This window comes from Mastigoproctus giganteus, chromosome 1 (assembly GCF_048544385.1).
Source record: "Mastigoproctus giganteus isolate SK-2022 chromosome 1, ASM4854438v1, whole genome shotgun sequence".
Taxonomy (NCBI): Eukaryota; Metazoa; Arthropoda; class Arachnida; order Uropygi; family Thelyphonidae; genus Mastigoproctus; species Mastigoproctus giganteus.
The window spans coordinates 195,560,246-195,978,382 of NC_143575.1; the positions used below are offsets into that span (position 1 = coordinate 195,560,246).

Genomic DNA, 418,137 nt, shown 5'->3' on the forward strand with positions numbered 1-418,137 from the left:
TCAGAAATTCAGATCAATTTTCGAAATTTCAAAATTAAATTTACTTTGAATGACTATAATCTCTTCGTTTTTATCATGAGTAGTTTTGAATTCTCCCGTACGAAAAAAAAAATTCCAATTTCCTGCTCATTAAATAGTAAACTAATTCCTATTTACCCTAGATGTCTAAGAAAAAATCAACAAAATTATCTCGTGCTCAAAATAAAAAACGGAAGGCCCCACGGGAGGAATTGTGCAACCAATTGTCTGGTTCTTTAAGCAAGTTCTTAGAAACCTCAGAAAAAAGAAAGAAGACTGAAAATTCACCACCACCATGTTCTGAAAATTTTCAATCGTCTGAAGAAGGAAGTGGAACAGAAGCGCAAGAACAACGGAGTGTGCCATCAAAGTTCCATGGACTTTGATGGCAGAACCAGAAAAAAACAAGTAGAACAGAAACGCAAATATAACAGAGCGTACCATTAACATCTACTACTACTCTTCCAGAATCGATTAAATAAACAGAAATTGGTGACGTTTCTAAAAATTTCTCCCAATTAGAAATCCAGGTACGTGGCCAAAATTCTTAACAATTAAAAAAAAAAAGAGACTGTCTAATCGAACATCCTCCTTCTCAAATAATCAAATGGGATTTTCCAAGAGATAATTTAGAAAGGAAATTTTCCACTTCTTATTATAGTAGGTTACTTTCAAATCGAGAAAAAGTATTGAGATTATGGCTAGTATACTCAGTTTCTAGAGATTCGGCATTTTGTTTGTATTGCAAACTTTTCGGAGATGGCAATTCGCAACTTAATAATGAATTTGGATACAAAGACTGGCAACCCCCAGGGGTTCACATTTGGTGAGTATGGGCTTGGCACACCCACAGTCCTGAGTGCTGGATATCATCATTCTTCTCTTTCTCGCCTTCTTGGTTTCTACTTCTCTCTCTCTCAGGGTAATTCAGAATTTTTTTTTTTTTTTTTTGGTTGGTGCAGCATAAGCCTCTGGCTTCCTTGCACCATATAGCTAACAATAATAATAATAACATTTGTCACATTTAGCCCGACAATCTATAGCTTTCCGCAGATCATCTGAACAGTTATATGAAAATAATAATGTAAATTTTTTGAAGTTAATAGAAACTTTTTAAAAATGTGATGCAGTTATGGCGGAACATTTACGTCATATTCAAAACTCACCTTCAAAAAACATCGCTCATTATTTGGGACATCAAATTCAAAATGAAATTGTTGAATTACTTTCTGATGCTATTAGCCAAAATATAATAGAAATGGTCAAAGATGCAAAATATTGTTCCATTATTTTGGACACAACCCCTGATGTAAATCGCATCGAACAAATGGCAATTATAATCCGTTTCGTACATTATAATAAAAAAACAAGCACAGATGACATCAGAGAATATTTTTTTTTAGGCTTTTGTCCTGTAGATGACACAACTGGACAGGGATTGTATGAATTTATTTTAAGTTATATTTATAGACTAAAATTGGACATTCAAAATCTTCGCAGACAGAGATACGATAATCCGCTAATATGAGGGGTAAATACAACGGGATACAGCAAAAGTAACTATAGAGCTTTTTATGTTCCTTGCTTAGCCCATAGTCGTAATTTAGTCGTCAATGATGCTGCAAAAATTTCGTTTGAAACTGTTAATTTCTTCAGTGTAGTTCAAGAATTTTACAATTTCTTTTCTGTATCCCCGAAGCGATGGAATATTTTACTTAAATATGTAAAAAAAAACTAACACTAAAATCATTATCTAATACGAGATGGGAAAGTCGAATCGAAACGATTAGACCTTTAAAATTACAGACCAAAGAAATATATCTTGCTTTAAAAGAAATTGCAAATGATTCAACAAAAGATATTGACACAAGATTTCAGGCTAACACATTGACATCAAAATTAACATCATTTAAAATTATTTGTTTCGTTATTTTGTGGCAAGATATTTTGAGTAAAATTAATGTCGTTAGCAAAATGTTACAGAGTCCCGATTTTAACTTGAGCGAAGCTCTCGAAAATTTAAAAAAATTAAAGATGATTTAAACAAATTTAGAACAGATGAATCATTTGAATCTATCAAAAGTTATGCGATTCCAATCGCAGAATACATTAATATCGAACCAACGTTTCCTGTCAATACAAGACATAGAAGAAAGAAAAGATGTTTTGATTACGAATCAACAGAAGAGTACATCATAGATCCAAAATTAAATTTTAAAACATTTTTTTTTTTTAGTATTAATAGATTCTGCTTTAATGTCATTGTGTGAGCGATTTAAACTTTTAGAAGAATATAATGACACGTTTAAAATTATATCGAAATTAAGTACACTATCGGATTGGGATGAAGGTTAAATTCTTACACATTGTAAAGATTTACAACTAAAACTAACAGATTACTCAAATAAGAGTTGTGATATAGTTTGTGTATCTCTATTGGAAGAAATAAAATCTTTGGAATGTTTCTTAAAAACATGACACCCAAAGATGTTTAGAATTTTATTTATAATAATCATTTAGTTGATTCTTTTCCAAATATTGCTATTTCTTTAAGAATATATTTGTCATTCCCAGTAACAGTTGCTACTGCCAAAAGAAGTTTTTCAAAATTGAAGAAAATAAAAAATTATTTAAGATCCTCAATGTCTCAAGAGAGATTATCTAATTTATCAACAATTTCTATAGAAAGTGAAGTGTTCGAAGAATTATATTTAAGTAATATAATTAAAAAGTTTGCTAGTTTAAACGCCAGAAAAGTTACAATATTGTATTAAAAATATGTTAGAAATATCTTTATAATCATAATATAAAAAATTATATTATTTTTCTTGTAACTATACATTATTTTTGTTATTAAAGCATTTATGTACTGAAAGGTTGTTATATGTATGTACTGTAGTATCAACAGCTTTCCCTTTTCCTTTTTGTCCATCATAAACAGTGACTATTACTGTATAGTGCTTCTGGGTCTAAGAGTTTAAATTTACAGTTAGATCATTGAAGGGGCGCCGAAAAGCAGCTTGCAGGCGCCTCTGTAGCCAGGTGGGAAGAAGCAGCAGTGCGTAGCACACGCCTCTTGATTAGACCGGGATTCGAGCCCGTCACCACCAAATACGGAGGATGCGGAAAGGTCAGGGAATGACCACCGCATATTCCCGGAGCAATATGGCCTTAGTTGCTAATGCTCCTAAAAACCAAATAATAACAATAAATAAAAGCAGTGTGCACAAACACACCGTACATATGAGCGCCGGCCCTGTATACACTCCAACCTAAAAGTTTGATTTACTAGCAAATGACAAATTTTCGTTACTTTTTTTGAAATTTGTTTTGACAATATTAGGTCTGCTATAATAAAAAAAAAAAAAAAAAAACACGCTACAAAGTGTTTTAAGATTTTTTTTTCTTATGATCTGGAAAATTTAGAGAAAAAAAAATTGAAACGATTAATATACTGAACTGAACTATACTGAATTTTTGTCAAAATGTTATCAACGAGATTTTATCACTGCCTCACACAAACTTGGCATTCTGGCGATTTATTTTATAATCGCGCCTTGATTAACATTATTCCAAGCTATCTGCAAGATTTTCCATTAATTCTGTGAACTTGTATAGACTTCACGGTCTAGATCATCATCATCATCCATTTTCAATCCACTGCAAGATGAAGGCCTCTCCAGCAACTTTCCAGTTCCTTCTGTTTTGAGCACTGGCCATCCATTTACTACTCACAAACTCATGCATTTCATCTCTCCATCTCCGACTTTGTCTTCCAGGTTTTCTTCTAGCTCCTCTTGGATACCATTCTGTTATTTTTTTAGTCCATCTGTCATCATGTCTTCGAGCTATGTGTCCTGCCCAAGACCATTTTAGTTCTTTAGTTATGATAAGAATGTCCTTTACTTGAATTTGCTGCCTAATCCATGTGTTTCTCTTCTTATCTAACAGTCTGATTCCCAATATAATTCGTTCCATTCTTCGCTGTGTAGTTCTCAGCTTCTCTTCCATTCTTTTGGTGAGTGCCCAAGTTTCACTTCCATAAGTCATGGTGGGGAGTATACATTGATTCATTATTTTACGTTTCAGACAATATAATTTGTCTGAAACGTAAAATAATTCCCAATATAATTCGTTCCATTCTTCGCTGTGTAGTTCTCAGCTTCTCTTCCATTCTTTTGGTGAGTGCCCAAGTTTCACTTCCATAAGTCATGGTGGGGAGTATACATTGATTCATTATTTTACGTTTCAGACAAACTGGGAAATTGCTCTTCAGTATGTGACTATATTTCCTGAATGCTATCCATCCAAAATTTATTCTTCTCTTGACTTCCAGCCATTTATCATTATTACAGCTAATAACTTGTCCCAGATAAGTATATGACTCCACATTTTCAATTACTGCTCCTTCAATCATTATTTCCCTTTCCGTGGCATACTTGTTCATCATTACTTTTGTTTTAGCCATATTCATCTTTAGTCCAAAATCCTTACTAACTGTGCATAACTGATTAAGATTTTCCTCTAATTCTTTGGATCGTGGCTTATAACCACAATGTCATCTGCAAATCGTAAATGGTTTAGGTACTCTCCGTTCACATTGACTCCTTTCTGTGACCAGTCTAATCTTCTGAAAGCTTCCTCAAGGGCAGCAGTAAACAGCTTCGGAGATATTGTGTCTCCTTGTCGAACTGCTTTCTCGATTTTAAATTTGCTACTGTTTTTGTCTAGTCTAATCTAATAAAGGAGGTAGCACTCTCATATATTTTTTTCAAAATCATAATATATGTGGTATCTATGCCTTGTCTTTGCAGTGCCCGAAACATTGCCTTATGCTGTATGGAGTCAAATGCCTTTTCATAATCCACAAATGCCAGACATAATGGTGTTTTATATTCAGTTGCTTTCTCCATTAGCTGTGATATTACATGAAGATGATCCATAGTTGAGAATCCTGTCCTAAAGCCAGCTTGCTCTTTCGGTTGATTCTCATCAAGTATTCTTTCTAATCTGTTAGTAATGACCCTTGTGAACAACTTGTAGATGTGGGATAACAAGCTAATTGGTCTATAATTTCCAATTTCTGATTTATCTCCTTTCTTATGCAGCAAAACTATGATTGCATTATTCCACTGCTTAGGCGTCACACCTTTTCTAATGCACTTGGTGAAGAGCCTTGCCAGTTTTTGTGTTATGTCTCTTCCTCCCAATTTTAACAACTCTACAGTAACTTCATCTTCCCACGGGGCTTTCCGATTCCTCATTTTCTTCAATGCATGTTCTACCTCATCAGGAAGAATATCGGGTATGTCGTATGTGTTGCTACTTTGCAATCCATCTTCCCCACTGCTGGTATCATTTCCTCGCTCCTTGTATAATTCTCTACAGTAGTCTTCTGCTATTTGAATTATGCTTTCGCTGCTGTTTATAAGTACACCATCGCTATTCTTCAGTTTCAGTATCATTTGTCTTTCTGTATTACTGCTCATGGCTTTGTTTTTTTGTTTGATTTGGATTTTATTGGCGCATTAGCATCTAAGGCTATAATGCGCCAAGATTAGGTAATATATAAAAATTTATTCTCTCAGTGACCTAAGTAGTTAGGCCACCATGTCCAGATATATAATAAAAGAAATAATAATAACGTAAAAATTTTAAATACGAGTAAAAACCTTTATTGATTTAAAAAATCTAAAAACAACAGACACATTGTCATTGTCGGATAAAATCAGACTGAGTGTATACGGCTCAGTCAAATGGTTAAAAGCGGTAAAACGGATATTGCTAAAATCTGGACAGTCAACTAAAATGTGTCTTATTGTTCAAATTGTGTCACAGGACTCACACATAGGAGGGTCATCAGCCCTCAACTGCTCATGGCTGCTGATTTAAATCCTTTGTTTTCCCTTAATGCTTGTTCTACTTTTCTTGTGTTAAATCTTCTTATGTCCTCTCTGAGTCTCTTTCTAATGGCTTTGCATAACTCAGTATACTCAATTTTCTCCCTGTCAGTGTTTTTCTTGCTCTTCATTTGTCGTCTTCGGTTCATCATGACAAGTGTTTCTTGACTAATTTTTTCTTCTTTGGATTTCTGTTTCCCTATAGGTTTCTTGGTCTTTATCATTTTCAGAAAGTTGTAATACTCCTCGTCGATATCTTGGTCCTGAGCAATCTGCAGAAGCTCAAACTTGTTCTTCAGTTCCAGTACATACTGCTTTTTCTCCTCCTCCGTTTTCTCAAAGACCTTTGTATTATTTACTCGAGTCAATTTTTTCCTTTCCTTTCCTACATCTATATCAAGTGTACATCTTACTATTCTGTGATCACTTTCAACATTTACCTTATTCAGGACGGTAACATCATTCACAATATATCTTCTGTTAGTGAGGATGAAGTCGATTTCATTAGTTGTTAATCCATTTGGACTCTTTCATGTCCACTTTCTGTTCACCCTTTTCTTGAAAAAAGTGTTCATTACTGACAGTCCTTGAGATTCTGCAAATTCCACAAGTCTTTCACCTCTTTTATTTCTTTCACCAATTCCAAAATTTCCTATAGTTCCTCTTTCTGCGCTGTTTTGCCTTTTTCCAACCTTAGCATCGAAGTCCCCCATAATAATAGTGTAGTGGGTTTTCTGCTCATCTAGAAGACTCTCAATTTCGGTGTACATTTCTTCAACCTTTTCATCATCATGGCTCGATGTTGGTGCATAAATCATTATAATCTTTAGATCAGTGCTTCTCAAAGTGGGCGATATCGCCCCCTGGGGGGCGTTTGAATTATCCATGGGGTGTTGGGCATGAAAGGGGGAGAAGTGGGGGGCGATAGGCATGAAAGGGAACGACAGGGGGCGGATGGAGCACCATTAATGATTGGCCGTTACAAGGGTTTTATGGCTTATTTAAAAAATGCTGTGCCAAATATTATTACTGTTCATTGTGTCATTCACAGTCAGCATTTAGTTGCGAAAAAAATTGGTGATCAACTGCACAATTCTCTACAAACTGTTATTACTGCTATAAACAAAATTAAAGCACATTCTTTGAATGATCGTATATTTCGAAAGGTTTGTGATCAAAACAGTGAAGATTTTGAACGATTGCTACTTCACTCCGAGGTTCGGTGGCTGTCAAAAGGCAACTGTCTCAACAGATTTTATGAACTCTTTGATACTGTTGTCGAGATTTTTGAAGATAAGAACAACGACCTTAGTAATGACCTCAAGAAAATGAAAACTGATATTGCTTATCTTGCAGATTTATTTACTAGATTCAACTCAATGAACTTACATTTACAAGGACAAGATGTAACTCTTATTAAGGCAAAAACTCAAATTTCAGCATTTATTTCAAAATTTATTTCAAAATTCTTTATTTCAGTTGTTAAAGCTTTTTATGCGCAACGTAGGACAAAGCGAATTGTATCAATTTCCAAATCTGTTGGAAATTGAGAAAAAAACAAAAAAAATAGCTGATGAAACTCTACTAACTTTTTGTAATCATCTAGAAATGTTGCACAGAGATATACAGGAAAGGTTCGAAGATCTCCTTAATTTGAAAATTCCAGATTGGGTTATAAATCCTTTTTTAAATAATGAAGATGGTGAACGTTTTGTAGAAGAAGAATTGATTGAGTTACAAAATAAAGTTGAACTGAAGCCAAAATTTCAAAATTCATATCAGGAATTTTGGTTACAAAAGAAAATCCCTGACCATTACCATGCATTGTGGGGAATTGTAAAAAAATTACTTATTTCTTTTACAACACCATATCTAGTCGAAACCGGTTTCAGTGCTGTATCTCAGTTGCTGACAAAACAAAGAAATTTTCTGGATGTTGTTAAACTTGGCGATTTACGATTTCTACTTAAAGATATTAAACCTAATATTGATAAGCTAATAAATCTCCACCAAGCTCATCCATCGCATTAAATATTAAAATATAATTAATATTTCCATTAATATCATGACTTATTTATGTAATTAACTTTAATTTTTATGACTTAATTTAAGTGACTATAACTGACTTTATTTATGTAGTTGTAATTTTTTACGAAGAAGGAATAAAGTGCAGTAAATAGTTTTCTTTATAATTCACACACATACATGCAGGGCTGCATTTACGCTTTTGGAGGCAAACAGACAAATATTCATTTCAGATATTTAGCTTCACTTTATATTGGTGGGCTAAAAAAAAGCCCTGGCGAGGGCTTTTTTTTAGGGGGGGGCGGTGATCCAAAAAAAATATGAGAAGCACTGGTCTAGATGATCCCATTTACGAACTTGATGGTCTAGATCAGTGGGTTTCAAACTTTTTTTAATAACGGCACCCCTAAGTAATTTTTTTTATTTTGCGGCACCCACCCCTACTCAATTTTCTGCCTGTTAGATCCGATTCTCTCTCTCTCTCTCTCTCTCTCTATATATATATATATATATATATATATAATATTAAAAAATATATATGTTATATTATTATTATTAGCCATAAGGTGCAAGGAAGCCTGAGGCTTATACTACACCAGCAAAAAAAAAAAATTGATTTACTCTGTGACCCAGAGAGAGAGAGAGAGAGAGAGAGAGAGAGAGAGAGAGAGAGAGAATCACCAAGAAAGAGAAGAATGATAATATCCAGCTGAAGACTGTGGGTGTGCCAAGCCCATACTCACCAGATGTGAGCCCCTAGGGTTAAATATGATCTTTATTACAATAATATAATTATAAAAATTACATTTCATAATACAAATTATATATATACAGTATAGTATGAATCAGAGCTGTAATACTCAATATGTTCTACGTTGATAATAATATTAGTAAATTAATAAGAGGAGTTTACCTCAATATAGTACGTGGAACACTTCCGTATGATACCCTCCAGAAATTAAAACGGAAAAAACGAAAAAATCGACAACTTACCGGTACAATAAAGTAAAATATAAATAATTAAAGTAAAATATAAATAATTAAATAATCAATTTAACACAATTCAAAATCAATTCAAAACAATTAAAATTCAAATTAACGCAATTAAAACAATCTAACGAAAATATTCAAAACGATTTTCCTTCCTCACTTTTCCTTCCTCATTGTGTTAAATTGATTATTTAATTATTTATATTTTACTTTAATGTACCGGTAAGTTGTCGATTTTTTCGTTTTTTCCGTTTTAATTTCTGGAGGGTATCATACGGAAGTGTTCCACGTACTATATTGAGGTAAACTACTCCTCTTATTAATTTACTAATATATACAGTATATAATTTTATTCTTTATATAGCGGTACTAAGTAAACATTAATTATAGATCACCACAAAATTAAAAAGATACTGTATACCTTTTTATAATGAAATAAACATATAAATTAAAAAATAATAATAAGTTTAAGTAACTTAAACCCAAATTACGTGGCACCCCGGTTGAAAACTACTGGTCTAGATGATCACATAAAAGCTCGATGGGGATTTAAGTCTGGCGATTGGGCTGGCCACTCCATTATTGGCAATAACCCCCTCTATCGTTTAGTTGCTAGAAAGTCCCTGCACATCTCAGAGTTGTGCTTCGGGTGAGGTCATTGTCTTATTCTAATATAAAATTTCTTCCACAAAGTCGTAGTCCATAGTGTATTGCCATTAAAGTTCCTTGCGTCATCAATGGGATATGAACCCGGGCCTATTCCACCTGGTGTGGGGAGGACGGTGACGATATCACTGTGCTACCCACCTGCATGGCTCGGATGGAAAGCAATATGGCAGAAGACGAAAATCGGAGGCAACCCAGCCTGACTGTATAATACAGACTATAAAGTTCCCCACCAATCAGATGGTCTGGGGATGGATAACAAGCAAAGGTGGAGGAATTAAGTTCATTAATGCAACAGTGAATGCAGAAACTTTCCCTGCTATCTTGGAGTACCTGAAACCCGTTATCAGGGACGTCAGTACACAGACGTCCAAAATTGCATTTTTTAACGGGGCTCAGCACCTTGCCATACAGAAAAATTGGTAAGTTTTGTGATATTTAGATTTAATGAGTTTGTCTTCTTGTGTCACAAGGCTTAAAACATACACCAATGTTTTCCCTTGTTTTTCTCCCTTAAGGTGCAGTCATACCTCAGAAATGCTGGCATTACAGTGTTGGGCTTGGTCGGCAACAGTCCAGATTTGAATCCTATTGAAAATTTCTGGTACATAATGTCGTCTAAAATTGCTCAAAAGAAGCCAACAAGTAAGATTCAGCTGCAGAAGAGCATTGTAAGGGTGCCACAAAATTGGGCAACCGTATATCCAGAAGTTGATTAACTCTATACCAGATCGTTGCAAGGCTGTAATTGCAGCTCGAGGAGGAACAATAAAATATTAAGGACTTATTTTTCTGATTTACAGTGCATAATTCTATTACATTAACTTGTCCTTTCAGTTTGTACATATAAATTCATAAAATATATGTTTGGTTGTCATGGTTGCCATTTGCATAATTTTTCATATTTCCATTAATTACACATTTTACCCTTTGGGAAGATATTTATGGCAGTATATTAGGTGGAGTTTTTTTTATTGGATTTCAATCATAAAGATATATATCCCATCTAACAGGGGGATATTCATGTGTTGTGGCGGACCCCAAGGTTTCCCCCATAAGCCACTATTGTACTTCTTGTGTTGAAGCTTATTTTTTTATTTTTTATTTTTTTTATGAAAACCCCAAACACGAAAAGTATCAAAACCTATAGTACTTAGTACCGTGCATGGGTTGAAGGAGAAGTATGGGGGGAGGGGGGGGGGTGCCGGAAACTTTGCTCTAGAGACTAAACATGGGTTTCACCACTTCAAGCCTCCAATAAGCAAAGTGGTGGTATTTCACCGGTTGATGAAAGTCATCTACCACCTTGATCTTATGCCAAAACCGGCCATTTGTATGTAGTGTGTTAGGCGTGTAAGCATTATGATGTGTTCTGTTGTTATGTTTTCGGCCGGTATTATCCCATCTAACCAAAAACTATTATTTTAAGGCCACCCAAATAATGAAATTCATCTGCCTTGCTGTGTATCTTATGTCTGTTTATTGCATATGTTCTATGGTCAATTTGTCTGTTTTGCTGGACGAAAAACCTTGCTATCTATGCCTGAGACCGACTAACTCAGCCACGGAGTGAAAAAACCCCATTAAAGTTCCCCTCGTCATCGACGGGATTCGAATCTGGGCCTTTTACACCCGGTGTGGGAGGACGTTTGACGATATATCCCATCTAAAAAATTCATTTCGAATATTTCTGCAACCCACAATGCAGCGCAAAACATTTTCAAAATTCACAAGTGATGTAGTTTTTTTAATCCACCACTGTATATCCTAGATCCAGCTTCTATTAGTACACCTTTATCTCTTATCATCCTTATTCTCCATACTTGAACCTTATCCAATCCCAATTTTACTGACTTCATAACACATCCTGCACATCCCCACTTGTTTTAAGTTTATCTGCCTTAATGATAACGGAGTGAACCTCCTCCGGTATAATCACTGGAGTTTTAATTTTCTTTACAACTTCAGCATGTGTCCCTAGTCAATTCCACTATCTCACAATCCTTTACTCTTGCCTTTAACACTTGATTTTCCACATACAACTTAATTGTTTCCAAAATTTCCACATTTCCAAAATTTCTTTCATCGCTGCTCTTGTCACATTATTACTGTCCAAGATCAGAAAATTATGCAGCTTTTTTTCATTCCTTCTTCCTATCATCAAACACTGTCAACGGATCTTTCCCATTTGGAAGTTCCTCTATCATCACATTTACTTCACTTCCTTGTCCATTTTCTTCACTATCACTAATTTCTAAATCTTTCAAAGATGCCATGTTACTTTCCTCACTTTCTCTTAACCTCTCCACTCTTATACAGTGAGAGATTTTACCTTAGGCAGGGTGTGTTCATCACTGGGCTGGAAAAGCCCCGGGTTCAAATCCCGTCGATGACGCGAGGAACTTTAATGGTTTTTTTTTTCACTCCGTGGCTGAGTTAGTCGGTCTCAAGCGTAGATAGCATGGTTTCCTCCGCCAAAATCTTGGATTTTTTCGTCCAGTAAAACAGGCAAATCGATCAGAGAATACACACAATTTACAGACAAAATAAATATACTGGTAGATGTAATCATTTACGGGTGACCCTAATATCATATTTTGGTTTTATAAATTATAACACTTAATTAAATTTTACAAAATTTCAAAACTCTCAATTACTGACTCCAACAAATTAATACAATTCTAACACAGCTCTTTAAACAGATTTCAAATCTCTGAAATAGTAACAACTTAACTCAACAGAACAATAACCTTGAACATATAGAGCTCAATTCTCTGAATTTAAGCCACTTAAACAGTTTTTCAGTCTGGTACACAGAAATGCTCACACACAAATAAATAAATAAATCTTTATTTGTCCTACCAAATTTAAAATATAGGTGTACATTGGTAAGTGACAAATTCCCTTCATGGCAGAAAATGCCAGGGGATTACCATAAAATGTGAATAAAAGAATGTCTAAAATATACAAGAAAGGTTAAATATACACGAAAAGATGAAATATAAACTGCATTACTCATCACTACATTTCTGTGTAGAGTCCTGGCAATTGTAATACAAAAGTTCATCTTAACATCACATCCACTGATCAACTTGCACGAGATATACATTATTCAATTGCGTACACACAGTTCTTGACAGAAATAGTCCTTCTCTACAACAAATTTATTCTGAAATGTCCTCAGAAAAGGCCTCTCTTGGCCGACCAACCGGACTATGTGGAAGTGAGGCCCTTATCAATGTCTACCCGGGCACTGCAGTTCAAGAAAATACAAAATTAAAAAAATATATATTCACAATTCAGTCGCTCACCAATAAACACTTGAGAATACAGTGCACCCGGATAAGTCTAATTGATACCAGGGCTGTGGCGGCGACAAAGACATCCCAGTTGGCAGACTTGATGGCAAATTTGACAGTTGTAATGCTGAAGGCTCTGTAGCCGCTGGCCATCCATATGTTGTAGGCGATGACTCTGTGATCATTTGTAGCACGGAAGTCAAACCATCCAGCTAGAGATTCTGCTCGCTATGGTGATGTCGACGTTGGATTCACCAGTAGATGCCGAAAATGTAGTTGGTTGATTGGGCACATTTAGGATGATGAGGTCGCGAGAAGCCAAGGAGTCCTCAACCAAAGAACCTCTAGCATCAGTAGTTCGGCTAAATATTGGCCTTAGTATCCACAGCCAAGATGATGTTGCAGTTGTTAAGAAGAGCAAGCGTGCGATTCAATTCCTCAAGGTGTGGATGGATGTCCAGGGAATACTGGAAGTAGGCAAAGAGCACAGTAATATATCCTCCAAGGTGGTAAACAGCAAGATGAGAGGTACAGATAGAGTGAATGCAGGTGGCCACTATGTCTAGGTTTCTGATGATGATGGTGGCATAGTAATGCCCGGCAGTAACTTGAATTTTGCGGTAGGAATTAGAATAGCTGACGACCTTAACACTAGAGCAGTAAGGTTCTTGAAGTAGAATATCAACTTTCCATTATTCTATAGTTTGATATTGTTGGTCTGTCACTGAAAAGGCTTTTTGCGAATTTACTTAGGATGTGGAAAGGCCGTATAATTAGTAGAAGGCTGATTATCATAATTCACTGCTTGTTGTATGTTCTCAGCAACAAATGGAGCAAACAAGTCTCTGACTGAGTTGTCCGAGGGCTTCTTGGCAAATTTGCATTTACACTTTGGGGATAGAGCCCTATTCTGGCAATCTTTAAACATATGCCCTTCCACACCATAGTGCCCATAGACAGGCTTCTTCCTGATATCAGATGCAGAGGTGTGCTCAAAGCCTGGCAGTTGTACCACTTCGTGACTGACACAGTCTCTGAATGTATGCAGTCCCCAGCCAATGAAGATCCTGAGTTGGGCAAAGAGAATTCTCCTGATGGTGGGGATAACATCACTTACACAGTTAAGGGTATTGGAGGCTTTGGATTTGGTCGAGAAGAGTACCTTGACTTAGTGTCTTCCTGTTCAAAGTAATCTGAAAGATTCCTTGCTTGAAAACCTTTAAGAAAGTTCTGTCTGGAGATGGAACTGTCAACGTCAAAAATAAGCAAAGCTGGTTCAAGTTGTTTTGGGATGTCAGCTGTTCCAGTTCCGTGACATCAATGCAGTTCTTGATAGTAGGTGCATCATCCTTAGAGGCTTTGGGCTTACATTTCTAGGGAGGATGTCTTAGGCACCAATGACTGTGCAAATGATTTCCTGGCTGTCTGCAAATTTGAGGAACACAATGTTCTGTGCCTTTAACTGTTTGTGCTGGAACAAGAGATAGCATATACCATCTTTTCCAAATTCTTTTCTATTATGAATGTAATATTGTATCAAATGTGCTTCAAATATAGTGAATATGTTACCCAGGCAAATTTGCAAGGATAGGAGATATATCCTCCTATCTGCTCTTTTTTAATCTAAAAAGTGAATGAAGCAGGAAATTATTAATGCTGGACTTTATGATTATCATTTATTCAATTTTTAAACAAGAGCACAGGGAGGATGTATTCCTCCACATGAAAGTGAAGCAATAATAATTTCCTGGTTCATTTGTGTTTCCAATTTTTAAACAAAGGCAGTCATGAGGGAATATATCTGCTATTCCTGTGAGGTTCCCTGTGTATTTATATCCACTATATTCCAAATACAGTATAGTGAATTGATAAATCGTAGGATTTATGAAATTGTGATTTTAAAGTAACATATACCATACATTCTGAAGTGCATTTCAATATGCTGATTGCATGATTTCATAGCAAGTCAGGTATAAGGAAGTTTATAAGGAAAGACTGTCTAGTCAGAGGGATAAGAGTTTAGTTTGGCATTTATGCTAAAAGAGATGAAATATAGTGGGTTATGAAAAAAAAGCAGAAATTGCCATTCCCCTCAAAACCCCTAGAATTTCAGGAGTTGGAAATAAGAAACACTGAAAGATACCAGAAGTGAAGGGGAAAAAAAGAGAATAAACCAAGTATAACTCTGATTTTTTTTCCATATCCCAATAGCAGGGCCCTGGATAGCATCTACATGTGGTGTCTGGGATATGTACATTCACTTTATCTAAATTTAAATTATTTAGTTTTATCTATGCTTTTAAAATTAAAATGAAATTTTAATTTAAAAAGCTTGGAAAAAACTAAATAATTTACTAAAATAATTAGAACATTTTGCAAATAATGGACCCACATGTGGTGAATACTGGCTATCAGTTGCAGTCAATAACTTTCTGGAAAGTTCATATATGCTAAGAAGTTGAATGACAGTGGCTTATAGGATAGAAGAATTCTCTATTTCCCATGAAACCATAATAGTTTATGAGGTGAAGTAGATATTAGAAAGATATCTAAAGTGAAGAGGTAAAGGTACAATACCAAATAACTTGGGCAAGACTGAAGTCATCAATTCTACTCTAACAACAGATAGACAGTATATGTAATAAACAGAAATTCCATGGATAACCAGCAGCTGGCTACAGAAGCACATAGTATTTTGATTGTCATACTTTCTAGAGACTGCTGATCATGCTGACCTAAAGTATAATATTAATTTAAGATTTTAGTATGTACTTAGCATTAGTAGGGCATATGATGCAAGAAAACAAGCTTATATAGTATCAGTCAAAAAAAAAAAAAACACCCTTCCCATTTCACTCCAAATGTTTGTCTAGTTCTGCCTTCAACTTATTTAAGTTGCTGACCTCCACTACGACAAATGGAAGTTTGTTCCAGCTATCAACCACCCACTGGCTAAAAGCAAATTTCTGCACATCTATTCTAAACTTGTCTTTCTTCAACTTGAATTTATTCCCACTCAAGTGAGTAATCTGAGCAAGAGGAAGAATCCCATGAGCATTGAACTTGGCCAATCCATTCAAGACCTTATACACTTCAATTAGATCACCTCACAGGTGCCTAGTCTCCAGAAGCTGCAATTTGCAGATCTTAAACTTTTCTTGGTAACACCAAACTTTTGTTCCACTCACCAATCTCGTCGCCATTCTCTGTACTCGTTCCAGCAGCTCTACATCCTTCCTAAAATGAGGCCTCTAGACCTGTATACAGTACTCAAGGTGTGGCCTGACCATTGCCTTATACAAGGGGACAAACACCCCCTTATCCCTGCTAGCAAAATTCCTGTATATCATTGACAAGACATTAGCTACTCTTGCAGCCTTTTTACACTGTTCAGAAAACTTCATATCTGACTACAATTACCACTAGGTCCTTTTTATTGTCTACTACCCTGAGTGTAGAACCAACCAGTTGATACATTAATCTGGGGATACTACTACACATATGCAGTACTTTACATCTGACAATGTTAAACTTCAGTTGCCACCTCTCAGCCAATCTGCTCAACTTTTCCAGATCCTGTTGCAGTAGCATAATATCATTACTGTCATTAACAACCCTGCCAACCTTCGTATCATCTGCAAACTTCGACCCTAAGCCTGATATACCTTCATCAATATCATTGATAAATACCGAAAACAACAATGGGCCCAACACCAAACCCTGGGGGGGGGACTCCAATAATAACATTAGTCCATGAAGAGCAGTGTCCATTGATTACCACTCTCTTATCTTTTCCCATTCAACCACCCTTTTATCCATTGCAGCAACTTGCCCTTAATCCCAACGCTGCTCCAATTTGTATAATAGTCTTCCATGTGCCAATTTGTATAATAGTCTTCCATTTTAGGAAAAGCTTTCCTAAAATCCAAGTATATGATATAAATTAATATTTGCATCCAATTCCTTTGTCACCGTATCATTGCATCCAATCAAATTTGTCAGACAAGACTTCCCCTTAACAAACCCAAGCTGTGTCTGAACTATAACAGTCTTGTCTAGATGATCTTGCATCGCTTCCTTAACCAGTGATTCCATTATTTTCCTTGGAACAGAAGTCAAACAAACAGGTCTGTAATTACTCCTGTCACCCTCTGTGAATTGGGGACACATTTGCACATCTCCAGTCCATGGGGATCCTCCACAGAATCCAAGGAAGCTTTCGTAATTATGGCTAAGAATTTGCTTACATCATTTGCTGTCTCCTTTAATATAACTGGATAGATCCCATCCACCCCAGGTGCCTTCCTTATGTTTAACTTCAACAATTTTTCCTCCACTTTGATCTCAGTTATTACCAAATCATATAGCTCCCTGTTAGAGTTTGATAAACTTCTGGCATTCCCCTCCTTGAATAACTCCTCATGGGCAAAGGTAGAGGCAAAATACTCATTTAGTTTGTCAGCTACCTGAGCAGGATCAACAGTTGAACCATTGATATCAAGTGGACCAATCTGATTCATCCCCTTCCTTTTAGAGTTTACATAAGTAAAGAACTCTTTGCATCTCTTACCAAAGATTTCTTGTAATCTGCCTTCGCTTGCCCAATCTCCCTTGTGACTTGATCACAGACTAGCATATATCTGCCATAGGTTTCTGTGTCACCTGATACTTTATATGCATTCCATGCATTTTTCTTTTCTGCCATGAGCTGCATTAATTCATCTGATATTCATTTAGACCTAAACCTTGAACAGTATTTCTTAGTTGGTATGAAAAGCCTAGTACCCTCCAAAATTAATTCCCCAAAGGCCTCCCATTTAGTATTTGCTGTTGGTAACACCATCAGTTGATCCCACTGTATAGAATTTAAAAACTCTCTAAGACCACTGTAGTCACCTTTATGAAAGCAAAAACTCTTCCCCTTACCCCTGATGGTAGTTACATCTTTAAGTAAATCCCACATCAGTACACTGTGATCACTGCCACCTAGTGGTTCCTTTATCTGCAGATTCTTATCACGTGAAGAATCAGTGCTGATAATCAGATCAAGAGTATTAGTCCCTCTGGTTGCCTCTCGGACATGTTGCTGAAGAAAAGTCATCTAATAAATCTACAAATGTCTTGCTAGTGTGTGAGTGACGAATCCACAAGTTCCAGTCAATATCTGGTATGTTAAAATCTCCCATTACTGTCTTCAGAAGGAGGTGTGCTTTAGCATTAGCATTGTCACATGATGCAAGAAAACAAGCTTATATAGCATCAGCCAAAGATAAAGCCAATTATAACACAATCTGATTTACTGGTCCACTCTATTTCTCTGCACAACTGATCATTATACTCATCAGATTCATTAGGCCTATAACACACACCTACTCTCATTTTCACTTTCCCAGTGCTTATGTCACACCACACTGACTCAACATTGCATTGTTCACCAATGTCAATTGGATGCATTTCTTAGATTTTATGTGTCTTTTAACTAACAGCATAACCCCTTCTCCCTTCCTGTCCAGTCTATCCTTTCTGTACATATTGTACTCTCCAAATTCCAATTCTGAACTGCTTATATCCATATGGCATCACGTCTCTGATATCCCAACAATATCCACTTTTGATGTCTTTACCACCACCTCAAATTCATCAAATTTATTTACTATACTCCTAGCATTGGTGTACATGCAAGTATACATACACCTATTCTTACTCTTAGTTACTTTAACACAACCTATGTATTTAATTATTCCATGATGACTCCCATCAGCACTTGAAATCCCCAGTACCTCAATTTGCAGGCTGCTGCTCATTCCAATATAAGCAATACAAGAATCACTTTCACCTCTGCTTGTGGCTACCGTTAATCTATTAGTCTGTGAATCACCCCAAGTGAGCAGTTTTCCAACCCACCTAACACTGCCTTGATAGCATCAGTAAATATTCTTGCGCCCTTTCTATTTAAGTGTATCCCATCCCTGTAAAAACCATCTCTCCTGTTAATAAACACAGACCATGCTGAGAAAAATTCTACCCCATGAACCTTGAACAATCTCTCCAGGGCCAAATTGATTGACAAGGCTCTCATCATATACTCCCTCCTATCATGTCTGGGCAGAATTGTAGATACTTTCAAATTTTACCCTAACTCGCGACTTTTTTCAACATTGTGTACAACAATCTTTCAACAAGGTGTACAATAATATAACCCTTTGTGCCCTTAAAAGATGATATCTGCTCTACAACGTCATCAACTTTTGCCCCTGGCAGACATACCCTGGTCCTATTCCATCTATTCTTTTTGCACAATATATTTCCCCATCTCCCTGACAATAGAGTCACTGATAATAACTAGTTCCTGTGGGACCAGCACATTCTGCCCTGAAGGTTGCCGGATGATCAAGTGCAAGCTCTGGCATTGATGTGGGCAGCTGAGAACTTGATGGGTCCCCCAATGTAAGGCGGCAACATTGGGGGACATTAATCTACATTAAGGCCCAATGTTAGGCACCAATTCAACCCATAACAACACTGAGTTGGCACCTAACTTCTTCACACTGCTTATACAGAGCACTCACAAAGGCATCCATCCCCCTTGGCAACATCATGTCCCGTCCCAGAAAGGTCTGCAAACATATCATAAGTTGCACATTTCTTTAGGCTGTGATGCCCTGGAGAATCACCCCCTTCGGTTCTGCCACGAGCCACAGCACATTCGCTACTTTGTGCACATTGCTTTGCTGCTCTAGTCTGGGGCATGATTTCCATTTAGATACGATTTAATTAATTAACAATGAAAATTAATAAGGTTAATAAATTTAATTGATTTAAATTACTATACTATACTTGACTTTACTATATTATATTATATTAAACTAATGCAGTAATATGTATTCTGCTATATAGTTTTACGTCATACCTTAGCTATCAAATTCGAGATATACGTTATCAAGTTATGCTATACCATAACGATCACAATGCTAAATTAGTTATATCTTTAGCTAAATACAAATGGCATATGCCAAAAAGCGATTAAAACCTTCAAAATAGTAATTTATTATAATTAAAACCCTACTATTCTTCTATGCTATGATATTCCAGCCAAAACACCAATACAATAGCGCTAAGGGTAGCAAGCTGTAACTTACAAAGTCACTAGCTAAATTTTAAAAAATGCGCTGATGAACGGTACTAAGCCTATTCAATATATTTGTAAAACACAAATTAATACTTTAGATATAATAGCTGTATATGCTAAAAAATCATAGCAGACATGCTAAAATCTTAAATTAATATAACACTTCAAGTCAATCTGATCAGTAGTATCTAGAAAGTTGGGAAAAAAAAATTTGTGTGCATCAGTAATCAACTGGTAGTTACCTATGTGTATTACTTAATAACTATATTATATAAAAGTCTGCATTCACTTATTTCCAAGACATTACACACACCACTGTTCAGGACCAAGCTGCTGAGACGGGACCGCTGCCCCTGGTATTGCCGAAACTGTTTGTATCTCTTGGTATTGCCATATGTTTGTATCCCCTGGTATTGCCAAATTTGACATTGTATCTCTCTCTCTCTCTCTTCTTGTCCACTTTAGATATCTTTGTACTATCCACCTGTTTTTCCACCCCCTGATCTATTAAGTTTCCGTTATATTTTAACTTTCTTAGCATATTTTCCAAACATGAACTTCCTGAAAATTTAGTATTTGCAATAGATAGCCAGTATTGGAAAATGGGTGCATTAATTGCAAAATTTAAGTATAAATTTATTAAAATTTTTCTACCTCCATGTGTAACACTAGGTGGAACTTGATTCCAACAATCAATTATTCTTTGGTCAAAATCAAATTTCATTTCCATACATTATTCTGTAACTATCCTTTTTTCAATGTAAATTAATGCTCCTCTCATGACTGTGAAACAGCAATCAAGATTATTTAATCCCTTTGTAGCCTTAAATACCTCATATACATTTCTAGATAGATGCCTAGCTGACACATGCTGAAATTTACAGCAGTCACCACCTTTTTGGTAAGGACACTTTTGCATCTCAACTAATCTTGATCTTCTCTGCACCCTTTCTAAAATGAGGTATCCAACCCTTTATGCAATATTAAAGGTGGGTCTATTAGAGTAAGTGCAAAGAACACCAATGAGATTAGTTGGGTACACAAAAGGGATTTTCTTATAAAGAAAGACCGAGGCTCTGTAAATTGCAGCCTCTGAAAACTAGAAAGAATAAACTAAATGCTGATGGAATCATTTCTCAGGTACTTTACAAAATGACAAATAAACCTATAAACAGCAAAAGGATGGCTGCAAGATAGATGTGAAAAATTTTGCTTTCAACCAGAGTAACTGACTGTTGGAACAAACATCTACATAGTTTTGTGGAAATGAATAGTTTGAATAACTTTAAAGGGAAGGACTGTGCAAAATATGATATCCAACATGATTTTTACCTCCAATCATATCAGCTGTTTGCAGTCAATTTTACATCATGTCACAATTTCTACATATACAGGCTTTTGCATTTACCCATAATAAGTATATCTTACTATAAGTGAGAAAGATAAACAGGACACTAATCTGTTGTATTATATATAAATAATAACTTTTGCATGTGCTCATAGGTGGCAGTAATGTTGGGGTATGTCAAAATGTTGAACCTAGTCTGTCTGCTTCCCACTTCTCTCTTACAGTAGCAGAAAGCTATTTGCAGTATGAATACATCTACAGTTTATCTGCATATCTATTGCATGTTGTTTGTTTATTTTGTGTTGTTCTCAGCACTACATTGCTAAAATATTTAAGCAGAAGAAAAGAAATTGCTTAAATCAGACTGAAAATATCTGCTCCATGTGCAGAGTTTACAAAAAAAACTCAAGGGAAGAAAATCTGCAAAATGACTAAATGTGCATATTCTTTATACTCTGGTTGCAAAATTGGTGATCAAGACAAAACTTAGGTCTTGAATACATGCCATATTACCTATACCACAAATTTGAGGTGTGGTGTGGTGTGAGTGAGTGGGCGATTTGCCAGAAGCCTATGGAAGATATAAGCTAGTCTGTAATCAAGTCACAAAGGAGATGAGGCAAGCGAAGGCAGATTACGAGAAATCTTTGGCAAAGGATGCAAAGAAAAACAGCAAAGAGTTTTTTACTTATGCAAATTCTAAAAGAAAGGGAATGAATTAGATTGGTCCACTTGATATCGATGGTTCAACTGTTGATGATCCTGCTCAGGTAGCTGACAAACTAAATGAGTATTCTGCATCTGCATTCACACATGAGGAGTTATTCAGGGAGGGGAATGCCAGAGGTGTATTCAACTCTGGCAGTAAGCTAGAGGATTTTGTAATAACTGAGAGCAAAGTGGAGGAGAAATTGTTGAAGATAAACATAAGAAAGGCACCTGGGGTGGAAGGGATCTATCCAGTTATATTAAAGGAAATGGCAAAGAAACTAAGCAAACCCTTAGCCATAATTATGAGAGCATCCTTGGACTCAGGGGAGGACCATGGACTGGAGATGTGCCTATGTATCCCCAATTCACAAAGGGGGATCGAAGGGTGACAAGTAATTAAAGACCAGTTAGTTTAACTTCTGCTCTGTGTAAAATAATGGAGTCACTGGTTAAAGATGCATTTCAGGATCATCTAGACAAGACTGCAGCAATAATTCAGACACAGCACGGGTTTCTTAAGGGAAAGTCTTGTCTCGCAAATTTGATTGGATACTATGATGTGGTTACAAAGGAATTGGATGCAAAAAATAATTTTAATATCATATACTTGGATTTCAGGAAAGCTTTTGACACTGTTGCACATGGAAGACTACTGTACAAATTGGAGCAGAATGGTATTAAGAGTAAGTTGCTACAATGGATAAAAGGGTGGTAATCAATGGGTTCTACTCTTTGTGGCCTAATGTTATTAGTGGAGTTCCATAGGGTTGGCTTTTGGGCCCACTATTGTTTTGTATATTCATCAATGATATTGATGAAGGTATATCAAGCTTGAGTGTTGAAGTTTGCAGATGATACAAACGTTGGTAGGGTTGTTAATGACAGTAATGGCAGTGTGCTACTGCAACAAGATCTAGAAAATTTGAGCACATCGGATAAGAAGTGGCAACAGAAGTTTAACATTGACAAATGCAAACTACTGCATATGGGTAGAAGTAACCCCAGAGGAATGTACTAACTGTGTGGTACAACACTTAGGGTGGTAGAAAATGAAAAAGATCTGGTGAGTAATTGTGCAGTCAGATATGAAGTTTTCTGAGCAATGCTCAGATGGAGATTTGCTTGAGCATGTACAGAGATGGGCAACAAGGTTAGTGAGGGGAATGAAGGGATTCTCTTACCAAGAGAGGCTTAAGTTCTGCAAACTGCAGCGGATGGAGACTAGGCATCTGCGAGGTGATCTGATTGAGGTGTATAAGGCCTTGAATGGGTTGAGCATGCTGAATTCTGATGGGATTCTTCCACTTGATCAGATTATGAACCTAAGGGGGCATAAATTCAAATTGAGGAAAGACAGCTGTAGAATAGATGTGTGGAAATTTGCCTTTAGCCAACGGGTAATTGGTTGGTGGAACAGACTTCCATCCCTTGTTGTGGAAGTTGATAGCCTAAATAAATTTAAGGCTGAGCTGGACATGTATTTGGAACGAACGAAGATTTGAAATGGGAGGAAATTTGCCTTTACCCAGCGGGTGGTTAATTGCTGGAACAAACTTCCATCTGTTGTGGAAGTTGATAGCTTAAATAAATTCAAGGAGGAACTGGACAAACATTTAGAGGGAATGGTTGTGTGAATTTTTTTTTTTTTGGCTGATGCTACATAAACTCATACACTTGCTTTCTTGCATCACATGCCTCTATTACTATTTCAGTTTTTCTGGCTCATGAGCAACTGAGGCCATGACGTGCGACGTTCACCTATAGTGTGGAAAGAACTTAACAACCACACTGATGACTGCTGTTTCTGCATGACAAATATATCAGAGATGTTTTGGGAGCTAGTAGTCATTGAGGACTGCTAGCTTGGGAGGGGACACAGACTGAAAGGTTAACAGTGGCTGCAGGCATAGGCAAAAGCAATTCTTGCGCTGCTTCTATTAGAATGAGCAGCAGCCTGGAAAGCAAGGCAATGGAGATTTCCAGGACTGCTGAGAGTCGTAGTGGAACAAATAAATACATGGGCTGTGTTAGGGTAACTAATAATAGAAACAGGTGCATGTATACTTGCATGTACACCAATGCTAGGAGTATAGTTAATAAATTTGATGAGGTTAAAGTCAAGACATCAAAGGCAGATATTGTTGGGATATCAGAGACATGGTGTCACACAGACATAAGCAGTGCAGAATTGGAATTTGGAGAGACAATGTGTACAGAAACCATACACAGGACAGGAAGGGAGGAGGGGTTATGCTGTTAATTAAGAAACACAAAATCTAAGTAAGTGCATCCGATTGATGTTGGTGGACAATCAATGATAAGTCTGTTTGGTGTGATATAAGCACTGGGAAAGGAAAAATGAGAGTAGGTGTGTGTTATAGGCCTAATGAACGTGATGAGTATAAAGAGCAGTTGTGCAGAGAAATAGAGTGGGCCAGTAAATCAGAATGTCTTATAATGGGGGATTTTAACTTTCCAGATATTGGCTGGAACTTGTGGATTGGTCACACACACACACTAGCCAGACTTTCGTGGTTTTATTGGATGACTTTTCTACAGAAACATGTTCGAGAGGCAACCAGAGGGAGTAATACTCTTGATCTGATTATCAGCAGTGATTATTCATGCATTAAGAATTTGCAGATAAAGGAACCATTGGGTGACAGTGTTCACAATGTACTGATGTGGGAATTACTTAAAGATGTAACTACCATCAAGGCTAAAGGGAAGGGCTTTTGTTTTCGTAAAGGTGATTACAGGGGTCTCAGACAGTTTTTAAATTCTGTACAGTGGGATCAACTGATGATGTTACTAATGTTGAATTCTAAATGGAAAGTCTTCAGGGACTTAATTTTGGAGGCTACTAGGCTTTTCATTCTGACTAAGAAATACTGTTCAAGGTTTAGGCCTAAATCGATGTCAGATGAATTAATCAGGCTCATGGCAGAGAAGAAAAATGTATGGGATGCATATAAAGTATCAAGTGACACAGAAGCCTATGGTAGACATAAACTAGTCTGTAATCAAGTAACAAAGGAGGTTAGGCAGATGAAGGCAGATTATGAGAAATCCTTGGCAAAGGATGTAAAGAAAAACAGCAAAGAGTTCTTTACTTGTGTAAACTCTAGAAGGAAAGGGATGAATCAGATTGGACCACTTAACATAGATGGGTTGACTGTTGATAATCATGCTAAGGTAGCTAATAAACTGAATGAGTATTTTACATCTACATTCACGCATGCATGAGGAGTTATTCAATGAGGGGAGTGCCAGAAGTTTATCAAACCAACAGGGAGCTAAGTGATTTTGTAATAACTGAGGGCAAAGTGGAGGAGAAATTGTTGAAGTTAAATGTAAAAAAGGCACCTGGGGTGGACAGGATCTATCATTATATTAAAGGAGGCAGCAAAGGAAGTAAGCAAACACTTAGCCATAATTATGAGAGCTTCCTTGGACTCAGAGGAGGTCCCCAAGGACTGGAGGTGTGCAAATGTATCACCAATTCACAAAGGGGGTTCACAAAAGGTGACACAGGTAACTAGAGACCTATTAATTTAACTTGTGTTACGGGGAAAATAATATAATAGAATCACTAGTTAAAGAAGCACTACAGTATCCTATACACAAGACTGCAGTAATAGTTAAGACACAGCATGGGTTTGTTAAAGAGAGGTCTTGTCTGGCCAATTTGATTGGATTCTATGATGTAGTCGCAAAGGAACTGAATGCCAAAAATAATTTTGATATAATATATACTTGGATTTCAGGAAAGCTTTGGATACTGTTGCACATGGAAGACTGCTGATCAAATTGGAGAGGTATGGCATTAAGGGTAAGTTGCTACAATGGATAAAGGGATGGTTGATTGGGAGACGACAGAGAGTGGTAATCAATGGACACTGCTCTTTGTGGACAAATGTTATTAGTGGAATTCCCCATGGTTCAGTGCTGGGCCCATTGTTGTTTTGTATATTTATCGATGAAGGTATATCAGGCTTAACGTCCAAGTTTACAGAGGATACAAAGGTTGGCAGGGTTGTTAATGACAGTAAAGACAGTATGCTACTCCAACTGGATCTAGATAAGTTGGGCAAATGGGCTGAAAAGTTACAACTGAAGTTTAACATTGACAAATGCAAAGTACTACATATGGGTAGCAATAAAGAAGAGAAACGTACCAACTCTTTGGTACTACACTCAGGGAAGTGGAAAAGACCTGGTGGTAATTGTGCAGTCAAATATGAAGTTTGCTGAGCAGTGCAGATGGGCAGCCAGGGCAGGTCATGGAGCCTTGTCAATGATATATAGGAATTTTGCTTGCAGGAACATGGAGGTGATTATCGCATTACGCAAAGCAATGGTCAGGCCACACCTAGAGTACTGTGTACAGGTCTGGAGGTCTCATTTCAGGAAGGATGTAGAGTTGCTAGAACGAGTAACAAAGAAGGGCAACAAGATTGGTGAGGGGAACAAAGGGTGCTTTTACCAAGAAAAGCTGAAGTTCTGCAAATTGCAGCACCTGGAGAGTAGGCACCTGCAAGGTGATCTGATTGGGGTGTATAAGGCCTTGTTGAGCATGCTCAATGCTGATGGGATTCTTCCTCTTACTCAGATTAAGAACTTGAGGGGACACAGATTCAAATTGAGGAAAGACAGTTGTAGAATAGATGCATGGAAATTTGCCTTTAGCCAGCAGATAGTTGATTGCTGGAAGAGACCTTCCATCTTTTGTTGTGGAAGTTGATAAGCCTAAATAAATTTAGGGCTGAACTGGAGAGGCCTTTGGAATGAATGGAGGGGTGAAGTGGGGGAGGGGTTTTGGCTGATGCTGCATAAGCTTGCTTTCTTGCATCATTTGCCTCTACTAATGCTAATGTCCAGAAAAAAAAAGCAAGCATATCATCAAATATCCTAGCATCTGCAATGAGGCCTATTCCACATACTAATATTAGATTCCCCAAAGTCATTGGATAAAGGGAGCAGTGATGAGTATAGCAAGGATTCCTTTGTTGCAAACTATAATTTTCTGGTTGGGCTACCAGCCAGAAAATCATGTGCTACCCTTAATTTAGTAAGAAGAGTTCAATGATCTAGTTCATGATTTAAACTTATCTAAGAGCAAGCAGAACTCTTTGGTTGTAGGTTACAACAGTGGCAGCAGGGAACTAAAATTACAGCATAAAGTGTAAAGTGTTTTGGGTCTAACAGCACCAGAGGTTCCCCCATCTCCACGTTGTGCACTCTGTGTAACACAAAACACTGTGAAAGCCAGAGATTTTACTAAAAAGTGCATTGTTGTGTCATGTAATGTCTTGTTCCTCTGACCTTTTAGCAGTTGGATCCCTAGTGGCCCCTCATTGCTCACACTTTACCCTGAAGAGGCAGGTCAGGCATAGAGGGAATGCAATAGGAGTTCATACTCTGGCATGCCCCACCACCTAGTTTCCTAAGATTTCAGTGGCTAGGGCCAATACACATATAAATTTAAGTGATGGAAATTAGGTTAAGGCCAAATTGGAGTTTAAGTTACGGTAGAGTTAAATCACTAAGTTAAATTTAATTTAGATCAAGAGCAAGTGTGACGGTTGGGTAAGTTAGAGTACGGGAGAAGAATGAAAACTAGGGGGAACAGATAGAAGTATGGGGATGTTAGGGAAGGCGGCCCTAGAAATATCAGTAGGGATAAGTCCCACCAGGGCAAAGAGAGGGGATGGCATGAGGGGAGGAGACAGGGAACCATCATCCCCCCCACTCCAACAAGGGAAAAGGGAGTAAAGGTACCACACAAGGGAGCACAATACAGATCACCAGGTGGTGCTGACAGCAGAGCTGCATGTTGTTACGTGACATTTACTTCATTCATAATCTGCATTCCCACTCTACTTGCATTCTGTTTTTATACTTTTTTCTTAAATTTTATAGTAATTTTTTTTATATATTTTCTGTTAAGTTTTTATATATATACACTTGAATTCAAAGAAAGTATATCACCTAGAAATTTCACATTTCTAACCCTTTTTCGAGCTGGTATGTTACATTAATGACTAGCATCACAAATAGAAATATAAACAAAAGATATTTATTAATAGTTAAGGAAAAGCTAAGTAATATTTGACAGGTGCTCTCAAAATATTCCAAATTGAGCATTTGCAACCTTTTTAACAACAGTTTTGGTAAACACGACAGTTATAGCTGAAATGTTATCAGAAGCCCTCAATTTGCTTCAGCTTATCATTTTAAATGGAAAACAAAATGAAAAGTTCACCAGGTGCAAACTATATTTAGTTGAACCGCCTCTAGCATTAATGACAGCAGCACACCATCAAGGCATGGACAAGATCAATTTCTGAAGATAATCAACTGATAGTTTGCGGTTCCAAACTCAAATTATGGCTCTTCCTGAAGTTCATGAAGGGTCTTTGGTTTCTTTCTACAAATGCAGATTCCACACTCTGCCAACAGTTCTCTATAGTATTCAGGTCTGGGCTGTTTCCTGGCCAGATAAGAGTAGTAATGGACCATTCTTCCAACCATTATTTCACCTGTAACAAATGTAATTGAATTACTATCAAATCTCTAATGCAGAAATGAAGCTAAACTAACTACAGAAGTGCCTACTTAGACTTTTTGCCTGATGATAAGGAGTTTTTTTTTTTTTTTTTTTTTTTTTTTGATTTGGTAGTTGTTGGCGCATCGGCTTCTGTGGCCATATTGCACCTCCCAAGGTTTTTTTTTGCAGTACTTTGATCCAAGCCCGAGGCGGGAATCGAACCCGCGACCTTTGGGTTGCCGGGCAGGTACTTTACCCACTCGGCTAGCCCGGTCGGCTCATAAGGAGTAGTCATCCTGAAAGATACAGTTACTTGGCAGGTTGAAATGGTTTCTAATGGTTGGCAGCAATTTGCCTTCCAATATAACCAGGTATCCATTGGGATTTATGGAACCTTTATAAACTGCAGGTGACCTACTCTGTGATACAAAATGTACCCCCATATCATTTGGCTGGTAGGGAATTTCACTGTAGACACCATACAGTTTGGATGGTATTCTTCACCATGTCTACAGCAAATCGTTTATCTCCCATCAGAGACATGCAGGTCGAATTTTTTCTTATCTGAAAAAATAACTGACTTCCACTGCTCGGGGTCCATTTGACATGCTCCTCACATCAAATTTAATTGGGCTTTTATTTTTTTGTGTGAGGAGGGGCTTCTTATTAGCATGACATGCTACAAGTCCATTTTTGAAGAGGCATCTTCTGACTGTTACTGCACTTGCCACCACTCCTGTATGTTCTTCCCATTCTCTTTTCAGCTCAGACGGAGAAGCTTTACGGTTTTAAGGCATAAGCACTTCAAAATGCATAGAGTCGTTTGGGTCCGGTTCCTTTTTTTCCTATCAGCAGAACCAATATTCTTGAGTTTGGAAAAAAATCTACTCGCTGTCAACTGATTACAAGACACTCTATAAGCAATATGACGAGAAGGACATTGTTCCTCACGTAAAGCAACAATAGCACTCTTTCTTCGTGGCGTCAACTGCACGTATTTCGTCATCCCGACACAAGCAAGGAATGACTGCAACTGCTGCAGAGCGTGCTTATATAGCTGAGAGTAACAGCTGATGCAGTATTACATCACCTACATGTGCCAATCTTATCTGATGCAATCTGTAAGAAATATTGCCACATACTTACGTTATTCGGACGACAATTACAATTTTAAGGGGCAATGCACTTTTTAGCATTAGCATAGGCATATGATGCTAGAAAGCAAGCTTATGCAGCATCAGCCGGAAAAAAAAAAAAAAAAACCCGCTCCCATTTCACCCCTCTGTTCATTCCAAACACCTGTCCAGCTCAGCCTTAAATTTATTTAGGCTATAAACTTCCACAACAAAGGATGTCAGTCTGTTCCACCAATCAACTACCCGCTGGCTAAAGGCAAACTTCCGCACATCTATCCTACATCTGTCTTTCCTCATTCAATTTGTCTCTAATTGATTGGAGTAAATGGCGACATGGGGAACAAAATTTTTAAATCAACTAGATGACTGTTATTTGTATCAACATGTCAGGGAAAGTACCAGAGAAAAGAATATCCTAGACCTCATCATCATCATCCATGAATCAGATGACATAACAGGGCTGACAGTAAAGGAACCAGTAGCAGGAAGTGATCACGGAGTTCTACGGTGGATGATGATGAGAGAGGTAGCAGTAGTAAAAGGCAAAGGAATGGGGTATAATTTGAGAAAAAGAAATTACGATGCCTTAAGGTGCTACATGGCCTCTATTAACTGGGTAGATATCGCACAGAGAATGAATACAATTGAACTGAGGTATGCTTTTTTTATTATTATTATTATTATAATTAGCCATATGGTGCAAGGAAGCCTGAGGCTTTTGCTGCACCAGCCAAAAAATAAAAAAAATTCTGAGTTACCCCTGAGAGAGAGAGAGAGAAGAGGGAGGGGGTCAGAAATAGAAGGGAATCACCAAGAAAGAGAAGAATGATGATATCCAGCTCAGGACCCTGGGTGTGCCAAGCCCATACTCACCAGATGTGAGCCCCTGGGGGTAATTTAAAACATTAATCACAGATGCCTTTAATGCGTATTTACCATTAAAAAAATACTCCACGAGGAAGGTTCCAAGTTGGATGAATAGTGAAGTTGCAACATTACTTGAGCAGAAAAAGGTGGCATGGAAAGGTTACAGAGCAATAAAAAGTACTGAAGCCTATAACAGCTACAAGATGATCTGCAATAGAGCCACAGAAAAGGTTCGTCAGGCAAAGGCAGTTTATGAGAAAGCACTAGCAAACAGAGCAAAGAGGGGCAGCCGTTTATTATCAACAGGGGTGATTATAAAATGTTTATGCAGGTCCTCCAATTGTTGTTTTAATGTGGAAAAATGAAATTTTAATTCTGCTGATGGTTTCACCTGTGGTAATGATGGCTTATAATGTTGTAGCATCATAACAAGTACTGAAGGACATGATGCTTCTGAGTTCCTTGTTAGGTATAATCTCTAGGTTGCCTGTTAAGATATTAGCATAGGCACACAATGCATTACTACATTTTATTTCTCATGTGCAATTAGGCTGGACGAAAGCAATATCGAGATGCTATTCCTCTGCTATTATTTATTTTTTCTTCTGATACAAAGTTTAGTGTCTTTTCTACACTACTTTGTCAGTCATAGTCTCCCTTTACCTCATTTGTTTATTTACCTACTTCCCTGTAACATGGTACACTTTGATGACTCCACTTCTTCCCCCTCACACGTGGTTACTTCAACTGATATAAACATTCTGGACAGAGATCTATCAGCTTTCTTTCCTTGGGTCTCCAATGTTGCTCTGTACACACCACATGCAGCTATTTCACCAATTCTTGTCCAAACACACAGTAAGTTGGCTTTAACCTGACTTTATCCTGTAATCTACAGTTACTTTTTTAATTTATTAATGTATTGGTCTATTTGATTTCAAACTTTTATTCTTCTTTTTGCTTTAATAAAGTTTTATCGGCATTATTTTAGCTATTTTTATTTTTTTTTTTGTTTGTTTGAAAGTTAAATTTTATTCCTTTTTCTTGGCCTGTGTTGGCTATGATTTATACATTTCTCATGTATACATCGTAACAGAAACAGAGACCCTGCTTATTGTGGTGGCTCCTACCGTTTTGGCTGCCAACCCTTTGAAAAAGTAGTTAAAGCCCTAGACCCACTACTTTAGGTAACATCGTTATCACTTTTATTATTTTTATGTTAATTGATTTATTTCAGGTTATCTCCTTCACCTTACAGGCCTTCTCAATTTTTCCATGGTAATTACAATTGATAGGTCAGCATCCCTTCTCTATACACTGAATATAAACATTTGTCTATATTTCATTATGGTTGCCGGGGTTTCTCTACTGTAACTAGTAGTACCCAGGATCCATGATACAGTTTAATAATTTTGTTTTAATACTTTGCTTGCTTACTTTGTCATTCAGTAACCTGATTATTTTTATCAATATTATATATATATATTTTTCTATATTGTAATAAATGAGTTACATGACAGCCAAAAGCAAAGGCAGCTGAAATATAAATAAAAGAAACAATTAAAAATGGTGACCTGTAAAATAAAATAGATTACATGAAAATAAAGGTAATGGTAACTGGCATTAGATAAGGGTGGGCAAATTTGGATATGGTTCAAAAAGGGGAAATAAAGCAAAATCCAAATTTGCCCACCCTTATCTGATGCCAGTTACCATTACCTTTATTTTCATGTAATCTATTTTATTTTGTAGGTCACCATTTTTAGTTATTACTTTTATTCATATTTTGGCTGTTGTGTAACTCATATTTGTTACAATATAGAAATATATATACATTTGCATCCTTTGCTGCTGCTGCTTTGGTGCATTTGACATATCCAGTTTATTTTATCTTATCACTATTTCTACATTTTTAATTCATTGGTATTATATACTATATCTATTATATATCTATTTAAGTTTTAGCTATCTGCTGCTTTGCACGATGCTATTCTTTAAATCACAGCCACTTCTTTCTTATCGATAGATAATCTGGTGGTTACACCTTCACCCATTGCTTACTTTAATTTTTCTGTCCTTTACCTTGTGGCATTATGTGCGACTCACACTTCCATCTTTGCATTACCTGTGATGGTTATTCTGCATCCTTTGCTGCTGCTTTGCGTGCTCTGGTGCATTTGTTATATCAATCTGTTTATCTCCATGCTTTTCTTTTGATTTCAACTCAGTAATATTATATTATATTTGATTTTATATCAATTTAAGCTGTAGTTATCTGCTGCTTTGCACGATGCTATGCTTAATATACAGCCGCCTCTGTTTTATTTCTTTGGATAGTCTTGTTGGTTGCACTTTCTGCAATATTTCTTCATTTTTTCTGTCTAAAATTCGACAGATTAATTTTAACGTAGATTCATTATATATTGTTTTTCGAAATTGATTATAGTCACTTGTTGTCTTTTTTTTTTAGCTCTCTCTCATGTTAGTTTGATTACTAAAAATTATTAATGAATAGGATTGTCCCTGTTTGTTACCACTGTGGTTGCAGCTATCACAATGACATAAGTGTTTTTAATCAAATCAAATTTTTAACACTTAATTGTAATTTTTGATCTCTTTTTTAACTTTCATTGCGTAGCCATTTAGTATTGGCGTTTGCCTTCTATTGTTTGCTTCTATTCTTATTGTACTTAAAATAATTTAATATCCAGTTAATTTTACTGTAACTTTCTTTATAAACACTGCCTAGGGACTACCTTGCCCATACTTTGTAAGAGATATACTGCTTTTTGATCTTATTACTTTATTTTCAAAATTTTCGTCTCTTACTCAGTTTTGAGCAAGTATAGAAATGCAGTGTTTTGATACATGGTCAGGTGCAGTCCCCTGATGAAATACCTGATCACGCATCAACTTTTAACTTTGCTGACATCAGATTTAATTCCCCTTTTTGAACCATATCCAAATTTGCCCACCCTTATCTGATGCCAGCTACCATTACCTTTATTTTCATGTAATCTATTTTATTTTACAGGTCACAATTTTTAATTATTTCTTTTATTCTATTTTGGCTATCTTTGCTTTTGTCTGTTGTGTAACTCATATTTATTACAATATATATATATATATATATATATATATATATATATATTTATTTAATATAGTCTAAGTATAATATCTGTTAAAGATGTTAGTAATGGTGGTAGAGGCTAATGGTGTAATATACACAAAAATTGAAGGTTATAGTGCAAACCGAGAAAAACCAGTATGACGTAACGGCCCAAGAAACATAAAATCATATGTACGCACCAATGGTATCCTGGAAAAAAAAAAAAAAAAAAAATATACATGCAATACAAAGTAAGGTAAACCTTACATATAATAATTATATTAAAATTGAAAATATGTTAATTATAGGTAAAAAGATACATTGAAAGGGACTTTTTCGAGGGCTAACCCTCTCAGTGTATCAACCATAATTAACGAGCTATCCGTTTCTGTTGTCATCGTCCAGCATAACCGTATCCAAATGATAGGTAGTATATGATGGCAATTCCAAAAGAAAGTAAGGTAGTATATGATAGCAATTCCAAATGATGGTAAAGTAGTATATGTTAGCTTAAATTTGACATAATTAGGTTGCAAACCACCAAAATATATCACAATTTAGTTATTAGCTGGCTAGATAACTATTAGCCCGACGTATAGTTTATTGATTAAATTTATTTATGCATTTTACTTACTTTGGATATATATATATATATATATATATATATATATATATATATATATCATCTCCTGTTTGTTATTTGATTTTTAGGAGCAATAGCAACTAAGGCCATATTGCTCTGGGGATATGTGGTGGTCATTCCCTGACCTTTCCACATCCTCCATATTTGGTGGTCACGGGCTCGAACCCCAGTCTAATCAAGAAGCGTGTGCTACGCACTGCTGCTCCTGCCCACCTGGCTATGAAGGTGCCATATTATATACTATATCTATTATATATTTCACTAAGAATTTTACTACATTCTTGTAGCTGTTAGCACAGCTACAAGAATGTAGTTGAATTACCTATGAATCAGACAATGACACAATTAACCCAGTATGCAATAATTTTTCTCTTCGCTTTTAATGCAATGGCATTCACACTGTTCTTTACATACTCAAGCACCAATCTTTCCCTTTATCAGCTTTTTTTTTTTTTTTTTCCTTCTTTTCTATCTTTTTAAGATAAAATATTAAATCAAAATAAAAATATTTGCCACTGACTGGGTACTTTGTTTTCCTGGATGCAATTCTGAAAGTGAAAACTGTGTCAACATTATTCACTAAATGTGAGTCAGTAAATAAAAACCTTTTAATTTTTTTATAAGCCATTATTAAAGTTGAAATAAATTTTTAAGAAGCACATATAAAATTTAAAAAATGCTGAAAGTACATAGAGAGTATAAAGCCGTTTAATCAAATCCTACTGTGATTTAGCTCCTTGTACTGTCTTTGTTTAATGCCTCCTTCCTTCATTATGATCGAATTATTTTATCAGGTTCGTTATACATAAATGTCCATAACTTATGAACACATGCATTTAACTATTTTCACAATTACAAATAATAGAAAGCTATGTACATTAATAAACTTGAATCAGTAAGCTTCTTATCATTTCAGGTAAAATGAAGAGATTGTATCAAATTGTTGGATCAGTCCACTATGACTGATACAGCAAATTCGAAAAATAGCATCAAGTGTGTTACATTTGCATCCTTTGCTGCTGCTGCTTTGGTGCATTTGACATATCCAGTTTATTTTATCTTATCACTATTTCTACATTTTTAATTCATTGGTATTATATACTATATCTATTATATATCTATTTAAGTTTTAGCTATCTGCTGCTTTGCACGATGCTATTCTTTAAATCACAGCCACTTCTGTTTCTTATCGATAGATAATCTGGTGGTTACACCTTCACCCATTGCTTACTTTAATTTTTCTGTCCTTTACCTTGTGGCATTATGTGCGACTCACACTTCCATCTTTGCATTACCCGTGATGGTTATTATAATATATATATATATATATACAGCAGAATACTAATGAGGCAAGAGCCCATTCTGTTGGGGGGGGGAGAATTCAGCTGATATTTCTTCAGTTGTGCAAGCACATAATTCTCTAAAAGGTCAAGATTGGTACAATGACATTTAAGAGAGAAAAACAAATAAATAAAGGATCAATAATCTGATCATGGCAAAGCCCACACCACATACTGACCTTCTATCATGTATTTTTTCATGCACTGCATGTATGTTTTCATACTTATGCAAACTGTTTGCATATGGTCTGATTTACATGTCCAGAAACATGAAAAGTTGCTTTATCATCAGAAAAGCACCGTTTTTATAGAAAACTGTTCTCTTCAATTAACTGCTATACTTGATAGCAAACAATTTATTTGCCTATCTGTTCGTAATAACTGCAGAACCACTTGAACTTGAAGCAAATAACTGAATCCTTTTATGAATGACATTATGTACTACTGACTTTTGAATTTTAAGTTCTCATGAAGGACATGGATTTGTGCATTCTTGGGCTTTGAAGGACTACATTACAAAAATTCTCCTGAACTTCAATAGACATTTGAGGCCATCCATTACCTTTATTATGTGTTAAACTTCCAGCCTTGTAGGACTTTTCCACCCACACATATGAGGGTTCAAACACTTCATGGATCCTTCCTACGCATCGAATGATAATTTCGTTGAACCTCAATTATGGTATAATAGTTTACCATTATTACACTTTTATGGTGAAAAACTATTAATATCTATTATATCATATAAGATCCAAAGTTATAGGCTCTTTTTTTTAAAAACAATTTCACAGAGCACAGTAGTTTTATGCACTTCAAAACTAGTATTTATATTGCAACTGTCCACAGCTAGCTTTTTATGTTTAGGTTGCAGTAAGTTCTTGGTTGTGTGTAGTGTTTATCCTTGCTTTACACAGTATAAAAGCTACAACCATCAGATGGGTTTTTTTTTTTGGTTTTTTTTTTTGCACTGATCTGTTCTGGTGTTCAAATTATGTTTTGTCAAGCATTATGACAGATTTCATGGCTGACTACATCTTATTATTATTTTTTTTTTTTTTGCCTTTTTTTTTTTTTTTTTTCCCCCATTTTGGAATGGATTACATGCAGTAGTAGAGTGCCTATCAAGACTATTTAGAAATATTTCAGTTTTAAAAAAGGCCAAACTATAGAGTGGCCAACTATCCATTTCATAGGCATTATTTTAATGCAAGACAATACTGGGCCCATTAATCATTAATTAATTAATGTTGAACTTCTGAATTATCAAAATCCATGGATGTGCTATTGTCTTGTGTCTATTATTGCTGAATTCTTGCCTCTTCATTTTGTCCATAATTTTAATTCTAACCTTTGCTGTATTATTCCTGCTTTTCCTTAGCTTTCACCATAATAATTACAGCTAAGTTATACTGTCAGGCCATTAGTGATATTCCATACATTGTGAAAAGGACCAGTCTCTCCAGTCTCTCTTAAATTCCTTTGTTACTAAATTTCATGTAAGCCACAGTTTTGCTACATTGTTCCAATTTCATTATTTCCTACATTATTTCACTTCTTCCTTGGTTTGCATTTAATATTACAGGCTGGCCTCGATTAACGCAATTGATTCGTTCCGCGAGTGCATCGCGCAAAATGGAAACGCATTAATCGAATATAATAATCAATAGGAAAAATTATAATTGTTCCTTGACCTTCTGGAAGGTCTATAAAGAATTTTAAAAATACCTTTTAAATAACTTTTTAACTGTATACAATGTAAAATATAATGAAAATAATTATGGAATTAAATATTTATTGCATAAAACAGTGGTTCCCAAACTGTGCGCCGCAGAATGTTTTAAATTTTTGAGGGAAACATAGCGATACTCGACATCTGTCAGACGCCGTGCGAACTACTAGCTTGAGGTAGTTCACAGTTTCAACATTTCTTATTAAGTTGTTTGGACCTAAGTACTAAACGGAACTGTTAGGTATTTCTTTTGGTCTGGGTGCACTGTGAAAAAATTACTGAGACACTAAGGGTACTGTGAACCGACAAAGTTTGGGAACCTCTGACATAAAATACACAATGAAGAAATGACTGTTGCGGAAATATTTGAACAGTGTTGACTTTCTCTTTTCTTCAATCAGTTTCCGATAGCCGACAACAATCTTCTCTGAGCCCTGGCAAAATAAATATCGCAGAGAACCTCAAACCTTTTCTTTGAGGTTCTCTGCGATACGAAAGATCATCTAGTTATTTTACTGTTATCTCCTTCGTGGTAACATTTTCATCTGGCTCATTTAAAAATTTGAATTTTTAAATGCAAATCTGCATTGACTTTATTAGCAGGAGACAAACAAGTAACACATCTTCTTGCAATGGTTGATGGACCACACCGAGGCAGGCAGCAGGCAAACGTTTGTTATTGCCCGTTCAATGCACGGTAAGTTTACCGCACAATTCAAATATTTTTCAACTATCGCATAAAAAAAAAAAAAAAAAAAAAAAAGATCGCGTTAACTGGAAATTTGCATCATGTAAAGTGAAAAGTGGTATAATTTTTTCAAATAGTGGTAACTGAAACACGCATTAATCGAACTGGTGTTATGCGAGGCCTGGCTGTATATGTTTACAAGTACGTATGAACACTTGCACACAGTGGTTTTCAATTACCAACCATAAATAAGAGGATCGTGTTCTGTGTCTAAAGTCAAGCAAAAAAAAAGTTCATACATATGTTGTTTGTTATTTGGTTTTTAGGAGCATTAGCAACTAAGGCCATATTGCTCCGGGGATATGCAGTCGTCATTCCCTGACCTTTCCGCATCCTCCGTATTTGGTGGCCACGAGCTCAAACCCCGGTCTAATCAAGAAGCATGTGCAGCGCACTGCTGCTCCTGCCCATCTGGCTATGGAGGCGCCTCCGTATACATATGTATATGGATGGATGTTTACTAATGCTTTGCTAGAGAAGTTTTCAGTTATGTTAGGTTACGCTAGGATCAAATCGGGGCACCTCTGTAGCCGGGTGGGCAGGAACAGCAGTGCATAGCACACACTTCTTGATTAGACCGGGGTTCAAGCCCATGACCACCAAATACGGAAAGGTCAGGGGGATGACCACCGCATATCTCCAGAGCAATACGGCCTTAGTTGCTAATGCTCCTAAAAATCAAATAACAACAGCTAGGATCAAATTAAATAAGTACACTATGCCATAGCATTTATTTGCTTTCAACATATCAGAATCTTAATGGTACTAAATGTTTACAAATGACGTTCAAATTGTCCTCCATATGTTTCTATGTGTGACTGATTCCTTAGTATTAAATTTGAAAGTGTCTGCAATTCTGCTCAGACACAACAGGAAGGAGTATATGATAGCCTTATCAATCAATTCGGCCTTGGAGAGATTGCGCAAGGCTCATGGGGTAGAAATTTTCTCAGCATGGTCTGCAATCAAGTGACAAAGGAAGTTAGACAATCTAAGTCAGATAAAGAGAAATAGCAGTTTCCACAAAAAAAAAAAAAAAAAAAACCAGAACGAAGGGAATGAATCACAAAGGTCTACTTGATATTGATGGTTCAACTGTTGATGATTCTACCTGCACCACCTGTCTAGATGGTAATATAGGACCATCTAGACAGGTGGTACAGTTATATTTCAGTCACAGAATAGGTTTGTCAGGGGGCAATCTTGTCTGGGCTGAGAAATGGCAATAGAGGGTTAACATTGACAAATGCAAAGTAATGCATATGGGTAGAGTAATCCCAGATTAACTTACCATGTGGTACTGCACTCAGAGCAGTGATAATGGAAAATGAAAAAGACCTGTGGGTAATTGTGCAGTCAGATATGAAGTTCTCTGAGCAGTGTAGACAATCTGCCAGGACAGCACACGGGGTTTGTCAATGATATACAGGAATTTTGCTAGCAGGTATAAAGATGTGATTATCCTATAAAAATATCCGGTATAAAGCAATGGTCAGGCCACATCTTTAGTACTGCATACAGGTCTGGAGGCCTCATTTTAGGAAGGATGTAGAGCTGCTGGAATGAGTACAGAGAAGGGAAACAAGATTGGTGAAGGGAATAAAGGAATGCTCTTACTACTAAAAGTTTCAGTTCTGCAAAATGATAGCCTCTGGAGACTAAGCACCCGTGAGGCAATCTGATTGAGGTGTTTAAGGCATTGAATAAGTTGAGAAAACTAATGCTGATGGGATTCTTTCTCTTGCTCAGATTACATACATGATGTGACATAAATTTAAATTGAGGAAGGATAGTTGCAGAATAGATGTGTAAAGTGCTTTTAGTCAATGAACAGCTGATTGCTAGAAGTAAATTTTAAACATTTTTTTTTTTTTTTGACTACGGTGGTCTCAGACAATTTTTAAATTCTATACAGTAGGACCAACTGATGACGTTACCAACAGCTAATTCTAAATGGGAAGCATCCAAGGAATTAATCTTGGAAGCCTAGGCTTTTCATACCAACTAAGAAATACTAAATTAGTGTCAGATGAACTAATGAGACTTGTGGAAGAGAAGAAAAATGGATGAGATGCATATAAATTAAAGCATCCAAGGAATTAATCTTGGAAGCCTAGGCTTTTCATACCAACTAAGAAATACTAAATTAGTGTCGGATGAACTAATGAGACTTGTGGAAGAGAAGAAAAATGGATGAGATGCATATAAATTAAAGCATCCAAGGAATTAATCTTGGAAGCCTAGGCTTTTCATACCAACTAAGAAATACTAAATTAGTGTCGGATGAACTAATGAGACTTGTGGAAGAGAAGAAAAATGGATGAGATGCATATAAATTATCAGGTGACACAGAAGCCTATGGTAGATATAAGCTAGTCTGCATTCAAGTCACATAGGAGGTTAGGAAGTGAAGGCAGATGATCTTTGGTAAAGAATGCAAAGAAGAACAGCAAAGACGTGTTTACTTATGTAAACTCTAGAAGGGGGATGAATCGCATCAGTCCACGTGATATATATGGTTTGACTGTTGATGATCCTGCTCAAGTAGCTGAGATAAACTGAATGAGTATTTTGCATCTACGTTCACACATGAGAAAATCTGTAGGGAAGTGGAGGCCAGAAGTTTATTAAACTCTAACAGGAAGCTAAATGATTTTGTAATAACTGAGAGCAGGTGGAGGAAAAATTGTTAAAGTTGCACATAAGAGAGGCACCTTGGATGGATGGCATCTACCAGTTATATTAAGGGAGGCAGCCAAGGAATTAGCAAACCCTTAGCTATAATTATGAGAGCATCCTTGGATTCGGGGGAAGCCTTCATAGACTAAGATATGCAAATGTATCTGTAATTCACAAATGGAGATCAAAAGGTGATCTCCATTTGTGAGCAAGGTGAGCGAGTAATTACAGACCTGTTAGTTTAACATCTCTTACAGTGAAAATAATGGATGTCACTGGTTAAAGAAGCAATACAGGATCATCCAGACATGACTGCATTTATAGTTCAGACACAGCATGGGTTTGTTAACAGGAAACTTCCCTGACCAATTTTATTGGATACTACGATATGGTCACAAAGGAACTGGATGCCACAAATAATTTTGATATCTGATAACTTACACTTGGATTTCACGAAAGCTTTTAATACTGTTGCACATAAAATAAAAAAAGTGCTGTACAAATTGGATAAGTACGGCATTAATGGCAAGTTGCTGCTCTGGATAAAGAGATGGCTGAGTGGAAGAAGGCACAGAGTGGTAATAAATGGACACTGCTCTTCATGGACAAATGTCATTAGTGAAGTCCCCTATCGTTCAGTGATATTGTTTCCTATATTTATTAATGATACTGATGAAGGCATATCAGGCTTAATGTCCAAGTTATCCAATGATACAAAGGTTGGTAAGGTGGTTAATGACAATAATGATGGTATGCTAATGCAACAGGATCTAGACAAGTTAGGGAGATGGGCTGAGAAATGACAACTGAAGTTTAACATTGACAAGTGCAAAGTACTGCATATGGGTAACAGTAACCCCAGAGTAATTAACAATTGTGCGGTACTAAACTCAGGTTAGTGGAGAATGAAAAATACCTAGGGATAATTGTGCAGTTAGATAGGAAGTTTTCAGAAAAGTGCAGACAGGCTGCCAGCACATCTCAGATGTTTTTTTTTCAATGGTATACAGGAACTTTGCTAGCTGGGATAAGGTGGTGATTAATCCTTTGTACACAGCAATGGTCAGGTCACACATTGAGCACTGCATACAGGTCTGGAAGCTGCATTTTAGGAAGGATGTAGAGCTGCTGGAATGAGTACAGAGAAGGGCAATGGGATTGCTGATGGGAAGAAAGGGGTGCCCTTACCAAGAAAGACTTAAGTTTTGCCAATTGCAGCAGTCTGCAAATTGGAGACTAAAAATCTGAGAGGTGATCTGATTGAGGTGTATAAGGCTTTGAATGGTTTGAGCAAGCTCAATGCTGATGGGATTTTTTCTTTTGCTCAGATTACACACTTGAGGGGACATAAATTCAAACTGAGAAAAGAAAGTTGCAGAACAGATATGTGTAAATTTGCCTTTAGTCAGTGAGTGGTTGATTGCTGGAACAAACTTTCATCTGTCATTGTAGAAGTTGACAGCTTAAATAGAATCAAGGAAGAACTGGACAAACTTCTGGAGTTGTTTGTTATTTGTTATTTGGTTTTTAGGAGCATTAGCAACTAAGGCCATATTGCTCCGGGATATGCGGTGTTAATTCCCTGACCTTTCCGCATCCTCTGTATTTGGTGGTGACGGGCTCGAACCCCGGTCTAATCAAGAAGCGTGTGCTACGCACTGCTGCTCCTTCCCACCTGGCTACGGAGGCGCCACTTCTGGAGTGAATGTATAGGTGAACTGGAATATTTTTGTGGGTGGGTGGGGGGGGGGTTGAGATGATGCTGTATAAGCTTGCTTTCTTGTTGCATCACACGTCACTACTAACACTGATGCTAATGGTGGCGAGAATTCCTGGTCCACTCAAACAGTCCAGATGTGTGTTATACTGTTGTCATGCCATTTCAATCAAATGGCAAAGCTTATCCCACGTGTTAGTTCTGTGCAAGTAAACTATGCTCTTCATATGGTCCTACAGGTAAAAGTTTACAAGAGTTGGATGGGGTGATCGTCATGGCCACAAACCATTCTGTTTCTTCCTATCCATCAATCTGGATAGCAAGCATCCAAAATATACTTCAAGCTCTAAGTAAAATGAGCAGAAGAACTTATGCATAAATCTCATCGTCTGTTATATTGCCTTTGGTACAACCTCCAGTAGCTCAAGTAAATCTTCTGTTAAAAAATGTAAATAGCATGTCAAATGAAAGTTAGTTCTATGAGTAATTTTTCAAATAGTCTTGTTCAACATAAATTGTAAACTAATTCTGGAAGAGTTTTCTACATTGAATGTGGACTGGATTTTTGTCAGCCCATGTGTGCAAAAACTTTACAATTTATTTAAGCTATCAACTTGCTCAATAGGTGGAAGTTTGTTCCAGCAATCAACCACTCACTCGTTAAAGGCAAATTCTGCAACCATCCTTCAACTTGAATTATGCCACCTCGTGCATAACCTGAGCAAGAGGAAGAATCCCATCAACACTGCGCTTGTTCATGCCACTCAAAGCCCTAAACACCTCAATCAGATCACCTTGCAGGTACCTAGTCTCTAGACACTGCAATTTGCAGAAATGAAGCCTTTATTGGTAAGAGCATCCCTTTGTTCCCCTAACCAATTTCGTTACCCTTCTCTATACTCATTCTAGCAGCTCTACATCTTTCCTAAAATGAGGCCTCCAGACTATACGCAGTGCTCAAGATGTGGCCTGTCCACTGCCTTATACAATGGTATAATCACCTCCTTAATTCTGCTAGCAAAATCCCTGTATATTGCTGACAAAACCCCATAAGCTGTCCTCCTGGCAACCGCCTGTCTGCACTGATCAAAGCACTTCATATCTGACTGCACAATTATCCCTGGGTCTTTTTCATTTTCCACTACCCTCAGTTGGTACATTACTCTGGGGTTACTGCTACCCATATGTACTTTGCATTTGTCAATGTTAAACTTCAGTTGCCATTTCTCAGCCCATTTGCCTAACATTTCTAGATCCTGTTGCAGTAGCATACTATCATTACTGTTATTAACCACCCTGCCAACCTATGTACCATCTGCAAGATCTTCTTTGACATTGGTTGTTTGTTTGTTTGTTATTTGGTTTTTAGGAGCATTGGCAACTAAGGCCATATTGCTCCGGGATATGCGGTGGTCATTCCCTGACCTTTCCGCATCCTCCATATTTGGTGGTGACGGGCTCGAACCCCGGTCTAATCAAGAAGCGTGTGCTACGCACTGCTGCTCCTTCCCACCTGGCTACGGAGGCGCGCCTTTGACACTGGTACTCCTGTGACTTGTCTATCAATATTTGCCATATTTAGTTGCAGAAAACCTATTCCTTTCAAATGACAACCAAGGGAAATCCACATTTTTGGATTATAAACTGATCAGGAAAATAATTAGGCATTACTGGGAATGTCCAACGAACGTGCCAATAGAACAAAACTAAACGTGTCAACAGTAGAGAAAAGTAAATGGTAAGACACAGTGTTACACTAATGAATGGTGATGTTCCTGCTGATAATGTTAAGCACTACATATTGAGATAATGCATGCGGTAGCCATATACAAATGTTATCATATCTATCTAACAATGTTTGTGGCCATTATTAATGTTATAATAATTTACTCATTGTTATGAAACGAAAGGCACTGTTATAGGTATCAAAAATTCCTAGTTATGCTTCTGGTAGAACAAGATCCTTATATGTTTAGAGGAACTTTTTACTTGATCTGATTTTATATGCATAACACAGACATAACTAGGGTAAGGCAAGTGTCACCTCAGCCACAGATGCTAACTCCATAAGCACTGAATGGAATTAAAGAGTTAAAATAAATAAATTTATAATAATTTATTCTTAAAATATGAAAATTGTTATCTAAATCAATTATTATAAAGCTTACTTTCATATAAGTATCATCTCATGGATAATATTTTAATATCGCAATTATTAATGTTATAATAATTTACTCATTGTTAGGAAAAGAAAGGCACTGTTCTGGTACTCTGCTATAGGTATCAAAAATTCCTAGTTATGCTTCTGGTAGAATTTTTTATTGTATATAATTTAGAATCACCCTGTATACATGCATAATTCAATTAAAGATTCATTTAAACTTTTAAAATCATGAAATCGCCACATAAAAAGAATTTGAGAAAACTATCAACTGTGAATTTTCTTGTATGTTGGCATATTCTTTGGGTTAACAGAAGAATCCACAATGATTAATATATGATATTCTTTTGAACTAACAGCCAAATGCAATTTACTTTTAATTGCCATAAACAAAGGTTTAAATACTAAGTTATTATCCAAACTAACAAAATTTTCGTTGAGTGGCTGATCTAGACTGCAATTCTGCAAATGGATCATAAGAATTAATAAAAAATCTCCCAACCCACCTAGCATTTATAATCCTTTATATTTTTATTTATTAATTGTGAATATTTTAATTCATTAAAAGTGAAATTTATGTCTGTGATTAATGATGTTTACTAATTAAAAATAAAAATTACCTTCATATATTCTTGAAGTGGAAGGAGGACTTTATGGCAGTACTTTGATGAATGAGCTGAAAATGTGGTATTGTTTTTTTTTTTTTTTTTGTCAATTAGTAAAAAGCCATGTGCTATTTTCACTTGCATATGAATAAAATTTGAGAATATGCTATGTTAATTATTCTTCCCTTCCTAGAAAATGACGAAACTGCACATCAAGCAAATCCATGTTTTATTTTACAGCATGTTTTTGCTGTCTGACAAAGTTTCCTTTCTATAAACACAAGTGAACGTTTACTGCACAAACAGGCCACACAAGGCCAAATTACACAAATAAAAGCTTCCTATGGATAGCCTGCAATGTTGATTTACACACCGGCAATTTTGTCATGGGAACGGATCAGTTTAAATGTCAGATGGTGCCACATGAGGAGTATATGCTGAAGCATTAGGGTCCAGAGCAGAACTGGTAGGCTGGGTATCAGGGAGAAACTTAGGACTGTACAGGAGGGATTCTAGAGAAACAGGAGTAGGAGGATAGCTGGAACCAGTAGTTACTGGCATCACTGCCATTACTTCAGCAATTTTGGACTTTAGGTCATCTATCTCTTTGTCTTTCTGAACAAGGAGCGCTGTAAAAACACAAAAGTAATAGTTAGAATACTAAGAGTATACCATTCATTATAAATCACATATGTGAAATAGATTACTATTATGCTAATAATCTGACATCAGAATATGATATTTATTTGCTTATATGAACCAGTTTATTAATAGTTATAATAAAATTATATTAAATTAGCAATTCTCTTAGGATAATCAAAACAGTCATTAATAACAATTTGCAATTTCTGAATCGGTGGCATTTAATACAAATTATTGAAAAACTAAATGGGAAATTTTTTAAAATATTTACAAATTTATCAACAGCATTAACAATGTGATAATCAAGGTGAACAAAGTTCATCAAACTGTTTGAAATGCTAATCAGCAGGATGATTTGGGAACTGAAGTATTATACATCTATTATTGAGCAGTGTTCTTTGCTGCTGGAGGGAATCCTTAATAAATCTCTACCTTTAGGAGTAAAATTGTATCAAACATGCAGTCTATTAGTAAATTGCATAAGCCTAAGTTGCTAATATCTTTTTAAACTGTATGGCACCACCTGAACAGGTGAATCCACTGTATATTTAAAAATCCAAAACACTGCCAGGACAAAATGTTTTGAAGCTATTGGCTTCAAAGTGAACAGTCAGACAGCATACAGAAGTAAAAGTTCCACTTAAACATAACAGTAAAGTATAAAGTATGTCATCTTTAACTCTTATAAGCAGGCAGTATTTGCCCTATGCAGTATAATACTATTCACTGCACCTGCAGGGGAACATTTTAACACAGTGATTTAAATATTCCATTGAAATCACACTGTTTTGATTATTGATTGTGGGAGCATTCTGCTACCACTGAAGATTGATAAAGGCTGTAAGTGATGCTGACTAGCAATGTTAAGGCTTATGTTCAACTTAGAGACAAATATGGTTATCTTGCCTAAGTTGCTAATATCTTCTTAAATTGAGCAGCATCAACCTCAATAGGCAAATACACTATAAATTTAAAAATCTGGAACACTGCCAAGATAGCCATTTCAAAGCTATTGGCTTCCCATCTTATTCTCCTACATATAGTATTGTGCAATGTAGTGCAAATGCAGCCCGATTCTAGGGGTTAAAAAGGTACACAAAGGTTGTTACGTTTTTAAATGAAAGTTTTACTTTAATACACTATTTGGCTGTTCACTTAGACAAAATACAAGGGGATATCAAAACGTTTCTACCCTGACCTAGATAAAACATCAGTAGGACAATGCCGTTTTTAATATAAGTTGTCTACATATTGAATAACTAACATGTGAAATTTCATTCCCATAGGTGATTATATACAGAAGTGGAGCCTGGAATCTGAGGAAGGACACTATGGTTGACAAAGTGGAGTATCCAGCAGTGATCAAGTTTCTGGATTTGCAGGGCAAGAAAGCTCAGGAAATCGACAAAGAAATGAAAGCTGTGTATGGGAAGAATTGTTCATCCTATGATACTGTAAAAAAGTGGAAACAGGAGTTCCAGTGTGGTCATACAAGTGTCTTTGACAAGCCAAGAGAAGGAAGGCCATCAACATCCACAGATAGACGGTTGTAAAAGTTAAGCAGCTGGTGCTGAGTGACTGACGTTTGACAATTAATTTCATTTCAAATGCAGTGGAAATTAGTTATGGGTCTGCCCACAGAATTTTACATGACCATCTGCACATATCTAAAGTCTTCCCACATGATGGGTTCCAAGGTTGCTGACGCCTTTGTAGAAGCAATGTTGAATGCAATGTTCTCAAAAACTGTTGGATTTGTGTAATGCGGATGTTGAGAACTTTTTTGATCAGTTGGTGACAAATGATGAATGCTGGGTGCATCAGTATGATCCGGAAACTAAAGACAGATCAAAGCGGTGGAAGCACACCTCCTCCCCACCTCCCAAAAAGGCCAAGACCACTCCATCTGCGAAGAAGGTGATGTTATCCGTGTTTTGGGACAGAAAAGGTAGTTAATCCTGCACATAAAGATTTCTGTAATATTCTCTGGTAAATGTGGAACCATGAGGTTCCACATTTACCAGAGAATATTACAGAAATCTTTTTAAAAAGTTACACGATGCTTTGAATGTGAAGAGGTGTGGAATGTTAACCAAAGGTGTCTATCTTCTATCAGACAATGCACTGGCTCACAAGGCCATTGCCACCACAAACTTTGTTGCCCAGTGCAGCTTCAAACTACTGCAGCACCCATCCTATTCTTCTGATCTAGCACCCTCAGACTTATTGTTTCAAGAAATGAAGAAACCATTGTGTGGACACTGCTGTGATTCGTATCAGGAAGTCAATGAAGTGGAATCGTGTTTTCAGACAAAAAAGTGCAGACTTCTATGATCAAGGCATTAAACAACTGATCCATAGATGGAAGAAATGTGTTACTAAACATGGAGAGTACATAGAAAAGGATTAAAGTTTCTGTGAAGAGTTATTATTTCTAGGTAACGGTACGAACTTTTTGATACCATCTCATACATTAATTACAGATTGGCACATGTTTGCTAATAGAGGTCCCTCTGCCAGATGAGAAGCCAGTAGCTTTAAAACAGCTGTCCAGTAGTATCTCAAAATTTTAAACGTACAGCAGATTCATCTGTTCAGGTGATGCTATATAAGTTAAATACATTAACAACTTGAACCGAACCAAGGATAACAGTATTTGCCTACAGTGGGAGCAGAATGATATCTGTGATCAAATGCATCAGTGTATGAATTTAACAATTAATATTATTAGAGATTTGAATTTTATAATGGCTTAATGAAACCACACCAACATTATAATAATGGTTTGCACAAGATACAGATGTCTAGGCACTCAGTTCAATTTCTTATATTTTCTAGAACTACATCTCTGCAGCTCTCATCCATAATGGGGAAACAAATAACATGAGCGAGTGCAGAAATGTATAGAAATATGTAGTTAATATTTTTGGATCAAAGTAGCAGGACTTTTGTAGCATATTGCTTTCATAAGAAAGCAATATGCTACAAAAAACCATTACAACGCAGCCAAATTAAAATATATTTCTTTTACATAATGGACAAAGTATATGAAATGCAATTTTAGTGTTGGAAAAAGTTCCGAGTTTATTTTTGTGGAAATAATGGTCATAAAGAACAAAATGGATATGTTTGCTTGGGTTTACTGGTGTTAGAGGGTTGCTCCACTTGTAGAGAAGCTGCAGAAATACAGGTTAAGATGGCCTGGACATAATACAAGTGATCAGCAGAGAGAGAGGAATAAAAACAATTATGGCAACACTTGAGGCTATCACAGACAACCTCTCAGATATGCCAAGCCGTGCTTGCTACCTGAGAGTCTAAAATGCTGATGGAACTGATGTTTGGGTGACACTCAAGTCAAGTGGACCTAATTTCGGCAAAGTCAGATCAGTCTATGACAGACAAATCCTCTGCTCACACCTTCACAATGGTGGGACTGTTAGTAACCTTGGGTATAAACTCCCATGTACAAGTCCTGAAATATGGCACCTAGCATAATACTGGAGGTGACCACTGTGGTGTGAACAAATGTAAGCAGGGGTCGTCAAGGTGTGGCATCCACATCACATGGAGGAATGCTTCCCCTCTATTACCAGGCAATATTAGGTGGTAGATAACTCATCAACTGGTGCAATACCACCACTTTGTTTATTGGAGACTTGAAGTGGTGGAACATGTGTTTAGTCTCCAGAGTAAAGCTCCAGCAACCCCCATATCTCTTCCATCATGTAGTATGATTGATGTCTTTTGAGGTTATGAGGGATATCATGGAGAGATCCAATCTTCTTTACATTTTGAGGGTACAGCTCTAAAAAGGTGTATGCAGGCCGGCCGCTAGGTAGTCCACCAGACCAAACCTATTGGTAACTCTTTAGGAGGCTTCCGGATCAGCTAGTGTATAATCTCACTACCTCAATTCTACCAGACTGGAGGGAGTCTGAGCAGTGTGCGTGTGGGGGGGGGGAATTGTCGAGGCCACATCAAGTTAAAAAGCGGGGTATATTCTTACCATGTGTATGCCACATTCTAAAATTTCATTACTCCATACAGCATGTAATGGCCACCTTTTCTTACTTCTGATTGCACCACGAATTGTCAAAATAACAGAACAAACTTAACTACAAAAAATATTTTAAACCTCTCCCAAATACTTCCTTGTTCATCTCACAAATATACTTGGTCTCAGTTCTAATCTCAATGATGTCCATTTCCACTTAGTCTGCCAAACTCCATAGTTTTTCTGACAGTATCCCAGTTATCAGTTGATTCAACCACTGTGCATCTCAGTTGTCCAAAATATTTGCTGTACGATTCCTTCACCTCAAATGTGGTACTTGTGCATATGTCCATTCTGATATTTCCTGTCAGAGACTCAGTAATTTTGAATCTTCTCTTTTCGATCTCCTCCAGCTTAAAATCTCTACCACATTCTGTCAAATTCATGTTGCCTCTATCATTCTCCCACCTCAGATCACAACTTGGTGATGGTCTCCAATGGAGCTTTTCTCTGGTGGTTATTCTCAACCTAGTGTTGTTTGGCATTACAAGAATGCAAAATGGGGTGATCCACAAGATTTCTTCTTTTCCTTGATCAGATTACTATTTCAAATCTTCTGATGTCAATGTTTGCTCAGATTGTGTCGGTGAAATTATTCCTGTAGGAATGAAATCCTTTATTCCATACTCCATCTTAAAATCTTGTCCTTTATCTAAATCTTGGTTTTCCAGTAAACGTGCTAAGCCAGTTCAAGAGAAGAATTTTGCCTATCGTATTTGGCTTGTACTCAAATCCCCAGGTTTATTTTCTGCCAACAAAAAAAGCTCACAATAATAATTTCAAAACAGTTATTAATCAGTCCAAACTAGATTTCGAATGGGCTAAGGAGTAGAAAACTTGCTTCTTGTACAAATGGTAGTTGAACATTCTGGTCTCCCAAAGCTATTGCCCAAACTTTTGTCCATCTCTGTTCTTACCTCTGTCAAAGTCAGATGGTTCTATTGCCACTTCAGCTAAAGATAAAGCTCACCTGCTAGCATCCTTTTTTTTCTCCCAATTCATATACTGATGATCTTGATAAACCACTTCCCACTATTCCCTTCAACGCCTGCTGTGGTTTTCCATCAAATGGATGTCAGAAGGATTTTGAAAAATCTTGGTGCTAAAAAGCTCAAGTTTCTGAGCTTTCTCCACTTCATTTTTTTTTTCACTTTCTGATTTCAAAGATGTTTTCCCTTCTGCTTGGAAATTTGCTCATATCCAGCCAGTTCCTAAAAAGGGACTGCCAGCTCAACAATCTAGAAACCTTCCAACTGATCAACGATTGCCAGTATGGACTCCATCAATGTCAATCCACTGGTGATATTCTATCTGGCTTATGTTACCCATCTATGGACAAATTCAGAGAAAAGGTTTGGTGAAACTGAAGCAGTTGCTTTTGACATTTCAAAGGTTTTTCATTGTGTTTGGCATAAAGGTCTTCTAAATAAACTTCCATCTTATAGCTTTCCAACTGTTTTTAGTAATTGGGTATCCAGTTCTCCCTGACCATTTACTGCGGGTGGTAGATGGTTCTCTGTTTTCTAACTTCTCCACTAATGCAGGAGTTCCCAAGGGTTCAGTTCTTTCTCCCATTCTTTTCCTCTTGTATATTAATGACCTTCTTCCATTGAACTGAAATCTTGTTCATTATTTAGCTGATGACAGCACACTGCATTCCACCATCCAGTTTGAGAAACCTTACCCTGAACAAACAGCTTCAACCTTCTCGAATATTCCATTACCAATTCCTTAAATGCTGATCTACAGGAATTCCCCAGTTGGGCAAATATAACTTAGTTGATTTCCGTACTAAAACTCAGTCCTGTCTTATATTTCGCAAAAAGAATTCTTCTACTGCTATGCTTATCTTTGGTGACACTCTGATTTCTAGGCAAAATATATATCTCTACCGGGGACCACCCTTATTTCTAATTTCTCTTGGCATAAGCATGTTACAAATATTGCTTCCTCTGCATCTAAAAAACTGGGTTTTCTCTTTCACTTGGTGTTACTTTTCTTCCAAACATTTGTTCACTCTGTACAAATTGCAAATCTGTCCTACCATGGAATATTGTTCTCAAATCTGGGGCAGTACTCCTAAAACCTGGTTTCTAGATTCCATTCAAAAGAGAGGCAGTTAGGTTAATTAACGACTCATCTCTAACAGTCTCTCCACTCTGTCTCATAGATGTTCTGTTTCTGCTAAATGCCTTTTCTATAGATACTTCCATGGGCAATGTTCTTCTGAATTGGTTTCTATAATTCTCCTTCTCCCTTCGATAGTAATCCAAACATATTCCTCAACCAGTCAACATCCTTTCACTGTCCAACTTCAAACTTACAGAACCAACTGTTCTTCTTCTTCCTCATTTATTCATCCAACTTTCATGTTCTGGAACAACCTTCCACCATACGTATTTCCTGAAAATCACAATCTACAGAAGTTAAAGTCTAATGTCAACAAATATCTTCTTTCATTTTCTCAACCTTCAACCCATGTATGGTACTAAGTACTATAGGTTCTAATACCTCTCATGTTTCAGGTTTTTATAAAAAAAAAAAAAAAAAAAAAAACCACATGTAAAAGGAAAGTGTAAACACAGACTGAAATTGATAATGAAGTGAAAAGATATGGGAAAATGGTGATTCAGGGCAATCAGCTATTTGTGGAAAAAGAAATTAGTATTTTTCCTAGATGCCTCATTGGCATCTAGGAAAAAAATCTTAACTTTATGTAAATATGGTTAATATTTTTATTGATAAAAATGTGTCCTATTTTCTGTTGAGAACTGAGACAACAGGAGACAGAGTGGTAATCAATGGACACTGCTCATCATGGACTAATGTTATCAGTGGAGTCCCTCAGGGTTCAGTGTTGGGTCCATTATTGTTTTCTGTATTTATAAAAGATATTGATGATGGTATATCAAGCTTAATGTCCAAGTTTGCAGACGATACGATGGTTGGCAGGGTTGTCCTTGACAACCCTGCCAACCTGCAATACTGACACTATGCTGCTGCAACAGGATCTGGAAAGGTTGAGCAGATGGGCTGAGAGGTGGCAAATGAAGTTCAACATTGACAAATGTAAAGTACTACATATGGGAAACAGCAACCCCAGAGCAACGTATCAACTCTGTGGTACTATACTGACAGTGGTAGAGAATGAAAGGGACCTGGGGGTGGTTGTGCAGGCAGATATGAAGTTCTCTGGGCAGTGCAGATGGGCTGCAAGAGTAGCTCATGGTGTATTGTCAATGATATATAGGAATTTTTCTAGCAGGGATAAGGAGGTGATTATTCCCTTGTATAAGGCAATGGTCAGGTCACGCCTAGAGTACTGTATACAGGTCTGGAGGCCTCATTTCAAGAAGGATGTAGAGCTGCTGGAACGAGTACAGAGAAGGGCAACAAGATTAGTGAATGGAACAAAGGGGTGTTCTTACGCAGAAAGGCTTAAGTTTTGCAAATTACAGTGTCTGGAGACTAGGCACCAGCGAGGTGATCTGATAGAGGTGTATAAAGCCTTGAATGGTTTGAGCATGCTCAATGCTGATGGGATTCTTCCTCTTGCTCAGAATAATCACCTGAGAGGGCATAAATTCAAATTGAGGAAAAACAGATGTAGGATAGACGTGCGGAAATTTGCCTTTAGCCAGCGGGTGGTTGGTTGGTTGGTGGAACAGACTTCCATCCCTTGTCGTGGAAGTTGATAGCTTAAATAAGTTTAAGGCTCAGCTGGACAGGTATTTCGAATGAACAGAGGGATGAAGTGGAAGTGGTGTTTTTTTTTTTTTTTTGGCTGATGCTGCATAAGCTTGCTTTCTTGCATCAAATGCCTCTACTAATGCTAAGACTAACACCATAAACTTTGACATAAGCATACAGTATAGAATTTTGATTATGTTGAAGAAGCTACAAGAATGAAACAAAAGGAAAATATGGGTGAGTACCACCTTGTGGTAGATCAGAATTAATATACTTGACAGCAAATACTGATTGTGTAAGAAAGATGTTTTTATTACAAAGTGAATTTCAAAGGAACAAATCTCCTCTAAACTACAATAGCAGTGATGAGTGGTAGCAAGGAGAGATCTTGCTGATGAGCAAAAAGGGGCAAAGTTTTCAAGCCAAATGCAAGTCTTCTCATAGGTGCTATAGGTCCTGGATTCTTTTACAAAGGGCAAGGCGGGTCAATGAAGATACATTTGGGTGGTGTGGATAGATGCATCTCAGGACCTGGATACATGTGTATGTATATGATTCTTTAGGGAAACAAACTGATCTCTTGCCAGAATCCTCCATGCACTAAGGGCTGCTCTTGTAACGGAGTGGAATTTATTACAAGGATTACTATTATGAGGCTTGTAAACAGTAAAAGAACTTGTTGTGATAGATGTTTTATTATTTAAGAAAATAAGAGGCATTTCTTTTACAACTTAATATAACATTCTTATAATAATATTCTTCCATAAAAATTGGATTGAAAAACCAAAAACGGTTTATTTCACTTGGTATACAATTAATATACTGAACTAGTTTTTGTGAATAACAATAATGTTTCGGATTAAATTTTTATACCTATTATCGAATCTGAAAATTGTGAAGATCATTTGGAAAACAACTGTCTGACACTGAAGTTGAAAAACAAAATGTCTTTCTCAATATGGAGCATAATGTTAATTTATTATTACAGTAACTTATATCCCATTTTATGTCATAGCTTTCATATTAAGAAGAGATATGGATCCAAACTGTCTATCATATAAAATAGTTACGAACTCTAAATATCAAATGTACTTCCCCTAACTTAGATTCTCAATTCAAACAAAGAAACTACAATCACCTTTTGAAGGGCTTCTGACTCAAAGACAACATGATGGGCAGCTATAAATCTACAGATACTGTTGCAGAGCTCCTTAAATCCAATATAAAATAAACCATAAAGTTAAAAAAATATATTTTTTCCCTTTTAGACAGCTTAGAGCTTATAATATGATGCTGGTAATCACTTCAGCAACTTTATTGTGCTCATCTTTCTTGATTACTGTCTTATTGTTTCCAAATTTTTGCCAATGGCCCATGAGGATATTCTGCATATATATATATGTATATATATATAGAGCAATACAAGTTCATAATGTAAGGAAATTTAATGCAGTTTGGTTTTCATTTCATTCCTAAATGCAGAGATTCTCTTGGGCTGTTGGTCAAAATCAGGCTTGAAGTATAGTAGAAATGATAAGCCCTTCATTTAGGAAGAAAAATTGAAAACTTTTATAGTTTTTAAATAATGCATAAAAAACAAAAATTGTTAAATCAATTACAGGCATTGGATGCATTCTCTAAGTGCAGAATTCCCACAATCAAGAAGTAGAGTACAGCAAATTTTTATGGCAATTTTCAATTATTTTCACTCATAGCAAACATTGCCATAACTTACAAAAGCAGTTTTTAGGACACTAGAGAAAGTGTGCACATTGGACAAATTTTTATTTTTTTTTGGAAAAATGATCTGAGTTTAGCTGTGTTATTATTATTCTTTTTTTTTTTTATGACAGATTTTTTACTTTAATCTGGCAGCTAAAAGTGCAACAATATGGTGTCCCTGATTACTGGTTGTTTAGCAGTTCTCTGGGCCAAATGCTCTAACACAGTTTTAAAGCATATCTCAGAGAATGTCTGTGACAACCTCAAGGACCTTTGGTCCTTGAGGTTGTCACAGACATTCTCTCAGATATGCCAGACAAGCTGTACTTGCTACCTGGAAGTCTAAAACGCTGATGGAACAGATATTTGGGTGACATTCAAGTCAAGTGGACCCAATTTCGATGAAGTCCGGATGGTCTGTGACAGCCAAATCCTCTGCTTGCATCTTCATGATGGTGGGACTATTAGTAATCCTGGGTATAACCTCCATTCACAAGCATAATGTGGGTGACCACCCAGGTGTGAACCCACGTAAGCAGGGGTAGAAGTGTGGCACCCACACCATATGGAGGAATGCTGCCCCTCTGTGTTACCTCTGTTACCAGGCAATACTAGGTGGGTAGATGACTCTCATCAACCGGTGCAATACCACCACTTTGCTTACTGGAGGCTTGAAGTGGTGGAATCCATGTTTAGTCTCCAGAGCTAAGTTCCGGTCAACCTTTCCATCTCTCTTCCATCCCAAACATTTCGCAAATATATGTGGTCTCAATTCTAATCTCAATGATGTCCATTTCCACTTGCAGTCTACCAAACCCCATGTACTTTTTCTGACAGAATCTCAGTTATCGGTTGATTCGACTACTGCTCATCTCAGTTGCCCAAATTATTCACTATACGATTCCTTTCGCCTCAAAGATGGTACATGTGCATACGTCTGTTCCTATATTCTGTGTCACAGACTTGGTAATTTGGAATCCACTCTTTTTGATCTTCTCTGGCTTAAAATCTCTCTACCTCATTCTGTCAAATTCATCTGTTGTCCCCACTGTTCTCCCAACTCCACTAATCCACTTGGAACTCTTTGACTTGCTCTCTTTGCAACTTGACTTTCTCCAGTCCAACTTTCCTAACAGTAAGGTAACTTTCTTTGGTTATTTTAATGTTCAAAACTCCAGCTGGCTTCCGCTTTCTAATCACACAGACCCAGCTGGTAGAGATCTGAGGCTTTTTTGCAATTACTAATGACCTTGCACAGATTGTTCATTTACCTACAAGAATACCGTACAATCCTAATCGTACAGCCAATACGCTTGATCTTTTTCTCACAAACAACCCTTCTAAGTACATGGTCAAAGTGAGTGGTCCTTTAGGCACCTCAGATCACAACTTGGTGATTATTTCTTCTCCAATGAAGCCTTTATCTCATAGCTATTCACAACCTCTTATTGTTTGGCATTACAAGAATGCAAAATGGGATGACCTGCAAGATTTCTTTCTTCTTTTCCTTGGTCAGATTACTGTTTCAAAACTTCTGATGTCCCCGTTTGCTCAGATCATGTCAGTGAAATTATTCTTGCAGGAATGGAATCCTTTATTCCACACTGCACTTTAAAATCTCGCCCTTCATCTAAACCTTAGTTTTCCAATAAATGTGCTAAGACTGTTCAAAAGAAGAACGTTGCATATTCTAATTGGCTTGTTTCCAATTCTTCAGTTTCATATTCTGCCTACACCAAAGCTCGCAACAATTGTAAAGCAGCCATTAATCGGTCCAAACTAGATTTTGAACAGGCTAAGAGTAGGAAACTTGCTTCTTGCCTTAATGGTAGCCAAGAATTCTGGTCTCTTGCCAAAGCTATTGGCGCCAACTTTTGCCCATCTCTGCTCCCACTTCTATAAAAACCAGATGGCTCTGTTGTCACTTCAGCCGAGGATAAAGCTGACCTGCTAGCATTCCATTTTTCTTCCAACTCATGTATTAATGATCTTGTTAAAACACCTCCCACCATTCCCAACACGCTCTATTCAATGCCTCCTGTGGTCTTCCGTCAAAAGGATTTTGACGAATCTCAATGCTAAGAAAGCTCCTGTGGTATTTCTCCACTTGTTCTCCTGAACTTACTCTTGTTTTTTGCCTCCTTTTTCTACTTTCTTATCCAGCCAGTTCCTAAAAAAAGGGTGACATGTCTCTCCCATTACAATTACTTCTACTCTTTCTAAAGTAATTTAGAAATCAATTAACCGCCAACTCTTAAACTACCTAGAAACCTTCCTTCTGATCAAAGTATGGATTCCGTCAGTATCGATCCACTGGTGATATTCTGGCTTATGTTACCCATTTATGGACAAATTCAATGGAATAGTTTGGTGAAACACAAGCAGTTGCTCTTGACATCTCAAAGGCTTTAGATTGTGTTTGGCATAAAGTTCTTCTAAACTTGCTTCCATCTTATGGTTTGCCAACTGTTTTTTATAATTGGTTATCCAGTTTTCTCTCGGATCGTTCACTGAGGGTGACGGTAGATGGCTCTGTCTTCTAACTTTTCCACTAATGCTGGTGTCCCCCAAGGTTCAGTTCTTTCCCCCATTCTTTTCCTCTTGTATATTAATGACTTTTTTCTATTGACTGGAATTCCCATCCATAGTTTTGCCAATGATAGCACATTGCATTCCACTTTCCATTTTGAGAAACCTTTGCCCTGCTCCATCAGCTTCAACTCCTCGAATATCTGCTACCAATTCCTTAAATGTGGATCTCCAGGTAATTCTCCAGTGGGGCAAAGACAACTTAGTTGATTGCAATCCTTCTAAAACTCAAGTCTTGTCTTATATCTCGCAAAAAGGATTCCTCTGCTCCTATGCTTATCTTTAGTGACACTGCAATTTCTAGGCAAAATGATATCTCTTTTGGGGATTACCCTGACTTCTAATCTCTCTTGGCACAAGCACATTACAAATATTGCTTCCTCTGCTTCTAAAAAACTTGGTTTTCTCTTTTGCTCTCCGCATTACTTTTCTTCCAAACAGCTGTTCACTTTGCACAAATCACAAATCCGCCCTACATTGGAATATTCTTCCCACATCTAGGGCGGTGCACCCAAAACCTCTCTCAGGCTTCTAGATTCCATTCAGAAAAGGGCAGTTAGGTTAATTAATGACTTGTCTCTAACAGAGTCTCTCCACTCTCTGTCTAATAGATGTTTGTTTTTTTTTTTTTTTTTTTTGATTTGGTAGTTGTTGGCGCATCGGCTTCTATGGCCATATTGCACCTCCCAAGGTTTTTGCAGTACTTTGATCCAAGCCCGAGGCGGGAATCGAACCCGCGACCTTTGGGTTACCGGGCAGGTACTTTACCCACTCGGCTAGCCCGGTCGGCTCTAATAGATGTACTGTTTCTGCTGCATGCCTTTTCTACAGATACTTCCATGGGCACTGTTCTTCTGAATTGGCTTCTATAATTCCCTCTCTCTCTTTCAAAACAGTCCGAACACATGTTGCCACCAGCGAACATCCATTTACTGTCCAACTTCAAACTCACAGAACCAACTTTTCATCTTCCTCGTTTATTCATTTAACTGCCGTTTTCTGGAACAACCTTCCTTCATACGTATTTCCTGAAAATTAAAGTCTACAGAAGATCAAGTCTAATGTCAACAAATATCTTCTTTCGTCTTCTCAACCTCCAACCCATACATTAGAACCTATAGTACTACTAAGTACTATAGGTTCTAATTCCTCTTATGTTTGGGGTTTTCATTAAAAAAAAAATAATAATAATAATAAAAAATAAACTAGTAGCACTTCATGTATTGGAGAAACAATACTGATTTTTTTTTTTTTTTTTTAAATTCTATATAGGCGAATGTTTTTACCCACATTTCACCTATCAAATTATGACAATTACATCAAAATTGAAAGTAAACTAACCTTGTTTTATTTCCAGCTGTCGCTTTGCTTCTCCCAGTGCAGAAAACAAATCTAATTTTAAACGTGTCTCAGCACTGAGACTATTTTCAAGGTGGGCATTCTTGTCTTGCATGGCAGACAAAGCAGACATTAACACTTCTGTGTCTCCTTGTGAATCTTTGTACTGCCGCAGTGACTGAAACACAATCATAATATTTATATTCACTGAAGTCAAAACAAACTTTTTATGTAATATGACATGCATTTATAGATTATATAAATATTCATGCGCACTAAGAAATTTGAAAAACAATTTAAAATCCATATATGATGATCATGTTAAAATTCAATTTATGCAACTCAGGGCCGTAAATCTTAAGCCGCCCAATGTTCAATTTCATTTGGCCTGCAAGAAATGTCATTTTCTGTGTACAGGCACTCCCCGACTTAGATGGCTCAAATTACACATCTGGCTTTAAGAAAAATATTTAAAAAAAAAAAAAAAAATGTCCACGAGGCAATAAATTGTAATTGGAGACTTCAAAGATACCTATAGCCCAGTGTTCCAGTCCAGCTGGAACTTTCCAAGAATGTCAGACAATAACAGTGTGCACATACATAGCTCACCACAACTTATCACATGTGCAACGATTTGTATGTAGCTAGAAAGGGAGCTTCTTTGTTACACTATTTCTTCTTTTGTCTAATTTTCATACATCGTTATTTATACTACTGCTTTGCCTTGCAGATAACTTTGTTTTTTTTTTTTTTTGTTTTTTTTTTTATTTTTGCATGTCATCCCAGTCAGTATGGCAGAAAAGCACACGACTGGACCCTGGCAATGTTGCCATTTTGAAAAAGTGGCATACAATTAAGTTAGAGCAAAAATTAGAAACTGTGAACTGTATGAAGGCAAGAAAACAATAACGGCCATTTCACATGATTTAAGGCTGGCAACACCCACTGTGAATACAATAGTAAAAGATAAAAAAAAACATGCAAAACTGTACCTTTAAAGTGTACTGTGAGAAAAAGAAGGCATTGCTTCAAACTTCTCTAGATAAATACATGAGAAAGATTGAGCATCCTCCTCAACTTGCAGATTCCCTAACTCCAACTCCAGCACCATGCTTCTATGGCCTTCCACTCCTTCAGCTATTTTAGAGCCAGAAGATGGGTCTGGATATAGACTGCGTGATAGCTCACTCTTCAACCTCATTCTCCTCCAACTAATATCAGTGTTAGATATACCCCCCCCACACACCATAAATAAGTTGTATGTATACATACTTTAAAAGTTTTGTTTTTTAAATAATATTCTAATGCATATGTTATGAGTATGTAATTGTAATATACAAAAAGTTATACAACATAAATAAAGTGATTTTTTAAATCGTCGACTTATGTTTACATGTATATACAGATTTTGGGTGTTTTCCAAGTTATGTAAAATTTCAACTCACGGTAAGTCAGGGAGCACTTGACTTACCGTTATAACTAAAAAAACACGTTATAACCAAAAAAAAAAAAAATTTTTTTTTTTTTGCTATTTTTTTCCCAGTTATTTTAACATTAGTACACTTCACTTAGTAAATAAAGAATTTATTTGCTAATGCTTTGAGTTATGCAGATTAAAACACAAATTATTAAAGGTTATTAGCATTAGTATTAGCAGAGGAATACGATGCAGGAAAGCAAGCAAGCTTATGCAGCATCAGCAAAAAAAAAAAAAAAACGCCTCCCATTTCACTCCAAATGCTTGTCCAGCTCAACCTTAAATTTAAGCTATCAACTTCCACAACAAGATGGAAGTTTGTTCCAGCAATCAACTGCCTGCTGGCTAAATACAAATTTCTGCACATCTATTCTGCAACTGTCTTTCCTCAGTTTGAATCTATGCCCCCTCAGGTCCTTAATCTGAGCAAGAGGAAGAATCCTATTAGCAGTGAGCTTGCTCAACCCGTTCAAAGGCCTTATAAACCTCAATCAGATCACCGCGCATGTGCCTAGTCTCCAGATGCTGCAATTTGCAGAACTTAAGCCTATCATGGTAAGAGCACTCCTTTGTTTCCCTCACCAATCTTGTTGGCCTTCTTTGTACTCATTCTAGTAATTCTCAACTCGACATCCTTCCTAAAATGAGGCCTCCAGACCTGTACACGGTATTCAAGGTGTGGCCTACTCATTACCTTGTACAATGAGATAATCAGCTCCTTGTCCATGCTAGCAAAATTCCTTCATATCATTGACAAGACTTCATGACCTGCTCTGGCAACCCATTTGCACTGCTCAGCAAACTTCATATCTGACTGTACAATTACCCCCCAGGTCTTTTTCACTCTCCAATTCCCTGAGTATAGTAACACATAGTTGGTACATTTCTCTTGGGTTACTGCTACCCATATGCAGTACTTTGCATTTGTCAATGTTAAACTTCAGTTGCCACATTCATTATATCATTCCCTTTACATTCTACTAATACACAATGCTGTTATGGACTTAAATTTTATGCATATATTCTGAAGTCATGTTATTTAGTTTGCTGGAACTGATAACACCCTGACGTTCTAATCACACCATCACCTTATTAATACTTTCAAGCACTTTGTTAATTTCTGGTGGTTTTTCTTACCTTCTGAGTCACTCCTTATGTTACTAGCCTTCTGTCCTTTACTTCTTGGGTAATGTGCAACTGGAGCTTCCACCTCAATTCAAGCAGCCAGATCGTTTACTCCAAGACTGCCTCCAAGCAAAGGAACTAACTTCGAGCTTAGATTATGATTCATGAAAACAAGCATCCTTCTTCTGAAAATGCTGCTAATTCAAGGTTATTACTGGTAATCTTGCCATTTTCCCAGCAGTTTTCAATTGTTGCTGAGCTTACTTTCTCCACCCTAATCCAATACAATATACAACATATTTCAGTGTTAATGTTTTTAGAAATTCTAGCATGAACTTCTGAGTTCATAACACCAGCAATTAGCTCACAGTGACAGTAGGCTTTGAAAGCTCAAATAATGCCCTGATCCATGAGCTGAATTAGTGCAGTTGTGTTCCTTGGGAAATGTGACTCTGATCTTGCAATCTTTCAACTTCAGGATATCAGCCAAAGGATGAGCTGGACAGTGATCTAATAGTAACAGAGCCTTTTCTTCAAGTTTTTTGGAAAGCAAGTGGTGTCTCACCGATGGTACAAACTCACTTTCCGATCACGGAGCAAAAATATCACTCTTCATCCAAGCATTGGAGCTTTTTTTTTTTTTTTTTTTTTTTTTTAATAAATCACGAGTGTAGATTTCAACGTCGACATGCTTGAAACACCAGGGAACTTTGACTTTTACTGATGCAAATGGCTTTAGCTTGTGATTTCCAGTCTTGCTTGCACACAGCAATATATAGCAATTCTCTCTTTAATTTTCATGCCCCCTTTGTTTGGTGCCTTTTTAATATCCAGTAACTTGTCAGGAAGAAGTTTATAGTACACAATTGTACAACTGCTCATCTGTGAATTCACCATCTTGAATTACATTACACAGAAATTCAGGAAATGCGTCTGCTGCTGTAATGTAGATGCACAGTCTGCCTACAAAACTAACCTGAGATAACCCACGAGCCTTCCATCTCCAAAGCCACCCTTCAGAAGCTTTAAATGTGTCATCATCTCTACCAAGTAGCTTATGTATGTGCCTGTGCTTTCAAAATTACCCCATTTATCAGTACTCCTTCGCTACTCTTCTGCAGAAACCACTTGTATAAGGGGCCCACATCAAAGTTTTCACAAAGTCTAGTTTTCTTTCTTTGGAGGCCCACTTCATCTATGGAGTCCATGAACGAATGCAATTTTTCTTCCTTTTTCATTCGACTGTGGATTGTTCCTTCTGGAATTCCACATTCGTGAAATATACTGCATTTTGTTTTGCCATCTTAACTCTTTTGATAATCTTTTAACTTTTCTTCAACTGTATAATTTTTTTTTTTTTTTCTTTTGGTGGACATAATTTCAGTGCTATTGATTTGCTAATTTTACTGTGTATTTATTTCTGAGGAACTAGAATTTACAGTATTTTGAAATGAAAAAGCTAAATCAAAACCAAACTATCTGGCCTATCACATAGTGCCAAAGTGAAGTCACATGATTTATCCATAAAATCGCTTGTCAGTTCATGTATATTTTTGTCTAATTTAGCCCATAGCAGTTCTTGCTATCTTCAAGTATCTAAGTATCTAAGTGTAATGTCTAGTCAAAGAAAGGATATCATGTGATGTTTACAAAAATTTGCTTTGTGATTAATGTAACACACTTGAACTGTACCCATATTCCTCTCCAGAGGTAACTGTTCCTAATTAGCATTCCACTAATATACTCTTTGACCACTTTGAGCCGAGTGGTCAGGAGCAGGAGTGCAGTAGCACACGTTCCTTGAGTAGACCAGGGTTCAAGCCCGACTGCTAAATACGGTTGATCTGCCAACCCGCACTGGACCAGCGTGCAGATTATGGTCCATTTCCCTCAACATGAATTGCTGAGGAGGCTTCCATCCTACAGTGGGTTGACAATAGCTGCAGTTTACGTGTTTTTTTTTTTTTTTTTAATATACTCTTTTATTGCATCTCTAGCTGAGGGGAGAAACTGGGTGTCTATAGTAATTAGTCTCTGACAAATCCTGTTGTTTACAAAAATTACTGTGAGCTGAATACATCGAAGCAAATACACAGCCAATTTTTAGCTAACTTTTCCTCTAGGGAAATACAGTAGTAGAATGTACAGTATTCACTTTTTCCAGTTTCCAACATGAAATTGCTAGTTCTTTTAACACACCATTTTTTTTTCATAATTAGTTTTAAGGGAAATGATCGCACTCACTGTATATCCAAAACTGTGATATGAAGAGGCACATTATATCAAGGTTGCATCATATATATTCATAAATAGCTGTATATTTTCAGAGTTGGAGGTGTATCAAAATATCTTTTAGCTGCCCAGTTTACATATTCTTTGCATTGATTTAAATATTCAATTTGAAGTCAACAGGGTACAAAAACCTCTTCAGCCTTGCCCATTTTGTTAGGACCCTGTAAAGAATTAAAACTACCATATGGTACAAAAACACTGCATCTCTTTATTAGCTCATGTTTCTGAAACACAAGATACTAAAAGGATGTTTTTATCTCTCTATACTCATGACTCAAAGAAGTTATTTATTGAAAGGATTACTATTTCTTGAAGGTCACAGATAAGGGCAATGAAATTATTACTAATACTGGCAGTTCAGACTGATTGCAGCACTTTTCTCTACTTGGAAAATTTTGATAAATTATAGAATCCTATATCTTACTGCTGCCTGCATACACCACATGTCGAACTTCACCTTTCTGTATCATAATCACCAAATCTTTATCCAGGTGGGTTTTCCAAAACAATCTGTATTGGAACCAGTTTCTGGTTTTCTTAAGTAACATCAAAGGAGTTGATACAAGGCGTAATGACAATTTGCAGATACAGCCAGGCTTTGCATAACGAGAGTTCGATTAACGCGTTTTTCAGTTACTGCTAGTTGAAAAAAATTATACCACTTTTCATTTTACACAATGCAAATTTCCAGTTAACGATTTTTTTTTTTTTTTTTTTTTTTTGTGATAGCTGAAAAAGATCTGAATCGCATGCTAAGCTACCCACACATTGGACGGGCAATAAACAAGTGTTTGCCTGCTGCCCACCTCAGTGTGTTCCATCAACCGTTGGAAGCAGATGTGTTACTTGTTCATCTCACACTAATAAAGTCACATGGCAGACTTGTATTTAAAAATTCTAATTTTTAAATGAGCCAGGTGAAAATGTTATCGCAAAGGAGATAATGATAAAACAACTAGATGAAATCTTTCGTATCACAGAGAACCTCAAACAAAAGGTTTGAAGTTCTCTGCAATATTTATTTTGCCAGGGACTAGAGAAGATTGTTGTCAGTTATTGGAAATTGATTGATGAAAAAAAGAAAGCCAACACTGTTCAAATATTTCCATAACAAATAGTTTCTTCACTGTATTCTGTGCAATAAACATTTAATTCTATAATTATTTTCATTATATTTTACATTGTATACAGTTAAAGTTATTTAAAAGGTATTTTTAAAATTCTTGATGGATATTCCTGAAGGTGACCGACCAATTATAATTTTTCCTATTGATCATTATATTTGATTAATGTGTTTCCATTATGCGTGATGCACTCGCAGGATGAATTAATTGCCTTAATCGAGGCCGGCCTGTAATGTCAAGATTGGGAGAGTAATTAATGATTATCACCAAGAAGAACCCCTTTAGAATACTAAGAAAATGCAAGGTTGGGGAAAAGCTCAAAATAACTTACACTGGGTTGGGTTGAATTATAAACAGTGGAGGGAAAAAGGATTCGTGGGTTAGGATACAAGTGGGCATGAAGTACTTTGTATGATATACGCAGGTGGCAAGGAAGACCCATGGTATCCTATCAATTATTTATTGAACACTTGTTGGGGGGGAGGGGGAGGGGGAGGGAGAGAGAGAGTCACAATCTCACTGTATAAAGCAACTATAAAGCCACACAGGGTAGTACTCAAATATGGAGACCACACGTAAAACCCCCTTTCAAGGAGTTCTGTAGACAGGCAACTTTCTTGGTGAGATCTGCAAAAGGGTGCCCATATGAGGAAAGACTTTACATATGTGGGCTACAAGAGCTTGGTAGCCAGGCACCATGGAGGGATCTGAATGAGATATATAAAACCATGAGAGAGCAATTAGTAAAATGAATGAAAGCAAAATTTTCACTGCTATAAATTATTCCTGAACTAGGGTCCATAAACTCAAATTACAGGAAAAGTAGTTTATAACTTATATAAACTACTTCTCCTGTAATTAGACTAGACATAGAAAACTGCCTTTTGGCCAAAAACTTGTTAATTATTGGAATTAATGGAGTTACCTTCTTTGGTAAATGAGTCTGACAGCTTGGAGAAATTCAAAGGTCAGATGGATAGTTATTCAAATGTGGAAGAAGAATATATGTAGTTTATTATTTTTTAAATTTTTGACTGGAATAGCAAAAGACTGGGCTTCCTCACACTATATGGCTAATACTAACTCTTTCTCATCTTGAACATCTGACTTCCAGTACTCTGAAATTGAAAGAGTTGGCTTTTCTATTCTTCCAACAGGATGACAAATATTATAGCAAACATTATATTATAGCTTGAGTGGTTTCAAATAAAGAATATCCTTAAATTCACATGTCTTTTTTTGGAGCCACAACCTCAACCACATCAGGCCATTCAGAAAGGAGGAAGTTTGCATAAAGACATAAAAGTTAAGCACCATTCTGCATGAACTGAAATTAGTTCTAAAAAAGACAGTTGCAGAGGTTAACCAAAAAACATGTTAATCAGATGTACAGTAATACTCAGTTACTGTACATCTGATTACCGTACATCCAATGATACATATATTCACGGTTATGTACAGATTCACAACTTTAGCATTGTACTTTGTCATCCTTGTAAATAACTACTGTAATTGTATACTCCCCTGATCTCCATGATCATTTGTTTATTTATTTTTAAATAAAAAGCTAAGGTGTCTTATAAATCCAAAAGTGAATCCAAACCCTTTGTTTTGGTTTCACTTTCAGTTTAGCAGTCTTAAGCATGTCACAGTTGTAGTTATGCATTCTTATGTGACTAAGTGGTTTTAGTGTAACAATAACCTGTAGATGTGTTTCTATAATAGTATAGTTTCAATGTGGTTCAGATGAGTGAAAAGAGAAAATAAAGTGAGGATACTGTGGAACTGGTGGTAAGTTGAAAAAAAGACATGCAACTACCTTTGAAAAGAAAATGAAAAAAAAAAATAGGAAGAGACAAAAGTGATGAAAGCATGGAGTATATTGGCCAGAGTTAGGATAAGTAGAACAGTGAAGAATAAAGAACAAATTATGAAATGTGCAAATAGTATGAATAGTCAGTGGATTTGTTCTACTTGTGAGCATAGTAGTGTGCATAGGGGAAGAACCAGAAAGACTACTGAAAATATGGACTGACAAAAAATGTTCATCAGATTTCAGTTAACCTTGCAAAGAAAGATTCAAGAGAAAGCAAAAGACAACTATAAGAAACTGAAAATTTCATGGAACGAGGTGATGGTAGTAATTACAATTCTTTTAATCCAAGCTGGGGAAGGTTTGAAAGTTATTAACTCTGTGCAGATTCAGAAGCAACAACAGGTTCCCCAAATTGCTTTCTGAAATTATTAAGGCAGGGGGATACAATGGTAAACAAGTATTCAAGTGGACAAAATGGGATTATCAGTATTAGTAATGGCTATATGGTACAAAGAAACCTATGGCTTATGCTGCACCAGCCAAAAAAAATAAAAATAAATAAAATTAAATAAATAATAAGAAGAAAAAAGGAAATAGACACGCTATTCGTTTTCCCTCCTCCTATAGGTTCCAGTAATTTATAAACTTGCTGACCAAAATAAAACTTCCTGCAATCCAGTCTAAACATCTCTTTCCCATAACTTGAAATTATGCCCCCCCCCCCAAGTTCTAGAATCATTTATAACTGTGAAAATTTCATCCTCATTTATTTTACTATTGCCTCTCAGAGCCTTAAACACGTCAATCAAGTCACCTCTAATGTGCCTAGTTTCCAAGCTCTGCAATCCACATATTTGAAGTCCTTCCTCATAAGGATGTCCCTTTTGCTGATCTCACCAGGCAAAAGGGCTTATTCTGGAAGAAGATGCCCTCATGTACATATACTGCAATTAAGGAGAAGAAATTGCCTGGTTTCAAAGCTTCATAAAACAACCTGACCTTATTGATAAGCAGTAATGCTTATCAATAGTACCGAAGACTTCATCACTATCATCCCTTTATTTTTCATTTGTTCCTGCAACTCATAAATGAAATTGTCAGTAAGATCTTCTCTCTGAGACTTCAGCAGCTCATTCATATCTTAAATAACCACTTCCATGTTAAGGTGTCATCATGTCTAAAATTTCCACTATGAAAATTCTATAAACATGTTCATTCAATAGTAGTGAATTCAATTTGAGGCTATGTTTAGGATATCATAGCAACAATTGATGGGCTTTAAAAATATTTACTCACAGTGATTTGAAAAACAATGAAGTGTGGGTTATTGCAATGCTTTTTCAGGACTATTTTCTGCACTACTTTGTACCAGAAGTGGAAAAATATTTGTAAGCATATAAGGCATTGTTACTTTTCAACAATTCTTCTGTTCATCCATTTTCTCATACTGTGGATCTCGCTCTCAAGTAAAAGTAGTGTTATAAGTATTTCAAACTTTCTCCAAACACCAGTTCCCTACCAGTTTATGGATAAAGGGTCCCTTTTCACATTCAAGCAGTAGTATTTAGGAATAACTGGCTCAGGCTACTGCTGCTACTGACAGCAATAACTCTCATGCAGTTAAGAGGTACACCTTTATGGCAGTGAGAGACATTGCTGCAACCTAGAGAGATAACACACACAATCCACCATAAAAGGGCTGTTGGAAGCAGCTTTGCCTGCAGTTTGTCCATGAAAATTTCCAAGAAATGCATAAAAATGTTCATAGAATTTTCATTGTGGAAATTTTAGACATGATGAAACACCTTAACCTGGAAGGGGATACTGAAGATATGAATAAGCTGCTAGAGATCTTACCACTCACAATTTGATTAAGTTGTTGGAACAAATGAAAAATAAAGAAAGGGATGATAGTGATTATGAAGTCTTCAGTATCCTTTCAAAGAGCTTGAAACGCAAGTTTTTTTAAGAGAAATAATTGAGTTTGAAGAGACAATAGGAGTCACAGAGGATTCTGATCCTTATGTTGTTGGGGGGGAGGGGAGTTCTTTGTGATGTTACTGCTTGACAGAAAATTTGTGATGAAACGAAGGCAATTCATCAGCTTTCCTTGAATGAATTTTTCAAACCATATTAATTTATCAGTTATGTACAATAACTGTATTTATTCATATTTCATTTAAAAAAAATTAAATTATCTACAAATCTTTGGGAACATATCTCAGAAATTATGAGTTATGGGAAATTTATGTTTGGTTAATGCACAGTTCCAGGAATGCACTGCATAGATTAACCAAGCACTGGGTGTACTATTAAAGTCAAAAGCGGAGATGAACACGTGTAGCTGTAAACTAGGAATCCAAAATCACTGGAAATATATTAGCATTCTATAATAAATTAGTGTATGCAAGAAGTATTTTATGAGTATTATTAAGGCAGGGAGATACAATGGTAAACAAGTGTTCAAGTGGGCAAAATGGGATTATCAGTATTAGTAACGGCCATATGGTACAAGGAAACCTAAGGATTATGCTGCACTAGCGAAAAATAAATAAATAATAAATAAAATTAAGTAAAGTAAATAATAATAATAAGAGAAAAGGAAATAGACAAGCTATGCATTTCCCTTCTCCCGTAGGTGACCTTCGAATTTTCCCAAACTGTCGGCCTCTACCACCCATGTGGGTAACTTATTCCAGTAATTTATAACTGGAGTATAGTATGCTTGATGAATAAGGGCTTTAGGAACCTAACATATTTCTCACATGAGAGGGACAAAAATAATTACACACAGCACAATTAGTTTGAAGTTTTCACTTCTAAGAAAGAAAATGGTGAAGGAATGTTACTAGTATGTATCAAATTTCTGCTCAGTATATTAACCATATTAAATGAAAATATTTACCTCTGCTTCCCTCTCTACCTGCCTAAGCTGTTCTTCTCTTAATTTCAGTTCTCTTTTCAGCTGCTTAACATCAGTCTCAAGGTCGCGTCTCCTAGCTTTACAGCTTTCCGTACATTCTCCAGCTCTAAAAAAAAAAAAAAAAATTTAGAGCATAATTAGACTCAGTTATTATCAACAGCATTAAAAATGGAATTCCTGACTTATAACATGACTATAGCAACTAGTAATTGCTAACAAATTTATATGAATAATGTTAAAACTGTTAACATATTGGTATATGGGAGATACGAGTTGCCTCCTCAATTAAATCAAAATTTGCACCCTTTACCTGTATTTAATTTTGATCACACACACACACACAGAGAGAGAGAGAGAGAGAGAGAGAGAGAGAGAGAGAGAGAGAGAGAGAGAGATTCTGCTCTCACTGAAGATTAAGCACCAAATCCTCAAGTACTAAAGGCTTGGATTCAACTTAGAAGAGACAAATGCTGTTACCCGTGGTCTAAATTGCTAACATCTTTTTAAATTGTACATCACCAGACTAGCTGTTTCAAAGATTACTGACTTACTGCTGTGCCGAGCCATTTTAGTACCCGAGGCAAGAATGAAAAATTGCACCCTCCCCAAAAATATATATATATATAAAAAAATATGACATTTAAAATACATTTCTGGCACACATGTTAATAAAAATAAAAGGATGACAAAAAATAAAATAAAAACTGTTTAGAGTGATTTTTATTCTCATAAGCAGCATTTATTATAAATATATAACAGATTTATTTATGCATCATTCATTTCAAAAATAGTAGCATCCCAGATAGCACTGGCGAGCAGAGATCTGTATCTGTAAAGTGGCATAACAAAGATTTTCTTCTGATGACCTTCAAACCACACATTATTTATATCGTCTTGCAAAAGCAAGATGATAAACGGATTGGAATAATCAAAATGTTTGAAATTATTTAAATATTTCTTTTGACCTGAGGATGGCTTCTCATCAGTTGGCAGATGGTCACTATTAGCAAAATAAATTCAAGGAAGAAGTGGACAAACTTGGAGTGAATTTAGGGATTTTTTTTTTTTTTTTTTTTTTTGGCTGATGCTGTATAAGCTTGCTCTCTTGTATCGTATGCCTCTGCTAATGCTAACATACCAAACTGTGAATAATGTATTTTGCCAGCCAAGTAAACACCTAAGCTGTATATGTGAAGAAAAGATGGTGACTTCCATTTAAAACATTGATTTGATTTTAACTATAGCATTAAAATATCCCTGCAATCCTACAGTATTTTGTTGCATAGGGCAAATGTGGCCCAATTCTAGGTTAAAGGTAAACATAACAGTCGCATTTTTAAATGGAGATTTTACTTTCATACACTTCCATCTCTCGGCATGGATTCATGAAGGGGAGATTCTGCCTACTACTATGGTAATTATGACGGGGTTATAAAGTACTGACGTTATATACAGTATACCAAAATCCAGTATACCTGGATTTTGGTAAGGCATTCAACACAATTCCTCATAAAAGACTATTGTATAAAATACAGCAGATTGGGAAAACAAAGATGATCAATCAGTGGATTAGGGGTTGGCTTGAAGGGCAAGAAATGGAGGGTGATTATAAGTCAGTATTCTTCAAAGTGGAATGAAGTAGCATATGGGGTTCCTCAGAGATCAATCAGTGCTTGGATCTCTTATTTCTCATCTTCCTAAATGATAGTGATAAAGAAATACAGAGGCAGCTGTCAAAGTTTGCTAATGACCTTCAAATTTGGTGGCTGGACTATAATTGCTCATCACTTCTTCACCTCTTTTTTTTTTTATGGAGTGGGGAGACATCGACACTTCTCCAGTTAAGGGAATAATTCCTGAAGTAATCATGTTATTAACATTACTAATGATTGGATGTCCTCAACTGCCACCTCTTTCCCCCTTCCCCAGTACAGCTGGATGTGAACCACATACTCCTAGGGCTCTCTTGCACACACAAACCGCTTCATTAGCTTTTCAGATAGATGTTTGTTTGTTATTTGGTTTTTAGGAGCATTAGCAACTAAGGCCATATTGCTCCAGGAATATGCGGTGGTCATTCCCTTGACCTTTCCGCATCCTCCGTATTTGGTGGTGACGGGCTCGAACCCCGGTCTAATCAAGAAGCGTGTGCTACGCACTACTGCTCCTTCCCACCTGGCTACGGAGGCACCCTCAGATAGATGTTTCTCTAATATCAACTATTAAAGTTATTTTATAGTAGTTCAGCTTGCCTTTACTATTCTCCCCTGGTACCAACTGTAGTTCAATAGTAAAGATTGTTTCAAAATATTTGTTCAACTCAGCAACCACATTAGCTGGACTGTTAATTATAGCACCTATTTAATCTTGTAAAGGGGCCCAATTGAATTTATTCTCTGCTGTTTTGCATATGAGTAAAACTCCTTTTCTGTTCTTAGCACCCTTCAAATTTTCATACTTCGTTTTTGCAACCCCATCCCATCAGTGGCTTTATATTTTCTTATAAAGCAGCGTTCCACAATAGTCCACTATGCCATCCTTTGTTTTGCTCGATTAATTCTTTCTTGATTAAAGAAAATTAAAGCTCGATTAAAGCTACTTTGTCATGCATCTAGCATCTTTCTTCTGAGGTACTTCTCAATTCTTCCTTGCATCAATTACCACTACTAATACTAAATTGGGATGAATGTGTTTATGGCCTCCAAGATAAATTCTTTAACCCTTTACCAGACAAATTGGTAGTAAATGTCCACTGAAGTGGCTTAAATTTGAAAATAAAAATCTATTAAAGTGATGTCAATATGAATTTTAATATTCCTTCATTATTAATTTGAATTTTGATTTGTATCATTAATTCTTTTGTTATAGAAGAATTTTTGCCATAAAAAAAAAAAAATACACAGAAAGTTTCTTTTAGCTTTGTGAGCCAGTTCTTGTATATAATTATCAAGTGCTTCAAAGTAGGAATTGAAAATTAGCTGCATCTGTAGGTCCAATAAAAGATGGGCACTATCATAACCTTTGAAACAAAGTGAATAGAAATGTTTGCTAACATCAGCAGTTATGTATGCAGCAAGGGGCAACAATCAATACAGGAAGCAGTATTTTTTTTCCAAATTTTTGTTTCTTTCAAGTGTTGCTCACTAACAGTGAAGTGTTACGAAATGACGTGTGAAGAGCATCAGAAGAGATTTAATTAATTTTTTAAAAAAATAATTAAAAATATACATTTTCAATATAAAAATTGAATTTTCACAGCTGTGCTCATAAAAGATTGAAAATTACAATGCCATCATAAAAGGGAACAATTTTAAATTATTTCACAACTTTTTTCCAAACATAATGGTGGAAGAAGTCCATGTACCTGCTAATGTTATATTTTTCACATACCCAGTAAAGGTTTAAACACTTCCTATAATACATTTAATATCGCACACTATATAGTAATAGTTAATAGAATTCAAGAAATCCACCATAGTCATCCTTCCTGTAACTAAAGCCTTGCCCTTTTCCTTTGATGACCGAAATTTCTTTGGATGCTACCTATTTTATGACATATTTACTTCCCACTATCACTTCCTAAACTGTCATACTTTTGATACTGCCTGGTTCGTTGGTGAGAATCAGGTCAAGAATATTTGAGCCCCCTGCACTTTATTTACGTGTTGAAATAAATGTAACACAAGTATTCTCGCTATATTCATTATTGCTTCCTTTATCTCATGATTTTGGGGAATTTGGTATCAGTAAGTTTTTATTATGTGAACAGGCCATATTGCAGATGACATGTTAAAACAGCGTTTCCCATTATCACTTCCTAAACTGTCATACTTTTGATACTACCTGGTTCGTTGGTGAGAATCAGGTCAAGAATATTTGAGCCCCTGCACTTTATTTACGTGTTGAAATAAGTGTAACACAAGTATTCTCGCTATATTCATTACTGCTTCCTTTATCTCATGATTTTGGGGGATTTGGTATCAGTAAGATTTTATTATGTGAACAGGCCATGCAGATGACATGTTAAAACAGCGTTTCCCAAATTGGGGTCCGTAGACCAGTTCCAAGGGGGAACCTGAAACGGATCCTCTGGAACTGGTAAAATTATTTGTCCTATGCATAGCAAATTGATGATAAAGTTATTTTTTTTATGTAAAAATAAGAAAAAAGTTGAGTTGTTTTAAACATAAAACTTTGAATTTTATTTTCAGAAAACAGGGTTCATACATATATACACACACGGAGAAACATACATATATATATATATATATATATATATTTTTTTTTTTTGCCACCTTGTGTACTTTTCATTTAATTTCCATTTTACAGACACTATTTATTCTACAAATCACACATTATTTATATCCTTTTGCTTTCTCTACTCCTGCACTGCATATTTTGGAATATTAGACATACTATAACTTTTGTTATTTTCCTTTTTCTACTTATTTTGCTTCTTAACTGTTATATATATATATATAATATATATATATGGGTATTCAAATGTAAACCCTTAAAGGTAATGTTTAAAGAGTTACATATGAAAAGAGGTATACAGTTGATTAAATGGTTTCAGCGAATGCAAGATTAATAAATCAGGTATGACAGATGCACCTAAAAGCAGAAAGCAGCATTAGAGGATGCAAGAGTATATAAGTTGTATTAATGTATTGAATTAAGTATGCAATAAAAGGATGTGAAAGTTACAAAAGTGCCAGTAACTAGAAAAAGTGTAGGAGATTTTCAAAAGATTAAAGAATGTTAATATCCTAGAGGTTATGATGAATTAAGAAAATTATGGGCTGAATTGCCAAGCCAATATAAAGCAGGAGAACTGTAAAGTAAAATTAATATATCAAAATACTAACAAAATGAAAATGGTATAGCTGTCATCAGATATGGGGGTGAAACAATTTTAGTAAATGGTCTAATAAAGGGTAATGCAAAAATGCTTGATCTGATGTCAGCTGAAATAAGTATCGATACATGATCAGGTATTTCATCAGGGGACTACACCCGACCATGTATCAGGAACTGCATTTCTATACTTGTCCATAGCAGAAGAAAAGTGAAAGGCCAAAAAAGCAACGAAAATGAAATTAGCACTTTCTAATACAGTATGGACAAGGTAGTCCTAATGCAGTGTAATTTATTTAGGTAAAAATAAGTATCGAGTTGGGATAAAAATGGTTAATATCAATGTGTTTAATATAAATATGTAGAATTTTTAGTGCAGGATTTAATTTTGTATAGATTAAAAATCAATGTATTTTAAAAATAGATTTAGAACAAGCAAATTGTATAAGGGTGAGGTATTAAATTGAGGATCGGGAAAGGAAAAAGGAGTATTTTAAATAAATCAAGACGAAAAATAGCAATAGAAGTAGGAACCTTCATGTCACCCTCGTATTACACTAATAGTTTAACTAACAGGAAGAACTTTAGAATTAGACAGCAGAAAGATAAAAAGCATAGAAAAAGTTATTAAATATAACACTAAGCTTGCTGGGTTGTGAAGCCCAACCTTATAGTAAGGGCTCTGGCATTTGTAAGCATTAGTATAAAAGGGAGATAATACCAAATGCTTTGTATGTATTGAAAGTAAAAATGTGTGTGTGGAAAATGTCGAGAAACAAATCTAAAACGAAACCGAAAGTATGATAAGACAGCGAAAGTGTAAGATACCTGGAGTATTTCAAGAAATGTGAAGCGAAAATGAGCTGGCAGGAAAAATAAAGGTGGGGAGATGAAATTCACAAATTCAGTAGTGTAGATGAATACTTGTAGGCTTCAACCAAATGAGGAATATATCTACATGATAACACAATTTAAAGCAGCAAAGTGGACTTAATAGTAAGCTGCGAAGAAATTCAAAATAGTGGGAAAATAGTAACCTCTATAATCGTATTTAGAATACAAGTGCATGGAGATAATTTATAATTAGCATTGGAAAAAGAAACGGCGATGGAATATTATAGCTTTATTGTGATAAAATCATACAAATTAAATATTTCCGTTAATATAAAGATAATTATATGGTGACAAATCTACCATACTCTGATGCATTTATGACTTTATCACAGTAAAGCCATACTATTCCAATCGGGTTTCTTTTTCCAACGCTAATTATAAATTATCTCCATGCACTTGTATTCTAAATACGACTATAGAGATCAGTATTTTGAATTTCTTTGCAGCTTACTATTAAGTCTGCTTCGCTGCTATAAATTGCTTTATAAAGTGGCTCACATCTGGTGGGTATGGACTTGGCACACCCAGGGTCCCGAGCTAGATATCATCATCATCATTCTTCTCTTTCTTGGTGATTCCCCCCCCCCCTCTCTCTCTCAGTAACTTTTATTTTTGGCTGGTGCAGCATAAGCCTCAGACTTCCTTGCGCCATATGGCTAGTAATAATAATAATAAAATAATAATATATTGCTCATTTGGTTGAAGCCTGCATGCATTCATCTCACTGCCTGCTCATTTTTGCTTTGCATTTCTTGAAATACTCCAGGTATCTTACACTTTCACTGTCTTATCATACTTTTAGATTCATTTCTCGACATGTTTCGACACACATTTTTCCTTTCAATACAAGCATTTGGTATTAGCTCCCTTTTATACTAACACTTACAAATGCCAGAGCCCTTACTATAAGGTTGGGCTTCACAACCCCAGCAAGCTTAGTGTTATATTTAATAACTTTTTCTATGCTTTTTATCTTTCTGCTGTCTAATTCTAAAGTTCTTCCCGTTCGTTAAACTATTAGTGTAATACGAGGGTGACATGAACGTTCCTACTTCTATTGCTATTTTTCGTCTTGATTTATTTAAAATACTCCTTTTTCCTTTCCCGATCCTCAATTTAATACCTCACCCTTATACCATTTGCTTGTTCTAAATCTATTTTTAAAATAGATTGATTTCCTATCTATACAAAATTAAATCCTGCACTAAAAATTCTACATATTTATATTAAACATATTGATATTAACCATTTTTATCCCAACTCGATACTTATTTTTATCTAAATAAATTACACTGCATTGGGGACTACCTTGTCCATACTCTATTAGAAAGTGCTAATTTCATTTTTGTTGCTTTTTTGGCCTTTCACTTTTCTTCTACTATGGACAAGTATAGAAATGAAGTTCCTGATACATGGTCAGGCGTAGTTCCCTGATGAAATACCTGATCATGTATTGATATTTATTTCAGCTGACATCAGATCAAGCATTTTTGCATTACCTTTATTAGACCATTTACTAAAATTGTTTCCCCCCATATCTGATGACAGCTATACCATTTTCATTTGTTAGTATTTTGATATATTAATTTTACTTTACAGTTCCCCCACTTTATACTGGCTTGGCAATTCAGCCCATAATTTTCTTAATTCATCATAACCACTAGGATATTAACATTCTTTCACCTTTCATAAATCTACTACACTGTTTTTTCTAGTTTACTCTACTTCTAGTTACTGGCACTTTGTGTAACTTTCCCATCCATTTATGCATACTTAACTCAATACATTAATACAACGTATATATGGGTTTGCAAAATTGTTTTGATATTTAAAGGGAGTCCGTAGATCTCGGTAGTTTCGGAACCACTGTGTTAAGATAGTTGATGCTGTGCTTGATTTTTCTGGACATCTGATATTTTCGTCTTGCAGAAATAGTAAAGGAGCTGTACAGTTCAATACACCATAGGAACAGAAAAGAAGAAAACTTTTCCCGTTAGCCACATCTTCAGATTTGTGGTGCAGGTAATACAGCACATATGTGGAGCCCAAGTTTTTTCCTGATCACTAACCTTGCAATCAGAGTTCAAGAATATGCATAATTAGTAAAACTGTCTACACACATAGCAGAAATCTTCAGGGCAGTTCAGACACTTCCTTTGCTTCCACTTAAACATTTTAACAATAAAATACAAAGAAAAACAAAGAGAAGAAGCAAACAATATGATAAGATAAGCAGATAAACTATATGTACTCATACTACAACTGTTATTGAGAGAGAGAGAGAGCAGGCAGACAGACAAAGTTGAACATGTTAACCCTCTCCAACAAAATGCAAAGTTTATATCTGGAAAATAACAAGCCAAACTTGTACACTTGGAGAGACACTGAATTAAAAATCATATAGGGAAGAAAGAGGTCTGGGTGTGCCATACAGAGAGAAATGAAGTTCTCTTTACTACCCATCGTGTGTGATTCTTACCAGCTGTCTGTGCAGTGCATAGACAGCTGGTAAGAAGCGCACACGATGTCCTGTCAATGATTTATTAAACAGCTGCTTCCAGAGATATACACTAGACTTTCAGAATAACAGCACCTTCGGGGATTCAAGGTGCCATTATATTGATTTTTCTGTTATCTAGAAATATATTTAATGCATAAATATACTTAATATATTTTATTTTTAATATATTTAATGCAGAAATAATGTGGCTAAATAAGAAATAGAGAGATTAATAATGCAATTTTATTGACTGCACATAAAAAACTAAACATGTTGAGGAACCAATGTTATATTCTGCCATTAATACACTCCTGCTTGCACCCCATTCTATTTTCTTTATTATATCAAGTTTAGTCTGACCAGGTAGCACAGTGGTATCGTCACCGTTCTTCCCACACTGGACAGAAAAGGCCTGGGTTCGAATCCTATCAATGACACTAAGAACTTTTATGGGCTTTTTTTCACTCCATGGCCCGAGTTAGTGGGTCTCAGGAGTAGATGCCAAGGTCCCCCCCCCCCCAAGAAACTAGGGTTTTTCATCCGACAAATCGACCAGAGAACACACGCCATTTACAGACACAATACACATGGGTATATGAATTAACTTTCCGGGTGACCCTAATGTAATAGTTTGGATTATATCAAGTTTGTCACTAATCTTTAATGTTGTTATTTTCTTCTCTGTATGAGGTTTATTAATAAACCTCATACAGAGGAGCCATAGTGAGGGGTTTTTAATTTAAAGTAAATGTAAAACATCAGTATAATCAGTGATATCAGTGCAGAATTCACTTTCAAAATGGCGAACTTAAACAAATACAGTAATCGCACAACTTTCTGTTTTCTTTTTTGGCACTGTAAGGCATCTGCACTGTATATAAATATGTAAATTTATATACATATTTAGCCGAGTGGTCAGGAGCAGGAGTGCAGTAGCACACACTCTTTGAGTAGACCAGGGTTCCAGCCTGACTGCTAAATACATCATGAATCATTGAGGAGGCTTCCACCCTGCAGTGGATTGATAATAACTGCAGTTTACCTTTTTAGTTTAACTTATATTCCGGGGAAAATATGGAGTCACTGGTTAAAGAAACATTGCAGGATCATCTAGACAAGATGGCAGTTAAAGTTCAGCCACAGCATGCATTTGTTAAGGGGAAAACTTCCCTGACCAATTTTATTGGATACTACAATACAGTCACAAAGGAACTGGATGCAACAAATAATTTTGATATCTTATACTTGGATTTCAAGAAAGCTTTTGATACCGTTGTACATAAAAGACTGCTGTACAAATTGAAGCAGTGTGGCATTAAGAGCAAATTACTGCTGTGTATAAAGGAATGGTTGAGTGGCAGAAGACAGTAGAAATCAACAGACACTGCTCTTCGTGGAATAAATGTTATTAGTGGATCCCCCTCAGGGTTCGGTGATGTTGTTTTCTATATTTATTAATGATACTGATGAAGGCAAATCAGGCAGGGTGGTTAATGACAGTAATGATGGTATGCTACTGCAACAGGACCTAGAAAAGTTAGGGAGATGGAGTGGGAAATGACAATTGAAGTTTAACATCGACAAATGCAAAGTACTGCATATGGGTAGCAGTAACATACCAACTGTTGGTACACTGCTGCTACCCATTCCAATCAGAGTAATGGAAAATGAAAAAGACCTGGAGATAATTGTGCAATCAGATATAAATTTCCCTGAGCAGTGCAGACAGGCTGCCAGGGTTTTTTCAATACAGGAATTTTGCTAGAGGGACATGGAGGTGATTTTCCCATTGTATAAGGCAATGGTCAATCTATATCTTGAATACTGCACAGGCAAGGGCATTCCCAGGGTATGTGATGCCCAGGTGCCAATTGAAATTTGGCACCCCCTTTAAAGTTTTTTTCATATGTGTATGAAAGTTTCACATTTTCAAGTGACCCTCAAATATTGGCACACAGGTGCAGGCACCCTTGGGATGGCACACCCCCGAATACAGGTCTGGAGGCATCATTTTTGGAAGAATGTAGAACTGCTGGAATGGGTACAGAGAAGGGTAATGAGATTAGTGAGGGGAACAAAGACTTGCATTTACCAAGAAGGGCTTCAGTTCTGCAATCTGCAGTGTCAGGAGACTAGGAACCTGCGAGGTGATCTAATTGAGGTGTTTCACGCTTTAAATGGCCTGAGAAAGGTCAATGTCGATGAGAATCTTCCTCTTGCTCAGATTACACATGAGGGGCCATAAATTCAAATTGAGGAAGGATGGTTGAAGAACAGATGTATGGAAGTACAAGTTTAGCAAGCAGGTGGTTGATTGCTGGAACAAAACTTCCATCTGTTGTCGTGGAAGTGGATGGCTTAAATAAATTCAAAGAAGAACTAAAACTACTGAAGGGGATGGACAGGTGAAATGTCAATTTTTTTTTTTTTTTTTTGGCTGATGCCATATAAATTTGCTTTCTTGCATCATTGCCACTGCTAATACTATTAACTAGGCAGTTTAAATCCTGCTAGCATAGCGATAATAAATTATGATTATAGGAGCCAGTAAACAAAACAATGACTTCTGTTTTCAGTTTTTCTGTCAAGAAATGCAAAGATCTTAAAGCTACATAATAACATATGGCAATATGAATACAATTTTTCTGGGCTCATTGAATTTTATATGAAAAAATAAATAAAAAATAGAATGCTGCTTTGTATTAGATGAACCTACCAACAAATAATTCTCTTTTATGATATTATTTTAAAATAGATGCAGGCTGTCGATACACAACTGATCTGAATGAAATACATTTAGGTTGACAAAAATGCCAATAGTTTAGAATACCATATTACATACTGCATTTTTTTTTAATGAAAACCACAAACGCAAAAGGTATTAGAACCTATAGTACATAGTATCACATGCAGGATGAACGCTGAGAATGTTAGAAGATACATGTCAACAATAAACTTGAATTTCTGAAGACTAACTTCAGAAAATACATGTAAAGGAAAGTTGTTACAGAAAACAGAAGGGATAAATGAGGAAGAAGGAAAGTTGGTTTTGTGAGTTTAAAAGCGAACAATAAATGGATGCTCACTACTTGCAGCACACATTAATACTGGTTTGGGAGAGTGGAGGTATTACAGATACCAATTCAGAAGAACAGTGTCCATAGAAGTATCTATAGAAAAGGCATGTAGCAGAAAGATCACTACAAAATTAAAAATATAGGGCACAATGGATACTGTACACCTTTTTATAATGAAATAAATACATAAATTTAAAAAAAAAAGTTTAAGTAATTTAAACCAAAATTACATGGCACCCCTGGAACGTTGTTGCGGCATCCTGGTTGAAAACCACTGTCCTATACACTGGCACTAAATATGCCTTATGTCCACTGTTGTACCATTATAATTTAGTGCAGCACAGCACCACATGCTAGAACCAAAGCTGTCATCAGACTTTGATATTTAGGGAACTTCTTAAGCATTCAAATGCATTAATATGAAGTAATTGTAATCATCTTCACAAACATGAAGTTGATTGTGTACAAATTTTGTACACATTTGTATCCCTTTTTATGCATCACAATTCCAGTTAGTATAAAGCTATTCACAATACACACAATTATGGTATGTGACATCTGCAGCCTTTGAGGATGGCTCCTGGTAAATAATCTTGCTGTTGCTCTAGAACTTCAGCTGCATTCTCAATACAGTAATACCATTTTGCATAAATCATTTTTGGAAAATATGCTTTCACACAATTTTACAAATGTGCATGTGAATGTGAATAAACACAAAGAAGTTGTACTTCTAAAATAAATTTCACTACACTCTTCATTCAGTTTATGTGGATCGGCCAATGTTGTGAGATGTAAATTTTATGTTTCTGCTGAGCCCCAGGGCAGATCTGAATTTTGTTGTGAAAACTGAAGGGCCAATTTGTGTCCATATTTGCATAACATTCTGAACCACAAGGTATTTGTTATTCCCCATGGTAAATGTATGGCAGCTCATGGGGCACTGAAACCAACAACTCCCAAATTTAATCAGACACTGGCTCTTTATTTTGTACTATGGTTTACACTTGTTTTGGAAACTATACTGCCTGTAACATTTAAACTATTACTTGATGTGCCATTCTTTCCTATAAACAACATAGAATGTAAATTGTTTGCATGATGTATATCTGCAGCATTGTTATCAAATCAAAATTATTTTTAATCTGCCATTGTTATCTTCCATTTGCAGATATAATAACAACAGCCATAAAACATTGTTGAATATTATTGATAACTGATCTTTGATAACAAACAGCTAAAATCAAAGTTAAGAGCTAAAATATCCATTCCAGTTTCATTTATCTTTTATTATTATTTCCTGTTAAAGAATTTATTATTGCACATTTGTTCCCTCCCCCTTAAAACTACTATTTCATAAAACTGATGCTTTCCACCCCAGAATTTATTATTATTTTTTAAGTACTTCTTTTGAATGTTATTTTATTTTATCATTATTTGAGAGGAGATTCAACACAACTGCCCTTGCACATCTAGCCATTTTATACAGGTAACCACACTGATCAAAAAGTGACCATTATATACAAATATTGTGTTTGTTTTCTTTTTCTTCAAATAAAATCAATTTATATTCATTTCAGAAGTACATTGATGATAGTTTAAACTAAACCGAGGACAGGGAACAACTTTTCCATTGAGGAAAAAAAGAACAGCTGATTATGTAAAATTTAAATTGAGAAACCATACAATCTAAACTGTAATACTTAGTCCAATTTAAATAAAAATTTCAACACAAATGTTAAAAAAAAGGTACAGACACCAAACAGACTAAACCTGAAAATAAGCAAGACAGACCTCACTGCATTTTAATTAAAACACCCTGTATACACAGATGCTGTACATACATAATTTACAAATTAATCTCACTATGCCACACAATCAATGCAAAATATACTCTTCATTTTCTTGTTTTATATTATCACAGACATACAGATATGAAAAAGAACCAATAAATTTATATTAGATTTCATTCATTTAGGTAATATGGTTTTTGTCATTTTTGTTTAAATTCTTTTCAACTGTCTTTTATCCTTGACAGAAGAGTCAAATCTCATTAATAAAGCTTTGCCTGAGTCTTTTAAATTGGAAATATCATGACATTATGTCACCATAAAAATGAAATATTTATTTATTTATTATTATTATTATTTTTTTTTATTTTTTATTTTTAAGAGGAAAGGTATCTTTATTGTTAGTTTTATTTGGTTTTTTAGGAGCATTAGCAACTAAGGCCATATTGCTCCGGGGATATGCGGTCGTCATTCCCCGACCTTTCCGCATCCTCCATATTTGGTGGTCACAGGCTCGAACCCCGGTCTAATCAAGAAGCGTGTGCTACGCACTGCTGCTCCTGCCCACCTGGCTACGGAGGCGCCATTACTATGCAGTTGTTACTGACAAGGACATGTTGGCTTTGATTGAGAAGATGAGCTCATTCAAAATAATGTAGCATAATGTACCAAATGCAAGTATGAAAACAAAGTCGGTGACAGTTGATAAAGAGAACAGTTTAGAAAATAGCTGAAATGTAAGTTAGGAAATAGTGTTCGCAATCTCGCTGCAAAATTCAAAATCGGGAAGACACAGGTTAGCCACATCCTAAAGGGAAAAAATGAACTGCTCAAACAATTTTGGCAACACGGAAATGATCAGGTTCAAAAATCATTCCTGAAAACTGTTGGACTTCAAATTGACAATGTTACGTATGAGTGGTTTTGTCGCGAACGTGCTAAAAAAATTCCCATTAATCGGCCTATTATTAGGGAAAAGGCTTTGGAGGTTGCGAAATCTATGGGAGTAAATGAGTTCAAAGCTTCTGCGGGATGGCTAGACAAGTTCAAAACTCGGCTCTGTTGATACTGGGGTTGTAACAGAGTGGACCGTCAAATTGGAAGATTTATGTCATGATTTTGAAGCTAAGGATATTTACAACTGTGACGAAACAGGGGTGTTTTTTAAAGCTCTTCCTGAAAAAACAATGAGTCTAAAAAACGAAAAGTGCCAGGGCGGAAACATTTCTAAGGAACGCTTGACTGTACTATTGTGTACAAATATGCTGGGAGACTTTGAACAACCTCTTGTTATAGGAAACCACAAAATCTTCGTTGTTTCAAGGGCATAAAGATGAATCTTTTGAATGTTGACTGGAAGTCTAATGTCTCTTGTCACGTGGATGACAAGAGATATTATGAGCGAATGGATAAGTCACTTTAAACAAAACATGATTCGTCAAAACAGAAAAATTATTCTTTTCATGGATAATGCTGTATCTCACCTGCACATTGAATTGTCTAACATTCAAATCGTTTGTCTGCCACCAAATACATCTGCAGAGTGTCAGCCCTTGGATCAAGGGATAATAAAAAATTTTAAACTTCACTACAGAAAACGTGTTTGAAGACATCTCATTGCAAACATGAACAATGTAACATGTGTGAGTGACCTTGCAAAGAAAATCAGCATCCTAGATGCAGTTCAATGGATTTCCTCTTCAGTAAAAGCAATTAGAAAACAAACTGTCGTGAACTGTTTTGTAAAGTCTGGCTTCTCAAATGCAAAAATTGAAGTTGTGAACAGCAATGTGGAGCACCAAGAAGAGCAAGAACTTCAACATCTATTGATAATGTACGATACTTCAGTTACAAGTGACCCTGGTTACAAAGATATAGACTCGAACCTCACTACAGAAGATGGTGCTCTAGATATCAACAACATTATCATCGATATTTTTCAAGAAGTTCCTCAAAAGGATGAAGAAATGGAAGGAGGTCATTCTGTCGAAGAACATATTAACGACAAACCACCGATGAAAATAGAAGCGCTCATACAAATCAATCGTTTAAAAATGTTTTTCGCCGCTGAAGAAGATACTGAAGGACTTTCGATGGTTTCTTCACTCCAAACAAATGTTGAAAACAAAATTATCAGCCGGAAGAAGGTGCAGAAAAAAAATAAGTGATTACTGTATGTATTTTTCTTAAGATAAAGTCATAATATGCATAGCACAATTGTATGTATATTATTTACAAAAATATTGCGCAAAATCTGTATATAATTTAATTTAATTTTACATTAAACGTTTAACGATTTTTCTTTATCTCTTGTGTATGTAATTGTATATTATTTACAAAAATATTGTTCAAAATCTGTATATATTTTAATTTAATTTTACATTAAACGTTTAACGATTTTTCTTTCTTTCTTTTTTTTTTTTCCTCACTCAGACTTCTTGTTAGCGGACACTTCTCTCTAACGGACAGATTTTCATTCCCCATGGCTGTCCATTAAAGGGAAGTTTCACTGTATATCCTTTCTCCTTAAAGGAAAGGGCAGAGTAATTGCAGAAAATTTCACTCTTGTAAATGCAATAGTTCTGTCCTTATTGAGCTGTGAAACTTCACCATCAAATAAATATGTAAATATTATGTGGAAAATATAATATGTTTAAGGCCATTTTTTAGGCCTTAAGTAGCAAGACACAAAACTGAAAAACCATGATTCTTGTTGTTTAAAACCTGCTCTTTCCAACTGTGGCAAAAACGAGAGATTTGAAGGTGTCCCACATTAAGATATTTGCCCCTAAAATAGGTCAAATTTTGACTTTCAAATTCTGAAATATCTTCGAAGGAAAATATCTCACCCAGCAAACAAGTATAAGAGCTCATATTTAGTTAGGCTGAATTCATGGAGATGTTAAATGGAATGCCCAAAGAAGAAGGTACCAATTTCTTATTTTTATTTTATTTCAAAGTTTATTTTATTTCAAAGTTATGATTTTCAAAAGCTTTGCTTAAGTTTGCGGCGACAAATTTTTGGTGCCAGTTTTAGACCACACTGTAAAAAATGAAGGTTTTTGAGCCTGGATACCAAAATTTTTACATTCTCTGCCAAAAGTTAACTAGGTATACCAAGTTTCTGAGCACTACCTCTCAATGTTGTGCAACAGTAACACTTAAAACTTTGAAAAATTTTAGTGATTTGCTCTGCGTAACACAAGTGACCTCCACAAAAAATGGGGCTGATGCCTCAAGCATACTACATTTTGAACTGAAATTTTGCACAACTTCATTTGAAACCTGTTTAAACATCTACACAAAGTTAACAAAATTGAAGATGGTCAAGCAGGGACCATCTTCAAAATTAGGCCACTTGACATGGAATCACTTAGGTGTAACTCAAATAATGAGCCCACATTAATCACTGGCTGGGCAGTACCAAAGCCATACCATCATTTTCCTACAGCAGCAGTTCTCAAACTTTTTGGTCTCAAAACCCCTTTACACTATTAAAATTTATTGAGGACCACAAAGTCTTAGCATTATTATGAAAATAGTTTTAACTTTGCGGACTCACTGAAAGGGTCTCGGGTATCCCCAGGGGTTTGCAGACTACACGTTGAGAACCACTGCCTTAGAGTTATAGCATGAATGCACCCATCACGTACAGCTCCACCATATTTATTCTACTTTTAATTTGTAGTAACAGTAGAATGAGAAACTGACTGCTACCGATTCTATGAAATCTAAAGCATTTCCCCCTCCCCCTAGTTCAAGCTGTTTACAAGACCCTCCCAGTGATCTTAACAATTAATGATTCTAAACTACGTATTTTTGAAAGATTCATTACTATTTTTGAATAACAGACATGAAACATGATAATCACTTAGGATAGAGTTAGCAACATGCATAATGTTCAAATTCCACGTGCTGCATGGTGTGTCAAATTTTAAATAAATCCTGAAAAAAAATGAAAGGAAGTGAATAATAGCATCTATTATATTATTTTTATAATTTTTTTTAAAACTATATATGTAGAACACACACTTTAAATTTTTTGTGTATAATAGTTTTTTTTTAAACTGGAAAATGGAAGAGGTAATAGCCTCATCTTTATATTTTATGCTCTCACTTTTTAAAATTTTAAAAAGGATTTTTTTTAAAAAATAAAAGGTGTAAAATAAACAGCTTTTAAAAACTAAACTAATACATATAATAAGTATTAAAATCCATTAACCAAAATATGAAATACTGATACACTCCAAGCAGAATTTAAAAACCCCATAAACTTTGAAATTACAAAGAGAATTTATACCCGTCAGATGCAGCACCACTGTATTTGTAACAATTAGAGGCACCACCACTGCAAGATTAAATATCCTGAAATATGAGACTTAAATGACCTATTCTAATCTGTATAGGAAGAATATTATGAAAAATTACCGTGGAGTTGCTATGGCAAGTGCACGTGCAGCAGCAGTTTCTTCTGACTTTTTGGCTTTTCTCTCAGAAGCCAGTTGTGTTTCTACAACAGATCGCATCTTTCTTTCCTCTTGTAATTTCTTTTCCAACTGTGTTATGTTCTGTTTGTCTTGCTGTCTTACTGTCACCAGATTATGAAGCCTTAAAAAAAAAATTATATATATATATAACACACACACAATGAAAACACACATGGTCCTATATTATAATTTTCCTAGTGTCCTGGTAACTAACACTGAGGCTTGGGCATGATTTGAGTTTACACAAGTTAATAACAGCAATGGCTAGTAATAACCAGGGTATTAATGGTTCCTGCTCTTCACAATTATGGTTGGGACAACCATAATTAAGGTCCCAACATCAACCACAAGGTTTGATGTTGGGACCTTACTGCTTTTAGTATTTATTAACAATATTGATGAAGGCATATTAAATATAATATCTAAGTTCACTGACGAAGAAAAACATCGATAAATTAAACAGATGGACCAAAAGATGGATTGATATATGTGAAGTACTGTATTTATTTGGATATTCCTAAAGAAATACAGTGAATTCAGCCACACAAGCTAATAATAGCAGTAAAAGTAATGTAAAAGACATAGGTGTAAATTTGCAGTCTGACATGATGTTCTCAGAGTAGTTCAGACTGGTTGCTAAGAGTTCATAAGATTCTGTTAATGATATACAAAAACTCTGAGCTTGGAAAAAAAATAATTCCAATTGCTATAAGGCAATGGTTAGGCCACCTCTTACATATTACATTCAGGTTTGGAAACTTCACATTTCTTTTGGAATGGGTGTAGAGAAGAGCAACAAAATTAGTCAAAAGAAGAAAAGAATACTCTTATCAAGAAAGATTTAGATTCTATAAATTGTAGAATATGGATACTAAGCATCTGCAAGAAGATGGTATCCTTACTTTTTTCTCAGATGAGAGAGAGAGAGAGCACAAAAGATTTGCCATCAGTTAAAGAGTAATCATTTTCTGAAATAAACTTCTGCCTGGTGTCGTATAAGCAGGTAGTGTGAATAAATTTCAAGAAGCATCGGGAAAATTATTAGAAAGGATGAACAAAGGAAGTGGGTTTTTTTTATATATATAAATAAAAAATTTATATATATAAAAAACTGAAGCTGTATATGCTTGTTTCTTGTATGATTTTGAAAAAAATAAAAAAGTTACACACAAACATTTAAATCATAAATTCAGAATGCAGCTGGTAATACTGACAACACACACACACACACACACACACACACACACACACACACACACAGAGAGAGAGAGAGAGAGAGAGAGAGAGAGAGAGAGAGAGAGAGAGAGAGAGAGAGAGAGAGAGAGAGAGAGAGAGAGAGAGAGAGAGATCACTGGAATTATGACCACCCCTATGAAGACTGAATGTAACCCATTGACCATGTGAGGTACGAGAGTGCGCAGTTAGTCAACCTACGCAGCACAGATAAGGTGTCAGTGGTTTAGTAGATAGCAAAATTAGGAGCGTGATGGGTAAAAGGAAGAATTTATTGGACTTTGATAAAGGACAGATTGTGGGAGCTTATGGGTACCTCAATTTCCCAAATGGATGAACTGGTGTGGTGTTTGAGAGCTGCCGTAGTTAAAGTGTACCAGGACTGCCGTCAAAATGGTCAAACAATAACCCAATGGCAAAACTGTGAAGGTCATCGAAAGGTTGATATTAGAGGTGAGTGCCAGGTCCGACGACTCGTACAGGCAAAGCACTGTTGAAGAGTTCACTACCTAACACAACATGGAGCAATATCTGGCATGACCATGCATCGCATGCTCTCATGTATGGGCTATACCAGTAGATGAACTCTATGGCATTCTCTCCTAACCAAGGTCCATCAGCGTAAAAGACTTGCCTGGTGAAAAGAGCATGCACGTTGGACGTTAGAAGACTGGAAGAAGGTGTGCTGGTCAGATTAGTCATGTTATTTACTCCACGCCGTGGATGGTCGTGTATGGATTTGGCATCAACAACATGAGACTCTTCATCCATCGTGCATGGTATCAAAAGTGCAGGCCATGGAGGCAGTTATATAGTGAGGCATGTTTCACTGGCAGGAACTTGAACCCCTCATGCATGTGGAACAACGTATCACTGGTCTCCACTATCGTCAACTGCTTGCTGACTGTACACCCTGCTATGTTACACTTTTTCCTGAATGGCGATGGTATCTTCCAAGATGACAATGTGCCGAGCCATCGGGCACTTCATGTGCAGGAAGGGTTTGAGGAACACACTTCTGACTTCCAGCATATCGACTGGCCCCTGAACTCCCCCGATATTAATCCCATGGAGCACTTGTGGGATGCTATGGAAAGGCATAGCGGGCATCTGGATACACCAATCACCTCCATACTTGCATTGCTAGCCGCATTACACACAGCTTGATTGGCCATAGCTCCCAAACGCTTCCAACATCTTGATGAATCAATGCCACGTCGGATAGCTGCTGTACCGAGGGCAAAAGAAGGACCTACGAAGTATTAGGTAGGTGGTCATAATTCAATGATCACTCAGTGTATAAACAGCAATACCTCACATAGTGCAGTTAATGGACTGGAAAAAACTACCGCACTGACTGAATCAGCACTAAACAGGAAATAGTTTCAATGGGAAAAATAATGATACGTGGGTATCATAGGGTTTTTTTTATAGTAGAAATAATTATGCATGATTAGTTAGAAAAATAATAAATACAAATAGTAATGAGGTAGACCAAGAACGAAATTAATTGATAAACTTTATTTTGAAAAAATGAAAGATAGAAAATTTTACTAATTAAAGAAATATCTATCTAATTTAAGTTGTACCATTTTGTTTTTCTTCTTTTCTTTGTGGAGTTCTTGGTAACATTGAATGGCATTTTCTAATGCATGTTGGGCGCCTCCGTAGCCAGGTGGGAAGGAGCAGCACACACTTCTTGATTGGACCTGGGTTCGAGCCCATCACCACCAAACACGGAGGATGCGGAAAGGTCAAGGAATAACCACCGCATATCCCGGAGCAATATGGCCTTAGTTGCTAATGCTCCTAAAACCAAATAACAAACAAACAAACAATGCATGTTGGGCATTAATGTTACACTACGTCTGGAGTGTAGCATTCTTCTGTTACATTTTATTTAATTGCGTTGAAAAGACTCATAGCTTTTGTTTGAATTTCCATTTGACTTAATGGGATTGGCTTCTGATTGCAATCTTCTAACCATATCGACAGCAGACATTCCATATCTGCCATTAGACAGCTCCTTTTCTTTATGATTGTTTTCGAGGCAAAATAGTTGGTAGTTATTCTATACTCTTTGCAATAATTCTTTTCTTTTACAATTCTTCTTATAGATGATTCAATTATTCCTTTGTTTCGTGTGAGTTTGGCAAACAAAGTGCCTTCATGGCATTTGACAGCTTCAAGTTTCTCTTCTAATTTCAACCATTTACGTACCACAAACCACGCTATAGTGAATCCCGTACTGATTGAAGCTGCACTGTGTGAGGTATTACCGTATATATATAGACAAATGTTTATTTTCAGTGTATTGGGTAGGGGTGCTGACCTGTCTATTGTAATTACCATGGAAAAACTGAGAATGCCTGCAAGGTAAAAGCAGATAACCTGAAATTAGATTAACATAAAAATAATGATAATAATGATGGTACCTAAAGTAGTGGGTCCTAGGCATTCAATTACTTTTTTGAGGGTTGACAGCCAAAACCGTAGGAACCACTGCTATAAAAGCAGGGTCTTTGTTTTTGTTATGATGTATATGTGTGAAATGTATACATCATAGCCGACCCAACAGAGACCAAAAGGAAGGAATAAAATTCAAACATAAATAAAAATAAAGCTAAAATAATGCCAATTAACTCTTGTTAAACAAAAAATGAATGAAAGTTTGAATTCAAAAAGTTTTTTTGAATTCATGAAATTTAACCAAAGTAACTTTAGATTACAGAATATAGTCAGATTAATGGCAACTTACTTTGTGCTTGGACCAGAATTGGTGAAATTAGCTACATGTCGTGGTTACAGAGCAATGTCAGTGACACACACACACACACACACACCAATTACAAAAATACATTTTAAACTGAACCCTGGGGACTCCCCTAATAACATTAGTCCACGTAGAGCAGTGTCCATTTATTACCACTCTCTGCTGCCTCACACTCAACCCTTTATCCATTGCAGTAACTTGTTCTTAATGCCATATCACTCCAATTTGTACAGCAGTCTTCCATGTGCAAATAACAGTATCAATGATTTCTAATATGGGCATCTAAAGACATTAATACATAGGATGTAGAGATAAATGATGATGAAACTGTACTAAATTAAAAATATATATTTAAGTTTAATGCAGTGCACTGTTTCATCAACATTATATTAACTACTGATGCAATTTTCTGAGAACTGTTTATACAGACAGAAACAATGCTCAAGTTTTACAATTATTAAACAGAATAATGTTAAACATAAAAGTCAGAGGTGTCGCTTGATGAAAACAGACTTCTGTAACTGCTGCAAACGGAAGTTTTCCTTGAAATTTTATCGCATTTTTGATTAGTTAGCGTATTAATTTGTTTTACAAATTAATTAAATAGGGTTAGTAGCATTTGCTAGCTTATTTTTTAAAGTTAGCTAGTGATTTTGTAAGTTACAACTTGCTACTGTGCCATTGTTTTGGCGGGAATATTGTAGCATAACCAGTAGATCAGAAGAATAGCAGGGTTTAAATTGTAATAAAAAAGTATTTTGAAGGTTTTAATCACCTTTTGGGCATATATCTTTTGTATTTTATTATTTTTTTTTAATTAATTAACATATTAATTTGTGTTTTACAAATAAATTAAAAATGCTTAGTAGTATTCGTCAGCGTATTTTTTAAATTTAGCTGGTGACTTTATAAGTTGCAACTTGCTACTCGTACTAGTGGATGGGCTGGAATATCATAGGGTAACTAGTAGTGCAGAAGAATAGTAGGGTTTTAATTGCAATAAATAAGTATTTTGAAGGTTTTAATCATTTTTTGGGCATATATTTTTTGTATTAAGATAAGGATATAACTAATTTAACTCTGATCATTATGATATAGCATAATTTGATAACGTATATCTTGAACTTGATAACTTCATCAGAGCTGATGAAGATGCACTTAGTCTCGAAAGCTTCTATGTATTTTAATGCTTTTATTATACTTTAACACTTATTTTATTGTATTTTAACACTTTTATCTTATTTCATCTGATGTATATATATCATTTATTTATTTTAATAAATTTATTTTAACCAGTTAGTCGGTCGTTGCAAGAAACTTGGAGGAGTGCAACCAGTTGACATGGGTGGACAGTGCAGTGCTGAGTCAGTTTGGTGTGACATAAGCACTGGGAAAAAAAAAGTTGAGTAGGAGTGTGTTGTAGACCTAATGACTCTGATGAGTACAATGAACAACTGTACAGGGAAATAAGAGTGGGCCAGTAAATCAGATCATCTTATAATGGGGGATTTTAACTTCCCAGATACAGACTGGAACTTGTGGGTTGGACATGCATGTACGCACGCAAGCAAGCAAGACTTGTGTATTTATTGGATGATTGTTTTCTACAGCAGCATGTTCAAGAGGCAACCAGAGGGAGTAATACTCGATCTGCTTATCAGCAGTGATTCTTTGTGCATCTGCAGATAAAGGAACCACTTGGTGGCAGTGATCACAGTGTACTGATGTGAGATTTACTTAAAGATGTAACTACCATCAGGGGTAAAGGGAAGGGTCTTTGATTTCGTAAAAGTGACTACAGTGGTCTCAGAGATTTTTTAAATTCTATACAGTGGGACCAACTAATGATGTTACCAACAGCAAATTCTAAATGGGAAGCATTCAAAGAATTAGTCTTGGAAGCTACTAGGCTTTTCATACCAACTAAGAAATACTGTTCAAGGTTTAGGCCTAAATGGATGTCAGATGAACTAATTACACATGTGGCAGAGAAAAAAAAAAAAAAAATGCATGGGATACATATAAACTGGTCTGTAACCAAGTCACAAAGGAGGGTAGGCAGTCAAAGGCAGATTACAACAAATCTTTATGTAAACTCTAGAAGGAAGAGGATTAATTATATTGGTCCACTTTACATCAACGGTTTGATTTCTCATGAACCTGCTGAGGTAGCTGACAAAGTGAATGAGTAATTTGCATCTACATACACACATGAGGTCTGTAGGGAAGTGGAGGCCGGAAGCTTATCAAACTGGAAGGAAGTTAAATGATTTTGTAATAACTGAGAGCAGAGTGGAGAAATTGTTAAAACTGAACATAAGGCACCTGGGGTCGATGGGATCTATCCAGTTATACTAAAGGAAGCAGCAAAGGAAGTAAGCAAACCCTTAGCCATAATTATGAAAGTGTCCTTGGACTCAGGGGAGGTCCCCATGAACTGGAGATGTAAAAATGTGTCCCCAATTCACAAAGGAGGATCAAAGGGTGGCACAAGTAATTACAGATCTGTTAGTCTAACTTCTGTTCCAATGAAAATAATGGTGTCACTGGTTAAGGAAGCAATGCAAGATCATCTAGACAAGACTGCAATTATAGTTCAGATACAGCATGGGTTTGTTAAGGGGAAGTCTTGTCTGACAAATTTCACAAGATACTATGATGTGGTCCAAAGGAACTAGATGAAAAAAAAAAAAAAATTTTTTTTTTTGATATCATATACTTGGATTTTAGGAAAGCTTTTGATACTGTGGCACATGGAAGACTACTGTACAAATTGGAGCAGTATGGCATTAAGGGCAAGTTGCTACAATGGATAAAAGGATGGTTGAGCAGAAGACAGTGGTTATCAATGGATACTGCATTTCGTGGACTAATGTTATTATCAGAATCCCCTATGGTTCGGTGTTGGGCACAGTGTTGTTTTCAGTATTTATCAATGATATCGATGAAGATATATCAGGGTTAATGTCTAAGCTTGCACACGATATGAAGGTTGGCAGGGTTGTTAATGACAGTAATGATAGTAACTACTATTCTAAAGCTGTGACTGAGCAACAAATATTTTTCTGCAGGGCTTGCCAAGTCACACAACAAAATTACCAAGTCAATGTTGGTTAATTAGTTGCATGGAAACTAACGTTAATACATATTCTGTATTAGCCTTAGTAGCCACATTCTTGACGTGTATTAATGGAACAATAAGTTCTGTTAATACAAATCAAGAATGGTGATGCACCACCATTACAGGCAATAGCATATACCTCTATATTACATATAAATTGTTGTGCCTTACTTGTTTTGAAGGTTTTCGTTATCACGCTGCAACTGAGACAATTCATTTTTTACAGATCTCTCTCCAGATGTAAGACTGTGTATTTGTGTTCGTAAATCCTGTTCACACTGTCGACTAGCCTGTAGATCTGCTTTCAATCTTTTAATATCTGCTTCTAACCTATTAAAAAGGGGAGAGGGAAAAAAGGGAATGAGAGTGTTATTAAAATAGCAAAAGCTTTTCAAAAAAAGTTTCCCTTATATATATATATATATATATATACTGTTTTTTCAAAATGTAATTTTTTCTTTCTCATATGGGTTAATCCCTACTATATTTTCTTCTACGCTGTGTAAAACTATGAAGTTACTACAAACACTGGTAACTTTTCAATTTTTTTTTTTTTTTTTTTTGTTTAAAAAAGACAAAGGATTTAGCAATGAAAGTATAAGGAGAAAAAAACTGATGGACCAGCTAAAAATTCATTAACTGAATCTGAAGTGACTTATCTTATTATCTATCATTTTAACATTTTTAAAGTTAAAAACATACAAGATAACTGAAAAAGAATGTTTCACATTTATAAGTGTTACTTTTCATGAAAAAAACTGGACTACAGAGGAAACATTTTTTTTTTTTTTCTTTCCTCATCAGAAAACTTCACAAATACTTAAAATATAATTTTCAACAGAGTGACTTCAATGTGGGTGCCTTTTGTTTGTGCCTATCTGACTTGACACATCTGAAACAACAGCTGCAATGATTTTTCCCTTTAACCTCTGCAGAGTGAGTTTCTCGAACACGTTCAAGCAGAGAGCAGCTTCATTAATTTTTAAAATTTGTAGAAATAAAACCTTTGTACACAAATGCTTCTATATATTAACCTGTTCTTATTTTGATCTGGTGCTGCCAATATTTGCATAAAATTGTTATAAAACAAATCAGAATTAAAAAAAAAAAAACCTTTTTTTTTATATGTAATATTATCTTCTACATCTATTTATGTATAATTTGATGTGATTTCATTACTGTCTGCATCTGAATTCCAGCCAATGTTGGCTTTTATAAGTCAAAATCAAGGAAAAATGGCTTAGACAATATCTCTTCCTCCTCTGATTTTAAAACCTATTTTCATACTCTGAACAGTGCAGAAAGGCTGCCAGGACAACACATGAAGTTTTGTCTATGATATATAGGAACCTTGCTAGCAGAGAAAAGGATGTGATTATCAGTTGTATAAGGCAATGGTTAGGCCACACCTTCCATATAGGTCTGGAGCCTCATTTTAGGAAGGATGTAGATCTGCTAGAATGGGTGCAGATAAGTGCAACGAGCAGGGCCATTTTAGTACCCGAGGCAAGAATGAAAAATTGTGCCCTCCCCTGAAATATTAAAAAAAAATCTTTTTTAATTAAAAAATATGACTTATTTAAAATACATTTTTGGTACACATTTTAATAAAAAAATTAAAATTGAGGTCATAAAAATTACAACTAGTGGGGCAACAACCACGGTGGTGCCCAAGATAGGGCTGGCATGCAGACCTCGGTATCTGTATGGTGGTGCAACAAAGATTTTTACCTTGCAAAAACAAGACAATAAACGGATTGGAATAGTCAAAACATAAAATTGAAAACATTGGGAATTATTTAATCTTTCTTTTGGCATCCCTTTCAGCTTTTAACCTGAGGCAAGAGCCTCGTTCACCTCACCCTCACAGCATGGCTCTGGCAATGAGATTGGTGAAGGGAATGAAAGGATGGTCTTGGAGGACAGGCTTCAGTTCTGCAAATTGTAGCATCATGAGACTAGACACCTGTGAGGCAATCTGATCACAGTTTAAGGCTTTGAGTGGATTCAGCAAGCTCAATGCTAATGGTATTCTTCCTTTTCCTCAGACTACAAATGAGGGGGCATAAATTCAAATTGAGGAAGGATAGTTGCAGAATAGATGTGCAGAGGTTTGCCCTGTTGTGGTTGACTGTTGAAAGAAACTTTTGCCACAATTAATAATAAAGCGTGCTCATGGTTACACAGAGAAGAGATGGCAGCATCCACTGAAAAATTTGTAATACATTGTAGCATTATTTGAACTATGTACATAAACCTTATTCAAATGTAACCTTATTTTAAAACTATGTATACACAAACTTCAGGAACTCGCACAGAAAACATATCACTGATACACATACTCTGGAAAAGGTTAAGCTTAGATCATGAATTTTGATGGAACAAGAATGGTTTTAATGCTTATCTCCTAAAAAAAAGGAATCTAATGAAGTCAGATCAAGACTACTACAAGACCATATAATTTGTCCACTTCTTTCAATCTGGTGGGGGAAAAATTTTGGCATTTAAGCTTCTCAAACATTTGCCATAAAATTCAGTGGAACATGGGGTGAGATTAAAGCAAAAACTACCTATGCAGGAACAGACTTGAGGGAATCAAAAATAAATAAATAAATAAAATAAAAAATTTGTTTGTGTAATGAACACATCTTTCTATGCTACAGTAACACCTACCATCCATCAGTTAAAAATAAAGCTTTTCTGATCATACACTAAAAACTGTTATTTCCAATAAAAAGATAAAATCTAAAAATACTAAACAGAAAAGGAAGAAATTAATATATATATATATATATATATGTATATTTTAATTAATATGATAAATAAAAGTAAAGATGGGCAAGTATGGAAACGCAGTCCGTTGATGCTATGTCAGGTGTAGTCCCCCGATGAAATACCTGATTTAGCATCAATATTTATTTTGCTGACATCAGATTTCATTATTTATTAATATTTCATATTTTATTCCCCGTTTCGGAGTTCTGTGTTTAGTAAATTTTTCCCGCCTTTATCTGATGTAGGCTATCGTAACTTTCTTTTAACGTTTTCATGTAATTTTTTAAGCTTTCCGGAGTTTCGAACTGCCATCTTTACTTTTATTTATCATATTAATTAAAATATACATATATTTACATTTGCATCCGTTGCTGCTGCTTTGCGCGCTTCGGTGCATTTGCCATATCCAGTTTATTTAACTCTCTGATGTTTTCTGTTTTTACTCTTTAATACAATCTTTTATATATTATATTATTATATATATATATATATATATAAAAACTTTTGTACCTCATGGAGATTTTTGTATAAAGTTTAGTTAGTGCACTTCTAGCAGTTTTTTTTTTTTTTTTGTCCTCGCTTTTTCCCATTATATATGGGGTCAGCGTTTTTTTATTTTTATTTTTTTATTGTTTTGGCATGAAATTTTTTCAGCCGGATGCCCTTCCTGATGCCAACCCTCACCCTTTAATCCAGGCTGGGGATATGCAGTAGTCATTCCTTGACCTTCCGCATCCTCCGTATTTCGTGGTCATGGGCTTGAACCCCGTTCTAATCAAGAAGCATGTGCTACACACTACTGCTCCTGCCCAACTGGCTACAGAGGTGCCATTGCACTTCTAGCAGTAATGAAGTAAAAATACACACTTATTTCGTAAACTGATGACATTTCACAATTCTTACCAACGGGCCCCACTAGGGGCCTGGCGGCCAATTAGCCGGATAAACAATGGGCACAACATATCACACTGCACAGACACGACCCACACACTTTCAAGTCTCTGGCTTGACAGTGTACTGTCCTCGATACAGTGAAACACACGCGGAGATGGGAGAAATCCCAGGTGCCGTCTGACACGAACATACCTTATACCTTATACCTTATAATTCTTACCAAATCCTATCTTCAAATTATAAAGTCTAAGCAAAAAGAAGAGTAGTCCCTGTGATCTTAGCAGATGGACTACCCCAACCAATGGGTCTTGCAAGGAATTCAATTTTATGGGGATTAGTGCTGACAAAGGTGTAATAGTTAAATGTTTGTGGATTGATAACTTTTTTTTTTGACTTAACATAGTCCTCAGTTTTGATTTTACCTTCTATTCACTTTATCTCTGGGAATTTCGATGGATTGGTAAGTAGATGTATCTTGCAGGTTAACGTCATCCATAATCCTCAGGCATTTATGACAAAGCACTGCCTTCATCAGCACTTGGTAATATGGATAGATTTGTAAAATTGTGGATGATTTTTCTCTTTACTGGAAACAGGTTGTTACTTTCATGTAAATGTTACAGTTTGTTTTTAACCCAGCAGTGTCAGGCAGCAATGGATCAAAAATGGTAACGTGTCACCTGACAAGTCCTGGAAAACTCTTAAGAGTTTAAGTTAATTATTATGTGTTACTTATTTATTTTTTAATGAAAAAATTAAAATGTTTTTCACATTTTCAGTAAAACAAAACTTTTAATTCTGCTCAAAATAAAAAACTGTTTTCTTTTTATTTTAAAATATCAGTCTCATTCACTTTCCAGTTTATAAAACTAGAAAGGGAGAGAAATTTAAAACTGCACACAAGCACATATTACTGTTTACATTCAAGCATTAAAACAGTTTGAAAAAAATAACACTTCTCTACATTATATTTTGAAAACTATCTTTTATATATTATCTATATAGTATCGGTGTAAATACACCATAGTTAACCCATAAACTTGAACTTCGTATGTAGCGTAGAAGGCATCATTTTAATTGTATCTCATATTGTGGTTGCCTTCATGAGATAGCTGCTATTGCATTACTTCAAATAAATAATGCTTCGCTACTAGAGAAGACTACTGTTATTTATTTTCAGCGGTACCACCACCTAGACGATCGTTTCGAAGCTATTGGGCTTCATCATCAGTGGGCGGGCAGGTACCCAGGTAATACAACAAGCCAATCACAGTTGCGAAGTTATACCCACAATATGAGAGATGCCAAAAGGGTATGGTAGTAATGTATTTTGAAAACGAAATGCACAAGGCATAATCCTTATGGGTTTTGGTAATTAACTATATAGTATCGGTGTAAATACACCATAGTTAACCCATAAACTTGAACTACGTATGTAGTGTAGAAGGTTTTAATTGTATCTCATATTGTGGTTTTCTTCATAACGAGATAGCTGCTATTGCATTACTTCAAATAAATAACGCTTCTTTAGTAGAGAAGACTACTGTTATTTATTTTCAGCGGTACCACCACCTAGACGATCGTTTCGAAGCTATTGGAAGAAAAATGTCAATTCTTAGTGTTTAAAGGTGATTCCATCGATTGCAGATGCTACCAGCAGAAAGAGTAAAGAAATCTGGACTCACAGGTGACTTTGTAATTTTTGGATAGTAATAAGCAGAATTATGAATGTTTTAAAAATCTACTATATACAACAGCGTATGTAGTGCCTATACTTACGCTTTATAACGCTGATATATATTATCTTTGAATTGAGGGATAGTAGTTATCTTCTGAAATCTCATCCTAGAAACTATATAAAACTTCAGACCTGCCTAGATATGAGGGTAAGCAGTTATAATGCAAAATATTATTTAATCAAATTTGTTGCGACGTCAATCATAACCTCGCTGGACAATAATGACACCTTTATTGGCCGCCATCTTGGTTTTTGACTACAACACAAATGATATAAAGCTGTTTTACATGTGTTACCCTGATTTATTGACTCTGAATTGATAGTGTTGGTACAGCAACTGATTACATTTATGATTATACATACTGCTTATGATGTTTTGGTGATTAAAATGTGTTATCCACACAGCTGCGCTCACTGTTGTTGAACCAAATGGTTGGCCCTTCGCCGATCTCAGTAAATCGAGTGCTTTTCAGGAAACCTTTCTTGAAAACTATAAATCGGAAAGCAATAATAAACACACCATATTAAAGAGGGAATTCTCCTCTATTAAAGGAGGCTACTCCGATCAAATTACCTAGATTATTCAAGAACCATGCTCCCGTTGTAGAAGAATTATGATTTTAATGTTTCTCACCTCCTCCCTGACCATAGACTTCACATGGTAGGGTGCCATATATTATTACTATCGAAGATTACTATCCTATGAATCTTACAGGCAAACCAACACCACCATTGTTCTTAGGACCCTCGATAACCTCTACAAGAAAGCTGTCTAGTTGTCTTAGGAGCTTTTTCTGCACTCCCCCCCCAATCGGTAACCTAGGGGAAACCCGAAAACTTTGCCGGATTGTTGCTCGGCTCCAAATAACAGTACAAACTTTCTGTTAGTGATATTCATCGTCTCTATTATGTGTCGCTCAACCGATCATGGTACAGTTTCGCTAATCTGAATTACTCCCACAAATCCGGAACTGGATGAAATATCCAACTTAAATAGTGAAACACAGTTGCAAGCTACAAACAATGATGAACCAATCATGATCGACAATCAAAACGATATTGACAACACCCAAATAGGCTGTACCATAGTCAAAAGGAAAAAATAAGAACTTTATAATGCCAATCTCCGAAAGGCAGACTCGATCTAGGTCAGAAAACAAAGAATCAAAGGAACAAAATGCCTCCCAAAATGAGAGTGCCGCCAAAAAGTCACAGACTGCATCAGGAAACACTCAAGAGACCCCATTAGACCCTACACTACCCAAAGGTAGTGTCCTTGAGCAGTCTCTTGCCCTCAGGACTGCCCTGGAGAGCTTGTTCAAGGAACTGAACAACAGAATTACAAAATCTCTACGCACAGAGATTGTCTCAATCTGGACTAAGATGGAGACTATCCTACTCCAAAAAAAACATTGAAAAAGAAATTGCAAATGCAAAATTGGAGGTCTTGCAAACCAGTGGGACAAGTCAAATGCCACAGCATGTTCCCACTTACTCACAGGCACTGAGGACCAACGAGAAACAACCAACCAAAACAGCTACTACAACCCGGACAGAGCCAACCCATAAGAAAATCCTATTACTTAGGCCACATCTAGTGGTACTTAAACCCTCATCACCCGAGGGACTCAAAAGCAGCAAGGACGTGAAGCAGACAGTAGTGGACCAACCCAAAGAAGACTTAAAACACACAAGAATCATGTCAGTAAGGAAAACATGGAACACCGGGATGATTATACAAACTGAAACCGAGGAAGACACAGAGTATCATGAAAAACCCCAAAATCCCAACTCTAGGACTAAGAGCAGAACCACCCAGAAAAGGACCGAGCATAGTTATCTATGACGTAAGGAAAGAAACCACTGTGGAAGAGATAACAGAAGAAACAGAAGAAAACTCCCAAATGAAAAATCAGGAAGCCATATCTTTCCCAAGTTCAAAACCAAACCCAGAATAGGCAATGCAACTAACTGGGTTATTGAACTATCTACAGCTACATGGAAAATCCTCAACCACCAGACCAGAATATATATTAATTGGAGCAGCCACCGCTTCAATGAGCACGTGGCTGTCCCCAAGTGCTTTAGGTGCTGTCGCTTTGGCCATACAACACACACACCTGCAAGCTAAAAGAACCTGTCTGTGGCCACTGTGCCGACACCGGGCATAAATTTAACTACTGCCCAAACAAGGAAAAGCCTCCAACCTGCACGGCGATGAAGATACCATCTGACCACTCTGTCCGATATATGTAAAAGCTAGGAGCACACAACAAATGAGGACCGACTATGGAGAATAGACAAAACAGATATAATTTAACTAGAGTCAAAATTGTGCAGCATAATGCACAAAGATCAATACATACGTTTGCAAACCCTGCTGAAAATGGGGCTACGTAGCTGCAGGCCACTCCGAGTGACCATGCTAACCACGGTTCACCGGCGACAATGCCTACAATCAACACGCAAGCATCGAAACTGGACCTTGAGTGATTGGAAAAAGGTCATCTGGTCCAATGAATCACATTTCCTGTTGCACCATGTGGATGGCCAGGTACATGTGCATCGTTTACCTGGGGAAGTGATGGTGTCTGGATGCACCATGGGACGAAAACAAGCTGGTGTCATGCTTTGGGCGATGTTCTGCTGAGATACCCTAGATCCAGTCATCTATGTGCTGGGCATTCTGACGTCTACAACCTACTTAAACATCATTGCTGACCAGGTACACCCTTTTATGGCAATGGTCTTATGCACCATGCCACACCGCCCGGATTGTTCGAGACTGGTTCGCGGAACATGAGGAAGACTTCCAGGTATTGCCCTGGCCTCCAAAATCCCCAGACATCAATCCCATCGAGCATCTGTGGTTTGTGTTGGAACAGCAACTCTGATCTGTGGCGTCTCAACCAAAGACCTTACGGGAGTTAAAGGATCTGCTGGTTACGTGTTGGTACCAGATACCACAAGACACATTTAGAAATCTTGTAGCATCCATGACTCATCGGGTACAAGCTGTTTTGGCTGTACATGGAGGACCAACATTATATTAGGTAGGTGGTCATAATGTTTTGGCTCATCAGTGTATAATTTCTCTTGTCTATTATAATTAACTTATAAATTTACAAGCGTAACGGTAAATCGTAAACTCAATAACATAATACATATAACACAAACTGGATAATGCAACATATATACAGCCAGACCTCTATATAACGAGATTGATCGTCCGCTTGAAAAAAAATTCATTAAACGGAAATTTCATGATAAAGAAATATGACCTTTTCAGCAATGAAAAATACTGTAATTCAACAAAGTGGGAATTAATAAATTTTGTAACATTTTAAAACAATTTATTAATACGGGCATATTAAGAAATGACTACTTACATGATGCGCACCATATATTAGTACACTTTTAAGAATTATTTCAAAAAATATTTGGTTATATTTTGTTGTACATGGCATTTTATTGTACATCATTCATAAAAATGTTCACATTTGTTTAAACACTCAAGTATATTTTCTTAAGGGCAATATTAAACCCTCCAACATTTAATGTGTGGAAGGTTTAATATTGCCCTCATTTTCATCCAGCTTATAGTCAATATAGTCACTAGCTCTTTGAATACTCTCCAAATTGTTAGAGTCACTTGGATATTCAGCTATTATGAATTTACATCATTATCAACTCCTAAAAATTCGTCAAAAACAATTTCTCCACTGATCAAACTTCTCACTTGGCATTCTTCTAAGATTGCTTAATGCCTTGAAGTTAATCCCTCTCATTACTGTTAATTGGCATTTTAACAAAACCTGCTTTTGCAAGACAATTCTTAATTGTTGTTTACATCACATCTTCACTCCACAATTTTGCCAACTCTGATATGCACATCTGCAAATCTATAGGTTGCTTGATTTCTATTCTCAGTACTGCATTTTCAAATTATTGATAATGGCTTGGTCCGTTGGCTGCAGTTTAGACGAATATTCGAAGGGAAGAAAAGCTTCACACTTGTAAGTTTCGAAATTACTGAGTGAAGGTGGGCAGGGCAGTTGTCGACAATCAACGTGATTTTTCGGTTTTCTTTTGCCATCTTTCTATTGAAATTTAAAATCCACTCCAAAAATTTCACTTGTCATAGTCCAACTCTAATGACTTTACTCCTTTGAAAAATCAGGGTTGTTTACTTTTGCCTTTACCAAAAGCTTCAGTTTTTCATTACCAGCCATATTTGCACCAAAAAAATATATTTGCACCACCTAAACATTTATCACCATTAAAAGTTAGTACCTTGTTCGGCAAACGTTTAAAAAATTAACCTGTTTCATTAAAGTTGAATATGTCTTTGGGCTCATAGTCCTCCATAAGTTTTCAAAACTGTTTCTTTTCAATGGGTACAGTTTTCTCGATTACAACCCCAATTTTACCAGAAATAACTTTCTCAAGTAAGCCATGGTGCTTTGTTAAATTTGTTCAGCCACAGAAAACGTGTATTCCATAGCCTTTTCTTTTATTAATGTCCCTGATATCAGCATGTTTTTATCTCAAATCAACTTTACCCACTTAAAAGCGGCTTCATCTATATCTTCATACATGCATAATTTCATGCGCTTCAGACTGGGTCCCATTTCCTCAAACAGTTTGAGAACTAAAGCACGGCTTTTCAGAATGGTTGACACACTACTGGCACGGATACCAAATTTTAAAGGCACCTCCGTAGCCAGGTGGGCAGGAGCAGCAGTGCATAGCACACTCTTCTTGATTAGACGGGGGTTCGCGCCCATGACCACCATATACGGAGGATATGGTGGTAAAGGTCAGGGAATGATCACCACATATCCCCAGAGCAATATGGCCTTAGTTGCCAATGCTCCTAAAAACCACATAACAACAACCACCAAATTTTTAAAGCGTTTTTTAGAGAGTTTTTTTTTAAAGCCCCTATCTACACTATTAAGCACTTCCACTTTTTCCACTACACTCAAGGATTTCCTCTTAGACATTGTAAAGTTACTTGCACAGTGACTAAAACTGATTTAGGGCCTACTTGTACCTACCATGTAAACAGGGACAGGTGATGGATAACTCAATTCTGTGAAACGATAATTTCCGTGATAAAGGAAAACCACTCTTTCCTAATTCTCTAATAGGGTGCTTACAGTAAAAAACGGGTTGACCAGAGTCAATGTCTGCATAGGGAATATGCCTTAATCTTTGCCAATGGCTGAGGATACATAGATGGCAGTTGATCAGAGTGACTTCTCAGTACAGTAGAGGCGGTTGTATAGATTTATAAGGAACGCTAAATTGTGGAATGTTTTAGCTCTTAATTTGAGCTCTTAAGAATTAATCCCTTTAACCCTTAAAAATTACAGGGATTAATTCTTAATCCTTTTAGTTCTTAATTCCTGCTTTCTACAGCACCAGCTCTACTGCATAAAGGCCAGAGGTACGAACAATGCATACACCAGTCTCTCGAAATCATTTCGTTATATGGAAATTGTTGGCCATACGGAAATTATTTTCAATGTAATGACCAGGGGGAAATCAAAAAAATTCACTACATGGAAGCTTGTTAAAGAGAGGGGTCTGATTGTGTGTGTGTGTGTGTGTGTGTGTGTGTGTGTGTGTGTGTGTGTGTGTGTGAATACTATTGTAAGAGTATAATTGGTACTAAATAAGTAATCAAAGTGTATTAAAACACTGGTATAAAAGTACTCAGCAGGCCATAAGGTCAAAAGAACCTATAAAGACTAAGATAGCCTGTGTTGGTTTACATTGCTATACCCTAGAAATAAATATATAATTAGAATAAAATAAAATTATATAAAATAGAATAATGATTATGCAGCTAATTATTGATAAATGGATATATTTAATGGCACTTTTTCGAGGGCTAACACCATTCAATATATTCCACCAATAATTAGTAAGGCTATCTGTTTCTGATTTTTATCAGCCTGTTTAACTAGGTCCAAATAATAAACACAAAGGCAATCTATGCTAAAGTTTAAATTTAACAGCAAACAGGCAAGATAACGGCTAGCCCGACATATAGCTTTGAAACGGATATACAGAATATAATACATAAAAAGAGTGCCAAGCATAACTTTCACTTCAGTTGTGATGATTTTTCATATGTGCAAAAGAAAGCTTATGCTGACATAAGGAGAAAGGAGGTAAGAATAAGTATAGTAATAGTACCTCAATTTCCCTCGAATTGCTCTAATAGATCGAGGTATAAAATTTAGAGTTAGAAAGTAAAAAGTCAAAAGCAAAGAAAATAGCTTTTTATAATGGTACTTAGGATATACTGGGCACATAACTGCCTAACCCTTTAGTAAGGGACCCTGGTATAACTACAACGGGTTAAAGGATGGTATTTAATGGACAAAAACAGGATTACAATAATGAAATATATAATAACAATTGTAGATAATAATAAGGGAATAAAAGGAAACTATTACTGAATGTAGGAATATTTAAATAAAAATTGACATTTGCAAGAATTTTATAATTAAAATAATTCATCTTATCTGATATAGTAATAAATTACAGACCATCATTACAGAACAGTTAAATTAAAAAGAACCATTACAACAAAAATAATAGATAGGAATTTGCAGCTTACCACCCTATTCTGTACTAAGTATAAAGAATGAATTTTTTGAGCACATTATCTATTATAAAACAAATAGCGACAACAATGCCCTCTCAGTTCAGATAACTGCAAGACAAACTAAATAAATAAAATAAATAATTATTAATTTATAAAACCAAAGAAAGCAGCATCCTCAGAATTGTGTAATTTTAAGACTAACTAATAGACTGTAATTATAGTTAATAGTACACTATAAATTTGAACTTTATTCAGATAATGCCTATGAAAATAAATAGTTGGTTCTCAATTTTTTAGAATGACAGGTAACAAGACCACATGAAATGAAATACCTTTAAAATAAAAAAAAATATTTTAAAAAGTAGATTGAAATTCCTTTTTGAAAGAAATATTTTACAAAGTAGAAATGAAATTCCTTTTTGAAAGATGAAATTGATTACTGCCTTAAGAACAAATATAGGCACAACTTTTCAATAAGCGTACTCTATATGTGACATGCTCTAAAGGCAGTGCCTACTATATACATATGTACATCCTCAAAATGTCTAATGTGATTTTAAATAGCTACTATAGAATTGTAATAGCAACTTTGTGAACCAGAAGAGGATTATAGTGAATGTTGAGAGCTAGTAGAATTAAAATACTTATTTAGAACATACTTTAGCTATGGTGTAATTTGGTTTTATATTATTGTGCCATTTATTAATGGCAATAAAAATGGCTTTGTGAAGATGTTTAGCGATAAAATTGGCTGGAAATCCATTATTAATAAGCTTGGACCTCAAGTCAATAAGCGATTCTATGATATTATTAGCATTATTACATATTTTTATCAGTCTAAATTTTTATGAAACAATGATATTCTTGTGAATTCTCTTTGAAATATTAGAATGCCAGTGTTTTAGGCTAATTGATTTAAATCAAAATTCTTTGTGCTTGTCATATACTTTAGTGTATAATATTTTATCTTCTATGTAAAATTTCTATATCTAGATAGGTAGCTGTACTAGTACTAGGCTTATTAGCATGTTCCAGCTCTAATTCGGGTGGGTAGTGCTCAACTATACCTTTAAGAAAGTTGGGTTCATTTATTACTAACAGATCATCCATGTAGCAGTAAAGTATTAAGTTTTTATTTAAGCTTCTTTCAAAATGATGCAAATAGAGGTTAGCAACTAAGCATGAGCTGCAGGCCCCCATTGCTATACCTGTATGTTGTTTCTATATATTGTCACCATTAAATATGTAGCTATTGAATAAACATAAGTTATTTAAGCAGTCCCAATAATTCTGTTGGCATGGTAATATGTTTTGGTACGCTTTATAATAATTACTAAATACAGATTTTAAGTTATGGGAAATATTAGTAAATAAGTTTTTAAAATCTAAAGTACTTATATGTTCTATAGTATTTGGGTTATTTAAATATTTTAATATTGGAGTGTTATGAAGAATTATTCTAGATACACCTATATTACTTAATATGATGTTTAGTAGAGATTCCAGTTTTTGATGTGGGAGCTTGGCATAGCTGTTCCTACACGATGTGATAAATCTGAATCCTATTGGGGACTTGTGGAACTTAACTAGCCAATGTACATAAGGAAATCTGGTGTTTGTATTACTTAATTTTAACTTTTTGTGCACGGCCAGTAATTTCTTAATTATGGTGTTAGTGTTAGATGTTACCATTTTGTAAGTCATGCTATTATTTAGCTCATTTAATAATGTGGAAGGATAGAATTTTTTAACATATGTTATAATTGTTGGCTGCTTTGTCTATTGTTGTTATTATGAACTTAGTTTGCATCTTTCTTTAATAGACGTATCAAATATCTTTGTAGGTTGTGTTTTGTTTAGCATAAAGCCTATATGTTTTTCTATAGCTTCATAGGTGAGAGTAATCCATGTGGAAAGATTCCAATAGTGTTTTATGTTTGTATGCCACTTTTAAGCAAAACTGTATTAGGTAAATGTGTATTTGTTTATTAATCATATTTAATCTACTTTTAGTACTAGGCCTAAACTTGAATCCATAAGGTAACAGGTTTTGCAATTCTGTGAGAGAAATAATACTCAAATCCCCAGTAATGATGTGTTTATGGTACTTACCCACATATGTTTGATATTGAGGCAGGTGGCAAAAACATTCTTCCTCAATATCACTTTTCACTAGGTTGCAAGCCACCTGCTTGTAATTGCATACTGTTAGTCCTATAGGCTTATTGTAACTAATATAGAAGTTTGTAATTGGTAGTGCATATTTAAATTTGTTGATAATTTGATCCATTAGTATATTATCCAATACTAAGTTTCGGAATTTAAAAATGAGATATTCCTTGGTGATCTTAGACATATTACCTAATTTAAATTTAAAGATATCATTCAGTAAATGGTTTAAGTGTATATTATTATTATAGCTATACGTAATACTTATTGAAAATAAGGCTCTAAGCTTACTATGTTTCAGGCCAAAAATAATGTCATGAATATACTTAACATATATAATAGGTCTGTCCCATGAGTTTAACAAATCAGAAAAACTACCTAATTTATTACCTGTGAGTGTTTTATTATTAGTATTTCTTACTCTTTTGTGTTTGGGTGTTAGACTTTTAACCATTTGGAAAATTTTATAGACACAGTGGTCCTGTATATTATTAGTATAACAGTTCTTCAAATAGGCCCTCTGGGGTTGGGTATATTCATACTATGATTTTTTAGTGTTTCTCACCAACCATTGAAGTAAAAACGAAAGATGAAAAACCAAATTCTTAAAATTTTAATATTTACAATAAATTTATTTACAAACAAAACAAAATACCATATTACTGATGATAGCAATTTTAAAATAAGACAACTGTGATATACAGTAAATATACAAGGTGATAATACAAATACCGAATTTAAAATACAATAAAATATACTAGGTTAAAAGCGCTAAAATACTAACTGAAGCTTTCAAAGGCTTCTGCCTTCTTTCTCAACCGTATACTTCTATTCTGCAGTGCATCATTAAATACCAGCAGGTTCGCGGTGCATCTCACGTAAACGTATACTGTTCCCGTCGGAATCAGAAGTGGCTCGGGAGCGTTTCAGGCAAAAACATTCATCCCCTCCAAGGATTACCGCCTCAAAGAGGGGATGAATGCATGTGCCCCTATCTCTATTTATATTATTCTCAATAGAACTAATTCGTAAGCTCTCGAGCCACTTGCGGTCCCAAAATCTATGCGCCCGATCAGTGATGACAGCTTCGTCTGGGGAGATTTGATGTTGCTTCTCCCAGAAATGTTCAGCTGCGGCAGATTTACCATAGTCTGCATTTCTTATCGCATTTGTGTGCTCCCCCAGACGATCTCTGAGACGCCGTTTTGTTTCCCCCACCATAACACTCCCCACACTCCGGGCATTTAATACTATATACGACCCCACTTATATTTTCATTTAAGACAGGGTCCTTGACCTGTGACACAATTGAGTGCAGCTTCCTGCCTGGGAGCTGCACACAACGTGCCTGGTAATTCCTTAATATACGAGCTAAACGTTCGGATAAACCCGGATAGTAGGGAATGTATGCGGTGGCTATTGGCATGAAGGACTCACTTCTACTCTGCCCTCCACTAATGTATTTCTCTATGATCCTCCGGGGGTAGCCACACTTCAAAAGATCCGCCGTAACATGTTCATACTCCATTTTTCTATCCTCTGAGGTACTACAATGAGATTTTGCCCTATCCACTAATGCTCTTACCACACTGTTCCTGTGATGGTTAGACTGAGCTGAGTTGTAGTGTGAGTATTGGCCTTTGCACATAGATTTTCTAAATACTTTTGTTTTCAAATGCTGGTCTTCTCTACAAATCAGCACATCCAGGAACGGCAAAACCCCTCCTTCCTCTACCTCAGAGGTGAATTGTATGAACGGGGAGAAGCAATTAAGAAAATTCAACGTATCATCCTCACTCCCTTTCCGAATAACTGAAAACGTATCATCAACATACTTTTCCACGGACGCATAGGGAGAACTGTAGTATTAAACAGTCTAGCCTCAAGCTCCTCCATCGCTAAATTAGCTATGATGGCACTGATGGGGGAGCCCATAGCTGTACCGTTAACCTGCTTGTACATGGTATTATTAAATACCATAGTAGTGCTCGAAAGGCATAACCCTATGCCTTTACATATGTCCTCTAAGTTTAGTTGCGTCCTATTGTTCAAGGTGGTGTCTCTTTCTAAGGCCATGTACGCATAACTTATTCCATGGTCAATTGGGATGCAGGTAAACAACGATGTCACATCAAAGGATATCATAACCTCGTTTTCTTCTATACATTGTCCTCTCATGAATTGTACAAATTCTTTGCTATCTCTGATACTATGTTCAGAGAGTCCAACTAATGGTGACAGTAGTTTGGCTAGGAAACCAGATAATGCATACGTGGGGCTACCTATAAACGAGACTATCGGTCCGAGTGGCACACCCACTTTATGTATTTTTGGCAAACCGTAAAACCTAGGTATCTGGCTTCCTGTGGCATGTAATGCCCAATACCGCTCCTTTGAAATCTTATTGGATTTCATCCAACCCTGCACCATTTTATTAACTTGTCGTTCCAGATTCGACAATGGATTCTTATGGATAATCATATAGGTTGTGTGATCATTTAATAAATCTAATGCTTTACTTACATATGCCTCTTTATCCAAAACCACCGTTGCTCTACCTTTATCAGCTGGAAGGATCACAACATTATCGTCCTGCTTAAGACTTTCTAGTGCTAGTCTTTGCTTTGCATTAAGATTCGGGGGAACTTTCTTGGCTTGACTTAAAATAGCTGCTGTTTTCACACGGAATTCATTGGCCATGCACACAGGTAACTTATTAGCCGCTCTCTCAATGCCCATAGCTATTTCTGCTATGGGCACTTTGGGCGGAATCATAGCAAACTTAGGTCCTAGTATCAGAGATAGCAAAGAATTTGTACAATTCATGAGGACAATGTATAGAAGAAAACGAGGTTATGATATCCTTTGATGTGACATCGTTGTTTACCTGCATCCCAATTGACCATGGAATACATTGTGCGTACATGGCCTTAGAAAGAGACACCACCTTGAACAATAGGATGCAACTAAACTTAGAGGACATATGTAAAGGCATAGAGTTATGCCTTTCGAGCACTACTATGGTATTTAATAATACCATGTACAAGCAGGTTAACAGTGCAGCTATGGGCTCCCCCATCAGTGCCATAATAGCTAATTTAGCGATGGAGGAGCTCGAGGCTAGACTGTTTAATACTACAGTTCTCCCTATGCGTCCGTGGAAAAGATATGTTGATGATACGTTTTCAGATATTTGGAAAGGGAGTGAGGATGATACGTTGAATTTTCTTAATTGCTTCTCCCCGTTCATACAATTCACCTCTGAGGTAGAGGAAGGAGGGGTTTTGCCGTTCCTGGATGTGCTGATTTGTAGAGAAGGCCAGCATTTGAAAACAAAATGTGGTAGGGCAAAATCTCATTGTAGTACCTCAGAGGATAGAAAAATGGAGTATGAACGTGTTACGGCGGATCTTTTGAAGTGTGGCTACCCCCAGAGGATCATAGAGAAATACATTATTAGTGGAGGGCAGAGTAGAAGTGAGTCCTTCACGCCAATAGCCACCGCATACATCCCCTACTATCCGGGTTTATCCAAACGTTTAGCTCGTATATTAAGGAATTACCAGACACGTTGTGTGCAGCTCCCAGGCAGGAAGCTGCACACAATTGTGTCACAGGTCAAGGACCCTGTCTTAAATGAAAATATAAGTGGGGTCGTATATAGTATTAAATGCCCGGAGTGTGATGTGGGGGAAACAAAACGGCGTCTCAAAGATTGTCTGGGGGAGCACACAAATGCGATAAGAAATGCAGACTATGGTAAATCCGCCGTAGCTGAACATTTCTGGGAGAAGCAACATCAAATCTCCCCAGAAGAGGCTGTCATCACTGATCGGGCGCATAGATTTTGGGACCGCAAGTGGCTCGAGAGCTTACGAATTAGTTCTATTGAGAATAATAGAAATAGAGATAGGGGCACACGCATTCATCCCCTCTTTGAGGCGGTAATCCTTGGAGGGGATGAACGTTTTTGCCTGAAACGCTCCCGAGCCACTTCCGGTTCCGACGGGAACAGTATACGTTTACGTGAGATGCACCGCGAACCTGCTGGTATTTAATGATGCACCGCAGAATAGAAGTACACTGTTGAGAAAGAAGGCAGAAGCCTTTGAAAGCTTCAGTTAGTATTTTAGCGCTTTTAACCTAGTATATTTTATTGTATTTTAAATTCGGTATTTGTATTATCACCTTGTATATTTACTGTATATCACAGTTGCCTTATTTTAAAATTGCTATCACCAGTAATATGGTATTTTGTTTTGTTTGTAAATAAATTTATTGTAAATATAAAATTTTAAGAATTTGGTTTTTCGTCTTTCGTTTTTACTTCAATGGTTGGTGAGAAACACTAAAAAATCATAGTATTAGAATAACAGTGTCTATTGAATTTATTGTTGAGTCCATAAAGGATAAAGTGATTTATGTCTTAATATGTTCAAATTTTCTATTTCCAATCTATTTAAAAATATTACTTCTATTGCTAATATAGTAATGGAGATATTATTGAAGCTGTGAACCTGAAAATGCTGCAGTTCAATATTCTTTTTATTAACTAAATTTTTTTATATGAGATCTACGTACATTTATTCTAATATGTAATTCCACTAGTTTGTCCTACATATTTTGCTTCACATTCATTGCATTTAATAAGGTATACAATACCACTAGCATGGCAGAATACTAGAGAATCTACATTTACTATGTAATGTTTAGGGTGCATCGCGGGACAAGTTACACAAAGTTGATTTCGACAGGTTTTAAATTTTAAAAAATTAAGTTTATCATGCAGTTTATGCTCGTGTAGTATTGAGTCTAGTTTCAGAATCTGTATTAATCGTTATATCAGTAATTTGGACATTCTCAATATTATATTCTTCCTGAAGACCTAAAGCATTGAATGGTTAGTTGGATTACTTATTGGACCACCCCTTAGTTTTACTAGGATCCCTTACTAAAGGGTTGGGCAGTTATGCTCCCGGTGTATCCTAAGTACCATTATAAAGAGCTATTTTCTTTGCTTTTCACTTTTTACTTTCTAACTAAATTTTATACCTCAAGATCTATTGGCGCCTCCATAGCCAGGTGGGCAGGAGCAGCAATGCGTAGCACATGCTTCTTGATTAGACCGAGGTTCGAGCCCGTGCCCACCAAATACGAAAAGGTCAGGGAATGACCACTGCATATCCCCGGAGCAATATGGCCTTAGTTGCTAATGCTCCTAGAAAAAAAACCACCAAATCAAGATGTATTAGAGCAATTCAAGGGAAGCTGAGGTACTATTACTATACTTATTCTTACCTCCTTTCTCCTTATGTCACCACAACTGAAGTGAAAATCATTGTTAGCATTCTTTATGTATTATATGCTGTATATCTGTTTAAAAGTTATCAGTTATCTTGCCTGTTTGCTGTTAAATTTAAAGTTTAGCATAGATTACCTTTGTTTATTATTTGGACCTAGTTAAACAGGCAGATAACAATCAGAAACAGATAGCCTATTGCTACATGTTTATTTCTAGGGTATAGCAATGTAAACCAATGCAGGCTATCTTAGTCTTCATAGGTTCTTTTGGCCTTGTGGCCCGCTGAGTACTTTTATGCCAATGTTTTAATACACTTTGATTACCTATTTAGTACCAATTATACTCTTACAATAGTAATTAGATTACAGACTGATGTAATGTTCAATCTACAATTGATGGCATTAATCTGATCTGACATACCTTTTACATCTATTCCAATATTTCATAATAGATTAAATACATATGAATTAGATAGTATGAACCAGAGCTGTAATGCTCAATACGTTCTATGTTGATATCAATATTTGTAAAATAATAAGAGAAGGTTATCTCAATATAGTACATAGGACACTTCCATATGATATTCTCCACAAATTAAAATGAAAAACTTACATTAGAGTAACAAATAGTTTAAAAAATAATTAAAAATCAATTTAACACAATTAAAAATAAGAAAATTAATTAAAAGAATTTAACGAAAAAAATTGCAAAACAATTTTCCTTCCTGAAGCTGACAACGCTAAAGGAATGAAGATTGTTTTGCAATTTTTTTCGTTAAATTCTTTTAATTAATTTTCTTATTTTTAATTGTGTTAAATTGATTTTTAATTATTTTTTAAACTATTTGTTACTCTAATGTAAGTTTTTCGAGTTTTTCGTTTTAATTTCTGGAGAGTATCATATGGAGGTGTCCTACGTACTATATTGAAGTAAACTCATTATTTTACAAATATTAAATACATATGCATGCGTGTGTGTGTGTGTGTGTATCAAAAAAATATACAAAGGGTACTAGGAAAGTTTTGCAATATGACGCAACAATGAATCACAGGAAGCTGCTTGTTGCTGCATGTTGAGACATGTTCATACGTGCATAGTAGCCGCCGCGCCAAGTCGATGGGCTCAGTTATTCATTAGTAGTGAGAGTGTAAAGTGCTTGCGATGGCATCGTCGTCACGAAATGAGATAAGGACAGTTTTGCGGTATAATTTCGTGCGTGGTTTAACCATAGACCAGTGCTTAGAAGAAATGACTCTTGCACTAGATGATGATTGTCCACATCGTACAACGATATTCAGGTGGTATAGAGAATTCCAAAGGGGAAATTTCACTCTGAAGGATTCTGAGAGGCCGGGAAGGCCACGAACGTCAGTTACGGAGGAAAACGTTACTGCTGTGAGGAAAATGCTTGACGAAAACAGGCGAGTGACCTACCAACAGATAGAGGATACTTTGGGCCTAAATGCACCAGCAATTCGTTCGATTCTGCAAGATCATTTGCACGTGAAGAAACTTTGTTCTCTCTGGGTGCCGCATCAACTGACTGAAGAGCAGATGACACGACGTGTGACTTGGTGCTGGGAGATGTTAAAAAAGTTTGATAAGGGACAATCTCGGTATGTGAACAACATCGTGACAGGTGACGAGCTTGGCTGTACTATTACGATCTGCCGACCAAGGCTCAAAACAAAGTTTGGGTCTTTGATGATGACAACACACCCGTAATTGTCAGAAAATCCCGATCTGTAAAGAAGAAAATGATAGCTGTATTTTTCAAATCGAGTGGAATTGTGGAACGTGTCGTTTTGGACACGCAGAAGACAGTCACAGCTAAGTGGTATACTGAACAATGCCTGCCTAAAGTCATTGGATCTATGAAGAACCTGCGGCCAAAGTCAAGAATGGACACCTGGTACTTCCATCACGATAATGCTCCAGCTTACGGCGCCAAAGACTGCACCGAATATTTGACCACGACAGGACTGAAACTTCTCGAGCACCCTCCCTACAGTCAGACCTTGCTCCCTGCAACTTTGCACTGTTGCCGCATGTGAAAATGAAGCTAAAAGGGAGGCGGTTTTCCAGTGATGAGGACCTTCTACGGGCTTGGGACAACGAGTGTGCTTTACTCCCTAGTGAAACTTGGCAGAACTGGTTTAAAGATTGGTTTCGGAGGATGGAGAGGTGTATTGAATGTAGAGGAAATTACTTTGAAAAAATTAAATAAACAAAGCTGTATTGCAAAACTTTCCTTGTATCCTTTGTATATATTTGATAATAGAGAGCTATTAAGTGCTTGATAATTCCTATATTCTAAAACTCAGTCTTGTCTTATATCTCGCATAAAGGATTCTTCTCCTCGTATGCTTAGATTTGGTGATACTCCGATTTCTATGCAAAATGGTATCTCTTTTGGGGATTACCCTGACTTCTAATCTTTCTTGGCACAAGCACATTACAAATATTGCTTTCTCTGCATTTAAACAACTTGGTTTAATCTTTCACTCTTGGCGTTACTTTTCTTCTAAACAGCTGCTCACTCTGTATAAATCGCAAATCCGCCCTATCATGGAATATTGTTCCCACATTTGGGGTGGTGCCCCCAAAACCTCGCTTAGGCTTCTTGATTCCATTCAGAAGAGGGCAGTTAGGTTAATTAATGATTCATCTCTAACAGAGTTTCTCCACTCGCTGTCTCATAGACGTACTTTTTCTGCTGCATGCCTCTTCTACAGATATTTCCATGGGCACTGTTCTTCTGAATTGGCTTCTATAATTCCGGCTCTCTCTCTTACAAAACAGTCCAAACACGTGCCACCACCAGCTAACAACCATTTACTCTCCAACTTCAAACTCACAGGACCAACCTTTCATCTTCCTCGTTTATTCCTTCAACTCCCTATTTCTGGAACAACCTTCCTTCATACGTATTTCCTGAAAATTACAGTCTACAGAAGTTCAAGTCTGATGTCAACAAATATTTTCTTTCGTCTTCTCAACCTCCAACCCAGGCACGGTACTAAGTACTATAGGTTCGAATACCTCTCGTGTTTGGGGTTTACATAAAAAATCTTTTGACTTCAATAGTCTATTCGCTAGCACAGACCTAACGAACTTAAAATTGGTGATGAATGAAATTTACATTAATTACAAACATATTATTGGTTGTAATTCAGTTTTTTGGAACAATTTCATTAATCTCTGCATCACCAACAACTACATTTTTGATGGCAAATTGGTATACTTGTAAACCGAAGGTACCTCTATGGCAGGGGTGGCCAACAAGTCAATTGCGTTCTACCAGTCGACTGCAGTTTTATTTTCGATCGATCACGACGAATTTTAAATATATATAAAAAACTGGTTAGTCAAAATCTAAATATTATTATTATGTGCCCCACTGCATAAGCATATTACAAATCCGCTGAACCACGTGACTAGTCTTGTCACCACGCAGCCGTTAGGCTTGTCTAATGAAAATTCACGCAGTTACATTGTGGAGAGCATCGTGCATGTGTCGAATTCTTATCAGCTTACTTAATATTAATAACTGGACAGTACTTATACGTTAATTTAATACCCTTTGATTTAAAATGAATACTATGAAATGGAGTAAAACGTATCATTTTCATCAAGATTGGGAACTAGAATACTTTTTTGTAACATTGTTTGATTTGCAATGCTTCCGTGGCTATACCCAAAAAAAAAGGATATTTAGAAAGGCATTTCAACGCACTCCATGGTAAATACCAATTGGATTATCCGTCTAATAGTGACCTCAGAAAAAATAAATTAAAATTTAAATCCAGATTATTCCCACAACAAAATTTCTTCAATCTAAAGCAGGAACTGCAGCATCATTTGAAGTGAGCCGTCTTGCAAAAAAATGCAACCCACTAGACGTATTTTTAGAAATAACAGATTCCTTTTTTTTTGAAAATTTCAAGAACAAAAATGAAATTAAAAGTGCTCTTCAAGACCTGCAATTATCTTGAAATACTATGATGCGACACGTCGAAAAAATTAGTAAAAATGTGAGGGAACAATTGCGTGCTCATATTGCTAATTGTGTGTCCTTTTCTTTACAACCAGATGAATCTACAAACGCCAGTGACACAGCTCAATTGCTTGTTTTTATTCGTATGGTGTTTGATGATTCTGCCACTAGAGAAGAATTGCTGTGTGTGGTTTCGTTAAAAGAAAGAACTGGAGGTCTTGATATTTAATGGATATCTATATATTTAATGGATTCAAAAATTTTATTGAACAACTTAAATTTCCACTATTTAAGCTCGTATGAATAACAACAACAGATGAAGCTAAAGCAATGACAGGGCATCTTAATGGATTCATCGCATTGTGCCAAATTAATTCCCAGATTTGAGTTACCACTGTATCATCCACCATCAAGTGTTAACCAGCAAAAGATTAAATAATAAAAGTGTTATGGACATAGCTTTAAATATCGTGAATTCCATCAGAGGACAATCTCTTCAAAGGAGACTTTTCAAAATGCAACTCGATGAAAATGAACCAGATCTGATATTGCACACAGATGTGAGGTGGCCGAGTCGGAGTAAGTTTCTACAGTGATTTGGAAATTTACTGGATGAAATTTTAAAAATTTGTTGATCAAAGGGGAGATGATTATCAGCAGCTAAAAGATATGGAGTGGTTGTGTGATCTAGCTTTTTTTGTCAGATTTTACCAGTAAATTAAGTGATCTTAATTTGGAATTACAAGTAAAAAATAAAAATGTGAGTGACATGATTAGTAGTATTTCTGCATATAAATATCAATTTTTGGCAATGGCTAAGGATTTCAAAGAAAAAAATATTCGATCATCATTTGCAAAAATATCTTGTTTTTGAATTTAATAGTGAGAAATATGTTATTAAAATTGAGAACGTTGTGGATGATTTTGAAACCAGAATCAGTGATTTTAAAACAATTGAAATTAAAAAATTTGTTGATCAAAGGGGAGATGATTATCAGCAGCAAAAAATACAGAGTGGTTGTGTGATCTGGTTTTTTTGGCAGATTCCACCAGTGAAATAACTGATCTGAATTTGGAATTGCAAGTAAAAAAAAATAAAATGTGGGTGACATGATTAGTAATATTTCTGCATATAAATATCAATTTTTGCAATGGCTAAAGATCTCAAAGAAAAAAAAAATCTATCATTTTGCAAATATTAAGATCATTTGCAAAAATATCCTGTTTTTGAATTTAATAGTGAGAAATGTGTTTCTGAAATTGAGAAAGTTGATGATTTTAAAACCAGATTCAGTGATTTTAAAACAATTGGAGAAATTATTCAATATATTTCTTATCCATTTAATGTCGACTTAGATACGAAACAAATTGCAGAAAGAGATTTTTCACATGCAGAAAATATTACTTGAAAATGAAATTATTACATTGCTAAACGATATCTTCTTAAAAGCCAGATCATCAGAAAAAGACTTTTGGAAATATGTTTGCCGAGAAAAGTATCCAAAAGTAAAAAAAATGAATTGAACTTTTAAATTCCTGTTTTGGTTCCACATCTGTGTCAATCAGCCTTTTCATATTTCAAGCCAACAAAAACGAAGAATCGCTCTACTCTTACGGACTTGCATACAAAAGATTCTTATCACAGTATATCCCCAATTTTGAAAACTTGGCAGATGACATGAAAAGACAAACTTCACATAAAAAAATTTAAATACGTGTGAATTTAAAATAAGAATTCTGAATTGTATTTCATTTTAAAATTTATAAACAACATTTTTCAGTATGTGTTGATTAACTTTTTTAACCATGTGCAATGAAATTCTTAAGATGGCAGATCACTTTTTTGATGGTAGAGCACATTTTTAAGAAAAAAAGTAGATCACATCACAAATTAAGTTGGTCACCCCTGAGGGGTAGCCCCACCAGCTGGGTCTTAGCTAACCTATATCTATACTGGTCTGAGACCTCTCTACCCTCAGACCTAAAACTTTACAGATATATTGATGACTTATTAGTATTCAAATACCCTCAATTTATACAAGACTTTGCTGGCATTTACCCTTCAGAACTTACTCTGGAAAAAACAAATAATGACTTTTCAGCCAATTACTTAGACCTGGATATCAACATCAACAGCCCTCACACACACAATCAACATATATAATAAAAGAGATGCTTTCAGCTTTAATGTAGTCAGTCTTACCCATTGGCACTCTGACATTTCTAAAAAAAAAAATACATGCTAATATAATACTCTCCCAATGCATCAGAATTGCAACAATATGCAATAGCAACAGTCTCTTTTATGGCAACATCGAACTACTCCATAATAAATTGCTAAGTAATAATATCCCTGCAGCTTTCCTCTACCATCATTTCAAAAAAGCAGTAAAAATTATAAAATTCAAAAATGTATAAACTACAACTTTGATATAAACAACATATTTACTGTTTGATTACATATTACTTTCAGGCCTGTACATAATGTATAGTTATATACCCCCTAGCCTATGTCGTCTCATGGTGTAGAAAGCTCGTGCCCATGGATTGGCTATGCACGGGGCTACTGCGTTTTGTTAAGTTTTGTCGACGTTATTATTTTTATTTCAATTTTTCTTTCATTTTACATTTCCTCAATAACACAACGCTCCTGGGAGCACCTAGTATCCACAGTTGGAAACGACAACCCCTGGGGAGTGGTCTACAGAGTGACCACAAATAAACTCCCCAGAGGCAAAGTCATCCCCACAACCAAGAAGCCACAAGGGGAGTACACCAAAACGTGGCAGGAATCCATCAATAATATTCTAGATACCATGTTCCAGAAACACCTGGATCCAACCACCCCAGAACAAACATCGCTCTGCCTAAGAAATAGTACCTACACAACAATCGAAGAGGAGGAGCCCTTTATTAGGATCGAACTGGACATTGCAGCCGCCAAACTAAGAAACAGGAAATCACCAGGTGCAGACTTATTAGAGCCGGAAATCGTAAAAAAGGCAGCTGAGACTATCCCGGAAAAAATACTAAATTTATTTAACCAGTGCCTAAAAGAAGGCTATTTCCCACACACCTGGAAAACGGCAACGCTTCGGCTCATCCTCAAAAATCCAACAAAGCAGCAGGATCTCCCAGGGTCCTACAGACCCATAGCCTTACTATCTGTACTGAGCAAACTGATGGAACACCTACGAAATCAGATAGAAACTCACTACTCAAACGCAGGCCTTCAATCCCGAAATCAGTTCGGGTTCAGAAAAGGACACTCCACCGTAGATGCATTGGAAAATATTGTTAACGCCGCAACCACAACCAACTGAAAGTACTTCCTCGTCATCGCAATAGATTTTGCTGGGGTGTTTGACACTCTCTGGTGACCAAGTGTCCTCGGCAGGTTAACCTGCCAGCAAATCTATACAAATGCATCAGTACATACCTCTCAGACAGATCAGTCACAGTCACTACTCCGTATTGCTCCGTATCACGATTGATACACAGAGGATGCCCACAGGGTTCCGTTCTGGGCCCTCTTCTTTGGAATGTCGTCCTAGACGGCTTCCTAAATCTCAACCTTGGAAACGTCACATCCCAGGCTTACGCAGACGATCTTATTCTGATGCTTGCTGAGGACTCCAGAGCACAATTAGAAAACTCTGCAAATAGAGCAGTCACTATCCTGCAAGACTGGGCTGACAACAACAAACTCACAATTTCTCCAACCAAGACATGTTCAGTCCTACTCAGGGGGAACCTAGATATTAGGAGGCCTCCCCAAATCAAAGTCCAGGGGAAAACCGTCAAACTCGCAACAGAATTAAAACATTTGGGAGTCATGCTCGATAGGAATCTATCCTTCACACCACATCTGACATACATCAGGAATAAAATCAGAAACTATTCTGCACTCTTTGCAAGAGTCACCCATAAGGACTGGAGCTTGAGGAAAAGGACCCTCGCCCTCTTCTATACGACAGTATTACTGCCAGCCATTTCATATGCCTCCGGAGTCTGGTACCACAAAGCAACCACCGCGGTCAACAGGAGAAAACTCGAGACGATACAAATATATATCCTGCTAACGATCTCCAGAGCCTGCAGGACGGTGAGTACTCACGCGCTGCAGGTCCTTATGGGTGCCCTCCCTCTGGACCTGGAGATCGTTCGTCGCGGAATCCTACACCACCTCAGCAAAGGAAAAACGTCCACCTGCCTGAACTACACAATTGACTTAGCCAATGACCCTAAAATGGAAAAGAAGCGACTCACACTGCATCTCCAACAGACCTGGCAAACCCGCTGGGAAAATTCAATCAAAGGTGAAATCACCCGGAAATTCGTGCCGACAATTCAGACGGTATATCCAAATATCCCCACTGGCTGTCTCCAGGACTTCTGGTCACATACCTACTCACCGGACACGGTGAGTAGGTATGTGACCAGGTGCATTCAGACACAAGTTATCAAGCTTCTGACTCAGTGCCACTGTGGCCAAACAGAAACATGGGAACACCTCATGTATCACTGTCACCTGTATCAAGATCTACGCTGCCGGCTCATCACTGAAATTCGATTCACACTGCAAAACCAGGAACACCTCATCCTAGAAGAAGAAGACAGCTACAAAGCACTAACAAAATTCGCTCAGGGCCTCTTCAGCAGAAGACGGACCTTCCCCCAGCTGCAACCACTGCAATGAAGAGAATGCAAGTACCCATCAAAGCTGCCCATAATCTGAAAAACAATTTGACACCACTAAGGACCACCAGAACAAATCAAACCCTCAGGGATCCGACTTTATAACAGAAGGAACAAAATGAAAATCGCAAATGCACATCCAAACTGACTGGACTAAATAACCTCAGATGGGATCCTAACCAATGAATGGCTACAAAATAAACTGGACTTTTGTAAACCTCGGACGGGCCAATGTCCCAGAAATAACATTCCACCGACTGAAGAAACTGCAGAGCCTCTCTGCACACTAGCCTTATTGGCGATCTGACCTGGCACCCTTGCCTGGCCCACTTTTCTTCCCTTTCCCTGGCTGGTGGGGGAAGGTGACGGTCCCTCTGTCTCCTTCCCTCCTGCACTTTCCCCTCTGGTGGGGCATGGGAATGTACCAAATATTGGAGTCACCCTCCCTATTGACTCCATTCTTCTGTCTGTCGCCCCCCTCCCACTCTACCTGCACGCAAGCAAATGCCCCACACATTCAAACTTAACTACAGCCAAATTAGATTCGCCCACAATTCTAGAACAACTACCACACGATAACCTCTTTTTTTTTTTTTTTACTTAGTTATTTTTATTATTATTATTTTAGGTCCTAGCCACTGAAATCTCAGGAAACTAGGTGGCAGGACCTGCCAGAATACTTATTTAAAATATTGGTGTACCTGATCTGCCTCCACGGGGCGAAGTGTGGGCAACATCTGGCCTCAGCAGAGGCCTGGCGGCTAAATGGCCAGAAGAACAACGGTACACAACACTACTCATGTACAATATCCATACACTTTTAAATCTCTGGCCTTACAGCGTACTGTATCACACGACAATGTGAACTACGCGAAGATGGGGGAAACCCCTGGTGCCGTTTGACCCCAAACACACTTTACATAACAATACTGACTTAAACACAAGGCATTTTGTCCAGACATCTGTCCAGGGACCAACTATGGTACAGGTTTAGCAACCCCTGACAACCCAAGCACAACTATATTCCCCCTTCTTCCAATTGCTTTCTACAGTCCTTAATTACTATAACTTATTTCTCATACACGATTAGGCTGGCCAAAAGCAATCATCATCAGCCATTATCAATCCACTACAAGATGAAGGCCTCTCCAGCAACTTTCCAGTTCCTTCTGTTTTGTGCAATGGCCATCCATTTACTACCCGAAAACTCATGAATTTCATCTGTTCATCTCCGCCTTTGTCTTCAAGGTTTTCTTCTAGCTCCTCTTGGGTACCATTCTGTTATTCTCTTAGTCCACTGTCATCATGTCTTCAAGCTATGTGTCCTGCCCAACACCATTTTAGTTCTTTAGTTTTGATAAGAATTTCCTTTACTTGAGGTTGCTGCCTAATCCATGTGTTTTTCTTATCTAACAGTCTGATTCTCAATATAATTCATTCCATTCTTCGCTGTGTCATTCTCACCTTCTCTTCCATTCTTTTGGCGAGTGCCCAAGTTTCACTTCCGTAAGTCACAGTGGGTAGTATACATTGGTTCATTATTTTACATTTCAGACAAACAGGGATATTGCTCCTCAGTATGTGACTATATTTCCTGAATGCTATCTATCCAAAATTTAATCTTCTCGTGACTTCCAGGCATTTATTATTATTACAGCTGATGACTTGTCCCAGATAAGTATATAACTCCACCTTTTCAATTACTGCTCCTTCAATCATTATATCCCTTTCTATGGCATACTTGTTCATCATTACTTTTGTTTTAGCCATATTCATCTTTAGTCCAAAATCCTTACTAACTCTGCATAACTGATTTTTTACATATAATGCTATAATTGTTGGCTGCTTTGTCTACTGTTGTTATTATGAACTTAGTTTGCATCTTCTTTAATTGCTGTTCGATTACAGACATCAAATATCTTTGTATCAAATTCTTTGGAATCATGGGTTATGACCACAATGTCATTTGCAAATCGTAAATGGTTTAGGTACTCCCCATTCACATGGACTCCTTTCTGCAACCAGTCTAATCTTCTGAAAGCTTCCTAAGGCGGCAGTAAACAACTTTGGAGATACTGTCTCCTTGTCAAACTCCTTTCTCAATTTTAAATTTGCTACTATCTTTGTCTAGCCTAATGAAGGAGGTAGCATTCTCATATATTTTCTTCAAAATCATAATATATGGGGTATCTATGCCTTGTCTTTCCAGTGCCTGAAAGTCTTTCCAGTGCCTGTATGGAGTCAAATGCCTTTTTATGATCCACAAATATCAGGCATAATGGTGTTTTATATTCATTTGCTTTCTCCATTATCTGTGATATTACGTGAAGGTGATCCATAGTTGAGAATCCTGTCCTAAAGCCAGCTTGCTCTTTCAGTTGATTCTCATCAAGTATTCTTTCTAATCTGTTAGTAATGACCCTTGTGAACAACTTGTAGATGTGGGATAACAAGCTAATTAGCATTAGCATTAGTAGAGGCATTTGATGCAAGAAAGCAAGCTTATGCAGCATCAGCCAAAAAAAAAAAAAAAAAATCCACTTCCACTTCACCCCTCTGTTCGTTCAAAATACCTGTCCAGCTGAGCCTTAAACTTATTTAGGCTATCAACCTCCACCACAAGGGATGGAAGTCTGTTCCACCCACCAACCACCCGCTGGCTAAAGGCAAATTTCCGCACATCTATCCTACATCTGTCTTTCCTCAATTTGAATTTATGCCCTCTCAGGTGATTTTTCGGAGCTAGAGGAAGAATCCCATCAGCATTGAGCATGCTCAAACCATTCAAGGCTTTGTACACCTCTATCAGATCACCCCGCTGGTGCCTAGTTTCCAGACACTGTAATTTGCAAAACTTAAGCCTTTCTTCGTAAGAGAACCCCTTTGTCCCATTCACCAATCTAGTTGCCCTTCTCTGTACTCGTTCCAGCAGCTCTACATCCTTCCTGAAATGAGGCCTCCAGGCCTGTATACAGTACTCTAGGTGTGGCCTGACCATTGCCTTATACAAGGGAATAATCACCTCCTTATCCCTGCTAGAAAAATTCCTATATATCATTGACAATACACCATGAGCTACTCTTGCAGCTCGTCTGCACTGCTCAGAGAACTTCATATCTGCCTGCACCACCACCCCCAGGTCCCTTTCATTCTCTACCACTGTCAGTGTAGTACCACAGAGTTGATACGTTGCTCTGGGGTCGCTGTTTCCCATATGTAGTACTTTACATTTGTCAATGTTAAACTTCATTTGCCACCTCGAAGCCCATCTGCTCAACCTTTCCAAATGCTGTTGCAGCAGCATAGTGTCAGTAGTGTCCTTGACAACCCTGCCAACCTTTGTATCGTCTGCAAACTTGGACATTAAGCCTGATATACCATCATCAATATCATTTATAAATACAGAAAACAATAAAGGCCCCAATACTGAACCCTGAGGGACTCCACTAATAACATTAGTCCACGATGAGCAGTGTCCATTGATTACCACTCTGTCTTCTCCCCCTCAACCACCCCTTTATCCATAGCAGCAACTTGCCTCCAATGCCACACTGCTCCAATTTGTGCAGCAGTCTTCCATGTGCAACAGTATCAAAAGCCTTTCTAAGATCCAAGTATATAATATCAAAGTTATTCCCTGCATCCAGTTCTTTTGTGACTGCATCATAGTATCCAATCAAATTGGTCAGGCAAGACTTCCCCTTAACAAAACCATGCTGTGTCCTAGCTATAACTGAAGTCTTGTCTAGATGATCCTGCAGTGCTTCTTTCACCAGTGCCTCCATTAATTTTCCGGGAACAGAAGTTAAACTCACAGGTCTATAATTACTTGTGTCAGCCTTTGATCCCCCTTTGTGAATTGGGGTCACATTTGCACATCTCCAGTCAATGGGTACCTCCCCTGAGTCCAAGGAAGCTCTCATAATTATGGCTAAGGGTTTGCTTACCTCCTTTAACATAACTGGATAGATCCCATCCACCCCAGGTGCCTTTCTTGTGTTTATCTTCAACAATTTCTCCTCCACTTTGCTCTCAGTTATTACAAGATTCTCTAGCTTACTGCTAGAGTTGAATACACCTCTGGCATTCCCCTCGCTGAATAACTCCTCATGTGTGAATGTCGATGCAAAATATTCATTTAGTTTGTTAGCTACCCGAGCAGGGTCATCAACAGTTGACCCATCGATCTCAAGTGGACCAATCTGATTCATCCCCTTCCTTCTAGAGTTTACATAAGTAAAGAACTCTTTGCTGTTTTTCTTCGCATCCCTTGCCAAGGATCTCTCGTAATCTGCCTTCGCCTGCCTAACCTCCTTTGTAACTTGGTTACAGATCAACTTGTATCTATCATAGGCGTCCGTGTCACGTGTTAATTTGTATGTATCCCATGCATTTTTCTTCTCTGCCATATGCCTCATTAGTTCATCTGACAACCATTTAGGCCTAAACCTTGAACAATATTTCTTAGTTGGTATGTAAAGCCTAGTAGCTTCCACGATAAGTTCTTTGAATGCTTCCCATTTTGAATTTGCTGTTGGCAATATCATCAGTTGATCCCACTGTATAGAATTTAAATACTGTCTCAATCCATTGTAGTCGCCTTTACGAAAGCAATACCCCTTCCCTTTACCCCTAATGGTAGTTACCTCTTTGAGTAACTCCCACTTCAGCACACTGTGATCACTGCCACCAAGTGGTTCATTTATCTGCAGATTCTTAATGCATGAAGAATCACTACTGATAATCAAATCAAGAGTATTACTCCCTCTAGTTGCCTCCCGAACATGCTGATGTAGAAAACAATCATCCAATAAATCCACAAAAGCCTTGCTACTGTGTGAGTGACCAGCCCCCAAATTCCAGTCAATATCTGGGAAATTAAAATCCCCCATTATAAGACTCTCTGATTTACTGGCCCACTCTATTTCTCCGAACAGTTTCTTATTATACTCATCAGAGTCATTAGGCCTATAGCACACTCCTACTCTCAATTTTGATCTCCCAATGCTTATGTCACACCAAACTGACTCGACACTGCACTGTCCAGCGATGTCGACTGGCTTCACTTCCTTGGATTTTATGTGTTTTTTAACTAATAGCATAACCCCTCCTCCCTTCCTATCCTGTCTATCCTTTCTGTAGACATTGTACTCCCCAAATTCCAGTTCTGCATTTCTTATATCTGTGTGACACCACGTCTCTGAAATCCCCACAATATCTGCCTTTGATGTTTTGAGCAATACCTCAAATTCATCAAATTTATTTACTAAACTCCTAGCATTGGTGTACACACAAGTATACATGCACCTGTTCTTTTTCTTAGCTAATTGGTCTATAATTTCCAATTTCTGATTTATCTCTTTTCTTATGCAGCAAAACTAAAGCTGCATTATTCCACTCCTTAGGCATCACACATTTTATAATGCATTTTGTGAAGAGTCTTGCCAGTTTTTGTGCCACGTCTCTTCCTCCCAATTTCAACAACTGTACGGTATTAGTATTAGTAACGGCCGCATGGTGCAAGAAAGCCTATGGCTTATGCTGCACCAGCCAAAAAAAAAAATAAAAAATAAATAAAAATAAATAAATCCGACCAAAACAATGATAAAAACAAAAAAATAAAAATAAATAACTAAATAATAATAATTAATAAAATAAAAAATAAATAAAAAGGAAATTAAACCTATCATCCTATGTGCTTCCCTTACCCGAAAGTACTATCCAGATGACCTTTGAATTTCCCCAAACTCTCGGCCTCTACCACCCATGAAGGCAACTTATTCCAGTAATTTATAACTCGCTGGCTAAAATAGAACTTCCTGCAATCCAATCTAAACATTTCCCCCCGTAACTTGAATTTATGTCCCCTAGTTCTAGCATCATTTATAATCTTGAAAATTTTGTCCTCATTCATTTTACTGATGCCTCTCAGAGCCTTAAACACCTCAATCAAATCTCCTCTAAGGTGTCTAGTTTCCAAACTCTGCAACCCACATATTCGAAGTAAACTTCAGCTAAACTTCGAGGTAACTTCAGCTTCCTCCAGAGCTTTCTGATTCTTCAACGCATGTTCTACCTCATCAGGAAGGATATCGGGTATGTTGTATGTGTTGCTAATTTGCAATCCATCTTCCCCACTGCTGGCATCATTCCCTCGCTCCTTGTATAATTCTCTATAGTAGTCTTCTGCTATTTGAATTATGCCTTCTCTGCTGTTTATAAGTACATCATCGTTATTCTTCGGTTTCAGTATCATTTGTATTTCTGTATTACTGTTCATGGCTGCTGATTTAAATCTTTTGTTTTCCCTTAATGCTTGTTCTACTTTTCTTGTATTAAATCTCCTTATGTCCTCTCTTTGTCTCTTTCTAATGGCTTTGCATAACTCAGTATACTCAATTTTCTCCTTGTCAGTGTTTATCTTGCTCTTCATTTGTCGTCTTCAGTTCATCATGACAAGTGTTTCTTGACAAATTTTTTCTTCTTTGGATTTCTTTTTACCTATAGGTTTCTTGGGCTTTATCACTTTCAGAAAGTTGTAATATTCCTCGTTGATATTATATTGGTCCTGAGCAGTCTGCAGAAGCTCAAACTTGTTCTTAAGTTCCAGTACATACTGCTTTTTCTCCTCTTCTGTTATCTCAATGATCTTCATATTATTTACTCCAGTCAGTTTTCTCCTTTCTTTTCTTACATCTATATCAAGTGTGCTCTTACCATTCTGTGATCACTTGCAACATTTACCTTGTTGAGGACGGTAACATCATTCACGATATATCTTCTGTTAGTGAGGATTAAGTCTATTCCATTAGTTGTTAATCCATTTGCTCTTCCATGTCCACTTTCTGTTCACCCTTTTCTTGAAAAGTGTTCATTACTGACAATCCTAGAGATTCTGCAAATTCCACAAGTCTTTCTCTTCTTTCACCAATTCCAAAATTTCCTATAGTTCCTCTTTATGTGCTGTTTTGTCTCTTTCCAACCTTAGCACTGAAATCCCCCATAATGATAGTGTAGTGGGTTTTCTGCTCATCTAGAAGACTCAATTTCTGTGTACATGGCCGAAAGCAATATCAAGATGCTATTCCTCTGCTACTGCTCCTTTTTTTGTTCTTAAACAAAGTTTAGTGTCTTTTCTACACTACCTTGTTAGTCACTGATTCTACCTTTGCCTCATCTGTTTAATTGCTTACTTTCCCATCAAACGGGTCAAGTTCACTTTGACTATTTCACACCTTCTTTACCCCCTCACTCGGGGTTAATTCAACTGATTTAAATATACTGTACAGAGAACTGTTGGTCTTCATCTTTGGGTCTCCGACGTTTCTCTGTATGTAGCTAATTTTACTGATTCTGGTCTAAGCAAACAGTAACTTGGCATTAACTTGACTTTATTCTGTAATCTAAAGTTACTTTGGTTAAGTTTCATACTGTATTTTGTCTTTTTGAATTCAAACTTTCATTCATTTTTCCTTGAACAAGATTTAATTCAGACAGGTCAGCACCCCTACCAAATACACTGAAAATAAACATTTGTCTATATTTCATTACAGTTGCCGGGTAATTCTACTATAACTAGTAGTGCCTCGGATCCATAACCCAGTTTTATAATTTAATACTTTTCTTACTTTTGGTTGCTTGCTTAGCTGTTCAGTAATGTGATTAAAATCCTATTATTTTTTTATCAATATTATATATATATATTTAATAACGTAAACTTGATTAGCATAACACATACTATTACTGCATAAATGGTGTACAGTTTTATTATTTCATTTAAGTATATTTAGTTTAGCATTTTAGTTCAATTAATTAAATTGAATTTGAATGGAAATCAATCATGTCTCAGATCAGAGCAGCAAAGCAAAGGGCTCAAAGTAGCAGAATGCTGTGGCTTGGGGGAGAACTGGGGGAACTGTTATGAACTTACAAAATATCTGAATCATGAATTTACAAAATGTACTCTGTGTTTGATGTTTGTGGACATGTCTGGAATGGGGCATAACATAGTCAAGGGGGAGGTCTTTGTGTGTGTGTTCAATGTAAAGACTGAGAATATTAGGCGTCAATTCAACGTTGTTTTGGGCCTTTATGAGAGCATGAAGAAAAGGCTCTAGAAGGAATTAAACTTGGGGGAAAGGGGTGGCATGAAGCTCCTGGCTGCCCATCTCAATGCCTGAGCTTGCACTTGAGTTCAGGCAACACACCTGCTACCCCACCCCCCAAAGGTGAAATGCATTGATCTCACAGGAGGTGGTAGTGGTCAGTAACTATTATCAGGGAAATGAGAAATATTGTGCAAAAAGGATAAGTGGAACAGGATATGTCTGCAATGGGCAAAATATGACAATGTGGAGCATATACAGGTTGAACATCACTAATCCGGCAGTGTTGGGACCTGTGGGGTGCTGGATTACTGAGTTTTCCGGATCACAGGCGGTTAGATTAGCACATACAGTTTACCCAACAGCTAAACAGTTGTGTAAACTGAATGTGCTAGTTTAAGAAAAAAACTCCCCATGGGCCAAAAAATATTTAGCAAATGATTTGATTAGCAATTCTAAAATAAATATTGTAATGTCAGTGTTGTTTTTTCGCTTAAAATATAAAAAGAAGGGGGACAAAAAAAAGTCTTTTTTTTGTGTCGCATATATGTGGCTCCAGTAGGTTACTTTATACGTGTGCCACTATTACGGCATACATATGAAGGACGTTCGTGATTAGTTTACTGCACGCATGGAGAGTGCTGCAATAAAACTAATTGCAACAAAATAAGCTCTCAAACATCAGTATTGTTAGAGATTTTGTGAAAACAAGTTTGTTAGTGCACTGTATTATCCATCATATTGTTTTGTGTTTTTCCGCAAGTTTGTGCAAGTGTGTTGTAAAAAAAAAACTAAAAAGGAATGGTTAAAAGAAAATTACTAAAATAAGAGGAATTGAGAGAAATTGCTGGAATTTACAACTAAGCAGAATTAAAAACTTCTCGCAGACACACCGCTGTAGAGTTTTTCAAAAGTTCAACTTTATCTGTTATGAACAATGTACGGTGCTTGAACTTTACACCATGAGAAGCACTTCCTTTATGCATTGGAACCATGGCTGGAGCTAAATGTGAGCATGTTATAATAATAAATACAGAAAAACAAGTAGGAATGGCTTGCCAACATTTACGAGTTAGTGCCAACAAATGATGCTGCAAACAATGCCACCAAAACAGTAGCGGCAGGTCAGTGCGCAGACGGGGAAATTTGAAATTACATTCACGAAAATGATGTCCAAATTAGCAGTGGAACTGGATTACCAGTGGCCGGATTAGTGATGGTCGACCTGTATCATCTTTTAGGGGCACAAAAGATGATGTTGTATATGTCGGCACTGATGACATCAAGAGCTGGAGATCTGCAGACTTAATTAACAAGTTCAGGGGAATGTTGAAAAAAAGTTGAGTCAGGCTTAATTTGAAGGAGTCTACGATTCTATCCAGACACAATAAGAAAGAGTATATAATGTGAGCCTCAATCAGTTCAGCCCTGGAGAGAGAGACTGTGCAACGCTCATGTAGTAGAATTTTTCCCAGCACGGTCAATGCTTGTTAACAGGAGACTGCTTCTACAGAGATAGGATACACTTAAAAAGAAAGGTTGCAAGAATATTTGCTGATGCTATCAAGGACATGTTAGGTGAATCGGAAAACTGCTAACTTGGAGGGATACACAGGCTAACAGATTAACAATAGCTGCAGGCAGAGGTGAACATGATACTTGTACTTCTACATGATGTGAAAGAATCACAAGCACTACTTCTACTGGAAGTAGCCTGGAAAGTAAGGTGCCGGGGATTTAAAGTACTGCTGAGAAATCATAAAACAAATACATGAGCTATGTAACTAAGAATAAGAACAGGTGCATGCATACACATACACGAATATACACAAATGCTAGGAGCATAGCAAATAAATTTGATGAATCTAAAGTGCTGGTTAAGACATCAAATGCACACACTGTTGGAATGTCAGAGACTTGGTGTCACTTAGATATAAGGGATACAGAATTTGGATATTGGAAGTATATGTACAGACAGGATAAGGGACTTATGCTCTTAATTAAGAAGCTCAAAATCTAAGGTAGTGTATCCAGTTGACATGAGCAAACAGTGCAACGTCGAGTCAGTTTGTTGTGACATAAGTACTAGGAATGGGGATTTTAACTTTCCAGATATTGACTGGAACTTGTGGGTTGGTGACACACATCTGTTTTCTACAGCAGCATGTTAGAGAAAGAACAAGAGTAATATTCTTGATCTGATTAATAGCAGTGATTATTCCTGCATTAAGAATCTGGAGATAAAAGAACCAATAGGTGGCAGTGATCACAGTGTATTGATGTGGTATTTACATCAATGTAACTACCATCAAGGGTAAAGGGAAGGTTTTTCTTTTGTAAAGGTGACTACAATGGTCTCAGACAGTTTTTAAATTCCATACAGTGAGATCAACTGATGTCACCATTAGCAAATTCTAAATGGGAAGCATTCAAGGAATCAGGGCTGTGCCAAACCATTTTAGTACCAGAGACAAGAATGGAAAATTGCTCCCTACTGTTAATGACGACAACGTTGGCAATTATTTAATCATTCTTTTGGCACCCCTTTCAGTTTTTAACCTGAGGCAAGAGCCTAATTCGCCCCACCCTCAGCATGGCTCTGCAAGGAATGAATTAATCATAGAATGCTACTAGGCTTTTCATACCAACTAAGAAACACTAAGTGTTTAGACATAAATGGATGTCATGTGCACTAACAAGTCTTGTGGCAGAGATGAAAAATGCATGGGATGCATATAAATTACAAGGCAACAAATTGGAAGCCCATGGTAGATATAAACTAGTCTGTAAACAAGTCACGAAGTAAGTTAGGCAAACTAAGTAGATTGCAAGAAATCTTTGGCAAATTATGCAAAGACTTCTTTATTTATGTAAATACTAGAAGGAAGGGGATGAGTGACATTGGTTCACTTGATATCGATGGTTTGGCTGTTCATGATCCTGATGAAGTTGCTGACCAACTGAATAGGTATTTTTCACCTACATCACACGCAGAATTTTTCGGGGAAGTGGATGCCTATTAGTGCACATGACAAATGGATGTCAAACTAACATTTTAGCAGTTTATCAAACTCTAACAGGAAGCTAAATGATTTTTTAATAACTAGAAAGTAGAAAAGTAATTGGAGTTAAACATAAAAAAGGCACCTGGGGAGGATGGGATCTGTCCAATTATATTAATGCAGGACGTAAACGAAGTAAGCAAACCCTTAGCCATAATTATGAGAGTATCATTGGATTCAGTGAACTCTGTGGAATGGAGACTGCAAATATATCTCCAATTCACAAAGAGAGATGAAAGAGTGGCACAAGTAATTAGAGACCTATTATCTTAACTTGTGTACCAGAGAAAATAATGGAGTCATTGGTTAAAGAAGTAATGCAAGACCATCTAGAGAAGAATGCAATTATTCTTCAGACACAGCACAAGTTTGTTAATGGGAAATCTTGTCTGATCAATCTGGTAGGTTACTATGATGCAGTGACCAAGGAACTGGATGCAAAAAAAAAAAAAAAAAAAAAAAAAAATTTGATATTATATACATGGATTTCAGGAAATCTTTTGATACTGTTGCACATAAAAGACTGCTGTACAAATTGATGAAGTGTGGCATTAAGGGCAAGTTACTGTTATGGATAAAGGGATGGTTGAGTGGGAGAAGACAGTGATAACTGTGTGGTACTACACTCAGGGTAGTGGATTAAGAGAAAAGAAGATGGACATATGGATTGGCCTCCATGTTCATCTAGCATCCTACCCCTTAAATTGTTTTTTGGGGCCACATCAAGAAAAAAGCCTCAAAAATGGAAGTAAAGATGTGGGGCCATGTCAATGACAAGGTTTACATTCCTCCTCTGCCACAACTTGCAGAGGAAATTCAAGGCAGAATTTTTCAGACTGAGACAAAATCACTTTCAGATAAGATGCAAGTCACATTACTCAACCAAATGTCACATCAAGCATCCATGCAAATCTTTGTTTAAAATCTATTATGACTAAGAAGTTACAGGCAGCTTCAAGTCATTTGCATTGATTTATAATCACTGTGTGTGTGTGTGTGAGAGAGAGAGAGAGAGAGAGAGAGAGAGAGAGAGAGAGAGAGAGAGGGAGAGAGAGAGAGAGAGAAATGACAAGTTAATTTTAACCCCTTTAGTGGTTACTTAGAATTCACTAACTCTTATTTAGTGTATATTTTTTAAAATGCAATTTCCACATTTTAATACACATGTAATAATTAAAAAACAAGAATGGAAAAAAAAAAAAAAAAACTAATGCATTTATTTTATACTGTGTGCAACAAGGCTTCTAGCAATAATAAATATTTTTAAATGCCTAAAAATATCTATGGATATAATAAGTTGAGCAGTAACTGAAGATGGACTTTGGGATATACTGAGTTGAAACATATAAAAAATGTTTTTAGAATGTATTAAATGTATGGTATGTATTAAAACTAAATCCCTCAAGAATGAAAGATATGTCAATTCTCACCATGTCTGAAGTCCACAAACATATCATTGACACTTTTGGTCTCCCATTAAGTTGGTGACTGTCATCACAAAAGATAACAATCATCCATCATACAGTCGTGGTAACTACTTAGTACCACAATGGCTTGTGGCTTTTCCTCTGCAACATAAGCAAAGATTATTGTAAACCATCACTGTTCAAGGCCAATACTGGCTTCTTAGTCACAAAGCATACCTACATATAAACTCTAAATGACCAGCAATACCAAGATGATATACACTTGTCCTTTGGAAATTTTCACTGCAACAGCTATTCAAGCCATAATACGCGATTTTGTATGGTAACCTAGATTATAAAATTTTGTTGAAATTATTTTCACAAAAGTATGTTCATGGGATGATCTGCATGTCATTCAGGCTGAAAAACCAGAATAACTCACAAAGAAAATCATGTTACCTCCATCTGAGATCAGCTAAATACAGCACCAACTGAAGAGGCCTTTAAGAATTCTACCAATCTCTAAGTGGATTCAAACCCAGACTTCTCCAAACAAGTGATGAATGCACTACTATACTATTGTGGAAAACTATATACACAGTAGTGCCATAAATACTGTTATGAAGTTTGAGCATGAGACTGAAAAATATAGACAATCCAAAATTTATTTATTATGTTGTTTTCTTAAAATTAGAAATTATTCTACCCAGTGGTGGGGGGGGGGGGTACCAAAAAGTTTTCCCCAACCATGTCTACGTGTACCAGGAGGTTGAGATTTGGAATATATTTGCTCCTTCTCTGTGTAGTCACCATCCAAAGCAACACATTTCTGCCATCTTTTTGCAGGACTTCCTTATGCCACTTTTGTAGAAATACTTTGTTCTTGAAACCATGCTTCTGTTGTAGAAATTACCTCTACATTGCCAAAAAACTGCTTTCCATGGAAATATGATTTCAGCTGAAAAAAAGAGGAAGAAGCAGTAAGGTACTAAGTCAGAGAAATAACAAAGGTGTGGCAAGATACAAAGGCCCAACTTCCAGGCAAGATCAGTGGCTGCAACAGCAGAGTGGGCTGGTAGGTTGTCATGATGTAACAACATACCTTTGCTGACTATTCTGCATCACTTTTCCTAGATTGTTGCATGTAATTGCTTCAGTAAGTTACTGTAGTAAAATACATTGATGGTGGTACCCCTTTCCAAGTAATCTGTGAGAATAATGTCCATCTCATCCCAGAAAACTGACAGCAACACCTTCTCTACAGATGGTCGCACTCTGGCCTTTTAGGGAGTTGGTGATGATGGTTGTTTCCATTGCTTTGAAACCTGTTTTATTTCTGGGTCAAAGGGATGTATCCTCGATTCATCCACAGTCACCAATCGAGAAAAAACAGGTCAGGATAACTGTCACAAATGGCGATCAATTCAGTAGAGTAAGCCTGCCCTTTTTCTTTCTGAAGATATGTGAGCAAGTAAGGAATCCATCGTACTGAGACCTTATTCATATTCAAATAAGTGTGAATTATGCTCTCGACTGATCCATAGCTTATCCCAGTCTCAGCAACTACTGTTTAATTGTTAACAATTGTTTAATTGTTAATAAACTGTTATTGTTAACAATTAAACTGAGGATCAGCTGTTCAATTTCCTACACAAATTCAGCAGTGCAAGATGTGGATGGCCACCCACTTCTTCCCTCATCATGGATGCTCTCTTGGTCACATGTGAACTGTCTCCACCAATGCTTTGCAACATTGTATAATGGACAGATATCCCCATACACTGTAGACATCTCTTCACAAACAGCCCTTAACAATTTGCCTTGCAAAAATAGGAATTTGATAATGGATCAATATTCAACTTTATTCATATATTACTAGGTAAACAAGCAATACTGTAAATGGACATAACATTCACAGAATACACAAGGTCAGGGGGAAACTTTTTATACCCCCATATAATTACTTTTGTTATGCATGTATATACATTATTAAATTACATAATCTATAATTTGACTTTTTTTCCCAAGAATCTTTGAGAATTCTCTTTCAGTTTGAATTTTTATAGCATCTATTACATTTTTATAGTTACATTGACTCCTATGAGAGAGAGATACTGTAAATACATTAAGTACAAAGGATTGCAGTTTACCATTTGTAAGTTAAACCAAATCTCGCACACTCATACAATTACTTAAAAATGGCATTATTTACAAATTCTGCATTGAATCCCGTAATCTCATCCCATCAAGAGTGAGTGACTTGAATTTATTGGTCCTGATGAAATTAATCAATGTAGAATCCATAAACATTACCTATAGTAATGTTAAGCTTGGTTAGTAGTTTTAGTCAAATAGTTTTATTTTGTATGAGTTTTAGCTTACTAAAAATCTGTCACAATCAAAAAAATAAATACCTAAAATTCACTTAATACCAATTCATGTGGTTTAATTATTGTCATTCTTATAACACATTATGTCAGTTTTCAAGAAATCACAATTTGTGTGGGTGATACAATAAATTTTTACACTATTGCATTTATGTATGCAGTGTATTTCTTCAAAATCAAGTTATTAAAGTTGCAGTACACAGAAATTTCAAGATCACACCATACCGACATATATCTTTTATCATGTGATAATGTTATGAAAATTTCAGAAGCACATCTTCCAGCATGCAAGTTATTCCACTACAACTAAGGCATAATTTAAATGTAAACCATCTAACTTTTTAACAAATATATTAAGCCTACCACAAGCCACTGGGAAATCAAAGGTACTTATGGATATAAGGAGTTGTCAAATAATCCAAGCACTACCACATTCCAAGTCAAAGTTCTTGCATGCTTAAACAGCTGCAGGGAGCATAACTTTCTGAAACACCCTCATGCACATGGGGATTGTGAAAATCCCTAATTTTAAACTCTTAAATCGCAGAAATATTTTTAAAAAAATTAATGTGGCACTCTTTCAACTGAATGCCTTGTGAAGGACAAGTTACATAAACAAACAAATAAAAACAGTTTTTTTAAAATGTTTACATAGGCTTCCTCACTCTTTCTGAGATAATAAAACGAGTTACTTCAAACAGGGTAAATAAATAGTCATATAATCACATGAAGTAGTAGTAGGTCAGGACTGTGATGCAAGAAAGCAAGTTTATGTAGCATCAGACCCCCCCCCCCCCAACCAAAAAAAAAAAAACATTTCACACATCCAATCCCTCTAAACATTTGTTCACTTCCTTCTTGAATTTATTTAAGCTATCAACTTCCACAACAACAAATGGAAGTTTGTTCCAGCAATCAACCACCCGCTGGCTAAAGGTAAATTTACACACATCTATTCTATAATTGTCTTTCCTCAATTTGAATTTATGCCCCCTCGGGTTTGTAATCTGAGCAAGAGGAAGAATCCCATTAGAATTGAGCCTGCTCAACCCATTCAAGGCCTTATACACATCAAATTACCTCACAGGTGTCTAGTTTCCAGCCGCTGCAATTTGTAAAACTTAAGACTTGCTTGGTAAGATCACCCTCACCAATATTGTTGCCTTCTCTGTACTCGCTAAAGCAACTTTACATCATTCCTAAAATGAGGCCTAACGACATGAGCACAGTACACAAGGTGTGCCATGACCATTGCCTTATACAAAGTGATAATCACCTCCTTTTCCCTACTAGCATATAATCGACAATATCCCATGACCGTATATCATTGACAATACCCCATGACCTGCTCTGGCAACCTGCCTGCACTGCTCAGAAAATTTCATATCTGACTGCACAAATACTCCCAGGTCTTTTTTCATTTTCTACCACCCTAAGTGTAGTACTACACAGCTGGTACATTTTTCTGGGGTTACTTCTGACCATATGCAGTATTTTGCATCTGTCAATGTTAAACATCAGTTGCCACTTCTCAGCCCATCTGCCCAAATTTTCAAGATCCTGTTGCAGTAAAAACTGCAGCTGTTGCACCCACTGCAGGATGGAAGCCTCCTCAACAATTCATGCTGAGGGAAATGAACCATAATCTGCCACGCTGGTCCAGTGCAGGTTGGCAGGTCGACCATATTTATCAGTCAGGGGCTCGGACCCCGGTCTACTCAAAGAACGTGTGCTACTGCATTCCTGCTCCTGACCACTCAGCTACGGAGGCCTGTTGCAGTAGCACACTGCCAAATCTGTTATTAACAACCTTGCCAATCATCTCCAAACTTGGATATTAAGCCTGATATACCTTCATCAATATCATTGATAAATATACAAAACTACAGTGGGCCCAACACCGAACCCTGAAGGAGTCCACTAATAAATTTGGTCCACAAAGAGCAGGGTCCACTGATTATAGTAATAGAGGCATGTGATGCAAGAAAGCAAGTGTATAAGTTTAAGTAGCATCAGCCAAAAAAAAAATTCACACAACCATTCCCTCTAAATGTTTGTCCAGCTCCTCCTTGAATTTATTTAAGCTATCAACTTCCACAACGACAGATAGAAGTTTGTTCTAGAAAATTAACCATCTGCTGGCTAAAGGAAAATTTCCGCACATCTATTCTGCAACTGTCTTTCCTCAATTTGAATTTATGCCCTCTTAGGTTCGTAATCTAAGCAAGTGGAAGAATCCCATCAGAATGCAGTGTGCTCAACCCATTCAAGGCCTTATACACCTCAATCAGACCATCTCGCAGATGCCTCGTCTCCAGCTGCTGCAATTTGCAGACTTAAGCCTCTCTTGGTAAGAGGATCCCTTCATTCCCCTCACTAATCTTTTTGCTGTGCTCTTTACATGCTCAAGCAAATCTATATCCTTCCTAAAATGAGGCCTCCAAACCTGTACATGGCATGGCATGGCCTGACCATTGCCTTATACAGAGGGATAATCATCTCCTTTTCCCTGCTAGAAAAATTCCTGTATATCATTGACAAAACGCCATGACCTGCTCTTGCAGCCTGTCTGCATTGCTCAGAAAACTTCATATCTGACTGCACAATTACTCCCAGGTCTTTTCCATTTTCTACCATTCTAAGCATAGTACCACACAGCTGGTATGTTCCTCCGGGATTACTTCTACCCATATGCAGTGCTTTGCATTTGTCAATGTTAAAATTCAGTTGCAACTTCTCAGCCCATCTGCCCAAATTTTCTAGATCCTGTTGGAGTAGAACACTGCCATTAACAACCCTGCCAACCTTTGTATCATCTACAAACTTCGACACTAAGCCTGATATACCTTCATCAATATCATTGATAAATATACAAAACAACAGTGGGCCCAACACCGAACCCTGTGGAACTCCACTAATAACATTAGTCCACGAAGAGCAGCACCCAGTGATTACCACCCTCTGTCTTCTCCCACTCAATCACCCTTTTATCCATTGTAGCAACTTACCCTTAATACCATGTGCAACAGTGTCAAAAGCTTTCCTGAAATCCAAATACAGTTAGTCCTCGTATAGCACGATACTTGTGTTTCTAGAAACCCTCGTGCAATGCAAAATCATGCAATATAAATAACAGGCCCTACGGTAAAAATAGGGTTAGTTGCTGACCACCCAAGGTTGAACATACATTTGTAACCAAAATATTAGCAAACACAATAAATAATCGTAATAAAATACGTAAGTATTTCATCACGTATTTTTTACTTACATATTTTATTACATAATAAAATATTGCTAATGCTTTTGCTTCTATCGTAAGCAAACTTGTTCTTTGTTTGATCTTTATGCTGTGAGTCATATGACTGTCATCCAAACAGATAACAGCCATTCCATCTCTTCCAATTCTTTGTCTTGATCTAATGGATTTTGTAACACTGAGTTGTTCCTGCTACAAAAGTTTTATTTTCTCTACATTCTTTCTCATTTATGCCTGTAGCACATTCAATATCACATGTTCTTTCATTTCTCTCTAAGCGTTTCACAATTTCTTATTTTTTTTTCTCTATCGGCAAAGGCGGACTGGCCATAAACCTTACCAGGGAAACCCCAGTGGGCCGGGGGCCAGCAGACGATGGAGGCTGGTGTGATTTTGGCCATAAACGCTAGTATGAGACTGCTACAAATTTTTGACCCAGTCCGCCTCTGTCTATCGATATTGCTTTTCTTTTTCTCTCAGAATCTGTAGGGTCTTCACCAGGATGCTTCCTTTTCACACCTTTTAAGTATTTTACTCAGTTTTAGGGAATAAAGCACAATTACAAAATGTGGAGGCATTTGCTAAAGCATATTTCTGGGGGCTACTACCAAAACCACACTATTATTTTTAGGCCACCCGAATAATTAAATTCATCTGTCGTGCTGTGTGTCATGTCTGTTAATTGCGTGTGTTCTACGGTCGATTTGTCTGTTTTTCCTGGATGCAAAACCTTGCTACTACACCTGAGACCAACTAATTCAGCGACGGAGTGAAAAAAGTCCATTAAAGTTCCTCATGTCATCGACGGGATTCAAACCTGGGCCTTTTCCACCCAGTGTGGGGAGGATAGTGACAATACCACTGTTCTACCTACACAGACGGGGGTTACTATCATAAAACAATAAAAACAATATGCAGTTGCGTTTCTGCTAGTGGAATCTGTTTTAAATGGGTAGTAAACTCGATCTAATTGCATTCGCAATAATACCGATAGCTGGAATTGTGTGGGTTTTTGCATTATGGTGAAATGTGTTTCCCCTTCACTGATATAAAAAAACAATAAATATTTTTCATTCCTATTGTGTTGCGTACCGTTGGGGGTGATTCTGCGCTCGACTGCCATTTCTTTTATACACAAAGGCGAATCGTGCATAAGCAAATCCGGTTCATGTTATATACAATATTGTTCCCCTATTTATAAAGTGTGTATAATTGAATTCGTGTAGTGTAAACATATGTTATATGAGGACTGACTGTATATGATATCAAAATTATTTTTTGCATCCTGTTCCTTTGTAACCACATCATAGTATCCGATCAAATTTGTCAGACAAGACTTTCCCTTAACAAACCCATGCTGTGTCTGAATTATTGCTGCAGTGTTGCCTAGACGATCCTGCAATGCATCTTTAACCAGCGACTTCATTATTTTATCCGGAACGGAAGTTAAATTAACTAGTCTGTAATTACTCGTGTCACCCTTCAATTCCCCTTTGTGAATTGGGGATACATTTGCACATCTCCAGTCAGTGGGAACCTCCCCCGAGTCCAAGGATGCTCTCATAATTATGGCTAAGGGTTTGCTTAGTTCCTTTGCCACCTCCTTTAATATAACTGGAGAGATCCCATCCACCCCGGGTGCCTTTCTTATGTTTAACTTCAACAATTTCTCCTCCACTTTGCTCTCAGTTATTACAAAATCATTAAGCACCCTGCTACAATTTGATAACCTTCTGGCATTTTTCTTCCTTAAAAACACCTCATGTGTGAATGTAGATGCAAAATACTGTCCTCTCCCACTCAACCATCCTTAACACCATACTGCTCCAATTTGTAGAGTAGTCTTCCATGCACAACAGTGTCAAAAGCTTTCCAGAAATACAAGTATTTGATATCAAAATTATTTTTTGCATCCAGTTCCTTTGTAACCACATCATGGTATCCAATCAAACCCATGCTGTGTCTGAATTATTACTGCATCTTGTCTAGATGGCACTGCAATACACCTTTAACCAGTGACTCCATTATTTTCCCTGGAACAGAAGTTAAATTAACTGGTCTGTAATTACTCGTGTCACCTTTAGATTCCCCTTTGTGAATTGGGGATACATTTGCATATCTCCAGTCCATTGGAATTTAACACAAGTCCAAAGATGCTCTCATAATTATGGCTAGGGGTTTTTCCTTGCTTCCTTTTCTGCCTCCTTTAATGTAACAGGATAAGTCCAGCAAAGGACACTAGTAGAATAGCCAGGAAGAATTTCTTGCATGGTTATCACAATTGGCTAATAGAATAATGGCTTCTTTCATAGTTGCCTGGAACAATCAAAACTGGATATTATTTTTGATTGTGTTTTGCTGCATAGTGATATCAGATAAAAAGATGGTATTATTATCAAAAACTTTACCACAGTTTTACTTGAAAATACTTGGGCCTCTAATCAGGCTAGGGCTGTTTTTTCTTTGAAAAGCTCTGAAAACCCTGGGAACTGACTCAATCCCCATTGCACCCTATAGGGATGAAAGTTTTTTTGCAATTTTGTTTTTTCAAGATTATATTGAGAGTAAATTATAGAGATTAATGAATTACATTATTACAATGATGACAGAGCACTGCATTTACACCCTAAAAAAAAACTCCACAGGATAAGAGTATTAACTTAAAATATCATTTATTACGTACAAGTTAGTGAAAATGCATCATATTAGTAACAGCTAAACTCTGAATTAGCAAATTTTTGCAAAAATGGCATCAAGTTATATCTCATATTGTGAATACCTTCACAACGAGTTGCCATGATATATTGCACTACTTCAAATAAGTAACACTTCACCAAAGGAGAAGACTGTTGCTACTTATTCTCAATGGATACCACCACCCAGACAGCACCATTTCAGAGCTAACTGGCCTTTCTTCAGTGGGTGGGTAGGTACCCTAGTGAAGTAATCACGGCAAAACGGTTATGAAGTATAACACCACAATGAGATGCCTGATGGTGTATAAGATGAATTAAGACTAAGATGCATTAAGGGTTTATGCCTCAGGCTGCCAGAGAATTAGACTACATACAATATCACGAGAATTAGACTAAGTTTTAATATCATGGCTGTTTGTTTGTTATTTGGTTTTTAGGAGCATTAGCAACTAAGGCCATATTGCTCCAGGATATGCGGTGGTCATTCCCTGACCTTTCCGCATCCTCCGTATTTGGTGGTGACGGGCTCGAACCCCGGTCTAATCAAGAAGCGTGTGCTACGCACTGCTGCTCCTTCCCACCTGGCTACGGAGGTGCTTAATATCATGGCAACGCATTGTGAAGGTATTCACAATATGAGATATAATTTAAACGATGCCGCCTTTGCAAAAATTTCCTAATTCAGAGTTTCGCTGTGTACTAATATGATGCATTTGCACTAACTTGTATGTAGTCTAATTCTCTTGCAGCCTGAGGCATCAGCCCTTAATGCATCTTAATATCATTTATATCAGGGGTGGCCAACAAGTCAATCGCAATGTACCAGTCGGCCGCGGCTTTAATTTTGGTTGATCACAACAAATTTTAAATATATAGTCATCCCTCGATTTGCACGGTCAGGTATACACCAAAATTTTATACTGCACAGAGGGTTTCGCTAACTGCGCTTTACTTACTTTTTTTTTTTTTAAAAAGCTTCAAAAATAGGAATGAAGAGCAGATTTTGAAATATATATATATTTTTTTTTTTGCATGATTGAAGATTTCATTGAAAGAGAAACACATTTCACCATTATAACATAAAATACCACAGAATTCCTGCTGTAGATATTATTGCAAATGCAATAAGATTGAGTTTACTACCCGTTTATAATTAGAAAATTGTTGAAAATTGTCTAATTGAAAATTAGAAAACTGCAAATTGTTTTTATTGTTTTATGGTCGTGACCTCCAGAAATAGCTTTAGAGAAATATCACAAAGGCATTCAAAACTGATTCTTATAAGGATATAATAACCAAACAGAGCAATAAACAGTGAATGTCCAGTTGTTTTGGATACAACTTGCTCATTCGGGAATGCCTTCATCAATTATCCTACATTAGCTGTTAAGATAGAATATTTTTCCATGAATATTTTAATTTAATACCTTTTGATTTAAAATTAATACTACGAAAAAGAGTAAAACATATCATTTTCATCAAGAGTGGGAATATTTTTGTAATGGTGAAAGAAAAATGTTGCTGTTTGATTTGCAATGTTTCCATGGCTATACCCAAAAAAGGAAATTTAGAAAGGCACTTCAACACACTATGGTAAATACCAATCAGATTTTCTGCGAACCTTAGAAAAAATAAATTAGAACTTAAATCTAGGTTATTCGCACAACAAAATTTCTTCGTGACACCTAATTTACAATCTAAAGCAGTAACTGTAGCATCATTTAAAGTGAGTCATCTTCTTGCAAAAAAATGCAAATCATTGTCTGATGGTCAATTCATCAAAGGTGCAGTTTTAGAAATAACAGATTCTCTTTTCGAAAATTTTAAGAGCAAAAATGAAATTAAAAGTGCCCTTCAAGATCTGCAATTATCTCGAAATACTGTGATTTCTCGAAATCACAGTATTTCGAGAAATACAAAAAAAATTAGTAAAAATGTGAACAATTGCGTGTCCTTTCTTTACAACTGGTTAAATACTGGATGAATCTACAGACGTCAGTGATACAGCTCAATTGCTCGTTTTTGTTGGTATGTTTTTCAATGATTCTGCCACTAGAGAAGAACTGCTGGGTACGGTTTCGTTAAAATAAACTAGAGGTCTTGATATCTTTAACTCATTCAAACATTTTATTGAAAAAATTAAATTACCACTATTTAAAGCTCGTATCAGTAACAACAGATGGAGATAAAGCAATGACGGGGCATCTTAACGGATTCATCGCATTGTGCCAAAAGGATAATGAATTCCGAGATTTTTTTTGAGGATAATGAATAATGGATAAAAAAGGATAATGAATTCCGAGATTGTCATCCACCAACAAGTGTTAGCCAGCAAAAGATTAAATACTAAAAGTGCTATGGACATTGCTTTCGAAATCGTGAATTCCATCAGAGGACAATCTTTTCAAAATGCAACTCGATGAAAAAGAACCAGATCTGATATTACACACAGATGTGAGGTGGCCGAGTCGGAGTATGTTTCTACAGAGATCTGGAAATTTACTGGATGAAATTTTAAAAATTTGTTGATCAAAGGGAAGATGATTATCAGCGGCTAAAAGATATGGAGTGGTTGTGTGATCTAGCTTTTTTGGCAGATTTTACCAGTAAATTAAGTGATCTTAATTTGGAATTACAAGTAAAAAATAAAAATGTGGGTGGCATGATTAGTAGTATTTCTGCATATAAATATCAATTTTTGGCAATGGCTAAGGATTTCAAAGAAAAAAAAATTCGATCATTTGCAAAAATATCCTGTTTTTGAATTTAATAGTGAGAAATATGTTTCTGAAATTGAGAACATTGTGGACGATTTTGAAACCAGAATCAGTGATTTTAAAACAATTGAAGACATTGTTTTAATATATTTCTTATCCATTTAATGTCCACTTAGATACGAAACAAATTGCAGAAAAAAAAAAGAAAAAAACGCTGTGATTTTTCCCGTGGAGAAAATATTATTTGAAAATGAAATTATTACACTGCGAAACAATATCTTCCTAAAAGCTAGATCATCAGAAGAAGACTTTTGGAAATATGTTTGCCGAGAAAAGTACCCAACTGTAAAAAAATGCAGTGAACTTTTAAATTACTGTTTTGGTTCCACACATCTAAGAGAATCGGCCTTTTCGTATTTGAAACAAAAAAAGAATCGCGGTGCTCTTATGGACTTGCATACAGAAGATTCTTTACAGTTGGACTCATCACAGTATATCCCCGATTTTGAAAGCTTGGCAGATGACATGAAGACACAAACTTCACATAAATTAAAATACGTATGAATTTAAAATAAGAATTCTGAAATGTATTGAATTTTAAAATTTATAAACAACATTTTTCAATATGTGTTGATTAACTTTTTTAACCTTGTGCAATGAAATTTTTGAGATGGTAGATCGCGACAAATTTTGAAGGAAAAAAGTAGATCACATCACAAATTAAGTTGGCCACCCCGGATTTATATAATACTGACTTCATGAAATAGCCAGTCACATAAGAACAATACATATTATAATATGCATTAAACATAACATGATACAGAGCTCGATAGACTAACTGTATGTAACACTTATCATCTCTGATGGTGACTGTGCGAATCGCTTAACACAAGACATGAGTGTTGCAAGGCTTCTGATGCTTCTTACACATTTATATAGTTGAATTTAACAAGAATGGAAGCACAAAATGCGCTTAAATTCGAACTAAACACACAAATGCATACAATATGCATATTATGTATAATACATAATATATATATACATATAGTATGTATATCATGTGTCGTATAACTACTACCTTCATGTATTAATAACATTATACTGTGGAAAATAAACGAGTACTGCATTTTCATAGTGTGTGATAAAGGTTTTTAGTCACTCAAAAACTGTCAAAGAAAAACGTCTAAAAATGAAACAGTACAGAATAACACATGTATAATGCAAGTTGAACATTCTGAATGCTATATGCCTAGTTATCATAAGCATAAATTAAAATACCACAAAATTTGATATTTATTCCAAAATTACGTTCTGCCCAATTATGTTATGTCCCTAGTGAATAATTTAGCACACGAAATTAAAATTTAATTTCCTTGCGAAATTTCAATGGGCACATATTATTCTAAAGACAAAAACATTTCTCAGTACTTGCCAGAGAGAAATAATTGCCTAACAGCGCTTACACATAACAATACATATCTAGCCACCTACACAATTTACTAACAGGATTTGTTTAGAGCTACTTTAAGATACGTGGTACATTATCTTGACTACCTCATTTTAGCAGCAAAATGTGGTAGCATATTAATAGCCAATGAACTCTGATGCTCCCAAAGGTCTTTGGGTAGCTTCAGAAGTCATGAGAGGATAACATGGACTAACCAGCTTTTCTTATACAACAATAAGTGCTGCATGCGCGAGGTCCATTTGCAATTGCATTCAAAATTTAAATAAAAATGGTAACTGTAGGATACTGATTTGCTGTTTCATGAAGGCCACATGTATTTTTCTTTATTCATTATCAACAAAGCAAAATAGTTATTTTAAGATCATATTTACTTTCAAAATATGACAAGTTCTAAAAGGTATACAGCCACTCCCCGATTAACGTTAGGTTGCGTTCCGCGGAACTCTACATAAGTCAGAATTTCCCCCATGCTTGTGCAGAACTCACAACTGTGCTCACTGAATTGATTGAATCAAAAAAGAAATGTCAGCGAACATGTGAATAGAATTATTTATAGTATTTATTCAATTTTTTATCTCATGCGCAGGAAAAATTACAAAAGCATGCAATTTAAAAAAAAATTTTTTAAATATAAAATTACAAAAAGAGAGAGGAGACAGGCATAATGTCAGTAAGTTTTACCTCTCAAGCATCATTGCCAGAATAGACATCTCCAGCTGATAAGTACGCCGCTGAGGAGGTTTAGAAGTGGTTGGCCACTCAACCTTACAAAAGAACATTAATGGATGACTTGACAGTGGCTTTTTTCTTTTCATCATAGATTTCTTTGTAGCAAGCAAGCATATCATTCACTCCTCTGTTAACTTTTAAGAATTGTTTGCTGTCAGGATCCATCTTCTCAAAACCTCGCCATTGCTGATGCAATTTCACAAAATGTCATTGCCATTTCTCTGGTGGTGAAGTGTCTTGGCTCCTCATTTGGTTCATCTTGAGCTTCGTCAGCATTTTCTTCTTTCACTATCACTGCTTGCAAGTCAATAAGTTCTCAGTTAGGTAATTCCTTCTCTTCTTCCTCTATTAACTCCTCCAAGTCTTTGGCAACAACTGGCAACTGAAGTAGCTCTGAAACCCTTACAATCTTATCTATAACCTCTTCATATGATTCATCTTTTTCAAACCCTTCGAAGCATTTTACGTGCCACGGGCATATTTTCTTCCATGCGCCATTTAAACAACTTTTAATAATTTCTGCCCAGGCTTTATTAATGTTTAAAATGGTATGGTAAATAGTAAGATTTCCAAAATTATCTTAACGTAAAATTTTTCTCACCGTCTACTGCAGACGATGCCTGAGCATGTTGTGCGTAAATAATATGCTTTTAAATTCGAAATAACACCCTGATCCATAGGTTGGATGAGTGAAGTCGTGTTTGGCAGTAGAAATATGACTCTCGTGTTCGAATTGAAATCATCTAGATATATAGGATGTCCAGCAGCATTATCTAATAGAAGCAAAATCTTGACAGGAACGTCATTGTCTTTACAATATTTTTCAACCTTGGGAATAAAGCAGCATTTAAACCAATCCTCAGAGAGATATTGTTATCCATGCTCTCTGGTTCGATTGAAATGCATGGGTAGGGTGGCTTTATCGATGCCCTTAAATGCACGAGGATTTCCAAAATAGTGCACAAGCAGTGGCTAAAAATCTTTAATCTCCCACTGCATTAGTCCCCACAAGAGAGTGGCTCTATCTTTTGAAGCCTTGAAACCTGGCATTGTCTTTTCCTCTTTGGTAACGCATGTTCGATCCGGCATTTTTTCCCAATACAGAGCAGCAGCAGTCAGGTCAACATTAAAAATTTGCTGCATTGAATAGACGCCTTCATCAATAATTTTTTCCAACACATCACAAAATTTTTTAGTGTACAAAATTACAAAAGTTTCAAAATTATAAAAAGGGAGAGAGGAGACAGGCATAACGTCAGCAAGGTTTACCTTTTGAGCATCATTGCCAGAATCAACATCTCCAGCTGATAAGTATGCTGCTGGGGAAGTCGAGGGCTGTAGAAATTTAGAAAGTTTTTTCCAACACATCACAAAATTTCTCTGCAGGTGCAGAATCGGCACTGGTGACTTCACTGCATACTTTAATGTTTTGGAAACCAGTGCGATGCTTGAACCTATTAAACCACCTGTTCCTTGCTATGAACATGGCTTGGGGTTCACTTTACACATCCTTAATGTCTTCATAAATACTTCTTGCTTTTGCTTGAATGGCTGTTGAACTCGGGGGCACTCACTTCTGAATCTGATTTTCCATCCATATTATTAATAGCTGTTCCATCTTCGATATAGCACCTGAACACTGTTTTGCGATCACTGCTGGTCTTAAGTGCGTTGATCCTTTGACGTGTTCTTTTATACGTGCACTGTCCTTTAAAATAGTATTTCACTGTTGAAGCAGTGAGATCTAATTCCCTTGCAATAGATAAACTTTGTCCTGCTTTGTACTTCTTAATCATTTTCATTTCTAAATCAATTTTGCTTCGTCTCCTAGCACTACCACTGCTTGCACTTTCCGTTGGTCCCTTTTCTTTCATCATTGCAATACGTTAATAGGAACAAAGAGAAGTTTCTGAAAATTTGTTTTTTATATGATTGAAGTTACAGTGAAGGGGAACACATTTCACCATAATACCATAACATAAAAACCCACACAATTCCAGTTAACGGTATTATCGCAAATGCAATAAGATCGAGTCTACTAACAGTTTAAAATAGATTGTGCTAACAGAAAAGTCCAATAAACCGGAGCGCAAATTGTTTTTAGGTAGTGACCTCCAGAAATGTGCTTTCGAAAGTTATCACAAAGGCGCTCAAAATTGATTCTTATAACGGAAATATATGATAACAATGAAAGTGTAGCGCAATTTCCATTATAAATATGACCTTTTAGAGAGATAAATAGCTTAGTAATATAGCGAAATTTTCAACTTCCAAGGACTTGGAACGAATTACAAAAAAAAAAAAAAAAACACACACAATACGTTATTGGGTTCACATTACAATATTTTCACAGTACCTCTATTTATCCCTACTGATGGCAAATACGTTTCCATATTTTTTTTTTTTTTTTTTTTTTTTCAGTTTGCACCGGCTGGCAAAAACTTATATAAGTCGAATTTGTATAAGTCTAGTATTACATAAGTCGGGAAATTCCTGTTCTTCAAAATTTGGGTTCAAAATGCAGTGAGAACTGGAATAACTTTTTGAAGGCCTTTTCATTTCAACCGGGAATATAGTTAGCTGGTATTAAGCAGAGATAGATCCCATCCCCACACCATAATGTATTTTCTGTGTGTTTAACAAAATATGCAAACTACGTAGGAATACACTTTTATAGATAAAATATATACTGACCTGTAATGATACTTGTAATACTGTTTGGTTATATAATAAGTAAGTGTATGGTTTATTTTTTATTATTTTTTATTTTGTAACAGAATTATTTTCTAAATGGTCTGTTTTCTTTGTCCCTTCAAAAACACAAAACTGAAAGTAAATTGCACTGAAACTTCTTACATAAATTAATAAATACAAAATGATCTACATCATTAAATGAAGGTTAACTGACTACCTTAGAGTGAAGTCATCCTTTGAAGTACTTAAGTTGTTAGCTGATAACTCCTTAGTGGAATTGTTACGATTTTTCTTGCTGCTACCACTTTGGCAGTGTTGTACAGCCATACCATTTTGTTGGCTCCATCTAGTAGATGAAGGTCCACGGGGAGATGAACAAAAAGTAATGCAACTACTTTTAAAAGGAGTTTTGTCTTTTTCAAAAATTTCATCGTTTTCATCATAATCATTGACACTAGTACGCCGCCTGGACAACTGTTTCTCCATATACTGATATTCATGCCTGTTAAGAGCACTGCCCTGTTTTTTCATTTCTAGCAAATCTATATCAGAGTAAATGCAGTTTTTTGTGGATAAGCTATTCTGGCTATTATTACCACCTCCTCCACTTTGCAGAGGAACACTGCTTATGCTAGGCCTTTTTATGTGATTGGAACCACTGTAGTGACTATTTGAGATTGCTTCCTCATTTACTTTACAGGAACCTGAAAAGAAAATTTTGTTTTAAATTGCCATCATAAAGATAAACACAATAATGCAAATAAAAGTAAACATAGTATCATCTGAATCTTAGTTAACTGATGTTCCATAATATATGAAGTGTATAGAGTACCATATATAGGTCTAAAATTGCAGTTCAGGAAATATGTTGGCTTGCTGTAAAGGATATGAGCAATAGTCAGCTGTTAGCATAAAGAGACATTACTACAGAAATAAATTCTAGTTTTGCAAATTGTGAAGTCTGGATACTGGGAACATATGTATGGGTGTGACAGAATTAAAAATGCTTAAACAATGTAGGGAATATTTTCTCTTTCTTAGTTGATGCTAACTTTTTTTTTTTTTAATGATAATAATAATAATAAATGGATATACAGGATTTTTTTTATACCTATTTAAATTAAGAAAGGACAGCTGCAGGATAAGGCTCTACATACAAGAAAATTTTCTGACCAAAGAGTAAATGACTATTGGAACAAATTGCCATTAGTTTTGTGAGCATACAGCAGTTACATAAATTTAAAGATTGGAATTGATGTTTGGATGAAATACAGTAAAAGCTCTGTATTCACATAGTTCATATTCCAGAGAAGTGGATGTAAATATGGACGAAAGGATTTAAATAAAATATTTGCTGATGCATATCATACTTAAACAAACAAAAAATACACTCACTTCTGCTTGCTTTAAGTATATTAGTAATCTTATGATTAAAAGTTAGACTAAACAACCTTTCCCAGTTCACTGTATTTCTTAAAAATATTAGTTCTTCTAACAGCAGATGGAGCATTCATCTATCACCATGGAAATTGTAATTAACACTCAATATTTTTACACATTCACTGAAATGTCCGCTGCCAGTTGTTTTCTCTTATATATTGAGAATACAGAGAATGTGTAAGAAAATATCTTTAGTCCTAGAGAATGTGCTGAATTTGTCTGAAGCATTTATCTGAACAGAACTTTTTACTGTAAATTGTAGATAGTTCTGCAAGTCCGTCTGAATTAATAAATGGATATACCACAGATGTTTCCAAATTTCTTCTATAAAACTAGAATTATACTATTGAAATTTTTATGAGAAAAAAATAAAACTGCTGCAGCAAGATGCTCTAAAGCTGAATTTTTCTTTTAGCCTGACAAATAAAAGTGCCACATCTTTAGCTTCTGCTTTACATTCCAAGTTTTAATTGTTCCAAATTCTCCTCTTGATGCTGTGATTCTGATATTTATTCAAAGGTTTCCCACATGGTTCATTATTTTATTAAAGAAATGCTAAAATATGAAGGTGTGACTGATCAAAGTTGAGTACAGGCTTGGTACACCCAGTGGGGAGACACAAATTTTTTTTTGGCTGGTTCAGCAAAAGCCTCAGGCTTCCTTGCACCACATGGATGATGATAATAATAATAATAATAATAATAAATTATATTTTCATTTTTGATTTTATTCCCATTTAACTCTAACATCCTCAGATCTTTTTTCATATGTGGGTTCTAGGGAATATGCACATAGATCTAAGTGTTTAAGATCATTTCATTGTGTCCACTGACCTACAAACTGTCTTTAAAATTTTTCTAGTATGTGCTGCCATATTTTATCTGCTTCTAAAAAGACACAGATAATAGATAGCAGCATAAAAATAGCTTTGAAAGTTGGAGGAGACTGCACCTGTTTACCTCAGTTATCTGATTTGTGTTTATAAAAGCTGAAAAGAATTATTTTGTTCATTTACATAAGATGAAAATGAAATTCTCAGAATTCAGATCCAGAAGTTAATCAGAGTGAATAAAAATGATACATAAACAGACATAGAGGTAAAGGTGATAATTGGCTTTTGAAGTATTTAAAGTAATTAAATGAAAAGACACTTAACCCACATTTTGGTAATAACATTTTAGTTTCATTAAAACATATTAAAAAATACAAAGCCCTTGATTCAAACTCACAATTTGTTAAAACTTTATAGGCTACATTTTGAGTCCTCTACAGAACCCTTCCTTGGGTCAAATGGGAATGGACTAATGGTTCTTAGTAAAACAGCACGGTGTGGACAACTACATACTAAAACACATTTTCTTGTTTACAGAAATACAAAAAACTTGGTTGCATGCTTGACATAACTAAATACTTGGTTGCATGCTTGACATAACAGATGTTCCATCATATTTCTAGACAATTTTGCATGTTTCATTAATTTTACATTGTTTAAAATTTAAATATACAAAAGCCAACAACTGTCAGTTTTTTCATAACATGAAATCCATTTGAAATACAATGTAAAGTACTGCATATGGGAAAGAGTAACCCCAGAGTAACGTATCAACATGTGGTACTACACTGACAGTGGTAGAGAGTGAAAAGGACCTGGGTGTAATTGTGCAGACACAGATATGAAGTTTTCCGAGCAGTGCAGACAGTCTGCAAGAGTAGCTCACGGTGTCTTGTCAATGATATACAAGAATTTTTCTAGCAGGGATATGGAGGTGATTATCCCCTTCTACAGGGCAATGGTCAGGCCACACCTTGAGTACTGTATACAGGTCTGGAGGACCCATTTTAAGAAGGATGTAGGTCTGTTGGAACGAGCAAAGAGAAAGGCAATAAGATTAGTGAATGGAACAAATGGTTGCTCTTACGAAGAAAGGCTTAAGTTTTGCAAATTACAGCGTCTGGAGACTAGGCACCTGTGAGGAGGTCTGATTAAGGTGTATAAAGGCTTGAATGGTTTGAGCATGCTCAATGCTGATGGGATTCTTCCTCTTGCTCAGAATAATCACCTGAGAGGGCATAAATTCAAATTGAGGAAAGACAGTTGTAGGATAGATGTGTGGAAGTTTGCCTTTAGCCAGCGGGTGGTTGATTACTGGAACAAACTTCCATCTGTCGTCATAGAAGCTGATAGCTTGAATAGATTCAAGGTAGAACTAGACAAACATTTGCAGCAAGTGGATGAGTGAAATGAGAAGGGTGTGTGCGGTTTTTTTTTTTTTTTTTTTTTGGCTGAAGCTTGCTTTCTTGCATCATGTGCCTTTGCTAATGCTATTTTCCAATTCAACCACTGGGTGTCATATTACGAAAGAGTGAGAAAGTTCCAAACCTTTTATACAGCTTGCTTTTCACCATATCTATTAAAGTTGACCATTTAAAATATTTTTATGGTATCACTGGTTAGCAAAATTAACTAAAAAAAAAAAATCTGCCATTTTTTTATTTATTAAGTTACCTTAAATCCTTATTTTTTTTAATGACTTTTTAAAGCAATATCCAATTCAGCAGTGAAATTAATTAATCCTCAGAAAATTCTTGGGTTAGACGAAGATCAGATTTATCACATCCTCTTAAGGCTAATTCAAAGACACCACTGAGACAAATACAATAAATCAATCAATGCTTAAAACATCTACTACGCTTTACCTTTTCGTCACGTATCACAAAAGGCTGCCTATATTCACTATCCAATTGTGTGATATTATATTAACATTGGCAAAAAGTGCTAAGTGCAAAACATTTCTGATACTGGTTACCAAAGCCTTAATATATTTTTTTTAAAAGTCCCAGCCAAAGGCCAGGGGCTCACATCAGAATTAAATAATTATGTACACAACAAAAAAAAAAATAAATAAATAAAAATAAATAAAAATTAGAAAAAAATGTAACAAGTTATCATTAATCCTCACATAATGCAGTATTAACTGTATTTACATGCTACATCACATATGGCCGACCGGGCTAGCCAGGTAAGTAAAGTGCCTGCCTGGCAACCCAAAGGTCGCGGGTTCGATTCCCGCCTCGGGTTTGGATCACAGTAAAATGCAAAAACTTTGGGAGGTGCATTATGGCCATAGAAGCTGATGCGCCAACAACTAACAAGGGGGGGGGACATCACATATGATTATATTTACAATATATATATATATATAATAAGCAGAAAAAGGGAAATACCAAAAGTTGTCTAATGCCCCAAAATGCACAATGCAGCAGTAGAGGAAACAAAAGGATAAAAATAAAGTGTCTGTGAAAATGGAAATGAAAAGTACACAAGGTGCCAGAACTAAGAGAAGTTTAAGGGATAGTAGAAAGTGGAAGTGAAGTAGTGGTTAGACAGGCAAAAGAATTTGAAAAACCTAATGTAAAAATGAACTGGAACTGTGGGGGGGGGAAAGGAATATACAAGTAAATAAATAAATAACACTATATTCAAATATGGAAGGGCAATTTTAGCAATGGGTCGAATCAGGGGATGGCAAATATGCAGAATCTGAATATAGTAGATGAAAAAAATGATACATAGCCATAAAAATTATATATATATATATATATATTATGTGAGGTAAAAGTTAGGCAAAAGTAATAAAAATAAATAAATAAATATGGCTATGTAGCTATCATTAGAGGCAGCAAATGCACATCCTCCACATGATGCCTAATTATATCTGATAATTAAAATAAATATGATATTTAAAATAAAAACATCAGCCAGTAGTACGGCAATAATGCAGAGCGAAATTGGGTTTAATGACTTAATTGATTAAATTTTACAGGGGATTATCGACTACCTTTTTGTTCTATTATCTTTACTTTCCCTTCCCTGTTTGTTTATTTTATATTTTTGCGTTTCGTTTCGCTCTGCATTATTGCCGTACTACTGGCTGATGTTTTTATTTTAAATATCATATTTATTTTAATTATCAGATATATATATATATATATACTTTGCCCCCACATGTAGCAAATGAGTTCTGTCGCAACACAGGAGAGCTTGGCAGATGGTGTGGAGAGAGCACAAGCTTGTTCTTATTGGCTTCTAGGATCCGAGTGAGCTGATAAGACCTCTTTCCTATAGGTTTTATTACTACAGAACTCACTGAAGTCAGCGTCAAGATGCTGTACTTCTGCTAGCATTTGATTTGGGAGGAAGAGATCTGAGATATGAAGTCTGTGATGCTTCGAGCAGAGCATCAGGGTTGAGTATTCACCAGTAACATGAATCCCAAATGAACTGTGTTGAGATTTGGTCTGTGCCCATCTTAACTGTGGCTACCAGTCGCTGCACTTCAATAATAGTAGTCACTGCATCTTCAGTGAAGTAGCTAAGGTTGTAGTTCTGTCCTGTGGTAGGAGATGAGCTTTCCGGTTAACCCAGGCCCGGGCAAACTATGGCCCACAGGCAGCATGCGGTCCGCCGCATATTTTTGTGCAGCCCGCGAACTTTAATTGTATTTTTGAAAAAAGTTTACTTATTTTATGCTTTTGCGACGCCTTTTTGAAAAATAAATTTGTATATGTAATAAATTATAGAATTTGTCGACTTGTAAATTGTTTTATCATCTCTGTATTGTTCAAATTGAGATGGAATTTGAAATTGTGCGCGAACCGGAGTGAGCCAACGGGCGATTTTATAACGGTATAATTTGCGATTATAAACTAACCGTGCAAAACTATGGTAACAGACAACTGGTGACGACGAAAACGGCTTTGCTCCTGTGGCGGAGTAATAGGATAGGACTGCTGACCGGCCGCAGTTCCAATCTGTTTTCTCTGACAGTCATCCTGCAGTTAGTTTTTTTGCGTTATCTTCGGTTATCATCTTGATGCCGGTAGTGATAAAAATAATATTTACGCCCTTTTAAAAATGTATAAAAAATGAAATATTCAACGAGAGCATCGTGTCTTCAATGAAGAGTGGAACACAAAATATTTTTTTGCTAACATAAATAACGAGACTATTTGTCTCATCTGCCTGGAGAGTGTCTCAGTGTCGAAAGAGTACAATATTAAAAGACATTTCACTACTAAACATTCCGAATATGGTGCCAATTTAACTCCGGAAGTGAGAAAGAAAACTGCCGATGAATTGATTCAAAATTTGTCTAGACAACAAAATGTGTTTATGCGGGTAACTAAGGAACAAGAAGCTACTGCAGAGGCAAGTTTTGTTATTTCTCATATAATTGCAAAAAGCAACGAACCTTTTACTGATGGAGACTATATTAAAGTATGTATGACTGAAGCTTGTGGAATTATATGTCCTGACATTAAACACAAATTTGAGAACATAAGTTTATCTCGGCGAACCGTAGTAAGAAAAATTGGATGTATCGATACAAATTTGAATGAGCAATTATTATCAGTATTAGAATCCATAACATGGTACTTGATAGCTCTCAACAAAAGTAATGACCAAAAGAATACTGTGCAGTTATTAATTTTCATACGCGGATGTACCTCTAATTTTTAAATTATTGAAGAGCTTCCTTCAATGGAATCTCTTAAAGACCAAACAACGGGAACAGATATTTTTGAAAAAGTTGAAAAATGCTTAACAAGATATAATTTACAATGGAACAAAATGGTAAGCGTAACAACTGACGGAGTACCAAGTTTGACAGGTAAAAATGTTGGAGCATTAAAGAAAATTCAGGATAAAATTTGTGAAAATTATCCTGATTATAATTTAATTACAATTCAATGTATTATACATCGACAAGTATTATGTAAAAATGCGTTAAAAGTTGAACGTGTCACATCTTGTGTTATTAAACTAGTAAATTTAATATGATCGAGGGGCCTGAAACTCTGACAATTTGTTAATTTTCTTCAAGATATTGAATCCGAGTACACAGATATTCCTTATCATAGCCAATTTCGATGGCTTAGCTTACGAAAAGTTCTTCGGCGAGTATGGGATCTTAAAGATGACATTTTATTTTTAAAACTGAAAAAAATTATGGACTTTCCCGAATTAACTGATAATAACTGGATTTGTGATTTTGCGTTTAGCCTGGACATTGTGACACACTTAAATACTTTCAACACTGTGTTACAAGGGAAAAATTTATACGCCCATGATATGGTAAAAAGTTTGAATGGATTTAAATTAAAACTCCAGTTGTTCCTTCGACATTTATTAATTAACAAGGTAGACCACTTTCCAACCATGAAGTTGCTGAAGATTCCAGAAAATAAATTTGAAAAATATTGTGAAATTATCAACGCTTTGAATGACGACTTTTCACGAAGATTTGGCGACTTCCGAAAAATTGAGACAAGCTTGGCAATAGTGCGCGACCCATTTTCAATAGAAATTGATAGTGCACCGAGTGAACTACAACTTCAGATTATAGATCTGCAGTGTGATACCAATTTAAGGGAATTGCACCGTCGTGAGGAAATCTGTAAATTTTACAATACTCTTAATTCGGACAAATTCGACGAACTTAAAGATTTTGCCCGAAAAATGGTGGTTATTTTTGGATCAACCTTCACATGTGAACAAATATTTTCCATCATGAATCTAAATAAAAATTCTTTACGTTCAAGCATCACCGATGATAATTTACAAGCAGTTTTAAGAATCTCAACTACAAAATTAACACCCGAAATTAAAAAAAAAAGGGTAAAAGATGTAAAACAGTTCCATTCATCTCATTAAATTCTTGGTTGTTAGAGAATAATTTTGTTATATTTCTTCATGATAACAAATAAAGATATCTAAAAATAGTATTTTACGTCGTGCGGCCCGCCTTCTTTTTGAATTCCTAATGTGGCCCTTCAGCCAAAGTTTGCCCAGGCCTGGGTTAACCCATTTAAGGAGCCAGAATTCTGCAGCAAACATTGGCTTCTTCGTTGTAGTAGCTACTGATTCCCACACGTCAGCACTGTAGAAAAGTGGAGTATAAATTATTGTTCTAACGAATTTCCTAATCATTTGAGGATCCTTGATATAGATTAATTGCTGTTTAGCTGCCCATCGAAGAGAGGCTGCTCTGGATGTGAGCTTGTATACATGAGCATAAAACTGAAGTTTTTGGTTTTAATACTATTCCCAAATGTGGGTATGAGTGGCAGATATTACAATTCCATCAGTGTTGGGGTTATTACTGTATTGATCAGTTTGAAGGAAAACACCATTAGTTTTGTGTTTTGTGGATTGATTGAGAGTCCATATTGTTTGACATTTGTTTGTTTGTAGGCTTTACAGTGCAAGGGCAGCAAGGCCATAATGTGGCTAACTATGGTGATGATTGTTTGAGGTAAAAGGAAATATGTTAATGAGACTAATATATGCTGTAGCCTCAAGGTGACTGTGGGAAGCAATAGGCGTTAGAATTTTTATAATGTCTGCATGCATGACGATGTTCTCATTGTTACAGACAAGAGGTGTGATGATGGCTTTAAATAAGCCAGATAGGACTTCTCCTTGTGGAACACTAGCAAATATCACCTTCTTCTGCAATTATCTATGGGCATCAATCTGTAATACCTTGTTGTGGAGGAGTGATGTTATGAAACAGAGGATATTATTTTGGATAAGATAGAGGGCTTCAAGTAAGCAGAGAAGTGCCGACACATTGATGGCAAGTTCTTTGTGGAGTTCAAAAACAGACACTATAGTACTTGTGCAAGTACGTTCAGAAACCTCCTTGCAACCCCAAGGAGTTTCAAAAAAAAATTATGCTGCCCATCTTAATCAGCAGCACAATTTTTTCAACGATTTTTAGGAGAGTTGACAGGTTAAACCAGTGGTTTTCAACCAGGGTGCCGCAAAAACATTCTTGGGGTGCTGTGTAATTTGGGTTTAAGTTACTTAAAGTTATTATTTTTAAATTTGTATATTTATTTCATTATAAAAAGGTGTACGGCATCCATTGTACTATATCTTTTTAATTTTGTGGTGATCTATAATTGATCTTTATTTAGTACCTCTATAAAAAGCATAAAATTATTATATAGGAATATATTAAAAGGTCGAAAACCACTGTGTTAGGTATTTCTTTTGGCCTAGATGGGGGGGCCATGAAAAAATTACTGGGACCCTAAGGGCGCCATGAACTGAGAAAGTTTGGGAACCTGTGGGTTAGACATTGGCCAAAAGTGCTAAAGTAGAGTGGGGTTTCGAACTTTTGGATGTGGTCTGACAAGGCAGCTGTTCCACGCTTTAGGAAAGATTCATGTGATCAGAATTCCGTTGAAGATGGATCAGAGAGATTAGAGGACGAATGGACTGAGGCATTTTTATCTTGAATTGTGGCACACTTCATCGGCCCCAGTAGTTGCAGTCGCTGGAAGTGAATTTATCACTGCTATCAGCCGGTAAGTAGAAATCGTGATGGAATGTAGGATGTCTTGTTGTGATTCGTAGTCGAAACCTAAAAGAGGGTTAGGCCATGCTGCGAGTGTATTGAATCCGGTGATACGATCTAGCCATTGAAATGGGTCCAGCTGACTAGGGAAACTATGTGATCTGAAGTCGTATGGAATAGTAGATAGGAGGAACAGGAACAGGGTATGTCTGCCGGGTGCGAAAGTTTATGATGTTGTAGAGCAGATATCTTTTAAGGGCACAAAAGGTGATACTGTTGTACACATTGGAACTAATGACCTTAAGAGTAAGAGATCTGCAGATTTACTTAACAAGTACAGGTTAATACTGAAAAAAAAAAGTCAGTAGTTAGGGTTAAATTTGAAAGTGTCTGCAATTCTGCCCAGACACAATAGGGGGAAGTGTATGATGAGAGTCTTGTCAATCAATTCGGCTCTGGAGAGATTGTGCAAGGTTCACGGGGTAGAATTATTTTCAGGGTGGTCTGTGCTTGCTAACAGGAGAAACTGCTTCTACAGGGATGGGATGGGATGGGATGGGATACACTTAAATAGAAAGGGTGCAAGAATCTTTGCTGATGCTATCAAAGTAGTGTTAGGTGGGTCGGGATTCGCAGACTAAAAGATTAATAGTAGCCACAGGCAGAGGCATAATTGATTCTTGCACTGCTTCTATTGTAATGAGCAGCAGCCTAGAGAAAAAGTTGCTGGGGATTTCAAGAGCTGCTGCGAGTCATCACGGAACAAGTAAATACATGTGTTAGGGTAACTAAGAGTAAGAACAGCTACAGGTATACTTGCATTGTACACCAATGTTAGAAGTATAGTAAATAAATTTGATGAATTTGAAGTGCAAATCAAGTCATCAAAGGTAGATATTGTTGGGAAATCAGAGACATGGTGTCGCACAGATATAAGCAGTACAGAATTGGAATTTGGAGGGTACAACGTGTACAGAAAGGATAGGAAGGGAGGAGAGGTTATGCTGTTAGTTATGAAACAAAATCTAAGAGAGTCCATCCAATTGACATGGGTGAATAGTGCAATGCTGAGTCTGTTTGGTGTGACAAACACTAGGAAAAGGAAAATGAGAGTAGGGGTGTGTTATATATATAGGCCTAAAGACTGAGTACAATGAACAGTTGTGCAGAGAAATAGAGTGGGCCAGTAAATCAGATTGTAATCGGAGATTTTAACTTTCCAGATATTGACTGGAACTTGTGGATTGGTCACTTGCACGCTAGCAAGACTTTTGTGAATTTATTAGAAGATTGTTTTCTACAGTAACATGTTCAAGAAGCAACCGGAGGGAGTAAGATTTTTGATCTGATTATCAGAAGCGATTATTCAGGCATGAAGAATTTACAGATAAAGGAATCACTAGGTGACAGTGATCACAGTGTACTAATGTGGGATTTACTTAAAGATGTAACTACTATCAAGGGTAAAGGGAAGGGTTGTTTTTGTTTTTTTCTTGTAAAGGTGACTACTACAGTGATCTCAGACAGTTTTTAAATTCTATACAGTGGGATCAACTGATGATGTTACCAACAGTAAATTCTAAATGGGAAGAATTTGGGGACTTAATCTTGGAGGCTACTAGGCTTTTCATACCAACTAAGTAATACTGTTCAAGTTTCAGGCCTAAATCTATGTCAGATGAATTAATGAGGCTCGTGGCAGAGAAGGAACATGGATGGGATACATATAAATTAACAGGTGATACAGAAGCATACGGTAGATATATGCTGTTCTGTAATCAAGTCACAAAGGAGTTTAGGCAGGCAAAAGCAGATTATGACAAACCTTTGGTAAAGAATGCAAAGAAAGCAAGCAAGGAGTTCTTTACTTATGTAAACTCTAGAAGGAAGGGGATGAATCAGATTGGCCCACTTAACACAGATGGTTTAACTATTGATGACTCGGCTCAAGTAGCCGATAAATTAAATGAGCATTTTGCATCTACATTCACACATGAGGAGGGGAATGCCAGAAGTTAATCTAACTCTAACAGGGAGCTAAGTGATTTTATAATTACTTAGAGCAAAGTGGAAGAGAAATTGTTGAAGTTAAACATAAAAAAGGCACCTGGAGCAGATGGAATCTATCTAGTTAGATTGAAGGAGGCAGCCAGGGACGTAAGAAAACCCTTAGACATAATTATGGGAGCATCCTTAGAGTTAGGGGAGGTCCCCATGAACTGGAGATGTGCAAACGTATCCTAAATTCAAAAAGGGGATGCAAAGCGTGACACAAATTATTATAGACCTGTTAGCTTATTCTGTTCCAGGGAAAATAATGGAGTCACTGGTTAAAGAGGTGATACAGGATCACCCAGACAAGACTGCAGTAACGGTTCAGACACAGCATGGATTTGTTAAGGGGAAACCTTGTCTGACCAATTTGATTGGATACTACGATGTGGTCACAAAGGAAGCGGATGCAAAAAATAATTCTGATACCATATACTTGGATTTCAGGAAAACATTTTTGATACTGTTGCACATGGAAGACTGCCGTACAAATTGTTGCAGTATGGCATTAAAGGCAAGTTGCTGCAATGGATAAAGGGATGGCTGAGTGGTAGACAGCAGAGAGTGGTAATAAATGGACACTGCTCTACATGGACTAATGTTATTGGTAGAGTTCCCCATGGTTTGGTGCTGGGCTCGTTGTTTTGTGTATTTATCAATGATATCAATGAAGGTATATCAGGCTTAATGTTAAAGTTTGCAGATGATACAAAGGTTGGCAGGGTTGTTAACGACAATAAAAACAGTATGCTTCTGCAACAGGATCTAGAAAATTAGGCAGATGGGCTGAGAAGTGGCAACTGTAGTTTAAAATTGACAAATGCAAAATACTGTATATGGGTAGCAGTCACCCAAGAGAAACGCACCAACTGTGTGGCACTACACTCAGGGAGGTAGAGAATGAAAAAGACCTCAGGATAATTGTGCAATCAGATATTAAATTCTCTGTGTAGTGAAGACAGGCTGCCAGAGCAGGTCATGGAGTTTTGTCAATGATATATAGGAATTTTGCCAGCAGAGACAAGGAGGTGATTATCCCATTGTATAAGGCAATGGTCAGGCTACACCTTAAGTACTGCGTACAGGTCTGGACGCCTCATTTTAGGAAGAATGAGGAGTTGCTAGAACGAGTACAAAGAAGGGCAACAAGGTTGGTGAGTGGAACAAAGGGGGGTGCACTTACGAAGAGAGGCTTATGTCTACAAGTTGCCACATCTGAAGACTAGGCACCTGCGAGGTGATCTGATTGAGGTGTATAAGGCCTTGAATGGTTCGAGCAGATTCAATGCTGACGGGATTCTGCTTCTCAGAATAAGAATCTAAGGGGGCATAGATTCAAACTGAGGAAAGACAATTGTAGAATAAATGTGCAAAAGTTTGCCATTAGTGAGCAGGTAGTTGATTGGTGGAACAGACTTCCATCTGTTGTTGTGGAAGCTGTAGCTTAAATAAATTTATGGCTGAACTAGACAAACAGTTGGAGTGACTGAATGGGTGAAATGGGAAGGTGCTTTTTTTTTTTTTTTTTTTTTGCTGATGCTGCATAAGCTTGCTTCCTTGCATCATATGCTTCAACTAATGCTAATTTTCCATTTGAAGTTGGGTGTTATTGCTCTTTATTTCTCCCTGTTAAATTGTGCTCATGCTCTTGAATAAGATATATGGTCTAAAACCTGCTGAGTACTTTTTCAAGTCTGGTGCAACTGCTCCTGCCAATAGAAAAGCCATGTATATGTCTAGATTTTACCAAGCTTTGGACTGAGACGAGATCTGTATCTTCTTTGGTGTGAAATACTGTGCAATGGTGTTTACCAAGCTTGTTAATAGAGTTATGGCAAGCCGGACATTACGCATTTCAAGGACATGTAAAGGTATAAGGGTGGCAGCTTTCAGATGTTTTTGGCTGTGAAGTTCCTTCACAGCCAAAAAACACCTGATGGTGAGGATGGAGGTTTGGATGTTGTTTTGGGAAAATGGTCGGTGAGTAGGTATAATTAATTAGTTTTGCATAGATAGGCTGGTGATCAGATTTATAATGCATCTCAGGTGGTTCTTCAATCATATATGTTAAGGAAGAAAGTAGTGAGTCAAGATGGTTTTCTCCTCTTGTAGGGTGATGATCAATCAGCTATATATTTGCTGGCTTAGGTAGTCAACAAGAACATTCTTGTGGGCTGTGGAGTGAGGTTGAAATCTCCGATAACGATACAGTGAGCTGAGGGGGTGCAAGTGGTTTATAGCCCCAGTTTGCGGCCTCAGTAATTATATCAATAGTGGGTGTGGGAGGATATACATTAAGCAGATATCAACCGTGGATGCATTTCTGAGAAGTGTGATGGCTAGAGCCTCGAAATTCTAAGAGTCACTGGATTTTGTGTTGATCAGTTTGAAGGCTGCCTCTCTTTAAAGATTGATTGATTGATTGATTGATTTTGTGTTTATTGGCGCAAAAACAGCTAAGGTTATACTGCGCCATGAAACGATTAAAATATCAATAAAGATAAATTCTGGTAACCTTTAAAAAGGTTACCTCGTCAAATTGTTATTTATAAATGTGGGTATATATTAGTAGCTTTTAAAAATTTAAAAACTGCCGACACGTGGTCGTTGTCTGATAAAATCTGACTGAGTGTATAAGGCTCAGTCGAATGAGTAAAAGCGGTAAAATATATATTGCGAACATGGGTAAAATGAACGCAATCTATTAAAATATGCTTTATAGTTAAAACGGTGTCGCAAGACTCGCACATAGGAGGGTCATCCGCCCTCAGCAGAAAAGAATGTGTCAAATGACTGTGTCCTATGCGGAGTCGGGCAAGAACAACTTCCTCGCTCCGATTCCTGCGCAGACTAGACTGCCATATTTCTATTACAGGCTTTATTTGGTATAATTTATTTGTTCTCTGTCTGTGCCACAGTTCTTGCCAATGGGAATATATCTTGTTACGTATTATTTGCCTGTAGTCTGTATAGGGGACTGACAGGCAACAATTATGAGTGGGTGTTGCTGATTTGGCTGCAGCGTCAGCCAAATCATTTCCTTTTATCCCAATGTGGCTAGGAATCCAGCAGAAGCGGATATCAAACTTGTATTCATGAAGAGAATGTATCTTCTGCTGAACCCGACAAAGAACTGGATGAGAATTGTGTCTCAGAGATAATAAAGCCTGTAGTACACTGGAAGAGTCAGAATATATTATTGACCTTTGGAATTGACAAGTTCGAATGTGATCCAAGGCTAGCTCTATAGCATACAGCTCTGCAGTGTATATGCTGGATTCAGGAGGAATCTGCTGAGATATTATAGTGTCTGGAAAGACAGCAGCAGATCCTACGCACGATTCAGACTTCGAGCCGTCTGTGTAAACTGACAGGAAGTCTGAGTGCTCAGCTTGGTGTGCAGAGTAGAGCTTCTGGTAGACAGATGACGAGGTTTCAGACTTTACCCATTTCTTAAGGGAAAAGTCGCATGGTGGGGGATGAGCATGCCAGGGTGGAAGAGTTTCTTTTGGTGTTTCTGCCACCTTGTCTACCATGATGTTAAACTCTCTGATTAGCTCTTGGACACGAATACCAAAAGGTCGGTTGGCAGTCTGACGGGTATTATACAAGTTTTCCCAACGTGGCTCGAAAACGGAAGCCCACGTAGGATGGTCTGGCAGGGATTTCAACTTTAAAGCATAGTTTAAAGACAACTGCTTACGTCGAAGGGATAACGATGGTTCGTTTGCTTCGACGTATAAGCTCTGGACAGGAGATGTTCGAAAAGCTCCAGTAGCGATACGGAGAGCCTGATGGTGGACAGGGTCCAGCCATCGGAGGGCACTATCTCTAGCTGAGGAGTATACCTGGGACCCGTAGTCTAATTTGGGGCGTACAAGTGCACGGTAAAGCCGTAGTAGGGTGCATCGATCTGCTCCCCAACGCGTTGAGGAGAGAGAGCGGAGAATATTGAGACCCCTCGTGCATTTTGTACGAAGTTGACGAATATGTTCGAGAAAGGTCAACTTTTTATCAAACACAAGTCCCAAGAATTTTGTGTCTGACACTACTGGAATAACATTTTGCCCGAGCCTTAATTCAGGTTCAGGATGAAGACTACGCTTGCGACAAAAGTGTACGCAAACGGTCTTCTCCGGCGAGAACCTGAAGCCATTGGCAAGTGCCCAGACATTCAGATTATCAATGGCTTTCTGCAGTTGTCTTTCAATAACCCTCATGTTGCACGACTGACAAAAAATGCTAAAGTCATCAACAAAGAGGGCACTGTTTACAGTTGGAGGAAGTTGTTCTATGATGGAATTGACTTTGATGGCAAAAAGCGTGACACTTAAGACTGATCCTTGTGGTACTCCCTCCTCTTGGCGAAAGGAGCGAGAGAGTGAGGATCCCATACGAACTTGGAAAGATCGATTGGCTAAAAAATTTTGAATAAAAAAGGGCAGATGCCCTCTTAGGCCTAGGCTATGTAAATCTTTTAAAATGCCAAATCTCCAAGTTGTGTCATACGCTTTCTCCATGTCAAAGAACACCGACACCAAGTGTTCGCGTTTTAGGAAAGCATCCCGGATGGATGCTTCCAATCTAATAAGATGGTCCAAAGTGGACCGGTTCCTTCGGAAGCCGCACTGGATTCTGGAGAGAAGGTCGTTTGATTCTAAGTACCATATTAAACGGGAATTAACCATTCTCTCCAGGATTTTGCACAGACAGCTAGTCAGAGCAATAGGACGATAATTGGTGGTGACCTTTGGATCCTTTCCTGGCTTAGGAAAGGCAAGAACGATTGCCTTTCGCCAGGAGTCCGGAAACTGCCCTTCAGTAAAGATTCTGTTATACAGAAGGAGCAGACAATCCATAGATTTTGGTGAAAGATGCTTAATCATTTCATAATGGATGCCATCTGGTCCAACGGCACTTGCTTTGGAAAGAGCGAGGGCTCTTTTCAATTCCAGAATAGTGAAATCCCCGTTGTAGGGATAAATGCCCTTAGTTTTAAAGTTAAGTGCCTGTTTTTCGATTTTATATTTCAGGACCAGGAACTCTGGGGAATACGAAGATGTTGCAGAGATGTTAGAGAATGTTTCCCCAAGAGCATTGGCTATTGCAGTTGGATCTGCAATAGCGCATCCATTATAATCTAGGATTGCAGAAGGTTGGGAGGTATATTTTCCCTTCATTTTCCGGATTTTATCCCAGACTACCTTAGAGTTGGTAGACTGGTTAACAGATGATGTAAAACGGATCCACGATTCCTTTTGACTGTGACGACGGATGTAGCGTGCTTTGGCTCGTGCACGTTTGAAGGCTATAAGGTTGTTCGTGGTAGGATATCGGCGAAATATCCCCCACGCTTTGTTTTGAGCCTTTTTTGCTGCTGTGCATTGTGAATTCCACCAAGGTTTAGGAAATGGTGGGAACCGGGCTGATGTTTTTGGGACAGCATTAGCAGCTGCTTGGACAACAGTTTCTGTGATGTACTTAACTGCATCATTGATAGGCTCTTGACTGACTGTACTAAGATCAAAATTTGCCTGATGTTGGAAGGCAGTCCAGTCAGCCTGATCAATCTTCCACCGCGGTAGCCTGAAGGGAAGACATGGTCTCCCACTGTGTAGCAAGGTTATCACGGGGAAGTGATCACTACCGTATGGATTCTCCTCCACTTCCCAGGTGAGTGAAGGTAGTAGAGAAGGGGAGCAGATAGAGAGATCAATGGCAGAAAAAGTACGGGTAGGCATGTGGAAAAAGGTGTTTGTTCCAGTATTTAGAAGGGAAAGGTCATTGTCATTGAGCATATGCTCTATGACTCGTCCCCTTCCATTGATGTTAGCACTACCCCACAGGGTGTTATGTCCATTAAAATCCCCAAGAAGTAAGAAAGGGGGAGGCAGCTGCGTTAGAAGATCATCAAGGTCTGCCTGGGAGATGTCAGTCCCAGGTGGCAAATAAATAGAGCATACAGTTAATAAGAATCCCACTGAAAGGCGAATTGCAACAGCCTCTATGCTGGTTGTAATTAGCAAGGGCTGCACTGGGGTCTGGTTACCCACCAGGATAGCCACTCCCCCATGTACAGAGCCATCCGCAATTCTATCCTTTCGAAAAACTGTGATGTTGTGCATGGTGGGATCATCATTTGCCTTTAGATATGTCTCCTGCAAGCAAAAGCAAACTGGCTCGTGCTTTTGCAGGAGGGCCTTGATGTCATCTATATTTCGCCGGAATCCACGACAATTCCATTGTAGGAATTTAGCCATTATTTTGGCTTGGTGGGTCCATCAGGCGGCTTCCGAGGTGCTGAGGGCTTACTTTTATCAGTCTTGGATTTATCTTTTTTGGGGAAGAATGGACGCTGTCCCGTGTCCATTTCCTCCTCCGCAAAGAGTTCCAAGACTGAATCTTCGGGTACCTCCTTCTGCTCGACATCCATCTTTTCTTGGATACTAGGAGGGACTTCCCCTTTCGTATTCTTTTCTTTCATAATTACCTTTGGAACTTGTGGAGCATTAGGAGGTACCGATATAGGAGTGGCAGCTGATTGGTCCTTTTGTGCAGGTTTTTGAGAGCTTAAGAGATACCGCGCGATGGGAGTGAAAGACTCCTTTGGAGGAATGGTCATGTCCGTCTGAGTTCCGACGGAACATCTCCCTGCTACCTTCTGGGCGTAGGTAGGTTTGTTGATATTCAGGGGTTTGACCGATTTCCTTGCCTCCTGGTATGATATGTTAAGCTCTGCCTTCAGCCGTTGAATCTCTTTTTCTTCTTTCCACCTCTGGCATGCTCGTGAGTAGGCCGGGTGTTCGCCCTCACAATTAATACAGGTGGGTTTTGCGGCTGAACATGCTGATGTTTCGTGGTCCTTTGCACCGCATCGAGCGCATGCAAGGACTCCACGGCAGGCCATTTGGGAATGTCCATACTTTTGGCATTTAAAACACCGTAAAGGATTTGGTATGTATGCTCTTTAAAGAACACAGCAATACTGCCTCCCCATTCTGCTTCTCCTGGAGGTAAACTCTACCCCATAGCCTGCTGGTGTAGCTATTCATATAGTCATACAAAAAAAATTAATTATCTGTTTGTACTCCAGGATGATCAAACAGCCAGAGGAGTATACTAGATTTTTTTGTAGAACTTCTCCAAATAATGAGCAAGGAAAGAAGTTGAATGCATTTTTGCAACAAACATATGCATTTTATATTAAATACAGCCACAAAATTGTTAACCAGCATAGTACACTTTAAGGCATTAGCTTACCTATGAGTTTTATATCTGTGGATTTCTCTTTTTTTTTTTTTTTTTTTTGTATTTCCTGTTAGACATGTCTAATTATGACTGCTTGGGGAAAAAAAAAAAAAAAAAAAAAGGAAAAAAAAAATGTTGTTGTAGACTTAACTCTTCAGAACTGTTTAGCAAAAGTTTTGTTTATAAGAATGGCCCTGCTGTCTAGACTTGAATATTAAGAGCATTTCCAAAGTTTCACCAGAAAGAGAACATATGAAGCACATGCCTCCCTACACACACCACTCAAACTCAGCACTGCTATGAGAAATTGGTAAGATGCCAAGCATGACTTCAGATGATTTATATTTAAAGCTTCCTTATGCACTTGTCAGTTCCCCAACCATGGATCAACTGTACATTATCCTTTTTTCTTTCATAATAGTATTGTATGTCTCACACTGAAAATGAAAGAACATTCTGCAACCATCTAATTCTTCACAAAGTCTAGTACTCTTGCTACTCCAGTTTTTAGAACTACCATAATAGAGGCATTATCAACAAGTGCATGCCAAACAATTTGTTCTGAAGGAATCAAAATAATTTTGATATCATATACTTGGATTTTAGGAAAGGTATTCATACTGTTGCACATGGAAGACTACTGTACAAATTGGAGCAGTATGGTATTAAGGGCAAATTACTACAATGGATAAAAGGGTGGTTAAGTGGGAGAAGACAGAATGGTAATCAACGGATGCTGCTCTTCATGGACTAAATGTTATTGGTGGAGTCGCCCAGAGTTCAGTGTTGGGCCGAATGTTGTTTTGTATATTTATCAATGGTACTGATGAAGGTATATGAGGCTTAATATCCAAGTTTGCAGATGATTGGCATGGTTCTAATAACAGTAATGGCAGCGTGCTACTGAAACAGGATCTAGAAAAGTTGGGCAGGTGGGCTGAGAAGTGGCAACTGAAGTTTAACATTGCATTTGTCAAAGTACTGCATATGGGTTGAAGTAAACCCAGAGAAACATACCAACTGTGTGGTACTACACTTAGGGTGGTAGAAAATGAAAAAGACATGGGAGTAATTGTGCAGTCAGATATGAAATTTTCTGAGCAGTGCAGACAGGCTGTCAGAGCAAGTCATGAGGTATTGTCAATGATATACAGGAATTTTTGCTAGTAGGGAAAAGGAGGTGATTATCCCTTTGTATAAGGGCAATGGTCAGGCCACACCTTGAGTACTGCACATAGGTCTAGAGGCCTCATTTTAGGAAGGATGTAGAGTTGCTTGAGCAAGATTGGTGAGGGGAATGAAGGGGTCCCCTTACCAAGAAAGGCTTAAGCTCTGAAAATTGCAGCATCTGGAGACTAGGCACCTGCAAGGTGATATGATTGAGGTGTATAAGGCCTTGAATGGATTGAGCAGGATCAATTCTGATGGGATTCTTCCTCTTCCTTATCTTAACTTTCCCTTTAAAACGGAGAGGGACAAATATTCATAGATCTCTAAGCACAGTACAAAAAAGCACAACACTTACACACACACTTGGCTTTTATACAAAATTCTATATTAAGGGGAACAAACAGATTGTTAAAGAATAATATGAAACTGACTTCAGGAACCACAGTTAACTAACACTGAACAACAAATGAACAAGAATTAACAATGATCTTACTTTTGTCCCTTTCCAGACTATTTCCTCCTACTGTACTAGACGTATCACTCGGTAAAGCCTGTTGTAAAAGCTCCATGTAAAAATCATTTTCTCTGGCTACATCCTTCTGCTTTCTCTGAAATAATGAAAAACACTTTTAAATACTAACTGACTTATTCACAACATCTTGAAATATTCAAAATGAACAAAAACATAGATTAAAAAATGGAATGCATTACTTACAAGCCTCATCTTATAACTAATGAAGCTTTTGAAACCAAAGCCCAATGTGACAACTGGATAGCCAATGCTGGAAAAAATAAAATACAACAAAAAAAAAAACATCAACTAATTTGTGAAAACAAATACATTTAGGATATAAAAATGTATGTTAAAATTACTGCTTTTCTAACCTGGAATCACCTCTAATTTTTAACTGTTCAATCTTACAAACTATTAAGTGTTTTAATGTTATTCATTATTACCTCACTTCATACATTATCCTAATACTTTTGCATCCTTTCAATTTAGTTACACACACACACACACACACACACACACACACACACACCCCTAAGAACACCTGTTTGCCTATCTCATTTATTCTGATAAATAATCAAAATTGTAGCCTTACAAATATCTTGTATATTTAGATAAATATATCACTTAAATGGATCTTTATCTAGACAAAAAAAAAAAAAAAAAAAAAAAGTGTTGAAAAAGCACAGAAAAGTTATGATTTTTTCAAATGGCTATTACATTAGCAATCTTAGTTAACCTTCAAAATAATATTTCACTGCTCTCTACTGTCAAGCCAATGACAAAGTACAACTTTAGCTTATTTCACTCTTTCTTCTTTATCCACTCATAACCAAAGACTGTGAAATAAACCTTTTGGATCTGGATTTGTGTGCAAAGTCCGTAAAATGCTTCAATGATGATTTTGTTATTATCAACCGTATTCCCACTTTTCATTGACAAACAACAGTAGCCCTGAAATCACTCACAATCTCAACTTAGATTAAGTTCAACACCCATGGCATCAACAAGCATTTGGCCAATGATTGAAAAAAAAAAAAGTATACAAATGCATGTGTTGAGATCATCATGGATTAGAAACATAATGCAGCACTAATGTAGATGAACTTTATAAAGTTATAAAATTCATGGTAAGCTCCGTAACCCTTTGGTGGCACTGATATACAGGGGATTCTAGTTATTTGGGCCAACGGTTAATCGGGGCAGCCATTTATTTGGGGAAAATCTTAAAAAACAGAACCCAATCGAGAAAATAGCCAGGGTTTACTTCACTTAATTGGGACAACGTGCCATTTAATCGAGGCAGGAGTACTGGAGATCACCCTACGATTGTCTCCAACCGTACCATGTAGTTCAGTCTGATTTCTGGAGGTCACAACCATAAAACAATTAGCAGTCACCTGTTTATTGGGCTATTCTGTTAGCGCAATCTATCATAAACGGATAGTAAACTTGATCTTATTGAATTTGCGATAATACCGACAGCTGGAATTCTGTGGGTTATTATGGTAAAATGTGTTTACACTTCCATGAAAACTTCAATCATATAAAAAAATTTAATTTTTATAAATCTTCTCTTCATTCCTATTTTTAAAAATTCGTAACTTGTTATTCCGTTCTCACTTGCACGTATCGTGTTACTTGCAATTTGTGTGTGCTGTGTTCTTTGTTATTGATTGCTTATCTTTTTACTATTTTGAATTTTAACCCCCACCCACAAATATCAGTGAACAGAAATGTCAACTAGTTAGTATGTACATATTAAAGTACGTATTAATCCCGATTTTCATGTATCATTTAATTTTTTAATTGGTAAGGTAATAAAAGGTAAATTTGTGCTTAATATATCTTTACTTTTATAGCCTGTGGATAATATTCCTCCTATTTTCGCTAATTAGAATCTCTGTTTAATAGAACTAAAATTCAATTCACAAACGTGATCACAATGAACAGCGCTTACTACACATTGTATAGTGCACGGTACTCTACTTAGGTGACTCCATCATAACGTGATTTAATTGTATAGGGAACCAATTGTAAAGCGGGGGTCCATTGTATTTTTAACTTTTTTTTTACATGAAACTTCGGATAATTGGGGCAGCCGCTTAAATGGGCCAAAATGCACTAGTCCCGATGTGTCCCAATTAATCGGAATCGACTGTATATTAATATAAAAAAAAAAAAAAAAAAAAAATCCTTTGTTTATATTTCTCAAACTTTCTTTGTCCTTCAGAAATCAATAACTGTTTATTTGAATAGAAGTCTTTAAGCTATAACTCTTCACATTCAAATTGAATATTTAAAATGTGAATTGTGTTTCACTATCAAAAGCAAATTCCACTTACGGCGAAACAGCTATCTGTTAACATGTTCACTGCCACCTAAATTTGAGAGAACCTGTTCAATGTTTATAATTTTCAGAATGTTGAAAAAAAAAAAAAAAAAAAATTAACATTCTGACATTATTCCAGCATTCCACAAAATTTATAAATAATAGCTGAAAATTTCAAAGTTGAGAATTCATTGCTAAAGCAAACACATTGTGTTGTGCTGTAAATCAGAACAAATTTTAAAATTTTATAAAAAGTTTGTTCATGTACTTAACTAACATCAACACAAGCAAAGAACATATAAAACTATGTAAAATCTACAAACAAAAGCCAAACATTGCTGCAAAGTGTTCAATCAGTGTCCAATGCCATTGTCAATTTCATGTCCCTTTACAGTTACGGCACTCAGTTTATCACTTAAGAATGACCGCTCATATACATTACAGAGCAGTGCCTGTGTGCCTAATGAACTCAGGTATGCATTGCAGCACATCAATTCTAGTGCCATTTTATACTTATATACATAAAGGCAGCAACATGTTAAAGTATAGCTAATCCTCTGTAAATAGGATGGCTATATATTTAGCATTTGCTTTTTACAGTGTTACAAAATTCACAGAGAAGTTCCTAAATAATTAGAGTCAGTTAGATTAACAGCAAACAAATAGTTATTGGTTTCTGAAGGACAAAGAAATTGAGAATATAAACTAATTTTACATAAATACAATTGTAGCATATGGTGCATTTTGCAAATTATAGAGGATATATATAGATACTTTACGTAAATAGAAATTAAGATGTTCCATGTAAATCTTCTAATAAATAACCGTGCAATCAGACAATAGTTAAAGCATAGATAATTATTTCCATTATTTCATTAGCATGAGAAAATATCACAATTTTTTCATACCAATATGACTTCAAACTAAAATTTACATTTTGCACTTAATGTTTAATTATGAATTACAGAACGTTTTATTGTCTTACAATTAATTAAAATAAAAATACAGTGCAACCTTGATATAACACATTTTCAGAGAACTTGAACACCCATGTTATAAACAAAGTGCATTATAGCCAAAAATAAAATTGAGTTTTTGCAATTTTTTTTTTTAAAAATAAATACAGACAATGACCAAAAGGCAACTTATTGCGCAAGTATTTTTATATAAGAAAATTTCCTTTTGAAGTTCACCCCCCGATCACACACCTTTTAGTTTTACTATTTTGTCATCAGTGGACAAAATGACATTAAATGCTGTAAATGTACTGTTATACTGAGGGATTTTTTAATTTTTTTTATTATATTTTAACTATATAATATCGGTGTAAATACACCATAGTTAACCCATAGATTTGAGCTACGATTGTAGCGTAGAAGGCATCGTTTTAATTGTATCTCATAATGTGGTTGCCTTCACAACAAGATAGCTACTATTGAATTACTTCAAATAAATAACGCTTCTCTAGTAGAGAAGACTACTGTTATTTATTTTCAGCGTACCACCACCCAGACGATCGTTTCGAAGCTTTTTTGGCTTCGTCATCAGTGGGCAGGTAGGTAATACAATAAGCCATCTCAGTTGCGAAGTTATATCCACATTATGAGAGATGCCAAAAGGGTGTGGTGGTAACGTATTTGGAAAATTAAATGCACTAGGCATAATCCTTATGGGTTTTGATAATTAACTATATAATATCGGTGTAAATACACCATAGTTAACCCATAGATTTGAGCTATGATTGTAGCGTCGAAGGCATCGTTATGAGATACAATTAAAACGATGCCTTCTACGCTACAATCGTAGCTCAAATCTATGGGTTAACTATGGTGTATTTACACCGATATTATATAGTTAATTATCAAAACCCATAAGGATTATGCCTAGTGCATTTAATTTTCCAAAAAAATTATATTTTAAATAAAAATATTAACCAATAATGCTTCATGTACTTAAAATTTTGAAATTGTCAATTTCTTATGATTCTATAAGACATATTAGACATGTTTGCAGGGAATCCAATTTACAGTAAACTTCATAAAAAGGAAATTAAAAATAGCTCAGCCGCATAATCTAATGGCCGCCATAGCCAAGTGGTCAAATGCAAGGGTTAAAAAACAAAAATAATAAAATAAAAAACCTTTTGAATTAAAGAATTCCTGGAAATCACTGCACAGGCAAAAACTATCTCAGAAATCATTCTCCATAGAAATTGTTTAATGCAGTTGAGGTACATTCTGGATCAATGGACTTGGTTACGCCCCCCCCCAAGGATTCTACTACTTTGGTTAATAAGCAACAAGTAAATTTTATAGTACTACAGTAATAGTATAATTACAGAGAAACTCATCAGGTAGCAGCAACTTACAAAAATATACAAACTGTTTGTCAATTCATGAACACATTGCATTATGCCTTTGGAAGTTTTTAAAATTCTAAAAGTGATTTTATCCTTGAAAACAATATCACATGCTGTTGTTTATAAAAATTTATAACTGAATATATTGCAACTGATAAATACAGCAGCTCGTTTCCCTCAGAGCTAAATATTTAGTTCTGCAAGTATTGTGTGCAATTAACATTTCATCAATGTATATTCTTATTGCATTTCTAATTGAGGCAAGACAGCGTAAAAACTAAACATCTATAGTAATTACTCTCAGATACTACTGTTGTTTACAGTAGTATCTGAGAACTTAAAAACTTAATCATCTGAGAGAATATATCACAGAAGAGAATACATCTCAGTGGTTCACAGTTTGAAAACAACTGCAGCAACTGGTTCCCCTCTGTGAAGTACAGAGTTTACTTATGCCAGTGTTTTGCTTATTCCTCATGTTATATCTGAAACCATGATATAACCAAGCACTGTATATCAAAGTCATACTGTATGTATATTAAAATGTTTGCTGTGATAATAGAATTCAATCTAAATACTTACCAGTGTGCTGCAAATGGCCTACATAAATCTAAATTAAAAGGTAAATTTTTAAGTTCTTTGAGCCGCACTGAAGCTTCTATATATACAAACAAAAGCCACAAAGATATTGTTGGAAGGCATACCCCACGATCTATTAAAAAAAAAATTGATATCTATCAACATACAAATTAAATTGGCATATAATTTTAATCTACTTGATCACTACTAACATACTTATAACTATAGTAATTCTTTTCTTTAACCATGCAGGTGTGTGTTTTTTAAACTCGTTTGGCCTTAATAACGTTATTTCTTCTTAGACACTAGCATATAGTTGAATATCAGCTTACAAAAAATTAATAAAAGAATTACAAAAAAATCAAAATACAATAAATACACTGCAAATCCATAAGGCACGCACCTCTCCGTTACACCCTGTGCAACTGTTTTTGATAAAATAGCATTCAAGTGTCAGACTTTTTCTATTACAAATCTTTCTATTATGAAGTGCCAACTAAATGTAAACATGTTTTATATTTATAAAAAATCCAATTTACATGAAAGCAGCTTCGAAAGAGTTGGGGGAAAAAGCCAATAGATTAAACTCCCATTAACAGTCTGGCTTATATTGCTATTCCACTTTTAATGCCTTTTTTTTTCCCTCTAGTCCCATGGTCAATTCTATGAAATGCCATGCATTTTTTAATGACAAGAGTGCTCTTGTTTAAACATTTTTCTGCTTATATCATTTTTTTCAAGGTGCCACAAAAAGGAATAAATCTTGGCATAACCCTGTTTCTCATGGGAAAAGGGATGATAGATGCCAAATTCCAGAGATCTTTAATCATGCAGGTTTTTTTTTTGTTAGTTGTTGGTGCATCTGCTTCTGTGGCCATAATGCACCTCCCAAAGTTTTTGCATTTTACTCTAAGCCCAAGGCGGGATTAGAACCCGCAACCTTTGGGTTGCCAGGCAGGCACTTCATGCAGTTTTGCTTCACAGAAACCATTCCCATTGCAGGTGATACTTATTATATTTAACTAAAACTTTGAAGGTAGATAGGCCATTCTCCTCATGTTTTTTTTCTTTTTTTTTTTGTTTTAATTCAACATTTGTTCACTTTCCTTGCTGATACAGTAATAGTGTTTTGTGTATATGTGAATTCAACATATCATCAATAAATTTCATTAATGAAAGAACTATTATATTAATACCACATTATCACATTTATATAGTAATACTTAAGGTATGTATAATTTAACAAAATCTATTAAAATTAACTCTTTTTAAGCAAAAGAAGGCTGAAGGTACCAAAAAGCAAGCACAGTGCATTAATTGTGCAGTTTTTCAACCTGCATATAAACCAATGTTTCATAACACCACTGAACAATAAAATAAAAAAATAAAAATGTTATAGATCAAACTAGTGAGGAAAAATAGCCTCCAAAAACAGTCTCTTGTTTATAGTGTTCTTTGAACCAGATTACCTTACCAGATTATTTTCTTCATGCATTAAGAATCTGCAGATAAATGAACCACTAGGTGGCAGTGATCACAGTGTGCTGAAGTGGGATTTACTGAAAGAGGTAACTACCATTAGGGGTAAAGGGAAGGGTTATTGCTTCCGTAAAGGCGACTACGATGGACTGAGACAGTATTTAAATTCTATACAGTGGGACCAACTGATGATGTTACCAACAGCAAATTCAAAATGGGAAGCATTCAAAGAACTTATCTTGGAAGCTACTAGGCTTTACATACCAACTAAGAAATATTGTTCAAGGTTTAGGCCAAAATGGATGTCAGATGAACTAATGAGGCATATGGCAGAGAAGAAAAATGCATGGGATACTTACAAATTAACACAGAAGCCTATGATAGATATAAGTTGATATGCAACCAAGTTACAAAGGAGGTTAGGCAGGTGAAGGCAGTTTACGAGAAATCCTTGGCAAGGGATGCAAAGAAAAACAGCAAAGAGTTCTTTACTTATGTAAACTCTAGAAGGAAGGGGATGAATCAGATTGGTCCACTTGATATTTATGGGTCAACTGTTGATGATCCTGCTCAGGTAGCTAACAAACTAAATGAATATTTTGCATCGACATTCACACATGAGGAGTTATTCAGCGAGGGGAATGCCAGAGGTGTATTCAACTCTAGCAGTAAGCTAAAGAATCTTGAAATAACTGGGAGTAAAGTGGAGGAGAAACTGTTGAAGATAAACACAAGAAAGGCACCCAGGGTGGATGGGATCTATCCAGTTATATTAAAGGAGGCAGCAAAGGAAGTAAGCAAACCCTTAGCCATAATTATGAGAGCTTCCTTGGACTCAGGGGAGGTACCCATAGACTGGAAATGTGCAAATGTGACCGCAATTCACAAAGGAGGATCAAAGGCTGACACAAGTAATTATAGACCTGTGAGCTTAACGTCTGTTCCAGGAAAATTAATGGAGGCACTGGTTAAAGAAGCACTGCAGGATCATTTAGACAAGACTTCAGTTATAGCTCGGACACAGCATGGTTTTGTTAAGGGGAAGTCTTGCCTGACCAATCTGATTGGATACTATGATGCAGTCACAAAAGAAATGGATGCAGGGAATAGCTTTGATATTATATACTTGGATCTTAGAAAGGCTTTTGATACTGTTGCACATGGAAGACTGCTACACAAATTGGAGCAGTGTGACATTGGAGGCAAATTGCTGCTATGGATAAAGGGGTTGTTGAGGGGGAGAAGACAGAGTGGTAATCAATGGACACTGCTCATCGTGGACTAATGTTATTAGTGGAGTCCCTCAGGGCTCAGTGTTGGGTCCATTATTGTTTTCTGTATTTATAAATGATATTGATGATGGTATATCAAGCACAATGTCCAAGTTTGCAGATGATACAAAGGTTGGCAGGGTTGCCAAGGACACTACTGACACTATGCTGCTGCAACAGGATCTGGAAAGGTTGAGCAGATGGGCTTGAGGTGGCAAATGAAGTTTAACATTGACAAATGTAAAGTACTACACATGGGAAACTGCAACCCCAGAGCAACGTATCAACTCTGTTGTACTACACTGACAGTGGTAGAGAATGAAAGGGACTTGGGGGTGATTGTGCAGGCAGATATGAAGTTCTCTGAGCAGTGCAGACGGGCTGCAAGAGTAGCTCATGGTGTATTGTCAATGATATACAGGAATTTTTACAGCAGGGATAAGGAGGTGATTATTCCCTTGTATAAGGCAATGGTCAGGCCACACCTAGAGTACTGTATACAGGTCTGGAGGCCTCATTTCAAGAAGGATGTAGAGCTGCTGGAATGAGTACAGAGAAGGGCAACAAGATTAGTGAATGGAACAAAAGGGTGCTCTTACGAAGAAAGGCTTAAGTTTTGCAAATTACAGTGTCTGGAGACTAGGCACCAGCGAGGTGATCTGATAGAGGTGTATAAAGCCTTGAATGGTTTGAGCCTGCTCAATGCTGATGGGATTCTTTCTCTAGCTCAGAATAATCACCTGAGAGAGCATAAATTCAAATTGAGGAAAGACAGATGTAGGATAGATGTGCGGAAATTTGCCTTTAGCCAGCGGGTGGTTGGTTGGTGGAACAGACTTCCATCCCTTGTAGTGGAGGTTGATAGCCTAAATAAGTTTAAGGCTCAGCTGGACAGGTATTTTGAACGAACAGAGGGGTGAAGTGGAAGTGGGTGTTTTTTTTTTTTTTTTTTTGGCTGATGCTGCATAAGCTTGCTTTCTTGCATCAAATGCCTCTACTAATGCTAATGCTAATTTGGCAGATTACTTCCTGTAATTTAATTTTATCTTCTGTTCTAGTTTTAAAAAATGTAAACTGAAGTTAGCTACACAGGTAAATTTATTTTATAGGTAAGTGCACATATGCTGCACACACAAATGCTTTTCTGTGAATAAAATTTATTTTTTTGATTAACCAGCATCCTGACCCCTCCCATCATCATAGATAATCAAGGTTCTACTATAATATGAAGTGAAAATTTTGAAATGCAATTTCTTAAAATTAATCTGACAGCGGCAGTACCCAAAATAATTCAAAAAACAGTGGCACAAGATCTGACAGATCCATAAATTTCTTTAAATCAGAAATAAAGTTTTTGTTTTGCTTTTAAAAAGCAAATTGGCCTTTTCCTAATGAGTAGCAATACTTATTAAATGTAATTATTTATTTCTTAGACACACGAAATTATTAAAAACAAACATTACTTTAATTACTTCGAAGAGGGGAGTCTGTGATTGTTCACTACTATGTTAATGAATTGATAGTACTACACTATTATAATCAGTAGTATATTAAGTAATTTCTAATTGAAATGATGTAATTTTAAGGGGTTGAACCACCTCAATGCCAAACACTTGGCTACATTTTGCAAAGTCACTGTTTCCAATCTTCAGGCCTGTTACCATGATACTGGGGGTGGAGTTTCCTGGTACTGTTAGAGAGGACTGTCAATCAAATCCAGTGCCAGTCCAGACCAGACCAGGAAACTCCACTCCAGTACTATGGTAACAGGCCTGAAGATGGGGAAACAGTGACTTCCCAATATGTAGCCATAAATTGTTTAAGAGTTCTAGAAGTGGTTCAACTTTAAAATTGTATAATTTCAAATAATAAATTACTTAATCTACAATATGATACAACAGTGTAATATCTATCAATTCATTAACATAAAAAAATATTACTTTGTTCTGTCAGTTAAATAAATAGATATGGTAGAAGCCCTCTTATTTAATGTGACTGGGATATAATTGGTTGGCTAAATGGGGGGGGGGGGAGTTCGTTAAAGCAGGGAATCATAAAATTATATATATATATACAGGGTGTTTCAGTTAAACGTTTCAGAACTTCTAAGAGGGGTAGGGTATATCCTGACAACTCGAAATCATATAGCAATGTGGGGTCGGAAATGCTTTCCTGAAGCGGTGTTGTACACAGAAGCACCATAAAGAAAAGAGACCGTAAGTGAGAAATCGTTTTAATAATACATGAAAAGAAGCAAAAGGTACATGGATTAAAGTAAGTGTTCAAAGTTTCTTCCACGGGCTACAATGCACGCCTCACATCTCCGACGCATGGACATCCGAACATTCTGGAATACTCCAGGCGAATTTTGAATTTATTCGGCAGCTACTGCGATTCTTGCAACCAGCTCCTCAGCATTGTCAACAGGGGTCTCATAAACTAGTGATTTCATATGACCCCAGAAATAAAAATCAAGACATGATAGGTCGGGTGACCGAGCAAGTCAACGCACGGGACCACCACGTCCGATCCACTGTTGACCAAATGTGACATCCAGGTAGTTACGAACATCTCCGCTATAATGGGCAGGGGCTCCATCGTGTTGGAACCACATTGTCTGTTGCGTCGATGCAGAAATCTGTTCATCTCTCAAAAGTTGTGGCAATACTTGCTGCAGAAAGATCAAGTAGATAGGTCCGGTTAGACCTATCTACTTGATAATCCATGTACCTTTTGCTTCTTTTCATGTATTATTAAAATGATTTCTCACTTACGGTCTCTTTTCTTTATGGTGCTTCTGTGTACAACACCGCTTCAGGAAAGCATTTCCGACACCACATTGCTATATGATTTCGAGTTGTCAGGATGTACCCTACCTCTCTTAGAAGTTCTGAAACGTTTAACTGAAACACCCTGTATATATATATATATATTTGAATAACATTTAAAATAGTTGGAAACTGAATCTTTCACAATAAAATGTACAGCAAACATCAGAGGCAGCAAAAAAGCATATTCCTCTACATGCTTGAAATATAACCATAAAAATAAATTAGAATAAGAATTAAAAATAATGCCAGCAGCATGGCAAGACATGAGCGAAAATAGTCAAAATTATAACGATCAAACCAACAGGGAGGGAAGAGAGGGGTAACAAGAGTAAAAATATTGCAGCAGAAACTATCTAAGATAATTTAGAGCATCTAAATATAAGGATAATAAAATAATAATTCATTAAATTTCAAAAACCAATTAAATATAAATTTAATGGCACCCCCTCTGACAGGCACCAGGTCCAAATTTATGTGAAATATCACCAACAGAGATGTAAACCACTACAATAAAATAAAACAAAAATAGACTGACCATTATGCCCCATCTCAACAGAGGACCACAAGGCCAATAATGGCCATTTCAAGCATCATATAGAAGAATATGCTTTTTGCTGCCTCTGATGTTTGCTGTACATTTTTATTTTATTTTTATTATGAAAGATTCAGTTTCCAACTATTTTAAAACATTATTCAAATATATGTATAATTATATCACATGACAGTAGTGCCAGCACAGGCACAAAAGTGCCCGTGCTGCCATCCATAGTTCACTATTCATCTACATAATCTGGTTAAGATTACTTTTGTCAGTAGTGTGGCTTTGCATTGGAGTGCTCATATCTGTTCTATTTTTTAATTTAATTTTCGCTGCATCAGGACCACTGCTATTCAAGTCCTTTGCATTGGCGGTTCGATCTGGGATCGGGTGGCGGATTGATCTTTCAATTGACTCTCCTTTGCGGCAATTTGTCTAGCGATTAAAATGCAGCGATTCCCTGACCATTATTGGCCTTGTGGTCCTCTGTTGAGATGGGGTGTAATGGCCAGTCTATTTTTGTTTTATTTTATTGTAGTAGTTTACATCTCTGTTGGTGATATTTCACATAAATTTGGACCTGGTGCCCGTCCACAATTGAAAAATGTTTCCATGCATCGCTTCAATTTTCCATCAATTCAATGAATCAATTTTTGCCAAAATCCATTGTAATGATTTTCTGATGTAATGAATTTCAAAAGGTAGATATAATGCCTTGATCTAATTAAAGAAGTTGTACTAGGTAGTAGAAACATTATTTCAACGCTTGGATGATTTAATCATTTGAATGGCCTGGCATGTTACCAATAGTAATAAAACTTTGAAATCTAGATTTTTCTACAAGTCCAACTAGCACAAGATCAATAGCACAGAACCTAACACAAGGATTTCCCAATAATTTTTTTTTGAATAAAGATTAGCAAGTCAAAAGCGGGAGATTCACAAAAAAGAATGGAAATGTTGAAAAATTACATCCAAAAAGAGTTTTTCCTGCACAAAAGCTCAAAAATAACATGTTATGCGAGGTTACCACAATTCTCTAACCGTGTTATAAGCAGTATGTTGTGCGAGGGTTGCCGCACTTTATCAATAGTGTTATTAGAGTGAAACAGTGTTGTAGAAGTACCGTGTTATATGGGGGGGGGTTTGCCTGTACACATATGTCATAAAAATTTTGAATCCTTTATGTTTCCTTGCTATAAAACTTTGAAACCTTCAATTCGCCTGAAATTAGTTAATAAACTATCTTCTTGTAGTTCAGGTCTTTAGTTTCGAGCCAGAGGTTTTCTCCAAAACTTAGTAAACGTTGAACTTGAAATTTCATTGCATGCTAGTGCTATATCATAATCTTTGATGTCGATGACTTAACAATTCTATAAGATCTATATTGTTTCTTCTATCTTTTTTTTTAAATTAAACTCAAAAGCTTTTGCCTATGTCATCTCTTTAGACATTGTAAAAACCTCTTGATCCAAAGACTGGATCAAGGATGTTACATTCATTAGTAAAAACATGGCCTTTATGTCCCTTTCTTTGAGGTCCTTACAATTGGGATGCAACAGAGCAGTATCCAAAAAGACTGCAGTGTGCCACAGGCATTATATGGTGTGATTTAAAGTCGCCGCTTAATCCATTAAGTCTGTTAAGAGGACTTCTACTACAAATAATAACAACAACAAAAGACCATTTTATTTAAAATGGTCTTTTGAATGAAATTTAAAAATTTCATTCAAATTCAAACAAAATTTATATCAAACAAAGATGTCATTTCTGTCACAAAAAGCTAAAGGCAACAATGGAAACATGTTACAGAGTGCCTCACCTATCAGCACATTTCACTTGACTCTACATAAACAAAGCACAATGCTTCCAAAACAAATGACTGAGGAAGACAAGCTAATCTCAAATGAGCATTTAAGACCCAACAGATATTTTTGAGGTGGGCCTATCAAGCTTAGCCACTATAATCACATTAACAAGGGCACAAAATTCAGATTTTTGTATCACTCACTAACAAACAACTTTTGAGTTGAATTTAAAATATACAAGGGCTGTCAATAAAGAATGATCAACTGCATGCAGGTGGTTGGATGCTACATCGCTACAATGCAAGGACCTCACATTGCTCTTATTGTAATAGAGTACTTAGCCAGCATTAATGTCAAATGCATTCCTCATCCACCCTACAGCCCTTACTTTGCACCCTGCATCAAACAGACTACTTTGAAGAGGATCAACAAAATAAGGATGATTAATAAAAGGTATGTTGTGGGGGGGGGATTTATTCTTTATTGAACAGCCTTCATATTTTTCTTTTGCTCACTAGGGTTCTTATGCAACACAATAACACAGCCTCATTTATTATTATGTGGTTGAATTTTTGTAGGACAGATATAATCACCTAATATTTTTAAGGAATTTTCATTATGATAAAATGACTGACCACAACATTCAGAAATTTGTAAAATCTGAAATATTTATACAGTAAACACCGAATTACCTGAACTAATGGCTTTACCTATATTACAACTTTGAAAACTGATCTGTATTGCATGGCAACTCACATCGCTTGACTACTTGCTATATAAGGAGAGACTAGTTAATCCTGAAACAGGCTGCCTAGCAGTCTCATCTATTAAAGAAATGACCAATTAACCTTTTGGAGAGGCTCTGTGTTATGAACTGTGAAATGTAGTTTTGTTTTTTTTTTGTTTTTTTTGTTGTTGTAAAATGAGCATATTCTACAGAATTCCAGATTTTACAGAGTTTTACTATATATCCTTAAAAGGCAAATTATGTAAGGAGATGACCTACATTTTTTTTTTCTCTTACAACATATGGAAATTCTGTATATATATTGTTCTTATATCGGTATATCTGTTGTTCTAATATAATTTATTACAATTCACTGACGAAGCAGAAGGAATATTTCATAAAAGTATACATTATCAATGTTTTCCAGTTGGCTTACAGTTCATAATGTGAATGGCTTATTCTTTGGTTTCCAATTATATAAAGAATATTCTTTGGGACAATGGTACTTGTTACAACAACTACAATAATAATCTGATTTCAACTTAAGCATAGGTAAGACTTAAGTTTTAAGACTTTGCTTTCCTTGTAAATACACCTCTACAATGTAGAGCATGGTACTTCATTTACATATAGCTAAATATGACTGTACCTTTCAGGCCATCATCCTATATACATACCTTATAACCCCCACCAGTACTATATTTTTGATATCCATTCTCTTAAGAGCATTACTAAAATCCCAAGGATGAGGTTACAAAATATTTTTATAAACTGTGGATAGCAGTGTGAGTTTAATCAAGTGTAGTGGTCTTATTTAACATATATTCAAGGATAGTATTTTAGCTCCAAGTCCTGTTTCATAATAAGAAATTGAAGAAAGATAAGCACCAACACACACAGACAGACAGAGAGAGAGCAAAAGTTAAGTTGTATCCATTTTTTTTTTTTTTTTTTTTTTTTTTGTCTTTACTGCTGGAGAGATTAGAAAATGTTGCCCTGCCCATGACAGTGACATAGCTTTGGTTTGTGGCTCTTTAAAAACAACTGTGTTATCTATCAGTCGACCTAAAGGAACTGAAAATTTTTAGTCAAATAACATCACACAGTAGACATATCTACTATTCATTAAAAACTCAAAAGGACATATCTATTATTCGTTATAAGTAGATACGTCTACTATTCATTAAAAACTCAATGTTGTCCCCCAGTAGTAAAGACAAATGAACACAGCACGAGTGCTTCCTCTCAAACTATTTCAATACCATACTGAAATAGTACTCCACTTCTATACTTGATTAATGCAGTAGGCTGCCTACTAATATGGGTTTTATTATCATGTTTTCAATTGAAAGTTTTTCTTCTGAACACCACTAGGCACAAGGTCACTAACAAAGGTTGCCCATTATCAGAAGACTGAACCAGCACAACTGAACCAGTTCTGAAACCAGCACAACAGTGCCTTTAAGCTTTTAATGAATAACAGATTTGCCTACTAGGTGATGTTATTCAATTAAATACTATATTAGTTACTTAAGGTCTACTTGTGGATAACATAGTCCTTTCTAAAGTCATAAGCCCAAGCTTTGTTACCATTACAAGAGGGGCAACATTATTCTCTGACAGTAAAGATAGAAAACTGAACGTGGAAGAAAAATGAAAATGTGAACAGAAAAATGAACGTGTGAGCATTTTCTCTCAAACTATTTCAATAGCTGCATTGAAATAGTACCGCACTTGTATATTTGATACTAATTTGCGCATTTCAATTTTATACATAAAACTACAGTAAGTTTTATAATATTAATTTAAAATCTTTTTTTTAAAAGATTTTAAAATCCACAGCTAAATTTAATTTCCATTATTATTAATGAAATTTACTAATAATAAAATATACTACAGCAAAGTTCATTATTATAAAGTGTGTGTGTGTGTGTGTACGCACATGCGCGCACTCTGACACAACCAAGGCCGTGAGGTACAAATAAACTGTCTGTATTCTATACTTGGTTTGCCCATTTTGTAAGATGAAAAAAATCAAGTTACCTCCTAAGACCAACTAACTTGGCTATGGTGTGAAAAAAAAATCTATAAAACCTGTTTGTGCACAGGACTTGGACCTAAGCCATCCCCACAGTATGAAAGGAAAGCAATCATAACCATTATGGTAGCCGCAAGAATGCAAGTACAGCTGTAATGAAACAATTACTGTAACAAGTATTATTAGTGTACAGTTTAATAACATTAAATGTAAAAAAAACTTTAAATTATTTGCACATTTCACAGGTAATGTATTATAAAATTTTCATTATAAAGCATGCCTTACCTAAACTACAACAATAATGTAATTATCCAGTACACATTTTTGCAAACATGTTTCTTATTTAATCACTTTGTGTTATTTGGCAGGAGTTTTTTTTTTTTTTTTTTCCCCATCTCTGACATTATGAAGGCCAGTTTAAGTGACTGAAGCATGGGAAAGCATGCCTAAAACATCATAACTTGACTAATGGCCTGGAAAAAAAGGAAAATGAAGTGTTTCCATTTTTGTGAGTCAGTAGCCAATATTTAGTTGTAGTTGTGTTTGTCGTGGAGGTAACAGAGCACTGAAACAGCAATTTAAGTTTTGCTGAAGTCACTGTCCAAAGAAAAAGTGTAAGGTCCATTTTGCGATTAAGCTTATTTAGATGGAAAAGAAACAAGAGTACAGTTGGGATAAACAAGGGTATTGTATACTAGCATGAAAGATACCACAAACCATATGTCATTATCCTATTGTTTAACTAAAAAATAGAATATTAATTAAAATAGTGTTAAAAACCATATTTCTTTCATTTTGCATTTTTTTTTTAACCTGTGATTTGGCTATAATCAGTATTTCTTTGATTTTGTAAACTGTCTGTAGTGGACTTGTACTACATATATACAGGGTGTCTCAAAAATACACTGCATAACTTCAGGAATGAGTTCCTCATATGTAGACAATAAAAATATTTTATATCAACACAGTTCTGGAAATGCTTGGATCCCGGGTTAACTCGGGAACCAAGCATTTCCGGAAACATGCCACTCCTGGAATCAGCTTGTGCTGATTCCAGGAGTGGCATGCACAACATTCAAAATCTCCTCTAATTCAGGAGTCTTAGATCTTGGTCATCCTCTGTCGGCAGCAAGATGTGTAAAGGTCCCATGTTCACAAAGGTGGTGATGGATACCTTCAGATGTTTTCCTGTCTGGACATCTTCGTTCTGGGAACCTTTTGTGGTACAAACGACGAGCCTCCAGAGCATTGCTGTCCGCCTAACTGTACATAAAGTGCACGTCCGCTTGCTCCTGATTTGAGTACATGGTCAGAATGGAAAACCACCTGCAGGAGATAAGACATTCTGGTTAATAACTCGGAAACCAAGCATTTCCGGAACTATGTTGATATAAAATATTTTTATTGTCTACATATGAGGAACTCATTCCTCAAGTTATGCAGTGTATTTCTGAGACATCCTGTGTACACACACACACACACACACACACACACACATTAATGAAATCAGAATGAAATAATATAAAAATACATAAGATGGAGCAATATAAAACACAAGGTGACAAGGCTAATAGAAGGAAAAAATGAGAAAGAATTTGAAGAACAAAAAAAAAAAAAAAAAAATATATATATATATATAAAATTATCTGAAATTAAAGGCTGAATCAATGAGCCAATTAAATACAGAGAAGCTGAAAGGGAAAGCAAAAATATGATTAATAAGTGAAGAAGAATAGTGAGCATCAAACTGAGGGTGGGAAGATAATAAAATAACTAAGGAAAGATAAACTTTATTTCAGATAATTTTATATTTTTTAAAGATTTATTATTATTTATTATTATTTTTTTTTTTAGTTTCTTCAAATTCTCTCTTTTTATTTCTCATTCTTTTCTTTTTCTTAAATTTTCTTCTTCCCTAGATGTCACCGCTTTATATACCAACATGAACATTGCATACACCACGGACATCATCTGGGACATGCTAAACAAAGACCCTCTACCAATTAAACATAAAAAACTCCCGATTACTGCTATATTCGACCTGATAAAACTTTTAACCGAAGCCAATTATATCACCTTCCGAGGTAAAGTCTTCAAACAGTTTTATGGCCTACCCGTGGGATTAAATCTAAGTGGCTTACTTGCAGAAATATACCTTACCAATATTGAAACAATACATTTAACTCCCTTTCTTCCGTGGATCACCTACTATGGTAGATATCTGGACGATATAATCTGCATCAGAGATGCGGGGAACATACAGGACATCCTATAAAACTTAAATAATATCCATGCAAGATTAAGCTTCACACTAAAACCAAAAATACTGAAACAAAATCATTACATTTTCTAAATTTCACTCCCACACGGGTTATGAACAAAATTCAATTCAGTATATACAGAAAGGCCACCAACACTGGAATGCTTCATTACAACAGCTACCACCCCTTCACCTATAAAAGATTCATCAACCTTAATCAATTTCTTAATGCCTACAAATACTCAACATCTGAAACAGCCTTAAACACAGAAATACAAACACTAAAAAACAGATTTCAAAATAGAGGTTACCCTCTACCTATTATAAACGAAATAAGGATACAAGCAAAAAACAGATTATGCAATACCTCTCCTGTTATCAACAATATAACATAAAAAAAATATTTTATTGCTTTAGCGTATATTGAACAATGGTTCAAACAACTAAATAGTATTTTGAAAGAAACAATTCAAAATCAGAGCCAAACTCACAATGAAACTACAATGCTGCCCTAAAAAACCATGATGTCCAGTCCTCATCCAAACCCAATTAAATGATTTAGTCTACAATGTAACTTGCAAGGATTGTAACTCCTCATATCAGGGATCCACTCGTACACTCAATACAAGAATGAGGCAACATTCACATCTGTCACAACATTCACTCAGCTTTGGAACTCTCATTCCATGCAATCAGCGAAGGCCACACCTTTCTATTCAATGAAGCAAAAATTTTCAGCATCCAACATTACACCAAACTTAATTTCAGAGACACTTGAAATTAAATTACAATGTATGTCAACTCTCCCCCATCTCAGATTCAGGGTCCTTCACGCACATGCACCAGGTTAGCAACTAATCTCCATGCTATAAAATTCCCCCACAATACCCACGGTTTCACTTTCCTGTGATCATGACCCTGGTCAAAAAGCCCCATCTGCTTCAGGGAAGTAACAAAATTCTTTAATCTCTCAATGTTTTGGAGGATTCTCAATTTAATGTTTTAATATTAGTGTTAAAGTATTAAAAGTGTGGATTCACTATTTTTATTTGGTCTCAAATCATTTAAATTGTTTTTAAAATATGGACATTTTGTATTCCCTCACTCAGTGATTGGGGTGGTGATTCATATATGCTGTCGGGCTTGGGATCCACGTCTCTGATTCTGGGGTGCACTGGGTCACTGATCTTGTCTACGAGGGAGTGGAATACATGTAATCTATTTCTATAATTATTCAACTATGTTGAACGTAGAACATATTGAGCAGTTGCTGTTCTCTTAGCTATTAATTAAGAATCTACAGAAAAAAGAACCACTAGGTGGCAGTGAACACAGTGTATTGATGTGGGATTTACCTAAAGATGTAACTACATCAAGACTAAAAGGAAGCGTTTTTGTTGCATTAAGTGACTACAGTGGTCTCCACTTAATATCAATGGTTCAAATGCTGGCACTGCTCAGGTTGTTGACAAACTGAATGAGTATTTTGCATCTACATTCACACATGAGGAATTCTGTAGGGAAGTGGAGGCCAGAAGCTTATCAACTCTAACAGGGAGTTAAATGATTTTGTAATAACTGAGAGCAAAGTGGAGGAGAAATTGCTGAAGTTAAACATAAGGAAGGCCTGGGGTGGATAGGATCTATCCAGTTATATTAACAGAGGCCTGTTCTTAGAACTTAGCCTGTTCAAACTCTAGTTTGAACAGGCTAAGAGTAGAAAACTTGCTTCTTGCCCTAATGGTAGCCGAGCATTCTGGTCTCTTGCCAAAGCTATTGGCCGCAACTTTTGCCCATCTCTGCTCCCACCTCTGTACAAATCAGATGGTTCTGTTGTCACTTCAGCCAGGGATAAAGCTGACCTGCTAGCATCCCATTTTTCTTCCAGCTCATGTATTAATGATCTTGGTAAAACACCTCCCACCATTCCCAACACACTCCATTCAATGCCTCCTGTGGTCTTCCGTCAAAAGGATATCAGAAGGATTTTGATGAATCTTGATGCTAACAAAGCTCCAGGTCCTGATGGTATTTCTCCACTTGTTCTCAAAACCTGTGCTCCTGAACTTACTCCTATCCTTTGCCTTCTTTTTTCACTTTCTTATTACAAAGGTATTTTTCCTTCTGCTTGGAAATTTGCTCATATCCAGCCAGTTCCTAAAAAGGGTGACAAAACCCTCCCATCCAATTATCGTCCCATTGCAATTACTTCCACTCTTTCTAAAGTAATGGAGAAATCAATTAACCGCCAACTCTTAAACTACCTAGAAACCTTCCGTCTGATCAACGATCGCCAGCATGGATTCCATCAGTGTCGATCCACTGGTGATATTCTGGCTTATGTTACCCATTTATGGACTAATTCAATGGAAAGGTTCAGTGAAACACAAGTAGTTGCTCTTGACATCTCAAAGACTTTTGATCGTGTTTGTCATAAAGGTCTTCTAAACAAGCTCCATCTTATGGTTTGCCAACTGTTTTTAGTAATTGGTTATCCAGTTTTCTCTCTGATTACTCACTGAGGGTGATGGCTGTCTGTCTTCTAACTTCTCCACTAATGCTGGTGTCCCCCAAGGTTCAGTTCTTTCCCCCACTCTTTTCCTCTTGTATATTAATGACCTTCTTTCATTGACTGGAAATCCTATCCATAGTTTTGCCGATGATAGCACATTGCATTCTACTTTACATTTTGGGAAACCTTGTCCTGCTCAATCAGCTTCAATTTTTCGAAAATTTGCTAACAATTCCTTAAATGCTGATCTTCAGGTAATTCTCCAGTGGGGCAAAGACAACTTAGTTGATTTCAACCCTTCTAAAACTCAGTCTTGTCTTATATCTCGCAAAAAGGATTCTTCTGCTACTAAGCTTATCTTTAGTGACACTCCAATATTTCTAGACAAAATGATATATCTCTTTTGGGGATTACCCTGACTTCTAATCTCTCTTGGCACAAGCACATTACAAAAATGTTGCTTCCTCTGCATCTAAAACACTTGGTTTTCTCTTTCGCTCTCGGCGTTACTTTTCTTCCAAACAGCTGCTCACTGTGTATAAATCGCAAATCCGCCCTGCCATGGAATATTGTTCCCACATCTGGGGTGGTGCCCCCAAAACCTCTCTCAGGCTTCTTGATTCCATTCAGAAGAGGGCAGTTAGGTTAATTAATGATTCATCTCTAACAGAGTCTCTCCACTCGCTGTCTCATAGACGTACTGTTTCTGCTGCACGCCTTTTCTATAGATACTTCCATGCGCACTGCTCTTCTGAACTGGCTTCTATAATTCCCGCTCTCTCTCTCTCTTTCAAAACAGTCCAAACACGTGCTGCCACCAGCCAACATCCATTTACTGTCCAACTTCAAACCCACAGAACCAACTTTTCATCTTCCTCATTTATTCATTCAACTGCCGTTTTCTGGAACAGCCTTCCTTCATACGTATTTCCTGAAAATTACAATCAACAGAAGTTCAAGTCCAATTTCAACAAATATCTTCTTTCGTCTTCTCAACCTCCAACCCAAGCACGGTACTAAGTACTATAAGTTCTAATACCTCTCGTGTTTGGAGTTCACATAAAAAAAAAAAAAAGAAAAGAAAAAAAAAGAAAGTAAGCAGGCCCTTAGCCATGATTATGAGGGAATCCTTGGACTCGGGAGACAGCCCCATGGACTGAAGCTAAAAGGGTGATATGGGTAATTGTTAGTTTAACTTCCAGACTTGTTAGTTTAACTTCTGTTCCATGGAACATAAGTCACTGGTTAAAGATGTAATGCAGAACCATCTACACAATGTTGCAGTTATACTTCAGATACAGAATGGGTTTGTTAAGCAGAAATCTTATCTGCCCAATTTGACTGGATATTATGATGTGATCACAAAAGAATTGGATGCAAAAAATAATTTTGATATCATATACTTGAATTTCTGGAAAGCTTTTGATAGTGTTGCACTTAAAAGACTGTTGTACAAGTTGAAGCAGTGTGGCATTAAGTGCAAGTTGCTATTATAGATAAAGGGATGGTTGAGTGCGAAAGACAGAATGGTAATCATTGGACACTGCTCTCTGTGCACTAATAACATTAGTTCCACGGGGTTCTGTGTTTGGGCCCATTGTTTTCTTTATTTATCAATAATATTGATGAAGGCATCAGGCATCCAAGTTAAACCACCCTTACAAATATTGTAAGGGTGGTTTAATGAGAGGAGTGATGGTATGCTATTGCAACAGGAATTAAAAATTTAGGCAGATGGGCTGAGCAATGGCAATTGAAATTCAACATTGACAAATGTAAAGTACTGCATATGGGTAGCAGTAACCGCAGAGTAACATACTAACTGTGTGGTACTACACTAAGGGTACTGGAAAGTGGAAAAGACCTGTGGAGGGGGGGGGGGAGAGTAATTGTGTAGGCAAATAGTAAGTTCTCTAAGTTGTGCAGACAGGCTGCCAGGACAGCATATGAGGTTTTGTCAATAATATACTAGAATTTTGCTAGAAAGGATAAGGAGGTGATTATCCCATTGTGTAAATCAATGGTCAGCCACATCTTGGGTACAAAACTGGAGGCCTCATTTTAGGAAGACTGTAGAGCTACTGGGAAAAATTACAGAGAGGGATTTTGGTTTGGTTTTTATGGCACATGAGCAACTAAGCCCAAGTCCAACAAAAAATGGCAATGAGACTGGTGAAGGGAACAAAGGGATGCTTTTATCAAGAAAGGCTTCAGTTCTGCAAACTGCAGAGTCTAGGTACCTGATTGAGGTATTTAAAGCTTTTAACAAATAGTGCCAGCTCAATGCTGATGGGATCCTTCCTCTTGCCCAGACTACACACATGTGAGGGGCATAAATTCAAAATGAGGAAAGACTGTTGCAGAATAGATGTGCAGACATTTGTCTTTAGCTAGCAGGTAGTTAATGAGAGGAAGTTGATAGCTTAAATAAATTCAATGAAGAACTAAAACTCTTGGGAGAAAACGGATAGGTGAAATGGGAAGTATGTGTGGGGTATTTTCTTTCTTTTTTTTTTTTTTGGTAATGCTCTATAAACTTGTTTTCTTGGATCATTTTCCACTACTAATGCTAATGGAGATATGTGATCTTGTCTAGAAATACGAGTGTCACTGAAAATGAACACTGGACCCCTTTTTGCAAGAAAAGACAGGACTGAGTTTTAAAAAGCATTTAAGGCAACTATGTTTTCTTTTCCTCATTGGAGAATTACCTAGAGACAGGCATTTAAAAAATAGGTGGTGGATATTCAAGAAGTTGAAGCTGTTTCTATAATGGAAGATGGAACATAGTATGCTTTATCAGCAAAACTATAAATAGGATTTCCAGTCAGTGAAAGGTCATACAAGAGAAAATGAGTGTGTGAAAGAAGTGAACCCTGGAAACACAATAACCATTAGACAACAAACAGTCATCTACCTTTACCCAAAAATGAGTGGTCAGTGAAAAAACTGAATATCCAATGGCAAAAAACAGTCAGAAATCCACAAAATGGGAACTTGCTTGGAAAACCTTTACGCCAAAACAAGATCAAACGTCTTGGAAATGCCAAGAGCAGCTGCTTGAGCTTCAAACTTTTTCATCGAATTTGTTCTAAGATGAGTAATATAATCCAACATATCACCAGTGGATTGAAACTGTGGTTGTTAGGAGCATTAGCAACTAAGGCCATATTGCCCGGGGGATATGCGGTGGTCGTTCCCTGACCCTTCCGCATCCTCCGTATTTGGTGTTCATGGGCTCAAACCCTGATCTAATCAAGAAGCGTGTGCTACACACTGCTGCTCCTGCCCACCTGGCTACGGAGGCGCCTCAAAACTGTTGAATCCATTTTGGCAATCATTGATCAGATGGAACATTTCAAGATAGTTTAGGAGTTGACGATTAATGGATTTTTTCTATAACTTTGAAAAGAGTAGCTGCAAGTACAATGGGATGATAACAGAATGGGAGAGATTTGTCATCCTATTTTGGGACTGGCTGAAAGCAGAAGAAAAACCACCAGTGAAATAAGAAAGTGTGAAAAGGCAACACAGAATAGGAGCAAAAGTTTTGAGAATATGTGAAGAAATGGAAATTCTCCACATGTTCCTCGAGATTTCTTGACATCAAGATTGTTTAGAATTCTTCTAATTTCGTTTTGTTGGAAGGCCACACAGGATATTGAGTGGAGTGTACTGGATATAGTAGGAGGTATACCAAGATCATTACCAAGAGTTAGAAGAAAAGTAGAATGTTAGCAAGTTGGCATAATCTTCAGTTGAAGATGAAATAGAACCAACAAGTTTTAACAGAGGTGGGACTACTGATAGTGAAAGTTGTGCTCAAATAGCTTTAGCATGAAACCAGCAAACCAATTACCATTTAGACAAGAAGCAAGATTTCAGCTCTTAGCCTTTTCAAAACTGAGTTTGTATTGATTAATAATTGTTTTGAAATTATTAACGACTGTTAGTATACGCAGAAAATGAAGCTGGAGATTTGAATAAAAGCCACTTATGATATGAATGGTAAATTCTTATCTTGGTCAAGCCTCAACACAATTATTGTAAAACCAAGATTTACACAGAAAAATTTTAGGATGGAATTTGGAATAAAGGATTTCATCCATACTAGAATAATTTCCCTGACCTGATCTGGGAAAATACTGGGATCAGAAGTTTAAAAGAGTAATCCAAAGAAAGGAAGAATAGAAATCATGCAGTTCATCCTACTTTGCATTCTTGTAATTCCAAATGATACAAGGCTAGGAATGACAATGAGAGAGCACACAGAGGACCACTAACATTAATTGTTTAGTTTGAAGGGTTGTTGGGCAAAAAAAAAAAGATCAAGAGTCTGTTGGATGTATAGTTAAGGTTGTCTAGTATTCTGGTAGGTAAATGAACAAACTGTGTGGGGTCATTAGTAACTGCAAAAGTTTCAGCATTGAAGCCAGCTAGGTCCATGTAACTAGAAAACTGAAGCCAACTGGAGTTATGAACATTAAGATCACCAAAGAAAATTACCTCATTGTCAGGAAAGTTAGACTGCAGAAAGCAGAGTTTGAAAGAAGGGAAATTACAGAGTTCCAAGTGATCAGTGGATGGATATGGGAAAAAAATTTGAGTTGAGAAAACAGTAAAGCCACAGATGAATTTGACAAGATGGAGTAGAGAAACTTGACGCCAGAAGAGATTCAAAATTAGGAAGTTTCTGACAACTTCCTAATTTTTAATTAGGAAGTTGTCAGAAATATATGTGCAATTAATAGCACATATATGTGCAAATATATGTGCAAGTAATATTTGAAACAAAAGGAATTGTGGAGATAAGTTATATTTTATGGGAACTTTGCACTGAATTGTTCTGATAATCAAAATATTTTGTATTTCTATCATCCACTGTCATTCTATCACTTTAAAAAATAAAATATGCAGGTTTCATGATTTTATTAACATTACTCTTATCATTCTTCTTAAAAGTGTGCACAAATATTTAAAAACTACTTTACCTTTTATTACAACTCCATTTATTATAGGTGTGTGTATATACATATACACCTGTTACTGAAATATGAAATCCTCTAGCACTGTAAATAATGTACTGTGCTGTTCTCTAAAAATTTCCAGTGAGAATGAGACCAAAAAATGAGTAAGTATATACAATTATCATATATAGAAGTCTGGAAAAACAAAACCTATATAACAACAATGTCACCATGGGCACCTGCCACTGTATATCCTAACAGATTGCAGTTCTCATCATTGATAGCTATGACAGCAAAACACTGGATGAATGCCCTTAGGCAATCATGGGTGGACTAATGAAACATAAGTAGAAAGTCCGTGCAAAAGAGCTTGACAAAACTGTGAAATTATGTCGAGAGAGAGAGACTCCACAGTCTATTGTACCAGGTTTCACTTTTGTTTTAATGGTTTTCTTCACAATTTCAAGGAACAGATGTGTTTCTTGAACACATCTGTTCCTTTCATTTTCCATCTAAGTATTAATTATTAGTTACTGGCTTATGAAGCAAAAATGTATCCCACACATCTGGTGAGAAAGATTATACACAAAATTCAGATTAATGTTGTACTCATTATCCAACAGAAACACAGATAGAGCTATACATAGATTCCATGTTAACAGTCAACAATATGTTTTAATGCAAATAATTATAAATAATTCTATCTTACCTGTATGCCAAACATACTGTACCCATACATAGGTACTTGCAGCAAAAAATAACCACTGAACCGGGATAAAAAGAAAACATATCATATCTGAAGTGAGGGCAATGAAGATGAAAAATACTGAAAAGGCCTGGAAAATAAATTTTTTAAATTACAATAAAATCAATTTCATGTACATGCATATATGATTAAATGTGCACTTAAATATTTGTTAATACAGAAATGCTATATGGAATGCCAAGTTTAAAGTAAAACATTGTTTAAGCAATAGTCCAATTACTTTGGTTCACCAAAATAATATTTTATATAATAATCATGTATGATGGCCAATAGTAGCAATGGGGGTGGGGGCACTCTAGAGGCAAAATTTTGTAGCAAGATGGAATACACCACCACGAAGCAGAGCGTTTTTGTGTGTATAAAAGTTCTTTTTTTTTTTTTTTGTTTAAATCAAACTAGAAGTTATGTTACAGAGTAACAAAAGTTACAAGTGAAATTTGGTTGCAGAAAAGAGCTAAGAAAGATTTTTCTAACAGGATGGGACAAAATCATATACAGAATGGACATTTCAATGACACTATGATTAAAAACATGCCGGACAGCATGTGAGTAGATAGTCTTGGTTACCACACTAGTCAGATCTGAATCCCCGTGATTATCTCCTTTGAATACTCCACAAATCTGAAGTCAGGTGCACAGGATCTTCAAGACCCTGCACTGGCTGGCGAGTTGGTTGGTAAACAAGTAAGACAAAGGAATTTCAGTGATTTTGTGTTCATCTACTTGGTCCACAGGTCAAAAACTCACTACAGCTATCAAACAAAAGTGGTTTCCTTTTTTTATCCACTGAAAATTACAGAAATCACACAAACAGAAAAACTGGAGGAATCAAGTATGAAATTGTAGTAAATACTATACTTTAGTTTATTCATGATATAAACAAATGGGACCTGCCCTTACTAAGGTACACTTGTAAAAAAGGTGCTATCTCATTTGATTTTGTCAGCATGTATGGTAGGGTATGTGCAATAACCACAGCTGATTCAATTGGTTAAAGCAGCTGCAATTCTTCCACATATTTATACTGGGATTAGGAAAAAATGGATTTAACTATTTCTTTGATGGAAAGGAAAAAAAAAAAAAAAAAAAGTGTCCCCCTCACAATTTTGATTTTTTAAAGCAAAATCTTTATGTACTGTCTAAAGCAGTCAATAATGTCACATATATGCAGACTTTACAGGGATAACTAAATAGTTATTCTTATCATTCTTCGCACATTCCAGTGCCTCATCTTTGCATATGTTTCATAAATTTATTTATGATGCAGCCTTTACATTCCCTCAACTGATGGGAGAGAAATATACCCAAAAATTCCCAATTACTGGAAACTAATTTTAATTTTGATTTTGTTTTCTAACTCTTAAAAAATGAACAATATGTTAATTTTACTTTTAATGCCAACTCAAGCCAACCATGCAGATCCAATTTTATAAAAAGAGATTTAATATCATTTTACTAATCAGATATTGTGAAACGTTTTACGAATTTATAGCAAACCACTACACGTGTAGCCTAACTCTACTGAAAGGGATATCTTCTGTTACATGATACCTCTATTTCCAGCAGTATGGAATCCCAAAGTTTATCCCCCCCATTACACTGGGGGTAAACTTCATGGTACATGCACCTGGCCGACCGGCTAGCCGAGTGGGTAAAGTACCTGCCCGGCAACCCAAAGGTCGCGGGTTCGATTCCCGCCTCGGGCTTGGATCAAAGTACTGCAAAAACCTTGGGAGGTGCAATATGGCCACAGAAGCCGATGCGCCAACAACTACCAAATCAAAAAAAAAAAAAAAAAAAAAAAACCATGCACCTGGGAGAATGTAAACTTTGGGGGGGGGGGGGTATGTGAAGTATGTGTGTATATTTTTTATTATTATTTAATAATAACAACATATGTATATGTTACAAACAAATCTGTATGCTTATAAATGTCATAAGAGAATATGAAAAAACAAAATAGGAAACAAAAGGAAATATTTATTATTTCCTTTTAACATCTAAATACTAATAGTCAATTCACAGTTTAATAATATGAAAATCACCAATTAAAGTTTAATAATATGAAAATCACCAATTAAAATTTGCAAAAAAAAAAAAATCATACAAATTATAATCAAACATGCAAGTATTATAATAATCTTATTCTTCTTTACTTTTTCTTTGCATACATATCAATCATTTCATTTACTAATTTTATTGATAACTCATTTGAGCCTTCTAAGCTTATCTTCAGGCAATTTTGCAATATTACATACAGTACAGATACATATATAATAAAAAGATTATAAAAGTATTGTTTATGTAGGCTGCGACCAAAGTCTTGTTTGCAGTATACAAAGGAAGAATTAGCCACGAGTAGACCCTTGCTGTGAAGAAAACAAATAAAGGGAATCTGAAAACCATAAGGCAAAACAGCAGACATCAGGAATAGTGGCTGCAGTAGACTCCTTTCTCTGCCCAGACATCATTTAGCCCTTCTTCTGAAAGCCATGAGACACTTTCTAATTACAACAGTATCCATCACTGAGGAACCAATTCAGGCAAACCTATTCATGGCCTGCGATCCAGTCATTGTCTTGTTTGCAATATACAAACAAAGAATTATTTGCAAGTAGACCATTTGTGTGAAACACTATCAAGAGTTATTTTGTGCAAAAATAAAGGGAACCTGAAAATCATAAAATGAAACTGCCCACACTTGAAATAGTGGCTTTTAATTACAATTAGTGCAGCCAGAAATATTGACCATTTAATTATTTTGAAAATTTCGTGTCCTTTGAATTTTAGTGATTTATTTTTGCCATGTACCATTAGGTGGTACATGGCAAAAAATCTGCTGGTTTAAGTATAAAAAACTGAAAATACATCTTACCATACAGAAGAAGAGGAACACAGGATTTATTTGACGCATTTTATATCTCTGTGGTAAATATTTAGACTCTAAGATTAAAAAATAACAGTTTAACGGTTAGCACCTTCGAAGAATAAGGAAGATTATGCAGCAGTTAATGCTACATGAAAGGAGTGTAAATTTTAAATACAGGAACAAATATTTTAAAACGTAATAAATGTATTCATTGGGGATTAAAACTGCGGATTAGCATGAAAATATGTTTATGGCAAGGAAACATTGCATGTATGGTTTGGGAGAAAATTATTAAAATATATTCAACATAATTAATTAGAAATATTGGACATTAATCAGACATCGAAGGATAACAGCGTCACCTTATGAATAAATTCATTGACTGAACATATAATAATTACTTGTGTGAATCTAATGAATAATATATATATCCGTTTATATACATAGATGACCTCTGGAAACCAGGCAAAAACCAGTTGTGATCAGCCTTCTGCACTAAGTGGGCTCTGCTGTAGTCACCTTTTCTCTTCAAGAGGATCTCGTGGAATGCGTGATGACTCTTCCTGTGATTAAAGCCAGCCCCTTTCAAAATCGGCCATATGGTAGGCAATAGCATACCACCACATTATCTGATGCCACAGAGACCTAACAAAACCAACTCCAAAAACTGCTGTTAAAGGAAGACCTGCAACTAGGTGGAAGGATGGGATCAGTGAACTTTTGGGCATGACATTTTGCGATGCCGCTTGTATAGCATATGATTGATGCAGTTGGTGGCCACAACAGCTCCTCAGGGAACTATGTGACTGGAAGACCACCTAATGAGTAACACACTTAGCCAGTGTTATTTTGTGTTGTGTTTATTTGACATAAATTTATTGAATTTGTGTTTTATAATTATAACATTGTGTGATCTGATAATATGGGCCCAAAAGAGCACAGTAAGAAGACAATTTCAATTAAAATTAAACAAAAAATGTGCCAAAAATTTCAATGTCCGAGGTCTTTGAATGAATATTAAAAGAAAAATTTTTTGCCAGGGGGAATTTTATTCCGCTGGGGGTGAAATTCACCCCCAGTCACCCCCGCCCCTGGATTCAACACTGATTTCCAGTGTTCAAGAAGAAAGCACAATGCCACTCCAACTAATGTTAAATCAATCCTCTGGAATTTTCTGCCGTGAAGGGAATTTGTCTCATACCAATGTACTATTATATTTAGTGGGACAAAAAGATTTTCTTATAGGGTTTGTTGGTTTTCTTTTGAGCATGTACGCGGCAACTCTGCATGAAAGAAAAAAAAAAAACTCCTTGCAAACAATGGATGCACTATGGCCACTCCTGTTTATGCACAAACCTCTGATTGCAGAGACTATCAGCATGATGTAACCTTCTTTCTCTTGGACTACTTGATCATTTCTTGATTGTTATATTACTTTTTTTTTTTTTTTTAAATAACATTGGGAATAGTTTACTTTAGTGCATTCAAATGGATTACACAAACAATAACAAATGCCTGATGAGCCTGACAATTAAACCTCTGCAAAATTCTAAACTCTTGTAACCCAAACTGGTTACTATTACTGCCCATGGTACTTCAGCCAATCAAGACTAGTAATGGACATAATCACTTATGCAAGGCATACAAAATCAAAAAAAATAGCAGAGGAATTCAAACTAATGTTAACTAAAGCTGAAGTCCTGCAATGTCCCATGCTACTCAGCCAGTCTCTCCCTCTCCTTATATATATATATTATCAATTATTCCAATTATGACTTCTTGACTATGCCCATCACTAGCTGAAACAGACTTCAGTACTCTTTCCCAGAGGTCCAAATAATTCTGAGAATTATTGCATTTTTATTACCTCTATACATTTTAATATAATTATATTTTAAAGAAGATGCACAACATAAATACTTACCAGTCCCTGATACTTGAATGAGTCATAAACACTACGTAGCAAAAGCCAGAATGGCCACAAATATTCAAAACGGAATTCCAAAATGAAGTCTGCTAGCAGTACCAGTGCCCAAACTAACAGAAATTTGAAGTAGAGAAATGTGCTAAAAGAGAAGGAACAGATAATGTCACATATGTTAAACTAATCAATGTATAAATAACATAAAATTGAAAGTCTAGAGTTCCTTTAAAAATATTGCAATATTTAATTCATTCTTTATCAGGCATGCTAAGATTCTCCCAGTGCTCACATTTTTAAACAAACTACATCAAAAGATTATAAAAATAGATACAAAGAAAATCACAGCTGGAAGAACATAGTTATTAAATAATAAAAAAAAAAAAAATTCACACGTGCAAAAGGTAAATATACCAGTTGCACTACCATGGTAACTCTTGAGGCAAAATTTATTCAGCTGTTTGAGCAACGTATGCCATGCCCTACTTATGCTAGTTGTCCACATTAATATTGTCATAGAAGTGATAAGCAGCTAAGTCATCAATGGCCATTTAGAGAGAGCTCACGGTGTGATGTGCAGAATGTTGACCCAGAAATTAGTAGTAGTAGTAGTAGTGGTGGTGGTGGTGGCATGTGATGCAAGAAAGCAAGTGTATGAGCTTATGCAGCATCAGCCAAAAAAAAAAAAAAAAAAAAATCCCACCATTGCCTCCAAATGCCTGTCCAGTTCCTCCTTAAATTTATTCAACCTATATTTACTTCCACAACGACAGATGGAAGTTTGTTCCAGCAATTAACCACCCGCTGGCTAAAGGCAAATTTCTGCACATCTATTCTACATGTCTTTTCTTAATTTGAATTTATGCCCCCTTAGGTTCGTAATCTGAACAAGTGGAAGGATCCCATCAGAATTCAGCATGCTCAACCCATTCAAAGCCTTATACACCTCAATCAGATCACTGTGCAGGTGCCTAGTCTCCAGCCACTGCAATTTGCAGAACTTAAGCCTCTCTTGATAAGAGGATCCCTTCATTCCCCTTCACCAATCTTGTTGCCCTTCTCTATACACGCTCAAGTAAATCTACATCCTTCCTAAAATGAGGCCTCCAGACCTGTACGCAGTACTTAAGGCTTGGCCTGACCATTGCCTTATACAGAGGGACAATCACCTCCTTCTCCCTGCTAGCAAAAAATTCCTATATATCATTGACAAAACCCCATGACTTGCCCTGGCAGCCTGTCTGCATTGCTCATAAAACTTCATATCTGACTGCACAATTACTCCCAGGTCTTTTTCATTTTCTACCACCTTAAGTGTAGTACCACACAGTTGGTACGTTTCTCTGGGGTTACTTCTACCCATATGCAGTACTTTGCATTTGTCAATGTTAAACTTCAGTTGCCACTTCTCAGCCCATTTTCCCAACTTATCTAGATCTAGTTGGAGAAGCATACTGTCCTTACTGTTGTTAACAACCCTGCCAACCTTTGTATCATCTGCAAACTTTGACATTAAGCCTGATATACCTTCATCAACATCATTGATAAATATACAAAACAACAGTGGACCTAACACCGAACCCTGTGGGATACCACTAATAACATTAGTCCACGAAGAGCAGCACCCATTGATTACAACCCTCTGTCTTCTCCCACTTAACCATCCTTTTATCCACTGTAGCAACTTACCCTTAATACCATTCTGCTCCAATTTGTACAATAGTCTTCCATGCGCAACAGTGTCAAAAGCTTTCCTGAAATCCAAATATATGATATCAAAATTATTTTTTGCATCCAGTTCCTTTGTAACCACATCATAATATCCTATCAAATTTTTCAGACAAGACTTTCCCTAAACAAACCCATGCTGTGTCTGAATTATTGCTGCAGTCTTGTCTAGATGATCCTGCAATGCATCTTTAACCAGTGACTCCATTATTTTACCCGGAACAGAAGTTAAACTAACTGGTCTGTATTATGCAATGATTTGCAGTTCACGAGAGCCACTTTTCTAGGGACATTCTAGGAACAAATTTCTGGGAACATCTGGTAACTTCAGAGCAAGAACCATTCTTCAAAATTTTACCCCTCCCACTTGCATGCAGGTTAAAAGGTAACCAATGTTCACTCATCCTTCAAAGACAATGCTTAGAGCTTTGTTTCTTCACAGGCTCGGGGTTACTGTGGCAAAATGGAATTTCTCTCCCTACCTTTCATAAATTTGGAAGATACATACTGTTGCTTCAAATGACAGGTGGCCTGTAGTGACAAAGCCAGAGGCTTGTGCTGTACGAGAGAGAGACAGAGAGAGAGAGAGAGAGAGAGAGAGAGAGAGAGAGAGAGAGAGAGAGAGAGAGAGAGAGAGAGCGCACGCCACTACCTATGCACTTTCTCCTAAAGGTAGGATCTATTCAGCAAGGCCATTGACTTTCCCCAATTAATGATTTACTTAATATTCCAAAGTTTTCAATACTGCCAAATTCAATATTTATTTATTTCTGGAAATATAATACCATTCCTTTAAAAAATATAAATAATAAATAAATACCATAAAAGAGTGTTTAGGAGAGAAGTTACAAAAGAGAATATATGTACAAATATAAAATGTTACATAAAGGAACAACTAATAAATAACAATTTATAATTAATTTTTGATTGCATTAATTAAAAAATAGCCCAACAAAGGACAGTAAAGGGAAAAATGATACTTAATGAGAACAAAGTTACATGATAATCAAAGTAATGGCATTAAATGATTAGCCAGATAGGGATTTCCAGAAATGTGAATAAGCATGTCTTTAATTTTCTAGTTGGTGAGAATATATTCAAATTCAACTCATTGAATGATTCTGCAACTCTGTTAATGAAGTAAGAGGGTAAATGATTTGTGCAAGATTTATCTATTTAAAATCTGGGGACAATCAATGGCACCAGAAATTAGTTTATTCAAAAGGCTGAATTCCAGTTTAAAGCATTAGTGTTTTAAAAGACAGTAAATAAAAATGGGCACACCAATCATTATAGGATTTAGTACACTAATTTAAGTAACTTACAGCAGATAAACCAAGGAAATTGGACTGTACACTTTCCAAAACATTAATGTGACCAATACTGTAAGGAGACCAAATTTGAACTACCTATTCTGAGAGTGATAGAACAAATATTTCGCATATGGAAATCATAGGAGCAACATATCTAAAGTCCCTAGTGTGTTTAAGTAAATCTAATCCACAAGTAGCAAGTTTAGAGATTGAAAATAAGTGGGAAGTTTATGTAGCATGTTGAAAAAAGGTCACACCTAAGTCTCTAATTTCAAATGTTCAATTACTAGGACTGGTTCTCAAATAATCTAGTGCACAAGTCCTCTTTTTTTGATAATTGATTATAAGCAAATTAGTTGATTATGAAAGCAACAAGGAGAAAATTTCTATCCTTTATTTATTTATATATATATATATTAAAAAAAAACTATAACATGGTTTAATTAAATTTAAGTTGAAAATTTACTGTACATATTAAAACTTGTTCAATAGCCTAGACACATACTCTACATATATGCTGTGTTGTCGTAGCCTAGGTACGGGTACATATGCTGCACATATGACAGTCCCCTCAGGCAGTCAGTGGCAACAGTGTCCACTTTTCTTAATTCCATCCTGATGAGACGACATGATAGCTTTTCAAACTTTTCATTTCACAATTTATTTTTTCCCCTCTAAATACGATCAGAAATATATCTGCGTCTTGGTTAGAAATCATTGCCAACAACATGCGTTATGTTTGGCAGCATGTTTTGCCCCCCCATTTGGCAAATGATTTCATTGGTTTTGAATCGCAAGTTCAGAAAATTACTGAAGACATTGTGAAGATCAGAAAAGACTTGAGATTCTAAACTTTGGACACTGCCAATATACATGACTGCACTGACTCACATGCAAATAACTTAGATGATGAAACTCTCCTTGAAATTGATAAGAAAATTGCATATAAAGAAGAGGAAAACAATTCTGAAGTGGATAACACAGAAGTGGCACCAAAAGAATTTAACAGAAGAACTGAAGAAAGTTTTTCGGGGCTTGACATTGCCTGTGAGGCAATTATGAATGGAGATCCGAACGTTGGATGTAGCATCCAGTTACGGCAAATTTTATAAGATGTGATTCGATGCTACAAAGACTTGTATACCGAGAAAAAGAAGAGATGACTTCACCAAACTTAATTTTTGAAATACTCAAATAAACAATAAAGCTTTTTTCTCATCTCTCATGATGTTACCTTTTCATTAATAAAATTTTTGCAGTATTTTTTATTTCAAATCCACTGACTAATAATAATATTAATAACTGGCTATCAAGTGCAAATTGTTTATAGATTTATTATAATCTGTTTACAGACTGTTTCTCTGGTACACATTCATTTAAAATCCATTATAAATATACCTCAATCTGCACAGTTTCACATAATACTGAACAGTTTTGGTACCAATTATCAGTGCTATGCTGGGTATTGCTGTATATAAGGTAAAAGTGAAAAATGTTTGAATGGAATTGCAGAAAAAGAGTCCCAGATCAGTGCCATCAAATTATTGATTAAACATCACATCAGTCTGTAAAATAGTTACAATAGTATGTAACACATTGATTTAAGATAAAGGATTTGAACAGTGTTAAAGTATAATAATGTATAATAAAAGCTATGCAGTAGAGCCCTAAGGCCAAATTAATAGAATAAGCGTGTATTATGCATACAGATTTAGCCTTTAGGCCAAAAGACATAGCCTCAGTTAGTTTATTTTGTTATATCCTATAAATAAACCAATAATTAATTATTTTATAAATTAATTATTTATAAATAATTAATTATAAAAAATTAATTAAATTAATTAATTAATAAAATAAATATGGATAGCATTCAGGAAATATAGTCACATACTGAAGAGCAATACCCAGTTTGTCTGAAATGTAAAATAATGAACCAATGTATACTCCCCACCATGACTTATGGAAGTGAAACTTGGGCACTCACCAAAAGAATGGAAGAGAAGCTGAGAACTACACAGCAAAGAATAGAACGAATTATATTGGAAATCAGACTGTTAGATAAGAAGAGAAACACATGGATTAGGCAGCAAACTCAAGTAAAGGACATTCTTATCAAAACTAAAGAACTAAAATGGTCTTGGGTAGGACACATAGCTCGAAGACATGATGACAGATGGACTAAGAAAATAACAGAATGGTACCCAAGAGGAGCTAGAAGAAAACCTAGACAAAGGCGGAGATGGATAGATAGATGAAATTCATGAGTTTTTGGGTAGTAAATGGATGGCCAGTGCTCAAAACAGAAGGAACTGGAAAGATGCTGGAGAGGCCTTCATCCTGCAGTGGATTGAAAATGGCTGATGATGATGAATAAAATAAAATAAAAGTAAGTAAAATAAAATGATGATAATGAGGCAAATTACTGATATTAAGATACATTTAATGGTATGTTTACGAGGGCTAGCACCATTCAATATATCCAATCAATAATTGGCAAAGGCTATCTGTTTGTTACCTGCTAGTTTAGCTAGATCTAAGTCTTTTGGCCTCATGGCTCACTGGGTATACTTTTACTCTGAATACGCTTATTTTAAAATCTTATCTTCCTTATTGTCTAAAAGCTAGCTCTGTATGCATAATCCACACTTATTCTATTAATTTTGGCCCTATTGTATAGCTTTGTTGTACATTATTGTACTTTCAACATTGTTCAAATCCTTTACCTTAAATCCATATCTTATATACTATTGTAACTATACAGGGTGTTTCAGTTAAACGTTTCAGAACTTCTAAGAGGGGTAGGGTACATCCTCACAACTCGAAATCATATAGCAATGTGGGGTCGGAAATGCTTTCCTGAAGCGGTGTTGTACACAGAAGCACCATAAAGAAAAGAGACCGTAAGTGAGAAATCGTTTTAATAATACATGAAAAGAAGCAAAAGGTACATGGATTAAAGTAAGTGTTCGAAGTTTCTTCAACCTCGTATTGCTTTCGCACAGTGGTACCTTGGAAAATGTGCTACAAATCCCCTTTTTCCTGCTGAAGTGTTGCTTTCCGATGAGGCATCCTTCACAAGGGAAGGAATTTTCAACACGCATAACGACCATATCTGGGCGGTCGAGAACCCGCATGCAATACGACGTCGTGCAGCACAGATTCGATTTTCGGTCAATGTATGGGCCGGTATTATGGGAGATCACCTCATCGGACCTTACCTGTTACCGTGTCGTCTAACCGGACCTATCTACTTGATCTTTCTGCAGCAAGTATTGCCACAACTTTTGAGAGATGAACACATTTCTGCATCGACGCAACACACAATGTGGTTCCAACACGATGGAGCCCCTGCCCATTATAGCGGAGATGTTCGTAACTACCTGGATGTCACATTTGGTCAACAGTGGATTGGACGTGGTGGTCCCGTGCGTTGGCCTGCTCGGTCACCCGACCTATCATGTCTTGATTTTTATTTCTGGGGTCATATGAAATCGCTAGTTTATGACACCCCTGTTGACAATGCTGAGGAGCTGGTTGCAAGAATCGCAGTAGCTGCCGAAGAAATTCGAAATTCGCCTGGAGTATTCCAGAATGTTCGGATGTCCATGCGTCGGAGATGTGAGGCGTGCATTGTAGCCCGTGGAAGAAACTTCGAACACTTACTTTAACCCATGTACCTTTTGCTTCTTTTCATGTATTATTAAAACGATTTCTCACTTACGGTCTCTTTTCTCTATGGTGCTTCTGTGTACAACACCGCTTCAGGAAAACATTTCCGACCCCACATTGCTATATGATTTCGAGTTGTCAGGATGTACCCTACCCCTCTTAGAAGTTCTGAAACGTTTAACTGAAACACCCTGTATATATATATATATACATACATACAAAGGGTACTAGGAAAGTTTTGCAATATGACGCAACAATGAATCACAGGAAGCTGCTTGTTGCTGCATGTTGAGACATGTTCATACGTGCATAATAGCCGCCGCACCAAGTCGATGGGCTCAGTTATTCATTAGTAGTGAGAGTGTAAAGTGCTTGCGATGGCATCGTGGTCACGAAATGAGATAAGGACAATTTTGCGGTATAATTTCGTGCGTGGTTTAACCATAGACCAGTGCTTAGAAGAAATGACTCTTGCACTAGATGATGATTGTCCACATCGTACAACAATATTCAGGTGGTATAGAGAATTCCAAAGGGGAAATTTCACTCTGGAGGATTCTGAGAGGCCGGGAAGGCCACGAACGCCAGTTACGAAGGAAAACGTTACTGCTGTGAGGAAAATGCTTGACGAAAACAGGCGAGTGACCTACCAACAGATAGAGGATACTTTGGGCCTAAATGCACCAGCAATTCGTTCGATTCTGCAAGATCATTTGCACGTGAAGAAGCTTTGTTCTCTCTGGGTTCCGTATCAACTGACTGAAGAGCAGATGACACGACGTGTGACTTGGTGCCGGGAGATGTTAAAAAAGTTTGATAAGGGACAATCTCGGTATGTGAACAACATCGTGACAGGTGACGAGACTTGGCTGTACTATTACGATCTGCCGACCAAGGCTCAAAACAAAGTTTGGGTCTTTGATGATGACGACACACCCGTAATTGTCAGAAAATCCCGATCTGTAAAGAAGAAAATGATAGCTGTATTTTTCAAATCGAGTGGAATTGTGGAACGTGTCGTTTTGGACACGCAGAAGACAGTCACAGCTAAGTGGTATACTGAACAATGCCTGCCTAAAGTCATTGGATCTATGAAGAACCTGCGGCCAAAGTCAAGAATGGACACCTGGTACCTCCATCACGATAATGCTGCAGCTCACCGCGCCAAAGCCTGCACCGAATATTTGACCACGACAGGACTGAAACTTCTCGAGCACCCTCCCTACAGTCCAGACCTTGCTCCCTGCGACTTTGCACTGTTCCCGCATGTGAAAATGAAGCTAAAAGGGAGGCGGTTTTGCAGTGATGAGGACCTTCTACGGGCTTGGGACAACGAGTGTGCTTTACTCCCTAGTGAAACTTGGCAGAACTGGTTTAAAGATTGGTTTCGGAGGATGGAGAGGTGTATTGAATGTAGAGGAAATTACTTTGAAAAAATTAAATAAACAAAGCCGTATTGCAAAACTTTCCTAGTACCCTTTGTATATATATATATGTGTGTGTGTGTGTGTGTGTGTGTGTGTGTGTGTGTGTGTGTGTGTGTGTGTGTGTGTGTGTGTGTGTGTGTGTGTGTTTTGTGGTTATAAGCTACTAATTGTATAGTGGTTTAGCTAACAGAAGAAAAAATTAGGGCAGAAACACACTCCTGTCCTTATATTACACTAATAGCATTAGCAGAGGCATATGATGTAAGAAAACAAGCTTATGCAGCATCAGCAAAGAAGGGAGGAGGAAAAAAAAAAAAAAAAATTCGCCCATTTCATACCTCCATTCTTTCCAAATGCTAGTCCAGCTCAGCCCTAAATTTATTTAGGCTATAAGCTTCCACAACAAAAGATGGAAGCCCGTTCCACCAATCAACCACCTCCTGGCTAAAGGAAAATTTCTGCATATCTATTCTACAACTATCTTTCCTCAATTTGAAACTGTGCCCCCCCCCGGGTTCTTAGTCTGAGCAAGAGGAAGAATCCCATCAACATTCAGCTTGCTCAACCCATTCAAGACCTTATACACCTCAAATCAGATCACCTCGCAGGTGCCTACTCTCCAGGTGCTGCAATTTGCAGAACTTAAGCCTTTCTTGGTAAGGGCACCCCTTTGTTCCCCTCACCAATCTTGTTGCACTACTTTGTACCTGTTCTACCAACTCTAAATCCTTCCTAAAATGAGGCCACCAGATCTGTACACTAGGTGTGGCCTGACCACTGCCTTGTATTGCGGGATGATCATCTCCCTGTCCCTGCTAGAAAAATTCCTATATATCATTGACAAGACTCCGTGACCTGCCCTGGCAGCCCGTCCGGACTGTTCAGTGAACCTCATTTGACTGCACAGTTACCACCAGGTCTTTTTCACTTTCCATTTCCCCGAGTGTAGTAGCACACAATTGGTATGTTTCTTTTCAGTTATTGCTAATCCATATGCAATACTTTGCATTTGTCAATGTTAAACTTCAGTTGCCACTTCTCAGCCCATTTTCCCATAGAGTTTACATATCTAGATCCAGTTGGAGAAGCATACTGTCCTTACTGTTGTTAACAACCCTGCCAACCTTTGTATCATCTGCAAACTTGGACATTAAACCTGATATACCTTCATCAATATCACTGATAAATATACAAGACAACAATGAGCCCAACACCAAACCCTGGGGAACTCCACTAATAACATTTCTCCATGAAGAGCAGTGTCCATTGATTACCACTCTCTGTCATCTCCCACTCAACCATCCCTTTATCCATTGTAGCAACTTACCCTTAATGCCATACCACTCCAATTTGATCAGCAGTCTTCCATGTGCAACAGTATCAAAAGCTTTCCTGAAATCAAGTATATATCATATCAAAATTAATTTTGGCATTCAGTTCCTTTGTGACCACATCATAGTATCCAATCAAACTGGTCAGGCAAGACCTCCCTTTAACAAACCCCTGTGTCTTAAGTATTACTGCAGTCTTGTCTAGATGATCCTGCAATGCTTCGTTAACCAGTAATTCCATTATTTTCCCTGGAACACAAGTTAAACTAACAGGTCTGTAGTTACTTGTGTCACCTTTGGAACCCCCCTTTATGAATTGGTGAAACATTTGCACACCTCCAGTCCATGGGGACCTCCCCCGAGTTCAAGGAAGGTCTCATAATTATGGCTAAGGGTTTGCTTACTTCCTTTGGTGCCTCCTTTAATATAACTGGATAGATCCCATCCACCCAGGTGCCTTCCTTACGTTTAACTTCAATTTCTCCACTTTGCTCTCAGTTATCACAAAATCACTTAGCTCCCTGTTAGCATTTGATAAACTTCTGGCACTCCCCTCATTGAATAACTCCTCATGTGTGAATGTAGATGCAAAATACTCATTCAGTTTATCAGCTACCTTAGCATGATAATCAATAGGTTAAGTGGTCCAATCTGATTCATCCTTTTCCTTCTAGAGTTTACATAAGCAAAGAACTCTTTGCATCCTTTGTCAAAGATTACTCATAATCTGCCTTCGCCTGCCTAAATGGCAAGCCTTTAGGGATTTAATTTTGGAGTCTACTAGGCTTTTCATTCCAACTAAGAAATACTGTTCAAGGTTTAGGCTTCTGTGTCAACTGATACTTTATATGCATCCCATACATTCTTCCTCTCTGCCACAAGCCTCATTAATTCATCTAACATCCATTTAGGCCTAAACCTTGAACAGTATTTCTTAGTTGGATTGAAAAGCCTAGTAGACTCCAAAATTAAATCCCTAAAGGCTTCCCATTTAGAATTCAACGCTGGTAACATCATCAGTTGATCCCACTGTACAGAATTTAAAAACTGTCTGAGACCGCTGTAGTCACCTTTACGAAAGCAAAAGCCCTTCCCTTTAGCCATGATGGTAGTTACATCTTTAAGTAATTGTCACATCAGTACATTGTGATCACTGTCACCCATGGTTCCTTTATATCCCAGAGTGTGGAATATTTACACTATATCTTCAGTCCATAAACACCTCCCCTGAATCCAAGGATGCTCTCATAATTATGGCTAAGGATTTTCTTACCTCCTTTGCTGCATTTCTTAACATAACTGGATAGAGCCCATCCACCTAAGGCACTTTTTTGTGTTTAGCTTCAACAATTTCTCTTCCACTTTCTTTTCAGTTAGCACAAAATAATTTAGTTCCCTGTTAAGAGTTTGATAAACTTCTGACACCTCCTATCCTAAAGAATTCCTCAAATGTGATTCAACCCTTTCCTTCTACTGTAAATATAAGCATAGAAGTCTTTGCTATACTTCTTTGCCAGAGATTTCTCAATCTGCCTTGAATTGCCTAACCTCCTATGTAATTTGATTAGCACTGATTTGATCTAGCATAGACTTCTATATCACCAGATAATTTATATGCATCCCATACATCTTTCTTCTCTCCCACAAGTCTCATAAGTTCATCTCACATCCACTTAGGTCTAAGCCTTGAACGGTATTTCTTAGTTGGCATAAAAAGCCTAGTAGCTGTTATGTTTCTATGAATGCTTCCCATTTAGAATTTATTACTGATAACACTAAATGAGAAAGACTGTTTGAGACCACTACAGTCACCCTTATGGAAGCCAAAGCCTTTCCCTTTACCTTTGACAGTACTTTGTGATCATTGCCACCTAGTGGTTCATCTATCTGCAGATTTTTAATGCATGAACAATCACTGACAATCAGATCAAGAGTATTACTACCTCTAGTTGCCTCTCTAACATTCTACTTTAGAAAACAGCCATCCAATAAATCCACAGATGTCTTGCTAGTGTGAGAGTGAACAACCTAGAAATTCCAGCCAACATGTGGAAAATTAAAATCCCCCATTTTATGACATTCTGATTTACTGACCCACCTAATTCTCTGTTTGGTATACTCATCACAGTCATTAGCACACTCCTACCTATAGCTAACTCCTACTCTCATTTTCATTTTCTGTAATGCTTATGTCACACCAAACAGACTCAACATTGCACTGGCCACCCATATCAACCCGATGCACTGCTGTAGATTTTGTGCTTTTTAACTAAGAGTATAACTCCCCCCCTACTTCTAAAGAAAGTATCCTGTCCATCCTTCCTGTAACAAACATAGAATACAAAATAACAAAATCAAAAAGAAGTTGCCAGCTTTGCCCATTCTGCTGCAAAAACACCTGAAAGAGTCATACCAAACCTGCAAATGAAGGGCAAGATAAAATAAAATTAGTGAGTACATAAAATCAGAAATGATAAAGAAACTAAAACCTAAAATGAGGGACATCAAAGTAAGAAACCTCAGAAAGATCAGGGGCAAAGTAATACAAAAAGAAACTGCTACCAAACAAGACTTACAGAAGATAAGCAACTTTATAATTTGAGGAACTATGCCTTAAATAGATACCCCCCAAGAAACTGGGACCCACAATAATAATTTATGACAAACCCAGAGAAACAAAACTAGAGGAAATAAATGAAGATTTATTCCTGAATAATATTCAGGACTACAGCTTTACAAAAGAAGTAAAAGAAAGTATTGAACACAGATTCACAACAAATGCCAGAAACAGCAACAATCAGAACTAGGTCTTTGAAGTGAATGGTCAGATAAGGAATGGCACCATGCTGTTACAATATCTACAATATACACACTCTGCAAAGCCATGCAGGCAGAATGAAAATACCTGTGGGTACTATGTCACCTGCAAGAGGCCACCAATATTCACTGTCCTAGCAAGCCACAGCCTCCCACCTGCCCCAATTGCAAAAGACCAATTATGAATAACAACAGGAATACAAACAACAACACTGGAGAAACCAAATTATACCGCTGAATTTTCAATGCTCTCTCACTGTGATAACACATCTAAGATCACAGAAGAGGAAAAACCTGATTTTCTCTGTCTGCAAGAGCCCTACTCCTATAAAAGAGTTATAAAATGTCTCCCCCTAGCCTACAAGATTGTCAATTCTGATAAAGTGCTGGACTGAACTAGTAACAGCTGATCAGCAGATTACAGTAACCAAGCTCAATGGCTTATGTACAGCTCATGCTACATGCTTGAAAGGAAGTTTTATAAATTGCAGGCAATGGCACTAAACTGCCATGGCAGTCAGCACAGCCAAGACATTTACCACATATATAGACCAAAGTATCAACAAACTAAGGAACCAGAATACAAGAATATGCATGGATGCAAACTTCAGCTCCACACTCTGGAATAGTCCCATATTCCAGAGTGTGGAATATGAATGTGAGCCCTTTGAGATCTATCAACCCAACAGATCTCAAAGGGCACATAATGGAAGAAGTGATACTAACCAACAACTAACTGCACTGAATGAGCCAGGACGACCACCCATCCTTACCAACTTAAGGGGACAATCATACACTGATGTTACCCCTGCCACTCAATCATTACCAGCAAACATTAACTTCTGGGAGGTACAACAGCACTGGACCACCAGCGACCATCAACCTAAACTTATAAAAATAGCAAATACTGCCAGAAGAAAGATGATAACAAATATGACATCCCCAAGTTTAACATGAAAACAACAGACTGGGAAAAATTGAAGAAACAGTAACAAGATCTATGAAGCTACCAAGAGGAAAAGAAAGTGCAGGGAAAAAAGTACATACTGTGGTGGATAGAAACTCACAACACTATTCAGGCAAACCAGAATTGCAAGAAAGGAATACCAACAAGCCAGAAGAAACCGGTCACCTGCAGAAGTTGAACCATTACATGAAAGGTAGAAAAACCGCAGGAGAGAATATCATAGAGAAATTTAAAAGGCAGAAAAAAAAAAACTATCCTGGGAAAATTTAGTAAACAAAGTTGGAAATGGAAATCCTAACTAACGATATTTACTAACGATATTAAGAGTAGGAGACCGGCAGAATTACTTAACTAGTACAGGTCACTGTTGAACAAAAGCCGAGAATTAGGGTTGAATTTGAAAGTGTCTGCAATTCTGCCCAGACACGATAGGAGGGAGTATATGATGAGAGCCTTGTCGATCAATTCGGCCCTGGAAAGATTGTGCAAGGCTCAAGGGGTAGAATTTTTTTCAGCCTGGAATGTACTTGTTAACAGGAGAGATTGCTTCTACAGGGATGGGATACACTTAAATAGAAAGGGTGCAAGAATATTTGCTGATGCTATCGAGGCAGTGTTAGGTGGGTCGGAAAACTGCTAGCTTGGGGGGAGACAAAGACCAATAGATTGACAGTAGCCACTGGCAGAGGTGAAAGAGATTCTTGCACTGCTTCTATTAGAATGAGCAGAAGCCTGAAAAACAAGATGCATGGTATTTCAGAGACTGCTGGGAGCCATTGCGGTACAAGTAAACACATGGGTTGTGTTAGGGTAGCTAAGAATAGAAACAGGTGCAGGTATACTTGCGTGTACACCAATGCTAGGAGTTTAGTAAATAAATTTGATGAATTTGAGGTATTGCTCAAAACATCAAAGGCAGATATTATTGGGATATCAGAGACGTGGTGTCACACAGATATAAGGGATGCAGAAATGCAATTTGGGGAGTACAACGTCTACAGAAAGGATAGACAGGATAGGAAGGGGGGAGGGGTTATGCTATTAGTTAAGAAACACATAAAAACCAAGGAAGTGAAGCCAGTCGACATCGCTGGACAGTGCAGTGTGGAGTCAGTTTGGTGTGACATAAGCATTGGGAGATCAAAATTGAGAGTAAGAGTGTGCTATAGGCCTAATGACTCTGATGAGTATAATAAGGAACTGTACAGGGAAATAGAGTGGGCCAGTAAATCAGAGAGTCTTATAATGGGAGATTTTAATTTCCCAGATATTGACTGGAATTTGGGGGCTGGTTACTCACACACTAGCAGGGCTTTTGTGGATTTATTGGATGATTGTTTTCTACATCAGCATGTTCGGGAGGCAACTAGAGGGAGTAATACTCTTGATTTGATTATCAGCAGTGATTCTTCATGCATTAAGAATCTGCAGATAAATGAACCACTAGGTGGCAGTGATCACAGTGTGCTGAAGTGGGATTTACTGAAAGAGGTAACTACCATTAGGGGTAAAGGGAAGGGTTATTGCTTCCGTAAAGGCGACTACGATGGACTGAGACAGTATTTAAATTCTATACAGTGGGACCAACTGATGATGTTACCAACAGCAAATTCAAAATGGGAAGCATTCAAAGAACTTATCTTGGAAGCTACTAGGCTTTACATACCAACTAAGAAATATTGTTCAAGGTTTAGGCCAAAATGGATGTCAGATGAACTAATGAGGCATATGGCAGAGAAGAAAAATGCATGGGATACTTACAAATTAACACATGACACAGAAGCCTATGATAGATACAAGTTGATATGCAACCAAGTTACAAAGGAGGTTAGGCAGCCGAAGGCAGATTACGAGAAATCCTTGGCAAGGGATGCAAAGAAAAACAGCAAAGAGTTCTTTACTTATGTAAACTCTAGAAGGAAGGGGATGAATCAGATTGGTCCACTTGATATTTATGGGTCAACTGTTGATGATCCTGCTCAGGTAGCTAACAAACTAAATGAATATTTTGCATCGACATTCACACATGAGGAGTTATTCAGCAAGGGGAATGCCAGAGGTGTATTCAACTCTAGCAGTAAGCTACAGAATCTTGAAATAACTGGGAGTAAAGTGGAGGAGAAACTGTTGAAGATAAACACAAGAAAGGCACCCGGGGTGGATGGGATCTATCCAGTTATATTAAAGGAGGCAGCAAAGGAAGTAAGCAAACCCTTAGCCATAATTATGAGAGCTTCCTTGGACTCAGGGGAGGTACCCATAGACTGGAAATGTGCAAATGTGACCCCAATTCACAAAGGAGGATCAAAGGCTGACACAAGTAATTATAGACCTGTGAGCTTAACTTCTGTTCCAGGAAAATTAATGGAGGCACTGGTTAAAGAAGCACTGCAGGATCATTTAGACAAGACTTCAGTTATAGCTCAGACACAGCATGGATTTGTTAAGGGGAAGTCTTGCCTGACCAACTTGATTGGATACTATGATGCAGTCACAAAAGAACTGGATGCAGGGAATAACTTTGATATTATATACTTGGATCTTAGAAAGGCTTTTGATACTGTTGCACATGGAAGACTGCTACACAAATTGGAGCAGTGTGACATTGGAGGCAAATTGCTGCTATGGATAAAGGGGTGGTTGAGGGGGAGAAGACAGAGAGTGGTAATCAATGGACACTGCTCATCGTGTCCATTGATCCGACTAATGTTATTAGTGGAGTCCCTCAGGGCTCAGTGTTGGGTCCATTATTGTTTTCTGTATTTATAAATGATATTGATGATGGTATATCGGGCTTAATGTCCAAGTTTGCAGATGATACAAAGGTTGGCAGGGTTGTCAAGGACACTACTGACACTATGCTGCTGCAACAGGATCTGGAAAGGTTGAGCAGATCGGCTGAGAGGTGGCAAATGAAGTTTAACATTGACAAATGTAAAGTACTACACATGGGAAAAAGCAACCCCAGAGCAACGTATCAACTCTGTGGTACTACACTGACAGTGGTAGAGAATGAAAGGACTTGGGGGTGATTGTGCAGGCAGATATGAAGTTCTCTGAGCAGTGCAGACGGGCTGCAAGAGTAGCTCATGGAGTATTGTCAATGATATACAGGAATTTTTCCAGCAGGGATAAGGAGGTGATTATTCCATTGTATAAGGCAATGGTCAGGCCACACCTAGAGTACTGTATACAGGTCTGGAGGCCTCATTTCAAGAAGGATGTAGAGCTGCTGGAACGAGTACAGAGAAGGGCAACAAGATTAGTGAATGGAACAAAGGGGTGCTCTTACGAAGAAAGGCTTAAGTTTTGCAAATTACAGTGTCTGGAGACTAGGCACCAGCGAGGTGATCTGATAGAGGTGTATAAAGCCTTGAATGGTTTAAGCATGCTCAATGCTGATGGGATTCTTCCTCTAGCTCAGAAAAATCACTTGAGAGGGCATAAATTCAAATTGAGGAAAGACAGATGTAGGATAGACGTGCGGAAATTTGCCTTTAGCCAGCGAGTGGTTGGTTGGTGGAACAGACTGCCATCCCTTGTGGTGGAGGTTGATAGCCTAAATAAGTTTAAGGCTCAGCTGGACAGGTATTTTGAACGAACAGAGGGGTGAAGTGGAAGGGGTTTTTTTTTTTTTTTTTTGGCTGATGCTGCATAAGCTTGCTTTCTTGCATCAAATGCCTCTACTAATGCTAACTCCTCACTATTAGAAGGGAGCCTAATAATCAGGTCAAAACGAGAGAGAGAGAGAGAGAATATCTTTATTGCAACCTAAGAAAAAGATGGTTACAGAGAACTTAATGTTGCAACCTACCCATCATGGCACGCAGGCCAGGGGTTAACAATACCAAGACATACAGTGGGAAGTAAACTAAAAAAAATCACTAGGAAGGTCACCAGGGGTGTCCTCTAGAATAAATCCTGGGCTTCTCTGTTGAAATGCAATGTTTGATTATTAGCTTGGAAAGGAATTTCTCAATGTCACGCAAGTCACGTATACAGATGATTTGATTTTGCTCCTGGCAGGAAGTGCTGGAAGACAACCAGGTAGTTCAGTATGCTTTTGGAAGGTGCAGCCAACATCATACTGAACAACCTAGCAGACTGGTACACAACACAAATTAAAAGTATCTACATCTAAAACATGCCAAATGCTGCTCAAAAGGAAAACAGATATGCACAGACCTCCAACAATTAGATAGCCAAATTAGGCAGTCAAATATGTACAGACTAGAAAATACTTGGGAATACTTCTAGACAAAAATTGAGTTTTCTTCCGTGCACAAAATCTAAAGGAAAAGGCCAAAAACTATATGACCATGCAAACTAAAGTCACCAGTAAAAACTGGGGCCTTAAAGGCAGGACAATAAGTACCTATTATGACTGTTTTCCTACCCATCATGACCTATGAAGCAGCACAGGCAAACAGCCATACAAAAGCAGTGTTTCAGATGCAAAGAGCAACTTGTTACTAGCCATCTCTGGGGCCTGCAGATCATGACTGGAAAACTGCTATTTGATTTGGAGGTACAGTATAGAGGATTTGCATTCTGCCATTCATGGGACAACTTCAATGACAATCGATAGTACTGCAGTACATATAACAGCACCACAAAACAGAAAAAAAAAAAAAATCAAGAATAAGGCATGAATAATAAACACTTAATAAATAAATAAGGAATAAATACTTAATGAGAAATGGTAGGAAATCACACTTGGCAGGGTGACCCACAAGTTCGTGTCACTGGAAAGAGAAATAACAAAAACTCAAACATGGAGAATCCCAAGTTTGGAGGCAAGCTACCTAATTACAGGTAATAAGAATCTGAATGGTCAAGTTCACAAAATTTATGAGAGGTGGAGACTCAAAGTTCGACTGCCACATTTATACAGACATTTGAAACAACTTGGAATTGGCAATAGAACTAAGAAGTGGAATGGGAATAAGATTTATCAATATCAAACCCCATTATATGGCCTTCAACTCCTGCCAAGGCTGTACGAGTGAACAGAAACCCTGAAAGAAAACTAGCACCTAGGCACAGATATCCTTCTCCATTCTGGCACTAATGCAAGAATGGAGAAGGAACATCCCATAACACAGGAAGAAATAAAAAGGAAAATTGCATTCCCCCCTTCTAAGTTACCTCTCCAATGACACCATTCCCAGAGACTCCATCATAAGTAGCAAGTTCACAGTAATGTCTACTGACCCCCAGGGACCTACTGGAGTAGGATGATTTTTGGTCTGACCCTCTTTGGCCCTCTTACCAGGCAGGGGGATAAACCACACTGTCCTACTCTCTTTCTATGAAGAAACCTTCCTAGAATCCCATCTGTCAATCCCCTTTCTCCTGACACCAACTCTACACTATATCCCACTCCCTTCCTTATGATTTTTTTTGGTTGGGATTCCCTAAGTGACAAATTGGCATTGGGAGCATTCCTAGTATGTGTACAGTAAATCGCCCACCTCCTTACAGCAAGAATGATGTCCAGCTCAGGACCCTGGGTTTGCCAGGCCCATACTCATCAGATGTGAGCCCCTGAGGCAATATATATGCACCTCTTCTTACTCAGCCTAATACAGCCCATGGATTTACTTGTTCTATGATGACCCAGAGCAGGGCTTCAAAACTGACACCTTGCTTACTAGGCAAAAGCAGTGGTGAGCTGTAGTAGGCTCACGAGAGCCCTTTGTTATTTATTTATTTATTTTATTATTTTATTTTTTTTGAAAATTTGCAAGCCCATTGTTGAAACGGTCAATTACAGTCGGACCTCTGTTTAACGAACTTCTTTATAGCGATTTTTTTAAAAATATTCGCGACGGTGGGGATGAGGCAACTAAGATATTAAGTAAACTTTTCAAAGATGAAATGTTGGCAGAATTGGAAACTGTGTCGAGGCTTTCACTGTGAAAAAAAAAAAAAAAAAAGTTCCAAAATATGGCATACAGGCAATAATTTAAAAAAAAAAAAAAAAAAACTGTATGCATTATATCACCAATCTCCAAAAAAGCAACATGAATTAAGAATGATTGCTAAAGAACTTTTGATGTGGAAATAATAAAGATCAGTTGTGTGTTCGGGCCACGATGTGCAGCTTGTAGCTTGCGGACAGCAATTGAGTGTTGGAGGAATTATCCCACTTTATGCAAACATTTTGAATCAGAAGTTAAACATTCTGGATTATTAAACCGACTTTTCAATCTCAAATTTCTTAACGATTTAGCACTAATGATAGACATCCTACAGGAGCTCTCTTACCTTTCAGAAGATTTACAAAGTTGCAGCATCACTATAGTAAAAGCAGATAAATTAATTATTCTAACTATCAATGCTATCACTAATATGAAAAATTTTGAAAGAAATTATGAAGCTAAAACAGAGCATGTTGAAGTTGAAAGAATTTGAAGGAATCAAAATCGAAAGTAAGAACACATTTAACTTATCCTTATTAAGGATAACTTATTAATGCAATAGAGTAATTTTTAATTAAATAAAGAAAATAATGATACTATTAACGATGAGGAATTGAAAGAAATTTTAAACATATACTACTCGGAATTGTGATATATGAAAGAATTTTTGTCTCCGTGGCAAGACGATGATAAAAAAAGAATAAGAAATTTAAGTTTTCTGATAAAATACGAAATAAAAATTAATCATTTTAGAGATTTTGTCGAAGACAGCATCTTTAAAATCGAGTGAAATTCCTTCTTCCAATTAAGAAAGCCAGAAATATCTTTGAAACCATCGTGATTAGCAGTGCTGAAGCTGAGCGAGCTTTCAGCGTAATGAATAATATTGTGACAATTGAACATTTTGCAAATTATGATGACTATACATCTAAATAGAAAACCATTGCTTCAATTTGATCCGGATTGTTCAAATCATTCCTCTGTAATCATCGCTCAGCTATTGAGCAAAGCAGATCGACAACAAATATTAATAAAGTAGTAAATTCTATATGGAAATTTTTCTTGAATATTTGTATAATAATTTTTTTCATATAATCTGTGATTTTTGCGTACCTTTTCTAGAAGTGTGTGTTTTTTATGTAATATGTTTTTATATTGTATAGTATGATTCAGAGCTGTACTACTCAATATGTTCTACGTTGATAATAATATTAGTAAAATAATAAGGAGTTTACCTCAATATAGTGCATAGAACACTTCCGTATGATACCCTCCAGAAATTAAAACGAAAAAAACGATTTTCCGTTTTTCCTGTTTTAATTTCTGGAGGGTATCATACGGAAGTATTCTACGCACTATATTGAGGTAAACTCCTCTTATTATTTTACTAATGTTTTTATATTGTAGAATGTTTTGTGATAGATTTTGTTATTTGTGATATGGGAAATATTTCATGTTATTTTTTATTCGCAATATTAAAAACTTTTATCATGAAAATAATGTATCAACTATATTTCCCTAGTTGTTAAAAAAAAAGGACAAATAAAAAAGTGGCGTGTGTGCTGAGCACACGTGGTAGATGGTTTAATGCGAATCGTTTCTTTTAAGTGTTTTGATTTGTATATTGATTATGAAATAAAAGAGTGTATTGTATATATTGTATTGAACATTCGCAAATATTCATAATTTCTGGAAGACAAGATACAATGGATTTATGATAACTAAAGTAAGAGATGTATACTTGTGATTTCAACGTATCTAAATGTCTCTAGAAAGCAGCGTTGATTCAAGTACCAACCTTGTAGTTGAAATGACATTATCAGCTGCTAGGGGCACCTAACAATGGAATGTAACGAAAATGCGAGACGAAAAAATAAGTTGACAAATATTTGTATTGTTGCAGTCATATGGCAAATACTTGTATTGCTGCAATTATACTTACTTCAGGAAGTAAGATTATGATGTCATACTACTCAAAAATTTTAAACAGAATTCTAGATACTATTGTATCCAGGTATCATCGTAAAATTTGGGGGAGGGGGGAGATGATGAGTTGACTCGAATACTGTACTGGTCATGAACTACTGGTGAGTGCTCAGCGCAGACTAGTAGTGTGAACGTGGGAAATGGCCTCTGGCAGAAGCCACGGATGATGTCACTTCCGTGACAGATCAGATTTAGGCAGCAGGAATCCCTAAGGATGTTTCACATCAAAAAGTCTGCAAAACTGCGAGCCCATTATCAAAATATTCACAGCTCACCACTGGGCGAAAGTGTAAGAATCACTGTCGCCTCTGCCTGCAGCTCTAGTTATCTACTAGTCTGTGTATCCCTCTTCCCCAAGCTAGTAGTTTTCCAACTCACCTATCACTGCCTCGATAACATCAGCAAATATTTTTATACCCCTTCTATTTAAGCGTATTCCATCCCTGTGAGAAAAAAAAGTCTCTCCTGTCAATAAGCAAAACTCATGCTGAGAAAATGCTACCCCATGAAATTTTCTTGCACATTCTCTCCATAGCTAAATTGATTGAAAAGGCTCTTAACATCCATTCTTCCTATCATGCCCAGGAAAAATTGCAGACATTTTCAAATTCAATCCTAACTTGCAACTTTTCCCAACTTCCCTGTACTTTTTAAGTAAACCCTCAAGATCTCCTACTCTTAATATCATTAGTGCCAATGTGTACAACAATATCACCTTTAGTGCCCTTAAAAGATGATATCTGCTCTACAACATCTACTTTTGCCCCTGGAAGACATACCCTGGTCTATCCTTCTTGCACAATATATTACCCATTTCCCTGACAATAGTCACCAACAATAACTACCTCCTATGGAATCAGAACATTCCTTGGGATTTGTTGCTGTGTTGTCCGATGCATAAGTGTGAGCTCTGCTCACCACTTTCCTTACTATTTAGCATGCAGTGTAATAAAATATCACAATGTAAACTTCTAAAAGAAAGAACATGAAAGGAGACTGTTGTTTCACATTTTGCATAGTGTCTTAGTATGTGATTCTTTCATATCTCACCCCTATGCAAAATACTAAAAAATCGAATTAGCTTATACAACAAATATATTGACTAAATATGAATTAAGGCAAAAACTAGGTGAATCTATGTGCCGGAATATATAGTGACTTTCGGACAGTTTTGAACTGACTTAAAGCAAAGCTTCTGTAACAAATACATATTTACAATAAAATTCTACTTAGGTAGATTAAATTATAATTCTTGAAATAATAAAATTAATGAAGAACAAAAACAAACTATTTAGCTAAAACTAATGAAACTTTTGGGCTTGTTTTGAAGAACACTATACTCAACAGAAGACAGATCCTGAAATTTATTGCCATATGAGCCGAAAATTTTGAATTTGATGTTAAAATTTTACTTCGTTTTACCGTTTAGATACAAAGGGTACTAGGAAAGTTTTGCAATACAGCTTTGTTTATTTAATTTTTTCAAAGTAATTTCCTCTACATTCAATACACCTCTCCATCCTCCGAAACCAATCTTTAAACCAGTTCTGCCAAGTTTCACTAGGGAGTAAAGCACACTCGTTGTCCCAAGCCCGTAGAAGGTCCTCATCACTGCAAAACCGCCTCCCTTTTAGCTTCATTTTCACATGCGGGAACAGTGCAAAGTCGCAGGGAGCAAGGTCTGGACTGTAGGGAGGGTGCTCGAGAAGTTTCAGTCCTGTCGTGGTCAAATATTCGGTGCAGGCTTTGGCGCGGTGAGCTGCAGCATTATCGTGATGGAGGTACCAGGTGTCCATTCTTGACTTTGGCCGCAGGTTCTTCATAGATCCAATGACTTTAGGCAGGCATTGTTCAGTATACCACTTAGCTGTGACTGTCTTCTGCGTGTCCAAAACGACACGTTCCACAATTCCACTCGATTTGAAAAATACAGCTATCATTTTCTTCTTTACAGATCGGGATTTTCTGACAATTACGGGTGTGTCGTCATCATCAAAGACCCAAACTTTGTTTTGAGCCTTGGTCGGCAGATCGTAATAGTACAGCCAAGTCTCGTCACCTGTCACGATGTTGTTCACATACCGAGATTGTCCCTTATCAAACTTTTTTAACATCTCCCGGCACCAAGTCACACGTCGTGTCATCTGCTCTTCAGTCAGTTGATGCGGAACCCAGAGAGAACAAAGCTTCTTCACGTGCAAATGATCTTGCAGAATCGAACGAATTGCTGGTGCATTTAGGCCCAAAGTATCCTCTATCTGTTGGTAGGTCACTCGCCTGTTTTCGTCAAGCATTTTCCTCACAGCAGTAACGTTTTCCTCCGTAACTAACGTTCGTGGCCTTCCTGGCCTCTCAGAATCCTCCAGAGTGAAATTTCCCCTTTGGAATTCTCTATACCACCTGAATATCGTTGTAAGATGTGGACAATCATCATCTAGTGCACGAGTCATTTCTTCTAAGCACTGGTCTATGATTAAACCACGCACGAAATTATACCGCAAAACTGTCCTTATCTCATTTCATGACCACGATGCCATCGCAAGCACTTTACACTCTCACTACTAATGAATAACTGAGCCCATAGACTTGGCGCGGCGGCTACTATGCACGTATGAACATGTCTCAACATGCAGCAACAAGCAGCTTCCTGTGATTCATTGTTGCGTCATATTGCAAAACTTTCCTAGTACCCTTTGTATTATGATTTCTAAATTTAAAATTCTGCCAAATGAACTGCTTTTTCTCAATGGAAAGTTGTTCCCCGTCATAGGTTTGGTCTAAAAAACCCGATATCGGTGTGAAACAAACATAAACCAATTTTATTTAAAGAAATAAAAAAATAAATTATAACTTTTAGTGAAATCGATAGAGAGAAAGCTGTGTTTTGGCTTCAGAGATGGTTGTCATTTATTGCTAGAGTGGCCATGTCATGAGTAATCCGCCCACATTCAAAGCTGTGGTGGTCCAGCATCCTTATGCACCATTTTAAAGACAAACAATTACATTCCCAATTCAAGAGATCACCCACAATGTACTCAACAGCCAGAAGCAGTTTCCAGAAATCCAAGAAGCAGGATATCAACTCATTCATGGAGAAGAGAATAGCGTGTGGCCAGTGATCCTGGTCGGCCAATCACATCCAGTCAGCAGAATCATTAGATCTGGCCGAATGGTGCGATCATGTAACCCGGTTTGGCAAAACAGACAGTGCAGCTGCAGACTTCCCTTAGATTTTGTTTTTGTTTTGTTTTGGTTTTATTGGCGCATTAGCTACTAAGGCTATAATGCGCCGAGACCATGTCATTTATAAAAAAAAAAAAAAAAAAAAAAATTTAAACTTTCAGTGACCTAATTAGTTAGGTCACTATGTCAAGAAGTATAAGAAAAATGTAAATTTTATAAACGAGTAAAAATATTTATTGATTTTAAAAATCTAAAAATAGCAGACACTGTCATTGTCGGATAACATCTGACTGAGTGTATACGGCTCAGTCAGATGATTAAAAGCAGTAAAACGGATATTACTAAAATCTGGACAATCAATTAAAATGTGTCTCATAGTTAAAATTGTGCCACAGGACACACACATAGGAGGGTCATCAGCCCTCAGCAAAAACGAATGAGTTAAATGACTGTGTCCTATGCGGGTCCGGACAAGAACAACTTCCTCCTTACGATTCCTGCGCAGACTAGACTGCCACAGTTCAATTACAGGCTTTATACAATATAGTTTATTAGTCTGTCTATTCCACGAGTCCTGCCATTGGGAGTGTATGTTTTGGTGTATTATTTGCCTGTAGTCTGTATAGGGGACTGACAGGCAGCGGTTATTATGGGGAATTGCTGATTTGGCTGCAGCGTCAGCCAAATCATTTCCCCTAATCCCAATGTGGCTGGGAATCCAGCAGAAGCGGATATCGTATTCATGTCCAAGGAGGAAGTGAATCTTCTGCTGAATACTAGACAGAACTGGATGAGGATTATACCTCACAGATATTAAAGCCTGTAACACACTGAGAGAATCGGAATATAAAATGAACCGTTGGTATTGGCATTCACTAATGTGATCCAAGGCTAACTCTATAGCATGCAGCTCTGCAGTAAATATACTGCATTCAGAGGGAATCTGCTCCGATGTAGTGCTGTCTGTAAAGACAGCAGCAGATCCCACATATGATTCCGACTTCGAACCATCTGTGTAGACTGGCGCGAAGTCGGAATGTTCAGCTCGGTGTGCTGAATAAAGCTGCAGGTAGACCGATGATGGAGTGTCCGACTTTCCCCAATTTCTAAGGTACAAGTCACGTGCCGGGACATGAGCATGCCAGGGTGGAAAGGGGTGCTTTGGTGTTTGAACAACCTTGTCTACCTTGATATTAAGTTCTTTGAGTAGCTCTTGGAGACGAATACCAAAAGAACGATTGGCAGTCTTACGGGTGTTGTACAGATTTTCCCATCGTGGCTCAAAAACGAATGGCCACGTAGGATGGTCTGGCAGGGATTTCAGTTTTAAAGCATACTTTAAAGACAACTGCTTACGTCGAAGCGATAACGGTGGTTCGTTTGCTTCGACGTATAAGCTCTGGACAGGAGATGTGCGATATGCTCCAGTAGCAATACGTAGGGCCTGATGATGGACGGGGTCCAGCCATCGAAGGGCACTGTCTCTGGCTGAAGAATATACCTGGGACCCATAATCTAATTTGGATCACACAAGTGCACAGTAAAGCCGTAGAAGGGTGCATCGGTCTGCACCCCAAGATAAAGAGCAGAGCGAGTGGAGCATATTAAGGCCTCTTGTGCACTTTGTGCGGAGTTGACGAATATGATCCAAAAAGGTCAGTTTTTTATCGAATATGAGTCCCAAGAAGTTTGTGTTCGCCGCTACTGGAATAGCATTTTGTCCAAGCCTTAATTCAGGTTCAGGATGAAGATTACGCTTGCGACAAAAGTGTATGCAAACGGTCTTCTCCGGCGAGAACCTGAAGCCATTAGCAAGTGCCCAGGAATTCAGACTATCAATGGCTTTCTGCAGTTGTCTTTCAATAACCCTCATGTTGCACGACTGACAAAAAATGCTAAAGTCATCAACATAGAGGGCACTGTTTACAGTTGGAGGAAGTTGTTCTGTGATGGAATTTATTTTGATGGCAAAAAGCGTGACACTTAATACTGATCCTTGTGGTACTCCCTCCTCTTGGCTAAAGGAGCGAGAGAGTGAGGATCCCACACGAACTTGGAACGATCGATTGGCTAAAAAGTTTTGAATAAAAAAGGGGAGATGCCCTCTAAGGCCTAGGCTATGTAAATCTTTTAAAATGCCAAATCTCCAAGTTGTGTCATACGCTTTTTCCATGTCAAAGAACACCGACACCAAGTGTTCGCGTTTTAGGAAAGCATCCCGGATGGATGCTTCCAATCTAATAAGATGGTCCAAAGTGGACCGGTTCCTTCGGAAGCCACACTGGATGTTGGAGAGAAGGTCATTTGTTTCGAGATACCATATTAAACGAGAATTAACCATTCTCTCCAGGATTTTGCACAGACAGCTAGCAATAGGACGATAATTGGTGGTGATTTTTGGATCCTTTCCTGGATTAGGAAAGGCAAGAACGATTGCCTTTCGCCAGGAGTCCGGAAACTGCCCTTCAGTAAAGATTCTGTTATACAGAAGGAGCAGACAATCCATTGATTTTGGTAAAAGCTGTTTAATCATTTCATAATGGATGCCATCTGGTCCAACGGCACTTGCTTTGGAAAGAGCGAGGGCTCTTTTCAGTTCCTGAATAGTGAAATCCCCGTTGTAGGGATAAAATGCTCTTAGATTTAAAGTTAAGTGCCTGTTTTTCGATTTTATATTTCAAGACCAGGAACTCTGGGGAGTACGAAGATGTTGCAGAGATGTTAGAGAATGTTTCCCCAAGAGAATTGGCTATTGCAGTTGGATCTGCAATAGCGCATCCATTATAATCTAGGATTGAAGAAGGGTGGGATGTATATTTTTCCTTCATTTTCCGGATTTTATCCCAGACTACCTTAGAGTTGGTAGACTGGTTAATAGATGATGTAAAACGGATCCACGATTCCTTCTGACTCTGACGGCGGATGTAGCGTGCTTTGGCTCGCGCACGTTTGAAGGCTATAAGGTTGGTCGTGGTAGGATATCGGCGGAATATCCCCCACGCTTTGTTTTGAGCCTTTTTTGCTGCTGTGCATTGTGAATTCCACCAAGGTTTGGGAAATGGTGGAAACCGGGCAGATGTTTTTGGAACAGCATTCGCAGCTGCTTGGACAATATTTTCTGTGATGTACTTAACTGCATCATTGATAGACTCTTGACTGACTGTGCTAAGATCAAAATTTGCCTGATGTTAGAAGGCAGTCCAGTCAGCCTGATCAATCTTCCACCGTGGTAACCTGAAGGGAAGACATGGTCTCCCACTGTCTAACAAGGTTATCACAGGGAAGTGATCACTTCCGTATGGATTCTCCTCCACTTCCCAAGTGAGTGAAGGGAGTAGAGAAGGGGAGCAGATAGAGATCAATGGCAGAAAAAGTACGGGTAGGCATGTGGAAGAAGGTGTTTGTTCCAGTATTTAGAAGGGAAAGGTCATTGAGCATACGCTCTATGACTCGTCCCCTTCCGTTGATGTTAGCACTACCCCACAGGGTGTTATGTCCGTTAAAATCCCCGAGAAGTAAGAAAGGGGGAGGCAACTGCGTTACAAGATCAAGGTCTGCCTGGGAGATGTCAGTCCCAAATAAATGGAGCACACAGTTAATAAAAATCCCACTGAAAGGCGAATTGCAACAGCCTCTATGCTGGTTGTAATTAGCAAACGCTGAACTGGGGTCTGGTTACCCACAAGGATAGCCACTCCCCCATGTACAGAGCCATCCACAATTCTATCCTTTCGAAAAACTGTGATGTTGTGCATGGTGGGATCATCATTTGCCTTTAGATGTGTCTCCTGCAAGCAAAAGCAAACTGGCTCGTGCTTTTGCAGGAGGGCCTTGATGTCATCAATATTTCGCCGGAATCCACGACAATTCCATTGTAGGAATTTAGCCGTTATTTTGGCTTGGTGGGTCCATCAGGTGGCTTCCGAGGTGCTGAGGGCTTACTTTTATCAGTCTTGGATTTATCTTTTTTGGGGAAGAATGGACGCTGTCCCGTGTCCATTTCCTCCTCCGCATAGAGTTCAAAGACTGAATCTTCGGGTACCTCCTTCTGCTCGACATCCATCTTTTCTTGGGTACTAGGGGGGGGGACTTCCCCTTTCTTATTCTTTTCTTTCATAATTACGTTTGTTACTTGTGGAGCATTAGGAGGTACCGATATAGGAGTGGCAGCTGATCGGTCCTTTTGTGCAGGTTTTTGAGAACTTAAGAGATACCGTGCGATGGGAGTGAAAGACTCCTTTGGAGGAATGGTCATGTCCATCTGAGTTCCAACGGAACATCTCCCTGCTACCTTCTGGGCGTAGGTAGGTTTGTTGATATTCAGGGGTTTGACCGATTTCCTTGCCTCCTGGTATGATATATTTAGCTCTGCCTTCAGCCGTTGAATTTCTTTTTCTTCTTTCCACCTCTGGCATGCTCGTGAATAGGCCGGGTGTTCGCCTCCACAGTTAATACAGGTGGGTTTTGCGGCTGAACATGCTGTTGTTTCGTGGTCCTTTGCACCGCATCGAGCGCATGCAAGGACTCCACGGCAGGCCATTTGAGAATGTCCATACTTCTGGCATTTAAAACACCGTAAAGGGTTCGGAACGTATGGACGCACTGAACAGTTGATGTATCCAGCTTTAATCTCATTAGGAGGTTTAGGAGAGTTAAAAGTCAGGATAACGCTCCTGGTTTTAACAATTTTTCCATCCCTTCGCGCAGTAATTCTCTTGACGGCAATAACTCCCTGGGGTTTTAATTCGGAGCAGATTTCCTCCTCGGTTACGTCGAGAAGGTCCCACTCCGAAATGACACCTCTCGATGAATTGAGTGTTCTGTGTGGTATGGGTATTCCACCGATTGATGTTACTCGGAGGAGATGTTCTGATTGCCTGTCATTTTCAGTTTCAATTAAAAGGTCTCCAGAACAAAGCCTCTTAACTGATTTGGGTGAACCTGCTAACCCATCTAACCCTTTTTGAATAAAAAAAGGGCGACATTTTACCAATCGGTGTTTCATTGGTAGAATGCATGATTAAGAACCTTGGGACAGGCCCTGATGGTAATTCGGTTCGCTGCCTCTTTTTAGCAATAATGCTATCTGCTTCACTGTCTAAATTTTCAGATAGGGACCAGGTTGGGGCCCCTGAAGGAGTAAGTTTATCAGGATTCATATAGTTTTTTAAATTGTTCGGTGCCCGGGCTTCCCACCCACCACGGAGCCCAAAGGGACACCCACTACCCGGCATGCAATAAATGCGCTCGGGAGTGGAACGCCAGGGCTACCCAGACACTATACCCGCACCGCCGCCAGCCTGAATCCTGTCCCTCGGACCATGAGGGTAGGGGCGTGGCATTGACACGGTTGACCCTCGCAGGCGAGCCTACTAGCCGATTGATCCTAGCCGGGCCTTCCAGGACCACCCGTCTTGTCGAAGCAGGGGCCAAAGTGGTGTATTGAAGCTGGGCCCCTCAACCACCAGAATCCCCCTTTCCGAATTTCCACGGGTCGCAGCGCACGGAACACGCCGGATTCCATTGATGTAAGCCTGGAACCTGGGCTGTGGGCGTTGGATCCCAGTGATGCTAGTCTGGAAGTCCAGCAGCGTCACTGGGAGGTCCCCTCACCACGTACAGGTGCCCACGTCGAGGGGACTTCCCTTGGAACAGTGCCCACTACGACGTTACTAATCTCACTAACATGACACTTGGCTAAGAGGAGCTAATCAAGGCCAATGCCCTGTCCAATAAGAAAACAATGGAAAGTGACTATTCCCACCTTTGCCTCTTCCTTCATCAGCAATGAGCTGACGAAGTTGTTTAACTTAATTTTACAACAGGAAGTCATCCCAAACACTTGGCTAAATTATAGAGTTATCCCAGTTCCAAAGGTGAAAAATCAATCTCAACTGCTGACTATAGACCTATTTCAATCTCCTCCCCTTTTCTTAAATGCCTAGAGAAGTGCATGTTTAAAGTGGCTACCAATCAGATCCTTTCCCAGAGACCTCAGCATACACATTATGCACTCTCATAAAGATCACCGATAACATGCATACAGGCTCTGAATTTGAAAACCCTTCAAGCCTGGGAGCAAGGCTATGTTATTCATACTGTTTTTTTGGATCTGAAAGTGGCCTCTGACTCAGTGCAAGTTAAGCCACTTATGTGCCTCCTGGAGAACTACTATGGTTTCACAAGCAATGTCTCAAAACTCCTCCGGAATCTACTAACCAAGAGGATCCTTATCTTCCAGCAAAGGAATAACTGCATCACAAAACAGGTGAAAGTCTGTATACCCCGACGTGGATCGTTGTCAGCACTGCTTTTTCAGTGATATTTATTCCGCTAATGAATGAGATACCTGCATTTATGGTCTACGCTGATGATATGTATATTACCTCTCAAACCCGGCTAACATCTCACCAGACCAGGCAGAGGAATTATCGAAGTCTGTCATCCTGAACAAATATCTGTCCTCTTTCTGTGAATACGCTGCCTATTTTAGGCTTAAAATAAACCCTGAAAAATCCAAATATATCATCTTCTCACCTAGAGCACAAGCAGACCTCAATCCAGCAGCCTCTCTGCAGCCCTCCATTGCGTGGCATGTTCTCGTCGCCACTCATTCTGTAAAATTCTTAGGAGTGGTAATGGACGAAAACCTAACGTTTAAAGAAATAAATACAGCAACTGCGTTCAAGAGCATCACGGACTTTCTGGGGTGTGAAACTTGATCTTTGTAGAGCACACAACAAGGAAACGGTCAGAAAATTTCTCCTCTACTACTTTAGTTCTATCATCAGTAATGGTATTGAAGTTTGGTCGGCTGCTCCTATGTCCAGTTTGAAGACACTCTGGGGCATAGAATTGTGTCCTAAAGTTGGCCAACAATTGGGCTCACCTGCCCTATACAACATCAAAATCACAGCTCTGAATAAATCTCAGATACATCCCAGTCCAGCACCTGGCATATGCGAGGAAGCTCACAATGGTGCTTAATCTGTGCTCCGCTGTTCCCGAGTTCGTGAACACATGGGAAATCGTAGCCTGCAAAATCCCTGGTAGAGCCCACACGAACCATCCAGTGCTCTGTTCTAACCTGCAAAAGTTCTCAACCTTCAAGCAGCAGCATCAGTGCGCTGAACTCCACAAACATTGATTTGGATGTGTGGTCCAGAGATTCTGCCTCCAGAGAAGAAAAGTACAAATCCACACTCAAGTGCAATCAGCAGAACTAGTCATAACTCCCACTAAAAAAGTTTCCAGATTGTCACAATGTGCTGCAGCATGCATATAATAACTATAAAATCTACATAATGCAATACAAGCTCTGTATAATCTATTATAATAACTATAAAATCTACATAATGCAATACAAGCTCTGTATAATCTATTATAATAACTATAAAATCTACATAATGCAATACAAGCTCTGTATAATCTATTATAATAACTATAAAATCTACATAATGCAATACAAGCTCTGTATAATCTATTATAATAACTATAAAATCTACATAATGCAATATAAGCTCTGTATAATCTATTAGCACTTTGTATGTATTTTATGTGTACCCAGGTAGGTTTTTTTATGTACTGAATGTAATGTGTGCAGTTAATTGTTAGATTCCTCTAGTTGCCTATAGCGGGAATCGTGTCCTACATTTCTATGAATAAAGAATTTTTTTATTATTATTATACAGCGGTTTTAGCGTAAGGAGAAGACAGCAATTTTCTTAAGTGGAAAAAAAAAAAAAAAAAAGTTGAATAAGCAAAATTAAAATTTAGAAATGGTAAAATCTGAATGAACTTGGTACAATTTTTAACATTACGTTGAAAATTTAGGCTCAAATAAGAAAAGTTGGGTCCACAAATTACCGATGCTTTGAAATAATAGAAACAATTGCGCTCGCGCGTACCCATGTATTAAAAGTATTGAGGACTCCGTAGTCGAGTTGTCAGGAGGAGTACAAAGAGCGGGAGTGCTACTGCACTCCCGCTCTTTGTGTAGACCGGGATTCAAGCCCGACTGCTAAATACGGTCGATCTGCCAACCACACTTTTACGAGTGCAGACCAGTGTTGCAGATTATGGTCCATTTCCCTCAACATGAATTGTTGACGAGACTTCCATCCTGCAGTGGATTGATAATGGCTGCAGTTTACCTTTACCCGTGTATTCCTCGGGGGAGGGGGTGGGAGAATACACGTGTACCCTGGCAACACATATGGTATCCACACAAAATAGTGGGTTCTTTACCGCAATTTACTGTATACAGTACTGCATAAGTACTTTTTTTGAGAGAGAAAGGTGTAAAGTACAGGTCCGTCTTTCGATGTTCGTAGGCACTCTTCATTCTGAGGCCTCACTATATTATATCAAACCCGTTAAAATGCCCTTGCGTTAAATTTATTATTATTATTTTTTTTTGTTGTTGTTGTTGTTGTTTTGAGAGAAATTCGAAAGCGTTTCTATGAATTTGGTTTTTGAAGTTATTTCTACAACTTATTATAGCACTACCTTATTCGCAATACGAACTTTAACGACTTTGCTAGCAGAAAAGGCCAGAGAAAGAATTTCTTAGAAATGTGCTTAAAAATTAGTACGTCGAATTTTACTGTTGAAATAAAATCGTTGAATTTTATGTGCAGAAGCGGGCTGTCCCGATGGTACAAGGGGTGCACTTGAACCCGGCGCCAACGTTCAAGGGGCGCCTGAAAACCTGAAACTTACATACACATTAATAAAATTTTAAAGAGGGCGCCAAATTTCAATTAGCACCCGGGCGCAACATACCCTAGGAACGCCCCTGTCTGTGTGAATTAGATTTTCAGGCCCCGTTTTTTTTTATGTAGACCCTACACAGTGCTTAATGACAAGAGACCTGGAAAAGTAAAGCGCATTTAAAGTTCAATTAATAAATTTCCACTTTCAAAGGATATTATATTACGTACAGTGTACTTTGGAAGAGAAAAAAAAAATCGAGCGTTTTTAACAATACAACCTTCTCCACAATAGGCCTGTCCAACTATTTTAAAAGGCTACTGTTCTTGGGCCAAAAACAAAAATTGGACCCATGGTTGTAAGGTTACATAACCGCGCTTTCCAAAGAAGGGTAGAGTTATGCGAAAATTGATAGGTGAAAGTCGAAAAATTTTAGTGTATCGAAGTTTGGTATCCATAAGGTTTTGAATGACAAAGGAAAATTCCGTGAAGCTGCTGCAAATGAGCGGAAAACACCGAGAAAACTGCAACCTGCTCCAAGTCGAACGAGGGAGGTAATACGAAAAATGCAGTCGCTCATTGTTGGTGAAAATCCAAAAACCCAAAGAGCTATAGCGTCACGTGTGGGAACATCCCAGTCAACCGTTTTTCGCATAATCAACGAAAATTTGCAACTGGAGAAGAAGCACAAGGCCGCGTACACCACCTAGGAGCAAAGCACATTGCAGAGCGGCGAGTCAATGCTCGAAAACTCTACGAAAAATATATGGCAGCTGAAAGGTAGTAATTCGTAGCAACATTGGATGAAGCGTGGGTATACCTCTCCGATTGCAACAAAATTCGGACAATTTATTACCGTCCACAGGGTGACAAGGCCTTTCCAACATGGGCGCGTCAGTGTAAGGAAAGTTTTGGCCGAGGTTTTATGGTTGTAGCCGCTTTTTGTTATAACGGCAAATTTGAGTTGCGTAGAGTCGCTAAAAACATGAAAGATAACTCAGTGTATTACCAACCTGAAGTTCTACAGCCGTTGTTTGAACGTGAAATACCCACATTGTACGGTTCTGATGCAAAAACGGTCTGGGTACCAGACCTTTTTCGCATCAGGAGAGGCCGCCTCTCCTGATGCTCCTAGTGGTCAGGCGCGCGGTGACCGCGGTGCCTTGAGTGACCGGGGTTCAAGCCCGTGACTACTGAATACGGTGCTGTTTCTTGTAGTCTATCTATCTTGTGAACTCCTCTGACCGTTTGGTCGTCCAAGAGTATAAACAGAAAATTTATTTTTTTATTTTATAAGACGTCCAGCCACATGTCACATTGCACCCACACCTTTTTTGGAGAGAATGGAAGTGGTGACAGGTATTTGTTCGATCCATTTGAAGATATACCTGTTAGATCACCTGATGCCGCACCCATGGATTTTTGTGCATTCAGACTTTTGAAAAGAGCTCTTGGAAACCGCCGCCCCAGAACTGTTGAAGGTTTGTGGAAAGTCTGCCAGCAGGAATGGGATAAGATTGACTTGGCAGTTTTGCAGCGCGCTTTACTTCAATGGAAATTGTGATGCCGTGCGATAGTCCATGAGCATGGAAAACAAATATAACACAACCGGTGGTGGCGGCACGGAATTTCGTAGTTTTAAAGGACTGTCAAAATCGTTATCAAAAGGCTGAATCAACCCTTCGTATTACATTACTACAAGAATACATATATGAAATGCGTCAATGTAGAAAAACCTTCAAATATGCAGGTCGATTAAGGAAAATAAAATTTATAAATTTAAAGATGCTCTACACAAGTTTTCTTCTAACCCACTGCCCCTAACGACATCATACCATTATGCCCACCACTTGAGCCTGTAATAGCTACTCTCGTTGGTGCACATTCCTTTAATAGAAGGGACACACTATAATAACGTTAAACATTTCTTAATAAAGAATATTTGTTTGAAAAATTCTAAGACAAATACACACACAAAAAACTAATTTCCAGTTAACTTGTTTTTCTTGTTTCCTTATCGGTGTGTACTACCTCCATACGTTACATAACAGAAAAAGGTAATCATGAAAGCTTAATAATCGTGTCCCGTTTTAACGCTGGAGGAAGGACGGGTGTTATCCAGTTGTGGACTGGTTATAGTTATTCTAAACATTCCTGTCACGTCCCTCTCAGTCAGGTCACAGATTGTAACGCTAAGCTTCACTGCAGTCTGGCGACGGCCGTCAGTTCTCTTAAATAATGTTTGGTACTGAATATGATTTCTGTTTTGGTTCACGCTTTATTGGTTATTAGACAAGTTTGCCGTAAATGATGGATTGTGACGTTGGTATGATACATATCATTCCATTCATATGCAAACTGAATTATATATACAATGTATTTGTTCTGCTACTTTTTAATCTGAGGTACAGCAAAATCATTACATGCATATCATTCATAATAAAACATATTCAAAGGCGAATTAGTAAACGAAAAGCGGGTGTCATCCTATGCTTCTCGCTAGAAGCGTCACTTCATCAAGGACCTGCTATGGAAGAGAGTCACGAGAACTGTGAATGAACTGAAGTTAGTGAAATAGAAGTACCGAAAGTATTATTATAGCCGACCCTATCAAAAAGATAAGCCATAAAAGCCTATCTGACAAAAATTTACCTTGTTAAATAAAATTTACAGCATAAAATAGGGTGTATCATAACATGTGCTACTCAATTCAGGGATGGATTTAGGACCTAAAAACAATAATAAAAAATTTTAAAAAAGTTCATGTGAACATAGGTCTGATTTCGCCTTGTTTTTGAGTTACATCCATTTTTGTGTTACAGCAACTATCTGATTACGTTTACAGGAAATGCTCAAAATAACCACCATGCGCTTGAATACAAGGCTCAAACGCCTCATCATAGACATCACATTACCCGCTCAAAAGTTCCAGGTGTCAGTCGGATTTGCTGGTAGCCTTGTTCCACACGTTAGCAAAGCATTTCAAATGTTATCAACTGGTAACCCACAAGTAAAAACCGAATGGATTCAGGTCCGAGAGAGTGCAAGCCAGACAATGGGTCCTGTACGACCAAACCTAATTAGGGAATTGCTCATCCAAAATGTTTTTAGCAACACAGCTAAAATACGGCGGAACACCATCGTACATAAACCACATGTGACGAATGACAAAGTGCAATTTCTTCCAACAACTCATTTAGATCTTCTCTTAAAAAATTGCAGTAGGCTGCTCCTGTTAATTTCCAGGCAGAATAATAGGCCCAATTAAATTGTCGCCAATTATTCCTGGCCATACATTCATGCTGAATTGTTGCTGGCATCTTGATTGAACAATGGCATGGGGATTTTCTTCATTCTCCATTGATGAGCGTTGTGTAAATTGGCCACACGATTCCTAATAAATCCAGCTTCATCAGTAAACTATACAGCGGATAGCAAATGCTTAACACGAGCAGGCATCTGCAGAAACCAAGCACAAAAAGGTTGTCGTAGCGGTAAGTCATGTTCGGTAAGTCAATGTTGACCAGACATGTCTGTCCAACATGTCTAGTATCAAGTTTCGAGACAACAGAATTCCCATAATGTTTTTTATGCGAGTTTAGCTAATCCTTGTACTCTGAAGATGATGTGGATAGAGCTGTTGGTCCCGTAAAATTCTCCACACAGTAGTATGTCCCACGTTCTCTGCTGTTGCTATCATCATTTTCTTCAACATGACTGAGAATCCGTTCTTTCAAATCAACAGTTCTGGAGCTGATGTGTCTACCACCATCTGAAACTCGTTTTCTAAATGAACCAGTTTGCGCAAGGGGTTCAGGTATTTTCTGAAAGGTCTTATTTGGCACATGAAGGTTAGGGAAGTTGTTGCTTCAGCTGCACTGTACCAGGTCAGATCCATACATGAGCTGCATGTCTTCCATCTCTCGATTTCAATAAGCCTCCTTATCACAGAAAATCACAGTATTAAAATGTTAATAACAAGCTCCACGTGTAGTTCCCTTGTCAGTAGAACGGAACTGAAATCACTCACAGAATACTACTACGGGATCTTGTTTACATACTACAGAAAGGCCCCTCCATAAAGTATTAAGCATTGTTTGTAAACAGTTCAATGGAGTCCGCTATGCTAACTCAGTTTGTGGAAAGAACTGATGGAACACAAAAATGGCTGTAACTCGAAAACAAGACTAACTGAGACTTACGTTTACATGAACTTTTTTCGTTTTTTTTTTTTTTTTTTTATTGTTTTTAGGTTCAAAATCTATCCCTAAAGTGAGTCGCACACGTTATAATACACCCTGTATAGTTGAAAACACCTAAAAAATTAGTCCTGTTTTGACCAAGTTCAGTTCGAATTAATTCTTGAATCCATCTTTCCATTTAGTTCATTCTCACTTGCTGAGATTTATTTATGAGAAGCAGAAGTGAAAATAAGTAACACCCTAGGAAAGATTGGAGTGAGTTGCTACCAATGGTCACAAACGCAGAGTCTAGTTATTTCTCTTCATTCTGGCTCTCTCAGTACACCCCGAAAAGTCAGTGTCAAGTGTTCTAGTCATTTCTCTTCATTCTGGCTCTCTCAGTACACCCCGAAAAGTCAGTGTCAAGTGTTCTAGTCTGATTTAGTATATAGTTTTTATAAAGTCACTTTAATTGATGAATGGCATTGTTTAAAAATAAAACCGTTACCTGGCGTCTAATACAAACTGAACACGAACAAAAAAAAAAAAAGTATGGGAAAAACTTCAGAATCGCAAAAGAAGTACTTATCTAGTCCGAAAACATACGAAGTTAGCAAGGATGTTTCGCGCTGGTACTGAATTAATTCCGACTTTGCAGCTGTTAAAGACGTGATAATCGTTGTTTTGAAACAAATGTTGACTGATGAAATAAGAAGCACAGATGTTTAGGGTTCACATCTTGGGATAATGCTGTATTGTAATCAGATGGTTAACAAACATATTCCCGAACGCGTCTTGATATGTTGCAAATTCTATCTGAACAAAAGATAACCGACTTCGTGCAGAGGGCGTCCTAGGTAGCGGCAAAAGGAGCTATAGCCTTCCTTTAATCATTTTGCTGATAACACAGGAACTCCCTGACTTACGTAATAATCGACTAACAGAAATTCAACTGTACGTAAGTTTTTGCCGGCCAGTGCAAACTTAAAAAAAATCATGGAAACGTATTCTGCATCCTGTAGGAATAAATGGAGGTATCATGAAAATGTAATGTGAACCCAATACCTTTTTTTTTTTCTTTTTTTTTTTTTTTTTTTAATTCGTTCCAAGTCTGGAAGATGAAAATTTCGCTATATTACTAAGTTATTTATCACAATTTATCTAAGAATCAATTTTGAACGCCTTTGTGATATATTTTTTTTTTTTTTACAAAGCACGTTTCTGGAGATCACGACCAAAAAACAATAAAAACAATTTGCACTTTCCGATTTTTTGGGCTTTTCTGTTAATGCATCTAATTATAAACGGGTAGTAAACTCGATCTTATTGCATTTGCGATATTACCGATAACTGCAATTGTGTGGGTTTTCAGGCTATTATGGTGAAATGTGTTCAACTTCAATCATATAAAAAAACAAATTTTCAGAAACTTCTCTTAATTCCTATTTACGTATTACAGTGATGAAGGGAAAGTGACCAATGGAAAGTGCAAGTGGTGGTGGTAGTGCCAGGAAACGAAACAAAATTCATTTAGAAATGAAGATAAAAATGATTAATAAGTACGAATCAGGACAAAGTTTGTCATCTATTGCAAGGGGATTAGGTTTCACTGCTTCAACAGTGAATACTATTTTAAACGACAGTGCGCCAATAAAAGAGCATGTCAAAGGATGAACGCACTTAAGATCAACAATGATCACAAAACAGCGTTCAGGTACTATATTGAAGATGAAACAGCTGTTAATAATATGGATGGAAAATCAGATTCAGAAACGAGTGCCCGAATCTAATGACAATTCAAGCAAAAGCAACAAGTATTTATAAAGATATTAAGGATAAGTACGGCGAACTCCAACCAAAGTTCGTGGTAAGCAACGAGTGCTTTAATAGGTTTAAGCACCGCGCTGGTTTCCGCAAAGTTAAAGTATGCGGTGAAGTCGCCAGTGCCGATTCTGCAGCTGCAGAGAAATTTTGTAATGTGTTGGAAAAAATTATTGATGAAAGCGGCTATTCAACGCAGCAAATTTTTAACGTTGACGAGACTGCTCTGTATTGGAAAAAAATGCCGGATCGAACATACATTGCCAGGTTTCAAAGCATCAAAAGATAGGACCACGCTCTTGCTTGGGGCTAATGCGGCGGGAGATTACAAATTAAAACCACTGCTTGTGTACCATTCTGGAAATCCTCGTGCATTTAAGGGCACAAATAAAGCCACCCTGCCTGTGCATTTCCGATCGAAGCAGAGAGCATGGATAACAATATCTCTCTCTTTGAGGATTGGTTTGAATGCTGCTTCATTCCCGAAGTTGAAAAATATTGTAAAGACAACGACGTTCCTTTCACGATTTTGCTTCTATTAGATAATGTTCCTGGACATCCTACGCATCTAGATGATTTCAATTGAACGTGAGAGTCTTAGTTCTACCGCCAAACGCGACTTCACTCATCCAACCTATGAATCAGGGTGTTAAAAGCATACTATTTACGCACAACATTTGCTTAGGCATTGTCTGCAGTAGATGAGAAAAAATTTATGCTGAGAGACTTTTGGAAATCTTACAATATTTACCACGCCATCTTAAACATTAATAAGGCCCAAGTGGAAATTACTAAAAGTTTTTTTAAATGGTGCATGGAAGAAGATATGCACACGGCACGTAAAAGTTTAAGAAGGACTTGAAAAAGACGAATCATATGAAGAGGTTAAGATAAAATTGTAAAGGTTGCAGAGCTACTTCAGTTGAAGGATGATGCCAAAGACTTTTTTTTTTTTTTTTATGTAAACCCCAAACACGAGAGGTATTAGAACCTATAGTACTTAGTACCGTGCTTGGGTTGGAGGTTGAGAAGATGAAAGAAAATATTTGTTGACATTGGACTTGAACTTCTGTAGACTGTAATTTTCAGGAAATACGTATAAAGGAAGGTTGTTCCAGAAGACGGCAGTTGAATGAATAAACGAGGAAGATGAAAAGTTGGTCCTGTGAGTTTGAAGTTGGAAAGTAAATGGATGTTGGCTGGTGGCGGCAAGTGTTCGGACTGTTTTGAAAGAGAGAGCAGGAATTATAGAAGCCAATTCAGAAGAACAGTCCCATGGAAGTATCTGTAGAAGAGGCATGCAGCAGAAACAGTACTTCTGTGAGACAGCGAGTGGAGAGACTCTGTTAGAGATGAATCATTAATTAACCTAACTGCCCTCTTCTGAATGGAATCAAGAAGCCTGAGAGAGGTTTTGGGGGCACCACCCCAGATGTGGGAACAATATTCCATGGAAGGCAGATTTGCGATTTATACTGAGTGAGCAGCTGTTTGGAAGAAAAGTAACGCAGAGAGCAAAAGAGAAAACCAAGTTTTTTAGATGCAGAGGAAGCAATATTTGTAATGTGCTTGTGCCAAGAGAGATTAGAAGTCAGGGTAATTCCCAAAAGAGATATAATTTTGCCTAGAAATTGGAGTGTCACTAAAGATAAGCATAGGAGCAGAAGAATCCTTTTTGCGAGATATAAGACAAGACCGAGTTTTAGAAGGGTTGAAATCAACTAAGTTGTTTGCCCCACCGGAGAATTACCTGAAGATCGGCATTTAAGGAATTGGTAGCAGATTTTCGAGAAGTTAAAGCTGATTGAGCAGGACAAGGTTTCTCAAAATGAAAAGTGGAATGCAATGTGCTATCATCGGCAAAACTATGGATAGGATTTCCAGTCAATGGAAGAAGGTAATTAATATACAAAAGGAAAAGAGTGGGGGAAAGAACTGAACCTTGGGGGACACCGGCATTAGTGGAGACGTTAGAAGACAGAAAGCCATCTACCATCACCCTCAGTGAGCGATCAGAGAGAAAACAGGATAACCAATTACTAAAAACAGTTGGCAAACCATAAGATGGAAGCTTGTTTAGAAGCCCTTTATGCCAAACACGATCGGAAGCCTTTGAGATGTCAAGAGCAACTACTTGTGTTTCACCGAACCTTTCCATTGAATTAGTCCATAAATGAGTAACATAAGCCAGAACATCACACTGACGGAATGGATCGACACTGACGGAATCCATACTGGCGATCGTTGATCAGACGGAAGGTTTCTAGGTAGTTTAAGAGTTGGCGGTTAATTGATTTCTCCATTACTTTAGAAAGAGTAGAAGTAATTGCAATGGGACGATAATTGGATGGGAGAGATTTGTCACCCTTTTTAGGAACTGGCTGGATATGAGCAATTTCCAAGCAGAAGGAAAAACACCTTTGGAATAAGAAAGTGAAAAAAGGCGGCAAAGAATAGGGGTAAGTTCAGGAGCACAGGTTTTGAGAATAAGTGGAAAAATACCATCAGGACCTGGAGCTTAACCGAATAACATATTGACTTGCAGGCAGCAATACTGAAACAAGAAAATGCTGACGAAGCTCAAGATGAAACAAATGAGCAGCCGAGATGGCAAATGGCATTTCGTGAAATTGCATCGGCACTGGCGAGGTTTGAGAAGATGGATCCTGACAGCGAACGATTCTTAAAAGTTAACAGAGGGGTGAATGATATGCTTGCTTGCTATAAAGAAATTTACGATGAAAAGAAAAAAAAAAGCTACTGTCTAGTCATCCATTAATATGTTCTTTCGTAAGGTTGAGCAGCCGTCCTCTTCTAAATCTCCACAGCGGCGTACTTATCAGCTGAAGACGTCGATTCTGGCAACGATACTCGAGAGGTAAAATACTGTAATTTTATAATTTTGAAATTTTTTAAATTGCACGCTTTTGTAATTTTTCCTGCGTATTAGATAAAAAAATTGAATATATACAATAAATAATTCTATTTACATGTTCATTGAACATTTCTTTTTTGATTCCATCAATTCAGCGAGCACAGTTGCGAGTTCTGCACAAGCATGGGGAAAATTCCCCGACTTACTTTGTGTTCCGCGGAACGTAACCCTTACATAAGTCAGGGAGTTCCTGTAATATAATTACTATCAGCAAAATAATTATATATTTTTTTTAATTAAGCTTCAATCGTCTATTACATGACGATTAAAGCTTAATTATTTCCCCGATTACTGCTTTAGAAAATCCTGTGACTACCCGCCTGACTCGTGATAGGGTGTGCAAAGTTTTTATAAGCCTAAACAACGATGTTTCTTAAAGGTAGAGAGAGAGAGAACAAAACAGAATAATAATTTTCCCCTCCTAACCAAGTCTAAGTAGCTATGGGATGAACAGTTGGTTTTCACTGAACAGATGTATCTATTAATAATAACAACGACAACATACAAGAACAGCGCGTAATTGCAGGCTTTGGTTTATCCTGGTTTCACTAGGACAAATTTATTTAGGGTCCTATATTATATTCACATTCGACCCCACCCCACACTATCTGAAACGGTCTAAGAATGCAAAAGTAAATAAAATATTCATATATTTAAAATTTTAAACAAGAATATTTATTCTTATATTTAAGTTATAATTTTATAGTTATAAAAGTATTTTCTTTATTTTAAATATAACATACATTTATAATATAAACAAATTAAGGTGACTGCGTTGAATAATATAACGTGCATCATTTCCGGCTGGGTCGTATGCTATGAATTTGTTACCTATTACTGCTGCTAGTGAAAGGGCATCACTCATTGTCTCGTCTCTGTGGATGAAGCCTTATACAGAATGAAAGAAAAGTTACGCAACCCAATTCCTTAAACATGTTATATTTGTAACAAAATATAAGAAAACGAGAAAGGAAAAAAAGAAAAGAAAAAAAAAAAAAAAAAACACACGATATTATAAGAAGTTCTGGAAATGTTCAACTCCGTTCAGCAATACATTCATTTACTCTTTAACTGATGTTTGTTGCAACCCGAACAAGAGCTTCCTCATGTTGCCCGAAATGCACAGCTCAATATTTTGTTTCAGTTCTTGTAGCGTGTGTCGGTTATTTTTACACATTTTCTTTCAAAAATTCACAAAAGGTAGAAATCCGGTGGTCCGGAGATCAGAGCTGGGGGAAACTTGGGAGGGGGGGCACAAGTTTCCCGAAATGAGATCCCCAAAGAATTCGCGCAACGCATTATTGAATTTGCTGCATGGGCCATAGCCCCCTCTTGCTGAAATCAGCAGCATTGCTCATCGTGTTCCAATAAGGATGTAAAATCCATTATTATTTCCTGGTAACGTTCAGCAATTATCGTATCACAACAGAAAATGGACCCAATAACTTTCCGACTAGATACAATACACAGACTTGCAAGGAATGCAACAGTCAGTCTTTCGTGAGACGTAGATTTTCCGCACTCCATATTCTACTGTTTTGAGTATTAATGTATCCACTTAAATGAAACCAAGCTTCATCACAGTATAGAAAAAAAAAAAAAAAAGACTATCTAAAATGTTAATACCCTCTCGAATGAGGCGTGTAAACCACCTACAGTAATTAAATTCATTTTTCCCTATGAGGTTCCTTGAGTTCCTGCAAGATATGTACACGATAGGGATGGAGTTTTAAAATCTTTGTAGCCTTACGTACACTTCCGTAAGATAATCCACTCTGCTACGGAAGTTTTTCTACGTGAATAGCGCAAATAAACTCTTGACGAATATTGCCAGCTAACACCAATGGCCGAATCAGAATGTGTTCTGTCCTGCACACTTGTGTCTTGGAAACGTTTCATCAGACGAGACACTGGCGATTTCTTTGGCACATGAGAACGTGGAAATGCATCACAAAACTCATTCTGGCAAGTTAAATAAGAATGAGACGTCACGTAGTGTTCGACAATGAATACTAGTTACACTTGCGAAAAAACATGTTTGCACTTAATCTGTTGAAAGGCGACTACCACGAGTCTGTGACAAAAGCAAGTGACCTGTGCGGTTTCTTCTGTGCTGGTTTAGCCACAGTTGTGTATTTGTTTATGATACGCAACCATCAATAAATATTTCACTATAGGTTGCGTGACTTTTCGCTCACCCTGTACATTACAATGGTCACTATGCAGATGCCTTGTTTACAGAGATTGCAATTTATAGAACCCCAATCTGCTTACGAAGTATACGTTTGCGTCCCCAACTAATCTTGTTGTTACTTTCAGTGGAAATAAATAATAATAATAAAATAATACACTAAACCCTCGCTTTAACGGGCCTCGAAGTTAACAGACGGCATCCATTGAACCAGACTTTTTCGTCCGTATGGATTCCGGTTACGCAACTACCTCTATATGATGCTACAGTCGTCAGTTGAAATATTTTTACAATAAAGCACACAGTGTAAGGGAGGCAAGATTGGGGGTTCTATAAATTTCTCACTACCTTTCACCAGCCCGCCGAAAGCTCATCATTCTAAATAACTTTACTCAGAGTTCCCACTGCTACTTACTACATGACAGCAAAATTCCAAGCATTTCTGGTACACACAATAAGTGTAGTAAAATACGGTGCGTGCGTAGAGAGATTCCTACTTTAACGTTTTAGCTGTCGTAGTAGTATAATTTTTTTTAGAATTTATGGGTTCAGGATGGTGACAAGTTACCGTTTCAGTACATTGAGACACCAATGCACCTGCCTCAATGTAAAGAACCGTCAGGTGAGGTGGGCAAAGGCCTAGGGCCCTAGGTCAAGGTGTATTTGTTTAACTGTGGTCTCCAAAGTTTCTCCTATATACCGCAGTAACATCTGAAAAGGCAAAAGGTAAGCCGGCAAGTGTGTGTGTGTGTGTGTGTTGAGTGCCGGCACCTGGCGACTTCGCTGCCAGGGAACACCAGGTCGATTGCTATAAATGATCTGTCTGAATCCACAACAGAAATGCATTCGTGAGAATTTTCTTAGTGCAGGGTCAGATTCATGCCGATTCAAATTCCGCTCGAGTGGGTGTGTGTGTGTTCGAACGGAATTTGAATTCTGGTGTTTTTTTCGTTTTTTTCTTCCCTCACAAATTGATAGACTATTTGCGAGATCCAGTCTTTAGTGGAGTTTCCTCAAGGGACACCAACTGAAGTTTTCTCAGGCTTCTGTATCTACAGTAACATCGGTCAGGTATAAGCGCACCATATTTTCTACTGAAAAATCAATAATCGTTAATATATATATATATATATATATATATCAACGTTTTATGAACACGTGAAGAAACGGAACTAGTTGAGGCAAACTAACTACGACTGACATAATTTGGAATGACTTGGAAAAAATTAATTTCTCTCATTCCTGCTTACATTCAGTAAATTAAAATAAAAAACTGTTTAACACACTCAAGATGAAGAGAGTTCAAAAGTCAACGGAAATTTTTACTTTTTTTTCAACAAAATCTCATGTAAAAGCAAACTCAAAAGAAACAGTTTGGCGTCACACGCGCACAGAAGAGATGTTGTTGTTGTTTTGGTTTTTAGGAGCATTAGCAACTAAGGCCATATTGCTCCGGGGATATGCGGTGGTCATTCCCTGATCTTTCCGCATCCTCCGTATTTGGTGGTCACGGGCTCGAACCCCGGTCTAATCAAGAAGCGTGTGCTATGCACTGCTGCTCCTGCCCACCAGGCTACAGAGGCGCCGTAACAGAAGAGATGCTGGTGACATAGATCTCAACAAGAGGGTAAAATAACGTAACAATCTGTCCGTGTAACAACGTGTACCAGTCTATCCAACAACAAACAAGAACAGTTAAACATGCGTATATAGATTATTACCACATGCCCCACAACATATTCCACTTAGCAGCTGTTCCTAAATTTTAGCTTGGAGCTAGCCCTCCCTCCCCCACACAAACGAAATAAAACAGAACTATTCTGCTCCTCATAGATTTATATTTAGAATTACAACAAAATCACGTTAAAACAAATACTTTGAACAAAAATTTCACTGTAAAAAATCTTTCCAGATCGACTTTCCCTATTATTTGGGCTTTGTACAAAATAGACTCTAAAGAAAAATTTGATACAAGTGGCAGAGTCCCAATGAACTGCCACCTATGTGCAAAGGTGGCAGTCCACCTTTGTACAACAGGCGGACTTAGAAAAGTTCACCATGTAAAAAATGTATATTTACAGAGAGAGGGAAAAAAAAAAAAAAACATTTTGATGGGCGAGCTATAGCCCTCTTGAGATATATATATCTATATATATATATATATATATATATATATATTTATTTTATTTATTTTTTTTTTTTTTTACTACATGATTAAAGCTCAATGAGCACTGCTTTTGTTCCCTCCTAGAAAATTCTGGGACCATCAATAGTTCCGAATTGTTTAATGAGTGCATATACAAAGTATTAGTTTACAAAAGGAAAAAAAAAAAAAATTGGGAAAATCACGAATGGTAGGGCACAGCAACGTACAAACTAGTTTCGTATCTTTTAAATTAAATTGTTTGCATAAACTCAAAGCATATTTATTAAAAAAGGAATGAGGGACAGGCTAATACTAAAAGACATGCGTGCCCTAAGCTAAACAAAAGAAACGCTTAAAAAAAACAAATAATAAAATATCAAATATTACTAAAATTATTATATCTAATTATCATATCGCTCACTGACTGCGATAGTGGCACAACTCAAAATTCTTAATTTTTGAGTTAATACAAGTAATGAAGGTTAGGTACCTCCATTTATGCAATAACAGTAAAAAGTTAGTTCAATATTTCTTCGCTAGCTAGCAACAAGTGTCGTTATGCCATTTGAGATTTTACTGCATCGAAAAGCGTCAACAGTGGCACTTCTTCAGTGTGCCTCCAACCTTGAGAGTGAATGGAGCGCGGTCAGTATGTAACAGTGACACTTTTTGAGTTGTGTCGGTACTGAAGTGTAATGCAACCTTCTTGTTTACAATATCAGCTGCCATTATTTTGATTGAGCCGCTATTGTACTCAAAATTTATTATAACAACCGATTTGTATGCTGTGGCGAACTTTCAAATCAAAACCATTATACACAAATTTCTTGTTGTAGATCACCCGCACAACGAGGGTTACTGTGCACGCTCATTAATATAGAACAATATTAAAAGATCGCTAAAGTCTGGTCCTGTATTCGTCCCATCACAATACGTTACATTAGCTAGAACTGCCAGAAGGACAAGAACCACTTTCAAGACACACTTGACAGAGATAATTACAATTTTAACGATCTGAAAGATTTGGCAAGACAAACTTCTATGAAATTTAGTGAAAATACTGATGAAGTGGAGTTCAACTTCAATGGCATTGTTATCTTTAAAGTAGAAAAGATTACTCTTTTAGACTCTTTCTTTAATAAAAGAAAGTGTCTTTCTTTTATAAAAGATCATATAAACAGGATGATTATAAATCAGTTAATGTTAAAGCTAGTAAAACAATAAACCTTTGGAGTCATTTGTAGATTTCGAATTGAAAAAGCCTACAAGAGTTCTAATCCGATTTCGAAGTGACCTCCAATGTTTGTTGAATAATCACACAATTCCCAAATGCCATGCCAGTTTTTATAACAGTCTAAAAGCTAATTCGGAAGGATTAAATTTTTCTATGAACGACTAAATTCTTCCAAATTTTTGCTTGTTTGTACACCAATAATTTCGTACTAACTTTTTGTTCTTATTCATACTTTACCACAATTATGTTATCAAAGATTAAAATGTAGTTCATACATGTTCTTGGGTTTATGAATATAAATAAAGTCCTTGTTTAATGTTTTTTTATTTTTTATTTTTTTTTGTTCTTCATCCTAATTATCTTCGATCTTTAAGAGAATCAAGTCACAAAATTTGAGTGTTTGTTGGTGCAATAGTGGCACAACTCAAAAGAGGGTTAAATTTTCGAAATTCTGGTTACCCATAAGGTAATGTTGATCAAACCAGCCTAATTTTGAGTACCACTAGGTATGATGAGATGAATCACAATATATTTCAGCAATCACATTTCTTCAATTCTAAAGAAACTAATTTTTAAAGCCAAATTTTTCTCATCGATTTTCTCAGAATTACGATTTTTGAGTTATGCCACTATTGCAGCCAGTGAGAGATTATAAAGATACATTGAATGGTATGTTATCGAGGGCTACCACAATTCAACGCATCCAAATAATAATCAGCAAAAGCTGTTTCTGATTAGTTCAACATTTGTTTTAATTATATATGTCATGTCCAATCTTACACTGTTTATCCGAAAAAAAAAAAAAAAAAAAAAACTGGGAGATGCTCTTTTCAAAAAATGTGAAAAAATCTATCTTAAATACCATCAACAATCACTGTTTCGGGCACAGACCTGAGTACCTGCAATCAGTGATTACCTGAGTACCTGCAATCATGTCCAATCTTACACTGTTTATCCGAAAAAAAAAAAAAAAAAAAAAACTGGGAGATGCTCTTTTCAAAAAATGTGAAAAAATCTATCTTAAATACCATCAACAATCACTGTTTCGGGCACAGACCTGAGTACCTGCAATCAGTGATTACCTAAATATAAAATCGACTACCACAAATATCATGGAAACTACGTCGAAATCAACATGCCACTAACTACAGCAATTAGACATTGTCTTCCAAGACTTGCATCCGCTTTTGACAATATTTCCGCCATTAAATGTTTTAAAAGTTATTAATAATTCTATACAACTGGATACATCTTGGCAATAATAACAATGAAATGAAATGGGACAAAAGCTTAGGCTTCATGCCACATTTTGATCACACAGAGAAGAAGAAAACTTATGCAGAACTCTGGACCTGCAGATAGATGGCGTAAATGTGCAGACAGATGCTGGTAGGCATCAGGAATCCGCTCATTAAGACAAATATTTTAAATGTACCATCCTACTCTATGCAGCTCAGATTTAGTCCTCTACCTCGAAACTATTATCAGAGCTTTCATATGACTGCAATAGTGGCTCTGGGGAGGTCTTCATGGAAGACCTTAAAGAAGGTGAGGGTGGGAGAACTCCAATGGGCCTGGTATGTCGATGATGTGATCTTAATCTGGAACCAAGACAAGCAGGATGACCAGACGTACTGGTTTTCGAATGTTTTATCACTGTCTTAAAAGTTTCTTTTCGAGATGCATAAACGTCCTGGTTGTTTTCGGAAATTAAACGTAATAGGTATCCAGCAGCTTTTATCATCTTCATTTGCAAGAATTAATTTTCTACCTCCAACTAGATCTACAAAATACGACAGAGGCATTTTCATTTCTAGTGCTAAAAAAAACTACTTATGCTCTTTAACTTCACCAAGAGATGATTATAAGAAAAGGATGACAGCTGAGCATATATTTCCCTTCCTCTTTTTCTATCTATAAATCTTAATAGTGCAGAGTTTGAGTGCTTTTTTTTTTTTTTTTTTTATTTTGATTTTATTGGCGCATTAGCAACTAAGGCTATAATGCGCCAAGACCAAGTTTGAGTGCAACCGCTGTGCCATCCTGCAGAGCGCCTTTCTGTGAATAACAGGGACAGAGAAATTGAAGTATTGTTATGACACATTTACGCCTTTGAGATGAGGAAGAAACGCTTGCTTTGAGATGGATGCTTTTGAAGAACCAGTTATACCTTTCGTTTCTTGAATCGTGACCCCTACTAAACGTACGCCCACGATAAGACCTTTTTCAAAGTATAATAGATCACGCGTTTTCTCCATTCTGGCTTCAGATCAGATGGACAGACTGTGCGGTCTTTATACTCAGAGGCAACACGTCATCATCCCACTTCAACTTTATTTGAATTTCTTCTATCTGTGACTGTCTTAATAAAAAGGTTCGTATTCCTTTAGCCAGTGTGTATTGTTAGAAGCATTTGTCTTCAGAAGATTCATCTGTATATTTACAGCTGTGAAAATTTTACTTATCCCTTGATCTGCACAATTTCTGAACATACAGTATTCCTTTATGTTTTTCGAAGACTGATTTTAGAGAATTCACATTATGTTTAATGCAATGAAAATTTATTAATTATTTTGTTACATATTTGACAACTGTGATGTTTTTTATTTCATATCAATTAACTTAATTGCATTTTGTGAGTTTTTAATAAAGCTGAATAAATTCAGGGCAGAAGACTCAGACTGCGGAATAATTTACAGACATTATAATCTAGTGCAAACGCATGTCTATACGCAGAATAGACATGCATTTTTAAATTAAAATTAACTGAAGAAATTAACTGAAGTAATCACAGTGGCATCGTTTTATTACATTTCATATTGTGAATGCCTTCATAGCGAGTTGCCTATTCTGTTATACATACTTCGAACAAGTAACGCTTCTCTAATAGAGAAAACTATTGCCATTATTCTCAGTGGATACGACTACCCAGACAGCCGTTTCAGGGCTATCTTGGCTCTACATCGGTGGGAGGGTAGGTATCCTGATGGTGTAATAGCTGACAACCCAGCTGTGAAATTAAGTCCACAATATGTCTCGCTTTATATATCGTGAAATTATTCCGCAGTATGTGGCTTCTGCCCTGAATTTTTATTAAGTTTTAAACTACTAAAACACCAATTGGACCCTCTCATATTATGGACTTCATAGCTGAGTTGTCACCTGTTATATCAGAGTTATATCATCCGTTTCAGAGCCAAATAGCCCTGAAACGGCCGTTTCGGTGGTATCCACTGCAACTGAGAATAAGTAACAATTGCCTTCTCTATTGGGAAGCGTTACTTATTCGAGGTATAAATGAGCGAGTGTGAATAAAATGAATGTAGCTCCTTTCCTTTCTTTCGGGATAAACTTTGGTCTCCTACTATCCTCCCCTTCTTTCCGCTAGCTCTTAAGCTTTTCTCTATCTTTTAGGAGCCTGTAAGTTAAAGAGCATTATTCAGGGTAGAGGCACAGGAACACGTGCTACCCCCTGTCGTTTTTCGGAAAATATACACGTCATTTAAATTCCCTTTAGCTACAAAAAAAAAAAAAAATTTTTTTTCATTGTTAAAATAGGATTTTATCTATTTTTGCATTGTGGCTCAGCTATTTTCAACTGACTCGGGTTGCCATCGGTGTTACTACTGTTGGCAACACCGATAAAATGTGTTGACGGCAATTCTAGTGCACAAAATGGTGCCCCTCCTGTCATTTTTCTTCTGGATCTGCCACCGATTACAACCCTACATATATACCCGGAAACGGCCGTCTTCCTCAACAGAGAAGACAATAGTCTTCTCTTTTGAGGAAGCGTTACTTATTAGAAACGGAATAGGCAACTCGTTCTGAAGGCATTCACAATACGAGATGTACCAGGGCTATTCAATAAAGAATGATCATTATTTTTTTTTTTCACACCATGCCTTTATTAATCATTCATATTTCGATGGTCTTTTCAAAGTAGTCCCCAATTGATTAAATGCTCTTACTCCAACGTTTCTGCCATTCTCCAAAAACATAGTGGAAGCCGCCTGTCTTTACAACTTCTTCTGATGACTGGAAAGGTTTTCCTCCCAGCTACTTCTTTAACTTTGAAAATAAAATTTTAAAAAATCACAGGGTGGGAAGTCAGGGCTGTAGGGCGGATGAGGAACACATTTGACATTAATGCTGGCTAAGTACTACATGACAGTATGAGATGTGAGATCACATACTGTCACACTTGCGTGCAGTTGTGTACTAAGATCCCGTAATAGTCGCATGATGTGGCACAACATGCTGGTAATCCATTCCTTGAATATCAAAAAAAAAAGATGACCACAACCTTTCCTGCAGAAGCCACAACTTTTGCTTTTTTCGGTGACGAAGACTTCCAAACAGAGCTTTGTTGCTTTACTCCCTGGGTCTAAATGATGAAACCACGTCTCATCCGCCGTTCTCACCTTGTGCAGAACCGCACCATCTTCAGTAATCATCCGTTGCAGCTCCTGACGTTGCTCAGGTGTGAGTAGTCTTGGAACGTAGAGTGCACAAACACATGTCATATGCAAATAGTTATAGTGAATATCGTGCGTGCTTCCTATTGATATTCTCAACATCTCTGCCAGTTGCCTCACTATTATACGACGATCTTCCGTCACGATTACAGAAGTAATGTCATGGTTTCCGTGGTGAAAGCAGTGGTTGGAACTTAGTTTCTTGAAAGACTGAAAACTCTCGTGCTCCACCAACTCGCACACCTACGAAATTAGTGATTGCTTCATTTGTCCTGTTGCTTCCATTAATGTGGTCAGTTTTTCACAGACGAATGCTTTAAAGGATTTGCTAACTGAGATGTCTGATGGCTGCAGATGTCTAGACCTCCTGGACTTAACTAATCACGTATGTAATACCACAACTATTCTTTTTGTTGCCCCCACGTGTGATCTGAACTGGTCAGACACAAGGATGTGAGATGTCATGATCCCTAAGACAACTGAAATTTGTGTCTAGACAAATTCGGTTCCAGCTAAATGTGCTTAACATTTCACCCAATTTGTGTTTATTACCGCTGCCAAATTAAAGCAAGTTACAAAAAAAAAAAAAAAAAAAAAACCGACTTAATGGAAATGGAGTACGAATTCGAAGATTTTAGAAATCTGACAATTTTTTTTCCTATCATGTTATGTTTCTTGGTGCCCTCTTACATAAATATCATGTCAATAATTGTGGAATTCATACCGAGTTATTGTGTTACCATTTTCTTGTTGATCTCGAAAATGTAGTTTACAAGTTATTTCGAAAAATTTCCTGACGAGAGGGATTAAAGTTTAAAGTTTATTTAAGGTACATTCGTAAGTACCAAAAATAAAGACACCGAAGTTTCCGAGGCAACCGTAGTAAAAGTAGTCATTCATGTAAAGCAGACACTGATTCGTCACAGATTACAGGTCATAATCACATAGTACTTAAAAATTAAAAAAAATAAAACACGAGCAAATGCTGTTTAGAATAGTCATCCAAAGCTAAGCATATTTTCGTTGCCTGGTATATACGTATTATATTCACATACAAGCCAAATACCGCAGGGTTTTTTTTTTTTTTTTTAGTAATTTTTACGGATCCCCTAGTCGAATTAAAAGTATAACCCCCACTTTTTACTTTGGGGGAAGACAGAATACCTTGAGGAGCAGAACTGCATTAAATGAATTGAACCTAATTTTTTTTTTTTTTAAATGCATAATAGCATAAAACATCCTCCAAAAAGTAATATTTATTAACTACCCATATAATACGAACAAGAATTTGACACCACACATTCAAGACAATTTAAGAACTCAAAGCTCGATCTTACAAATCACCCACGTTGCAGCTGAGTTAGAAGCGAAGAGGGCACAAGAACACGAGTTTGAGTGGACTGTAGTTCAACTCGCCTAACTAGTAACGGTTGGCAGTTATAATCATTGTTGAAATAATTAACTGTAAAATGAACCAGGAGTGGGTGGCGTCCTGGTATAAAGAGAAGGTTTTTCTTTTCTTTTTTTCTCAGCTTCAGTAACTACATTACGTTGCTCTTTGAAAGTGAAGTGAGAGAGAACGAAACACTCTTGACCTTATACAGTATACTTCCTATATTGCACATTCATGTAAAATAAAGCATAGTTTTTTTCAATACAAAGGAGCTAAAGAACATGTTAAACGCAGGGACAACTAATCCAATGAAAAATCGCACCACACTGAGTTGTAATATAATAATAATAATTGGACTTTAATTAGCTTAATGTATTAATTAAACAAAATTAGCCGTTTCGGGTATCCATATTCCCTTTTGTGGAAATAATTAAAATATCTTAATATATTAAATATCAATATTTAAATATGAAAACTGCCCGCAACTTTTCTTTAAGCCAGAAAAGACTTGAAGCAACATGCTGTTTGCTTGTTTGTTATTTGGTTTTTAGGAGCATTAGCAACTAAGGCCAATATGCTCTGGAGATATGCGGTGGTCATTCTCTGACCTTTCCGCATCCTCCGTTTTGGTGGTCACGGGCTCGAAACCCCGGTCTAATCAAGAAGCGTGTGCTACGCACTGCCGCTCCTGCCCACCTGGCTACGGAGGCGCATACAATCCCAAATTTGAGTGTAGGTCAATAATGACGTTTAACATGTTAAGATGTTTTGAAGTGCTTTAAGATTTTTTTTTTTAAACAGATCCTCGAAACATCTGTTTTTCTGCAATTATTATGACAAAAATTGTTTTTTTTTTCCCCATTGTAAGAGTACAAATTTTGTTTAGTTTTGTTAATAAGTGTTGCTACAACAATATTTTACTTCATTTTCTTGTTAATCTAGCACCAGGGGAAGCGCCAACCTTTGAATACCAAAGAGCATGACTGTCTCAAAATATGGGCAAAGCATGGCACTCAGTACACTGTTACCTCGAAGAATGAGCTGGAGACGTCATCTAAGGCAAGGCCGTAGCCTAGTGGTCAGGCGCGCGGGTGCATAAGTACACGTGCCTTGAGTGACCGGGGTTCAAGCCCGTGACTACTGAATACGGTGCTCTTTCTTGTATTCTGTCTATCTTGTTAACTCCTCTGACTGTTTGGTCGTTCCGGAGTATAAAACAGAAAATTCATTTATTTATTTAACACGGGTTCCAAATGGGAATTAACTTTTTTGAAGCAGGTTAAGGGCTCGTCGCCCCTGTTTTAGTGTCTCACGTATATCAAGAGTGGAACAACCGGAGGTACCATCAAGGCCATTCACAGTTTTGACAAAAGTGTGAAAGGAAGATCAAACATGTCCAGCAGAACACGCGTGGTACAGCGAAACAATTGACCATGAAATAATGAGGCGGTGACAATCCATTTGAACGAGGACTATGCATCAGACACAAGCATGGTTGTGCTACGGCTTACGCTAGTATCCCTACTGTTGGTTCGTCACAAAGAAATTGCACTTAGGAGCCGAGCCACTGGATGACAGGAAACGGGTTGCCAAGTCTGAAGGATTGCATTTTCTATTGTATCCTGATAAAAGGACAGTCCAGGTGTGGTGTACTCGACATTACGCTCTCAAACTCCGCTGCAACAAGGGTCGATGGGGGCAGCATATTGGCCTATGAAATGTTCGGATAGGAGGCCCTGATACCTATCGAACAGCTCTGATACTTATCGACCTCTTCAACGGAAACGTCGTATAGGTCCAGTATTTCTAACCACGTGAACCTGTTCATAGTGATGATTCTTCCGGATTATCAAGATAGAGATTTTTACGAGATAATACTACTGTCACGCTGCAATGGACTGGATTTGCTCGACAGGCATTCCAGAGAGCTGTCGGTCCTCCCATTGCTGTCTACCTCGCCCGATTTTAGTGCAACTGGATATGTATGGTATTTCGTGAAGAGGCCGTAGGCGACAGGAACCAGACTATGGAATACCGGGAAAGTGGGATGCATTGTGGTTGGCATGGGTTACCATACCTGCGAATACTTCGTTTAATCTATACCGCGACAACGTATCCAGGTCGTGCTACGCACTAGGAGGCTGCAGACTAAAGGCAACACACAACCAGGTGTTAGGTACACTCCCTAAAAGTTTCGAATCATGTTTCGTTTTTCTTAATTTTCAAAGTTTTTATTAAAATAAGCCCAACTTGTTTACCATTTTTTTATTAAAATATTTTCTATTTTGCAAAAAATCAAAAACCTTAAATAATATTTAAGGAAGTTCTAGAATATTCGAGAAAACTGTAGGCTACTGAACATTGTAAACAACATCACAGAAAATTCCTGAACGTCATAGATGATTCTAGAATATTCTAGAGAGTGAGAGTACTGTTTCAATATTACAGAAGCTCGCAGAGGATTCTAGAGTGTTTTGAAATAATATAAATTGAGGAGTAATGAGAGCTGTAAGTTATAAAATCGAACACCCGTCATTCAGAGACAGTGTTTGATGTATATAGACTTCTCTGCAGCTTATGATACTGTGTGGCGAGAAAGAATAATTTTATATTACAAGTCATACCGTGTAGAATTGTTGCTGAGTTAATCAACAATATGCTGACCGATTGGCTGTTTAAGAGTAGTGTTAGAGGAAGTTCAATCAGCAAATGGAGGAAGCTGGATAATGGTTTGCCTCAGGGCTCCGTACTGGCCCCCTCTACTGTTTAGCTTATACATTGCAGATATGCCTATAACAAAGGCAAGAAAATTTGGATATGCTGGAAACTCTCGTAGCCAGGGCCCAGTCCAAATTTGGAAAATTTGGACTGGGCCCTGGCTACGAGACATAAAATAAACCAAACAGAACAAATACTTACATGTGATTTGAAAATACTGAGTGCTTTCGAAAATGGAGACTCCAACCTAATAAAAACAAGACTGAGGTGACTTGTTTTCACCTATGTAATAAAATGGCAACAACAAATATCAGAGTGTTCTTCGACGAGGTACTCTTAAAAAATACTAAACACTGTACCCTAAATAATTGGGTGTTACTCTGGATAGAACCCTGTCATATAAACAGCATCTAGAAAAGACTGCAGCAAAGATAAGAACTCGGAATAACATTCTTCAGAAATTATGTGGTTCGACATGGGGATCCGGGGCGGAGACGCTTCGCTGTACTGCAATAGGCTTAGTGTTCTCTGCTGCAGAATACCGCGGCCTGTTTGGATAAACACAGTTCGCATGTCAAATTAATCGACACCCAATTAAACTATGCTATGCGGTTGATTACTGGGACAATAAGATCGACCCCGACTTTTTGGCTATCAATTCTAAGCCACATACCTCCTCCACATCTACGTAGATCTGCAGCTCTTCTCCGGGACTATAAAAGGTTAATGGAGACCCCAAGTTTACCTATCCATAATGATTTTGTTGATACCATAATGGAAAGACAACCTTCTAAAAAACCTTCAGTCAGAACAGCATTTAAATTAAGTGCAAATTTTGATCTGATTACTGAATGGAAATGGGAATGGAATTCCCATCGATCACTAGATACAGCACCAAGAAACCTGATGGATTTGATCGCCCTAGAAGAATATGGTCAAAAGTGAATCGAATTAGCACTAAACATGGAAGATGTGCTGATGCATTGTACAAGTGGAAATGGATTGACGCCCCGGAATGTGATTGCGGTGATGGAAGGCAGACCATCGAACACATCAAACAGGACTACCCCATTAGGGCTTACCAAAGGGGATCCAAGAGACTTCCTGGAATTAACTCCCATGTCAATTGATTATATTAATAACTTGGACATACAATTATAGTAGTCCATATATATTATATATAAATTTTGTACAAATGTTATACAGTTAATTTTTTAATAATTATTATTTTAATATTATAAATATGACTAATTGTGAACTTAAACAGAATTGAGTAGACTCGTGTGGTTTGAGATGAGAGATATTGTAATTTCTTCTTGATTGATGGAGCGGTTGTTGTGAGATGTAAGAATTGCCATACGATAAATAAAATAGTGTTTGATGTAAGTTTTGTGTTTCGTTATAAACATGGCAAGAAATAAGGAAATGGGTGTTGAAAAAAAGTACTATACAACTCTATATAAAGAAAGTTACTCCATGAGAAGTATTGATAAAGATCTAGGTGTTTCATTTAAAGGAGTACAAACTACCACTCCACGATTTAGGAAGACTGGCAGAACAGACCACGTTAAGGGCAACTGTGCGTAACACCCGAAAACATAAAACCATAACTCTGATTTCTACACCAACTGACACTTTAATGCCCCTGAAATCCGAAGGCAGAGTTCAACAGGAACACAGAAACTCGAGTGTCGACATCCACTTTAAAACTTCGTCTTAAACAAGGGTCGTGTAGTGTCCGAAAACCCTTATTAAAACCGTAAAATCGAAAGAAACTGTTGACATGAGCCAAGAGCCATCACAACATTAGACAATTGAAAAGTGGAAAAACGTACTCTGCACAGATGAACCCATATTTGAAATTTTTGGATCCAAGTGTAAAGTTTATGTGAGACGATCAAATGAAGAAAATGGTGCCACATTAGTTCCTACGGTGGAGGTTCCATCATGATCTGGAGTTGGATAACATAGTCAGAATTAAAGGAAGTCTAAGAAAAGGCTATAAAAAATATTCCTGAACATAAAGCAATATCTTCTGGACTTTGTGGAAAAAAATTTATATTGCGACAAGACAATAACCGGGCGCACAGCTCTAAGCTGTTCAGGGACTTCCTAGTAACTAAATAACATGAGGGGATATTGCAAATTATGGTGTGGTCACCCAAATCGCCTGACTTAAACCCAATAGAGCTTTTATGGGATCATCAGAACGTTAAGCCAGTCAAGTCTACTCATCTTCACAAAATTTATGGGAATCTTTGTAGATCGCTTGAAATAATGTTAGTCAAGACATAAAATTAATCGGAAGTATGCCACGTCTCTGTAAGGCAGTGATAAATCTCGTGGAGGATATTTTGATGAAAATATCAGTATGGTCGTTAATATTAATCATTTCAATACTTTTTTGCTGTAAATTTTCCAATGCTTAATAAAGTCTTAAAATACTTTGTAATGTGTTTTTTTTTATTTATTTTATTATTATTTTTTATATATTAGACCTTACATTGTCATAGCTATCTCAAAATAATAAAAAATATATATACAGTATTATATATATTCCCTTCAATACTTTTGTCTAGTTCTTTGATGTTTAATAGCAGTTGAAAGATGACATATTTCACATTTCTGCTCTGATTAATATAACAAGAAAATAGTAATAATGCATGATTTATATATTAATATAGTGACAAGAAAACTCGTCGAAAGGCAACCATTCGGACAATGAGGGATCAGTGACAAGGAATCAGACTGCTATAAATTAGGTAATATATCAATCTCGGAGAACAATATATGGAAAACACTAATGAAGGTGTTAATTATTATGACGAAATCATAAACAGCTGGATGAAAGAAACAACTTGGCATTATTTACCTTCGCTTCGGTAAAGATTTTGATACGGTTTCCCATGAAAGGCTATTATATAAATAATAATAATAAGTGGAGCAAATTGGGATTAATGGAAAGATCCTCGTTAGATCAAGAGCAAGCTTAAAAGGTAGGAAATTGAGAGCAGTCATAAATGAACATACCTCATGGTGGGCTATTGTAGCAAGTGAAGTCCCTCGGGGTTCAGTGCTGGGGCCACTTCTGTTTAACTTCCCTACTGACACAAAAACGTTAGGTCTCCTCAGTGGCTACCAATTTTATTACTTTTCTATGGCAAATCAAACATTTCTTTACATATAACTTACCTCTTAAAATCCACGTGGAAAGTTGAAAATAGGGAAAGAAAGGAAAAATTTTTTCAAGCTTTCCTGCCTTTTAGTTTTCCCCATGAAAGGGGAAAAGTAGCAACTTACCACACGAAATGTAAGTAAGAAATTAAGAGGCGAGTCATCTTTGTAAAGAAATTTCTCATTAGTGACTGTTATTCTATATAATTATTTTAACCCTTTCCCAAATTCTCGCTATTATAGAATACCACTTTCACATCTTTGAGTGGGAAATTCCTGAAAGTTGTTTCAAAGTGAGCAATTACCGTTACGTAAATTAGTAATCCCTCTCTCACTAAGAGGAAGAAGCTCAATGCTAATGGGATTCTTCCTCTTGCTTAGGTTAAGAACCTGAGTGGGCATAAATTCAAACTGGGGGAAAGAGAGTTGTAGATAGATGTGCGGAAATTTGCCTTTAGCCAGCGGGTAGTTGATTGCTGGAACAGACTTCCATCTCTTGTTGTGGAAGTTTGTAGCCTAAATAAATTTAAGGCTGAGCTGGACAAGCATTGGAGTGAATAGATGAGTGAAAAGAGGTTTTTTTTTTTTTTTTTTTTTTGGCTGATGCTGCATAAGCTTTCTTTCTTGCATCGTATGCCTCTGCTAATGCTAACTTTACCCCATATATCTTTACCGAGCGTAGTAGTGCTGCTACAGGCTCGGTTAGGCTAATCCCAAGACGGTTTCAAATGGTGAGCCAAACACACAATGAATGAATAGTGTTAGGATAACCAAATACTGTATACGATATGTAATGAGTAGCCGATGTACAGCAAGCCACTGTTAATTCGCCACCAGCACATTTCTGCAGCTTGCTTGCAGCATATTTCTGCCTTCCTTAAAGGGAAGGCAGAAATATGCTGCAAGCAGCCTAGTCCCGCTATCACCTCTAAATATATTTCGAATAAGTACTTTTCAACCCGACTGAAAACTAAAATGTTGCAACATTTTACCAGTCAGAAAATGTGTGGGTGGCTAACATCTGATCAAAACCAGTGGCGTATCAATCCGAGCTTCGACTCTGTTAAAATGTTTCTTTATTGAAACGTGCGGAAATGTACGGTGCCGCCGTACATAAGACAACACATGTTAGTTTAACTTCGCCATGGTACACTGCGATGAACACGGAATTCCGTAAAATGGCCAGTATGAGCATGGTTTTGTCTGTGAAGTGTCTTGTTTTGCCGTTTCTGGCCACTTAGCTACTAGGGAGCAGAAGAAGCAAAACAAGACAAATGACTGTTACAATCACATGAATTGAAACAGTCATAACAGTCATTTTTCTCTCCCCCTCCCATTGAGGTCAAGGCCCTGATGTAGCTGCATCACCTGCACGATAAGAAGATACGCCACTGATCAGTTCAAAATTCCTGACTTTTATTTTTGTTGTTGTTTGTTTAATTCATTCCTGTTTTCATTCTTCAGGAATGAATTATATAGAAAGAATCACCTTTCTTCACATATTGTATAATTCTTCAAAATTACAACCTGCAAACTAATGCGAACAAGTTTCTTCTCCAACAAAGGCCATATTGCTCCGGGGACATGCGGTGGTCATTTCCTGACCTTTCCGCATTCGGTGGTCACGGGCTCGAACCCCGGTCTAATCAAGAAGCATGTACTACACACTGCTGCTCCTGCCCACCTGGCTACGGAGGCGCCTCCACATTAAGTACACGCACTTGAGTTGACATGGTTCGAGCCCGCCTGTCTGCTATACGATAATGTTCTTGTATTCTCCATCTTGCAAACTCCTCTCACCCTATATATAGCCGTCCCACTCAATGAACAGAGAACTTAACATATTAATATAATACTAATTTCGATCTTTCGCATTTTGAATTGTTAACTATTTTAGCATAAGACCTGAAATATGTTAAACGAATTAGTTTCACTTGACACAAATTGCAAGTGAATTGGGGCAGCCACACTAACCTGTCATGTGATTAGGTCATCAGGTCGCAACTAACAGTCATGTCATACGATCGATCGCACCTTGATATTTCCTTGTACAGGTTATTTCAGGATGAGAAACACTGATAACTGTGAAGCAATAATAACATCAATATTATGAAGATCAATTTCTGATTACATCTATTTACTAATTCCTGAAGTGCAAGAAATGGTTATGGTGATGGCATAATGAAAAAGATCGTGAATGAAAATTAATCGCTTAGCAAGATATAAGGAAGGATCCAAACGTTTTGGCCACTGTTCTTTGTATGGGTTGTTATCTACCAGTCAACCGAAAAGCCAAAATAAATATTTATACGAGGGGGATTCAATGAATTACTTACCTTGACTATATCCTTGATTGTGTGTGTGTGTCCCAAGTATGTAAAATGCATAAATGAATAGTTAATTAATAGCTCAATTATAATAAATATCAAAAAAAAAAAAAATATATATATATATATATATATTAATCATCACAGATCCGATTAATGCCATCTTACAAGATTAAATATTACATCCGTCTGTATATTATTTAAGATATTAGTAGTAGTAAGTTCTAATAGTGCAATAGTAGACATAGTTAAGCCGGCTATAATGTATAATACGAAGGCTAGTAAGTTATAGCTTCTCAAGCAACCCAACGCCTTATGCAAGTGCCCAACGCAAACTGAAAAAAAAAAAAAAAAAAAAAAAAAAAATATATATATATATATGCCAAATAAAGTAAGGAAAACCTTACATATCAATAACATTAAAAGTAAAATTAAAATGTTAATTATAGGCAATTAGATACATTGAAAGGGGAAAAAAGTCCCTTTCAATGTATCTAATTGCCTATAATTAACATTTTAATGTTATTGATATGTAAGGTTTGTTTTCCTTACTTTATTTGGCATATATATTTTTTTTCCAGTTTGCGTTGGGCACTTGCATAAGGCTTTGGGTTGCTTGAGAAGCTATAACTTACTAGCTTTCGTATTATACATTATAGCCGGCTTAACTTTGTCTACTATTACACTATTAGAACTTACCACTACTACTAATATCTTAAATAAATAAATATATATGAGTTTTATGATACTCTCATAAATATCTGTATTTTATTTGTGCAATTCCAGCTTGATACAATGAAGTACAAAACAAAACTGATTTTAAATAGTCAACATAAAGCAAAACATGAATGTCACGAAACTGGAGCATCGGTCATTAATCTTTTTAATAAATGGGAATAGACCAAAAATTATTCAGGAACGCATGATTTTTTTTTTTTTTTTTTTTTGATTTGGTAGTTGTTGGCGCATCAGCTTCTGTGGTCATATTGCACCTCCCAAGGTTTTTGCAGTACTTTGATCCAAGCCCGAGGCGGGAATCGAACCCGCGACCTTTGGGTTGCCGGGCAGGTACTTTACCCACTCGGCTAGCCCGGTCGGCTCAGGAACGCATGAAAGCTGCACATAGTAATGCTGCCCCGGATGAATATCAGATAAAACTTTGGTCTAATCAGTTTAAATGCAGTCGACAATCCATAGGCAATCCATCTTCTCAAGCAACCCAACGCCTTATGCAAGTGCCCAACGCAAACTGAAAAAAAAAAAAAAAAAAAATATATATATATATATGCATATATATATACAAAGAGCAGCGACAACTCCAGAAATGTGCCAAAAAAGACTGAAAACTTGGTTACGCAAGACAAACGTATTAAATTGTCTATGAATGCCAGAGATTGTAATATATCTGAAGAGATCAGTACTGACCATTCCACACCACCATCCCTCCCCCGAGCACTTGGCCATGTCAAAGTCAGTTCTCGTTGGGTGCCAAGAATGCTGGATACCTCTTCATAAACAGTGCAGGGCTCAAATTTGTGAGTAAAGTTTACATACACATGATGCAGAGCTACAAGGGTATCTTTTAAGAAATGAAACTAATGATGAAAGTAGATTCATCAGTGGGATCGCGAAACAAAACAGGAGTACATGCAATGGAAATGCGATAAGTCACCACTGCCCCCCAAAAAAAAAAAAATTTAGGCCTCAACACTCTGCTTGGGATAATGGCCACCATTCTTTGAATATTAAAGACATTATTTTGATAGGTACATAAGAAAACAATAATTGGAGATGCCTATGCTACTGCTGTTCTCAAAAATTTAGGAAGGGAGAAGAGGGAAACTGACATAGTACTGTATCTTGCTTCTTCAGGAAGGTCGCAGTACGCATGGCTTGTCGCGGCAAGCGGGTTTTAGGCAACAATACTAGTTCCTTACGACTAATTATATATTTTTCGAAATAGAATTTAATTTATGTTTTCTACATTTGTATTTATTTGTATTTTTCTTACACTTAATAATTAAATTCAAATGTCCACAAAATATTACATAATGCTAATATGGTTATAATAATATTGATAAATTGTGAAGATGATACATAAAACACGAGAAAGCGATATACAAAAATGGGGGAAAACCATGCATCTCCAAATAAGTATACTAAAATAAATCTTATCATTACCGACGAAATGTAAAATAAAACTTTATTAAAATTATAATAAAAAAATAAATTACGCAAACTTTATAAAGAACGAACACACAATAAGTGCTAGAAGTCTACCCCAGGGGATCACATCTGGTGAGTATGGGCTTGGCAAACACTGGGTCCTGAGCTGGATATCATCATTCTTCTCTTTCTTGCTTTATTAGTGATTCCATTCCCATTTCCCCCCTCTCCCCCTCTGTGTGTGTGTGACACATTTTTTTTTGGGGGGGGGGGGTGCTGCATAAGCCTCAGGCTTCCTTGCACCATATGGATAATAATAATAAAGTACTAAAAGTATTTAGTACTTTCATCACTTTTAGCTTTATCAACTTTGGACAAAGTTGATAAAGGAACACATCGTTCCGAAAGCGCTTCTTAATGTATATTTTGCTTTTATCGCTTTTAGCACTTATCTATCTACATTTTATTACTATTTTTAATAAAGTTAACGTACTTTATTTTTACTGTATTATTAATCAAGTTTTATTTAATATTTTTACTTTTCGTCGGTAGTGAAAAGTTTTATTTCAATAGAGAAAAATCAAATATTATTAAAAACGATATTTTAAAAGATAATGTAAAACAATTTGTAAATTTGATATTGTAATTACAAAACCCATATTTACGGTTAGTTTGTGGACGAGATTATACAAGTGCAAGCAGTGAATTTCCAGCTCCAAGAAATCATAAGTTTTTGAAGACTTCTGCCATTTTATTGTATTAACTGTCATATTATATCGTACTCTATAAATAGCTTTATAGTCCTAGTCACACTCGTTATTTTATATTTTTAATTTAGCTAGCAATTTTGTACCTTGCAACTAAACATACGTAGAACGGTAAAACTCGAGTTCTTGGGTACTAGTCCATATTTCGACAAGCGGACAGGAACAAAGCAGAGATTGGCAGGTGCCACTCACTGCTATACCCGTCCACTGTTCTCCTAGGTTGATATATCCAGGGTGTTTTTCCCCCCACTTTCCGCTGTTTTTAAATCGGTAACTCGTTTTCTGATTTTAAAACAGTGGGATGGGGGGTAAACACACTACCTATGCTAAACACCCCCTCCTCGACGACACAAAATAATCAAAAAAAAAAAAGCCTTCACAATTGTCACCTAATCGCAGAACTCGACCGACTGTCCGGTGTACAATCAATCCGTAGACGGATTGATTGTACACCGGACAGAACCTATTGGTAACGCTCTAGGAGGCTTCGGATCAGCTAGCGTATAATCTTGCTACCTCTACTCTGCCAGATAGTGACTGGAGAGAGTCCGAGTAGTGTGTATGCGGGGGTCATTGTCGAGGCCACGTTATGTCAAGGATCTGGGTATATTCTTACCATGTGTACGCGATATAATCAAAAATTTCATTACTTCATACATCATTGCCCCCCCCATGCACACCTTTTTCTTACTATTGAATACACCATGAATTATCAAACTAATAGAGCAAACTTATCTGCAAAAAGTTCTAAACTCCCAAACAGCTCCTAGTTCATTTCATAAATATACGTGGTCTCAGTTCTAATCTAAATTTTGTCCATTTCCACTTAGTCTGCCAAACCCCCCATGTACTTTTTCTGACAGAATCTCAGTTATCAGTTGATTTAACCACTAATCTCAGTTGCCCAAATTATTCACTATATGATTCCTTTCGCTTCAAAAGGTGGTACTTGTGCATATTCCTTGTCAGATACTTGGTAATTTAGATATTCCTCGTCACATACTTAGTAATTTAGAATCTCCTCTTTTTGATATTCTCTGGCTTAATTTATCTACTTCATTCTGTCAAATTCATCTGTTGTCTCTACGATTCTCCTAACTTCACTAATCACTTGGAACTCTGACTTCCTCTCTTTGCAACTTGACTTTCTCCGCCCAACTTTCCTAACAATAAGGTAACTTTCCTTGGTGATTTTAATGTTCAACTCCAGCTGGCTTCAGCTTTCTAATCACACAGACCCAGCTAGTAGAGATCCGAGGCTTTTGCAATTACTAATGACTTTGCACAGATTGTTCATTTACCTACCAGAATAACAGACAATCCTAACCACACCGTCAACACGCTTGATCTCTTTCTCACAAACAACCCTTCTAAGTAAACGGTCGAAGTGAGTGGTCCTTTAGGCACCTCAGATCACAACTTGGTGATTGTCTCTTCTCCAATGGAGCCTTTATATTATAGCTATTCCCAACCTCGTGTTTCGCATTACAAGAATGCAAAATGGGATGAACTGCATGATTTCTTTTCTCCTTTTTCTTGGTCGGATTACCGTTTCAAAAATTCTGATGTCAATGTTTGCTCAGATCGTGTCAGTGAAATTATTCTTGTAGAAATGAAATCCTTTATTCCACACTCCACTTTAAAATTTCGTCCTTTATCTAAACCTTGGTTTTCCAATAAACGTGCTATGGCTGTTCAAGAGAAGAATGTTGCATATCGTAATTGGCTTGTTTCTAATTCTTCAGTTTCATTTTCTGCCTACACCAAAGCTCGCAACAATTGTAAAACAGTTAATCAGTCCAAACTAGATTTTTAACAGGCTAAGAGTGGAAAACTTGCTTCTTGCCCTAATGGTATCCGAGCATTCTGGTCTCTCGCCAAAGCTATTGGCCGCAACTTTTGCCCATCTCTGTCAAAACTAGATGATTCTATTGTCACTTCAGCAAAGGATAAAGCTGATCTGTCAGCTGTTATTTAGTTTTTAGGAGCATTAGCAACTAAGGCCATATTGCTCCGAGGATATGCGGTGCTAATTCCCTGACCTTTCCTAATCAAGAAGCGTGTGCTACGCACTGCTCCTCCTGCCCACGGAGGCACCCTGATCTGCTAGCATCCCATTTTTCTTCCAACTCATATTAATGATCTTGATAAAACACCTCATAGTATGCTCCATTCGATCCCTCCTGCAGTACTGTGTCAAAAGGGTGTCAGAAGGATTTTGACAAATCTTGATGCTAAGAAAGATCCAGATAATGATGGTATTTCTCCACTTGTTCTCAAAACCTGCACTCCTGAACTCCTTTTCTTTGGTACCCTTTTTCACTTTCTTATTCCAAAGGTGAAAAATTTCCTTCTGCTTGGAAATTTGCTCATATCCAGCCAGTTCCTAAAAAGGGTGACAAATCTCTCCCATCCAATTATCGGCCGATTGCAATTACTTCTACTCTTTCTAAAGTAATGGAGAAATCAATTAACTACTAACTCTTAAACTACCTAGAAACTTTCCGTCTGATCAACGATCGCAAGTATGGATTCCTTCAGTGTCAATCCACTGGTGATATTCTGGCTTATGTTACCCATTTATTGTGGGTAACATAAGCCAGAACACAAGCAGTTGCTCTTGACAACTCAAAGGCTTTCAATCGTGTTTGGCATAAAGGTCTTCTAAACAAGCTTCCATCTTATGGTTGCCAACTGTTTTTTGTAACCGGTTATCCACTTTTCTTTCTGATCTCTCACTGAGAGTGATAGTTGATGGCTCTCAGTCTTTTAACTTCTCAACAAATGCTGATATCTCCCAAGGTTCATTTCTTTCCCCCACTCTTTTACTCTTGTATATTAATGATCTTCTTCGTTTGACGGGAGTATACGAAGATAGCCTTGTCAATCAATTTGGCCCTGGCGAGACTGTGCAAGGTTAACGGGGTAGAATTTTTTTCAGTGTGATCTGTACTTATTAACAGAAGAGACTGCTTCTACAGGGATGGGATACACTTAAATAGAAAGGATGCAAGAATATTTGCTGATGCTATCAAGGCAGTGTTAGATGGGTCAGAAAACTGCTAGCTTCGGAAGATTCACAGACTAAGTAGTCGCAGGCAGAGGTGAAAGTGATTCTTGCACTGCTATTAGAATCAGCAGCAGCCTGGAAAGCAAGGTGCTGGGGATTTCAGGGCATGGTGGGAGTCATCATTGAACAAATAAATACATGGGCTGCGCTAGGGTAACTAAGAGTAAGAACAGAGGCATGTATACTTGCATGTACAAGAATGCTAGGAGTGCAGTAAATAAATTTGATGAATTTGAAGTGCTGGCCAGGACATCAAAGGTGGATATTTTTGGGATATCAGACATGGTGTCACAGATTCTGCAATGCGGAATTGGAATATGGGGAGTACAGTGTTTTGTAATCCTGTCTTTCCAGAAAAAATAGACAGGATAGGAAGGGAGGAGAGATTATGCTGTTAATTAAGAAACAAAGTCTGATCTGAGTACAATGAACAACTATACAGAGAAATCGATTGGGCCAGTAAATCAGAATGTCTTATAATGGGGGGATTTCAACTTTCCAGATATTGACTGCAACTTGTGGTCTGGTCACTCTCACACTAGCAAGACTTTTGTGGATTTATTGGATGATTGTTTTCTACAGCAGCATGTTTGAGAGGCAACCAGAAAGAGTAATATCTCTTGATCTGCTTATCGGCAATGGTTATTCACGCATTAAGAATTTGGAGATAAAGAAACCACTAGGTGGCAGTGATCACAATGTACTGATTTGGGATTTACTTAAAGACATAACTACCATCAGTGGTAAAGGGAACGGTTTTTGCTTTTGTAAAGGTGATTACAGTGGTCTCTGACAGTTTTTAAATTTTATACAGTGGGACCAACTGATGATGTTACCAACAACAAATTCTAAATGGAAAACATTCAAGGATTTAATCTTGGAAGCTAATAGGCTTTTCATACCAACTAAGAAATACTATTCTGACATCCATTTAGGCCTAAATGGATGTCAGATGAACTAATGAGACCTGTGAAAGAGAAGAAAAATGCAAGGAATGCATATAAATTATCAGGTGACACAGAAGCCTACGGTAGATATAAGCTAGTCTGTAATCAAGTCACAAAAGACGGTGGCCAAGCAAAGGCAGATTACAAGAAATCTTTGACAAAAGGTGCAAAGAAAAACTTCTTAAATTATATGAACTCTAGAAGGAAGGGGACGAATCAGGTTGGTCCGCTTGATATTGGTTTGACTGTTGATGATCATGCTCAGATAGCTGACAAACTGAACGAATATTTTGAATTTACATTCACACACGTGGAATTCTGTAGGGAAGTGGACAGTAGTTTATTAAACTCTAACAGGGAGCTTAATGATTTTGTAATAACTGAGAGCAAGTGGAAGAGAAATTGTTGTTTAAGTTAAATATAAGAAAGGCACCTGGGGGTGGATGGGATCTATCCAGTTATATTAAAGGAGGCAGCAAAGGAAGTAAGCAAACACTAATCCATAATTATGAGGGCATCCTTGGAATGTTTTTTTTTTTTTTCTTAATGTAAACCCCAAACACGAGAGATTTTTAGAACCTCTAGTACTTAATACTGTGCTTGGGTTGGAGGTTGAAAAGACGAAAGAAGACATTTGTTGACATTTGACTAACTTTTGTAGACTGTAATTTTCAGGAAATATGTATGAAGGAAGGTTGCTCCAGAAGACGGCAGTTGAATGAATAAACGAGGAAGATGTAAAGTTGGTCCTGTGAGTTTGAAGTTGGAGAGTAAATGGATGTTGGCTGGTGGCGGCAAGTGATCGGACTGTTTTGAAAGAGAGCAGGAATTATAGAATCCAATTCAGAAGAACAGTGCCCATGGAAGTATCTGTAGAAGAGGCATGCAGCAGAAACAGTACGTCTATGAGACAGCGAGTGGAGAGACTCTGTTAGAGATGAATCATTAATTAACCTAACTGCCCTCTTCTGAATGGAATCAAGAAGCCTGAATTAGAAACAAGCCAATTACGATATGCAACGTTCTTCTCGTGAACAGCCTTAGCACATTTATTGGAAAACCAAGGTTTAGATAAAGAACCAGATTTTAAAGTGGAGTGTGGGATAAAGGATTCCATTCCTGCAAGAATAATTTCACTGACATGATCTGAGCAAACGTTGACATCAGAAGTTTTGAAACAGTAATCAGACCAAGGAAAAGAAGTCTCGCAGGTCATCCCATTTTGCATTCTTGTAATGGCAAACAACACTAGATTGGGAATAGCCATGAGACAAAGTTTCCATTGGAGAAGAGACAATCACCAAGTTGTGATCTGAAGTGCCTAAAGGACCACTCACTTCAACCGAGTACATAGAAGGGTTGTTTGTGAGAAAAAGATCAAGCGTATTGGCTGTATGATTAGGATTATTTGGTATTCCTGTAGGTAAATGAACAATCTGTGCAAGGTCATTAGTAATTGCAAAAGCCTCAGCACAGCATCTCGACCAGCTGTGTCGGTGTGACTAAAAAAAAACCGAAGCCAGCTGGAGTTGTGAACATTAAAATCACCAAGGAAAATTGCCTCACTGTTAGGCAAAGTTGGACTGGAGAAAGTCAAGTTGCAAAGAGAGGAAGTCAAAGAACGCCAAGTGATTAGTGGAGTTGGGAGAAGGGTATAGACAAGAGATGAATTTGACACAATGAGGTAGAGAGATTTTAAGTCAGAGAAGATCAATGAGAGGAGATTTGAAATTGCCAAGTCTCTGACAGGGAATATCAGAAAGGACATATGCACAAGTACCACTTTTGAGGCGAAAGGAATCATACAGCGAATTATTTGGGCATCTGAGATGAGCAGTAGTTGAATCAACCGATAACTGAGATTCTGTCAGAAAAAGTGCATGGGGTTTGGCAGACTGCAAGTGGAAATGGACATCGTTGAGATTAGAATTGAGACCATGTATATTTGTGAAATGAATTAGGAAATGCAATGAAATGAATTTTGTGATATTTTTGTGAAATGAATTAGGAAATCAGGGGATGTCTCCATAGACTGGAGATGTGTAAATGTATACCAATTCACAAAAGTGTATCAAAGGGTGACACGAGGACTTACAGACCAGACCTGTTAGTTTAACTTCTGTTGTGGGGAAAATAATGGAGTCATTGGTTAAAGAAGCTTTGCAAGATCATCCAGACAAGACTGCAGTAAGAATTCAGGCATAGCATGAGTTTGTTAAGGGGAAGTCTTGTCTGACCAATTTGATTGGATACTACAAACTTTTAGAGTGAATGGTTGGGTGAAATATTTTGAAAATACCATATCCCTATTATCAAACCATAAAAAACAAAAAAAAAAAAAAAAACCTGATTTATTATCGGTTGACACTTGCTTTTCTATAACATGTATTCGCTCTAATATATTTCTCTAATTTCATTTCTCTCTACCATGTGTACTTAGGTAAATTTGTAATGTGCAATCACAAATGACTTTGCCCTTTTCTGTATGAAATTTGGGGGAAATTCACTACAGGAATATACAGAATTAATGGTATTTAATGAAATTTATGTTAGGCTTTACTAAATAATTTAAATTTTTGACTAAACTGCAGAAATAGGCTAAATTCTTGTTCCATTTCTGCATTCTGCACAGGAGAGAATGCAAGAGTACTAACTGTCTTCTGATGACTAAATTGTTGACATTATTACATTAAAATAGCCCCAGGGGCCCACATCTGGTGAGTATTCGATTGGCAAACCCAGGGTCATAGCTGGATATCATCATTCTTCTCTTTCTTGGCGATTCCCTTCTACTTCCGACACACACACACACACTGAAATTTTTTTTGGCTGGTGCAGCATAAGCCTCAGGCTTTCTTGCACCATATAGCTAATAATAAATGTTGACATTAAAAGCTGTCTGAAAATAATGTTTCTTTAATTTGTATTGCAGAAGAATATTTTTATTTACTCTATTAGGCAGTCTCTACCAACCTATGGCAATTGCGTGCATGTGTGTATATGTTCCTTGAGTGGCACGGTGTGCAGGTAAACAGATTGTCTGAAGATAAAGCACTGAAACCTACATTGGTATTATTATGTTTATTTCTGAATTGGAAATACTCTATGTACATAATTGAGTCACGTTTTGTTTCGTGGTATTTTCATACTGCTTCTTCAGTGACTGAAAGGCAGTAACTAGGGGTTATTATTCTGGAATTCTTAATTTTTTTTTTTTTAGAAAAATATTATATAGTTGAATTAAAATTTGTGGTAAATAAAATTTAGATCTAATTCAAAGGATTCTGTTTTAAGGTTAATTTTATATAGTAAATAACAATAATACAAACACTTACCAGCTGTCTACAATATCACAATAACAAAATGTCATCCAAAAACTTTGTTTATGGATGACACCCCCCCCCCTACCTGTTTATGGGTGAAACAGGTTTCATCCATAAACATTTGTTTTAATTTCTAGAGTATCATATTGAAATAAATCTCTTATTCTTCTACAAATATTGAAATACAAAAAATTATTGGGCATTGTAGCTATTTTATACTAATTACTATATAAAATTATTTATTTACCATATAAAATTATTTATTATTATTAAAACTTTTAATTCTATTAAAAAAAGTTACTGTCTGCAATCACTGAAGGAGAAGTGGTAAGAAAATAACATGATGCCATCCACTACTCAAGAACTGAGGCAGCACTATGAACTGCCAAATGATTCGCTGAACACAATCCATTGTGAAGTACCAGATATAATGCATTGTGTTACACATTTATTTCAGTGTCATTTGAAATGACTACTGGATTTTTCTGGTTTGGTTATTCATAATGTACCATGAGCTGTGGTCAGAGGTAACATAAATCAAAATGGCTGTCTTACTTAAAATATAGATAAATGAAGATGCACACAGTTACCAGATTTCTACATGTCAAAGAAACTAAGCCCACAGAAATTCTCAGGAACTGTATGACTCAAGAGTCCCATCCAAGAAACAAGTTTTTTTTTGGTGGTAAAAATCAATTCAAACAAAGCCAACCACTACTGTCTACACATGGCAGTTTGTCCTCCCAGTTAGCACAGTGGTTATGCTCACTATCCTGCCATACAACATGGAAAAAGACCTGAACTCAAATCCTATCTTGACAAAAAGTTGCCTTCTTTCATAACATGGCTAAGTTAATCATTCTCGAGTGAAGGTTGCATGGTTTTAATCTTCTGGTTTTTCATCCAGCAAATAGGCAAACCAACCAAAGAAACAATGCAAAATACAGACAATACATTCATGGCTCAGAGCCTTAGTTTCTTGGTTCTTAAGACATACACACATGATAGTAACTGAAGTGTTAGAGATGCTTCCCCATCCACCACACATCCTTGACTTAAATGTTTGGGCTTCTGAGAAGGGGGAAAAAAAAAAAAAAAAAAACGGGAACCAGTGATGAAGATAAAATTAACTATTGAATGGAGCACCCCTGAATTATGGGAGAATGCAACAAATTTTTAAAGGCACAAAAACTACTGAGGCTGTATTGCACTTTCAAAACTGTTTTGCATGATACTAGATTTACACATTTCTCTCAATGTCCTTTCAAATGATCACCAGATTTTTATGGTTTGATAGGTAAACAGGCAGTTTAATTATTCATGATGCACTAATGTATGAGGCACAGTTGGAGGGGGGTGCATACATATGAACTGAGGAAATTAATTATGGTTTACACACAAGATATACCCAGCTCCAAAACATAACAGATGCAGAAAAGAACAAGATTAGTCAAGGACACAAAAGGGTTTCTTACTATGAATGAGTTCAGTTCTGCAAATTGCAGCACTTGAAAACTAGACACCTGCAAGGATACCTAATTGAAGTGTTTACGGCTTTAAATAGACTGAGTAAACTAAATGCTGATGGCATATCATTCTTCCTCAGACAACACACAAGTAAATGAACTTAAATTGAAAAGGATGAATGTGTGAAAATTTCAAACAGAGTAATCAATTGTTAGAATAAATTTCCATTTGGTGTTGCTGAAGTGAATAATTTGAATAAACTTATGAAAGGATTAGACAAATCATAAAGGGGGGAATGGACATATGATGTGGGTATTTATTATTACGTTTTTTTGGCTGATGCTGTATTAGTAGTGCCAAATGTTTCCTTGCATATTTGCCACCACTAATATCACCAATACCCCTATAAAACAGTAATCTGACTCCTGCAATCAAGAGTAGGGTGTTTAGCATGATGCACTGATGTAGCTGAGTGACAGCTGGGGGGGGGGATGTATGAACTGATAAAATTTAGATATGGCATACAAGGTATACCCCACCATAATGCAGTCTCAGTGATGCCCCTACTCTGTAGATGATGTTATTTGGTTTTTAGGAGCATTAGCAACTAAGGCCATATTGCTCCGAGGATATGCAGTGGTCATTCCCTGACCTTTCCACATTCTCCGTATTTGGTGGTCACGGGCTCGAACCCTGGTCTAATCAAGAAGCGTGTGCTACGCACTGCTGCTCCTACCCACCTGGCTGCGGAGGTGCCTCTACTCTGTAGAAAACACTACTCTGACCCCATGCTAAGAGAGTAGAGACACCAAGAAGCTGATCCAAAGGTTTTGAATCATTACCAATATGCTGTGTGTGTGTGTGTGTGTGTGTGTGTGTGTGTGTGTGTGTGTGTGTGTGTGTGTGTGTGTGTGTGTTGAACAATCTAGTGGCCAAGAACCATTTTAAAGCTGTACCTTCAAAAAAATGTAAGGAATATTTCATCTCACCACAATGCCCATTAATCTCAAAAAGGCCCAATTATTACTGAATGCCAGACCTTTTCTTTGGAGAAAAAACATTGTTTAATGTAAGCATTAAGTAGCAAAAAACCAAGTAGTGATACTGCACTCTGTGATGAAAGTAGATGATACACATCTGCATATATAATCTATTATGAAATAATGGAAATGTAGCAAAAGGAAAAGTGGAAAATGTACATCAGATCAGATTAATGCCATCAAATTATTCATTAACATTACATCAGTCTAATCCAATTACTACTGTAAGAGTGTATGTGTATATATACACCGATGAGGCAAAACATTATGACCACCTACCTAATATAATGTTGGTTCTCCACATGCAGCTAAAACAGTTCGTACCCAGCAAGGCATGGAAACTACAAGATTTTTAAATGTGTCTTGTGGTATCTGGTACCAACATGTAACCAGCAGATCCTTTTAACTCCTGTAAAGTCCATAGTTGAGACGCTGCAGATCGGAATTGCTGTTCCAACACAAACCTCAGATGCTCGATGGCATTGATGTCTGGGGAATTTGGAGGCCAGGGGCAATACCTGGAAGTCTTCCTCATGTTCTGCAAACCAGTCTTAAACAATCTGGGTGGTGTTGCATGGCACATTATCCTACTGAAAGATGGCACCACCAGAGAGGAAGACCATTGCCATGAAAGGGTGTACTTGGTTAGCAATGATGTTTAGGTAGGTGGTAGATGTCAGAGTGCCTGGCATATGGATGATTGGATCCAGGATATCCCAGCAGAGCATCGCTCAAAGCATGACACTGCCTCCACCAGCATGTTTTCGTCCCACAGTTCATCCAGGTGCCATCTCTTCTCCAGGTAAACAACACACATGTACCCGGCCATCCCAATGGTGCAACAGGAAACATGATTCATCTGACCAGACAACCTTCTTCCAATCACTCAAGGTCCAGTTTCGATGCTGGGGTGCCCATTGTAGATGCTGTCACTGGTGAACAGTGGTAAGCATGGGAACTCTGAGCAGCCTGTGGCTACACAGCCCCCTTTTCAGCAGGGTTCTATGTACTGTGTATTGTGACACATTACTCCCATCACCAACATTCCAATTACTGGCGAGTTATACCACAGTTGCCCTTCTGTTGCCACATACCATCTGGGAGAGCCTTCGCTCACCTTGAGCATTAATGAGCCGTGGGCATCCAAGACCTCACCGACGGTTTGTGAGTTTTCCCTCCTCAGACCACTTTCAGTAGGTGCTAACCATGGCTGACCGTGAGCATCCCACCAGCCGTGCTGTTTTGGATATGCTCTAACCTAGTCGTCTGGCCATTACAATTTGGCTTTTGTCAAACTTGCTTAAGTCCGCTGCCTTTTCCATCTGAAGAACAACAGTAACATTGATTAACAGTAGCAGGTGTTTTTTTATACAATGTCCCGACCTGTGCACATGCCGTAGTTCACCTGCAGTTACTTCAATTTGCATAACGAATCCCTGGTCAAAATTTTTTGGCTCATGTGTGTGTGTGTGTGCGCGCACATGCTGAAAGTGTCTTCAGATCAAAAGGGCAGATGTATGATAAGCATAAAAGTATAAGAGTAAAAAAGAGATCCATTAGGCAGAAAAACCTATAGAGGCTAAGATAGCCTGAGCTGGTTTACTTTGCTATACTCTATAAATAAACATAATTTGCTATACCCTTATAAATAACCCTAATTAGCAATAAAAAAAATTAAAATAAATAAAATAATGATTATGAGGCTAATCATTATTAATAATGGATACCTTGAATGGTGTGTTGACGAGTTCTAGCACCATTCAAATATATCCAATCAATAATTAGCAAGGCTATCTGTTTGTTATCTGCCAGTTTAACTATGTCCAAATTATCAAAATTATAGGCACATCAGCAATCTATTTTTAAATTTAACAGCAAACAGGCAAAATAACAGCTGTTATTTTGCCTGTTTACTGTTAAATTTAAAAATAGATTGCTGATATGCCTATAATTTTTGATAATTTGGAGCTAGTTATCCCTTCCTGGAACATTTTTTTTCCTGAAAATGTGACATAATGGATCGACTTTTGGATTTTACAGATTAAAAGTATGCATCATGCAAATATTCATTGTATAGTTTTGTATTTTTTATAAATTTTTTAGTAGAAAATACATGGGAGTAATTAACCCATTTGGGCTATCCCGAGTATGCCAAAAAGTGAGCAAATTAAAGATTTTTTTTTAATAAGTTAGCACTTGAGCTAAAAGAAAGGAACAGAAAAACTCTTCACTACTCATCATATAAATAAATTTTAAAAAAATCAAGTGGAATGCACAAGCAGTAACCTCCGGCCACAAGCAATAATTGTGAACTAACACATTCTGACACACACACGGCCGCTGCAAGTGGACAGACGAGGGAAGAGCACTTACAGGCGGCAATTCAAGAGGGTGCCGAACTATTTTGATATTATTTTCTAATTGGTTAACGCTTATCAGTATTCAGCATTTAGGATGGCAAATTTATTTTGCTTACTGGCGGCACATAGGAACGCACACTACTGTTCTGACATTGCAGTAAATATAAGTAAAATGAAAGCCAGTAATTCCGCTTTCAGGCATAAAAAATCCCGAGAAATTTCAGAGAAAATACGTTTCAATCCTAAATTTGGGAGGTATTATTGTTTGCATCGGATATTATTGTATCTCGAGATATTTCGCGTAGTTCCAAATAACTTTTAAAACTAAAAATGAGATATCTCAGGTTAATCCATGAAGGGATTAAAAAAGCAGATAATGGTGCTAGCCCTTATCAACACACCATTCAAGGTATCCTATTATCAACAATTAGCCTCGATCATTATTTTATTTTATTTATTTTTTATCATTTTATTGCTAATTATATATTTATTTATACGGTATATCAAAGTAAACCAGCTCAGGCTATCTTAGTCTTTTTAGATTCTTTTAGCCTAATGGCTCACTTTGTACTCTTATGCTTAAGTCTTATACATCTGGTCTTTTGGTCTGAAGACATTTTCGGAACTTATATACTGATGTGCACATCGAAGCAACTGCAGGTGAACTATGGTGTGTACACGGGTCGCAACACTAAAAAAACACCTGATGCTGAGCTCTGTTAATCAGTGTTACTCTTGTTCTTCAGATGGGAAAGGTAGTGGATTTAAGAGTTGACAGAGGCCAAATTGTAACGGCCAGACGACTGGGTCAGAGCATATCCGAAATGGCACAGGTGGTGGGATGCTCACAGTCAGCCATGGTTAGTACCTACCGAAAGCGGTCCGAGAAGGGGAAACCCACAAACCACGGTGAAGTGTTGGATGACCACAGCTCATCGAGGGTCGAGGTGAGTGAAGTCTCTCCCAGATGGTAAGTGGCAACAGAAGGGCAACTCACCGGTAACTGGAATGCTAGTGACGGGAGTAATGTGTCACAACACACACACAGTACATTGGACCATGTTGAAAATGGGGATGTGTGGACAAAGGCCACTCCGAATGCCCATGCTAACCACGGTTCACCAGTGACAGCGCCTACAATGGGCAAGCGCGCATCAATGAATCATATTTCCTGTTGCAACATGAGGATAGCCAGGTACACGTGCGCCGTTTACCTGGAGAAGTGATGGTGCCTGGATGCACCGTGGGACGAAAACAAGTCTGTGCAGCGTCATGCATTGGGCAAAATTCTGCTGGAATACCCTGGGCCCAGTCATCCATGTGCCAGGCACTCTGATGTCTACCACCTACCTAAACATCATTGCTGACCAGGTACACCCTTTTGTGGCAACAGTCTTCCCCCCTGGCAGTGCAGTCTTTCAGCACGATAATGCACATGCCACACTGCCCGGATTGTTTGAGACTAGTTCGCAGAACATGAGCAAGACTTCCAGGTATTGCCCTAGCCTCCAAATTCCTCATAAAAATAATGCCAGCAGCATGGCAAGACAAGAGCAAAAATAACCAAAATTAAACATAACGATAAACCATCAGGGAGAGAAGAGAGGGGTAACAAGAGTAAATTTTAAAACATTGAAAATATTAGAATAATAAAATAATAGATTAAATTTTGAAAGCCAATTAAACAGAAATTTAATGGTGAAATTTTGCATTGGAATGCTTGTATCTGTTGTATTTTTAATTTTCGCTGCATCAGGACCACCATTATTCAGGTCTGCTGCATTGGCGGTTTGATCTGGGAATCGAGTGGCGGACTGATCTTTCGATCGACTCGCCTTTGCGGCGATTTGTCTAGCGATCAAAATGCAGTGATTCCCTTACCATTACTGGCCTTGTGGTCCTCTGTTGAGATGGGCCATAATGGTCAGTCTATTTTTGTTTTATTTTATTGTAGTGGTTTACATCTCTGTTAGTGAGATTTCACATAAATTTGGACCTGGTGCCCGTCAGTGGGGCACCATTAAATTTCTATTTAATTGGATTTCGAAATTTAATCTATTATTTTATTATTCTAACATTTTAGATGTTCTAAATTATTTTAGAGAGTTTCTGCTGCAATATTTTACTCTTGTTACCCCTCTCTTCCCTCCCAGTTGGTTTATCATTATGTTTAATTTTGGTTATTTTCACTCTTGTCTTGCCATGCTGCTGGCATTATTTTTAATCCCTTTTCTAATTTATATGGTTATATTTCAAGCATCATGTAGGGGAATATGCTTTTGCTGCCTCTGGTGTTTGCTGTACCTTTTTATTTCATTTTTATTAAGAAAGATTCAGTTTCCAACTATTTTAAACGTTATTAACACACACGTTCAAAGAAAGTGCATCACCCTTTAAAATTGTAATTGTCATCCGATTACATCTTATAGGTGATGACACAATATTGCATCAGCTGTTACTTTCAGCTATGTAAGCACGTCCTGAAGGTTGCAGTCATTCCTTGCTTGTGTCAGGATGGCAAGTTATGTGAAGTTAATGCCACGAAGAAAGAGTGCTATTGTTGCTTTACGTGAGGAAGGATGTTTTTCCCATCATGTTGCTTATAGAGTGTCTAGTAATCATTCAACAGTGAGTAGATTTCTTTCCAGACTCAAGAATACTGGTTCTGCTGATAGGAAAAAAAGGAACTGGACACAAACAAGTCTCCATACCAAAACAGGACCATGTTTTGAAGCAGTTATGCCTTAAAAACCGTAAAGCTTCTTCATCTGAGCTGAAAAGAGAATGGGAAGAACATACAGGAGTGGTAGCAAGTGCAGTAACAGTCGGAAGCCGCCTCTTCAAAAATGGACTTGTAGCCCGATGTCCTAAGAAGCCCCTCCTCACACAAAAGATGAAAAAAAGGCAGATTAATTTGGTGTAAGGAGCATGTCAAATGGACTCACAAGCAGTGGAAATCAGTTATTTTCATAGATGAGGAAAAAATTCAACCTGCATGGCTCTAGGAGACAAATGATTCACCGTAGACATTGTGAAGAAAACCATCCAGACTGTATGGCATGTACAGAGAAATTCTCTACCAGCCAAATATGGGGGTGCATTTCATATCACAGAGTAGGTCACCTGCAATTTATAAATGGTTCCATAAATGCCAATAGATACCTGGCTATATTGGAAGGCAAATTTCTGCCAACCATTAGAGACCATTTCAACCTGCCAAGTAACTGCATCTTTCAGGACAACTCTACTCCTTGTCATCGAGCAAAAAGAGTAATTAGGCACTTCTGTAATTATTTTAGCTTCATTTCTGCATTAGAGGTTAGACAGTAATGTGTTTACATTTGTTACAGGTGAAAAAAATGGTTGAAAGAATAGTCCATTACTACTCTTAGCTGGCCAGGAAATAGCCTGGACCTAAATCCTATAAACAACCGTTGGCATAGTGTGGAATTTGCAGTTACCAGAAAGAAACCAAAGACCCTTCGTGAACTTCAGGAAGCCATAATTTGTGTTTGGAACCACGAACTATCAGTTAATTATCTTTAGAAATTGATCTTGTCAATGCCTCAACTATGTGCTGCTGTCATCAGGGCCTGAGGTGGTTCAACTAAATATTAGTTTGTACCTGGTGAACTTTTAATTTTGTTTTCCATTTAAAATGATAAACTGAAGCAAATTTAAGGCTTCTGATAACATTTCAGCCATAACTGTCGTGTTTACCAAAACTGTTGTATAAAGGTTGCAAATGCTCATTTTGGAATATTTTGACACACCTATCAAATATTACTTAGCTTTCCTTAACTATTAATAAATATCTTTTGATTATATTTCTATTTGTGATGCTAGTCATTAACACAAAATACCATCCAGAAAAAAAGGGTTAAAAATGTGGAATTCCTAGGTGATGCACTTTGTTTGAACACCAGTGTATATGGCATATATATATATATTAAAAATAATAAAACTAAGTATTGCCTAAGAATCAAAAATTCTAATAAATTTATTTTTTTAATTTTCAGTAAATATTTTAGTAATATTTGTTTAACAAGTCTTTCAAAAACCAGAAAGTATACGCTATTCATTTAAAAAATCCAGAAGTATACAACATATACCCTCCACTAGAGGCCTGGGTATACACCCAGGATTACTAACAATCCCACAAGTGTGAGGATGCAAGCAGACTATCTTGCTATCACAAAAGAACTATGAGCACAGTTATAGAATTGTATTCCCAAAGTGTAAGGAACGTTACATCTCACCATGATGTACATCATAACCTGATAAAACATCACTCATACTAAATGATAGAAGAGATGGGGGGGGGGGATCCTGGAGCTTTTCTCTGAAGACTAAACATGGGTTCTGCCACTTTAAGCCTCCAATAAGCAAAGTTCTGATGTTGTCCCCAGACAATAAGTCATCTATCACCTAGTATTGCCTGGTGACACAGAGGGGTGGCATTCCTCTATGTGATGTGGACCCCACACACCTACTTACATTGATTCACACATGGATGGTCACCTCCAATATACTAGTTGGTTCCACTCTGCACATGCAGGGACAACATGAAGGTGCAAGCAGAGAAGTTGGTTATCAGAGAATGACTGGCCTGAAATTCAGTCTACTTGACTCACAAACGGGTCCTGAATATCAATTCCACCAGCATTTAAAACTCACAAGTAGGAAGCAATAACCATTATACCTGGAAGAATGTCCATGACAACCTTAGGGATCAAGTCTGTCAACATTAGTGAAACCAAAATATTAAAAAACAATGTCCAAAACAGTGGCTTTTGAACAGCCTTCAGTTATTTTAAGAGCTGACACAAGGTGAGGCTTGAGAGAATTGCTTTTGTACCTGAGGTGCTTATGGTACAATATGCAGCTTGTGAAAAATCGGCTAGGGGAAAAATATTAAGGATATCAGAAGAGGAATTATGCCAAAGCAATTTAAAGCCAATGTTTCATACACTAGCAATTTATAACTGGACTGTAATTTGATTATAATTTTAGCATGGTTGATCTAAGAAAGGAAGGTGGAATGCATGCATATTTTGCTAACTTCTGTTCTCTAAGAATTACTAATAAGACTATGTGTAATAAACTCGCCCTCCTTGATAATTATTATAGTGATGCATGGAAGCAAGCTTATAGAAAACTTCCGCACATCTATCCTTTTTCAATTTAAGTTGATTTTTCCCCTTATGCTGTCTGAAAAAGAATAAGGATGCAACCAGCATTTAAATTATTTTAGCCTTAAATACTTCCATTAGGTGCCTCCCTCACAGGTGTTTTCTAGTGCTGCAATTTGCAAAGTTGAAGGCAAATATAGTAAGAGTACTATTTTGTGTCCTTGACTATCTTCTTCTGTGCACCTATTCCAGCAGATACACAACATATCCTTCCTAAAATTAGGCCTCCAGATATATACAGAACTTCAGATGCAGCCTAACTATTGCCTAACACTGCCTCGGCAGTGTTAGGTGGGTCAAAAAACTGCTAGCTTGGGGGGGGGATATACAGACTAAAAGATTAACAGTGGCTGCAGTCAGAGGCAAAAGAGATTCTTGCACTGCTTCTATTAGAATGAGCAGCAGCCTGGAAAGCAAAGTGCTGGAGACCTTTCCAGGACTGCTGGGAGTAATAGTGGAACAAAGTAAATATATGGGCTATGTTTGGGTAACAAAGAGTAGAAACAGGTGCATGTACACTAATGCTAGGAGTATAGTTAATAAGTTTGATGAGTTTGAAGTGCTGGTAAAGACATCAAAGGCAGATATTGTTGGGATATCAGAGTAAAGTGTCACACAGACAGTAATGTGTCACAGAAATGTGACACAAGTACTACAGACCTGTTGAGTCAGTTTGGTGTGACAAGCACTGGGAAAAGGAAAATGAGAGTAGGTGTGTGTGTTAAAGGCCTAATGAATCTGATGAGTATAATGAGCAATTGTGCAGAGAAATAGTGGGCCAGAAAATCGTTGTGGGTTGGTCACTTGCACACTAGCAAGACTTTTGTAGATTTACTGGATGACTGTTTTCTACAGAAACATGTTTGAGAAGCAACCAGAGGGAGTAATACTCTTGATATGATAATCAGCAGTGATTATTCATGCATCAAGAATTTGCAGATAAAGGAACCACTGGGTGACAGTGATCATAAAGTACTGACGTGGGATTTACTTAAAGATGTAACTACCATCAAGGGTAAAGGGAAGGGCTTTTGATTTCATAAAGGTGACTATAGGGGTCTCAGACAGTTTTTAAATTCTATACAGTAGGATCAACTGATGTTACCAATGTTGAATTCTAAATAGGAAGCCTTCAGGGACTTAATCTTGGAGCCTACTAAGATTTTCATACCAACTAAGAAATACTGTTCAAGGTTTAGGCCTAAATGGATGTCAGATGAATTAATGAGGCTTGTGGCAGGGAAGAAAAATGTATGGGATACATACAAATTATCAGGCGACACAGAAGCCTATGGCACATATAAAATATGTCTGTAATCAAGTCACAAAGGAGGTTAGGCAGACGAAGGCAGATTATGAGAAATCTTTGGCAAAGGATGCAAAGAAAAACAGCAAAAGTTCTTTACTTATGTGAACTCTAGAAGGAAAGGGATGAATCAAATTGATCCACTTGATATTGATGGGTCAACTGTTGATGATCCTGCTCAGGTAGTTAATAAACTAAATGAATATTTTACATCAACATTCACACATGAAGAGTTATTCAGGGAGGGGAATGCAAGAGGTGTATTCAACTCTGGCAGTAAGCTAGATAATCTTGTAATAACTGAGAGTAAAGTGGAGGAAAAATTGTTGAAGATAAACACAAGAAAGGCACCTAGGGTGGATGGGATCTATCCATTTGTATTAAAGGAGGCAGCAAAGGAAGTAAGCAAACTCTTAGCCATAATTATGAGAGCTTCCTTGGACTCATGGGAGGTCCCCATGGACTGGATGCAAATGTATCACCAATTCACAAAAACAAGGTTCAAAAGGTAACAAGTACTACAGACCTGTTAGTTTAACTCGTGTTCTGGGGAAAATAATGAGGTTACCAGTTAAAGCATTGCAGGATCATCTAGACAAGACTGCAATAATAGTTTAAGACACAGCATGGGTTTGTTAAAGGGAGGAAGTTAAGTTTTTAGTTAAAGGGAGTTAAATTTTTGTTAAAAATTTCATTGGTTTGTACAATTATCCCTAGATCTCTTTTGTTCTCTACCAACCTTGAGTGTGATACCACCCAACTGGTATGTTATTCTGCAACTGCTGTACTCATATTCAATGCCTTACATTTATCAAAGTTAAACCTCAACTGCCACCTCAGCCCATCTGTCCAATTCTTATAGTTTTTGTTACAGCAGTATGCTGCAATTCCTCTCTTTCACAAATTTTTCCAACCTTTGTGTCAACTGCAAACTTAGAAAATAAGCTTGATATACCTTCTTCAATATCATTAATTATTGTAGTGAATATACAAAAAATTGAATTGAATCAATGTACCACCAATGTAACAAGCATTACAACCCTGTCAACACTGAATCAGACATATCATTAATATCTTCTAGGATGTACTTTTCAACTGGTGATATGCAAAGTCTGATGTGGGGGGACACCAACACAACTGAATTGAGAAACAGAAATTTTCCTAATTTCCTTAACTTCAAATGCTTATGCTATTAGGCAAGTAACAATTTCAGCAAAAATGGAAAGTAACTTTGAGTTTAACTAATAGTATACTAAAGAACAAAGCATGGAGACCTTGGCAATGTCTCTGAATTTTCACAAGGGTGAATGTAATATTTGTTATTTTTGGTTTTTAGGAGCATTAGCAACTAAGGCCATATTGCCCCAGGATATGCAGTGGTCATTCCCTGACCTTTCCGCATCCTCCGTATTTGGTGGTGACGGGCTCGAACCACAAGGGTGAATGTAAACAACATGTAAAATGACCCTTACAATCCTCCCATTCACATAAGCCTATTTATGGGAGAAAAGTTTTTCTACTATGTCAGAATTAAAATCAAGATTTTAAAATCTGTCTCTAGAAAATGATTTGTGCCCTTAGCAGTTTAAAACGTAGGTTTGAAATTTTAATCTCACCCAACAAAGCCTAATTTTACATTAAATAATTAAATGTTTCATATAATTTCAATGATGACCATTCACTGAGGTTTGTATAAAACTTTATGCATATGTCAACATTACAGGCAACCCCCACATAACACTACTTCTACAACACAGTTTCACTCTAACATGATTGATAAATTGCAGCAATCCTTGCACAACACGGTTTCGCTCTAACGCTGTTAAGAGAATTTCGGTAAACCTCGCATAACAGGGTATTTTTGAGCTTTTGTGCAGGGGAAACCCTGCTATTATGTTGGATGTAATTTTTCAATATTTCCACTCTTTTTGAATCCCCGCTGTTGACTCGCTAGTCAAAAATAAAAAAAAAATAAATAAAATAAAAAACCTGAGAAATCCCTGTATTTTATTATGTTGGAAAATCTAGATTTCAAAGTTTTATTACTATTGAATAGGACACACCAGGCCATCCAAAAAATTTAAGTCATCCAAACGTTGAAGTTCTGTTCCTACCACCACAGTTGTACTGGGTTAATACAGCTCATTACATTCAGCCATTAGATCAAGGCATTATATCCACCTTTAAAACTCATTACATCGGAAAATCATTACAACGGATTTTTGAAAAAAATTGCGAATCTAATGAAGTAATGGAAACATTTTTCAATTGTTGACTGTATCAGAATTATAGCTTTATCGCTGAAAGAAGAAAAACTGTCAACGTTAAATGCGCGTGGAAAAATGTGGCCAGAGTCAGTTCATTCAGGAAATATGGTCGAACCAGCAGAAAATGTAATCAGTGTGATAGTAGAACTTGCTACATCGGTAGGAGGGGAAGGTTTTGATGATATGACTGCTGAAGCCCTCATGGGTAGCATAGTTGATAGAATTGCCCTCCTCCCCACACCAGGTGGAAAAAAAACTAGTTCGAATCCTGTCGATGACAGGAGGAATTTTTTGGGTCTTTTTCACAACATGGCTGAGTTAGTCGGGCTCGAGCAGCATGGTTCTTTTTCTCCCGGAAACTGGTTATTCATCCAGCACAACAGAAAATCGACCTCAGAACATGCAATTTATAGACGATATACACAGAATAACATGGCCTAAATCGCCAATGCTCCTAGAAATATTAAAAAAAAAAAGATGTGATTACTGAAGACGTTCAAGAATTACTAGTAGAAAGAGGCTCGCAAAGCAGATTTGGTGGAAATGGCATCAGAGGTAAAGCAAAATCAATTCAGAGGATGATAGCACAGATGAAAATTCTAAAATTCCAAATTTTACACTAAAAAGAATACGGGAAGGCATAAAGTTAGCCAAGGAATTAGAATCTTATTTTTTGAATGCAGATTCTTGAATGAAAGGAGCACAAAGTTCAAAAGGTAGCTTCAAAAATGCTTAGTTCCATATGATGAAATTCACAAAGATTTATCAAGAACGAGCGTATCCTGTGCGGACATACATTTTTGCCACTCCTGGAACACAGAAGTTTTTTCTGATTTATTTTCTGTTTTATTAGCTTAAATTGGCATATTAACTTATTTTCTAGAGTAGTTTTATATTCTTATTTACGATATTTAGATTAAAGTAACTTAGATAGAGATTTTGTAGGTATTACTTAGTATCAGAAAGGGTATCAAATCCACGTGTTTACTGTTCGTAATTGGCGCCATTGTAACGCGATACAAAATATCTCGAAATAGATAGCATAAGCTTAATATAGTATAGTATAGTACAGTACATAATATTGTCAATTAATCAGATAATTAATCTTGTTGAACTTCATTGTCAATTAAATTGTACTTTTAACTATACATATGACTTGGGTTACGTAACAAATAATTAGTAAAAAATAAATAATTAATACATAACTTGATACGGAAGTTATATAAAGGGATTTCGTAGATAACACTCGATACTGAAACATAAATATAGCGTTATAACTGTGTTGAGATATAAGTTTAGGGTTTTATTTTGTACTGAAATTGAAATTTTATTGAAATTAAATCGAAATCATGATTCTAACCAGAGCAGCAAAGCAAAAGGCTCAAGCTAATGGGAGTGCTGTGGCTCAGAGGAGAACTAGGGGGGGGCAGTTGCCCTCTGAATCACAGCCTATTAAAAGGCACTACTTGCTTGATGTTTGCGGAGCAGTCAGGTACGGGACATGATACTGCCATGGGGGATGTCTTTGTGTGTGCACGATGCAAGGAGTGTAAGGAAATTAGGCGACAACTCAGCATTGTTATGGGCCTATATGAGAGCTTGAAGGACAGGGTGGATGCCCTCGAAGGATTAAAAGTGAGGGGCCCATCAAGCTCTCAGCTGCCCATACCAATGCCAGAGCTTGCACTTGGTCATCGCACAACACAGCAGCAGCCCCCAAGGCAGAATGCGCTGGTTCCAAAGGAACTAGTAATTGTTGGTGATTCTATTGTCAGGGAAACGGGAAACATGCTTTGTAAAAAGGATAGGTGGAACAGGACCAGGGTATGTCTGCCAGGGGCAAAGGTTGATGACGTTGTAGAGCAGATATCATCTTTTAAGGGCACAAAAGGTGATATAGTTGTACACGTTGGCACTAATGATATTAAGAGTAGGAGACCGGCGGAATTACTTAACAAGTACAGGTCACTGTTGAAAAAAAAAGCCGTGAATTAGGGTTGAATTTGAAAGTGTCTGCAATTCTGCCCAGACACGATAGGAGGGAGTATATGATGAGAGCCCTGTCGATCAATTCGGCCCTGGAAGGATTGTGCAAGGCTCAAGGGGTAGATTTTTTTTCAGCTTGGTCTGTACTTGTTAACAGGAGAGACTGCTTCTACAGGGATGGGATACACTTAAATAGAAAGGGTGCAAGAATGTTTGCTGATGCTATCGAGGCAGTGTTAGGTGGGTCGGAAAACTGCTAGATTGGGGGGATGCAAGGACTAATAGATTAACAGTAGCCACTGGCAGAGGTGAAAGTGATTCTTGCACTGCTTCTATTGGAATGAGCCGCAGCCTGGAAAATAAGATGCAGGATATTTCAGAGACTGCTGAGAATCATTGGGGTTCAAATTAACACATAGGTTGTGTTAGGGTAGCTAAGAAAAAGAACAGGTGCATGTATACTTGCGTGTACACCAATGCTAGGAGTTTAGTAAATAAATTTGATGAATTTGAGGTATTGCTCAAAACATCAAAGGCAGATATTGTGGGGATTTCAGAGACGTGGTGTCACACAGATATAAGGAATGTAGAACTGGAATTCGGGGAGTACAATGTCTACAGAAAGGATAGACAGGATAGGAAGGGAGGAGGGGTTATGCTATTAGTTAAGAAATACATAAAATCCAAGGAAGTGAAGCCAGTCAACATTGCTGGACAGTGCAGTGTCGAGTCAGTTTGGTGTGACATAAGCATTGGGAGATCAAAATTGAGTAGGAGTGTGCTATAGGCCTAATAACTCTGATGAGTATAATAAGAAGCTGTACGAGGAAATAGAGTGGGCCAGTAAATCAGAGACTCTTATAATGGGGGATTTTAATTTCCCAGATATTGACTAGAATTTGGGGGCTGGTCACTCACACACTAGCAAAGGCTTTTGTGGATTTATTGGATGATTGTTTTCTACATCAGCATGTTCAGGAGGCAACTAGAGTGAGTAATACTCTTGATTTGATTATCAGTAGTGATTCTTCATGCATTAAGAATTTGCAAATAAATGAACCACTAGGTGGCGGTGATCACAGTGTGCTGAAGTGGGATTTACTCAAAGAGGTAACTACCATTAGGGGTAAAGGGAAGGATTATTGCTTTCGTAAAGGTGACTACGATGGACTGAGACAGTATTTAAAAATTCTATACAGTGGTACCAACTGATGATGTTACCAACAGCAAATTCAAAATGGGAAGCATTCAAAGAACCTATCTTGGACGCTACTAGGCTTTACATACCAACTAAGAAATATTGTTCAAGGTTTAGGCCTAAATGGATGTCAGATGAACTAATGAGACATATGGCAGAGAAGAAAAATGCATGAGATACATACAAATTAACACGTGACACAGAAGCCTACGATAGATACAAGTTGATCTGTAACCAAGTTACAAAGGAGGTTAGGCAGGTGAAGGCAGATTACGAGAAATCTTGGGCAAGGGATGCAAAGAAAAACAGCAAAGAGTTCTTTACTTACGTAAACTCTAGAAGGAAGGGGATGAATCAGATTGGTCCACTTAATATCGATGGGTCAACTGTTGATGATCCTGCTCAGGTAGCTAACAAACTGAATGAATATTTTGCATCGACATTCACACATGAGGAGTTATTCAGCGAGGGGAATGCCAGAGGTGTATTCAACTCTGGCAGTAAGCTAGAGAATCTTGTTATAACTGAGAGTAAAGTGGAGGAGAAATTGTTGAAGATAAATACAAGAAAGGCACCTGGGGGTGGATGGGATCTATCCAGTTATATTAAAGGAAGCAGCAAAGGAAGTAAGCAAACCCTTAGCCATAATTATGAGAGCTTCCTTGGACTCAGGGGAAGTACCCATGGACTGGAGATGTGCAAATGTGACCCCAATTCACAAAGGAGGATCAAAGGGCAACACAAGTAATTATAGACCTGTTAGTTTAACTTCTGTTCCTGGAAAATTAATGGAGGCACTGGTTAAAGAAGCACTGCAGGATCATCTAGACAAGACTTCACTTATAGCTCAGACACAGCATGGTTTTGTTAAGGGGAAGTCTTGCCTGACCAATTTGATTGGATACTATGATGCAGTCACAAAAGAACTGGATGCAGGGAATAACTTTGATATTATATACTTGGATCTTAGAAAGGCTTTTGATACTGTTGCACATGGAAGACTGCTGCACAAATTGGAGCAGTGTGGCATTGGAGGCAAATTGCTGCTATGGATAAAGGGGTGGTTAAGGGGGAGAAGACAGAGTGGATAAATACTGAACCCTGAGGGACTCCACTAATGTTATTAGTGGAGTCCCTCAGGGTTCAGTATTTATATAATGATATTGATGATGGTATATCAAGCTTAATGTCCAAGTTTGCAGACGATACGAAGGTTGGCAGGGTTGTCAAGGACACTACTGACATAATGCTGCTGCAACAGGATCTGGAAAGGTTGAGCAGATGGGCTGAGAGGTGGCAAATGAAGTTTAACATTGACAAATGTAAAGTACTACATAGGGGAAACAGCAATCCCAGAGCAATGTATCAACTCTGTGGTACTACACTGACAGTGGTAGAGAATGAAAGGGACCTGGGGGTGGTTGTGCAGGCAGATACGATGTTCTCTGAGCAGTGCAGACGGGCTGCAAGAGTAGCTCATGGTGTATTGTCAATGATATATAGGAATTTTTCTAGCGGGGATAAGGAGGTGATTATTCCCTTGTATAAGGCAATGGTCAGGCCACACCTAGAGTACTGTAAACAGGCCTGGAGGCTTCACTTCAAGAAGTGATGTAGAGCTGCTGGAACGAGCACAGAGAAGGGCAACAAGATTAGTGAATGGAACAAAGGGGTGCTCTTATGAAGAAAGGCTTAAGTTTTGCAAATTACAGTGTTCGGAGACTAGGCACCAGCGAGGTGATCTGATAGAGGTGTATAATGCCTTGAATGGTTTGAGCATGCTCAATGCTGATGGGATTCTTCCTCTTGCTCAGAATAATAACCTGAGAGGGCATAAATTCAAATTTAGGAAAGACAGATGTAGGATAGACGTGCAGAAATTTGCCTTTAGCCAGCGATTGGTTGGTTGGTGGAACAGACTTCCATCCTTGTCGTGGAAGTTGATAGCTTAAATAAGTTTAAGGCTCAACTGGACAGGTATTTGAACAAACTGAGGGGTGGGTGAAGTGGAAGTGGGTTTTTTTTTTTTGGATGATGCTGCATAAGCTTGCTTTCTTACATCAAATGCCTCTACTAATGCTAATTAGTATAAAAGAGAGTGGATATTGTTAAAATGTCACTATTTCTTGTGAGCATGGACCATCCCGAAATAACTTTGTTCCTTATTAAGAAGTTTAGTCTAAAATATTTTAGTAAATTTGACAATTGTCTTCAATTTCCTGTCCGTTATTGCTGGTTGGTTTAGTTTGTGGTGGGTTGATGTACATCAACTTTGCTTTGCTCTTCCTTTTCGCAGTGAGTACATTATGAAAATTGAATACAGGATTATTTTTAAGAAACCCATATATATTAACAATTTTAAATCATAACATCATGTCATAAATTTAGTCTCATATAATATATTAATTGAATTAATTTGATGTGAGTGTCAGGCCGAAGAACTTCCTATAAAAAGGTATAAGTTAAATCTCTTATATTTTTCAAATAGTATCAAAGTAGGAAGAATTGAGCTGTATTACTCTTATATATTTTGAAATAATTACATTTTTTTCACACATAATTCAACCTCTGAAGCACTATTGAAGGCTGACTTAAACACTGATTATAAAATCCTACGTTGAAATTAAGGGCAAATACTTAAAGTTAGAAAGACAAATTAATACCAATACATTTAACAATTTATTAAATATATTTTTATACAAATATAGATTATTGTTCACCCTTCAAACCAAAGAATTTGTTTATCTTCATCAGATAAAACAGCTCAGTGGATTTGTCAGGAGTTACATTTTGATGTTCACTTTTTGAAAAATAAAGTTTTGAGACTGCAATTTCTAGCAAATGGTACTTCCATATCGAGAGACTATTTACACAAATTGTAGTACATTATTAAACAGAAAACAAGTAACAATTCAATTACACAATCTGAGTCTCCCAAATATATACATAACATCAAAGAGCAATTTCACATCACCTATGCCTGTAGGTTTCAGTTTCATGCCCTTCTAAAATAAGCAAGTATTCTATATGCTTTCTTTACAATTCACTGTTCAGTGCAATAATAAAATGGTCACAATGTAAACTTGAATTAAAAAGGTAACAGTGGTTCTCAATAAAATTTTGCCATAATAGGATATACAAGATGGAAAGGATGACTGTACAAGGGTGGGAGTTGATGTCTATAATGAACATATTATCAAATAAATTTTCTAAGCAAAAAATAGAAGCTGACTTATGTGCCTGAATACATAGCAACTACTGATAATGGTCATTTCCTGCTTGAGAAAATATTAATTAAATACTGTAATTCCATTTTAAGATAACATATTTTCAAACTTTATTTTACAACATTATATATTGTATGCATTAACACTGATTTATGATCACTAAGAAAGATGAAAATGAAGCTTACCTGTGCAACTTGGGTTAACAGAATTACAAATTTTATTACAGCAGAAAAATTATGCAAGGAAGCAAATTTTTCTGTATTTTCAAGGGGGAGGGCACTGATCACATTTTTTCTATTGGAAGATGAGTACTACTAAAATGACTACTAATTCTAGCTTGAACTGTACCAAACTTAATCCCTAAACCAAGGCAGTTGAGATGGCAACTTATTCCAACAATTTACCACACATTACTTGAGGTCAAATTTCATTAGGCTCAGCCTTCCACTGTTCCCTAAGGTTTTATATTTTTAACTCCTCATTCTGACATCCCTACCAGCAAAAGTAGGCTTCTCTCATTCATTCTCCTGAAGAGGAGGAGTGAGATGAATGCAGTAAACACATACAATACTTATTTAGGTAGAAGTTGTTAAACCAGAGGTTCCAAAACTTTCAGTTCATGGCACCTTTAATTCCTCAGTAATTTTTTCATGGCACCCTTAGGCCAAAAGAAATACCTAACAGTTCTGTTTATTAAATAGTTAGGTCCAAACAAATTAATAAGTAATGTTGAAACTGAACTACCTGAAACTAGTAGTTCATGCAGCATCCAACAGAAGCGAATGTCGCTGTTTCCCTCAAAAATTTAAAATATCCTGTGGTACCCCTGTGAGTTTGCTGCAGCACCCTGGCACAGTTTGGGAACCGCTGTCTTAAACCAAAAACTACAGATACAGAATATGGCATAATATCACTGTTACTGATTACGAGTGTAAATTGGAAGTTTTCATTACTAAGCAATTCCTTGTTATCTGCTTAGTAATATATTAAACATTGGCTTCTCCATAAATAATGCCGCAATATGAGAGCATATTTCTTAATAAAAACTGACAAATCTCGAAAGTTCACATTTTGAGAACTCAAAATGTATTTTAATGAATACATAATTAAACATGTTTTCTGGAACAAACTTCCATCTGTCATTGCAGAAGTTGATAGCTTAAATTCAAGGAAAAATTGGACAAACTTTTGGAGCAAATGGATGGGTGAAATGGGAAGGTTTTTTTTTTTTTTTTGGATGATGCTGTATAATCCTCTACTAATGCTAATGAATATGAAGGCAAACATCTTCATACAGAAAAGTACTGAAGAACTGACAGAAGGAGAAACTTCACTGTGCAAAACAAATTTAATTTATCAAAAATGTGTTGGTAACAAATTTTAGTTTTATTAAAAATTAGTAGGTACAAAGCCCTGAGCCAGTACTCTCAATTTGCTAAAACCTTGTAGGCTATGTTTCAAGTCCTTTAAGGAACCCTTCTTTGGGCCAAATGGGAAAGCGGAGGCTGCAAAGAAGAGTTATTAATAAAGCCATTATAGCCTTTACCAAGAGTCATTAATAAAAAGCTGAGTGTAGTCATCTCTAACTGCACCAAGGGACATACACGAAATTAATTATTCTTGTTATATCCCTTGGTGCAGCTAGAAGTCCACACTGACTCAAATGAATGGCAAAATGGTATTCCAGTTTGCTACTGGAATACCATTTTTTTCCTACCCATCTACACATATATCCTGATGAATACTGTTTCATAAAATTTTCTATTTTGAGTCCTGATCTACACACTATACAGTTTTAAACCATTAGCATCCCTCCCGTTTGGTCAAAAGAAGAAGTTCTATAGAGACCTCAAATATGTTACCCATGTTCACTAAAACTACAAAGCTTTAGTAAACAGAGTACTGATTCACAAGCTTTATAACTACTGGTATGTTTCAATAAAACTAAAATTTGTTACAGACTATGTGATTTAAGTCACGTCTGTCATAACTAGATGGTTCTGTTGTCACTTCAGCTAAGGATAAAGCTGACCTGCTAGCATCCCATTTTTCTTCCAACTCATGTATTAATGATCTTGGTAAAACACCTCCCACCATTCCCAACAACACTCCATTCAATGCCTCCTGTGGTCTTCCATCAAAAGAATGTCATAAGGATTTTGACGAATCTTGATGCTAAGAAAGCTGCAGGTCCTGATGGCATTTATCCTCTTGTTCTCAAAATCTGTGCTCCTGAACTTACTCCTGTTCTTTGCCGTTCACTTTCTTATTCCAAAGGGGTTTTTCCTTCTGCTTGGAAATTTGGTCATATCCAGCCAGTTCTTAAAAAGGGTGACAAATCCCTCCCATCCAATTATCGTCCCATTGCAATTACTTCTACTCTTTCTAAAGTAATGGAGAAATCAATTAACTGCTAATGCTTAAACTACCTAGAAACCTTCCATCTGATCAATGATTGCCAGTATGGATTCAGTCAGTGTCGATCCACCGGTGATATTCTGGCTTATGTTACCCATTTATGGACTAATTCAATGGAAAGGTTTGGTGAAACACAAAAAGTTGCTCTTAACATCTCAAAGACTTTCAATCATGTTTGGCATAAAGGTCTTCTAAACAAGCTTCCATCTTATGGTTTGCCAACTGTTTTTTTGTAATTGGTTATCCAGTTTTCTCTCTGATTACTCACTGAGGGTGATGGTAGATGACTCTTTGTCTTCTAACTTCTCCACTAATGCTGGTGTCCCCCAAGGTTCAGTTCTTTCCCCCACTCTTTTCCTCTTGAATATTAATGACCTTCTTCCATTGACTGGAAATCCTATCCATAGTTTTGCTGATGATAACACACTGTGTTCCACTTTCCATTTTGAGAAAGTTTGCCCTGCTCAATCAGCTTCAACTTCTCAAATCATCATCATCATCAGCCATTTTCAATCCACTGCAGGATGAAGGCCTCTCCAGCAACTTTCCAGTTCCTTCTGTTTTGAGCACTGGACATCCATTTACTACCCACAAACTCATGAATTTCATCTATCCATCTCCGCCTTTGTCTTCCAGGTTTTCTTCTAGATCCTCTTGGATACCATTCTGTTATTTTCTTAGTCCATCTGTCATCATGTCTTCGAGCTATGTGTCCTGCCCAAGACCATTTTAGTTCTTTAGTTTTGATAAGAATGTCCTTTACTTGAGTTTGTTGCCTAATCCATGTGTTTCTCTTCTTATCTAACAGTCTTATTCCCAATATGATTCGTTCCATTCTTCGCTGTGTAGTTCTCAGCTTCTCTTCCATTCTTTTGGTGAGTGCCCAAGTTTCACTTCCATAAGTCATGATGGGGAGTATACATTGGTCCATTATTTTACGTTTCAGACAAAACTGGGATATTGCTCTTCAGTATGTGACTATATTTCCTGAATGCTATCCATCCAAAATTTATTCTTCTCTTGACTTCCAGCCATTTATCATTATTACAGCTAATAACTTGTCCCAGATAAGTATATGACTCCACCTTTTCAATTACTGCTCCTTCAATCATTATTTCCCTTTCTGTGGCATACTTGTTCATCATTACTTTTGTTTTAGCCATATTCATCTTTAGTCCAAAATCCTTACTAGCTGTGCATAACTGATTAAGATTTTCCTCTAATTCTTTGGGATCATGGCTTATGACCACAATGTCATCTGCAAATCGTAAATGGTTTAGGTACTCTCCGTTCACATTGACTCCTTTCTGCGACCAGTCTAATCTTCTGAAAGCTACCTCAAGGGCAGCAGTAAACAGCTTCGGAGATATTGTGTCTCCTTGTCGAACTCCTTTCTCAATTTTAAATTTCCTACTGTCTTTGTCTAGTCTAATAAAGGAGGTAGCACTCTCGTATATTTTCTTCAAAATCATAATATATGGGGTATCAATGCCTTGTCTTTCCAGTGCCCGAAACATTGCCTTATGCTGTATGGAGTCAAATGCCTTTTCATAATCCACAAATGCCAGGCATAATGGTGTTTTATATTCATTTGCTTTCTCCATTAGCTGTGATATTACATGAAGGTGATCCATAGTTGAGAATCCTGTCCTAAAGCCAGCTTGCTCTTTCGGTTGATTCTCATCCAGTATTCTTTCTAATCTGTTAGTAATGACCCTTGTGAACAACTTGTAGATGTGGGATAACAAGCTAATTGGTCTATAATTTCCAATTTCTGATTTATCTCCTTTCTTATGCAGCAAAACTATGATTGCATTATTCCACTGCTTTGGCGTCACACCTTTTCTAATGCACTTTGTGAAGAGCCTTGCCAGTTTTTGTGTTATGTCTCTTCCTCCCAATTTTAACAACTCTACAGTAACTTCATCTTCCCTCGGGGCTTTCTGATTCTTCATTTTCTTCAATGCATGTTCTACCTCATCAGGAAGAATATTGGGTATGTCGTGTGTGTTGCTACTTTGCAATCCATCTTCCCCACTGCTGGCATCATTCCCCTGCTCCTTGTATAATTCTCTATAGTAGTCTTCTGCTATTTGAATTATGCCTTCTCTGCTGTTTATAAGTACACCATCGCTATTCTTCAGTTTCAGTATCATTTGTCTTTCTGTATTACTGCTCATGGCTGCTGATTTAAATCCTTTGTTTTCCCTTAATGCTTGTTCTACTTTTCTTGTGTTAAATCTTCTTATGTCCTCTCTGAGTCTCTTTCTAATGGCTTTGCATAACTCAGTATACTCAATTTTCTCCCTGTCAGTGTTTTTCTTGCTTTTCATTTGTCGTCTTCGGTTCATCATGACAAGTGTTTCTTGACTAATTTTTTCTTCTTTGGATTTCTTTTTCCCTATAGGTTTCTTGGGCTTTATCACTTTCAAAAAGTTGTAATATTCCTCGTCGATATCTTGGTCCTCAGCAGTCTGCAGAAGCTCAAACTTGTTCTTAAGTTCCAGTACATACTGCTTTTTCTCCTCCTCTGTTATTTCAAAGACCTTTGTATTATTTACTCGAGTCAGTTTTTTCCTTTCCTTTCCTACATCTATATCAAGTGTACATCTTACCATTCTGTGATCACTTCCAACATTTACCTTATTCAGGACGGTAACATCATTCACAATATATCTTCTGTTAGTGAGGATGAAGTCGATTTCATTAGTAGTTAATCCATTTGGACTCTTCCATGTCCACTTTCTGTTCACCCTTTTCTTGAAAAAAGTGTTCATTACTGACAGTGCTTGAGATTCTGCAAATTCCACAAGTCTTTCACCTCTTTCATTTCTTTCACCAATTCCAAAATTTCCTATAGTTCCCCTTTCTGTGTTGTTTTGTCTTTTTCCAACCTTAGCATTGAAGTCTCCCATAATAATAGTGTAGTGGGTTTTCTGCTCATCTAGAAGACTCAATTTCAGTGTACATTTCTTCAACCTCTTCATCATCATGGCTCGATGTTGGTGCATAAATCATTATAATCTTTAGCTTGTATCTCTTAGAAATCTTGAGTATTAGTCTTGACACTCTTGGTGATGTACTTTTGAATTCCAAAATGTTGTTTTTAAAATCTTTATGGACCAGAAACCCAATTCCACCTTCACTCCTTTCACTGTTTCCATTGGGGTACAGCAGATTTCCACTTGATAAACTTATAAGTGATTCATTTCTTCTTCTTGTTTCAGCCAAACCGATGATATTCTAATTCACATTTTCTAATTCCTTTTCCAGCTCTAATATCCTGTCTTCACCGATGAGTGTTCTTACGTTATAACAGGCCAAGTTCAGTTTCCGTGCATGGCAGCCTGGTCGTACCCAGAGATTCTTAGCACCCTCTGCTTCCACTCTAATCCTCTCGCTGCCGTAAGAGGGAGAGTGAAAGCTGCTGGGGACTGAGGGCCATTTGTTTCGTCGTGCTTTCATATTGCTGGAGGGGTTGGTCTTTTCCTCTTCATGCTGACCAGGCATCTTGAAGAGAACCACTCTACACGTTCGTTGCCACCTAAGTGACGTAACAGGGCTTACCATCGAGAAGGTGTGCATGAGTGGATTTTAGGGAGGCAGGCCAACCGGACTTCTCCTAAATCTTCTGTAATAGAGAGATATTGGATCCATCAGTGTTTCAGGCTGAGTGTCTGATTACACACAGGATACCTGTTCCCCTCTAAGCCCCTTCTCAAATATCCACTACCAATTCCTTAAATGCCGATCTTCAGGTAATTCTCCGGTGGGGCAAAGACAACTTAGTTGATTTCAACCCTTCTAAAACTCAGCCTTGTCTTGTATCTTGTAAAAAGGATTCTTCTGCTCCTATGCTTATCTTTAGTGATACTCCGATTTCTAGGCAAAATGATACATCTCTTTTGGGGATTATCCTGACTTCTAATCTCTCTTGGCACAAGCACATTACAAATATTGCTTCCTCTGCATCCAAAAAACTTGGTTTTTTCTTTCGCTCTCGGCATTACTTTTCTTCCAAACAGCTGCTCACTCTATAAATCGCAAATCTGCCCTACCGTGGAATACTGTTCCCACATCTGGGTGCGGTGCCCCCAAAACCTCTCTCACACTTCTAGATTCCATTCAGAAGAGGGCAGTTAGGTTAATTAATGACTCCTCTCTAACTGAGTCTCTCCACTCCCTGTCTCATAGACTTGTTTTTCTGCTGCATACCTTTCCTACACATAATTCCATGGGTACTGTTCTTCTGAATTGGCTTCTACAATTCCCACTCTCTTTCAAAACAGTCCGAACACATGCTGCCACCAGCCAACATCCATTTACTATTCAACTTCCAACTCACAGAACCAATTTTTCATCTTCCTCGTTTATTCATTCAACTGCAGTTTAGCATTAGCATATAATGCAAGAAAGCAAGCTTATGCAGCATCAGCAAAAAAAAACAAACCAATCCATTTCACCCCACCGTTCGTTCAAAATACCTGTCCAGCTGAGCCTTAAATTTATTTAGGTTATCAACTTCCACAACAAGGGATGGAAGTCTGTTCCGCCAACCAACTACCCACTGGTTAAAGGCAAATTTCCACACATCTATCTTTCTTCAATTTGAATTTATGCCCTCTCAGGTGATTATTCTGAGCAAGAGGAAGAATCCCATCAGCATTGAGCATGCTCAAACTATTCAAGGCTTTATACATCTCTATCAGATCACCTCACCGGTGCCTAGTCTCCAGACACTGTAATTTGCAAAACTTAAGCCTTTCTTCGTAAGAGCAACCCTTTTGTTCCATTCACTAATCTTGTTGCCTTTCTCTGTATTCGTTCCAGCAACTCTACATCCTTCTTGAAATTATGCCTCCAGACCTGTATACAGTACAAGGGAATAATCACCTCCTTATCCCTGCTAGAAAAATTTCTGTATATAATTGACAAGACACCATGAGCTACTCTTGCAGCCTGTCTGCACTGCTCAGAGAACTTCATATCTCCTGCACAATTAGCCCCAGGTCTTTTTCATTCAATACCACCACTGTCAGTGTAGTACCGCAGAGTTGATACGTTGCTCTCGGGTTACTGTTTCCCATATGTATTACTTTACATTTGTCAATGTTAAACTTCATTTGCCACCTCTCAGCCCATCTGCTCAACCTTTCCAGATCCTGTTGCAGCAGCAGCATAGCATCAGTAGTGTCCTTAACAACCTTGCCAACCTTTGTATCGTCTGCAAACTTGGACATTAAGCTCGATATACCATCATCAATATCATTTATAAATACAGAAAACAATAATGGACCCAACACTGAACTCTGAGGGACTCCACTAATAACATTAGTCCACGATGAGCAGTGTCCATTGATTACCACTCTCTGTCTTCTCCCCCTCAACCACCCCTTTATCCATAGCAGCAATTCGCCTCCAATGCCACACTGCTCCAATTTGTGCAGCAGTCTTCCATGTGCAACAGTATCAAAAGCCTTTCTAAGATCCAAATATATAATATCAAAGTTATTCCCTGCATCCAGTTCTTTTGCGACTGCATCATAGTATCCAATCAAATTGGTCAGGCAAGACTTCCCCTTAACAAAACCATGCTGTGTCCGAGCTATAACTGAAGTCTTGTCTAGATGATCCTGCAGTGCTTCTTTAACCAGTGCCTCCATTAATTTTCCTGGAACAGAAGTTAAACTCACAGGGCTATAATTACTTGTGTCAGCCTTGGTTTTCTGGAACAACTTTCCTTCATACGTATTTCCTGAAAATTACAGGCCTACAGAAGTTCAAGTCTAATGTCAACAAATATCTTCTTTCGTCTTCTCAACCTCCAACCCAAGCATAGCACTAGGTACTATAGGTTCAATACCTCTCGTTCGGGGTTTCATAAAAGTCTCCTCATTTAAAATACCACAAAGATTCCTGCATAAATGTTCTCTGGTATTTATTATATTGGCCAAAAGTGATAATATAGATTAGTGGTTTTCAACCAGGGTGCCGCAACAACATTCCTGGGGTGCCAAGTAATTTGGGCTAAGTTACTTAAACTTATTTTTTAATTTATGTTTATTTCGTTATAAAATGGTGTAGAGTATCTTTTTAATTTTGTGGTGATCTTTAATTGACATTTACTTAGTACTTCTATATAAAGAATAGAATTATATACTGTATATATATATATATATATATACAGTATATATATATATATATATATATATATATATATATATAAAATCTGTATTATGAAATGCAATTCTTATAATTATATTATTGTAATAAATATCATATAACATTTTTTAATATTGTATAAATGGATATAACACAGAGAGAGAATTGGATCAAACAGGCAGAAAATTGAGTAGGGGCGCCAGAAAATAAAATAAATTACTTAGGGGTGCCATTATTAAAAATAAGGTTGAAAACCACTGATATAGATGAATGAATTATTCTGGAAGCATCAAACGTTCAAATTCCTCTGGAAACCTTGTTTTGAAAAATTAAAAATGGTATGTAAAAGTATTGAAATTAAATAGACATAAAAATTACAAATTTACATACAAACACCCAGAGTTAGAAACTGCAAAAATTACATGCTGCACTGCTGAATTGAAAATATTTTCTCCTTCACTGGAGAAGGTTCCAGGAAAATGTAGTGCCTACCCAATATGTATATCTGTGTCTGGGAATACTTACATGATATGATTTAGGATAAGTGGACTAGTTCATCATCATCAGCCATTTTCAATCCACTGCAGGATGAAGGCCTCTCCAGCAACTTTCCAGTTCCTTCTGTTTTGAGCACTGGCCATCCATTTACTACTAAAAACTCATGAATTTCATCTATCCATCTCCGCCTTTGTCTTCCAGGTTTTCTTCTAGCTCCTCTTGGGTACCATTCTGTTATTTTCTTAGTCCATCTGTCATCATGTCTTCGAGCTATGTGTCCTGCCCAAGACCATTTTAGTTCTTTAGTTTTGATAAGAATGTCCTTTACTTGAGTTTGCTGCCTAATCCATGTGTTACTCTTCTTATCTAAAAGTCTGATTCCCAATATAATTCGTTCCATTCTTCGCTGTGTAGTTCTTAGCTTCTCTTCCATTCTTTTGGCAAGTGCCCAAGTTTCACTTCCATAAGTCATGGTGGGGAGTATACATTGATTCATTATTTTACGTTTCAGACAAACTGGGATATTGCTCTTCAGTATGTGACTATATTTCCTGAATGCTATCCATCCAAAATTTATTCTTCTCTTGACTTCCAGCCATTTATCATTATTACAGCTAATAACTTGTCCCAGATAAGTATATGACTCCACCTTTTCAATTACTGCTCCTTCAATCATTATTTCCCTTTCTGTGGCATACTTGTTCATCATTACTTTTGTTTTAGCCATATTCATCTTTAGTCCAAAATCCTTACTAACTGTGCATAACTGATTAAGATTTTCCTCTAATTCTTTGGGATCGTGGCTTATGACCACAATGTCATCTGCAAATCGTAAATGGTTTAGGTACTCTCCGTTCACATTGACTCCCTTTCTGCGACCAGTCTAATCTTCTGAAAGCTTCCTCAAGGGCAGCAGTAAACAGCTTCGGAGATATTGTGTCTCCTTGTCGAACTCCTTTCTCGATTTTAAATTTGCTACTGTCTTTGTCTAGTCTAATAAAGGATGTAGCACTCTCATATATTTTCTTCAAAATCATAATATATGGAGTATCTATGCCTTGTCTTTCCAGTGCCCGGAACATTGCCTTATGCTGTATGGAGTCAAACGCCTTTTCATAATCCACAAACGCCAGGCATAATGGTGTTTTATATTCATTTGCTTTCTCCATTAGCTGTGATATTACGTGAAGGTGGTCCATAGTTGAGAATCCTGTCCTAAAGCCAGCTTGCTCTTTCGGTTGATTCTCATCAAGTATTCTTTCTAATCTGTTAGTAATGACCCTTGTGAACAACTTGTAGATATGGGATAACAAGCTAATTGGTCTATAATTTCCAATTTCTGATTTATCTCCTTTCTTATGCAGCAAAACTATGATTGCATTATTCCACTGTTTAGGCATCACACCTTTTCTAATGCCCTTTGTGAAGAGCCTTGCCAGTTTTTGTGTTATGTCTCTTCCTCCCAATTTTAATGACTCCACAGTAACTTCATCTTCCCCTGAGGCTTTCCGATTCTTCAATGCATGTTCTACCTCATCAGGAAGAATATCGGGTATGTCGTATGTGTTGCTACTTTGCAATCCATCTTCCCCACTGCTGGTATCATTCCCTCGCTCCTTGTATAATTCTCTATAGTAGTCTTCTGCTATTTGAATTATGCCTTCTCTGCTGTTTATAAGTACACCATCGCTATTCATCAGTTTCAGTATCATTTGTCTTTCTGTATTACTGCTCATGGCTGCTGATTTAAATCCTTTGTTTTCCCTTAATGCTTGTTCTACTTTTCTTGTGTTAAATCTTCTTATGTCCTCTCTGAGTCTCTTTCTAATGGCTTTGCATAACTCAGTATACTCAATTTTCTCCCTGTCAGTGTTTTTCTTGCTCTTCATTTGTCGTCTTTGGTTCATCATGACAAGTGTTTCTTGACTAATTTTTTCTTCTTTGGATTTCTGTTTCCCTATAGGTTTCTTGGGCTTTATCACTTTCAGAAAGTTGTAATATTCCTCGTCCATATCTTGGTCCTGAGCAGTCTGCAGAAGCTCAAACTTGTTCTTAAGTTCCAGTACATACTGCTTTTTCTCCTCCTCTGTTATTTCAAAGACCTTTGTATTATTTACTCGAGTAAGCTCAAACTTGTTCTTAAGTTCCAGTACATACTGCTTTTTCTCCTCCTCTGTTATTTCAAAGACCTTTGTATTATTTACTCGAGTCAGTTTTTTCCTTTCCTTTCCTACATCTATATCAAGTGTACATCTTACCATTCTGTGATCACTTCCAACATTTACCTTATTCAGGACGGTAACATCATTCACAATATATCTTCTGTTAGTGAGGATGAAGTCGATTTCATTAGTTGTTAATCCATTTGGACTCTTCCATGTCCACTTTCTGTTCACCCTTTTCTTGAAAAAAGTGTTCATTACTGACATTCCTTGAGATTCTGCAAATTCCACAAGTCTTTCACCTCTTTTATTTCTTTCACCAATTCCAAAATTTCCTATAGTTCCTCTTTCTGCGCTGTTTTGCCTTTTTCCAACCTTAGCATTGAAGCCCCCCATAATAATAGTGTAGTGGGTTTTCTGCTCATCTAGAAGACTCTCAATTTCAGTGTACATTTCTTCAACCTCTTCATCATCATGGCTCGATGTTGGTGCATAAATCATTATAATCTTTAGCTTGTACCTCTTAGAAATCTTGAGTATTAGTCTTGACACCCTTGGTGATGTACTTTTGAATTCCAAAATGTTGTTTTTAAAATCTTTATGGACCAGAAACCCAACTCCACCTTCACTCCTTTCACTGTTTCCATTGGTGTACAGCAGATTTCCACTTGGTAAACTTATAAGTGATTCATAAGTGGACTAGTTATGGCTCCAAATTTTAAAGCACTGATTGGTTACAGAGTTTCAATCTCTACTCATGTCATATCTCTGTAATGGAATTTGTTAAAAAAACATCAAAACAGTGTTACAACCAAAAAGATAAGAGAGAGAAAGAAAATCTTCAAAAAAAAAAAAAAAAAAAAGGCATTCTTGTAAATCTTCAAAAGAAAATCTTCAAAAAAGAGAAAGAAAATCTTCTTCAAGAAAGAAAATCTTCAAAAAAAAAAAAAAGGCATTCTTGTAACCTCAAGCTATGTCACATAAAATATCCAAAGACATGTCAAATTATCCTATAGAAGAAATTAGGGTGTTTTTATTAACATTCTAAACAAATGAGAAAATCCTCATGTTGTATCCATAATGAAAGAGCCATAATCATCTTAATCTTTGTCCTCTTACCAAGAAAGGGGTAAGTTATGCAAATTGCAGTGGAGACTGCACCTGTGAGGTGATCTGATTGAGGTGTATAAGGCCTTGAATGGGTTGAGCTCTCTGAATTCTTCTGCTTGCTCAGATTACGAACCTGAGAGGACATAAATTCAAATTAAGGAAAGACAGTTGTAGAATAGATGTGTGAAAATTTGCCTTTAGCCAGGGGGTGGTTAATTTCTAGAACAAAACTTCCATATGTCGTTGTGGAAGTTGATAGCTTAAATTCAAGGAGGAACTGGACAAACTTTTAGAGGGAATGGATGTGTGAAATTGGAGTGTTTTTTTTTTGTTAAATGTAGACTGCAGGATGGAACCATATAGTAACTATTTTTATAATAAGCATATCTTGACTGGTATACACCAATGAACTTATTTCCTTCAGTGCAGTCCCCTCTAAAAGAGGTGTACTTTAGCAATGCTGCCACTGTTAAGAATATTACTGAGAAGCTCTTGTTTTGAAATGTTCTTTCATCATTCCATCATATTCTTTAGAAATGAACGTTAAACACACACTTGTGAGGACAATGACTGTGTGAGAATGTTAATGACACCATTTTTAGTAAAACTGTTACTTCACCAAAGGGTGAAGTAACAGTTTTACTAAAGTAGTGCTAAATGAAAATTTCATTTAAATAAAACATGAATACAAAGGAAGATTATTTTAAAAAAATTAATAAATATATATATTTATATTATGTGCGTGTGCACGCACACAATGTTTGTATAGATTGACCTTCACATCCCTATTTTTAAAATAATATAAAACAATTACTTGTGGGCATTTCTCATCTCTAAATGATTTCTGGACAACAGTATTATAGATACATAAATTATTATATATATAAGGATAGTAGTTCCGCTTTAAATAGAAACAGTAAACTTCCAGATTGCTGATACCCTAAATAAATACTTTGCATTCACACACCATGTTTTTAGACAGAGAAGCAGCAGCAGAAATCTAGCTAATATACTGGAGTTAAATGATTTTATAACAATAGAAAATAAGGTGCAAGAGAAATTGCTGCAGCTAAAAATGAACAAACCACCCGGAGCTGACGGAATCTAATTATATTAAAAGAAACTACAAAAGAGAAGGTTAATCCTTTAACTGCAATAATGAGAGCATCTTTAGATTCAGCAAAAGTACTGCAGACTGGAGATGTGTAAATGTATTTCCAATTCACAAGAGTGGTTCAAAGGGTGAAGTAACTACAGACTTGTAAGTTTAACCTAAGTGCTAAGGAAAACGATGGAATCAATAGTATATAATTATTAGTCAACAAAGTAATTATAAATGGCCACTGCTCTTCATAGCTTAATGTGATAAGTGGGGTTCCACAGGGATGCCTATGTCTAAAATACTGCATACAGATTTGCAATCCTCATTTTAGGAAAGGCAGATTTCTGGAAGAGTAAAGACAAGAACAAGTTTAGCTGAGAGCAGAAAAGAATATTCCTAACCATTACAGATTGGGGATGGGAACTCTTACTGTTTTTAATATTTATTAATGGTACTAATGCAGGAATTTCAACTTTGATGTAGACATCAGCAAATTAGAAGTATTCTGGTAACACAAAGGATGAGCACACCATAGTTAATGACAGTTTTTTTGTTAAATGTTAGTTTAATTTATAGAGTATCCCTTTTAATTTATAGAGTACCTCTAATATCGAGTAAATATTAGAGTATCCATTCAAGAGGATCCAGAAAAACTAAACAGATGGGGATGAAAATGGTAAAAGAGGTTTAACAGTAATAAATGCAAGGTACTGTATTTCAGTAGCATATGAGAAAGCTGGCTAAGAGAGCAAGGGGATCGGGACAAGGAATTTTTCATGTATGTGAATACAATGAAGAAAGCAAATCAGATCAGACCCTTGGATACTGAGTGTGGGAAAGTCTTAGATAACCCATTTGATAATGCTGATGAATTGAATAGGTAATTTTCATTGGTCTTACTGACCAAAGACCCTTCATGCTGAGAAAAGGATGCTTGAAGGAGGCTGAGCCATATGAAATTAGTGATTTCAAAATTACAGATGACTGTTTATTAGAAAAACTTTCGAGCATAAAAGCAAATAAGGCTCCTGGAGTTGATGACATATACCCAGTAATTTTGAGGGAGGCCACCAAGGAGTATTTTGAACCATTGAGGTTAATTATGAGGGCAACGTAGCTGAGTGGTCAGGAGCAGGAGTGCAGTAGCACACGCTCCTTGAGTAGACCGGGGTTCAAGCCCCTGACTGCTGAATACGGTCGATCTGCCAACCCGCACTGGACCAGCATGACAGACTAAGGTCCATTTCCCTCAGCATGAATTGTTGAGGAGGCTCCATCCTGCAGTGGGTTGATAATGGCTGCACTTTACCTTTTATGAGGGCAACATCGGTGGACCCAGAAGAGATTCCTTTGGACTGCAGAAATGCCAATGTATCACCAATACATAAAGGCAACTCTAAGAGTGAAGTAGATAAACTACAGACTGGTTAGTCACTTCACAGGTAGGGAAAATCTTAGCAGCAATGATTAAGAGTGCAATCCAGGGTTATTTAGATATAAATGACATTCTGAAGAACACACGTGGTTTGGTTAAGGGAAAATCATGTTTAACTAATCTAGTGAGCTACACTGGTGTTCAAAGAAAGTGCACTATGCCTCAAAATTGTAATTGTCGTCCAAATAACATAAGTATATGGCAATATTTCTTACAAACTGCATCAGATAAGATTGACATGCATAGGTGATGACGTAATATGGCATCAGCTGCTACTTTCAGCTATATAAGCATGCTTTGCAAGAGTTGCAGTCATTCCTTGACTGTGTCAGGATGGTGAGTTAAGAGCAGTTGATGCTACGAAGAAAAAGTGCTATTGTGGCTTTACGTGAGGAAGGATGTTCTTCCTGTTATATTGCTTATAGAGTGCCTTGTAATCAGTCAACATTGAGTAGATTTCTTTCCTAACTCAAGAATACTGGTTCTACTGATAGGAAAAAAGGAACCGGACACAAACTAGTCTCTACGCCAAAAAAAGGACCACGTTTTGAAGCACTTATGCCTTAAAAGTCTGAGCTGAAAAGAGAATGGCAAGAACAGAGGAGTGGTAGAAAGTGCAGTAACAGTCAGAAAATGCCTCTTCAAAAATGGACTTGTATCCCATCATCCTAAGAACCCCTCCTCACACAAAAAAATGAAAAACGCCCAATTAATTTGGTGTAAGGAGCATGTCAAATGGACCCACCAAGTGGTGGAAGTCAGTTATTTTCTCAGATGAGAAGAAATTCAACCTGCATGGCTCTGATGGGAGACAAATGATTCACTGTAGACGTAGTGAAGAATGCCATCCAGACTGTATGGTGTCTACAGTGAAATCCCCTCTACCAGCCAAATAACATGGGGGTGCATTTCGTATTGCAGAATAAGTCACCTGCAGTTTTATAAAAGGTTCTGTAAATGCCAATGGATACCTGGCTATATTGGAAGGCAAACTGCTACCAACAATTAGAGACCATTTCAACCTGCCAAGTAACTGCATCTTTCAGGGAGACACTGCTCCTTGTCATCAGGCAAAAAGTATAAGTAGGCAATTCTGTAGTTACTTTAGTAGCTTCATTTCTGCATTAGAGGTTCGACAGTAATGTGTTTACATTAGTTACATGTGAAAAAAATGGTTGGAAGAACGGTCCATTACAACTAATAGCTGGCCAGGAAACAGCCCAGATCTGAATCCTATAGAGAACTATTGGCATTGTGCGAAATCTGCAGTTGCCAGAAAGACACCAAAGACCCTTTGTGAACTTCAGGAAGCTATAATTCGTGTTTGGAACCACAAACTATCAGTTGATTATCTTGGATTTTGGAGTATTTTAAGAGCACATGTCAAATATTACTTAGCTTTGCCTTAATTATTAATTAATATCTTTCATTTATATTTCTATTTGTGTTGCTAGTCATTAATGCAACATATCCCAAAAAAGGGTTAGAAATGTGAAATTCCTAGGTGATGCACTTTCTTTGAACACCAGTGTATTTTGACACAGTTACTCATGAGTTGGATGTAGGAAACAATTTTGACATTGTTTATTTGAATTTTAGCAAAGCGTTTGCCTCAGTTCCATACGAGAGGTTACTGTATAAGCTGTAACATGCTGGGAAAGCTGGAAAGATTCTGAGATGGATTGCTCAGCGGCTGCAGGCAGATGGTTGTGATCAATGGAAAAGGATGACTGCAGAATAGCATTAGTAGAGGCATTTGATGCAAGAAAGCAAGCTTATGCAGCATCAGCCAAAAAATAAAAAATAAATAAATAAATAAATAAAACACTTCCACTTCACCCCTCCGTTCGTTCAAATTACCTGTCGAGCTGAGCCTTAAACTTATTTAGGCTATCAACTTCCACGACAAGAGATGAAAGTCTGTTCCATCAACCAACCACCCGCTGGCTAAAGGCAAATTTCCACACGTCTATCCTACATCTGTCTTTCCTCAATTTGAATTTATGCCCTCTCAGGTGATTATTCTGAGCAAGAGGAAGAATCCCATCAGCATTGAGCATGCTCAAATCATTCAAGGCTTTATACACTTCTATCAGATCACCTCGCTGGTGCCTAGTCTCCAGACACTAATTTGCAAAACTTAAGCCTTTCTTCGTAAGAGCACCCCTTTGTTCCATTCACTAATCTTGTTGCCCTTCTCTGTACTCGTTCCAACAGCTCTACATCCTTCTTGAAATGAGGCCTCCAGGCCTGTATACAGTACTCAAGGTGTGGCCTGACCATTGCCTTATACAGGGGAATAATCACCTCCTTATCCCTGCTAGAAAAATTCCTATATATCATTGACAATACACCATGAGCTACTCTTGCAGCCCGTCTGCACTGCTCAGAGAACTTCATATCTGCCCTCACAACCACCCCCAGATCCCTTTCATTCTCAACCACTGTCAGTGTAGTACCACAGAGTTGATACGTTGCTCTGGGGTTGCTGTTTCCCATATGTAGTACTTTACATTTGTCATTTGCCACCTCTCAGCCCATCTGCTCAACCTTTCCAGATCCTGTTGCAGCAGCATAGTGTCAGTAGTGTCCATGACAACCTTGCCGACCTTCGAAAAACTTGGACATTAAGCTTGATGTACCATCATCAATATCATTTATAAATACAGAAAACAATAATGGATCCAATACTGAACCCTGAGGAACTCCACTAATAACATTTAGTCCACGATGAACAGTGTCCATTGATTACCACTCTGTATTCTCCCCCCAACAACCACCCCTTTATCTATAGCAGCAATTTGCCTCCAATGCCACACTGCTCCAATTTGTGCAGCAGTCTTCCATGTACAACAGTATCAAAAGCCTTTCTAAGATCCAAGTATATAATATCAAAGTTATTCCCTGCATCCAGTTCTTTTGTGACTGCATCATAGTATCCAATCAAATTGGTCAGGCAAGACTTCCCCTTAACAAAACCATGCTGTGTCCGAGCTATAACTGAAGTCTTGTCTAGATGATCCTGCAGTGCTTCTTTAACCAGTGCCTCCATTAATTTTCCGGGAACAGAAGTTAAACTCACAGGTCTATAATTACTTGTGTCAGCCTTTGATCCTCCTTTGTGAATTGGGGTCACATTTGCACATCTCCAGTCCATGGGTGCCTCCCCTGAGTCCAAGGAAGCTCTCATAATTATGGCTAAGGGTTTGCTTACTTCCTTTGCTGCCTCCTTTAATATAACTGGATAGATCCCATCCACCCTAGGTGCCTTTCTTGTGTTTATCTTCAACAATTTCTCCTCCACTTTACTCTCAGTTATTACATGATTCTCTAGCTTACTGCCACAGTTCATTTGAATACATGCCAGAATCTCTGGAATGCCAGAGAATACATCTCTGGCATTCCCCTCACTGAATAACTCCTCATGTGTGAATGTCAATGCAAAATATTCATTTAGTTTGTTAGCTACCTGAGCAGGATCATCAACAGTTGACCCATCGATATCAAGTGGACCAATCTGATTCATCCCCTTCCTTCTAGAGTTTACATAAGTAAAGAACTCTTTGCTGTTTTTCTTTGCATCCCTTGCCAAGGATTTCTCGTAATCTGCCTTCGCCTGCCTAACCTCCTTTGTAACTTGGTTACAGATCAACTTGTATCTATCGTAGGCTTCTGTGTCACGTGTTAATTTGTATGTATTCCATGCATTTTTCTTCTCTGCCATATGTCTCATTCAGGGCTCCCACTCACAAATTTTTAAAAAAAACTTAGATTGCAACTTAAATAAACCCAAAAAAAAAACCTAGTTTTCATCATATAGTATAGCAACACAAATAAGATAAAACTTACCATGCAAAAATATCTTTTATTTAATTGTAATCAGAATTTTCATCCCATTCAGTTCCCTCCACATTTATTTTTTGAAGTTCTTTCATTTTTTTCAAACATTCTTCGTATCTTTTATGACAAGTTCCTTGTATGACTTCTTTTACCAATTCTGATTTAGGTTTCCATGTATAGCAATTTTGATTACATCTATTTATCACCTGTTTTGCCATTAGTCGATTTTTCACAGTTTCTGGTTTAAGGGAATTTGTGGCTTTTGTTTTTGTATGGTTTTCTTGGGAGAAGATTCTTTCTACTCTTGCCGAAGAGTGAGGTAAAATAGCTAGACTGGTCATAAAGTAAGATAAAATCTCATATTTAGAATTATTAAAGCCATCTTTTACATTACGTAACAGATACCATAACTGAGGGATGGTTTTGTAAGAGAAATCTAAATCTTGATTTAAACGAAATGATCTCCAATCATCATCTAGAAGATCTAGTTTGCCTTCAGACACAAGGTGAGGGAACTGCATTGCTAAATGGAAAATGGAGGATGGCGAATTGGCACGATCATGTATCACTGCTGGGTCAAGAACATTGAGACTGGCGATAATTCCACCATCATTTAGAGGAAATCTTTTTCTGATTTCCATACAAAGTTCAACAAGAAATTTTAAACAATCATTTTTAAACCTGCTTTCACTGTCACCAAGTAGTGTTGAATTTAATAAGGCCAAACAACAGCCTCCCAAATATATTTTATTCAGAGGCTTATGATTTATTGCATTGCTTGGATCAATTTCAACCAGCTTGCACAAAGTAATGACTTCTTCTTTTATGAAAAAACTAAGAATATTTTTATACTCAACTGAAACCATTGAATGAAGTACGTGCAATCTGAAATGCTCAGATTGAAATTCAATATTCAGGCAGTTTATTTTCTCCAGTACATATCCTAAAAACAACAACTTATGCTTAGTTCCTTTGGTGATCATAGTACTGTAAATATTTCCTGCACCATCGATTTTGTCAATTTTTGATTGAGACTGAAAATAAAGAACTAACGCATCCCACTGCTCAATAATAATTTTTATTACATTGCCATGGGATAACCAACGTGTTTGTGCTAATTTGGGGATTTTATGCTTAGCAGTATCTACAACATCTTGAATCATTTTGAACTCGTTTAATCTTTTACTACTACGGGAAAAATAACAAGAGATATCTTTTATAAATATTTCTAGGTATGATGGCAGTACCTTGGCTGGATGACTAGCACATAATGCAAAAGAATGGCAAACACATGCCATTATAAATACTGATGGTACATACTTTTTTAGCAATGACTGGAACCCACTCTTAGTACCCATCATAGTGGCACAATTATCACTTCCAGAACCAACGAGATTACTTATTTGAATGTTTTTTTCTATGAAAAGATCTTTTACAGCTTGATAAAGCCCTTCTGAAGTACCATTTTCGACACAAACAGTGTCAAGTAACACATCTACAACATCAAGTTTTTGAATATTAAAATATCTAACAAACAACAGCTAGAACTTGCGATAAAGATAAATCTGTACTTTCATCTATTATCATTAAAAACTTGTTGTTTCTGCATATGTTAGAAATGTATATATTTTCATGATAGGCTATGCCATCTTGTATAAGATAAGAGACTTTAGTCGCCTTCATCTGAACTTCTTTTGCAATATTGCTATCATGAAATGCTTTCTTACATGCTTCTATAAGGTGATCACATTGCGCAAATGGAATATTATGCTCAGAAATGAGTGCAGCAATTGTTAACTCTGCCTTTGCTACTTCTTCATTCTCCGTAGGTTTACGTTTTGTGAAGAACGGGTCTAACATTGAACTTGTCTTAGCAATATCTGCACTTTTTTTTTTTTTAACTGTATTTTTATGCACTAGTAACATCGATTTATTGGCATTCTTTAATTTCATTTCTCAACAAATATAGTAAGACGCACCTTTTTCATTACTGTCTTCTTTCAACCAATCCTTTAATTCCAGATCTTCTAATCATTCATTTCTAAAATTTTGAGTATACCACCGTTTACTCATCTTTCTCTGTGGGGAACAAGTTTCAGACATTGTGGGCAATTTGTGGGTATGGCTAATTAGCAATTATCTTATTTAAAATATTCTATAAAATAAAAATAAATCACTAATCCATTAACATAAAATAGAAATACTGTAGTCACTACAATTTAAATTTATTATATCACTGTATGTAGTACACGCATAAATGTAAAAATCACACCAATAATGCAATAATACCACAAACGATCACGAAAGACTGTGCAGTAAAGACAGCCTTCCGCCTGCTCAACAGGCTGTGCATACATGTTAGTAACACGAACATGTATGCTTACATGTAAGCGTAATTTCATAGTGTAGAACACTGCGAAAACTTTGAAATCCTTTTACATTTGTAGTATTTTGTACAAGCACTTGAGATATTACAAATTATGATCAGTATTGTTAGAATATAAAATTAAGAAAATTGTAAACTGTTATTAAATGTATTAAATTTTATTGTATTTACAAAAAATAAAAATAAATTTTGACTTAAAATTAAAAATTACCGAAAAAACCCAGATAATGAGATATTTTTGTGAAAAAAACCTATCAACGCAGATGACAATCAAAAAACCCAGATCTGGGTGGAAAAACCCAGGAGTGGGAGCCCTGGTCTCATTAGTTCATCTGACATCCATTTAGGCCTAAACCTTGAACAATATTTCTTAGTTGGTATGTAAAGCCTAATAGCGTCCAAGAGAAGCTCTTTGAATGCTTCCCATTTTGAATTTGCTGTTGGTAACATCATCAGTTGGTCCCACTGTATAGAATTTAAATACTGTCTCAGTCCATCGTAGTCGCCTTTACGAAAGCAATAATCCTTCCCTTTACCCCTAATGGTAGTTAGCTCTTTGAGTAAATCCCACTTCAGCACACTGTGATCACTGCCACCTAGTGGTTCATTTATTTGCAGATTCTTAATGCATGAAGAATCACTACTGATAATCAAATCAAGAGCATTACTCCCTCTAGTTGCCTCCCGAACATGCTGATGTAGAAAACAATCATCCAATAAATCCACAAAAGCCTTGCTAGTGTGTGAGTGACCAGCCCCCAAATTCCAGTCAATATCTGGGAAATTAAAATCCCCCATTATAAGAGTCTCTGATTTAATGGCCCACTATTTCCCTGTAGAGTTTCTTATTATACTCATCAGAGTCATTAGGCCTATAGCACACTCCTACACTCAATTTTGATCTCCCAATGCTTATGTCACACCAAACTGACTCGACACTGCACTGTCCAGCGATGTCGACTGGCTTCACTTCCTTGGGTAAACAGATACAGTATTTCCATTCAGCCAAAGATACTTTTTGGCTGAATGGAAATATCTCTAATCAATTGTTGGAATAAATTTCCACTTAGTATTGCAGAATTGAGCAGTTCGAATAAATTTCAGGAAGGTTTGGCCAAATTAGTGAAAGGAATGAGCAAATGAATTTTTTTTTCTCTCCTTTTGGCTGATAAGCTTTTACTTCTTTGCATTCATGTTGCCAACTAATAACAAACAACTGCATGGGGTATTTTTAAATTCACAGCATTTAGCAGCTTATAACACAATCAGACAAGCATCATGTCAAACTTTATTTCTAACGTCTGTATTGCAAATTTATAATCTGCACTTGAAATTCAGCACAGTGTCAACATTAACATCAAATAATATTGAAAATGCAGGTATTTCTTGTATTACACAATTAGAGTGGAAATTATTTTGTGCAAGGTAAAAATGTCTCTGATATTTTTTCCACTAAAAATGGCATGACAAAGTCTTGATCTGTTTAGCCAACTTTCCCCAAACTGACTTATTTCTTCATATCAATGCTTCAGAATAGCATTAAATTAGAATACGACACAAATATTTACCGTGTTATTTACATAATATATGCATTAAATATGGATATATTCTGCCTTTTTTAACACCATCTCAAAATTACATTCTCATATGAAATAATAGGTTCAGGTAATTTAATTAACTGATAGTATTGTATAAATTATGAAATTTCTTAAGAACAGGCTACTATCATAATATAAAGTAAATAAAATTGCATAATGAGTATTAAAATGTCGATACATACTAATGTATTTAATATTTATCAACTAATAACAGTGCACACTCATATTCAAGGCAGTCAGTGCTGCTCTACAAACAGTATGTTCAGCATTTCCTACACCAGAGTATACTGTGATTCCGTCAAAAATTATTTTTTCAAGCAACACCCATGCCTGGCAAACAATCATAAAATCATTGGTGAATTTTTTGGAAAAGGTTATGGAAATCATTAAGGTTAAATTTATTATTACGGGAGTGATACTCTTAAGCAGAGCAAACTCAACAACACTACTATCCAGAAGCGGATTAAGGTCGGTCGAGGCCCCGGGCACAGAAGAAAATATTGGGCCCCTTAAAAAAAAGAGACAGGGAAAATAAAAATGCATGTTAACCATTTTTTTAAATAAATAAAAAATATTATGTACTATTAATGTTTTACTTCCAATTAAATTTGAATATAATATATGTATTATATTATATTCGCGTCTTTTTTCAGCCCCTGATATAGGTCGTTTCATTTTTCTAGCTACCATTGGTAGCCTACCAATGAAAAGAAAAATATAAAATTTAATAGTCTGAATGATTAGAATACTAGAGAAGACATTTTTTGTTATAGTGCAATAAATTAATGATTAATTAAAATTCAAAAATTATTCATACACCATGAAAATCCAGGCACTGATGTAACAACAGGAATTAATTTTATCTTAATATAATTTCAACAATATACGCAAATACGCGTATATCGTAAGTCTGCACAGCAGGAGAACCTTTGTAAGTACAAAGTAGCAAATACGATTCTATTGCTCCGATGAGTGGTAGCACAGCCGCACGGGACCTATGCAGCGTAGTATATATGTGTAGTATGCAGCGTAGTAATGAAATAATGAAAATAAGCGAATATAAACATACTATCAGGTTTTACCGCCGATTGTAAACTTGTACGTAATTAAAATTGCACACATGAAACCAAACTTGGTGTCATTAGAAAAAAGTGTAAAGTTGGGGTTTTGAGGGGCCCTTCAGAAGTCGGGGCCAAGGGCACGCACCCAGTGCACCCACTGTTAAATCCGTCTCTGCTACTATCGCTTCTTAGCATAAGCAGAAGCGTATGATGCAAGAAAGCAAGCTGATAAAGCATCAGAAAAAAAAAAAAAAAAAAACACCTTCACTTTTCTATTCACCCCAAAAGTATGGTCCAGTTGTCCCTTGAATTTATTTAAGCTGTCACAACTTACACAATGACGGATGGAAGTTTATTCCAATCATCAACCACCTGCTAGCTAAATGAAAAATTTCCACACATATTTTGCAACTGTCTTTCCTCGATTCGAATTTATGCTCCCTCAAGTACATAATCTGAGCAAGAGGAAGAATCCAATCAGCATTGAGCTTGCTCAAACCAGTCAAAGCTTTATACATCTCAAAAAGATAACTTTGCAGGTGTCTAGTCTCCAGATGCTGCAATTTGAAGAAATTAAAGCCTTTCTTGATAAGAGCAACCCTTTGTTCCCCCTCACCAATCTCACTGCCCTTCTCTGTACTCATTCCAGCAGCTCCACATCCTTCCTAAAATGAGGCTCTCAGACCTGTATGCAGTACTCAAGGTGTGGTATGACCACTGCTTTATAGAAAAGGGATAATCACCTCCTTATCCTTGCTAGCAAAATTTCTGTATATCATTGACAAAACCCCATGAGCTGCTTGCTGTGGCAGCCTGTCTGAACTGCTCAGAAAACTTCATATCTGACAGCACAATTACCTGCTGGTAATTGCATACTGTATATATGCTGCCCATATACAGTACTTTGCATTTATCAAATTTTATTCAGTTGCAAGCTCAGCCCATCTGCACAACTTTTCTAGAACATGTTGAAGTAGCATACAGTCATTACTATCATTAACAACCTTGCCAACCTTCATATCATCTGCAAACTTGGACACTAAGCCTGATATACCTTCATCAATATCATTCATAAACATACAAAACAACAATGGGCCCAACACAGAACCCTGGGGGATTCCATTAATAACATTAGTCCATGAAGTGCAGTGCCCACTGATTACCACTCTGTCTTGTCCCACTCAACCATCCTTTTATCCATAGCAGCAACTTGCCCTTAATGCCATATTGCTCCAGTGTGCAAAGCAGTCTTCCAGGTGCAATAATATCAAAAGCTTTCCTGAATTTCAAGTATATGATATTAAAATTATTTTTTGCAACCAATTCGTTTATGTCCACATCGTAATATCCAATCAAATTGGTCAGACAAGATTTCTCCTTAACAAACCCATGTTGCATCTGAACTATAACTGCAATCTTATCTAGATGATCCTTCAATTCTTCTTTAACCAGTAACTCCATTATTTTCCCCGTAACATAAGTTAAAGTAACAGATCAGTAATTACTAGTGTCACCCTTTGTGAATTGGGGATACATTTGCACATCTCCAGTTCGTGGAGACCTCCCTATATCCAAGAATGCTCTCATAATTGTGGTTAAGACCTTGCTTGCTTTCTCTGCTGCCTTCTTTAATGTAACAGGAAAATCCCATCCACTGCAGGTGTCTTTCATACGTTTAACTTCAACAATTTCTCCTCCACTTCTCCTCCTCCTCCTCATGTGTGTGTGTGTGTGTGTGTGTGTGTGTGTGTGTACGTAGATGCAAAATACTCATTCAGTTTGTCAGCTATCTGAGCAGGATAATAAACATTTGAACCATCAATATCAAGTGGACCAATCTTCATTCCCTTCTTTCTAGAGTAAAGTCTTTGCCGTTTTATTTGCATCCTTTGCCAAAGTTTTCTCGGTGTCTGCCTTCGTTTGCCTAACTTTCTCTGTGACTAAATTACAGACTAGGTTATATCTAACATAGGCTTCTGTGTTGCCTGATAATTTGTATGCATTTTTCTTCTCTGCCACAAGTCTCATTAGTTCATCTGACATCTATTTAGGTCAAAACCTTAAACAGTATTTCTTAGTTAGTATGAAAAGTCTAGTAGCTTCCAACGTTAATTCATTGAATGCTTCCTATTTAGAATTTGCTGTTGGTAACATCAGTTATCACTGTATAAAATTTAAAAACTGTGAGACTACCATAGTCACCCTTACAAAAGCAAAAACCCTTCTTTTTACCCTTGATGGTAGTTACATCTTTAAGTAAATTCCACATCAGTATGTGATCACTGCCATCTAGTGGTTCCCTTATCTACATTTCTTAGTGCATGAATAATCACTACTGATAATCAGATTGAGAGTATTACTCCCTCTGGTTGCCTCTTGAATATGCTGCTGTAGAAAACAAACCCAATAAATCCACAAAAGTCTTGCTAGTGTGGCAGTGACCAACCCAAAGTTGCAGTCTATATCTGGAAAATTAAAATCCCCCATTATAAGACAATCTGATTTACTGGCCCACTATTTCTCTGTACAGCTGTTCGTTGCAGAGTCATTAGGCCTATACACACTCCTACTCTCATTTTTGCTTTCCCAGTGCTTATGTCCCACCATGCTGAATCAAAATTGCACTGTCCACCCATGTCAACTGGATGCACTCCATTAGATATTATGTTTCTTAACTAAAGGCATAACACCTCCTTCCTATTCTGTCTGTACACAGTTTACTTACCCAATTCAAATTCTGCATTCCTTATATATGTGTGACACGTCTGTGATATCCCAACTTTTGAGGTCATGACCAGCATTCATCAAGTTTATTTACTATACTCCTAGCATTGTACATACAAATATATATGCACCTGTTCTTACTCTTAGTTACCCCTAACACAGCCCATATATTTACTTGTTCCATGATGACTCCCAGCAGTTCTTGAAATCCCCAGCACCTTGCTTTCCAGGCTGCTGCTTATCCAATAGAAGCAGTGCAAGAATCACTTTCACCTCTGCTTGTTGCTACTGTTAATCTGTGATGGTAAGCTAGCAATTTTCCAACCCACCTAACACTGCCTCAACAGCATCAGCAAGTATTCTTGAACCCTATTTAAGTGTATCCATTCCTGTACAAGCAGTCTCTTCTGTTAACATGCACAGACCATGCTGAGAAAAAGTTTATGAAGAAGCCTATAAAACTTTCACTAAATACAAAAAAAAAAAAAAAAAAAATTGTGTGTGTGCCGAGCTCCCATAGCAGAAGTTAAGTGAAACATCTTTAGGCAAAATTTATCACTTGACCGAGGATCCCAACATGATCGTATTAATTTCGCAGGCGATGAATCTGCATGAATGGGAGCCTCGGAAATATGAGACATTCCATTACTAAATCTAGTTTCGGCAAGTGTTGAGGCATCAGATGATATTTAAACCATTTGACTTTGATAGAGCCATGCAGCTGTTACAGGCCAACATTTTTGACTTACATCCTCATTTGGAAATGCTGTTTGAAGAAGATCTCGGGCTGCTACAATCTTCACATTGTTCTTGAACCAAAGCAGATCAGGAACAGACTGAACCGAAATCATTATCCAGGAATGTGTGTGGATGCTTCGGTGTTTCTTAACCTCCTGTTGCCACTCTTGGCTGCGTATTACACCTGCTACATGTTCAACGATTTGATGGAGCACTTCTGGCAGTCGGTTTTGGCTTCTTTGCTTTTCATTTACGACTGGGCTTTGAGGATTCTTCATTCTTTTCATTTGCAGTACCAACTTCCATGACTCCTTCCAAATTCACTTCTATCATTTCTGGGGTGATGTAAGGCTCTGAAAATGTGGATTGACCTTCTCCGGCTTCTTTGTTCAACTCCATTGCACACTATAATTTCTTCCACTGTCAAAATAGCTTAGATCTCTCCTTTGTACTCAATGGAGGCTTTTTCAGTGGTAACATTGCATGTAAACGTGCTCTATACACCTTACAACGCTCACTATAAATCTTCAACAAGTTGAATTACAAATTTTTTCCCTCAATTTTTTATTAAACACTGTGGAGAATGACAAAAGAAATAGCATGACACAATCAGTAGGGGTACTGATTGGGTCATGCGTCGCTCATGCCTGGTACAAAGTGGTACAATGGTGGTGGGGATGAATCATTTCGTGTCGCATTTTCTCGGCGATTTTTGTTAATCCACAGACGCATTGCACGTGTACATGCTCTATATGCCATTCAATGGTCACTACAGTGGACCCTTTACGATTGGTTCTCTGTACAATCAAATCACTTTACGATAAACACTCCATAACAAAATACCATTCACTATACGTACGATATGTAGTAAGCACCGGTCATTGTGATCGTGTTTACGAACTGAATTTTAATCCTATTAATGGCGATTCTAATAAGCAAAAATAGGAAGAATATTATCCATATATCTTTATCTTTACACTTACCAATTAACAAAATTAAATGATATGCAAAAATCGGAAGAATATTTTTCACAGGTTAACAAAACAAAAAAAGAAAGGAAGGCAACTACAACATGTATTCTCAGGTGGTCACCTTCCCAATTACTAACCAAGCCTAACATTGCTTAACTTCAATGATCGCATGAGAACCAGGGCATTTAGCCTAGTACGATCGCTAGCTGCTCAGCATGCCTGTAATGCCTTTATTCATAGCAATGGTCGCATTTTTGTTTTTTGTCAATCCACTAACGCAAGTTACTCCCATCTGAAAACTGCCTGGAGCGTAACTAAAGAAGTTTCACTTAAAAAAAAAAGAAAAAAAAAAAATTCCAGCGGGGGAAAGAGTCTATGTATGCTTTTCACCCATACACAAGAACAATGTATGGTGTTAACAAATGGTACCAGTGATTTAAGAGCTCATTAGAATAACAGAAGACGGTTAACATAAGTACAAGATATTACTGTTTATCACATGCTTCACAACTGCATTAAATGTTTAACAAAAATAAAAATTACATTAAATAAATATATACTGCTTGAGGCATTAGTAGTGGTAAATGATGAAAGAAAACAAGCATATAAAGCATTGACAAAAAAAAAAAAAAAAACTAAACACCTCATCATCTGCAATAATTTATATAGTTCTTCCTTGAATTTATTCAATTACCCACTTCCACAACAATGGACGTCAGTTTGTTTCAACAATCAACTACCTGCTGGCTGATTTCTATACATCTATCCTTCCTCAATCTAAATTTATGCCCCCTCTCAATCAGATCACCTCACAGATGCCTATTCTACAAATTCTGCAATTTGCTGGATTGAAGTCTTTCTTGTTCACCACCCTTTTGTTCCCTTCACCAATTTGTTGCCCTTATCTGCACCAATTCCAGCAGAACAACATTGTTCATAAAATGAAGCCTCCAAACAGATATAAAGCGCTCAAGATGCGGCCTAACCATTGCCTTGTACAATGAAATGATCACTTTATCCCTACTAGCAAAGTTCCTGAATATCACTGACAAACCCCATGAGCTATCCTAGCAGCATGTCTGCACCGCTCATTGAACTTTGTATCTGACTGCACAATTATCCCCCCCCCAGTCTTTTTCATTTTGAATGCCCACACTACTACAACACAGTCAGTACATTAATTTGGAATTACTGCTACTTATATGCAATATCTTGCATTTATTAACATTAAACTTTGACTGCTGTTTCTCAGCCTACTTTACTGCTTATTACACTATTTTCAGTTTTATATAATCACCTCTACTTAGTTATATAAGCAAAACACCGTACATGCAATTTTCCAAATAGCATGTTAAGCACGGGTTCAGGTCAAATAAGGGGGGGGGGAAGAGCCAAAAAGTTTAAATATACATCCAAATACAAAATTTGCAGTGGTAGAAGTCCCAAAATCCTACAGCACCTTAGGGTCCAAATGAATCTGAATTTTCCATAAAATAAGTAGAAATGAAAGTCATTAAAAGAATTAACTGACTGTTTATTAAAAATGTTTTCACATATAATTAATGGAAACTAATTACTGCTGATATAAATTTATCATCAGATTTAAATTGTTTGAATTTTATTATTTTCAACAGTAACATCGTATTGTATTTTTGATTAGTTAACGTATTAGTTTGTTTTAAAAATAGATTAAATAGGCTTGGTAGCGTTTGTTAGCTTATTCTTTAAATTTAGCTAGCAACTTTGTAATTTACAACTCGCACCACTATCGCATCGCTGTTTTTGGCAGGAATATCATAGTGTAACCAGGGGTTTAAATTGTAATAAATAAGTATTTTGAAGGTTTTAATCATTTTTGGGTTTATCTTCTGTATTTTATCGTATTTTAGATTAGTTAATGCATTAATTTGTATTTTACAAATAAATCATATAGGCTTAGTAGCATTCGTTAGCATATTTTTTTAAATTTAGCTGGTGACTAAGTTACAACTTACTACTCTTACCGCTAACTTATTGGTGTTTGTGGCGGTTACCCGCCACAAACACCTATGATCTTATAAGAAATAAGATCATAGCATAACCAGTAGCGCAAAAAAAATAGTAGGGTTTAAATTGTAATAAATAAACATTTAAGATTTTAATCACTTTCTGAGCATATCTTTTATTTGGCTAAGGATATAACTAATTTAACATTGTGATCGTTATGGTATAGCATATATCTCGAACTTAATAGCTAAGGTATAAGGTAAAACTGTGTGTGTGTGTGTGTGTGTGTGTGTGTGTGTGTGTGTGTGTGTGTGTGTGTGTGTGTGTTACTGCATTAGCTTAGTATAGTATTGTATGGTATGGTCAAGTATAGTACAGGGGTGGCCAACGAGTCGATCGCAGATTTAATTTCGGTCGATCACAACGAATTTTAAATATACAGTCATCCCTCGATTTGTGCACCTTTTGCAATGAAATTTTTGAGATGGTAGATTGCGGCGCATTTTGAAGGGAAAAAGTAGATCACATCACATATTAAGTTGGCCAATCCTGGTGTAGTAGATTAATCAATTAAATTTATTAACTTTATTAATTTTCATTGTTAATTAATTTCATCACACTTAGGGGAAATTATACCCAAGACTAGAGCAGCAAACGTGCTATGGCTCAGGGAAGAAAAGAAGGGGATAATTTTACAATGCATCACAGCCTAAAAAAACATGCAACTTGTGAAATGTTTGCGGACTTTCTGGAACAGGACATGATTTATGCAAAAGAGGATGTATTTGTGTGTGCTAGGTGCAGAGTGTCGAAAAATTAGGCACCAACTCAGCATTCTGATGGGCACCCATGAGAGTTTGAAGAGTAGGGTAGATGCCCTCAAATGAATTGAAATGGAGGCCCATCAAACTCATAGCTGCCCAACACAACATCAGAGCTCACTCTTGTGCATCAGGCAAAACAGCAGCAACCTTTGGGGCAGAATATGATGGTCCCACACTAGTTATTATCGGGAACTCCATTGTCAGGGAGATGGGAAATATATCGTGCAAAATGGATAGGTGGAATAGGACCAGGGTATGTCTGCCAGGGGCAAAAGTTGATGATGTACAGTAGATATCATCTTTTAAGGGTACAAAGGGTGATATTGTTGAACACAGCACAATTGATATTAAGAGTAGGAGATCTGCGAACTTACTTAACAAGTACAGGTCAATGTTGAAAAAAGTCACGAGTTACGGTTAAATTTGAAAGTGTCTGTAATTCTGCCCAGACACAATGGGAGGAGTACATGATGAGAGCCTTGTCAATCAAGTCGGCCCTGGAGAGATTGTGCAAGGCTCATGGGATAGAATTTTTTTCAGCGTGGTCTGTGTTTGTTAACAGGAGAGTGTTTCTACAGGGACGGGATACATTTAAATAGAAAGGGTGCAAGGATATTTGCTGAGGCTATCGGGGCAGTGTTAGTTGGGTCGAAAAACTGCTAGCTTGGGGGGATTCACAGACCAATGGTAGCCACAACAGAGGTGAAAGTGATTCTTGCACTGCTTCTATTGGAATGAGCAGCAGCGTGGAAAGTTGGGGATTTCAAGGGTTACTGAGAGTCATCATGGAATAAGTAAATACATGGGTTATGTTAGAGTAACTAAAAGTAAGAACAGGTGCATGTTCAGCAATGCTAGGAGTCTAGTAAATAAGTTTGATCAAAGGCTGACGTTGTTTGGATATCAGAGACATGGCCCACACAGAGATGAGGAATGCAGAATTGAAAATTGGAGAGCACAATGTGTACAGAAATAGACAGGATAGAAGAGGTGATGCTGTTAGTTAAGAAAAAATCTAAGAGTGCATCCAGTTGACATGGGTGGACAGTGTGGTGATGGGTCAGTTTGATGTGACAAGCATTGGAAAAACCAAGTTGGGAGTAGGAATGTATTATAGGCCTAATGACTCTGACAAGTACAATGAACAACTGTACAGAGAAATAGTGGGCCAGAAAATCACTGTCTTATAATGAGGGGTTTTAACTTCCCAGATATAGACTGCAACTTGTGGTGGACACTTGGACATTAAGCTTGATATACCATCATCAATATTATTTATAAATACAGAAAACAATAATGGACCCAACACTGAACCCTGAGGGACTCCGCTAATAACATTAGTCCACGATGAGCAGTGTCCATTGATTACCACTAATGTCTTCTCCCCTTCAACCACCCCTTTATCCATAGCAGCAATTTACTACCACTGCCACACTGCTCCGATTTGTGCAGCAGTCTTCCATGTGCAACAGTATCAAAAGCCTTTCTAAGATCCAAATATATAATATCAAAGTTATTCCCTGCATCCAGTTCTTTTGTGACTGCATCATAGTATCCAATCAAATTGGTCAGGCAAGACTTCCCCTTAACAAAACCATGCTGTGTCCGAGCTATAACTGAAGTCTTGTCTAGATGATCCTGCAGTGCTTCTTTAACCAGTGCCTCCATTAATTTTCCTGGAACAGAAGTTAAACTCACAGGTCTATAATTACTTGTGTCAGCCTTTGATCCTCCTTTGTGAATTGGGGTCACATTTGCACATCTCCAGTCTATGGGTACCTCCCCTGAGTCAAAGGAAGCTCTCATAATTATGGCTAAGGTTTGCTTATTTCCTTTGCTGTCTCCTTTAATATAACTGGATAGATCCCATCCACCCCCAGGTGCCTTTCTTGTGTTTATCTTCAACAATTTCTCCTCCACTTTCCTCTCAGTTATTACAAGCTTATCTAGCTTACTGCCAGAGTTGAATACACCTCTGGCATTCCCCTCGCTGAATAACTCCTCATGTGTGAATGTCGATGCAAAATATTTATTTAGTTTTTTAGCTACCTGAGCAGGATCATCAACAGTTGAACCATCGATATCAAGCATACCAATCTGATTCATCCCCTTCCTTCTAGAGTTTACTAAGTAAAGAACCCTTTGCTGTTTTTCTTCGCAACCTTGCCAAAGATTTCTCGTAATCTGCCTTTGCCTGCCTAACCTCCTTTGTAACTTGGTTACAGATCAACTTATATCTATCATAGGCTTCTGTGTCACGTGTTAATTTGTATGTAACCCATGCATTTTTCTTCTCTGCAATATGTCTCATTAGTTCATCTGACATCCATTTAGGCCTAAATTCTTGTCTAATAATTAATTCTTGTCTGTGTTATCTAATAATTCATTTAGATAACACTAGCAACATGATTTTTACATACAAGAACTTAAATGTTTTTTTTAACCAATTTTTATGCATAGATTTCAAAAATCACCATGATAGTTTCACATCATGTCACAATTATTAAATATAGGAGTTACGTTTTATCAAAATATGCCAATTTTGCATAATCTAGTCAAGTAATGTATGACATATTGATTTATTTTAACAAATATAAGCTAATTCTCTTAATTGTAGCAATGCCACGTCACTGAGTGGGTGAAGTTGATTCAATACCAAAACAAATGATATCAGGGCCATTAATAAAAGAAAAGGCTATGGAGTATGCATCTTTTCTAGGGCATAAAACATTTGAAACCAGTTCTGATTGGCTGGACAAATTTAAAAAGCACCATGGCTTACCTGAAAAAGTTATTTATAGTAAAAAGTGTCGTTGTAATTGAAGAAGACTATACCTATTGGAAAAAAACAATTTTGAAAAAAATTACGGAGAACTAAAAGCCCAAAGCATTCACCGTTGACGAAATAGGTCTATTTTTTAAAGGTGATAAATGTTTAAGTGGTAAAAATAGTAAGGAGAGAATTACAGTCTTGGTTGGCGCAAATATGGCTGGTAATGAAAAACTGAAGCTTTTGGTAACAGGAAAAGGTAAAACCCAATGTTTCAAAGGAGTAAAATCATTAGAGTTGGACTATAACTACAACATAAAAGCTTGGAAGACAACTGAAATTTTTGAAGAGTGGATTTTAAATTTCGATAGAAAGATGATGGAAAAAAAAAAAAAAAAAAAAAAAAAAAACCAGAAAAATTGTGTCGAATGTCGACAATTGCCTTGCCCACCTTCATTGGGTAATTACGAAACTTACAAGTTTGAAGCTTGTTTTCTTCCCTCCAAATACCTCATCCAAACTGCACCAAATATTTAATTATAGACCAAGGCATTATCGAGAATTTAAAAATGCACAACTGAAGGCACATACTGAAAAAAATTATACTGAGAATATAAACCAACCAACCTATTATATGTTATGGATTTGCAGATGTGCATATCAGAGTTAGCAAAAGTGTGGAGTCAAGATGTGATGGAAACAACAATTAAGATATTGTTTTGTAAAATCAGGTTTTGCTAAAATGCCAATTAACAGCAATGATAGGGATGAACAACTACAAGACATTGAGCAATCTTGGGAAGAACTCCAAGCGAAAGGTTTGATCACTGGAGAAATTTTTCATGATGAATTTTTAGGAGCTGTTAATGATGTCATAGTAGCTGAATATCCAAGTTACTCCAACATTTTGGAGAGTATTCAAAGAACTGATGACAATATCGATGAGTTGGATGAAAATGAGGGAAATATTAAACCTTCCAAATGTGAAATGTTGGCAGCATGAAGCATTTGAAACTTTGCGCTGAGGCCTTCACAATGTGGAGAAAATATTTCGGTGTTTAAACAAATGCAAACATCTTTATGAATGATGCACAGTAAAGTACTGAATACAACAAAAAAATAGCCGACCGGGTTAGCCGTGTGGGTAAAGTGCCTGCCTGGGTACTGCAAAAACCTTGGGAGGTGCATTATGGCCACAGAAGCCAATGCGTCAACAACTACGAGGAGAGAAAAAAAAAACACAACAAAGAACCAAAAATTATGAAATAATTCTTGAAAGTGTAAGTAATAAATTGTGCACATCATTTAAGTAGCCATTTCTTATGTATGTATTAATAAATTAATTGTTTTAAAATGTTAGAAAATTTATTCATTCTCGCCTATTTCTGATTTATTTTCCATATTTTACTATATTTCTCAATGTTAAATTACAGTATTTTTCATTGTTGAAAAGGTCATATTTCTTTATAATGAAATTTCTGTATAATGAATTTTTTCAAGCAAACGGTCGATTTTGTTATATAGAGGCCTGATTATAACTTTAAATGACTAAACTTAGAAGGAATAGGCCAATGACGTGGGTAATTTTTTTTTTTTTTCTTTTAAATGGCTAATGGCACTGTTTGTATTTGATGTAAATAATGGGAAAAAACTAACCTATTTTCAAAAAAATAAATTTAAAAAAAAAAAAAAACAGCATATTATCTGCAAAAGACTAACAAAGGGCCACCTAACAATAGCTTTGAATCAGATATGAATAAAAGCAAACATATCTCAATCAAAACTTCAGAATTTCATAGGTCTGTACTTAAAAACAACAACACAAAAAAAAAAAAAAAAAAAGTTAGGTAATGTATACAGTGCATTACTTTAGGTAATGTACATTTCATGCATGTTCAAATTTTTTCAATTAATTTCTTTTTTCTGTAATTAATAGCAGTAAATATAGTTATCTCATTATTATTAATTAATTACTAAGATTATAACTTTACAGAACACTAAATAAAACTACAGTTTTTCACTCTATAAACTTAGTTGTTCGGTTTAATTACAACTATATAATTTATTACTCATTAAGTTTCACTATCCCCTCCCCATTCATGAGTCTTGGATAACAACATACAAAGCATGTAGACTGTCTAAATCTAACAATACTGTTTAAAAATAACAGCCAATTTTAATGGATTTTGGAATGGCTCAAAAAAATCTTTCTAAAAGAAAGAAGTGCAAAATTTCATGAAAATCCAATAGGGGGAGGGATAGGGTTGTTACATGCAGGCTGACAGATGGACATGCTGAAAACAACAGGCAATTGTGCATATATACATACATACATATATACACACTATCCTACCATTAACATCCAAACACCACTCCACTGATAATTGGTCGCATCCTACCCAAGAAGCATATGTTAGAAAACAACTATAAATATGCTTGTATTAGTGTTAGTAATGGCCATATGGTAAAAGGAAGCCTAAGGCTTATTTTATTATATAATAATAAAATAATACTAGGCCTTTGAGGAGACAGTAATACAACTGTGAATGCAAAATACCATGAATGACACGATTACCAGACTTCCGACATGGAATGATATTAAATGCCAACATAAGCAATTGGTCTGCACATCACCTCAACAGAGTGAAGATCCCTGGATCAGCGATTGCTGGTGCAATCCTCAAATGGATTTGGACTGTGCTGAAGTTGTTATGAAATGACCCATAAAACCTTTGAAGATGACAGAATGTGACAAGAGAGCCCTGCAAAGAATTATCCACTCAGAACACAGACCAATATTGTTGCAGCATACACATGCCCTCAGCAAGACAATTAGGAGATGTCAGCACCAGTACAGTGTGCAGGATGCTGCATGACATGAGTTAATACAGTGCTGCAACTGTCTAGAAGCCACTAATCACCCTGACCAATGCCAGGCATCACAGTAGCTTGGTGTAAGGCCTGATGTCCTTGGACTATAAACCAATGGAAAGCTGTGCTTCAGAGTGACAAGTCGCAGTAATCGTTTGCCAGTCTAATAGTTATGCCTGGGTATGAGGTATGCCCAAAGAAAGCTACCTGCCACAATGTACTGTCCCAACAATGAAGTCTGCGGAGCCTGGGGCTGTTTTTCGTGGTTTTGCCTGGGACCATCAGTTGTTTTTGGATAAAACCATGAATGCTGCAGACTATCTAGACATCAGCATTCATGGCCACCTTTTACATCCTTTACAATAATGCATTATTTACATTGTGGCAGCACGCTGGGAAAGGCTCATACCTGTATCAGCAGGAAAATGCTCCATATTATACTGCTTGCATTGTGACAAAATCGTTTGGGGACATGAACACAGAAAAGTTAGTTGGCAAGCCTAGAGCCCTTACCTCAACCCTACAGAGCACTTCTGAGATGAACTGGATCATCAGTAATGCATGGTCGGTAGCACAGTTGGTATAATCGCCATCCCCAAAGCAGTCGGAAAAGACCTGAGTTCGAATCTCGCCAATGACGTGAGGGATTTTATCAAATGTTTTTTCTACAATGGATAAAAGGATGATTGAGTGGGAGAAGATGGTAATAAATGGGTACTGCTTTATGTGGAATAATGTTATTAGTGGTGTCCCTCAGGTTCGGTGTTGGGCCCCATTGTTTTTTGTATATTGATGAAGGTATATCAAGCTTAATGTCAAAGTTTGCAGATGATACCGAGGTTGGCAGGGTTGTTAATAACAGTAATGAAGTATGCTGATGCAACAGGATCTGGGTAGATGGGCTGAGAAGTGGCAACAGAAGTTTAACATTGACAAATGCAAAGTACTACATATGGGTAGCAGTAACCCCAGAGAAATATACCAACTATGTGATGTTACACTCAGGGTAGTGGAGAATGAAAGAGACCTGGGGGCAATTGTGCAGTCAGATATGAAGTTTTCTGAGCAGTGCAGACAGGCAACCAGAGTAAGTCATGGGGGTCTTGTCAATGATACACAGGAATTTTGCGAGCAGGGATAAGGAGGTGATTATCCCCTTGGAATAAATGGATCAGTGAAATGGGAAGGGTTTTTTTTGGCTGATGCTGTATAAGCTTGCTTTTCTTGCATCATGTGCCTCTATTAATGCTTATCAGGTGCATATGAGAGGCTGCCCAAAAAGTAAGTGCTGAACTTTCCACCACTTAGAAGGTTAAATGGTCAGAAATACTAGAGGACATTTACAAAAACTGGTGGAGAACGTGTTACAGAGCAGGTGTTTCAACCTCTAGTCTCTGTGGAATAAGAAAACTGTCATAAAGGCTAAAGGTTTCAGCACACATTAGTATTCCAGTAAATAAAGGTTATTTACAGATATGCAGTTGTTCAGATATTAATAGTAGGTGTGTGTGTATGCACGCAAATGCACCTAGAAACAATATGCATACAACTGAATTAGAGAACCAATACTTGACTACAAATAGCACTTGCTACCAGAGACAGAACAATGCACTTCTCTACCAGTAGTAAATACAAATGCACTTACTGCAAAGAGTACACTGATGTTTCCATCTCCTCTTCCCCACCCTCCCAGGGACTAAAAAATTAACTTTACTGAAAAAGTGCCTTTAAATTTTTAACATCTATATGACAAATTTATCTTAATCATACATACTGCTTAGGGAACAGATTTTGTTGAAAAAAAAAAAAAAAGTAATACAATGCAGTAGTATTCTTTGAGAAAATTAAGGGTATGCCAACAAAAAAAAAAAAAAAAAAAAAAGCTTGAATACCACTGCACTAGACCACATTACACATTTGCACTCTTCATGATACCACCGTGAGTATACATATATATTATTCACTCAAACAATGAATGAAATGCAGTATCACAGACTTGCTGATTAATATGATTATCTCATACAGGATTGAAGAGATGAGACTGCTTACAACCTGAGAAGGATGCTATTATTCTGATCATGGAATACCTTCTCCATGCCTGCCCTAAACTTTACACAGGTTTTTCCAGTCAATAGGTACTGATTGTAGAAACAAATGTCTGTCATAAATGTGTGTGTCATTTCCACTCTTCATTGTGTTGTTGAGATACAAGGTTGTTGGCATCCAGACATATCCCACTGACTGGGACACCAACAGCCATGTGTCTTCGTGAATTGGTTGATATTGCTAATTTTTCCTATATAGCAAAGAATTAATGGCTACATAGAAGTTGTGATGCTCTAGTATTCCAACTATTCCACTTATTTTGGAAAGATGTAAAATGTCCAATTCTCTAATGTTTTTGAGGGGCAGTGAATAATTTAGGAATACAGTGACACCTTATACTTTGCTCTTAAATGATACCCAAGAAGAGAAGAGAACACTGTTTACAAAGAAAAACAGCAAATGGAATCTAGAGAAAATCCCAACTGACTATATAACAGTTCAGTTATAAATGCTTGAACAGCTTCCTTGGGTATCATTTTTAAGGCTTACTGCAGCACATACAAATGTTAAATAGGGTTATAACATGAAAAATATGATTAAACACAATCACTAAACAAAGAAACTTGAATACACATAAGGACTTGGTGCAGCTGCAAATGCTGATTTGCTTGCATTCTGAACATAAACAAAAGTAATAACCAACATGACACTAAGCAAGTATTTTGAATGGTAGCATGTAGCTGCACTAATAATGGCGATTGGCATGCATGACATAAACAGTGGCATACATGATACTATATACATTTTAACTATTCTTTAATTCTTAGCCTCCTCAAAAATTAAAGGATCAATGAAAATTAATGGAATTGCTAACCAGCAACAAATTTCCAACATTGTAAAGCCTACCCCATTTCAGTCTTTGTTAGGGAGCACAATTATTAGATTTTGAGACATGGGTTACTACACTCATGATATCTGTTTCCTTATCTGCTAATGATGATGCCATCTGCTGATGATGCCAAAGGCATCATCAGCAGATATAACATTTTTATGTTATACAAATGTTGCACCTGAATAACATTTGTATGTGCTGCAGTAAGCCCTAAAAGTGATACCCAAGGAAACTGTCCAAGCATTTATAAGTGAACTGTTATAAAGCCAAGGTTGGGATTTTCTCTAGGTTCCATTTGCTGCCATTTTTTTTTTTTTTTTTTTTTTTTTTTAATGTGCACCTTTGGTGGCACCTACTAAATTTTGGACAGTAGTAAAATCTATTTGTCACAATTTTGCAACATGGAAATAACATCATTTCCGTTTCATAACAAAGAAAAATGGCGTTGGGAAAGGAGATCGTGCAAAGGATCATGGGAGGTGATCTTGCAGATCAACTACTAAATTTCAGATGGTAATAAAGTCAATTTATCATGATTTTGCAAAGCAGAAATAACATTTCTGTTTCATAACAAAGAAAAATGGGGTCAGGAGAGGAGATCACACAAAGGGCCATGGGAGATGATCTTGGATGTGCTCAGAGTGGCATAAACCAGCTGGATACAGAAAAACATTTGATTCAGGGCATACCACTTAGGTGGCTTTGGGCTAAATATTGCCACTTGTGGCAGAAACCTTTTGGTAACCAGAGAAATGGATATCTTGAGGGCATTGATCTTGGATGTGCTCAGAGCTGGCATAAACCTCCTCTGAGCAAATCCAAGATCATTACATTACATTACCTGCAATTCAGCCTTACCAGTTGAAGCGCATGTAATGTAGATGTTACAATAGCCATCTGTATATTTCCAATCATAAACATTTTTCCGCAACCAGCAGGGCTGGTCAAGAATATCTGAATCAGTTTGTGATTGGGTAATAACAGACTCCAAATTACATGTATGAGTAGAATCTTTTGCTTGTTATTATTCATTCTCATTAAGTTGCAGAAATCCTCGTTGGTCATCAAATTTTTGTATTTCTTTGCAATTGCACTGAGTCAGTTGAGCATGGTGAGCTTTCATCTCACTGTTTCGATGATTGTAAGTTTCCAAAGGAGTCTTCTTCTGGCAGTCACATTACAAGGCTATGCAGGTCATTACCGCATGTTTCATCAGGGTCAATGCCATCGTTGTCTTGACACATCATCATACATATTTCAATTGTTTTGTGAATGTACAAGTCCAATTCATACAATTTATGATCTAGTAGTATGAGTACTTCATTGTTGTCAAAGATCTTGACATATTTCATCTCTGACAGTATCTCTGTTTCCTCATTGTGAAATGGAATGTGCAGCTTTACCATCTTGCATTTGTACACGTTGAGATCCTGAGCGAGGTCATAATTTCAATAGCATATTATGCGTGGAGACTGTCATTTCTTGCAGATCTCATAATGCTGCGAGTAATTCTGACAAAGCATGCCAGAGTAACACGATCCAACATGATAATATGGTTGTAACATACAAATACTTGTATTGTTGCAATCATACTATTCAACAAATGGCTACAATAAAATGGATAATTAACATTAGTAGAGGCATATGATGCAAGAAAGCAAGTTTATTCAGCATCAGCCAAAAAAAAAAAAACACACACACACACACACCACTCCCATTTCACCCCTCCGTTCGCTTGAAATACCTATCCAGTTGAGCCTTAAATTTGTTTAGGCTATCAACTTCAACGACAAGTGATGGAAGTCGGTTCCACCAACCAACCACCCGCTGGCCAAAGGCAAATTTCCGCACATCTATCCGACATCCGTCCTTCTCAATTTGAATTTATGCCCTCTGAGCTGATTATTCTGAGCAAGATGAAGAATCCCATTGGCATTGAGCATGCACAAACCATTCAAAGCCTTATACACCTCTATCAGATCACCTCGCCGGTGCCTAGTCTCCAGACTCTGTAATTTGCAAAACTTAAGCCTTTCTTCGTAAGAGCAACCCTTTGTTCCGTTCACTAATCTTGTTGCCCTTCTCTGTACCCGTTCCAGCAGCTCTACATCCTTCTTGAAATGAGGCCTCCAGACCTGTATACAGTACTCAAGATGTGGCCTAACCATTGCTTTATACAAGGGAATAATCACCTCCTTATCCCTGCTAGAAAAATTCCTGTATATCATTGACAAGACACCATGAGCTACTCTTGCAGCTCGTCTGCACTGCTCAGAGAACTTCATATCTGCCTGCACAATTACCCCCCAGGTCCTTTTCATTCTCCACCACTGTCAGTGTAGTACCGCAGAGTTGATACGTTGCTCTGGGGTTACTGTTTCCCATATGTAGTACTTTACATTTGTCAATGTTAAACTTCATTTGCCACCTCTCAGCCCATCTGTTCAACCTTTCCAGATCCTGTTGCAGCAGCATAGCATCAGTGGTGTCCTTAACAACCCTGCCCACCTTTGTATCATCTGCAAACTTGGACATTAAACTTGATATCCCATCATCAATATCATTCCGAAAATAAATACCGAAAACAACAACGGACCCAACACTGAACCCTGAGGAACTCCACTAATAACATTAGTCCACGTTGAGCAGTGTCCATTGATTACCACTCTGTCTTCTGCCACTCAACCATCCCCTTATCCATAGCAGCAATTTGCCTCCAATGCCATACTGCTCCAATTTGTGCAGCAGTCTTCCATGTGCAACAGTATCAAAAGCCTTTCTAAGATCCAAATATATAATATCAAAGTTATTCCCTGCATCCAGTTCTTTTGTGACTACATCATAGTATCCAATCAAATTGGTCAGGCAAGACCTGCCCTTAACAAAACCATGCTGCGTCTGAGCTATAACTGAATTCTTGTCTAGATGATCCTGCAGTGCTTCTTTAACCAGTGCCTCCATTAATTTACCTGGAACAGAAGTTAAACTAACAGGTCTATAATTACTTGTGTCAGCCTTTGATCCTCCTTTGTGAATTGGGGTTACATTGTCACATCTCCAGTCTATGGGTACCTCCCCTGAGTCCAAAGAAGCTCTCATAATTATGGCTAGGGGTTTGCTTACTTCCTTTGCTGCCTCCTTTAATATAACTGGATAGATCCCATCCACCCCAGGTGCCTTTTTTATGTTTATCCTCAACAATCTCTCCTCCACTTTCCTCTCAGTTACTACAAAATCATCCAGCTCACTGCCAATGTTTACTTCACCTACATCATTCTCCTTCGTGAATAACTCCTCATGCGTGAATGTAGATGCAAAATACTCGTTTAGATTGTTAGCCACCGGAGCAGGATCTTCAACTGTTGAACCATCAATATCCAGTGGACCGATCTGATTCATCCCTTTCCTTCTTGAGTTTGAATAGGTAAAGAACTCTTTTCTGTTTTTCTTTGCATCCTTTGCCAAGGATTTTTCGTAGTCTGCCTTTGCCTGCCTAATCTCCATTGTGACTTGGTTACAGACCAACTTATATCTATCATAGGCTTCCATGTCACCCATTAATTTGTATGTATCCCATGCATTTTTCTTCTCTTTCACATGTCTAATTAGTTCATCTGACATCCATTTAGGCCTAAATCTTGAACAATATTTCTTAGTTGATATGAAAAGCCTAGTAGCTCCCAAGATTAATTCTTTGAATGCTTCCCATTTTGAATTTGCTGTTGGTAACATCAGTTGGTTCCACTGTATAGAATTTAAATACTGTCTCAGACCATCATAGTCGCCTTTACGAAACCAAAAACCCTTCCCTTTACATCTGATGGTAGTTACCTCCTTGAGTAAATCCCACTTCAACACACTGTGATCACTGCCACCTAGTGGTTCATTTATCTGCAGATTCTTAATGCATGAAGAATCACTACTGATAATCAGATCAAGAGTATTGCTCCCTCTTGTTGCCTCACGAACATACTGATGTAGAAAACAATCATCCAATAAATCCACAAAAAACTTGCTAGTGTGCGAGTGACCAACCCACAAATTCCAGTCAATATCTGGGAAATTAAAATCCCCCATTATAAGACTCTCTGATTTACTGGCCCACTCTATTTCCCTGTACAATATCTTATTATACTCATCAGAGTCATTAGGCCTATAGCACACTCCTACTCTCAATTTTGATTTCCCTATGCTTATGTCACACCAAACTGACTCGACACTGCACTGTCCATCGATGTCGACTGGCTTCACTTCCTTGGACTTTGTGTTTCTTAACTAATAGCATAACCCCTCCTCCCCTCCTGTCCTGTCTATCCTTTCTATACACATTGTATTCCCCAAATTCCAGTTCCGCATTCCTTATATCTGTGTGACACCACGTCTCTGATATCCCAACAATATCTGCCTTTGATGTTTTGAGCAATACCTCAAATTCATCAAATTTATTTACCAAACTCCTAGCATTGGTGTACACGCAGGTATACATGCACCTGTTGCTATTCTTGGCTATCCTAACACAACCCATGTGTTTACTTGTACCGCAATGACTCCCAGCAGTCTCTGAAATATCCTGCATCTTGTTTTTCAGGCTTCTGCTCATTTCAATAGAAGCAGTGCAAGAATCACTTCCACCTCTGCCAGTGGCTACTGTTAATCTATTAGTCCTTGTATCCCCCCCAACTAGCAGTTTTCCGACCCACCTAACTCTGCCTCGACAGCATCAGCAAAAATTCTTGCACCCTTTCTATTTAAGTGTATCCCATCTCTGTAGAAGCAATCTCTCCTGTTAACAAGTACAGTCCAGGCTGAAAAAAAATTCTACCCCTTGAGCCTTGCACAATCCCTCCAGGGCCGAATTGATCGACAAGGCTCTCATCATATACTCCCTCCTATCGTGTCTGGGCAGAATTGCAGACACTTTCAAATTCAACCCTAATTCACGGCTTTTTTTCAACAGTGACCTGTACTTGCTAAGTAATTCCGCCAGTCTCCTACTCTTAATATCATTAGTGCCAACGTGTACAACTATATCACCTTTTGTGCCCTTAAAAGATGATATCCGCTCTACAACGTCATCAACCTTTGCCCCTGGCAGACATACCCTGGTCCTATTCCACCTATCCTTTTTACAAAGCATGTTCCCCGCTTCCCTGACAATAGAGTTACCAACAACTACTAGTTCCTGTGGGACCAGCGCATTCTGCCTAGGGGGCTGCCTCTGTGTTGCCTGATGACCAAGTGCAAGCTCTGGCATTGATGTGGGCAGCTGAGAGCTTGATGGGCCCCTCAATATATTTCCTTCAAGGGCATCCACCCTGTCCTTCAAGCTCTCATAAAGGCCCATAACAACGCTGAGTTGTCGCCTGATTTCCTTGCACTCCTTACATCGTGCACACACAAAGACATCCCCCTTGGCAGTATCATGTCCCGTACCCGACTGCTCCGCAAACATCAAGCAAACAGTGCATTTTAAAAGACTGTGATTCAGAGGGCAACTGAATGATATCCGCAACTGAATAATTAGGCTATTGGCCTAACCTCTTCCAAACATTGATTCGGTAGAGTAAGCAGTGGGCATGTATCCTATTTATAACTAATGTTGATTCAGTAGAGTAAGTAGCGGGCATGAGCATAAATTACATCATTCATGATTTCGGTTCTAGCTGTTTGAAATTTAGCAGGTCTCATCAAAAAGTGTTTACACATAAAACATCTTTCGTGCACACAGGGTACAACACTAAATCATGGTATGGGGAGTCACCAGTTAAAAACAGTCATTCACCTCTGGTCTTTACTGATGGCACACAAATGGCAAGATACTATGCTGAAACCATTCTAAGACTGCTTCTACCCTGTCTACAACACCATCCCAAATGCCAGCCCTATGTGATGTGGACATGTTACCTTGGCCTGTACATTGATGAGACCTGTCATCCATCAAATGCATCATTTTGGACATTCAATGACTTCTACCTCTCAGTCCCTGCCACTGTTATCTGACTTACAGCTTAAGTAGAAGAAGCAAGCCTCAGTGCTCACTAAGATAACATTAGTGAGTCTTTCTGACTTCCTACTGTGATGTCTGGCTGTTTGTATTACCATTCAGAGGCCATACTTTATACTACTATGCACTACACTTCCATAAGTAAATACTGCAGAATTCATACACCACTTATTTCCTGACTACACTGATATATCATTCCACTTATTTTGAGATCAAAGTATTACAATCCTTTTTCAGTGGGATTAAGTAGTAATTTCAGTGATGAGCAGTAGTTCCAATAAACAAGTCAATTGTGAGAATGCACTTACTCCTTGAATGGGTTAAGGAAGGACAACTGAAGTAACCAAGTGAAAACAATGCCCCTGTGAGGAAAACTTGAAAAGGCATGGTTTGTAAAGATTACAAACTAGATATCTGTTAGGGAGGATCCTCACTGAGGTATGCATGTAAAGGTCTAAATGGAGATGAATAAAATTTATGGGGTGACATATTCTTCCTGGGAGGGAAGAGGAAATGGGGGAGAGATCATAAAATAAAACTGGAATACCAAAACACAGACTCCAGAAGTTTTATTTACTTTTAGCCAATAAATGGTCAGCTAAAAGAGCAAATGAACGAGTGCTTAGCGAAAGTGGGTAATCATCAAATACTTAAAAAAAAAAAAAAAAGTTTAAAGAACATATGTTCTTTTCTTAAATTAATTGAATTTTCCATTTTCTGTGATTAATACAAGTGAAGTAAATAATTAACTAATAAAATATAAAAAATAGTTTTTCACTTCACTGAAAATACTCCACAATATAATATTCACTAAATATTTGGCAATATTTTACTAAATTTCTTCCTGTCTTGTTTTCAATTAAAATTGAAGTGTGTACATTTCATGAATCTTCTGAGATTAATCAATAACAAGTAATAATTTATTTATATGTTTGACAAATTAAAAACTAAAATAAACTCTTCTAAAAAACAGCCACTTTAATATGTGCAGTACTTGAACGAAGAATTTCTTTTCCTCCAACAAGCACACTGCCACAAACAGAATTTTCAGTGCCTGAGTTAATTAGTATATACTAATTACTTGTACAATATATCAAAAACTCACGAAAAACATGTGTGGGTGGGGAGTGTTGGAAAATTTCATGAAAATCCATTCAGTGGGAGTAGAGTTTGTATGTACAAATGGACAGATATGCTCAGGATAATATAGTAGTATCTGGGATGGGGGAAATAAAAATAAAATAAATTTTCTGTTTATACTCCGGCACGACAACCAAGTCAGTAGAGTTTACAATAAATCGTCAATACAAATATTTATCGTATTTAGTAGTCACGGGCTTGAACCCCGGTCCACTCAAGGAACGCGTGCTATGCACTCTCGCTCCTGACCACTGGGCTACGTCAGGCCTAAATGTAATGGTACCATGGTTAGCTTTGTTCCCTACTTTTTGTTATAGTTATGTTAACATCGTTAATTATTCTGGTGGGCCCCTTTCTCTCCTGGACATGATACAGCTAATAGGTGCTTTAAGCATTTGTAAACAACTGAAAACCTTTTGTCATTTGGCAATTTAATACTAACAGGTCAGGCAGCATTTACCTAAAGGCCACATCAGAAAATGTCACTGGAAGGTGGGGAGTCAATAACAGTAAGTATAGACTTCTCCTCCAACAAAAACTCAGCTTAACTGTAGTTAAGTTTCAATTTCATGAATAAACCAGGCAATAAAGTGTTTCTATTTTATATGTACTGTTCATTTTAATAGCTTAAAACAGACATCACTTTACTGTAGTAATATTTTAAATAACTTTAGTTACATTTATAATCATAGCTCTTGTTCCCCAATTGTCATAAACCACTAGTTATCAATTGAAACTTACTTTGGACCAGTTAATTTTCCAAATATTCCCCTAAAGGCCAGAAAAATTTTGGTAAACACTAAGAGTATTATTAATATCCATGAAATCACAAAAGTAACAGTTTATTTTTACTAGAGTAACATTACACCTTAACACTTTCACTGCTAAAATATCATGTAGCATACCTACAATGCTGATCATAATGCTATATATCATGAACTTAAAGCAGTGTCAGCAGATTAGCAGCAGGCTCTAAATGGAAAGAAAAGTTATCTCCAGAAAATGAGTACAGCTCTATGAGTAAATGTATCAATAACCTTAACAATCACCCAGCAATCATCTTCGGTATCTTCATATTCCAGTTTGACCTTGATTAGCAGCAAGAATTTTGTAGCTATTTAGCAGTATAGCTATACATCAGTAGCATAGTAATGCTGAGAACAAAAATCTCCACAGAAAAAAGTACTTTTGTTTGGATTAATTATTAAGTATACTGATGACTTTAGTGAAGCATCACAGGAGACTGAGGGCCTCCAAGAAGTCAAGCATCGACAGAAAGGCCTTGTGATCAATTCAAGAAAATTTTATCATTATTGTGGTTCCACATGCAAGTCTTTCAGCTCAACTCTCCATTACAGGATTTTTTCTCCCATAAATCTACTTTTCACATTGGTAGCTTGCAACATGCATTTTTCTTGATGCAATGAATTTTAACAAACAATATTTTATTGCAAGTGATAATTTGCTTTTTTTTTTTTATACCCCTAACTAGTAAGTGACCCAAAAAACAAAAACTCTGCAACCAATCACAGTAGAACTGTTACTGTCACATTCACCACTGATGATAAGCCATATGGTGTCACTAGAAGCAAAAGTGTTGATCTGTGTATAACTGCTGTTGTTTATTTTCACTAGCTTTCCATTTAGGAACTTTACTTTAGGAATTAACTTTAATATGTACTCAAAACTTCATGGACCAGTAAACACAAAATTTTTCCTATCTACAGCACAGTGGTTAAAAAATACTGACAAACTTTTTATTAGTAATTCAAATCTTGTTTTTAACCCACTCCAGTTCAAGGATTTTAAAACCTCTCTTTATAGATTTTATGGGGCATTAGTGGACATTAATATCCTTCAAAATTCAGAAAAATGCTTTTCTATTAATAAGTAGTCAACCAGTAGTATGTGTACTGCTTGTCAGTGGCATGCCTCCTAATGTGGAAAAAGTAACATTAAAATTTACATGACTGATTTGAAAAAAATAGAAATGAAGATAAACACAGAGTTTAAATTTGACTCTTATTATTATAAAATAAGAGACCAGAATTTCTAAGAGATGGGAACCTATGGGTCATATTTACCATCTTTTAGAATTAATTCACAGTTAAGTATAAACACTAGTCAGCTCCTCATGACATCAATTCTTTAAGGATGAAGGTTGTTTGTTAAACTATACCGAATTTATTTTATGAATGGAAACTTATTTTCATTTTTATTCTTTCAAGTACTTATGTTAATTCTTTCATGCAGTTAGAAAACCATTATGTGGTGACAGGCATGGTCCCTGGTGTGTGGTGGGGGTATTGATTCCATTTAAGGGCTTCTGACCTTTAAAAATTTTTACATGGCATTTTTTAAAAAAGATTCCTTTTATACAATAGAGGTAACTGAATTTTTAAAATTACCAATCCCCCCCCAAATTCAAATTGAATTTGTCTTGGGTGGTTACACATCTAGGTGACACATTTCGAATATAATGTGTGGCTACCACCTATAGATGATCTACAGTAACACTGACAAAGAGGTGACATGCATGCAAAGGAAAATATACTCACACACCTACATTCAAATAGTTTATATTATAAACTATGGTCAAATGTCCCTTATGTGGGACCTTGCAAAGCCCTCCTAAGAGAGTTGTTTGTTTGTTATTTGGTTTTTTAGGAGCATTAGCAACTAAGGCCATATTGCTCCGCGGATATGCGATGGTCATTCCCTGACCTTTCCGAATCCTCCGTATTTGGTGGGCACGGGCTCGAACGCTGGTCTAATCAAGAAGCATGTGCTATGCACTGCGGCTCCTGCCCACCTGGCTTCGGAGGCGCCAACTAAGAGAGCCTGTGTTGTGTTGTGCATAATGCCTTCACAAGTTGCCTATTAGGCAATTGTTGTGAAGGCATTCGCAATATGAAATGATGCCACAATAATTAACTTTGATTAATTTACTGTGTATAGAAATGATGCATTTGCACTAACTATACATCAATAATATAATCATTAATTCAGAAAAATTACATTAGCAATATCTAAATCTTGGTACAAAAAACAAACAATAAGGAGATATTTTATAGCAAACTGAGACATTCACATATAGAAGCAAGCACAGCACTATGCATTAGAATAGCACAATCGCTTACACAGGTTCAGAAAGGAATGGCAGTTGGAACCAGAAGCACCTTTGTATATCTGCATAAATTCATAGCCCATAGGGCATATAAAACCAAATTTCATGCCAGATAATGCTCACAGGTCCTATGTTGCTAGTTCCTATTGCAGAAAAATCATGGCATTAGCATTATGAAATCAAAACAGAGCACATCACGAAGGAAGGGCACTGTATACACAGTGCTGCTAAATTTCACATTTTTCTTTAATCGCAAATTGTTATTACTTACTGATCTTCTACCACATGGCCCCAATAAATACTGAATATTAGCATTCTACATTTGTTGTTGGCAATAAAGACCAAGCACACAGGCATGTTGAGTGCTAGTGCTGTATTAATAAACAAAACATATTTCCCCATAAAATGAAATACACAAAATTTGTATACAGGCTAAAAAAAAAAAAAAAAAAAATCAGGAAACAGGTAATTTCTGTGTATGTGTACCTCCTATGATAATTAAGTTTCAGAAAGTGATTACAATAGTAATAAATATCTATTTTATTATTTTTGTGTAATTTAATAGTATTCCATAAAATGAATTGAAGCAATGCATGTATTTATTACTTCTTGATTTGTGTAGACATAATTTCAACTATAATGATGAATGAATGTCAATTGCTGTCTGATGGTTTTTTTTTTTGGAATAATAATAAATAAACTTCATTCCATTCCATTTATGTATTAACCACTGAATAATTCTGTAAACAATAATGGCAATACACAATGCATCTGACAACATATTGGAGAATCATATGCCTTTTTTCATTACAAAATAACTGTATATAGTACAGCAAATACAATTGAAAAGCAAACACTGAACAATCAATTTTGCCGATGAATATACAATTATCAGACCTGTACGGAAAAAAAATAAATAAATAAATACAAGTGAACAAATAATTCCCTTTGAATATTTATTAAAACCTAAAGCGAAATCGTTCGAACACGTCAAATTTGCTTAAAACCGGACTTCGCTTACTCCATTTCAATTTTCTTTTCAATTTCGACTATCAATTTTATTCAAGCATCAATATAATGAAATCATATAATATCTAGTGTTCATTAAAATAAAACTAAACGAAATGCAAGATTCTATTTTCAAAAGAAACTTGAGGCTTTCGTTCAACCGGAAGCCATGAGAAAAAGGAAGCCAGAGAAGCCAGGGTTTATAACCGGACTACTGTCACTAGCAGCATTTTGACAAGACGGGGTTAACATGGCGACGGAAAGATAAGCATAAGGTGATGCGAAGCACATTTTATTCATAAGACATATGCATAAAAAACATCGGATGACTACGTTAAACTAAAACTTTTGATGAATATATATATTAATCCCACCTGCCATAAATGCCTTCTGTTAACTTTGACCTTTTTGCCGGTCGTCTGATCTTCCCACATTCCGTATTTCGCCTCTTCATCTCTAGATTCACACTCTAATTTCCGGAATTCCAAATAATTATAACGTTTGTGACATAAACGTTTCACTACAAAGGAAAAGCGGAAACAATGACGCGTCCATTTATCCCGCACACACGGAAAAAAAATACCGGATTAATTGTGCCCTACGAATTTTCGAATTATACCAAACATGCCGTCTCTCTTTCTTATTAACAATTTTAACTTGGTTTTGACGTAGCGTCAGACATCACCCTTCCAGCGACACTACTGCCACCTACAATATTTTCAATTGAAATATCTCTTTTAGCATCATAATCCCGAATTCTAATTTTAGCGCAGCGTTATCGCTCTGTAGTTCAGTGGTTCTCTATCTTTTACTAGATACAGTATACCAGAATCCACACCTTAAAGGTAAACTTGGAAATACCACACCGTCTCTCCGTTTTTTTTTTCTCTCAAACTAAAATAAAAAAGAACCATGAAACGAATCGTTTGAACTAATATTAAAATTTAATCTTTCAGTTTATCCTTTGGTTTGCGATATTCAATAGTACAATTAAATCCTGATATTAGTTTAAAATTTTAATGCTAAAACAAAATTTCTACTTGATCTAAAAATATGGATGTAGCGAATATCAATTATAAAGCACGAAAAACAACTAGAGAATGACATTTTTTACAGAAAAAGAGAAAATTTAATAATGATATATAAATAAAAAATAATATTAGACTAAATTATAGTGATAGAAAGAACGAAATGCAAATTATGTACAGTGCTCGAACTGTATAATATTAACAACGGGTACATTAATTATATGATAACAAAAATAAGGTTCATTATATTATTTGTCAGATATTTATCAAAACACTTATAAACATTATGAACCAATTCAAATGCGTTACATTCAGACGCCATGATTAATTGTAAATATCCTCATGCTCGTAATCGACAACGACCGTCTTAACAATTTGGCAAACCTTTGCATTTAGTTTTAAAAATCGAAAGCATTCTTAAATTCAGGGGAAGTTCTATAGAACGGAGGTGTGTAAATGTGTCTCCTGTTCAAAATGGAAAATCAAACGGTGACATTAGCTATTATAGTCCTGTAAACCAGACTTATGTTAATGGAGTCAGTGGTTAAAGAAGTATTGCAGGATCGTCTTAACTGGAACGGAATTATACGTAAATCAGAGCGTGGGTTTGTTAAGGGGGGGGGGGGGAATTGCTATCTAAACAATCTAATTAGCTACTATGATGTAGTGACAAAGGAATTGGGTGCATAAAATTAGTTTAACCTCATGTATTTAGATTTCAGTATATCATTCGGCACTGTTTCAGACGAAAGATAGCTGCCAAATCGAAGCAGTTGTTGTTGTTGCTGTTATTTGATTTTTAGGAGCATTAGCAACTAAGGCTATATTGCTCCGGGAATATGCAGTGGTCATTCCCTGACCTTCCGCATCCTCCGTATTTGGTGGTCACGGGCTCGAACCCCGGTCTAATCAAGAAACGTGTGCTACGCACTGCTGCTGCTGCTGCTCCTGCCCACCTGGCTATGGAGGTGCCATCGAAGCAGCGTGGCATTAGAGACCAGTTACTGCTATGGTTAAAGGGCTGATTCAGTGACAGAAGACAGATAGTAGTAGTAAATGGGCAGTGATATTCTCGAACTAATTTATTATTGGGTTTCCTCAGGGTTCGATGCTGAGTCCCTTACTGTTTAGGGTATTTATTAACGATATTGATCAAACCATATAAAGCTTATTATCTACATTTGCACGGTGGTTAAGAAGGAGGACACTATCAGAATCCACAACTTAAGCATGGTGGTTAAGGACAGGTATCAAGGCATACTACTGCAGCAAGATCTATATATATATTAGGCAGAAGAGCCGAAAAGTGGCAAATGCGCTTTATCTTTAGTAAATGCAAGGTACTGCATGTGGGCACCAGTAATCCCAGAATAACATACCAATTAGGTGGTACTATTATAATTATTATTATTATTGTTGTTGTTCTTATATTATTTCTTCCTGATTAGAGGATTCCACTCAGTGACGGGTTCTGCTACCAAGTACACAGGGTGGTTGTAATGTCTGGTGTTACTGTTGGTTGAGGAACTCTCGGACTATCCTACAGATGTTCAGGACTGTGACTTGCTGGAGTTCCTTGAAGGTGATCTTTGGGAGACCTACTGCTGCTATGTAGGGTCTTTGGCACCATACCAGTGGTTGACACGATAATCACGATGATCGTTACTTCTTGCATATGCTACATCTCCTTGATCTCCTGTCTTAGGTTCGTATACTTCCTGATCTTTTCCCCGTGGGTTTTCTGCAGTTTGCCAGTGTTGGGTACTGCTATGTCAATCAAATAGGTAGCCTTTTTCTTCTTGTTTACAAAGGTTATGTACGGTCTGTTCTGCGGGATTGTCCTATCCGTTATTATGGCGCGGTCCCAGTACAGCTTGTGGGTTGGGGTCTCTAGTACTGTCTGGGGGGTTCGTACTTGTAGTACGGTACACTTTCTTTGATCAACTTGTATTTCCTTGCTAGCTTCTGATATATTATCCTGGCTACCTGGTCATGGCTATGAGTGTACTCAGTCTTGGTGATCACCGTGCATCCCGCGGTAAAGTGTTGGATCGTTTCTGAGGCCAGGTGGCATCGTTGACATATGTCATCGAACACTCCGGGCTCCTTGGCGATGCATTTTCTATGGTTCCTGATGTTCATTACCTGGTCTTGGATGGCGAGTATGGATCCTTCAGTCTCGGGGAAGAGTGTCCCGCTCGTGAGCCATGCATTGGAAGCAATTTTATCTATATGATCTTGATGGAGATCATTGTAGTGTCTGCCATGGAGTGTCTTCTCAGCCCATCTTTCTAACTTCGTTTGTACCTCCTGGTTGGGGGGACTCCTCGCTTAGGTTGAGTGGGGTATACCGCTTATCTGTCTTCCTTATGGCCTGGTGGAGTGTTGCTGTGTGTTTCTGGAAGTAATCCTTATTATTATTATTATTATTAGGATTGCCCATAATTGATAACATAAACTCATATTTGTGTCTGTAAATTGCGTGTGTTCTCTGGTCGATTTCCATGTTTTGCTAGACGAAAAAACCCCAGCTTCTGGGGGAAAACCTCGCTATCTACGCCTGAGACCGACTAACTCAGCCGCGAAATGAACAATTAAAGTTCCTAGCGTCTTCGACAGGATTCGAACCCGGGCCTTTTCTATCCGGTAATTAGATGGTACTAACACATTTAAGCTGGTGGAGAACGAAGGAGACCTAGGGACAATTGTACAGTCCGATATGTTCTTCTCTGAACAGTGTAGACTGGCTGCCACATGAGGTTTTGTCAATGATATAGAGGAACATTGCCAGGAGCGAAATAGAGGCATTGTACGAGTATAAGGCAATGGTTAGGTCACGTCTTGAATACAAAATACAGGTCTGGAAGCTTCAATTTAAGAAAGATGTGTATCTCTTGGAAGAACGAGTGCAGAGAGGAACCACCTAGAGAATAACTGATTGTTGGAACAAACACCATTTGGTCTTGTGGAAGTGGATAGTTTTAATAAATTTAAGGAAGAAGTAGACCGTAGACATAGTATTATATGGGAATGGACAGATGAGGTATGTACTGTTTTTTTTTTTTTTTTTTTTCGCTGATGTTCTATAAGCTTCCTTCCTAGCATCATTTGCCACCACTACTATTGATAATAATAATAAATTGGAGTTATCAACTAGAACGACAATGACATCCCTGTGCGTTCAAGCCCAATGAGAGTTCTTAAAAAGGCGTTTTATGTCGAGCCTTCAGTTCGCTCTTATTATTATCCTTGAAACTTTTCAGTGACCTTGAACATAGTGGACATAGTGTGTTTGTTACGCCATGCCAGTGGTTCCAACAAAACTTTACTTAGTGACACTGCGAAGTTGCAAGACTTCGTAAAGCTGAGCTTTCCGTAAAGCTGCGTAAAGATGAGCGCGAGTTATGTTGGGTTCTGTAAGTTAAGTGTTGTTTATGTTGTTCATCTACTGTGACATCTGCAAGTGTAGCAAATCAAACTCAAAAGAAGCTGTTGTTGTACTTTTTTTTAGGCGCATCAGCGACTTAGGTGTATTGTGCTATATATATTAGAATTATTCAATTCTATTAGAATAAGAATTATTCTTATTCTAGTAGAATAAGCAGCGGCGTGGAGCGAGGGGTGTTGGGGGTTTCAGGGACTGATGGCAGTCAACGTGAAACAGGTGGGTATATGGGATGTGTTAGGGTAACTAATAATAAGAATAGATACATGTATACTTGCATGTATACCAATGCTAGAAGTATAGTAAATGAATTTGATGAATTTGAAGTGTTGGTCAAGGCATCAAAGGCGGATATTGTTGGGAAAGCAGAGAGGTGATGTCACACAGATATAAGGAATGCAGAACTGGAATTTGGGGAGTACAATGTGTAAAGAAGGGATAGACAGGACAGGAAGGGAGGAGGTGTTATGCTGTTAATTAAGAAAAACATAAAATTAAAAGAAGTGCATCCAGTTGATATAGATGAACAGTGCACTGTTGAGTCAGTTTGGTGTGACATCAGCACTGCGAAAGCAAAAATAAGAGTAGGAGTGCGTTATAGGCCTAATGACTAGAATGAGTACAATGAACAATTGTACAGAGAAATAGAGTGGGCTAGTAAATCAGAATGTCTTATAATGGGGGATTTTAACTTCCCAAATATAGATCAGAACTTATGGGTTGGTCATTCGCACACTAGTAAGGCTTTTGTGGATTTATTGGATGATTGTTTTCTGCAGCAACATGTTCGAGAGGCAACCAGAGAGGGTAATACTCCTGATCTGGTTATCAGCAGCGATCACTCGTGTATTAAGAATTTGCAGATAAAGGAACCATTAGGTGGCAGTGATCACAGTGTACTGATGTGGGATTTACTTAAAGATATAATTACCATCAGGGGTAAACGAAGGGGTTTTTGCTTCTGTAAAGGTGACTATAGTGGTCTCAGACAGTTTTTAAATTCTGTACAGTGGGACCAACTGATGATGTTACCAACTGCAAATTCTAAGTGGGAAGCATTAAAGGAATTAATAGTGGCAGCTACTAAACGCTTCATACATAAGAAGAAATATTGTTCAAGGTTTAGGCCTAAATGGTTGTCAAATGAACTAATGAGACTCATGGCAGAGAAGAAAAATGCATAGGATGCATATAAATTATCATGAGACAGAGAAGCCTATGATATATATAAGCTAGTCTGTAATCAAGTCACAAAGGAGGTCAGGTAGGCAGGCGAAGGCAGATTACGAGAAATCTTTGGCAAAGGATGCTAAGAAAAACAGCAAGGATTTCTTTACTTATATAAACTCTAAAAGGAAGGGGGTGAATCTGATTGGTCCACTTGATATCGATGGTTCGACTGTTGATGATCCTGCTCAGATAGCAAAAAAACTGAATGATTATTTTGCATCTGCATTCACACATGAGGAGTTATTAAGGTTTGAAAATGTCACAAAGTTATCAAATTATAACAGGGTGCTTAATGATTTTGTAATAACTTAGAACAAAGTGGAGGAGAAATTGTTGAAGATAAACATAAGAAAGGCACCTGGGGTGGATGGGATCTATCCAGTTATATTAAAGGAGGCGGCAAAGGAAGTAAGCAAACCCTTAGCCATAATTATGAGAGCATCCTTCGACTCAGGGGAGGTCCCCACGAACTGGAGATGTGCAAATGTGTCCCCAATTCACAAAGGAGGATCGAAGGGTGACACGAGTAATTACAGACCAGTTAGTTTAACTTCTGTTACGGGTAAAATAATGAAGTCACTGGTTAAAGATGCATTGCTGGATCATCTAGACAAGACTGCAGCAATAATTCAGACACAGCATGGGTTTGTTAAGGGAAAGTCTTGTCTGACAAATTTGATTGGTTATTATGATGTGGTTACAAAGGAACTGTATGCAAAAAAAAATAATTTTGATATCATATACTTGGATTTCAAGAAAGCTTTTGTCACTGTTGCGAATGGAAGACTACTGTACAAATTGGAGCTGAATGGTATTAAGAGTAAATTGCTACAATGGATAAAAGGATGGTTGAGTGGGAAAAGACAGAGAGTGGTAATCAATGGGTGCTGCTCTTCGTGGACTAATTTTATTAGTGGAGTCCCACAGGGTTCGGTGTTGGGTCCACTGTTGTTTTGTATATTTATCAATGATATTGATGACGGTATATCAGGCTTAGTATCGAAGTTTGCAGATGATACAAAGGTTGGCAGGGTTGTTAATGACAGTAATGGCAGGGTGTTACTGCAACACGATCTAGAAAATTTGGACAGATGGGCTGAGAAGTGGCAACTGAAGTTTAACATTGACAAATGCAAAGTACTGCATATGGGTAGAAGTAACCCCAGAGAAACGTACCAACTGTGTGGTACTACACTTAAGGAGTAGAAAATGAAAAATACCTGGGAGTAATTGTGCAGTCAGACATGAAGCTTTCTGAGCAATGCAGACAGGCTGCCAGGGCAGGTCATGTGGTGGTGTCAATGATATACAGGAATTTTGTTAGCAGGGAAAAGGAGGTGATTGTCTCTCTGTATAAGGCAATGGTCAGGCCACGCCTTGAGTACTACGTGCAGGTCTGGAGGCCTCATTTTAGGAAGGATGTAGATTTGCTTGAGCGTGTACAGAGAAGGGCAACAAGATTGGTGAGGGGAATGAAGGGATCCTCTTACCAGGAGAGGCTTAATTTCCGCAAATTTCAGCAGCCGGAGACTAGGCACCTACGAGGTGTTCTGATTGAGGTGTGTAAGGCCTTGAATGTGTTGAGCACACTGAATTTTGATGGAATTCTTCCACTTGTTTAGATTACGAACCTAAAGGAGCATAAATTGAAATTGAGGAAGGACAGATGTAGAATAGGTGTGCGGAAATTTGCCTTTATCCAGCAGGTGGTTAATTGCTGGAACAAACTTCCATCTGTCGTTGTGAAAGTTGATAGATTAAATAAATTTAAGGAGCAACTGGACAAATATTTATATGGGATTGTTTTGTAATTTTTTTTTTTTTTTTTTTTTGGCTGATGCTGCATCAGCTCATACGCTTGCTTTCTTGGATCACATGCCACTACTACTATATTATGTCTGTAAACCTGTGTTCTGCAATCGAATTTTTTTTTTTTTTTTTTGTCTGCTTGAGGAAAAACTCATTTCTTCTTCTTCTTGAACTTAGCGCATTTTAGGCTTATGAAACCCTGTACCATTAACTCTGTTCAAAGAACTACTCGATCCATCTCTTTCTGGGACGTCCTCTGTTTCTTTTTCCAATAGGTCTGTAATTTATTGCTAATATTTCATTACTCATTCTCTCTACATGTTCTTTCCATTGGAGGTGTTTTGTCTTTCTCTTATATCTGTGTTTCTTTGGTGGTCTAGTCTTGTTAATCCCAATAGTGGTCTGAAAATTTTCATCTGGGCTGTTTCCAGACGTTGTTTATCCCTCTTCCCAAATGTTCATACTTCACAACCATATTTAAGTGTTGCCTTTAATATTATGTATTCCTATATTCGTTTATATTGTCATTTGTCTACCAAAATCTCGTTTTATTGTTCCATTCATTCTATTATAAGTTTGTAATTTGTATTCCACATCCTGTTTAAATTCCTAAATCCTGTTTCCTAAATATTTGAATTCAGTTACTTATTCGATGATGTTTCCATTTGTTACTATCTTTACTTGTCTGAAATCATTATCACACATTGCCATTGATTTTGTTTTTAAATCTGATATGCTTAAATTGTAGTTTTTTGCTACCGTATTTAAACGATGCTTTAATATCTGTAATTCCTCCTCTGATTTGGCCAAAAGTACCTGATCATCAACATATAAATTTGTGTTAATTTTGCTGTTGTTCGATAACTGAATTCCACCTGTTATAAGTTTTTTTTTTCCATTCCTGCAATATTTTGTTAATATAAATACAGTGCCATCGAAAATGGTGTCCGTGATTTTTCTTTTAATTATCTTCGGAAATATTTGATCGATTGCTGTGATCATAGCAGCAAACAGTGTAGTAACTCACTAAGTTTTATTTAACACCTCAACAATGACCTTGGCTGCGCCCTGAGTGTGGAAAAATGACTCCTACGTACACCGATTCAGTCAGTGTCAGTAAGATGGCCGTGCAAAAGAAAGCGCAGTGTGTGTTGTGGTACACTGAATTTAAATCTGTCATAACAGTGCAACATCACAACACAACACACACTGCGCTTTCTGTTGCACGGCCATCTTACTGACACTGACTGAGGCGGTGAGCGTAGGAGTCATTTTTCCACACTCAGGGCGCAGGAGGTCATTATTGAGGTGTCAAATAAAACTTAGTGAGTTATCACACTGTTTGGGAGAAATCCCAGGTGCCGTCTGACACGAACATACCTTGTTTGTTGCACTTTGCACTTGTTTGCTGCTACGATCAGAGCAATCGATCAAATATTTCCGAAGATAATTAAAAGGGAAATCACGGACACCTTTTTTGATGGCCCTGTATTTAATATTGTTGGTGATAATCCACAACCTTGACTTACCCCCTTATTTGTTGATATAGGTTCTGAAATGTGTCCATTCATGTATTTAATGCTAATTTTTGTCTTTATATACTGTCTACTTCTTATTACATTTATTAGTTCCCGGGAGGTGTTATCATTTTCTACAATTGTCCATAAGCCCAGGGGCTCGCATCTGGTGAGTACTGGCGTGGCACACCCAGGGTCCTGAGCCGGATATCATCATTCTTCTCTTTCTTGATGATTCCCTTCTCTCTCTCTCTCTCTCTCTCTCTCTCTCTCTCTCTCTCTCTCTCTCTCTCTCTCTCACTCTGAGGGTAACTGAGAAATTTTTGGCTGGTGCAGCATAAGCCTCATCTTCCTTGCACCATATGGCTAATAATAATAATAATAATAATAATAATAATAATAATCTTTCTCGATGCAAACTATCGTAAGCTTTTTCATTATCAATAAATAATAAGTATGTGGGTAAATTTTGTCCTCTTCTCTTTTCAATTATTTTTTGCAGAGTGAATATTGCATCTGTGCATTCTCTTCCTTTTCTGAATCCACACTGTTCTTCTTCGAAGTATTCTTCTGTTCGTTCAGTTTGTTTTTTAATATATTTACATATAGTTTCGATGCCACTAATAATAACGTAATTCCTCTGTAATTCCCTCAGTTATTTTTTGTCCTTTTTCACGTATGCTAATTACCAGCCCTATCTGCCAATCTTTTAGTATTTTTTAGATTTCCATATATTATTAAACATTGTGAGTAATCTTTCCTGAATTAGTTTTCCACCATATTTAAACAGTTCTACACATACCGTATGTGTAGAACTACACATATTATATGTTAACTAGTCCTGGGCTCTTCCTCTTCTTGGACTTCTGAATGGCATATTGTAGTTCTAGGTTTATTGCTTCCATAATTTCCTCAATTTCGTCTTCTGAGGGGATATCTGAGTTGTTTCTGAGTTCCATAGTGAAGAGTAATGTTTTCTCCGTGTTTCTTCTTTAATTAAATTAATCCTCAATTTGTCATTTTCTTCTATTTGTAATTTTTTAAATATTACAAATAGAAACAGATTGTGCTGTGGTCCACAAAGAATCCCATTCTTTTTGCACCAGTTATATCATAATCTAAAGATTTTACAGATTTATTCCAATCTGGTCTTTTTAAGTTCGTGATAATTTTCGAACCACTGCTCTTAGTTTTTTTTTTATAATTTATGTAGTCATCCACACTTCTGCTTTGTAAATGTATTTTATATGCTTGTTTTTTTTTTTTTTTCTCTTTTCTATGATATTTTGAATTTCTTCGTTCCAGCTCCTCAGTCAATTCTTTTTCTTTAAAGATTTATATCCAATGCTTTCCTCTGCTGCTGTCAATATATTGCTTCTTTTATATTTTGCCAATCTTCTTCTATGTCATTTGTGATAGGTTTAATTTTCTCTTATAATCTTTTCTCATACAGATATCTGATACTTTCTTATTCCAACAAGTGTGTTTTAAAAAAAATTTCTGTCATAATCTTTGTTCTTCTTTCTGTTATGTTTTATAATCCTTTTGTGAGGGATTTCAAATTTACTTTGTGATAAGTAATGATCACTGCCGATTTCATTTCCCCTATACACTCTGCTGTCTCTAATGTATTTATTTAATGTGTCGTTAATAAGAATATAATCAATTATCGATTTGCTTCCTCCTGCCTCCCATGCGTATTTGTGAATATTTTTATGTCCGAAGAATGTAAACTTAAGTAACCTTAAGTTTATTGAATATGCAAAAGTATATTAACGATTGTCTTTTATTGTTCATAATAGGTTCTCCCTCTGATCCATGCATCCTGTAATTAGTTGATTTCCTATTCTTGCATTAAAGCACCTACTATGATTGTACATTCATTTTTACCAGATTTTTCCAAAAACACCCTGCAGTTCTACGTAAAAGAGTTCTGTTCCTTCCTATTTTACTTAGACTGGTGCATATGTTCCAATTATATTAAAATTATATCAGAGAATTTTAAGTTTAATTTGTATGATCCGTGATGAAATCCATGTATAGCCTATGAATTTTTTTTTTTCCATTGTTTTCTGATAAAAATTGCCACTCCTGAAGACGCCCAATTATTGTTTGGTACTCCCGAATAAATCAAGGCGTATGAATTTAAATCCATTGACCCCTTATTTTTCTTTTTCATTTCTGATATTATAGCGATATCATCTTTCGATCTGGTTCTTTAACTAATTCTTCTACTTTATTTTTCATTCCTCTTACATTCCATTCCATGTTGCAATATTCAATCATATTAGTCTTTTTCCATTATCCAAGTCGTTTCCGATAAAGACAGTCCGATTAACCTTGAGAGTTTTTCAAGTAATGAAAGAATCACTGTAATGGGTTGCCAGCTCATCGATAGCTAGTCTGGTGGTAAGTTTGTTACCCAAGTCCTCAGAACGGTTTTACCGCCGTGACTCGGTTCCCTCCTCCTTTCTCAACTGGGCTTTGGACCAGCTATGGCGCAGAGATTCACGGCATTTATGAGTAGTAAAAAATAGCATATATAAGGGAATAACTAGAATTTTGGCCCTATATGTAAAGACCACCGAAGAACTGGCCTCTTTATTTTTTATTAAAGTGAAATGCCAACGCATTACTAGTAAAAATATTATTAATCCTCTTCTCACATCAAGGATAGGAGAATCAATAATATTTTTACACCAGTGCTCTGAGGACGGCAAGTCCAAACACACTACTCAACGACCGCTTCTCCATTTCTCCTTATCCTCAGTCCTCCTCTTCATCTCCCCATGTTCCTATCCCCCGGGATTCATCAATCTTTCTCTGGTCCTTTTGCTCTCAGCTTTTCCGTCCATCGCATTCTTCATCAATACTTCACCTCGTAACACGTCCATTTTAATTTCTCTTCCACTCTCTGATTATTTCTCTGATTGGGAAACAGCAACCCCAGAGCAACGTATCAACTCTGTGGAACTACACTGACAGTGGTAGAGAATGAAAAGGACCTGGGGGTAATTGTTCAGGCAGACATGAAGTTCTCTGAGCAGTGCAGACGGACTGCAAGAGTAGCTCATAGTGTCTTATCAATGATATACAGGAATTTTTCTAGCAGGGATAGGGAGGTGACTATTCCCTTGTATAAGGCAATGGTCAGGCCGCGCCTTGAGTACTGTATGCAGGTCTGGAGGCCTCATTTCAAGAAGGATGTAGAGCTGCTGGAACGAGTACAGAGAAGGGCAACAGGGTTAGTGAACGGAACGAAGGGTCGCTGTTACGAAGAAAGGCTTAAGTTTTGCAAATTACAGTGTCTGGAGACTAGGCACCGGCGAGGTGATCTGATAGAGGTGTACAAAGCCTTGAATGGTTTGAGCATGCTCAATGCTGATGGGATATTGCCTCTTGCTCAGAATAATCACCTGAGAGGGCATAAATTCACATTGAGGAAAGACAGATGTAGGATAGATGTGCGGAAATTTGCCTTTAGCCAGCGGGTAGTTGATTGGTGGAACAGACTTCCATCCCTTGTGTAAGTTGATAGCCTAAATAAATTTAAGGCTCAGCTGGACAGGTATTTCGAACGAACGGAGGGGTGAAGTGGAAGGGTTGTTTTTTTTTTTTTTGGGTGATGCTGCATAAGCTTGCTTTCTTGCATCATATGCCTCTACTAATGCTAATGCTCATTTCAGTCAAACATCTCTCCTCATCCACCTTTCCCAAAAGTTACTCATTTATTTTTTATCAACCCATCTTATCCTTCCCATATCCACATCTCAATATTTTCAATCATCATTTATATTCCATTCTAAATGTCTGCGTCTCTGCTCCATAAAGTAGCACTCCACACCAGAAATTCCTAATCTCCCACATTATATTATACTTGCTTCTCAAAAAAATTTGCACCCATTGCTAGTCATATTCTAATTTCTCTGCTGTTCTTTGCCCTTGCGGTAGTACAGTTGATACAATTGCTGTTCTCCCCAAACGAGGTGTAAAAGACCTGAGTTCGAATCCCTCCATGATGAGAGGAATTTTGATGGGTCTTTTTTCGAAATGTGGCTGATTTAGTCGGTCAAGGCGAGAGTAAAATGTTTTTTCTCCGGAAAATCTGGTTTTTCTTCAAGCAAATCGACCACAGAACACACAATTTACAGACAATACAGTCAGACCTCTCTCTTTAACGAACTTCCATATAGCGAATTTTTCTATGTAGCAAACTTTGTTATGGGAAAAGCATACCAAAGGAACCTCGGAGGTACAGAAATGATGACGGAAACAACACAGACATAACAATGGAAACAAAACGGTACAGAGGGACTTTATTCAAAAATGGCAACATAGCACTGGCTGCCATGATACAGTTGCATCACTGCCAAAGATGGAGCAAAGGGAAGAGGTGGTCCTCAGTAGAAATATGGTCATCCCTAATGTCATAGTGACATAGTGACATAGTGTTTTTTGACAAGCGGCACCGGTGCTTTCGCACAACTCCGCATTTGAATCTCTTGTGAAGTAAGACAGTACAGTACTGTCAAGGCCAGATATCATATGTTAGTGTATGTTCATGTTTGCTTAGTGCGGGTTATGTTGTTCATCTGGCCGCTTAGCCTAGGGTCTGTGGAACACCACAGACTGCTAGTTACCGTCACTGGCACTGGGAGCCGGACCAGGTATGTGGAAAGAGAACTCTGGCTGGCCGACCCTGGGGTTAGCCTGAGCTTCCCAGGGAGGGCCGAGAAAAAAAATAAAATAATAAAATAAAATAAAAAAGAATAATAATAAAATAAAATAAAAATAAAAATAATAAATAATAAATAATATAAAAAAATAAAAATAATAATAATTAAAAAAAATTAATAAAAAAAATAATAATAATAAAAAAATAATAAATAAATAAAATAAAATAAATAAAAATAAAAAAATAAATAAAAAAAAAATTTTTTTTTTTTTTAAATAGGAGAAGGGGTGAGAGATTGAGGAGAAGAAAGAAGGTAAGCAGAAGAGAGAGGGTGAGGTAGGGCGGGCTCCCCCCCTGGGGGAGCCCACCCTACCTCAGGAAGAAGAGAAAAGGTTGTGAGGTCAAGTGACCCACAAAGTCAGATTGCCTAATAGCATGATCCTGCATTTGAAAGTCAAATGCCAGCCCCACTCCCAGAGGAGTATTTATATGAGTTCCTGCACAAGTAGGAAAATCAGATATTGTCATACACCTTGAAGAGAAGAGGTGCCAGCAAGTGAGTGGGTCCCACAATGGGCAAGGGGCCCAGGGTCAACAATTTAATCTTCTTCATCCAAGGGTGACTTGTAGGCAATGAGCAGTGTCCCACACTGGGACTTGGATAATCTTCTCTTAGGGGATGAGAGGAGGCACATGGATTCATGAAACTCAAGGATTGCTTGGAGTTCTTGTGGCTATTGTAGAAAAGTCCTTTTTGGGTTCGTGGGTTTGTCAGATAGCTTCCTTTGTGAACGTCGAGAGATTCCTGTTAGGTCATGACAAAGATCAATATTCTGTTTGTGTTTTCTTTGATTCCATTCAGGATATGTTCTGTGAATTGAGTTTTGGGTTCATTATAAGATGGGGGTGCGTTGAACAGTTTGCTGTAGGTGAATTTGACGCATTTCAAATACAGTCTGGGCAAAAGTAGTGAAGGCTTTGTAGTTGGTTTCGTCAATTATGTAGAGGTGTTCCTGCCCACTGGGTATATTTCCAGTTTTGGTAATTAGGAGACTTCTGGGTAAATCATAAAGAGGGCAATTATACATGAGGTGAATCCAGTCTTCATTGTCACCGCATGTGCAGAGAGGAGAATCGGTGAGACCCAGGGCATGCAGCTTGGCCCGAAACGATCCATGACCAGTGAGGAAGAACGAGACGTGAAGGCCTGGTGAGTACCACGGAGGAGGTTTTGGTGCAGTTATCATAACTTGTGGAAGAAATCTTTTAGTTGTTTCACCTTTGGTTGTTTGCTCCCAAGATCTTTGCCAATGCTGGAAGAGCTTAGAGTAAATCTGTTTCATTTCGTTTTTTGGATCATTAGCTAGATCGAGTGTTATATCCAGAATGGTGGTGGCAATTCCTCTCTTTATGCGGTATGCAAGGCCGCGACGAATAACCTCCAGGTCCAGAGGAAGAGTGCCTGCTAAGACCTGCAGGGCAGGATTACTGACTGTGCGGCATGCTCTAGTCACAGTGAGTAGGATATTGCGTTGAATTGTATGTAGCTTTGCTTTATTACGTGCAATGATGGCACGAGGGAACCATATGGCTGCACCATAGCACACAGCTGGTAAGAAGATGGTTTTATAAAGTAGCATGAGAGTCCTCCTCTTCAAACCCCAGTCTGCTCTGCTAATTCTTACGATCATGGCAGTATAACGACGTATTTTATTGGAGAGGTAATTAAGATGAGGTAAGAATGTTAATCGGGAGTCAAAGGTTACTCCTAGATATTTTAGTTCTGTTTTGAGTTGCAATGTCTGCCCAGAGATTTTAATTTGGGGTGGTCTTCTTATGTCCAAGGATCCTTTGAGGAGGATTGTCTTCGTTTTTTCCCCAGAGATGACTAACTTGTGGTTGTTTGCCCAATTTTGGAGGATCGTTAAGGCAGGGGAGGCAATTTGCTCAAGCTGAGTTCTAGAATCAGCTTTGATAAGGAGGATGAGGTCATCTGCATAGGCCATGCAGTCCACAGGACCCAAATCCATAAGAAGAAATTCATCTAGTATCAAGTTCCAGAAGTAGGGCCCAAGAACCGAGCCCTGTGGACACCCTCTAACAACTGGTCGGGAGGTTTTCTGAAAATTTGTTTGAACAGTGACTGAGCGGTTGAAGAGGTAGTTCTGGAGACAGCGGTAGAGGTTGAGTGGAATATTGATTTGACGTAATCTCCTGACAATGCTGGGCCACCAGATGGAATTGAAGGCACCAGCAAAGTCAATGGAAATGTCAATGCAGGCTTTCCATCGCCTGTCCATACTTAGAACAATGTTGTTGATAAGTTCTTGCGGTAGCATCGTCCATTCCTCTGTCAGCGCCATCTTCAGCTGGTGAACATTTTCTGGTGGGTGTGGACGTGCCGTTAGGCGTCCCCCCAGAGCGTCCCATATGTGTTCGATGGGATTTAGATTGGCAGAACGGCCAGGCCCATCCATACGAACAATGTCCTCACTTTTCAAAAGCATATCACAGCTGTAGTGCGATGGGGTGTGGCGTTGTCATCCATAAACAGGAACTCGGGAACAATAGCACCTCGGAACAGACGCACATGGGGAAGGATTACCTCAGTACAGTAGCGTGTACTAGTTACAGTACCGCCTTCCAGTATCTGGAGTTGTGTATGTCCATCCAAGATAACGCCTCCTCAGACGAGAACACCTCGACCATCATATCGATCACTTTCAGTGATGTTTGCGGGGTGATACCGTGTGCCAACCTCTAGCCAGATTAGCTGACGTCCAGAATCGCTGCTGAGACTGAATCTACTCTCATCAGTAAAGAGTACCTTAAGTAGAGATTTTGTGGTTGTAACCTTTAGAATTGGTGTTGGTCCTTAAGTTTTACAAACCAGTATAGTGTCTGTATAATGAAGAAAATTTCCATAGAACGAACTAATTATTATTTATTTTATTTTATTATCATTATTTATTTATTTTATTATTATTAATTTATTTGTTTTATTATTTTTTATTATATTTTTATTATTTTATTTTATTTTTATTATTATTTTTATTTTATTTTATTTTTTTTTTTTAGGCCTTTGCCACTGAAATCTTCGGAAATTAGGTAGCAGGGCCTGCCATAGTACTTAAGCGATTCCTCTACTGCCTGACCGGCCTCGTCGGGGCTAAGTAGGGCCAATGAGGAGGTTCCACTAGGGGTTCAACAGCTAAATGGTCAGAAGAACAAAATAACACGACACTACACAATGCTAACACACACATTACACTTTCTAAACCTCTGGCCTTCACAGAGTTCTGTGATACACAAACAAAGTACACAACGTGGAGATGGGGGAAACCCTTGGGGCCGTTAGACATCGAACACTTTACACTTTACTTTATAACGAACTAATTTCGAGAGGCCTGGGTACGCACTGTTCGCACCTCTGGCCTTTAAGCAATAGAGCTGACGCTATAGCAAGCACGAATTAAGAGCTAAAAGGATTAAGAATTAATTATTCTTAAGAATTAAAATTAAGAATCACCCTGTATTACAATCCATTTTTAGTGGTCACAAGAATGCGTACAGGTTGAATGTCAGTGCAAAAAATTTGGAAATTGGAAACGTTATGAATCATAATTTTGTTAAAAGAAAATCAGTTGTTCCAACTTTTTATTTTTATGTGTGTAAAGTAGGGCGGCACCAGAACGTGATTTCGCCCTCGTCATGTTAATGCTGATATGTGATGAAACAGAACTTCTAAGTCAGTCGTGAAATAAGTGTGATTTCTAATCGGTAAGAGCAGCCCACGAGGAGAACAACTTCCTAATTGCTACCTTGCCACGAAAAGGCAGGGTACTATAAAAGAAAAAAAAAAAAAGTACTGGATAAGTACACCAATCCCGACAAAAATAAGTATTCCAGAAATCCTGCACCAGAAAATATGGTGTCAGCAAACACGTTCATTAAGTAAGAAGAGTAAAGAGATTACAGAAGGAAAAAAAATCCTAAACAGCACAAAATCCAATTCTAGCAAAGTTCTTACAGCAGTATTAATACTAGTGCCAGCAAACAAAAAGATATACAGTCAAACATACACATAGTACCACAAAAAAGGACAGAGGTTAAGAAGAGTAAAAGGTTAAAGTTAGAAAGATGAATCTCGCACTGCATAAGACAATGCCAACAGCAGACGGCATCATGAAATAGGAACTGGAACAAGTTCGGTTCCTGGAGCAGAAATAGGAGTAGGAACCGGAGGCAGAGAATACGTCGATAGGGTAGAGTAGGGCATCCACTCGTTTCTTCAGAGCATGAATTTCATCCAGTAATGAACCAAACAAAGAAAATAATGATCAGTTGATCATTATTTTCCACTAGATTGATTTTGGAATACATTCCACAGGCTACATAAACGATGAATTAATGACAAGCGTGGCGCCTACTGTCATTCCCGACTGAGTTACGATGCCATCGAACGAAATATTCGAAGCGATCTTGTTGTTGTTGTTTATGTTGAAGATTTCGGTAGAAGGGCTACAGCAGCCATGGAGCAGCAGTGAGTAACACATGCTTCTTGATTAGACCGGGGTTCGAGCGCGTCACCACCAAATACGGAGGATGCGGAAAGGTCAGGGAATGACCACCGCGTATTCCCTGGGCAATATGGCCTTAGTTGCTAATGCTCCTAAAAACCAAATAGCAAGCAAACAGCAGCCATATTGTGCCTCTCAACTATTAATATAAAAGTTTCAAGCTTGTAAGTTAAGTGAACATGCTAAACAGAGGTGTGTGTGTGTGTGTGTGTGTGTGTGTGTGTAAGCACATCTTTATCTTCTTTAGGAAGGTGATGAATTCATCTAGGTTTCATTCATTTCCTAAGGTATGCTTCATTGTTAAATGAAGACTTCCGAGATATAAAATTGTTTCTAACCTTTCTTGCTAATGATAGGAGCAGTCAAGTAAAATGCTTTATTGTAAGCATGGTAGTGAGCACGCCATGGCTAGCCTTTGCTTCTGAGAAGGTAAAGAGAAATTATATGAATGTGCCAGTGCATACTCTAGCAAGAAATATTCCATGTCTCACTTAAGCAAGTTTTCTCCATGCAGTCATTAATGAAAGTGCCAATGCACACTGTAGCAAGAACTACTTCACGTTCTTTCCCTATATTTTGCCACAGAGGGCAACACACGTTTTTCATAATGGATGTGTAATCTTGAACCGGTATCTTCATATAATTCATATTTGAATTTATTAGCTCTTTTGCTTATTAGCGTTTTCATTTTCCGAGTACATATTCTAGAATGAGCTGGGATCTAACAGAATACCATACTATTCTGCTAGATCTTATAGCCTGGATCAATTTGGATTTAACTTGTTTCAACAGGGGATGGTAATTGTGTTTCATTCTTCATTGAGTTGACAAAACTTAAAAAGTCGGAATAGATATGGTGCGTTCTGCTTTTAAATCTAAGAGCTAAAGAGCTAGGCAGGTAGCAAAAATTTCTCCACAGAAATTACCCAACTTTCTTGGTAGAGAGGCAGAAACAGTGAGGGCAAGCAAGACTGAAGCAACACCTACTATTTGGTCTGATTGCAGGCCATCAGTATATATCAGGTTATATTCAGCATAATTTTGCGTGTAGAGAGCATGAAGTTTTTATATTTAGCCTTGCTAGGGAATGCTTCCCCACTGAGTAAAGTAATTATCACATTTATTCAAAATGTAGTACACGGAAGGTCAGACTGGCTGACACTTTGATAGATTTGTCAATCTGTTGATTATAACTTGAAGTGATCTCCTAGAATCTAATTCCCACAGATTTATTTCTATACAGTACTGTCCATTAAGGATTGCAGGAGTATACCCCAAATGGGATGGATTGTCAGGTTCAAATTTAGATGCATAGTTTACTCGTAATACTTTCCTTCCGAGATGTATTTGCGGCTCATAAGCTTCTACATATTAACTTTGAGCTGGGGAAGTTCTAAAGGCTCCCATAGCAATTCTGAGGGCATTGGATTGGATGGGTTCAAGCCCTGCTAGTGCACTCTTTCTGGAAGAGTCATAGACTAGCGGGCCATAGTCCAGACGTGATCTGATTAGAGATTACCAGAGACTGAGAAAACTAAACGCCCTACATGCTTATTGAGGTAACCCCTCTCATTCTTTTGAAAATTTAAACAGAATGATATTGTCCTGTAAATATATATGGATTCTTTTTTATTTATTATTATTTATTTTTAACAGAAATATAGCCTTTCTAGATTTCGGCTGAGCCTTTTGTTTTTGACAGTCATTGTATTTGGTCCATGCAGTAATTCTACTGATTGAGATTTGAACTTGTCTTTCTGTATACGACATATCTTGAGAGTGAAATTATATTGATAGGTCAACTGCAGATATATGTCTGCACTGAGTTTGGAAGGTCATTAGTCGGTTGATTAAATATGGGGGCAAGATGAATGGGACTTAATAACCTTGTGGTGGTACTCCTTCTTCCTACATATAATGCTAGTAGAGAGTATTTTGATAGTGTACTAGGAAAGAGCGATGTTGTAGAAAGTTGTGAACAAAGCTAGGTAGGTTGCCTCGAAGTCTTCGATCATGACAGTCCTAAAGAATTCCATAACGAAAAGTAATAGCAAATGCTTTTTCAATATCAAAACTCACCATAATCATTTGTTCTTTTTTAATGAATACATTACGGATATTAAATTCTACTTTGAGCATAAGGTCAAAGGAGGACTATGCTAGTGAAAGCCATCTTGACTGGCATTTAGCAAATTTGGCTTCATAAAAGCCAAGTTAAGCAGTTAAGTTAACTAAATCCCTCCCCCAAAGACAGCTGGAGAAGGGAATCGGGCAATAATTCCGATTCCCTTCTCCAGTATTTGAAAGATCTTTCCCAGGTTTTAAAAACGCTACTATTATTAAATGGCCTCCAAGAACTCAGGTAAACATTCTCTAGAAAAATACCATTGTAATGGTTTAGTAGGCTTTCCTGATCTGCCTCATTCAAGTGGCATAGCATTGAGTTAAAAATTCCATCGGGAACGGCTGCACAATCGCAGGCCAAAGATCTGACTGTGCAGCTGGTCCTGATGTAATTCTTAATACAATAACCTGAATAGTAGAGTGATAATCCAAGAGAATGGTTGTAGGGGAAGGAGGTATTCATATAAAATTTAATTTTACTTTGTGCAGGTTGACATTTTATTTTGTTAAAGGTTAAATTCTGCTGTTGATGCCTGAGCAAATGCTTCTTCTAGGATGTTTGCAATGTTTTGTGTGTGAATTCATTCTCCTTCCAGTTGTTGATTGGAGAGTGAGCTGGCACGATCTTCTTCCAAATTAATCTGATGTCAATGGCTTTGTTAACTGATGAATGAATCTGACCCAGTAATTTTCTTTGCTTTTCCGATGTCTAGGGCTTTTTCTCTAAATTATTGATAGGTTAAGGCAGTGGTTTTCAACCGGGGTACCGCGGCACGTTGGGTTGCCGTAACAACATTCCAGGGGTGCCACATAATTTGAGTTTAAGTTACTTAAACTTATTTTTTTTTAAATGTATATGTTTATTTCATTATAAAAAGGTGTACAGTATCCTTTTAATTTTATGGTGACCTATAATTGATGTTTACTTAGTACCTCTATATAAAGAATAAAATTATTATTATATACTGTATATATATATATAATTTGTATTATGAAATGTAATTTTGTTTATAATTATATTATTGTAATAACTATCATATAACATATATATTTTAATGTTATATATATATATATATATATATATATATATACACACACACACACGAGTCTATATAACACATTATTATAACACACACACACATATATATAATAGGAACAATTTATAAATATTTTATTTAAAGTAATATAATATAATGCAATATAATCCAGATCGGATTAATGCCATCTATATTAGATTGTACTTACATCCGTCGTAATATATTTTTTATAGCCTTAGTAAAATAGATACATGCTATTTAATCGGATATTATGTTAGTTATGTTGTTAGAGGCCGAAAATATAAAACCGAATCTTTCAATGTACCTATTTTACTAAGGCTATAAAATATATATATATATATATATATATATAAAATATATAAATATATATATATATATAATATATAAAATATTGTATTAAAGAGTAAAAACAGAAAACATCAGAGAGTTAAATAAACTGGATATGGCAAATGCACCGAAGCGCGCAAAGCAGCAGCAACGGATGCAAATGTAAATATATGTATATTATAATTAATATGATAAATAAAAGTAAAGATGGCAGTTCGAAACTCCGGAAAGCTTAAAAAATTACATCAAAACGTCAAAAGAAAGTTACGATAGCTTACATCAGATAAAGGCGGGAAAAATTTGCTAAAAACAGTACTCCGAAACGGGGAAGAAAATATGAAATTAATAAATAATGAAATCTGATGTCAGCAAAGTAAATATTGATGCTAAATCAGGTATTTCATCGGGGGACTACACCTGACATTGCATCAATGGACTGCGTTTCCATACTTGCCCATAGTTATGCAAGAGAAAATTTATAAATGTAAATAAATAAATAAATAAATAAATAAAAAAAAACGAAAAAGTATCTCTTACAAAGTATGGACAAGGTAGTCCCTACGCAGTATTATAATTAAAATATAATTAAGATAAAAGGGTGAATATTATAAAAAGTAGAAGATTAAAAATATTATACCTGAAAATGGCGACGCGAAATTACATGAGGTCAATACGATAGCTGCAAACAAAACAAATAAAACAGCTACTAACGAAAAAATAGATGACTAGTGACCTCTATAATCAGTTTTTAAGACAGTATTTTAAATATACAGAATAAGGTGAAATTTAGGTAGATAAGAAGAAATGTGGCGAGAAGTGTACCAGACAGGACCATATATAAAAAAAAAAAAAAAATAATAATAAATAAATAAATAAATAAAGCTTAAAACCACAGCCTCTCCCGTTTTATTTATTTATTTATTAATTTTTTTTTTTTTTATATATATGGTCCTGTCTGGTACACTTCTCGCCACATTTCTTCTTATCTACCTAAATTTCACCTTATTCTGTATATTTAAAATACTGTCTTAAAAACTGATTATAGAGGTCACTAGTCATCTATTTTTTCGTTAGTAGCTGTTTTATTTGTTTTGTTTGCAGCTATCGTATTGACCTCATGTAATTTCGCGTCGCCATTTTCAGGTATAATATTTTTAATCTTCTACTTTTTATAATATTCACCCTTTTATCTTAATTATATTTTAATTATAATACTGCGTAGGGACTACCTTGTCCATACTTTGTAAGAGATACTTTTTCGTTTTTTTATTTATTTATTTATTTATTTACATTTATAAATTTTCTCTTGCATAACTATGGGCAAGTATGGAAACGCAGTCCATTGATGCTATGTCAGGTGTAGTCCCCCGATGAAATACCTGATTTAGCATCAATATTTACTTTGCTGACATCAGATTTCATTATTTATTAATTTCATATTTTCTTCCCCGTTTCGGAGTACTGTTTTTAGCAAATTTTTCCCGCCTTTATCTGATGTAAGCTATCGTAACTTTCTTTTGACGTTTTGATGTAATTTTTTAAGCTTTCCGGAGTTTCGAACTGCAATCTTTACTTTTATTTATCATATTAATTATAATATACATTATATATATATATATATATATATATATATATATATATATATATATACACACACACACACACACACAGGGAGAGAATCGGATCTAACAGGCAGAAAATTGAGTAAGGGTGCCGCAAAATAAAATAAATTACTTAGGGGCGCCGTTATTAAAAAAAGGTTGAAAACCACTGGGTTAAGGGGTTAACAGTAGTAGGATATTTGCGGAACCTTTCCATTCTTTGTTTTTCTCCTTCGTAGCTTCTGTATATTCCTGATTCCACCAGTGATTAATTCATCTTTATTTTTGTCAGTTTTTTTTTTTTTTTTCTTACCTCAATGGGAAAGTCTTTATTTCAAAGAAAACAAGACTTTATTTCAAAAAAAAAAAAAAAAAAAAAACCACAATGGATGATATGTGATATTCACTAACAAGCATATTTGACAGTTTGTACTAGGACCACTGTGTTGTTATTATTTTTTTATTTTTTTCTTCTTCTTAAAATAAAATGGCTTATGCTGTTGTTTTCAGAAGTACAAGATGATGTTTTTAGACTACCTTGGGGACGGAGAACAATTTCCCATTAATAAAAAAATAATAAAAGACAGTTGATTAGGTAATGTTTCAATTTAGAAATCGCAAAATCTAAACAGTATTACTTAGTCCAATTTTAACAACAGATTTAACAATTTCAGCTTTAAACATGACAAAAGAGATCCAGAGGAGAAATTGACTAAACCTAAAAATCGAAATATCCTGTATATATTGTTCAATATATAGGAGTTGAAAAAGAATATCTGCAAGAAAATAACTGTAGCGTTATAGTGAAGTTATGGGTACAAAACCATTAATACTAATACTGTCGAAAATCCATATACAAAACATATTGCTGTATACCATCCAGTTCTAATAACTTTTTCAAGAGTATACAGCAAATACGTGAACACAAGCAAAGAATTCTTTGCTTATATCATGAAAATAAATAATTTTGCTGCTGCAAAGTAATATATTAAACTAATTAGATACACACTCTTCTCACTTAATGGTAAAAAAAAAAAAAAAAAAAAAAAAAAAAACACCCAGTGCCTCTTTCGTGTACATTAAGAGCCGAACTATTGGATCAATTTTGTTCTTAAATTGCATTACACATGGAAACATGGTATATACCCAAACAGTAATGATTTTTTTTACATAATTACTGAAATATATATATATATATATATTTTTTTTTTAATTTAAATCAATTAAGAATCAGAATCTAAAAAAGAAGTTTCCAATACATTTCGTTAATAAAATAAAACACTCATTCTTTCAGATATAACCAATGCCTAATGAAATGTATAAAATATATTCTGATTTTTATATCAACTTTTACTTCTGCTGACTTGTTTTGGCGCCTCCGTAGCCAAGAGCAGCAGTGGTAGCACACGCTTCTTGATTAGACCGAGGTTCGAGCCCGTGACCACCAAATACGGAGGATGCGGAAAGATCAGAGAATGACCACCGCATATCCCCGGAGCGATATGGCCTTAGTTGCTAATGCTCCTAAAAACCAAATAACAAACAAACAACTTCTGCTGACATCGGATTTAATTGCATTTTTGCTCTACTCTCCCCCCTTTTTTGAACTATATCCAAATTTGCCCACCCTTGTGTTCTTGTTTATACTCCGGCACGACCACCAGATCAGTGGAGTTTACAATAAATCAATCAATACCAACTAACGTTAATCGTATTTGTTTGTCACGGGCCTCAACCCTGGAACACTCAAGGAGCCGAGTGGTCAGGCACGCGTGTGCCACTGCACTCGCATTCCTGACCACTCGGCTACGTCACGTCTCTGATGCCAGCTGCCGTTACCTTTATTTTCATGCAATCAGTTTTATTTTACAGGTCACCACCTTTTCCTTTTGGCTTTCCGTGTTACTTATATTTATTACAATATATACATTTGCATTCTTTGCTGCTGCTTTGCACGCTTCAGTGCATTTGGCATATCCAGTTTATTTTATCTTCCCACCATTTCTATACCAGGGTTTTAATTCATTGGTGTTATATTTGATATTTACTTACAAAAAATGATATCACAGTTTTTTTTTTTATAGTCTTTTACAATGTTACATTTTTCAGACACATAACGGACAATTTTCATCTATAAATCTACATATATAAATACACGCACATTGTTTATAAAAGGATATTAATTCATCATAAAATTTTTTAAAAAAAATGCTTATGCAATTTGTTCGTCGTATACAGGAAGCTCGGGCAGAAGTGGGGAGGATGCATATATCCCCCACAACCAGACACAAGCATTGTTTCACATTCTTTCGCACACTTGTCTGGAATGGCTCTGGATTCTTCTAATGTGCAATTCTATATAAATTGTCATTTCTATGATTTTTTATTTTGTTTGTCTAGCTCCAAAAATTCTTTAAAATATCCGAAAAAGGGTAATGCTCTTTATTTGCATCCACCAAGGGAATACAGTACTTAAATCTTTATCGAATAACATCTCGGGAATACTGTGTTCCGGATGACAGCTGCTGATCTCTAGAGGTTCCTTCTCGAAAGGAAAGAGTCCATTGTCCAAGTGGTCCCAGATCCCGTTACAGAAGCAGACAGAATTCTCAGTTTCCATTAAGAATGAAACTCAACAACTTTTCCTTCCTAAACAATATATTTCTAGCATGAGCCACGACTTAACCCCTTGGAGATGTCTAGTAACAAAGAACCAACTGTGTTTTTTCCAGTGAACTCTCCTATTTAAAGTCCAGTTTGTCCCCAATTCCTTATATTTATGTAAATGTCAAATATCAATTGTATATATTTCTATAGATCAATACAGTCACTGTTTTTTTTTTTTTTTTTTTATTATTGTAATTATTTTCTGTTGGTTCCTTTTTTGCACCCTTCTAACTTGTATGCTGCTCTTGGGGTTTTTGTTAAAAAGCAATAAACTGAATAAATAAATAAATAAAATAAATAATAATTACGAATAATGAAGTCTGTTACTATTCATTCTAATGTCTGAGGCTGTGGTGCCACATCACAGTCGTGTTTAATCCTCTTCAGTGAAAGCTTTAAACACACACACACACACACACAAAAGAACGCCTTCCCAGTATTTATATTGGAAAATGGTCAGTACAATGCGTACTGCAAGTGTGCAAATTCCATTTGGTGGCGCTTTCTTTAGAACAAAAATATTATAAATTATTAGTTATTTTCTTAACTATAATTAATGTACAGATATTTATAAAGTATTTGCCATGATAAAGTTTTACTAAATTTGTTGTATCTTAGAATTATCCAACTTATGAAAACATTGATCCTTGTTAATTCATTTATTTCATTCATCAATAATTCATTTTTTAACATATTATGTGAAGTTTTTAAATTGTTTATACTTTTATTTTTTATTATAAACTAATTCCAGTCCCATTAGAATTATTAAATAAATAATTAGATAATATATCAGAACACTACGATCGACTGCGAGAGAGAGAGAGAGAGTGTCTATTGCTGGAAATCAAATAAGTTAGCACTACGTTATTATCTTTAAACATTTATTCGTTAAAATGGTAAGCGATGTATTTTATGAATAGCGATATCCGATGTATCCTTACATTAAGGTAAAGAGAACTAAAAGTTACTGAGTCTTGAATGCATTGATGCCAATTTGTTTAATTCTTGAAATTAGAGCAGGAGTGGAGAGATTCAGCTAAAATATCACAATGCGTTACGCATGAGAGTAGTGACGATTGCACAAATGCAATATAAATAAATAACGCAATTTGAGTTGGAGTTATTATTGGTTTCGTGGTGCATTAGCATCTAGTACAACTTTTCGCCAAGTGTGTTCATGGGCTGATTTGCATTTTGTGTGGTCTGAATGAATTGGATATTTCTTTCCATTATAACAGGAATCAAAGCCATTGTTATGAGGGATGTCAAAAAGCTTTAAAAATTTTTTTGATCATGATTTTTTAAAGTTTTTGGTGGTTAGTTGTATGAACGTTATGCAAATAATAATGACTTTAAATAAAAATATTTCGTTATGGAATAATCGAGGAAGGGGATAATACTTTTGTTATGAAGTGCTGGAGATGTCAGAGAAATATTACAATATAATACATATAGGAAGGAGCAGGGGACGGTTTCAAGAATGCTACGAAATTCATTATGTTTCATTATTATTATCTCGAAATAATGAATTTCGAGATAATAATAATGAAAAGAGAAATAATAATGAAAAGAGATTAAAGACTGTTGATCATTTCCCCCCATCATTTATGTTGGGATATAAAATATCTAGTGTATTATCTGCAATGCCATTCTATTTCTTAGAGGGGGGGGGTGAAGAACTACTGTGTTGCCAGATCTTCCGAAAATTCCAGTGCCCCCTAGCAGCATCATTTGTAAGGAGCAGGAGGTCCTACAATTTGTAATTATACTTCTGCTTAAGAGTTCAGATACCAAAGCATTAAAAATAAGAGTTTACAAGCATAATGCCTAGAATAAAGTGCATACTTGTCATAAATGGTTAGGTCAATGCGCCTCACATCACTGTTTCAACGTCATGTGGGAGGGGCCAGTTCAGATACGTAACGCTGTTTCGTGTTATCACTCCTGCCACATTATTTTAGTAATGAGTTTCATTTAACATATGCTAGCAGAAGAAAACTACAGCCATCATAATCGTTTAATTCGATTATCACACAGGATAAGCCAGAATACAAAAAAAGTGACAAATGTTATATTTAGAAAGCTTTGTTTGTTGCAGGCAAAAGTAAAGAACAAAATTGTTGGTAATCTTCCTAGAAGCAGAAGACCACGTTCATCTCGAACAAAAGATAATGCTAGTTAAGCAACAGCTAGATCGAACACAGCAAAAATCCACAAGAATTCTTCAAATGGGCTAAAAATATATTAAACTTCAGTAAGAATTTCAAAAATTCAGGAAACGAGGTTTAATTCTGAAATTGTTTGTTTGGAGCATTAGCAACTAAGGCCATATTGCTCCGGGGATTATGCGGTGGTCATTCCCTGACCTTTCCGCATCCTCCGTATTTGGTCACGGGCTCGAACCACGGTCTAATCAAGAAGCGTGTGCTACGCACTGCCGCTCCTGCCCACGGAGGCGCCTTTCTGAAATTGTATCACGTACTTAAATTCTTTACGGAAAAGGTTTCCTGGAACCAACGTGGTCTTTTATATAGTCCTATATAAAATAAAATCTACTGGGAGTTAAATTTGGTGACTTGAGCGGCCATTCGATAGGATAAAGCGAAGCCCAATCTACTTCTTCGGTCATTTTTTTTTATTTATGAATTTTCTAACTTTGAGAAGAAATGTGAAGTTGTACACCACCATCCTGCATGAAAAACAAGTCTTTTCTTTCAATTTACGGTTATCAAAATCCTGTAATTTCGATAAACAAAGTCGTCTGAAGTTCCGTTGGAAAAATGGTCCAACAATCCCCTCTGAGCAAATTCTGACCCAACCAACAACACTTTGTAAGTTAAAATTCCGTTTTCAATATGGACATTAGGATTCCCAGTGGCCCAATAAACACAATTATCTCATCAGACCACAAGATTTCATTGAGCAAATTTTGATTAATTTCGTACATCTGGTGAAACTTTTCTGAAAATTCAACTCTCCTATCCGCAAAACGTCTTGTTTCATGCAGGCTCATTAATAATTCCTTCAATCTCACAGAACTCGAAATTAACCTCTCCAAAAGAGTGAAAACTGATGAGACCACTATACTAACGTGGAGGATATGAATTAAGGAAAATACTGTAGTCGAAAATCGTGGGTTTCCTATCTGAAGTCTTGGATTTTTATGTATATTATACAAGACGAACCATTACGACGCCTCAATTGTGAAAAGTTCAGTTGATGTTGCCACTTTGATATAGCAGTGAAGCAGAATGTTCGAAAGCAGGAGAAACGACACTAGGGAAAAGACGAATAGTGATTGAAAACATTGTGTTTTATGAAACGATATACTGTTTGTGTGACCAATAGTGGCAAAATTTTTTCGGGCACGAATACCAAGTCAGAAGCGTTTACAATAAATCACGAATACAATCGTTAAAAGTATTTAGCAGTCACGAGTTGAACCATGGTTCACTCAAAACTGCATGTGCTGCTACACTCTCGCTCGTGACCATTTTGATACCATTCATAAATGAACAAAGGTCATGTTTGGTGATAAATTTGCTGTTTACTTCAGTTCATCTCCATGCAGTGTTTACCTTTGGAGTGATGCCAATCCACATTAAGTGGAAGAAGTGCAAGATCATCCACCACATATTATGGCTTGGCGGCATTATCGGCTGAGTCAAGCCAGTCGACAAAAATACACAATACAGCAAGGGCACACCCTCATAAATTCTGTTTTGTTTTGTTTTTGGAGGGGAGGCTGGCACGTTCCATTAGTAGATTTTATAAGCATCACAAGTGTGACAATACAATTAGATATTTTAAAAATATATCACTGGGGTTTTAGTCCCCCGTGGTTGAGTCTGTGTAGTACTGTACGAACCTGCGTAGGTCATTACACGCTTCACCAAAAGAGAAGCGTTACTTATTCGAGGTAGTGCAATACATGGCAACTCGTTGTGAAGGAGGAGCACAATACGAGATACAGATAAAATGATGCCACTTCAAACTATAAACGTAGTTTTTTAGTTTAAGAGTTTTCTATGGTGTATTTACACCAATATTATATAGGATATAAATAAGCGACACTTCCGGAAAAAAAGCAATGATACTTTTCTAAAGCTTCGATTTGTGGCTGTCAGGGTTGGGGCTCTTTAAGGCGAATGAATGACAAGTGTCATTTAATTGAAATTCAGTACTTATTATGCTACGTTGGTACTCAATATTTTATATGAGAAATAGATGCAATTCAAAAATACGGGTTTTATATATATATACAGTATATCGCAAACTTTGGATAATATTGTACATGATAGTAATAGTTGAGGACAGTACTTATTCCGAACTTTATTAAAACATTGAACATTTTTTCGGCTTTTAATTCCTAGAGGGGGAAAAGAATTCGCAAGAACAGCTTGCGAATTATGTGGGCTCTCAAGAACGACTTGACAGCCCACATAATTTTTAGCATTGTGTAGATTTAAACATACGAAACTCTACTAGCATATAACCACTCGACAGTGTCCGTTTTAGGATAAGCCAATAACAACGGATTGCTTAAACCAACTAATCTTTTAAACATAAATTATACATTAGAACCGTTGAGAAGACAAAAATTACTCATATGCTACTAAAAAACAAGGACCTACATTTTTCTATCTGCAGTCTTGTTAAAACCATACCAAGAAAGTAGGCCTTTTAATATTAGCTATTAAATTATTGCTTAGCTATTTAATATTATTGAATAACTAATCTAGAACCTAGAATATTATATTAACATTTGCGATGGAAATTTATGTGTAACAACAAGTGGAATTTTAAATTGACATCTAATCTGACTATGATAAAGAAATGTAGTATTTTTACGAATTGTCAATTTTATTTCTAAATGTTTACGCTAACAATACTGTATACTAAATTTCAGAAAACGGATTAAATAAAAAAATCCTTTTCAACAGGAAAGGTCCTGTTGAAAAGGTTTTTTTTTTTTTTTTTTTTTTTTTACGCAGAGGCGTAACAAACAAAATAAAGTTTCGTCCGGAGGCTTTATTTTGTTTGCTACATTCCTATCATAGCTAACAAACAGTTTATTTTAAAATATACTAGTGCCTTCCTTGCATTATAAGATTTAAAACTGAGTGAGGAAAAATTTTAATTATTATTGAATGTCTCCTGGCATTACAAATTAATTTTTTAAAGCTCCAAAATCAACAATCTTCTTAGAAGAGAAAAAAAAAAAAAAAAAAGAAAGAAAAAGAAACAATGTGACACATTGAACTAATAAACACCATACTATTACTCAAGTACCACTGCTTTCACAACAAAATTATCTGCGACCACCCATCACAAAAAAGGGAAAAAAATTAATTATGGAAAGATTGTTTCAATATGTATCTAGAGAAAAGGTTTCGCTTGCAAAAATTTTTGATTACTTTTTTCCTAGACCATTTTTCTTTATGTTTGAACAACAGGTATACGTTCCACGCTCCTTGAAATTTGCCAATTAAATTAATCCTTTTAGTTTGCAATGACCCTCAGTATTTTCTCATTCACTTCAATTTTCTCTTTCAGTGCATCATTTATTTCTTCTAATTCATTTATTTTAGCTTCTAATTCTTTGTTTTTTATTAAAAGCGTCTTATTTTGGGCTTTCAGTGTATGGACGATATTGTCGCCATCTACGTTTCGATTTACATTCTGAAAATTAAAGCGCGCTTTTAGGGATTTCATTTCAGCTTTAACCTTTTCCATTTCGTTTTCGTGTACTTGCAAAGTTCCTGTTACTGTAGATAGCTTATCATCGGTGTCTGTATTAATATTTTGCATGGTATTTATTACGCGTCTCATATCCTCTTCCATGTTTCGGATCAGTTCAGAGTATGCCCGGTTTTTATTGACTATTTCCTCAACTGTGTTGAATAGTATGTCAATTTTTCTGCTTGGGTGAATCGTTCCATTCGTATTACTTTCTGCATCGTTGTCGCACTCACCGCTATAATCACAGATATCATTGGAGAGCAAGAGGTCATTCACTTTGATAAGAGAATTGTCAATTTTTTTTTCAACAGCAACAAGTGTCCTCATTGACGAACAACAAGGCATATACTTGCTTTGGCATTCGTTGTTCCTCAAAGTAGAAATGGGTAGGGTGTCCTGTTCTCTTTTTTCTGTAGCGTATTCTGCCATTTTCTTCGACATATTTTGCCCTTTCGAGAGACTCAATTTCTGTAAAAGAAACGAAAGCTATCAGCCGTTGACGGGAGGAATATTCTCAAATCAGACACCAATAAGATTTTCTATAGATCAACTTAAAAGACTACGTTTCCTTCAAAATAATCTTATTTTAATCATGAAGTTCAGCCTGTAGCTGAACTTACCCTAAGTGTTGTCATTTAATTTGCTAATGATGGATAATTTAATTGCTTTATCTTAAACTTCTTATGAAGGTGTATCCCTCTGTTATTATTAACAAAAGACAATTTTTAAACAATGAAAGCATTAACATTAAAATATTTTAAAATATTTAAAATTTAACGTTTTCTTACTATGTTTTTTTTATTTTTTTTTATTTATTAACATCATATAGAAAACATGTTACCACAGTGCTGCTCAACACTAACGAAATAAAAACTTGTAATAACTCATCAAGAAAGAAAACTATTTTTTAGAATGAGAATTAATGGATAAATTTTGGTTGCTATAGAACTACACCTGCAGTCATCGAAATAGCTCCACCTGTATTAACTGGGGAAATTTTTCAATACATAACTATGACATATAGGAACATAAACAAATAGCATGTCCAAGCTGATTGGCGCAGTGGAACATCCAATAACGTGCCTGTGACAGCACTGACGCAGGAATCTGAAGGCGCTATAAAAGCGTGTGTAAAATTAGGACTCGGATCACCGAATTGTCAGAAGTTGGATGATAAACAGAAAATCGCCATTCGTGTGGATCGTGATGCTCGAGTGGTTAAAAGCAGAGACAGTTGTGTAATTTTAACCGATGAATTTTCCACAACAATTAAGATTTTCAAATATTATTGAATAAACGACAAAATGGAACGAATTATATGATGAGGAAACACCGAAGAATTTATTTACAAATGACATGTTAAGACATTTTGACTCTTCCAGTAGTTTCCAGTTGACTGCAACAACTCATTGCGTATGCAATACCATGTGCTGTACCCAGCGACAATCCTTCAACGCTGACAGTTGTGCGTAATGAGGAATCGCTTATACCAGGAGTGGCCAACTTAATTTGTGATGCAATCTACTTTTTTCCTTCAAAATGTGCCGCGATCTACCATCTCAAAAATTTCATTGCACAAATCGAGGGATGATTGTATATTTAAAATTCGTTGCGATCGACCGAAATTAAATCCGCGATCGACTCGTTGGCCACCCCTGGATTATACAGTGATGAGTGTCACTCACGCCTTTTGTTTGTCATATTGCTCTCCTTCTGGACAGTAATCCTTTAAGTTAGGATAGCAAAACTCGTGTTAATCAGATAAACTAAATTAAACAAAACAAAAAAAAAAAAAAAAAGAGAGAGAGAGAGAGAGAGAAAAGAGAAGAGAAGATAAAAATATGCAAAACTTTGGAATTCCACTGAATATAAGCAAGTGTAGCCCCACTACCGTCTCTATCTACTTTGCTAAACACCAGTGACAAAGGAGTTAAGTTGGGTTGTTTAGAATAAGCACCGTGGCAATTAAGGCTACAAGGCGTCTGTATGCCGTTTCTGTAAATTGCATGTATTCTGTGACCTATTTGCTTATTACTTGGGATGAAAAACCCAGGTTTCCGAAAGGGGAAGAAATGCAACCTTCCCTTGAAGAACGATTAACTCGGGCATAGGGTGGAAAATGCCCATAAAAGTTCTCGTCTCGACACAATCCAACAGAAACCTGTTCCAGCGGGTACGGAAACCAAGGAAGAACAACCTGTAAATGGAACTAGTTACTTAAACTCGCATTATTTAGTAACGGAGCTCACGAAATATGCTTTTTTTCTTTCATATATTTAATCTTTTATTTATTTATTTATTTTTTTTTTTTCAATTGGCGGCTAGAAACAAATTAAGATACACAGGCAAAGTTATTTGATTACGAAGAGATCTCCTGATCAATCAAATACTTTAATGATCAAAGACAAACAAAAATCCCCAGCATATGGGAAGGAAATGAAGAAAGGAAAAAAGAATGAAAGCATCCCTTCTCTTAGAACTAGTGCTGCTGAGACTCTAGGCATCAACTCTCACGGGAAGTGAACTCAAGGGAATACTCGCAATCACTGCGAGGAAAATCAAAGGACTGCCAATTTTAAACAGGCGTCTTATCAACTGATAAGGAGTCTGCTTCAAATTACTCGAATAGGAATTAACTTTCAGTAAAGTATTATGCGTATTCAATGCAAGTTTACTTCCTTAAAGGGTTTGGCGGGAGCAGACAATTTTGTTCTTTACTTGGGAACACTCAACGAAACTGACAGATATGGCAACCTTATCTTTTTTTTCTCCCCCTAACTACAACTTTGTGAGGATAAAGCCTCGCACGAATTTGTCTGATTAATACTAACATTCTCTGTATGAACATTATTAGTTCACTTCAACAAAAGTTAAGTGAACTAATAATGTTATATATTTTTTATGTCTTTCTTAAAGGACATTACGAGGAGCCTTAAGTAATACTAATTAATATAACACTTTATCTAATTTTAAAAAAAGTTAGTTTATTTTGGAATTAATATAAAAATACATTTAACTAAACTAAAGGCACTGGCCAGGCCTGACTAGAGAGGGAGATAATGGACTACAGTATCCGACGGCGCCTCCGTAGCCAGGTGGGAAGGAGCAGCAGTGTATAGCACACGCTTCTTGATTAGACCGGGGTTCGAGCCCGTCGCCACCAAATATGAAGGATGCGGAAAGGTCAGGGAATGACCACCGCATATCCCGGAACAATATGGCCTTAGTTGCTAATGCTCCTAAAAACCAAACAACAAACAAACAGTATCCGGGTACACAATTCTTTAAGGGGCTCGACCAAGACCTTAATATTATATTTAAATAATTTTTAATAATCGGCAAAAAAAACCCATCTACAAACTTAAAATAATAAAAATGTTTTTATTTTATTGATTTTTTATTTTATTGATTTATACGTTAGAATTGACATGTTGCTTTTTAACCCATCACATCTATACGTGGATATGCACGCACACATACAAACAAACACAAAAGGGTGCGTAATGCACAATTCACTGTAGCTCTCGAAGCCCCTGCTCTCGAAGCTCTCGTTAGCTCTCGAAGCTACCTCTCTGATTCAACTGTGCCCACCCAATCATCAGGTCTATAAAGAAGTATTTCGATTAAAAAAAAAAAAAAAAAATCATAGTTTCTTTCTAATAGAAATATTCCGTTACTTGACTGATAATAGGACGGCACAGTGGATCCAGAAACGTAGCCGGTGCTTGTAGCTTAGTTAAATATTTGTACTGGGTGTATGATAGTATTTTTACATTAGGCATCAAATAAACTTAACTTTTTTATATAGATAAAGCGTTCTCCTTTTAACTCATGTTATTTAATGTTTTTTTTAAATAAAATGTCTAGAGCTGACAGATAAGGAGGCCATTTCTATTTGTAGAATGTAGGTTATGTCTTTTGAAGTATTCATTTTTAATTTTCTCCTTTAGCTGTCTTATTTCGTTCGTTTTTTTTTTTTTTTTTTCTTACTTCTTGCGAACTTTTATTAATTGTCTTTCCTCTTTAATAGTTATGTCTTAGGAAGTTCACACACAGTTATGGCTGGTCTTTAGCCAAGCTTTGAATTCTGCTTGTTTTTGTTCCATGGGTTTCTGTACTTGTAACTCCGCCTCGACTCTCTCTCTATTTTCATTAACTCTTCATTTGTCGACATTAGCTTCAATATTCTTTTCATTTTTCTATATTTTAAAAGAGATCTGCTTTACCGATTTATAAAACCCAGGATGCAAAGTGTGTTTCTTCAAAAACTTTTATAACATTAGGGGAAAAAGAATAAAACGGTTTAAAAAACTGAGGCTTTTTTTCTCGGATAACGAGCTGTTCAGAGAGATCTGTTATCAAAATATTTAATATTTATATTTAATAATGTGCGAAACCTCATTTGACCTGTAACATTTCATGGGAAACTTTCTACCAATTTATGACATAGGTAGAAAGAAATATTCTTCTCTTCTTCAGCAGATTTTTAACTAGAGTAAGGAACGTTGGTTGCCATGGACGAGCCCTCAGCTGTCATTCCAATTTATTTCACAGATTCAAATCAGGACTGAGTAGGCAAGTCCATCAAAGCCACGCGCGTCTCCCTAAATAAAGTCATAGCACGCACCGTCCTGTTAAAAAACATAAGGTCCCAATCAATAAAATTATATCTATGTTGAAATAACGGCATTACTTTTTAAACAACCTGTGCACCAACCCGAAGCCATTTTCAAAATCCTTCTCCGGGGTTAGCACACAGGTTGTTCTATCTCATAAATAAATAAATAAAAAAAAACAATCGAGAGTCATCGCTCAAAAAATCAGTTTTAATTCCTGATAAAGTTATTTCATTCAAGTAAGACACCTCCCCTCCCCCCACAAATTTTTCCTTGACGAGAGGTCTATAGAACTCCCGTTGATGCACGACTTGGTATCGACAACTTCATCTGCAGAGATATGTACTTTTAGAATAATTGCAACTTTCGGTATAGTTTTCTCGGATAACGAGCTGTTCAGAGAGATCTGTTATCAAAATATGTAGTCTCCTGATTGGTCAACTTTGGTATAATCAACTGCCCTACCCTTGAGTGCGATCAGGACCGCGTTAACGCGGTTCAAATTTGCCAAACTTCTTATGGCCGAAGAGGGTGCCTCATTTTCGGTGTAAATATTTTCTAAAGTAGTGAAAATTTTTCTAATTATAATAATAATAAACTAAGACGTGTAATATAAAAGCATACTTAAACTTAACTTGCTAAGTGTTTAAATTTTATGCTTATACATTTTTATTGTACAATAAATAAGTTAAACGTTTCTATTAAAATTGTTTTTATTGTTACATTATTTTTCAAGTCAAAAAACATAAAACATTTTTGACCTCTTATTTTATATTTTTATCAAGGAATTATTATTCACAATATAAACATAAAAACGTATGTAGTACTTATATATAAGTGTTACAAATGAAAGTAAAATAAAATAAAAATAGATGGAAAAGTTATTAATCACAAAATGCCAAGCCTAGTTGAAGAGAAAAAAAAAGAGAGAAAGAATGTTAAGAACCTACAATAAAAATAAAAATCATTAAGTAGAATTAAGTCTGAATTAATGCCGAATTAACAGGCTAATCATATGTACAAAAGCTGAAAGAAAAAGAGGGGAGGGTAATAAAGATAAAAATTATAAAATTCAAAAATAAAAATTAAAGAATTAAAATTTTAAAAAATTAAAAATTGGTACATAGATCAGGTATTTCATCAGGGGCTAACACTTGATCATGTAGTAGTAGTAGTAGCACATGATGCAAGAAAGCAAGTGTAGGAGCTTATGCAGCATCAGCCAAAAAAAAAAAAAAAAAAAAAAAAAATCACACCATTCCCTCCAAATGCCTGTCCAGTTCCTCCTTAAATTTATTTAACCTATCAACTTCCACAACGACAGATGGAAGTTTGTTCCAGCAATTAACCACCCGCTGGCTAAAGGCAAATTTCCGCACATCTATTCTACATCTATCCTTTCTTAATTTGAACTTATGTCCCCGTAGGTTGGTAATCTGAACAAGTGGAAGGATCCCATCAGAATTCAGCGTGCTCAACCCATTCAAGGCCTTATAGACCTCAATCAGATCACCGCGCAGGTGCCTAGTCTCCAGCCACTGCAATTTACAGAACTTAAGCCTCTCTTGGTAAGAGAATCCCTTCATTCCCCTCACCAATCGTGTTGCTCTTCTCTGTACACGCTCAAGCAAATCTACACCCTTCCTAAAATGAGGCCTCCAGACCTGTACGCAGTACTCAAGGCGTGGCCTGACCATTGCCTTATACAGAGGGACAATCACCTCCTTTTCCCTGCTAGCAAAATTCCTATATATCATTGACAAAACCCCATGACCCGCCTTAGCAGCCTGTCTGCACTGCTCAGAAAACTTCATATCTGACTGCACAATTACTCCCAGGTCTTTTTCATTTTCTACCACCTTAAGTGTGGTACCACACAGTTGGTACGTTTCTCTGGGGTTACTTCTACCCATATGCAGTACTTTGCATTTGTCAAGGTTGAACTTCAGTTGCCACTTCTTAGCCCATCTGCCCAAATTATCTAGATCCTGTTGCAGTAGCACACTGCCATTACTGTCATTAACAACCCTGCCAACCTTTGTGTCATCTGCAAACTTCGACATTAAGCCTGATATACCTTCATCAATATCATTGATAAATACACAAAACAACAGTGGACCCAACACCGAACCCTGTGGGACTCCACTAATAACATTAGTCCACGAAGAGCAGCACCCATTGATTACCACCCTCTGTCTTCTCCCACTTAACCATCCTTTTATCCACTGTAGCAACTTACCCTTAATACCATTCTGCTCCAATTTGTACAGTAGTCTTCCATGCGCAACAGTGTCAAAAGCTTTCCTGAAATCCAAGTATATGATATCAAAATTATTTTTTGCATCCAGTTCCTTTGTGACCACATCATAATAACCAATCAAATTTGTCAGACAAGACTTTCCCTTAACAAACCCATGCTGTGTTTGAATTATTGCTGCAGTCTTGTCTAGATGATCCTGCAATGCATCTTTAACCAGCAAACACTGTGTTTCTATGCAAACTCATGCTGATGGAGAAGCTATTAAAATGAAATAGATAATAAAAAAAAAAAAAAAAAATTTTAATCTCCAGAAACATGAGTAAGGTAGCCCCAACGCAGTGTATTTAGATTAATAAATTCAGTCGATAGTATGTAAGAACGCAAACGCAGTGTGTTTAGTTTAATAAATTGAGTAGAAAGTATATAAGAACGCAGTGTGTTTAAGTCGAAAGTATGTAAATTAAAAAATAATAATAAATAACAAGGTAGCGGTATAGAAAAAGGAAGCAATGCAAGGTAAGGGAGGGAAAAGAAGTTAAAAATATAGAGGCGAAGATAGTGAGAATAAGAAAAGTGAGAATGTCCGAATCACCCTCGTATTACACTAATAGTTCAACGGACGGAAAAACGAAGAGCAGAAAGTAGAAAGATGTAAAAAGAGAAGGAAAAGAGTTTAAAGGATACTAGGCAAGCCGGGTGTGTAAGTACCCAACCTCATAGAGAGGGCCTTGGCTGTGAGAGTGTTAGTAGAAGTGGAAATTAATACCGCTAGCTTGTAATGTATATTTTGAGTGATAGATATATGAAATATGATATAAAATATGAAAAGGAGAAAAATTAAATACCTATGATATTTGGCAGAAACAAGTTGAGTGGAATATAATCAAGAAATAAAGATACAAATATGCAATCATGATTAATAAGGTACAATTATGCGAATATGATTAATAAGAATGGAATTCAAACAGAGGGAGAACTATGACAACGATGGTGGAGTTGCTCAGAAGAGAAAAACTATGGGAGCCCTCTGTGGCCAAAATAAAATAGAGAAAATAAGATTGATCATAAATAATTACTGGTAATATTAAATTTAAAAAAAATGAAAAGAAAAACTAAGGAAGTGAAAGAACACGAACATCGTTCTAATAGAAGTCGTAATAGAAGTCATTATGTGTGATCACTTTCCAAGCAGTGGAAATACCACCATTCAAATATACAACTATACAGGTATCGAATTAACCCTAATCAAGGTGGAACATGGTGAAACCGAATTTTTCTTTAATGAAATCAGAGAGATTTTTTATAATAAAATTTAAGAAGTTAATAGGAATGTCATTATTGCGAAGTTTGGTATAGAGATCATTTAAAGCACCAGCGAAAAGTGATTGATTGCTACTAATATTAGCCAAACGGATAATTTGTGTGTAGATTATATTTTTATGAACCTTAATCGAAATGTTCGAGTTCCAATTCGTTAAATAGATAATATTAAAATTAAATTCGCTTCTTTTGTCGAATAGTTCCAAATTATGACGAAGTGGAGGACTGTTTAGAGTAATACTTAAATCAAGAAAATTTGCATGTTGGTTGCCAAAGTTTTCTTTATTGAGAAATTTATTTATTTATTCCATGGACATTACGTCCAGGACCGTTACTAACACGGACGGGGAAACTGCGCTCCTGGATAACCTGAGCACCAGCTTTATATTCTTCAGTCATATACTTTTTATTTTCCTACATTTAAAATTCTTCCACATTCTGAGCTATTAGTGTAATACGAGGGCAGGATTGTCTATTGCTATCCTAATTACTTTCCTAACTTCGTCTCCTATATATATATATATTATTCTTTAGTAATATGATAATTTATGTTGTATTTTACTTTTAATATACTTTTATAGTGGTTTTCCTTAAATTATTTCTAGATTTTTCTGTTGTCCCGGTAGCTGTTTTAGCAATGCCCGGGTACGAACAGAGTACATATTATTATTTTATCTTTCTATTGTGGTTTATTGTGTTTATTTTCTTAATTACGGGTGTTTTGACGACCATGTGATGTAATACAAATATGTATAAAGATGTAATACAATAAATGTATAAAAATGTTTAATATTTTATCATTTTGTCATAAAGTAGTATTGCTACAGTTTTTCATCTATAATTAATATGACAATTTCTTTAGCAATACGTAACAAGTTGAAAAATAATAAATGAATAGGCCCTGGGCATTTAAGATAACCGAGTTTAGGCTAGCTTAAAGACCATAATACCTATGAGTAGAAAACACCCGTAATTAAGAAAATAAACACAATAAACCACAATAGAAAGATAAAATAATATATATATATATATATATATATATATATATTAAAGGGGCCTCAAATTTAAATATGGTCGGTGGCCTAGTTCATCCTTGATCCGGCCTTGCGTACGATGATCCGAACGAAAGTCTTCGGAACATTATGAAGTTCCAAAATCCAACGTAAGCAAAGTCCTACGTTCAAATTTGCACAGATCGTTTCCGTGTAGAAGGTCGATTGTAAATAATACCTCTACCTCTTTCGGTTTTGTACATGACTGTGCTTCCCCAGTACCCCTACGATATTTGCATAACTAACAGTTTGCAGACAATGTAGTTATTATTTAATGTTCCTTTACTTTTGGTAAGGTAGTATATATTATTATACTAAGAAATGTTATTTGTTCCTCATCTCGCTGAAGGTGTCTTTGTTATGCAAGTTTCAATTTTATTTTCAATAGCATTTTCTGATCCCAGAGGGTACAAGCTCTCCATTTATTCTCCGGTAGCGTTTATTTTCCTTTTACTCACGCACACAGTTTGATACAACGCATCATGAAAATCTTACATTTACTTACCTCGCTGTTTGCACTAATTTGACGTTTCCCTCTTCGATCCGAAACACAATCTAGCGATCTAAATTTCAAACGAACGGGAATTCACAAAAGTATTATAATTTTCTTTCTCTTTATGCATATGCCAGATATTAAGCAGAGCATTTTCACTTTCTAGTTTCACGATATGTTTTTCAAGATACCGAATATGTTTGTTTGCGAATATTAGTTTCTTTTGGACATCCAATAAATATAAATGACATTTTTCAGAATGTTTTAATAACCTCGTGCATGACTGGATTTCTGGCTCATTTTAGCCATAGAGTTCTTCTGTAGTTGAAATACTGAGTATTTCGAAATCATCATCATCATCACTAGTTAAGAATGTATCAATTCATCCAACTTTGTTTCGGGACTATTTTTGACGTTTTCCAGTATTGACTGAGAATTAATTGACTTTTTCATCCTCTTCAATAAACAACGTCATTTCGATGAAAGAGGGTTCTCATCACGTGTTGATGGCAGAGAATTGCTGCTTAAGCCATCTCCTGATGCAGATATATCCATTTTATTTCCTATATTAAAAAAAGTTTTATTTCCTTCGGGTTTCATGTAAACCTCTTATTGAGAAAAAATAAATAATAAATAAATACAGTAATCAATAAATAAATCCAGAGATGCCTGAGGATGAGGAAATGTATTGACCTACTTGCCTGAGTCCGCTAATATAAACGGGCTTCTTCACTCCACTTAATTATGACCTGAAGTATAAATAAAATTAATTAAATATGAGCATCAAGAACAACAATTGGATATCAACTATACTAGAAACTCCAACAAATTGGCAAATTTTAAGCTGAGCATGAAAATATCAAATTATACAGATGAAAATAAAATTATTTACTATAAATTTTATTGGGACAAACCAACGTACGATTGACTGCATAAATTTTCCAGATATAAGGATCATGCAAATTAAACACACTTGTAAAATAAATGTTGGAAGGAATGGCTAGACTCGCAGAGCAAAATAAGGACGCCCAAGACCAGTGTGTATGTACAGATGTCGGGTACTCAACTTGAGGTGGGTACAGCAGCTCTGGTGTGTGTGTGGGGGAGCGCTCCTAGAACAAATTTTTGTTCTAGGAGCCCCGGCCCGGCCCAGGGAAGCCCAATCCAGGATAGACTGCTAGAACAACACAAACACACACAAAAAAAAAAAAATAATAAATAAAATAAATGAATAAAATTTTAAAAATAAAAACCATATAGGGTGGGAAAGGGAGCTGGCCTGGTCTGAGGAGCCCCAGCCCAGGGGTTCCCTAGAAAAAAAAAAATAAATAAAATAATAACAATAATAAAGGGAGAGAAAGGTAAATCCCGCAACCTGGGCAAGGAAAGGAAGAGAGCGTCGGCCAGGATGCCAGCAGACAGAATGATAAAGAGAGAAAAAAAAGCTTTTCATCCCGCACGGGACGGATAGAGAAAGACTAACAGGTGAATGCTATGGCTACTCCAGGTCAGGGAACATCACCACACCCAGAGCAGATCGCGAGAAGGGGAGAAGACAGAAAAAAAAAAAAAAAAAAAAAAAACTAATTTCTTCCCGCAAAAGGAATTTCTTTCCGTGCGAGACGAAAGAAGTAATGAGTCGGCGTTAAGCCAAGCAGCCGCTAGTTTACTGATTTGCAGAAGCTGCTAGGATGATTCTCCTTCTACGCTTGAATACCTCTGCCACAAAGTGCTGTAGCGCACCTAAGTTCTTTTGTGATTGTACCAGAAGTCCTACCTGGTCAGGAGAAAATCCAGAAATTGCTGCCTGGAGTTGTCTATGGCAGTACATTCAAAGAGTAGACGTGCCCACAGAAACAGAGATCGGTATTTAGTAGACCTTTGTCTGTTGGTGGAGTTTCTGGTTGAGGGACCCGTGTCCAGTGACCAGAAAGGAGGTTTCCATGCTGAGGGAGAACACAACTTGTTGACTGCTTTGTTGGTTGAGAATGTGACATCCGGTATAAATGTCCTCGTAACAACTCCTTTTGTGGTCATGTCCCATCTAGCTGCCAGACATTGATTAGCTCATTATGGCAATGAGCCCTTTCCTGTTTGGTATTTGTACACTGTTCTACAAGCGCGATGGGTAGCAAGAATAATGCTTCTCTGGATGGAGTTAAGCTTCTCTTTGATTTTGCAATTGGTCGCTCGGTGAAACCACGCACCTCAAGCGTGGCGATAGGTAAGAAAACTGCGTTATAGTATAACTGTAGGATACACTTAGAGAGACCCCCAATCACTTCTGGAAATTTGTGTGGAGGATTCTGGAGGTTTGTGTGATGTGAACAAAGTGGATCAGTCCAAATGTGCCCAGCGTGCGGTTATGCAATTTATGAATGCAGGGATGAAAAACCGATAAATATTTATCGTTATATGGTAGCCGTGCACAGGAGGGGCTGTTTGAAACGTACCATTGTCTCCAAATAAGGTAAGAAGTTCGTACGGGGATGGCGGTCTATCTGCTACGTCTGGAGGAGCACAAGGTCATTAATGAAACAACTGCTGTTTAGGTGGATGAGGTGTTCACCATTCATCCGACTATGCGGGAGAACACCAGTAAGCTCCACATAAGAGGTGATGGTATCCACATCATATGTAGGACACTCCACGACCACACACAGCATTTGACATCCTTGCTCAGCTGCAGCATTAGAGACAGGAAGTGCTGCAACACTTATCCTACCTGTTGCAATGGAACCACCAAATCTTTGATTTCCTGAAGAATGTGCGCTCAAAGGTCGTCGCTTCCACTCGGACGATGAAGTGAAGGAGACCATTACACATTGGTTTCATCCGGGTTCCAAATTCTCGAAGGTCCCAGTGAATAATGATCACGTTCAAGCAAATAAATGTATCTTTTGTCATTTTTTATATTGTTTTCGAGTGAAGGCCCCAGTGCCCTCAATAACCTATATCCGGCATTGCCTAAAACATAGGAAAGTTTCATTCACATGAAGCAATTTATTACAAAGGCTGCAGGTTACCTCCTGCTCATGCAGCACCCTCGATTATCTAGTTTTTGACCAGAAGAAAATACCGATGCTATCTCATGCTTTCTATCTTTTTAACGCATCTTCTGGGGTAGAACAGTGGTAACGATCCGTCCTTCCCACACGTTTTCCATCCGGTGTGGGGAGGACGGATTATTACCACTGTTCTACCCTCAGAACATAAATCAAAATTCCACCAGGTGTGGGGAGGTTAACGGCAATGGGTTGGAAAATGACGCGAGGAACGTTTATGGACTTTTTTTTTTTAATTCTGTAGCTGAGTTAGTCGGTCTCAGGTATTTTCTCCCCAAAACTCGTGTTTTTTCGTTCAGCAAGAGGAAAACCGACCAGAGAACAACGCAATTTACAGACATAATATATATGGGTAGATGAGTAGATTCTTGGGTGTCCTAATATGATAGGTTTTTTTTTTTATATATATATATATTTTTAAGGAAAGATTTGAAGATGTGAGAACATAAATCAAAAGCGATGCAGCAATTCAACTATTCCAAAAGCAGAGTTTCGGAGGTTCTTCCGAAAGTGTCAGGGATGTAAAGATCTCTCCATTCGTTCAGGTCGCCAGTATTTTGGAAGAGATGTGCTTGATTAATTTAAATGTATGATTTTTTTAATATTTATTTTTTTAAATAAATTCATGTGCCGGAATTTTCTGATCTTATCCCGTACAAATGCACTCCAGAGTAGATAAGAGCTTCTGGAGTGCATTTGAACTACAAAAGGATGACGAATGGGATCTAGGACCCAGTATGAGTCCTAGACCTATGCCTTCGTCCTCGGACACTTTTTCTTGCTCGTTATTCGTTTATCCATCAAATGCCTCTTACGATGTATGAATGATTATCTCTGCCAAAAAATTCGATACATTTGTAGTCTATAATCTGCGAATGTGGTTTCATTTATGCCACGTGATCAGCAAACAAAAGCAAAATTGTTTCCTCTAACATAAAAAAATTGGACTTTGCATCAACAACAACGTACGACGTATGTTTTAATTTAATCGTACAGCAAAGCCCAAGCAAACCTGTCTTCATTATTACTTTCGTGGCAATACCTTATTGGGGTAATTGGGTAAGGTCATCTCGTACATTTGGCGCAGCGCCGTAGGTTGCTGATCACTGCCTTAATGCAATTACTTAATCGTCAAAACAAGAACAATAATAGCTACATTTTTAATCGTTTTGGGGGGGGGGGGGCTGCGGCATAAGACTATGCAATTAAAGTTACGTAGAGAAGTAAGCGGTCAGGTCATGCAGGATCGAGTATATATAAAATAATTCAAATTATACGGCTAAGGTCAAATTACGTTATGGAGGATTGGTCGGACATAAATAACAGATTTTTGGTGGATTGTTAAAAATGTGGCCAACTTAGACGCGAAGAGTTTTGGTTTCGCTAGGAATTTTAATTTGGGATGTGTCGGGGGATAATAAAGTAATAACAGAAAACAACAAAAAAAAAAAAAGGGGGGGAATTACAACGGCATAGCTAAAAAAGAAAAACATTTTCTTCTTCATAACATGTTTACCGATTTAAAATTTTTACGAGATGACAAATTTTTCAGGGACAGATTAAGGAGACAAGTATTCGAAGATGACAGAAAATTCTGGGACTAAAAATTATTCACTTCTATTAGAGCTTTCTGAATATGCAACAGTTTATCCCGTGCATCACTTTAACTTGAGAAACACCATATGCCTCGTCATCTCAAAGAGATATACAGGTGATCCTTGCTGATATAAATTATAATTCAGTTTATGATTAAGAACTTAAAATAGGGAGTGGGAAGATTAAACTTTTTTAGCTCATTCTTTTCTATTAAACTTCTTAAAAATTATTAATAAAAGATTTACAATTTTGATAAGAATATAAATCATTAGCTGTACTTAGGAGTCGTGCGGTTCGACCCCACAGTCAACTCAAACCTTGTACTATGCACTCATGCTTTAACCACTCGGCTACGACAGGTCTAATTTTCGAGATAAGTGCTTTGTAACACACTTGACGTAACTTATCCTATGTATATAATATCCGTATACAACTCTAAAATACTCTTTAACAAGTTAAATAACATTGCACAAAGTGTGTGTGCTCCAAGTAAAGACAAGTACAGCATATCTCTATCAGTCAAATGTATTTGGGAAGATTGCCACGAAAAAATTTTGCGTAGCTTGCTGAAACCCACTCGTTTTCAGGAAGACGTTATCTTGAAGAAATACTCTACACAAGGCTTGGACGAACACTAAAACACTTATCCCTACCGCCACAAATAAAATTTGCATCCTTTAAAGGATTACTAAAAATTTGTGAATAAAAATTCTGTACGCAAAAAAATAATGAATAATTTTGATATCAGTGTAATCAATATCACTATTTAACAATGATAAGTTCGAGGTCAATAACAGTAGTCTTCCACTGCAGAGTTCAATCGCGAAGGGGTGTTCTAATTAGAATAGTGCGTTTATAACACTAAAACAAATTATGCCATAAACTGATAATTTATGTACAAAAACGACTACGCTTTTTTTTCACAATACATTCACTTTTTTAATAAAAAAAAAAAAAAAAAAAATCACACGTTTCCTATTTTACTTTACATTGTCATAATCTTAATTGCGGAGTCAATATAAAATCAGCATCTACTGACTGGGTGTGACATTCTCTCTAGCCTATTCAATAGGTGTGTTAAAACTTCGTTTCACCATATTCGTTTGAATGGCTTCTTTTTTTGATCCTCTTCAATTTCCTTTTCTTCATCTTGTAAGATGCTACTAATAATTTCTCCATTGGTCTGTAATTCGAAACACTTTCGTCGTTAATTCAATTCCTGACTTATTTTTTATTTCGCCTTCTTGGCTCATTCGGCTTATCAGATCAATTGATACCAGTTCATCGCTGTCCCTCACTTTCTAAATCTTAGAAAAACCACACTATTTCGGCAATTCTGCCCCCTCACTCTCCACAAGGTTTCAATAATTTGGGTAATGCAGAATCCCAAGATTCAGTGAGTGTGTGAGAGACCGCATCTTTTAAATTTACCTTAAGAAACAGTTTTGATAACTATCGTTTTGCATTATTAAATGAACAAGTTTATTGGTACTGTAATCCGATCGCCTGAATCGAATTTCTGCTAGCTGCATTAGAAGTGTGCAGTTAGGAGGAAGAAACATAATTATAATACTGACATAATCACTGCAATTCATCCACACCTGGATGACCTGATGTATTATCAAAAAGTAGCAGAATTTTTTTTCTAGCAATTATAGTGAGATGTTTGCTTACAAGCGAACAAATTCAGAGTGAAGCCATTCAACGATCATTTCTCTATCTACTCAACCTTTATGGTTTTTGTAGAGAACAGGATGTAAGCAGTTTTCGAAAGACCATGGTTTCTGCGATTCTTTTTTTTTTTTTTTTTTTTTTAATCACCAATAAATTGTCATCTTTTGGCTACTAGTGGAATTCATAAAAAGGCATGACTGTCACTTGCTCTTTGCTGGTTTTGCGACTTGGTGCGGAATCTTCGTCCTTTGGTAAAATTCATGAAAATAAGCTCTTCTCATCAGCATTGTACACTTATAAACGAATCGAATCAAATTCCGTTATTTTTTGGATAATTTTCACCGAAAAGGTTAGATGGCAACAATACCACCAGAAAGTCTATTACGGCTTACGGACAAATATCTAATTCCTCAGTGCTTTTTAAATTGCCATCCGCCCATCACTACCTTTAAAACAGTCATTTTTTTTAGAAATTTGTGAATAAAAAAAAAATTGTCTTCATGCATAAAATTTCCCAACATATCAGCGACTGCTTCAAAATATTTGGCATACAAGGCGGCTCCAATCAAGCGTTTTGCGCTTACTGAAACGAACGAAAAAAAAAATTTCTTGTTTTTTTTTTTTTTTTTTTTTTTTTTGTTAACAGTAGATTTACCAACGTTGTATTCAACCGCCAGTTTCGTTCAAACTTCTTCCAAGCCAAAAAAAACAAAAAAACCTGTCGACTTTTTGTCTGCAGTCTTTCTTTTTACTGTCGATCATCTAGAACGTTCTCAGTTCTGAAATTTATCTATCACACGAGAACTTTCCCGAACGAAGACGATGAAATTTTCCTTGGTTAGAACAAGTACAGGGAAAACTTTCCGTTGTCAAGAGCATACAGATATTTCTACGATGGAAATTTTAGTCTTCAGATTTCGCCTTCGCGTATGGCAGTGATTATATTTTCGCCCTCCCACACCGCGAGGAAAAAAAAGCCTGGATTGTAATACCAATCACGGGAGGAACTTATGAGATTTTTCCATACCATGGCCGAGTTAGACCGTATCGAGCAAAGGTAGCAAGATTTTTTCTCCCAGAAACGCAAATTTTTTGATCCAGCAAAATTGACAAACCGACAAGAAAACACATGCAATTTACATACGTGTTACACTTGTGTATAAACTATTGCTACAGCTTAGTAGGAAAACTTTTTTTTATTTTAACTAGAACCTGGTTCAGTTTAGTGAAAGTTCTGAATACCGCGATTTCATTGTATTTATAAGATGATAGCATTCAGGATATAATTATGACGCCACGAAGATTCAGTACACTGCATAATGCACCCTAAAGCTATTCTGTTACTAGGTGAAAACATAGTACTGTACACAGTGTTTGTTCATGCGGCACCGATGGTTTCTCACAACTCCGCGATCATTTTCTCTTGTGTCGAATACAAATAGGCCAGATAGAGCCCTATACTTATAGCCCTATATACGCCAGATAGTGTAAGTAATATGTAGTTTATGTAGTATAGTGTAGGGTTATGTTGTTCATCTGGCCTCTTAGCCCAGGGGCCCGTGGAACACCACTGAACCCTAGTTACCGTACCGGGTCGGGAGTGGGGCCAGGTAGCTGGATGAAAACAAAAAACAATGACACCCTTTAGGATTAATTCCAACTAATAATTACAGAAAAAGAAGCCGATACTAATTAATTATAATGAAATGCACGTGTCGCATATTAAGAAGTTTCATAGCCCTTGCTTCCATGGTAGAGCTGCAGCTTTTAAGATTTAACACTAACTGTTGCCTTCTGTGCCTGTTGTATTACCCACCTTTATCGGAATCTGAAGAGATGGAAAGAGGTTGTGTGAAGCAGAAACTCGCGCTACACACTATTTAAGACTGACGGTGAAACGCATATTTGGAGAATAACCAAAAAACAGTGCTTAATAGTGGATGTGCATCATCTAAACAATAAGGTCTGATCACAGTGCTCAGAACTTTTCAGAAATTGGTAGGTTGGACATAATAGTAACCCTATGGAAATTCAATAGAAATGAATCGTACATTTTTCTAAATGAAAACGCTTTAAGTCTCAAAGTCAGGTCTGTAGCCAGTGATGTGGCATACTACTTTGCAGATTTGTGCTCGTCTGGCATAGATACCAATTTGAATTCTTTTGGATGAGGGAACTAGTTTTAATCAGGGCAGTCAACATGACCCTCTTCTACTATGCAACCAACGTTTAAAGCCGAAGCAAAATGATTGAGTCTATAGTAAACTAGCATCAGATATTCCCAAAAGGATCACGGCTATTATTAGAACCAAAGATTGATTTACTCAATAGACATTCCTTTTATTGAAAATGAACTAGCGTCCGTATACTTCTCAGAGTACTGCATACATGTGGGTATTTATTCAATCCTCCTTTTGATAACTTCCTCCAAAGAGCAAAACCTTTTTAAATGCATTTAAAATCGGCTATTTTTATGGTTTAATTTTTGTCTATAACCACCAAATTAATAATATCGAGTTAATATAATAAAAGATACACAAAAATTTGAATTAAAAATAACAAATAAAAATAAAATGATAATAAGAAATAAAAAAGGAAGTAGCATTGCAAAGTAACAGGACTCCAGGAAATGAAACTTCTCCACGGTTTTAATTGGCATATACTGCACTTTTTTTCTTTTTTTTTCCCCCTTCCTGAAGTGACATATACTATTCTCGCCACCTCACGGTGTTAGCAAATACTACGAAAGGTATGCGTTGCTTTTATACAAATGCTTGGTGAAGATTCTGTTCTTGGCAAACGATCATTTTTGTTTTGCTCAACCGAAAGAAGCTACTTCTCTTCTACAGACTACGTTTACGGCGTACTTTGAACATGAAGTATAGTATTTGTATTTATAATTCATTACATGAGCAGGTGGAGTTTGTGAAACTGAAATGTATTAAATGTCTTTTCTTTCGCACCAATAGCCTGAGTTATCTGGCAATTTACATTCATTTAATAATGCGATTGTACATCAAGGTACTTGTTTTTCTGCTGGTCCCTCCCCTCATTACTGAAACTCAACTCGGGATTTTGCTAAAATCACTTGTTATTTATACATTTATAAGAAAGCTGTCACTAGTTTAATAGATTAAGATTAAAAATTGTACGATATTTCCTGAAAATATCGTACTTTCTGATCAACTGACAGTTAAGATTTATAAGATAAAATAATGATGACAAAAACATTAAGTTATTCAATTACAAACGAATACGCTGAAACACAGAATAATTCCAAGAGGCGTAACCATTGCCTAAAAATCAATCTAGGTTGCAGTGGCCTGGCCATCCCCCGCTTCTCCCTAGATCTTGGTTTGATTGATGGGTTGCTTATTCTGATCGACAAACAGAATAAGCAATAGTAATATAACATTTGTGAGGCCACAGTTGAAAAAATAATGGGAGACCACTTAAACATTTTAAGTGTTTTTTGTTTACGGCAACCCCGCGAAAGGCAATAAACTGCTTTTCAATTGGCCTGTCCTTTACAGTTGCCAATACAAGCTGCGATTTCCTCACAAAGCTCCATCGTCGCCAACATTGGTAATTAAACTGAAACCAATTACATGATTTTTAATAATATACTAGTAATAATAAGTAAACAGTATAATAAATGAATACGAGATATTAGATATAATTTGTTTCCTTTCATGCTAGCTGTTTCACAAAACATTGGCTAGATCTTCTGGAGCCCAAAGCGGGCCCCTCAATTTAATGCTGTTGTTTTATCCGATCGTGAAGGATATTTTAAACTATAGCAAGGAGGAAAAAAAAAAAAAACAGTAGGCAATACTAGGCGTATTCTCTCTGTCTCTCTGTACTTAGAATATGAAGTGGACAGATCTAAAATGACGAGCTACATGTTGTTTTTCTCCTCATTACAACATGATGAGGCATTATGCTGATTTAAACTTTTACACGGGGCCATTCATGTCACGAAAATTAAGTTGTTTTTTTTTTAATAACTACTGTCATTGTGAACGTAGTTTTTACAAGCTTATAGTGAAATGTAAATTTGAGTGAAATAACTAATTCCACAGGCCGCCGTAGCCTAATGGTCAGGCACGCGGGTGTAGAAGTACACGTGCCTTGAGTGACCGGGGTTCAAGCCCGTGACTGCTGTATACGGTGCTGTTTCTTGTAATCTGTTTATCTTGTGAACTCCTCTGACCGTTTGGTCGTCCCGCAGTATAAACAGAATATTTATTTATTTTATTTTAAAAGCAAAATAATGATAGCTTTTGCTATTTTAGCAAAATTCTTTTGCTAAAATACAAACCAAAAAGGTCTCGCATACTCTGACATTTCAAATTTTCTTTTGGATTCGTTATCGAGTCTGCGGAAATAGGTATTTTTATTTTTTAGTAGTTGTTGGCGCATCGGCTTCTGTGGCCATAGTGCACCTCCCAAGGTTTTTGCAGTACTTTGATCCAAGCCCGAGGCGGGATTCGAACCCGCGACCTTTGGGTTGCCAGGCAGGCACTTTATCCACCTGGCTAGCCCGGTCGGCTGTGGAAATAGGAGTACTCCCTCTTCAAAAACTAAGCGAGGCGTGGAAGAGGAAGGACACTCTTTTTGTAAAGAGGAATGTGCTGTTGTTGTTATTTGATTTTTAGGAGCATTAGCAACTAAGGCCATATTGCTCCGGGATATGCGGTGGTCATTCCCTGACCTTTCCGCATCCTCCGTATTTGGTGGTGACGGGCTCGAACCCCGGTCTAATCAAGAAGCGTGACTACGCACTGCTGCTGCTCCTTCCCATCTGGCTACGGAGGTGCCTAGGAATGTGCTAAAGAGCATTCAGATCCAAACAGAAAAGAAGGGCCTCAAACTGTTACTTAGTGGTTATAATGTACAATGGTTGGACAAAATAATGGAAACACCTGATATGAAAGTAGCAATTTTTGTAATGGCTGTATGACGTATTTGTGAACATAAGGCGATGATTTTTTTTTTTTTTTTGTTTCTTGCAGGTAGTAACTGTGAAGGAAAGACGATAAAAGCTGATGTTAATTTGGAGGCGATATAAAAAGGCTCAGGAAGAAAATGATCGTCTGAATTCCAGAGCTCAAGTTGTGGCACGTTTATCAAGGACATCGGTGACTAAAACTGCTTTCTTTAATGTATTCAGAGCAACTGCATCGAAAATTATGTCTGCATTCACTGAGTATGGAAAAACAAAATATGATAGGACGAATCGTGGCAGAAAATCGAAGCTGACTGAAAGAGACCACCGGACACTGAAATTGATTGTAGCCCGAAAATATAAAACTGCTGTCTCAAAAGTAACTGCAGAACTTAATGCGGGTCTCAGAATCCAGTTTCTAGAAAGAAAAGAAAAGAAAAAAAAAGTGGGAACTTCATAAAGTTTGAATTTACGACAAAGCCGCTGTTGCCAAGCCACTACTGATGGTATTTACTTATGGTCGTTACTGATGATAAGCTATAAAGAGGATACAATGGTGCAAGGAGTACAAAAACAGGTGGGCAGGAGCAGCAGTGCATAGCACATGCTTCTTGATTAGACCGGTGTTGGAGCCCGTGACCAACAAATACGGAGGATGCGGAAAGGTCAGGGAATGAACACCGCATATCCCCGGAGCAATATGGCCTTGGTTGCTAATGCCCCTAAAAACCAAATAACAACAACAAAAACTGGACACTTGATAATTGGGAACATACCATATTTTCAGAAGGATCATCATTCACTTTTTCGAGCATCAGGGGGAGTTACGTTTGGTAAAGAGTGAGGACACTCCCCCTTCGTCAAACGGAAGCGCATCATCTTGACTGACCTGTGACAACCATCAAACATGGAGGCGGATCAATAATGGTTTGGGCAGCAATATCTTGGTATTCTTTAGGTCCTATCATCACCCTGAACGGGTGAATTACTACCACTGATTATCTTGATATTCTGAGTGATCAGGTTCATCCCATGGTACAAACGTTGTCTTCTACAAACATGCCGTGTTTCGAGATGTGCTCCAATACACATAGCCAGATGTGTCCAATCTTGCTTTGAGAAGAATGAAACTGAGACTAATCATCTCCCATGGCTTGCACAATTAACAGACTTCGTTTAAATTTTAATGTGATTTTCGTGTTCAGCAGCATGACATTAGTCAAGATTGGGTATTTTCGTTTTCGTAACAGTTTATGTGTTGACCAGTGTTATTAATCATAAGACATTTGTCGAAAAACACCAAACTGCTTTATCGAATAATTGAGGCATCACTGAATATTGTGATATATTGTGTTGTGATATATATCAGAGACAATTAAATAAATCTCAGCTTACTTAACAATTCTTTTTTTTGTATAGAACAACAAAAATTTAAGGCTGCAATCCCTCGAGACGTCAACTTGTCAGAGAGGGAGAGAGAGAGAGATTGAGCCTTCATGGTCTTTTTCGGAGTGGGGTTAAGAGCACAGAAAAATTGTTCTGTTTACAGATAACGCAAAAGCATAATATTCAAGAACATGCTTTTGGAATTATCTTAGTGGGACAATAACCACCATTACCGCCATTGAGAGTGTCAGGCGATGGCACAATAGTACGCGCGTTTGAGTTGACCGTTGTTAGATCCCACATGACTGCTAATATACAGTAATATTCTTGTATTATCCATCTTGTAAATTTCTCTATCCCTAGTATAACTCTAATCCCGGAGAATAAACGAAAATCTATTTTATTTTTATTTAAATTACATCAAATGCTGTATATCGGAGGAATGCACAACAACCGGCAATGTATACTTGTTAAAAAAATTAAAAACATAAAATTAACGTAAACAACGCCCGAGTATACATAAGTCATACAATAAAGTGTTTGTTCTCCGTGTAAGATCTGAATAAGTTCTAAGTTCTGAATGGACAGAATGAGCGAAGTAAACATGCTGTACCCAGAGCTGGTCCTGTTCAAAAATTACTTGCGGGGCCCTGGAGTCCTATGCAAAACTTATACAAGGTATTTCTGTAATAGTGATTTTTAAATTTGACAGTAACTAAGAAATAATTAAGTAATTTTATATTATACTGAACAAAAATTTTAAATACGAATAATATTTAATACATTAATCAACAATATCATTTTAAACATTTAGGCGCGGGGCCCTGTTCGACAGAATCGGTTGAACATGTGGCTGGAACTGGCTGTACTCCAAATGTGCTACGCACTTTAGTCGATAACCATTTATTTTTCACCTAGCCAGTAAAGTGCCATGCACTAAAGGTGAAACTAAAGTGCCATGCACTTTAGTTTCACCTTTAGTTTAGGTGAAAGAAGGCTAACAATGTCTGAAAGCTGACTTCATAATTATGTAACAGTAGTCAAACTGTCAAAGGTGCCTATATCATGTCGAGATCAAGCTGGAAGAATTTTGGCGCGAATATTAAATTAATTACATCAGCGTCAGCGAATTCTAAACAACAACATAATAGTCGAAATAGAATGGACCAGTTTGTTATTTTAGAAAAAAGCCTAACTCCTTTTGCCCTTCACGGGGTTTAGGAAAACATACCCACCCTCATTCTCGATGACGCCCAACTATCAATTTTGGTTGTGTGTGTGTGTGTGTGTGTGTGTGTGTGTGTGTCACAGTGAGAGAGGACGACTGCACAAATTAGCCCATTGGCCTCACAAGTCCAGTAGGCTAATTGTGTAGTTGTATTTAATCTGCGTTTAGCGGCTACTTCAGCTCGAATCACGGTTAAACACGAGTAACTACTGCACCTCTCACTTTGACCACTCGGCTAGGTCAACCATTATTTTCTTCTAAATAATAATGAAAATGGTGTGATACACGTCCCCATTTTCATTATTATTTCGAGTAACACACATTTGGGGAAGTAAGTAAAGGAGGAAAGGACAGGAAGGGAGGAAATGAAAGAGATTTCTCGGTCTCCTCCTAGAAATTGCGCTGATTCTAGAAAAATTTTTCATTTTCATTCGCATGCTGTTTTTATTTTATTATACAACCGGTTTTTGGTGAAATGGAACCAGTGGGCAAGGAGTAGTGACACAACACATAAGTGCCTCTGTCATCCAACATCGTACAAAGCTTCCTCATAACAATATTCTAATATTAAAATAATTGTTCATCAAAAGTTATAGAGATTGCCCTTTTACGGATCTTTGTATCATCACAATGAACTACGGCGGAGTTCAACTAACATTCAGAAGCAGTCCTATATAAGATATAATACATGTCCATCTCTTCCAGCCTGCTTCTGACGAGTGTCAACAATAGGGCAAATTTGGGGAGCGAAGGAAGCTCCCAAAACTCACTCCCCCAAAGGGCTCCAGCAAAAGGAGGGAAACAAAAGCTAATACTGTATTTCCTGGTCAAAACAGCGGTTCTGACTATCAGCGATTTCATTTCCCGCCTTCTTACAGCTGCAGACCAGCATGGGGAACACACTGAACATTTCCAAAATGATTTGATAAATAAAAATCATTTGGTCCTTTGATGGTGAAATTTGTGATGTAACTACTTTTTTCTGCCATGTGAAAACCATATTTTTCTGCGAAGATTAATTTTTAAAACTGATGAAAGACTTTATAACTACCCTGTATTTCTTGCTTTTTATCCCAGAAAAAACTAAATGCTGTATAAAATCAACCACATGCCTACTCTTAGTTTTTTTTTTTTGTTTTTTTTTTTGCTTAGTGGAAGAGGCTTATTTTATTTATTTATTTATTTGTTGTTGTTAATGTTAACAGTCTAAAAATGACAGAATTATAATTACAGCCTATGTGCAACAAATTACAATTCATTAAATTTAACTTTTATTTATTATTATTATTTTTTTTTATCAAGGCCTGATAATTTCAGTCCAGTTTTAAACATTAATAATTATATAAGTAAGTAGATAAAACACAGATATCCATATTTGACTATTTGTATATTTTTCTTATCACCTAACCTTTTAAATCGTTTGGAATAATTCACACCTAAAGCAGACGATAACAGTTGTTACTATGTAATCACAAGATTAAAGCAAAGAATTGACACGTCTTTGAGAGAACTTTAATAGCTAGAATTAAAAACTGCTATGCATTAAAGTTTAATTTTTTATTTCGTTATGTTCACTTACTGGTGTATGACAATCTATAATAACAATTATTATTATCAAAGAACAATGAGTGAATTGAGTGATTAATTAATTGGATAAAATAATAATATGTTACATTGTCAGTTCTTTTGCTGTGCTTAATAAAATTAATGGGCTAATTATGCAGTAAAGAGAAACAGCAGTTGAGGGCAGTTTTCCACTAAGTACTTAATAAATCTCTGTAATATTTTTATAGTAAATGCAAATTAATACACTAAATTTATTCTGAAGTGTGTACTAACAAGTAATCAACTAAGCATTTAATGATAAGATATAATAAAAATATAATTTTGCCAACTACACTACCAAATATATTTTTAATAATTAGTAGCAACATTTACTGTACGCCTCGTGTCGTGCCCGTCGCTCCCTTCAGTCTAAGTGAATCACTACTTTCATCATGCTGATGTTAGTTAAAAGAAAGAAACACAGATTTCTCCTAAAATTTAAACAGCTGATCTTGCACTGGGACCTTCTGCGCTTTAAATCTTAGATAAACATGAAGACCTGTCTGAACTCAATATAAGTTGTACACACAGACCTTGGACTCTTATCAGTGTTTGAAGGGTATTCCTTAATGACAAGTATAACGAGTTGCATAAACAGGTGGAGGGAGAAATGAAATTTATTGGATCATTAATGTGCGAAATTACTACATGCGCCAAAATCAATCCATCTATATATAAAATATATAAAAAGAAAAAAGAGGGAAGCAAGAAAGTAGAAAAATGCAATCCAAGGCAGCAAAAGCTAAACCTCAGTAATGCAAGGAAACAAAATGATAAAGAAAAAATAAAGGGAGAGAAAAGAAAGAAAGATAAAAAGAGTATAAACAGTTAATAGATGGAAGGGAGAGAAAACAATGGTAGATTTAATATAATACATATAAATTTAATCAAGAAAGAATATAGCTGCATAATACATTTAATCAAAAAGGGACATTTCCGTACAACTCACAATCCCGGCGTCGAACATTTATTTTATTTTCTTCTGTTTATTAACTATTTATCTTTCTTTCTTTTTCTATATATATATATATATATATATATATATATATAATGATAATTTTTAACCGCTAATTTTTGTCTACGATGGATAAACTTTCATGTTAATGTGGCGTTAATGCTATTGCTGGTTTAACAATTATACGCACATTAATATTTAATATTTAGCATTTAGGGCGGAATGCATTTCAGTCATTAAGGCCTGACTGTCTACTTAGCAATTGGTGTGCTAGCAGAGATCGGTTAGCCTACTGTTACATGTTGAATTTAAATTTAAATTGCTAAAAGAATTATTACAAGATAATAATAGGTTAGTGGAAATAATAATAAGGTAAGGTTAGGAGAAATTAAAGATAATTTAAGGAAAAAGATTGAGGAAAAATTAGGAAACAAAAAAAATAATAAAAAAAAATATATAGATATATATATATATATATTATTATTTATTTATTTTATTTTATTTTTTTGTTAAAAATAAAAATAAAATGAAGGCACCTAATCAAAATTATTATAAGTACAGTATATTAAAATTATATTTCTTTGGAATTTCAAAAAAAAATAAATAAATAAAATAAAAAATAAATAACATTGCGCCAACAGCTTTGTGTATTTGTTTTTTCGGTAAATAGAGTGAAGAATATATATTAATTAATCACAGACGTAAAGCATTATGTGCTTGCAGACGTTAATTATTTTCTTGTAACATCACTTTTACACGACTGCTTTAATCGACTGAAAAAATAGTGTTCAGCTACTCGCTGACTATCTATAGCACTGGCAGTTACTGTGTTGGTGGTGATATGTTGGATTGAATATTGGAGGTGCGCAGCAAAGGTCACACATGCACGAAAGCGTGTTAATATGTAGTTAAGAGCTGCTGAAATACAGAAACCGATAAACAATATGACAAAATCAAGTTTACTGGTCGTTTATAAATGGAATTCTTGTGGTGCATGTATTCATTATTTCTACAATATGGTAATAATATCGAAAGGTAACATTACTGTATATAGCCAAAACGCGAAGACTTCGTTGTTACAGGCTTACTGCGTACCTGTATTCATGACATCATCATCTCTCTGGGACAGGCGCTCGGCGTCAAGTACGACGTCTGGCTATTTGCCAACAGTTACTTTTCGTCATCGCAGCAAGTGGCGCGACATTTTTATCCAGTATTATTGCACGTGTCTACCCGCACTCTAGCATGCAGAACAAACAAACATTTGAAAAGCGCTAGCGTTATCTAGGTTTTAAGGAGACGCGCGGGAATGATAAATTTATCCACTATAATTCCGTCGCACTTTGCTAGTAGTACAAGAATTAACCGATATTTTAAACGTGATCATATTGCGTCATACATATTTCTGGCTGAGAAGTACGTGAATGAGCTATCTGAACTTCAAAACTGTTTCGTTGAGAGTGTGGGTTTTGTTTTTTTGCAATTTTCGTGATCGTGAGTGCGAAGAGAAAAACGACCAGGACACTTGTTCCATATCTGTAAAGTCAGAGGGAATCGGCTGGCTTACTGATAAATCTTTCCGTGGCTCACCAAATACAGTAATATTTTGCACGTTGTAAAAATAATTTAATAGTTAAAGGTGTTCCAGTTTTACTGTGTGGCAAATTTTAAAATTTGAACATGTTCAGATAGTACTCGCAGTCATAGGGAAACTTGGCACACTTTGAAGCGTATATTTTCAGCACCACGTAGTGCTGATTGACTTCGAACCAGGGGGGTCGAAAGAGAAAATTTTACGAAACAGAACGCTCATAACGTTAACATAAAGAGGTAGCTAACTCATACACATGATATTACTGATGCGTATGACGAACGAATCTGAACGACGTTCCGCCATCATTCTGAGCCTTATTTCGAATTCTTAAATCCCGCTGTAGAACCAGCAATAAATGACTAAAACTATGAATTTATTTTTTATAATGGCGTTTTTAAGTCGGTATTACTCATGAAAAGATGCATTATGCACGTTACTAGTGAATTTTTTAATGTTATTAATTTATTAAGAAATAACGAATTTCTCTAAACTTTTAATTTAATAAATATTGTTTTTTTGTACTTTCAATAACAATAACTGTAAAAAGAAATTAATTAGTATATGTCGAGAACAGGTTATGCTTCTGGGCTGGGATTCTATAATTTCGCTTTATGGTGAAGTGTGCCTTAGGATCAAGGAAATACAAGCAGATATAAAATAGGGTACAGGCCTAATTTGCATATTTAAAAAAACTAATGAAATTTCCGTTTACACTCTGGGACAGGGTAGTCCCAGACTTTCGAAAGGGGTTGGCAAAATCAGTGTACCGGGGAATCAATAAGCTTTAATCATCACCAGTGTTCTCGCCAGAAAATTTTGTCAGCCGGGTGGGAAGTGTAATACTTCGCAATATTATAACATTTTCTGTTATTTATAAATGCGACTTAAGAGATCCACAGCAAAAATTGATTGCATGATTTAACGTTACACATGTATATGCGCCTGTCACATTGAACTCGATCGCATAGTATGTTCGAATTAATATTAATCGAGATCAGTGAGCAGTACCAAACGGTACCGCGAGAATCACTTAAATTTTACCCTGGCGGTGCGCCCATTCGATTGGTCCTGGGGAGAACACTGATCACGTAGAAAAATCCACATTACTTTGCTTATAAGGGGTCTATAGTCCATTTAGTCCTTACCTGGGATCGCTCCTGCTAGGGGATGGCTATTACTTAGGTCCAGGTTGAAACTGTGGTGCGCATAGTTTAAATTATATCTTATTTTCATATGATGTGCTGTTGGATTTAGAGGGATAAGCAAGTAGCAAAAGTTTGCTGTTACGTGATACATGGAATCATTTCCACAACGATAAGTATTAGATAGAGACCCACGATAAGTATTAGATAACCAGAAATAGTTATTCAATTTATTATCCAAATAAATAACAAATGATCCACTGTTATTTTAACGGCACCCAAGCTTATCGCTCATATTGCCGTATTATGTATCTGTCTATAGAAGTGTGTTCGCCGGCTCATTTTCATGTGCGAACTGAAAAATCAGGTATAACTCATAGGGAAAACCCGTACACCCCCTCCTTCTGAATTGGCTAACTACAGCCTCGATTGAGGAGACCTTTAGAAATTACGACGATGAGAACCCAGACCTCTCACACTGAGTGGTGGATGGCAAGGTAGGGTGCTAACTAAGCTAAAACGTAAAACCTAAGCTAAAACGTAGGACTAGCCAAACTAGTTGGGAGGTGGGGATGCCCATGATCTATGAAAGTGATTCTCAACTGGTGCCACGGCACTTTGGATTGTTGTTGTTGTGTTGGGATTTAACGACACATAGGGCACTTTGGAATGTCGTGAGCTTCTAAAAGAGGTGCCACTAGATTACTAACCACTCTATTCAGTAGTGTTTTTCATTTAAAAGATTCCTCAAGTAACAAGATCGACTATAGTTTTGTGATTGAGTTTTAATTTTATTATTAATAATATTTATTATTATTTTTTAATTCTATCCATTGTGGATATATACGATCACAAAAATTCTCTATTTACACATTAATTTATACTGTATATAAAATTGCTAATGCTTTTTTCAAGTTGTCTTCTCTCGTGACAGACGAAAAATACATTTTTTTTAATATATATAAATAAAATAAATTATTATAATACTTTTCGTTCTACGTTAGTGATATCTAACGACGAAAATATTTTACTCTGAATTAATGGGCTCTTTAAGAACGCAAGCATTTCATATCAATATTTTTCGATATTTCGTTTTGTTTTGCAAAAATAATTCTCTCATTGAGGTTCTTTATCCGATTTATCACATAATTTGATTAAGTGATGTCGCAGAGCTGGTTATAAATTTTCAACGAAACTACATTCAGTATTGCATTAAAGCTATTTGGCATTTGTTTAGTATTTTAAAAATATTAAATACTAAAATCATTAATTCTGTTTCAAGAATGGATCATCTGACAGAAGTGAAGGCGGTCATAGCTGTTAGTTTCTGCTTAAAAAGCGAGAGTAACACTCGAAAGTTTCTTATCCTTCCTTTCAGTCGCTCAAAATTTTTAACCAAAACTCCATTTTCAATACACTTTTCACACATATTTAAATTAGTTCCGACACAGATAAAATACATTCTAGCTATAACTTGCAGTTGCTTGCAATATTTGTTCGTTATATTTTGCCCCCAGATTTATTTGTTCTGATATCGAGAATTGTTCCTCGAAAAATGTTTCATCTTAATAAATATTTAAAAACTAGCTTACCTTGGACGACAATCAAAACTGGAAGTATTTATTCGTGCGAGCACTCGTTAACACTCATATCGTTAGTCTACTGGTCATACATGAATACAAGATCGCAGCACTTTATCATCTGAATTCACTTTTATAGTGAACATTGTCAAACATAGGCGGGTGAGACATTGTTAATATTATCTCTGAGTATGTACTCACGCGAAAGATTAATGGAAATTATAAAATTTCCTGTTGTCATAAAATGCCCTTGAAACTCAAATAAAGAGGCATTTATCACGTAGAAATTTAATCATTATTTCGCAAAACAGAGTTCATATCTTAAAATGTGATTTAAAATTAATTATGAATGATTTTGTTTTATTTTCATTTTGTGATATCACCACCTAAGCAATATAGTACGTCATGGGTTAGACTGTACAATATGCGACGGTCGCATTTACCAGTGGCCATGCCGGTTACTATAAATGGTAATATAATCAACCCGCCCTTCCCCTCCCCACAAAGAATAATTTATCACCAGAATTTTTTTATCACTAATACTGGTTCCTGTCTTTCACGCTTTGGTTCCAAATTAGATTTGGGATGTTCAGAACAAGTTTCTAGGCAAATAAGGCCGTGAGGCGTCAATATGTTCAAATCTCTCTGCAGCACAGCCCGATTTACATGTACATGGAAGAAAAAAACAAGCCTTTAAAGCGGAATTTCTAGAACTTCAAAAGCATAAAATAAGCAGATATATTTTCAAAACACTGATGTTTTTCAAAAGTTCAATTACAATCATAAAAGCTGAGATATCAATGAAAATATCTATATTCCTCTATTCTCCTGAATCATTATCATCTTCTTCATTGTTATTATTTAGGCTTTTTCTTCGTATGGGATTCTTTCTGTGTCCCTGACGGATACCGGTACCAAGTGGTGGGTTGTGCTCAGTTACTATCTTTATTGTTATTACTGTTGGTCAAGGAACTCTCTGACTATTCCACAGGTGTTCAGGATCGCGGCTTTCTGGAGTTCTATGTAAGTGTTCTCTGGGAGGTCTGTAGCTGCTAGGTTCTTAGGGAAGCTCTTTGGCACAATGCTGGTTGTTGACATCATCATTATTACTTTTCCATATGCCACATTTCTTTACTTGTTTAGGTCTCGATATTTCCTGATTTCTTTCTCGTAAGTTTTCCGAAAGTCATAGGTGTTGGACACTGCTATGTCGATCTGGTAGTTCGGCATTTCCTTCTTTCAGATGTGGTTTACGTCTGATCTGTTGCGGGGAATCGTCTTGTCCGTGATTATGGCGCGATCCCAGTATAGTTTGTGTGTACGAGTATCTAGCCTGGTGGTCGTACTTGTAACACGATGCACATCTTTTGATCAACTGGTATTTTTGCTCTAGCTTCTGATGTATTATCCTTGCTGTTTCGACCGACTGGATTTCCCTGATGCAATCCATAATGGTATTACATTTGTCTAGTGATATGCTGGATTGTTTCTGGAACCAGATGGAATCGTCGACATGCGTTATCTGTCAATGCGCAGGGTCCTTTGCGATGCATTTCCGGTAGTTCCTGGTGTTGATTACCTGATCTTGGATGGCAAGCATGAATCCTTTGATCTCAGGGAAGAGCCTCCCGCTCGTGAGCCATGCGTTCGAAGCCATCTTATCTATGTAGTCTTGTTGGAGGTCATTGTAGTGTCGGCCATGGAGTGCTTTCTTTTCTTATCTTTCTGCCGTTGTTTCTTCTGTCTGTATGAATGGGCAAACCTTGTTGCGGTTGAATGTTCTCTGCCATTTGTCTATCTTTCTCATGGCTTGATAGATTGGCGCTGTGTTTTCTGGAAGTAATCCCCAAGGTTTTTAAACGCCTTCTTCTGTTGTTCAGTGAGGTCTGCCAACACCTTCCTCCTTCTTTATGGGGTATGGTCAGTCTCTTGATGGCTGGAGGAAATCTTGAGATCTACCCTTAGCTCAGTGTTGGTGCAATTTATTATCCTGAAGGAATGCTAGTGATAGGACTACATGGGTGTTTATGGTTCTGACAATGTTCCCGCCATTAGCTGTTGAGCCTGAATCACCCCCAGATATTTGCAGGTCTCTCCCTCTGTCAGGGCGTCAATTTCTTCACTGGTCTTCAGCTGGTAGTTTCGGCCGACTGGATTTCCCTAATGTAATCCACGGGTTTTGCATTTCTCTAGGCAAAAGTTTATTCTCATGTCAGCGCTGAACTATTCAGTGATCTGAAATAACTGTTGGAGTTAATTCTCGGTTGTCACATAGAGTTCAATGTCATTCATGTAGATCAGGTGAGACAGTGTACAGGTTCTTCCTCCCTTCTTTTAGGTTATATCTGTACTTGCTGTTTTGACCATGGTGGACAGTCGATTGAGTGGTAGAGAGAACCATAGTGGCTTAGGGCATCACCCTGGAAGATTCCTCTTCTGAAGACGATCGGTTTGGTCCTGATGTTTTCAACCTTGATGGTATCCCTCCATTTCGCCATTGTTGCTTCCAAGAAGTGTGTCAGTGAAATCATAATGCTGTCTCTACCAGCCGGCTATGGGAGTGAAGGTCTTGCAGCAGTTGTAGGCCATGTACAGGTTAGGTTTTATGTAGTTATGGAGTGAGTCTACAAGAACTCAGGGGGGTCACATCTGGTGAGTATGGGCTTGGCACACCCAGGGTCCTGAGCTGGATATCATTATTCTTCTCTTTCTTGGTGATTCCCTTCTACTTCTCACTCTCTCTCTCACACACAGGGTAACTAGGGAATTTTTTTTGGCTGGTGCAGCAAAAGCCTTACGCTTCCTTGCACCATGTGGCCAAGTAGTAGTAATAATAATAGTACTAGAAGCAGTGCTTCTTGTAGGCTTACTCCATAACTTCTGCATCAATAGGCCCTTACATCCTTTCTGTTGATCTGCTCTCCAAGTGGTCTGATATAATCTTGTACATTATTGGGAGACAAGTGATCCATCTCTACTTCGCCCGGTTTTTAGTATCTTTGTCCTTAACCTTCAGATAAGTGATTCCTTGAAACAGACTCTGGGACTGTGTCGGGGTACCTTACCAGTTGGGTGAACTGCTCTGTCATGTGTCTGTGCATGCAGCTGAACTTATCGTGCCAGTAATTGTGGATGTTATATCTCTGGGGTTCACAGTTGTAGGACTTCCTGACCGACTGTCGTACTTCTTTTTCCTCAATCTCCTATTCTGTTATCTCTTGTATATCCTTGGTTTTCTTCCGGTCTAGTTGTATCCAGGCAGCACGGCCATTATGGCTAACTTTGCAGCTCCACAGGTTACCTAGAACTTGTTAAGTGTTTTCTCTGGTAGGGCGGATTCATGTATTCCTTCTCCATAAGGAAGGCCTTGGTTTACATCAAATATCGCCACCTCTAATATTTTCCTCTAGGCACTCTCCTATATCGGCAAAGTTTTGCTGAGTGTCAGGAGGTTCTGCTTGAGGGTGTACAGGTATTCTTCGATCCTCTGATTATAGGTCTCGTGTTTGCAGTTGGTCTTTCTTGATTGTCTTCACTTTTCTGATCAGCTTCTTGTTTCACCATTGGTACTGGGTCAGTTTGCCTGTTTTCACTCTTATAGCGTGGCTACTGCCGTCTTAATGTCTAGTTACCCTCATTATAGTCACTCCAAGAGAGCTCACGCGAGTCGACTCGAAAATTGCTAGAACTAGACTTAATTCTCAATGTTTTGTTTGATATCAAACATAGGATGTTAATTAAAAATGTCATTTTAGGCCGGAAATGCAGGATGTACATCTGCTGGTGTGGGTGCAAAGATATTGTTGTTATTAGATTTTAGGAACATTAGCAACTAAGGCCATGCTGTTGCTCTTGTATATTGTCTGTAAATTGTCCTGAGGTAGATTTTCTGTTTTGCTGGAAGAAAAACCCAAGTTTCCAGGTGAAAACCGCGCTACCCTCTCGAGACCGATTAACTTAGATGAAAGTATATCAGGTATGAAAGTATCAGGCTTATTGTCCAAGTTTGCAGATTATATAAAAGGTTGGCAGGGTTGTTAGACACTAGACAGTATGCTACTGCAACAGGATCTAGAAAAGTTAGGCAGATGTGCTGAGAAGTGGCAACTAAATTTAACATTGACAAATGTAAAGTACTGCATATGGGTAGGTAGCAGTAAGCCAAGAGAAACGTACCATGTGGTATTACACGCAAGGAGGTGGAGAATGAAAAAGACCTGGTGGTAATTGTTCAGTCAGATATGAAGTTCTCTGAGCAGTGCAGATGGGTTGCCAGAGCAGGTCATGGAGTTTTGTCAATGATGTATAGGAATTTTGCTAGCAGAGACAAGGTGATTACTGCGCACTGCAGTAACCACCTTGAGTACTGCCACCTCATATTAGGATGTAGAATTGCTAGAACGAGTACAGAGAAGGGCAACAAGATTGGTGAGAGGAACAAAGCAGTTATGAAGAAAGTCTCAAGTCTGCAAGTTGCAACATCTGGAGACTAGGCATCTGTGATGTGATCTGAATGAGGTGTTTTAAGGCCTTGAATGGTTTAAGCAGCCTCAATGCTGATGGGATACTTCTGCTTTCTCAGACTAAGAATCCAAGGGAGCATAGATTCAAATTCAGGAAAGGCTTGATTGATTTTATTGGCGCAAAAACGATTCAGGAAAGGCAGTTGTAGAATAGATGTGCGGAAGTTTGCCTCCAGCCAGTGGGTGGTTGTTTGTTGGAACAGGCTTCCATCCGAGGTGGAAGTGGATGGGTTGAATAAACTGAAGGGAGAAATTGACAAATTCTTGGAGGGTATGGATGAGCCAACTGTTTTTTTTTATTTGGTATTTGCTATGTCCCTCCCAATAAACTTCACTCATAAACATAAATGAAAATAGTTCGTGAGAAATGCGAACAGGATTATCAGTAGTTAATGGTATTCAAAACTAGGTCATTATCATTCATCCCTTTCATTGTAGTGTTACCATAAACAGAATTCTTTGCATTCTTAGCTAAGGGCTTCTTATAATCTGCCTTACTTTGCCCAATGCTCCTTAGTTATCCAATTGGAGCCTAGTTTTTACTTCCTATAGGATTCCATGTCCCCTGCTAATTTACAATCATGACATGCATTTTTTTGTTCTCTGCCACTAGTCCCATCAACTCATCTGACATTCATTTAGGTTTAAATCTTGAACTCTATCTCTTAGTATAAAAAGCTTACAAGCTTCTATGATTATTTTCTGAATGCCCCCTATAAAATCTGGCAACATCAGCAAGGCTTTCATTTGATCATCTCACAGATTTGATTTGTCTATCTCACATACTGCTGCAGAAAACAATCCTCCAAAAAATCTAGGAAATTTCTCGTATTGTGTGAATGACCAACCCACAAGTTCCATAATTCTGGGAATTAGTCTCCCATTACAAGACATCCCAATCTACCACCTGTTAGGTTTCCATTATACTCATCAGTCATTTGGCCTATAGCAGGCTCCTATTCTCATTTATTTCTATGCTTATGTCACATCAAACTGTGAAAATTGCACTGGCCACCTGCATCATCTGAGTGCACTGTATCACAATCACGAAATCATGACTACCAAAACTGAGGAGTAGCCCTGAATAATTTGAGTGCTAAATATGATGAGTGTGATCACCACTGGCAGCAAACAATTCTTTTTATGAGATCTCAAGCTGTTTACAGGGCTGATGCATACATGTGGTTATAAATTCCACTCTTCCACAAGAGGATTTTAACATATGTAGAATTCTGGGACCAGGTCAAATTCCACTTAGTTTCCTTAAAATAACCCTTTTTTAAAGTTGGGCCCAAATACATTTTGAGTGAAGTGCAGTATGTTGAGAATCATTCTCAACATACAAATTAGCATATTATCAGAAGCAAAAATAACTGAGCACTATGTGACCAATTAGTAGCAATGTGCAAGTGGGATGAGAGTTAAAAATAGTGAAAAAAGTTATGGCCTAAAGCATCTCCAACATGTTTAATTGTTGGTTTTACGGCACAACAGCAGCTAAAGCCCATTATGCACCAAACATGCTTAATGAGATGTAAGCTGAAAAATAACTCAAAATACTGCATTCGAAAAATATCTTCACTTTAAAGAAATTAAACCACTCGAATCCTATGTAAGAGAATATTATTATCTTTAACAATGAATGGCACCTTTTTCAGAGATGCACATGGCATATTTGAAAACTTCCATGTGGCTGTGGGATTTCATCCACATATTTTTGTGCAGTCAAGGTGCTTCCTTCAAAGATATGGGAATCAGTATGATCAGTGATGCTTTACCAGACCAATGCCACAATCCACGGGTCATATTTGTGCACTTATCAGTCAATTGGAAAAAATTAATTTCTTTGGCAATGTGTAGTCAGTGCGAACAGCCACTTTGCTGAGTCAGTATGACAACCACTTGTCATTTGCTGATTATATTTTGAGTTCTGACATCCAGTTTCTCAACTAATGGCAATTCACAAAGAACACCTATGTGTGTGCTCTCTTTCACACACAGGGGTGTAAAAACCATTGTGGCAAACCACACACAGACAATAGTTTTATCTTCGAAAAAGAAAGTGAAGGTGAAAACTACCTACCTTCAAAAACTGAAGTGATACATGCACTCTGATGTAGCCCTCTTTGAATAGGGGAGGGGGGTTACTAGTGTTGAACTCCCCAGGCAAGAAATTTCTTCTAGTTCTTCCTTGAATTCAGTCAAACTATCTACCTCAACAACAACAATGGATGGAAGCTTGTTCCAGCAATCAACCACTTGCTGGCTATCTCAATTAGTACTACTAATTGATCTACCAATCTATCATTGATAGTGATCCATCAATCACTACCAATTATCTGACTAAGGGTTGCAGGCACAAATGTAAACTGAAGGAAGGGGTGAGTGATGACAAAATCTCCATCTCTTCAAACAGCTTGAACCTCAAAGATTTAAGAGAATTATGAGGTTGGAAGAGAGACAATAGGAGCCACATATCTATATGTTGAAAGGAGCATTAATGTTTTGTCAGAGGCCTTTGTGATGTTATTGCTTGCTACAAGATTCTTTATGATAAAAAGAAGGCAACTCATCAGCTTTCTTTCAATGATTTTTTCAGACAGGATTAGTTTATCAAGTATGTACAGTAACTGAATTTATTCATATTTCATAAAAAAAAAAAAAAAAAAAAAAAAAATCAAATTATTCACAAATCTTCAGAAATATCTTGGGAAATCAGTTATAGGGAAATTAATGTTGTTTATCATGTGCAATATACAACCTTTCATTATTTTAGAATAACATCACTCAGATTATTTTCCATTTTTCAGCAAATAAAACATTTATTTCTTGAAGGATAAAAAAACTGTAGTTGTTACAGCAGTCAAACTTATGTATAACTTGTTTGAACATTGTACAAAATGCAATATTTTGCATACATGTGACCAATTTGAACATGTCTAATAATTGTCATGAACATTTTATGAAACTAAAATAAAAAATCACCTACTATACACACACTATAAAAATAAATCAGCTTCATATATGCTATGATTAAAACAAAATTTACACTTGAAACACTGCTACTTTCTACTCTGTGACTGATTAACTTAACAATGTAACAAAAAAGAAACTAACCGTCAAGAGAAAAATTCTACTTCAGAATAGTGCAGAATGTACTGAATCTAAGTTACAGTTTTGTTTAGTATATTAACAATAGTTCATCAAATAAAAGGAAAATTTTTTGATGTTTCTTATTATAAATAATAAGAAACACGCAAATAATTCATTCAATAATCAACATTTTTTATATATTTTCATCTTATAAAACTGAAATACATATTATTTATGGTTGATTTTATATTAAATGAAAGTGATAATAACATCTTGTATGAGTACTGAGGTAGATAACATATTTGCAAAGGATTTTTAAAAAGTGATGATGAACTAGTGCTTAGTATATGAAATGTGAGTTTTCAAAACCATTACAAACACACTGACTATCTATCTCAGCTGCCTGTAAATCGTACGCAACATTATAAGAATATTGAAACATTTTTTGTTTCTAAGTAAATGTCTTTATAATCATTTAAGACATTAATAATTCACTATTTTCAGCTAAAATACACCTGTATCCCTACATATTATGCAGTATATGCAAAATATGTAGCATAAATAGTTTTCTTCTAATAGACTGATGCTAACTGAGGTCCTACTGTATTCATAGAAGAAATACAGGGGGTATCAATTAGTTGTAAAAAATCAAGCAAGTGGAAGATAGCACCATCCATTCACTGTGCACATATCAGTTTATTTTTCATTAATTATATTTTAATCATAAAGAAAGTTTTACTTATAGTGAATGAGTTGCTTTTGTTTAGTAACATTAGGTGACAAAAACCAAAATGTAAATTTTTTTTTATTTTAAGTCCCCTAATGTAACAATTTTAGAAATATTTATGTAATAAATTATGCCTTCAGTTTCTGCTGTTATAATGTAATTTATGGTATGGTAAAATGTTTGCAATTTTGTTTACACGAAACATATTTCTTTAATGGAAACTTGGCTTACAATAATGTATTCCATACTGTAAACAAGAAAGCTGTTTATATTTGCATTTTTTTCTTGATTTATGCCAATAGCATATTTTCTTTTCCTGAGATCACATGCACACACACACAGTGGTGGATAAACTCAAGATATATGAAAATTTGCATTCAGCCAAAGAATAATTGGAATAAACTTTCACCTAGTTTTGTGTACGTGAATAGTTTCAAAAAATTGAAAAGAAGTTTTAGACAAATTATTGGCAAGAGTGTACAAATGAAGTGGGTAACCCCCCACCTTCCAGATGGTGCTATATATGCTTTTTTGCCCATAGCATTATATTGCCAACACTAATAATATTTTAAGTGAGATGACATTACACAAGGCTAGAACTGAAGACCTTATATAATGTACTGTAGTCTGCTAATTGCATTTATGGCCAAGTGTAGAACAGATGTACATAATATCCAATGTGCATATTATGTCTGTAAAATGTAAATGTGTATTGATATCTATCAATTAAATAACTGCAATTGTAGATATATCATTAACATGGCTAAGTTATAACAAGATATCCAATTTTGAATCAAGACTCTTAAAAAGTGATAAAAAAGTTTAAGAAGAGAAACCTTGTAACTTTGTGTATTGATATTGCATCTTAACTGAAAAAGAAAGAACATACTTGGCAGATAGTCACAATTGTAAGTGCTCTTGATAGTATGTAGTATTACATTGTTTAGCAGTTGTTTGATTGTTAATATCAGACCAATCCA

General features: G+C 36.9%; 1 protein-coding gene across 1 annotated transcript; it reads right to left on the reverse strand.

Moving 5' to 3' along the window:
- Positions 1 to 45,582: 45,582 nt before the first annotated feature.
- On the reverse strand, positions 45,583 to 347,195 carry LOC150091426 (macoilin). The gene is made up of 12 exons (XM_090375398.1): positions 346,872 to 347,195; positions 203,657 to 203,798; positions 198,807 to 198,933; positions 177,670 to 177,799; positions 172,601 to 172,667; positions 172,379 to 172,493; positions 151,827 to 152,313; positions 95,066 to 95,224; positions 87,709 to 87,888; positions 70,148 to 70,271; positions 59,412 to 59,586; positions 45,583 to 45,999 (listed from the first exon to the last, which is right to left on the reverse strand). Exons 1-12 carry the CDS (start codon positions 346,949 to 346,951, stop codon positions 45,773 to 45,775), a joined length of 2,013 nt encoding a protein of 670 aa, XP_090231524.1. The 5' UTR covers positions 346,952 to 347,195; the 3' UTR covers positions 45,583 to 45,772.
- Positions 347,196 to 418,137: the final 70,942 nt, after the last annotated feature.

Excerpts from the sequence above, each read along its gene's own strand:
- LOC150091426 (XM_090375398.1), bottom strand. The coding sequence starts at position 346,951 with ATGAAGAGGCGAAATACGGAATGTGGGAAGATCAGACGACCGGCAAAA. Across the intron at positions 70,272-87,708 it reads CTTGCCATAGCAACTCCACG|AGCTGGAGAATGTACGGAAA; the intron begins GTAATTTTTCAT and ends TTTTTTTTTTAG. Across the intron at positions 59,587-70,147 it reads AGGTAGAGAGGGAAGCAGAG|TCACTGCGGCAGTACAAAGA; the intron begins GTAAATATTTTC and ends ATTGTGTTTCAG.